This window comes from Panthera leo, chromosome F2 (assembly GCF_018350215.1).
Source record: "Panthera leo isolate Ple1 chromosome F2, P.leo_Ple1_pat1.1, whole genome shotgun sequence".
Taxonomy (NCBI): Eukaryota; Metazoa; Chordata; class Mammalia; order Carnivora; family Felidae; genus Panthera; species Panthera leo.
Genome location: NC_056695.1, coordinates 43,133,959 through 43,682,908, shown reverse-complemented (window position 1 = coordinate 43,682,908; position 548,950 = coordinate 43,133,959). Strand labels below are relative to the sequence as shown.

Sequence of the window (548,950 nt, the reverse complement as noted above, 5' to 3'; positions counted from 1 at the left end):
TTCTGAGGATGAGGGTTTAGGGTAGAGGGAGCAGAGACCACCCAGAAAGGGGAGGCTTTCCTGTCCCAAGGCAGGGGACTCAGGAGGCTGCATGGATATCTCGGACCTTCCAACGCCTGTTTCTTTCATCTGTGCTTGAACTTCACTCTGTACTTGAGCCAGCTGTATGAGGACAGGCGTGGGAAGACAGGGCGATGAAGTGATAGAGAGGATGTGGGGCCAGCGAGGGAAGCCCGGGCCTCAGGATTGGCCTTCAGCAGAGCAAGCTCTTCCTCCTTATGCTGGGGAGGTGGTTGCTAGGTGTGGATTGGAGAACAATTAACCCTATCACAGGAGGAGCCCTGGAGGTCCCTGTAGCCCTCTGGGGAGGGGTGGGGTGGGGGGGGGGGGGAGATGCTCAGCCTGCCTGAGGCTAGGGAAGGGTTTGTGTCCTGTTTTCCTGCCCTGCATGAGGGCCAATGTGAGGTCACCCCCCACCCTCCGCCTCTGCCCATACACACGGTTCTAAATCTTGAGGCGCGCCAGGTTCCAGCCCAGCCTAAAGGAACTATTTGTTCTCTTGAGCTGTATTCTGATCTCCATAGCACAGAAGAAAAAAAGTCCAAAATAAAATGTAAACCTATTTTCAACAATTAGGGGTTTTGTTTTGGTTATTTTTGGAAGGGTATGTACTGGGGGGGAAGGTGGGAAGGAGGAATTCTTTCTTCATCCCTGCAGAATCTAAATCAATGAAAATTAAAAACTGGCTCCCAAGATGACACTGAAAAGTCTTAGCCCAGGATAAACTCTGAAAGCTACATTTTCAGCCCGAAAAATGAGGACTTTCTAACGGAAATGTTGGCAGCTCCGAGCTCTGCAGCCTGGCCCTGGACAGTCTTGGGACGGTGTTTATTTGAAGAGAGGACGCAGCCAGAGCGGCCCCTCTTGGAGAGTGTGGTCCTGGCAGTTGCAGGGCCGTCCCTGTCTCCTGTGTGTGAGCCCCTGCGTCCCATGGAGCCCTCACTCTCAGCGCCACTGCTAGAGGGCTCTCACTGCAGATCGATCAGTCCTGGGCATCTGCCATGACCTCCCTTTGCCTTTGAAAGAAGGTGCTGCCGCTTTCCACCTGCCTCCTTTAGGGGGACTTTCTTTCTGCCTGCATCAGGAAGGCGCGCAGCTGTGGGCAGGAAGGGCCAGGGGCCCACTGGAGGTTGCAATGAAAGGTGAAGCCAGAGGACGCACCATGGGACCTGTCTGCTGGACCCCACGCCTCCTACGCCAGCCGTGGTCTTCTGCAGGCTGGCGTCTGGCTCAGCCCCTCAGTTGTGCGTGGATCTGGAGGGAAAGCCATGCTTGGCTGTGTGAGAGTGGCAGAGCGTGTGTGGGACGAGGCAGGGTGGTAGTGGGGAGTGGGGACGGGGACAGGGACAGTAGGGGTACTGCCTGGGAGCACTGGCTTTGCAACTAGACAGAAGTGGATTTGAACCTTGGTGCCAAGACTTACTGGCTGTGTGACAGCAGCCTGACTTCTCTGAGGTCCAGTTTCTTGATGTTTAATACAGCGATAATAATGTTTATGGTAGATAAAGTCTCAGGACCCCCCCCCCCCCAAAATCACACACAGTGATTTTGAAATGATGCCTTAGACCCAGACCATAGGCCATGGTTTGTGAAAATCTAAGTCCTCCTCCAGAAGCCGGCTTATTATGATCTGTGGACTCCTCTGCCCCAGCTTCGGGCCAGGACCACAGCCTCTTTGCCTCTGTATCAGCCCACACTTAAAACGCAGGGGCTTTCAGCACTTCCCACAAAAATCCACTCTTAGCAAGCACTCTGCAAGTCTGGTATACTTTATAGTTGATCTGGGGACACTGAACAGGCAGCTTCTGGTCTTCTTTCTAGTTCTTTCTCTTCACGTCTCCACTCTTGTCCTCCAAGATTGCCCAGAGTTCGAAATTCTTCTCCCTCTATTTTCAGACTTGTCTGTGCCCACTCCCTGCTCCCCATATTGCAAACCCAAACTTTAAGATTATTCAACAGATTTCGCCAGATCTCAATGTCTTTGAAAGCAGTGGAGTAGCAAATAACAAATCTACCCTGAGAGACTGCCTATTTCATAGCATTTTCATGAGTTCTAAATAAGGTGAGGTAAAACTACTACCACAGTGACTAGCACTTAGTTATCTTTATCTGTACCTTTTTGGGAGAAAGTTGGGGGTGAGCGTATCTGAGAATCCAAGAAAGGATCCTCACACATTGGTGAAAAAAGAGCAAATGTTGAGGTCCACATATCCTGCTTTGTTTTCACAGAGATTTCCCCTTCTTCATCTCCTTCTCCGTCTTCTCCTTCTCCTCCTTCTCCTTCTTCTTCTTTCTTCTTCTTCTTTTTAATGTTTATTTATTTATTTTGAGTGAGACGGGGACAGCACAAAGACAGAGGGAGAGAGAGAGAATCCCAAGCAGGCTCCACACTGCTAGTGCAGAGCCTGATGTGGGGGTTGAACCCAAGAGTCAGATGTGCAACTGACTGAGCCACCCAGGTGTCCCTGTTTTCACAGGTATTTCTATGTCTCATTGACACTCAAGGAACTCTGTGGGGAGGCAGGACAGCCTTTACCACACCCTTTACACAGAAAGACAGAGTGACTTCCCCAGATTCACTAACTGGGAAGTGACCCTTGTAGAACTGAAACCCCACAGGGGTTGGGACTGCTGGTGTTGCCCCAATATCTCTTTTCCTTGTTTGCCAAAATTGCCCCTTCAGTCGTTAGCTATAGAATGTGGTCCCAGAAGAAAAGCACCACTTCCCTACATCCCTTGCAGATAGATGTGATCGTGTGACGCAAGTTGTTCCTCGGGACCCAGAAACCTTCCTTAAAGTCAGTCAGTGCCTCCTCTTTACCCCCTTTGTCCTTACCCCTTCCTCCATCCTGCCATCTGTCACATGGATGTGGCCTGTGTCCCAGGGATGATGGAGCTGTGAGCTGGAAGGAGCCTGGGCTCCCCAAGAGCCTGTGGAGTCCCCATACTACCGGTCCTGGACTGGTTCCCTCAGCATTTTTATGTGTGAAAAGACGCTGTTTAAGCCACCAGTACTTTGGGTCCCTGTTTCTCACAGCTGAACCCTCTCCTGTCTGAGGCAGTAGATTTCCCGGCTCCAGGCACAGCACTGGGCCATGGGTTTCCTGGGAAGATGGTGGGAGGGGTGGGGGGCAGTGTGCACTGGTGAGAGGATGCTGAAGCAAGGACTCCAAGCATTCTGGGAAGCATTCTGACTGTGCTGTGCTCTGCCCTTTGCCTGGCTTCCAGAGTTTGTGAGGAAGTTTATGAGGAAGCAGACAGCCTGTCATCTCCAGGAAGCGCTGGCTCCTGGGCCAGAGTGTGAGGTTTGTCTTGAGTGCCCCCTGTCCGCCATCTCTTCTGGCCCTCTTTCCCCCGCCTCCGCACACTGTGGTGCTGGTCTGGCACCCCCCCCCCCCCCCCCCCCCACGCAGCTCCCTGTCTCCTTGCTTCTATCAAAACCTGCTCTCAGGAAAGGGTCTCCATGCCTGTCATTCCCACAGTGGTCAGAACCACAGCCTGTGAACCCTATGAAAGAGATGTCACGCTTCTGTGGGATACAGAGGTATTCCAGGACAACTTTCCTGCTGTGTCTACACCACTTACCACACAGAGAGTGAATCACACACCCTGCAGTGACATGGGCCTCCTGCCCAGAGGGGTAGAGATTACAAGGCAGTAGGACTCGGTGCAGGGAGCCTGGGCTTTGGCACCCGCTTTGGCGGTCCTGAGTTTTCAGGTTCTGGATGTTGGGGGCCGAGAAGCCTCAGGTTCTTTGCAGCAGGTGGAGTTTCTGGAAGCAGACATGGAGATGGAGTTTGGGCTCCAAAATGTTTATTGGGGATCAACACGTGTGACATGGAAGGGGAGGGAATAGAATTGGCCAGGGGAGAAGGTGATCTGCACCCCTTCCCTGGGGAGTTTGGAGGAAATGCAGTATACGCAGCCGGTCAGAGCTGTCCTATCATGGGTTGAAGGGCCTGGACCTTTGTGTCCCTGCCACTATCAGCTGCATGTGGGCTGCCCGGAAAGGAAAGAGCATGCCCTTGGGTGAAGCAACCCTCTACAGCAAGGCACACCCGGAAGGGGCTGGCAGCTGGAGGCAACAAGTCCATCCCAGAGCAGGGTCTGGGCAGTCATCTCCTGCTCCACCGCATTCTCCGAGATGGAGATGATGAGTACCAACCTCGCAGGGGTTAAGTTAGATAACGTGCGTGCAGATCCTTTGTAAACTGACAGAGGCTATCTCTATGGGCATGAGGGTAAGTCGTCAGGTTGACCTGGCCCTTTAGGATGGACTCCCTGGGCAGTTCAGGACTGGGAAATCCAGAGCCCTCCAAGTTGAACGCTGTGAAGCCCATCCTTTCATTGAGGGTCCGCTGCTCCTGCACTCAGCTGTTCCACATTAAGTGGCAGTTTGGGTTCAGAGATGAAGAAAGTGGAGTTTCATTCCACGTGGTGATCTCTGAATATATTTAAGGCTTGCTCCTCCCCCGTTCTAAAGCCATGCATAAAAAGGCCCAACTTTTCTGAGTCTGAGTCTGAGTCAGTCAGGGTCTAAGAGACATTTCAGGCCCGAGTCTACCAGAGTTGGGGTCCAAGATTAGAAGGAAGCCTGTGGAGGATGGTCTCGGTGTGACCCTCAAGGAACCATGCCTCCCGGTGCTGGCTTGCTCACATAGTCCCCTCCCACATTGGCTCTGGACCCAGCCCTGGGGCTTGTTTTGGCAAATGGGACATCAGCAGATGTAAAGCGGGCAAGAGGCTGGGTAACTGCTTGAGCCCCAGGAGTTGCTGAGGTTTGGACTGTACTCCTTGAGGAAGAAAGCCCGGTTGGAAGGAGAGGCCCCGCCCTCCCAGGCAGCCCTCCTGCTGAGCAGAGCCCAGGTGAAGCCAGCGGAGCCCCCCCAGCTGTCCCACAGAATCATGAGAAATCATAAATTGCTATTATTATACATTTTTCGAATTGACGTTAAAGGCACTGAACATAAAATTAACCATTTTAAAGCGAACAATTCCGTGGCATTTAGTGTATTCACAATGTTGTGCAACCGCCACCCCTTTCTAGTTCCGATTTTCATCACCCCCAAAAGCAAACCCTGTACCATTAAGCAGGTCGTCGCCCCCCACCCTCACCCCCGCTGTGCCTCTAGCTCCTGGCAACCACCAATCTGCTTTATGTCTCTATGGAGACAGACCTTTTGTGGCTGGCTTCTTTCATTACCATAATGCATTCATCTGTGGTGTGGCAGGTATCAGTTCTTCATTTCATTTTGTACTCAAACTGTTGTAAGTGAATGTTCACAGCAGCACTATTCGCAATAGACCAAAGGTGAAAACAGCCCAAATGTCTATCAGCAAATGAATGGATAAATAAAGTGCGGTGTATACATACAACAGAATAGAATTCAGCCAGAGTTACCGTTATTTTAAGCCTTTAGGTTTGGGGATAGTAATAGATAACTGATAGAATTTTTAAGGTGATTGGGGTAATGACAAGAGCCATCAGTTCTTACTAGGCTCTAGTGCCTTGCATTACGTGAAGCAATTTGCATGCATTATGCCCTGATTTTCACGGGGACCCTTGGCTCAGGTACTACTATCGACCCCATTTCACAAATGGGAAACCACCAATGGGAAACTAACCCCCTGGGAAAACTGAGAGTTGAAATGATTTGCCCAGTTTAACCCAGATGATTTGATTCCGGAGCTCATGTTTTATCCACTCATTGTACACAATCCAGCCCTAAACCATAGGCCTCCTCTGCTAGAGGGAGGGGCATGAGCCCCCAACAGACTGTGGCTTTGCTAGGAGAGTAGTACCACTCTCTGTTTTCTATACAGTTCCTAAGGAATATCACTGGGAGAAATGATCGACAGAAATTAAAGCAGATAGTGTTGCAGCGCCTGGGTGGCTCAGTCGGTTAAGCGTCCGACTTCGGCTCAGGTCATGATCTCGTGGTCTGTGAGTTCGAGCCCTGCGTCGGGCTCTGTGCTGACGGCTCAGAGCCTGGAGCCTGTTTCAGATTCTGTGTCTCCCTCTCTCTCTGACCTTCCCCCATTCATGCTCTGTCTCTCTCTGTCTCAAAAATGAATAAACGTTAAAAAAAATTAAAAAAAATAAAGCAGATAGTGTTTAAAATCTGTACAATGTAAAATTCTAATCTGTGGAGCCTGATTTAGGAACAATTGAACTTTGTAGAAAAATGTCTATACAGTCAATGTTCCGGGGCAGAAGTTACAATCTTCGTATTTGATATAAACAAAGCACACTGGTCAATAGTCAAAGTTGTATTGTACAATTTGCATGGGAAAGAATTAAACCCAGTGAAAATAACTTCCATGAAATACAATACCAATAAAAGTGGAAAGAATTGTAAAGGATTTAACTGGGCTGTTTAAAAAGATTGATCAAGAAATTAAAGGAATTAATGGAATTTGTTTAAAAAAGTACTTTCAGTACAAAAATGTATCCATAATGATATAACTGTGGCTTAAATGGTAGTGCTCTTAGGAGTCGAAATATCCTCTGGACAGAACAGTTTTCTGAGTCAAAACATCTTCTTATCATTCTATTTTTGAGTATAGTTGGCACACAATGTTAAAACATTTTTTACCTTTCTTAGTGGTTCTTTGAAGAGTGTAAAATGCTGTCAAGGTGTGAACATAGGTCACTCTGGAATGCCAAGACAGATTTCTAGGGCCCTTTGGAAAATAAGTGCATTGGGATTTATTCAGGCCCCCAGAAAGAAAAGAAAAAGCCGCAACTCTCTGTGGTGTGGTCATCTCAGGTAATCATGGAACCTAGCACCGCAGAAATATGGATCCAACAGCAATTCCCACCTAGTAGCCACAATCTAGGAGCAGGAGTTACTTGGGTTCACTAGAAAGAGATTTGGGGCTGGCTGGGGTAATGTGGGGATGTGGGGAAGACGTATAGGAGTTCCTATATCTAGGCCTACAAGCTTTTCAGGTTTTGTGAAAATTTTTATCAGCTGTAGATTACAAGTAATCTTGCAGCCATTCAGAGGGCATTGGTGGGAATTTGAGTAAAAAGTCTTCATCCTCCTGAAAGTTAAAATTATTAAATGAAGAAATGTATGCAAAATATAACATTAGGTCATCTAATAATGGGTTACGCATAGTATAGTTCTCATATAGTTATAATAAGTAGGATGTTTGGATCATAAACATAATTTATTCTTCACACATTCAAATTTATGAAAATTAAACACCCTTTCAAAAATGTATAGCAAAATGATATATTATAAATAACAATATTATATATGTAGACAATATATGTGACTCACTTTCTCCCCCTCTCTCTTTATCTATCTGTCCTTGAAAGCTGTGGGTATGTTTTAATATATTTCATGTGATGTAGGGGTAGCCTAGGGCTTACAAAGGTCTTCATACACATGAGAGGGGTGGGGCATGACTTGAAGGTGAGGTAAGGGTTGTTAGCCTGTTAACAAAGTTGAGTGCGGTTTGGAGCCAGTGACCTTGTAAATTAGGCCAAGAGCTCGATTTTTCTTGACGCTGCTGTGGCCTAGGAAACAAGAATTGTATACAGTATTATTAGAATCTGAGCAGAAAAAATACTGAGTACACAGGTAACAAATAGATCTAGGTTTTAAGACTAAAAATGCAGGTTGTGGGTCAGTGATTTACTAGGTGCCAAGTGGGGTTAAAAATAAAACCCCCAAAGCACTGCCTGGGGCCGTGATGTGAATGGAACCCTTTAGAGTTATACAATATGGCAGCCCTGACACATCCCTTGGATTCATAGAAACATGGAGAGCAGGTTTGAACCATAGAGATTGTTCATCCTGCATTCCATTCAATGGGATCCTAGTCAAGAGATAATGGATGAGTAGTCATCACAAGGAAAAAGAGAAAGATGTTCTTTGGAGCGAGGAAAGCCCCAGGCTGAGTCCTAAATAACCCACCACCTGTAATTCCTTCCTTGCAGGACTGGGGTCTAGAGCCTTGGGGATGACATAGCTCGCTCTCTCTCTCTCTCTCTCTCTCTCTTCCTAGAGAAGCTGAACAGGTCTGGGCAGCTGGCCATAGGCTAAGCAGACAGATTGAAGTGCAGGGATCACTAATTTGTTAGGAATCCCTGAAGTCCCTACTGTCACTGGCCATTACTTATGTCCTAGAATCTTTCTTTACAGGGGACCTCTCATTCACGAACACATCCATAACCTTAATGCCTTTGTTTTTTAAGGGGAGACAGCATAAGTCAAGGGCTATTGCAGTAGATCCTTGCTCTGTGAGCACCACACATCATCACCGTTCATCCTGCCAAATGCCGGCAGGGTGGCCTCCGTGGAGAAAACAATTAATGAGTGCAACCTTACTTTTGGAGAGAACTTGAAAGCTCTCCTGATTCCCAGCCTTAGTGCCGATTCCTTGACACAGGAATCTCTCCTTTTGATGCTTTAGAAATCAAATGGATAATGGAAACACTTTCTGGTGGATGTTGGGAAATGGATCCTTCACAAACACTGCCTATCCCAGGTTGAAGGGAAGCTTGGATGCAGTGCATTTGGCCAGTATGTTCTTACAAGTAATCTTGCAGCCATTCATAGAACATTGATGGGAATTTGAATAAAAGGTCTTCATCATCTTTATTTTTGGACGAGGTGACCATTCCTGCCCAATCTAACCTTTCCCACCCTTCTGCCTCTGTTCCTCCTGATTTAGAAACCTATAATATCAGGTCTGATAAGAACATAAAATTGACTTATCTTACCCCTTATTTATTTTTCCCCTGGGAGAATAAGGCCCAGAAGGATGAACAAAATCGCCAATAGTTGTTCAGCTTAGCATCAAGCTGTAGCAAAGCGGGGTCCCTTGAAGGCAGGGCCATTCCCAAAAGGGCTTAGGATTTGTGTCCCTTATTTTTCGCCTAATGGAACTGGACGAAGACCCTTTGATGACACACCCCAATGAACCCCAGACTCCTATGTGGAAATGCGGGAATGAGCTCTATACTATCCTCATGGATACAGACTGACTAGGACCAAGCTCCAGCAGACACATACGCCTTGCTTTGTGGACCAAACATGATGCTGAAATTTGTATATAACAATTTTGGGGTTAACAACTACATTTTATGAGCACAAAGACAGCTGGCAGGTTTAAGGAAATATAAAGGGATCCCTTTGTAAAGTAAGTTAGTGTCTCTTTCCTTTTTTTTTTTTTAAGTTAGTGTTTCTTAACTTGCCTTTATGATACATCTAGATTTTCACAGTGCATAAGAATCCCTGCATTAATATTGTCGGAGATCTGAATCAAGTAACCTCTCTGTGTCTTTGTTTTTCCACCAGTAACATAATACTGATGTTCCTCAGCACCCCTGACAGGACAACTTTTAACTTGCTAGGGTCTCAGGGAGATATTGGTCATATTGCCGAGTCCCAATATTGCCAGCAGTTTCCATTCTGCCCACAGCCTTGTGCTGAGGCTGACTGGAATGCTCCTATTGTGAAGCAGTAAGGCTGGATTAGAGTGTGTGAGAGGGCCTGGCTAGTAATTCTCATGTTAGAGAAACTACTCAAGTTAAAAGAAGCCCAAACAGAGGATGTGACAATCCAATTCAACTCAATTTGTGTAGCGAGCACCTACTGTATACCAGGGCTATACTGTGCTCAGGGAATGGAGAACTCAGTGGCCAGTCCTTGCCCTCACGTGGTGGGGATGGGGGAGCAAGGGCCCCTCAGGGAGGGCCCCTGTTAGAGCCCTGCCTGGAGCCCATAAAGAGGAACTCTCCACCTTCTGACTCAGTTTGGTCCATTGAGGGCAGAACCATTTTCCACCAATGTATTTTTGTTGCGTTGAGGCGGTCCCAGCAGAGTTAGTCAAACATACCTGGAAGAGTGGGGAGGAAAGAGACACAGAGAAGAGAGGGGTGGGGAGTCACAGTGACTTGAAGCTGGAATTTTGTCACACTGACATCAACATCCTTCCTTGAGGAGTTCTGATCAAACTTTCACTTTGCAGAGAAACTTCTCCCCAGCTTTCCTCCAGCACTTGAAGCTGCAAGTTCTGAAGGTGAGCTCGGGCCCTCACACCCCTCCCTCGGGCTCCCACAATGCCAGTAACCATGATGAATCGCACCTGGCCATGGCAACAGTCTAAGTTTTTAGAAAAGCCAATCTGGAACACTCACCATGCTTAATAAGGAGCACTGACAGATAAGCAGCCTTCAGGATGCCATTTCCAAAAATCCATCTCTAACGAGGCATAGCTAACAAAATGTGTATGGTGATTATTTATTCCAGCAGCCTGTCCCAAGGTGCTGGAATCAGTTGCATGTGAAATTTGCTTTGACAAACCATCCCTGATTTTGTAAGCCTTCCACTGGGCTCCAGACCGAGGAGCTTCCACTATTGACTGAAGCTTCTGGTAAACTCTTCCTGCAAATGGCAGAATATAGATTGAAGCCATTGTCAGGTCATCAGTCACACACCATTTCCTGGGACTGAGATCAGAGAAACAAAGCATTGAAAAGTGAGAAGTCTAGGGGCTGGGAGATACAGGGCCAATTACTGTTGCTTCCCTAGGAAGAAGCCAGTTGCTGCTTCTATGGGAGACCAAGAAAGGGTGATATGTGGGGAGGTGTAGAAATCCAGGAGGTAGTGGGTGTGATTCCAGGGTTTCAGAGAACCCTGTCAGATCAGGGCTTTATCTCCCAGCACGTGACCCGGTTTCCCCAGTTTCAAAATGTAGGAAATCATACCTGCCCTGGAAATTCTGAAATCTCAGGCTGCTTGCAATTTATCTGACTTTATCTGTTGTGTTTAGAAAACCACATGTTGGTTGGGACTTAATGGGTTCAGGTTCATAGCATGTCAAAAAATCTGACACAAAATGCATGGCACAAAAATGTGTCAACATTTTTCCAGGAAAGAGGGCCTGGGGCAAGTGGATAGTTCACATTAATTCAGGATAGTAAATTTTTTCTTAAAAGATCTCATAACTATCATATAATCTGTATCTGTTAGGATTAGGGCCAGCTGCTAGAAACAGACAACAGAAATGAAAGTGACTTCAGTAACATAGAAGTTTATTTTCTCTCATATAAAATAAGTCCGGATACCTAGAATAAGTTCAGAGCTCAACTATAGGCCTCCAGCTCCATGGCCCAAGATGGCTTCTGGAGCACCAGCCATCATGTCTGTGTTCTGAGTAGGAGAAGAAGGAAGGGGGAAGGGAAAAAAGAATGCTTCCTGATGGGATCCATTTTATTTAAAGGAGCCCCACACAATGACTTCATTTACTTCTATTGGCCATCCTTAGTTGCGAGGGGAATTGATCGATCTATTATGTTAGCTGGGCACATTGCTGCTTAGAATATATTGGACAGGCAACAGGTAGGCTCTGAAGCTTAGGTGAAAAGAATATTGCCTTATCACCTAGGCATAACCACATTTGAATGCTGGCTCCATTGCCTTTTAGCTGTGTGACAATGAGTAATTCATTTTGATTTTCTGGATCTGTTTCTTTAGCCGTACAAATGAAGATACTAATCCTACCAGATGGGTCTGTTATAAGAAGTGGATGAGACAGATCATGTAAAGTGCTCAGCACCGTGCCTGACATTTGAACAGTAGGAGTTCGATAAATGTTAGTGCCCTTTTTCTTTCTTGTACGTTGAATGTAACATTTACCTGCATAGAGGCTTTGACCACCAGCTCCTCGGCTTGGGCCCATAGAGCAGATTCCCTGGCAGAATGCCTAAGAGGGTGGCAATCGTATTTTTATTATGAGAACCATGGTGGCAACAGCAACAGTAAGAGTGGGCGTGCATCCCTAGCCTTCTCTGCTCCAGGCACTGGGCCAGATATTTTACAAAAATCATATCGTGTAACCCCCACTGTGTCAGACCCCCCTTTGTCCTCTGCTGAGATCTTTGGGTCTCTTACCAGAGCGATACTGCCCGCGGTTTGCACCTGGGACTCTCATCAGACGTTGTCTGAGGGCTCCTGGGGACACTTCGCTCACAGTGCAGAGTGCCCAAGTGCCTAGAATTTACCTTCCTTCGTGACCCTCAGCCCCTGGGCGACCAGTGCAGGTACGTGAAAGCCCAGCTTCCTTGTGAGCAGGACAAACTGATGTACAACATCCTCCCAAGTGCCTGGGAGGATCAGGCTGGGAAACCATCTCTGGCTTCGACTTTCCTCTGTCCCTGTCTGCTTCTACTCTCTTAAGTGGGAGCGTGTCCTAAATAAGTCACCTGTACATGAAGCCTCCTCTCAGTTTCCGCTTCTGGGGAGTCTGACTGAAGATCCACCCCAAACCCCATGAGGCAGACCTATTAGTGAACCCTTTCCCATTTTACAGAAGGGAAAATCGATGTTTAGACGGGTCAAGGAATTTGCCTGAGGTCACACAACCAGTAAGGTGGTAGAATTGTGATTTGAACCCAGGTCTTCCCAGCAGCACCCTGACATCTTACCTTCCAGCTGCATATCTTCTCCGCACGGTGACCCAGAACCTGCAGGGACAGAGTACCAAGGATTCGGGCACGTTGAATGCCTCAGCCAACTTGCTGGTAAGGTGGGGGGTTATTTCCAAAGGATTTTGATGACAACAGCTAAGTTAAATTCTCGGTGAAGGGTCATCGAGGGTGTCCTGAAACCCCGACTCTTCTGATTGAGGTTTGACCCTCTTCAGCTAGGGGAGGGAGCAGTGGAGCTCCTGGAGAGGACGCGGTTTGCATCCGCCTGGCCAGCCAGAGTAGCCGCATCCATCCTGGCCGTCTGCGGGGTGCAGAGGCCGTGGCATTCGTGCCTCTCAGCCAGTCCTTGTCACATCCTCTCTCAGGGAAAATAGCGTGGCATGCTAGCATCAACTCTGCCCAGAAAATTGGGCTCACTTCTCACTGTATTGTTTCCAAGCCATTTTGGCTTTATCGCTGAAAGAGCGACACCCTGAGCCTTCCCATTTCCAAAGGGCTTACAAAGTCATTCCTCTCTCTCCCTTTGGCTGAAAAAGCCTGACCACACCATTTCTACTGAGGGAGACTGGGAAATAATTAAATTAGCAATAATAACTCAATAATTATAAAAAGTCCTCCTTAGCCGAGAATGGTTGGTGAAAGGGGGCCAAACATACAAACAAAACCACACACACAACAAAATCCCGGTTTGTGATTTTGCCTAGAAAATTAAATTTGTTATAAAAGCTTTTATAAAAGTAAGTTAGACTCTAATAATACCAATTATCAGCTAACTCTTAAAGAATAAATAAAACAAACTCTTTCCATGGGAAAATTTCCCAACAAAATGAACCTGATGGCTAATACTAAATTCTTCACACCTAACTTTTGTAGCACGCTCCCCAGAAGAGAAATTTTTACAAAATACTTGAGTGTTTTATCATTTTCTCCAAGGGCCGCTGTAAAATCTTTCCCATTTAAGTTGTTTCCTTTGAAGCAACACTGACTTTGCTCTTCTCTCTTAATTTGGGAATTGGTCTTAACTTCTTGGTCAGTGCTTTGCTGACTGAACCGAGCATTCTCCAACATCACTTTCACTGACCTCATGAAATCCCTCACTTTCTGCAGGATTTGCAATTTTATTGTGCCATCCATTTGCATTGTGTTTGCAAATATGGTCAGATATTGTAGAGGTCAGGCCATCAGGAAGGGGCAGGCTTCCGTTTTTGGCAGGAAAGCATATTAATTAATTGTAAGGAGGTCTAGGGTGGAGCCCAATATCATACGTACTCTACTTGAGCAGTGGATATTTTGGTGCTATGAAACCTTTGCTTTCTGGTACCAGTCCATAGTTTGGGCAGTCATATATGAATATTCCAGTAACAGGGCCCTCCCTCTGTATCTGTACAGTGTCTCAAAATTTATGAAGCACTTTAACATTTAATTTGACCTTCATAGCTGCCAGGTGAGGAACCATCATTTTCTGGATGACCTTTCTGAGAGTCATAAAGGTTAAGTGACTTGCCCAAGGTCCCATGGGGACTTGAGAGGCAGAGTCAGGGCTGGACCCCAGGGCTGTATTTTTTGGTGCTTTTTTCTGGAAGTTCTTCATCTAAGCACCGAGCGGAACAACCGTAGACCCTGAATGGAGGCCTAGAATACACAGACCCCTGAATGGGCCCCCTAATTCTGTCTTGGTGCATTCTGCTTAGCCAGGAGGCCTGTGGGAGGCAGAATCTGATGCACGCTACTCCCAGACCTAGCTCCGTATCAAGGTTAAAAAGCCCCATTAGCGAAGCTCATTTCTAAGCTTCGCCAAAACCAAAGTGAGCTCCTCTGCTTGCAGAAGAGTCGCCCTGGGCATGAAACTCTCTCTCTGGTCCAGAACTGCCATTCGGCTCACCTTGGCAACATCATCTCAATTAGGGTCAACAACCCTCTTAATTATGCACGATTCCTTAAGCAACAAGGTAATGCTTCATTCATCAGAATTTTATCTCCTAGTTATACCACTAAGAGTCCCTTTGGTCTACTCCACTCAAATTATCAACAAGAATAAATCCGAGAGTTCAATATTACTGCAGGGCCATCCATTCATTAGGGCTCGTTTTATTAGTCTCCTGCCGTTTGGAGATGCCAGGACGTGGGCAGTCTGCTGGCAGCGAAGGCTGAAATGTTACAATTAGCCACGCAGGCACGGTGGCCAGGTGGGCTCTGAGGCATGCCAGGGAGGGGCAGGGTGGCCCTCGGGAGTGTCCCGTCTCTTTTTCTCTAATCGCTTCTAGCAGGCAAAACACACTCCCTCCCATTTCATTCCAAGGATGCGAACCGGAGAGGTCAAGGACTCCCAAGAATCATCCAGTTTATTTCTCTTCCTCTAAATATTTCTTTAAAAAAATTTTTTTTTAGCATTTATTTATTTTTGAGAGACAGAGAGAGACAGAGCACCAGCAGGGGAGGGGCAGAAAAAGAGGGAGACACAGAATCCGAAGCAGGCTCCAGCCCTGAGCTGTCAACAGAGAGCCTGGCACAGGGCTCGAACCCATGAACCGTGAGATCACGACCTGGGCTGAAGTTGGATGCTTCACCGACTGAGCCACCCAGGTGCCCCTGTTTCTCTTCCTCTAAAGCACTGGCTCCCACGTCCTGGCCTGGGACCCGGGAGGACAGAGGGGTTACTGCATCAGTTTGGACAGCCGTGAGTGTGTCCAGCACTGTATGCACCACAAGTTTTTTAAATATTTCCAGATGCCTCTAGGATGAATATAATAAACATTCATTTAAGAGCTATGGGATTTACAGTAGTTGCATCAACAGCCATTTGGGGGCATCTTCTCAGCCTCCAATGACTCTTTTTTTTTTTTCTGAGAACTATGTTCCTTCTCCCAGTAGAAACTGGCTCCTGGCCCGTGTTTATATCACCTGAGCCCTCTTCTTCCCCGTCACGGCTAACTGGACTTGATGCCAGTGCCTTGACTATGCTTACCGGACCAGAGTCCCCCTTTTAGAACTTGGAACTGGGATTCATAGATAGCCTTTGGGTGCAGGTGACTGGCTGGAGGTGATGTGTACCTGGTTGCTGTGGGACGACAGCGCCTTCCTGGGTTAGGTGTGGAAAGCGGGCATGGGTGCAGGGCGGGGCGGGGGTGGGGTGGGTGGGTGGTGCGAACAAACAGAGAGAAGCAGGAATCCAGGCAGCCACAGTAGGGTCCTGGCCACTCTCCAGCTCCAGCTGTTTTCCTCCCAGAGGTGTGGCTATCCTGGCAATCCTTCCAGGACATTAAAGCTGATTAAGGTGACTTCAACCAAAGAAACTATGACAAAATAGTGACTGCTAGATAATCTATGGATACTAAATATATAGATACTAAAGAAAACTTCCGATGTGGGAATTTTTACCTATTTTTATTTTTACCTATTATAAAGTTTCCTTAATTTCTTTTTCCTTAAATAATTTTTTAAGTTTATTTATTTATTTTGAGAGAGCCAGAGAAAGAGAGAGAGGGAGAGAAAGAATCCTAAGTGGGCTCTGCAGGGTCAGCAGGGAGCCCAACACGGGGCTCGAACTCACGAAACTATGAGATCAAGGGTCAGGCGCTTAGCTGACTGAGCCGCTCAGGCGCCCCTCCTTAACATCTTAATAAGAATGTTTTAGAAAGATGATGTCCTCTGCTTTGCCTGAAAATGTTCTACAGACGGAGATGCATATCTTACAGGAGAACACCCATGCAAAGCGCTCAGCTTGGCATTCTCTGCAGAGTTCGTGCTCAACAAAGGTTAGCGACCGTTTTCTTCACCACCCAGAGACTTCTGACCAATCCTCACAATGCCCAGGTCCGAAAGCAACTTTCTCAAGTCTATTCTGCATTAAGAATGCATAGAACTTGAGCATATCCCCCTCACCTTAAAGATCTTTGCAGCCCCCGTGTAGTCCCCTGCTTGTAGGGTCAGGAAGATGATGTGCTGGGATGGACTGTGGGTGTGAGGTGGTCTCACAAGCATGACGTGGAGAACAAACTGAGTTAAAAATTCCCCAGCTCCCTCCCAGACCCACAACTAGAAGCTCCGGGGAGGAATGTGAGTGGCTGCATCCTTAACAACGCCCCCAGGTGATTCCCATCATCAGGGAAGTGTGGAAAACACTGATCTGTCGGGGTTATAAATCCGTCTCTAAGTGGACGAACCACAGGTCTGAGGAGATGTTTTAGGTCCAGAAAATCATATCATATTAAAACATATGGGTTAAAACATCTTGGGGTTTTTTTGTTTTTGTTTTTATTTGTGTGTGTGTGTGTGTGTGTTTTCCCACAATTACCCAGCATCCAACTGCCCACCTTCTTTCTAACAGGGCCGAGATTTTCATAGCATTTTCTTCTTCCCCACAAAGCCCCAGTACTTCTGGGAAGCTGACCCCATGCCCAGGTCCAGGGACCAATCAGTACATTCCATTTCCTGGTTCAAGTGTGGGCACATGACCCAAGGTGGCCTCATCAAGGGGAATTTCAGGATTGTTGCTTGGAAGGGATGGCATACTCTAAGGATGCAAGGCCTGGAACCACAGTAGCTATTTTGCCACCACGAGGGAGATAGCTTTCAGATGGCTCTGATCCCCTGGAAAGCAGAGTAGAAAACAGAGAAGAACTCAAGTCCTTACTGGCATTATTAAGGTGCCAAAGCTCAACTTATCTCTGCCCTCTCTGTTTGTGGGGCCAAAGATCCATCTGCTTCACTCTCCCAGTGCTTTGATCATGCTTCTAACGTCCTGCTCTCCTACTTAGTTGTTTGTGGGACTCCGTTCCTAGACTCTGCATCCTCTGTCAGAGGATCTTTATTGTTTTCGTTACTTTGTTGGGCATTTGGAACTTGCAACAAAGAGTGCTACCAGATATACTTCACAAGAGCTTTGAAAAGCGGTTAAGTTCATTTCATGTGTTGACGCATATTGGTCAAGGCATGAAATGCTCAGGTGATCCCTAAGCAAGAGGGAGTGGATCTGAATTTCAGCAAGAGGGATTTACGTTACAGACAAGGAAAACTTTTCGTCTCATGAACGTTGTGAGGTATTTAAAGGGATCGTCCAGGGAGGTTTTAAGACTTTCCTATTTTGCAGATTAAGAACAAAAAAAGCGAATTTTGTAGGATAACTTCAGCGTTGTCCTGCAGAGCAGTGGAGGGACAGATCAATTATCCTCACTTAGGATCTCTTCTCCGTGATTTCATAAAGCCGTCCAAACTTTGTTCTGGACGAGTTTCCTGATTTCGGTTATGAAATCCATCATCCCGCCTCTCCCGGAGCCGCTCAAATGACACTTCGCAAACATTCCCAGGGGCAGACCCGCCCAGATGCCTCTTTTGGGCTGCTGAGGGATGAAAGGGTTCGTTCTCTCCCTGGTTGTGACCGACCAGATGTGTCACTTGGCCAGCCAGGAATATTTTTATTGCAAGTATGCCGTTTCCATTGACGGCAATCCCAAAACTGTTAAGACAAAAACAGAAGAGAAGATCATATTCTGGTTTGTTTGATTTTCTGATGTGGACTTGATGAGACAGGCATTATTTCAGGGCCTTAAATCTCTCCCACTAAACCGTCCTACAGCGTCCAAAGCCCGCTCACTTATACAATGAATACAGCAGTGGTGCAGTGGAGGTGACTTTGCAAGGAAAGAGATTTCTTTTCTTCTTTTTTCGTTTTTTTCTTTTTTCTTTTCTTTTCTTTCCGTTTTTCTTTTCTTTCCTCTTTTCTTTCCTCTTTTCTTTTTTTTCTGTACAGGCTGCAACAAGGACCAGAGTGCTGTTAGCATGTTGGTGAGGCAGCCCCCAGGGCCTGGCCCAAGAACGTTCACTCATCTGTTATTGGTCGCTGACCACACTCGGCACAGGGCAGTCAGAGTTGAACCAGACACTGTCCCTGCCACCAACAAACTCGCGGCCTCGGAATGGAGTCCTCGAAACAGCCCATGAGGCCGTGAGAATGTGAACAGAGCACCAGGGGTGTGGCGAGGCCAGCCGAGGGTCTGCCAGGGCCAGGCTCCTGAGGCCAGCCTGCTTGGCTCTTAGCGGACACCATCAGCCAGAGAAGATGGAAAACAACTCTTGTGTGGGAGTTAAAGCTATGGCCTCGTAGGCCCGACTCTGCTGTTTTTTACCTTAAGCCAGTCACTAAATTTTCCTGAGGTTGTTGCCTTAACAGTCAAGCAGAGCTTATCAAGCTTCCCCACAGAGTGCGTGAAAGCGCTTTATAAACCAGGACGTGTGTCCGCAGTTGAGCCACCCAGAGAGGCTGGCAGGCAACAGAATCAAGACGTGTCACCATGAAGAGAATGTGGGCTGAGGGGACGCACGGAGTGAGGCGCTGAACTCAGGGAGAGATCAAGCGCGTCTCTATGACCCTGAGGGCCACTCTTCAGGGATATAGACTGTCGCGGATGTCTCTTTTCAGCTTAAGTTGGCAGAAAAGCGCAGGCTCTCCCGGATGCTGGGGTCAACCATCTCTGGGGATGGGAGTCAACAGTCAAAATTCCAATCCCACATCCCGGTCTAAAAGAAAAGACTCAATTCGTCTGCTTGGTGGTGATTTTTTCCACTCTCCGAAAGCTCAGTAATATTTGACAAACCAGGCTGCATCACCATGGAGACGTGAACCGGCTGGCGCTTTCTCGGGCGGCACCACATAGGTGTGGAGGATGCCTGACTCCGTGGGCCAATTTCAGACACCGTGAAGGCCTTCATTTCTTACTTCTTCCCTTCCTTGCTTGCTTCACATTTTCGCGGGAGGGGCCCTGCTCATTAGCATACACAATTCCTTTAATGAGGATAATATCTTTCATTCCCTAATTTGCTCTAATGGCTAAGATTCCCCTGTCCCGGGGGGGCGGGGCGGGGGGGGGGGGAGAAAAGGGTCACTTTTGCAGAGATCTAAATGCATGTGACATCTTTCGAGAAGGATTTTGGTGGCTGGAAGGGTGTGAGAAGAGGGCCCCAAAGTTCTCAGTGCTTGGAAACCCAGGGCAGGGCCCCTCCACCTCAGCCCCCCCTCCACCCCCCCCCCCAGAACAAGAAGGGAGCAGAATGGCTGCTGTGAACACGTTGGTCTCTTCATAGCTTTCCCCAGGGCTGGTGCCGTTAATGGTGCCTGAAATTTGTGGCAGCCACGTGTCTTCGGTCAGAAGATTCCAGTGGTGGGGCTAGTATCTTGGTTTTCAAAATGGGGAAAAAATGTAAATTTTGGGGAATTCCTGGGTTTACTGATCATCATCACCTATATTCTAGAATAGATTATTTGGTAGAGATTTGTGAGCCCCTTTCAAAAGAAAGTCGTGCTCATGACTTACAAGCCAAGGCTCAGTTAGGAATTTATAGCCTGTAACTCATCTCCTTCTGGACAAGTGCTGTGTGCAAGGGAAGCAGTGAACACACATTTGTTAAGTAAATGAAGGCAGATGTGAGGGGGTCTATAGTAATAAAAATATATCCTAATGGATAATTGGACATAAGAAAGAAAAAAATATTGGGGGAATAGAAAAAAATGTAGATTAAGAAGGAAGAGAAAACAGATAAATATTTTAGTCTCTAGACGATTGAAAGACTGTAAATGAGCCTGAGGTGTAGCTCCAAGGGCCCTGAAAACTAAAAGCATTAGAGTAATTGTTAGACATCTTATTCTCTCAATGTTTGGAAAAAAGTAGAAAGAAAGAAAGAAGGAAAGAAAGAAGGAGAGAAAGGAAGAAAGAAAAGCAAAGCAAAACGAAACATAGACTCACACCCAAATAGATGTTTTTAACTTTTTTCCCTGGCATTAAATTCTACATGACATTTATTGCATGAAAATTGTATTTTACAAAGAACCACAAGCAATGCAATATGTTTCAAAAGATATAGAAACGTTCTTCAAATAGACCCTCTAATAATGATTCTCTATAAAAGCTGAAGGCTTCACATTGAATCAGAACTCAGTTAAGATATTTTTGCAGGGAACTATTAAAATATAGACCAAATAAATTTGTTTAGAGACACTAAAGAAAATCCATAAATAAAGTGTCCTTTCGTGCCATTCTCTCAAGTCTTCGATATAAAGATGGAGGTCTACATTATATAACACTAACAGATACCAGACATGTCCATATTCTGTGCCTGTGATGAGGGAGGGAGCTAAATCCTTTAGATACCAGACATGCGGAAGCAAATTGAATATCATGTTCAAAAATCTTAGGAATTTGATAAAAATTCTCACCCAGAGAGGCAATGTGGTATCGAAAATAAGAGCCCAGGATACAGTGCAGATAGATTGGGGTTTCAAAACTTGGCTCAAAACCACTATGTGACCACCTTGGCTGAGCTACTTAACTTTTCCTCAGCCTCAGGATTCTATTTGCCAAAATGTGGATAATATGCCTTACTTTGAAGATTGAGTGAAAATTAGATGACATAGTGCATTAGTTTCTATTAGTTTCAGCTGCAAGTAGCAAAAACCCACAAACAGCAATGGCTTAAATAAGATAGATATTTATTTCTTGCTTGTGTTCTAGACCAGGGACCGGGCTCCTTAGAGCTTGCTGCTCTACCACAAGTGCCTCCCGTTCCTCAGATAACCTCATAGTCCAAAATGGCTGCTGGAGCTCCAGCATCACTTTTGCATTCCAGCCAGCAGGCAGGAAGAAGAAAGAGAGTGGGGCACACCACTTCCTTTAAAAAAAACATTTTAATTTATATCTCTCTGGCCAGAATTTTATCACATGGCCTTACCTAAGGTCAAGGGAAACTGAGAAATACCATCTTTAGAATTTTTTTTTTAATGTCTATTTATTTTTTGAGACAGAGAGAGACAGAGCATGAATAGGGGAAGGGCAGAGAGAGAGGGAGACACAGAATCTGAAGCAGGTGCAGGCTCCGAGCTGTCAGCACAGAGCCCAACACGGGGCTCGAACTCACGGACCGTGGGATCATGACCTGAGCCGGAGTTGGACGCTTAACCGACTGAGCCACCCAGGTGCCCTGATAAATGCCATATTAACTTAGGGCAGGCTGGTGTCAGATTTAACCTCCAAAATATAGGACACCCAATTGAATTTGCATTTGGGATAAATAATGACTACTTTTTTTTAGCATGAGTGTGTCTTAGGCAATATCTGAGACATATGGTTTTAATAAGAAAATTTTCATTGTTTATCCAGAATTCAAATTTAACAGAGTTCTATATTTCATCTGGCACTCTAGCCCAGTTAAAAATCAAAGGTCTCATTACTGAGGTGGGGGTGAAGAATGACAGCTGGGAACAGCCAGCAGTCTCTGCCACAAGCATGTGTGAAAGTATGTTTCACAGATGGGTCTCCAGTAAATGTCTGTTCTCTCTCCTTTCCCTGTGAGGCAAGGCCAGAGGACAGTCTCAAGGGTGACTTCGAGTAGAGCCAAATTTGTTTCTGAGGCTGGTTTAAGCATGTGTACCTGGTTTCGACCTGAGAGATCTGTGCCCTATGCACGAGGGAGACAATTCTGGCCTGAAAATTAACAAAGCATCGTTCTTTTTAGTCACGAGAACTCTTGGTCTCATCTCTGCAGAAAGTCCATTTCTGAGCACATCTGTAAGTTGGTGGACCGACCGACTGAGGTGGCTGCGAGGAGGGAAGGAGAGGCCTGCGGGGGAGGGTGGGGCGGGGGAGGCATCGGTCCGTGGCTTACCTGCCTGCCTGCCCTTCACTGCACACGTTTTCACTTCAGCGTGGCTGATGTGAGATTGCTCTCTCTGACTGTAGTCACCCAAACATTTCAGCTTCTTCTCAAGGCCACCTTGAATCCCTGATCACAAAGCCGTGTCATCAGCGTAATGGAGGAAGTCTCCCAATGCTGTGGCAGAGAAAGCATGAGCTCATTTCAGTTAATAACGGAAGTAAATTATTTGGGTTTCAGGTAAAATCAAGTGGAGATAGGACATAGTTTTGCTTTGCAGCACTGAGAATTAGAATCTACTTTGTCTAAAGACCGTTCTTGCCAGAAGTATTGTGTTGTGGGCTTTGATGACGGGTTATGTGCCCGTGCCCTCACTTTGAGAATGGCGGATTTGCTCCAAACTCAGGTTTTTGGGTTGGCACTAGCCTCTCAACTGGTCCTCTTGTGCCACTCTCCTTGCCCTCTACCTGTGTATCCATTCTTCACAGAGTAGCGAGTGATCATTCTAGATCATACCTCAGTGCAAACCCTGCCTGAGATTTCCGGTGGCTTCTTGCTGCTAGACTAAGTTTCTGGCCAAGCGGAAAAGGCCTTATCCAGCCTGACTTTCTTTTGATTCTCTGGACACACTGTAGTGGGTTGAAAGGTGGCCCCTAAAATGTATGCTCACGTGCTCATCCCGGGAACCTGTGACTATTACTCTATATGGTAAAATATGTGATTAAGAATCTTGACAGGAGAAACATCTCCTGCACTACCCAGGTGGGCCCCAAATGCAATCACTTGTATTCTTACAGGACAGACACACAGAGAACGGGAGGAGGCAATGTGACCACAGAGGTAAAGACGGAAGTAGGTACACACAAGCCAAGGAGCACTGGAGCTACCAGAAGCTGGAAGAGGCAGTGGATGGATTTTCCCTTAGATAAAGTATGGCCCTACCACCTTGAGTTTGGACTTCTGGCTTCCAGAACTGTGAGAGAATACATTTCTGTTGCCTCAAGCCCCCACATTTAGGGTCATTTGGTACAGTAGCCACTGGAAACGAAGGCACCTGCCATGATGATTACAAATCTACTGGTTCTTCCTGTCATTCAAGGCTCAGCTTAAATGCCACCTCCTCAGATGTACCTCCCCTGATTGCCTATCTCAGGATGGCTCTGTTGACTCCTCATTTATTCTTTGGGTTTTCCCAGAAGGAGGGAGTGGGCAAGCAGTTGCATACTACTACAAGGAGAAGAAAGATAACTATTGAGAGCTGAGGATATGAGGGGAGCAGGGACTAAATCCAGGCCATTGGACTGCAGGGCTTGTGTCCTCTCTCACCAAGCTGTACTGCCCCTCGACAGTGTGAAACAATACTGCTAAATGGCTGTGTGACAACATAGGATATATTCTTTTGTCCCCCAATATACTTGCAGAATTGCAGAGACCCTTGCTGCATTTTACCCCCTTACCTTCCTCGACAGTCTCATCCCTCCTGTTGAGCTTGTACACAGGGGCAGAGGAAGCAGAAATGGGAAATGATTGCTCACTGTCACCCACATGACATAGGCGTTCTGAAGGATGAAGAGAGCGAGACAGGGCCGATGGCTATTAAACAATCAAAACCGATGGTCCACAAGGTGCACAATTGGACACGGACTTATACCTCGGTGTGCTATTTAGGAGTGGCGATTAAATGCGTGTTATCAACGTGTTTGATCTGTGTATTTTCCTCTTTGCTTCAGCAGCTCACCCCAATTATTCCTGGAGAAACAATGTTCCTGATCTGGGTTCCTCATAGATGACTGACAGAGCCATTGTTTCAATATTGGCATTGATATGTCAGAGTTAACAGATGTTTTGCAGATATCAAGCTCAGAAGAATGGCAAATTGGGTCCATCTATTTTGTTAAGATAAGGGGCAACAAGACAGCCTTGGGAGTCATCTCAGGGATAACTACTCAGTTAGAAGTTATGAGTTACAGGTATGCCGAGATGACCCATCATTTTCATAGACTGGTACTTGTAATGAGAGGACACAGATCTCAGTGATTAGAAACTTTGTGGCAAATTAAATATGGCCACAAATCCTTTGACTCTCTTTCCATTGAGAGATGAGATCCAATTTCTCTCTCTTTGAATCTGAGCTGGCCATAGTGTCTTGCTTAACTGATAAAATCCAATGAAAGTGATGTTCTGAGATTTTTTTTTTTTTTTTTTTGAGTAGGCTTAATGCCCAGTGTGCAGCCCAATGCAGGGCTTGAACTCACAACCCTGAGATCAAGACCTCGAGCTAAGATCAAGAGTCAGAGGCTTAACAGATCAAGCGACCCAGGTGCCCCGATGCTTTGAGATTTCTGAGGTTAGGTCATAATAAGTGTTGTAGTTTCTGCCTAGGGGTCTTGGAACGCTCCCTCTCAGGATGTTCCCTCTTGGAAGCAGGTTCCGTGCTGCCAGAAACCCAGACTATATATAGGTGCTCGAATCAAGCTTGCAGGCCACAGACAGATCAGCTGCCAGCTGTTGGGTGAGCCATCTTGAACATCCACACAGTCAAGTCATCAGAAAATTACATCCCAGCTGACATCTGGCTGAAATTGTATGAGAAACCCCGACTGAGAACCACCCAGCTGAGCTCAGTCAACCCATAAAGCCATGGGTATTAATAAATTGTGGTTTGAAGCCACTAAATTTTGGGTGACTTTCTATGCAGCCATAGATAATTAGAGCAGAATTTGGTCCCTGGAAGAGGTAATGCCATGCTAAAAACTGAAATCATGGGACACTGGCTTTGGGACCGAGCAGGAAGTTGTTACTGGAGGCTGGAAGAAGGCATCCCTTGTTTTGTTATGATGGATAATTTGGTACACTGTTGCTTGTGGTGATGTGAAAAACAGGAATACACCCATGAAATAGCAAATTTGGCTAGGGAGACATCCAAGAAGAATGTTCAAAATGCCTCCTGGTTTCTTTCAGGCTGGTATGATAAGGTATGGGTATAGAGAGATGAGCCCTAGTTGAAAGGCACAGAAGCAGACTTGCTGAGTTTAGGAGTCAAGCTGTTTCTCATCCCCAGCCTCTCTAGTTGAGAAAAGTAAGACGCGGTGTGAAGGTATTGATCATCTCAAAGGTATGGCCATAAGATACTTGTTTAACTTTAGAAAGTTTTAAGACTATGGCTCATAGGCCCACTCAACTGGACAGAAGAATTTTGAAGAAATTTGGGGGTACTGTTCCATACACCGGACTCTCAGCCCAAGGCAGAAAGCAGCCTGTCTCTGAGACAGAAAGATCTAAAGGAACCTCACACTGATGTTCAAAGCATCATCATATGGATGTGTTCAGCAGAGTTTTATTATTCATCTATTCATATTGGCATTCGCTCATTCAACAACTATTTATTGCATAATCCTGTGTCCTAGACTCTTTGCTATGCTCTGGAGACCCATGATGCTTAAGAGAGAGTCTCTTCCCTGGGGGCTCATAATCTAGTGGAGGAGACAGACCAGAAACAGGAAGTATAACCCGAGGATGCATCCCACAGTAGAGGTGATGTGGGAGTGCAGAGGAAGGGCCCCAATCCTGGCATCAAATCTGCTCCACCTCATGACAAAGTTCATGCGTGAGCTGTGTGAGCTGTGTTCTGGAAAAAAGGACAGGCTCAGGACTGACAAAATGTGAGCTGCAGGCAGAGGCCACAAACAGACCAGAGAACTGGAGGACAAGCCCCCCACTGACCTCCTGGAGGCCATCGACTGGCTCTAAGCTCAGCTCCTGGAATCTGGTGGGTCTATTCCAAGCCTCCCGTGGGACCTACAGAGAGGGAGCATCTCTCACGGGCATGGATGTAAAGTAAAACATCTCAACTATGCCTTGGTTTTGGCTCCAAAGATGACTTCTGTGTGGCCAAATCTTTTTCTTCATGCATTTTATTTTATTATATATATATATATATATATATATATATATAGTCCATGCTCTAAAACATTAAAAAATAAGAAGCTAAAATAAATTTCCAGAGTTCAAAATGGCAGACTGTGATCAGAGCCAATGTCCTTTTCCTTCCAATGTTGGCTTGTCTGCAAAGTGATTTCATACATACTTGGTGAAGCTATGCTGCCCCCACCCCCGTCTTTTCCTTCTTCCACCTCCCCCAGTTCCCACCCATTGAGGTTGTCATCAACTTCAGCTGTGGTCAAAGGCTAAGACCTGGGCTGAAGTCTACCCTGGACACCCTTTGGGGCTTGGCTGAGGGACTTAATTTCATCCCTATTTGGAAGGACTCAAGATGACATTTTTGTCAGTGATGGTATAGAACTCTCTCCTTCCTTACCCACCTGGTTGTCTAGCCTGAGTCAGGAACTGACTTTTCCCTGGAGTAATAACACAGTGTGGGCCATCAGCCACGGCCAAGTACAATCTGGGTGTCAGGTTCATCAGCACCTGTTGGTGAGAGCTCCTGGAGGGCAGGAACCAGACCCTCTTTCCCCATTTTCCAGCACCTAGCCAGCTCTCTGGCATCTGGAAGGGGCTCAGTAGTGTTTGGAGAATTCACCCTGGGTATTACCCAGGCAGACAACAGCCCTCAGGTTTACCTTGGGATGAGGGGGATTCTTCTACAGCTAAAGAATAAAGATGATAGTGGTAATAAAAGAGACTAATACCATTTATTGAGCCCTAATGCTTTGTCAGGACAAGCAGTTTACAGGCATTACCTCATTGGAACTCAGAACCTCTGGTGTAAATATCATCGCCCTCATTCTACAGACGAATAAATGGAATCTCAGCCTTGAGGAATCTTGCGACAGCTTGCTTGATGGGGCTTGGACCTAGGACGATCAATTTTGGACTTTGACTCTTATGCATGACATCTTTCTTGTTTTGCTACCTGAGCTAAGACTACTGGAAAGCAGTATCCCTCCTACTGCAGAGCATCCCAGCTTCCATGGGACAAACTGATGCAGGACTGGAGGATCCTGTCAGGAGTCCCTTTTATCTGGGCTATACCCCCAACTCTCTCCCCATCAAGGCATGGGAAGCACAAGCCAGGCTTTACTCAGTGGGAGTTTGGGTTTGGGTGACCAAGCAGCAAAGAGATAAATGCTATCCAAATTCCCACTTAAAATAAGCAAAACAGCCCCAGGGCTCACATGACCAAAGCCAGGGGCTGAGGGATTTGGTAGGTCTGTTTATTTCAGTCTGTATTTGACCTTGCACCACACTCACCAAGCAACTCCCAGTGAATGCAGAAATCTTTCCCCGCCGCGGGAACATCTCCATACAAAACAGAAACACTGCACAGATGAGAAAAATTAAGACGTACTCTCCGGCCTGCCTTGCTGTATTATTTAAAACAATTACTGTATGATTTTGCTTTCACATAGCCATGGAAACCCTGCTGAAAGGATTTAATACAATTTATTGTGTGAAGCTTAAGAAGAAATCTGTTTCTCCAGTGCTGGAAAACAAAGCCTGCCAATTCCTCCCCCACCTCCCTACAAGGTGTGATGGATGCAAATTGCCGGCCGGTGGGTGACCTCACACAGCAGGCGACTGAGCTTTCTGGGAAAGCGTTCTGGAGAGCCCCGGACCTGCTTCCTTTAGATGTATCAGAAAACAAAGCCAGTGCCAGAGGAATGCTAATCTCCTTTGATGTGCCCAGAGCTGATTTACCATTTCGGAAAGGGAAGCACAGTTCTGGGCGGCAGGACCACAAGGTTTTGCAGTACACACAACAGAGAAATTTCCCCTGCCAGGTGACCCCGGGAACCTCTCCATTCACGGGCTCTTCTTACAGGTATTTCAGGCCTCGGTGATGGGATCCGCGAGGGAGCGGAGCCGGACACGCGGGTCTGGGGACAGGGCGGGCTCGCTATGGCGCTTGATACCTACAACCTAGTTTTGCAGCCCTTGTGGACCCTGGTTGCATATGACAAACTTGGCTGTGTTTTAGGGGCTTGGAGACGGACTGAGGCTCTAAGTCCTGGGTCTTTTTGATTACATTAGAAACCTTGAAGCTGAAGGAGGCCCGGTATTTTTTATTTTATTTTTATTTTGAAATATTTTTTTAATTTTTAAAATATCTTTAATTATTTGTATTTATTTTTTGATTTCTTAAAATATAACTTATTGTCAAGTTAGCTAACGTGCAGTGTGCTCTGGGCTTCCGGAGGAGATTCCCATGATTCATCGCTTACATACAACACCCAGTGCTCATCCTGGTATTTTTTACAAGGGCACCAGGTGATTGGAATGCATGGCCAGGGTTTCCAACCACTGTCCCAGGGCTTGGGCTTCCTTAGGCCGAATTCTTTATGCTGGCTTTCTGGTTCCCTGTAAGAGGCATCGTGCCTGATGATCTGTAAGCCTGAAAGGCTTGCTTTATTATTTTTTTAATGTTTACTTATTTTTGAGAGAGAGAGAGAGTGAGCAGGGGAGGGGCAGAAAGAGGGAGAGAGAGAATCCCAAACCGGCTCCATGCTGTCAGCACAGAGCCTGACGTGGGGCTGGAACCCAGGAGCCTGAGCAGAAGTCGGGCGCTTAACCGACTGAGCCACCCAGGTGCCCCACTCAACTCTTGCCTCTGCAGTTCAGTTCTTTATCCCTAGTTTCAGTGAGTGGTGGGGAGAATGTCAAATTGCGACTCAATTTGGGGAAACTGGGTGAAGGGCTCTCCTGTACTATTTTTGCAACTTCCTGTGTATCCACAATAATTTCAAAACAAACAGTTGAACAAAGTTGCAGCTAACAGCTTGGGTTCAAATTCTGGATTTGTTTCTTAATATGAGGTTTGGGACTTAGGGAAATAGCGTACCCTCTTGGGCTTTTTCCTGTGGAAGATGAGGATAATTGTATCTATTTATTACACAATCAAAGGAGATCATAAAAGCGTAAAGCCTGGGTGTTAGCTGGAGTCTTAAGGGCTAGATGAGATTGTTCCAACCCTCAGCCTACAGATCTGGACTGACTACTTTCTCAAGCCAACTTACAGCCTTGTGGTCACCTCAGACTGTGACCTCTTGCTGCCACCAAATTAGTCAGCTTGGACACTGTCTCAACACAAATGTGTTCAACCCAAATGTGCAACTCAGTCATTTCTCTTGCCAAACAAACTTCTCATGGAGGCAGTTCTGAGTGCAGGGGACTTCACTGGAGGTTTGTGAAATGAAAGGAATTACATGGGCGCTTCAGAAATGACTCACGACACAGCGTCATACAATCCCGCTTCTGAAGGTTTTTGGCCACCGCCATATTGGTTGGTCCTCACCTCTTCTGCTCTCGTCGTCCCTCCTGTCTTTTTCCTTTGCCCCCAGTTTCTGTGCCTTTCTAATGTGGAACATTTAGCCATCTTGTTGATTTCTTTAGCTCTCATCTTTTCTCCAGAGATCTTATTAAAATATTTTCCTGACACGTCCAGCCTCTCCAAAGCTACACAGAGCATCGGGAGGTCAACAAAAAGTCAGCCCCCAACTCTAACCCGTTGTGATGGCAACAGCAGGACTGTGCTTTCAGCTCAAGCTCACAGTCCGCAGCCCCCTTCCTGCACCCTGTCTGACTCACAGTGGCCTGACGAGAAGGCCTCTCTGAGAATCATCTCTTTAGTCAGGCAGAGTTCACCAGCCTCCACGCCATGCTGCCAAGAAATGCTGTTTATGCTTTCATTAGAACAGACTTCCCCTCCGCTTGCATGCTGGGTCCTCCCGTCCCCCTATCCCTTGCACAAGCTGGTGAGGTCTTCAAAGACAGGAGACACGTCTTTCCCATCACATGGTATAGTCCTGGTGCACAGAAGGCATTTGGTAAATGTTTGCTCAAAGTAGCAATGAATGAATAATGGTTCACCAAACAACAGCGCTGAGTTTGCTAGGGTTATTTATTTTAATGTCATGCAAAACACAGAGTGGACATTATCTCCTGTTTCTGAGTCTTTTGTGATTGGTTAACCAACAAGTTAGGACTAAAGTAGCTGCAGCGTAAGAGCCAGTGAGAGGAAGCCATGGCGGTTGCATTCTCGGGGGGTTTATGCTCGACTGTAAAAATAATGCTACGTCATGTTGTTGGAGCCGTTCTGTAGAGCTTATAAAGTGCTTTGTTTAATTTAAAAGTATCCTAGCAAGGATGAAGAAGGATAGCACACTTTACAATCCCTTGTCGATAATTACCAGTCAACCTGTGATCAGACAGGATTAAAATTCGGATCTTTAGGACTTCTGACTCTGCTCTCACATACCTTGCCTGGGGATAATCCATTTCTGGAGAGAACAGCTAAATACTTCTAGTGGGCAGGGATGTGTCTGTCTCTTAGCAGCAGAAGGCAGAGCTCAGTTCCCAGCAGCTCCGTTGTCCTTCTTCCTCTGGCCTGTATCATATTTGGACTTCTTAGCTTCCAGGTCAACGCAGGTCGCGGGGATGGAGGTGAGCATTGGGTGGCTGCGGAGATACCTGTCAAACCTCAATGCCTAAGTTTATTCAGTGATGCTGGATTGAGACAGCATGACGTGTACTCATCTGTGCTTCATAGCAACTCAGTCCATGCACATTTACTGAGTGCCTTCTACGTGCAGGCACTTTTGTAGGTGCTGCAGATTCTCAGGTGAACAGGAGAGTCGCAGTCCCTATCCTGACCGTCTAGTGGAGAAGATGGACATTTAACAAATAAAGGATCATAAACGTGCACAGTGCTGTGAAGGAAGTACTGTGTGAGTCAAGGGAGTAATGGGAGTAGTGGTGAAAGCTGAGGACAGGGTCACAGCGCGATTGTGCAACTGTGGTCTTTGTGAATGGCGTCCCTTGAGGTGGGGTATTGTACAAACCGTCTGGTCAGTATGGCAGTGGGCCTGAGAGGGAGGCAGTAACATGTAAACTGAAAAGGATGAAAAGGACTTTCCAGGTGAAGAAAGGAGGACTGGCATGTGCAAAGGCCCTGAGACTGAAAGGAGCTATGCATGGCCAAAGGATTGAAGGAAAAGTAGTGTGACTAAAGCAGAGAGTGAGAGGGCAGTGTGGTGGGCCCTGAGCCTGGAGAGGAAAGAGGAGCCAGGTCAGGCGAGGCCTCAAAGGCCTCGGAGAGGAGTCTGAACATTATTCTGGCTGCAGTGGGGGAATGTTTTGAAGCTGGGAATGGTATGATCTATGTCAATTTCGTCTCCACTGGGGGATAAATCGCTGTGGGGACAGCAAGACCGGAGGTGCAGATAGCACTCAGGTGTAGACGGCCCTGCCAGATTCAGTTTGCACAATACACCTTGACCTCCTTTTCCTTCTCATGCTTACAATTGTGACAGACTTTGCAATTTTCAAAGCATTTTTAATTTGATCCTAGGAGGCGAGGTGGGTATGATCACCCCACTCCATACTTGAGGTAACTGAGGTTTAGAAGGGAAAAAGTGGCTTTCCCAAGGTCCAACAGCCAGTGACTCCTGGCACTGTTTCTCCAGTCAAATCAAGGAACCTGACTAATCCCCATTCTATCATATTATGCAATGCCCAAGCTAAATTATATAATTACTTACTTTTTTAAACCCTAGGACGTAATCTGAAATTTCCGAGTCATGATTACCAAGCAGAAAAAGAAAGAAAAATACCCAGGAAAGACTGACGTTTTCCCTAGGAACAGCCAAGGTCACCCAAATTTCGGACGAGTTGGGTTAAGAGCACTATATTTCATCGGCGTCACAGTGGGTCTCTCTTCTCATCTTTATTTACCCGAGTGTGGCCTACTGAAAAGGATCCAGTGTGCTCCAAGTCTCAGAAGATGTCTTTTTGCTCATTAATCACCAGAGGTTAAGATGAGCTACCTGAGCCATAGCCACAAAAATATGTGTTTTCTTTCCCTTTTAAGGAAATGCCACCTCATTGCCAAACCTTAAGCACAACATCCCAAGTGGAAGGAGAGGTTTCAAGTATAGCAGGGAGGAAACTCAGATTCAAAAACCCTACAGTTCTCTTCCACTGGGGACTCCATCTGAAACTGTCTGTGGATAGTGTTTAATGTTCTGCAAATCTCCTATTGAACAGGGATTCTTGTTACAATTACAGTATAGTATTTTCCCCAAGATCCCTCCTTGTCTAGGAGCCAACCGCTCAAACCTTGAACAGATCGTTCCCAGACTGAATTTCCAATGCCCTCATTAAGGAGCAGGCATGATCCTCAGAAAATTAAAAATAGACCTACCCTATGACCCAGCAATAGCACTGCTAGGAATTTATCCAAGGGATACAGGAGTACTGATGCATAGGGGCACCTGTACCCCAATGTTTATAGCGGCACTCTCAACAATAGCCAAATTATGGAAAGAGCCTAAATGTCCATCAACTGATGAATGGATAAAGAAATTGTGGTTTATATACACAATGGAATACTACGTGGCAATGAGAAAAAATGAAATATGGCCTTTTGTAGCAACATGGATGGAACTGGTGAGTGTGATGCTAAGTGAAATAAGTCATACAGAGAAAGACAGATACCATATGGTTTCACTCTTATGTGGATCCTGAGAAACATAACAGAAACCCATGGGGGAGGGGAAGGGAAAAAAAAAAAAAAAAAAAAGAGGTTAGAGTAGGAGAGAGCCAAAGCATAAGAGACTGTTGAAAACTGAGAACAAACTGAGGGTTGATGGGGGGTGGGAGGGAGGGCAGGGTGGGAGGGAGGGCAGGGTGGGTGATGGGTATTGAGGAGGGCACCTTTTGGGATGAGCACTGGGTGTTGTATGGAAACCAATTTGACAGTAAATTTCATATATTAAAAATAAAAAAAAAAAAAAAAAAAAAAAAGGAGCAGGCATGAGGAGGAAATCATGTTTATCCTGCCCTTGTCCTTGACCCTGGGGCACACCAGATAAGTCATGAGTTTGGGGATCGAGGATTATAGCATGCAGTTGGCCCTCTTCGCTTTTTTCTGGCTAGAGTTTTGTCAGAATTAATTCACTTGGATTTGTTATTTTGCTGGAATCTCTATGGAAATTACTAATCCAGAATATTACAAGCATAGTCCCATGAAGGCATAAAACTTAAAAGAAAAAAAAGCAGAAGGGGGCACGTCTGGGTGGCTCAGTCAGTTGAGTATCCGACTTTGGCTCAGGTCACGGTCTCGCAGCTTGTGAGTTCAAGCCCTGCATCGGGCTCTGTGCTGACAGCTCAGAGCCTGGAGCCTGCTTCGGATTCTGTGTCTCCCTCTCTCTCTGCCCCACCCCCACTTGTGCCGTCTCTCTCTCTGTCTCAAAAATAAATAAAAACATTGAAAAAACACTTAGATGTGGGCAAATAGGGCCCTGTGGGAAATGGAAAATGGAACACCTGAAAAGGGGAGTTTTTCAGCAAGTTGGGGTGGGGGTAGGGGTGGCAGGGACTAGAACCCAAAGCTGCCATGATCCCAAGGCATGTTCAGTGGAAAGTTTGGGTTTGTAAGGATGCCAAAACCTACCAAACACACCGTCCTTGGCGTGGCTTTTCTGTAAACACCACCCTACCCCTTTTTCTGAGGGCACCCATTCAGAGGTGGAAGGAAAAGGTGGCAGCAGCTTCTGTGTGGCTGCGTCTAATGAGGTTCATGTCATTGTTGTATCTCAGTTCTGGGGAGGAAGGTCAGGGGGAGAGCTGGCTGGGCTTGTCATATAGAAGCAGCATTGGAAACAATTGCAGGCTCCCCAGATCTCCACCCCTGCTGTCCCCACCTCCCCCAGTACACATTTCCCCCCTCCCAGTGGCATTTGGTCCTACCTTTAGCATGTACCAACCCGCTGCTGATAATCTGTGCACAACTCTGTGTCCTGTAGGGTTCTGTGACTGCAGGTGACAGAAAGTGACTCTGATTAGTTGGGGAGAGGAATTTTATCGGGAGGTCGATCAGGCACACGTAGAATCAACAACACTGTTTCAATAGTTTAGGAAACAGACAGGAGGCGAGACTCAGCAATGGGGGAAAGCATCTATTTATGAGCTTAGTCCTGCCTGGCCCCTGTGACACTGGACCACTGGGGGAGGTGCTGGGGGAAAGGAACTTCTAGTTTCTCTATTCTGGGGTGCAGGTGCATGGATTTACCATCTTGCTAAACCAAAGCCAGGAGTAAATCAGGGTGCTGAGCGAGGGGTGGAGGAAAACAGGGTTCACTGTACTTTTTCAATCTCTCCCAAGGGTCTGTGAACCATTCCAGGCAAAGGACAGGGTGATATATTTCTCCTCTTTGTATCCCCCAGGGTAGAGTCCCCTGTTTAATGCAAATATCCCCAAACAGGGCAGACCTGAGGGGCCTCAGACAGGAAGCTTGGGTTGGCCTATTGTTGCAGGTTCAATTCTGGGAAGGGAGAGGCTCTCTGAGGGGGCAGGGGGCGGCGAGAGGTGTCCACACGGTCCTCCTTCTGGGTGGCTGCTGACTGTGAACACTCCTTCCTGCAGGAGCTTAGAAAACTGGGGTCAGAGGCCTCCAGGGAACTGGGAAGAGTCTCTCCCTAGTCCCTGGCGGTTGCCAATCCCTGCTATTCAGACAAATCTCCAGGAGCAAGCGGAAGGCCTGAGAGAGTGTGGCCAAGAACCTGAAGAGAGACAGAACGCCTGCTTTGCCCCTCCCTATGGATCCCCTGTTATCCTCATGGCAAATGATGGCTTCCTGCGTGCCCTCTCCTCTCCCCTCCCTAGGCTAGGACTCCAGGGCTGCATAGATTCATTTCTGAAGCAATTAGAAAAAACACAGCACCTTATAACTATTGGAGGTTGAGTTACAATTTTAACCCCAGCTGAGACTTACATTTTAATGAGAAAAGCATGAGCTCTGTGATGTTGGGGAAGCCACGTCATCCCCCTGGGCTCCCGTTTCCTCTTTTCCAAGGCAGTGGGGGCAGAGGGGTGAGTTCTAAGCGTCTGAGTACTCAACAGCCCACCATGCTAAATGAGCAGCCCCACTGCTTAGCTAGGACACGTATGAGCCTCATTTATTTGGGGCTGTGCTCAGAATCTAGAGGCATGGTTGGTCTCCTAGGTGACTGCCTTGCAACCCCACGGTAATCTCTTTCCTGCGCCTGTTTTCTCCTGTAAAGGGCTCTGGTAAGAGATTCCAGGCGCTGCAGAGCAGGGAGAAGCCAGGATTTTAATATACATGCGGTGACATTTAGGGCCATGTCAGCATCTCCAGGCCGAGCTGGCACAGACTTACAGCTCACAAGATGATGCCTTTGGCTCATACCTTGCTTAAAAACAAAACAGAAATCCACTAGGAACACAAAATATTCTTTAGCAGAAAAGGAGGGATGCTTGGGACAAGTCAGGTGTCGGGTGGGCTGGAAGGCAGAGAGATTCCTGCTAACACTCGTCTTTCGGGGGTCACATGGTAGGACCCCTCAAGGTCCTGACGTAAAGGAAAAGGTTTAACTTTGTATAACATAGCCCTCCCCAAACTTTTTTGAACATGAAATATTTTCTTTTCGTGGACTACTCATCAATTGCTGGCAACTTTGCATGATCTGTCTGCACATACGCTTTTGTACAGGGAACTTCCCATGCGCACTGACCCCAGGGCCTCTCCAGCCTCTCCATATATTTGGGACATGCAGACAGCTTGTAAAGGAATGACACATTCAGTAAGGTTGATGAATACCCTTTGAGCACTAACCGTGGATCAGACATTGTGTTGAGTATGAGATAAATTTGTAAAAAATACATGGTTTCTTTCCTCAAGGAGCTGGTAGTCTGGTCGGAAGGGGACATGTGAAGAATGACATCACCTTGCCTTCAGTATTGCTATGCATGGAATTGTGTCCCCTGTTTGTGTCCTTCCCCCTCAAATTCATACGTTGAAACCCCACCTGCCAATGTGACGGTATTAGGAGGCGGGGCCTTTGGGAGGTGAGTAGAATTAGATGGGGTCGTGAGGATGGAGCCCTAGTGAATGAGATTAGTGCCCTTGTAAGAGTCCCTGGCTTCTTTCCACTCTCTGCAGGGTGGGGACACAACCCGGAAGAGGGCCCTCCCAGAAATCCCCCCCACCGATGACATCGTGGTCTTATACTCCCAGCCTCATGAGCCATGAGAAGACAAACGTCTGTTGTTTATAAGCTGCCCAGTCTGGGCACTTCGTTATAGCAGCCCCGACTGACAAAGACACCCCAAACTCATATGTTGAAGCCCTGACCCCAATGTGACTGCTTTTGGAGATTTGGAGATAGAACCTATAAGCAGGTAACTGAGACGAAATGAAGGCCGGGCCCTATTTTGATAAGAACCGTTGCCTCACAAAAGAAGGAAAAGAGGGATTGTTCTCTCTGCACAGGCCGAGGAAAGGCCAGATGAGGACACAGGGACAAGGCAGGCACCGGCAAATCAGGAAGAAAGATCCCACCAACAAACTGAGCTCTGTTGGAACCTTGATCTTGGCCTTTGCAGCCTCCAGAGTTTTGATAAAAGAAATTTCTGTTGTTTAAGCCACCTAGTCTATGGTATTTTTAAATAGCCCAAACTACATGCGTGGGCATGAGCAGAGGATCCAAAGTCAAAAGCAGGCAGCCACAGAAGTGTCAGGAGCCATCGCCTGGGGGAACCGTGGCTGTTCGTGCACTGTGCTATCCTTACCTGTGGAGCTTATCATGGGCTCTCTGCGGACTTTGGGAAGCCAAGTCACGAGTCTGCGTCCCAGCCTCCTCATCTGATAGGTACAGTTGGCTTTAATGTTCTGTAATTATTTAGCCCTTGTATTCATTTCCTAGGATTGCCATTAACAAATTACCACAAACTTGGTGACTTAAGACAACAGAAGTTTATTGTCTCATGGTTCCGGAAATCAAGGGGCCACAGGCCATGCTGCCTCTGAGCCTCTGGGTAGAATCCTTTCTCGCGTTTCCTGGCACCTGGTGGTTGCAGGCAGTCCTTGGAGTTCCTTGGCTTATAGCTGCATCACCCCAACCTCTTCAAGTGGCTTTGTTCTCTGTGTGTGTATCCATGGGTCTTCAAATCTCTCTGTCCTTAGAAGGACTGCACTCATTGAATTTATGGCCAACCCTAATCCTGATGACCTTACCTAGATTACATCTGCAAAGACCCTATTTCCAAAGACCAAAGGTCCCATTCACAGTTCTGCCAGTTAGAACTTCAACGTATCTCTTTAGGTGACGCGATTCAACCCAATACAGCCTTACCGTAGATCGAGACAATCAACCTGCCCAAGGCTTGTTGAATCACCTTGTAGACCGTGTCATAAGCCAAAAAAGATGGATCATAATTGGCTGTGTTCACAAACGACGTGAAAACTGGAAACATGACATTCAGCTCCTGACTGGTCTCCTGTTAACAGGTCTTACACTCTTCTACCTATTCTGTTCTGTGCTCTGAGAACAATGGCAATAAAATACAAATCTAATCATGCCGTGTCCTTGTCCAAAATTCTTTGTGGCTTCATCTTGCCTAAAGCATAAACACTCTACTCCATTGTGGAACATGCCAGCCCTTCATGATTCGGTCCCTGTCCAGTCCAGCTTGGGTTCCTGTCCAACTCATCAGAGCATTGGGATGTCAAAAGACACAGTCAGGTGGAGAGAAGACAATGGTCAACAGTTGGGCCTGCAGAGGATAAATGGGATGGGGGCCGCGGATCAATGGAGGCTGCCCCAGAATGGGACAAAGAAGGACGCAGCAAGAGTTCTGTCAGAAGAATCATGAAAGTGACTAGTTGGTACCTAAGGTGTTATGAGGGATGAAAGGCTCGGCAGTGGCGTTAGTGTGGCAGGCGTCCCATCATTGCCAAGTTTAGAACGTGGCTGGATTGGGGTGACAACTCTTGACATAGGACAACGACTTCACCACGGGCGTTCGGAGAAGGAGGTGACTTGCCCCTCCCTCCTCCCGATGCTGGAAGGTGAGTGTCAGAGGGAGGGAGGCGTGGAAGCTGTCCTGACACACCCCTGCCCTGGCCCCAAACCGCAGTACCTATAGATCCAGTCAGTCAGCACTGGGGGGCTGGCAGGAGAGGAACTGGCACCCGTAAAAGAGCATCAAGTCCAACCACAGGAAACAAATAATGTAATGGCTAAAAGTGACAGAGCGTGGTTGCTCACAGTCACTAAAGAAACAAAACTGTGTCATGTTTACGCCTGGCGAGTTAAGCCTCTTCAACAGTCTTTTTGATGGGGAAACTGAGGCAAAAAGATGTTAAGTAGATCTCGTCTTCAGTTCTGAGGAAAATTAAATTGTGCATGGTTCTGGACATATTACCGAGGGCTCTGCAGATCTTAGCTCTTATTATTTCAAACGGAGAGAAAGACGTGTACAAAAACCCTGGCATCAAAAGGAGGCTCTGCTCAACCTCGTGTTGCCTCCATTTTGGCAACTGTCAGCGTTGTGATCGTTGCTCTGCGTGTCTGCCTGCTTGACCCTGGGGACTGTGCCAGGCGCACCAGTGATGAATGACCGAACGAATCATGAACGAGTGAAGTTGATAAAGTGAACAGCCTTCCTATTTCAAACTGTAGGGGTTAAGCGGAGGCTTGGAGGGTAGGTGTAGCTAAAATCATTAAGATGCTGAATAAAGGTGGTGATAAACCCAGGCTTTGGAGCATTTTCTTTGAGATGTGGGTTGTAATACACTTGGGTTTGTGAGAGAAGGTGGCAAAAGTGGTCTGACACCTTTAATGCAAGTTTGACTGGGGGTGCAGGGTATGGACAGGGGTTGTCTCTGGTTCCCAGGGGGCCCTGGGCAGCCTGGATTCGATGGTGACCAGCGACAACAGAATGCACAGCTCTCTGTTTGCTGTGTTCCTATGACAAGCAGGTGGGCATTAGATTTGGTCTTTTCAAGAGATGAACGTTACACGGAAGAACGTGTTCCACGTGAGCCAGTTCTGCTGCGACAATAAAAAAGAACCAGCAGGAACCCAGCTTCGTCAGGCAAAATCCTAACTGAAAAGGCAGTGCTGGCCCTATTCACTGAAATTCAGCAAAGCTCTGTGCTTACGTAGAGTTTTAGAGGGATGTTCTCTCGATCCCAGAAGAAGCCATTATTCCCAAGCAGTTACTCTTGGAAGAGAAGCACTGCCGTTCTGCGAGAGCCTATTTCCCGGGCTTTGCCAAGTAAAGGGGGAAGGTGAGCTGTTGTGCACCTGGCACTTCCGAGTCTGACACACAGTTGCTCGATGATAATGGGGTACAATGGGATTGAATCTAGGGTCCCAAGGGAGAGAGTAGCTCGCTTGTCCAGGGTGCAGCTTGTGGGAGCTCACGGGGCCAGGTCCTTAAATGGCTAAACAAGCGGTGGTGGATTGAGACCACGACCGTGCCGAGCTGAGAGAGTGCAGCCCATGCCACAGGAGATGCAGTCCACGGGCCTCAAGCTCAGCTTGGTTTCAGAGGATGTTAACCATCAATTCTGTCTTAAGGTGAAGGCTTCCTCCAGCCATCTCCTCTCTGGCCCTTTGATTTTAAAAGAGCCGAGTGCATTTCTGTAACGCCTCTGCCGTGCCACGTTCGGTGATAGTTGTTAGACAGGACGTGGTTCCCATGCTTGCTGGGTGTGCTTGCTAGTGTGGGACACAGATACGTGAGCAAAAACAGGGTAATAGAGGATGCACAGAGAAGTGTGGCTGTTTTCATCGCCATCATCCAGGGTGGCGATCCTTGGCCACTCAGAATGCTGACAGCTTCACTGCAGCAATGCTCCCTCCGTCCCACCTTAACAGATGCTCTGTGGCCACGCTGCTGTGGAGGGCACCATAAAAACCACTGCACAGTAGCCGAAATCGTTTCACGTATCTCACTCGGACCACTGCTTTGTTTACTCTGGTAACCCCAACAACCCTTGACTCCATGAGGACTCAACTCACGGACCCGGCCAATTTTTCAGTGACACCAACATCTTGGTGTTCTCAGAAGCTTTCCTATCCAGCTTGGAGTCTGTGGGGACAGCCGGTTCCCCTTCCTCCTTCTCCCTCTGTGGTACTGCCTGGTGAAACCTTGGCCTTGGTCATTTCTCACTCTCCTCCTCCTCTGTGCCTGCACCAAATAGCTCAGCCTGCCAGGACAGGATTCAAGGCTAACCCGAGGCTTTTGGTCTGAGCGCTGGAAGAATGGAGTTGCCAGTTTTGGAGATGAGAGAAAGACTCTGGAAGGAATAGGTCTTTGGGGGAGAAAGTCTGAGTCCAGCTCTGGATCTGTGAGGTTTGACATGGCCACTGAAGAGCATGGATTTATGAATTTGCGGTTAAAGGAAGAGAGGTCCAGGCAGGAGATAGAAATTTGGAAGTCAGCAGCATATGGACAATATTTAAAACATGGAGATTGATTGAAATCATCCAGGGAGAGACTGTAGTTGAGAGAGGAGAAAAGGTCTGGTGACTGAAGCCTGGGACACAAACAGAATTCAGGGAGACGGTGAGGAAGCAGCAAACAAGGCAAAGAAGGAGTAGCTCGTGAGGGAAAGAAAGCCGGGGAGTGTGGTGTTCCGGAAGTCAGGTAAAGAAAGTGTGGAAGAGGGGGCATGATGATAGGGGGTAGGGGGGAGATACTATAGAGATACTATAGATACTATAGGGTCAGGCCAGGTGAGGGCTGAGTAGGGGCTGAGTTAGAGACTTACGTGTCATCTGGAGACAGTTTCTGTGGGATGGTGGGACAGCGGTTATGACTGAGTGCATTCAGGAATAAATGAGAAGGGGGGAGTTGAAGACCTCAGGAAGCTTTGAACTACCTTGCTGTAAAAGACAGAGTAGAGCAATGGGGCAGTAGACAAGGATGTGGGGTAAAGGGAGTTTTTTTATGGGAGAAATTCTATCTGTGTGCTAGTGGGAAAGTTCTAGGGAAGAGTTAAAAATGGATGATGCAGGAGAGAGGGATCAGCTGCTAGAAGGAGTGGCCTTGATGGACGAGAAGAGGCGCTCAGGAGGGGCAGTGTGGAGGGCAGCCACAGGAAGGCTCACTGGGCTGGGCGCAGGGAGGGGCAGGAGGTCTGCACCCCATGTGGTGGGGACATGCACGGAGGACAAGATGTGACCCTGCTTTCTGGATCGGGTCCCTGTTCTCAGAGGATGGGGAAGCCGTGAGTGAGGATAGAAAGAGGTGTTTGAGGAGGTGTGTGGAAGGTTCATCCGTGAGATGAACGGTATGAGTGTCCAGGGAAGTGACCCTGCCCTGGCCTCGGGAAGGTTCTGACAAAGTATCAAGGCCAGAGAAGGAGGGAGGAGGAGCCCTGGAGGAGGGCAAGTGGAGCCTGCATCCCTGCCCCCCACTCCAGGTCTGGTTGTACTCCTAGGGGTGCAGGAGGGACACATGGCCCGAATCGAGAGCCCTCCGAGGGTGTCGTGCCCTGGGGACACGACCTTCAGGGAGAGCAGGGGGAGGCGGTTTGCTGCCCACGCACGAATGTAGCGGCCACCTGCCCCTCCATCCATCACCCTCTTCCACACTCCACACTCTGTGCGGCTTCCTGAAACCACTGTCCATCAACTCGCCTGCCCTCCCACGGGAAGGGTCTTGTCCATCGCTCTGTTCCTGGCGCCCTGGGCACCGCCTGGTGCAGACTGACCCAATGGTTCTCAACCTGTTTATTCTCAGGACTCTTCCACATTCTTAAACATTGCTTTTTATGGGCTATGTCTTGTCAATACTTACCATCTTGAAAATTAAAGTACAACATTTTTAATACTGCCTTTAAAAAATGTATTAGTTCTTTAAAAAATATAATGAACCCGGGGTACCTGGGTGGCTCTGTCAGTTAAGCACCTGACTCTTGGTTTCGGCTCAGGTCGTGATCTGACTCTTGGTTTCGGCTCGGGTCGTGATCTCATGGCTTTGTGAGTTCGAGCCCCACATCGGACTCTGCATTGACAGTGGAGAGCCTGCTTGGGACTCTCTCTCCCTCTCTCTGGCCCTGCCCTGCTAACGCTGTCTCTGTCTCTCTCAAAAATGAATTTAAAAAAAATTAAAAAAAAAGAACCCATTGCATATTAACATAGAGAAGTTATTATTATGAAAACATGACTTGTATTTTCCCAAACCAAAAACTAAACTTTAGTGGGGAGGATGTCCTTGTTTTACCATTTTGCAAATCTCTTCCCATCTGACTTAATGAAAAGTGGAGGGGTTCCCATATCTGCTCAGGCCTTCAGTCTGCCATATGTAGACTCTGAAACCTCCACAGGTTATTCGCGGGAGAATGAATGTGAAGGAGATAAATGAGGTCTTGGTAGTATGCGGAAAATAGTTCTGACAACTTGCGTACCCCTGAAAGGGTCCTGGGGACCTTAGGTCCCACTCTGAACACTACTGCGAATATTTGCTGATTGACTGTCTGACCGACTGAATGAGTGAATGAACGAACAAATGAGTGAATGACTCTGTCAGTGCGACGTGCTGTCAGTTTTCTCCCTGGGCTTCCTGCCACCACCCAGGGCTCCCTTTCTAGGTCGCCTTCTGGATTGTTGCAGAGGCACCTTGCCATTGCACTGTCTGTCGCTTCAGGGTCAAGTGCAGTTCGATAGCATGGCACCTGTGGTCACCAGGGCCGGTCCCTGCCCACTTCTCGGGGCTCTTTTTATTCTCCCCACCCCAGCCTCCTGCCATACATGACCACTTCTCCCTTAATTCATGCTGTTCCCACCGCCCAGAACATCTTTTCCTGCGTCCTCCTCTCTCCCCCACCCCCCACACTGTCTGGCAAGCTAATCCTATTAAAGATCAGCTCTCTGAAGCCTTGCCTGACTACTTGCCACTGAAGCCACTGATAGACCAAGAGGCGCTTCACCCAGACCTCACCACACAGAGCACTGAGACCTTCATAGTCATGGCCGATGACCTAAGTGGGTGCACACCTTACCTGCCGTACGCCTTTCATCCTCACACAGGCTCTGGGAGTCAGCCACTGCAGCTGCCATGTGGCCACACTGGGATGGAAACCACACCCCTTTAGGTGGAGGCTCTGCAGTCAAGCAGCTCTGAACTGGATCCCGAGAAACCTAGTCTGAAATGCCCAGCTGTAACTTGCCTGGGCAAGTAACTGAATATTGCTAAGCCTTAGTACCTTCATCTGTGAAATGGGATGCTAACCGGACCTATCCCAAAGGGTTTGGTAAATCTTAAACACATTAGTATGTGACAATGGTTTAGTACAGACAGCCACTGGCACATAGTAAGTGCTCAATAAGTACCAGTTCTTATTATTTATTGTTACCTGTTCCTGCATTTTTCCACGCTCTAAGTGTAGGTAGATATTTATGCCACTGTCCTCTATTTGATGTTGAAGTCATGAAAGCAGGAACTATGTCCTGTAAATCTGTGTCTACCACACAAAACCCACCACCGTTCGTGGCACTTAGTAGATGCTGGATAAATATGCCATGAATGAAGGAATGAATGAGTGGCCACGCTACAGGCTAAATCAAGTCCCTGTTTACTGGACTCTGTCCTGGGTAACTTACATCTGTCATGTCTGCTGAGCTGCACACTCAAGTCTGTATCTTGGGACGGGCCAGAGGAATTTCCCTAGATGTCCTTGCTTCAGGGAACCTGCAAGGAGGCGTAACTGGAGGGAGAATGTTTGGTGAAGGCAGACGCTGAAACTGTCTTTGAGGCGTGCGCTTAGAGAGCATACACAGGTTCAAATGCCAAAGCAAAGCCACGGCACCCGCCGCGTGGCTTCCGGGGGCCGACCCTCTGGAAGTTGTGCTCCCAGCTGATGCAACCGTGCGTGTGCCCCTCTGTGGTGGACTCCCCTGACAGTGCTCTCCGACCGTGCTCTGTGGGAAGGAAGGCTGGGAGGTGGAGGCCCTGGCTGTCACATGGCTCTCACTTCTGAGCCTCTTCGAACTCCTCTTTGGGGAATTGCTGGGCTGGGTCTGACCTGGAGGACGGACAGCAGCATTCTAGGCCCTCGGCTTGCTCACTGCCTGGCTTTGCATGCACGTTGTTGTCATTGTTGGGGGCGATGTCACTGAGAGCCCATCTCTGCTCAGCAAGCAAACAGCCTCTAGTGTGGGGTCATGCTTCTCATGCCGGAAGGCTGTAAATCGTAACGGTCAAGGGCACGAGTCTTGGGGGGCAAACAACTAGATACAAGCCCCAGTTTACATCTTTCCCCTGCGTGAGATTTCATGTAATCCCCTCAACCTCAGCTTCCTCGTCTGTGAAACGTGGATAAAGACAGTTCCCTCCTAGTGCAGGTGTGAGATTTAAGGGAATTAGGGCAGATAAAGCTCTAGGATGTTCCTCAGTACTTAGTAAATGCTCCAGAAATTCTACCTGTTATTAGGAGATAAGGCCACAGGATGAACCAGGTATATATATATATATATATATATATATATATATATATATATATATATAATTTTTTTTTTTTTTTTTTCCTGGAAAATCAGTTTTTCTCAGAGAGTTAGGGAGAAGTTTTGAATTTTGATTATGTCAACAGAGCAAGCACATGATATAAATATTTTATGAATTTTTAGATAAAATAGAACCTTTGGAGAAAATAAAATTGTGCTTTCAATGTTTGTTTTGCCCTTTCTGACCCTGGCTCCAGAGCCCCAGGCCTGGGGCCGGAAGAGCACCCTCTCCTGGCATGGGGGTACATCGGGTCTACATAGAAGGCCCCCCTCCGCAGAGCTTTAACAAGCATAGTTCCGGACCTGACCTCACTCAGAGGGATTGCACCCAGGAAGGCTGTCCCCTTGGGCTAGGGCAAGGGGTGGGTTTGCCCTCTCTCTTGGGGACCCCTGAAGTGTCACAGATGAGTCAGCAACTGATCTGCCGCCTGAAGCCAGAGCAGAGCTGATCTAACAGAGAAGATAGAGAGAGTGGGGCGGGTTTATTCATTTCTCTACTCTGAAGTCCTGCAATACCATGAAATCTTTGTATCCCCAGAACCCTTGCTCTAATCATTTCCTCTGCGTTTGAACTCACTTCAGGGCTTTGCTCAGGATGTCTGGAAAGGTGGACGGGACCGTTAAGAATGTGGCAATTACCTCACCTGCCCCTTGGCTTTCAGCTTGCATTGGCGGTAAGGCCTGGATGTATGGTTTTCAGTGGCTCCTTCAGGGTAACTAGATACTGAAAGACAACTAAAACATACAGGTGCAGGCTGGGTAGCTGCTCCATTACATGTCTCTGCAGGGCTGTGCCACGGCTCGTGGCTTTAATACGTCGGGCACACGACTGCGTGAGGTCTCCACCTCCCTGGGTCATCGGAGGTCTATTTAAGGTCAATTACGACAAGTTCTGAACAAAGGATTAATAGAAATCTGACAAATCTGGTTGGGAAATGTACTTATTTTGTCAGATTTCTCGAGTTGTAGCGTTGCTCCGTTCAGGCTGAATGATGGCATTCAACGTGCCTCCTTACTCATCCTGACAGCTAACAAGATAAACCTGTCAGCATGTGATTTGCCAAACACGTTTCCGAGAAGTTCAGATAGAAGTTGCCAGTGGTGCACGCTTTGGAAAAGGGATGCGCGTCGCATTCAAGGCGGTGACTGTAAAACAAATCTGTTTCTGCCTGCTGTGCCCAGACGATTGCCTCCAATGGCCAGGCCAGCCGTGCCCGTGCTCAGGTGGTGAACTCAGCATAAAGCATCGTGGTATTGGAGGACCACTGGCAGAGAGCTGAGAGCCCGGTCAGGGGTGCCCTGCGGGTACAGGCCAAAGGCACAGCCGATTTGCATTATTTGGGCACTTGCTTCGTCTATGGCTCGTGCGCAGCCACAGGTGTGCCAGGAGCTGTGGCACGGCCAAACTGCCTGAAGGGGTAAAAGGTTCCCCGGGAGGACCTCGTGGTCTCAGAAGGAAATGGATGGATGTCTGGGGCTGGCCACACAGCAGACGGGGGGTTCCAATGTGGGATCCCTTGAGTTGCTCACCAGGGTTTGGCTGGTCAGGGACCACTGCATCAATCTCTCCGTTTCCCCCAGGGCCACACCGGCAAGACAGGGCAATTCTGGGTTAATGCGGCCTCTTGTCCTCACTTCCGTTCCTGTTGATGGGTGCCAATGGACAACAGGATGCTCCCAAGTTCCAGGCCCCGTGGATCTGAATTTGAAGACATGCTTTCACAAGAGGGTCATGCCAGTGCCACAGAAGCCTCATGCTCCCCAACCGTCTGGGTCAAGTTTACTTCTGGAACCAACATGATCTGACCTGGTCAAGATGGTTGAGCCTCAGCCCACCGGCCATGGCTCTGGACTTAGTCTTAGAGCTGAAGGCCTGGTGTTTAGGAGTGATGACCAGAGGTATGTCGTTACCAATGGGCTGGGCCTACTGGTCCACCTTTTCCCCTTTAGGGCTGAATCCTGTCCCCAAGATCGAAGATGGGGCCCGACTCACTAAACTGTTCCATCTCCTCTCTGAGGTGGGAGGTGGTGGCTACTAGGTCTTGTCCTGCACAGGAGAGGAGTGGACCGATGGTCCAGTACCATAGAGTGCCCCTTCTGAGTGTCACCCACCACCTGAATTCATGCCATTTTGTTTTCTTGAGTCAGGGCCAGGGGCAGGTCACCATACCTTTGAACAGCATAATAGCTCTGCATTGAGTCCAGACCAGGGGCTAGGCACACTCTGAGCTATAGACCTATCTCACAACAATCCTATGACAAAGGTTATATTATTCCCATTCATTCAACAAAACCATAAACTCATGTTGTGCTGGATTCTATCCACAGGTAGGGAAGCCTTCAAAGCTCAGAGAGGCTAAGGAATCTGCTGGCTGAAAGATCTAGTAAATGGCCAAGCAAGTAAGAACTCAAGCAGTTGGACTCGGGCACCTGGTGCTGAATGACCCACTGTGTCAGATCACCTTCTATGCTAGGCCATAGGCAGGGCTATGTGGGCAGCCCCAGAGCCCTTTCAATGCTTATAACTCCCAGGCCTGCTGTCCTACCCCCTGGATTTAGCCGGAGTTACTCAGAGTTCTGAGGGTGGGGAAGGGGCTGGGGCCCCACACACCCCTTTGGTCTCGGTTATTTTCAGCCTCCTTTCCTAGACCACACTGGCCATACTTGATAGCGACCACAATTAGTTATTTTCAGTTAATACATTTTTTCTTAAAGTAGAATTTAATAAATATTTCTTTTTATGGAGGTAATTTTTATGGCTAATGGTTCTATCTTTTTATTTAAAAAATTTTTTGACGCTTATTTATTTTTGAGACAGAGGGAGACAGAGCATGAACGGGTGAGGGTCAGAGAGAGAGGGAGACACAGAATCTGAAACAGGCTCCAGGCTCGGAGCTGTCAGCACAGAGCCCGACGCGGGGCTCGAACTCACAGACCGTGAGATCATGACCTGAGCCGAAGTCAGCCGCTTAACCGACTGAGCCACCCAGGCGCCCCATAATGGTTCTATCTTTACAGTATTGATATAAAATTTGCTTTGTAAGTAAATGGATTTAAGCTTTTATTATTTTTTTGCATATACACAATGGAATACTACTTGGCAATGAGAAAGAATGAAATATGGCCTTTTGTAGCAACGTGGATGGAACTGGAGAGTGTTATGCTAAGTGAAATAAGTCATACAGAGAAAGACAGATACCATATGTCTTCACTCTTATGTGGATCCTGAAGAAACTTATAATAGAAGACCATGGGGGAGGGGAAGGGAAAAAAAAGTTAGAGAGGGAGGGAACCAAACCATAAGAGACTCTTAAAAACTGAGAATAAACTGAGGGTTGATGGGGGGGTGGGAGGGAGGGGAAAGGGGGTGATGCGCACGGAGGAGGGCACCCATTGGGATGAGCACTGGGTGTTGTATGGAAACCAATTTGACAATAAATTTCATATTAAAAATAAGTAAATAAATAAATAGCATTTTGCCTTGGAAAAAAAATAAAATATTGTGGTAAAATACACATAACATAAAATGTGCCATCTTAACCCTTTTTAAGTGTTCAGTTCAGGAGTGTTAAGTACATTCACATGTTCTGCTACCAATCTCACAAACTCTGTAGAAATCTTGCAAAATTGAAACTCTGTACCCATTAGACAGCTCCCCATGCCTCCTTCCCTGAATTTCCTGGCAGCCACCGTTCTGACTTCTTTCTCTATGTATTTGCCTACTCTGGGTGCCTTCTCTAAGTGAAACCAGACAGTATTTGTCCTGTGACTGGATTATTTCACTTAGCATAATGTCCTTATGATTCAGTGATGTAGGATGTTTCAGAATTTCCTTCAAGGCTGAATAATATTCCATTGTATGGACATACCACATTTTGTTTATCCATTCATTCGTGGATGTTAATGGACACTTGGGTTGTTTCCATCTTTTGGTCACTGTGAATAAGGTTCCTATAAACATGGATGCACAATTATCTTTTTGAGACCCTGCTTCATTTTTTTTTTTACATAGATACCTAGAAGTGGAATTGTGGATCATATGATATTCTATTTTTAATTCTTTTCAGAAACACCATATTGTTTTTCACAGGGGCTGTGCCATTTTGCATTCTCGCTGGCAATGCACAAAGGTCTAATTTTTCCACATAGTCACCAACATTTGTTATTTTATGCTTTTTTGATGGTAGCTATCCTAATGAGTGTGAGGTGGTAACTCACTGTGGTTTTGATTTGCATTTCCCCAATGATTAGTGGTGCTGAGCAGGTTTTCGTATGCTCGTTGACGATTTGCATACCTTCTTTGGAAAAATGTCTATTCATCAAGGGGCCCATTTTTCAATAAGGTCATGAAGTTAATAAGTTTTTGAATCACAAATGCTTCTGGGAGAGGCAACAGACTTCATCAATTTCACTGGTTCAACTGACAGAATTCATTAGTGTTTGCCTCAGAAGGAGGCTGTGCTGAGGACACTGAGAGCATGTGGACTGGATGGTGTAGGTGGACAGGAAGATTATGGGGAGGTAGAGGTGGGTAAGATGGCAGGGGGCACTGGGCAGAGAAAGGTGCCCTGTGGGATCTAGGAGAGAAGCAACAAATGGGAAGCAGGAGGGAACCCAAAATAAATCTCACTGCCTTCTCAATTTTGTCAATGACTGATCAGGCTCTCGGGGATGCCCAGAGAGAAGTAGGGATGAGAGTCCTCTGGGTTATACATATATTCAGTCCCTTGTTAGATTTCAGGACAGACACAAAGAGGCCTCTAATGAATGAGAATTTTCCTGATTCGGCTCCCACCACCACCTGGAGGCCCCATCTATGGATGTGTGGGTCATGTGGCAGGAGGGGAGACTCAGAGCTGGGCTCCCAGATGAAGCATTCTGACTCTCTGGGTCTCTGTCAGGTAGTTTTCAAGAGGGCCATGTGGGAGTGTTGGCAATATGTGGAGTGGTTTGAGCTGGAGAATGCTACCTACTTGGGATGTGGGTCAGAATGCTAATGGGTGGGCAGTACGATTAAGAGCAAATTGTTGTGCCTGAGTCGCAACAACGTCCCCATTGAGAAATGCTGCTCCATTCCTTGAAGGGACAGCAGATAGGGCAGAAAGGGCACAGTCTGCCCTAGTGACTGACAACCTGCATCGAAATCCCCACTGTGATACTTACTTGCTAGGCTGCTTTGTGCTCATTCCTTAACCTCTCTGAGCTGTGTGCTACAATCTTCCCCAGGCGAACATGGGCTTGGCTGCTGCTTTGAACAAGGCTGATGGTTCCCCATCATTTGGTAGTGAAGAGGTGACCCTCCAGCTGTGTCTGAATGCTGCTATCTTCTGCTGGGAAGCGGGGCTGGCCTGCCAGGCCTTGGACATGCGTGTGTCGGTGAGTTGCTTCCCAGCCGCAGTGGTGGGAAGGGAGCTGGCAGCCAGAAGGGCCACGTCAACAAAAGCAGGCAGTGCCCACCCACTTGTGTAGCACTCTGGCATCAGTTCCCTTGGCAGTGGCTTCCCTTTGCCCTGGAACAACCCCGCCTGGGTTGGATCAGCTGGTAATCACAGCCCTTTACCACCGCCCCCCCCCGCCCCCCCCCCCCGACGAAGCTCTGTTTCCAGTGGGCCCAAGGCCCTGCGGATTCCACCTGTGCCTTTCCGGCTCAGAAGCTTTTGGTGCTTTTGTTTGATGAGCTGCTGGCAGCACCCCTGGTGGCACTCAATTATAGCCCAGCTCAGCCGAACGCTTTTGGTCTCGGGTTATGAAACGAATACCCGCTGAGCCCTGGACACCCGAGCTCCGAGGCTGTTCAGATTTCACAACATCACTCTTGAAAAAAGCTCCTGTCTTACGCGGATCCTGTCACTCCCCTGTGTCATTGCATTCTTGCCTCCAGTTATAATTTTTGAATATTTCCTCACACCTTCCCCCACCTCCCAGCCACCTGTATGTTCTCCCCACACAACAGCACATGCAGCTGCATACCTCGGGGGTAAGAACACAGGCAGGAGCTGCAGCTTGGGGCAATGTGTGTCACGGGGTGCTGGCTGTACCCAGGATTTTAGTGGCAGGACATTTGTGTCTTTCTTCCTATGTAAAGGCCCATTTATCTACATTTCAGGCACCTGTGAATAAAGTTCTGTGATCTTGTTCATCTTACGGAGGCTCAGTTGAGTCAGGTTCAACTCTCCAGGGTGTTGGGGTAACCCCCTCTCTCTTTGCAGACACAGAAGAGGAGGCTGTGCCCTCTGAGGATATTGTCACTTGGTGGCTGTGCTCTCTACTCATTGGAAATACGTTGCAAGTTCGCTACAAATAGAAATCCCAAATTTTGGGAAAGGTGCATCGTTTTGTGACACTGATAAAAACATTGTTGGAGAATTGCTGGAATCCCATACAAAGCTATCGACAAATGTTGTTTGGTAGGGTCAGGTCAGTTAACGATGAAAGAAGGGAAACTTAGCAAGAGGAGGTTATGGGAGGTGGTTTAAAACGTAGAATATTAAAGGATAAAAAAGGCCTTTGGGGAAAATGACGATGACCTCAAATGTCTATGCAATGCTTTGCAAAAGCTCCATTATGATTGTGCTATAATTCAGAGGAGAATGCTTTTGTGCTGTGCTGTCACGTTGGGCACCTCTGACCGCCAGACTCACGTGCTCCTGGCCTCACCTTGACCGCAGCCAGGGCTTCAGGATGGAGCTTCCACATTGATGGCTCCCATCCCTGCCTGCCTTCCTGGGCTTCTCTGATGCCGTAGACCCAGTGCTGATCTTCCAATGGACACAGTAGCCCAGAGTGCTGGGAGCAACCCAGGAACAACCCACAAGCCAAGTGGAACAAGGAGCTGACAGAGAAGTAGTCCTCACGGTCGGTGCCCGGAGCCACTCTGAGATGCCTTCTCTGCCATCGTCAGAAGGTTGCCGAGGTGGGTGAGATTATGTCCCAGTTGCCCTCGGGAGTGACTTTGACAATGCACCCTATGTTGCATCCCTACCTTGCCTTTCTCTTTGCGGTCGCTCAGCCATGTTTCCCTGAAACAGGGAGCAGCACAGGGGTCCTTGACTCTGTCTCTGCCTGGGGGGGGGGGGGGGGGGGGGACTCAAGTCTCCAGCGTGTAATTTGTCAGAAAGAATATATCCAACCCTCCTTTCAGTCTGGGTTCCAAGAATTCGCTCAAAATTTTAGTTATAACCTATATAGTGTTAAATACAAGAGAAAATAAAATTTTATACCTTTTGGCTTAACTTTTCAGATACAACTCTAATCGATTCTTTTCTTGCTATTCATTTCATAACACTTGTTTATGATCTAAATGGATTCACTTTAAGTGGCCTTTTCCCATCAGATAATGGGAACCTTATATATATATTTCTCCCCAGAAAACTGTAACTGATCTTTTCCCCACTTATGTTGTATGTCTTTTTCCCTTTATCAAATATTCTTCTAAAACATAACATTTGACCATATGGCAGTTACCACCATTTATATACTCAATCCACTAGCACTATATTTTGAAGTTATTTCCATTTTTTACAGTATCATAAACAAAGGTGAGGAGAATAATCTCAATGTATGAACCCTGGGCAGTTTTCAACTCCTGTGCTTCAGTTTCCTTATCTGTCATAGGGGGACAAGAACAGCACCTACCTCAGAGAGTTGTCCTGAGGATTAAATGTATTATGACTTGTAAAGTGCTCAGAACAGTGCCTTCCCCACACTCAGTGATCTATGAAGGTTAGTGATGGTGATAAAGGTGATGACTGTTGTTCTAGTGAAGGCCATGGTCTGCCCAGTTATTCAGTCCAATCAATTCCCGAGACTTGTGAATTCTGACTGTTACTTGGTTTAATTACACAACCCTGTTGCTACCACACCCAGGTCACTCTCCCCTCTGCCTGGTGTCCTGTCCTCAAGTGGTCTCCTTGCTTTGAGTTTGCTCCTTCCAATCCATTCTGACTCCCACGGTCAAAGTGCTCTTTCCTGAAGACAAAACTCTGAAGAGGTGAACCAATTTATATTCCTTCTAGCACTGTGTGAGAGTACCTATTTCCCAAACCTTCACTAACCTTGTCTATAATTATTGAAAAAACATTTTTTGAAAAATGGTATCATTTTATATTTCATTTCCTTGCCATGGTTGAACTTTAAAAAACACATGCCTGCCATTTTTATTACTCCCATTCTATAATGCCTGTTCATGTCATTTGTTCTAAAAGGCCTTTGATATTATGACACAGTAAATGCTATCTGTGTTCAGAGGCTCAATTTTGGAGCCTGGCAACATTTGCCCTGGCCAGCCTTGGCTCTGGGCCTGGGGCCATCCAGAAAAGCCCCTTTTATAGTTGCTTCTGATGGTATAGTGTCACGTGCCCATCTGTTTTAACTTGGCCCAGCCCATGAGTGCCGGAGAATAGGACCTCTTGAAGCACACGATAATCGTTTACTCAAAGTGGCCTGTTCCTCGGCCCTGGATCAACTTTTACATCAAGCTCCTTCTGGATGGCCATTTTTAGCTCAGATGACCACACCGTTTTGAAGCCTGCTGCTTTGGGGGGCTAAATATAATTTCTCTGGGAAAGGGGCCAACCGCGGCAGCTTATTTCCGTTTGGCCTGTGTCTTGAGGCAAGACTGAATATGAGAGGAAATGTGGAGCCAGCATGAAGAAACAGCGTGGCAGCAACCATCACTGCACACAGACCTTCCGGTGGCAAAGGCGGAGCCAGTGGACAGGTGAGTGCACCCACTTTTGAGCCCCCTGAGGGTACTGGCAGCTCAGTCATGACATTCTTTTGTTCTGGAATGACAGGGGTGTTTGGATGTGTGCCTACTCAAACCTTACTGGAAGGTTCTGCCTGAATTCCATTTCTCATTCTGGTAGTTCATACTACTTGGGATAGCACAGAAAGCCTTCCGTGACTTAATCCCTAACTTCTCACTCTTGACACTCTCCAAATCCCAATGACCACACTCACCTCTCCAGCCATATTTAAAAAAAATTTTTTTTCTTAATGTTTGTTTATTTGTGTGAGAGAGACAGAGAGAGAGATAGAGACAGAGAGACAGAGTGTGAGCAGGGGAGGGGCAGAGAGAGAGAGGGAGACACAGAATCCGAAGCAGGCTCCAGGCTCTGGGCTGTCAGCACAGAGCCCGACGCGGGGCTCGAACTCACAAACCGTGAGATCATGATCTGAGCCAACGTCAGACGCTCAACCGACTGAGCCATCCAGGCGTCCCGACCTCTCCAGCCATATTGAACAACTACAGTTCCCCAAGCGCATCATCCCATTTTACACCTCTATACTTTCGCACATATTATTTTCTCTGCTTGGGTTACGACTGGAAAACCTCTACTCATTTTTTCAGATTCAAACCCAATGCCCCTTGACCCACTCAAGTAGAAGTAATCAGTCACTCCTTTGGTTCAGTATGGTTCCCAGTTTGTACCTTCATTGTAGCACTACTTTTTCCATGCTTATGTCTCCTCTATTGGAGTGTGAAAACATTGAAAGCGGGACTTCATTCATTCGTTTATTAATTCATCCATCCATCCATCCATCCATCCAACAGACATTTGCTGAGCACCTGCAAACACAACGTGGCACTCTTCCTTATCTTTGCACAGCTTCTGCAGAGCATGGCTTTGGAACATACCTGCTCAGGAATGGGTGGTAAGTAGTATGAGTTATTGAGAATGGCTACATAACTCATTCCTGGCATTGGAGAATTGCCTTCAGGTGCAGCATATTTAATCATCCTGAGCTTTGTGATCTAATTGTGTGGGGGGAGATGCATCATTCCAGCACTCCACCCCACACTAGGACTCCTCATCACGTCCTGGCTGCCCAGTCTTCTCTGTCCAGAGCCGCCAGATACATTCAGGAGCATCATCTGGGCTTACAACTTCTTCTCCCACCACTGACTTGCTTTCCCAGTGGAAATTATGTGTCATGTTGCACCCAGAAGAGCCAAAGTGTACCCTCATCATGGCCCAACTATGGCTCAAATAGTTGGAGCTGTGCTAGGACAGCATGATACCAATGCATAGCAGATAGCAGGAAGTGGGTGTTGGCAATAATCGCCATGTTTTTTAAAAAATTACTTAATTAATTAGAGACAAATGGTTTGAGTGACTCAAGTCCATGTAGAATTTGAAAAGGCCTATAATGGAGTGATGTTGGGGGGAAGAGAGTGAGTGCGCATGTGGGACAAATAAATGAACGCCCGTAAACCATTTATAGGAGTGTGGGCCGTGCTTTGTTTTTTGGATGCACCTGCCATTTGTGGTGCTATTTTTCTTCTTGGTTTCCCAGGTTCTGGACTCCCTGGATCCTCCCTCCTTTGAGTCTCTCTGCCCTCTGTCAGCCTGGTCTCAGCTATAAAAAAGCCTCACTAAAGGAAACTGTTTATCCTCAACCTGGTCTGTGATAGAACCTCACACTGACCGTAAGGCATAGACCAGCAACCTCTAACTATTCACTATAGTTAATTATTTGTTCTGTAGGGTTTTTTGTGTGTTTGTTTTGGGGGTCTTTTTTGATATTTGTGTTTGAAATATATTTTATGCTAATTCTTTTTAAAATAGATTAAACCCTCCCCTAATATCTAGTTCTAGACTTCATTTTTTTAAATGTTTGATGAGTTTTATAACATTAAAATATGCTGTTCATATTTTTACACAGAGCTTTCAGATGTATATTTTGGAGTGTTTGTACTAAAAGATGACTTTCAGCGTTTCCAGACAGAATTCTTATCGGGATGTCCTAAGGACTCGGACTCTTGCTTTAAGTTGTTATCCAAAAACAACAATTTTCTTTTTAAAGCCCAGTATCTCATTTTGGATTCTTTGTAGGAATGTTGGAAAGATCCCTCTGTCCCCTCCTCTTGGCCCACCCATCCCCTATAATAGACAAGCTTCCTAAGTTCTCAGGCCAGCGGCGCAGGGGTCTGACCAAGCGGACAGCCAGGTCAGCACAGCTTGTTGGCAGGGTGATTGTCTGTAACAGGCCCTCTCACCCAACCCGAAGTTGCTACATGGCAGTCGGGGCTTGGTGATGCTTTTCGCTGTGTGGTGGTATCTCTAGGGCAAAAGTCACATCACAGTCCAATTTGGAGGGTCATTGAGCCACTCACTATTAGGTGTAAGTTTCCAAATCCCAAGTGTTGAGAAGTTAGTCCCTGGACATCCTGGGACATGTGGTGCACACTGGCAGATGTGAAATAGAGATCCAGTCAAGTAATTTACCGTCAGGTGTGATTACCCAACCGTACTAAAGACCCCACAACCACGGCATCGCATCCCTCTCCAAACATTTGGTTAAGTGAAAAACGGATGAGAGCTCAGACTTTACCTTAAAATATATACGCTTTTCTCTTCCATTTCTTAGAATGAAATTCATATGTGAGGTAGCAGAGTGCTACCTCAAGGGCTCTGGAAGCCAGAAAAAAACCTCTAACTTAAAGCCTTCCCTCTATACTTCTTAGCTGGTGACCCTGGGCATATTGTTTACCTCTCTCGGTCTCAGTTACTCACCCGTAAGATAGGGATAATGATACTGAAACTCACAGAGCTATTGAGAAGATCCAAAGAGACCAATGTATTTAAGTGGCAGCTGGGGGATAGCACTCGATAAACAATGCAGAGGTAAAGAAATGAAAATGGACCAGACTTTTGAAAGATCTGGAATATCAAAGACACATTTTCTAGTCTAATTTAGGTCTTGAGATCTCTTTTCTTACTTGGTGCCTCTTCACATTGCTGTCCTTAAGTCAATGGCGGGATTGGCCACAGCATGTGGAACTGGGGATTGGGCACCAGCGCAGGGTAGAAGGTTGAGTTATGCCAGCATCTTGCTTTATGATTGGCCCAGCTAATAGACTCTCATTAACGCTGAGATAACTTGAAGATGTTCTTGAAATAAAATGTTGATCTAGATCGGGGGTTAGAAAACTTTTTCTATAGAGGATCAAATAGAAAACATTTTAGACTTTGTGGCCCATATGGTCTCTGCTGAGGTGACCCTTTGCAGTGTGAAAGCAGTCAAACACAGACAAACATGTAAGTGAATGCGGATGGCTGAGTTCTAATAAAACTTTGCTTATGGACATTGAAATTTGAATTTCATGCAATTTTAATGTGTCAAAAATATTCTTTTTTCCATTTTTTAAGTAACACTTTTTTTTAATGTAAAAAACGGGCCATATAAAAATGGGTATCAGGCTACATTTGGCCCATAGACCCCTGCTTTAGAATATTTTGTTAGAGATGAAATTTGGATGTCTACTGGCATGCTTTAGCTTCCTTCCTATTAAGTGTGTGTGGTTATAAACTCTTGACTCCATGCCTATACTGTGTTAGGTTCTCTACGTGCGTTATCAGAACTTCAAGAAGGAATCATCAAATCCACCATGATAGTCAAAGTTTCAATACTCTTCTCCACAGACGACCCATAAATAAAATATGCATTACCTCTTTTAATCTTTACTCCACACTGCAAAGTAGATTTTATCATTTCTACTTTATACTTAAGGAAACCGAGGTTCAGAGTAGCTACTTGCGTAGGATCACAGGCTGCAGAAAAGATAGGACCAAGATATAAACCAGGATTGTGTGATTTTAAAGCCCAGGCACTGAGCACTGCCTTTCGTGGCTTCCCTCACCCACCAACCTTGTAATCATTTAGAAATTCGTGACAGAACAGAAGACCAGGGACTGTGTTAAACACTGACCTCACTTTTTAGAACCCAGGTCAAGGGTTTTTTTTCTGGGAATTTGGGTTCTATCGGGTAACACTGAGGAAGTTGGATTAAATGCCCAACAGCTGAAATACCTTTTTTATATTTGGTTTTGTTTTTTAATCACATGAGCAAGCATTACTATTAGCCAGGAGTCAATGGCCACACATGGGGAGAGACACCCAGCAGTGGAACAATAATTACTGAGGTCATAGATAACTTTGGGGTGAAGTTGACACAGGGGTCTTGTCACTGATGGAAGCAATGGCATGCAAGTCAATGAGGCCGAGCCACCCCGGATACAGTTCAAAAGGTTGTCTGCATTAAAATGATGTCAATGAAGTGGAAGGAATTCAGAGACCAAACAAGTAAATAATAACAGCTTTGGAAAGGGCTGATTCAGGAAGCCCAGTTTGATTTGACAGTGGTGTTGTGGTGGTGAGTGATGATAAATGGTTCTCTGGGAGAGCCATTTGGCTGTATTTGACTTGAGTGTAGAGCAAGGAGGTCAAGTGATCAACTTGAATTGTTCTAGGGGCCATTAACCAGTCTTAGAAGAAAAGGAGAAAGGGTTGGGGAGAGAATGGGGGAGGGAGGGAGAGAAACAGAAGGACAGAGGGGGCAGAGAGAGAAATGGGTAAAAAACGAGAAACAAGCAAAATTGTCCAGAGGCAATTAGCTAGTCTTTTCTAAGGAGAGACAGAGAGAGAGAGAGAGAGAGAGAGAGAGAGAGGTAAAAAAAAAAAAAAAAAAAAAAAAGAGAGAGAGAGAAACAACCAAAATAGCAAGAAAAACTTGAGGTTTACTATAAGCCAGCCCTGGACTAGCTTCTGAAAGGAAGCATGTATGTGTTTGTTGTGGGAGAAGCTAAACTAGGGTGCAAAAGTGAGATAATAAGCAAGCAGGAGGGAATGGCTGTGTCTGATGAGAACAGTAAGGACATGTGGGTGACATCCGTTTTCTCACCCAGTGACCAAAGAGACCAGATTTCAGGGTGTGAACCTGTAATAGTGGAGAGGAAAGTTACTCCTCCAAGGCATCACGCCTGCGGGCGTGTGGGGAACACAGGCGGCCCAAATAGATGACAGGAGGATATCCTGGATTGGGTTTCTCCCAGAAGCAGACTCTGAGACAAGTATTTGAGTGCAAATAGTATCTTTGGGAGGTGATTACAGGAAGCAATCAGGGCGTGGGGAAGTGAGACAGAGATGGGAAGGCAGCCAGATAAAGGTTCATTATCAAGTAAGTACCACTGTGGACAAACAGAGTGGAATCCCACCAGGATCGCTGGGGCCTAGTGTAGAACATGGACCTTGGAGTTACCCTGCCCGAGGAGAGAGGAGCTGAGGCCCCAGCAGCTGGTCAAGGGCCTTTCCCCCCACAGTGTGTGACCATTGACTCCTGGTGGGCTCCAGGGGGCTTTGGCAGTCAGAGACAGCCCTTGGGCCAAGTGTGCCAGGGCTCGCTGGCAGTTGGAGTTGGGCTGGCGTTTATGGCAATGGCGACTGCCAAGAGGCTATGGCCGGGATGCTGGCCGCATCTGCAGCGGGCACCCTCCAAAGAGCCATCTTGGAAGTGAGGCTCTGAGGGTTATGGTTTTTACATGTGTACACGCCTCCTGCTACACAAAAGGGGTGGGTGGGAGAAGAGAGAGAGAAGAGAGAGAGAGGAGAGAGAGAAAGAGAGAGAGAGAGAGAGAGAGAGACAGCAATAGAGAAGGAAGCAAGTCCACGAGGGACCAAAGGTGTCTGTGTGAGGACCAGAGCAAAGAGAGTGCAAGTCTGGAGTGTTCTTGCCTGCCGCCCATTCCCGCGAGAAAGGAAAACTGGATATCAGGCTCAATAATTCAAGGACTCCATGTTCTCATGCTGAGTATCATGCTGGCGGATGTGAAGATGGGTGGTCTTCTCCTTCTTGAGAGAGGGGCTGGACATGGGAGAACAAGTTTGCCGTGGCAGAAAACTTAAGCCGCTTTCATTGGCATGGAAAACTCCACAGATGAGGGAAAAAAGATCCTCTGAGTCTTCCTTTTAAGTGGTCTGGTAGTGAGACTGTTTTTCCCAGATGATTTCCTGGGCCAGTATAAACTTCTGCTGGGGCCGACTCTGACATTTCTCTCTCCACCCATTCCCCCTAAAGCATGAGCCCAGCCAAGGCTCTTTCCATACAAGCTCAGCTTTTGGAAGGTGTTCAAGCAGTCAGTCTTGTGCAGGGCTAGGGTGTCTCCATTACAGCAAACATGCCCATTCACCACCCACCCCACCCCGGTCTCGGAGTGGGCTCCCTCAGGTGTCCATGGGACAACCTCTCCCCTGATCAGTGGGGCTTTGGTTTTTGCTGTTACCCAGAGGATGATGGAACTCCTTTGAACTCAGGGCATCAGGGGAACTGAGCTGTGGGAAGCTGAAGAGTGCCCCCCCACAATACATCAGGGCCTGATTCCTAAAATGTGTGAATGTTACATGATTTGGAAAAAAAGAGCTTTTGCAGCTGCCAATTAAGGATCTGGAGATGAGGAGATTATCCTGGGTTATGCAGACTTTAAATGCCATCACAGGTGTCCTTAGAGGAGAAAGGCAGAGGAGGATTTCACATACACAGAGGAGAAGGGGATGCAAAGGTGGAGCAGAGATTGGAGTGGTGGGGTGTGGCCACTGGCCCAGGAACGCTGGGAGTCACCAGAACCTGGAGGCAGGAAATGGATTGTCCCCTAGATCCTCTGGAGGGAGCACCTGGAGTGCCCTGCTAACACTTGGATTCTGGACTTCTGACCTCCAGAACTGTGAGAACAAATTTGTGTGTGTGTGTGTGTGTGTGTGTTTCATTTTAAGGGCAGAGCGGGGGGCCTTTTTTCTTTCTTTCTTTCTTTCTTTCTTTCTTTCTTTCTTTCTTTCTTTCTTAATTTTATAAATTTGTGTTGTTTTAAACCAAGTTTGTGGTAATTTTCTGTAACAGCCACAGGAAACTCATTACACGAGTCCATAAAATTTCTGGTCACAAGCGGATCTGGTTACAGATGACCTGTGGATTGAGTTCGGTAATAACCTGAACAGCCCCTTCTTCTGGGTTTAGGTGAAGGCAGGGAGAGAAAAAGGGAGGCAGATGTTTGTTTCCAGCGGTAGCCTCCCGAGGGTTGTAAACTTGCTTCCGGAGACCTTGGGGAGACTGAGATCCTTGCTTTTTGTATTCCAAGTGGCCAGGATGCTATCCAAGGGTGGGGTGACTCAATGAAAGAACGTGAGTGGTGTGGATCTGGGTCTGGGGTCCAGTTCCAGCTTTGCCAGGTCCTCAGCATGCAATGAGGTGACTGGCTTGGGTAGCACTGGGATTTGTACCGAGGTCTCCTGAATGCACCACACATTGCACAAGGACAGGAACACTTTCATCTGCCACCGGGCTGTGAGGAGGCTGATGATGTCGGATCCTGTTCATTGGGGAAACCAAGGTTCTCTTAGGGGTGACACTGAACACTTCTAGTGTACCTGGTACTCTCCTGAGGACCTCACAATATCTTTGTAAAGTAGAAATCCTTATTCCCTGTCATACTTAGGGTTCCCCAGTGAAACAGAACCAAAAGGAGGTGTGTGGTGTGAGTGTGTGTGTGTGTATATAGAGAGAAGGTGAGTGGGAGAGAGGAAGAGAGAGAGAGAGAGGGAGGAAGCGAGAGAGACGAGGAGGGAGAGGGAGAAGAGAAGGATTTAATTCAAGAAATTGCCTCACATGATGGTGGAGCCTTGGTAAATCTAACATCTATCGGGTAGGCCTGCAGGCTGCAGACCCCAGGAATCGTTGATGTTGCAGCTCAAGTCTGGAAGCAGTTTGCTAACAGAATTCCTTCTTCCTTAGAGGAGGTCAGTCTTTTTATTCTTAAGGCCTTCAACTGATTGGATGAGGCCCACCTACATTATGAAGGATAATCTGCTTTACTCAAAGTCTACTAATACACAAAGTCTACCGATTTAAATATTAATCTCAAATAAACAAACCTTTACAGCAACATCCAGATGTGTTTGACCAAATATCTGGGTACCGTGGCCTAGCCAAATTGACACAAAAAATTAAACATCACTCCCTCTCCCAGCTCCAAGTCTTTTAACAGAAGAGGAAACTGAGGCTTAGGGAAGTAGAACAACCCACTCAAAGTCATGCACCTAGGGCATGGCTTGACTCAAAAGTCAAGGTTTCACTGCCAGGTTTAGATGTTTCAGCTGGCATTAGGCTGAAATCGGCCATGCAGCCACACCCAGTTCCTTGACTGGGTAGATCATGCCCAGTCTAGGCAACAAGCCAAGGTGACCTTAATCAGTTCAAGTTCTTTCTCTTCCTTACTACTCACCTTTGACCTTCTGACTCTCTCCTTCGGCCCTCATTCACTCTTCTCTGTTCCCTAGCTAAGTTTCCTTCAGCACATGCTTTTGCGATTTGTGTTTGATTTTTTTTAAGTTACTTCTAACATTTCATGCAGATTTCAGGTACCATATATCTACCATGAGAAAGCTCTCAGTCTCCAGCAACAAGTCAGCTTCCTGTTGGACACATGTAGTTGGGGCTAGTGAGGGGGTTTCTCTTCCTGGACCTCTCACTCACAGGGCAGCGAGGAGAGGAGACCTGAGTGTCCTTGCTCTTGAAGGGCAAGGGCTAGTCCTCAACTGACCTTGAAGATGGGGCCAACTCTTAGCCATCTTTGAACCCTGTGTCTGTCAGTGTCCAATCAGGAAAACTGAAATATACCGGAGATTTGAAGCGGAGAGAATTCCATTTGGGGAACTGATTGGAAAACCTGAATAGCAAAAAGGGAAGGATAAGGGAAACCAAGGATTCGTAGTGACAGGGAGCTGCTCCCATTCCTCAGACTGGCCGGGGGAGGGGGAGGCACAAGGGAAAATGGCTCTTCCAGAGAGTTCCCTGGGTGAACTCTTGCAGCTTCTAGAAGCTAGGACACATGGCTTATCCTGGATTTGGGGATTGCTTTTTTAGGCAGATGCCTGAAGTTGATGCGGAGGAGTGAAGCTAAGGGTGTAGCTATGGTTACAAAGCTCTGCGGATATGTGTAGATTGGTGGGAACGTGTGATCTTTCACTACTTGTTACCCAGGTTAGGTTGGGCCCCCATTTCATGCTGCCATAGCCCACTGTCTTCCCTCACAGCATTTGGTACATAACAACTATTCCATTTATCATTAAACATTTTTTTAATGTTTATTTATTTTTGAGAGAGACAGAGAGACAGAGTATAAGCAGGGGGTGGGGCAGAGAGAGAGGGAGACACAGAATCTGAAGCAGGCTCCAGGCTCTGAGCTGTCAGCACAGCTGATCAACCGTGAGATCGTGCCCTGAGCCGAAGTCGGACACCCAACCGACTGAGCCACCCAGGTGCCCCTCCATTTACAATTTTATCTATCTGAGCCAGCTTCCCAGCCAGGCTGCTAGTTCCATGAACTAAGGACCACGCCCTCCTTGTTTTCTCTCGTATCTCCTCTGTGTCTGGGGCTCAGTGGCCACCGGTGCTCGTGTGTTAACTGAACACCTACTGGGACCTCAAGAGATACCCTTTTTTATTCTCATCGAGAACATTCAGGGAGAATCAAAGGGCCTCATGGGAGTGCTGTAGAAGAAAGCTGTATTTGAGGCAGTTTTCATTCAGCCGTGGCCCTATCGTTCAACTTCTCACAGAGAAAAGGCGGCAAGAACAAGGAGGCAAAGGGCAGTCCAGGTAGAGTAGGGGCGGGTACGCCCTCCCTCCCGGAGAGGCGCCTCTGAGCGGAGATTTGGTGGTTACCGGAGCTGGCGGATCCGGAGGTCCATAAGCCCGCCCGGCTACTGTCTCCTCACCCCCTCCTCCCTCAGCCATCATTTACAGCTGGCTGCCGTGATCCCACACGCTCATCTCTACTCCCTAAGGAAAAAGAAGGGAGATAGATTGATAGGGTGCTTTCATCTGTAGGAGAATCTGTGTGTTTGCCCCTAAGCCCTGTGGGAGTCAGCATTCTGAGAGCAGCTATATTCTCCCCGCGAGGTGTCCCCATGGTCTGGGCGTGGACTCCCCCTGAGAAGTTGCTCTTTCTCTCCCCTGGCTGAAAGCCAGGATGCTGACTTCTATCCTTAGAGGTGTTCAAGCTCTAATACCGAGAGTTTATGAATGTGACAGTCAGACCTGACCGATGACCACAGCTTGGCTACCTCAGATGCATTTTAACCTTGTCCTAGGTAAATGCATTTAGCAGGCCTGGCACGAGTCCGAGAGGCTTCCGCCCGTCCACCATTTGACCACTACAGTACATCCTCGAGATGCCTGTAAGGTATACATATGTTTAAATATATACGGTGTATACATTTAAATGCCTTATACCTATAAATATATAAGGTATTTATATGTATAGGGGTGTGTGTGTGTGTGTGTGTGTACATTTTTTTTTTAAGACCCAAGAATTCTTCACGGGGAGGGATAAAAAATGCATTCTATCTTGCATGTCCACTCTGATCATTTATTGGTGGCCACCTGGGGCATGTGTTGAGAAGGATTCTGAAGTGCTGTGATCGCTAAGTTATGGGCACCAGACGACTTATGAGACCCTTCTATAAGAAATATGTTAAAACCCAAAGTCTCCATAATTGCATTTCTAAGCTTCCTTGGGAGGAATTCTGCGGCTTTTCTTGAGTGCTGAAATATCTAAGGCCATTCCTCTCTTTCTTCTTTTTGTTAATAGCAAAATTTCCCTTCCTGTCACACGTGCCTGTCACCACACATGATGTATTTTGTGGTATCATCGAATGTTAGAGCTGGATGATTCTTTAGAGAGCATTTAGTCTAAGTGTCTTGTTTTACCGAGGGTGAAAATGAGGCATAGGAGTCTGATTTTCAAAAGGTCAAACAGCTAGTTAACACAGGTCCTCTGCCTCCCATTTGTCTTCTTTGGACCCTCTGCTTCCAAGGCAAAAATATTTGTCATCACCTTGACTCTCTTCAAGTAAAAATGCAGGGTTGCTTAGGATTGTGCCAGCTGCATATCTTGAACCAGAGAGGTCATCTTTGAGCTGTATGGTCTGGCTCTCTCACTTGCTATTTGAATAAAAAGTAACTAGTAAATGGCTTAATCTTGCTAAGCCTCAGTTCCTTCATCAGTGAACTGGAGATGAGGAGTGCGTGGATAAAATGAAGTGATGAACACAAAGTGTGTAGCACTGGGTCTGGCTCAATAAATGTTGACTATTTTTATCATCTGTACAATGATCTGGTTGGACTCAATGATTCCTTGTTGTTCTGAAGGCCTGTGATTCAGAACATCAGCTGATAACCCACGAGATTGCCTCTGAACTACCTGTGGTGGACTTCATGTTTCTATCAGGACTGCTCTATTCAAGTAAGATGACACGTGGCAAGTGAGTTGTTTGCTAACTAGCAAGCATTATTCATTGTTTATTTCAGCTAACATACTTATCATCATCTTTATAACTACTAGTACTAACTACTTTCAAGTAATATTCTAGGAAAATGGCTCCAATTCCGATGGCAAGTTTTAAATCCACAAAGGATTCTGTTAAATTCTCACCCCCCCCCCCAAATATAACCTGGTTTTGCCAACCTTTATATTCTGACTTGTGTCTTTAAACTGACTATTCTCCACAAGGTGGTGTTTTAGGTTGATCTTTATATCCTGCTACAGTTTTAATTAGTATCATTTTATATTTGCTTTTTACTGATACCTTATTCCTGGGCTTGCATCCATAGTCATTTCCTAAAGGGCATGGTTTTTAAAAACCTAATAAATAAATTACAAGTGTGTGTGTGTGTGTGTGTGTGTGTGTGTGTGTGTGCACGCGCACATGTGTATGCATGTGTGTGTCTAGGCTGAAGTCAGCACCAGCGTCTGAAGAGTGACCATTAGGTGTTTGTGAAGGGGAATGTTGTCTTGATGCAGAATTCTCTCTTGTGTCTCCGGATGTTGTCTGGTCACAAGTCCCAAAATATGTCATTCCTCTGCTAAACTCCACAGTGACAGCATGGGCTCCATCCTGATCCTGTAGTCTGGATCCACACCATGTGTTCCAGGAATCATCTGGGAAGATGCTGTTGACATGAATTCAACTGATGGCCCGTCATCGGGCATCTTAAAGCTCCAGCAAGCACCCCAGGCTGGACCATCTTCCTGGAGATGGGCTCCACGTACAAAATCCACGAGTGGGGTGTGGCAACATTCTGACAAGGCCTAGGGAATCTGAAGTGTCCTTTATGGCTGGAGTTCAAGGCTCTATCAGGAAAAACTCACTGAACTGTGGGCCTATTATTTTTCCACAAAAAGAAGGCATGAAGACTGTGATCGGAGCGCCTGGGTTGGAATCCTGGTTGGGCCCTGCCGTGGTGTTGGCTGACTCCAGGGCTATATCTTAATCTTTTCAAGGGCCAGTTTCCCATCCATGAAGTGGAGGAGGATTTACTTCCACTGCTGATTTATGGGTTGTTGAGAGGATCATAGGAGATAATAGATACAGAAGGACTTGTAAATTCTGAAGTCACTTTCAAGAGAAAATTCTTACAATAATCATAAAAGTATAATGATGGAAGGAAAGCCCTGCCCTGCATTAAAGTCCCAAGAGCAGACAGTAGGATCTATCAGGAGAGGTAGAGAAAGAATAGAGGACATAATCCCTGCTCTTAAAAGCTGAAGCCCAGAAACACCAGTGAAGCCTGGAGGCAAGGGACTGCTCAGGCAGGTCTCCTCCAGCCATGAGGGGCAGAGATCCACATCGGCATGGCTTCAACACACAGGAATTTATTGTCTCTGGTCGTGGACAAGACCGCAAGACTCGGTTGCCCTCACTCCATCTCTTGGTTCCACTTTTCCTCTTTGTTAGTTTTATTTTCAAGCAAAATCACCCTACTCCCATCAAGAAAAGGAACTTCTCATTCCCAACGAAAGCCCCAGAACTTGAATCAGGTCTCACACTGAATGGCTAGTGTCATGTTGGTCATGTTTCCTAAACCAGGCACCCATCAGCAAGGGCGTGTGATATACTGATTCATTCATTTATTTGACACATATTTATTTAGCATCTAAATTCGTAGGACTTTCCTGGGGGCTGAAGATAGAGCAGTGAAGAAGAACAACAACAACAACAAACTAAGAAAATGCATACATAAAAAGATAATTTTAGACACAGATTCAAAGTCAGACATTCTGGGTGGGAAGCCAGGACTCAGTATGTAGCAAGGTCCCTAGTGAGTCTGATGTCAGTGGTCTGTGTTCCACATTTTATTGGATGGTTGAAACACAGAATAAAGAATATGCTCCAAAGGCAGGGGAGCAGTGTTTAGCTGTAAGTCCCCCTTCCTTAGGTCAGGGAAGTTCTTAGAAGTGAATAGAGTAGACAACGAGATATCAATGATAATAGCTTCAGGATGGGCAGGAAAGCAGTCTGCTTGCTTGTAGAGCAAGAATGGTGCTATAATTGTTCAAGGCATCATTTCTGACCCTTGAAGGCCCTCTCATTACTTTCCAAGCCAAGATTCAGATACTTCTCACAAATATAAAAATTAAGAGTTGTTTGCTTCCTTTCTTCCCAGCTTAAATATCTGTAAAGATTCAGTCTCTGTGGGAACTAATAATCTTGTGCTCGAGATGTAGGTCTATCTGTTTAGAGTCCAGTATTTTTATTTTGGTTGATTATCATTCCACTAGCTGTCCCTCCTTCCTCCCTCTCTGCTTTCCTTCAGAATAGCCTGTTCTATCTCGTTTCCTTCCCTTTCCCCAGAAAGTAAATTCTTGCCAAAAATGGTTCTATGTGTGGAGGTCTAGAGACTTGTTTCTTGGAGGCAAATAGGGAGAGATGCTTTGAAATCTGGTTTTATAAGCTGTTTTACCAGTTTTACCAGAGGTGAGAAACCAAAGCTGAGGCAGAGCAATGCCAGATAGCACTTCCAGAACTTTTTCATGGCAAGCCATCCTCAGGTTATTTCTGGGAGCATCTCCTACTCCTTTCCTTATTCCTCCTGTTTGCTTCCTGGGGAAAAAAATCCTTATGCCATGTGACTTCCTTTTCCTCTGAAATTATCTTGCATTCCAGCCTTTGGTCACTATCTTACTGCTTCCTGAAGGTCAGAAATCAGGTCCTTCCCTTTCTGTGTTTGTGGAAGTGCTCAGTGGAAGTTTATCAAGCAGATGAATGATTGTCACAGTAAGGTGTGGGAAGGGGAAGGCAATTATAATGAAACAAAAGGAAGGCAGGGAGTGGTACCCAACAGAAGGAATAGGCAAGTAGGCGAATCCTTGATGGATGCATTAAGTATCATATGTAGAAGAGGCATCTGTTAGAATACCACTTCTGGATAACAAGGTGGGAGAAGGTTAGAACCATTCCTTTAGAACCCTCCTTCTTGACTGTTCACAGATCATCACTTCAATAGAAACATGGATTACAACTGCAGGCTTAGAACTATAAGAAGGCAGAGTGGAAATGCCAGAACTTACCCTATCTGGGTTCATTGTATAGAAGAGGGAAGTGAGGCCAGCAAAGGTGGGTGACGTGACCATGGTCAGCCAGGATCTTTCAATAACAAAGCATTGCAAGTCATAGGCAGAAGCCAGGGAGGCCACTCACTGGGTGGCTGAGATTCACCCAGGAGCACAATTCTTAAAAAGTCTATCAAGTTATATAATGAAGAAAAAGCTGCTATCATTTAGTCATTTTTGGATAAAGGAATGATGAGTCAAATTTTGACTTTTCTCACAAATTCTTCTCTTCGTAGTGAGATGCTTGGTAAAGTGTGGACAGCTCCATTTGTAGAGAAGAATAGCTGGAAATCTAATGGCAGCTCCTGATTTTCCTCTGCAACTGAAAAGCCTCCTGACTGATGATATCTGGTTCTTCTGGGTCTGGCAATTTCCTCTCTTTTTAAAGAGCAGATTGAGTAGAATTTGAATCTTAATTTAAAAAATAATAATAATAAAATAAAAAGATGAGAACACATTCAAATCACATGTCACTTCCTGCCTCCAACCCTCCTATCCAAACTTCTTAGCAAAGATTTAGTCCTTTACCAGGCTTCTCTGCCCATCCTTTCACTTTGTCACAAGTCTGAGCTCCTGGCTTTATTATTTCTAAGACTAAGTTATGTGTCAAGTCTGGGAAAGTGAGCTATCTGTTTCGGTATGTGTGAAATTATCTCCTTTTAAAAAATTTATTTTAAACAGTCAGATGAATTGTCAGTATTAATGCCTGGACTTTGAGAATTGAATCTAAATGACATGGCGTGTGTTTGTGTGTCAGGGGGGGAAGAAATACAATCATGCATTCACTTTAAAAACGTTAGTTTAACCTTATATACTAAGATGAATGGGGGCAGAATTTCCTGAAGTCAAGTTCAGATGTGACATCCTTTCTAAAAGATGCCCAATTAAGATCACATATCAAGTCACCCCCCAGATTTGGACGTGAAAAGGCACAGGTATGGGGGCAGCAGTCTGTTTGCACTGCAAATTATAAGGAGATTTTTCTTCCTCTGTCATCAAGACATCATTTCAGCCATTTCTGTATAATTTTTGTGGGCTGGAAAATCCTTGTTGCCATTAATTATCTGTGTTCAAAACTGGAACGTGTGGAGAAAGGTTGGTAATAAAATAGGATGAAGCAGAAAATCATGCCAAATACCTCGTCAGCCGATACTGTTGGGACAAGCAGGTTCAGAACTATCTGTGAGAGAATTCAGCCCACCACAGGACAGGAGATAGAGGTTGTCTGTCAGATACACCTGTCCCTGTGTCCTCTCCTCTTCCTCCTACTTGGCAGGCTCATCAGAGTCAGCTTCATAGCACTGAGAGCCATGCCCCACCCCCCACTATCTACCTGTTTTCTTGGTTCACTTGGGCTCACAACACACTCAGGTTGGGCCATTGGTCTGGGTGGCCCAGATTCATTTTTGGGGGGGTTTGCTTTGTTTTTTATCTTTCCCCATTCTGATGGATGGCCATAGTGAAAACTTGTGGCAACTTAACTGCATTTGAGAAAGCATAAACACTTCAGGGAAGCTGTTGCTTTTTCTTCATTGTGTTTGGTTCAGCCTGGAGCCCTTAGACCTGAAAAGCATGCTGGATGGAGGAGGCCTGACTTCTGGGTTCATTACGTCCACTGGCCAAATGCCTCAACCTGGCTGGGCTCGGGTTCCTCTTAGATTAAATTAGGAGGGTGGGCTGAGTCTCCATTTCCTCCCAGTCTCCTGGAGGTGACACTGTGACTCCTGTGGCACTTCTGTTCCTTTGCCTCTGGGTATAGTTACAAAACTAGCCCTCTCATTTTGTGCCTCATTTAACCCAATTTGTAAAAGAGACTTCACTTTTCTCTCAGATTTCAGTTTTGATACACCTTTATGTTGGTGAATCATATTTTATAACCAAAACATTTTCTTACATTCTGCCCTAATTGGTTTGAGATGGCATCATAAGGCCTAGTGCAGGAGGAAAGGGTCAGGATGTTAGGTCCCACGTGTCAAGGAAACTGTCCCCTATTAGAGCTGAATGGATGAAGCATCATAACTGAGAAAACACATTGGACTTGAGCTCTCTAGCCTGGCAGCCCTCATGCCCTGGACACTTAGAAACTTCTGGGTTGAAAAAGAAACTTCAATCTCTTAGAGGCAAAAAACTTTCCACAAAATCCTGGTTTAAACACAAAAGACGTAAATGTCTACTTAACCTTAGAAGATTAGAGTTGTCACATAAGAGCAGCCATATGAGCTAGAGGGCCAAATTTTGGTGCAGGTGAATCAGAAATATGCAGATGACATTTTTTTCTGAAATGGAGCACATGGTGAAAAAGTAAGGGTTTTGGGCTGAAATATGCTGAGCACTCACTGAACCCCAGCTGTGCAAAAAAAGCAGTTCAAGGTGCTTATGTATGGGAGTGTGTACATGGTTCTCTTTTTTCTTTCCTGAACCCACTGCTGGAATCTATCGTCCTGTCCTCTTTCATAACCTTCTCTGCAGAGTAGACACACTCTCCCAACTGGGGCTCCATTTGCCCTGCCAAATCCCATTCTGAAAATCAACTCTTGAAATGGCAGCTTTAAGGGAACACAAATGGGGCTAACTAGGGAGCAGCCAAAAGGAATGGCTTGAAATCAGAAGTTAAAGAGGATCGAGAAGCCCTGTGGAGCGAACTTATATTTCCTAAGGATCCTGCTGTCTTGTGCCATTTGAGGTGACCAGTGTCTCCAGATGGGACGTGCAACTTTGTGCGCTGGGCTGTAACTGTCTGTGATGATTGCAGTCTTCTCACTGCACCAAGAAAAAGAGCTACACCAACAAAAGCGCCAACCAGAAACCCACACTGTTTGAGGCAGATGTCCTATTAAAACTGTAATTGTCTCCATTACAGAAATTCCTCCCCATGTTCTCATTCTTTGTTTCATGTACCTATTTTTCAGTAGTCTTCCTCCAACCGCTTCCCTCAAATCTCCCAGTGTCTCTTTTGTGAGAGAGAACGAAAAGAATTGCTAACTTTGACTTTCTTTCACTGTTAGGATGGATATATAAGAATGTATTTTTCTTGTAAGTTTCTCATAGCGCTTCCTGCCTTGGGCATTGATTTTTGTATCCATCCATCTATCCATCCATCCACCCACCCCATAGTCATGCATTTACTGAACCTTGTGAGAATGTTGTTTGTTTTGGCCTGCCCAGAACTGTTCTCTCTTCCTCTTGGCAACAACTCTATTTTCCTTTGGGAAAATGCCTTCATTCATTTTCCTTTTTTGGTTTTTAAAATTTTTTTAAGCTTATTTATTTTGAGGGACAAAGAGAGTGGAAGAGGGGCAGAGAGAGAGGGAGAGAGAGAATCCCAGGCAGGTTCTGTGCTGTCAGCATGTCACTCACCCGGGGCTCGAAGTCACGAACCATAAGATCATGACCTGAGCCAAAACCAAGAGTCAGATGCTTAACTGACTAAGCCACCCAGGTGCGCTGCCTTCATTCATTTTTAATCCACTTCATTTTTGGCCACTGCCCTGCCTCAGCGACTGGATTAATTGGGCAAGTCAGAGTCAGTCTGACTCCTTGGTCTGTGACTGGAACTCTTGGGAAAGACAATCTCTTGTTCAGCTAGATTGCCAAGCCATAGGAATGTCAATGTGGAGTTCCCAATAGCTATGAGGGAAGGAAGAGTGAGGCCAGCAGAGAAGAAACAGAAACAGAGATGGTGAGTGAATGAGCAGCCACGTCCTGATAGCCCAGTGAAGCCCCTCGATCCGACTGCTGCAGTTCTGTTCCCTGAAGTTTTCAGTCTTGTGCGTGAATAAGTATCCATTTTGCTTAGGTCATTTTGAGTTGGGTTTCTGTCACTTGCAAATGAAGAGTTCTATCTATTCTGTGCCAGGTCCTGAGACCAAGACAAACCCATTTCAGAACCCAAGCAGCCTAGTGGAGTGCTTAAGGGTGTGAACTCTGTCATCTGCGTATGAATTCTGGCTTCGCTACTGACAAAGTACGTGACTTCACACAAGTTCCTTTGTGCCTCTGTTTACTCATCTAGAAAATGGTGAAGGTAAACAGAGTACCTATCTCACAGGCTATTGTGAAGATAAGCTAATTCATCTAGAGTGTTTAGTATGGTGTCTGATCTGTAGTGAGCATTCGATAAGTACGAGCTAGAGGCAAATTGTGGCTAGAACCAATCAACAAGGTAACAGCCATACCAATATTCTCACGAATCTCCTTTGTTACCTTGTTCCTCCTCTCTATCCCACCTGTATAGATTGCATTATTGTTCCTAATTCATAACACCATGGTTGTTGTAAGCACTGGTGTTGTTTGCTCCTGTAGTATATCTGCAGCAGCTGGCTGACCCATCACCTGTCCACCCACCCCAACAAATGATGAAGCGAGGACATGCCATGTGGGAAATTGTCTCCAAGTAAAACAGTTGCCTCTAAATACACTATTGAACAAGTTGTTCCAGAAAGACTCACAGAACAAATTAAAATACTTAAATCACAAGGCTTATTAAATATATTTAAAACACACAACAGTAAGCAAGGGGGGGAAAGATGGGGTCAGTTCATGCACTTGGGATAGGGAGCAATTGGAGGACTCCACTACGTGAATCCTGGGGTACACAATGTCCATATGCCCCATTTCTCTCTGCCACTTCAGCTCTCCCTGCTCATAGTGTGGTTACTAGGACCAGAGTTGAGGTTTGTGCAAGAGGACTATATAGGAAAGAATTAGCTTAGCAGGCTTAGGGTGCTCAAACTCTGTACATTCCAAAGAAAGGATGGTCCTTGACTACCTCTTGGGAGATAATCCTTGAGCCCTTGAAATAGATGGTCTGATAAGAGTATCTTTGTTTACCAGGGGCCTTGGGCCCTGCCAGATAGTTTATGCTAACAATGTGATTTATGGTAAGAGACTTGGGCCACATGTTATCAGTTGGATCTCTAGGGAACTGGGTCTGAGTAGTTAAGGTCAGTCACATAGGCATTCCAATAAAAATTCTGGACACTAAGGCTTGTTTGAACTTCCTGCTTGGCAATGCTTTGCAAGTGGTGTCATGCATCATTGCTGGGAGAATTAAGTGTCATCCATATAATTCTACTGGGAGAGGACAACTAAGAGCCTGTACCTAGTCTCTCCTAAACTCTGTGATATGCACCTTTTTCTTTTGCTGATTTCTATCTGTATCCTTTCGCTGTAATAAATTGTAACCATGAATTTAACTGCTTTTCTGAGTTCTGTGATTCTTAGCAAATCATTGAAACTGAGGGTGATCTTGGGTATCCCTGACACAGGACCCCCAGATGGAAGGTGCCCTAGGCCAATGTCACATACATGTGCTACTACAGAGATGTAGGAACAAGTATGCTATAGCTTGCTGATTAGCTAGCTGAGCACCTATGAGTTCTATTTGAGTTTCTTGGGCACAGCACACGTGGGCCCTGAAGGATATAACCAACTGGTTGCCCAATTAGGAGATCACGAATATCAAATGCTCACATATATTTAATGCTTCTTGATATTTAGCCTTACATATATTTAGTACACTCTGAATATTTGGTGCTCAGATGCATCATAAATATCAGGTATTTCTTGGTCCTTTCATCCTTCTCTCCATGCGATTAACATGCACATGTTCCACTTGCCAACTACTTATCTTATATTTATACTTAGCACATCCCATAGGTTCTGCCTATGATAACCACACTTTTTGCTTACTAGCTACTCATTTAGACTTGCACACCTTCAGATAGTTTGCCTATGTTTGTAAACCACAAGCTTACTCACTTACTAGAATTGAGTATTCTCAAAACCATGCACATCACAGGACACAACCTGCTAAGTGAGTTAGGGGAGGAGAGTCACAAGCATATCACTGAATCTTTAGTCCTTCAAGTATTTCTTATGGAATAATGATAATAGTGATGACAGCGGAACTCACATATTCAGAGCTACTACTATGTTCCAGGCATTTTTCTAAGTACTTTATATAAAGTAATGCTTCATAGGAACCCTATGAGGTAGAGGACATTCTAATCTCATTTTCACAGAAGAGAACATAAGACACAGGCGAGTGAAGAGATTTGCTCAAAATCAATGGCAGAAGTGATGGTGGAGCCAGGAGTCACAGGAGAGCTGGCTCCAGAAACTATGCTCCCAGACACCGCATTCCGCTCACTTCCAGAACAATGCCCCGGCTGAGCTCAAGTTCAGGCCTTGTAAACATTGCCGAATGTAAAATATTTGAAAATGCTTAGGCTGAATGTTCATAAGAAATTAGAGTGAGTGAAGGTGGAGGCACATTAATTTATATTAACCTGTGACAAGACCGTCTTTCAGAAGGAGCTCTTAGAACTTCCTTCTTCGAAAGATGGCCGCGAAGAACAGAAGTTCAATGTGGTAAAATTTCACCCAGGGCTGGCACAGGGAAGTAGATATTCATAAGAGAGAATTCGACTTGGAAGTGTTATGGGCAAAGAAATTACTTACCTATATACATATTGAAAATGTATCATAAAAATGGAAAATCAACATCCACACCCACTTCAGATCTACCGGGTATTTGTCACAAAGTTCACCTGCCTACTTGCATACTCCAGAGTTGGGAAGGCTAACAAAAAAGGGGGTCCAGAAGCATACACAGGGTGGGTGAGATCAGAGGGTGTCACACTCAGGAGTAGACATTTTAACATTTCTTCCTTTAAGCTACATACTTTTGAGTGGTTATGACAAGGGTTACAAACAGTAACTGTTTGGGTTATTTTGTGGAGGCAGGGCTAAAGAGTGGAAAATGACAGCAGTCTGTCAAAGGATTTGAATACTGATGCTTGCTCTGCTCTCTTTGTGTGGCCCTTGGTGGACCTGTGAGCCTAATTCTTGGTGTGTGCATTTGCAGAACTAGTGACCACACACCTGTGCTGGGGAGTCACATATTCTGTGGTATAGTGAAACAAGGCAAGAAAAATGTACTGTTGGTGCCTGGCATACAGTAGGTACTCAGTTAACGACAGCAAGGTCTGAAGCATGTATACATTTTGTCAAAATATCCCTTTCAGAGATGAGCTCCGAAATTTTGCCCAGCCTGGATTTCTATTTGTCCTCAGAATGTTGGCAGGGGCCAGACTGGGAATTGGATTTCTCACTTGAAATAAAATTTTCATGACAAAACACAACATTTTATCTTTGAGTCCTTCTAAAAGGAAAAAAAAAATTCATGCGGTTTCTTGGAAACCAAGTGCTTCTTTACATGAGCATGTCTTAAGGCATAGTGGGAAGCCCAATCTTCTAGAATGGATGAGAGTAAGGAGTAGGATTACTAAACCTGACAAAGTCTTTTTGAAGTTTCACAAGATCCTAATTTTATAGAATGAGAAATTTTGCTAAGTCTCCCCACTCCTCTTGCTCCTTCCCCCTTCTCCTCCCATAGGCAGGAGATCCCATAGGCAATAACCCCCACAGCTAATGAACCCAACACAAACTGGCCCAAGCATTGCGCCTGGTATCAGCCTCCAGATTCAGCCTTTGTCCAGGAGAGGGCGTTGCCATCAAACGTGGCCTCCTGATCAGCCCCCTCCCTGCAAGTCACTATAACTCCCTCAGCTTCGGCCACACAGTTCTCCTCATAATTAACCTCTCTTTTTATAGCTAATGGTTCTTACAGCGAGGCCTCTAATGTAGAGCAGCCAGTAATTCACCCTGAGGGTTTATTTCCCTGTATGAAACCAAAGCATTTTAAAAAAGAGTCTTTCTATGCACAGCAGCCGTCTAAAAGTTGCTTAGAAAGCTAATAGGAAAGGCCTTCATCATTCTGAGGGTAGCCCCACCGGACCTGTGTTTGATTTCCTTGTTCTTCTTCCCCTTCACTTTTTTTTTTTTTCAACAAAGAAGATCAAATTCATTCCCATTTAGGCATGTTCTGTGATTATAAATGGTGCCCCCTGGTATTCCTGGGAATATCTGACTATGGGTTGCTGCTAGCTGGCACTTCAGAGAACTTCTAACCTGAGAATGATATTGTCCTTAGGAAGCCTTCAAAGATAGACAAGCTGTACTGCACACCTGTGAGTTCAAGGGCACATTTGTTGAGGTTAAAAAGACTAGAACCTTCTATCAGATAACCTGCTAACAAATAGTTCCCACCAGAATACCAAGTAAATAAATAAAGCCAAAAAACAAATATACAGATGAAGAAACAAAAACTCCAAGATCCTGAAACAGGAAAGAAAACGAGTGGCATCTTCCGACTCTATTTGTAAGTAAGAGTAATCAGTTGCGTGGTGGTCATTCTAAGGAAAGCTAACATTTATGACTGATTGAGGTCATTCCAGACACTGTTCTAAGCACTTGATAATTGTTCTCTCACGTAATCCTTGGGACAATCGTATAGGGTAGATGGTATTAGTCCTATTGTACAGACGAGGTCACTGAGGCGAACACACAGGAGGCCAGAAAGTGTTGGCACATGGCCATGAGCTGGCTCTTAGCCACGCTCTGGCCAAGTTCATAAAGCTGCCTATGTAAGGATGTCCTCTGGGAGCTGCTCTTGGGTGACCTGCTGGCCTTCCTGGCTGTATGTAGCAGCTGACACTATATTTTCTATTGCCCAGCATTATAGCTCCAGGAAAGTTCTCCCTTCTAAAGCCACATCTCCAGGCTACTCTATCTGAGCCTCTTCTCAACCCAGTTCATTTCTAGATACCAATACTGCAGCCATGTCAAACCACAGAGTGAGTAAGAGAGAGCAACATCCAATGAACCTGCATTGGGTTCTTGCAACGTGTGAGGTTCTGAGACACAGAGATGGAAAAGCCAAGGGTTTCATAATCTGGTGGTGGAATAGACAAGTAAATAGACCATTCTGATACATGCAACAAATATTACAGTAGTTATAATAGCACTTCATTTGTATCAGGCACTGTTCTTAGCACATTTCATAGATTTTTCTCATTTAATCTTCACAATAATCTCATGGGTAGCTGTGGCTAACATTTTGCATATGAGGAAGAGGAGGTACCTACAGGCTATATGACTTAGCTATAAATGGAAGAGATGGGATTCTGAGTCCAGGCAGTGTGGCCCCAATCCTGTACTTTAAACCAAGGTGCTCTATGGCCTCTGTCCTGATGGAAGCAAGCTCAGAGGAAAGTGCAAGCACAGAGGAGGAACACTCCCCCAGGCAGAGGGGGGTCTTCCCAGATGAGGGGATCCCAAGTTGAGTGGGGTGGTCTATACAACCCAGTAGTACATGACTGGTACAAGACATGGGTTGAGTGGTGCAGGCATACCCTAGAGTATATGCTGTGGTCAGAAGCAATGGGCTGGCAACATGGCAACGTGGATATATCTTATGAACGTAAGACTGAGTGGCAAAAGGGAGACAAGAATGGGGCTTGTAGCACCATGTCATATATGTTACTTAAAAATGCATACACACGAAACAACAGTATACGTATATAAGAACATATATAGGTAAAATGATTCCTATCAAACAAAGTAGAATGGTGGCCTTTTGGGATTGAGATGGAATTCTAGTGTGGAGAGGAATAAGATTAAATAAAGAGAAGCATCATGATTGTAGTGTACTATGAAAGGAGAAGAATATATCAGTTAACCCTGGGTCCCTGAGAGAAGAGGAGGGTGGGGAGGAAGAGGATCCTTATTAGTGTTGGTCAAACATTTCTTTGCCAGGATTTGCCCCCCCCCCTCCTTCCACAGGGTGTAGCATGAGGACCAAGTTGCTTTCTCTAGTGTGATCCCACCCCCTTCTCATCATCGATTGGTCCTCAGATGGGTACCTGACTCAAACCTGGTCAATCAGTTCACTTCCTTTTAAGAAAGCTTTAGTGTCTGATAGAGACAGTATAACTGAGGGTTAATGCCAAACTAGATTAAGGGCCAAAGTAGATTTAAACCCTGCCTGCACCATGAGCCATGTGACCTTGAGTATATAGCTTAGACTCTAAATACCTGGGTTTTCTTATATGTAAAAGAGGAAAATATAATACCTAACTTGTGTGAAGATTTAATGAGTGAATAAAATGCATGTGTAACGCTTAGAGCAGTGTCTGCCATACAACAGGGGCTCAAGAAATGTTGGCCATGATTGTTTCCTAAGAACTTGGGAAGTGGGAGACTAAAGAAAGGTCTTTATCTGGGTGGCTGATCAGTATGCCAAGGAGTAAGTCGCTTTTGATTTCACGAAGAAGCCTCATTATTTTATCCCCATGGGCCATGAAAATATCATCATTTTATGTAATATTTGTGAGGTGAAAGGGTTTGGGAAGGACTGGTAATCAGGAATCAGTCTCTGGTTTAATTTCTAAAGCCTGGAAATACCCAAGTGGAGTTCACAGGATACTTCAGTATTTTTCCATTCTATCTCTCTCTCATTTTTTCTGCAGTTAGTTTACATGTATTCTTGTGACTTCCCTTTAGAATCCTAATTGAGGTCATAATGATAGTGAAGACGCCACTGCTCAGCCCCTTAGCTCATCTCCATACATGGCAACTTCCATGCTGTCTTCCTCACAGGGAGAGTCACCCTCAGGTGCTGATTACTGAGTTGGAAATTGTTGAGAAACAAGTACAAAATCATGTATCTCTTCTACTGCCATGATCAAGCCCCAGTTCACACAAATGATAACGCAACAAACTGGAGCACACTGGATTTTATGTGGAATCTTCTGGTGTAATAACACATTTCTGATTTCATGAGGTTTAAATATGTTGGTAAAAGAATCAGTTCTGCACTTACTCATTTACCTCCATGCTGGTAAGTTCTATTTACCATTTCCTAATAGGATGTTTATGCAACTATTTCAAAAATAGCCATTTTTGGTCCTCAGAAAAGTTGGCCAAGTCTTTATTGGAAATTCAAAGTTGCATAAAAAACAAATAAATGATTAATTTTTTTTTAGAACCAAAGTACTTACAAGAGAATGTGAAAGTGAATCAGAAGGGACGAACACACACAGAAAACCTTCCCTGACCTTTGGAAGTCAGAGAATAGTCAACAAACTGATTTAAGCAATTTCACTGCTTTGAAGGTTTCAAAGAAGACTGATTTCTGTTTGTTCAGCCACGATTTGGAAGTGCAAAGATCAAGGACATCAAAAGTGTTATCTGAACTTTTGAATGTGTTTGTGAAATTGCTAATATGTCATGGAGGCATTTTTCAGAGATCTGCATTGTGGCACTCTTTATCTGTGTCAGTTTGGCAGGTGCCATCTGATCAAGTGAGTGGCCCTTCCGGCACACCAAATGCCTTCCAAACTCCTTCCAAAGGCATACCAGAGAGAAAAGAAAACCGGTCATTTCCTGTGATTGGGAGTTAGAGTCAACCAAAGGGCCTATGATGACTTCCTGAGGATGTTTAGTTGGTCACTACCGTGGCTGACAGCTGGTGCATGAAGCTTGTAGTCTACACTTCACAAGCAGCAGTATTAAGTCTTCAAAATCATAAAGAAGTGCAGTTACGCTTTGCAGGAAGAACTACTTCAATAAAGTTTATCTGAGGGAGTCAGTCCAGGGCGATATGGTACTCCCCATCATCAGGGACCCATACTCCTTCCTGTTTGCTTCTCTGCTGTGTGTGACTTGCATTCTCAAGTTCACTTCATGGTCCAAGTTGGCTGTTGATGCTTCAACCTTCCGAAAGGAAAGAGGATGGGAGGAGAAGAGCATGCCCATCTCCCTTGCTCCCTTTAAGGAGACTTACTGGAAGTTTCTTGGGCCACTTCCAGTTATAACCCATTAGCCAGAACTTAGTCTCATGGTTACACCTAATTATAAAGTAAGGTAGAGACTACAACCTAGCTAAAATTTAGGGGGTCTGTTACCATAAAAAAAGTAGAATGCATTCTTAGGGACAATTAGCTAGTTCTGCCCCATCATCCTTCAGGACTCAGCTCAAATGTCCCCTTTTTAGAGACCATCAGAGCCCATCCTGTCAATAGCAGGCCTTCCATACTTATTATTCACCACATAATCAGCTCAGTTCCATAGAAGTGATCTTTGTTTATTTGCTTACTTCTACATTTTATGTTCTTGCTCCTCCACTACGACAAAGTTCTTTAAATGTAGGGACCTTTTTTGTCTTGCTGCTCACCTCCATACCCCAGTACCTTACAGTGCCTGCCACATGGTAGAAACTTGATAAACATGTGGAATAAATGAACAAATCATGAATGAGGGCCCTTAACAGAGAAAATCAATGAGGTATTAGGACTAAATACATAAGCTCTGGGATTAGATAACCTTGATTGAAATCTTGACTCCACCTCTTATTAGTAATGTGACCAGGGGCAGTGACTTAAGCTGTCTAAATCTTGACTTCTTCATTTGTAAAAATGGAGAGGAGGGCTTTTGGGAGAATGACATGAGTGAATACATGTGAAATGCTTATCTCGTTGCCTACTGGATAGGTAAAAACAAATGTTAATCTTTATACATGACCATAAAAATAATTATAGTTTGTGTTATTATTGGGATCTCTCTAGTCCCAAGATTTAAAGGAGGCATGGCAGAGGAAGAGACCTTAGAGATGAGCCCAGGGGATAGGCAGGAGTTGAACAGACAAAGAAAAAGGGTAAGGGGAGAACATTCTAGGAAGAAACCACATGTGCACAGGTCTTGGGGGCAGGAAGTGATGTTAGAACTAGAAAAAAAGTCAATGTGGGCAGAGTGAAGACAGGAAGAGTGGCATGTAAACTGAGGCCAGAAAGGAAGACAAGGTTAGAACATTCAGGACTTTGTATTATGAACTTTATCCCAAGTGCAAAGAGAAGCTACTGAAGGGCTCCAAGCAGAAGTGCATAATCAGATTTGTAATGTAAATTATGGGATTATTGCTCTTTAAAAAGTGGAAGAGACATGAGCTCTCCAATGAACACACACTAACAAAAAATCATGTGCATGCACACAGTGAAGGTGATTGTATACAAGTCAGGAAGAGGGTCTTCACTAAGAACTTAATCTGTGAGCACCTTGATCTTGGACTTCCCAGCATCCAGAACTGTGAGAAATAAATGTCTGTTGTGTAAGATATCAGTCTATGGTATTTTGTTAGAGTAGCCTGAGCTAAAACAACATCCCTTACTTGTGGATTAGAAGACTTAATGCTGTTAGGATATCGATGTTACCCAAAGTGATCTATAGAGTCAGTGCAATTCCCATCAAAATTTCAATAGTGTTTTTTTTATGGAAATAAAAAACCCATCTTAAAATTCATATAGAATCACAAGGGGCCCCAAATAGTCAAAACAATTTTGAAAAAGAACAAAGTTTGAGGTCTTACACTTACTGTTTTCAAAATGTATAAAGTTACAGTAAATAAAACAGTGTGGTACTGGCATAAAGGCAAACACTTAGAACACTGGAATAGAATAAAGAATCCAGAAACAACCTTCTGTTAGAGATGGTTGAATGATTTTTGACCAGGGTGCCCAGACCATTCAATGAAGAAAAGATAGTCTATTCAACAATTGTTGTTGGGAAAACTGGATATTCATACTCAAAAGAATAAAGTTGGACCCTTACATTATGCTATATATAAAAGAATAAAGTTGAACCCTTATATTATACCATATATAAAATTGACCCAAAATGGATCAAAGACCTAAATGTGAAAGCTAACACTATAAAACTTTTTTTGAAAAAAACCATAGGCAAAAAGCTTTATGACAACACATGTGGCAATGGTTTCTTGGATAAGACATCAAAGGAACAGGCAACAAAAGAAAATAATAAACTGGACTATATCAAAATTTAAAAATTCTCTGCATCAACTGATAACAATCATCAGAGTGAAAAGGTAACCCCCAGAATGAGAGAAAATATTTGCAAATCATCTCTCTGATAAGGTTATACACAGAATATATAAAGAACTCTTACAACTCAATTACAACAACAACAACAACAACAACAACAACAACAAACCCAAACACTTTGATTAAAAATTGGGCAAAAGACTTAAACAGATATTTCTTCAAAGACATATGCAAATGATCAATAAGCACATAAAAAGATGCTCAGCATTACCAATCATTAAGGAACTGAACTCAAAGCTACAATAAGATACCATCTCACACCCATTAGAATGGCTACAAAACAAAAACAAACACAAAACAGAAAAACAAAAGCATGGGGAAAGAAAAGGGAAAATAACAAGTGTTGGTGAGGATGTGGAGAAATCAGAGCCCTTGTGCACTGTTGCTGGGAATGTAAGATGGTGCAGCCACTGTGGAAAACAGTATCGTGGTTCCTCAAAAAATTAGAAATGGAATTACAATGTGATCCAGCAATTCCACTGCTGGGGTTAAGCAGGATCTAGAAGAGATATTTATATACTAGTGTTCATGGCAGCATTACTCACAATGGTCCCAAAGTGTAAAAAACCCAAGTCAATATTGACGAATAAACACAATGTGCTTTAAGCATACAATGTAGTATTATTCAGTTTTAGAAAGGGAGGAAATTCTGATACATCCTACAACATCGATGAACCTTGAGGATGTTACATTAAGTGAAATGCCAGTCACTGGAAAACTATGGTATGATTTCACTTATATAAGGTACTTGGAGTAGTCAGATTCACAGAGACAGAAAGTAGACAGGTGGTTGCGAGAGGCTGGGGACCCTGGGGACAATGGGGTGTTCTTGTTTAATTGGGACAGGGTTTCAGTTTTGTAAGAGGAAAAGGATTCTGGAGATAGATGGTGCTGATGGTTGCACAAAAATGTGGGTGTACTTAATGCCACTGAACTGTATTCTTAAAAATGGTTAACATGGTAAATTTTAGCTTATGTGTGTTTTACAATTAGAAATAATAAACAACTATTGAATTAAAAAGAAACACAAATTGGGAGGAGCCAAGATGGCAGAACAGCATGGAAGTTTTTTGTGTGTCTCGCGTCCATGATATAGAGCCAGACCAACACTAAACCCTCCTACACACCTAGAAAACTGATTGGGGGATTAACACAACAATCTGCACAACCTGAATCACAGAATTCAGCAGGTACACGGCACAAAGAGCTGACATGGGGAGCGAGAAGCTGCAGCAGGCAGGGAGGTGCTTTTGCAGGTGGAGAGAGGATGGAGACGGGGGAAGGAGGGAGAATACGGGAAAAGCACCCCTCCCCAAAAGGAGCCGGAGAGAAAGTGGAAAATTGGAAACAGCTACAGGGACTAAACTAAAAAGGGAGAAAGGAGAAAGGAGAGGGTTTAAATTCCATTAAGACTGTAAACAAGGGGAGCGCTAAGTCTGCAACTCCACAGCTCCATACCTGGTGGTGCTCTGGTGGGAAGGGCGAATCCCCAGGAGCAGAGTGGGGTCCGGGAGGTTCTTGGGCCACACAGGGAAAAGTGGTTCCACTGCTGGAAGGACATTTGGTAGAGACCGTTGAAGCCACCTGGTCCCAGCAGACCCCAGAGAATGGCCACATTTGCTGGTGCTGGGGCAAGGTCATTAAGGGTGAAGCCTGGTGCCAGATGTGTGTTGTGATTTTTCATAATCCCTGAAAAGCTGCTACTACACTATTTCACGAAATTTTTCTGGGGTGGGCTGGCACCTGGCTGCAGTCTCGGGACACCGGCAGCAGCAGGGTCCAGCAGAAAGCATTCCTGGGTGCAGCCAACATTCGGCCGTTGCTCATTTGGCCATTGCTCATTTGGCCATTGCTCGGTGAGACCCTCCCGCAGAAGGGCGGAGTGGGTCAAAGCTGCAGTCCTTCGGAAGTAAGGAGACAGGGAAAACAGCTGTATTTGAGACAAAACTCGGGAGAGAGGTACTGCCTGGGGCCTGGTCACAGACAGTGAAAAAGCAGGGAGTGGATAAGAGCTGAAGACAGAGGATGGGTGCGTGATTGCTGATCAGGGAGAACAGAGTTCTGATACTAGAGACTGGGTAGCTGGGCGACGCCATTTTCACTGCTCCTGCGCATGCGCATGCGCATACACACCTAGAGTGCCACGATACTCCACCCCAGTAGGCTAGCAGCGCCATCTAGGGGAGAACGGAACCATTACACTGAGCCCCGTCCAACTGGACCAACCTTGCTCTTCAAGAACACAAGTCTCACTACCTGCTTAGTTGATGGACTATAAAGCACTTCATAGTATGACTTCTAAGAAAAAATGAAGTAATTTCAGTCCTATTTCAATCTGTTAGCAGGTCCATCTATTCAATTTTCTTTCTTTTCTTTCTCTTTTTCACTTCTTTTCTTTTTCTTGAATACAGAAAGAGAAAAAACTCATTTTTATTTTCAATTTTTATTAAAAATATTTTTCTTTATATTTCTTACTATATTTTTTACTTTTGTGTAATTTTTTTCAAATTCTATTTTACTTCCATCATTTTATTTTAGTCTACTTCAGTGTAATCACTTTTTCAAATTTTCAAATGATTTCTTTTTAAAAATATTTTTTTAACTTTTTCATTTCTTTTCTTTTTCTTGAATGCAAAAAGAGAAAAACTTCATTTTTACTTTAAATTTCTATTAAAATATTTTTAATTTTTTTACTATTTTTTTACATTTATGTAAATTTTTTCAAATTCTATTTTACTTCCATCATTTTATTCCAGTCTACTACAGTGTATTCACTTTCTCAAATTTTCAAAAAATTTCCTTTTTTTCTTCTCTTTTTTCTCTTTTTTGTTTCTTTTCTTATTCTTGAAAACAGAAAGAGAAAAAATTCATTTTTATTTTTAATTTTTATTAAAAATATTTTTCTTTAATTTTTTTCTACTATATTCTTTACTTTTGTGTAAATTTTTTCAAATTCTATGTTACTCCCATCATCTCATTTTAGTCTACTTCAGTGTATTCATTTTTTCAAATTCTTCCCCCTCCCTCTTTTTTTCTCTAATCTGGCAAACCACTTTCAACACTCAGACCAAAACACAACTAGGATCGAGCATCATTTATTCACTTTTTGTATGTGTGTGTATTTTTAATTTTTTAATTTTAATATTTTTTAATTTTAGTTTTTTAATTTTAATTTTTCTACCTCATTAATTCCTTTTCTCCCTTCAAAATGACAAAAGGAAGGAATTCACCCCAAAAGAATGAGCATGAAGAAATGACAGCCAGGGATTTAACCAACACATACAAGCAAGATGTCTGAACCAGAATTTAGAATCACAATAAGAAGAATACTAACTGGAGTCAAAAATAGACTAGAATCCTTTTCTGCAGAGATAAAAGAAGTAAAAAATAGCCAGAATGAAATTAAAAATGCCATAACTGAGCTGCAATCACGGATGGATGCAGTGGCGGCAAGGATGGATGAGGCAGAACAGAGAATCAGTGATATAGAGAACAAACTTATAGAGAATAATAAAGCAGAAAAAAAAGAGGGAGATTAAGGCAAAAGAGCACGATTTAAGAATGAGAGAAATCAGTTACTCATTAAAAAGAAACAATATCAGAATCATAGGGGTCCCAGAGGAGGAAGAGAGAGAAATAGGGGTAGAAGGGTTTTGTGAGCAAATCATAGCAGAAAACTTTCCTAACCTGGGGAAAGACACAGACATCAAAATCCAGGAAGCACAGAGGACCCCCATTAGATTCAACAAAAACTGACCATCAACAAGGCATATCATAGTCAAATTCACAACATACTTAGGCAAGGAGAGAATCACGAAAGCAGCAAGGGAAAAAAAGTCCCTAACCTACAAGGGAAGACAGATCAGGTTTGTAGCAGACCTATCCACAGAAACTTGGCAGGCCAGAAAGGAGTGGCGGGATATATTCAGTGTGCTGAATCAGAAAACTATGCAGCCAAGAATTCTTTATCCAGCAAGGCTGTCATTCAAAATAGAAGGAGAGATTAAAAGGTTCCCAGACAAATAAAAATTAAAGGAGTTTGTAAGCACTAAACCAGCCCTGCAAGAAATTTTAAGGGGGATTTTCTGAGGGAAGAAAAGATGAAAAAAAAAATATATATATAAATACCAAAAGCAACAAAGGATTAAAAAGGACCAGAGAACACCACCAGAAACTCCAACTCTACAAGAAACATAATGACAATAAATTCATATCTTTCAGTACTCACTCTAAACATCAATGGACTCAATGCTCCAATCAAAAGACATAGGGTAACAGAATGGATAAGAAAACAAGATCCTGTTCACAAGAGACCCACTTTAGACCTAAAGACACCTTCAGATTGACAGTAAGGGGATGGAGAACCATCTCTCATGCTAATGGTCAACAAAAGAAAGCCAGAGTAGCCCTACTTATATCAGACAATCTAGACTTTAAGGTAGACTGTATCAAGAGATGCAGAAGGGCATTATAGCATAATCAAGGGGTCTATCCACCAAGAAGACCTAAAAATTGTACACATTTATGCGCCAAAATGTGAGAGCACCAAAATATATAAATCAATTAATCACAAACATAAAGTAACTCATTGACAGTAATACTATAATAGTAGGAGACTTCAACATCCCACTCACAGCAATGGACAGATCATCTAATCAAAAATCAACAAGGAAACAATGGCTTTGAATGACACACTGGACCAGATGGACTTAACAGATATATTCAGAACATTTCATCCTAAAGCAGCAGGATACACATTCTTCTCCAGTGCACATGGAACGTTCTCCAGTATAGACCATATACTGGGACACAAATCAGCCTTAAGTAAATAGAAAAAGATTGAGATCATACTGTGCATATTTTCAGACCACAATGCTATGAAACTTGAAATCAACCACAAGAAAAAATTTGGAAAGGTAACAAATACTTGGAGACTGAAGAACATCCTACTAAAGAATGAATGGGCTAACCAAGAAGTTAAAGAGGAAATTAAAAAATTCATGGAAGCCAATGAAAATGATAACACCAAAACCCAAAACCTCTAGGACGCAGCAAAGGTGGTCATAACAGGAAAGTATATAGCAATCCAAGCCTTTCTAAAGAAGGAAGAAAGATCTCAGATACACAACCTAACCTTATGCCTTAAGGAGCTGGAAAAAGAACAGCAAATAAAACCCCAAACCAGCAGAAGACAGGAAATAATAAAGATTAGAGCAGAAATAATGCTATTGAAAAAAACAAACAAACAAAAAAAACCAGTAGAACAGATCAATGAAACCAGAAGCTGGTTCTTTGAAAGAATTAACAAAATTGATAAGCCACTAGCTAGTTTGATCAAAAAGAAAAAGGAAAAGACTCAAATAAAAAAAATCAAGAATGAAAGAGGAGAGATCACAACCAATACAGCAGAAATAAAAACACTAATAAGATAATATTAAGAACAATTATATGCCAATAAAATGGGCAATCTGGAAGAAATGGACAAATTCCTAGAAACATATACACTACCAAAACTGAAACAGGAGGAAATAGAAAATTTGAACAGACCCATAACCAGTAAGGAAATCAAATTAGTAATCAAAAATCTCCCAAAAAACAAGAGTCCAGGGCCAGATGGATTTCCAGGGGAATTCTACCAAGCATTTAAGGAAGAGTTAACACCTATTTATTCTCTTGAAGGTATTCCAAAAAATAGAAATGGAAGGAAGACTTCCAAACTCTTTCTAGGAAGCCAGCATTACCTTGATTCCAAAACCAGACAGAGACCACACTAAAAACAACTATAGACCAATTTCCCTGATGAACATGGATACAAAAATCCTCAACAAGATATTAGCCAACAGGATCCAACAATACATTAAAAAAATTATTCACCATGACCAAGCGGGATTTATACCTGGGATGCAGGGCTGGTTCAATATCCGCAAAACAATTAACATGATTCATCACATCAGTAAAAGAAAGGACAAGAACCATATGATCCTCTCAATAGATGCAGAGAAAGCACTTGACAAAAATACAGCATCCTTTCTTGATAAAGACCCTCAAGAAAGTAGGGATAGAAGGAGCATACCTTGAGATCATAAACGCCGTATATGAACAACACAATGCTAATATCATCCTCAATGGGGAAAAACTGACAGCTTTCCTCCTAAGGTCAGGAACAATACAGGGATGTCCACTCTTGCCACTGTTATTCAACATAATATTGGAAGTCTTAGCCTCAGCAATCAGACAACACCAAGAAATAAAAGGCATCTAAATTGGCCAGGAGGAGGTCAAACTTTCATTCTTCACAGATGACATGATACTCTATATGGAAAACCCAAAAAGATCTACCAAAAAACTGCTAGAATTGATTCATGAATTCAGTAAAGTTGCAGGATATAAAATCAACGCACAGAAATCAGTTGCATTCCTATACACCAACGATGAAGTGACAGAAAGAGAAATCAAGGAATTGATCCCATTTACAGTTTCACCAAAACCCATAAAATATCTAGGAATAAAACTAACTAAAGAGGTGAAAAATCTATACACTGAAAACTATAGAAAGCTTATGAAAGAAATTGAAGAAGACACACACACACACACACACACACACACACACACACACACACAAACGGAAAAAGATTCCATGCTCCTGGATAGGAAGAACAAATATTATTAAAATGTTGATACTACCCAAAGCCATCTACATAGTCAATGAATTCCCTATCAAAATAACACCAGCATTCTTCACAGAGCTAGAACAAATAATCCTAAAATTTGTATGGAACCACAAAAACCCCGAATAGCCAAAGCAATCTTGAAAAAGAAAACCAAAGCAGGAGGCATCACAATACCAGACTTCAAGCTATACTACAAAGTTGTAATCATCAAGACAGTATGGTACTGGCACAAGAACAGGCACTCAGATCAATGGAACAGAATAGAGAAATATAGCCAGAAATATAGCCAACTAATCTTTGACAAAGCAGGAAAGAATATCCAATGGAATAAAGACAGTCTCTTCAGCAAGTGGTGCTGGGAAAACTGAACAGCGACATGAAGAATGAGCCTGGACCACTTTCTTACACCATTCACAAAAGAAACTCAAAATGGATGAAAGACCTAAATGTAAGACAGGAAGCCACCAAAATCCTTGAGGAGAAAGCAGGCAAAAATCTCTTTGATCTTGCCTGCAGCAACTGCTTACTCAACACGTCTCTGGAGGCCAGGGAAACAAAAGCAAAAATGAACTACTGGGACCTCATCAAAATAAAAAGCTTCTGCACAGCGAAGGAAACAATCAACAAAACTAAAAGGCAAGTGACAGAATGGGAGAAGATATTTGCAAATGACATTATCAGATAAAGGGCTAGTATCCAAAATCTATAAAGAACTTATCAAACTCAACATCCAAAAAACAAATTATCCAGTGAAGAAATGGGCAAAAGACATGAATAGACACTTCTCCAAAGAAGACATCCAGATGGCCAACTGACACATGAAAAAATGCTCAACATTGCTTATCATCAGGGAAATACAAATCAAAACCACAATGAGATACCACCTTACATCTGTCAGAATGGCTTACATTAACAACTCAGGCAACAACAGATGTTGGCGAGGATGCGGAGAAAGAGGATCTCTTTTACATTGTTGGTGGCAATGCAAGATGGTGCAGCCACTCTGGAAAACAGTATGGAGGTTCCTCAAAAAACTAAAAATAGAACTACCATACGACCTAGCAACTACTAGGCATTTATCCACGGGATACAGGTATGTTGTTTCGAAGGGACACATGCACCACCATGTTTATAGCAGCACCAAAAATAATAGCCAAAGTATGGAAAGAGCCCAAATGTTCATCGATGGATGAATAGGTAAAGAAGATGTGGCATATATATACACAGTGGAGTTTTACTCGGCAATCAAAAAGAATGAAATCTTTCCATTTGCAACTGCATGGATGGAACTGGAGGGTATTATGCGAAGCGAAATTAGTCAGAGAAAGACAAAAATCATATGACCTCACTCATTTGAGGACTTCAAGAGACAAAACAGATGAACATAAGGGAAAGGAAACAAAAATAATATAAAAACATGGAGGGGGACAAAACAGAAGAGACTCAGAAATATGGAGAACAAACTGAAGGTTACTGGAGGGGTTGTGGGAGGGGGGATGGGCTAAATGGGTAAAGGGCATTAAGGAATCTACTCCTGATATTGTTGCACTATATGCTAACTAATTTGGATGTAAATTTAACAAAAATTAATAAAAGAAACACAAATTATAATTAATGAATAAATTTTAAATAAAAATATTTAAATAAAGTGAACTTAAAATTTAAATTTAAAAATGTTAAATATTTTTACAAAAATAAAACAATTTGCATTTAACATTGAGTGTCCATCTGCTCGCCAATTTAAATTATGGATATTAGATTTCAAAAGTGTTATGCCTAAATCAATAGTTACTCAAATTTATGAGGAATACATATTATTTAATATCGCAGATATAAAATAATGTAGCGTGTCACCATGTACAACTCTTGCAAATGCCATGCTTTATTCACAGGTATGTTCAGGGCCACAAACTGGGACACGATGAGAATCAAGAAAAAATGCTCAACACTTCTGGGGAATAATAGCTCATTAATGCAAGAATCTATTGCATTCTTGATCTCTGAGAGGAAAGATTTGACAAGTTAATGAATTTGTCTTTTTTTCTTGAGTACTTCTGTTCTTCAAGTCTTCATGCTCTTAGGTAGTGTCTATGTTCACAACATTCAGATACAGTCTTCTCTCAAAGGCAAGACCTGAGGAGCAGGGCGTCCTTGGAGCCTGGGAGTGGAGGCTTAGAGTCATTGGTCACGCTGTGCAAGCCCTGAGCACCAGATCCCTGGTGACAGAAGCAACCATATATCCCTCATGAAATTTGCTGTTGGTGTGTGTTTGTGATATGTGTAGCCCTCTAAAAGCACAAGGCCCCTCTTTCTCGGGCCAAAGCATGGCGCTGTTGAAGCCCCACCTGCTATTCGTTGAAATGAAAATGCGCCAGTTAGACTCAATCCATCCACACGGTGAAAGCTAGAAAGGTTTGCTGTTCAGAGAATTTGTTTGTCTGAGGTAATATTTGGCTTGAATTTTCTAGATTTCAGCTACATTTTATCAGCTCCATGATCTTGAAAAAGTTATTTATGAGTTGTATAACCAGGTTTTCTCATCTCTAAAATGGGGGTTAAAATAGGACTAGCATCGATGCATCGAGTGAAGATTAAATGAGAAGATGCATATAAAGTTCTTAGCGGTATAACTAGCCCAGGGTGGGTGTTAGTGATAATGGTGATGATGATCTGGATGGCAAGTCAGAGCTTGGTGGAAATTCACGTTCCATTACAATTTCTGGGATAGACTGGCTGGTACTTAGAGTTAAGAGAACTAAATAGACTAGGGTGTGACTTTTATATCATGAAGATGTAAGGCACAGCTAATGTTCTTTCAATCTGGAAAATAGAACAAGGCTCTCTGAGGTACCGTCCAACCCAGAGATACTGCTTGAGGAGACCCAGAATAACCACCAGTGGTATTAAGAATGTCAGGTTCTCTGAAGAGCTTGAGTGCTCTTAGGATATGCTGCAAATATATGAGTGGTTACCTGCCAAGTTTCAGGATCGCAGGGAGGCCTTAATATCCAGGGAAAAGTTCTTTGCCTGATTTGAGTAACTGATTGATTGGAAGACCTGCTTTGAGGAGAACTGAGTTGACTTATCTCATTTCGTGTACAAAACTCCATTAACATTTGCTTTCCACCATTCCTTTGCTGAACTATGGACCATTTAAGGGAGAGAGAAGAAAAAAACTTCAAAGGTAATTTCTTTCAGCTCCAAAAATGGTCTTGGGTTTTCTGGTTTAACACAGAATTGAGAAGTAAGCATGCATCATTTATTTCTATGCAAAAAACATTCTTCACTTCAAACGGCAATTAGTGATAACATTTCTATCTGGTGTCGTGATGAGATTTTTATGCTAATCATCACATAGCAGTAAATTAATCATTTGGGCACAGTTAGAGAGAATGTATATTTCATGAGACAGATATAGATATCAAGATCTGTTTGATATTTACTCAAGGTAAATGGGAAGCATCTCGAATTATTATGAAGGAAGCATACTGAGCAAATAGAACTGCGTGGCAATGAAATGGATGTGGTGTAGAAGCATGAGGATTTTCAAAACACTCTTGGTGTCATTAGTGTAATTATTGTGAGGAAGGTGGAACACTCTGGGGAACCTAAACTCCAAATCATTCGCAGACACATCAGAACCCTCAAAGCCACATCTTAACGAAGTCAGGGGCAAAATCAGCAATCGACCTCCTTTCCCTGAATCCCCTCCTTTTTCTGTTGCAGAATTCACCTTCTTCACATTATACAGTATTTAAATGGTTTCTCTTCTCAATTTGCACTTAAGTCTACTCAACCAAATGAATCAGAAAAGCAACTTGACCCTGAAGTCAAATTGGAAAGCTGCTGTATGCAGAGGAAATAGGCCACCACTCAAATGATACACCATTTCTTAGCAGATGAACAGTTCCTTTTACAACAATTTATGGAAAATAAGAGAATTCTACCTAAAAATGTCTATAGCTATAGTTATTCAATAGCATGTGCCAGGCTCCACAACTATCTAGTAGACCTAAGCAGTTAGGATGTGCATGTTCTTGTGAGTTTTTTTTCATATTCCTTCTTCCACCCTTCTATTTTTCCAACTCCCATGTACTTCTCCATATCTCCTATATTACTAGTGCTACTGATAACCACATTCACCAACACACTCCCCTGCCCGCAATATTCACAATGTCCCCCAACCTAGCTCCTCTAATACTTCTCCAGTAAAGCAGCAGTAGGGGGTCAGTTAGGAAATGGGCCAATTCCGCTATCGTTTGGTCCTGTATAATTCTTTCCCCCCGCCCCCAGGGAAATAAACAGCTCTCTGGGGAAAGGCAAAGAGACGAAATAAGATCTATTTCCTAAGAGCCATTTCCAGGATATAGGCAATGGGTTCTGATAATTCATAGATGCTGCTTATTTTTAATCTCAGTCTTTGGGCAGTTCATGAAATCCCTGAGATCCACATTCCCAAATTAGAATCAAGTAGTGAGAAAGGAATGAACCAAAATGTACAAAACATAAAATGAATATGGTTGTATACACTGGACAAAAATTAGTGATTTGACACTCACTTCTGGCCAAGCAGAAGTAAAAAGGACCAAACTTGTCTTTCAATATTAAACAAAAATCCAAATAAAATGTATGAAACAAGACAGTGGACATCAGGAAATGAAGGACATAGGTGCCCAAGAGACAGAAACAAATAGGGTGAGCTCTATGCTGGCCCTAGATTACTGCCTTGAGAGTTGCAGTTGCAGTTCAGAGAAGGAAAACCCAAACAGAGAGCAGCCAACCGAGTTTAAGGAGAGGGATCTGAGTGTTCACAGAGGAGGCCAAGGCAGCTAGAGTTCATAAGATACACTCTCAGAGAGGGGAGAGTTTCACAGAGTGAGAATGTTAGAGACCTGCAGAGGGTCTCCTCACCCCTCCCCTAAATCTGAGTTCTGAAAGTTTTGATACGGAGGTGGTTGTGTGTGTGTGTGTGTGTGTGCGCGCGTGTGTGCATGTGTGCGTGTGTGTTATTATTCAGTTGTGGAAGTGTTTTAATTTCAATTATGATTTCTTCTGTGGCACATGGGTCACTTCTTCATTTCATTAAGTCACTTATTTTCCAAACATATTTTTTTAGTTGATTAGTCCATTGCGGTAGTAAATTTGTTGAGTTTTTTCTTCTTATTCCATTTTTGGAGATGTTGTTCTGTTGTTTTACACTCTACCTCTATTTTTTTTGTGGTTACCCTAGAAAATTTAACATTTATATTTAACTTGGTAAAGCCTAAATTTAGACAGTACCTCTATTATCTTCTAGAGCAAGACAAGGACCTTAGGACACCAATTCCTGTAACTTCTCTTTTCATTTATATGCTATTCTAGCCAATTATCTTCTTTCTTTTCAAATTATAGATATTATTTTATTTAGTTCATGTTTGTTTAAAATATTTACCAACTTCTTTGCTCTTAATTTCTAGTGAGCTGCCAGACTGAGGTGATCAATTAGGACAAGGAACCAAAATGAAATTAACAATCATGCTTTTATTACTTATGCAGATAACAAATGCAAGATGTAAGAATAGGCACCAGTTCCCCAATGTTCCATTTTCCTCGCACCAGGCAAGGGTCAGGTGAATCAGCACAGATGGAGGGGAATCTTACTGCCAAAGAGTTCTGAACAAAAGACTCCTGCCATTTTATGGATTGGGATGGGGCTAGGGAGAAGGGAGGGGAAATGGCTAGAAGTGAAAAGAACCAAGTCAGAGTAGACAAAAGTGTCTTAGTCAAGATCCCCAATAGGGAGGCCTCTGAATGGAGTTGTTGGGCTTGAAATGCAGATTATGTATGAGTCTGGCTGGCCAGTAGGTCCTAAGTCCTTGACTGCAACTCTCTTCAGAAAAATATAACGTACCAGTTGTGTACTAAGTCTTGTGTGAGGATAGCTTTCCTCCATGAGCCCTGCTGGGCTGGTCTGCCCTGCCCCTTGTAATTGCCTGTAGATGAGTCTAAATGATCACACATAGATTTTTGGTGTGGAGCCAGACTTTTCACTTCTTGTCTATTAGTCTTCACTCTAGGGCCATTTAATTTTTCCAGGAGTAGACATTTTCATATTTCCTTTATCAAAGGTCTGTTGCTGGTAAACTCTCTCAATTTCTGTTTACCTGAAAACATCCTTATTTTGTTCTCGTTCTTGTATGCTATTTTTGCTGAGCATAGAATTTTTAGGTTGGTAATTGTCTCCTAGCATGTTGAAGGTATCTTTCCAGTGTCTTCTGGCTTGCATTGTTGCTGTTATTAAGAAGTTAGCTATTATTGATTTTTGCTCCTTTTAAAATAATCCCTTCTCTCTTGTTTCAAAGATCTTTTCTGTGGTCTGTAGTTTCTCTATAACATGTCCTAGTGTAGATTTCTTTGCATTTATTCTGTTTGGGATTCACTGGGCTTCTTGACTGTGTGAACTGATATATTTCATTATTTCTGGAAGTTTTTCATTTATTATTTCTTCTTATTCTTGTAGTTTTATTTCTTTTATTATTGTTTGTCTTATTTTCTCTTTTATGCAACCCTGATTAAATATGTATTAGATGATAACTCTATCCTTCATATTTCTTAACCTCTCATTCATATTTTCTGTGTTTTTTCTTTCTGTGCTAAATTCTCATTAATTTTTTCACTATTCTTTCAGTTCATGAATTCTCCTATCTGCAATTAAACTGGTCCCCTAAGTTTAAATTTTTACTTATAATTGTTTACATTTCTTTAAGTTCTATTTTTTTTTTTTTTTTTACAATATGCCTGGTCACTTGTACTCTCATATTGAATTTTCAATCTCTTCTTTTGCTTCTTTAAACACAATAGATATAGTTTAAAAAATTCTCAGTCTAATAATTCCAATATCAGAAGACATTGTGGTTTAATTATGTTTTGTATTCTTAGTTTGTTCTTGGTCAGAATGCTACGGTTCTGTATTTGCTTTTGTTTTTTAAATTTTTTTTGCATTTGACTGTGGGTTAATATTTATTGTAACTTTATCGATGGGAATTTCTTTGGGCCTTCTACTCAGCACTTATTCAATAATGGTAATTTTCCTTGCAGTATTGAAATTTATTTTTAGTTCACCATTGTATTGAGGTATAATCCTTTGAGATCTCAGTTTTATTGGGGGTTCTCTAGTATCCCTAATATGTCTTTGAGATTTGTCTACAGTTCCCTGAGCCCTGAAAAGCAGTGAAATGGAAGTGAAGTTTACCACCTTCTGCAAATTTTTTCATAGAGAAAGCTGATTTAATGTGCTATGTATCTCTTTTGGTTCATGCCTTCACTTAGTTTTTTGTTTAATATTTTTTTAACTTTTAACCACTATTTATATGTTTAAGAGAGTGTTTCTCAGATGGTATCCAGAATTTTTAGTGTAAGGGTCAAAGTATCACTTTGCTGCCTTGCCAGAAATGAAAGACCTACCCTATCCATCAATCTTTTTAATTATTACCATTAATAAAACTGTTACTTTGTCTTTTCCTTCTGGAAATTCAATTACATGTATGTTAGACCATTTGCTATCCAATTACATGTATATTAAATCACATATGTATTAGATTACAACTCTTGGAAGATCATTTTGGTGTTTGTTTGTTTTCCTTCACTATTTCTTTCCTTAGTGTTTCAGTTTGGGTACTTTTTATTGGCCTAATTTCAAGTTCATTCTTTCCTCAGCCTTGTTCAGTCTGCTGAGGTACCCAATAAGGAAATTCTTCATCTCTGATATTATATTTTTTATTTTAGCATTGGCATTTGACTCTGTTTTATAGTTTTCATCTCTCTGTTAAAATTCGCCTTCTGTTCATGTATGTAGTCCTAGATCTTTAATGTATCCACCAAAGTTATATCAGATCCCTCTCTGATAGTTCCAGCATCTAGGTTATCTTTTAGTCTGGCTCTCTCATTTGCTTTAACTCCTGACAATGCGTTTACTTTTTCTTGCAGTTTTTAAAATTATTAAAAAAATTTTTTAAATAATTTTTAAAGTTTATTTATTTTGTGTGTGAGAGAGAGAGTGACAGAGCGAGCAAGGGATGGGCAGAGAGAGAGAATCTCGAGCAGGCCCTGTACTGCTAGCACGGAGCCCAGTGTGGAGCTCACACCCATGAACCGTGAGATCACGACCTGAGCTGAAACCAAGAGTTGGTTGCTTAACCAACTGAGCATCCAGGAGCTCCATTAAATTATTTTTTTAAATTGAATACTGGACACTGTGTGTAGAAGAACAGTAGAGATTGTTCCCAGAGTGGATGAGGATCAATCTTTTTTCTCTGTTAGAGCCTATGAGTATTATTTGGCCTTGCTGAGTCTCAACCTTGTCAACAGCAAAATGGGAATATGCCCCAACTTCATAGAAATCTTTTGTGAAATATATAAAACATCAACAGTATATTTATATTATTGTTTACCTGGTGATAGACCTTATTTTGTATCTTGAGTAAGGCAACTAGATTATACATACTTGGTTTTTATCTCCAAATGGTGACATTTTTTTCTTTTAATTAAAAAATCACATTTCATTAAAAAATTCTAATGACATAAAAATGTAGAAATTAGAAAGCCAAATGTCTCCATACATTCAATGAAGACCATATTACAATTGTGTATTCCTCTACTCCTTCGATAAATAGCATACAAAACTGGGGTCATTGTATTTGACTTAATGTTCATCAATACACACATGAAAAGCAGAGATCTTCCAAATATTTATCCAGTATTTACTTTCAAAGTAGAAACAATATTTTTTACAGGTGGTATAATGAAATGTCCCAACTGTGATCTCTACTATATGCGGATTCTATGTTGGGTGGGGGTCATTTATTCCTCTAGAAACAGAATTTGCAAAGTATCAAGAGAGACGGTAATAGAAAGTATGAAAAAGTAGTGTGCTTTGAAAATGGACTAGGTCAGATGAAATTGTTAGTTGAAGAAGGACTTCCTGGAGCTGCAGACTCAGGATTCCTGGCCAGAAAGGACAAGCATGCTTTCTTTCTTGCTCTTGCTAAGACCTGGGCAGCATTTCCTCCATGTCTGCAATGACGTAAGAGACAACAGCCCAAACAGCGGCAGCAACATTCATCTGCTTTGGATCCATGATAGTCATGGTGTCTCCACGGGAGTGATGGAAGGAGAAATATTTATATAGGTCATCAAGTAGACTGGCTCCTGGGGAGAAAAGAGGAAGAATTCTTAGTGAAATATTTTGACAGAGATTTCTGATTAGCTGTTCAGAAACCATTGCTACTCACTCTTCCTGCTCCTACGATGCAGGCCACAGTGGCAAAATCATTACTTTCCCAGCTTCTCTTGCAGTAAGAAATGGCCATGTGGCACCATTCTTACTACTAGGATATGAGTGGCAGGCTATGAAGAGTTCTAGGAAAGCCTTTGCTGACAAGAGTCAGGAGAATGCCCTAGTGCTGCATTAAAGAAGATGAAAAGTTTGGAGCTGAATGGGGCAAAAAGCCCACACACTAAAAATGTCAGAGTTGAAAGAGAAAAGGAGCTAGGAGTTAGAAAATACTGGTAGCCCGTTGAACATTGCCTACTTCTGGACTATCTGCTACATCAAATAAATAAATAAATAAATAAATAAATTAAATAAATAAACAAACCTTCACTTGTTTAAGTAACTGATACAAATGTCCTATTTATTTATGAAAAGATAATATCTTCTTCTGTATCTTCAAGCGTGAAAATTATGTGCCTTCCTAGATGCAAAGAAAGCCCACACTTTTTTGCTCAAGTTTTTCTTCTCCAATGATTCACATACTTCCCATGAGATTTCCCAGCAACCTCCAAGGGCACCAGCAGGCGTCTCAACCCAGTTAAGAGCTTTCTTCTCTCTCTAGAGAGGCTTTTGTCTAGCTTCAGCCATGAACCACAGCTTTGGTGAGGCTTCACTGTCCCTTTGTCATCCTTCAGAAGATCTTGGACCCAGTTTGTAGATTCCAACTGCAGGTTTTTAGCCTCTGGTCTTATGTATGTATGTATGTATGTATGTATGTATGTTTGTATGTATGTACTTATTGTTAACTATACATACATAAGATTTCAAAGAACAGAAATGCATATCATGATGGATGACAATACAAAAAGTAGGAATATGTTCACAATCCAATGCAAGAAAGACATTATAAGTACCTTTGAAGCCCATTTTATGAGCTCCCTGCCCCTTGTAGATCCTTTTCTCCCTCCAGGGGTACCCACTTTCCTGTTCTGCTTGTATGTTAATCACTGTTTGCTTTTTTTAAAAAACAGTTTTATCATATACTTATATGGCATTACAAATGAATGAATGAATGAATGAATGAATGAATGAAGTATTTATTGTTTAACACTGTCTGCCTTTGAAACATATACACCAGATATGTTTCTGTGACTTGTTTTTTCTGCTCATTGTGTATAGCTGCAGTATTTTCATTTTTTATTGCTGTACATTGCATTTATTGCATTGCATTTATTTATCCATTTTCCTGATGATGGACATTTAGGTTGTTTCCAGTTTTTATTATTAAATGTTGCCATCAACATTCTCTAGTGTCTAAATAGAGGAATGAAATTGCTGGGCTATAGAGCAGATGTGTGTTTAATTGTATTGTGTAATTCCAAAATGTTGCCTTTTTCAATGTGCACTGCCACTGTCAGTATATGAGTCTTCCTCTTGTTTCATATCCTCTCTAGCATTTGGTAATATTAAACTAACATTGCTAATCTGGTGGGTATGAAATATTATCTCATTATGATTTTAACTTTATTTTTTAAAATTATTAATGAGACTAAGCAAGTTTTCATATATTTTTTTATTTATGTTTTCTCTTTTGTGAAATGCTTGTTCATGCCTTTTGCCCATTATAAATTGATTTGTGTTTTCCTATTGATTTGTAGGAATTCTTGAAATATTGTAGATACTAATATTTTCTTGGTAGAAGTTTATACAAATCATTTCCCAGCTTGTGACTCTTTTCACTCTGTTTATCATGTACTTTGCTGAATAGATTTTTGTATTTCTTCTTGAATTAACTTTGGAAATTACATTTTTATGTGTGAATTTTGCCCAAATATTGAAAATAATCTGTACAGCTATCAGTTATATCCTGTTTTTATCTCTGTTTATGTCTGCATGTATAGGAATGCACTTCTTTTCATTCTCCATATTAGTTATTTAATAACTTCTCTCTCTTTTGTTCATCAGTCTTGCCAGCAGTTTATCAGTTGTATTAGTCTTTTGGAAAAAAAAGAGACTTTTTTTTTAATATATGAAATTTATTGTCAAATTGGTTTCCATACAACACCCAGTGCTCATCCCAAAAGATGCCCTCTTCAATGCCCATCACCCACCCTCCCCTCCCTCCCACCCCCCATCAACCCTCAGTTTGTTCTCAGTTTTTAAGAGTCTCTTATGCTTTGGCTCTCTTCCAGTCTAACCTCTTTTTTTTTTTCCTTCCCCTCCCCCATGGGTTTCTGTTAAGTTTCTCAGGATCCACATAAGAGTGAAGCCATATGGTATCTGTCTTTCTCTGTATGGCATATTTCACTTAGCATAACACTCTCCAGTTCCATCCATGTTGCTACAAAGGGCCATATTTCATTCTTTCTCATTGCCACGTAGTACTCCATTGTGTATATAAACCACAATTTCTTTATCCATTCATCAGTTGATGGATGTTTAGGCTTTTTCCACAATTTGGCTATTGTTGAGAGTGCTGCTATAAACACTGGGGTACAAGTGCCCCTATGCATCAGCACTCCTGTATCCCTTGGGTAAACTCCTAGCAGTGCTACTGCTGGGTCATAGGGTAGGTCTATTTTTAATTTTCTGAGGAACCTCCACACTGTTTTCCAGAGCAGCTGTACCAATTTGCATTCCCACCAACAGTGCAAGAGGGTTCCCGTTTCTCCACATCCTCTCCAGCATCTATAGAAGAGACATTTCTTTTTAACACTCTCTACCATATAGTGGTTTTTCTTCCATTGATTTCTATTTCTATTTATTATTTTCCTCCTTCCTTCTTTGGCTTTATTCGCTTTTCTTTTTCTAACATCTTGAGTTGAGTGTTATGTTCATTGCTTCGCTGCTTTCTCTGTCTCCAGCACATACAGTAAGGTTACCATCCTTCCTATTGTTGCCTTGGCGATCTATATCCCACCAGTTCTGATGAGTATTTTCACCATCGCTCAGTTCTAAATATTTACCAATTTTTAGTTTGAGTTTTCTCTTTGACTCATGAGTTAGAATGTGTTTTGTAATTATTAAAAGTATGCGGATTTCCCTAGTTATTTTTTCATTATTGATTTCTAATCCAGCTTATAGAGAATGCAGGCTGTATGATACAGATTCTTGTAATTCTATTGAGATTTTCTCTGTAGTCTAATGTATGATCCATTTTTATAAATGTTCCATGTGTGGAAAAGAATGTGCTTCCAGTGTGTGCTATATATGCATGAGATCAAGCTTGTTAGCTGTGTTCTTTAAATCTTTTAACACCTAATTGATTTATTATCTATTCAGTCTATCAATTTTGAGAGGTTTATGTGGAAATGTCCCTCTGTGATTTTAGATGTTTTTTTTTCTTGTAGTTCTAGCAATTTCTTTGTTATATATTTCAAACTTATACTATTAGGGGCATGCAAATTTAGAATTACAGCTTGCTGATAAATTGAACATCTTTATTAATGTGTAGTCATCCTCTTTATTTTTAGTAATGCTTTTTGTCTTGAAGTTAGTTTTTCTTAATATTTAATATAGCCATATCTTCTTTATTTACCCTCATATGTCTTCTTTCATCATTTTACTTGCATTCTTCCTCGCTCCTTGTTTTTAGAGGTTTCTCCTATAAAGACTTTAAAGTTGAATTAAAATTTTTTTTTTAACGTTTATTTTTGAGACAGAGAGAGACAGAGCATGAATGGGGGAGGGTCAGAAAGAGAGGGAGACACAGAATCCGAAACAGGCTCCAGGCTCTGAGCGGTCATCACAGAGCCCGACGCGGGGCTCGAACTCAAGGACCGCAAGATCATGACCCGAGCTGAAGTCGGACACTTAACCGACTGAGCCACCCAGGCGTCCCTAAAGTTGAATTTTAAAAATGTAGTCTAACAATCTGAATTTTAACTGGACAGTATAACTCACTTGTGTAGATTGTGAATATTGTTAAATTGAATTCATTTATACCATCTTAGTTTTTTTAAATTTTTTTAATGTTTATTTATTTTTGAGAGAGAGAGAAAAAGAGAACAGGGGAGGGGCAGAGGGAGAGGGAGACATAAAATCTGAAGCAGGCTCCAGGCTCTGAGCTGTCAGCACAGAGCCTAACGCTGGGCTCGAATCTACAAACTGAAATCATGACCTGAGCCAAAGTTGGACACTTAACTGACTGAGCCACCCAGGTGCCCTTATATCATCTTAGTTTTTGCTTTCTATCTGTTAATTTTGTTTTCTACGTTTGTTCCCCCCCCTTCTTTCTTGCCTTCCTTTGTGTTGATTTTTTTCCCTTTTATCATTCCTTTTATCCCTTCCACTCTACTAGTTTGGAGATTACACACTTCATTTCAATTCTGTCGGTGGAGACCTTAGAAATCATAGCTCACATATTTAATTAAAGTCAATCAATATCTTATAAGAGGACACTAGGGCCTCTTTTGTCTCCTGTCCCAGATGTACCCACTGCTCATTAAAAATCATGATTCAAAAAAACAGACATTGCCAGATACCCTCAAACAAATGCCAGGCTCCAGAGTTTTTTTTCTATAGATTCTCGCTTATAATTTTTCTCCTCTGAGAAATTCCCTTACTTTGCCTTACTAAGCCATGCATTATAGAAAGACAATTATTGTTGTACCCAACAATTATTTTTGGGGGGAAGAAATCTGTCTACAAACTTCTTTTTTTTTTTTTTTTAAATTTTTTTTTCAACGTTTTTTATTTATTTTTGGGACAGAGAGAGACATAGCATGAACGGGGGAGGGGCAGAGAGAGAGGGAGACACAGAATTGGAAACAGGCTCCAAGCCATCAGCCCAGAGCCTGACGTGGGGCTCGAACTCACAGACCGCGAGATCGTGACCTGGCTGAAGTCGGACGCTTAACCGACTGCGCCACCCAGGCGCCCCTACAAACTTCTGATCTACATGTTGGCAGAGTTGTCTTCCCCCAGTCCTCTACTTCCTACCCTGTGAACTGGACCCTGTTCTTGTTCCTGAGAACTTTCTGGTCTCAGGTTGCTGTTTAGATTTTCTCTATCCCAACCCAAGTTTTAAAAGCTTTGTCCTGAGGAGCGCCTGGGTGGCTTAGTTGGTTCAGCCTCTGACTCTTGATTTTGACTCAGGTCATGATCTCAAGGCTCATTCAGAAGATTGAGCTCCATGTCAGGTTCTATGCCGACAGCTTAGGGTCTGCTTGGGATTCTCTCTCCCACTCTTTCTGCTCCTATCCTGCTTGTACACTCTCTCTCGCTCTCTCTCTGAAAATAAATAAACATTAAAACTTTGTGCCAAGGTTTTCCTCTACCTATCTCCCCTAACTCCTTGCTCTGAAGTAGGATTTGGATTTATCTCCATGCATATTTCACTTTGAGTTTAGCTATGATGCTATTAAACATAACACAAGCCAGTTAGGGAAAAAATAAGTATAAAAGAAAACTCAGCTCTCACCTTTGATGACTCACCAACTAATGACTCCAGTGCCTGCCAGGAAATATCCAAAACAGGGTGTATTAAGTTGACAATTCCTCTAAAACCCTTCACCTGAGTTGGGGAGGTGTTCTTCCAATACAGTGATTTTTCTTTCTAAAACTAGTAAATCATGTTTTATATTAGCCCAGTGGCTCTGAAAAAGTGGGAATCTCACCATCATCCAGCCTAATAATGTAAAACCTTCAGTGGGTGGGCTGGAGTGGGGGTCCATAAATATTCAGAAGGCTCAATCCAATTCAATTTGATGAATACTTGAGTTCCTACTATATTCTAGGCAGTGGTCTAAGGACTAAGACAGAAATAAAGGTGAAAAAGACACAGCCTCTCCTCTCAAAAGACAGCTTTTGAGGCAGAGTTCCACAAGGAAAGGACAAAGAAATAGTGGATGGCTCATATAGCTGAATGACCTTTTTTGACCCCTAGACTTGGTCCCCTGGTTGTGTGAACTCCATACTTCTATTATCATTATCTCCACTTTCTTTTGTCATAATTGCTTGTTTCACATCTAATTTCCCACTATTTTGTAAGCTCTCTGAAGGCAAGTCCTCTGTTTTGTTCTCTACTCTGTCACCAATACCTGTAACATAGCATCAAATAGAAGATGAATGTATATTTGTTGAGTGATTCAATGAAATTGGTCAATTTTATGACTGAACTGGGCCTTGAGGACGCTGTACCAGTCAGAGTCCCCATAGGAAACAGATGGGATGCTCTAAGAAGGTAGCTTGGAGAATTTGGTGAAAGGATTATTTACAAAGAGTGGTCAGGGTTAAATAAAACCCATAAGGGATGCTGACCTAGGACTGGCAACAAAGAGAGCCATTACCACTCCTAGGCCTAAAAGGCAAAGAAGAAAGCAGCTATAGCTGCCGGAAAGGGTCACTGGAAGAGCTGTGGCTATTTGTGGAAGCCAGGGAATCAGCTTCTTGCTGGTGCCTCTCATATCCTATTGGGCCTCCCTATGGCCAAACCCAATCATAGGCTAGATGGAAGGTGTGATTTGTTAATGTAGTCCATAACAGCCTTCAGGGCCACAGTATAGGGTAGAGAAAGGTGAAGATTTATGTGGACTGGTAAAAGAAAATTTTAATGTAAGTACTCAAGATGTCAACAGGCAGAGATGCAGTGCAGACATTCCAGGTGAAAGAGGATGTGAGCACTCCAGTTTGGGTGGCGTGTGTGTGTGTGTGTGTGTGTGTGTGTGTGTGTGTAACTTAAGTTAATTATTGGCAGATAAAGTTGGCAACCAACTGGGGAAGGTCCTAAATATAAGGACGAAAAGAGACTGAATGTAGTTCATAAATGGGGATGCCTTGGGAACCAATGGGCAGGAAAGCAGGGAGACTGGAGTTGCGCCTTAGGGAGATGCTCCAGAAAAATGTAGAGGTGGACTTGTATAAAAACCACTGTGGTGAAGAGAAGGTTGGGGAAGAGGTGTAGTCCCGGGGACAGGTGACAAAGATCATGGCCACATGATGATATCCCAGTCTCTGAAATTCTCTGGAAAGCATATGGTGGATGAAGACAAGCAAAATTCCCAGTGAAAAGGCCAGAGGTCCATTTTAAAACCAGAAGATTCTTTATGTCATGATCTCACAGCACACCCAGGGGAGACAAATCTGTGTGTTTACTTTGGTAGGAGCGAGAAGCATGTTAACAGAAACCATGACATTTTAGAACCAGCTGAAGCTGGTGAGGAGCACATGCTCTGAGAGCATCAGGTGGATGTCAAAGTCATGGATTAAGGACAAAATCAAGGAGTTGAAAGAATTAAAGTCACCAATCGTGGATGGAAGATGAATTAGAGTTGTGTACATTAAGAAACAGGAAAGGACGTTTAGTTCCAGCAGACAGAGTATGGCTCACTTGGGGCTGTTTTCCTCAAATCCAGGGCTTCTTAAAGACACTACATGATGCCTGACAGGAAAGATTCCAAATTCCACATTGCAAAAATAGAAGCAAGATATACTTATGGATGCCCTCTCCAGGCCTCCGAAATTCCCTCTCAGTCTCACACTGAAAGAACTTGCCTGCCAGATGGGTGGGAATTTGGCTGCCTCCTCGTAGAGCTAGAGCATTAGGGAAGGCATTTCCTCAGAGATCATCGAAGTTCCCACGAACATTTTACAAAACTAAAACAGCTCCAGAAAATCCGATATTACCAATAAGAATGCTGATAACCACAAGGAGATATGAGGTGGGCCTGTTGGCTGCCTTGCAGCTTTGTCTCTGCAATTCCAAGGAGACATTTTATCAGTGACAGCTACTAATCTAAAAGACCAGCACTGAGGGAGAGCCTGGATTTCAATTTCTGAGAGCACCTGACATACTCTCATGGGTGGAGGGAATGTTAACTATCCCCAGGGATAAATTGCAGTCTCTTTTGACAGGTATATGAGCTCTGAACAGGGAATCATCAAATGCTTTTTAGAAATAGAAAGCTGGTAGGAAGGAGCCTGCTCTGAAGGCCAACATTCACCCCCTGGAAATAAACTACAGCATTATTAGGCCAGTTCACTGTTAGGAAATTATTTCTAAGGGAGGTTTGGAATTTAAGGATGTGAAGACATATCCTGGAGTATGCCAGCCAAGCAATTGGACCTATGTAGGGAGATACAGTCGAGAACACAGGGATTAGAGTCAGATAGGCCTGGGTTCAAATTCAAACTCTTCTGCTTAACAAATGGGTGACTTTGAGTGAATCACATAAGGCTTTTCAGCCTTAGTTTTCTCACTCATGAAATGGGGCTACTGAGATATGACTTTCAAAATTCTGGTGAAAATTAGTAAGCATTCAATTAATACTTTATTATAGATGTTATATACCCATCATAAAGATGACCCAATATATACACAGCAGTTTGATCAATTAAATGCAACTTGGAGCGATTAAAATTCTAATTTAATAAATTAAAGTTCTGGCAATTGTTCTTAAAGATGAAATTGCTGGACTCTGATGTCTATTCTATATGACCCTACCTTAACTTGGTTTGGATTATTTTTCCTTCTCCTCCCTCCTATCCCCTTCTTTCTACTCCTCTCTGAATCTTTTCTATAAACATTCATCTCAGAAAATATTTTCCAGCTGTGTGACTGGGTGAAGATGGTCCAATGAATATTGTAAGAAATACCCAACCTGCCCCATACTGTTCCCAGCAGATTCCAATCTTCACAGAGAGATCTCAGTAATGACTGTGGTCTGTGCAGGATATTGGAACAAGATTGAATACCTGCTAATTCCTGAAAAGATGGGTGGGCAAATACACACAGATTCTCAAAGCCCCCTCTTATTTTAGGTTGACTCTCATTCATATGTAATCAGTGGATTTTCATGTACACAAATTAAGCAATTCATGTAATGGGAAGTTTTTAAAAGACATTTGAAAGCTTTGGAAGTTCAAGTCTGTTATTTCAGTGACTACGCTGGCTGCCGCAATGTTGCATGAAGGATGCACTAACAGGCAAGCAGCTGTGGAAAATCCATTCCTCCTTTATAAACAGATCTTGAACAGTCTGGGGTATGCAATTTAATTGCAATGGAATGTATTACAGACATTCCTCTGATCATAATTGTGGGGTTAGAAAAGAATGTTATGGTCTTAAACTTATTCCCTGCAAGAAAATGGTCTCCCTAGAATCTATAAAATCTAAAAATAGATTTAAAATTTAATTAAAATTATTTCTTTGAGCAACACTATCAATGAAAAAACATTATTGCCAAACAATTAAAAAATCAGTTCATGGAATTTGCAGACATTTAATTTTTGTTTTCAAAAGGGGCAGCTTTATCTCTACCGTATTAAATCTCATTGAAAATTAGGGTGAGAAGCAGCTAATTAATAGCTTCCTAACTCATAGCTCTCCAGAAGAGAAAGCAACTTATAAACAGGAAAGGAAAAAAAAAAACAGTAAAAGAAAGGAAAGGACTGAGCAAGGCAAGAAAGAGAAGGGAAAAACGTCTCCAATCAAAACCCCATCAAAAGTATTATAATTTTAGTTTCTACATTCTTAATTTATCCAAGAATCGCCAAGTCTGTGCTAAAAAATTACAGGTATAAGCCTGCACCTTCCATCTCTTTGTAAAACTTGGACTGGCTGCTGGAACAACTTTGACCACATAGCTTAAGTCAATACCAACAGACCTGGTGAACCTCCAGTTCACATATACCTAAACTCTGTGATAACGATTCATCTTTCCATCAAGTTGAAGAACTATATAGCAATGGCAAGACTAATTAATCACTGCTGCATTAAGCTGATACTACAGGCTTTCCCAAAGCGGGAATAATAAGGATACCATTTTGTTGAGTGCTTCCTGTGTGCCTTAGGCTTTATGGAGATTATTTCATTTAATTCTCCCAGTGACCCCAGGAGGGAATGATCATCATATGTCATTAGAGTCAGGATTCAAATCCGGGTGTCTCTGTTCTAAAACCCATGCTCCTAACCAGTTTTCTGTACCTTCTCTCACTGCCCTATCCCAGGTATCTCTAACTACTTTCTCCCCAGTGGGAAACTATTTGCACAATTTACTCCATTCACTGCTCTGGTCCCCCCAGTACTCATTTCTACCTCATGACATGGAGATAGAAATTCAAACTGGAGGTATCCTTGACCATGAAACAGAGTGAAGACTTGAATTATGTTAATACAGTGGCAGCGACTATCTACCAGAGCCCCATCTGTCACCAAGTCCCCTGCTGTATCTGGACGATACTCTCACAGCTGGCCAATCCTCCTGAGAGTTCCCCGACCATTCTGCCTAAAACTCACACCTTCCCTCTGATCACTCATTATCCTCCTTTCTATTATCTGAAAGTATATTATTCTTATAATGGTTTTATTATTTGCTGCCTGTCTTTTCCATTGGAATATAAGTTCCCCAAGAGCAGGACCTTTGTCTTTTTGTTCCAATTCCCAATGCCTGGCATATAGTAGATGCTCATTAAATATTTGTTGACTCACTAAATGGATAAATGAAAGAATTATTAAATATCAAATTGGACAAAAGCTGAGATGAATACTGGCTTCATCCTCCTTTTCTACAGCAACTTTTGGTAAGGCAATCCTACTTTCTGGGGATTCTACTATCAGCTCTTTCCAAGCAGGTTCTCATTGTCAAAGACATATGATATTTCATACACAGGCTGAGATCTAAATGTCCTATTATGGATTACACAATATGCTCCTATACCTTTCACCACTGTTACAGAAATTAACCACAACTTGAAAAAAGGCAAAAAGATGGGGAGCACATCTTTTCAATGTCATTCAGGGGCAAAGTCCACCTAAGAACTGTCTAGGAAAATGTTCTTAGTTTGACTCACTGTTTACTATTGACTAAAGGTCACAGACTTAGTGAATTTATATTTTAAATTGTAGATTTTTGTCTAGTAGAGATGAAAATGATTTCTGTCCCAAAGAATAGATAATCCCAAACATTACAATTTATTGGCCACTAGGATATTAACCAGTTTAAAAAATCTAACCTAGCAATCTTATCCTAATATTTCTTTATTAAATTGCACACATTTAGTTTCTCATATGTTCTGTAAATTGGTATTAATATCTTACTGATTTCCTCATTAACTAATTGAATCAAATCTTCGACATGTGTTTATTTTGTATTTGCATGAAAATTATAATTTTTACCTTTTAGAAAATTATAGCTTAATACCACCCATCTATAAATCTTAAAAGAACAATTGCATTCTCATGTCTCAAAGGATAAGTTTCTTACAAAGTCATCATCTGTAATTTTATCCATGAGTACTTTAATATGCAAGAGCATTGAGCAAAGTGGTTACCAACACAAGACCTGGCCTTCTGTCTTCTCCCCGTGTGGTAGCAGATGGTCTCCGGGTATGAGGAGATCATGGGGAGAATAAGTATAAATTTTACACACATAAACACACAAACATACATATAAATATAGGTGTATATATAGATGTATACATATATAAAATATAGAGAGAGTCTATATCTATATCTGTATCTATATCTGTATCTATATCTATATCTGTATCTGTATCTATATCTATCTATATCTACGTATCTATCTGCGTGTATAATATTGGGCTTGTCCTTAACACCTCCTGACCCCTTAATATCCTTATTTCTTGCTTGAACTGCCTTCCAACTTTCACATGACAGTCATGATTTTACCATTTAGAAAATTATAATTTAATACCATCTACCTAAAAACCTTCAAAGAACAATCACATTCACATGTGATAAGGTCCTTATCTTTGAGTTTATGATTTTAGGTGTGTGCATGTGTATTTATATCTTCACATATAGCTATAAAGAAAAACCCACACCACCGTCCTTCTATCTGGTTTTGGAACACAAAATGACATTGACACTTCTTTGGAGAGGGGTAATTTTGAATCTTACTCATTTTTACATATTGGTCCCAATTTATTATTCTCCCTTTGTCCATACAGAACTTATCGTCCACTCTTCTTTCATGGCCTGATGTTAGTAAAATTCCCACCTATTTGAGCTAATGTGACTCCGTGTAATTGCTTTTCTGCAGTTCTCTCCACACTTGGGGAATGATGCTCACTAAGAAAACATCAGTAAAAATTGTTTCTGACAGAGCACACTGTGAGAACATTCAATGTATATGGGTCTTTGACTTGAAAAGACTCTGAAGATTGTTTCCAGTGTGGTGTTTATAAAGAAGGTCTTAAAATCATCACAGGTTTTCTATGTGCTCAAATGAACAGATTATGATTTGTGGCTACAGATACAAAGAGGTTACAAATCCACTGTGCAGTAGAAGGCAGGTGTTGAGATATACACCTGTGTTTCTGCTCATCACCTCCCATTCTGTTGGCAAACAGAGGAAAAGGAATGAGACAAATTGGAAGTATTACATGGACATGTTGTTGTAGACCTACTTCCCTTACTGAATATTGATAATTCTGTAAGGCTGGTTGACAGGAGTACTGCAGGAATGCCTGGGTGACATGAGGGAGCTAGAACCACAATTCTGTCACCCACTATTCAATGATCATGATATGGAAAGCCAACTGGTTGATAAAAATATGTCCATTCATGAGAAAGATCATAAGGAAGACTCTATGAACCTCTGACCAATGATTCTCACTTCTGCATGGCCAGGATAACGCATTTATAAAATCCAAGGTTTATTATTAAGGACTTAAACACATAGTTAATAGGTTGAAAAAGAAATGATGACTTTTGTAAGAGGAAGCCTTGGCCTGTTTTTACAATCTTTACAATCTCTAAAAAGGTACCAAAAAAAAAGTTGTAAGCAAAGGAAAAGGAGGTATTTTACCTATTCAAAGAACCTTTGATTAAACTATGCTACAACCAAAAAGGTTGAGTTGCTGTAGAATTGAAGGCAATGTTTTGCTGTGCATAGAGAACTAACTGGCCATGAGACAAAGACCAGAAGCAACAGGTATTTCTATACAAGGAAGCCCACCTGAGAATTGGTATCATTATTTGGAATTGCAATCAGTCTTGAAAACCTGCAAAGACCCTTCCAGCTACACTGTGGATCTCCATTATCTACCCCCTCCTCCCAATAAGGAGGACAGGCTAAAATTGTCCCTTTTAGGTTACCTAATATAAATTCACAGCTGATTAAGCCATACTGATATACAGAAATCAGACTACTTGAGAGGGTATACCTATTAATTTTAGGTCATGTCAGGGTGGGCAGCCAAGGCCTCCACAAAATTCCTCTGGGGGCCTTTGTCAGAAGCAGAATTATGGGCTGGATGGACCAAGAGTCTACACTGAGATGGGCTCTTTCCATTTCCAGATAACCATAGTGTCAAAGTCACAAGAAGCTATGCAATGGAAAATAGGAAATAAATACATAAAAGAAAGTGTTACTACTAAAAGCAATCCCATCTGAAAACAGGCTATATTAAAAATATAATAAAATTTAGGTACTAATGAATAACATGCATCATGTCCAGAAACCAGGGGGCAGGTTTGGAGGTAGCTTAGGCCAATGAAGAAAATTGATCTGGGAATGAGAGTCTTTTGATTTCTTTCTATTCTTCATATTCATTTATACATCAGACAGCACAAATTTATCCAAAATAGGTGTGTCCATGATTTTGTGTAAGGCAGGTGGTTACAAAAAGATGACAAACTACTTGGCTAACGCTGCAAAATATCAGTGAAGCTTCTTCCACCTTAGCTTCTGAGGGAAGGACAAGGAGAACAGGCATATGGTGAATAATTCTGGCCTTAAGCCATAATCCTTGAAAACAGAGCAAAATTAGATGTTGGTAAAAATTTTGGTGAATATTGGCTCAGTTATTGAGCTTTTATTTTATTTATGCAAATAGGCTTTTTCATTCTTGGTCACCTGAGAGGTTCACATTTGGCAGCTAAATGCAGTCCCTTTAGTTGACTATCTGCTAAAAGGATGATTTTTTTTTTTACATAAAACCTTCTAAAATATAACCTTCTAAAAATTATTATTCAGTGAATAAGAAAAAATAGGCCAAACATGAAAAGCTTTCTGAATTCCAAAACAAAAGAAACAAATGTTTAAGAAGGAGTCTGGAAATGAATATGCTTTTAATGCAAACACATTTCACTTAAAGTAAAACATCAGTTCAAGGCACATCCATTAAATGCCAACACTCATGATAAGATTCTGGCCCATGGCAATCCACTAATAGGGAATCTACAAGGCTGAGGTACAAATTTTACATTTAAATGTAGCTAAATTCCAATGCTATTATGGTTGACCCTCATTAATGTAATTTTTAGGACAATCCTCATAATGAAGAAATAGTGATTATTCTCAGTAGCCACCCAAAATATAATTACAGCACATTTGATTAAATGCTTCTGTGGTGAGATAAACTGCAATTTACACATTTCTGTGTTCTTTAAAAAAAAAAAAAGGCTGATGATGATAAAGGAAGCTAATGCTACTTTGTGGGGTAACATGTTATTAGCTGTTCCATCATTCATACTCAAACTCCAGAATTATCGGGTAAGGTAAATGGTGCTTGAGATTTGCTGCTACAGACCCTGAAACAGTTCCCAGCACAAACTTTATAAATAACACCAGGAGTCCTGCTGTTTCATCTCCTGAGTCATTTTTCCGAAAGCAGCTAGAATTCTTGACAAAGGTGTAAGTATGCTGTCCTTTACTAACTAATTGAACTGGTAAGAAGACGGATTCTGAAGGCTATGGAACATGAAGCATGAATTTTTTCTTGCTTAATTTCATACAGAAGATGTAACGATCGTCCAGTTATTGTAACTAGTGGAGTGACTACTCGAGGTGATCACAACAACATTTACAGTGCACTCAGCGCTGCAGAGCAAGGCAGACACTAGGGATTCTGCCAAACATGACTTGGATATAAGGTTTTGAAAAGGAGATCATATTCACTCATCTGGTATCTACTGAGCTCCTACTGAGGTCCAAGTACCTTGCTAAGCCCCAGGCAAACGATGTCGGGCATAACTTAAATGTGTCTGCTCTCATGGAATTTCATGGAACCTTCAATCTAGGAGAGTACATCTGCAGAAATGAGATTAACGAACATAAGATTACATCCCAAACTGCTTGGGATTCCACAGATGAAGCTTAAAAAGGAAAAAGCCTCATTCTCCCCAAGTTACTGATTTTAATGTGGTAAAGACTATTTAGAAGCATGTTGGAGGGTGACAGAGGCCCTTTCACTACGGACATGGTGCAGACTGGGAAATGGTATTCTTCCTTACTGTCTCTGGGATATTGGTTCTTTACAATGACATATCATTTAATGATGAAAAAGGTAAAAAAAAAATCATAACCATAATTGTAGCCAGGATTTACTAAGTGCCATGGCCTTAACTAAACATTTGACATTCATTATCTTATCAAATCATCGTAATGCTTCTGTAATTATTATTATCCTCATTTTATAGATGAAAAAACTTGGGCTTAAAGGTTATGATGATGATTAGAAGTGTAAGAGTCTGGTGAAAGGATCTGTAGACTTTTGTACCTTGTGCTGAATTCATCCCTTCATCTTAAAGATGAAGACCACAGGTCGGGGAGTCTTGGCTGCATGGAGTGATGTGATAGGGCAAGTCTATGAATCTGCCTCCCTCAGAGTACCCATGCCCACACGACCACCCATCTTTTTTCCCCAGGGAACGTCTACTATGAACATGTGTTTTTTGAAATTCCTTCTATTAGATTCAATAATAGAATGTCTGACTCGTACATCTCTAAAATTATATCCTTCCCTTGCTTCTAATTCAACCTTGCATGTGTGGTAACAGACCTCTAATCCCATTTTACTTATTTAGGGTGCAACCCACTCTGTCTGTGGTCAGTGGATTGTCAGTGGAATAGCTACTGTTCATCCCTCTTAGCTTTTAAGATCACTTCTGTCTGTGGAGAAATACCTCATCTCATTGAAAGCTTTCTTTTCACATAAATCAGGGCTGGGATGGAACTTCTCTAGTCCAACAGTCAAATGAGCCACATACCCAACAAGTTTGCCCCATTTTGGCTGACTGGAATTAAAAATTTCCCCAGCCCTGTGGGCTCTGGGAATTGTTCAACCTCCAGCTCCCTGATAGCTGTTCTTTGCTGAGTGTTATAGAATTTTACCCTATACATGCTCAGCTCAGTATGTAATAAAAGACTCAAAGAGAACCTCATGAAGATTTCTGGATCTCTTTTTCTGTTTATCTCCCTCTTCTCTGGTACTCCATCCCGTAAACATAGCTGCCTCAGACTCCCCGAACTCTAGTCTCTGCCTTTGCAATTTAGCAAGACTACTGTGTTATGCTTGGGTTTCCTCTCCCTGCTCCATGGCCTGAAATGTGTCTCCAGTCAGAAAACTGGGGCAATCATAGGAGTCATCTTTTGTTTTCTTTACCTCAGCGATCATAGACCTCATTTTCCTTTGTCCAATGTTTGAAATTAGCTGTTTAATATATCGTGCACAGTTTTCTAGTTTGTTTGTTTTTTTTTTTAATAGCAGAGGACAAGTCTAATACCAGTTTCTCTCTAATGGACTGAGGCATATATTAGCTTCTTTTCAAAAATTAAACACAAGTCATTTATTTTCTGTTTTTTAAATTGAGATATAATTGGCATACTTACCAGCTTCTTGAAGGTAGAAAATATGTCAGGTACTGCTGTTGCTCCTACATTTCAGCACCCGATAGTTGCTTTACTTCTCAATATAGCAGACAAGTATTATATATGGCAGGCAAGTTAGTAGCACAAATTATAGAGCCAACTGCACTAAGTTTGAATCCTGATCTTGCATGTATCAGCTTGTAGTATATGCAAGGATATTTTACCTCTCTGTGCTTTGATATACCCATCTGTAATATAGGAATAATAATAATTGTAACTATCTTTTTGGCTTGTTTGAGCTTCAATGAGCTAATGAGGTAGAATGCTGCTTGGCATATGGTAACGCTCAGTACAGTTGCTATTATTAATATTATTATGAGTCATTGCCAAAAGGCCAGTTAGCATATTCCTGTACGACTGATCCTTCGTTGCTTTGAAATTTCATGCAGATAATCAGAGTGAGTTAGTCAACGAAATCACATGATATTGTTTCATTGTTATAATAAGGAATTATGCACCCCATTCCTCCCAGCCAATCGTAAGTAAGTAACATTAAGTTCCTAGGCTGAGAACAAAAGATGTTCACAAAAGCCACATCTTAGGATACAAGGGGATTATAAATGCACGTTGCTTTTCATCTTTCCATCCAGATTAGCAATGAAAAGGCATATGTGTTCTGCATTTCTAACAATTAGATTTTACTGGAGCTGCACTAGTAGCAATAGATCAGTAAAAGAACATGGCAATGAATTGGATTGTAAAGTGAAGTCTCCTTTTATAGAGCAAATGATGGCCCACTGATTTATCTATGCCATAAATCTGGAGTTTCGGATGTAGGGTCTGTAAAAGGGCTGTACCTTGGCCAGCGTTACTTTCAAACATCAGGCTTGGCCTCTTTAGACAGCTGCTTTCAGACACATTAAGAGCTATTCCTTTGGGGAGATTCTCCCTGGAGCTTTGATGGGGTTCTTAGGAAAGAGGAGGTCCCAGTATTTACACTTGCTAGGCAAAGATTTGAAAATCACTTGTGTGTATGCTTAACTAGCCTGGATATCAGTCATGCGTCCAAGAATCAAATACAAATTAAAGTTTTAACATAAACAAATATCCTTGGTATTTGCTCTGCAAACCAGTCCATGTGCTACCACCATGACTGTTCTTCTGCCTTGGGAATAGTCCTTCCTTATGTGCCTGAAGGCCCCCCCCCCCCCCCCCCCGTCTTGGTCCTGGATTAAAATGGCCAGTTGTCAGGTGACCTCAGCAGAGATGTTGGCATCATCTGAAGTTCATGTCTTATAAATATTTAATGGTAGTCTTCAGAGGATAAAGGGATAAAGAAGCAATTAAAACTCACACTCCTGACTGGATACTGTGATTAAATTCAATTCTGGTGCATTATTTTAGTTTGATGTAGTACCATGGTGCAGGGGTCTGTATGCTATCACTGATCTAAATAATCCCCCACTGATGTACATGAGAGATCTAATATCAGAGAATAACAACACATCAGTCATCATTTCTGAATTATCTAACAGCATCCACCTTATGAATAATACTTTGAATTTAAATAATCTTCCTTTCATAAAAGATCAAAGCCTTTGTTTTCTTATCTCTCTTAACAGCATTTCTGTGAGGAAAGAAGGGGATGGATTTGTATTCCCCTGTTTTTAGAATATGAGAAACAGAGAACCAGACAGAGTAAATCATGTGCTCGGGATCATATACTAATACAGAACTTAAGAGAAGCCTTAGATATTGGAGTACCAATCTGTAACCTTTCTGCGGGATCAGGGTTGGTAAAGTATTTTTGTAAGGGGCTAGAGACTAAACATTGTAGATTTGGCAGGTCATATAGTCTCTGTTGCAACTTAACTATTCAACTCTGCTGTTGTAGCATAAAAGCAATCATAGACAGTGTGTAAACGTAAATGAATGAGCATGACTGGTTATGATGACTTTGTGTGTATGTGTTATGTGTCTGTGTGTGTGTGTGTATTTTACAAAAGTAGGTGGTGGGCCAGATTTAGGTATAGGCCATAGTTTATTAACACCGATACTACATCATGGCCCATGTTAAATACTGCCTGAAGCTTAGGGGCCACTGTATACGACAGCAGAAAGTGACATTTGTACATGCTTCCTCCAGTATCTTCACAAGACGAATCTTGATCATCACAAGATGCATGCTCTACAGGCTGTAAACAACTCTCCATTTTATATACGAGGAAACTGAGAGGCTAACTCATTTATCCGAGGCTGCATGGTTGTAAATGAAGCATGAAGACTATAGCATGAGTCTCCTGACTTCTAATCTTTCTCTTCTGCTAGCTGTCCCATGGGAAATTCTTGCTTCTACCTGCATTTTGAGGTGAGGAAATTCTAGGATCTGGGGAGGTTGAATGACTTGTCTGGGGTCAATGATCTGTTAGTAACTGCCAAGACTAGACACACCATCTGTTGGCTTCCAGACCAGTCTTCATTTGTGAACATTTACATTATTTTGAACATTATTGTGAACATTTTCCAGGAAAAAAAGGTTTAACTAGAGAGAATGATGGTATGTCCATTGTATTTTATTTTTTTAAACTTCCTGAAATGAAACTATTTTATAAACAATTTCTTTGATGTACCAAATAGCATCCAGACACTGAATAATATTTTTTGATTCACTTTATGTTTTTGACTATTTTTTAATGCTTATTTATTTATCTTATTTTGAGAAATATATATATATATATATATATATATATATATATAGAGAGAGAGAGAGAGAGAGAGAGAGAGAGAGAGAGAGAGAGAGAGACAGCGCAGAGCCTGTTTGGGATTCTCTCTTTCCCTTGACAAAAATAAATCAGTCTGGATTATTATTTCTTTTTTAACGTTTATTTATTTTTGAGACAGAGAGAGACAGAGCATGAACAGGGGAGGGTCAGAGAGAGAGGGAGACACAGAATCTGAAACGGGCTCCGGGCTCTGAGCTGTCAGCACAGAGCCCGATGCGGGGCTCGAACTCACAGACCGTGAAATCATGACCTGAGCCGAAGTCGGCCGCTTAACTGACTGAGCCACCCAGGCGCCCCTGGATTATTATTTCTACTCATTAGTGACAATAGTGTAATCTATCAATTAACCTAAGACACATATGAGTAAAGAGGGCTTTTAGCTTCCAGTGTAACAGAAGGCATCTGCTCAACACAGAAAAGTATCCACAAGCTACCAGTGATCATCAGTTCCTAGACTCAACAGAGCATCCAGTTGCCAGCAGGGGATCCAAGCCTGGGAGGTACTGCCATGTTTCCAGACTCTGGATCTGGACCATAGGCCAAATGACACCTTCCCGAGATTTCTTAAGCCTCCTGCCATTTCTACCTTCCTCTGACAACTCTGGTTTTGCAAATTTGTGCTGACTGAGAAGACCTGCTCTGGATTTCCCAGCTTTGGGGGGAAGGAGTTTCTGGTGGTCCCATTAAGAATCCAAGTCCCTCAAAGGTTCTTTTGTTACCGATAGAATTAACATTCCTGCCAGGGGCTTCGCTTACATCACAGGTGTCAGCCACTCTCCCTGCCCTGCGGAATGTTAAAAAGTAAATACTAGAAGGATTCACATAGTCCAGCAATGGAACAGTTGCTAACACACTAGTCAGGGCTAAAAACCGCAAATGACTAAAAACTTTGGAAAAAGCAACATGAAGGGTTTTCAGACTTTTCCTACAGGAACACTCACGACTGAAAGCCTTATTCTAATTTTCAGTTACATCTGGTGACTGTTTATTTAAGACCTTGGTTAGAAAATTCAGTTTAAATATGCATCAGTGAATTCTGTTGCCATTACAGGCTGGCCAAACCCAGTAATGAGTCTGGCTGGCTTTTATTTTAAAGTCTGAATTAGCATATGCAGGGGACAGTTTCCCTAATTGTCAGATCATCCTAAGGAATTCAACACCCAACTTCCTTAGGGATAGATCTACCCCTGTCTACACTCCCCTAGGCCACCAATAATCTGCAATTCTGGAGACGTTGATGTCTCTCTTTTTCTCCATAATTCTTACTCTGGCCTTCACTTATTCTATTTCCTTGGTTGAGTCCATTACTCAAGTACATGTCATTGCTTTTCCTGTCTCCTTTCTTCCCTTCTGCTTCTTCCTTGACCCTTTCTCCCTTTCCAATTTATCTCCTGTCAACCTCACCCACTTTTCTTTGTTATTCTCCTTTTAATTGACCTTGTCTTAATTGCCTAATTTCTTTTCCTCTTTTGCAACTTGTTTCCTTTTTTCTACTTGGAACTTCTTTAAGCATTTTAAAAACCAATTATCACCATGTTGCTTCATTTTTAATAAACTTGATTTTTAAAGTGGAAACTCCATTTCCTTAGTGTGCTATGGCAGAGAGGTAGACATAAATTAATTAGAGCTGGCTGAGATGGGGAACAGAAAGCCAGTCTGAGTTCTGTGCCAGAATGAATATGAAGCAGGTGGCAAGGAGTATGAACACATACCTATATCCAGTTTAGCACACACTATACTCACCAAATATATACAGCCTGTCTGTGCCCAGAGAAAAATAAGTTTCTCTTCATTGAATGCCAAATGAAGGCTGTTAAGTCAGGTCCTGGTGAACCGTTTTTCTAAAATTTTTTTATTGAGGTCTAATTGACATATAACATTATACTGGTTTCATGTTTACAACATAATGCTTCAATATTTGTATACATTGCAAAATGATCACTGCAATAAGTCTAGTTACCATCTGTCACCATATGAAGTTAACTTTTAGGATTTACTCTCCTGGCAACTTTGAAGTCTGCTCTACAGTATTATTGATTATAGCTACAATGCTGTATACTACATGCCCATGACTTATTTATTTTATAACTGGAAGTCTGTACCTCTTGACCCCTTTACCCATTTCACCTACTCCCCAAACCTCCTTCCCTCTGGCAACCACCATTCTGTTCTCTCTATCTATGAGTTTTGTTTTGTCTTGTTTCTTTGCTTTGTTTTTTAGATTCCACATATAAGTGAAACCATATGGTACTTGTCTTTCCCTGTCTGACTTATTTTGCTTAGTATAAGTCCCTCAAGGTTCATCTATGTTGTCACAAATGGTAGTATTTCATTCTTTTTTATGGCTGAGTAGTATTCATTACATATAAATATATGTGTATATATATATATATATATATATATATATATATATATCTTACATATTTTGTATAAATATATATGTATCTCATATCTTCTGTATCCATTTGTCCTTAAGTGGACAATTAGGTTGTTTTCATATTGGCTGTTGAAAATAAAGCTACAATGAACATAAGGGTACATATATCTTTTAAAATTAGTGTTTTCATTTTCTTCAGATAAATATCAGAAGTGGAATTGCTAGATTACATGGTAGTTCTATTTTAAAATTTTTGAGGAACCTCGATACTGTCTTCCATAATGAATGCACCAATTTATACTCCCAGCAACAAGGCATGAGGGTCCTCTTTTTTCCACATCCTCACCAACACTTGTTATTTCTTGTCTTTTTGATAACAGCCATTCTAACAGGTAGTGAGGTGATATCTCACGGTTTTGATTTGCATTTCCCTGACGATTAGTGGTATAGAGCATCTTTTCACGTGCCTGTTGGCCATCTACCTGTATGTCTTCTTTGGAAAAGTGTCTATTCAGATCCTCTTCTCATTTTAAAAGTCAGATTGTTTTTTTTTTTAATGAGTTCTTTCTATAAAAACATAGAAACCCTTATTAACCCCTTATTGGATGTGTGATTTGCAAATATTTTCTCCCATTCAAGGGTGTCTTTTCATTTTGTTAATGGTTTCCTTTGCTGTGCGGTTTTTTCAGTTTGATGTAGTCCCACTTATTTATTTTTTGCTTTTGTTGCCTTTGCTTTTGGAGTCAGATCCAAAAATTTATCACCATGACCAATATTAAGTAGCTTGCTGCCCATGTTTTCTTCTAGAAATGTTATGGTTCAGGTCTTACATTCAAGTCTTTAATCTATTTATGAGTTAATTTTTGTGTATGGCATAAGATAGTGGTCTAATTTCATTCTTTTGCATGTGGCTATGTGGTTTTCTCAACACTGTTATCTCTTTTTTCATAAGTTAATTGACCATATATGCAAGGATTTATCTTTCGGTTCTCTATTCTGTGTTACTGACGTATGTCTATTTTTATGCCAAATCATACTGTTTTGATTACTACAGCTTTGCAATATAGTTTAAAATCAGGGGGCATCTGCTTCCAGCTTTGTTCTTTCTTAAGATCTGATAAACTATTTAAAGAGAACAAATTCAAAAATGGTACGGAGCTTTTTGCAATTGCTATGAAGTCCTGTTTCAGAATATGGGTAGTTAAGTCAGCTGAAGATAGTCCTACAGGGACAGTGATGTCTGTGCATTTGCCGAAGTACTCAGGTATATTCTCTAGATACCCAAACATTCTGCTAATATAAAATCTGAGTAACACAGACCCACTAGCTAAAACAAAATTTAGTTTCCCTAAATTTTGGGCCTTCAATAGCCTCCCTGAGTTTTCAGAAGGCTTGGAGTCACATCTGCTAATATAGCTTTTGATTACAAAACACAACAGTTGGGCAGTGCAGGTAACAATAATTATCTCAGTAATTATATTCTGTTATGCATCGTATACCCAGGGCCTTGGGCTTTTGTGGAAACACAAGAGGCACCCAGAGTATCTTTAGAGCACGTGCTCTCTTCCAATGAGCAGGTTGATAATAAGCTCTACCTGAAACAATGAGAAGGCAGATTGCTTCCCCTTTCATACCTTCTTCCTCCCCTTTCTGGCTCAGCAAATTTCAGTTGTGTTGCAGAGTGGAAAAGAAGGGAGAAAGCTGTACGTGAGGAGGGAGGATGGAAACTGTTCAGGAAGAAATCCAATTTCTGTCTTGTGCTCTGCGTATTTCAAAATGGAAATGATACACTTATTAAAGTGCCCATTAAGCCAACAATACAGGGAAGCATAATGGGGTTTAGGAGCCTGGGAAGGAGAAGAGGCAGGTCAGAGAGAGGAAACAAGATGAGGGCAGTATTTTTAAGGGAGACTGCAAAATGTTCAACCAGGGAAAACAAAATGCCTGCACACGCTTCACTGAAGAGTGAAGAAGTACATCATCTCATACTGGCAACTGGCAATAATATCTCTCTTGCAGCCACAGAAAGATCTATTGGTGTCTAATAAGACAGTGGAGAATCTAGGTAGTGGTGTGAATTCCACAAAATGAGTTTAATGCATCAGGGTAAGGTTTATTAAATACTTGATATATTGACTTGATGTGAAGAATTATATCAGATTTGTGAGAGCAAATATGGTTACCTACTAGTCAAAACAGGGACACAGAGAAGGGAGGAGAAAAAACACAGAATTCCAACTGTGTGCTAGATGTTTCCATATATGTTGTCTCATTTAATCCCCCAAAGATACTGGTACAGTGGGTATTATCAGGCTTCATCTACAGATGAGGAAAAAAGGCTCAAGAAGGTATGTAAATAACCTAGGTTCATACAGCTGGTCAACGGTAGAGCCAAAATTTGAGGGCAAATCCCATATGGCTTCCACCCTGTCATGCTGCCTTATGAGAACAAATCTTAGTACCTTCCAGAAAGGAAACAAACCTTAGGGATCACCAACCATGTGCTAGCTACTTTGGAATATACTTGCACATTCTTCATCTTCTATAATTTCAGCTCTACCGACATGCAGACGATTTGACAGACAAACAGTGTGCAGCCTCTTCAAAAGATCATTCAAGTCTCCACCACTGCAATTACATAAATCTGGTGCCTACGGTTGGGAATATTATGAAATCCCCAGCATTTGGCACCCCTCCTGAACAGGGAAATCTCATTTGAAAGCCAGAAGAAAGGCTTTGGAAAGAAACAGGGTAGGAACGCACAAGAGATTTCTCAACTGTGCATGCACTGCCTTGGTGATGGATGCTTCTGCTGTCCCTACTGGGGCCAAGCAACACAAACATTAAGTGTTTCTGCAGACAAAATGGGCCTGGCTCTGGAGGACAGGTCTGACTTTCAACAATTGAGAAAACAATGGCACAAGGACATGTTTTTTAGTCGTTAGCAGCCTGGGTGAGAAGCCACTGGATAAATTCTTTTTCCAGGAATTTGGGCATCAGCAGATGATTGTAGCTAGTATTTATTGAGTACTTGCCTAGGGTGTACCAGGCGCTGTTCTAAACACCGTTCTACTACTTTAGGTGGAGATATTAGAAAACTTTCCCAAGGCCACTCGCAGCTGGGAATGGACCACAGACAGGGATTTGCTCCAAGATCTGCCCACTTTACTACTTCTACCACACGGAACTGGTAGAATTTTGTCATTATCAAGAGAAGACACTGCTGATATTCTCCCATCTGTTATTTGCTTTATATTCTACAACTGCTTCTCACTACAGATTTCATTCATTCATCTTCCTATCTCCCTCTAAAAGTATATTAAAGTCCTGTTTATGTTTCTCCCACTGAAAAACAACAACAGCAATGTTCTTTTACCCCATACCCTCTCTAGCTACTGCTTTTTCTATCTCCTCCCTTTATAGCTAAACCTCTTGGGAGAGTTTCCTTTCTTGCCATCTGTATTCCCTCATCTCCCACTCCCTTCCCAATCTATTTCACCCTCACTATTCCCCTGAAGTTTCACTTGCCAACCCCACCCTTCTGGTTGTTAAATCCAATGGGTATAAAAGTGTTTTTCTAGGACATTGGACCTGATTGACCATCTGTTCTTCTTGAGACTCTTCCCTTGGCTTCTGTCAGGGGGACACCTTCTCTTGGTTTGCCCCATCCCTGGATGTCTCTTTTCAGTTTTCTCTATACATTTCTCTTCCTCTGCCCATTCTTTAGTGTTCTCAGCCCTCCTCTTTGCCCAGGCTGTCTACCCTACTCCCGTAGCAGCATGACCATTGAGTACTAATGACTTACTTCCCCACTGACCCAGCCCTTTCCCGAGACCCAGACACATATCAAACTATGTAAAGGACATCCTGCCCCCACCTTCTAACCTAAAGCTCTTTGCTCCCTGCTTCTGTAAATGCACCACCGTTCTCCAAGCCTAAAACCTGGCCTCATCCTTTACCTTTTCTTCTCGTTCACCTCTCATATCATATCACCAGGCCACAGCATTGCCAGTCCACCCACCTTCTCCATCCACTCTACCACTGCTCTTGCTGGGGACATCAGCACCCTTTGTCTGGTCTTCTTACCTGTCCCAACTTTGTCCCCATGATCCACGCTATCAAAACTATTGCCAGAGTGACCTTTCCAAATACAAAGCTCTCCTACTCTTTACTTGAGCTCCCCTTTGCTATGAGAGGTCCCTACTCCTTATCAGAACTTACATGAAAGGTGTGTTGTGATAATGCCCCTGCTTATCTTTTCATTTTCAGTTTTCACCACTCTCTTGCCTCCTAATTCTCAAACACACCAAACTTCTTTCAATTCCTTACTGTGCCAGGCTCCTGGTTTCTGGGTGTTCCCACATACATCCTTTATAGGAACCACCCACCCCCCACCATCATGTCTTTCAGCTGACTGCTGGGTAACTCCCACTAGCTCAAATGTCACTTCTTCTTTGAAGCCTTCCCAGACCTCCAGAGCCTGGACTTGGTGCTCCTTACATGTGTTCCTACAGTCCCCTGTACTTCTAATAAGATGGCAGTCAGGACACTGTTTGGTGGTTGTCTCTTTGTGTACCTATATCTTCTAGTAAACATAGGCTCCGGAAGTAAGCACTGACTCTATCTTGATTATAGTTGGACTTCTAATTCCTACCATAGTGTCTAGTGAATAAATTAAAAAAAATAATTTATAAAATACATATAAAAAGAAATATAAAAGGTGTTAAATATTTTTGAATTAATATCTTCTAGGGGCTAGGAAGTGAGGAGAAAGTGGAGTAGCATAACCAGGTGAAGGGATGACCAGAAGGCAAAATAAAGAAGCATGGGATGGTAACATTCCTAGGTACTCTAGCTCACGTTTTACAGTATTGTAGATGAAGGATTTTTCTGGAGTCCAATGAAGGCAATGAAAATTGAAAGAGAAGACTCTGCTTTCCAGGATGTCTTTCAGGAAGACACCCGGGATAATTGCCCAGAGTATATGATGAAACAGACAAGATGTTGGTTTGTTTTGATACAGAGCAAGAGAAAACAGAGTGAAGGAAACCTATAGGGTTGTTAGTCCCCCCCTTTTTGTCTTGTTCAAGATATTTGTCAAATTTAAGCTGACCGTTTCTTTGTCTCCCATGGAAAATGAGCAGGCTGTACTGATGGCATGAGGGAGAGCCATGTTTCTCAGTGCTTTCCCACACACCCAGAGGACTGAATACTTTAACATGGGCTCTTGAATGCAGCTCAAGCTCTCAACTGACTGGTGAGTGGTGAAACATGGTCTGAAGCAATTTATTGCTTCAAGATGATGGCAGGAGGTAGATCTGGTTAGAAGTAGCGTGGCTCATTTTGAACAAGGGATGTCAAAACAGAGGCTCTGCACAGCAGCTGGCCCTTTGGAACACGGCCACAGACATCTGAGGATACACTTGCCATTTAGGGGCTCTCTTCTGCCCTGGGATACCCCTATTAATCTAGAAGGCCTGGAAACTAGGATGGGGGCCATTACTCTATTCTAGGAAGGTTATAATAATTCATAGGAGAGAATAGGTACTGAAGGATGAAGCAGTTGGGAAAGCTTCATAGAGATATTGGCATTTGTGCCAGGCCTTGAAGTTCTAGCTTCTAGGAGGGAAAAAGGGGAGACATTCCAAGTAAGAATTTTCCACATACTGTAGGGGAAAGGCATAGAGGAGGATTTGAACAGGGTATGCCCAGGGAATAACGATTAGACAAGCTTGGCTGGAGGGGCAGGCTCTGGTCATAGAATATTGGAAGTTGAGACAGAACAAAAATACCCTGCAGTGTTCTACAGGTAAGATCAATGGGGCTCATTTACCCAACTTCAAAGGATGCAAATAACTATTTTTTATGTTGAAAAAGAAATCCAATAATTTGTATCACTTGCTGCTATGAATCTGATAAAAAGCTTTTCCTGATGACTGTAACAAATGGCCACAAGAGCCCTGTATTCAGCTGTAATATTATAATACACCCCAGGAGAGTCAGGTCATATTGACTTCATTGGGCCACTAGGCTGTCTGTACAGTATTCCCAGAGCTCAAGCTCCTTCACTGGGTTCCATTTTATTGTTCTATGTAGATTTAGAGAGAGCCAGCTCTAGGGAAGGCTAGACTATGGGTGTGCAGAGAAGATGGAAGCACAACTACAGTCTTTAAGAAGTTCATATGGAGGAGGAGATAAAATAAGATGCTCCAATAATGTAGGGCAACATGTCAAAGAAAAGCATGAATGAGGACACAAAAGTAAGAGATAGATACGGAGCAACTGGAACTCTCATACTCTGCTGGGTGGGAATGTAGACAGTGAAAAACAGTAAAACCACTTTGGAAAATAGTTTGGCAGTTCTTTAAAAGTTAAACATACCTCTACCCTATAACCCAGCAATTCTACTCCTAGATATTTTCCCAAGAGAAAAAAATCCACAAAAACTTGTATCAGAAAGTACACGGTAGCTTTAGACATAAATATGAAAAAAAAAAACCCAAAAATAAGCTAAATGAGTATTTAATAGGAAAATGACTAAACGAATCATGGTATATTCACATAATGGAAAATACTCAGCAATAAAAAAGAAGGAACTGATAAGGGAGACAACATTGATGAATCTCAAAGAGAGGATGTAGTACTAAAGAAATATGATATCCTGTGTTTTATTCCATTTACATAAAAGTTCAAGCACAGAGGCAAAACTAACCTCTGGTGATAGAAATCAGAATAGTGGATGTCTCCGGAGATGGGGGTGAGTTTGGGAGTTGACTGGAAAGAAGAATAAGGAAACTGGGATGATGGAAATATTATATCTTCATGTGGGTGGTGGTTACACAGGTGTAAATGATTACCAAAACTTACCAAACTGGATGGCAATTCATTGTACGTCAATTCTATCTCAGTAAAACCATGAAAAAAATATAGGAGTTTGGTAAAGAACAGCTTCAGGGAAATGCTGCCTTGAGCAGGCTTCATAGAGAGGCTAGGGGAAAGGTGATTCAGGTGGATAAAACAGATAAAAGGTCAGGAGGTGGGAAAGTGTATTGTGGGTCTCAGGAAGGGCTATGTTGGCCATGAAAGGTAGGCTGAGGTCGTTACAGTGAGTGGGGAGGTAGGAGCAGAAAACACTGGTTATATATTCTATAAGATTCACCAAGAAAGAGAAGGCAGGAAGAATAATAACTTGAAGGGATTAAAATGCCTAAGGAACTTTTTTTTTTTTTTTAATTTGTTCGTAGCTTGTTTGTAGGCCAAAGGGCAGAATCACTGAGGAGGAAACATTGAAAAGAGGAGATAATTTATAGAGCAAGGTTCTGGTAGACATGGATGGTTCACACTTAGAAAGATGGAGGAACCTGTGGACTCTCTGTCAGGAGGGAAGGTGAAGGACTGAGTAAAACTCTGAAGGGCTGGGGAGAAGCAAATCATGAGAGCTCACAATGTTGTCCTCTAATGTCTTAATATGGTGGGAGGAGAGATCTTCACTGGAAGTGACAGAGGTATGGCTGGAGCTTGGGGAGCTTAGGGTGCTATAGAGAATATTCCTGGGATGAATGGAAAATTCTGAGAATTATACAGCATGGATTGATAACGGAGATAACTGCCCAGGCTTGGGACTGGAAAGCATGGAGAATGAAAGCATATGGTGGCTACTGAGAACATGCTTGAAATGGGTCATGGCTAGAAGTGTAGATTAGATAGGGCAGGACCCATGGGGATTACAAAAAGGTCAAGGGTCTTGAAGTCAGGAGGAAGAGGAAAAGGTTCAGGAGGCATAAGAACTTTGGTAAGTTTAAGGTAGTGTTCATCAGTGAAGGTTGTTTCACTACTCAAGATGTTTGAAGGAGAGCAGTTCCCAACGATAATGAGTTCCAAGGTATGCTGATGGATGGGTTGAATGGTGATGACATTCAGCAATGGAAGTTGGATTTACTATAGATGATGGCAGAAGACGTGTAGAAAGGGACTGAGGAAAAGGCTGAAGTCCTTGAGAAAATGTGGCAGAGTGTCCCCACTGACAAATTTCTCTTTCTCCCTAGGTGAACAGGAAGTTGATCTGAACTTTTGTTACAAAGTACTATTTTAAATACTATATTATTTACTGTATTTAACTTCTTTTATTCTGTGAAGGTAAAAATGCTTGAGGGTGTATTTCAAAGTTGATCTTAATCAAATCTTTATGAGTAACACACAAGTGGTTTCATCTTCATTTTACAAAAAAGTAGCTTTACATCAGTGCCCTCCCACAGCCTTCCTTCCAATTGGGGTAGGATTTGGTGCACAAAAGTAATTGCTGAAATCACTTGACTATTCAGAAAATGATTGCATTAGACAGAGGGCACAACATGTTATAAGTTTCAATATCTGAAAAGAAGTTGCACGTTTTCACACTTAAAAAATGAAATTTAGAAGTGCCAGGGTGGCTCAGTCAGTTAAATGTCCAACTCTTGATTTTGGCTCAGGTCATGATCTCACAGTAGTGAGATCAAGCCCTGTGTGGGGCTCTGTTTGGCATGGGGTCTGCTTAAGATTCTCTCTTTCCCTCTCCCTCTGCCCACCCCCACTCCCCTAAAAAAAAAACAAAAAACAAAAAACAAAAAACAAAAAAAACCCCTCAATTTATGAGAAGAAAGGAAGTTTTTGTTCTTATTCATCTTTTTACTTCTTTCATTGATTTTTTTTATTGGAATAATTTCTTCAAGATTTTAAAAATCAAAATTCTTATTTTAGGACTCCCAGATTCCTATATCAAAAAATATATTCAAAAGTCCAGGGGAGCATTTTGGTGTATCATGAATCAGAAGGAAATGTCAGCAGAACTGTTTCTACCACTTATTGATTGTGTGTCTCTTGGCAAAATACTGCCTATCTGTGCCTCGATTTCCTCATGAAAAAGAAATTATGCAAGTGAAGAGCTATGCAATGTGGAATGTAAGTACTTAATGTACTAAAAAAATAGTGAATTGCTAGTGAGATTTTAAACAGAAATTAAATTAACAGAGGTGGCTGGGTGGCTCAATTGGTTAAGTGTCTGACTCTTGGCTTCAGCTCAGGTCATGATCTCACAGTTTGTGAGTTCAAGCCCTGAATTGGGCTCTGTGCTGCTGCTGCAGAGCCTGCTTAGGATTCTCTCTTTCCCTCTCTCTTTGTCCCTCTCCCCACTCGTGCTCTCTCTTTCAAAATAAATTAATTAATTAAACTTAAAAAAATTTAAATTAACAAAAGAAAGTCAACTTTGACCTGAAATAGCATGCTGGCAAGGTATTCCTAATCAGGCATCTTCTAGAAATGAGCACTGATCAATGAGATGAGAACTTCCACACCTTCCCACCACATCTAACTTCTTCATCAGCATCCACATACGCTGCCTTCCTAACTATGACCATAGAAGAACTTTTCAAGCTTATCCCAAAGCCTATTTCCATACTTGTGCATTAGATCCTTTCCCCTTTTGCCTACTGGGAGAATTGCTTTGGTCATTCTTTTCTCTTCCATATCATCAATTTTTCCCCTCTTCACTGGACTGTTCTCACAAGCAAATAAACACATTATTTCTCTATCTGAAAAATCTTTTTCTCTACTCCATTTCTCCACAAGATCAGAGAGCCAGTGAGAGGATCCTTGCCCTTGGCTCTGTGCCTTCAAAGGCCACATTCTAGTCATTCTCCAGCCATGAAGTTTCCTATGGGGTAAGGCGTCCATTGGGACAAGAAGTGCTTACCCAGAGCTGATGGTCCCTGCATTGTAGACCATTCTCTGGATACCTCATACCCCAGAGTTCTCTGTCCACCTGGCCCTTAGACCCTTACAGGGTGCTCACAGTCCTCTGAACTGGGTCTGTTTTCCCTAGAGTGGACCATGTTGCTAATTTACTCACTCCTAGGCTTGACTGATATTCAAGGGACGGCCACTTATGGGTGTGCGGCCAGAGCTTGGACATGAAGGCTGAGGTGTCTCCACCCAAGCAGACAAAGCCCCTCATAGTATGGGATGGAGCTGGGAAGGGAAGGGGTTTAGACCACAGTCCCTTTCCTTGTGCCACCAAGTTATGACATGAACTCCAAAGTCCACGAATTCTATATCTGAACTTGATTTTCCAGGTCCTTATGAAAGTATATTTGTCAGTGTAATGGAAGGAACACATTTTATTTAATAGTTTTTTTAGCTTAATTTATCCATTTTACATGCTGAAAATATTGAATTACATCTCCATTTATTCTTTTCCCCCATAAATATTAAGGGTGCACCCTAATAACCAAGAAAGGATTACTTAAAAAAATATTTCCCTTTGTGGCAAAATTCCACTAAAGAATGGTCTATAGTCAAGAGCTCAATTTCTCTCCTCCTGTTCTCTCTTAAACACATTTGTGTCATCACTATCTATTGCACCATGTATTTGCTTTCACCATCTAATAAAACTGCTCTTGTCAAGGTCACCAATACTTCACCTTGTTAAATCTACCAATTGGTTCTCAATCCTCTTACTTGGTGTTCCAGCAGCATGTGACATAGGGATCATTCCCTCCTCCTCCTCAACATACTTTCTTTCATTGTATTCAAAGATTCCACTCTCTCTGGTTAAATCTCAATGTCTTCTTTTTCACCTCTTTGCTGATCCCTCCTTTTATCTTATCACCAACCTCCTAATGCTAGAATTGCCAGGGCTCAGTCCTTATGATCCATCCAGTGCATGGCTATGTTGCTGATGATTTCCAAATGATTTCTCCAGCCTGTACCTCTTCTTTAGCTTCGTACTCTCTACCTGACATTTCCACTTGGATGTCTAGTAGGTATCTCAGATTTCACATGCCCCCAGAGGAATTCCTTCTTTTCCAAAGCTGCTCTAATCATAGGCTTCCACATCCCAGTTTATGTCAACTCCAACTCCCAACTGCTTAAACCAAAAAACTTGAAAGTTCATTGGAACGATCTTTTATTCTTGTAACCTATCAAGAAATCATATTGGCTCTACATTCAAAATACATCCTAAACATGACCGTTACTCACTACTTCCATTGCTAGTGCACCCTGGTCCAAGCTCCAATCACCTCTTCCTGGACTACTCCAATAGCCTTCTCATGGCTCTCACTTTTGGACTATTCTCAATACCGTGTGACACCATTCAAATATGACAGACCAGGGGCTCCTGGGTGGCTCAGTCGGTTAAGCGTCCGACTTCAGCTCAGGTCATGATCTCTCCGTCCGTGAGTTCGAGCCCCGTGTCGGGCTCTGGGCTGATGGCTCAGAGCCTGGAGCCTGCTTCCAATTGTGTGTCTCCCTCTCTCTCTGCCTCTCCCCCATTCATGCTCTGTCTCTGTCTCAAAAATAAATAAACGTTAAAAAAATTAAAAAAAATATGACAGACCATGTCATTCTGCTCAAGACTCTGCAGTGGTTTCCTTATTTCACTCAGAGTCAAAGCCAAAGTCATATCTAGCCCTATATTCTCTAGTCCTTGATCTTACTCACATTCTCTCCCACGCTCCCTCAGCTCCAGCCACACTGGTCTCCTTGTAGTACCTGGAATATGTCAAGTATGTTCCTGAGTTGGCACGTTGTGCTGACTGTTCAATCCACTAGAATGCTCCTCACCTAGTTATATGTTTAACTAATATCCCGACTTCTTTCAAATCTGTTTAAATCTCATCTTCTTAGAAATACTTATCCTGACCACCCTGTTTAATACCACAGCCTATCTCTAACTACCTCTGGCACTCCTAATTCCCCTTACTCTTCTCTACTTTTCTCTTTTCCATAGCACTTGCCACCTTCTAATATTTTATAGTTTGCTTATTTATTATTTGTCCTTCCCCTATCATCATCCAATAGAACTTTCCTCAATGATGGGAATGTTCTATATCTGCATTGTCTAATATAGTAGCACTTGAGCTGTTGAGCAAATTAAATGTGGCTAGTGCACACTTGTTGGGATGAGCACTGGGTGTTGTATGTAAGTGATGAATCATGGGAATCTACTCCCGAAGCCAAGAGCACCTTGTATACACTGCATGTTAGCTAATTTGACAATAAAGTATAAAAAAAAATGTGGCTAGTGAAACTAAAGAACTGAATTTTTAATTTTAGTTAATTTTAATTTATATTTTAATTTAAATAACCACAGGCAGCTAGTGGCTATCATATCAAGAACAGCTCTAGAATCTGAGTGCCATGAGAGCAGAGAACTTTGTTTCATTCACCAAGATCTCCTAAACACCAGGCAGAGTGCCTGATGTACAGGTGCTCAATATAAATATGTTAATGAATGCATGATCAAAAGTCCAAGGCCAACTTTTCCAAGGCCTTGCAGTTTATCACTGGAAGAGATAGGGGCAGAACTCAGGAACTCATCACTTAGGAAAACCACCTCTTTCCCAGCATACCAAGGAAAGATCCAGAAGTCTGGACAGGTGCCTTCTGGCAGGTGTACCCTGTAAAGAAGCACAATGCCTAATCCTTGGCATCCTTGATTTTATAAACACATATACACATGCATATAAATTGGGGAAATAAGCAATCTCTCCTGCATAAAATCTAAACCTCCAGTCCCTGCCGATACGTAACCAACTCAGTTCATTTGTGGCTATCATCAGAATTCAGGACAGACACTCTCCACCCTCATGGTCTCGCAGAAGAAGGCTAATATAAATCTATAAACTATTTCACTGTTCCAATGGTGAGGAAGATGAGGGAACATTTTCATTCACAGATGAAAAGGTTGAGGTCACAAAATATAAGGTTTTATGCAACTGCATCCTGGAAACCGAACAAAATTACCGAATAGCTGTGGAAATTCATGTGGTTTTGGCAGAATAAAAGTACAATATAGGAAATTAAATAACCATAGAGTGAATGATATTTTAAAAGCTATTTTGGAAATGAAATATAAAATCAGTCTTATGATACCAAATCAGGAGTTTCAAAGTGTTTTCTTCCGAAATCTTATTTTGAAGATTCATAAAACCAATGTTTTCTGTTGTACTAGGGTAGTGAAGAAGTTACAAGTGCTTTACTAAACTGCAATAAAACTAAGGATTAGCCAATACTCTGCTCATGTTATATGCTTAATTTCTTAGGTTCCTAACAAAAGTAGCAGATTGTTATGTCTGTACTTTCCTTTAAAATACTTCAGAATAGGTTTGTCCATCAATGTTCATAGCAGCATTATTCATAATAGCCAAAAGGTGGAACCAACTCAAATGTCCATTGAGGGATAAATAGATAAACAAAGTGTGGTATATACATACAATGGAGTATTATTCAGCCTTCAAAAGAAATGAAATTCTTACACATACTACAAGATACATGAAGCTTGAAGACATTGTGCCAAGTAAAATAAGGCAGACACAAAAAGAAAAACATTACATGACTCCACTTACATGAAGGACCTGGAGTAGTCAACTTCACAGAGAAAATAGAATGGGGAGTTATTGTTATTCTTTTATGGGTACCTAGTTTGGGAAGATGAAAACGTTGTGGAGATGGATGGTGGTGATGGATAACAACATAAATTCTAAAGAATAGCACACTTAAAAATGGTTAAAAGGGTAAGTTTTATATTATGTATATTTTACGACAATAAAAGAATAGGTCAATATGTGCAGTGTGATCCTATGTGTCTGTTACTTAGGTTAGGCTATAACCAGGTGCTGGGTTCATTCTAATCAAGAAAGCACAACATAGGGGTGGTCTTTCCAGTTAGCTACACAGGTTTGTCTTTTTATTTCAATCCATAAGCAATGCTTTGCTAATTAACATAACTGGAAGTCACTAATGGGTTTTTTCATTGATGAAATTAATAGTCTGTCATGTAGCTTGGTGAATGTTAGAAATGGGCTCTCATTAGTGAAATTGAAACTCTTCATTTTATTTATATGTGGATTGGCAGAAATATTTTAGGGACACTCCCCACACTTGCTCCACAAAGGCATAAGAATTCATTTATGCCTGTGGCCTTTAGCCTCAGGGATGATGGTCCTGGCTAAATCTCTCAATAGTCCTATGCCCAGCGACGAGCACCGGGAGATCCTGGATTTCTGATGATACTGGCCACAAGGGTGTCCAGATCCTGCCCCTGGAATCTTCATGATGGCCTCAGTGAATAATCTGTGCAAATTTGGGGTCAGAACACCAAAACTATAGAGTGCTAGAACAGACTCAAGTCTATAGAAATGGTCACATGAACTCTGTGTGTGGGTTTATTTGTTAATAAGTGTTTACTGAGTAGATGTTTTATATGTGTTTATATATTTGCCTGAGATTTCTGTTCGTTGTGACCTAGTAGTGAAGTTATCAGCTAAGTAGGAAACCCTTACCTCAAAACTTCTTCAGAGGCTACCAAGATTTACCAAGAAGAAACTGAGGGTCATCCATGACCAAATCAGTCCAGGTCAGTTGACAATCACAAACACAGAGGCCAGAGGGAAATTCTAGTGTCAAAGGACAAGGAAAACCAAACCAGAATCAGATTACTAATCCTGGGAATATGCAATGGATGGTAAACTATAACATTTACCTTCCTCTCTGATTTTAGAGATAAAAATCTGAGGCTCAGAAGTCATTGAGGGATCTTTCCAAGTGCAAATGAATTTTATAAGCAGAAACTAAAGGGAAACCTTTGTTATTATCATTATTTAAGAGTTACCAGTTGTTGAGCCATTATCATGTGTGACACACTACTAGGTACTTTAACGCAGGATTGCTAATTTTCACAGAATCCTTGCAGTCAGTAGCATTGTCCCCAGTTTTCAGAGGAGGGACTAAAGTTCAGAGAAGTCATGTCAGCAGATGTGGTCAGTGCCCCATTTGTGGCCCCATGACACTCAGCATGCTTCACTAGATGTCGGCATCCTACTACAAACAATCTCTCAGGGAGTGGAGCAGGCTAGAAGTCCTGGAGATGATAGCCCTTGGATCAGCCCTTGGCTAATGATGAAAGCTTCGTCCTCCAAACTGGCTACCTCTGAGGCATGTTCTACTGTCTCCCAGATCCCAGAGTTCACTCAGAGGCTTACAGGAGTAGCCTGCTCAATAACATACTGTTTATTAGCTTCCTTCCATTTTCTGACTCATTTCCTCAGTCCCCATCAGCGCTTCTTGGAATCACCTTTCAAATAAACTACCTGTCTCAAATCCTTGTCTCAGAGAATATTTTGGGGGAATGTACCCCAAGGTAACCCAGCCAGCTACCAGGTTGTGGAATTAGACAAATGAACCCAGGTATATCTGCATTTGAGGATCGTACTGTTCTCCTACTTTACATATTTGAATTGCATCTTCCTTTTTTCCTAAGTAGAAAGAAAAGGAGAGAGTGGATATTACAGAAAAAACTCTTAAGTTTTCTAAACAGTTTGTTTGGTTAATATCTCAAGCTCTCATGTCCTCAAGAGTTTATACTCACGACTCTGCACCATAGCAATATGAAACAAATTATCCCAATGATGTTTAGTAATCTGATTAGTCAATGTGGCAGGTTGCAAAACAGCCCTCAAAAGATGTCTACATTCTAGTCTCCAGAACCTATGAATGTTACTCTATATGGCAAAAGGGAACTTTGCAGATGTGATGAAGTTAAGAATCTTGAGATTGGGAGATCATACTGGATTATCTGGGTGGATCTAATGTAAGCACAAAGGTCCTTATAAGAAGGATACAGGAGTCAGGGAAGAAGGTGATATAATGGGAGGGCGGAGATTATACTGATGCGATTTGCAGATGGAGGAAGGGTCACGAGGTAATAGGAGCCACAAAAGGTAAGGAAATGGGTTTTCTCCTCAGATCCCCCCACAGAAGGAAACATCCCTGCTAATGCCTTAATTTTATCCCAGTGAAAACTGATTTCTGATATGTAATGTACACAACTGTAAGAGAAGAAATCTGTGTTGTTTTAAGCCACTAAATTTGTGGTAATATGTTACAGAGGGCACAGGAAACAGTCAGCTAAGCAGTACTGGTGATAATAATAGTATGTAAATTAGGTAATATTCATTCAGCCCTTACAATGCCTAAGCATGGTGCTGGGAATTCTATCGGATCTTCTAGCCTAATCCTCCCCAGAAGTCCTTTTGAGGGACTATTTTTAAATTATTTTTTAAATGTTCATTTTTGAGAGAGAGAGAGAGAGAGAGGGAGTGAGTAGGGGAGGGACAGAGAGAGAGGGAGATACAAAATCCAAAGCAGGCTCCAGGCTCTGAGCTGTCAGCACAGAGCCCAACGGGGGGTCAAACCCATGAGCTCTGAGATCATGACTCAAGCTGAAATTGGATACTTCACTGACTGAGCCACCCAGGTGCCCCTTAAGGGACTATTTTTAATCTACTCATTTTCTGGACAAGGAAGCTGAGATTTAGAGAGGTTTAGAACTTCAAATCATAGCTAATACCTGAACTCGGGTCCTTCTGGGCCTGAAATCAGGTTCCGACTAAAAACACCAGAGTCTTAATCCTTGGGATGGTGAGTGGAAGGAGGTAAGTGAAAGGACATGTGTCACCAGTGTCGCAGAGCAGCTGTCCCTCAATTATATGTTGAACAGAGGGGAACAGCCACACGCAGGATACTGAGGTTGAACCTTGGCCTCACCCACTTTTCCTATCACAGAACCTCTTCCCTCTTCCCCTCTGTGCTTCTGGAAAAGGGCAACTTAACTCAAACAGGACTGCTGGTTGGACGAGGATAATTTAGGAATTAGGTGTTTCACTTTTAAGGTCTTCTTAGCTTCTAACTTCTATCAGAATTGAGACAACAAGAAATTCCTCCAGCAGCTTTCTTGAAATTGGGAGTGGCTTTGAAAACCCAGAAAGAAACACATCCTTCTTAGTTTTTTTTCAGTTTGAGTGCAGTTTAATTTTCAAAACAAACAAAAAGCTCAAATGGTCACACTGATTCTAAAACAGAACAGGATTTAAGGGGCGCCTGCGTGGCTCAGTCGCTTAAGCGACCGACTTCAGCTCAGGTCATGATCTCGCAGTTCATGAGTTTGAGCCCTGCGTTGGGCTCTGTGCTGACAGCTCGTAGCCTGGAGCCTGTTTCTGATTCTGTGTCTCCCTGTCTCTCTGCCCCTCTCCCGATTGTGCGTGTTCTCTCTCTCTCTCCCTCCCTCTCTCTCTCTCTCAAAAATAAATAAAAACACTAAAGAAAGTAAAAAAAATAAATAAATAAAAGGGAACAGGATTTGACTGATTCACACAGCTAGATGAGAAAAGCAGGAAGTAGGTTTATATACCTTTCCCCCTGTTTAACATCCAATATCTGAGAGAGAGAGAGAGAGAGAGAGAGAGAGAGAGAGAGAATCACCAGTCAAATGAATAAATAGGGCCACATAAATGAAGAAAGCAATATGTGGGAAGGAAGGCTAAGACAGTACTTTCATCTAAGGCTTGCATCTGTGTATTTTAATCACGTGCACTAATACCCACTTACATACTTGCAGGCCATTAGCAGTGAGACGGGGGCTTCTTTGTTTGAAACTTTGTAAAGCCAACATTTACTCCAGGATAGTAAGTTTTCATTTTGCCTGTGCCAACTCTGACCTCCTGGAACTGACTTCTAGAACCCTAGATGGCAGAGAATTAATGGCCAAATCAAGACTCAGCTGGAAAGAATGTGTGATTGATTAAGTGATGTCAGCTTTGGACTCAGAATAGGGGAGTTGTGGGAATGCTGTGCATTTGCTGAAAACTTCAAAACAATTAACTGTGGGAAGAGCACACTGCCCAGATTGAAGACCATGCCATCATCTCTGAAACTATATGCTATGAATATGCAGTTTTCACTTCTGCTTCTTCCATAGTTTTCCTAACTGACAACCAGCAAATCTTACTTTTTGCTTCTAAGCATACTGAAAAACAATGACTTTAATTTAAGAATGTATTTGACAAGAAGTTCAAATCAAATGTCCATCAAGTTCTCTGAAGATAAGGAATATTATATGCACCAAGAATCATTAAAGACAATAAAGCTCTAACATTCCTTAACACAAGTGTTGTTGGGTATTACTCTAATAAAGTTCTTTATCAGCTCAGTGAGTGAATGGACCTTTACTTCCCACATAATAATTCTGTGAAATGAATGCATACAATTCATAATAATTTAAATCAATTACAAATTTAACTTTAAAATCACCTCTAAAACTTACTTAGGAATGTTAAAAGAATTTTCTCACTTGTTTTGAAAGTATCCAATAGGCAATCACTAGGTTTTATCTTTTTACCTATTCTTCCCAGGCACATATGGTGGTGTCATTCTATCAACCAAATTTCCCATTATAAGAAAACCAGCAGAATCAAAAGGCTACCCAGAATATTGTTTTCATCAATAATAATAATAATAATACCATCTTTTACATAGCTCAAGTTTGCAACTGTTTAATCTATCATATCTACTTGATTTCTTAAAATGTTTATTTACTTTGAGAGAGAGAAAAAGCGTGAATGAGCAGGGGATGGGCAGAGAGAGAGAGACAGAAGGAGAGAGAACCCCAAGTAGACTCCATGCTGTCAGTACAGAGCCCGACAGGGGGCTTGAGCTTATGAATCATGAGATCATAACCTGGGCCAAAATCAAGAGTCAGACGCTTAATGGACTGGGCCACCCAGGCACCCCTACTTGACTTAAAATAATTTTTTAAATTCTCTTATTTGAGAGAGAGAGAGAGAGAGAGAGAGAGCGCACAATTGGGGGAGGGGAAGAGAGGGAGGGATAAAGAGAGAATCCTAAGCAGGGTCCATGCCCAGGGCACAGCCCTACATGGAGCTCAGTCTCACAACAGCAAGATCGTGACCTGAGCCAAAGTCAAGAATAGGACGCTTAACCGACTAAGCCACCCAAGTGCCCCTTGATTTTTATTTAATATATGTTCTACAGCATTATTCCCAAATTATAGATATTAAGTGAGGTTACTGAATAAATGGCAGAGCTAGGACACAAACCCCAAACACTGTGACTAAGTCCATATTCCCATGCCTGATCTGCCTGGTTTCTATTACATCACCATGTGATTCTCTGGCCTGAGATAAACCCATTTCCCTACTGCCCCATGAGAATTCCCCCCCTCTGCTACTTCTCTCTTCTTTTTTCCTAGCTCAGACTGCCTCCCCTTCACCTCCACCTATTTGAGGTCTACAACTCCTCATGGCTCTCCTCATCTCTGCCATCTTTATACATTTTTGCTATTCTTGCTGAACTCCTTCCATGCTTACGTTTTCAATACTTATTGATATATTCCTCCATGCTGTTTGATGTCCATTCATTAAACAACTAATTCTTGAAGGTCTACAATATGCCAAGTACTACCTAGGCACTAGAGATTCCTCAGTGAATAAGGCTTCTTCTTGTGGAGTTTATGTTACAGCTGGGGTTCCTGCATTTAGTATTTACATCTAGATTTTTAAGATCCTTTGCAATGGTAACTCCACTTGTGATTTCTCTGTCTATGGAGGAGCAATGTAATTTCAATGTTGTGTAGCTTATCACTAAATTAATAAACGGTGCCCTGGTGGTGTAAGTATATAGGTAGCTAATATCAGGTGACTAGACAGGTAAACTTACCTGAGATACCAACTCACTCCATTCTCCTCTAATTTTTTTAACACTGGGAAATCTACATTACCATTGAGTAAGGTACTTTTGGAATTCTCTAAGTGAGAACTTGTAAAGGAATTGTAAGGGGGAAATGCCTGGGGATTGGTTTCCTGTATATGCTAAAATCAAGATCCAAAATATCCATTTCTCAGAGATATGCCCGGAAAGACCCACTACACATGGGAACAACATTTTAAGAGGTTTTGAATTATTGTGCTCATTAATATGTTTTTTCCTTCCTTTGATCTTTTCCTTGAGGACAACTGGAGCTGTACTTACAACATTTCAAGGGTGGTGAGAATTTAGAACTAGGAAAAATCACTTGCTCAGAAAAACATATTTTAAGACTTTTTATTATAACCAAAATGAACAAGGGTGGAGTTGAACTCACCAAAACAAAACACCTTTCCCTTCCAAGTCGGATAGGAAGTGATCAGAGAACGAGCTTTAGGACTTCTTCCAGAGAATTCATCATGGGAAATTTAGTGTCTCGGGTGTTTTAAAAACTTGGTTTAAAAAATACTTGGTTTCTGTGTTAAATTAAACTTATATATTTAATGTGCCTAAGGCAGTTTCCTCCATAAAGTTTCTCCTTGAATTTTGCAAACACACACACACACACACACACACACACACACACACACACACCTCATGTTATTATAGAGTTAGTTTGCATGTCTCCCTTGAAGAATCATGAGATACTAATGGCTGTTTTAGGACCTGATTTGCATAAATATCCCTTTTCCCTATTTGAGGACAGGTGAAGGGACTCTTGCCAACTCTTCTAGCTACTTAAGATCAAACTTCCTCCAGAGGACAGCCAGATGCACTCAGATAGTATAGGAGCTCACCTTGTGCCAAGGAACACAGTGAATTTGTGTTATGCCTTAGGACACAATCTAAAGAGAATCTTAGTACTAAGCAGGGGTATAACACTGGGTAATGCTATCTAGACTTATCTCTCAAAATTAATTCTAGAGATGTTTCTCAAAGATCTTAAAAAACATAATGACCCTGGAGGAACAAGAAAAATTTTCTATAGAGAGCTAATGTCTAGAGCTGGTGTGGAGAGGAAAATACGCCTTCTCTCTCAAGAACCCAGAAGCAGTCTGGGAGGGAAAAAGGCATTGGAGAAGGCCTCTTGAAATTGATGTTATGACTGGCCCCACTACACTAAGCTTCTTGAGAGCACAGACTGTCTTGTCCATGACTGACTCCCTAGGACCTAGGACAGTGATTGCCTCATTAATGTTTTATAGCCGAATTGAATGGAAAGCAGCTGCAGAAAATGATAAAATAAAAAAGTGGGCAGTGCAAAGTTGGGAAGACTATATTATTTGTGTATTCCAAGTTCTCTCCACCAATCTATTATGAGGCCCCAGTGATATCTGAGAGAGAAGAGTAGAGAAACTTTAAAAATACAATAACTGGAATAATGAAGAGGATAAAGGCTGTGATAGAGTCAATGCTATGTGTTCACCAAACCATTTTTCTCCTGGAGACCCAAGAAGGCTCCATTTCCTAGCTTCCTTACACCTAGACAGGGCTATGCAACTAGTCCTGGACAATGGCTTTTGGGCAGGGGTCACATGTGCTACTCCAAAGCCTGGCTGTAAAAACCTCTCTTGTAATCTTCCAAGTTCTCTCCTTCTCTCCCTCCTTCCCTCCCTCCCTCCCTCCTTCTCTCTCTCTCTCCCCCTTCATTGTTTGACCAAATACAGAGGTACAGAGGTGTCATTTGAAGACTTTAAGTGTCTAAGGTCTTAGGGCACATCAAGGCCAGTAGATGGAAAAAGTCTGATTACCTGAATAACTGTGTAGTATACAACATCCCCTCCCAAACACTGATCCCCACTGGCCTGTGTCATGAGCAAGAACTAATGTTTATTTGTTAAGTCATCATGATGGGGCTGTTTGTTATAGCTGCCAACATTACATATGCTAACTAATATAGAAACCATTGGATTCTGTGTTAGTTATAGGGACATTGAACCCTCTGATTCCTGAAGGAGAGCAGGACTGGAAAATGGGGATTGCTAGAAAATGTGGGTGCACATTTGTATATGTATATACTAAATCAAATGAAATTTATGAAGCATTTCCACATGCAAGATATAAAATAAATAGCAAGTTATTTTCGATTTCCATAGCACTTGTCAGTTTTATCGTTTATCATATTTTGTCTACTTATTTTTTTAATATGAAATTTATTATCAAATTTGTTTCCATACAACACCCAGTGCTCATCCCAAAAGGTGCCCTCCTCAATACCCATCACCCACCTTGTCTACTTATTAAGGTATGTTCATACCTTATTTCCCTTTCTAGGTGGTAAACTTAAAGGAAGGGCTATATTTTATTCAAAGGCCTAATTCAATCACAAAGTCCAGTTCACTCTTGAACAATGAGGGGTGGGGGTTTGGGGTTCCAAACCCCCCTGCAGCTGAAAATCTGCATATAACTTTTGCTGCCTCAAAAATTTTACCACTAATAACCTACTATTGACTGGAAGCCTTGCCAATAATGTAAATGGTCAACTAACACATAATTTGTATGTTATTCAGATTATGTACAGTATTCTTACAATAAAGTAAGATAGAAAAAAGAAAATGATATTAAGAAAATCATAAGGAAAATATATTTATGGTGTTTTATAATCTACTGTATTTATGGGAAGAAACTCATGTATAAATGGATCCACACAGCTCAAACATGTGTTGTTCAAGGATCAATTGGAGATATATAATAAGTATTTTGAATTGATTTCCCAGGCTTTCTCTCTCAAAGAGTAATAAATGGAATAAGGTTGATGAAGTACGTGGAAAGTATTTACCCTGCCTTTTTTGTACTCTAGGCTAGTACTCCATGTGTTCAAATCCTGACTCCAATACTTATACGTTATATGACTTGGCTAAGGTAATTACCTCTCTCATTATCAGTTTCCTCATCCATTAAATGAGATTAAAGTAAGATAATATATGTGAAACATTTAGAAAGTGCCTACCATATAGTAAGTATTCAATAAATATAATCATCATCACTACAACCCCCACCATAATTTCACTAGAAAATTGTTGATAATATTTGTTATTTTAAACAGGTATAGTAAACCCAAATGCCTTTAGGGTCCAGGTTGGTAATGTAAGTGAGATAAAGTAAAAGCAAAATGGCTGGAGTTCAGAACTAGGTGGTAAGAAAACTAAGAGGCCTATTACTATATATTACTATATATATATAGGAATATATATACACACAGTAATATATAGTAATATATATGGTGTATATATAATATATATAGTATATATATATGGTGTATATAGCAATATATAGGAATATGTATGGTGTATATATATTCCTAAATATATAGTAATATGTTATATTACTATATATATAGTAATATATAGTAAATATATAGTAGTATATTTATGAATATATATGGTATATATATCATATATACAGATAGATAGTATGATTAACACTATGTTAAAGGTTTGCTAGGAGAATATAAAGAATGGGTGCCAATCAGCCATAATGATTACTAACATTTCCTGAATGAGCACGTTAAGATGTTAGTATATGAACTAAGCTTTAAAAGATAAGAAGAAGTCAGTCACAAGGATTAGAAAGAAGTAATGTTAGAAGCAGAGGGAACAGCATATGAAAGGAAGAATTGTGAGATAATTTGGTGTTTTGAAGGAACTTCTGGTAGGGTGTTATGCTGGAGTAAACGTCCACATGGAAATCTGGCCGGAGAGCAGGCTGCAGAGTTTGGCAGGTGGCAGGTTATGAAGGACATTATATGCCATGCTCAGAAGTTTGCCTAGAAAGCAATGGGAAGCCACATTTTAAGAAGATAACTAGAAGCAATGTACTAATGAGAAAGTTTTAGTGCCTTAACTAAAGTAATAGCACAACGAATAGAGAAAAGGCTACATTCTGAAAGTAGAATTAGCATATCTTGGGAATCAATTGAGTGGAAAGGGCTGAATGAGGAAGAAAGGTCTAAGTCAATGCAAAGCTTTTAGGTTTGTGTGACTAGGATGATAATTTTCTATTCCTAGAGGTGGACTGGAACAAGAACGGGATCAAAGTTCAGCTCTGGTCATGTTGAGTTTAAGTACCTACTGACCATCCACATGGTAATGTTGACTACATGGATTTTAACACGCAGAGATATAGATTTGGGAACTTCCAGAGCTATCTTTTAGGGACACTGAGCTAAATAAGAAGAGAAGAGTCCAAGCATGACACCCTATCACATACTAACATTTAAGAGACCAGCACACGGAGAGGAACCTGAAAAGGAACGGGAAGAGGGCGGTGCAAAATCAGGGAACAGAAGTGCATCAAAGCTAAAGAAGTAAAGAGTTTTAAAATGTGCATGGGGCTCACCTGTGTCAATCCTTCAGGAAAATCAAGTAAGGAAAGGACCCATTTGATTTGGCCAAAAACCAAATGAGTCCTTGGATGGGTAGTCTTGGTGGACTGCTTCAGGTGGAATTCAGACTGCAGTTGAGAAAAGGAGTCAGTGGTTGGTGACATGCTTGGCTGCAAAGAAAAAGATCTGGAGGGCCATGGAGTTATGTGAAGGTGCTCACATTTTTTTTAAATGGAAAAGACTTGAGAATATTCTATATTCTAAAGGGAAAATATTAGTGAAGAGAATTGAAACTATAGAAAAGAAATAATTGCCAGTTTGAGGGGCTTGAGAGTGTAGAAGTTAGAGGACCCAGAACATAATCCTGGAGAAGAAAAGGAATATAGATCCTATTGTACCCAAAAGGGAGAGTGGGAATGGAGGGATAATGGACTGCCTTTTGCTGAGCAAGGAAGGAAATGGAGGGTGGCAGAGGAGTTCAGTGGCGGTAGTTTGGGAGAGGAACTGACTGAGGACATACAGAAGGGGGCCTTACTGAGGTCCCAGCTAAGGTTGGAGGCCATGAATTTGCACCAAGTTAGTGGTGTATGTGACTTTTTCAAGAAGCCTTGTTTTCGAGTATAGATGAAGCAAAGAAGGCAGATGAATGATTTGATCCAAGATGTCCGGACATCAGAGGAAAAAGCTTATGCTCAGGAGCTGTTTAGTGATTTCCTCAGCCTGAGATTTCATTATGAGTCTGAACAATTTGCAAAACTGCAAATCATCTGAGATTTTCCCAAAGCCATGTTGAATACTAATTCATCTAGATAGACAGTGTAACCTGCAAGGGAATTGGAGCCTTTAAACTCAATTCTCTCTTGACACTTGAGAAATGAATGGAGAATTATGTGTCCAATTCTTAATCCTTGGAGGGCCAAGCACAAAAGTGTTTTATAAGAGTTATCAGAGAAGAGTTTTGTTCTCAGAATGCTCATTCTGAAAAAACGTAGAAATTTAAAAAAAAAAAAAAAAGGAGCAAGGAGGCTTTCACATACTCTAAGAGGAAAAGGAGGGGGCATTCCCTACCTTTATGAAGCCTCATACCTTATGGAACTCTAGGTACTGGCTATGACAAGCCTTTACATTTAAAGTAGAAGGCAAAGAAAAAGCAGACAAATGGCTTCCCTTAAAGATTTCATATTCTATTTTTTTAAGTTATTTTCCTTTTCTTGTTCCACTGAAGGATTATGTACAAATCTATACCCAGTAGAAGCAAAGTGGGTTTTTTTAAATGTTTTATTTTATTTTTGAGAGAGAGAGTGAGAGAATGAGCAGGGGAGGGGCAGAGAGAGAGGGGGGAGACAGAGGATCTGAAGTGGGCTCTGTGCTGACAGCAGACAGCCCGATGCAGGGCTCGAACACATGAATAGCGAGATCATGATCTGAGCTGAAGCTGGATGTTTAACCAACTGAGCCACCCAGGTGCCTCTAAAGATTTCGTATTCTAACTGGTGGCTTAACCTCTCAGGAAGCTTAGTCCTTACAAAGAATACAGATAAGAGGAGGGACTCCTGTCCTCTCTGCCCAGGGTAATAAGCATTGAGTGTAAGTTCAATCTCCATAGTTGTCTATGCCACTCATGGGGCACAACTGGATTCCTTCCCACACCTCTTGAGGAAGGATCCCTCTCTACTATTTCTGCAGAAGCACCTGTTGGACAGGAATTCCCCCCACCATACCCTGACACCATTTCATGTTTATGTGAAAATGAACATTTCATAGGCTTTAAAAACCTTATGATTCTGAGGATAGCCACAGCTGACAAGAGATTTCTGACAGATTTAAAAGGTAATGGGTTTTCTACTAGTTTCAGCCTGCCTATATTCCCTTTTGTTATGAATGAATAAAACTTTCTGGACCATTAACTGCCTTTCTTCATAATTTTAGCAGCCCATAATTTCAGTATTATGTGTCAATATAGGTGTAATACATACATAAACAAATCCAAAAATGGTAGGAATCATGTGTTTTGTTGATTTTGGTTCCAGAGGTATTCAGGATAACTGCAGATTATCTGGGATGGTAGTAAATTCAGATGGGCCTGATATTTTATATCCATCCATCTATCCATCCATCCATGCATTCCACCCATTTCTCACTTGAGTAGACTTAGGAAAACCATTTCATTCCCCTTGCTCTTCCTTATAATTCCCCTACTGACCCACTGCTTCATGGAGAGGAGTCTCTACTCACCCTTCTCACTGTTCCTAAATCCCTACTTCCCAAGTTCATAAATGATAGGGGCATGCAACTCGAGATCAGAGGAACTAATCATAAACAAACAATGGCAAAGCAGAAAATTAATCTTAAAAAAAAAAAACAAAAAACGCAGCACCTACAAAGAGAACCTGAAATGTTCATGGCAAAAAAACATACTCTTCCTGGTTTGCCCTTCCTGCAGATAAGATTAAGATATCCAGCCACAGAATTGTACCTCTTCCTGAGAACACCCAATCTAGAGCAAATCCCTGCTTCCTTGGACCCCACCTCAAACTCTGTCCTAATGCAAACCCAAATGTCTCAAGTCCTTTTTAACATCTTTGACTGAGAAGCCCCATGATTTCTCATGGTGTATGTCCTCTCCCACTGCAATGAGTAATAAACCTGCCTTGTTCAACTGCATACGCCTTCTGGTCTTTGACAAAGCAGAAGTTATAGGGACTCTTGGGGCACTCTGGTCTGATGTGAAGTGTACACAGTGTTTGATAAGAATGAGGTGGGTAAAGAAATGAAGAGGTGACTCTAGTGAGGGTGGACAAGGATGTTTCCTTTCAAAAATCCTAATTCCAAAGAATCTCTTGAGAACTTTCCCGCACTCAGCTCCTTTCTCTTGCATGAAGTCTAATATGGAGGCACCCACACACTGACTCATGATTGGGAAGGCTTTTGTGGTTAAACCTTTTTATCCCATACATTATTCTAGGCCAGCTCAGCAGCTGTTTGTTATTTTCAGTGAGTCAAATATGGTTGACCTTCTAGGTTCTGAGTGTGGGAAATGTAAGATCTCCAAGGGTACCAGTTAGAGGGTGGTTTAGAAATGTGACATGTAATATGGCATCTCAATATCTTTATAGAAATGAGTTGAGACGGGATGAAGGTAAAGTAGAAAGTTAAGGAGAAAGTCTCTGAGGAGATGGTTTTACAAACCATCATTTAAAACCAAGGGAAATTATTATAAAACATAAGGAAAATACTGGGTTTTCTATGGGTGTTTGGTTTCTGGAAATCTGTTACTTATATAACTACAGGACCATGTAGAAATTAGTTTATTTTTACAAGTTGTGCCTCTGTATTTGTCAGAGTCTTGGTATTATGGGGGTAGAAGGCAAAGATGATTATCTCTACTCATACACTAGAAAACTGAGTCATGGTAATAAGTCTCTCAACACTGCAAAAGCTTCATCAACAGGGCTCTGGAACTCACCCAGGTCTTCCCACTCTAGAGTGCTCTCAGCATCACCAAACTGCTATTCATCCCAAGTAGCCCAGTTGTTATTCCTTTGGTTCTAAATCTGATAACATTATTAAATCTGGGAAAACACTGACTAGATCATGCAATTCTTAGGTAGTTACAGTAAGTCGATGCTGTTTGAACACATGAGCAAGGACCCAGAACCCCTGCCTTTCCTCAAAGGATGGTTCCTGGACACCCTACATCTTAGTCATAAGGGGACTTATGGGGAACTTAAGAAAAATGAAGATTCTGGGTCCCAACCCAGATTTACTACATTAGTGTTTCTTAGTATGGGACTCAGGAATCTGTACTTTTAACAGGCTTTACAAGAGATTCTTAATTATATTATTTGAATACCATTGGTCCAGGGTAAGTAAGTGTTTGCAAAAGGCCAAAGTTAAAGAAAGGATCAACACCCCCAAACCCTATTGATGTTGAGTTCAATACACATAAGGGTTAGGGTAGTGTTGAGAAGGAAAAAAGTGGCAAATGTTTCATTCAGGAATCATCATGCAAAAATTTGAGAAGGAGCCCTCTTAGTTTTAATGACTACAAAATAAATACATCTACAGCAGTAAGGGATTCAATGTGGTTTTTTTTCCAGATCTTGTAACAAAACTGCTATTCTTATGCTCATGGGGGATGAGGGGATACCCCTGTACTAACAGCAAATGAAAAGGATCTAGTAGACCATTCTGATGTTAGAATCAATGGCTTTAGGTCTGGTCTTGTTTAAGGGGAAAACTAAGGATTATATCATGGATCATTAAAATTGCTTCTAGGACTGTGGTTTTAGGAAAGAAGCAGACATACAGCAAGGGTAGACAGAATCAATGTGATTTTCTTAATAGCAATGGCTGTCTATGTATCTTGGGGGTGGTAATATTATAAATTATTATCTTTAAAATTTTTTAATGTTTATTTATTTTTGAGAGAGAGAGAGACAGACAGACAGAGAGAGAGGGGGGCAGAAGATCCGAAGCCAGCTCTGTCAGCACAGAGCCCAATGTGGGGCTCAAACTCATGAACCTTGAGATCATGACCCAAGCTGAAGTCAGACATTCAACCCACTGAGCTGCCTAGGCACCTCATACTATCTTTTTCCATAGAAGGGTTACCTTTAAAAGTTATTTCACGCATAGCTTGGACTTTATATTTTATGGCTAAGCTACATGCAATATATTCCTTTTCTAATAGTTTTAATCAAGCTGTTCTTTTAAGCGATCTATGGCTAAAATTAATCAAGTTGGATGAAAATAATGCTAAAAAACAGTCTGTTACTCAAAGTAGTATTGTTTTAAAGATTTTTTTTTTTTTTTTTTTTTTTTTTTTTTTTTTTTTAGCAATCTCTACACCCAATGTGGGGCTAGAACTGAAGATCAAGAGTCACTTGCTTTACTGACTAAGCCAGCCAGGCACCTCCGCAACCCCAAGTAGCATTTTTAAAACTAGGTCTTATGTTCTGAACGCAAAAATCTCTTGCAAACTAATAAATGCAACACAAGGGAGTGAAGGGCTCCTGTGGTAACAGAGTTAAGAGAACCATCAGCCTCTAGCGCTTGATCTCAATTATTCTAATTTTCACTGTTGGAACCGATGTTTAAGTTCTTCAACAGTTGCATAACATTTGAAAAGTCAGTAAAATCACATGTTGGCTTGTAAAAAGCCATCCTAGGTTATTCACTCTATAATAAGTAAGCAAACTGCATACAATTTCTCTTTACAAAATCTCATTTGGGACTTGAATGCAGTACAGACAACCAGACAACAGGTATTAAGTGAAGCCAGCGAACCTTTTGCTTCCTTTTCCCAAATGGTCGTCTTAGACACAGATGTTTAAAATGTGCTACAGATGTGGAAATCAAGGTAGATGGCTATTTATAAAATTAAAATGCCACTGACCAAAAATGAAATATGTACCATTTTTACCCCACTACCAGCTTGGCAACTAGTTTGGTGAAAATTAACTAGACTTGCGTGAAATTTATTACCACTGTGTTCATTAGTACCATTTCTTTTTTACCACTAGTATTTTTACCACAAATACACAGTAATGAGATATTGTCAAAGGAGTAAATACTTTCTTTTCTGAAATCATATTTTGAAAAGAATGGATGGGGGGTGGAGCTCATTTTCTCTTTTTCTTTGTTTTTAACTTCTGTTTGGATGTAAAATGTTTAATAAATGGAAATCAAATATCCTTTGATGACAAAGAAATTTCCAATATGATCTTATAAACTGTGCTTACATATCACCAGGACAAAATAATAACTATAGGTATTTCAATTTAAAATTTGATCAAGTGCTCTAAATGTATCACTTCTTTTTAAACCAGGTACTGCAAAGGGGCACTTTTTAAAACCAGGTACAGACTATGAATATAAAATATCCCACGTTAGCAATAAACTTTTGTATTTTTTAGTGAGATCTTTTCAAATTAATCTTTCAACACTCATATTGAGAAATCCCAGTTCTTGTCAGTTCTCAAATTTAATGACAGCCTTTTGCATTTGTGATGTTGAGGATTAGAATAAGGTAATGAATTCACACACTCAGCTAATTCAGTTTACCTTCAGTCCACAAAATTAATGCAACTGGATTCCTAGTGGGAAAGCCTTTTAAATTTAAAATTCTGTTTTGGATTTCTTAATTTACTACTCAAGGTGTAATGCTAATTACCATTACAACAAAAGATTAAAACAAAGAGAAAAGACTGCTCGACTCTTCCGGGTGGTGAGGACTGTGGTTAAGCAGGGGTGAACACCCTAGCCCTCAGCTGTAAGGCAGGGTTGAAAGGCAGCAACCTCAGTGAACAGCGCCTGGGAAAGGTGTTCTCAGCCAGGCAGCTGACGACTGCAGCTAGGAGCCACAGGCTGTCTTGATTTCCCTTCGTTTTTTCACAGTGCAAGACCATTCCTTCTGTCCCATGTAATTTGCAGCCATTATCATAGATATTAGATGTGGAAAGACTTGGCAGGTCACCTAATTCCCCAGCCCTTCGCACAGAATGCCCCTGTTGAATATTTATGAGGCAGTTGTTAGCTGGTGGAAACCAGCCTATTAGCAATCATGGTCATTTACCACTACCTGGGGGCAAACAATATCAAAAGAGCCTTTAAACAAAACCATAAGTGGAAAAAAATAATGAAGGAATGTCATATTCTAGGCATTTGACTAATGGTCAGATAATGAGATTTATTAAAAACTTCCAGAGAAGCTAGATTCCTCTTACGTTTGGGGATCAGTTGAAAAGGCTCTCAACAATACCTGATGGTGGCTCTTTTGTGTAGGAAAATCTCAAAATAGGCTCTTCCCATGCCAGAGACAGAGCATGCTTCAAAAGCCAACCTGAAGGATTCTTGATTTAGGTACCATAAATTTAATTAATACGAGACAGCACAGTGTATACTTGATTAACATAAGACAACATTCTTAGTATTGCTCTGAACAGTGGGAGTTTTGAGACATTTTAAGCTGGCTACCAGGCAGAAATTGGAGAGAGTATCTAGCATTATTTGATATATGGGATAATTTAGACACAAATCCAGATAAATCAGGCCCCAAGTGGATTTGTGTGTATGAAGCTGGGTGTGTGTCTTCGATGAATCAGGCTGCACTGATTGCAAAGCCTACGTGAACTAAGAAGCTGCCACTCCTCACTGTTTTCAGCATCACCCCAGGGATGTAAAGACAGCTGAGAAGGAAAACAGGCTTGCAGTCAAACAGAGCTGGGGCGGGTCTGCACTGCACTTCATACAAGTTAGGTAGGGGCTCCTAGTGGGTCTTAGCCTCAGTTTCCTCCTCTGTAAAATAGAAATAGCAGCATCTACTCATATGGATATTAAGAAGAGAGGATAAAATAGTGAATGTAATGCATTTAGTACCATGCAGGTCATCAATAAATACTGGCCTCCCTTTCCCTTCTGAGCATTCTATAGTTGCATTTATATGTTCATTTCTAGAAGACAGATTATTTAGGCATACACCAGAAATTTATTACAGGTAAATTTGCATGGCTGTAAATGCAATCAAATTTTCAAAATATTTCTAACCCACTGAACAGTAGAACAGGTTTTTAAAGTGCCAAGCAATTAAAATTGCTTCCTTCACATACCCTTGAGTTTAATAGCAAACCAACTCAAAATTTAATGTTGGAGAAGAGGCAAAATTTAATGTTGGAGAAGAGGCATTCTCATGCATCCTGTTTTCTTCATTTGAAGGAAATGGGAGCCTAGGATCTAACAACTTCCTCTCTCCTGTAGAATTCTCCAAGCTCCTCAAGCTGCTCCTTCCTCTTCCAGAAACACTAAAGAACTTGTAGGTCACTTCCTCTTTTCTTCAATATGGTGGTGATTCATTTAGATATTAAGGATAATTAAGCATTACAACACACTTGATATTTAAATATTAAGAAACACCATTAACCACCATGGATGAAACTACCATTGACTTTAACCTCATTCTCAACTTCTTTCTCTCCTAGTTCTTCTTTTAGCCATTAAGTAACTCCCTTAAGGTAGCTCTTCTAGAATTCATTTGATTATTCATAATATTAATAAAATATGCTCACAATGTCCAAAAGCAGTACCCCTCTCTTATTTTATTTTTTAAAATGTTTATTTATTAATTTTGAGAGAAAGAGAGAGAGGCAGAGAGAGAAGGAGAGAGAGAGAGAAAAATTCCAAGCAGGCTCCACACTGTCAGCACGGAGCCCGAGGAGGGGCTCAATCCTACAAACCACGAGATCACAATCTGAGCCAAAATCAAGAGTCAGATGCTCAACCAACTGAGCCACCCAGGCATTCCAGTACCTCTCTTTTAAATGAAAAACAAAAAACAAAACCCAACCAAACAAACAAAAAACACCCTCAAACTATGTTACTATGATCATGCATACCCAATATTAAATACTTAAGTAAAAACAGGAGAAAATGTCAACATTTTGGATATTGCCAACTATTCCAGGAGATAAAATACCTGGGTAGATGACTTATAGATTCAGCTTTTTGAGGTTCTAAATACTTCCTTAGAAATATGGATTATAGAATGAAACATGCTTTTAGGTCAGGAAGAGACCCAAAAGAAAGAGGGCATAACTTCAGAGAGGGTCCCAGTGACTTGTAATTGCAGACATATATTGAAAAAATCTGATCCAAATCTTGACCAAGAACATGAGGAAATAAAACCAGAATTAAGTAGTATTAAAAAAAAACATACAAAATCCAAGAGAAGCCAAGAAATATGGTACTAACAAAAGAATGAATAAAAATCCAAAGCAGCAATTTACAAGGAAGGTTGGTGGGTATGTAAAACAGTCTTTGTGCTTATTACCTGGCATGGTTTTTCTTTGGTGCGTGTGCACACGTACGCGCGCGGGCGCGCGCGTACACACACACACACACACACACACACACACACACACCCCGCGTAGTAAGGAAAAGCAAAAAAGAATGACTAGTTCCTTTACAAGGTGCATAAACACATTCTCAGGCAAAATTAAACTCTTTAGTTCCAGGACAGTGAAAAAGCACACACTTTGTAAATGTCCCTGAGGGCCTGTGACCCAAGGCACAGGGAAGCACATACCACGATATGAATGGCGTCGTACGCACCTCTGTAATTGTCAACAGATGTGGCATGCCAACAGACTAGAAACAGTTGCCACTTAACACATGCTTTTTGGTGACTGATAGGATGGAAGTCTTAGAAAAATGAAGGTTTGATGAATGAGGCATCCTGCTTAATTGTGCTAAGCTGTTTAGTTCAAATTTTCATAAATAGATTCAACAGAGAAGAAACAGAAAACCTTTTCCTGATTCTCTCAAGAAATAAATAGGGGAGGGCTAGGAAGGAAATGAAAGAGAGAAACACAAGATCACGTTGCTATGGGATACTTAAACTGTATAAATCAGGCATTTGTGTGGTTATATTAACAAAAATTGAAATAAAATTAGTATGAAGACCAGATGTTTAAAAAAATTAAGAAAATATATTCTTTCTCTTCCAAGATATTCTCATCAATTTGCTCCCTACATTTTAGTGATGTTGAATTACCAATCTTTTGAACAATTTAAAATTCATAGCTGACCTTTATTCATGTTGGTTTGATATAGGCAATTCTGTGCTTACCTAAAAGGTAAAGGTTCATGAGTAGACTGCTCCTTTGTTCAAAACACCACTGTTTTACACTGAAAGCAATTTTAACTTATGGAAATATATGGGATTTTGATTATGGAGTATTGACACTATAAAAGGCTTAGACAGGTAATTCCTCCATTTTCAGGTCAGAAAAGGTGCATACTAAATATATATTTTTGATGCATACTATTTTAATATCACTGTCTGGGATGAGGTTCCTTGCCAATAGAGAATACATAGCTGGTCCATAGCATATAATCTGGAACTTGATTTTGCCCATAAGAGTCAGAGTGCCATCTGTGTCCTTGGCCATGAGCCAGTTGGCTTTTACACCTTCATTCCTATAATCCTCTCACCAACTCTCATCAACCCATAATCAATTTACTTTGGCTGAATAGGAACTATAAAGAAGCCTCAAAATCCCCAGAAGCATCATTTGACATCGAAGAGCTAGTACTGCTATTAATAGTTGACTTTTTTCTTCTTTACTTCCTTATCTAAAGTGTTATTCTATGTTGCAGTGAAGTGAGTGGGTGCTTTTCTAAATAATGCCCTTGAACCAGTAAAGTAGCAAGGTGACTTACAGTGGATGCCAGCAGCTCCATCACTCATTTATGTAACCACAAAGTAAGTGTGCTAAGACCCAAAGGTCAGTGAATATCAATAATACTTGTGCATCTTTTGCAGTGTTTCCTAGGATATTCAAGTATATGCCCAGCCATTCTCTCTACTGGGTCTAAATACATGAGAGCATGTTCATAGCAAGGCCTCTTCAGTTAATTTTGTAAATATAAAGCTATTCCCCAAACCCTGAAACCACTTATTGGAGATCCAATATCTAGAGTGTAATTGACTGTCAAAGACCTTATTGCTTAGCAAATATATTCAACTCTTATAACAGTCCTGTGAAATATTATTGCCCTTATTTTACAAATTAGGAAACTGAAGCTCTGAGAAGTTAAATAACCTGTCCAAAGCACACTTGCTATAAAGCGATGAATCTTGTTCCTCTGTCATGACACTTGCTCCTTCACCACCACAAGGGGTAGATAAGTGGCTAGAACGAGTTAAATGTTAAAGGGGGTCTTTGAGTCTTTGTGATTGTTCTTGCACAGTGTCTTATTCTTGGGTAACATGCACAGTAAAGTAGCTGTAGAGTGTGTTCCTAATGACTGCTAAATTTCCCCACTCCCATAGGTAAGGAGAGACTGTCGGGTGGGGATGGGAGGGGAGAGCACTCAGGTATTAGACAATGCAGATGTGACTAGGTGTTTTATTTTTATTTTTTAAATGTTTGCTCATTTTTGAGAGAGAGACAGACAGACAGACAGAGCACGAGTGGGGGAGGAGCAGAGAGAGACCGGGACACAGAATCCGAAGCAGGCTTTAGGCTCTGGCTGTCAGCACAGTGCCCGATGTGGGGCTCGAACCCACAAACCATTAGATCATGAACCTGAGCTGAAGTTGGATGCTTAACTGACTGGGCCACACAGGCGGCCAGAGACTAGGTGTTTTAAACTGGGGTACTTTGTGACTGCTTCTGGGACCTTACTGCTGCTCTTCCTTAGATCCTACGATGGCAGAGGTTTTGTGCATTTTATATTATTTGAATTCAATTATTTGAATAGTGAAAATGAAGGTGGTTACTGTGTTCATTTGCACATTATCCTTCTCTCCATTTTAAGGACTATACATCTTGACCATGGGGGTGGATATAAGAGCCAGCCCGGGTCACTGTGATCTTCTCAACTGAGTTGAATATAATTAGTTACTCTTCTGTGCATAAGAAGCTATAGAGATATAAAAGGCTTGAGTTGCCTATGGTCACAGGCTAGCCTCTCCAGGGACAGCTGGCTTCAGAGAATGAAGGCACCATGAAAGAAATTGGAATAAGCACAAGAGAGAATATGTGTCCTAACAGCATTCAAATGCTGGAATCCAACAGACCAAATCCAACCCTACCCTTCTTGTGGCTTGCTTGAATTTCCCATATTTTGCTTCAGGTTGTCCACATTTGATTTCTGTCAGTACTGAAGAAGTCTAGAATAATACAGAAATTTTACTTTAATAACTGAAATAAAAATAGTGGATTCTTGAGAATGAACTTTGTGCCAAGCATTTCACTTAGACTGTATTTTTTTTTCAGTATAATCACATGAGGCAGGTATTATTTTTTTTTAATCTTTTTAACGTTTATTTATTTTTGAGAGAGAGAGACAGAGACAGAGACAGAGCATGAGTGGGGGAGGGGCAGAGAGAGAGGGAGACACAGAATCCGAAGCAGGCTCCAGGCTCTGAGCTGTCAGCACAGAGCCCGACGTGGGGCTCGCACCCACAAACTGTGTGATCATGGGCTGAGCTGAAGCCCAACGCTCAACTGACTGAGCCACCCAGAAGCCCTGAGGCAGGTATTATTCTTCTCATTTTGTTTATGAAGAAATTGATGCTCCACTAGGTTAAATGACTTTCCTAAGGTTCCACAGCTAAAGAATGGTAGAGCAAGATTTGAATCCATTTCTACTTGGCTCCTAAATACATGCTGTTATTGTCTCGTGCTATTTTATACCTTTCCATGGTTCTCAGTTCTGGCTGCCTTGTGGAATCACCTGGGGAGCTTCTAAAAACAGGTGTGCTCATGCCCCCTCTTTAGGCTTCCAAGTTTGTACAAGGACAGCAGGTACCATTCACACAGAACACAGTGGACTTGTGCTCTGGGAAGTTCGGGGGCCCTGGGGATGAATATGTTCTCAATAAATGATGCTTCCTGGACTTGTGCAACTGATGTGGTACTGCAGCCAGACCAATTAAATCTGAATCTTTGGGAGTGGGGTCCCAGGTTGATATGATTTTAAAAGCCCTCCAGGTGATTTTAAAGTGCAGTCAAGGGTGTGAACCACAACCGTAACCTAAACACAGATCTTGGATTTATATGGGCTATGACTACACTAGCACAAAATGAAAACTTAAAGCTTATGGTGGGGCAATTAAAACTAATATGCCATGTGACTACAATTATCGGGATATCTCAGATAAAATCTTCTGCCAGGAATAGTGAGTGTGAAATCACTGGACAACAGATCTATTTATGTATTGAACTCTGCAGTACAGTGCTGACTAAAAATATTAAAACGGTATCTATAAATATCTTCATTCTTAAATATGACATCAACAAAAATTAATAGACTACATCTTCAAAAATGTAGATTTTGTAAAAATGGGTCCAGCAAACATTTTCATGTGGGTTTATATTTTCCATAACCGGATAGTTTTGGGTATTGATGAAGGCCATGCCCTTTCTCTACATAAGATTCTTTTCTCTCACCTGCCAGGAGACTATCTCAATTATTATGACAAGAAGGAAAGAAAGAAAGAAAGAAAGAAAGAAAGAAAGAAAGAAAGAAAGAAAGAAAGAAAGAGGGAGGGAGAGAGAGAGAGAGAGAAAGAAAAAGAAAGAGAAAGACAGAAAGAAAGAATGAAAGAAAAGAAGGAAGGGGGAATACTAAGGACATTTTTCATAACTTGTCCTAAATAGGCAATAGCTCACTCAGATCTCAAAAGATCCATAACTAATAGATTTTACAGAGCTCAACTATATTTGATTTATGCATTATGAACTGGAAGGACAATTAAGATAGCAAATGTCATATGGCAAAAGAAAGTTTAGTTACCATGAATTATGCAATCTCACACTTTGTTATAAAAACAGGATGATGGGGAGACTTAATACACTGTTAGAAATCCCCATGAGGGGAATGTATGAGAATATTAGGTTAAGTGGTTGTTGTGTTTTGTTTTTTTTTAACTTTAATACTGAGAAAAGGAAGGATCTTAAGCCAAAGTTACCTGAACTAAAGAGTCTATTATATATATCATTGAAATATAACTCATTTCTAGAGTAAAAAGTCTTTATCCAAATCCGAACTCAATTTTATCCAAATCTCTCTCTCTTTCTTTTTTAATTTTAGAGAGGGAGAGAGAGAGAGAGTGAGAGAGCATGTGCACGAGAGTGAGGGAGGGGCAGAGGGAGAGAGAATCCTAAGCAGGCTCCGTGCTCATTGTGAAGTTGGACACAGAGCTCAATCCCATGACCCTGGAGTCAAGAGTTGAAATCAAGAGTTGGAGGCTCAACTGACAGCCACCAAGGTGTCCCATTACCCAAATCTCTTGCATTATGATATTTTTTCTGTTGCTTCCATAATCCCATACTTATTAAAGTAATCAAATTGATAAATATACTTTAGCAGATTTTTTATAAGAAATTGATGAGCTATCACAGTACTCTAAGGCTTATTTGACTCCAAATATATCCAATTACAGTCAGACTTCATTGTTGACACTGAGAATTCCAGTGCAACCAGTGTCGACCACTGTGTAATGTTTCGTGGGACTACTCTATGTCTAACTAGAAGGTTTAATTTGGCAAAACTTCAAGCAGCAAAACATAAAAAATAATTTCAGCTTTAGCAAGAAACTGCTAGAAGACAGGCAGACCAATCTGTTAGGTGTGTGATCTATGAAGCTAGGTTTTGCCTTGAGTCTCCGAAAGGAGGAAGATGTGGGTTAGATGGAACCTACCCAATGGCTGGGATTGAGCTCTATCATGCCTCACTTCTGGCTGTCCTAAATCCTCAGACTGGCATTCAGGTCCCAGCTGGGGTCCTAGGCACCTTTTCAGCTTTAGTTTATTTCCCTATATTAAAATAAACTCCAGCCAAACCAGACTATTCATCCTTTCAAGAATCCATTGCGTGTTTTAACCTATGCAATTTTGTTATTTCCATCATTTCATGTGGAATGCACTCCTTCTCTATCCAACAAAACTCTATTTTTTCTTGAGATTCAGGCAAATTGTCACCTCTTCTGTGGTGCCCCTCACAATTTAATTCTTCTTTTGCCTGAACTTCTATTGTACTTTGTTCTTCCTGTGTCTAAACCCTCCAGTAACTCCTTGAGGATAGGGAGTGTACCTTATATATGACATTGGAATAAAATGGACCGATATATTAATTCTGGTTTTTCCACTTAACAGCTCTGTTACTTTGGACAAAGGAAGCCCCTTGAGCCCCAACTGTCTCATCTGAAAATTGGTTACAGAATAATAATGTATACTTCAAAAGATTCTTATAAAATTTTGAGATAATGTATGTAAAACAGCTAGAATAACACTTGAGACATAGCAGACACTCAATACATGTTAAATTCCCTCTTTATTCCTCTTGCCTGAATGTCATATAATATTTATTAGGTATCTCTTGAATGAATGAATGAACGAATGAATGAATAAAATTGTGAAACTGTCTGAGTCAGGTCTAAGAAGAAAGAGTACGCAGTAGTATATCCTGAGAATTCAATGATGACACTCAAGGTAATTATTTTAATAAGTCTCATAATCATTCCTATCTGTAACCTCTTTTTTGATTTATAAAGAAAAATTATAAATAGGCATTTAAACATTTTGAAAATTAGTAGTTTTGGGTTTTAAGACAAAAATATGAAAAACGGCAATGATATCACATTAAGGGTAATTTGTATTGTAGGTTAACAGAAATTTGTATATCTCTAGAGGAATATACATACTAAAGACAAATAATCCTATAATAAACAAACTGCTTTCAATAATCATGCTGTTACTGGTTGTGTGGTATTGTTATTCTGAAACTACTATGTGTGTGTTGTGGGATAAGGCAAATGAGTGGCTATGTTGTTGCATTAAGAACCAGGAATTTTGGCAAGGGAAAAGGAAATGCAGATATAACATCAGTGAGGTAAGGTACAACTTTGTAATCCTGAGATTTAATTGGAAATACACTTCATAATATACTTTTTCTTAGAGAAAAAATATACATATTTCCTAGTTCTTTCCACTGAAATGACCTAGAAACATTGACCAAGTCACTAGCAATAAGCACACTTAATGTTCAGACTGTGGCCTCTAAATACCATGACATACTAGAAGAAACTGGGCTCTTTGGAGAAATAGCTAATTCCAGATCTGGGGAAGGAAATATACAAGATGGTCTGGAACATTTTGTCACATCACAAAGCTAGAACACTATCAATAACTACAAGAGTCAAGTCAAAAGGACTCAGGGACCAGCTTTAAAAGGCTCTCACTGGCCAGAGATAGGATAATTTGAGCATAAAATAAACATACTGCAACAGAATGAAGCACATCTATATTTTTAAATCTAATAGTAAACAGCAATAGCAAAAAATAATCCAATTAGTTATTTTTGGAGGATACTAAGGAACCAACTAGTACATTTTAAAATAGGTAAGTAAAGGGAAAGAATGAAATATTTATCTTACCTTTATTAAATGAAAGTACCTAAGGGTGATCAGACAGTCAATAAGGGGAAAGCTCTTTTTTATAGAATTGTTTCAACTAATAATCAAAATTACCATTTGCAACCCCAATGAAATAACCTTCAATGACTGTTAACATCAAAAAAAGAGAGGCAAGTATATACTACTCCTGATGGAAGTAAAAAGCAGCACCTAAGAAGTATTCTTGCCAAAAAAAAAAAAAAAAAAAAAAAAGTAAAGAAAAATCAAACTTGCATCAGATGAAGCCTCTAGCTTCAACCACCAATTCACAGGAAATATATGGGAGAGTGAAAACATGTTAAATGGTTCCATGGGAATGGAATTAGCTAAATCCAGACTATAAAGAAATCCCAAGGGACAAATTACTTGGTTTCTGTAACAAACAAGCAGCAAGAAAGAAGAAAGATGAAGGTAAAACCTAAGGATTAAAAAAGACTTAAGAGATACCAACCACATCAACTGATTACATTGTTTAAACCTTATTCGAATCCTGGTTTAACAAAGAAAACTGTGGAGGGGGGAAACAGTTTGCACACAATTGAAAACATTTGAAATCTGGCCCTATATTTGGTATGATATTAAGAAACGATTGTAAAATATTTTTAGGAGGAATAATAGATTGTAGTTACACACACACACACACACACACACACACACACACACACGAGTCCTTACCTTTTAGAGATACAAATTAAAATATTTACAAATGAAATAATATAAAGGTGGGCATTTGCTTCAAAATAATCTCTGTGTAGGAGAGTGACTAAGGTATGGATGAAATATAATTGACCACGAATGAAGAATTCCTGAAGTGATGAATACATGGGGATTCATTAATTATTCTACTTTTGTATCCACTTGAAATTTTCTGTAATAAATTTTTAAATTCATAATTTAAAATAATCTTGTATGCCAGGCCATTCTGAATTTTACAATCTAACACTTAAAGTAGGGATATACAAAGTTTATGTAGCTGGCAAGGAGGATACATATTTTGAGGTCCTACTTCCTTCGACTCTACTGGCCTTCATATAATTTTAAGGGTTTTTTCCTCAGAAACTTTCAATGTAGCTTTATTTAGTTTTCCATGATGAAGTCTTCCTCCTTATTTTTGTGATTATTAAGTAAACTAACTCACAGTCAGTCTTTGCTGGTGAACTCCTAGAGAAAAGGGGTCTCCTCTTATTTTTGTATCCTCCATAATTTATTTATAATATAGCTACCTGTTGAATGAAGTGTTACATAAGAAGTTAATTTGAGTATCTGTAAAGTATTAGGCGAAACTGACAGAAATTCAAATGCATAGGATGGGGAATCCAGAAGAACTAACCTTGAGACCCTGATAGGGGCAATTAGAGAAATGAAATTTTTCTAGGCTACATCGTTGGAAGGCATGGAAAACAGCTGAGAGAGAAATTTAAGTCATAGTGTTTTGAGAGTCATTATAATGCAGAAAGTGGAGGAATAATTTCATGTTTTCCTCTGATTTTCTACAGCAATTGTCTTTGCAATTCCTCAATCTGCCTTCTCACTCCCAGTCCTCTCAGTGAGTCTCCTGCCTGACTGTGACGGGGTATCCACTGGTATGAACTTTATGGACTCCCTTCTAAAACACTGTTCTCGTCAACTCCCTCTTTTGCTGAAGATTTCTGGTGACTTTGCATCAGCTACAAGAGTTTTCTACCCGAAATTTATGCCTCTTCTTCATCTGGCCCAGAGATACTCAACTGTTCTTACCACCCACTGCTCTCCAAGATGAATCCTCTGCTCAGTGACGTTATTCCCCTAACCATTCCCAGTGGGGACACCTGCTTTTGTTCATACTATTTCTGTCACCAGAACTGCCCTTCTCTACCCTTTCTGTCCATTCTGATACTAGATAGTCTTCAATAGCCAACGTAAGCTCTCCTTTTCCAGGTCTTTCCTGTCTCCCATCTTATGAGCTCCTACAGTTATTCTGCATGTAGTATTTATCTTGGTGCTATACCAAAAGCTTCCTTTTACTGTGATGTAGCTTTTCTTGTGTTCCTCTCCAAATCGATACATCTAATCAGCAACCATTTGCTGTATATCTATCATGTGCCAGGTAATAGTGAGTATTGTGGGTATATAAGTATGAATGAAATACTCTCTTCGTCCTTGATTCAGTTAAGAAGATAAAATACAAAGTATATTAACTTTAAAGTGAAAATATGTGCTTTAAAAACAGTTCCAGGTAACAACAGAAGAGACTTCATAAAGCAGTGTGTGACTAACTGCCCAATAGTGTAAAAAATGCCTTGTTCTGCCCCTATGCTGTAGTCAGTCATACCAGAGGCATGAGCCAGGTCTGCTTTGGTCAAAATACTCAATGGCTTCTGTGGAGTTGAAGCAGGTCGACTGCAAGGGGGAAAACTATTATTAGTTATTTTGATGAGCAATTTCCAATAGTGTACTATTGATGTGGATGGTATACATATCTATCTAGCATATAGCAGTCATGGAATATTAAAGCAAGAGCTCTGACTCACTTGAGCTGGAGATAAGAGGCAGCCACCTGCTATAATTGCCTGTGTTACCCTTCTCTCTTTCTAATATTTCTTCTCATTCTTGATTTCTTTGTTGTAGTCTGCCTCTTCTCCTTCCTCTTTCCCTCCCCCACCTCCTACAATGTAAACTCTACAAGAGCAGAGACGTACTAAATCTTTTTCATGTCTGTCCTACGTGTCTAGAGCACCTGGTTTACACTTGAGACATGCTTGAGGATGGAATGAAACTGCCCACCTGTTTAAATGAAGGCTAGAGTCACAAACCAGAGATTGCTCTTTTCATGTACCCAGTGGGGCGAGGTCTGCTCACCAACCAGGAATGATCTCTCTAAACATTATTGGCAGAGAGCGTTTCCACCACAAAGGAGGAATCTCTTAATCAGGAACAGAAAGGGGCATAGAGATGCAGTGTTGGACTACTCCATCTGGGGACTAGGAGACGTACGAGTCCTGGGTTCAGAGGTTGGACCTTCAATTTATTTTACATTACCATTCCTGCTTGTGTCCTGACCTTCTCCTTTCTTGGAACATATTAGAAGAGAGGCCTTTGGAAATGTAGAAATGGAAAGTTTTGTTTAGTTCTGTTTAATGTCATATGAGGTATTAGAAACAAACAAGATGGAAAATATGTGAAATTCTGAGTATTCTGCATATTTGGTACTTCAATATGGAGTCTGAACTTTTTAATCATAAAATGATGAAAGAAATTGTGATTTTAAAAACAATACAATATGTGAAGAAAGAGGACAGCTCAATGAAGCAAAGCTGTCCCTAAAGTAATCACAGCTTATAGTTATGGCATTAGAGTTTATAAACCTCTTTCACATTATCCTACTCTTTCTACAAACCTAAACCCTACCTACTCAGCATTTGATTCATGGACACTTTGTCGAGGGCCAGGCACTTCTCAGGTACTTGGAACTCTGAGGAACTCACAATCAATCACCTTACGGTGAAAAGAGTAAACACCGCAAGGAGAGGGCATTATGGGGGCATACCCAAGGTACACTTGTCCAGATCAGTAGGAGTAAAGAAGCCTTGTGAGAGGAGAACAAGTTGCTGAACCATAGATGAATAGGAGTTAGCTGCTGAAGAAAACAAAACCAACTGGGTCCAATGGCAAGGAAATGGGAGAGCACAGGTATACCAGGAACTTCGGGGAATGAGATTTGTACAGGAGATTAACAGAAACGGGTGGGGAGCCATGACACCAGACATGGCTGGTGTGGTGGCCGCACACCAGAGAGTGGAACAAGAAACACCTTGAATTCCATGCTAGGTAAAGATTATACTCTGAAGACAACGGGGAGATGTTGAAAGATTTTAAGCAAGAAGCAGAGACAAACAGATATTGTAGCTTTTCTTAGTTGCTTACCAGAGGAAATCCTCATCTTCTTTCTAAGGAATCCCAATTTTTCTTGTATATCAGGAGGCTACATTTTCAGTGGTGACTGGGCCCCACTCTAGGCCCAGAAAGTAAAATTTGATCAAAATAAACCAGTGTTGGTAATTCCACTCCATCGCCTCTGCCTAATTTAGCCACAGGCATGTTTTACAATTTTGGCCAATGAGACTACGGAAAAAATCTGCTTTGCGGCTTCTGGGTGAGATTGGCTCACGATTAAAAAGAGATATCCATTATGGACATTCTCTCTTCCACTGTTGCACAGTGTGTGAGAATTTGTTGCTTAGAGCAACTGCAGCTATCTTGGGAACATGGGGTGGGGGGGGACTAGTCTGAAGACAAAAGTCAACATGCTAAGGAAGGCAAAATTGAAAGATGTAAAGAACCAAGGTCCTTGATGTGGTAGTGGACTAAATCAAGTGTTGTATAACCACTCATTCCCGAGCTCTTTTTAAGTGAATTTAAAATTCTCTTTTCTTCTGTTTTATTTTTCAAGGAAAAGCAACCCAACTAATAGATTGATTTTCAATTTAGAATGTTCATTTTGGAAGCAGTGAGCCAATTAGATGGAAGGGGTCTAAGAACGCAGGCTGGGGTGTTAGTAGGAAGCTGCCATAGGAAACTCAGTGAATACTGATGAGACAGGTCTGTGTGGTGGAGAGAAGTGAACAGGTTTAAGAAACAAATGAAATTCAGAGTAAGTGGGACTTGGAGACCATTCTGTTGTATGTAATGGATGATGACTCTGTGGTTTCTGGATGGTGGTGCCAGTCAGTGAGATAGGGGACAGAGGAGGAGGAGTACATATTGTGGCTTGGTGGTTACCATACTTGTTTTGCATATAAGATAACCAAGTCTCACTCAATAGAATGTATAGTTTGTGAGAGCACAGATCTTATCTATCTTCTTTACTACTGATTCCCTAGTGCCATACAGTAGATAACTAGTAAGAATGCTTAATAATAAATGAGTACAGACATACAGATGGCCAACGGATACAAAAAGATGCTCAGCATCACTAATCATCAGGGAAAAGCACATCAAAACCACAATGAGACATCACCTTACACCTTTCAGAATGGCTAGTATTAAAAGGACAAGAAATGACAAGTGTTGAGGAGGATATGGGGGAAAAAGTGTGGATGAGGATGTGCACTTTTGGTGAGAATGTAGATTGGTGCAACCACTGTGGAAAACAGTACGGAGTTTTCTCAAAAAAGTAAAAATAGAAATACCACATGATCCAGTAACTCTGTTTCTGGGTGTTTACCCAAAGAAAACTAAAACATGAATTCAAAAAGATATATGTACCCTTATGTTTATTGCAGCATTATATATAATAGTCAAGATATGGATGCAACCTAAGTGCCCATCAATAGATGAATGGAATAGGAAGATGTGATATATGTACGTGTGTACGTGTATATATGTATATGTGTATGTGTATATGTGTATATATATGTGTGTATATATGTATGTGTGTGTATATATATGTATATATATATATGTATATACATGAATGTAATATTATCCAGCCACAAAAAAGAATGAGATATTGCCATTCATAACAACATGTATGAACCTAGAGGGTATTATGCTAAATGAAATAAATCAGATAAAGAAAGACAAATATCATATGGTTTCATTTATATGTGAAATCTAGAAAACAAAGCAAATGAAGAAACAAAGCAGAAACAGACCTATAAATACAGAGAACAAATGTAGTTGCCAGAGGGAAGGGCGCTGGAGGGATGAGCAAAATGAGTGAAGGGGAGTGGGAGGAACAGGCTTCCAGTTATGGAATGAGTAAATCATGGAGATGAAAGGCAAAGCATAGGAAATATAGTCAATGGTATTATAATAGGATTGTATGGTGACAGATTGTGGTGGTAGCTACATTGTGGTGAGTACAGCATACCATATAGACTTGTTAAATCACTATGTTGTGCACCTAAAACCAATGCAACATGTGTCAGCTATACTTCAATTTAAAAAATATAAAGAAAAAAATGAGCGTGGCTGAGAAAAATGACATCATTTGCCTAAGACAGCCCATGCAGTTAGACACTATAAAGCCAGAAAACACACTCTAATTCTTTCCAGCGCACTGTCTACCACATGCCAACAATATTAGAAAAAGGTTGACTCAGAGTTTGAAGCAGAGGAAACTCTTATTGGTAGGTATGGAATAGGGTAGGCTCACTCCTTCAGGTCACATTAAGAGAGTATCTAATTTTTTCATTAATGTATATTTCATAGAAGAGTTTCTAAAGAAAGAAGATGTCTGAGAAGGATGCATGCAAGGACATTTGGAAAATGTGGATTATATCTCATTACTGACATATTCCGAATGAAATAGACTCCTCTTGTTCTAACCTGGAGCTTGTAATTAGAGAATCAGGTAAAAAAAAATTAAGATGGAAAGTCTCTCTGCTCTCTAGAGTTTTTGAATAGAGACTAACCAAAATCTCTCTTAGACCACTCTAAGCCATGCTCTTGTGTTGTGTTTGAAAGAGTCAGAGAACTATTTACCATTAATGTATGAGAATCATTAAAGACTAGAAGATATTATTCAGCATTTCCTTTCAGTCTTTATTCCTTTAAGGGAAATAATCCTAACTGTTGTAGCCTCCCTAATTTATGCCAATCTTCTACTATTTTTTCTACCTTTATATCTCTTTTCTCAGCATCCTTCATTTTCTCCACAGTCTTAAGATGAGGGACCCGAAGCGTGTTGAGAAAATAATTGTTTCTGTGGTTTTGTTTTCTCCTCTCATGTCAGATTTACAAGAGTTTAAATGTTTCCCAAAATTAAGCTAAGAACTACAGAAGAAGAAAAGTAGAAACCATTGACTTTAACTTCAAAGAATTCATCACTGGGTACTCCTAGTAATCCAAGAACAATATTAGTGTGTAATTCAAATGCCAGATTGTGGGACACAAAAGTATTTTGGAAATTTAGAAAAGCAATAGAGTGCCATGGGCTGTTGCGGAAGGATTCATGGATACTGATGAAAACAGAGTGAACCTTAAAGAGCATCTAGGATTTGGAAGGGAAGAATAGGAAGGAGTACAGAAGGAAGTAGCAATGGGAGTAGGTTGGAGTGTAAAAATATCTAGAATAGCCAGTTTATGTGGAAAACACATCTAAGATACTTTAAAAAAACAAACTTCCTCCCTCCAAAGCCTTATCTTTATGTTGATAGTTATTATGTCCATTATGGATATCATATAGATGGATGAAGGACAGCATCTCTCTTCTCCAAAGATGAACCTTTCTTTCATCAATCAATCTACTTGGCTTCTATAATTAATGAAAATCATGTTGAATTTTAATTCTATCTGTGTTCTTAATTAGTATTTCACTATTGAGTACACAAGGAACATGAAAAAAAATGGGGCCCGCCATCAGACTACAGAAATTTGATAGGCATAGGACATGGTAGGGGCTCAATAAATACTTATTGAGTCAGTGGAGCAAAGAAAAGAAAAAGAGAAAGAAGAAAGATGGTGTTTGGGACATTATTTCTCATTAATTTTTCAAAAGTTAGGTGAGCAGTTATTTAAATCATAATTAATATTTCAAATACCATCTTTAGGTTTAAGTTACTGTAACTTGCCAGGTTTTCATGAATAGAGGGTATACATACAGCTGGCATATTTTTATTTCTTTTTCTGATTAACTATGGTTCTTCATCTTTTTCTAAAATTCCAGAATTTTCAGTAGGTAAAAAGAGACACAATATAAGCAGTTCCATCATTTCTTCCAGAAATAGACCAAATTTGAAATATCAAAAGATAGCTTAATGGTAATAGGGGAAGACAGAAATAATTTGGTTCCATCTTACAGTATTCTGAAGGAAATTAAAAAGAATTCCAGGAAACATTAGCTGCAGTCTAAATGAACCACTGACGTTTTATAAGCCTTCCTGATCCACCGAGGTAGAGAGGGGAGTGGAACAAAGAATGTTAGAAGAAATAAGTAGTTATTTACAATAACAAACTCCTTTCCCCAGGGGTAAAATTTTCTAGAGCAGGAATGAACTGAAATCCTTTGCATAAGTAAGAGCTGAGTAAGACAAACATTTCAGACACTGCCATAGATTTGGAAGGCCATCTCAGCATTCCAGACTCCCCTGTGTTGCTGCACATTGTGGGAAAAGGGCCACCAGCCTTGAAAACAAAGTGGCCTGGTCTCAGGATAACTTTTGCCCTTAAGAGCAGGATAGCCTTGGCTAAGTTATTTAGTCCCTCTGAATCTGATTCTTTAATTGCAAAATAGGGATGACTGTACCTTCCCCTTAGCATGGTTGTATGGATAAAAAAGAGTGTCTACAAAAGCCTCATGGAGTGCCTGATCAGTAACAAGAGCTCAAGAAATTGTAACTTGCATTAATTCTCAAGAAACCATAATGGAGCTCAAATTCCCCACTCCACTCCATTAGTTGGTGATCAAATCTGACCTCACGTTGGCAAGAGGAAAAGGCCTCCTTACCTTTGTGAAGACAATCAAACCAACCTGTTAATTGCAAACAGAACCATTCTTATGAACATCTACACGGAGGGAATAAAGCTAGAGCAAATTCTCAATTACCCAGTGCAACGAAAGCAAGCGACCCTGGGAGCAGAGATTTTACAAGTTTCTTTGTTCTACTTCTGGTTTTGGTTTCAGCTCCTCCCCGGCCCTCCACACACCCCCGGTCTCCACTTCAATTCACCCACAGTCTGTCAGTCTTTTCCTCACATTTACCACCCCACAAACTTACTCAGGCTTTCTCAATTTTTGAGAACATCCCTATGAAAAAAGTTAAGCCTTGGGAAAAATCTAAAATTCAAACAAATTATTCCATATAGCTTAAAAGGGCAAATTGCCTTCCCTTAGACCTTGATCATAATTAGAACTGACAGAAATGTGAGGAGTCTCAGATCTGTCCAGATGATGCACAGCCCCATCAATGCAAATGATATTTCAAAATATGGTTAAAATGTACACATGCCATGAAACAGAATCTAGGTCCTCGTATTAGAATAAAGGAAAGCTCCTTCTATTTTTAGTTATGAAAGATTATTATAAACCTTCAAACTTAAAATATGCTTTAAAAATATACAATATCTTAAGGATAAGCTTTTTAAAAATCTTAAATCCATGCAGCATGCTATTGGTGAAATCTATTTTGCACCTATGAATGCTCTGTAGCAACAGAAATAGTTCTGGAAACAGTAACGTTAAAACTACTGAATGGCATAATACAAACAGATCCTTTAACAATGTTTTTTTTTTTAAACAATTTTTTTTTAACGTTTATTATTTTGGAGACAGGGAGAGACAGCATGAACAGGGGAGGGTCAGAGAGAGGGAGACACAGAATCTGAAACAGGCTCCGGGCTCTGAGCTGTCAGCACAGAGCCCGATGCGGGGCTTGAACTCACAGACTGCGAGATCATGACCTGAGCTGAAGTCGGCCACTTAACCGACTGAGCCACCCAGGCGCCCCTTTAACAATGTTTTTGATTATGGATATAAGGAGGGAACAACTTCAGTTCATCTCATCAATAACCTTTTCCCATGGCCAGTCTAGGGCAAATTTGAGAAGTAGTATACGAAGACTGTTTCACGTTCTAGTTCTGTGACCTCTTGAGGCCAACTCCTATTCTGTAAGTTTATCCTTCCCCAGGACTTGTCTTAAAAATATCAACCTGATAAATCACTGATCATGTGAGATTAGTTTATGTCCAAGAGTTTTCATTAAGAAAAAAAGATGAGTAGGAAGTACCCTACCCTCAAAAAATAAAGCTCTACTGGTAAAATTTCAGATTCCATGGTATTTGGGTAGGGAATTATTTGGGTCAGCAAAGATTTCATATCACAGAGCTAGAACTAGAAGCATATTAGTAGTAATAATTGCTTTGTACTCGATTTCTCAAATTTTGGTCATGAGATCACCATTTAGATACCTGTTTTAAAAAATAACCAAAAAAAAAAAAAAAAACATATTTGTAGGTGCAATCCAGGAATCAGTAAAGCAGAATTTCTGGGAGTGAGGAACTTATAATTTAGAAAAAAAATACAAATGAGTATTATTATTCCAAGTCTGGAAGTCATCAGATTATGGACAAAGCTTAGAGTTTCCGTGTATTAACTGGCCTATTAGTATCCTCTGTGGCATGTTTGAATAGCAATTTTATTTTAAATCAGTAGCAGAACCTAAGGAACACCAACTTCATCGTTTGGTCTTACCAGGCACTCCAGCTTGGATCCAGAAGTTAATGTCTGTCCCTTCTCCAGCCCTAAAGACCTGTGTGATGTTGACAGGCTGCAGCAGGCTCATGACCTCCTCCACGATGGTCCTGGCCTTTTCGCTCCCAGTGAATTGCAGCCCAGAGGGTAAGAAGGTTCCCAGATCAGACTCCATCACCAGGCTGTAGTTGGAAATATTTGCCTAAACAGAAGAGAAAAGTGTTTGATTCGTTATCTGTTGCCTCTGTGCTTTCTCCTTGGGAACTATCAAACAATAATAATCAAATGCTTTATCTCCTCGGCAGTTCTTACCAAAACACACGCTTCTCTGCCTGACCTCGGGTCTGGTCTGCATGTTAGTTAAGTGCTCTGAGATGTACAATTACTCATCTTGGGATTTGCCAAACACAAGTTGACTTGGAAGGATTAAAAAATATAATGAAAGGAAATATAAGGCTTAATATTGAAGGTACTCAATTGTTTCTGCTAGCAATAATAGTCTTTCCACCAATTTTCTTAAATGCCTAGTGTGTACCAGGATACGATTCCTCCTACATGGTAGGTACCTCCAGATAGTGTGAGTCATGCTCAGACGAAAGAAGGTATGCCCTGCGGACCTATTTCTCCGTTTTTCTTTCCTCTAAATGAGTATTTGATCTTATTTTAATTGTGAGTTCTGCTGAAGCTTAAAGGCATCAAACCGACAGGTCTGTCTTGGATTTCTGATGTTGTTGTTCCATTTGTTGAATCCCCAGAGAGGGAGCTAATAGGACAACACATGAAGCACTGCTCTCTCTGGTGTACAACCAGAGCACTTGAAACCCTGGCAACTGTGTCAGGCCACTAGTTTGTAAGCTCTTTCCAAATAAAGTCTGCTAAGAAAGCCCACAGTGGTTTCGTGTAGGCTGTATTGTCACTGCAAGGGCTTAGAATATAAGACGCTGTTGCCAGGTTGCACAACTAAATTGCCACACAGCCCTAAGACTCACAAGTTTAAGGACCTAAAAACTAGCCTGACCTTCTGTTTCTCAGGAGCCATTCACTTCTCCAAGACTGGTCTACTACCAACAACTACCTGGTTGAGTTATTCCCACGCTATCCTTGGATGGCACCGCTAACCATTCCTTAATACTCACCCAGTAAAAGTCAATTAATAACATTTGCACAGGGCTTCCAGAGAGGTTTCACATTTGCAATCTCCTTTTATCTGCTTCTATAACCCATAAAGTAGACAAAGCAGCTTTATAAGGTTGATGCTGTTTTACAGAAAAGGAAATGAGGATTATAGAGGTCAAGTGATTTGCTCAACGTCACACAGTTGCAAATGGTAGAGCTGAGTCTGGAATCCTACACTTCCCAGGACTCCACACTGCCATCACTAGCATAGGATGGAGTGATAAGTAAGGCTTGTTCTGAATTAGAATGATTTCTCACTTACATAACAGTCTGAGGGCTGCATGTTTTTTTTTCTAGAACAGATTCCTTTTTACGATGATCTCCTAACTTGCCATGGAAGCGTACTATTGTTACAAGGGCAAGAACAGGAATGGTGGATTCTAAAGGAGGGTCTTGCAGGCAATTATAGGACTGAATGGGGTGGCCCGTGGGATTAGCAACATGCTTTGTTGCTAATGATTGATAAAGTTAACAAAGCAGAAGTCTTCTCACATTTCCACTCTCGTTTCTAGGAGGTTTCTGTCTTCATGGTGATTTTCAGAGAAGGACCTGAGGCACTTATAATCAAATGTGTCATCTCAGCTTTCAGCTGTGGCTACTGCACAACAGCAGCATCATTAGAGTTAATAATATGCACAATATTTGCATTAATGTCTCACATTCAGGGCTTGTTTAGCTAGCACACTGATGCTAGGTCAGCAAGTTGACATGTTATTTGGCAGTCCTAACCTTCTCCCCTCATATGTCCTGCTACTTCTTACCCCAAACTCTACCCTCTGTAAAAAAGAGAATAGAAACATCACAATAATCTGTAAATGAAAACATAATCGGATAATCTTATATGTGAGGGTTCCCACACTACAGGAAGATCCCATCCTTCCAACAAGAAAATTAGACAGAGTGCTCCTAGTGTCGCACTATTTAGGTTAAAGTGGGGCTAGGCAGCAGTTTGGCTGTGAGACCCAACACTATGGAGCAGCCTGGTGAGGCGACACAGCCCTGGACCCACGCTATTCTATTCCATGCTGGACTACCAAGGGGGTCACTGGCTTTCTCTCTCTGTCCCCAAGTCTTGTCATCTTGGCTTCTGGCTTCTCCATCGGTAGGGTGGGAGAAATGCTCTTTTTCAAAGCTTGAATAATGAGCCAGTGCACGTGGAGCTTTGAGCACCTTCAAAGGTAAGACCTTCGTGGACCACAGTGAGAGTGGCTGCGTGAGTTGAACTTGCCAGAGCTCTTCACAAAATGTGCATTAAGAACTTCTTGGCCCTCTGATTCGGCTGCAAATGAACAGACGTCCTAGGGACAGGGACTCCACAGTTTGTGAATGCCCCTGTACAATGTCACAGGATGTTGCTAGGAACATAAAGAAATAATGTATATAATGAAGTTTTTAACGGTATGTGAGGCAGCCAGCTTAGCAGAGAGATAAAAGAGTATGGGCTTTGGAATTACTCAGACTGGGTTCAATTCTCAGATGAATCAGTCATTGGCTGTGTGACTTCATGCCGTCTATGTAACCTCTCAGTTTCTTCCTCTGTGAAATGGGCATGACAATGGCAGCCAGTTCATGGAGTTGTAAGAAAGAGTTCATGGTGAAGCCTGGTGCAGAATTTGCACTTAATAAGGTTGTCCTCACTGGTCTTACTACTGAGCATCTATACTTCTCAAACTTTCAAGGATGGTCTCCCCATAAACCATTCAGTTAGCTGTTACAAAGATGACAGGTGGCATTTTTCAGGGCTGCCTATTACCAGATATTGTAGGAAATGCTTTCCAGCTTATGCCAGGTAATTCTCACAACCATTCTGTGAGACAAGCGGTACTGTAGTTCTCATTTCACAGAGGAAGCAATGGAGGTTTAGTAACATTACCTAACTTTTCCAAGGTTACCCTGTCAGTCAGTGGAGCAGCCAGAATTCAGATGCAGAGGTCTGCTTTCCAAAGCTCTCCACCCTCCACCACCCTGTCTGCTGAAGCTTTCTCCCAAGTGTCAGGCCACAAGTCCTCGGTTTTAATTTAAAAATACAGGGACTGTAGTTAAACAAATGGGTAGAGTTTAAAGTTATTTTTCATGATCATAATAAAAGGTCTGCTTGGGCAGAATTTATCATCCCTGCTAATAAAGTAATTTGATTAAGCAAAGGAAAGAGCAAACAAAACAAAAACTAAACTAAACAAAACAAAAATCCCCAAAAAGCAAACAAGTCTTGCCCCACAATTTCCTCCCAACTAGGAATAAAAAGCCTAAAATAATAAAACATCTTTTCAAGCTGAATTACACAGGATATTCAGATGTCAGTAAACCAGAATTCTGGCATAGGTAGAGACATGTTTAATTTCTATTCATGTAGAATTTTATTAGCTGCTGCTAACATGATGGCAGCATTCTATTGTTTTCTATTTATATATAAACATCTCCATATGTTTTCAATAAAGAACTAAGAAAACACATCACCCACCATCCATGGCATTCATTTATGGAGTCACTGTCTAATTGTTAGCACATGGCGAAGGACTCGGGAAAATAAAAGGTCTCTGCACAAAGAAACTGGAATGAGTAAGCTAGGTCACTGGGCCGTTAGAACTGCTGCTTCTCGGGAATGCGTCATTACAAACATCCGTGTTCCTCACTACGCCACGAGTTGCTGGGAATGCACTCCATGTGGATTTGAAAAGCTGATCACAGTTAGTGACAGGCCAGGAGTCATGCTCGTTCCACTCAACCATCTTAGCGCACATAACAAGATCTTTGTCCTTCTGTTTTCAGGCTGTAGGAAGAAATCCGTTTCTAGAGACTGAAAACTTTATTCCTGAGATAACCAGCACCAGTTGAGAGAAGCTGTGGTACGTAGATGAGGAGGCTGAGCAGCTCAAAGATAAGCTCAGATATTATCTGTAAGCCCCCACTTTGCTCTCGTAATAAAGAGAAAAGTCTCATTATTAGGAGCCATGGAAACTGTTGTTCATTGCTGTGTAATGTACATAACGCAATGAGGGAAGATGCTCCCGGGTAACTTAGTTTGGCATCATTGGATTAGGTAATATCTGCTCAGGGTTGAGGACCCATAATTTTGTCTTGTGCTACAATCACATCCTATCACACTTCCTTTCTTTTTTCTTTTCTGAGAGGACCAGGTTACTCTGCCAAAGAACAATTTGGTAACTATTAGCATTCTTTAGATGCAATGAAAGATTAAAAAGAAAAAAATGTTTAAAATACATACTGCACGCTTTAAAATGCTTACTCCCTAATATAAACACAAAGATGATGTTTGTGTTCTTTGCTTTTATAAAATTCCAGGCGATTCTTCTTCAGAAATATAGATTCAAGTTCAACAACATCTCCTCTCCCCTCAAATTTGGCTTTCTTCTTTCTTTGTTTTTTAATTTTATTTTTTTAATATAATTTATTGTCCAGTTAGCTAACACACAGTGTATACAGTGTGCTCTTGGGAGTAGATTCCCATGATTCATTGCTTACATACAACACCCAATGCTCACCCCAACAAGTGAGGTCCTCAATACCCATCACCCATTTTCCCTTCTCCCTGGCACCCCCCACCAACCCTGTTTGTTCTCTGTATTTAAAAGTCTCTTATGGTTTGTCTCCCTCTCTGTTTGAAACTATTTTTTCCCCTTCCCTTTCCCCATGGTCTTCTGTTAAGTTTCTCAAATTCCACATATGAGTGAAAACATATGATTTCTGTTTTTGACTGACTTATTTCACTTAGCATAATACCCTCCAGTTCCATCCACATTGTTGCAAATGGCAAGATTTCATTCTTTCTCATTGCCAAGTAGTATTCCATTGTATATATAAACCACATCTTCTTTATCCATTCATCAGTTGATAGACATTTGGGCTCTTACCATAATTTGGCTATTGTTGAAACGCTGCTGTAAACATTGGGGTACATGTGCCCCTATGAATCAGCACTTTTATATCCGTTGGATAAATTCCTAGTAGTGCTATTGCTGGGTTGTAGGGTAATTCTATTTTTAATTTTTTGAGGAACCTCCACACTGTTTTCCAGAGTGGCTGCACCAGTTTGCATTCCCACCAACAGTGCCAGAGGGTTCCCGTTTCTCCACATCCTTGCCAATGGAAAAACATTCCATGCTCATGGATTGGAAGAACAAATATTGTTAAAATGTCAATACTAACCAAAGCAATCTATACTTAAATTACATTCCAATTAAAATTACTCCAGCATTCTTCTCAGAGCTAGAACAAATAATCCTAAAATTTGTATGGAACCACAAAAGACCCTGAATAGCAAAAGTAATGTTGAAAAAGAAAACCAAAGCAGGAGGCATCACAATATTTGACTTTAGCTTCTACTACAAAGCTGTAACCATCAAGACAGTATGGTATTGGCACAAAAACAGAGACATAGACCAATGGAATAGAATAGAGAACCCAGAATTGGACCCACAAATGTATGGCCAACTAATCTTTGACAAAGCAGGAAAGAATATCTAATGGAAAAAAGACAGTCTCTTTAGCAAATGGTACTGGGAGAACTGGACAGCAACATGTAGAAGAATGAAACGGACCATTTTCTTACACCATACACAAAAATAAACTCAAAATGGATGAAAGACCTAAATGTGAGACAAGAAACCATCAAAACCCTAGAGGAGAAAACAGGCAACAATCTCTTCGACGTCAGCCACAGCAACTTCTTACTCGACATGTCTCCGAAGGCAAGGGAAATAAAAGCAAAAATGAACTATTGGGACCTTATGAAGGTAAAAAGCTTCTGCACAGCAAAAGAAACAATCAACAAAACTAAAAGGCAACTGACAGAATGGGAGAAGATATTTGCAAATGACATATCAGATAAAGGGTTAGTATCCAAAATCTATAAAGAACTTACCAAACTCCACACCCAAAAAGCAAATAATCCAGTGAAGAAATGGGCAGAAGACATGAATAGACACTTTTCCAAAGAAGACATCCAGATGGCCAACAGACACATGAAAGGATGCTCAACATCACTCATCATTAGGAAAATACAAATCAAAACCACACTGAGGTACCACCTCACACCAGTCAGAGTGGCTTCTTCTTTGTTTAAAAGCTTTTATTTTCTCATGATGTAGGTGACGTATCTTTGGTTTTTACCTAAAGTGGCACTGCAATCCCAAGATCAAATGAAGAAGTAAAGAGACTCCTCTAATTATTCAAATTAATCATGTAGCCTCCCCAATTCAATCTTCAAAGAAGTAAACTTCACCCTGGCACAGACCAGTATGTCTCAGTATCACTTTCCTGCACCATAAATGTTAGTATTTTATAAATGATGGTGGTGATGCTGTTTGGTCAGTGGAAGGCTCAAAACAAGTTCTCAGAAGCACATCGTCTTATGATACCGTGGGCTGAGTTGCTGCAATCATCCTTTCCAGCCATGCCAGTGACCTTGGAATTCCCAGTTCACGGAGTGGAGCAGTGGTTTCTTCACAGAGCTCCAGCTCAAACAGCTGTCATGACTGAATAATAGGTAAAGCAATTTCTCCCTGCTGTGCAAAGCCAAGAATAGGTTTTACTTTCTGGTCAGGTCTACCCTGAAGTTCAGCCTTTTATGTCTGTGGTCACCAGTATTCAGTTTTGAACATCCTTGAGTACCCAAGGGAGAGCCAGGAAAGGGATGATGACAAAGTGGAAGGCCATAGGTTATTTCTATTTGACAGATAAACTGGCTGGGGGAACGGGCAGTCTAGGGTAAGTTACGTTACTACTAAAAGTGCAGACACCTATTGTGGTTCAGCTGCCATTCCGCCTGGAGACGGTACAGAATAAATGGCTTCTGAGGATCCCTTTCCAGCCCTATCATTCTCTATGTATGCACAGAAGGCTTCTGTTGTGAGACAAACCCGTGTTTTCAGGCAATCCAATTTTTACAATGTCATCCAAAGCACTCTAGATCTCAGTGAATTCTCCTCTTGAGGTGGTTAAAGTCCATAGATAGCCTTTAAACTTACTGAAAACACATGATCCCTCCATAAATGTCACTATGGTAACAATAGTGAGCAGAGGAGGCTGAAAATATGGCATAAACATAGGCTAAAAGAAATAGGAATTTTATTTATATCATAAGAGGAAATGTAACTGACTATATTCACATTTCCTTTAGGAATAAAAAGAATGCGTTATCTAGAGTATTTGGTAGATAGACTTAAAAAAAAAAGCTTACATGGCAAGCTAATGTCAATCTCAGTTTTAAATTTTATTCCTGCATGTCAAAGCAACATAATCAATACTCAGAATCGGTGGGACTCGAGATCTCCACCATTTTGATTCTTTTAAAACAATACATCGGTCAGGTGTTTCGTGCTACCAGTTGCATATACACTTCAATATGCAGGTGCAGAAGAGAAGTCTCCAATACAGCCAGGTCTGTGAAAGCAGCCTTCTCCACCTTCTCTCTATCCTTCTCAACCCCTGCTTCTCATGGCATCTCCCCATCAGCGTTTCCTCTTGTACCCATCACACTCCCCCTCTTCCCCAGGCCCAAACAGAATAACTGAACTGCCTAAATGAGGTAGCCATCCTTCAGTTGACCTTCCTTACTCAACACTGTTACCTGCTAAATAAACACAAAGACATGTTTCTTGTTTTTGATGATGGTGTTTTACCAGCCAAAACGGTGCTTTCCTGTTGACTTCTAATCCCTTTCTCCTGACTGGGAAGACTACAGCGGCTTCTTTAAGCCTTCCTCTAAGACCAACAGCCGACTTCACCTTCTATAAGTGGACAGGTTATTTGTTTTAAAAAATACAGTACTTATTTTCTTGTCCTGCAAACACAGACTACTCTATATTCTAGAACTCAAATATTCATTCAATGCTGGGGGATATCATATTAAAACACAATAGTTAAGTCTACTTTCTCTACAGCCTGTAGACAAGCACAGTATTTTTGGATTATGACAATACTCTCATATGCTTTCTTTGATCAAGCAGTCTTTACTAATGTTAGTAAAGATGTTAAATACAGTTTTAGAAGTAATTTTGTTTTTGTAAGCATGCCGTTTTTTTTCCTCAAAAGCACAATATTGGGTCTGAAACCTCACCACCGCCCCCCCCCCCCCCCCCACACACACACACAAACCCACAATAATATGCAAATATGAGCTTTAGGGCTCTTGGTCTACTCAAGTGACTTCATGCTCTACCTCTCCTCTTGCCTTCCCTGCCTAAAACGCCACACTCCCATCTAATATGCTGGGTTACTGATCTTGATTTGATTTGTATTTTTATACCTACCTTCTCCAGAAAGGATTCAAGACTTCTTATAAGAAAAGGGCCTAATGCCATATTTTTAAAAAGTATCAAAACTCTCAAGAACCAAGAAAATGCCATGAAAGCAAATACCAAATCTGTGTGGATCTCTGTTATATTTCCAACTTACATAACAGAGCTCAGCACATAGTGGGTGCTCAATAAATGTCAGAGGAAAAAGAAAGTCACAACCAGGAAACCTGACATGATACCCTAACCGCAATTTGAGGATACAATTTAGCCCTAGCTTAAGCTGCCAGGGTAAGAGGGAAGATTGATGTATTACAGAGCTCTCATTATCTAGGAAAAGAAAGCATACCACCAGCTCCTTGAAAAAAGCAACAATTTTTCCACCGTTCAATTCTAAGAGTTATTATTATGTGTCTCTTTATATGAGGAACATTGAAGAAAATAACAGAGTCTCCAATAACAGTTTTACAAAAGAGGCAGAAACACTTTTCCGAACATCATTTCCTATATATTGATCCTCAATTAAAGCAAAAAGGAAAATATTAAGTCATATTTCAGTAAAGGTGTTTGCTCAGGAGCAAACTGTATTTATTCAACAGTTACTGAGATAGTAACAGAGCATAGGGTGACCATACATCCATGTTTGCCCTTGGCAGTCACAGATTATATCCTTTGTCTTGGCATGATTATTAACAGTGCCCCCTTTATCTCACAAATGTTTCCCAGATTTAGTAATAGACCATATTGCCAATCTATTTATTTGTATATACAAATACAATTTATTTGTATATAAAGATGACAAAATAGGCTTGCTTCCTTGTAAGAGGGCAGAGTTTCCCAGCAGAGGCAATAACTGGCTGTGATATTAAAAATGTGTTGAGTTTTAGGAAAGAGACATGCACAAATAAGGGAGGGTAACTACTGGAAAACATTGGGGAGAGCCTGGGAGAGGAGGTGATGTTTGGCCTGAGCAAAGCCCCTCAGCTGAAGTGCTCCTGTTAGAACAGGGATCTTGTTAGTTCATTACTGCACCTCCAGGGCCTGCCAAGTGGCATTTGATGATACTCGTCAAATGAGTAAATGAAGAAATGATAGTGTTGTAAGTATCCAAATAATGTTGTCCAGACATGTAGCTTTCTTTGTTTTTAATTTTATTTATTTTATTTATTTTTTTTATTTTTTATTTTTTAAAATTTACATCCAAATTATTTAGCATATAGTGCAACAATGATTTCAGGAGTAGATTCCTTAGTGCCCCTTCCCCATTTAGCCCATTCCCCCCTCCCACCACCCCTCCAGCAACCCTCTGTTTGTTCTCTAAGAGTCTCTTATGTCTTGTCCCCCTCCCTATTTTTATATTATTTTTGTTTCCCTTCCCTTATGTTCATCTGTTTTGTTTCTTAAAGTCCTCAAATGAGTGAAGTCATATGATTTTTTGTCTTTTTTGTATGGAAAGAGCCCCAATGTCCATCGATGGATGAATGGATAAAGAAGATGTGGTGTATATATACATTGGAGTATTACTTGGAAATCAAAAAGAATGAAATCTTGCCATTTGCAACTACGTGGATGGAACTGGCGGGTATTATGCTAAGTGAAACTAGTCATTCAGACATGTAGCTTTCTAAGAGAGAAGTGGAGAGAAGACAGAAGTAGAACTTAGGCAATCTCTAAAAGAATAAATATAAACATATCCACATAGCTCAGTTCGTTGTCTTCTTCAGATCTTTACTCAAACGTGACCATCTTGATGAAGACTTCCTGGCTCTCCCGCAACACAAACTCAGACCACTTCCTCCCCACATACCCTGTCTCTGTTCCTTATCTTAGTTTACTCCTCAGCTGTCCCCTTCATCTAACATACCACTTTACCTCTTTATCCAGTTTGTTATCACTCCTGATGCCTGGAATGGAGGCAAGATGAGGGCAGAGTTTAAAGTGGTACCCGGAACTTAGAAGGTTCTCAGTCAACATGTGCTGAGTTAATGACTAAATATATGTATTTATGTGTTTAAAAACGCACACGTGTGTATATATATGTACCTGCAAACTCTGCAAACCCATAACTAGATGCTATTATGGGTGACAGTGGTGGTGGTGAAGATGATGATGATGATGTGGCTGCTAGTGTTGGTGATAAGGCAACAGCAGTTTTTCAGATTCTGTTCTTTTCTTTTTTTAACCTTCACAAGCAAGCACAGGTTCAACAACTAAAGTTGTAAGCTGAATCTGTAGTGACTATTTTATAAAGCTCTTAAAAATATACAAATTTTTTACAAGATTCATTATAAATGCCACAAATAAATACATCTAGGAAGGCTATCTAGAGCGACAGCAATATAAAATGGCATTAAATACGAGTGAAACTTCTCAGGCTCCTTCAATAATGGAATAATAAGCTACTCTTACCCTGGAAGCCATGCAGCAAAAGCTGTTTCCTTCTCAAGTGAAAAAGGGCTGAATACATCTCTAGCAGACCCTACGTCATCATCATTTGACCACCAAAGATGAGAACCCTCAACACTCAAGACTCACTAGAATAAAATGGCCATCATTCATAGCAGGAGCAGAGGATGAGGAAAAACAACTGAATCACCAAGTGGGTATTTAAATAGCATTCTTCAAATGCGAAATAATTTTTATTGACTTTTAAATGTTTATTTATTTATTTTGAGAGAGAGAGAAAGAGGAAGAGAGAGAGTGCAACAGGGGAGGGACAGAGAGAGGGGGAGAGAGAGAATCCCAAGCAGGCTCCACACTGTCAGCACAGAGCCTGATGCAGGGTTTGATTTCATGAACTGCGAGATCATGGCCTGAGCCAAAATCAAGGGTCGGATGTTTAACCAACTGAGCCACCCACGTGCCCCTCAAATATTAAATATTTTTTAAAGGAATCCTTAAGGTTTGGTATGCTTTAGTACAACATAAGGATAATAACAGACGGTGTAATCAGTAAGACTCAATTATAGAAACTAATAAATGCATCCTGGGACTACTTAGAGCTTTAACAATTGCTTTGCATACTTTGTAAGTTTTTAAGTATTCAGACAAAATGAAGGAAAATCATAAACAGATGAGGCAATTTAGCTTTGAGAAGAGTTAAGAAAATTTAATAGGTATAGTTTAGATAAAAGGAGGCTAAGGAATTATAGTGATTACAGAAAAGTATCCAAATAGGTACCTGTATTGAGCTAAGGGAGGTATAGAAAAACAATTTTCCTCATGTGAGAATAGTAATAAGCAGCCCCAGTAATCACCTAAAGGTAGAAGAGGAAAATAGCTACGGTAGAAATAGCACCAAATATGTTGGAAATAATTATCATTCTGGGAAGCCACCTGAGGACCACGTTGGGAAGCCTGAGCATGAGAAAAGGCAAGTTGAATGAAAGCAGTCAGGTGCACAGCCCTCACCTCAAATTTCTCTTTGGATATCTGCAATCTTGATCAGGGTATCACTGGTTTTTGAAGGAGATACATGTGATCAGGATAACAGTCCTGCGGGTGTTGTCAGTCTCAAAGTGGGATGGATACTATAATCCCCACTTCAATGGTGGTTGCCACTGGGGAACTGGAGGAGGTGAATACAGACACTAAAATGTCACTTGACACATTTCCTGGTTGTTAGGTGAGAGATCTTAGGCAAACCATTTAATTACTCTCGGCTTCAGAGTAGTCATTTGTAAAACAGGGGTGATAACAGCTATTTTGCAGGTTTATTCTAAGGTAGGAGTTCATAATCTGGCAAATTTGGCGGGTTCATAAATTTGGAGGTGGTCTATGAACTTAAATGGGAAAAAATTGCATCTTTAGTTTCATTAACCTCCAACTTAAATTTAGAATTTCCTGCAATTATGAATGAAAGTAACAAACCACACTAGTTAGCAGAAACTGTCACCTTGTTGCCAATAGAAATCACAGGTACTTTCATATCACATTAGACTTGTAGAAATCTCAAAATAATCTTTATGTTCATCACTACTTTGGGATTACAGTAATAATTAGATAATACTGTAAGATCTTATTTTATACATTTTTAAAAAACATGGCCATATCATATTTAGTTTTAACTTTTTGATAACTGTGCTGATAAAATTCATATCCTTATAATATTATACATTTCATTTATGCACTAAAAAATATTTGAGAAGATGTCCATAGGCTTCACCAGACTGCCAAAGTGCTCCATGGAACAAACAGTTGTCACCAACCTCTGTTGGATAAATGGTAGCTTTATTATTAAGATGATGATGATGATGATGATGATGATGATGACGATTCCTATTGCTATTATTATGATTATTAAGCTCACTAGAATTTATTTGCCCTGGACATCTGCACTGCAGTCCTCGTACTCTCACATACTAGCTGTATGTTCTTGGCAGGCCATTTAATCTCAGTGAGTTTCATATCCTCTTCAACAAAGGAAAGACCTCTCTAATAGGGCTTTTCTGAACATTACATGAATTTATTACATGCATTCTAAGATATACTATATATCAAACTTTCAATTCTCTTGAGACTTATTACTGTTATTGTCACCAACAACAGTGTCCTATAAGTAGAATAGCCGTATAAATTATCACTCAAGCCAGGATGCCTTTGCGATGAAAGATCAATAATGATGGCAGGACAATGGGTGGAAACTGGACTATCTCAGGTAGATCAGAAGCCAGTAAGCTATTTCAATACTACTTTTCTGATGTTTTTGTGTCTCCAATTCGGCACTATAAAATCCAATAGATAAACGCTGATTTCCCCCATTGTAATAATCACATTTTTCTCCTATTTTAACATTTTTTGGAAATGAGAAGGCATCTTGCTATTGACACATTCCATAAGATACTTCCCAAATACCAAGCAAACAACAAATCGTGCCATATATTAATTAGTTATCATTGCTTGTCCACATGCAAACTTCATCATACATCACCAGAAAGGGGCTCTGGTAATTCATTTTACACCGTAGCCAAGTTATTTGCATTGCTATCAACACGGATCACTAAATTTTAAATATGCATCCCTAATTATGGCTTAAAATTCTTCATAAAGTTTTGATGTATGCAAAAGATTGATTTTTCACATGAGGCAAAACAAAGGCAGTAGAAATCACCAAATTTTCAGATTAGATCCTAGAATGTTCAAGGTTAGCAAAGACTGGTGTAACCAAACATGCATCTGGAGGCCTCCAAGCAGGTCCTGAACAATTTGTGAAAAGCTTCCTTAGACTTTCAGGAAAAGCTGTATGCTTTTAAAAATATTAAGTTGGAAGTAAAATGGAAAACAAAGTAGCCAGATTGGAAATACAGAGAAAAGTCTGTATTCAATATACTTCTTAATCAGGTGGTCAACTCTAAAGGCACATCTTTAGCAGATCCTTGTCAAAATGATGAGCAAAACTTTCACAAAGTGGCCTCTCACCCTGACTTGGAGACCTCACTGCTGATGACCAAAAGGTATTTAATCCAATGCCATCTTTAGACTTGGATAGACTTTGACTATAACTACAAAAGTGTAAGTTATTGTATGCTACCATCAGTGTAAAAATGCACACTTAATGTAGTTTTATTTTTCCTTTAAAGTTTTATAAATCCTAACTGCACCCCCTATGACTGATAAGCCTTAAATCAAAGAAGTAGAGATTGCATTTCTTGCAACCAATCTCAGAGTCACTCTTGAGTTCCTTCTCCCCTCCCTCAGGCTCCACCATGATTTTCTAGTTTAAATTTGAAAATATAATATTTGGAATTCTGTTGTTCTAGTTGAAGAGGTGTAAGTGATTGTGTTTTTTAAAAATGAAAGGAAGTTTCCTTCATTATGATTCACGCATGTACTGCTTGAGCCATGTTTAAGAAAAGAGGCATAGTTTTTCGGGTGGGGAGTTTAGTGAGTTCTTTATAGATTTTGGATACTAGCCCTTTATTCGATATGTCATTTGCAAATATCTTTTCCCATTCCATCAGTTGCCTTTTAGTCTTGTTGATTGTTTCCTTTGCAGTGCAGAAGCTTTTTATCTTGATGAGGTCCCAATAGTTCGTTTTTGCTTTTAATTCCCTTGCCTTTGGAGATGTGTCGAGTAAGAAATTGCTGCAGCTGAGGTCAGAGAGGTTTTTTCCTGCTTTCTCCTCTAGGGTTTTGATGGTTTCCTGTCTCACATTCAGGTCATTCATCCATTTTGAGTTTATTTTTGTGAATGGTGTAAGAAAGTGGTCTAGTTTCATCCTTCTGCATGTTGCTGTCCAGTTCTCCCAGCACCATTTGTTAAAGACACTGTCTTTTTTTCTATTGGATATTCTTTCCTGCTTTGTCAAAGATTAGATGGCCATACATTTGTGGGTCCAATTCTGGAGCCTGTAGATGCTGAAGGGGATGTAGAGAAACGGGAACCCTCTTGCACTGTTGGTGGGAATGCAAACTGGTGCAACCGCTTTGGAAAACAGTGTGGAGGTTCCTCAAAAAATTAAAAACAGATCTACTCTATGACTCAGCAATAGCACCGCTAGGAATTTACCCAAGAGATACCCAAGGAGTGCTGATGCATAGGGGCACTTGTACGCCAATGTTTATAGCAGCACTTTCAACAATAGCCGAATTATGGAAAGAGCCTAAATGTCCATCAACTGACTAATGGATAAAGAAGATGTGGTTTATATATACAATGGAGTACTACTTGGCAATGAGAAAGAATGAAATCTGGCCATTTGTAGCAACGTGGATGGAACTGGAGAATATTATGCTAAGTGATATAAGTCAGGCAGAGAAAGACAGATACCATATGTTTTCACTCTTATGTGGATCCTGAGAAACTTAACAGAAGACCATGGGGAAGGGGAAGGGGGGGAAAAAGTTAGAGAGGGAAGGAGGCAAACCATAAGAGACTCTTAAGTACTGAGAAGAAACTGAGGGTTGATGGGGGGTAGGGGAGAGGGGAAAGTGGGTGATGGGCATTGAGGACGTCATTTGTTGGGATGAGCACCGGGTGTCATATGGAAACCAATTTGACAATAAATTAGATTTAATATAAAAAAAAATTTTAAATTAAAAAAATAAAGAAAAGAGGCATAGTTTAGACTGTTGTAGCTGCTGGTAGCCATCCCCTTGACATCCCTTGGGTTTCTCTGTCAGTAATAATTTACTCACATGCATCTCACTACCCTATATCAGTGGTAAAGATCTGCTAAAAGAAGGTGGTATTTTACTCATAAATATAGAAAGCATTTTTCATTTAATCAGAATAGTCATGAGAGAAGTGTACTTCATCCCACTTGAAAATTTAAATATGAAAGTCCACAATTACTGGCTCTTATGAAGACAATGTTAATTTATTACTCCACACATGTCACTTCCATATAATGCAATAATTAGCTGGGAAATTATATCTGCATTCTCAATATTTTTGTACAGTAGGAGTGTCAGTATAATTAGGCATTAACTACAGTGTCAGAGAACTGAAGAAAGAAGCTTTGTGTACAAGTGAATATTTTTTCCATCTTTATTTGCTCCATTCTTGACTTGGTGATTCAGAAAAAGTCATTTAAATAGAGACTATCAATGGAAGCCATCACCATAGTATGCCCTATTAAGGAAATTGCCTAAAAGACGAAAAGATAATAATCACATGGGTGGTCAAAGCCTTTCTGGCAGACTCTTGTGGAAGCCAACAGGCTTAGTGCCTTAGGATCCAACTCTTTGTTACATTCTTGAATCTGTCTTTCATTTCTATTCTCCCTTCCATTTCTGTTGTACTAGACTCTGGCAGGCTGAACTTGCCACAAGGGGCAGCTCTTGATCATAGCCACCTTACACTGAAGAAGAGCAAACACCAATCCATTTTGGCAGGTACAGTTTTCCAACCCACTCAGTAAACAGTTGGCCGATTAAAGTACCAACAAACTGGGCTCTCAGTTATGAAGAAAACAACATGCTAAAAGGTTATTTTATCTCCTAATCAAGGAAAGAATAAGTTAGAGTCTACTTTCTTAAAAACAAAACAAACAAACAAACAAAAACCTGGAACAAATGTTGAATCATTTGTTCTTTGAGTTTAGTTTGCAGATAATATTTAAATGTCTCTTTTGCAATTCACAATTCATCCCTTGCCCCCAACTCACCTATCTCTCCTCAGTGCACTCACACTGAAACCTCTAAGGCAGATAGGATTAAGGGACACCACCTTTTGGAGACCTCACAGCTACTTTCTTTTATAATTGCTCCTGCAGTATCCTCAGTACCCTAAGCTGCATCCTTAAATTAAGACACTGCTAAGTGGATGTGGCCTGGAATATCCTTATCGTCTAATAATGTTAAAAAATACTGACATTAGTGAAAGCCTGTCCTTGGAAATCTTTAAAACTAGCACTAGCAGGGACCCACCCTAGTGTCTTTGGTGTATCAGGCACAGTACCTGGAAGTAGAAAGCTGAAATTGATATGTGGAGGGTCCTGATATATTTTTCTAGGTGTCTAAGCTATACACATGTAGAGAATATATAAACAGATAAATATATCCGCTATTTCCATCTCTCAAGGATTAGAATTTTTCTCTCATTTTTCTTTTCTTTTAAGATTAGAGGCACTGGGAAATGTCCTGAGGTGGTATCCTGGGGTGCCTCTGATCTGAAGACACTCTTTCAAATAGTGGAATGATCTTAACATTATTAGCTTGAGAAGGTGTTTCATATCACTGAAAGTTCTCTTTGGATGGTTTTTGATTTTATCTATTGTCCAGCTAAAACTTTACTTAGAAAATGCCCCAAGCTAAGAGAATATTACAGCAAAGATTAAAAAGTTTTTTAATCATTGTAGCAAGATGTAGAGAGTTAACTTCAGGAACAAATAAATATATTTATTTTTATACTCTCCAGAGCAAGTACCAATATAAAACATTGAGAATTACTGGTGTAGCTGATGTCTGCATGATTATATAGTGTTATTTAGCCTTATCCCCTAAAATGTTGTAGAATATGATTCTGTGCTATATGTATTTTAAACTAAGCATTTTGAAGTGCCTTCTCCATTCATCCATTCATATGTTACTTAACCACCATGCCTGATTTTATTAGTGTGTATGTACTTCAGCCTATGAGAAGTGTGTGTATATATATATATATATATATATATATATATATATATATATCTCCTACATATATATGTATCTCCTATATTTAAGATGGGTGGCAGAGAAGTACATGGTCATAGAAGTTATTATGGCTGAAATCTTGAGATAGAAAAGCTAGGTTCAAGTTCATATTCTATACCTCATGGTTGTGCTGTGCAACTTGGGGAGCAACATTCCTTACTTCTCCGGGCTTCTTCATTTTCATGTATGAAATAAGGAAAACAGTACATTGAATGGCAACTACCAGAGTTATTACTTTTATCAAAGTCTATGAAAGAGTACTCTTATTTATAAATGATCACACTGGTGCAAGAGATTATTACAATCTCTTATAAATAGTAACAACTTGCTACATATTTATTTGGGAAATGGGATCTTTTAAAATTCTTGATGGTTTCTTTTCTCTCTGTGTCTATCCAAAAAAAGTCTCTACTACTGGATTTTCAGATCTATTAAAAGGAACAAATTACTTTCCCTTACATGGAAAAAAATGGACAATTTTCACAAAGAACTTTCCCCTCCATCTACTATTACATTCTCCTCCCTTTGACCTTTCCTAATTCAAATGACAAAACAGCTTGATTGCTTCCCATTTGGCTCTGCAGGGTATAATAAAGTATTTTCCAGAGCTTTGGAGGGGGAAAAACCATCCAGTTATGCCAGTGAGGGGGAAAGGATGCATGCCATACATTCTCCCAGCCCTCAGCTAATGCCAGGAGACTTTTCTGAAACATATTTACAAGTATTTACTATAGCATTGCCTGTGATTTCATGGGGTGGTGCATCTCACTGGATGAGTTTTATTAAATGAAACTATAGAAATCAATAAAAGCAAATTATACTCCTGTTTTAACTAGTAATGGAAATTCTGTCTAATCTCAAAGTAACTCATGCTATGAAACCATTTTAAACCTTTGTTGAAAGACCTTGTTAAGCTGTTAAAATCTGAACTGTTGTATATATATGTTTTGCTGTGTGGCGTATAAAAGGCCTTTAGAAATTGATCCTGAGAACTCTCCTTTAAGAGAACTCTGCAACCAAACCAAAACTCTGAAACTGCTGGTTGCTAGGGTAACCTCAGGTTATAGAATGAATAATTGCCAATGCAGGACAAGCACTTGATAAGAGTATGCAAGAATAAGGTTTTCTGAAAGAAAAAAAAAAAAAGGAATAAAAGCCCTAATCTTTTGGTTAGGAAAAAAAAAATTATTCCAAGATCAACTCTATCAGGGGACAAGTGGCACATTTAAGATACTACCGGACTTGGGTTACTACTTATAGGATGGCCCATTAGAATGAGTTTTGTAGAGAAGGATAAAGGACTATAGAAAGTACTCAGGTTGTAGTCACAATGGTATCCCATGATTCTGCTTCTCAATTCCCTGTTTGATCTTCAGTCCTGAAAGTAACATAGTTTTAGTCCTACTGATTGTGGCTTCTGGACACTATTTCTCAGAGAACAAAGTGAACTCACCACCCAGTAGCTGCTTTCTAGCATTGACCTTGATGCCAGTTTTATTCTGCCCATTCATTCCTCAAGCCATCTTTGACAGACCATTCTTTAATGGCTATACATTTATTACTCTAGCAGAAGTACACAAAAACCATAGCAGCCAGAAGTAGGGCACAAACTTCCAGAGGGGCTACTGATTATCAAAGGATATGATGTTCTGGGCATCTCCTGGGAAGAACCTCTCTCCTAGACAATAAATCATGTTTAAAAATGAAATACTGTAGGCAAATCTGTGGATAAAACTAGGATGTGGTTATAAAACATGAATGACAACTGTTAGGGATTAGGAAGAAAGTTGCTAGGTGTATTGGGGTGTTCATTTCTTGAAAAGACCCTTCTATATGTATAGACTTTTTAAAAAATATGCCCCTTAAAATGTATTTTTGAACACTATTGTATTTAGTTATTGTCTTAATAAAGGGTTCTGTTCTTGTAGTGGGAAAGTATGCTTACCCCTTCCTCTAGCCAGGTTCCCTTGCCTGTTGTGTGGTTCCTTGGCTGGCTATCACTAAGACAATAGACTGACCTGGTGATGATGTGTTTTGTTAGCAAAATACGTAAGGGGAAACAATTGTCACCTCTTGAGAGCTGAGCTTACAAACAGTCCTACTAAAGCCCACCAAGACACAACTAAATGTTAGATACAAGATACCCTAAATGCTAGAATTTCACTATGTACTACAAGCCTCTTCCACCAAAAGGTAAGACTGTGAGACTGGAAAAGCCTTCAGAAGAAAGTTTCCTAAACTTGTTCCGAATAAGGGTATGAAACAGGAGTCAACAAAAGTAACCAGCACGCCAAATCTGACCTGCTGCTTATTGGTGGTGTTTTTTAAATAAGGTTTTATTGAAAGGCAGCCATGCTCATTGTCTAGTATTGTCTGTGACTGCTTTTGCACTACAATATCAGAGTTAAGTAGAGAGACGGTAGGGCTTGAAAGCCTAAAATATTTACTACTTGGACCTTTAAGAACAAGTTGGCCAGTCTTTGTTTAGAAGACGAAGAGAAGAAGACAGCCCCAGGCAAATTAACATAGTGCCGGTGATTCAAAAGTGGTTTGCTGATTCTGTACCTTAGTACATCTGCAGCACATGTAAGGGGATAATTTAGTTCAAAGGCTCTGACCCATAGGTCACTTGGGAGCCTAAGGCATGATACTTCAGTTCAGATTTGTGTGTCCTGATGTGCCAACCTGATTTCCTTAGAAAGTTCACGCACCAAATATGCTATGGGTCCTTCCGGGTCAGATCATGACCCAGCTGGCAATAGGGAGGCACTGAGGCAGAAACTATTTGTACCTCGTTGGCAACCTCTAGTAAGCTGGTAAAATAGTCTGGATGCAAACTGAAGTCCTTCACAGTTTCAGGAATGCAGAATAAATGAGATAAGATGCCAGCCATGAGAAGTCACAATAGACCTCAGTGTTTTGGCATAATGTTCTCCGAACAACCTTAAAAGTGTAGTTGCCTTATTTGGGTTACCAATGGTAGTGAATAAGTCAGAATACTGTTCTTTACATGTATAGAGCTACAACCAATACTCAAGCCAAACTTCACTGTGATCCGAAACCATAAGGTGTTATATGGTAAATATTGCCCCACAACTGTAGGCAAAGTCCTGCCGCCCAAAGAATATGGGGAGAGTCAGTCCTAGTTGGCACAGCCAGTCTTTCTACTTTAAACTATTCCTTTTCTTTCCTTTCCTTTAATAAAAACCAGCTAAGAAGGATCCTTTCTAAAGAAATAAAGGAAAGAGGTGAGTCAAAGCCTACTCATGTTCATTCACAAGGTGACATAATGAGATTCCCTAATATCAAAGGGAATATTTTGATATTTCTGCCTAGGCTGACATACATCTATATATAAATACTACACATAGTATTCAGAGGATTCTGAAACCCCATAGTCATAATGGAATCTACACAGGAGAGAGCAAACAAATATAAAAGACAGCCCTTTCACCTTACTAAAAAAAATTGATTCATAAATTCTAGTAAGACCCCAAAGAGCTCCCAGGTGTGCTGTAGAAATTATGTGAATGTTGGAACTATGAGGGGCTCCAGACCAACAACACACTGAGATAAATGAAATTTAAACCAATTTTGTGGTGTGCTTGACTGACTAATGCAAACACATAGGCACTGGAAGAAAAACACAGGATGCATAAAAGCCCAGCAGTAACGATTGAGACAATAACCTGTGATTAGTACGTCTATACTGCATGGAACATTAACGATGTAAGGAAGGCCGCGCTGGAGACACGGTCCAGACACAATTATGCTGAGTGGGTATATAAAGTCTATTATTTTTATAACCAGAGCTGCAGATGAGCACAAAACTGTTCCTACTCTGGCAGTGTCACCCAAGCTATATTCACATTATATAGAGGTGATAGGGTTGGTGAAATAAAATTGCCTAAGTAAACCCATTTGCACAGCTACCATAAAGAAGTCTCACAAGCGTTTCTACCATATCCCTTTACTTTAGAATGAAACATGAATCTAATTAGGGTTGAGAAGTTGGCAAGAACTCCATGACTACAAGAAGCTAGGATTTTTGTATTTTTACATAGGAGGAAATTTTGTTCCTTGGCATTGGCAACACAAGAAATTCTGACAAAATACCATACACATTCATTCCAAATTTTTCTGCTTTAGAGTTGGCAAGAGTCAGGGTAAAATGCTGTATTTAGAATGATCATACATCCCCTCCCTCATTTAATAAAGCCTACTTAAAATATAGCCCTAATTAATGACTACCAGAACACAGCGGTGTTCATAATCCCTATAATTCAATTGCCAGTAGTTTGTGCAATAAATCAGGAAAAGGTTAAAATATTTTTTATGCCAGAATAGAACATATCAATCTATTTTATTTGATTACCTTGTGTAATGAGGCTTTTTCAAGGCTAGATTACCTTACTCATTATAATTATGACAGATATTTTTGCTTAAAATGGAAAAGATTAAAAAATGCCAGAAATCTAGTTGAAACTATTCTAGGATGTTTTTTTTTCCTCTTTTGTACGTTTCAGGACATGAGAAATGACATTATGCTCTCCTTCCAAGAGTAGAGAAGAAAGTAACATGGTTCCCATGAAAGGCAGATTAGGCAAATGGCATCGGGACAACACTCATTTTATTCACTGATTTGAAGGTTAAATAAAATCATCTATAATATTTTCTAATTCCAAAGTTGATCAGAAAGGGAAGCTTCCTAAGGTAATGGGAATGCTCTATATCCATCTGGGTGATGGTTACACAGGGGTATACATTTGCTAAATATATTGTGTTATGTACTTAAGGTCTGTGCATTTTATTACTGAATGCTAATTTTACCTCAGTAAAACACTGTTAGCATGAAAAACATGTTAGTTTCAAAAATCAATTACATAAAGCACAAGCAATATGCATATAAATAATTCTCATGTTCCTTTACTAATGTGAAGAAAGAAAGTGGAAGAAACTTTAGATCTGGAAGAGAACATTTTACAACTTATCAAAATATGTGAAGTAGCATTTTTTTAATAAGAGAAAAATATGTAGATGTCCTTTATAGGACTTTCTGCTATGAATTGTTATGGGCATGCTGGATGAACCCTCAGGATTATTTCTATTCTAGATGACTCCAAAATATAGTAAAAAATTCGTTTCCTGGTTGAAGTACTTTATTTAGTTACCTCCTCCAAAATGCTTATAGACCTTTTTGAGCCAAAGTTTTTCTTGAAAAGAGTGTTTTAGACATTGTAATAGAGTTGCACGTGAATTTCCAAATCTATACACGAACCACAAATAGCCTCACATACTTCACAACAATTTAGTAAGGTTAGCAATTATTACAATTTAGCTAATATTTCATAAGAAAGTAAACTATGAAGTAAAGGTAACTATTAATCTGATTAAAATTTTGAAAATTAGTTTGGCAATAAGTTTCACCATATAATTTTAAATCACTTTAATTTTATATTTTCTATGAGTATATGATAAAAGTACATTGTAAACCAAGATGTATTTCCTAAGAAAAGGATAGTTAATATTAATTTTACTTTCATTGTACAAAAGTTTAGCTACATGTGTCCATTAAAATAGCTTTTATAGGGGCGCCTGGGTGGCTCAGTCAGTTAAGTGTCTGACTTCGTCTTAGGTCATGATCTCATGGTTCATGGGTTTGAGCCCCATGTAGGGCTCAGTGCTGACAGCTCAGAGCCTGGAGCCTGCCTTGGATTCTGTCTCCCTTTCTCTCTCTCTTCCCCTCCCCTGCTTGTGCTCTGTCTCTCTGTCTCTCTCTCTCTCTCTCTCAAAAATAAATAAACATTTAAAAAAATAGCCTTTATAGAACTTTCACTGTTAAAAAGATTATATGAAGAGGAAGGAGGAATTCTTCTGAGTAACAAAAAGAAGGAAAAATAATTTTCTGCATTCTATTTTTATCCATAAGTGATGCTACATAGCCAACTTTACTATCAAATAAATACCTAAAAAGAGTGCATAGAACAAAGGACAGAACCTGTAAATTTATAGTATTATAATAATGTCTTCTTGAAGAATACTTAATTGTTTCCAAGCAAAATTAATAAAATTATCTTTTAGGTCATAAAAAGCCATACATAAATTGTTGTATGGAAATAATAATATAAAATCTTTTATATTTTTTATCATATAGATTAAGGGTCAGCAAACTTTTTCTGTAAAGGGTTAGAAATTTAATATTTTAGGTTTTACAGGCCATGTATAGTCTCTGTCACATAGTCGGCTAATGGGGTAAAAAACCGTCTGAGGTCTGTACATAGCCTGAGGTCTGTACATAAACAGGTGGCAGGCTGGATTTGGCCTGCAGCCACAGATTTTTGGTCCCTTACTGATAATGATCACTAATAACCATAACTACACCATAAAAGGAAAATTATTTTAAAAGTTCAAATCTTTTATTTTGCAATTACCAAAATAGGTCCTCCCCAAATAAACGTTCCATTCCTCTTTGATATCACCTACACTGGAGCCAAAGACATACCTTGGGTCTTAGTCGTCACCAATATAAAGGAGAGTAGGGTTCCAATTTTCCTCTTCCTGATTAGTCACTCAAACCCACATATTCCTCAAGGAGCCTTCTTCATGACCAACAAGTCATAGCCATTTCTCCCTTTTCTTAACTCCTTTCCATCCATCCAAGTGCTAAGCCTTTATAGCACTCAGCACCCTGTCAGGGATAGAATTCTTTGTAAAAGCAAGATACTTTTAGTACATAAATTAGAACCTCATTATATATTGTTTGTTATACTAAATTTTTTATGTGTGAGTTTAAAATTAATATTTAAGTAGAATGCAAGGTCCTTATGGCCGAAGACTCTGACTTCTTTTGTTTTTTACCTCCCTTTCTTGCATTTTTCTCTCCCTCCCTCCCTCCCTGCTTCTTTCCTTCCTTCCTTCCTTCCTTCCTTCCTTCCTTCCTCCCTTCCTTCCTTCTTTCCTGTAGATTAGAAATTATTCCACATTCTCAGAAATGTCTAGGTCAGGTGTTATATTTATTTCAAGGATAGAAAGATTATATTCAATCAGGGGTTGAAGAGTGAGTCAGAAAATGCTCTTTTTTTAATTAATTTTTTTTTTTTTACCATTTGTTTATTTTTGAAAGAGAGAGAGAGACAGAGTGCAAGTGGGATAGGGGCAGAGACAGAGGGAGACACAGAATCTGAAGTTGGCTTAGGCTCTCAGCTGTCAGCACAGAGCCCAGTGCAGGGCTAGAACCCACAAACTGTGAGATCATGACCTGAGTCGAAGTTGGACGCTCAACTGACTGAGCCACGCAGGCGCTCCATTTAATTTTTTAAATTTATTTTTATTTTTTGAGAGCGAGAGAGCGTGCACACATGTGTGAGCACAAGTGGGGGAGGGGCAGAGAGAGAGGGAGGGAGATAATGCCAAGCAGGCTCCATGTGGGGCAGGGCTCGATCTCAGGGTCATGAGATCATGCCCTGAGCAAAATCAAGAGTCAAAGCTTAACTGACTGAGCCACCCAGGCGCCCCTAGTCAGAGAATGTGCTGTGGGAAAGAGGGCTTTTGAGTTCATCCTTGTAAAACATGTAAGAGATGGAAAGAAGAGAATTAAAGGCAGAAAAACTGTATGATTACTGATATGAAGAAAGGCCAGTGTGGGATGTGTAAGGAATCACTCCTTTTTGTCAGACTAGAGGACACTGGAGAAGACTGATGGGAAACCATGGCATGGAGAACCACAAAGACCAAAAAGCTAAACAATTTAGGCTAGATTCTTTTTTTTAAAATTTTTTAATGTTTATTTATTTTTGAGAGAGAAATAGACAGACTCAACCAGGGGAGGAGCAGAGAGAGGGAGACACAGAATCTGAAGCAGGCTTCAGGCTGTGAACTGTCAGCACAGAGCCCAATGCGGGGCTCAAACCCACGAACTATGAGATCACGACCTGAGCCGAAGTCGGACGCTTAACCAACTAAGACTCAGGAGCCCCAGTTTGGGCTAGATTCTATTAGTGCTGGGGAACAACTGAAGGTTTGGAGACAGAGGGTTTGTCTCAATTGAGCCGGGCTTCTGGAAGATTATCTTGGTTTGGTGGGTATCATGGAAAGCCTGAACTAGAGAAAAGGCAGGGGGCATAGAAATGAGGGATTCATCAAAAGTGACAAAATGTAGGATGAATGGGGCTTTACTGTTTATTAGATATGGACCACAAGGAAGAGGAAGGAAGGAAAGGTGTCAGTGACATTTTGATACTTGGCAGTGGGGAGGATGACACTGTCATTAATAGAAACAATAATGAAGGAGGAACAAGTGTGACAGGGATGATGGTTAAACTTCCTTCAGGCTAGAGTGTCTGTTGTAGGGTAAATTTTCAATAATAGAAGTTTACTGATCTCCAACTGTGCTGCTGAAGGTAACACTGCCTTTGTTTTCTCACAGACAATAACACTAGATCTTATAAGGGCATGCCTAATTGTACATTTTAATTGTAAATAATACTTTGTTCTCAATAGAGCAAAGCATAATTATGATACGAGAGTCTCTCTACATTGTGAGGGTTGAGAAGGGAAGATAAACTTCAACAAGTTGAGTTGAGGAAACTGAGTCTCCGAGAGGCTAAAGGACTCATTATTCAGGTCTCATGTTCAGTTAGTGGCAGAACAAAGACTAGAAGCAGTTCTCCTGAAGGCCAGTAGTGGATTGAGTTTCTTATTGGAGGGGAGAAGGCAAGAACAAGGCCTTGGAAAGTTGAGCTGTGGTGACCATTCTATGCTCATACTTCCAGTGTTTTGGTGGGTTTAATGTGGGAGGAAGAAGGCTATGTTCCCTTGTCTGCCAGTTGTGGTTTATAGGATATAGCATTCTCTTTAATATAAAACAGAAACTTTTGTCAAGTAATTGTTTACTGATATCCCTGTTCTTTTACTTGTTTTCTTTCATTATTTTTACTTCACAAGAATTAAAGCAACACAGTTATATAACTTACTATATCCACCTAGTCCTAGCTTTCTCTTAGACAGAACCATGTTAAGTGGAGGATAAAGATCTTTTCAGACTTCAGTTAAGCAAACATAAACTCTCTGCTTTTCCACATCCATTTTCAGAACTGTCCTATAAAACCTCTCCACTCTCCGTCTGACTGCCAGCTGGATATATATTGATGCTCAAGGCAATATTGAGAGCCATGTTGTTGAAGAGTCTCTGAGCCTGGATCCTTGAATGACTATGTGAAGAGGAACCCTCCTGTAGATTGGATGTTAAATGAGCAAGAAATAAATCTTCATTATGTTAAGGCACTGAAATTATAGGGCTTATTTATTTCAGCAGCTATCATAACCTTAGTTAGAACAGAGGATCTCTCTGTTACAGCTGGAGTGAATCGGACATTGTTTGACTATTTTCTGGTATTAAAAAATGCCATAGAAAAGTTTAAAGACAATGTCATTTGTCCTCTCTGATTTGTGACTTCCTTATTATATTTATTTAAAGTTAAACTCAGCCACCCCAGAAATGATAATGCTGTTGGCAATGCCTCATTCAATATGTTAATCATGAGAATACAGAATAAGTCCTTTGAAATTGGCTGTATCATATAAACATGCAGAATGTTTTTTAAAGGTGAGATAAAGAGATATCTATAAATAAAACACCTATGTCTCCCTTTCTGGAATTTCTTTTCATCCCTGAAAATGCAAAGCAGACCAGCCACCAATATATAGACTTTTGTAGAGAGGCAACATGGATACTGTCAAGATAAACCAGTTCTGTTAATGTGATTTCATACCCTCTGGAAAAAAATGTGTGTGTGTATATATATATATATACATATTGCCAACCTCCTAAAAGCTTAGAATCAAGTCATTTCTGATTTTATCCATGTATTTTAGTAGGCTACAGTGAAACTCAAAACCTTACAGAGAAATAAACCTTATTTCAGATTGAAGGAATTTCAGCGGTTGAGGAAAGTTCAAGCCAGATCCACTGCAGTTTAAATCCAATTTTTTTTCCTTTGAGTAGAATATATTATCGAGAATAAATGTGCTTCAAACCAGTTCTTAGGTATTATGTTGCTTATAGAGTCCAAGGCGTATAGAAGGTGTATAGAAGCTAAAAGCTCCTCCTTAAAAATAATTCAGTTACTCTTGTCGCCTCAAGGTAATCATTGTTGCACTATATGCTAACTAATTTGGATGTAAATTAAAAAAATAAAATTGAAAAACAAAGATAAAGTGCGAACTTGTAAACATGATGTATACGTCCTTCTTGTTCAGGCCCCTGTTTCCCTCTCTACTGTGTGCTCTGACCACTGCAGCTTCCATTCCGTGCACCAGCCACTCTTGAGTCCCTTCCCCTTCCTCAGTGTGCATGTGGTGCTGTCTTTGCCTCCAGCCTTCGCACATACGGTTCCCACTGCCAAGTACCCACCTCCCCCCTACCAACTCCTTTTCCTTAGCTTACTTCTATTCAGTCCTGAAGTCTCTGGTTAGATGTCATTTCTGCCCTGTAGCCTATCCTGAATGCTCTCCGTGGGCAGGTTAGGTGAGCTTCCCGTCTCTGCCATCAGTACTTTATCAGAACACTCCACACATGATTGTATGACTGAAGTTCAGTGGTTGGTGTCCTTTATACTGCAGTCTCGGTAAGTTCCGGGTGGCTTGTTTAATGACATGAAACCTAGTGCCTAATCTAATGCATGAAGCATAGTAGGCGGGACGCTATATTAAATGAATGTTGCTGAATCTAGAATAGCTCTCATCTGGAGTTCTAGTCAACCACAACACATAGAAGATGATGCTACTGGCCCACCAACCAAAGGACACTTATCTGGAATAACCTGATTCTCCAGGATCACTCGAGGCCAAAATAACTGAAGTGGTAAAAGCGTTAAGCATAAAGCATGGTTTTCCTTTGTACAGTAAATAACTATCTTCAGTGGCCAAATTCATGCCCCTTAGCTCATTATTCTTAAGCTCTAACTGAAGTAGGGTTATAGAGACTGACTCTGTAAATGATCCCAAAGGGTATAAACAAAATTCAAAAAACAAACCTTTCTCTGATTTTGATCGTTTAAGCTTGCAAATCTGTTCCTTGTAATCTGGAAATGCAGGAAAAACAACCCAGCAGCAGCAGACCAGACCCTGCTCCTCTGCCCATCACTGTTCAGCAGCTCACCCACTGATTTGGAAATTCCTCTTTGAACTAACATTTGATTTGCTCCAGAGTATCTCTGAGCTCGTACACTTTGCCCTCTCTCAACGGTTGTTCTTGACATTAATCTCCCTGCCCCCCATCTTCATCATGGTCTTGTATTTCTAATCATCATCTTCCACTATCACCTTCTTGCCTCAAGCTTCACTTTTGCCTTATTAAAGTCAGTGTCAAACCAAGCTGTCTTCCACATAGCCTGGTCTGAGGTGCTGCCAGTCCCACTGCCATTATCGATGCTCCTGGCTGGCTCTAGGCCCCCGCGTTTGGTTCTAAATCCAGGAGGATTTAGAGCATACAAGTATGGGAGAGGGCTCAGTGGGGAGAGGAAATGTTTACCTATTACTGTTTCTCTGGCACACAAGAAATAGCTGAACCAGAGAGGCTTTAAGAAAATGGCAGCGTGGCAGGTGGGATTCCTCTAAGGTCACAGACTGATGCAGAAACAGAGAAGCCCTCAGGTCTACAACATAGCACCCTCGGTTCACCAGTGCATTCTCTGCCGTAGGAATGGATGAAGGCTTTTGCAAGGGGTGTTTGCTGGGGTCAGCCTACCACAAAGAATTGTTGAGAGTCTTCCGGACAATAGAGGGAATTTTTCAACCAAAAGCGCAGATGCTTCCGGTTTATTTACACTAATGTTAAACACGCAAATGCCCAGCAACCCGTGGCTACTTCCTTACCTTGTGTAACTGATAATACTGGAAGGCACCGATTCCACCTTGCTCCTCTGCAGTCCAGAGCACCAAACGCAGAGTCCTCTTGGGTCGCAACCCTGGGAAAAATAATAAAATAAAACAAGTGATCCTTCAGGTGATTTAAAATTTTTTAAAAATGGCAAGGCCCCTCATCTGCATTCTGGAGACAGGAGGAACTCAGAGGCACGCGTAGTCATCTCTTGCTGATGTGGCTGCCTGATTCAGAGTGTGGCTGACACAGCAAAGAAGCGCCCTCAGGGCTGATCTCCAGGGCAGGCTAATGGAGAAAGGGGTTGTACAAATGCTGCCTGCAGGCCAGAAGTGAGAGCCTCTAATCATATCCTGAATGGACAACCTGCCCAGCAGGACCCAGTGGAAGGCCAGGGTCAGTGGAATGTTAGATTGCATAGAGAAGATGCAGTCAGCAGGACTCTAGGCAGATCAGGGAGTCTTCCAATGACTAACTGAAACCCAATCATTTGGCTCTGCTGCAAGATCAGGTGTGAAGGGGGTTGCTCCTTAGTCTAAATCCACAAGCTGTCTGTGCTATCCTCAGTGACATGATGGCTGCAGAGCAGATACCGCGTTAATGGTTACCCACGGTCATTTTCCTTTACTATTTGGAAATACAAGGTCATTCGCTTCAGGTCAATGAAAATGAATTGCATGCAGATGACATTTTATTTACCTTATTGCTTCACAAACAGCTCAGTGACAATTTCATCGACTTGGGAAATACAAATTTCTGTCTTGGAGTTATTAAAGATCTGGCACATCTAGGACCATTTTTCAGTGACAGTGTCTGCTCAGTAAAAGTTAACTACAAGGATATCTGTTTTCCAAACTTGAAAAAATGGGAACGCAATATGCTAAAAGTCTCATTTTGTGACCAAGAATTAAAACCTGTTCCGATTTGGACCTTCTAATATCATTTGAGAGAAATAACCGTGACAGAACAAGAAGCTGGGCTTGACTCTTATTAAGAGGATCTATGCGCCTGCCTCACCACAGGGGAGCCACAGGGAAGGACTTTGAGGGGCACTGAGACGGGCACGCTACAAATCTCCAGTGTAACCACACAAGTGCTGCCACCCAGGCATGCGGCCTTCGAGGGAACAGCCTGGCCAGCTGCAGCCAGGATGATAAATGCTCCTGGGGAAGGGAGACGGCACCTGCCTCCTCCTGGCCCCAACAAGTATTCTCCTTTCATAAGCCTAGTGCTAAGGAGCTGACTGGGCACTACATTTTCCACTAAATTGAATATTGTTGTGAAGCCACTTTACACTCGAGCATTTTAACATAATAAAAAGAATACAGGCTTAGCATGTAGGCTGACCTGAGTTCCCATTAAAGCCTGGGCGAGCAGTGTCTATATTCAATTGCTCAGAAAATGCCACTGCTGTGTTCTTCTAAGTCCATCGAGAGCCCAGCTTCTCACCTCTGCTAGCGTGGTGGTCAGAGCCCCACCTCCTTCTGCCCAAGCTACTCCTCCTGCAGCCAGACGGCCCCTGTAAAACTGAAACTGGGTCATGTCATTTCTCTGCTCAAAACCTCCAACAGCCAGAATGTAAGCTTCTGGAAGACAAGGTTAAGCTTGTTGATTCACTGTGATGCCCTCAGTGCCCAACCTGCTTGGCACACCTTGGGTACCCAATAAATCGGTAAGGAACGGATAAATGAATCCAAACCTTGGGGTGTCACTTAGAATAAAATTCAAAGCCTTCCACCGCTTTCTCAGCCTCATCTCCTAAAACTCTCCAGCTAGCTCACTCTCAGGCAAGCTGTTACAGTTGAAAACGGCAGGCAGAGCTGGTGAACCCTGCTATCATTAGGCACTAGCTGTGCAACCACTGGGAAATCGATCTACCTGAACTTCAGCCACCTTATCTGAAAAGTGGAGAGAATACTATATGCCTATCCCATAACTCTTTCATGGGATGGTTGTGAGGATGAAATGAAATGTGATAATGTATGGAAGACAATTCTGTGCTTGGCATGTGGCAGACATTTAATAAATGAACTATGAAACTTCATAATGGGTATCTAGGCACAGAATGCACACTTGTACCCTTAGAGAGAAGGGGCATCTAAATACTCAGACAGCAAGTTCTTTCAAAGGCATTCAGGTGCCTGCTGACAAGGAATCCTGAAGTGCCCACTGCCTGCTCCAGAGTCAAACTAGCCTCTCACATTCAAAGCACAAACGTCAACCATTGCGGGAAGAAGTCTAACTGGTATATCTAAAGATCACAACCTTTGGTTTTGCTAAAAGAAATGTGCTTAATGTCACTTTAAATCAAATGACACTTTGCTTGCAACATAGAAAAAATAGGAGAGGATAAAGTACTACAAGTAAAAATTCTGAACATTTGTTAATCCATAAAAAGGAAAAAAAAAATTTTCTTTTCACATTATCTCTGCACCTACCAGCAAAACAGTACCAAATTACTAAAATGATGGAATTCTCTAAATAAGGATAAAAGGACAGTTAGCACAGGTTAGAAAAAATCATTTTTTTAAAAGCAAATGCCTTGAATATCCCTATAGATTTGGCGTTCCACCTGAAAATCATTATTGTACGGTATTAGTCTCCTTCCCATTTCAAATCGGCCAGATGGCCAATGATATTATATTAAGATAATAAAGAAGTAATCAGTCGAAATGAGGAATGGTAGGGCCTCCAAACAACAGGAGCATAGCTGTTGATGTAAAGCTGGCTCTAAAAAGACACACGGAGCCTCATTCAAGCCCCTGAGAAAGCAGCTCAGTTCCCGTCAGCACGGAACACCAGGGCCTGCCCCAAGTTCAAAGTGAAGGGCCAGACAGAAGAGGTTAGGAAAGCAGTGGTAAGCACATGGCCTGACTGAGCTCCAAAGTCTCTACTCTGATATTCTGGCTGTCTCTAAACCTAAGACAAATGCGTGACTTCATTCAATGACTGGACTCTGCTCCTAGTGTGGGGTTTGGACCCCCAAGCCACCCGAGTCCGCAGACAGGGAATGCGGGGCCTGGAAAGAGGCTGGCCATGAATCTGAGTAAGTATTGTTTGAGTCCCTGCCCTGCTACTTCCGTCTCCGTGACTTCAGACTAGTTACCTGATCTCTCTGGGCCTCAGTTTCTTCATCTGTACAGTAAGGAAAATGGTCATTGCCTCATAGGATTGTTAAGAAAATTAAAATGAGACGAGGAAAATATGTATCAAGCATGGTCCCTGGCACATAGTAGGTTTTTAAGAATTGTTAGTTAGCTTCTTTCTGTATGATTGCCCACAACTTCTTAGTCTGGGCCAGTAATCTCCAGGGAGATCTTGTGGGAAAGCCAGGAAAGAGGCACAGTCCTCATTCCTCATCCTTAGGAACCGGAGAATATCTCTGTTTATTCAGAGTGTGTACTCAGCCAGTGGAAAAACTTCATCTAACTTGTAGAAAAATGCATACCCTCTTTCAGTGTGGAATGCTTCCTCAACACAACATAGAGCATATCCAAATCTAAGTAAAGACAGGAATGGGTTCCTCACTTCTTAAAAGTAAGGGTTAACCGGAATTGTTAGTTTCTGAATAAAGTCAAAGAACTGGAAAAATATGAAAACTGAATAAAGCTGATATAAGAATATCTGTTTATCATTTTTCTTTTTCTTTTTTTTAAATTAATTTTTATTTTTTTTTAATTTAAATTTAAGTTAATTAACATACAGTGTAGTCTTGGCTTCAGGAGTAGAACCCAGTGTTTCATCTCTTACATAAGACACTCAGTGCTCATCCAACAGGTGCCCTCCTTAATGCCCGTCACCCATTTAACCCATCCCCCTCACCCACCTCCCTACCAGCAGCCCTCAGCTTGTTCTCTGAATTTAAGAGTCTCTTATGGTGTGCCTCCCTCTCTGTTTTTTATCTTACTTTTCCTTCCTTGTGCATCTCAAATCCAAACTAGATTTAAAAGCTAAGAAAGAATTCTAAGTATATAAAATAACCACCACAACAATAAAGCAAGATCACCCATAGCAAGACAACATAGTGATATGAACTAGTATGTAGGGGTATGATTTTGTAGACATGGGGTAAACAAATAGCTCAATATCATCCTGACTCACAACCCTGGCCCTGGCACAGCACTGGCCCCAGGTAAGCACAGGAAAGAAAGTCTTACAAATGGAGGTGAGTGGTAGGACTCTGGTCTCAGCGGTCTAGGAGTCAGGTGTCATTGAGGTTTTGTCAGAAGACAGGCAACTCATTCCCCTTTGGATGTACAGAAACTTCTCAGAGATTTCTCACCCTCCTGGAATTTCTGTTAAGAACTCCAGATAGCATAGCACACATTTTACAGCATATGGTTTCCCTCTTAAAAAAACATAAAGTGCTGATATTGTGTCAGAATGTTGTCTTGTTTATGAAATACGATATACATGCATTTTCACTTTCATTTTTACTGAGGAAAATAATAATGCAAATGGGAAAATAGTACCTAGGAGAAAAGGTAAAAACCATCTGGTGGAGTTTGTTTTTCATTCTTATCAAACCTGGAGATGAGAAGGCTGAGAGGTGACTTTCATTAAACTGATCAGTTGAAAGGTCAGTTGACTGTCCTACACTTGCACCAAGTGGGGCAAAGCAAAATCAACTCACATTAATCCAACCTTGTAGATAGCTTTCCCGTATCAGGAGTTCTAAAGAATGCTACTTGTTAACAATATGTGTCGACTCAAATGTTCACTTACTGCTCAGTTTCAATCCCTCCGAAACTATGGGTGAGTACTGTTCTCCCTTCTTTGACCTAACTTTGCAGAGAAAACACAACTTTCTTTTAGAGTAAATGCTGTATACCTATCTTCCATATAAATGCACTAGTTCATAAATAGACTTGTTGCCCAGCTCTCTTTTATCAATAGTTCAGGAGAGTGCTTACATTTAGAGATTTCTACCCCTGCAATAAACTTAATTAACATAATATCTGAGTTATAAGATAAATGGCACATTAGCATCTAAATTGAATGAGAAGAGGCTGTAAGCATAGTGGTTAAACAGATGGATTTGGTGGTCAAGACCTATTTCCACCTTATGCAAGTTACATAATTTGTCATATGGTATATAAGCACATTATCATTTTTTTTTTTGTTTTTTTTTTTAATAGGGTCATTGTTGAACACAGATTATTTTAGTGAAATAAACTATAGCTACTTCTCTTTATAGGCAGGAACAGAAAATCACTTTGAAGATCTTTTGTTCTTGGAAAAATCATTTGGTGTCTTAGTTATGTAAATATGAAGCAATTAGGCACTTTTGGGGGGTCTTGGGGCAGGGCAATAACCTGGTTTTTTTTTTAAGTTTTTTTTTTGTTTTAATGTTTATTTTTGAGAGAGAGAGAGAGTGCTAGTAGGCTGAAGCAGAGTCCAGGCTCCAAGCTGTCAGCACAGAGCCCAGTGTGGGGCTAGAACCCACAAACCGTGAGATCATGACCTGAGCTAAAGTCAGAGGCTTAACCAACTGAGCCACTCAGGCACCCCCTAACCTGATTTTTATATTCCATCTTGTATATTCCATCTACCTCTGAGTCATCTAGAGGAAATGGACACTGGGCAGGAGGCAAATCGGTGTGTAAAAGGAGCCTAGGGCCTTCTGGGAGGAAAGCCCCAGTGTCCTCACCCACCTCCTTGGATTGGGGGTTGGGGACGAGAGACCTGTTGGGTCAGGGTGACAATGACTAAGGTCCTGGGACACAGAAAGTCCTGGAAACAACTGAAATGAAGTGACCTGATGAAGGGAGAAGTCTGGGCTGGTGACTCAACACAGGTGACTGAGCTGGTGACTCAACCCAGGGCTCTAGGGAAAGGGCTGATTCCAGCCTAGCATGTGGCCAACTCCGGATCCTCCAGATCCAGCCACCCTGGCACAGAGGTTATGGTTTAGGGAGTAATAGCTGAAGATGAGAATGTAAACAAAGAGTTGCAATCCTGTTGCCCAAAATGAGCACCGCTGTGACTCAGGGGTACAAACAATGCCACGCACAGCAGTCACAGGTGGCTCCAGCTGCAGGTTTTGGGGGGGAGACTGGCCTATTCGGCCCACGTAAAGTCCTGGGATTAATGGACAATCTGGAGGTGGCGGGAGGGACCTCAAAAGGAGATAATAGACTTCCTGCTAATAAGGACTGTGGAGGCTTGAATGATTAACTGTAAAGGCGATTAAAGAGATGTGATCATATTTATAACCTGTGTTTGTGGAACGGGTCATAACAGTTATAATTTCCATAATTCAAAAGGAACAGTCCTACCTCATTATAATGATTAGGATTCTATTAGCCAGGAAAATCACAATTAATCATTGCTGAAGCAAAAGCACAGTGACTACCAGTGCGTGAAGGCCATTTCTGGCCCTAACCCAGTTTCTCACCCTCATCTCCTGCTTCTGCCTCTCCTCCTAAGCTCCAGCTACATCACATTTCCTATCCGTCCCTGAACATGCCATGCTGGCTCAGATATTTGGTTCTTTGTATATCTTCTTCCTATCTAGAATGCCACTGCACTTTTTCCATCTGGCAAACTCCTATTCACTCAACAAAGCCCATCTCTAATTTTACTTTCTTTGGGAAAGCTCCCCTAACTCTAGGGCAAAGTTGGCTACTCCTTTCTCAATGTTCCTCTAGAACTTCATCCGTACCTCTCTTTTCACTTTCAACCACATTTAAAGGACATTAATTTTCTGAGACTGACACATTTCTGTTTTTCATAATCCTGGTCCAGATTTAACAAGTGCTGAATAAATGCTTATTGGCTGACTGACTGAATGAATGAATGCCTACTTACATTTATATAAATATAAATAAAAGCTACTGCCTTTTCATTTAATCTAAAGCATATTAGTGCCTCCTGGCTTCACAGAAAGTTGGTAAGATATGCTCTTTTTTTGAAACCAAAGCCCAAATAACACGGGTAAAACCACCGCAGTTGTCCAGATAATCAGATGTGCTTCAACTTCAACAGGAGCCTCAGTTGCGATTGCATTTACTTATTTTTGCAGCACAGGTGGGTCTAGTCAAAATTTAGTACAACAACTTTTGTCGAAGAAGTCATTAAATCAATGCATTATGGTCAACAGAAATCTTTCCAGCAGCTAACTGTATTAAATTATAGGTATTTGCATTTTGAACTCCGACAGTTCTCTTTAATTTTTTACCAGATATTTGTTCTGATTATAAAGACAATATATATCCTTTTAAAAACTGAACTAAGAAAAACAATGAACAAGTGGAAACAAATAACCTCTAAGCATATTGCTATATTTCCTTATAAATTTTGTATGCAAGTATGTGTACATGCAAACTGTGATATTTTATATATAGTTTTATACTACTTTTTCCACTCAAAATCATGGCATACATGGCCTTTATCTTCTATAATTAATAATCAAAGAAATTATTCTTAATTGTTTTAGCTATTCCCTTATTATTGGATGCTTAAGATATTTATCCTTAGGACAAGTTATTAAAAGTAGAAATACCAAATCTAAATAATATAAACATTTTTAAGGAGCTTGAGACATGTCACTAGTGTCCTAAAGAAATGTTACCAATTTATATTCCCACCAGCAGTGTGTAGGAATATTCGCTTCTACTTAGTGTGGAATTTTAATCCTATCTCCTTTGTTTTGATACATTCTATTCATTTTCAGCCCTAATAATCACACAAACACACACTGAAACTGTAGTGTTTTTTTTTTAACTTTATCGAGACAAATGTTAAGTTTATTTCTGATGCTTGACTAGAGTTAAAATATGTGAATTGATTTTTCTTATTTAAATCGCCTGATAGTAGGGCTTTTTCATCAGTATATTTCCAGGATTATGTTAGCATCATGTAGGGATCACAAGTCTGATCTAGTTGGCATCTTTAAACATACTATTTCTTTTTCCCTATCATTATTTCGAGTGTTCTTATCTGCAAGGAGAAATTGAGAAGCCTGGTTAATGATAGATTTGAACTCTGAATCACATTTCTGTTAAGAGCTCTACCTTGCAAAAACATCCAAATGCGGAAGAGTTAAACACAAAGTACGATGTCTGAAAAAATGATGGTAAATCAAGTACAAGTACTGAGACTTCTCTTACAAATTCACAGTCAGCAATATAGTTCTTTAAATTTTATTTCTTGTGAAGATGGCGCTGTGTGAGAAGAACGAAACTGTTTATGCTTGAATCAGGGGTTATCAGAAAGTAATACATCTGCAACAAGCAACGGAGAGGAGGAAATTTCCAGGCTCCCCCTTCAAGACGAAGCAGCAGACATGAAGCGCAAGTTGTTTATATGCAAGGGCGTCATGAAGCTGCTTCTGGGAACTCTTGCAAGTGCTCCTCTCTAGGGTTATGGTCAGGGGGTTTTCTCGTCAGTTCTTTGTGTATAAAATTAGTTATGAGGTCGCCCAAATTTGTTTTTGACCAATAATTAACCACACTTTTTGTTCTTGGTTTCATCTAAGTTTGGGTTTTCAGGCCGGAACACATTCGGTAGGGTCAACACATTGTTTGAAATCAGTTTTGAGCAACAACAAAACCCCCATCCTTCTCGAGCACTGCTCCGTTCTTGGCTCCCAAAGTGATCACTCAGTGTTCTTGCTGAGGACAAACCTCATCATTGGAAGCACAGGATCATCAAAATGTCCCCTCCTTTCCATTCCCACTGCAGATACCATACTTTAAGCCCTCTGAATCACTGCAATCACAAACTGTTGCCTCCAATCCACTCTGTAAAGCTGCCGCAGATTCATCTTTTTAAAATAGTGCTTTGAACATGTCACTGGCTGCATGAAAATATGTAATCAGTCCTTACTATCTGCAGCAGTAGTCTGCCTCCAAACTTTTTTGAATATGCATCTCTGTAAGCGATGCAATTTTGAGCACGCATTAACACATGTGTATGTTTACGCGTAAATGACACATATGCAATATTGTCAAACACTTAATATATTAATGAAAGTATTTCTTTTTTTAGATAAGGAATAAATATTTTCCCATACCCAAATGATGATCCTACATAGTTCCTGGCTTCAGAGACCACTGGTCTATAACGTAGAGCCCATAGGCATTAGAATGGCATTTGAGGCTTTATACAGACTAGTTCCAATCTGCCTCTAGACTTACCTCCAACTACTCTAGTTTCCAAAGCCTCAATTCCAGAGAAATCAGTCTCTTCATTTTCTTCCCATCTCTGTGCTTTTCCTCATAACCCTTATCCTACCCCATCTGCCCCTCCTTTTTTTCTTGACTTAACCAATGTCCCAAACATCTTATAAGACCCAGCTCCAATTCCTCCTGCTCCACTCTCTCCTTCCTCTGAACTGCAAAACTGTTATTTTCTGCTCTACGCATTTGGCAAGTGGTCACAATTAGTGTACTTTCTGCTTTGGGTTTCCACATGCAGCTCCTGGTAAATCAAAGAGCTCTATATGTTGAATGGATTAACACACTTAATAGAAATGGTTGTAAGTTACAATGAGATGGATAGAGATTAGATCTATAAAAAGAACTTTTGGACAGAGTATTTTTAAACATTAAATCAATTATCAGTTCCATTTGCCTAAGGGAAAGTAAAACTTGGAAATAAGGCGGGGAACATGGAAGGAGGCTGGAATCTCTGAACCTCTGTTAGAGCTAGAATATTATAGTTGATGCCTCTGCAGATACTGAACCCATCCACAGGGACATGGGACTGGCATTTTCTCAAGAGAAGTGCTTGGCCTTCCAAGAGATGTGCTGTTTATCTCAAACATTTTCATTCCTCAGTTAGGGAAAGCGTGAGACACATTTGTATTCTCCAGATAAAAGAAACCTCAGAGCAAACTCAGGGGTGTTTACATGAAATTTCAATGCTTCAAAATTTATGAACCTTACACTGCCAAGGAAATAGACTATCTGACCCTTATGGAGCTTTTGCTTTTCCAGGTCATTGTGCCACATCTTATGTATAACCACTATTAGGGTAAGAAAGAAATTTTATATAGTCTGTTCAAAGTATTTATAGGAGCTTGGAAAAATTTACTTTAGCTCTCAGGGGAATGCCATCTTAGAAAGATTCCCCAGGTTTATCTGCTGTTCCTCCTAGGGCTGAGCTTACAGGGGTATGCTTGGTGTCTGTGAACACTCCACTTCTGAAATGAAACCAAACCCATGCAGTTATGTGCTTAGTGTGGGAAGGAATGCGATGCCTCCATTCTTAGAACTTTTCCCAGGACCCCTGTCCTCAAACCTTAAAATCAAACTACTAGATTTTTTTCCCACTGTGTAGACACTAATATTTCAAGAACATTATTTCCTGTCATTTCCACATTTTACACTTGTTAAAACATGTCATTGCTGTCCATCTTTCGATGCATGAGCATACATTTAAGAATTCTAGTCCATAAAGGAAGAAACCAAAATTCTGTCACAGGAGAAGTGGACATACAAATCAATAAATACTTGGACTAACTGTGCAGAAATCAAAAAGCTTAAATGGTATAATCAAAGCTACTCAAAATATCAGACTCACTCATTCAACAACTATTCCTGGCCCAGGAACTGAGGGATTTAGGGCTGGAGAGGACATTCATGCTCTCTGGAGTCATGGAATCTAAACTTACAATCTAGAAGACAAAGAGAGTAAGAAACTCCTACATTATTCTTATCACTACTGCCATCACTATCATTGTTGTAGGCACTTGTAATTCATCTAAAAAAATTAACTTATCATTGCTCTGCATGGAGAATGAGGTTACTCCAGAGAGAGAGACTTGCACTGGCTTCACAAATTGGAACTGGGACATAGGGCAGAAAGGTAATGAAGGAAAGAATTAGATGAGAGCAACCATATAGTGGTACAGCATTTACAGCATCCCTCATATGATTTTAGAGATGGTCAGCACTCAGTGCAAGCTGGGAGAGACAGGACCAAGGTTTACTGGGCACTCAGTACTGTCCCAGACACTATGCTGTTTCCAGATAATATCTCATATAATTTTAGAAACATTGCCCCATTTAATTCTGCAAAGCAAGTAATACTGCCTTCCCCTTTTACAAATAATGAAAGTGACAGGTATAGAAATTAAGTCACTTGCCAAGACTATATAGCTAATAAATGGCAGAGCTGGGATTCTAACTGGGACTGCCAGATGCCCAACCTATGCTTTTTTTTTTTTAAGGTTTTATTTATTTTTGAGACAGAGAGAGACAGAGCATGAATGGGGGAGGGGCAGAGAGAGAGGGAGACACAGAATCGGAAGCAGGCTCCAGGCTCTGAGCCATCAGCCCAGAGCCCGACGCAGGGCTCGAACTTACGGACCGCGAGATCGTGACCTGAGCTGAAGTCGGACGCTCAACCGACTGAGCCATCCAGGCGCCCCCAACCTATGCTTTTAACTACATCAGATCTCTGCCTTCCCAAGCAATAAGTTGCATGGGAAGATCTGACCAGTCATGTACCTTCTTCTGTCTTTTTTTTTTTTAGGTAAAACTCTAGCTTCTTCTGTCTGTTTTTAGGTGAAACTCTCACATTAGAGAGTATAATCTCATGAAGCTACTGTTTCCCTTCCCATTACTCAAAGGTCTGTATTAGCACCTTCAAATTCCATATAAAACTGCCCAATTTCAAAGAGACAAAGTGGCAAGAATATAGCCTGTAGACCATAGACTGGTCAGTAGGGTTGAGAGCTGGGACCAGTGCAAAGAAAGAAATGTTCTAGGCAGATGGAGATAAGCAAGCAGACCCTATGACCTTCAAAAGTTGAACCACACTGGAATTTCATATTTATTAACAGGAATGACAAAAGTCTTGAACTGCTGGGTCTGAAAATCATCACTAACTTGAAATAAGTAGGAAACAGAGAAGGAAAATAACATTTTCTATATAGGTTGCTGAAGACTCATTGGTATTTTGGGAACCTGAGCTCCAGAAATAATAAAATTGAATCTAAAAAAATTATAAGCCTAGCATCCATTTAGACAAATCAACAAAGTGCATTTTCTGCACACAAAAAAATCACAGGTCTGAAAAATCAGGAAAATATTACTGTCAAGATTATTGTAGAAAAGAAGCTCCAAATGCAAATATATTAATTTTTATGTCAACAATAAATCCATTAGAAAAACATAACTCATAAGGACATAGCAGGGGTTTTAAGTTCTCCTATGGAAAAATGATTTTTTAAACATCAGGTTTTCACTGCTCTCTGCAGAGGGAGATTATACCAGAGGGACAGTCATAATTGAGTTTAGGAATAGATCTGGAGGAGGGCAGAAAGGTGATCAAAGCACAGATTGGTGGAGAGCAATTACATAACAGTGAAAGTATTTACAGTTCCACTGATGCTGTATTAGAGACAGCTGGCCAACTGGTGGGGAGGTGAGGCTGGGGAGAGAAGGGAGCAGGATTTATTGGGTACTTACCACTATGCCAGACACTGTGGTAAGTTCTTTCCAGACGTTATCTCACTTAACTTTCACAACAATCCTTTAATACCTGGAGTATTACAATAACTGGGGGTATTATCCCCAAGTTACAGATAAGGAAACAAAGACTAAAAGAATGTTAAGTGATTTGCACAACTTCACAGAGCTAGTAGGTGCTATAGGCTGAGTATGAATCCAGATTTTCTTCTACCCTAGTGTCTATGCCTTTTCAATCAGAGACCACCCTGATTCAGGTCCCTATACATCGAGAACATTCTTGGACATACAAAAGACAAAAATAAGGCAAATACTAAAGACATTACCACAGAGGCTGAACTTCAATAACAATGTGAAAGTAACTGAGCTGCTTTCTAATGAACGTCTCACCACGCTGACCACGTCCTGAATCATCAATGTTAAGTCGCAAGGTGTCACTACCGAGGACAGCACTTGTTTTCAAGTCTTCCTATTCATTTCCACCAGGACCCCACCTTCTAACCTCTCCTCAAGTTTTTAGTGCAATCTTAGCCAGGAAAATAAGGATTGAGATAAACACCATGTTAGGGAAGGAAAAGAAGCAGAATGAAGATAGACACAAAGCACGACACAGAAAATCAACTACCGCTAGCCTGTGACTTGTAGAAATCACAGAAATCACACAAATCCCACTGTGAGCTGCTGGCCTTGAGGCACCGCCATCGTCGTTCTCCCACACAGCACTCTGCTCAAAGTCATCCCCTTCTATGAGAACTTAGCAGGGCTTACTCTCTCACTGGCTTGACCAGGGCATGAGTGAAAGAAGGAAAGAAAGGAAGGAAGGAAAATGAATGAGAAATTAAGAAGATCCAGAGAGAAAAATGACTAGGACATTGAAGACATAGCTATGATGTAAGTGATGAAACCTGTTTCTGTTTAAAGAATAAACAGAATAAGGAACATTTTCCCTCCAATAGATAAGTAACTCCTTAAACAGAAACTGGTGACCATAAACAGCACTGACACAAACTCAAGAAAAGATGTGGACACCTTACTCTGTCTCTTCCTATACCTCTTGCCAACAGCCCCTTGGTTGGGGAAGTGGTCAGCAAACCATACTTGCTCCTTAGGCCCCGCATCTACCCTCTACAATAAGGAAAAACCAGAGGTGGCATGGGGGAGATGAAGTGGAGAGTATCTGAGACCAAGTAGAAAGAATGCTGGAACATATCCAACACAGAATCCAAAAATCCAAGGAGGAAGGTGCCCATCTGGCCTGGCTCTCTGAGGCATCAGAAGGAGCACTGTGGTTTCTAGACACTAGCACAGTGCACGTGTAGATGGAGGGCAAGAGCTCAGGGACTGATCTGCTGGGGCCAAGTGACTGGCCGTGTAGAGGCTGCCAAGGCACAGTGACTGAGCGGGTTCTACCTTGTGTGGTAAAGAGGCATTGTGCATAGGACCAGATGGTCTCCAAGGCCAAGGGACATGGGAAGGACAGTGCATGGCCCAGACTTCAGACCCAACAAAGTCATCATGTGAAGAAGCAGTCATGAGAGAAATACAAACCAGAAAGACTTCCATGGTGTCATGCCGATCCTGACATGGATAGGAGAACACTAACTACATAATAGAGATGTTTGCTAATGAGGTTCAGTAAAAGGAAAGCTAGCATTTTTATTGAGTGCCTATTATATGCATTAGTTCCTTTGATTCTTCTCAATAGATTTTCACCATAACACAATGATGTCAGTATTATTATTTTTCCATTTCAACAGATTAGAAACGGAGGCTGAAGGAGGTGAAGCAACTCACTCCTGGTCACTTACAGTCATCACCCCTTGTCCACAGGGGATACGGTCCAAGACCCCTGGTGGATGCCTGAAACCACAGATAGCACTGAATCCTATATGTACTGTTTTTTTCCTATATGTACATACCTATGATAAAGTTTAATTCATAAATTAGGTGCAGTAAGAGATTTAGCAACAATAACTGATAGTAAGATAGAAAAATAAAGCAATACACAGTAACGAAAGTTATGTGAATGTGGTCTCTCAAAATATCTCGTTGTACTGTGTTCATCCTTCTTGTGATGATGTGTGATGACAAGATGCCTACGTGATGAGATGAAGTGAGGTGAATGAGGTAGGCCCTGTGACTGCAGAATTGGGCTAATACTAGCCTTCTGACAATACTCTGCTTCTGGACTGTGGTTGATGGTGGGTAACTGAAACCATGGAAAGTGAGATGTCAGACAAGGCGGGGGATGACTTGTGTATAATAATGGTAGAAGCAGAACTTGAACCCTTTTGATCCTGAATGCCACAGTTTAAGCCTATACTCCTGTACATGGGTCCCCACGGTAAGCCCTGCGGGCGGGGGCTGACTCACTTGACGATTGAAGATGATAACAGATGATATCATCATATACCCACTCACAAGGCACTAATAAGAAAAGTACTCTCTCGGCCAGTCACAGAACTGAAAAGTTGAGGAGGTCCTATTCTCTCAGCACTGGATTCACCCTGGCCACAAAGTTTGTGGCATATTTGAATAAACAGCTTAAAATGTCCAAGCATAAATCTACACATTATTACAGAGTCTACTGGGCTATAGATCCCAGTTTCCTGGCTCTCCTTGGTTTGACTCACCAACACGTTGCTTAAATCTATTTCTGTATACTTAGGGGATCAATAGCATAAAGCATCAAATTGCTCCGAGCAAATAATTTTGTCTTCAGATTCTTCAAATGACAATAGGCATTAAAGAGGTTTTTTTTTTTTTTTTAAAAAAAAAAAAAAGATGTCAGGTCATTTCCTCAAGGCTTGGGCTTTCCAAGGACCTAAAGAGGAAGGAGGGTTCACTACCCAACCACATTAGCCATATACATGTTCAAGTCCTCTGTAAGGCAACAGTGTTGACTTACTCATTTTTGAGCCTTGAACTTGGAGTACTTTGAGTCAACTGCCTCATCTAATCCTAGCCAGACTATTTTACTGTTCCAGCATTAAATAACAGCACCAGCGTGAGTCTCCTCGCGCCTAACAGACCATGGGCATTAAGTGTTAAATAAACAGGACTTATCCCAGTGTTTCACAGCCTGCTTCTTTACAGTATTAAAACTGTTGCTTCATCCCCTTGAGGTTCCCAAGTAAGAAAAACAGCCTGTTTTTTATTATAAGCAATAACAATTTCCCGTCCCATCTAGAAAATGCATGCCATTGCCCAGAATAAAGTTTATTTCAAGAATTAGATCACCTTAGACTGTAAAGCATAACTGTGTTCTGGTTGCCTGTGGGTTTTTTTTTTTTGGTGGGGGGGGGAGGGAGAAATCACAATCCACTTTGAAAATTTACACACATTTGTCATTTTAGAAATAGTTCTTTGCTTTGGCTTTTGCGTGAGTAAAGGATTTTTCTAAGGACAGTGTCAAATAGCCCCATGATTACTCCCATTTTGCTATGCTAATCATTATCTTCCATTACTAGGCTACAGGCTGTGTCAGTTTTGAAAACAGCCTCTTTATGGAAAATAAAATATGAGTCAGGAGGCAAGCAAGTTCTCGGTGGCATTTGCGTGTGTCATTTTATTCTAGGCAGTACCTGTGGCATTTCTGCAGGGTGGGCCTGCTTTCATCAGCTGTAAAGGCATCGTGAGAAGACACCAGCACTCAAAGATCTGGCTGGAAAAACGCCACACGGCTTCTGTTAAAACAGTTGGATGCCAAAAATTAAGGCACATAGAAATCTGTAAAACTCCAAATGAAATGGAAGGTTGTTTCTCTCTTCCTAGATGCCCCTCTCATTCCAGAGGTAGCTGATAAAGACATCGGTTTGGAGTTTGACAGAAAAAAACAAAACAAAACAAAACTCTTCAAACAAACAAAACTTTTAGAGGACAGGGATGGGAGGGGGCAGGATTGAGAGCAGAACTGTGCTATTTAATGACTGAGGCTGAATATGCTTTCTACTGGTTTTCTTTCATGTTTCTTCATAAAGCATTTTTCATGCTTTCCTGCTATTTTGTAGCAGCTTTTTTTTTCTAATATACTTAGGTTGCCAAACTAAAAAAGAATCCCTGCCCCCATGTACTCTATTTAGTTGAAAGACGAGTTTCAACTGTTCCATGCAGGAGAGTGAGCAGGCAACCTGTCACAGAAGTCAGGCAACAAAGGGCTCCCTTCAGAGCCTGTCCGTTTCCAGGTCCTGCCACTCTGTGCCCAGAGAAGTCAGTCCCCTGTGCACCTGTGTCCTCCCGGGCTGCCAGCAGGGTTGTTGGCACCACACATCAGGGATCCAGCCACTGTATTTACATTTTAATAAGAATTTTTGCTTTTATTCCTTTTTCTTGTTTGCTCCCAGGGGTTCTAATAAAGGGAGAAACAAAGTAATAACCAATTCACATAAGGAAGAATCAGCTGCATTTGGCTGAACGGACAATTTGGACTAAGAAATCAGAACTGGAATTTTTCAAATAGGACAGATATTTAGAAAGCAACAAATGTGCTTTGGGTAAGTTTTATTTCCCTTGCACTTCTTTGTACAGAGAGCAATGCCCCGCCATCCTATTTACTGACTATAACAGGTGTAGTTGGAGTCACAGACCCCTGTGACAGTGTCTGCTGGATTCAAGCTTCTGACACCTTTTTCAGGTCAGGTGTGGGCAAATCTAAGGAACAGCAGGACAAGTACATGGGAAGAGAGTCAAAAAAAGCAACTCAATTCTTAGATGCTTTCACTCCCATTCAATCTCACTTCTATCCCTTATGCAAATTGTAAGTCTTCTCGGTGCCAAAACTGCCACCTTGCTTTTATAGAACTTCTATGAGCCTTCTTTTGACAACTGCAATAAACTCTCAAAATACCATAAGTACAAGGATTTCAGACCAGTTGACTGACTCAGCTGCCAAGGCCCCTCTGTTAGGCATGGCCAGGCTTATTTAGACTTTGCGTCCCTCGCCATACATTCTTGGGGAAAGTATCCTGGATTCTAAACTGCAGAGGGCACCTGGGATTGATGTTATTGTCAGCACATTTCATGGAGCATACGAAATAGGCAATAACATTTTTAAGTTCCCCATTGCTCAGTGCAGCAATGTGTGCACAAAAGGGGAATATATACCTCTGGAGGTGGGGAGAGGAGCCCAGAAGGACTACAAATTGAGATTTAATGTCCAGAACAACAACAAAACAAAACAAAACAAAACAAAACAAAACAAAACAAAAATCCCCCCAAAACAAAGCACAACTCTGTATACACACATTCACACATTTAGATTTCACTTCATTAAACTTATAACCTCTTCAATGAAGAGACAATGTTCATTTATAATTAATAACATTTATATGCAGTTAACATGTCAAAGCCCATCAACAAGTTCCTTAGCATAGTTCAGGATTTAAGCTATGATAAAACTTTTCTTGCCATCTTCTTCACACTTAAGTGTTAGCTTAGGAGAAGTTGTCTTTGCTGGCTATTCAAAACAGATTTTATATCAATCCATATGAAATGATCATAAATACTCGGTTGCTAAACAAAAAAAAAATCATAAACCTTTCATTCAAGCCACATTTGTGAAGACCCTTTCCCCAATCTCATAGGAAATTACTTTGATTGTATTTTTCTTTTTTTTAATGTTTATTTTTTTGGGGTAGGAGGGGAGAGAGAGAGAGAGGGAGACACAGAATCTGAAGCAGGCTCGAGGCTCCAAGCTGTCAGCACAGAGCCCAACGTGGGGCTCGAACTCAGGAATTGCGAGATCATGACCTGAGCCGAAGTTGGATGCTTAACCGACCTAGCCACTCAGGCACCCCTTGATTGCATTTTTCAAAAAATAAATTTTCTTTTTCTCTTAGGAGATATCATGTTAATCATGGAAATTTTGGAAAATACAGGGAAAAGAAGGCATAACCCTATTAACGATAAATAATCTTTGCTAACATTTTGGTATTTTCCTTCAATTCTTTTTTGACATGCTTTTAAATATCTCTAAGTTGATCCATTATACGTACACGTGTGCGTGCATGTGTGTGTGTGTGTGTGGGGGGGGTGTATCTATATACATATACACATATAGGATCCATTACACATATATTTTTTCATTTTGCATTACAAACTACTAATTTATCTGTTATTTCACAGCCTTCCTATAATTCTATTTATATTTGGCTGAAAAATATTCCATTAGAAGGATAAAGCATGATTTAACTGTTCTTCAGTTGATATACTTTCCCTTTACTTCTAAGTTTAATAATACAAACAACATTGCAATCACTGGGTTCAAACATAAAGCTTTTTCAGATATTTGAATACTTTTGAGGATAGATTATGAGAAATAGAATTAGTCAAAGGATAATTTTAAGGCTCTTGATATATAATGCCAAATTGCTTTCCAAATAGTTGGTATCAAATTATATTCCCATAAATAGTATATGAAAATGCCTTTTTTGCTGTGCTCTTACCAGTATTTGTTTTATTTATTTTTTATTAAAATGGAACAGAGGTAACTCCACAGTGGGAATCTAGTCATAGGGTATCAAAGTGCAGCAAAGCTGGTTACAGGTGAGGTGGCCAAGGCTCTCAGGTTTCAAGAGAAATACCTAAGTGTGTATACATGTATAGTGTGTAGAGTCCTAGGAAGGAGCCAAAGAATTGCAGACCAACTGTATTCATCTAAAACAAAAACTTCAGTTTAATAATGACTAAACTGTACAAAAGGTTTTAACATTAATTTTCTCAAACTTCCCAAGAAACCAGTGTTTATGATTACATTAGTTTTATCAATGCAGTAGCTAAGATAAGAGAATTTCATTGAGGTGCCCACAATCCTAGAGCTTTTAACTTGTAGGGCAGGGGATCAAGATCAGACCTATAGACTACAAGACTAGTCGATTTTGTGACCTCATCAATAATTCTTAGGCTTGCTATACTCCTTGCTCTCTGGCTGAATAATTGGCTTTCAGTTTCTCAAGAAATTCTGCCGTATCTAAAACCTTGATTCATATAGAGTTAATAGAAGACTACCTTTTCCCATAAGTTCTCAGTGGAAATTTTGGAACAAATTGCTTCTTTGGTGGATATGTTTCCTTATTCTATCCTTCAGTATGACCTCAGCCATTTCTCCTGATGTACAAAAACTTCCAGGGAGAACTGGAATTGGGCAGCTACAATCGAGAAAGCTCATCCATTATCTGAAGGGCTTGCCTGAAGACCAAGGAAGCCTGGCCCTCTGTGGATGCGTCTTCTGCAACCTCACTGGAAAGCTCAACCTGTCCTCTCATCCCAACATTTTAAAGTTCAAATGTAGAACCAGAATCTGCTTTCAAGGGGAAGACATGAGAGTAGAGAGGAAATGCTGCCCTGCAGCTTGGGAAGGCCTTCAATTTCTGGCAACAGAAAATTCTTAGGGCTTTATAAATGGTGAGCAAGTTCTATGCCTCAGGAGCGTAAAGGGTTTTTGGTTTCCCAGAAACACATCATAGGGGTAACTACACTGGCTGAGAAAGTACTTATAACGCAGCCTGGATGATGTTGGCCATATGTGGATCTGAAAAAGTAAAAAAACATCTAGAAAACAACCAATCGCTGTGTAAGGATCAGAATTCCATCAAGGTCAATGTTCTAGAATACAACCTCACAGGAGAAAGGATGCTGAGAAAGACCTCTGGAAATCTCAGTAGCTTTCTTAAAGGCTTCTCTTTCTCATAAAACAAGGTATCATAGAATAGTCATTAAGAATCTGGGCTCCGAATTTGACTGACTTAAAATTTAGGATGCACCACTGACCATACTAGGTAAAGCTGCATGACCTTGGGGTGATTTCAGCTTCTCCACCTAAGCCTCAGGGTCTTTATCTGGAAAATGGGGATGATACAGTAGTATTAGCCTCATGGGGAGATTGTGAAGATTAAATGAAAAAAACCTTATAAGTTAGTAGATACAAAACATCCTATAAAAATATAAGCTATTATTATTATATTATTATTATGTGCTGCTTTAAAGCCAATCCCTTGTCCTATAGACAATTCTTATTTGTTATTTATAAAAGTTTCTTAAAAAATAGTTTTGGGGGGTGCCTGGGTGGCTCAGTCAGTTAAGTGTCCAACTTTAGCTCAGGTCATGATCTCATAGTTCACGAGTTTGAGCCTTGCATTGGGCTCTGTACTGATAGCTCAGAGCCTGGACCCTGCTTCAGATTCTGTGTCTCCCTTTCTCTCTGCCCTACCCTGCTCACGCTCTCTCAAAAATAAATGAAATATTTATTTTTCATTTCAAAAATATATATTAATTTGAATATTCATTCAATATGAATATGAATGAATTTTGAATATTCATTATATATATATATATATAGTTTTGGGGTTGTTCAGTAAATAGCAAAAAAACAGCAGCAAACTAAACTGGGCTGGAGGGCAGAACAATGATTGCATGAGAAGTGATAGCAGGCATATAACTAAATGAAGAAGAAATCTTTCTTACAATAGACTGCAAGACTAAACCTCTGGTAATTAAGGGAAGCAAAAGTATTATTTCATATCTTCCCATTCAAAAAAGCAAACATTTTGTTCTTGATATTCTTTAGCTTCATCTAAATATAAACATAAGATAAAGTTTTTAAAATGTAATCTTGTTTGGCATTCTTTGAGCTTTTCTGAATATGAATACTCATGTCTTGGCTTAATTCTAGAAAATATTCAGCAACTTTCTCTCTCTTCTCTCCTACTGGAAATATTTACTGATGTATAATAAAACTTCTTGTGTTTCAAAATCATCAATATCTTCAATTCTTTTTTCCTCTTTTACACAGTTTTCTAATTTACATATTCCAAATCATAAAGTCTGTTTTTGATAGCATTCTCTCTTTGACTATCTATTCCTTCTGCTGAAACTTTTTAAAAAATCCAAACGACTATGCATTTGGATTTCTAATAATTTTAATTGGTTTTCTTTTGTATCTGTACATTCTAATGTCATTATCACTTAGTTGTTATTTCAGAAACTCCTTTTTTTAAAGGTATGCTACTCATTCTTTTAGTTTTTAAAGATTCTAAACATACTTGTTTCTTATTTCCAAGTCTTTGCCACCATCCTCATGCCACCCTGTGATGACATGGGTAGCATGGCATGCTATATAATAGATATAAACTCTGTTGCTGCTAAGTATAAGAGACTGTTAAGGGGCGCCTGGGTGGCTCAGTCGGTTAAGCATCCGACTTCGGCTCAGGTCACGATTTCGCGGTCCGCGGGTTCGAGCCCCGCGTCGGGCTCTGGGCTGATGGCTCAGAGCCTGGAGCCTGCTTTCGATTCTGTGTTTCCCTCTCTCTCTGCCCCTCCCCCGTTCATGCTGTGTCTCTCTCTGTCTGAAAAATAAATAAACGTTAAAAAAAAAATTTAAGAAAGAGACTGTTAAGATCGAAGGGAGAGTACAAGCAGAAGAATGGAGGTTGTGGAGATTATATGAGAAAGCCACCATATAACTTCCATTTTACTCAAGTTAGATTTTAAAATATTGAGAGAAAAATATTGAGTTCTTTGAAGAAATGCTAGATTAAGATATATGATAAATGGCTTGCTTTACGAATTCAAAATGCTAACTATTCCCAGGTAGTTTCCATTGCCCATTGCTTAGCAAGAGTTTAAGACTTAATACTGTTCTCATTATCTGAGTTGAATGGATGAATGAAGAATAAATGGAGGAATATTAAGTAATGATGAATTCCACAAATGGAAAAGCTCATTCAAGTGAAATGATCGTTAATATCATATTTCCTCAATTCTAAGAGTATATTTGTTTTACAGCCGGTGTTTCTAAAATTAGAACAGCCTTATGATCAATATATACATTCATTGAAAAGGTTCTTTTTCCTTTTAAAAATCTTATCTTATATGAAAGATGTATCTTTCAAATAATGTTATTTGGAATTAAAGAACTAGAATATTTTAACATCATAATTATGAAAAGACTTCACACACATGCCCAAAAACAAAGTGATAGCAACAATTTGGAAATTTCTAATTAAACGGGAACAACAGAAACCAAACTCTAACTGAAATGGATAGGCTATGTTATACTATAAAGTCAGCAAAAAATCTGAGCTTGGTCAAAACCAGAGGAAAATTAAATTATAGGTTTTGAACTCTTTGGAGGAAAATAACCTTTTCCTAGCTCCCTAGGGTCTGCCCATATAAGCAACTTTGACTCTTCTAGCTAAAGTGAGTTTTCTAATAAACCAGTGGAAACATGTTTATGAGTTTATTCTGCCCAGCTAAGAGGACCATAATTGGTAACGAAAAAACTAGAAGGCGATTTGTGAATGCTTTTGATCAAAACTGAGGTGTCTCTGAGAGAAACTTTTCCCTTGAGGCCAAGAAAACATTTGAAGAGACTTTCCAAACAGATCTCAGATAAAAGGCTGTAGTCCAGAATTATATGCAGTCATCAATCCTGATTCTCCTATGCGCTAGAAAGACTGGAGGTGAGTGATGGGAGACCTGGGACCTTTAGAAAACAAGGCCATTGGCTCCTCCTGGTAGAACATTTCCAGATGCTTAGCCTATGTTATTTCATTAGTAGCAAACCAACTGCTTTGCTCTAGTCAATAAACCAACCAAGGCTCTGGGGGGAAATGTTAGTCTTTAAAAAAATTGCCATTCAGTAAACCTCATCCAATGTTATGACCTAATAATTTAATAATCATTCTTTGGGAAAAGCTGGAAACACAGGCATGAAAAAAAAAAAAACAGTCATAAAGACAAACTGTATATAAGCATAAGTATAACTGGCTGAAAAGAGGAATCAATTAAAGAATTGTAAAAGAACGGAATGAATTCAATACTAAGAAAGTAAGAACTCTATTTATAAATGCACTATGTATGGATATATGTTTTGAACTCTAAGATATATTTCCCTAAAGACTCATAAGATCAAATTAAATTCTAACTTAAATTTGTTGGGATAAGGTAGATTTTATGCCTTATCTGCAGGTATCATCCTGTGAAAATAAAAGCTGAACCTGGGAACTTATCAAGTAGAGGATCATGGAATAATAAATACTTTGAGATGGAAAGGGCTTTGAAGATCATGTAATCTAAAACCTTGCCTGGTCTGCAAATCCCTTGTGCTACTCTGGGACCAGATGATCCTATAGGCTTTGCTTTTGCAGAGCCTCCAGTCACCAGCTGACCCTTTCCTTTCCTTCATAGTCAAGTGCCTTGAAGAAAAGATTCATGTTTCATTACCTCCACACCCTCTTCTCTTTCTCACCTCAACTCTCTGTGACCAGCTTTCACTCTCCCTGCTCTACTGAATCTCTTCTCATTGAAATCACCCATAGTCGCCCCCCGCCCCCCACCGTGCTGAATCTATGAAATCATTTCTGTTCTTATCTTGATTTGTGTTTGGCACTTTCCACTGTTATCCATCCTGTTCCTCCTTCACATCCTTTGCTGGTTCTTTACTACTTCTCCGGCTATTCCTTCTTGCCTTTTTTAAGGGCTTCTTTTCTTCTGCTCTTTAAGTACCACCCTACCTTAGGTACATGGTAATGGAACTTTATTATCTCACTCTGATAATCTAATTGATCTCCTACATTTTCCTTGGTTCCAACCACCATCTAGATCCTAAGGACTCAAAATCTAAATTTCAGCTCTGAACTCTATTTGAGCCCCAGACTTAGACATTCAGATGTCTATTAGAAAATGTCATTTGGGGGGCGCCTGGGTGGCTCAGTCGGTTAAGCGGCCGACTTCAGCTCGGGTCGCGATCTCGCGGTCCGTGAGTTCGAGCCCCGCGTTGGGCTCTGGGTTGATGGCTCAGAGCCTGGAGCCTGCTTCCAGTTCTGTGTCTCCCTCTCTCTCTGCCCCTCCCCCGTTCATGCTCTGTCTCTCTCTGTCTCAAAAATAAAAAAAAAAAAAACGTTAAAAAAAAAAAAAAAAAAAGAAAATATCATTTGGATACCTTACAGGTGCCTGAAACTCAACATAATTAAACAGAATGCATTATTTCCCTCCACTTAAATTGGCTTCTCCTGTATTTACTCTTTTAGTCATACATTCAAACTGTATGCATATTTCTGTCACATAAATTGTCTTCCCTTGCATTTATTATTTTACATAATCATCCCTCAAGACAGCCAAATCAGAAATCTGAGAGTTTTCTTAAATACTTCTTTCATATTCAGCCATTACAAAAAAATCCTCCTCTCCTCTCCTCTCCTCTGTTTCCCCTCTTTTTTTCTTCCCTTTCTCTTTCTTTTTCCCATCCTCATCCTCCTTACTTTTTATTATTGTGATCATAACAAATATTTATTAAGTGCTTGTTATGTTACTCTTACAAGCTTTATAATTTTTTACCTCATTCAATTTTTACAATTGTGAAAATTGTGAATTGAATAATTTTTTATTATCTCTATTTTACAGGTAAAGCAATTGAGGCAGAGATAAGTTGGTAACTTTCCAAGTTAAGCGAGCTAACAAGTGGGAGAGTTGGTACTCAAACCCACTTGGTATGGCTCAAGAGCCTAAGGGTCATAGCCATTATGCTAATTAATTACCAATACCTGTACAGTTTAATTCTTCAACCTCTTTCAAATATGTCTTCTCTGCTCCATCCTTATATAGCTATTGTCATGTTTAGGTCCTTATCATTCACTAACCAGACACTGAAGTTCCATGAAGGCCACAGAACCATGTGTGTCTTTGTTTATCAATGTCTCTAGTGCTTAGCAGGATGATTAGCACTTACTATATCCTTAGCAAGTGTCTGCTGAGGAAACAAAGTATTTTTATCGTGTTAATAATTGGTAGATGATGATACACGTTAGTATCCAAACAACTTTTGAGATTGCAACAGGGCACTGTCAATAATTACTCTGGGTCAACAGGAATTGGGAGTGCTCCAGACAAACTGAGACATATCATCACCCTAATAATTAGAGTACCTATGTATGCCAGATGGGTTTTTGGCAACTCAACACCATTTTCTCCTTCCATACTCTCCCTGGTAGTATAGGAATTGGAAGCCTGGGAACTACATTTCCTGGAATCTACGCCAGTAGGATTATGGTGTTAGATGAAAACAATTAGCCTCATTCATATGAGATTTCAAAGACAAAAGATAAATAGAAACCATCCTTACTCCTTTGAGTGGGTAGTCACATGGGTCTTAGTAGACAGCATATGTGAGCTTTTGCCAATAGCTTCCAAGTATCTTCCTAAAAATCACTCAGTTTAGTGCTGGGGGCAGCTGAAATCATTGGTGACAGTTTCCTGTAGTTCCTATACTTTGAAATTTTCTGAATACTAGTAACTGCATCACTGATCTTCTCTATCCCATGCCTTCCAAAATTTTATAGGTCTCTTTATTTATAAGGTAATTAATCCTAGTGGTCTCAACAGATAAAAGTGTCAGTCTTTGTGTCTCAGTCCATTAAAAGTTAATTTTTTCTTATGAGAAGCCCAATGCAGGCTGGTAAGAGCTCTCTTTCATCTGGTGACTAAGACAACCAGGATTCTTCCATCTTTTTATTTCCATCTTTTTATATAGCTTCCAGAGCAAGTGAAGATTAGAAGAGGCATACAAACTCAACCATTTTGACCCTGGGAAATTATTTTTTTCACTCCCCTTCACAGTCTTTTGGCCAAGACCATCATAAGGTCCCAACCTAATAGCAGGAGAGGGTGACAGAACAATACAATTTTTGGTAAATATTAACTGTTTTTGCCATAGGCTCTAATCCACTAAATTAAATCCCTTCCTATTTGAAAAATCTAGAGTGGTTTCTGTTTCTACTGATACACTATGAAATAACACATAATTGGAGAACCTAAATATATTAACTTTATAAAGAGGCACTAATCATTTGTTTCCATACCTACAGGTGTAAATACTGATTATACTGTGTATCCCTAAAGCATATTATCTTATGCAAAGTTTTACATATATGCTTATTGTTTAGCTCATCTAGCTACTGATTAGATATTATTTAAATTAATAGACTCAATAGTAAAGATTAAGTTAGGATTAATGTCTTAAATGAAGAGAACAAGGGCACCTGGGTGGCTTAGCTGGTTAGGCTTCCGACCCTTGATTTCAGCTCAGGTCATGATTTCATGGTTTGTAAGATCAAGCCCCATGTTGGACTCTGCACTGACAACATCGAGCCTGCTTGGAATTCTCTCTCTCTCCCTCTCTCTCTGCCCCTCCCCTCCTCATTCTCGCTCTCTCTCTCTCTCTCAAAGTAAATACAAAAACATTTAAAAAATAAATAAATGAAGAGAACAAAACAAAAATTTGTTGGTATTAACCTATTAATACATACCTATCATTCCTTTGAAATAAAATGATCTATATTTTTTAGTGAGTGATAATGCTTTTGAAATTTATAAAGATATATGACTGCTATCCATTGGACCTATAAAGACCAGGGTGAACATCATCATTTTCTTATACCAACATGCCTGATGATGCATAGGGTTGTACTAAAGTAAGTAAGAGTGGATGTGAAACAGGACATTGATTCTTGAATTTGGTAATCATCACATTTGCATATAAAACTATTAGCTTCAATTCAGCTCTTATTCCAAAAAAAAGATAATACATACACAAACCTACTCATGCAACACATTATCTTAAAACATTTATATTCATGTGATTATAGATGTAGATGCAACATATGTACTAGATCACCATCCTTTCCATTTGAAGGTAATGTTCAGTGAACAGGCACTTGTTTCCATCTCAGTGGTTACAGTGAAGGTGGGTTAATTTCCAGGGATGACGGATAGTCAATGCGGGTGGCAGAGCTAGCCCACTCCACAGACAACATTCAACTCCTGCCTGAACTGAGACATTCATCACTGTGTTCTGCCTATTCATGGCTCTGTCAACAAATGAAGGTCATGTGACTCTCTCCAATTTGTGCTAACAGGAAATGTGGGTACAACAAAAAATCTGAAGGGGACTATGAATTGAGAGGAAGTATTTCCTGTGAGCCTTTATAGGACTGAAGTCTAATTCAGCCATTTTTCATTCAGGTTAATTTATGGAAAAGAGACTGAAGAGAAAGAAAGTGAGTGGAAATTCACCTTTATTTAATACTTACACTGGGCCAGATTCTGTGCTCAATAATTTCACATATTTCCTTACTTTTCCTTATGTTTATCATAACATCCCTTGAAAAAAGGCATTATTGTTATCCTTATCATATAATAAGGAGGCCTGACTGTGTCACTTATTGTCTCAAAAACTTTGAGCAAAGCTTCTTGCCTTTCTCAGCCTCAGTCTTTTTCACCTGCTAAATAAGAATAATAATCCCTGCCCTACATATAGGCATTCTTCACATATATAATGATTTCTTTAACATTTTCCTTCCTGGCTAGACTACCAGCTACACTAAGCTTTTAAAAGCAGAATTGCCAAAGGCCCTCTTTTCTCCAGGTCTCAGAGCCTGCCTGTAGAAGGGGCTTTACAATAGAGCTCACTTGGACAATCTAGATCCTCCTCAGACACATGCTCATCCCCAGGCAGAAGCCACATTTAGTATAGTACCATTAGAAGCTTACATGTGTCACTAAAAATATTCATACATCAAAGACCAAAGAAGAGAACTGCAGAAGAAAAGCAGCCAGTGATGATAAGCAGAGAAGGTCACCTTGCTGTTGATGATTGCTGGCACACACACATCAAGAGACATAGAACAAGCCTGAGTAAAGGTCAAACCCATCCACTTTGTGTGCCAGATACTAAGGCTAGGGAAGAATTTACAAAGAAATGCCATGAACTTTCGAAGTTACTCACTTAACGCCCAAGGGTCAGTGGTTGGTCTCTGTTGATTCACTGTGGGTCTTTTGCCTCAGCTCCTTCTCAGTCACGGCAGTGGAAAATGCAAACACAAACTAAAAACTGGGAGCCTTCTAGGGAGCCAAAACAACATCCAAAGATAGCAAGAATCATAATAACAGCTTATAACTCCTTTAAACTTCCCCCTGTTATTTGGCCAATCAAGCAATGAATATAGTACATACCCTACTATGGGCCAAGTTCTGGAGATTTAGTGACAAGACACAAAGAGACCCTGCCTTTGTGTAGCTGACAATCTAGAAGTGAAGGAAATGTTACAGAAATCATTATATGTGTGAAGGTTGTCTAGATGTAGGGCAGGAATTATTATCCACATTTAAGAGATGAGAATCCTGAGGCTGAGATTGGTAAGAGGCTTTGCACAGAGTTATTGAAACAGTAAGGGGCATAGTTAGGCCTCAAACCTGGGTCTTTATACTTCTAGTCCAGGGCTCTTTCTATATTGCTACACTGCTTGGCTGCCTGCCTGTCTCTAAGGACCCCTTTCTACCAAGGCATTCTTTTTAAGTCTACTGAGATTTGAACATGGTTAATACAAACAAGGATGGGAAATGCTTAAATAGATTACACTTGTTTCTGGAGATGACCTTGAAGTCCTTCACTTTTTTTGGCTTTAAACAATGGGGCTGTTATTTTAGGAGGGATTTTAAAAGGAGAAAATATGTCTATGGACTGCACTATGATTCACGCAAGCTCTTTGCTTAGGATAACTATGGTCTTTATTAGTTTTCATTAAAAAATCTTTCTACCATCAGTATACATGTGAGTTTCCTAGGGCTCATCTGTCACCTATGTCTATGTTGAGTATCAATCATAATACCCATCCTGTGCATTCCATTCTTCCAAAAAGGGGAGCTTTAGATGAAACTGTGAATCTCAAAACTATAAAATTGATAAGACCTTTGGGACACTTCTATCTCAACAGTGATAGGAACTACTTCTTGCTTGAATAGTCTCTGGAGGTAGGGATAAATGAAAATGACTGTTGAGGCAGGTGCTGGAGATATTTGACTTCCAAGGAAGTCTTGAACATCTATGCATTGAGTTCTGTACGCCTGGGCCTCTCTCTTACTTCTTCTAGCTGCCCAACAGAAGACTTTTCAACATGCCTGTCAACAAGCTGGGAGTCACTATGGTCCTAGCCTGGCAGTAGGTGCCAGGAGGACCATAGTGCAGAAGACAAAAACTTGGACATCAGAGACAATAATCTGTTTGGGAAATTGAGACCCAACATGAAACAGAATAAAAATAAACCTGAAGAAGTCCAGAGAGAGAAGAGGTTAATTTGGGCTAGAAGAACTACAGAGCCTTCACACTGGAAATGGGCTGGGCTGGGCATTGTGCGATGTGATAGGTTTGAGTAGAAGCACTGGAAGAGAAAAGCACGCTGAGCGGGCACATGGCATCAGCAAGGGCACAGAAGTGGGAGGGAGGAGGGTCTATGGAGGACACAGGGAGAAGACCCATCTGGTGAAGTAGAAGACGTGTCTTGGAGAGAAATGAGATTCAGCTGGTGTGGTACACTACAGAGTGTCCTGGGCCACAAGTCAGAATACCTGGGTTCTGATACACACTGTGGTCTATGTCCTTGCACAAGCCACATTCTCTCTGGGTCTCACTTTGTTCATGTGAACAATCAGATTGTTCCACTAGACAATCCTTGTGATCTCCCTGCAGCTGTAGCAACTAAGATCCCTTGATCCTCAAAACTGTTGCGGAAAAAAAACATACATATCCACTTGTGGCTAAAAGTCCGGGAGGAAACAGGGAACCAATGCCACAATGAACAAAGGGAAAAATGTCCTATTGTTTTTAGCACAGTTGAGACCCTCTGGAATTCCTCCTTCCTGAAGGAGGAAGTCTGGGTGGTATAATGTTAGGTGCTGAGGCTCGCTATTATTTTCTCCCTAGGACTCACTATCTAAGGTTGGTGGAGTTTGAAAAAAAATCCAGCTCAATGTTCATTTCTTTTCTCTCCTGCTGCACACACTTTTGATAAGAAGACAAGCTTCAACAGTCATATCCTTATATAACAGGGCATGTACATTTCTTTCTTCAGAATCATTTCCCCTTGAAGATGCTTTCCCATAGTCGAGGTTCTCAGTAGTGGTCATTGCAGGGGGCCTGCCTTCTATAGGCAGTGCTCAGAATGATGGGAATCACCCCTGCTTCCCGGCCGATGAGTGGAATTGTTGTGCAGAAGGCATGTGAGAGCCTCCCTTTTGCAGACACAATTCACACAGCAGAAAATCTTGTCTAAGTCTCAATGCGGCCATGGCAAACATGACATCTTAAACAGACTTTTATACAGAGCAAGTATTTTGCAAAAAAAAAAAAAAATCTACTTTTATCTAGATGTAGCTCCTTAAAGAGAATAAATACATAGGAAAATTCAGTTTTGAAGACCAAATAAAAATTAGCACATATACGCACACTCATCATGGAAAGCTTCTAGGATTTTGATTTTATTACTACTATGCAGCACCCTCAGCTCATCTTTAACTGAAGGGGAGGCACTTCTGTTTGATCATTTTTATCTCCTCCCCCTTCGGCAAGTGTCTGCCTTTTAAATTGTCAGCTGTTCTTAACAAGAAGCAGAATGACCAAAGTTTCCTCTTCCTGATGTTGTCTCATAAGGGTTTAACTGCTGATATTACTACTTCTACCATTGAATCATACCAGATTAATCTTCCTAAGTGTGTGAAGTCAACAACCAAGGTTTTGTCAAAGCTGGAAAACAGCATCTGCGCTTGGATGTTTCTCACGGTTTCAAGCAATAAATCACCGGGAGAGAGGAATAAAAAAGGCATTTATTGAAATTAAATCATCTGCTTACAAACAGTACATTTTTTCCCAGTCTGGAAGATTTGAAAAGAAAACAAAACTCTGGATGTGTACGTGGTAGACAGGGGAAAATGCTGATCAGTCTTAAGTAATTAATACATGTATCAAAATTTTAAGAAATAAGACTTGTGTAGAGCAGTAGGGATATGATTTATTTAAAAATTTAATGAAATGAGAAAAAATAAGACTATTTTTCTTCTCTAGCCATCTTTCAGTAGGTAAAGGAGGGGGAAAGGGTATGTAAAACTGCATCTGAATATAAAATTTCAGGACAGCTAACATAATAAAACTACCCCCAAACTGAACTAGCGAACAACAGTCAGATCCAAAAGAAACAACAACAAAAATGTTTGAATCTCTTGGATGTAGATCAACTCATCTCGTACATGTTTGAATCCAAAACAAACCCTACATAGTTGCTGACAGACAGTGTGGAACGAAGTGTCACTTCAAAGATGATCATAGCGATTCACAATGACAGGACAGCTCCCATCATGGGAATTCACTGCATGCCATGAAGTTACTTTTTATAGCAATTGGAGAATTATGAAAAATCTGCCACTGTGACCACAACTAATCTCTCCACTTGAAAAAATTATTAAAGAAAATCTGTCTTCTTCCAAAAGAGGAAATAACTGTTGCTTTAAGGATGAGTATATCAAAAAGAACTAGAAGTAGCTTACCTGGGAGACTGCCTAGGTTAAAGGAAGTTCTCTGAGTTAAATAGTGATGTGATGTCTAAGATGGAGCAAAGAAGGAGAAAAGAAAAATGATTAAATGATGCAATTAAGGCTGAATGATTGACAAAAGGATAAAAGCCAGAGACAGTGCAATGACAGTGACCAGATCAAATAGATGGAGATGTGTGGACCATCTGACTTTATGACATGCATCCCAGATGTCACTTCTCCAGCTGACTGTTCTTCCCTGAGACAGGGTCCACTTCTACCTGGCTGTGCCTTTTTACCTTCTTTCTCTTTCTTCTTTCCTTTCCCTTTAGTCCTTACCTTCCTATGTTTCTATAAGAAATCAAAGTCCTCCATGAACGGATTCCTCTACTCCCCAGAGTGAAGCTTCCCTCTGGCCCTCTCACTTTCCTGGCCCAGAGGATTTGTGCAGGGTCAGTTCTGCTAAATGTGACAGACACTATTGGTATTACCTTGTATTGGGTGCTGACAGTGAAAACAATGAGTACACATAATATACGGAGACATGGTGAATGAGGAGAGGTGAAATAGCAGGGCATATGTAGGGATTTGCAAGTAGGCATAATACAAAATACCCCTGAGATATACAGAGTAGGTGCTGCCCCTGCGGAAGGATCTGGATGATGTGCATGTGCCCATTTCCCATATGACCCCTACATGTGCTCCCTCAGGGACCTACCTCCACTCCTTCTGGGCCCCTGACTAATGCTGACCAACATCATTTTCCTATTCCAATCTTGTTATCTATATTCCCCAGACTTAAATGCAGTAACCTTAAATGTACTCACTCCCTCACTTAATGACCTTTATTCATTACAATAAAAGAATGTACATGGGGGTAAGTCTGGAAAGTTATAAGGCTACAAGCATAATTCACAAGCCTAGACTATAGGCTTGCATGTTTAGCCTTCTAGCAAAGCCCATTCTAAAAATATGCTCTCTTCAACTACATAAAGCAACAGAGATGGCTACTCCTCCTGATGGCTTCCTATTCACCTTCCCGCTGTCACCCCAGGCTCTCTCGGTGACCAGTGCTTTGCCTGCTTTCCTTCAATGACAGGCTGGCTTCAGAGTAAGCCCAGGTGTGAGTGTCATGAGGGACTGAGATTTGGTATTAAGGATTTGTTTCTTTTTCAGTGCTGGGTGTTGGGGTTGAGAAATGGGGAATGGAGAAAATCTGCTTAACAACTGCCAAGAAGAATCAGTATACATTTTTCCAAGGCACTATTCTGAAAGAATAAACAAAAACCCCATCTTTAAGTGAGAGCTGATTACATAAGTTGCATTTAGCAAAGCTGGGCAGAATCACTGATAAGAACACATTTGCTTTGATGGCCCAGGGTTTTCTAATCTGATATGAAAATTGGGACCATTTGTCAAGAGTGGCAACAAGATGATTCTATGTGATAATCTCCCTGGCTAGTCCAAATAACATCTTCTGTAAGCTAATAAATACCTGCACCAAGACCACTCGGGAACTGCGTTGCCAACCTCTGCAGAACGTGTGACTTATGTCGAGAAGGGGGTTAGCAGTGGCTGAAGATGCAGTTTCTGGACAAGCTAGCAAGAGCTAAACCTGGACAGAGAGAGGAGGTAGGCAAGAATGACTTCTTTCTAGGGCGCTAATCACTACCTTTATGTCAGAGTTTCCAAACCTAAGATCATGAAACGGACTCTCTAGGCCAATTTCAAATATTGTGAAAAACATAGAAAAAAATATACCTTTATAAGTGAAATGGTTCCTTGAGTAAACCTGAATTGGTAAATTTAATTTCTTTGCTCTTGGTTGGAAGAAGATCAAGTTGGTACAGTAACATGGATCATCTCATAAAAACTTATGTTCTAAAATTGTGTGATTAACAAAATCTGAAAATAAATCATCATATTTGTTAACAAATTATTTTTTTCAAAATCTTGCAAAGCACACAGGTGAAGATAAAAATACTAGGGAAACTCGATGGCATAATGATTGGGGCCACTGCCCTTGGCCATTCATGCTTTTCACAGTTCTTCTCTGTCTCCCTCCCTGTTATTCCATGACAATGGGTGTCACAGACAGAATCCTACTCTCATTTCCCAGTTCTTGTCTTCTCCAGATGTCAAGCATCAAGCTGAATGGAAGGTGTTTTGCTTCCTTAGAAAAGAAGTAGGACTTCTGGTTGCTCAAGCTGATGTGGAAGGGACCTTTTTTCTCATAAAATTTACGGAAATGCTTAGAAAGTATGCATTTCCCCCATCATGTAAATTTTATTAACTGTATGATATTTTTTCTAGCTCTATTGAGAAATAGTTGACATACATCACTGTATAAGTTTAAGGTGAGCAACGTGATAGTTTTATTCACATATATTGTGACATGACAAAGACAGGCTCAGCTAACATCCAGCCTCTCATGTAGATACAATACAAGGAAAAGAAAGAAGAATACAGGAGAAAAAAAATTCTCCCTGTGATGGATTTATTCCTTTAACAACTTTCCTATATATCATACAGTGAATTCTACAAACTATCATTTAATACATAGCATAACTCAAGAAAGAGAAAGGAAGGGAAGAAGAGAGAGAGAGGGAGAGGAAGGAAGGAAGAGACAAGAAAAAGGAATAAAGAGAAAGGGACAGAAATCCCCAGATTTCAGAAACAAAAAGGGAATTTAAGATAGAGCAGAAAGTAAAAGCTGCTGCTACAGTAACCCAGGGGATTTTGAAAACCCCAGGCTGAGAAAGTAACTGAAAGGCTGGTCTAAGATCTCAGAAACCCAGAGAGATCAAGCCAAAGCAAGTGTAGATTTGCTGTGCAGGCGCTTGCATGCTTCACTCTCTCAGGAAAAAGAAAAAGGACTCAATGAAGATAAGACTATGGTAAAAAGAAAAACCACACACCCAAACTTTACATAATGATATATGGCCTAAACCATATGCAGTTTACGTTAACAGCCAATGCAAGAGACGGAAAGTAGAATTGTGGCTGCGAGGAATTGAGGGGAGAGGGGAATGGGGAGACAGTGTTTAATGGGTAGCAAGTTTCAGTTTTGCAAGATGAAAAGTTCTGGAGCCGAATGGTGGTGACGGTAGCACAACAATGTGAATGTACTTAATGTTGCTGAACTGTAGGCCTGAACTTTCTGTTATGTATATTTTACCACAATACGAAAACATTACAAAAACATGTGGCTAAGTAGAAGTAAAGAATGCCTGTATAAAATAATAAAATTAACTTATTGTGGTGTTTAATATGTAAAAATATGTAAATGGACAGTGTCACTTTCCTGACTTCCTTCTAAAGAGTACTGAATGGAAGTGAGAGGAAGAGTTGCAGTAGAGAAACCTGATAAACACACTCAGCCAAGTGATCAAGGTCAACACCATCAGTGATAAGTCATGTTGAGGGCACATACCCTTGATAAGATGCGATAAGAACAGCACTTTACCTCCGTGATCTTTCTTCACAAAACCTGTAACCTCAGTCTAACCCTAGAAAAACATCCAGCAAATTGCCATCAATGGGCATCTACAAAATAACTGAGTTCCTCAAAACTGTCAAGATCAACAAAAACAAGGAAAGTCTGGGAAACAGTCACAGCTAGGAGGAACCTAAAAAGACATGACAGCTAAAATTCACTGAGCAGTTGTTTCGTGCCAGAAACAGAACTAGCTCATTTAATTACCATAATAAACCTATAGGTAGATATGATTATAATCTCCATTATATATATGAGGAAACTGAGGCATGGCACCTTTACACAACTTGAAAGGTAGCACACCTAGTAAGTGGCAAAGCCAAAATATAATAACCAAATAATAATAAACCTGGAGAAGGTTTAGAAGTAAGGCATAACTAAAACGCTAGTCAACAATAATATACATGATCAAAGGGGATATATTGGAGCAATTTATCATTGCTGTATTATTTAATTCAGACATACATACATGTAACATTTTAATAATAACCACCAAAAGAATAGAAAACATGCAAGTTGCCAAATAGTGGAAGGAAAGACAGGGAGAGAGTGAAAGAAAAAACAATGAATCTAATAAAAAGCAAAAAAACAAAAAACAAAAAACAAAAAACAAAAGTAACAACCTTAATAGAAAAAAGGGGGGAAATTGGTAAAATATAAGTAATCATGATAAACGCAACAAACATCCTTGTTAAATGATATTGCAAGATTCAATATTTAAAAATCTAACTATAGGGGCGCCTGGGTGGCTCAGTCCGTTAAGTGTCCGACTTCAGCTCATGATCTCACAGTTCCTGAGTTCAAGCCCCGTGTTGGGCTCTGTGCTGAGAGCCTAGAGCCTGCTTCAGAGCCTAGAGCCTGCTTTGGATTCTATGTCTCCCTTTCTCTCTGCCTCTCTCTCTCTCTCTCTCCTTCAAAAATAAATAAATATTAAAAAAATTTTTTTTAAAGGGAAAAAAATCTAACTTTAAACTGTTTACAGCAGAATCAACTAAAACACATGACTTAGATAAAGAAAGGAATAGAAAGAGTAACCAAAAGAAAGTTGGTTCAATGATATTAATATAAGATAAAATAGACTTGCATGGAAAAATCATTATTAAAGATAAAGGTCTTAGGGCTCAACTATATAAAGCAACAAAACCTGAAATTATATAAGCCAAGCTGATAGAAATTCAAGGAGAAATCCTAGTGCAAACTTTTAAAATACTTTTCTCAAAAACATCAAACAGATAAAAAACTAGTAATGATACATTAGTTTTGAAGAGCATGATTAATAAGATTGCTCTAATGATCATATGTGCAACCTTATTCCTGGGGAAAGGAGTCTGTATATTCTTTTCAAGTCAACACAATACATTTTTTTAAAGGGGGAGGATAAGGGGGAAAAAAAGTTACAGAGAGGGAGGGAGACAAACCATAAGAGACTCTTAAGGACTGAGAACAAACTAAGGGTAGATGCGGGTGGAGGAAAGGGGAAAGTGGGTGATGGGCATTGAGGAGGGCACTTGTCGGGATGAGCACTGGGTGTTGTATGGAAACCAATTTGACAATAAATTATATTAAGAAAGACTGACCATGTAATAAACCAACATTCTGTTTCAATGAATTTCAAATAACTGGTATTCTGTAAACCATGTTTAACAATCACTATGTAACAAAATTGGAACTGAATAACTCCATAATAACTTCATACTTTGGGAAACTTAAAGAAAGCTGTAATGATTTAAAGGCTCAAAGAAGAATTCATAATGAAAATTCCAATGTATTTAACTGGATGGCCATGAAGGCATTATTTCAAAACTGTGGAAAGTAGTTACATAAGTGCTTAGAGAGAAATGCATGTTAGAAAATTATATTGGCAGTTAATGACTGACAGTTAATAAACACTCACTTCAAGAAGAAAGAAGAAATAAATAAAATTGAGTAAACCCAAATACAGAAGAAAAAAACATCATTTAGGTAAATTCAAAATCACAAAAACTGTATGATATTGTTTTTGGATATACACACTTACAGGATAATGTTAATAATCAGAACACTTGTTAAAACCATAAAGAGAGAAGGGGGTGGACCATGGAGAGGTACAAAACAGGTTTCAACTGTATTGATGATTTTTTATTTCTTTTAAATTAAGGATCTGAAAGAAATATTTGAAATTATTAACATTTATGAAATCTGAGCGGAGGATATGTCAGTGTTTATTTTCTATGTTGTTTTCCAAATATTTGAAGTCTTTTTCAGTTAAAAAAAAAAAAAGTGGGCAAAGAAAAAATTTAAAGAGAAACATTAAGAAAAAGAAATGAGGGGCACCTGGGTGGCTCAGTCGGTTAAGCGTCTAACTTCAGCTCAGGTCATGATCTCACAGTCCATGAGTTAGAGCCCCGCGTCCGGCTCTGTGCTGACAGCTCAGAGCCTGGAGCCTGTTTCAGATTCTGTGTCTCCCTCTCTCTCTGATCCTCCCCCGTTCATGCTCTGTCTCTCTCTGTCTCAAAAATAAATAAACATTAAAAAAAATTACAAAAGAAAAAGAAATGAGATTTTCTACTTTTGTGAGTTGTAAGTAACATCAGCCTTAGGCCCTTCATCTGTAGAAGGGATAATAGTAATTCCTGCCTTCTAGACTCAGTGAGAACTATATATACAGCACTGAGCTCAGAGCTTGGTATAGCAGGCTCTGTACCTACTTTACATCCTAAAGCAAGGGTACTCCTTGTTACTGTCAATTCTTAAAAAAACAAAAAATACCCCCCACCCCCTGAAATGTTATATATATTTGTAATTAGCAAACAGATATTACTGATATGGAACATAGGATACTACTGAAGTATTTTCTTACGGCAGCCACTTTAAGGTTACCTTGTCTGCCTATATCCAAAATTACTTCTTCCCCAAAGTGCTCTATTTGAATTCCAAGATGACGAATTTCATGAGATGGTCATCATCAGTAGCAACATTGCCACTAACATTTTCTTCAACATTACATGCCATGGATTTTTCATTGTTGCAATTTTGATAGATAGGTGTTTGTTTATATTATGTTTGATTCATACAACAGCCCTGCAAGCATATTGTCATTTATTTTCCTAATAAGGAACTAAGGCCCAAATAGGCCCAGTGATCTGCCAGAGATGATAAAGACATACCTTGGAGGGCTGTTTTCAGGATTTAAAAAGGTCATATAATGTAACAGACACATTGGAGATATTCCATAAATACTGGTTCTCTCCTTTCTCTCAAATATTCAAGTAGTGTTTGTTGCTATATTGTTCAATTAATGTGTTTATTATATGAAAATATAGAGCACAGCGTTCTTTTGGCATATATTTTGCATTTTTATCAAAAATCCCTGCTTCATAAATTGAGCCACTGTTTTTTGCAATAAATATAATAAAGTTCCAAAAAGTCAATCAATTTAAAAATTCCTCTAACTCTTTATTTGTGGCCAAAATGGCCTTCAAATTATTTTATCTAAAATTATTCAACTATAAAAGATGAATTCACACTTTCCTCTTTCAGAAAAGGAGTAATTCTAGAATGAAGCACTTCATAAAATATTTCTTTGTTCTAACATGCTGCCTGAAACAAGTGAATTTGGGATAGCTAATGGATATATGGTCTATGGTGATGAGAAGAGAAATATAGCCTTTGAAACACTTCTTAATTATATTTTCCCACACATTAACCAAAGCAATAAGTCAGAATAGTTTTAAATACATTTTAAATATATTCCTTTTAAAAGATGCCACTCAGAAAGAATGATCATACAGGCATCAGTGGTCATCATCCACAGTTTTCTAATGCATGAGGATCTTCTGAGAATGCGTGGAGATTTTAGGGTTTTGATTATATTAAAAATAGAAAGATTTCTTGAGAACTCAGCCACCAGGGTAAATTGTAAACAGTAAACACTAGATTTGATTCTTTGTTTTTTCCGCCTTGATTTTTTCCCTACATTTCAAACCACTTACTTTGTAGCAAATTATGTTGCCCTCAACAGCCATTTCCTGTTTTTACCATTTTTTTCTTTAGGTTTATTATAAAACTTTGTATATACAGTGTTCCTAGGTTAGAGACATTAGCAGTGAGAACAAAGGGGACAGGAAAAGGTAAAGATCTTTCCATTCCCATGTCCTGTGAGTGTTATTTTAATTCTGCATCACATTTATGAAGAATCTATTAAGTGACCTTCTCTGTAACAGTGAGAAGAGAATCAGTCCTGTATACACGTGGATGGTGGCTATACTGGGATGATGGTTTCAGTTTGGCTCATCGGAATCTGCTATTCTTTTATTATGAGGGCTTCTCTGCTCTGGGGACGTCTCTGACCCCAGCTGGACTATGAAACAAGATATAGACAGACAGAGTCAATCCTGAGATTATATCCTTTGCTGAAATATCCACCCTTGTTGTTTTGGCAATTAGTATCCAATGAAATAGTTATTATTATTGATGACCTAGTAGGGGCCAGACACTGTCTAAATTATTTCAAATTATCCTCTCAACTACTCAGGATTACACTTCTCCTATTGTAAGGAAGGGAAAAGTGAGATCTAAAAGGTTAAATAATTTGTCCAACATAATACAGCTACTAAGTAGCATAGAAAGACTGGAATCTAAGATACTCTTAACACACTTATTTTGCTATATAGGCTGCCTCTCATTTATCTGCAGATTTTGAGTTATTTAAGGAGTAAGGAAGGAGATTTAAAGACTTGAAAAGTCCATGAGACCTGGGTCACGTGGTATAGCCTGGGGATGCTGGCGTCTTGCAAGGACATGGGCTGAATATCAGCTCATCAATAATGATGATCCAATATGAGGAGGGCATTAGCAGTATTACAAATAATCTAATAATAGCCAACATGTTTTTAAAGTTTATTTATTTTTGAAAGACAGAGTAAGAGAGAGAGAGAGAGAGAGAGCACAGGGGAGCGGCAGAGAGAGAGACAGAATCCCAAGCAAGCTCCACGCTGTCAGCACAGAGCTCAACACAGGGTTCGAACTCAAAACCACAAGATCATGACCCGAGGCAAAATCAAAAGTCAGATGCTTAACCAACTGAGCTACCCAGGCGCCTTAACAGTCAACTTCTTTCAATACTTTATTTAGCCTGTCGTTGCTATCACACACTTGGTAGAAATTTTCCATTCCTAGAGCTTGATTTTGAGAATGTCCACAGAATTGGAAGAGCCTAAGTTTGAATTAAATTAACCTTTGTCTGCCAGGAACATTGAAAAAATCCATTTAACCATAAAGGTCCAATCAGACGTTTATAGCATATTTTCTTGTTTGTTTGCAGATTTCTTTTTCTGGGCAAGTTTACTGGAACAGAATTCATTCTAAGCTGGGAAAACCACAGTTTTTTGCAAAATGCAGCATTAGCATGATGCAGAGAAGTGTGTAGGCGAAGAACACAACATCTCTGGAAACCCCATCACTTCCTCTTTGGTATATTTAGCATAGAGAGGTAGAAACTGGCTTGTTAGCCCCATAGCAAACAAAATTGTAATTCCAAAGTTGTGGTTTTCCAGACTCTGTATAGCTGGGATCTCCCCAGTCCATCTTCCTGTGTCTCCATTCTGTTCACTGTACTTCTTTATAAGTTGAAGGATAACATCTACCTGATATCTTTATTTTAGAAAGAAGTCCTATCATGTCAATCCCATGCTTAAAATGCTCAATGGCTCCCTTGGCCTTAGCAAACTTTAGCTTTGCATCTAGTGTCCCTGACAAACTGACCCTTACCTTTCATTTGACTCATTTCCAGTCGCTCTTCACTCATCTATTGCTCTAGACTTATAGAAACAGCCTCCACTCCTCAAACTATGTACTTCTGTGAGCTCTAATTTTGTCCTTTATTCTCCTACCTCCCACCCTTTCAAGGCTCAGCTCAAATGTCTCAAATAGCATGTGATGCTATTGCTGCCTGACGAGGAGTTCCTTCATGGAAGGACTTGTGGTCTATCCATTTTATTTGGCTGGCATGAAATAGATGTTCAATATTTATTACTGAAATAGGAGATCTCCTTGTGAGCCAATTTGTGCAATACTGTGATGATACTGTTTTAATGAAGTAGCCTACATTTCCCAGACAGTCCCACCCTGGACTTCTACAGATCCCATTCTTGGGTGGGAGGAAATCCACTGGGGCACTAAGCATACCATCATTAAGTCTTCCCATAGTCCTTCTTCTCCAGGATAAATAATACCAAAGCTTCCGATTCCTCTAACAACACTACATTTCTTAACTTTCTAAGGCATGTGGGCCAAATCAAAGCAGATGTGGGGGAGGAAGCTGAGCACGCTGTGGAGAAAGGGGTCCCATGAGACCTTCGTCTCACAGTGTTCATCGGCTATCCTTCCAGACTCTGTCAGACAGGAAGGACTGCTCACAATTTGTAAGCCACTGGGCCTGGGTTTTGTCTACTTTTACATAGAAATGGTATATTCTAACTAACGGATAAAATAGTAACAGCAGTATTCATGCAGCCTAAGGTTCTAAAATGACTACTGAATCTCCCATATCACATCCAAACTAACAGGCAGAAGAAATTCTAAGTGATTCATTTCACTTTATCTCATGGAAACATTTTGAAGATCAATCTACATACAGTTTGTCATTTTACACATGTCAGTGGAAATGTCTGTGTTAGCTAATGAGATGTAAAGATGCTAAGTATTTTAGTGAAACTTACAAACGTGATTAAAACTCAGGAAAAGTTCTCAGCAATTCTAAGCTGAAAAAAAATACGTATCTGCTACAGGTCTTACGGTAAAGCCAGACACTATATAACTTGTCACTAGAGGAAATAACATACCTAAATAAAAAAAATGAGAAGATCATCCTCAAAAAAACCATGAGAAGAGGCTATGAATGCCCATGACAGTAAAGCTACTTTTAGAAGTAAAATTTTTTTTTTAATTTTTTTTTAACATTTATTTTATTTTTGAGACAGAAAGAGACAGCATGAATGGGGGAGGGTCAGAGAGAGGGAGACACAGAATCCGAAACAGGCTCCAGGCTCTGGGCTGTCAGCACAGAGCCCGACGCGGGGCTTGAACTCACGGACCGCGAGATCATGACCTGAGCCGAAGTCGGCCGCCCAACCGACTGAGCCACCCAGGCGCCCCTAGAAGTAAAATTTTAAAAAAGGAAAAAGAGCAAGCAAATTCTTAGAGTCTAATTCTTCTACTGTTCTAGGTATTTGTCTTGTTAAATACAGTTATAAAAAGTCAAGACCAAAATTTGTTCAGAAGAAGGCAAACCACCATCTAGACATTAAAATTTAAATTAATAAAAATTAAATTTAATGTTGGGAGGGAAAGTTTTTTTTTCTAAGACTTAAGCTAATTTTTTAGACAGTTCCGCAGCAGATGTATCATTCCCCAAAGGTTTTGAGGATCAGTGATTTTAAGAGGATACTTATCCCAGAGGATACCTACCAGTCACCCTTCTTGTGTTCACAAAAATAATTACAGAGGAAGAGCATCCGAAGTGAGAGGACAGAGAGTTTGTGGCATGTTTGAAGACAAAAATTCCTTCTAGGAAAAAAAAATGCTACCAAATTCTGATTCCTCTGGAGCCACAGAAAAACCTGGAAGGGAGAGCCCTTAGCACATGTCAAACATTTCTGATAATACCATATTCATTTAAATAAAATAGGCTCAGAGAGCATGGAGAAGAAGTTAGTTGTTGCATAGAGTTTGCACATGGGTACAAATGCTCTTCAAGAAGAAATACAAGAACAGTCTCTACTATGCCAATTAGGGAAGCATTGAATAGTTCTATCTTGTCAATATTCAGGCAACCACAGATCCCAAATACAGCCTAGAAAATCTGGAATGAAAATCAATCCAAGGCTTTTTGTACTCAGTTCCATAAAGCGTACCTGAGCCTGCATTCTTGGATTCTTGGTCAGTTCTGTCAACACCAATAATGCCCCAGAGCAGTGTTTCCCAAAGCATACTCTATCCATGAATTTGAATACTCTCCCAACAAATGTTTTCAGATGAATGAAGAAATTACCCAGGGTGTTTCCTAAATTTATTTGACTATCAGACACTTTTTTTTTTAACATAATGTCTCAATATCCTGAGGATGAGTGTTCCTAGAAATAGACTAGCCATGCTGTTCCAGTAAAACAGTATTACAAAGTACATACGAGTAAGGAGTCAGGCTGCCTGGATTGAAATTTTTTATGTGATAGCTCTGTGACCTTGAACAGGATACTTTTCTTTGCTTCAGTTTCCTCTTCTGTAAAATGGATATAACAAGTGTATCCACACCTTGGAGTTGTCCAGAAGAAAAGAGAGCGTGTGCATAGTGGAGTACTTAACACGATGTCCACAACACAGTAATATTCCGTAGATGTTAGCTTTTAGAACAGTTATTATACTCAGAGGTATGGCTAAGCCCAGGGCAGGGAGGAGGTCCTTTCCAAGTGGGATTGCCTTTTTAGTCTGGGCAGGTGTCAAGTTGGCTTCAGGGCTCTAGCTGTCTCTAGCTCTAACTTTTAGGTTTCCATCTCATTGGAAGCTGTTCATTTCCCTTGCTTGGTTATTCTGGATTGGACCGCCTGGGAATTTTTCAAGGGAGGTTTGACAGGAGAGAAAGAAATCCTCTCACTGGATGTATGCATCCCTCTAAGAGAGAACCCACTGCACTCGAAATGGGTACTTAAAGCTCTGACTACTCCAAAGCCTTGGCATGCATGTGGCTGTGTGCCCTTGTGTACTTCTGGGCCGGGAGGGCTTGACGGCTCCTGCATAACTCTTCCTACTTCCTACTTCTGCTCTGTTGTTCCTGTTAAAACAATGTTTATGATAATGGCAATGCCAAGAATCTTTCTTTTGGCTTTTGAGGGGTTTTTTTTCCCCTGATTACTAAAATCACAACTTCTTACTATACAAAAATGTAATGTTATTAAAAATACTAAATAAAAAGTGAACATTTCCTGCAATTTTGCAAATCCTCTCTTCCCTTACTATCCCAACACTGCTACTGTCAACAATTTCTTCCTCATTTTTAATGATGTGCAGGCCTGGAGGCTCTGTGCTCTCCTGGGAATTCTTCATTGTGCCCCTTTTGCTTCAGGAATTTCTATTTATCTTTATAAAAGAAAGCTTAACTATCACCTTTGTGAAGGTGCTCTGACCCAGCTAAGCCATACCAATCCCTCCCGCTCCTAGGTGCCCAAAGCAGTTTGTACATCCTTCAATTAAAGAACTTAAAACAGTTTCATGGCAATTTTTGAATTCAATGTCTCTCTCACTTCAAGGCCTTCAAGGACCACGTCTCATTCCTCTTTGGTACAAGGCATCTGGCACTCACTGACGTGCAGGCCAGAGCACCGTGAGTATTTGTTGAGTGAACCAGTGAAGGAATTTACAAATAAAATATTTTTCTAACACATAGACTCTCAAGCTCTGTAATAATCACAATCAGGATGCTCACGTTGAAATTTCTCTAGAAAGATGTTTCACACATATTCCTCATTTCAACAACCCAGTAGTGCTATTACTTCTGATCTTTTCCCTTTGTTTAGGCCTAAACACTCAAAATTCTAACTTCACAGAAAATGGTAAATTTGGAAGAATTTGGGGATGGATGGTGGTTTATTTTTCAAGTGCCAAATGAACATTCTGAAGCATAGGATCCTTTGCCATAGGCTTTGTTCACTGACACCAGAACATTCCAGGAAATGACATTTCAAATAAACAGTTTCAAGTCCAGTAAACCACAAACACAAAGAAGTATTCAATAGCATTTCATAGCAAATAGCCTTCTGTTGACAGTTACACAGGAATGACTGATTATATTTGGAAAGCACAAATATCTCTTCTGTTAGATTAATTGAATATAGTTTTAGCTGAGGGCCTGGGCAAAAGAGTGAACCTATAATAATAGTAAAAGAAGAGAACAAAGGAAAAGAGATAAGGAGGGAAGGATGGACCTTAGAACTATATTCCTAAATATCAGAAATCCCTGCTTGACCAACATTCAAATTCACAAGCCCCACTGTAGGACTTTGACATACACGCGTGCTGCATGACATATCGTCCAAGGAACAGCAGCCAAAAGAAGTTACTTTCCTTGAAAAAGAGACTGCCAGAGAGTTTTCATACTTCACCACTTAAATAGTTTGGGCTTAATATAGTTAAGTAATATAATTATGAACCCATTTCCCAAAGTCCTATTTCTTGTTCATGTGTACCAGTTATTTTCAACTAGAACTCATATGTCACATGTTGGACCCAGCTCTTTGTATTAAAGCACATAGGCAATCTACAAATAGAAATTCACAATCTAATTTTAACTTTAAAGAGTAAGACTCAGTGGGCACAATCACAGGAAGTGAGGCACAGAGATGGCACTGGGCATTTGACCTAAGCAGGAAGTGACAAGGAGAAATTCAGATGCCTGAAAATGTAGTATGAAAGTAGAAAAAAGTGAAGGAGTCACTGGGTTTCCATCATATAAGAGATAGCAGCTTAAATAGTAAAGAGAAAGCATATTTAGGTATACCATAGCAGCTGGACCTAGAGTTACATGAGTTTAACTAACATATTAAGTGAAGAAGCAATATATTTACTAATGGGGCTAAGGGTAAGAAAAATTATCATTCTCCTTTACATAAAAAAATATAGTACTGTCAGAGTTACGCTTATTAAATAATAAAAGTTAACATTTATTGAGTACTCGGTTGGATCAGACACTATTCTAAGTACATTACGTGAGTAGACTATTTAGTTTTCAAAGCAACTGTATGAGTTAGGAACATTATTATCCCAATTTCACAGATGAGAAAACTGAGGCACAGAAAGGCAAAAGCCACACACTTTGTAAATGCAGAGCCAGGATATGAACTCAGGCAGTCTGGCTCCATAGTCCTATGCTTTTTAACAGTATGTCATGCTACCTCTTAACACCTATTCAAAAGAAATATTACTCTTTATTTTAGAGTTTGTTTTCATATGTTTACATGAATAAACATAGGTTTCTTCATAGGTTTTCAGAAACCTATAGGAGAGTTAAGTCTTGAATTGAAGGAGGCTATTTACTAGCTATCAAAAGCAACTGAAGTCAGTGTTGAAAAAAAATACTTAATCCACCTTTGCATGATGTTACATTCATCCATGCAACTGAATCCAACTCAATTAATGGTGATTTAGGATTCCATGCTGAATACTAAAAATGTTAGATTCAAAGCCTAGAGAAGACATCATTTTTATTCCCATCTAAAGCAGATAAAATATTCTGGAAGCTTACAGTTAAAAGAGATAAAGAAAATTAAGACCAGAGAGTTCAAATGACCTGCCTGAGGCCAAAAAAGCAGTTTGAGGCACAGAGTGACGTAAACTCTGATTCAGATGGGTCTGGTTCTCTCTTTGCTATACCACTTTGTTTCTAATCAAGCTGGCTGAACACATCAAAAGAAAATCAACTTCCCAAACGCATATCTGGGCCCTATAAAGAGGGAAATGTTTGATATCTGCCTGCCTCACGTCTAGAACCCACTTCATTCCGGAGTGAAGGTAAGGACAGAGAGAACAGACCACCAAGGGAATATTTTTAAGGGAAGGAGGAGAGGATTCACACATAGAGTACCCCAGATCTTCTCTGAAGGAATGTATGTTTTTGGGTTTTGTTTGCTGGACAATTCATCTCTCTCAAACCTAACACAATTCTAAAAGCAGGCCTTGAAATTATGTCTATACTGGCACCTATATGTGTAGGTGCTTGTGTATGTTCCAATTCTATTCTAAGCGTTCTTAAGAACAGAGGACATGTTTTAAACCTTTCTGTATGTCCAGATTTTACCGAGTGCTTTCATACAGTAGGTGTTCAGTATGGAAGTGTTCAAAGTGTAAGTGCATAGAATGTAAGGTTTCCAATGAGTTCATTTTCTCTCTCTAAAAAAAAAAAAATGTCCTGTATTCAGGTCTCTTAGTGATTTTTTTTTATTAGTTTATTTTAGTGGAGAAATTTTATGCATTCCTCCACCACCACCCCTGAACTGCCAAGGGATATTTGGCAATGTCTGGAGACCTTTTTGGTTGTTAAAACTTGAGGGTGATGGTGCTTATTGGTATCTCGTAGATAGAGTCCAGGGATGCTGCTAAACATCCTACATGCATGAGACAGACCCACAATAAAGAATCATGTAGCCCCAAACGTCAGTAGTATCAAGGCTAAGGGACACAGGACTGTTTAGAAGTACAAAACGCACAACCACCTCTCCATTTCCCCATTTTTAAAACACAAGTAAGACATAAACCAAAATGGCACACCAAAGATATGCCTAAGCAAGACCATTTCAGCAATCTATTGTTAATATGGCCAATTATTTAATAGGCTTATTTATAGGATTATAAGGGTTATTAAACACTGGAAGAAATGTATGAATTTAAGCATATATATATATATATATATATATATATATATATATATATATAGAAAGCCTTCACCAAAAAGGATGCTCTGATCTTTACTGTATATGAAGCTGAGGCTACTTCACAGTTATGACAAAACATTCTGCTGATGAGGCATGTTAAAGCCACCCCTGCCCTAACTCAGATGTGGGACTCTTCAAATTGTTTCATTATTTCTATTTTTCTAAGTTTATTTATTTATTTAGAGAGGGAAAGAGTGTGGGGGGGGGAGGGGTACAGAGAGAGAGAGAGAGAGAGAGAGAGAGAGAGAGAATCTCAAGCAGGCACTGCACTCAGTGCAGAGTTCCACCTGGGGCTCAATCTCATAACTGCAAGATCATGACTTGAGCCCAAACCAAGAGTTGGACACATAACCAACTGAGCCACCCAGGCGCCCCCAGACTGTTTCATTATTTCTAACCTCACTCAAAATCCACCTTTTTGACCAGCAAACAAAGAGGAAATATATGTTTTTTGTGTGTGCAAATAGGGTCATCAAAAACTGCTTTACTATTAGCTTATCCTTTGTATGCCGGTCCATCTTCTTCATTTCTAGGTTCACCTGGAAGTTCCTGTTTTCCAGCCTAGATTCCTTATTGTGGGTCCTTATTGAAGGATCATTCCTTCAGTTCTGCATTGCTCTCTTTGATTTCTGCCATGGAAAGATAGCTGCAGTAAAGCTATCCTAACAGCCTAATAATGTCTTTAAGATGAACAAGGAAAAGGAGGCAGGGGGAGCTGCTGACTTTTCTTTGACTTGGTCATGGTTTCCTTACATAGTCTCCAGCTGATGTGGTTATATTCGCTACAGTTTTATTTGCTTGTTCTTTTTCCCTAGTGCCTCATATTTGATACTTTGGATATCTGGCATACACTTGAATAAAAATTTCTTTCTTTAAGGGGACAAATTCATTCTTTTCTGAGAATAAACTAACGAACACATAGATCTCAGGAGGATCTCTGAACATACTAGAGTCACTAATCTGTTCAGTATTTTGTGTGTTGAGTTAAACATGTCACTACTGAGATCCTCATACAGTGGTTAATGACTTTCTAAATATTTACCAAGATCTTTAATAAGCGAGAGTGCTTCCCATGATATAAAGGCTCCACCGCCATCATCCATGGCACCCTGCCCCACGTCCCAGCTGTCCAGATGTCCACTGACCAGTACGACCTAGAAAAAATAATAAAAAGAGAAAAAAAAATAAAACTAAGCAGAAATGACATCAAAGAGGAAGCATTCATAGTCATTCCAAATATAGAAATGAAACTTTTATATTTTCTTTTCTATTTTTACATCTTAAAAGATCTATGTCATTACTAGTGGAAAACCTGGTATAACGCTCTATATAAAGGGTGTAAGGTCATCCTAACAGTAATAAAAATTCTCACCTTGTACTTCTCTTCACTAATATAAGTTTGAATACTAAAGTGAAATGGTTTATTACTGACCGATGTTTTATAACTTTATTATATGGCTTAAAAGCTAAATGACATAAATGGAGCTCAAAACTTCAACTATATTCTCAACTGTCCCAAATTCTAGCAGACATATAATAAACATGTGTTGAACTGAATTCAAATGAAAAAGTGAGAACGATAATTTTTTATTTTTTATTATTTTTATTATTTTTTTAGCATTTTTTATTTTTTATTATGAAATTTATTGTCAAATTGGTTTCCATACAACACCCAGTGCTCATCCCAACAGGTGCCCTCAATACCCATCACCCACCCACCCCACCCTCCCCCCCCCATAAACCCTCAGTTTATGATCTGTGTACTATAAATCACTCTGGGGTTAATAAATAAATATACTGGGGTTACAAACTACAGTCTAGTTAGACAAAGAACTTTTAAAAAAAATTAAATTTACACTAGTGTTAAATAAGTCTACAGATTATATTACAAATTTTAAATCACCAAAGTTTTAAATTATTTTCAAGAATCATTAGTAGTTATCTCCAGGAAAATAGAAACCATATTTTAATAAAACTAAATTTCATTAAAACATTTTAAACAAAGCAAGTTAAGTGATGCTTATCCATACGGAAAAATTGTACCTTGACCTCTATTTCACACAATATATGAATGTCAAATCAGATAGATTACAAATCTAAATAAAGATGTTAGAGGAAAGCATAGAACAGTTTTGTCAACTTGGAGTAGGCAAAGAGCACACACCATAAAAGAAAAAGTAACAAACTGAACTTTTAAAAAATAAGGAGTATCTGTTCATCAAAAGACCCCATTACAAGAGTGAAAAGGCAACCCACAGAGGAAGAGAAGATATTTACAATACATATACACAGCAAAGGAACCATATCCAGACTATATAAAAAATTCCTACCAAACAGAAATAAAGAGGGAGTCAACTTATAAAAACATGGGCAAAAGACTTGAATTCACAACTCATAAAAATAGGCATACAAATACTAATAAGCAAGCAAAACGGTGCTTGGGTTCACTGTCATCAAGGAAATACAAATTAAACCACATTCAATACATTTCCACCAAAATGACTAAAATAAAAAAGATAGAAAATGTCAAATATTGGTGAGGAGATAGAGTGATTGGAACTCTTACACACTGTTGGTGTGAGCGTAAGTGCTTATAACCACTCTGGAAAACTGATTTATCTACTGAGTCTGAACATACACACACCCTGTGTGTGCCCCAACACTTCCACTTCTATATATATCCAACAGGAATGTATGTGTGTATGTATACCTTCACCAAAAGAGATGTACTAGAATGCTCAGAATGTTCATAATGGCCCCTGTCCCCCCTCCACCAAAGGAAACTACTTTAATGCCTGTTAACAGAGGAATGAATAAACTGTGTTGTACTGATCAATGGAACACTACATAGCAGTAATAATGAACGAACACAATACATGATCAATGGAGATAAATCTCATAAACATTATGAAATGAAAGAAGCCAGACACAAAATAATATATATCATGTATAATTCCATGTATATAAAATATAAAAACAATCAAAAGAAAGGAGAATGTTTACCCAAGGTGAGAAGGGTTAGTGACATGAAGGAGAGCTTCTGGGGTGCTGGGCACATTCTGTTTCCTGATCTGGGTACAGTTACACAGGTGTGCTCAGTTTGTAAAAGCTTATCTTGTTACACACTTAGGATCTGTACAGTTTCTCTGAGAACATTACATACCAATAAAAAGTTTTCAAAAGTTCAACAGATTGATATCTATATACAGCATGTAGTAAGCAAACCAAAGTTGAACGAATCTTCTCGATGAATGAAACAAAAATGCCCCATGACTTTGGGAAAGCAGGATTTGGGTTCTGAAATATCAGGGTGACCCCTTGCACTGCCTGATTCCCCAGGCAGCTGTAGGATCCTCCATTGACTCTGCATACACACACAGCCAGACCCAGCCGGCATGACTTCATTGTAGTCACAAACAAGTACAATGCCTTGTAACTAACGAGACTAACAAATGGCCATGTAATGAACCCGAATGGATTGTTTCTAAGGAAAGAGGAAAAAAATGAAGAAGAAAACATGCTGCAATAGCAGGAAATTCTGACTCAGACGTTGGTGTAATCCCATGTGGGATGGACAAGCCAATTAGTCAACATTCTCACCATCCTCGGACCCATTTTCTCAATGAAATTGGAGTTCCCGTGGATTAAAAGCGTCAAAATGTGTTTTAATGAACTTTTTCCCAGTTAACACATAAGAGTAACTAAACCAAGGCAGCTGTTATTTCATCTTTCAGAATAATTGAGGTTATTTTACAATCATACTTCTTTATGTTTTCTAAAATGCCCCCATTATCCAACCCAGAATTATTACTTAAATAAATAATTAAAAGATGGGAGAAATGGTTTTGAATGATAGGAAACTAAATGTTATCCCATAAAATAAGGTCTTTGGCACAGTGCTAAAGAAGATTGACTACAAACCATGTAGATTTTAAGAGCTTATTTTAATATGTTTTTTAAAATCAGAAAATATATTGGGGGCCACTGTGAGACAGCAACTGTAATTTTGATATAAAAAGTAGGTAATGACAATTCAGTAGCATTTTTAACGAACTTGAGTTTTCCTAATCATAAGAGCTCTACTGCCTTTAGAAAACTGATGCACAAGGTCTCATTCAACACGGTATCTGCATTATCATGCTTTAATGCAGTCCCACAAAGGATAAACCAGTACAACATACAAACTCACCATGCCTTGTGTCAGGGTCAGGCAGAAACAAACATTACTTATAATACATTTGGATCCGATTTAGGCAAACATACTAAAAACAGATTACCAAGAGACACAGTAAGCTCTAGTTTCTTGAAAAAGAGTCACCTGATAAAAGACAGGAAAATACACAGTCCCTTCACTGCCTCTGTTGCCAGATGTGGAGCCCTTAGTGCAATAGGATGGCCTAGAACTAACAGAAAAGTGGGACACCCACCTATTTACTCCTCTTGTGTGCTGCTCCCCGAGGCAGGTAGAGCACTGACCAATTCCCCACCCACCACTTTCCTTTTTACCACCATCTCTTCCAAGCACAGAGTAAAAGTTTACTTAGCAAAGAGTAAAAGTTATTAAAACAACAACAGCAGCAATAGCAGGCACACCAAAACAATTAGGAAGGCAGAAGCAGAACTGTGATGATCTGAAATGCAGCTTCTTATTTGTGAGGAACACATTAGCCTTGACCACCAAAGACTCAGGCCTTGAGGTCGGGTGGGGCGGTGGGAGAGAGAACCTACCACAGAAGGGCAGAAACACACCGGATGGGAACCTGCTAAGATGAACAAAGACCAGCCGTGCAGAAACACACCGGATGGGAACCTGCTAAGATGAACAAAGACCAGCCGTGGCACACAACCCCTTACAGGCCAGCTGTGGGCCTGAGAGCAGAGATAAACTAAATCAAGGGTAGACAGACAGCAGCCTCAAGGACAAGCCCCTTACGTCTTCATTACTGGTACATCCGGAGACACTAGTGCAAACAGATTTGCCTGATTAAATGATGAGTAAGAACATAATCAAAATGGGACATATGAAAAATATGGCAGAACAAGGAGAGAAAACAGCCTCAGTGGAAGTACATTCTTATGAAAGCAAGTTAATTCAAGGTATTGGAGAAAATGCCATGATCTTTGGCATTCACTGCATGCATTTATTCAACAATTTGTATTGAGTTCCTATTATGGGCCAGAAATGCAGAAATGAAAAAATAAATAAATATTCTATCTTAATGGGATTATCATTCTGGTAAGGGAAACAGACAATAAACAAATATGATATGATGGTAGTTTTAAGTGCTATAAAGAAATACTGGGCAAAGAAAGAAAATAGAGTGGTGGTAGCATGGAGAGGAAAGATCAGTGTGCTTCCTCCTAAAAGGTGGATAGCCACAGGAGTGTTCTGTGCCTGCCCTAACAATGAGAGAAATCTGGATGATCTATAAAAGCATAACTTTTTAAGGCCCATCAGAGATTTCAGATTGTGATTCAGTCAGAGGCGCTGAATTCCAGAGGACAACAAGCTCAAGGAGAGATGGGACACATGAGTTGCTTGGCCTTTTGCAGAGACAGGAGGGACAGGTGCCAGCAACAGACAGAGGTGGCAGACAAAAGCAGGAATGAGGAAGACAACTAAAAGGTTAACAAATTCTGAAAAGGCGAATGTGGGTTGATATGAGAGTTTAGAATACCTGGAAACCTCTCATGTAAGGCACTAGGTACCCAAATTTCCAGATCTTTTCCATAGGCCTCCATCAGGTACTCCCAAGAAATACTGGGAGCAGGGCAGAAGCCCTGAGAGAGCTTGCCTCAGTGATGCAGGAGTGCAGATGATGACCAGATACTATTGGGAGGTAGGCGCCAAACATAACCTGCTTCTGGGCCCTTCTCTCATAGGAAGAAGTCACCTGCCCCTCCGGGAGAGGGAGAGTGCTGTCTTGCAGGGCAGTCCTGGGCAAAGGTCAGTGGCTACAAGGAAAGGGGTAGAAAATTGCACTCCCACCCTGTACTGACACTAGGAAAAGCATGGATGCCTCTTGGGGAGGGCAGGAAACCTGCTCATACCTAGAATCCTGCATTGACTTAAAGCAGAGTCCTGCTGCCTTGGGGTGAGGGCTCGGAGTGGAGTGGGATACTCATTCCCATGACTACAGCAAAGTTTGGCTTCCACAGGGGCTTGCGAAGAGTAGAAATGTTGGGAAAGCCCCACTCTTGTCCTCAGGCACACAGAGCCTGGCTGAGACCTAGGGGCAGGAGAACCAAGAAACTACCCTGTCCCCACCAGGAGTCCCCAGTGAGTAACAAGCACAGCATTAACAGCTTATAGCCGAGGGAAGGGCAGGAGCACAGAGAGAAACACCCGCTGTGGTGCCAACATACAGAGCCTGCTGAAAGCTGAGGATAAAGCACAATAATGAGAAAAGTCCTCCAAGCAACCCAATCCCTACACTAAAAACAGAGTAGCAGCAACCCACTGCTAGAGAAATTTGAAACATGTGAGCACCAAAGGTAAGAATAGAGACGATAAAATCCAAACCTAGCTCAGCAATGAAAGATGGACTCATCCACTCTCAGACTAATGGCTGGACAGAAGAGGAGTAAGCACCTTTGCACTCACATACTGTTCACCTCAGGCTCCACTGTTCTGGCACATACGACATCTAGCATGCAATCAAAATTATGACGTATAAAATAGGCAAGAAATAAAACAATCCATTCTCAGGAAATACAGTATTCAACACAATACTGTCGACCCAATGTAGCCCATATATTCAAAATATCAGACAAGGAGTTTAAAATAATTATGATTAATATGTTAAAAATCTAGTGGAAAAGATGGGAAATTTCATCAGAGAGATGGAAACTATGGTTACAAAGTCAAATGGAAATGAAAAATATAGTTATTTAAGGGACTAAATACTTAAGTGAAGTCAAAACTTAAAACTTTTGTAAGAAAAAGAAAAATATTTTCATGTCTTTAGGGGAGGAGGAAGTGTTCTTCAACAAGATACAACAAATGCAAAGCATCAAGAAAAGATGCACAAATTCAACTATAAGAAAATGAAGACTTCCTCTTAATCAAGAGAATAACAGAATGAGAGGAGTTGCTACAAGTTGGGAGAAGATATTTATAATAAATATAACCAAAAAGTGGTTTATATTAAAAATACAGTAAAACCTTGGATTGTGATTAATTTGTTCAGTGAGTGTTCCACAGGACAAGCAAATATTTCTAATGAATTTTAACTTGATAAACGAGTGATGTCTTGCAATACAAGTAGTATGTGACACCAAACATCACATGATCACAACTGAGCCAATGGTTCTTCTCTCTCTGTGGGATTGTGGGTGATGAATGCAATGTCACATTTCTGTGAAATCCTCAAAAGGGGGCAAAAGCAAGTATCATTGGATAGGTTCCTTGTTAAAGTTGCTCGAAAAGGAAAAGATTCCACTGAGCCAATAGATAGCAGTGATTCCATTAGTGATAGTGAAAGTCGTCCTACACAATAACCCTCCTGTCTCTTGTCTCCCTCACACGAAGGTTTTCAAAGGTACGTTCAGGTTAATTTGTTTATTTTTCTTTATAGCTTGTATTTTCTTTATTATTTTGTATTATATTACAGTATTGTAATCATTTTTATGTGAATATTTTTGGGCTGTGGAATGAATCATCTGAGTTTCCATTATTTCTTATGGGGAAATTGGCTTTGGTATGCAAGTGCTTTGGACTACAAGCATGTTTCCAGAACGGATTATGCTCATAAACCAAGGTTTTAATGTATATAAGGAATTCCTACTATTCAACTAGAAAAGATGAGCAATCCAACAGGAAAATAGAAAAAAGACATAAATAGGCATTTCACATATAAGAAATTATGAATGGATACAAAGCATTTGAAAAGATGACCAACCTCATCATTGATCAGGGAAATGCAAATTAAATCCTCAAAAAAATTCTATTCTGTACCTAACTGGAAAAAAAAATTTAAATCTAACAATATGAAGTCTTGGCAAGGATGCTGAGAGCAAAAGGAATTCTCATCCACTGCAGGAAGGAGCAGAAAATTATTAAAGCCATTTAGGAAAACCATTAGGCACATCCTATTAAATTGAGCATATGTGCATCTCACAATCCAACAATTGCACTTTAGGTACATATATATGAGGAATTCTGGCACTTGAGTTCTGGGACACGTGTACCAAAACGGTCATATAGAGGCAATCATAAAGCCTCAGACTAAAACCAACCCAAATGTCCATCAACAGAATGGATAAATAAATTGCGGCATAGTCATACAGTGGAATATTATAAAATAGTGATAATGACCTACAGCTGCATCTATCAACATAACTGAATCTCAAAACAAAAATATAGGAGCAAAGCAAGAACAAAAAAGGAAGTCACAAAAGAAATAGAAGAGTATGATTCCATTATTTAATTTCAAAATCTGGTTGAACTAGAGAATATAATCTTTAGCAATGCATACAAAGATAGTAAAATTACGAAGAAAAGCAAAGTAATGGTAAACCAAAATCAGGATAGTTCTTATATCAGGTGGGGGTTGGGGCAGAGAGGAGGAGCTGATCAGAGAGAGTCATATGCAGATGATTTGAGTGGGTTTCTAAGGCACTGATAGTGTTCTTTCTCTGAAACTGAGTGGTGAGAACGTGTGTGATCTTTTCATTATTGTTTTTTAGGCTATACACATATGTTAAATAAAGTCTTACAAATGTGTATGTTGAACAATAGCAAGAGTTATTAAAGACCTATCTTCAAAGTCATGGGGCTCAGAGAGATATATCTGATGTTACAGGTCAGATATATCTCATCCTAATCCAACTGTTACAAAGCAAAGAAACAAATATGGAAAATGTCTACATTTACTTACAATCATAAGATTGATACTAAAATCTGAAAAAGAAAGAATGCCCTGTAAAACCAGCTACAGATCAAAGATAAATGTAAAAATCAAAATTACTTCTATCCAGCAGCATATTGAAAGCCATCGTGATAATGGCGCAATGGTCTCCAAATGCCCATAGAAAATGGAAGTTATATAGATACTAGATATGCTAAGAAAGGGCCACTAAGAAGTTAAGTCATACTTAATCTTCTTGGCATGCCTAGTTTTTAACATTCTGCATTTTAAATTATAAATTATATAGGTGTTTATCTAAACCTAACCAAGTTCGTATTGATTGATCCTCAATAAACAAAATGCCCACTTAACTTTGAAGCATGCTTCATTTTACAAATGTCTTGTTCAATAAAAAAGAAAAAATACCCAGAAAGACAACTACTCAGTGTTTTTATTTGTTGCTTTTGTGACGTTTTTCTTTGCTTGCAGCTGCTTCATTCTCTCGGTCTCATTTTATTTGGTGTATTTTAAGAGGTAGCAAGAGGAGTATCAGGGTTGCAAAGTTCAAGGCCTAGTGCAATTCCAGACACAGGAAATCCCCAATCCAATTTTCAACAACAAAAATCATTAGATAGTTGAAAAATATGACCTACAAAAAAAGGAGGAAAAAAGTTTTCTCATTATTTGGCCTTAGAGAAGAAGCCAAGAAGTGATCTAATAATGGGCTTCAGCCCTGACAGGCCCATCTGTGGAGGGTCTGAGCACCAAAAGAAAAGGCAAGGGAACCAGGTTTGGGCCATACCAGTGACTGTGAGGGTCATATAAATGATCAAGAATTTTCTGATGGAAGGCTTTTGTAGAAGTTAAAAAAAGTGGCTAACTGGGGAAAGATTATGGAAAATTTCACTCCTGGGAGGGTTTCTAAAATAGGATGCATTCTTAGGTCTTACATGGAAAGCTAACAAAGGAGGGATAAATAAAATCTTTCAAGATTCCATCTAATCCAATATTCCATGACAGTTCTTAAGAATTCTTCTTCTATTCTAACCACTTTAAAGGAGGAAATTGTCCTTTGAAAAGTCTCCATAACCTCAATAGACTTTTCCCTGAGCATCTCCTAGATACTCTGGCTGCCAAGATCTTCCCACAATTTAGGATCTAAATGCAGGTGGGCAGGCACTTCTCAAGAAATCCGTGTTTTCATAATCCCTGTCAGAGACAAAGCCTTGGTTTTCAGAGGACAGTTGCTGCATGTATTGTGCTATTGCCCAACACAGACAAAGGGGACTATGTTTGAACAAATATTGCCCTTCCCAATGAACAGAGTAGGTGGTCTACAGAATAAAGCTAGACTCCTAATACACAGGGTGTGTTCAAAGACAACAAACATCTGAGCTCCTTTTGAATTAATTTATATTCAAGCTTTGTTTAGTGAAACTGCTGGGTGTTGACTGCTTGCAGGATACAGACTTCTTTCCCAAGATAATGAACCACGTGTCCAAATGCTCACACATCACCACAGCTACTCCTGAAGGAAGCTGTTTCCCCTTCTTGAGTGTCCCCTCTTACATGTTCAGGGCACTCAAATTGGCTTCATGAAAGAAAGATCATTCCTGTTCCTGGTTGAATACTCTAAGCACATTGCTGGTATCTGAAGGTACAATAAGAAGGGCCTAATTTATCTGTGACTCAAGAAAAAATAAGCCTTAGGTAGACTGATGAATGTGAATTGCAGTGTACTTGGAAGAAATGGCTGAAATTGATTAAAGATTGACTTGCAGATGGGACATGGCAGAGAGTGTCTATGGAAGGAAATCATTCTGATTAAATGAAGGTGGCGGGTTTCATCCAGAAGTCATGACTGGTTGCAACTGGCAATGATAATCTTTTAAGTAAAAGAACTGTGTTCCTGAATCCCTTCTCCATTGGCCTAAGCAACCACAGGATAAGTTGTCTCACTTGAGAGGATGGAAAGAGTAGAAGAGTTGAATGACAACACTATATTTGAACTTCCTCAAAGGAGGAAAGGGAGATAGACTTTAAGCAATTTTGATCTCAATAGTGATCATCTTTCCCATGGTCAAATCCAACTATGGTACAGGGCACAGCTATAACTTCTCTATTCTCACAGCCATTCACTCATCACTATGTTCTAAGCATTTGTTAGCCATGGCACATAAGATTAAAAAACAAAAAATAGAAGCACTTGGTATTTTGGTATTCTACAGATTTTCATTATTCAATTTAGACAGGCTAACAGAGGTATCATCAATCTTTCATTATAGAAAACGGGGGCCAAGATGCTGCCTTCCAAAAAAAAAAAAAAAAAGAAAAGAAAAGAAAACCAAAGAAAAAGAAAAAGACATTTTTTAACTTATTTTTTTGCCATTTAGTTTTATAAACTAAAGGATTATTTTTGGCCCCTAATGTTTTATAAAATCCCAGAAGCCTATGCAGCTTAGGGTACTGTTTTTTGTTTGTCTATTGACTGTGGAAACTTTCTTAATTATTTAACCTTCTGTGATCTTCTGAATGTTCCTACAGAAGTCATTCTGCAAGATCAGCTGAAGGCTTCTGTCCACACAAAATTCTGCAGCCTCCAGTTCTGTACCAATTTGATAAGCCATGAAAAGAAGCTAACAACAGACCAGGGTTTTCTATCCAAATGAATGCTGTCACTTTGAAAAGCACAGTAACTGGAAGGCTGTATAATAATTCCTCCCCTACCATCAGTTCCCATAGAGAGAAAGATGAATTGCTATGGATTAGTATACAGATCTACTTCTGTGGATTTTTTCCCTAGTAGAAAGAAATTTGGTTTGAGGATAGGGTATTTTTAGTTACTCTGTGAATGATTAGGAAAGGAAGGAAGGAAGGAAGGAAGGAAGGAAGGAAGGAAGGGAGGAAGGGAGGGAGGAACAGAGGAAGGAAGGAGAGATTGAAGCAAAATGCTGACTAGCACAAAAAGAGAAGATGAAGTAGAAGACAGATTAGAGGGCAAGAGGACTGCAAAGAAGCTTTGGCAAAGGCAGAGGAAGAAAAGAGAAAGTAAACCCAGGTCAAGATGTGAACCCAGACAGTGTCAGGTTGCTGAGGCTCACATGACAAAACTAAGAGAAACTGTCTCACCATATGCTTATGTGCACTAGTTTGATGTCACTATGGGTGTGGCTAAGACTAGGTAAGCTGAAAAGTGGGAAGGAGGCTTTAACTAACACTAACCTGTCAAGATAGCCAGTGTATTTTAAGTTACAGTTACCCAAATTACTTCTACCTCAAACATCCACATTATTCTGTTGGCTCCTGCCTGCCAAGTCCATGGACCACAACAGTAATGGGGAGTCAGAAGTCAACCATCCCAAGTCACAAGACTTGGGCCGTGAACTTTGGGGTAGCTTCATGGCTTCCTATGATGTCAACACTTGATGACAACTTTAATTTTGATGCATAAATTATAGCTTAAATAAAAGATAGTCAAATAACATTATAAATACCCCTAAGAGGACTTTTCAGTGATCTAATTTTTGTCTTCAGAACAGGGTGTCAAGAAGCCACACTTACTTTGAAAGATTCTATGTCTCCATAGGAAGCAAGCTAATGGTTTGAACACAGTAGTTCTTGGTCTTTACTCCTCTCACCATATTTGAGCTCACATACTCTCAGCCAGGTCATTTTAGTTAATAATCTTTGCATTCAGACTCTAGGAATAAGCCAAATTTCCACTAGCATACTTTGTTTTAGGAAGGGGATGTTGCAAATATTAAACTTTTTATTTTCTTGTATCTTTGTGTAAAAGAATACTATTCTACCCATTAACCCTGATTCAGTCTTATTTTTTTATGGGAATTTTCTTCTCCTAGAAAGAAAAAGAATAGTTTTCTTAACCAATATTGTACCTAATATAAATGTTATATAAGCATCAGAGAAAAGTGTGTATTGTGTTTATATACCCAAAATGAAAAATTCTTCCTTTCTATTTAGAATATAATAAATTGAAACTTAACTTCAATATTCACTGTCAAATAACACATCTACATTAAGAAGAGAAGTGATCATTTTAGACTCACAAGAATCAAGTCTCTAAAGGCTAAAAAGCTGATTAACTTCATAATGTTTGTGTATCACAAATCAAAACAGATAGTCTGAAAGCGATTTCCTCTAAGTCCAAACTAACTTGAAGCATGGTCACACTTTGCACAGCACAGAAAACCTATTTTCTTCCCTCTTAGAAGTGTACTTCAAGGATAAGGAGTAGAAGCAGCTTGAATGTCATAATATTTGGTAATGGCAGACCCACTATATAGAAAGGGGTAAAAATTGATTCTAGGGCCTCAGAATGCATGAGGAATGACTATTTAAAAAAATACCTAATGATACAAGGTAATTTTAAGAACATTACAGAGACCACAAAGGATAATGAATAGTATAGTGTTCTTCTCTCCAAAATGCAATTAACTGAAATAAAAGATCATGATAAAAGAACGATTAACAGATATGGTGACATTATCACTGCAGACTCAGATTTTTTTAATGTTAACACTTATAAGGTTATCCATGTTCCCCTAAATATTTTGACTTGTCATGAGATTATAGTCTCATCAGTTACATGTTGATTGTGGCCATGTATTTTGAATAATTAACTGTATACCCTGGGAAAAGAAAGAAAGAAAGGAAGAAAGAAAGAACTAATGAACAAACTTTTCCATCAATTGTGCATTTTCTAAAGAAACAAAAATACTAATAAAAACAAATGTTTATTAATTTAACTTGTATTTTATCAGTGCAGTGTATTTTAAGAGATGAAAAGAAATACAAAGTACAGTTCTCATGAAATCATATTTGTTATAAGTGTTAGCACGTGTTTAACTGAAGTCACCCCTGGTACAATGTCAGACAGTGTTTCTGTCAATACCACAGAGACACTTATAAACTTCAAGATGATAAACACACAAGATGAATCATTAATATGTTTAACCAAATAATCAAGGTTCTATAATATCACCCTGAAGCAGAAATGATAGCTTATAGCTAACAAGATAATTCAGCAGGGATAAATATCAAGGTGTACATTGCACTCTGAGATGCTGGGTTGATAGCAGTTCATCTGGGGACAATCAGAAAATTTAGGTGGACCTAAACATATTGAGCAGTGTGTCCCAGCTATGGAAAATATTAATTAAATGTTAGGGTTTATTGATAGAAATAGAGGATACTGATTATGTAAAGTAATACTCCCATTTCAATTAATCAAACACTTTTACCTCTCTCTCTCTCTCTCTCTCTCTCTCTCTCTCTCTCTTTTTTTTTGCCCAGATACCTATAGAGACCTTCCAGAAAATAGACTGTGGCTGGAGAAGAGATGTCAGGATCTTACAGTGCCTGGAAATAATACTGTTTGAAGAGCAACTGTATATGTTACCCTGGAAAAGAGTATGCTTCAAAGGGCTAGATGCCTCATCTACAAGAGAATGAACTTGATCAGATGGTATAACCAGGCCAGCGAGCAGAGGGTGCATGCATAGATTGCAGCTCGCTAGAAGAATGAATCTGAGCAGTTCAGAAAGGGAACAGAGGAGTCCTCAGAGGAGTAAGCTGCAAAATCCTGGCAGTGTTCAAGCAGAAGTGGAAGGAACATCTGTCAGGTAAAGAATGGATACATGACCTGAGGTCCGAGTGGCAGGTGGGCACTGAGCCAGATAATGTCCAAAGGCACTGTCAGCTCTAAGATTCCATGATTCTAAAAGGAAGAATGGGCTTATCTTGGCCATTATTCAGTGAGAATTGTTAAAGATTTCCTGTGAATCCTGTATTTTTTTCCTACTACAAATTTCTATTATCACATTTTTTCTTCAGTTGGACCCAGAATAAAAATTTTAAATTATGTTACTAGTAATATTTATTATTAAGAAAATAAGACATACTAAAAAGAACTTTTTATGACTTAAAATTTGCCTTCTTGAATTGGTGCCATGCTGCATCAACTTCCATTGGAACCTAGGGGCATACTGTGGGAGGCATAATAGTTATAACCACTGTCAATATCAACCCCTAGCTCCTTTGGTAATTTTCTGAGACATTTTCTGAGACATTTTTTTCCTTTGCAGGATGAAGGGTGCTACACTCATTATAACAGTCTCATTATACCATCTTGATGGTTCCTTTTGAACTTTCTCCAATTCCATTGGATTTTGAAACTGTAGCAATCAAACCCATAATGCATAGATAATGTAACTTTTTTGTGTGCTATATAGAAACTATAACACCTCTCCTGATATTTCCCGGAATTTGCTTATTTTCTTTAATGGCATAGAATTACATAAATTAAGAAACCTACAATAACTCTGAATTCCTTCTCGGGATCCTACATTCACACTATTAAAGCTAGAATGACCTTAGGAGATTATGGTCAATGCTCTGCTTTTACACAGAGAAGTGCTTTGCCCAAGTGGCAGGGCCTGAAAATAGAACCCGTTGCTTCTGACACAGAGCTAAGGGCTATTTCCATTCTATCTTTCTGTCTGCTTCATAAAAAACAATGCAGTGACTACTTTTGATTGCTCTTCTCTAATGCATTACCTTTTACTTGACTGTGCTGAAAATTAATCTGCTACTTTTTGCCTATACACATAGTCTAATGAGTTCTTCCTACAATTTATCCCTATCAGCTGGACATGGGCAAGTTATTTAACCTCTCTAAGCCTTGTTTCTACATCTGTAAGGTGGGAATAATAACACCAACCCAACTTTAAAGTGTGTGGTGAGAATGAAATGAGATGACATAATACCTTCATCATTGTCTCAGTCACTGGGCACAAAGTATGGACTCTTACATGGTTGCCGTTATAGTGCTGATTACACCATAATTAGTGTACGGTCACCCCAAACACTGCAAAGAATTCTTTCTAGGAAAAATGCACTTGGGGAGTTGGAAAGTAGAGTGGATTTCACACACACTGCTTCAGCAGGCACAGGTTTAGGGTACTATGTGCTGCTTGCTTGAATTAGAGGGAGCATCAATCACAAGCGTATGTTATTTAAAATATGACAAATATTCTAAAAATGTTGTTTGGCAAGTCTAATTTAAAACAGCATGAACTTATCCCATTTGAAAACATTCATACACCATGAAATAGCTAAGTTACATTTTCATTTCAGTAATAGGTTGCAAAGGGGAAAAAGATGTTACAGCTCAAGCAATCACAAACACACAGCCCTCCCTAACTAACTCTGCAGTTACTAGGTAACCAGGTAGTGCTGTGTGAAAATGAATTCAGGTGTTTGAACTAGAGATTCCCATGCACCTGAGGTGAGTTTTGTCGTGGCAATGGCTAGTCTAATAAATGATTCCACTGTCAATTGCATTTCTAGAGTTAGCAAGACTGGTCCCACAAAGGCTCTCTGTAGGAGGGCCCAGAATATAGGGAGAGAGTCTCCAGAATAGAGTCTTAGAGAACACAACAAAGTCTGGCATATTTCATGTAAAAATGAGAAGCTTAAGCTTTAAAAAAAAAAAAAAACAACAACAAAAAGCATATCTTGACATCCCATTTGAGCATAATCTCTGCAGAGAAGGCGCAAAGATCGCTAAGAATAGGGAGTAGATGATAAATGGCAGATATCAGTTTTATGCTATTGTAGACAAATTTAAGTGTAGCGTTGTTTAAAGATCAAAGAAAAAGCTAAATGGCCCATCACAGAGCTCTGTTTCATCTCTTTCAACTCTATACTCTTAACAATTGATGAATTTTCATCTCCATATGTTCCTTCAGTAAATTTCAGTAAGGTTGGACATGTTTCAACCTTTTGAACAGGGGAGAAGGGAGGAACATGCCTTCTATCCTCACCCCTCAGCTGAGAAATACCAAACTCTCTTCTAATGGCAGAGACCTTTTTATTTCCTTCACACATATTACTCATAAGACTTGAAATACAGTAGAAAATCAACAAACCAACTTTGATTTCTTTCTTTTTAATAACAAAATGTTATTCAGAATCAAGCTAGTTCAGTTCCTTAAAAAAAAATTAGGGGTGCCTGGGTGGCTCAGTTGGTTAGGCGTCCGACTTCAGCTCAGGTCAGGATCTTGCCGCTTGTGGGTTCAAGCCCCACATCAGGCTCTGTGCTGACAGCTCAGAGCCTGGAGCCTGCTTCAGATTCTGTGTTTCCATCTCTCTCTGCCCTTTCCCACTAACTGTCTTTCTCTCTCTCAAAAATAAGCAAACATTAAAAAATAAAAAAAAAAATATTAGTGTTTGTGATCAATGAACAATTAAAACAAATTTATAATTAATGACTTTGACTTTTACAATTCTAATCACCTAAACCCATTAAAGAAGTTTACTGCAAGAACTCACGGATCTTGCAGTCCGTGAGTTCGAGCCCCGTGTTGGGCTCTGTGCTGACAGCTCAGAGCCTGGAGCCTACTTCAGATTCTGTGTCTCCGTCTCTCTCTGCTCCTCCCCCACTCACACTCTATCTCTCAAAAATAAACATTAAAAAAAAAAGATTAAGTTTAATGTGTGCTTCAAAGGTCAAGAACTATACAGAACTATAGACAAAAAATTCGGACCAAAAATAAAATAAAGCTTAAAAGTTAATTATGAGACTTCTGGTCAACAGGGTACAGCAAGTTCACACTCTCATGAGCCTCCTCTGTTCCAAACACGTGGCAATTAGAGATGAGTTATAACAAGTGAAAACCAAAAGGCTATAGTTTGGCTCTAAAAACCAGATAAACATCTCTGTGGACTAGAAATGGATTAGAATCACAAGGCAGTGAGTAGGTCTGAAGCCAGGGGATCTGCAGGGCTTCAGATCTAGAAGCCAGCACTGTCTTCTGGGCATCCTGTTCCTATAGGTACAGAGAATCTAAAGTAGCTTTGCTGGAGATAGGGGGACCTATGCCAGGTTAACTGCATAGAAGCAAGCAAGGTAGATGGGCTCATGAGAGGAAGCTGAAAACAAGAAAACATGCCAAGTGGTACAGCTTTATAAAGAGTTTTAGCCTCTAGAGGAGATATGGACAAAGATATGAATCAGAACCAGGCACTGAATCAAGCTACCTGCTGGCTTTGTAACAGAATATGTGATCCTCGTTATCACCATTGGCAAGGGTGGCTGATACAACATAATAAAACCCAGTTCTGGACAGGCAGTGTTGCAGGCCAGGTGAAAGTAATCACAAAACCTCCAGAGAGAGAATGGGGAGCCCAAAGGGAAAGAACACAATACAAACAACAATACAAATTGAATCTTAAATCATCCTACTCAAAATGAGTCAGCAAACCCAAATTCCAAAACACATGAAGAAGTACAGTGTTAAAAATGTCAACAAAATCAACAACTGGAATAAAAATTCCATTCCAGATTAAATTAATTTTATGGAAAATCTACATAACATTTTTTAAAATTATGCTTAGGGTGATCAAAGGACTACTTTTCTAGAAAAAGAAAATTTACTAAAATTGACTCAAGGAGAAATAAGAAAACCTGAAAATATCAATAAACATTAAGAAATTCAATCAAGAATCGGAAAGTACGCTCTCTCTTCACACACACACACACACACACACACACACACACACACACACAAACTAAAGCCACCTGACTCAAGAGGTAAATTTTATGAAGGAATACAAAATCTTCAAACTAAGCCAATTCATTTATCAAGATATTACCTTGAGACCAAAACAAGACAAGGGCACTACAATATAGACCAATCTTATTTATGAATGCAATGCTAAATGATTATTAATGCGGTATAAAACTTCCTCCACTTTTAACAGATAAAATTAGAAAATAGACAATAAAGGTAAAAAAAATGAGCTTATGATTTCAGTCAATCTATATAATATATTATCATAAGGTGAATTTGTCATTCTTGAAAAAGCAAACATAAAAACACACAATATCCTATGTTTGGTCCAAATTGCAAAATATGTTAGTGATTCTTTATGAAAAAAATAAAACCCACAGCAACCCTATTTAATACACATGGAGGGTTCTGTGGATTTGTCCATGCAGATAGGGCATTTGGAATGATCAAATCCTGCTTGTTGCTTAAAGATTAAAGAATAATTTTGAGCAGAAAATAAGCCCATGGATTCATTACTCCTGCTTCACTACCCATGTCTATAAAGCTTAATGACACTGTCCCTAGCACCAAAGTTTACTATTTTTATTTTATATATGCACTATTGCACCATCAGTGAAATATTCAACAATCTAAAAAATCAAAACAGAGGCAATAAAACAGAAATATAGCTGTCTTCCATTTCCCCTTCTGTATCAGACAGGAGCCCTGAAGCAGTAAGTGCCTGCCCTGCCCACAGGCTTCTCCTTAGGAAAGTAGCCTCAGGAATTCTTTCTGCGCAAAGCTGTTAGGGCTCATGCCATGTATGTCAAGAGAAATGAGCTCTGCTTCCATGGTTACAAAGAGTTATACTAAAATCAGCTCCTAAGTCAAACTAGCATAGATAATCGGATATGAGAGAAATTTACCTTTGACCTGGCTTGGCTCCAAAACCCAACTCAAAAGGGGTGAGTTGCATTGGATGGCAAGAAGCCAATGACACATACAGAAGGGGACGGGGGGTGTTGAGGAGGAAAAATTTACTCTACCCTTCAAGATTCTTCTGGCTGGTCTAAGGATTATATTGCATGAAACAGATTAAGATGGGGGAAAAATCAAATTTAATTTCATATGTTTGGGGAAACCACATAAACTTGAAAGATTCCAAAGATAGTTAGACAAAATGAGGTATAAATGTTATCCTGAACTAAGGAGAAAGGGGTAGGGGTCTGGGACTTAAAAGGGAAGGAAAGCAATTCACAGGAAGATGAAAAAGTAGTTGTTTGGTAAACAAATGTGTGCTGGACACACATTGGGACATAGGAATTTTAATAAACAGACTGCTAAATTCCTCCCTGTCTATTACCCCGAGTTCATATTATAATATAGTTATTTATGGTGATAGCTCCTTTCCTGGAGCAGGCCCTGTAAATTCTTTTAGGCAGTTAGGAGTGTCTCCTTGAAACTTTTGGACCTTGATTGTTTTCAACTCAAAATAATCTGTATGCCAAGGTGGAACATCTTGAGGTGATTCGTTCTGAACCCCTACAGGGGTGAGGAGTCTCCTATACCCTCTGGAATTTACCTTGGTTCTTCTTTAATCCTAGTCTACAATAGTCTTAAAAGTATAGGGAACAGTACTATACAGCTAAAAAGCACATTATGTACCTGCCATCCACATGTCCTTGTACATAGTACATAGTAAATCACTATGCACTATCCATTCTATGTTCCCTCAAATATCTATCTATCTATCTATCTATCTATCTATCTATCCATCCATCCTTAGACAAATATATTTGGAAAATGCTAAACCGGTATATACTATTCTAGAGAAACCTGTTTAGCCTTATTTTACCCAGCATTTCCAAAATGTTGTATCCATGCCTTCAGCAAGCATTTATCAAACCACTATGTGCCAGATGCCATAATATATAATTTCTGGGGATAGAGCAAGAAACTTGACAAAGCTTCTGTTCTTGTGAACTTACATTCTAGCTGGAGGATAAGTGAAGACCAAGTAAACAAAGGTAACTCCAGACAGTGACATATGCTGTGAAAATATAAAATCAAATAATGTGTCAGAAAGTGGTAAGGGGATCAATGGCCAGTAAAAAGCCTCTCAAAGAAAATAATGTTTGTGTTGAAACCTGAATGTTAAGAGCTGGCCAGGTGAAGATGTGGGAAAGAGAACTCCAGCCAAAAAGAATAGCTGAGGCAAAGACCTCGTGGCAGAATGAGTTTGAGAGCTTAAGTCTTTCTTTATAACAACCTGTTAGCATTAAGCAGAACAGCAAATCAAGAAGCTGCACTTAGGAAATACCTGAGGTACCAGAAATACTAGTTTCATTTGAATTTACGAATTATGAAGGCATGCTGATTTAGGAAACCAAAAATATTGCTGAATGCTCATACATAGACCCATCTGGAAATGATCATTCCCTTTCAAGTACAGAAATGCAACATATTAAATCAAGAAGTCCCAGGAAAGATTTAATGTAGCAAACTAAAATGTGGCTTTCTAGAATTACTTTTCTAATTGTAGACAGTCATTGAGAATTTTTGTTTTAGATTTTTTTTTAACGTTTATTTATTTATTTAAAAAAAATTTTTTTTAATGTTTATTTTTTTTTGAGACAGAGAGAGACAGAACATGAATGGGGGAGGGTCAGAGAGAGAGGGAGACACAGAATCCGAAGCAGGCTCCAGGCTCTGAGCTGTCAGCCCAGAGCCCGATGTGGGGCTCGAACTCACAGACCGTGAGATCATGACCCGAGCCGAAGTCGGATGCCCAACCGACTGAGCCACCCAGGCGCCCCTTAACGTTTATTTATTTTTGAGACAGAGAGAGACAGAGCATGAACGGGGGAGGGGCAGAGAGAGAGAGAGAGAGAGAGAGAGAGACACAGAATTGAAAGCAGGCTCCAGGCTCTGAGCCATCAGCCCAAAGCCCGACGCGGGGCTCGAACTCACGGACCGCGAGACGTGACCTGAGCTGAAGTCGGATGCTTAACCGACTGAGCCACCCAGGCGCCCTGAGAATTTTTTTTTTAGAAATGAAAGTAATACAAATATATAATTGCCATAGAAGTCCTGTGGAAGAAAACCAAAAGGTAAGGATCATTTTTTTTTTTTTTAATCTACCAGGGGAAATTGGGGAAGGGATGAACACTGACGACAGGATCAAACAGAAGAGGAGTTGGATAGCCAGGGGATATAAGCAGAGATAAATCTTTTCACAGTCAATTGGAAAACTAACATCATGGAAAGAAGCCCTGAGGGGAGCAGTGTGGGGCACTGGTAGCAATAACTGGTCAGCATGCCCCCAGGGACTCTGCAGTGAGTGAAATGAGCAGCCACTGCCCAACGCAAGCCACCTGGAAGTTACCTGGGCTGACCATAATTCACACTGTCACAAGTGATGAGCTGAAAGCAAATGAACAGTGTGGAGACACCCCTCGAGAAGAGGACAGTTTAGGAGCACGTGGAAACCAGTTAAGGAAGAATTCACACAGGGCAATAGGACAAAATAGGGACAAGTAAACAAACAAGTTAATAAGGAGGGTTGTATTTTGTGTTTCAGTAAGAAATGGAATACTGTACCATTACAACAGATTATCTCACAGAAATGTATTGTAAGTTCCTCCAATTCCAAATCTTGAAAGATGTGCTAAATTGTATATAAGTGCAAAAAAACAAAAACAAAAACAAAGACAAAAACAAAAACAAACCATGCTGCTGGGTACTCTTGCATCTCGAGGGAAAAAAAAAAACACGTTCAATCAAATCATTTATGGAATAGAGTGTTCTGATTAAATCGATTTCCTGACTAGATAGATTATATTTTTTAAGCATAGTTGTCAATCTTTCTTAAGGACATCAGCCAAGATCAGTGGAACAGAACAGACAGTCCTAAAGCAGATCTATGTATGTGTGTATAAAATAATTAAGTGTATTATAAAAAAAATGTTTCACAACACCAACAGACTATGGGCTCTATGAAACATCCACAGCAACAGAAATTTAAAATGAGATAAGTCTAAGTTTTATATTTCTTCTCAACATCCTTGTGGATCTCCCCCTACCTACTTTGAAGACTTCTGTGCTCTCTACCCACACTGACCCCTGAATGCAACCATGACCTCCAGGAGTGAAGGGCTCCTCACCTAACCCCTGCTACTTAAGAGTACCCTGCAAGTGTTCGTTCTCCCTTGAGCCCTTTCATTCCTCAGAGGGATGAGACAGTAGCTTCTCTACTGCTTTCAGTAATCGAATCTACAACCTCTCAGGGGCACTGAAGAGAACTTCTCTGCCCAGGGACAGAATAACAAGCACTGGTGTGTAAAGTGAGTCCCTTTGCTAAGGCTACCACTGGAAGTGAAGGAGAAGTTTTTATACCCTCTAGGAAATGCAAGCCTTTAAAAAGAGGAATTTGAGGTATTTCCCCACTACCCATGCCACTGGAAGAATTTTTAAAGTTAAAGAGTAAATATGTGAACACTGTAACCTTTTAGAAGTACAACTGTTTAAAAAGAATATACTGGCAAGAGGCTCAAATATTCTAAAACAATGAACAGCTTGACATTTTTCAAACAAATATTTTAAAACTCAGGTCCACATGTGCACTGGAAATTAATGCCATTTGTTCGACAGTAATAGACTTGATTCATATCCACTCTCACATGTTGGATTATATTTGCTGATTTTATTAAACCTTCAAAAGGTTACAGCTGGTTGACATATGAAAAACTCCACACCTCTAGAAGAAGGAATTTATACCAGTCCTTTTTTTTAACAAAACCATGCCTCAGAAAAAAATGATAAGACATAGCATTCTGTTCCTTACTATCACTGATTATATACTTAAATGTTTATCATCTATGGATTACTAGGAAGGAAACAGAAACGGATGGTTGAGAACAAACTTGGACAAATACCCCTGGGAATTCCAAGAACTGCCTGGAGAGGATGTTGTTGGAAGGCCTGGAGACCTGGGCTCTTCAAGTATAGGGTCATAGGATGCAAAACTGGGCATAAACGGTTCATGACACCACATTTACACTCTTTGCTGGTTGGGCCAAGGGACATTTGGATTACAGACAGGACTCTAGAATGCAGTACTTAGCAATGCCAATTGTATTCCTAGCTTTTCTTTCTGAAATGCTAAACAAAGTCTTTGAAAGGGCCATGTAACTCCAGAGGGACTGAAGCCATCCTTTAAATATGCTTTATAAAGCAACTTATATTAGAGAAAATTTCATGGCCATGCCAGAAACATGATCAATGTGGGTTAAATCGGGGCTTCCATAATCATGACAGTAATTTTGGCAATGAGATCTTTAACAGTGACTAATGTACAGAACCTTCCAGCCTAAAAGGTTTAGTGACACAAATAACTATTACATTGTCAAGTCCTGAGCAACAATTAAAGTCCTGGAATTAACCCCAATAGGTATTAAAGGCTGCAGCTACTGTGCCTTGATACATTTCTGAAAAACTAAAAAAAAAAAGTTACTCTTCTCATAAATGGTTGTGTTGTGCCCTTATAATGCCCTTCATGTATTTATTTCCTTTCTCTTTTGAAAAAGAAGCTTTCTGTAGATTCCTCATTTCCTCAATTGTTTCATTTTAACTTATACAAACCAAGGGGGCAAGACTGCTATTTTCTAACTGTGCAAGTTACTTAATTTTCCTGTGCTTTGGTTTCTTATCTACAAAAGGAAGATAATAATAATAAAGTCTTGGTCGTTATGAGGATTAGCTGCATCTATGTACATCACGTAGGGCAAGGCCTGGGCCATGGTAGTCAATTACAAATTATTTGTATTACTTTTACTATTTCAGTGATTTAAATAGATTTATGAAAATAGGCTCAATCATGATATAGAGGAAACTTTCAAGTTCCTCATAATTTACTTCCAGGTCATTTACCTCTCCTATCTAAAATCCCAGCCTAGGAATATCTCCTATTTTGCAATGGAAAACTAAAAGGATCTCTGAAGGAAGAGAATTTGGTTAGGTCTGGAAGGCTAGCGGCCAACTCCAACTTTCAGTCATTCAAAACAACGGACCTTACATGAGCCTGATGGGAGCCTTCTAAAAAGCCAGATATGCCGTAAGTAAAGTGCCTAAAGTTCTCTCAGATAAAGTTCAACCAGTTTAGATTAAAGTACAACATAGGAATTCCTGCTTCCAAGTGATGACGTTACAAGAGTCAAATTCAAAATCACTTCCTGAAGCAGAGGTAAAGTGCCGAAGGGAAGAGATGACAAGAGGCACTAGGGATGGTGTTTCTCTGAGTGTGGTCCTCAGACCACCAGCATCAGAATCATCTGTGGGCATCTTTACAAATACAGAATCCTGGGTCTCCCTCTAGATCTACTGAATCTGAATTAAGCATGGGTCCCAGCAATCTACATTTTAAAAAATTTTCTTTTAATATATGAAATTTATTGTCAAATTGGTTTCCATACAACACCCAGTGCTCATCCCAAAAGATGCCCTCTTCATTTTTATTAAGCACCTAGATGAATCCTCTGCATGCTGAATTTCAAGAACCACTCCAGGAAATTTGACTCAGGTTATGGGACTGAGCCACAAATCTGTGCTGTTGGTGATGGATCCTTTGTGTCAGTTAGAGGAATTGTGGGTTGGATGATCTCTGGCTTACCTGTCTTCTCCACCAAGGGTCCCTGTCATCTGCTTCATTCCTGCCCCCTACCCCAGCCTTAATGAAAGAATTCAACTCTACAAATCATACAGGGACCAAAGGAGGAAACTGGGCAGAGCTGGCCACTGTGAGAACTTGGCTCCAAGAATATTGCCTCTGTAGGATTTCTTCCTTAATATGGCTCCTGGCAAGACTATCTAATTTCCATTTAAAAAACAGCCATAGAGGTTTATGCTAGACAGTAACGTTTGTAAAAGCAACCCAGCCCCTGCCTCATAGGGATGAAAGAAGAGAATGGACTATAGAAAATGTACCAACTCGTTGCTTTTTGTGGTTTCCTTGTGAAATGAAGTTAGGCAGTCCTTGGGAAGACAATGCTATTTCAAATTCTGTTAACAAGAAATTGTTTCTCCAAATTATAAATCAGTATATACTCTCTCTCAGTTATTTAGATATTGCAAAATAATGTATCTTCTCTAGAGAAAAGAAAGAAGAGAAAGGATAAGGATAATAAAGCATTCTAGCACATGTATCATCATTAAAGAAATTCAATATTTCAATAGTATCTTGAATGTCTAAACATCTTCTTCTTTCAATGTTACCTGTCTTATTCTCTCCAGCAGTTCAGTTTTCTTGCATTTCTATATTTAAAAAAATAGAAATGATTACATTTGATCCATAGGCATGAGCACAGGACATACTGATGCACAATTTATGTACAAAGATGTGAAACTGTGCTTACCTCACCACTGTGAGGGGCACAGAAGAGTATTACAAACTTTCACCCCAGTAGTTTTAGAATCAGGGTTCTCAGTTAGGCTCATGACATCCCTAGCAGGAAGAGAAACACATCACCTCTGGCAGGAGTGAAACAGGGGCCTTGGAGTGACTTGGCAAATTGTCCCGAGTCCCACAGCACGCTGGCTGGGGAAACCCTCAGCCCTGAGCCACCTCAATTGCACCATCTACTCAACTACATACGGATGCTCAGTAACAACTCATTACTACTAATAGCAGCCATATTGTCCACTGTTCAGATACACCGTCATGCTCTGGATAGGAGCCTACGACGGAAGAACTCTTTACAGAGTATGAACTGGAGCAATATATGGGCAGCTGAAGTCTGAAGCTGCTTTACATGCAAGCCGACCAGGACAAAAGATTAAAGAAACTAGGGACCCAGGCAAATTCAGCTGAGCTGTGGAATGCAAATAAAGTTTATAAATGAGAAAGACATCAAGGTTCTAATAGTAAGAGTGCAAGGCCAGCGCAAGTTCAGCCAATCCCAGCAGCTTGTTAAAAGCAGGTCTCCCCTATCCCACTGAATGTGCTTCCGGATCTCCAAGTTACATAACCCTATCTGCAGCAGCCGCTCCGCACTCCATCCATTACCCACATTCCACCCGGCTAATTACCAAGCACCAGACATGCTTCTATGGGAGAGGGCTGAGAGCAATTTTGTAAGTCCCTGTGTTTTCATTAATGTGAACTTCTCAGCTTTTCTAGGTCAGAGAAACACTGGGTGATTACAAGCTCTTACTTGTATGGAAGGGAAAGAAAGCATGCTGGCACATTAAAAGGAGCTAATAATGCCAGTTACCAAGATTAGGGGGAAGAAGATGGAGTGCTTTTTAAAAGAATGCAAAAAGGCATTTTTTTAAAGTAAAATAAAGTGATAGAAGGCTTTACATCTCCTGAAGGAATCAATCAAGAGATCTTATAAGGTACTCTGAGTATTAAATTATCAAAGAAGACTAACTCTAGAAATAAGAGGAGGACTAGCTGATGGGAATTCAACTCCATGTAGCTCTTCCTAAAATACAACGAGTAAAGGACTGAAAACTCGTTTCTTTCATTCATTCATTCAAATACCTGGTAAAGCCTATCCCACCCCAACGTCTCAGTTTGTTTCTTCCTCTGCATTCCAGAGCCATCTGTCCATTCCTCACTGTCCCATTTGCAAACTACATGGTAATATTCCTTTGTCCCCACAATTCCTTTCAAAAAGCATATAATCCAGTTTGTTGTGAAAATCACAGAGGTCAGAAGTTTGGTAGAAAGGGGCCATGGAGAACTGTTCATTTTCTCTTTCTTCTTTGCAAGCTAACTCCTCCAAATGGGAGCAGCCCTAACCATCAGCTGATGAACCACCGTTTTCATGTGCAGCCTTATCAGAATCACATTCGTTTTAGAGTTCGAAAGAATTTAAAGATCCAACTGGCATATTTGTTTTCAATGTATTAACTACCTTTAAATATATTTAGACTGTGTCACAATCAGGGAACAATGGGACAAATCAAACAGGGCGGAAAAGGGAAAACCATTTTTGCAGAGAAAGTAACATTCATTTTTTAAAATTTTTTTTTTAACGTTTATTTATTTTTGAGACAGAGAGAGACAGAGCATGAACGGGGGAGGGTCAGAGACAGAGGGAGACACAGACTCTGAAACAGGCTCCAGGCTCTGAGCTGTCAGCACAGAGCCCGACGCGGGGTTTGAACTCAATGGACGGCGAAATCATGACCTGAGCCGAAGTTGGACACTTAACCGACTGAGCCACCAAGGCGCCCCGTAACATTCATTTTTAAGATAGCCAGGTTGGACACATTTTTTTTTTAATAAGAGAGACTTTCATTAAACGTTTGCATGGCATCCCTGAAAAGAATATTACTGGTAAATATTAAGCACTTGAAAATACAAGCACTGGGGAGGACAGGGAACAACCAGAACTCTTACGTACTTCTGGTGGGAATGTACATTGGCACAATCCCACTGCAAACAATTTGGCATTACCTAGCAAAGTCGGATATGTGTAAACCTCATGACCTAGAAATTCCATTCCTAGGTATATGCCCTAGAGCTACTCTTACATGTATGTGCCAGGAAACATGGACAAAAAATGTTCACAAGCAGCACTTCTTGAAACAGCAAAAATTGGAATCAACCCCAAAGTCCATCAACAATTGAATGGGGAGGTAAGCTATAGAATATTCACACGATGGAGTCTTGTAAAATGTGAAAATAAATGAAGCACAGCGGCACAGAGCAAAAGGGACACTGCATTAAAAAAAAAAAGCTAATTATAAAAGGCTATGTACAATTAAAATAGTTTCATAAAGCTTTTTAAAGAGCAAAACTATATAATATATTGTTTAGAGATACATATATGGGAAAACTATTTTTAAAAACATAAAGGGGTTAACACGAAAAACTCAGACTGGTATTTTCAGGGTGAGGGGACACAGAGAGATTGCCCAGGAATGGAGCCCAAGGTGGGGTCCATGGGATTAAGTGATCTTAGGTTGAGAGGTGAATTTACAGATGATAGTTTCATTATTAGGTTTCATAATTTACATAGGTGGTACATATTCTCTTTACATATATAAGTTTTTTAACAATCTGATATATGATGAAATATTGCATAGCCATTGAAATTCATTAGGTCCATATGTACTGATAGGGAAAGATCTCAAGACAAATTGTTTAGGTTAATAAAAAAAGAAAGAATACCAGAATACAGAAAAATACCATAGTACAATTCCATTTCTGTAACAAGTTAGCAAGAAACTAAAAGCTCATAAAACTAGATGATAAGTATTTGTTTGTACTGGATACCTCCTGTTTGCCCCTCTAATCCCGCCTCCACCCTGCTCTCCGGCCAAGGAGGCTGACCTAGATGGATTGTATCAATAAACTCTCATGCCCCCAGCTTCCTGATGGGTTCAGCCAATGGGGAGCTTCAGCAGGAGTGTGGAAAGAGGGAAAAGAGAAAGGTCAGTGTGCTTATTCCCAGCTATGTTCCTGTGGTCCCGGAGGACTGGCTGCTCCTTCCACCAAAGGTCTCACCACCATCAGAGGGTCCTTTCTACACCTCTGTGTCTACATTTCCATGGCCACTCTCCCTCTGTGCCCTCTCAGGTCTGGGGGTAATAAACATGATCCCTCATGGTTTCCTTCCATTCTCCCCACACCTCATAAATAGTGCCTTTATTAAATTCAAATTATCTTAATTTAAAAGCACCATCTATTTATTGCTGGGACCCCAACTGATAAAATTATATGTGGATATAAAAGCACAGAAAGGACTAGAAATATACACAAGAAAGGTTATCAATGATTAACACAAGTGAAAGAAGCTAGAATGAGGGGAAAGAAAGAAACACTAATTTTTTGGCCTTTATATTTCTGTATTTTATAACTTATTTTTAAGAGGCAAGTATTTATGTATTATTTAGGCAAAACAAATATTAAGGGTACTCAAAATATTATTTTTTAAAATGCAAAGCAGAGAGGGGCGCCTGTGTGGCTCAGTTGGTCGAGCATCCAACTCATGATTTCGGTTCAGGTGATGATCAGAGGGTCATGGGATCGAGCCCCCACATCATGCTGGGCATGGGGCCTGCTTGCAATTCTCTCTCTCTTTCCCCCTCTGCCCCTCTCCACACGTGCATGTGCACTCTCTCATGCTTTCTCTCTCTGTCTCTCAAAAACAAAAAGAATAAAATAAAATAAAAAGTAAAATGCAAAGCTAACAAGTTGAAAGGAACAAAGCAGATCCTTTCATGTCTCTATCCCCAGTGCCCAGCACAGTGCCAGGCACACAGTAGATGCTAAAATGGAATGCTGGCACTGTAGTCCAGTGAACCATAGGTTGAAAGGATTTCTCAGAAACAAGGTTAGCATCTATAAAGTTAAGTAATAAGAGAGGGAAAAAATAAGTACACACCTCCTAGAGTCAACAGAGGCTTCCCAGAGATACAGGTAGTGGTATACACTGTATACTACTGTTATGGGTGTGGGCAACAGCTGAGCTCAGCCTGGTTGCTGGCCTGTATGGTGTACCCATGGTGGAGGCCCCAGGCCCTCTGCAGGTGAGTTGTGCCATGGTCTCTGAGCATAAGAACTGTACCTGACCGTGTTTATACAGGTGTCTCTCCTAAGATCTGACAGACTTCCAATATTGCTATCTCCTTTTTTGGTACCCAGGGTCTAGATGTGTCTCTGGACTATAAACTCCATGGTCAAACATGGCTACTAGGCTATGACTACTGAACTGACTCTATCTGGGCACCTGAAGCTGGGGATGGCCAGCAACCCCTGCCTCACCCCGGTAAGTGGATTAAATCTAATCGTAGGCTCCCCCAATCTGGCCTACTCAGCCATGAAAAACCAGATCGGGCTAACTCATATTGTCCTTTAAAACTCAGAGTAGATCTCACTTCCTCTGAGAAGACTTTCCTGATTCCTTGAGTTTGGGTTAAGTTCTCAAGTTCTCTCTTTCTTAAATGTTAATACTATATTGAAATTGCCCATTTACTTGTATGTATCTCTCACTAAACTATAAGCTCTTTGAGGGCAGGAGCTAAGTTTTAGTCACTTCTGTATCATAAGGGACACTGACACAGCATAGGGGTTCATTAAATACTGGAAGGAAAACAGGAAGGAAGAAGGAAGAAGGGGATGAAGGATGCAGGGAAAGAAGAAGAAAGGAAAGGAGAGAGGGAGAGAAAAAAGAAACCACATGCTGCTGGACCCATGCATATGACAATACAAGATAGATCACCCTGTTTTGCCTGCTGTAATGACTCTTAAAGTCATAGATAACTCAAGAACCCATGTGAAGATGGAGACATAGATTCATCACATACTTGCTGAGAAACTCCTCTCCTCCAATCGCTGTGCTAGGTAGGGGCCAGTGATCTAATAGTGAGAGAAAAAAATCCCTTCCCCATCCTCATGTTTATATGTGGGTATGTTTTGCTTTTCGAATTTCTAAATGTTTTGAAATGTTTTCCAAAGGTTTCTCTGATATCTTTGGAGTGTTTAGATCGTTCTTTATATTTCTAGTAATTGTTGTCAGGCAAGAGATTTTGTGAGTGAGTTAATTAGCATTAGGCACAGCTACCAGAGACTTGCACTGGTTCCTCTGTGCTGAATTATCTCAAGAATTCTTTGCCAAAGTAATGGAAATGAATGTTTAATGTTGGCCCCCTCTGTCTCTCTGATTGCTTTACAGAATTCTGTGGTATTTGAAAAGTATCAGGGAAAGTAAATAAGGAAGGTTTGGTATTCCTTTTTTAAACATAAATGAAACTATTAAGCAAATGAGTCAGAAATCATATAAGAAAACATTAGAAATTAAAACAGACTTGAAAATGATTTCTAAAAGACCTTAGGTAAAAATTCCACTCAATTCAGTCCAGAAAAATTGTATTAGTCCCACCACATTGAATGAGGCTACCTTCTGACCACCCCTTACCACTCTTGCCTCCTTCAAATATGTAGCCACTGTACTGCGTCGCCTCACTGCTTCAGGGTAAGAAACTGTAGCACTTCACAAACCCAGGGTTTTCTCCAAGCACATGAGAACTACACAAAAAGCCCATGAAAAGAAAAGAAAGAACACAGCCACTTTGCAAAATCACCACTTCCTATCTGATGTTCACTACTTAACTGGGGGTCATAGACATTGGTTATGCTCATGAGTGAAGTAAGCAAGTACTTGAAAAGAAAAGAGGTAGAACAAATTGGGATGCACAGCTGGGAGGACAGTTAAATAGCATCAACTTTCAATTATCCACAAGTAACGGTTAACCAGTGGAGACCTTTTCATCTCAGGTTGATTTCCTGGATCACCATCAAATTAAGATTTATAAGTGGACAGAGTTGACAATTACTTTGTGCTATGATCTGGGAGAGCCTGAAAATTCCTCAAATCCAAAATCTCTACCTTCTCCACCCCCCCTCACTGGCCTTTCCATGGTACACAAAATTCCCATGTAATACACATTAAAACAATGAGAGTCCTTCACTAGAGGAAAATGCTATCAGGGATGTAATACTTTGGAACTGTTATCGGCTTGAGGTTGGTTGTGTGTGGGTGATGTGTGGTGGACATACACATACCAGCCCAATATCCCTTTCCCTCTCCTTTGAAAACAGAAACCTGCTTTACTCTTGTGAACCACCTCTTTCCCACTCTCAGTCCATGGTTTAGGTGAGACTGACCATGACTCATGGTTCTCGTAGTGGGCACCCTACCTGGTGCTGGACAATCACAGATCTACAACCCCACAACCACAATGAAAGTAGACAAATGACTCAAGTCAAACTAATCAAAGTCCTATCTAGAACTTTTGCCAGAAAAAATTTCTCTACTTCTCTTGGGATGCTAAAATGGCAGGACATAAGCCTGGTGTGCTCTCCAGGCCTTTTGGATACTGTTTGTAGGCTGTTTGCCTGGGAATGAATCATACAGAGAAAAGTTGAGCTTTGTGAAGGAGAGGCAAACACTTGACATCTTCTGAAAACCTGAATTCAGTCCTATCAAAATTCTTCAGTTACATGAGAGAAGACATTTCTCTCTTATTAAACCAGTTTCACTAAGTTTCTGAAACTTAAAACTCCAAAGGTCCTCATTAATATGTAGGTATCGATGCCCTAATCTGAATGCACAGTAAAGGAAAATGCAGCCTGTGTAGCGGAAGGAAAAGAACACAACTGGGGATCACAAAGAACTGACTTTGTCCCTAAATGCTTAACCTTGGGCATGTCCCTTCTTAAAAAATAGGGGGGGGGGGAGTTCTAATAATGAACTCTAAAGCTCTCTTTAAAGTTGGACATACTATGATTATATATATTTAAGCTATATAAAGATTTGGAGAGTGTGGAGAAGAATCAGAAAAAGGCTGCCAAAAGAGGCATATTTTGCAGGTTGGCAGGGTGAGGTGCGAGTGGGGGCTTGTTTAGCTGACTGACAGGAGGACACAGGCAAAGGAAGGTGGGTTGCTGACAGGAAAATGAATGATCATGCAGATGAACGTCAATGACTTGACAATTTTGCCAGAACCAGGCCTGACTATCAAAGAAACAAACTTCCGAGCCAAAGTCAAGACCTTTGTATTACCCATTCTCCTCCAGGAGGAAGGCTGCCCCAGAGGTGAGGAAATGAAGGAAGCCTCTGACATAACTGATGTGTGACTTGGCCCTTTTTGCTCCATTGTGCCCCTGTCTGGAATGCCCTCTTCACTTAGCTCGTCTGGTCTAAAGCCTACCTGACCTACAGCACCTGGTCAAGGCACTTCTCCACAAAGACTTCCCATGTCATTGCATCACACAGCAATTTCTCTGTTGTCCTTAATCCTAGGTCACTTGTCATGATTCCTCTCACTTAAAAATTACCTGATTCATGGACAGGCCTCTCTGCAATGATGGGGGAGGCCCAGAGGATACCAGAGAGCCCATGCCCAAGGGCACTGAGCTCCCCATGCATAGAAGTTGGCTGAGAACTTAGGTCTCTGGTCTCCTCATTCAGAGTTCTTCCTACCCTTCCCTCCCTACCCACTAACGACACCTACGCTATCTTCTCTTCATGTTCCTGTTGCTTTTTTACTGAATTTTCATTTGAACAGTTCCCTCCTCCCTACCCCCCAACCAACTTCTTACTGAATCCTCCCATGTGCTAGGCACTGTGTGGGCTCCTTACCAACATATTCTGTAACCATCACAACCACCTTGGAGGTACACATCACTAGTCTCATTTTATAGATGAGGCTCAGTAAGGCTGTGTGACTTGCTCAAGATCACAGAGCTAAGAACAGTAAGAGCTAGGATTTGAAAATAGGGTATGTAGCTGTGAAGTCATTTTTGTCCTTCTCTGTCATCATCATTACCACCAACACCACATTACTGTCACTGCTACTGCTTAACAAGGAGTGGTCAATGAAAAGACATCACCCCAAATTCTCCCAACCTTATAATGTCAGTATTAATCTCATTTTCAGATGAGGTTACTTCCCCCAGGAAGCCTTATGTTGACCACCGCACCTCAGAGCAGGTTGGTGCCCCCCCCCCCCAAGTGCTATTATACAACCCTGTGCTTTCTCTGCCTGTTTTCACATTTAGCTAATGGTTTGAGAACCCCAGCTTTCTGTGTCCTCCATTAAATTAGAAGCAACTTGAAGGCAGGGACAATGTCTTGTCAACTGCTTATTTGGTAAATAACTGTTGAAAAATAAGGTTGACAAAAGTTCACAAGAAGCTTTTGTTGATCTTATAGAACCACTTTCCATTCACCCTGGCCCCTTCAACCCTAATTTCCAGGAGAGTGCATCCACCTGCAAGCAGACCAAGAACAAAGTGGCCCAAGGCTGCCAATAGCAGCAAAGGAGGAAATTGTCTCCCTTCGACTGGGGCTCACACTGGCATTTCTCACCAAATCTGGTATTTGTGACTTACTGAGGCCAAGTCAAAGCTAAATCAAAGCTACATTCAAGAGACAGATGGCAAGAAAGTGTAGCATCTACCAGACCTTTCAAGTTACCAATTCTCTGCGGCAAAAGGTTTTGGTGGCTCTTTGCAAACATCTAGTGGGCCTCACTGAGCCATGAAGGAGTCTACAATCTGAGAGCTGACAGAAATAATCTCTTTAACCTACTGTGGCAATTTCTGAGGAAAAAAACCAGTTGGCAAGAAACCAGTAGTTGCTGGAGAGTGGTGTAAATATTTTCAGAAAGATCTCAATACCCTCTTATATGCCTTCAGAATCACAGCATTTAGCCCTTATTCCATAAACATCTACTTACTTGTGAGTAGGCATTTGTCCAATGAGTATTATTGCTTATCTATTAAGAATCAGGTACTCTCCTAGATGCTGGGAAGATAATGGTTAACAAACCTCCATCTCAAATGACCTTACCTGGAAGAGGCTGCTTATGAGGCCATTTATACTCAGAGTGTCAAAGCACAGACAATTACTTTATCAGATAAGCTAATGGCTCTTTTGAAAAGCAGGACCACCAGGTAATTCATGAAAGGCAGACTGGAGCCAAGTTGTGAAGAATAGGCAAAGAACATAATTAGCTTTGCATGATTAAGTGACTTTTAGAGCAACAATGACATTTAGTAAACTAATTAGTTTGCAAGTTAAAATCGATGAATGAAAGCTAGATATCTCAACATGAGTAAGTCTTTAAAAGTGTAATAATAATGTTGAATAAGGATATTCAAGTTGCAAAAGGATATACTTTTATGATATCACTTGTTTAAAAATTTAATACTAAAAATCGAGAACCTAATGTGGTATGAGAACGTGCATATGTAATAAAAAACAATCAAAATATGCACGGGAATGATATAGATAGACCATTAAGTAAATTCTACATGGAAGATACAAGGAAGATATGGGCAGAACTTTAACTATATATTATTTTGTTTGCCTCCCTTCCTTCCTTTCTTCCTTCCTTCCTTCCTTCCTTCCTTCCTTCCTTCCTTCCTTTATTAAGGAGGAATCTGAAGCTAACTGTTAACATCTGTTCAATCTGGGGAGTGAATATATACAGTAAAACCTTGGTTGTGGACATAATTCATTCTGGAAACATGCTTGTAATCCAAAGCACTTGTATATCAAAGTGAATTTCCCCATAAGAAATAATGGGAAACTCAAGATGATTCATTCCACGACCCCAAAATATTCATATAAAAGTGATTAGGATATTGTAACAGAATACAAAATAATAAAGAAAATACAAAATATAAAGAAAATGAACAAATTAACTTGCACTTATCTCTGAAAACCTTCATGGCTGCTGTGAGGGAGACAAGAGAGAGGAGGGTTATTGTGTAGGGTGACTTTCACTATCACTAACGGAATCATTTTTGTCTATTTGGCTCAATGGAATCTTTTTCTATTCACACAACTTTAAGAAGGAGCCTATCCAATGACACTTGATTTTGCCTCCTTTTGAGGATTTTGTGGAAATGTGACACTGCATTGTCATTAAACAGATTTGTTGTTCACATTGCTACAGCCTTATTCAGATGGTGCTTTTCTACAAAATTTTGCACTGTTCCCCACATTTTACACATCTTTCTAATCTCATTTGAAGTGAGGGATTCCTCCACTTTTTTTCCCTCATCTGTAGATGAGATGCAGACGTAGACTTCATATAAGATCTTGCAATTTCGGCCACTTGCATACCTCATTCATACTTCTTGATGATTTCCTTCTTCACTTCCACTGTAATCATCTCCTTCTTGCCACCATTCTTCAACCTTTTTCTGCATGGGGCCATTGTATATGCTCAGATGGATGTTGACTACAGTACAGTATTAATAAACTTTTGTCAGCATAAGAGACTCTTAAAAATTGAGAACAAACTGAGGGTTGATGGGGGGTGGGAGGGAAGGGAGGGTGATGGGTATTGAGGAGGGCACCTTTTGGGATGAGTACTGGGTATTGTATGGAAACCAATTTGACAATAAATTTCATATTAAAAAAACAAATTGTTGTCACATACTGTATTTAATGTAGCTGGCAATAAAGCAGCAGAGGAAAGGGTCTATATCCGCAGGCAGCCTGACCTAGAATGAAGCAAAGCATTCCTAAGCTTACTTTTGTACGGAAAAGCAAAGGACTGTCCATAGGTGCTCTGCAGTGACAAAAAATACACTAGTGCCAGTTGTGGCACCTTCCAACATTCTGAAAAATCACTGATTTCTGCCAAACACCGTAGCCTGAGACCAAGCATCAAAACATGGGAGACGATCACCCACAATCCCACCACGTGCAAGAGAGAGAAAAACCATTGGCTCAGTTGTGATCATGTGATATTTGGCATCACGTACTACTCTTATTGCAAGACATCACTCATTTATCAAGTTAAAATTTATTAGAACAAGTTACTCATAACCCAAGGTTTTAATATACATGCTTGCGTTTTCCTGATTTTTTTGTGGTTTTCTAGTATATTTGAGATATTTTAAAATTAAAAATAATTAAAAAAAAAAGAAACACTGAGACAAGTTAGGAATTGCTATATAGGAAATCCAGAATGAAAGATTTTGAGTTTCCCCCTGGGGAAGTTGGTGATTGGCTAGAGGGAAAGAGTCCACAGAGCTCCATAAATACCATTCAGGGCAAGAGAACTAAACTCATACCAGGAAGATCTTGGTTTACTAGACCAAGTCCTATGCAAATCTTTTACAATACCAAGAGGCAATTTGGTACATCTTCTCCTTTCAACCCTGCCGAATGAGGCACCTTCTATTTAGAGGAATTTTTCTCGCACAACTCTTTTTGGAGCCAGGAGAAATAGGGTAAGTGGGGAAAATAGTAGTCCTAAAAGTTTAAGATACTCAGACCACTGCCTTGTTAGTTCCAGAGCTCAACGATACCAGACTAGGGGATAGCTGTAGGTGCTTAAGGTATGGACTCCAGGCAAAGAAGGGCAGAACATACCAGAGCAAGCTAAGCCTATGGCAGCCTCATGTGTATTCCTCCTACTATGCTTATTCCTACTCTGAAGACCAAGTTAAACCTAGCTTAGGTGATCACAGGAGCTGTACAGGGCCCGGGAGATTTGGCTTTCCAAGTTGGTAAATAGAACAGGAGCAAAGGAAAGAGTAGGACTATAGTAAAAATGAACAAACAAGCAGAGGGGTTGTATAAACAGTCTGGCAATTTCTCCAGGGCTACCATAAAACTATGAGTGAGACTTCAGTGTTGCCAAAACTTCCTTAGATAAGAAGGAAACATACTTGTCCTTTGTGGTGCAATAGAAAAGTTAAAGAGAAAAAAAAAAAGAAAGGAAGCTAGAAATGAAACATTTTTACCTATTTCATGTTAGAACCGAGCATGGCTATAAGGCAAAAATCCCAGACCAGCATTGCTGAACTTTAGTGAATAGCCTTGGTCCCTGGAATACTCTAAACGCAAGCCAGTTGCCTCTGGTCCAATAACATGATCTTTGCTTCAAAAAATCTTTTGTGGGGAAGAGGCCAGAAGCCTGCATGCATGTCTGATGAAAGGTCAACGTGGCCTTTGGTGTGCACATAGCCACTGATAGAAGAAGGGTAGAACATTCTTGAGTTTCCTCTCATCCCTTTGCCTTGGACATTCAACACCTGCAAGGGGGCCACCTGCCAAGAGAGCTGATGCAAAGGAAGGTCATAAGACTCACCACACTGATATCCCTCTCTGCCCCATGAATATCTCTCTGTGGTACAAACATCTCCCTCCTCCCAGCAGTGTTGACAGACCCAAGTCCAAGGAGATATAAATCTGCCCGACATTCCAATAGCTCATCAGAATTCTTTCCTTATCTTGGAATCCAGCCAGCTATAACTATCTCCATTCCTACCTTTTGCCAGACAGTGAAATGACACATCTGTTGGTGCTCCTGTGAAGGGAGCTGGCATCGTCCTCTGGATTCTGCAGACCCGAAAAGTCATCATTGGGAGAACCAGGAGGGCAATGAAGGCTTTCCATCTAAACACTGGGAAATGGGGGTGTGCAAATTATGCCTTCAGTTAAAACAGACAGTTAAAACTAAAAATCTCCAGAGAATATCATCCTTGTTATCAGAGACAGAACTTTCTGGTAATACTGTTTGTGAGAATTTGATTTATTTAGAAATGGGGAGCCAAAGAATCAAATTTCTGAAACAGCAATTCTATGGACTTCATTCTATAGAGGAACTGGCAACTGAGATCAATTTTTTTACTCCAAACAAACTCTGCACAGATGAACAGGATTAACATTTCAGTATCTCCAAAAAAATCACTCTAGAACAAAAAGAAATGTAACAGTTCTCTTAATTCCTCATCCATTGAAGATGTAAGGAGTTCTAGTTGCTAGCTGTTTGCTAGGCTAAAAGAAACAACAGGTCCTTCTTTGCTCTGTGACTTTCTATATTTGATTCCTTGATCTTGGGCTCATGTGAAGCTCAGGGATTTTAAGAAGAGAAGATGACACTATATTTTCCCTGTTTGTTCCTACTGTCATAAAAACACCTATAGTTTCTGAATACGACTCATGAAACCTGCATCTCCTTCTTGATCTCCTAACAGCAAAGTTCAGAAAGGATAAACTTCTCCCCTCTTGGTTTCTGACTGTTCCAGCTGGGGGTGTTTCTTGATATACCACCTGACCTGAACACAGCCCCCCTCTCCCCTCTACCCTTGCCACACACTGAGTTCTCAGCACACAGAAAAGGCTGTTTTCATAGCATAGCAATTTATAAAGAAACTCACTTCTGGGACACAGTTCTACTGAATTCTTTACCTGTTTTTTTCAGTTCGAAGCAAGCACATGTAACTGTATTTGAATATAGTTCATGTCTTATATACACATTCCCGAAAGTCAGAGAATATAGTGAAAGTACATTTTCAACCCAAGCTCTACTGTGTAAGAACACTTAGAGGAAATATTAAGCATGTTTCAGAGACACAGAATTGGCAAGAGGCCATGCTCTGAACTAAACTGAAGGAAACTATAGGAGTATCCAACTGGATTTCTGAGATGAAGCCAGAGGAGTAACAAGAGAGCGGACCGCACTCTCACTCTTTGGAATTGAAACTGAGAAACTTGGTTTACTTGGGGAAGCATACGAGGAAACTTAGAAAGATGAGCATCTTTCTAACATTAACAAAGATGTTTAAGCTCCTAAAGCAGATCAAAAGAGTCACGAGGATAACTTCTTTACAGTATAACATGACTAAACACCTTATCTCCCGACATTCCTCCTAACCAATATAATGGGTCTCATCTGCTCATCAAGACTGTAGTCTCAGGCCAAGAAAATGAATGTTACACATTTTATTTCTTTTCCCTTGAAACAATCTCTCCAGGAAGTTTTGGTCCCCTGTACCTCTCCAATAAATAGAAAGAAAGAAAGCACCTGGGATTTTAAACTATCACTCATTTACATCAGAACCATCTTCCATCATTCAAAAGCCTGCATAAGATCTTAATGTAAATGCTTGTTAATAGTTCATTAGGAAGTCAGGTGCAAAAACGAGTTTGGAAAGGGAGAACATCTTCTTATTGAGAGTAAATTACAATAAAAATACAGGTTTTAAATAATGTATAATTCCTTAAAAGCAACCTGGTTGGGGAGCTCAGGTTTTGTTTGTTTCAGACTCAGCAGAAAGCCTTCTGGCCCTGGTCTCCTCAAATTAAAATCAGACCCAAATCCAAACACATTGTTTCTTCTGATTAGCCACCCTCAGACTTGGAATATAATTTCCCTGCGTCAGGGTCTGAACTTTGGAAGCCCATCTTGCAAGCAGCTTTCGGTCCATGAACAAAGCTGAAGAGACCTCTGCTTTTCACTGGGAGAGTCAGTGATGTGAAGAATCTGGCGGCTCTTCAGAGCACAGCCAGGGTGGGTACAGTCTAAACACAAGGCTGTTTGCTTTCTTTTCTGGAGCCATTGAGCATGGAGGTAAACTGCTTACCCATGTTTGCCTGTTCAAAATACCATGGGCAGGAGAACTTGATTCAAAAGGCTGTACTCGGAAGAGGACAAACATCTGATAGACATGCATCACCCACAAATCCCAGGGCTGCCTCTGCTACTAAACACAAGGAGGGCAACTCTCTCTTGCGATCCTCCACGATACCAAGGCCCAAGTTTGGGCTTATTCTTAAATTTTTTCTTTTTTTACATTTATTCATTTTTGAGAGACAGAGAGAGACCCAGCACAGGTGGAGGAGGGGCAGAGAGAGAGGGAGACACAGAATCCGAAGCAGGCTCCAGGCTCCCAGCTAACAGCACAGAGCCTGACGCAGGGCTCAAACTCACAAACTGCGAGATCATGACCTGAGCCGAAGTCAGGTGCACAACCAACCGAGCCACCAGGCGCCCCAGGGCTTATTCTTATTTTAAAGTAGACAGATATAGGACAGCTCACAAGAAAGAAACGTTAACCCCTTAATATTGAATTTCCTGACGATTTATGCCACCATGCCAACGTTAACTCCATTTAATTTAATTGCTTTGGTTTACGTTCTCTTGAAAAGCACAAAGAAGTAAGGTTATTAGTGCATAAATGCCCTAGGGTCTGGAACTGAAGGAGCACTTTTCCCATACCCCTGTCTTATGATATTAGAAAACGCTTCCTGAGAGTAAGAGATGGGCACGGTCAATCCATAAAATGAACTGAGTAACTGGTTGGTTGTAAGACACCATGATGAACCTGACCTGTATAGGACTTGCTGGTTGGGCTGTGCATATTTGCAGTGAATGTGTCTGTTTTAAGGTTGATGCAACTGGGGGAGGGCACAACTACCTCCGGGCATAAGGTATACCATGGGATAAAGCATGGCAGGATAGAGAAAGAAACCAGAATTAATCACCTGAGTGTAAATGTCACTGTGCTGATAAACAGAGATTAGAAGGAATTCAGATCATCTCAGGGCTGGGTTTACTTGAAGGAAAGGAGGACCTGGGGTCTGAACAGATAAGAAAGGATGGTGGAAACGTCTCAGCTAGCTTGGTTTCTGGACTTTAAATACCTCTCTGATGTGCTTCCAGGTTGAGGTAAATGGAACCATGTTCCAGGTCCCAGGAAAGAGTCCTTAGACCACCCCCCGCCCCGCACCGGCTTTCCCTCTGGTGGGAGAGCAGTGAGTTTTCCACACTTGCCCAGCACCAGTTCTTTTTTTTTTAATATATGAAATTTATTGTCAAATTGGTTTCCATAAAACACCCAGTGCTCATCCCAAAAGGTGCCCTCCTCAAAACCCATCACCCACCCTCCACTCCCTCCCACCCCCCATCAACCCTCAGTTTGTTCTCAGTTTTTAAGTCTCTTATCCAGCACCAGTTCTTAAGGGGCTCCTCCCCACTGTGCCCTGGGGCCAAGGCCACTTCCTCACACTACTTCAGGGGGCGCCGTTCTCATAAGTCAGGAAGTGTAGGAATGCAACCCCTCAGCACACAGCAATGGGAACGGAGCCCCTGGAGCTCTGTGGCTTCCTGCTCCTTAAAGAAGCTTTGGAAACCTATGTAAGGCCAGCGTGAGCCAGAACTGTCCTTGTGTGCTTTGTTTCCCAGCAAAACCTTTAGTTTTAGGGAACTCCCATGACCAAGCACTGCTGGACCAAGATTCTCCTGGGAGACCCCAGCTAGCTGTTGCATTGTGGGGAACAACAGGAGGAGAAGGAACCTTGTTTATCTTCCCTTCCCCAAAAGTTATCAGGTATCTGATTCAGGTATCTGAATCAATCATTCACTCTCCCTTCCCCAGGGCTGCCTCATTTAGAGAGGTAGAATGACTCACAAGGAACTCTGAGAAGTAACCTAAGACACTGCCCTCTGCCCTCAAGGAAGTATGTAAATGAAGTCACATGAAAATATGCCTTAGCTAAAGCCTGAAGGAAAGCTTGCACAACCTTATTCAGACAACTGGTCCCAAAGTTTTCTAGTCATAACTCTGCTATATAAATTTATCTTGCTGTAGCTTAAGCCCATTCGGTCTTTTACTATTACAGCCTAGATAATCTTTTATGAAAGAAATGTGGCAGGTTTAAAAAAAAAGAATTTATTTATGGAAATGAAGATTGACTTTCACATCCTCTTAGGAACCTGTACTTTTATTTCCAATAAGGTAGCCCAGGGCTCAATACATGGTAGGCATTCTTTAAATGTTTACTGAATGAATGATTTATTCAAACACTTAAAAACTTTGGGAGAAGGTTTTTTTCACCTTATAGTGGCAGAAACAGGAAAAATAGGTAGAAACTAGAAAGAGACAGACTTAGACATCAACTGTTTGAACTGCCCAAAGATGGACACTGGGGAATGGACTCCACGTCACTGGGGGTATTCAAGTGGACAACCAGAATGTTGTCAGAGGTATCTAGGAATTGGAAGGGTGGGTGGGCTGGCTGATTGGCAGAGCAACTTGAGCCAGAATACAAGGTCAGCTACAACAGTCTTGAAGAGGCATAATCAAGATTTTCTGGGTCTTCAGAGAAGGGAGCAATCACATCCAGGTAGGGTGGTAGTTCTCTGCCTTGGCTGCATATTGTAACCACCTGAGCTTTTAAAAATGAAGAGGCTTGAATCTCACCCCTAGAAACACTGATTTAAATGATCTGGGTGTAGGCTGGGCAAAAAGGTTTTTAACAGTTTCCCAACAGCATCTAGGTATAAGACGCACTGAACTGGAAGTAATAGGAGACACCTTATTAAAGAAGGAGAAATTATACCTAAACCTTAAAGGTTGGGCAAGATTTGAATAAATGGAGAGAAAGATAGAGGCATTTCTGTCATAACTTGGTTTATGCTTGATAAACACATATCATAGAGCATCCATAAAGGAATACAAAAAAGATTAATGTACTAATTTTTTGGTACAGTTAATGGGCTCTTGTTCTTACATATAAATTCCAAGTGGATTTCTTTCATGCATTCAATGAATATTTATTAATCACCCACAATTATTTTTGTCCTCAGCCCAGTATTATAGGATGTATAGTACAGAATTACCCAAAAGGGTGGGTGGCTATGTTAAACAAAAACAAAAATTAAAACGAAACAAGGTCAATTCAATTATAAAGGGCAAAAATCTTTTCAATGGAGCCCAAGTAGATGACATTCAAACTCTGACACCTGAAAGTACTAGTAGCCATAGAGTTTCCTTATTTTTTAATTGGCTCAATAGTACCCAGTAAATTAAGCCCACAAACCAAGCACTCAATAATCAATCATTGTATCTAGTCTGGTTTTATATCCCTCTCTTCTCTGAAATCGAATATTTCTCTCCCAACTTTCCATGAAGAGTGTCTGCTTACTAACATACATAATTAGGGAGTGAATGGGTGATAAAACAAACCGCATTCACCATTAGAAGAGTTATGCTACATGGATGTAATCATTCTTCATAAAATAAAAAAAAAAAATCATTGCACAAGAGCTGCAAAGTATTCTTTTTAAATGATAGATAATAAATCAGATGAGCATGATTAATGTCAGTATAGGGAAATTTGCAGTGGTGCCTTTGGTTGCAATATTTTTCTTGTCTGTATAAATCTGCTGAAAAGAGGTTGTAGAGAAAAGGGAAGCTATATATATTCAGGAAATGAGTAAGTCCAATTCTAAACATAGTGCTGTGCTTCTGCACATGAAATAGAGTAAATTTTACTGGAGAATGGAAAACTCTCATGCATTTCCATTTAATGCCACAGAGGTTGAAGCAGATGCTATGGATACTCCATCCCACAGCCTGTGGGCCCACCTTTGGGTTCACCTGCCCTCTGCTTTCCTGCCCAAGAGCATTCTCCAGCTAAATGCTTACAAGCAGGCAATCTGGAAAATGGGAGGGATTTAATGCTCCCAGGGTAACTTTCAACCAAGGGACACAGCAGTCAGTACCCTGTCAGTCAGGATAAACATCTCAGCTTTGTCTTTAGGAGGACAATTTTGAAACATGTTCTACAGGGTTTCTCAAAAAAAAAAAAAAAAAAAATCCCCCACAGACTGAACCCAGTTGCCTATAGCATTTACCCTATGTCTTAATGCATCCTTTATTGGATTTTTCCCCCCTTTGTTTCCCTCTTTATCTCACTTTAGCTTCTGGAACTACCTATCAAATAGACTATCTGCAAAAAATTCTTTATTATAAGGTCTGCTTTTGAAGAATCAAAATAAGAACAGGGCATCTAATCTTTCATTGTCTTCCTACTTTGGCCAGAGAAATAATGATCCTTTGAGAATATGCCTTGCATGCATGCAGTAGCTGCTCAACAGATGATGAATGGATGAATGGAAAGATGGGTACGTGGATGGATGGACAAACAAGAGTATGCTACTAGGGACAATGGATAAAATAATAAGATTAACACTGGCCATGGTGGGGGGGATAACGTTTGAAGAAAGAGAGAGAAATAGGAGTTAAAGGAGATGAATTCTTCCCATTGGCTGGGTTCTAGGGTCTAGTTGAGTGAGTCTTATGAAAGAGCTACGTCATTACAGAGATGAAAAGGAGGTGTTCCATGGGGGACATGCACATTAAAAATGTACTCTCTTTGAATACCCAGACTTTGTGTTTAACTGCAATACCACTGATGATTCAAATTTGTATCTTACACTGCTTCCTGATACTTCTTTGCATCATAATCTTATCAATTTCAGTTTAATGCATTATGTTTAACCTCCAGGTAGAACTTTGATTTCCAGAGATGATATTTACAAAAAATCAAGCAAGGATAATACAGAAGCCAAGGGAAGAAAGAGTAGTAGAAAGTCAAACTGGTTAACTGTGCCCCATGTCACTAACAGGTATGATATGATCTTGACTGGGAGGTCCTTATCACTGCAGCTGAGTCCTGGCTAAGATGGCTTCCATATCTGGTGGCAGTGGCTCCTGGAGACAGGGCTAAACTGCTCCTGGTAAATAGCCTACTATTTTCTACTTATTTCTGGCTCCAGGAAAGATGGAGCTGCCCTGGTTGAGGCAGCTCTTCCAACTCCCCTATCCCTACACAGAATTCATTCTCACTGAGACATGTAGAAACGGACTTAGGGGAGGGATCAATGTTAAGGAGTGGTCTCAAATGCATAGTCCTGCCACTACCTCAATTTTGAATGTCAGCTAATTACGGATACACTACCCAGTCAAGTACCAGAGGACTATTCTGACCTGGACACCCTGAGCCTTCTGTAAACCACGGTGGTCTAATCAAAACCAACCATGTATGCACTCATCTAAAGAAATCGGCTCTTCCAGCACATTATGAACCATTAAATATTCACTTAAGAGGAGTTTCTACATTGGCAATAGAGATAACTGTAAGGAATTTGTTTAAAATTGTTACCAGATAAATAACATCATTCTATTCAATCAGAAAAGGATGAAATATCTAAAAGCCTTTCAGGTTTGGAGAGACATTGTTTAAGGTTGTAATATAATTTTACTTCTTTTTAAATAAAACAAAACCTTATTACATAGGGTCATGAAGAACAGGAAAACAATGAATTATCTCTGCCTCATGTTTCAGCCACTAGTCAGTCAAATAGTTTCCAATCCCATTTGGCAGCTCAGGCTGAGTACATGGAATTCACAGCAGTCTATCCCCTTCCAAAGGAAAAAGAGAAACAAATTAGGGGGTTAATCCTTGCTGTCTGATCAACTCCCACTGTCCGAATCACATGCTGCTGAACAAACAGCTTTAAAGTCTCTGTTTGCAAAAAGCATTTTGATTATCATCCAAAGGTTTTTTCCCCCCCGAACCCTCTACTTATGTCATCTTGTAAAACAGACAGTTGGGAAAGTATTAGGGGTTGAGCCTGGTTGGGAAGAATGGGTTGTCATAGTTACTGTTTTATAAATATGGGCTCTGGATCAATTCCAGTGCTGATCATACTTAGGAAACATCTTTCTAATTAGATGGCCAGAGAATTAAAGTTACATATTCTGTGTTGTCACACAAGAATAGCAAAGGTCTCTGAAATTGAAAAATTTAATTTAAGAAGATGAACTTTTACATTATTATTCCTCTTAGGGGAAAAAAATAGAAGCATTCTTCCTTTCTTGAAGTAAAATTTTTGGCGAGAAAAATATAATATACATAAATGTCTTTAAATTGCAGGCTAAAAATAACAGAGAAGAAATCCCAAATCAAAGCTGTTACTTCAATGTCCCCTCCCTGTCTATTCATACTTCCACATATGAGCAAACAGTTTTCACTTTAAATAAATGAATGACTGTGACAATAAAGTAAGATTATATAAGACCAGTAATACTGAATTGCTTACTATATTACTTTGAGGCCAGCTTTTGCAAATTGCTATAGACATTTTTCTGAGGATGAAGGGAGAACCTTGAAAGTTTAATTTGGGGATGGGGGAAGGTATATTTTCAATGTAACAAGAAATTACAGTGTAATCTCATGGAAAGGAAATGTTTTCCTGGATCAAGAGCCAACAATGATTTGTTCAGCCACATCTCTCTATGCTGAACACAAAAACTGATATCCAAACCTGGGGCTCATAACAGGTCCTCAATATATATTTGCAGAATGAATGAACAGCTAAAACATTGATTAACCACATGGAATAGCTTGAAAGCAAAAACAAACAAAACAACCACACACAATAACAACAACAACAAAAACAGTAGATATATCAATATTCCATTCTTCAATTTCAAGTGGAACAATGAGAGAAACTGGAAAGGCATTAGATTCTGGAAGCTGAGTAATAAAGAAATATATTCTCTTTTCAAATTTGACAAGTTTGCTGTTTTCTTCATCCCAGCATTAGGTAGAAAGCCACAGTCACCTGTTACCTGTCACACGTTACCTGTCAGTGGTAACGTGTCAACACTATCTTATAGCAAGTCAAGTATATAAACTACACTAAGAAGAAAAGGTGCATACTCTACACTCATAGTAATAGTGAGAGACACTTTGGTAAAGTGCAAAGAGAAGGATATTTAAATCAAATAGTCTGGCTTCAAATCCCGCCTGTCCCCTGAGCATCTATGTGTTTGTGTAGACTCTCTGAGCCCCCAACTGCATCATCTGTAAAATGAAGTTAATAATACCACTTACTTTATAGGAGTGGGTAAGATTCAAATGAAGTGTGTGAAAAGTGCTCTATAAACTACAAGGAATCAAATAAAATCAGAAGTTCCAGAGTAAATTTTACTTCTCAGTGTCAACTGTATTAGTTTGTTAGGACTGCCATAACAAAATGCCACAGACTAGGCGGCTTAAATAACAGAAATTTATTTTCTCCCATTCTGGAGGCTGCAAGTTTAAGATCAAGATGCCAGCAGATTTGGTTTCTCCTAAAGCCAATCTTTCTTGGCCCGCAGGTAGCTTCCTTCTATGTCCTTGCCTGGTGGTTCCTCTGTGTATATGCACCTCTGATGTCTCTCTGTGTACCCAAATTTCTTCTTCTTCAAATGACATCAGTCATAGTAGGTCAGGGCTCACTCTAAGGGCCTCACTTTAACTTACTCACATGTTTAAAGACGCGATTTCCAAACACAGTCACCTTCTGAGGTACTGGGCTTCACCGTATGAATTTGAGGGGAACAGAATTCAGCCCATAACACCAACTAAATATTGGGGTTTTGTTTGTTTATTTGTTTATTTGTTTTGCTTTTGTTTTATGTTTGTTTTTGAGAGAGAGTGCATGTAAGTGGGGGGGAGAGGGGCAGAGGGGGAGAGAGACAGAATCTTCAGCAGACTCCCACGCTCAGCATGGAGCCCAAAGCAGGGGCTCAAACTCACCACCCTTGGCTCGTGACCTGAGCCAAATCAAGAGTTGGAAGCTCAACAGACTGAGCCACCCAGGCACTGCCTAAATATAAGTTTTAATATAAAAATGTGGTGAGGGGATGAGATATTGAAACATCACTGAAGGCTGATCTGCTGACTAATTAGCAGAATGGCAGAGTTAAAGTACAGCCTTTGGAGAGAACAATATATCATAATTGTTAAGAAAACAAGTCCATTACCAAATAACACATTTATTTACACCGATGGCTTCACAACATTAACAGCTAAATGGAGTAGCTAATGGACTTTAGATCATAAGAAATGATTCGTATAGCTGCTCTTTACCTTGGCTGCTAGAGCACAATCTTTCAATGTAATAGGTCTTAGTGAAGAAAGTACCACTGCTTCCCTAGGTTGCTAAGTTTTCTATGCCCAATCCCAATCCCCACCCCTCAATTTTTTTCACTAAACTTTTTCAATTTATTTTAGACAACCATCAAATACTTGCGTGGCATTATTTTAACTGTCAGATATAGGTAATATTTGTTGAAAGCTTACCACATACCAGGCACTATGCTAAGTATTTTACACACATTATCTTGTTTTATTCTCAGACCGCACAATACGGTGTGTATTGTTATTATCCCAATTGTAGTGCATAAAAACTGAGGCTCTAGAAATTAATGACCTACCCATTTGGTCAGTGAAAGAGCTAAGATCCAAATTCAGCTCTAACTCCAGAGCCCAGATTCTTTTTTTTTAATTTATTTTTTATTTTTTTTTTAACATTTATTTATTTTTGAGACAGAGACAGACAGAGCATGAACGGGGGAGGGTCAGAGAGAGAGGGAGACACAGAATCTGAAACAGGCTCCAGGCTCTGAGCAGTCAGCACAGAGCCCAACGCGGGGCTCGAACTCACGGACCGTGAGATCGTGACCTGAGCCGAAGTCGGACGCTTAACCGACTGAGCCACCCAGGCGCCCCCAGAGCCCAGATTCTTAATTGTTACCTCATGTGGCTTTCTTAACCCTAACTAAACTTCCAAGTTAATTCCATCACTAAAGTAATTATTTCCAAAGTTTAGATTATCCCCCAAATCACAGAAAATCTGCACAGAAAAGATATTAAAGTATGAAAGTCGCCTCTAATTAGAAATACCCAGTTCTTTTGGAAATTTCCCAAATTATAGTGTTCTCAATTTCCTTCAATTCTTTCCTAGGTCATCCAAAAACACTTCCAAGAGGCAGTACAGTTCCAGGGCATAAAACTGGGTGAAAACTTGAAAATGTGAGGTTCCAGTGCAGCCCAACATTGTCACTTTACTTCTAAGATGGTACCTGAGCAACGACAATGTATTTCAGAGGTTTTAGTGTCTGTTCCGAGTGACTGTGGCAAACACGGCACTGTGCACTTATTCTTAGATTCTGTAAGCCTGTGTGAAGGATGTCTAGCACAATCAGTCCAGTGCAATGCTCACGGTGCACACACATCAGGTAGATGCGGTCCCTGCCCTAGACAGGCTCATAATCTAGTGGGGAAAATGGACAGATGGATTACAATACAGTATGGCATGCACCCCGACAGAGGTACAGTCAGGATTCTGTGGAAGCCAAGAACAAAGTAACTTACTTTGTTTCGAGGATTCAGCAGTTCCTTTTCCAAAGAGGTAACATGAGCCAAGACCAGCACAGGTCATAGAAAATGCAGCCCAGGCACAAGACTTCTTGTTTAAGTCGGGACTCCCTTCTCTCTTCAAAATCACCCCCATCAAAGCAACCAACAGCCTAAGAAACATGAATACAAACTCCATCTTTGATGAAATAAATTTAAAGATATCTGTAACACTGAACCCCATTAAGTGAAGGTACAAAGCAAATACAGGAACTTTTGCTGACTTGGCAGAGTAATTCAGAAGCTATGAGCCTGCAGATGGTGTACCTAAGAGAAACAAGCCGCATTACTGCAGAGAACCTAAGGAAGGTACAGGAATGAGAGTACCAGGTGCCTGTGAAGCAGGGGTAAGACACAGGGTTGAAAGCAGGAAGTTTGCTGGAATGTATTTATGAAAAGTATGTACACCCCCAGGTTCCCTACTCCCTTCATGATCACACAAACACTGGCAGCCCATATTCTCCCAAGGCCAGCAAATAGGCATGTGCATCTCACAGAAGGGGATGCAGAAAGGCTTGGGACTCAGTGACTGGGCACAGTGGAAGAAAAGGTAACCCACCAGTTTGAGAACAGGAAGGTTAAGTGAAAGTCTGCCTATAAAACAACAAGACCCCTGGTCTCCTTTTCCACCCAATTCCCATGTATAAGCAGCCTTATTCCTGGCTCTGCATGATTATTCTCAACGAACTAGCCCAGGAAACAGTGGGTCTTGGGGGGTGAGGATGAGGAGTACGAAGAACTGAAAATTATCTTACAAGTTTGATCACATGAGAAAAAACGTGGGCTGGGTAAGAGCGATAAGTACATAGAATGAAGTAATTATTAATTCCAGGATTTAAAAAAATTAACAAAAAAGTAAATGAACACGGAGTATTGACTTAATTAAAAACCTGTGAAATAGCTGACTTAACTAAAAAACTGTGAAGAAATGGGGTAAGGGTAAGGAGGTGAAATAAAGCTAATCCTTACCTAAAATAATAGGAAATCAATGGATAATGTTTAAAATTGAGAGCTTGAGAAATAGCTGTAAAGCACATTACTCAGATGCATGGCCATAAACAGCTAAGAGTTGGAAGTGTTGCTCTTGGGAAGCAGGTCAGGATGGAGTGGGAGTAGAAGGAGGGGACTGCGATTTTTATTATAAGCCCTTCAGCATGATTTCACATCTTCAGCTATGTATTTGTCCTTTGGATAAATAAAAAACATGCTTTAAAATATATAATGGTGTAAAACAACCCCACTGCAGAAGCAGGGGAATAAGGTGCTCATCTAGGTAACTTTAGAAATGAGTGATGTCCATAAAGCTAAAGGTAAAATGAACTGCACTATAAGCACTGGCCTCTAGGTGATAAAGTTGTTTCACATGGGGGTGCAAGTTAACACTGCTGAAACAACACTACATGTATACTGGAACTGAGAAATTTAACGAATGTAGGGAGGATGGTGAGAGCCAGTTTTCTCACTGCTGGGGATGGAGGTTACAGAAAAACAAGAGGACAAGTTACAATGTGGTGAGGCATCAGAGTTGGAGGTAGTCGTATGAATTCACATTTAACTTAATACATAGAGGGTTACAATAGTGTTATTCATAGATACATGTACACAAGTGGGTTATTGTACAAACCCATACTTCCTTGCTCTGTCAGCTGAGAAGATCTACAAACAATGACACCCCAGTAATAATAAGCATACTTAGTGCCAGATCTTGGGTTTGAATGCCATTCTCCAATTAAAAAAACTAGGGCTCCTTAGAGAAATGGCTGATTCTAGAATGAGGGCGGGAAATATGCAAGATAAGCCTAGAGTACCTTCTAGTTCCAGAAAGCAAGAAAATGCTTAAACGAAAACAAAAAACAAAAAATACCACAATGATGGGAGTATGTGAAAGGGACACAGGAGCCAATTTAAAGAGCTCCCAATGGCCAAAGTAGAACAATCTGAGCAACAAAGTAAAGTAGTATTGGATTATAACCCAAAATATAGAATAAATATCCATGCATCCATACTAATTTAAATAAATGACTGAATAAGTAATTAGGTAGGTAGGTAGATAGATAGATAGGGGAAAATAGTCAAATCTTCTGTGCAGAATAATGATAAATACTTTGAGATACTCTACCCTTAAGGAGATGGAGCATTGCTCACCAACTCTTTTTAAGTGTGGTTTTCACAGAGTGTATTCCAAAGAATACAGTACATAAAGAGTGAGGGGGAATTACAGTAAAGAAAACTGACAAACATGACCTCAGCCAGATTTTCAAGGTCAATATCAACAGTGTTAAGTCACACTGAAAGCATGTACCCTTGACGTGATGTGATAAGAAGGGCAATTTACCTCTCTGGTCTTCCTCCCAAAAATACATCATCCAGTCTAATCATTAGAAAAATATCAGACAAATTCCATTCTATACAATTGGTAATCCTCAAAACTATAAAGGCCATCGCAAACAAGGGAAGTTTGAGAAATCATCATACCACGACCAGTCCAAGAGATGAGACTTCTAAATGTTGTGCAGATTCCTAGACAGGGTCCTGGATAGGAATGGGACATTAGGGAAAAACTGAAGAAATGTGAATAAAGTTTGGGTCAACATCAATATTGGTTCATCAATTATTACAAATGTACCACAGTCATTGTAAGATGTTAATAATAACTGGCTATGGGCTGTGGTAACTCTGCACTATTTTCACAATAATTCTGTAAATTCAAAACTGTTCTGAAATAAGTTTACTTAAAAAATATTGTAAATTTACACAATTTCTACTCTTACTCTCCATTTTAAACTCACAAATTTCTAAAACTCTTAGCAGAAATGAAGTGGTACATGGGAGAATATTATTTAATTTCATTCATATGCATGATCCCACGGAATTCTAGAACTTTTGAAACTGTAGGCAACAACCTTCACAATGCTTTCAAGGTGTTATACCCCATCATGACATATACATGGGCACTAGAAGATGGAGTCTGTATCAGGATAGTTTGTCAGCAAACAACAGTCAATTTTGGCAAATAGGGACAAAATGAAGGGATTTCTTGGCAAGATTTGAGGCAGCTCACAGAATGCAAGGTAACGCTACCCAAACAGTCTTCATAAAGAATGGGAAGCAGGCAGTAGGGGTCTCCTGTCTTCTCTTCAGAGAACTCCAGTGAAAGGAATCAGCTCTAGTACTTTTCCATTCCGGAGAATTCTGCTCAAAGCCCAAATTCTCAGAACGGCAGGTAAAGCAGATAACCCAAGAAAACCAGCCTCCTGTACCACAAAACTCTGTGTGGACTCATTTGAATCTTGTGACTACCTCCAGGTAGAAGAAAGAGAAATATCTTAATTGGGATGCTACTTAGCCTGCATGCAAAGTGGAAAAGAGTAAGTTCTCCTAAGTAGTGTGTTCTTTCCAGAAGAAGAGGAAGCAGGTGGTGGGGAGGCCAAAATATCAGCTGTCCCCTGCAGTTGTCCCTTCAGCGAACTTACAATCCAAAGGAAAGGTTGAGGTGAGCAGGATATTTCAACCCAAGCACAGGGGACAGAGGCAGCAAGTTATACAACAGAGAGATGGGATCCTCAAGAGACGAATTCTGAAGATCTGTCCTCAGTCCTGAGAGCACAATGATGGAGGACACAGAGTCAAACCACTGTGAGGTCTTCTGGGAAAGAAGCTTAAATGAGACAAGTATGGAGAAACTCAAATGACTTAGAATTCATCAATGAAGAGAGTAGCCCATTTGGTCTATGTGGGTGGGTGATGTGTTTTCTCTTATTTCCTCTTTTGCAAATCTTATTTTTAGAGTGATTTTTTTTAGAATATATACAAATCCACGAATGAAAAAGAAAAAAATACATCAGTCATAAGCGTGCTTACAATAATCAGCTATAGTTATTTTGGTGTTCAGCATTTCAACTGAAGACTTCAATAGATATAATGTGCATGATCCTACAGCAGGAAGTTAGACTCAGCGAGCTTGTCCATACCTCTCCCATGATGCAAAGACCCTTAGACACAAGAGACAGACTGAAAAAGAACCTTCCTAGGGCCCCAACTTTTGTTTTATTTTGTTTTTAATTCCAGTGTAGCTAACACCCAGTGTCATATTAGTTTCAGGTGTATAATACAGTGATTCAACAATTCATATATCACCAGTGCTCATCAGGACAAGTGTACTCTTAAGGCCCCAAAGCTTTTTTTGCGGGGGGGGGGGGGGGTGTTTATTTATTTTGAGAGAGAGAAAGAGACAAAGTAAGCAGGGAAGTGTCAGAGAGAGAGAGAGAGAGAGAGAGAGAGAGAGAGAGAGAGAATCCCAAGCAGACTCCATGCTCCCAGTGCAGAGCCTGATGTGGGGCTTGAACCCATGAACTGTGAGATCAGGACCTGAACCAAAACCAAGAGTTCGACGCTTAACCGACTGAGTCACCCAGGCACCCCTTAAAGCCCCAACTCTCAAAAAATCATAGGCCCTTGCAGTGGCAGAAGGAAAGGGCATTTGCAGGCATCAGTTATCACTGGGCAAGTCAGTGCTAAGGATTGCTCAACAGTTCCCGGGCTCTGTAGTTCCTTTCCTCTTTTATGTCATGTGAGACAGGTAAAGCAGATAACCCGCAAAACCAGCATCCTGTTTCACAATCCATCTTTTCTGATAACTTAAAAGATTTCCTCTGATTATTCCATCAGTGATTTCAGTGCCAAAGAACCAGCTGCAGTAAGTAATTTTTCCCATTTTTGACTGCACAATGGACCATAATTGGCAGAAATGCATCCCACAAGTCAGTCTCTAACCTACGATTTAGGCTTACATCAACAAATTCCTCCAAACTGCCAAGTGTTATTCCATCTGAGCAATTGCCTTATTCCTGGCATCTAAGCATGCCACTTCCTGCTCTATATGCTGGAGGTGGGGACCATTTATGGCTAGTTGGAGTCAGCAAACTCGGTTTGAAATTAGCCTGGTGGAATTCTGACCAAAAATCCCTTACTGTAATTTTAAAATAAATCATCCCAAAATGACAAAGCAGGACCAGGGCTGTAGTACCCTCACTAAAAACCAAGAAGTTTAATGGAAAGGAAAATGCCAAAGCTGCGGGGAAAATTACTATCACAAAAATTGTATTTCAGATTTCTGAGCACAAGTCAATTATATTTCCTAAACCTGTTCACAGGATAGATAAAATGCCAGCCCCCCTCATGGTACTTATATCTATTAATTTCCTACTACCCATACTTGCTGTAAGCACCACACACAGAAGCCTGAAGCAATGTCCAGGGACCTGTTCTGGTTTTTCCACAAGCTTGCTGCCATCGCTATCAATGGCTCTGTGATGGAGGCATTCCAGGAATGGATCAAGGCTACTTTTTTTCACATCTAGGCTACAGTGACTAACTACCACTGCCTTCTCCTAGCTATCAAGTCCTTGGGATGCTGCCTCCTTTTGCAAAATGAATCAAAACAAAAACAAATCAAAGACTCAAACCCAAAGAGAGACAAAGTTTCCTTATGACACGTTGAAGGTACTCAAATGTTTGTTAAATCAATTTACAAGTGAAAGTATAAGCAGCAGTAATATAATCTGTCTATTGAAAAACAGCTAGATTATTTTGGCCATGTGCCCCAACGTACCCCACCACAGTCTCCTAACACACATGTGGCACAATTATGTAGAGAAGCTTGAACGCAATTATTTTCTTTAAAAGCCATTTAGAATCATTTTGTAAACTTAGCATGTGTTTAGGCAGCATTATTTTGCAATTTCTTTTCAGTGGTGTTCAAGGTAATCATGTGGGTTGGTAAACAGCAAAGTAATGACTGAGAAATAAATGAACATAAAATATCATTTGTGTGGGGGCACCTGGGTGGCTCAGTCGGTTGAGCGTCCGACTTCAGCTCAGGCCATGATCTCGCAGTTCGTGAGTTCAAGCCCCACATTGGGCTCACTGCTGTCAGCCTGTCGGCACAGAGCCCACTTTGGATCCTCTGCCCCTTCTCTGCCCCTCCCTTGCTTGCACTCTCCCCCAAAAATAAATAATTATTTGTAAAAAAAAAAAGTATATATATCATTTGTGTGTGTGTTGGTGTGTGTGTGTGTGTGTGTGTGTGTGTGTGTGTGTGTGTGTGTGTGAAGTTTTTGGCAACCAGCAAGACTACAGACTGAGTAATAATTTATAACTAGCTAGACAACCAAAACAATTTCCCTTAAGTTGCCCTTTTGAAATTTTAGCTGATAAGAGATGGGAAGTAGGGCATTTACAAACAACAAACAATTTACTCTCCATCCTGAATCACAACGTGGAGCCTTGGCTAGAAAGGGGATTGGAAAGTATCATCCCCTACAGCTGGAAAGCTTATAATGAGTGAGGGCCCAAGACACTAATTGAGACAGTCCAATCCATTTAATTTCCTCTGGTGACACCTCATGCTTGCCCCTCCTCCTTGCAAGAAGACAGCTGTGGCAGAGCTCCTTGCCCCTCACTGTCCTTTGGATTAGCTTATCCACGGCCCTGTGCTAGGGAAGCACATGGAGTTCACAACTTGAGAGCAGACAGAGATTTGCTCTTCTGGAAACAGCGTAAGGATGATGTGGTTGGATCAGCAAGACTTCAGAAGCCAGAGCAAAAAACAAGAGACCATATGTGTTATGACCATTTTTAAAAATACTGTCAGCCCCACCAGCAGTGCGGACAATGGCCCATATGTAAGATACATCTGGAGCTACATGTGGTTGCCGGATTGCCCTGCTCTGTGCTTCTGCGTATTCAGTAGAATCAAAGGGTTGCATACAGAGTTTTCTTCATAGCAGAGAGCGATGGTACCTTTTCCTAAAGAACACCATTTCTTAAGCTTCTCATTTCGAAGAGAAGAAGGGTGTACGCATATCGGTACGTGTGGTGGGGCGGGGGGCGGGGGGGGTGGAGAGGAGCAAGGAGAAAGCAGGGGAGAGAACAGTCAGTCCTGGCCTTGCCAGGATTGAGGATGTCACGATCTGATGAGGCGTCTGTGTGTGGTGTCTTGCACATTCTCCTCATCAGAGAAGCTTCTGTTCCACCGCTTCTCCTCACACTGGGCTCAAAACAGCCCCATTTACAGACACAAAGAGGAAGTTTCAGAGGAGAGCATATGGAATCATTCTATGCAGCTAAGGCAGAGTTGACCTTCCAGACTATTTAAAGATTCTAAGCCTGAAGCAACATAACTGGGTTGTTGCTCTTACTACTCCTTTGAGGTAGGTCAGATTCTACTGTTTCCTTCAAAGAACTGGCAAAGGAATTCACATTCCTTTATTTTAGCATTAATTCTATAAAGCTTTAAAAAAAAAACCTATATAAAGTCACGAATTTGGCTGGCACATGCCTGATTTAATACAATTACAAAAATATAATAGCCTGTTTATATATGCCCCCGAGTCCTCAAAAATAGCCTTATCTCTTAATGTACTTTTTAATAAGCATTTCTAGTCATTATTAATATACTGGAACTTTGAGATTTGTTGACATAAAAAAGGCTGGATTAAAACAAACAATATACTCACAGAGATGTACTTGGCACATGGAGGGTATTTTCACATTCGTAGGCAAGATAACAGAAAGAATGCCTTTCTTGCTGGCTTGCTCATAGTGAGAGGATAAGAAATGAAAGTAACCCGAGGTGAAAACTTACTGATGTTATAAGACTTGACTTCTAAAGCAAGGTACAAAGTGTTAAAAATAATATTTTTTATTTCTTTCAATAAAATGGATGTGCCTCACATGTTAAAAGAATCCTGAATGACCTCTGTCTACATAAAGCCTCCTAATGAGGAAAAAACATCACAAATGAAGTGCTCATCTGGTTCTGGGGAGTGAGATCAGGCGAAATGCTGTCTTTGAATTACAGAACATCCCACGCGGTCGCTCATTTGATCCTCACAGCACCGGCGGTGGGTGGGTGCCATCACCGTCACTTAACAAATAGGGAAAGCGAGGCTCGGAGATCTTATGTGAGCTGATGTGCTTAAGCTGCAGAGCCAGGACTCCTCCCCAGGTCTGGCTGACTCTACAGCCCGTGATAGTACCTTCTGAATAATGCTGCTTTATAAACCTGGAGTCAGTAAAATGTCCCCAGAAATAGCAGCAATAATGGGAAAGGCAGACTAAATCGGGTTACGTAGGAGAACCTCAGAATGTCAATATTTACATTTTTTAAATTTGCATGGCTTTCTACACATGGTCAATAGAAGGTTTCTGAGATTAAAAGATTTAGTTTTACTGCCAGAAAGGACTGCTTTTCAGTAAGCCTGCTTATTATATAGTGGCCCCGGTGGCTCACTGACAGCATGACCAGAGGAGCATGGCATTACTCAAGGGAGACCGGATGTAAGTGAAATTCACTGTGCTGTCCTTATCTCCAAGTATCACTGACCGCAGAGAGACAGACAGACAAAACACATGGCCTAGAGGCTGGGAAAGTGTAAAGGGGACTCCCGGTATGGAGAGGGCACTGGGACAAAAGGGCCAGCACAAGGCCCAGAGGCTCTTCTCTTGCTCAGCCCTCAGATGCCCATTTGAGAGCAGGCACCAGCTTGACCCTTACTGGCCTGAACCAAGACTTGGAAGGAACAAATGACTCAGATGGTCTCCTCATTTATGAGCTGCATTTTTGAAGCAGCAAACTACTCATTTGCATGTTGGAGCAAGGGCCTTTCCTGGTTGTTGCACGTATGCTTTATTTTGGTTTGGTTTTGCAACTCCTCTCAGGGGAAACCTGCTGTCTCTTGCTCTACTTCTTTCCTTACCCATTGAGATCCTTCTGGTGGCTAGAAAGCATGTGGGTCACTAAAATACTAATATAATTCAAGAAAACTGTTTTGCTTTTCTGGTAGCATCCTTCTCCTAAAACATCCCAACTGCAGCTACTGAACTATAGATTATAATGTTGACCGCTTTATGCTTCATCTCTCTGTCCTCTCTTACATGTGCTGGCATAACACTAAGACTCCACTTAGGACAGAGTGAAACCCACGCACTAGAGCCTCAAGACCTGGTGCTCACTCAGTCTTCAGCGCAACCTCAAAGAGATACTCGACCTTTCAGAGTATCGGTTTCCCCAACTGTAAAACAGGAATAATGATACAATTTTAATATGATTTCACCAACTGCACATTAAATGGGGATATACCTTTTAAAAAAGTATTTTACACTTAAGTAGTAGTATACAAATGATAATTACTAGGGTTATTATTGTGCAAAAGCTCAATGAGTACCAAGGAGAGAGAAAGGCAACAGGTCTAGATATGACCCAGTGAGGAAAAATCTTGGAATACGCTGGTCTTGGAAGACATTACTTCCAGTTCCAGGTCTACCATTAACTGGATGTGCAACACTGGCCAAGGCATTTAACCTCTTTGACCAACACTTCATCTGTCATAAATGTGAGAGGAGGGAAGGGAAGGAAACCATGGGCCACAAGTAGGCTAGGATTTACATGTTTTCTCTCATTTAAGCCAAATGGTAGGCTTCACAAGAAGTGTTATGATGTCCACTGTCATCCAGGAAAAGAACCGAGACACTGGGAACTCAGGGAAAAGCATGCAAAGCACACACAGGTGGCTCACAATTCAAACCCTGTTCTGCTGACTCCCCAGCTCCTACTCAACCTGGTCAAGTACCAGACAAAGGAAGAAGTGTGACCATGGCTTTGATCTAGACAAGTCCTAGGGGTTTCTTTTAATTCTAAAATGCTAGGAGTCTAAAATCATGTAACTTTTTCCACTTAATGAAAAACAAAAGCCTAAACAAGGCAGAATGAAATATTCCTTCAGTTTCTACATGACCTCCCTCCACAAACGTTCCCTTGTTATTCAGGGATAGGCACACTGGTTACTAGTGGGCTGATCACAATCACTTAGATGTCCACTCCCAGCTCTTCTCTGGGGGATGGACATGACTCATGTCATCGGGCTATTACCATTCATCTCTCTTCTCACAAAAACACATGCCAATAACAGCAGGACATTCACACCACTGGCTTCTAATACTGTGAGAAAGAGCTGCCCACACATCCTCAGCTCCATGGACAGAAAAACACAACTCGGTCTCTCACTAAAATTCTCTCACTAAAATAAAAGCTGAATTTATAGCATGATACTCTCATGGTAAGCACATCGAGCAGAGGAGAGAGAAAACCGCTGAGGAATTGTCCTCTCTGACCAGCCAATGCCTTTAACAGAAGAAAAGCATTAGAGGAAGCCTGCTTGGTGTCAAGTACAAGGCCTCTAATTCCATTTTATTTCCACCATTTCTGATGTCATTGAGAATTCCTGCTGCATTTATAATTAAGAAAGAAACAGATGGTAATGCTTAGGATTAAGCAATAAGGAGTGGCCATTAAAACAATCTAGAATGCCAGCAGTTGTATATGATATCAGAGGTTTAGTTTACCATAACAAAGTTTTATATCCATGGGAAAAGAGGAAGAGAAATTAAAGCCCTTTTTTACCTCACAAATCCATTCACATCACAGCTGTCCTCTCTCTGAAGGCACATCACACATCACAGGCAGAATCCTGGACACATGCGTTGCTGGACACAAAACAGGTCACATCTTGCTTTTATTATATTGCTATCACAACTGGCAAAACGTAAAATCCAAGATGGAACAGTCACCAAGCTATGTTGGTAAGTCTCTAGAGAATCGCCAAAATCACTTGGGTGATGGGACAGGCTGAGGGTAGAGGGAAGAATTCCAGAATAATTTCAGAATACTGTGGGAACATGGCCAGCAGCCTAGATTTCCTGGAGAATATAAGAGGCTATTATATTAAATTGTGTTACAAAAATAAAACCAAACACCCCTCTGACAAAATATACGTGCATATGTGGTGTGTGCACGTGTAAAACTCAAAAGAGAAATGCCTGCATAATTCTTCTGGTAAGACACACTTTAATGACAATGTCAACTAGTTGTTAGAAAAAAGTAATCTATCTCCCATTCCCCACTTATACACATGAGTGTTTCTACCTTTAGTAATCTGAACTTCCTGAACAATCTCAGCCCTCAACCTGCCTTCAGATTCTCTGAAGTAATTTCATCTCACTGGAGTCACATCACAGTCTCTCACAGGGACACAATTCCCACGGCAGAGAGGTCATTCTAAAACCAACCATCCAGGCAGGAGCTCTTGTATCAATCTGTTTGCATCCCCTTTAAAAGTGTCTGTCATCTGTCAGCTTCCAGCCTAAGTCACTAATCTCACAAGATGCATGGCAGCAGAGTGGCTTCACCTTTAGAACATCCCAAGGCAGCTAATTATAAGATCTTCTTGTTTGAATAGTGCTACGTATCACAAAATAACAAACTTGTAAAGTTCAGAAATGCATTGTCATGGTAGAACTTTCTCTCCCTGACTTTCCCCCATCCCTGAGAGAGAGGGAAAGAGAGAAGGAAAAGGAGAGAGAGAAGAAGAGGGAGAGGGAGAGGGAGAGGGAGAGGGAGAGGCAGAGGCAGAGGCAGAGGCAGAGGCAGAGGCAGAGGCAGAGGCAGAGGGAGAGGCAGAGGGAGAGGCAGAGGGAGAGGGAGAGGCAGAGGCAGAGGCAGAGGCAGAGGCAGAGGGAGAGGGAGAGGGAGAGGGAGTGGGAGAGGGAGAGGGAGAGGGAGAGGGAGAGGGAGAGGGAGAGGGAGAGGGAGAGGGAGAGGGAGATCAAACAAAGAGTACAGAATAAAGACAGTGCAGGACCAGGTGGAGCCTTGAGAATTATCAGCAAAAATGCTGAAAATCTGTGAACTCATTTTCTGCCTGGATGATTCTTAAGAAAACATTCTTAATATTCAGGACCTCTGATTATGTGACAATAGTCACACTTGAGATTCATTATATCACAACTGTCAGAACAGCAAATGGAAGACAATTCATACTGATACTTTGCCTATATATTTCAACCAATGGCACATTTATTAACTGTAGGCCAGGACTCAATAAGTCTTTTCTCATGGCCTGCATAGGATACAGGAGGAGAACCCTACAATTAAGAAAAGGGAATACCAACATTCACGTTGCCCAGAATAACTCACAGGCTTAGGTGGATACTAGGAATGACATTTTAGACAGGCTGGGAACAGCACATCAAAGGAAATATAATACTCCACAGCATAGCAGCAGCTCTGGCTAATTAGTGAAGCTATGAAAGGTGATTGGCTCCACTTTCAAAGTTCCCTATACCTTTCCTGTGGCAGAGACTGCTAGTTAGTTACCAATTCTGTTCTCCTCTTCCTCTACAGCATTAATAATAGAGGTGTAGCTGGGTTTATTGCTATTCAGCTAGGCTACATTTCCCAGCCTGCCCTTCACTTAGGCATGGTGGTGTTTTTTAAGCTCACCAATACCTTGTGAATGAAAGTGATATGTGCCACTTTCAGGTCTGAGCCTTAAGATGTTTCACATTCTCCTTCCCTTTCCCAGGTGACAATCCAGCTTCTGCAATGCAGTGATGACAATGCCCTAGGTGATAACAGAGCAACAAGATAGAAGGAAACTGGACCCTAAATGACCATGGCAGGGCTGAGCTACTCAAGAGATATATACCACTCATGTCTGCTACATGAGGAATAAATAAGTTCCTCTGTTATTTGAGCCATTATATTGTTGGATTCTTTGTTATAGCAGCTGGACTTTAATACATTCCTCAAATGGAAATAAAATATATGATAAACATAAAATATATTATGAATATAATTTATTGGTCAGTATTTGTTTTTCTATCTACTGAGTTCCTTCTATCAATCTGTCTTGGCAAATTCTCCTTCTACATTATTCTGGCAGCTCCTATTTTCTAATAGGCACAGAGACATAACTAATAACAGTGCTCTTATTTTGATATTCTAGATATCTTTCAAAGGCTCCTAAGCAAATGCAATACTATATACTATACACTATATTATACTATACTACATATGCATAGAACCGTCTATAGTCATATTCCTATACTAAGCATGGTAGGGAAGGGGTGGAAAGTAGGTTTATAGAAGCCCAGGACACGGACTTTAATTCATGTAGATTTCTATGGTAAGTAATTAACACCATCTCTTTTATTCACACAGTTTATTTTGAAAACTTTTTCTGAGGCGTGCAATTTTGGTAGGGGAAAGTAACACTATTCATATTACATGAAGGGAATCTAACACTCAGAGGAGTTGATAAAATTCCCAAGGCATACAAAGCTCTAGTCTGGGACAGAGTTCACCATCCTTCCTCTCAGCACATAGGACAGCATTCTCAAAGTGTGGTTCCTAAATGCTCATGTGAAATGAGGAGCCCAGGTGTCCCCTCCATACCTATGGAATCAAAAATAGCTAGGGGCTTGGCAGGAGTCTTCATTTGTGACACATGACTCCTGATTTTCATGCAAAATAAACAAAATATTGTTCTAGACAATGAACATACTTCATTCAGGCCTGCTCAGTAGCCTCTTATTAGCTTATGAAAAAAAATTCACTTAGAACATTTGATCTAATCATGACTCCCTCCTAACAATCTTCCCCCAGAATTTAAACTTTTTTTTTTTTTTTTTTTTTTTTTTTAAATTTTTTTTTCAACGTTTTTAATTTATTTTTGGGACAGAGAGAGACAGAGCATGAACGGGGGAGGGGCAGAGAGAGAGGGAGACACAGAATCGGAAACAGGCTCCAGGCTCCGAGCCATCAGCCCAGAGCCTGACGCGGGGCTCGAACTCACGGACCGCGAGATCGTGACCTGGCTGAAGTCGGACGCTTAACCGACTGCGCCACCCAGGCGCCCCCTTTTTTTTTTTTTTTTTGAGAGAGAGAGAGAATACATGTGTGGGGGACAGGAGCAGAAAGAGAGAGAGAGAGAGAGAGAGAGAGAGAATCCTAAGCAGTCTCCATTCCCAACTTGGGGGCTCAATCCCAAACCCGGGGGTCAAAATCAAGAGTCAGATGCTCAACCAACTGAGCCACTCAGGTGCCCCAGAATTTTAACCTTTTATCTGTCCCGAAGCCCTGGATTTTTATTTTAGTCTTTTATCAACACAACCTAGCTTCTGGTAGCTACTGTATAGTTCTATTCAGGCTTAGGTATAAACAATTTTTTTCTTTTCTTTGATTTGGATTATTTTTTCAAAAGGAACTTCACAGCATATAAAGGGAAAACAAAGCCAAATAAACCCCCAAGGAGAGAAACCAGTTGGCAACTATAATATTGTCCTAGCTGGGGGAAAGCCTTGTTTCTCTTCTTCAGTTCAACCCTGTCTGGGGAACTCTGATCTAAGGGCCCACCTTTTGGACCAAGCCACTTGTGATCCCCTACTTCCTCACAGACCTATTCTCAGATAGGTACCAGTAATGGGGAGACAATTTGATAGCCAGCTCAGCGTTGATTAGCTGTTCTTAAGCTGCTTCCACATTCCTATCCTTTAACTTTCCTATGCTTTAAACAAGCATCTGAGATGATTCTGATGATCAGCATGATTTGGGAATAAATGATCTCACCCAACTCTCCCATTTTGCAGTTGAATGAACTGAATCCCCAAAGGACTAGATGAAAGATCAAGGTCACACTCAGCTGTAAGCTACAGCTGCAGTCAGGTCCCAGAACTCATGACTTTCAACAAGGGCCTTTGTCTCCATCATTTAAGCAGCAAATAACAAAATCAAAGGAAAACTAAATAAAGACAACCACGAAAACATTACTGGTAGGGTAAAAAGTGGTATGAGACAGCTCAAAGTGAAATAAGAAAGGCAATTTGTATTCTCCTTTCATGGATCTCCTATACCATGGCTTCCTTCCATGGCAAATGTGGTCCTAATTATGCATGAACACAAAACTCTGGGAACGCAGCAAGGAGAGAAAGTTGGGAGATAAGAGCTTTAGATTCAAAGGAATAATTTTAAAGAAAAATTGGCTCCCCAAGGACACCTACCAAGGAAGGCATTGAGGAAGAAGTCTGCTGGCTGCTATGGGCTGGGTGATCTCTGTAAGATCATCATGTTCAGGGTTTGGCTCTGCCAGGTTGACTTAGGGGACTTATTCATGCCAATCCAATACATAAAAGCATGATGAAGGAGCCAGAGGGCCCTTTTACTGCTTTACAATGGAAGGCATTCTTGGCTTATAAGTATCAACAGTCTGCTACCCAGAAGTGGGCAAGGATGTAAGGACACTCCAAACACCAGCAGCTGGCTCCACCAGAAGTTGCTTTTGGAGTAAATTAGAACAAAGGGAATAAGATGCTCTCACGCCATATTTTCTCTCCATGTGGCACCTCCTTGCTCCAAATAACTTCCTTTGATAAAGAACTTGGTAGAAGATAGCAGAAGGCATCAGCTATGAGTGTAGTCCTCAGAGTTTCGCAGATCTGGGTTTGAACTCTGGATCTAGCACTCATTAGCTGTTTGATGGTCACTTCATCAAGCCTGTTTTCTACCTCAGGGGACTAAATGAGAAAGTACACACCATTTAGTGTGGTGTCCAGCATATACATAAGTGTTTAGGAAATGGTGGCTATTTTTGCTACTTGTAACAGGGAGAGGAGAAGGGGAAGGCATGATAGTCAGTAAAGCAAATGTGATCTCCAATCAGCTAATCAGGGAGAGAATACTCTGGCAATGTTCCTCACCCCTAAAATTACTTCCTCCTTTGTAAGTGTTCACATTGTGGTAAAATTAACTTCTTTTCAAGTATTGAAACTTACCCATTAGTCATAGTATCAACTTCCACTTTATTCTAAATGTGTTTTTCAAAGAATCAATGTCCTTTTGTCATTCAACAAAAGAAGTATCACTGAGACATTGCCTGCTACTCTATTTGTTTCTACTTTTTAGCCCAGGCCCACTTTCTTAGCTTAGCTTTAATGATTTTTCGGTGAGGGAGGTGGAGTAAACCCAGAGCAGCACAGGTTAGAAACAAGGAAAAGGAGATTACGAAGGATGTCAAGCAATGCGAAGTGAAGTGTGACCACAAGAAGGAAAGCCTGTGCCTCAAAGTCATTCACGAGACAGGGAAAAGATGAAAGGATTTATGTGGCCATTTCCAGCCTGTCCCCTGCTTTCCTCTGTCAAATTTCATCCCACAGTAAAAGAGAGTTAACTCTCCTGCACTTCTGGAATGTATTATCCAGCTTCTTCCAATGCTCATGGTGCCTCGTCCCAGATGCCACGATTGGGTATGTCATCCAAGACCTGAAATGACAGGAAGGGCCAGAAACTCCAAGCAGGGGGCTGGCTGGCCAAGCAGCACAGTGACAGGCAAGGGATCTCCCCAGGCAGGTCCTCTGGGATGTTCTCTGGGCTGCAAATGCAAGATGCAGGTGGCCCAGATGGATCTGAGGTAGCATATATGATAAACTCATCTCCCTCCCTCCCCAACATATTCTGAACGGATCTTGGCCTTCTGTCTAGGAGATATATAATGTATAAGAAGCTTCTTCCTCAGAAGCGGGTATGTAAGCAATATGCAATATTCAGAAGAGCATGAACTTTGGTAGAAGACTGCCTGGTTTGAAGCCAGGCTCAACCACGTACAAGCTTTGTGACATTGGACAAGACATCCAACCCCTAGTGCCTCAGTTGCCTCAAGTGTTAAAGAGGTTTGATGATAATAATAGCATCTACCTCATAAGCTTAATGTGAGAATTAAATTGCTTACACACACACAATGATTAGAACAGCATCTGACATGTAACTGGTGACACATAATAAATATTTGCTATTCCCAGGCATCTGTTCCACAGTCTGACTTCCTAGGCGCTCTGCTTGGGGCCCACCTCCTTCTTCCCACTTCAACTCCTTACCAGCCTCCTGATTCTCAGATGAATTTTAGGAACTTAGCCCCTTTTATCCCTCTTTGCCTTAACTGACCTTCCTCCTCCCATAGCTTGGACATCTGGTCTCATTGATGTGCACCTCTCACCAGGCCCCTCCTTTGTCACCAGCCTCTCAGTCCTGGTCTGCTCATTTCAGTTTCTGCCATTCCTGGGATGACAAGTATGAAATTTATGACATGTTTTTTTAGACAGTGCAAATACTACCAGGACCGTCTTAGGCAGGTGTCAGGACTCAAGCTCTCCCAAAGTAAATAAAAATGGTAATTGGCTATCTGACTACATCTCTCAAATCTCTTGAAGAAACCCCATAGCTCTGCCACTCGGCACCCCAAAGACAGGCTCATTAGGAAGCTGCCAATGAAAAACTGACCATAAAAGGATGGAGATTACTGGGACTTACCATTTCAGGGCAGAATCACTAGTGGCTAATCCACACCTACGAGACAGTAGTACCTATATAGGATATGACACTAAAACAGTGTTTTGGTCCATGCAATGAAAGATGATCTTTCATTTGGATTCCAAGCTACTTTCCAATTCCTTTACTCCTCACCCCATTTAACAATAAACTGCTGCATGGCTTAACACCACAAGAGTCAAATCTCTGTGACATTCAAAATGCAGTGGGCACAGAGCAACTAATTCAAAGACGGCAAAGGAACTCTTAGGCAAACCATTGTCAAAATACTTGGCAATAAATGTCCGCTATTGGCAGAAAGGCACAAGGAATGTGTGGACCTTTTATAGAGGTTTCTGCAATTTCTCTCTGTGATATTTTACTGTTGATAAGTCTAGCTAGCCAAGATGAGTATTTTTTTTATTTTATTTTTTTAATGAAATTTATTGTCAGATTGGTTTCCATACAACACCCAGTGCTCATCCCAACAGGTGCCCTCCTCAATGCCCATCACCCACTTTCCCCTCCCTCCCACCCCCCATCAATGCTCAGTTTATTCTCAGTTTTTAAGAGTCTCTTATGATTTGGCTCCCTCCCTCTCTTTTTTTTTCCTTCCCCTCCCCCATGGTCTTCTGTTAAGTTTCTCAGGATCCACGTAAGAGCGAAAACATATGGTATCTGTCTTTCTCTGTATGACTTATTTCACTTAGCATGACACTCTCCAGTTCCATCCACGTTGCTACAAAAGGCCATATTTCATTCTTTCTCATTGCCAAGTAGTATTCCATTGTGTATATAAACCACAATTTCTTTATCCATTCATCAGTTGATGGACATTTAGGGTCTTTCCATAATTTGGCTATTGTTGAAAGTGTTGCTATAAACATTGGGGTACAAGTGCCCCTATGCATCAGCACTCCTGTATCCCTTGGGTAAATTCCTAGCAGTGCTATTGCTGGGTCATAGGGTAGATGTATTTTTAATTTTTTGAGGAACCTCCACACTGTTTTCCAGAGTGGCTGCCCCAGTTTGCATTCCCACCAATAGTGCAAGAGGGTTCACGTTTCTCCACATCCTCTCCAGCATCTATAGTCTCCTGATTTCTTCATTTTGGCCACTCTGACTGGTGTGAGGTGGTATCTGAATGTGGTTTTGATTTGTATTTCCCTGATGAGAAGCGATGTTGAGCATCTTTTCATGTGCCTGTTGGCCATCTGGATGTCTTCTTTAGAGAAGTGTCTATTCATGTTTTCTGCCCATTTCTTCACTGGATTATTTGTTTTTCGTGTGTGGAGTTTGGTGAGTTCTTTATAGATTTTGGATACTAGCCCTTTGTCTGATATGTCATTTGCAAATATCTTTTCCCATTCTGTTGGTTGCCTTTTAGTTATGTTGATTGTTTCCTTTGCAGTGCAGAAGCTTTTTATCTGGATGAGGTCCCAATAGTTCATTTTTGCTTTTAATTCCCTTGCCTTTGGAGATATGTCAAGTAAGAAATTGCTGTGGCTGAGGTCAGAGAGGTTTTTTCCTGCTTTCTCCTCTAGGGTTTTGAGGTTTTCTGCCTCACATTCAGGTCCTTTAACCATTTTGAGTTTATTTTTGTGAATGGTGTAAGAAAGTGGTCTACTTTCATTCTTCTGCATGTTGCTGTCCAGTTCTCCCAGCACCATTTGTTAAAGAGACTGTCTTTTTTTCCATTGGATATTCTTTCCTGCTTTGTTAAAGATTAGTTGGCCATACTTTTGTGGGTCCAATTCTGCAGTCTCTATTCTATTCCATTGGTCTATGTGTCTGTTTTTGTGCCAATACCATGCTGTCTTGATGATTACAGCTTTGTAGTAGAGGCTAAAGTCTGGGATTGTGATGCCTCTCACTTTGGTCTTCTTCTTCAATATTACTTTGGCTATTCGGGGTCTTTTGTGGTTCCATACAAATTTTAGGATTGCTCGTTCTAGCTTTGAGAAGAATGCTGGAGCAATTTTGATTGGGATTGCACTGAATGTATAGATAACTTTGGGTAGTATTGACATTTTAACAATATTTGTTCTTCCAATCCATGAGCACAGAATGTTTTTCCATTTCTTTATATCTTCTTCAATTTTCTTCATCAGCTGTCTATAGTTTTCAGCATACAGATCTTTTAGATAAGTATTTTATTGATAAGTGAGCATACCACTTCACTACTTCCAATGCATTGGGAAGTTTCTCTACCTCTATGATCAAAGAAGAGAAGGCTGGCAGTAGTTCTATGGACTTGTTAGGAGAAAATGCAGTCCAATGCACTCTGTCCTTTATAAAAGCCATATACAAAGAAGGCCCCAGAAACACAATGTTGTTGCTTACAGCTATTGCCCTATATTGGTTCTTTCTTGTCCTGTCTTACACCTTCCCAGCCCAAGTTTTTAGGTCCACAATTGCCGCAGCAACCAGCTGTGAACAGGTGTAACCCAACAGCATTTTGCCTCAGATACATCTGGCATTTCTCACTTTCTGCCCAGGGCTTTCAGTGCCTGCTTCCTGGGAAAGTGACAGGTACTCATTCAGCTGTTTTGAGCCACGCACAAACCTAGAGAGGCAAGGGACTTACCACCTCATAATGCAAAACTTGACCAATAGGAATCAGGAACTAATGGGTAAATTCTCTCCTTTTTTATTATCTGGTAGACAGATCTACCTGGCTTCTCAGAGAGTCACACTGGGAGTGAATCCCAGTTGCTTACAGTGGTGAGTAGCTCAATAACAAACTCTTGGATTAGCTTTCCCTTGTTTGCTGTTTCCAGTCTTCCACATCTGTTCCTTGGAATATTTTCTCAAAAATAAACTACTCACATGTAATTTTTGTCTCAGGCTCTGCTTTTGAAGGGGAACCTAAACTAAGACACAACCACTGAAAAATTCTCTACTGTGTCAGGTTACACATTGGATTCCTAACAATGAAAATTAATTTAAAATATTCTTCAAGGCCAAATATATCATGATCATATAGAAGATTACCCCTTCTCATGAATGGCTCATGAGAAGACTTGCAGCCATGCATTACATATTGGGTTCCCAGAAATCAGACTGCACCAGAGTTTGGCATGCACAGTTGTATGCCTTTGGGGTGAACCCTAAGAAAGGGAGGGCAAGTATGCAAGAAGGAATAGAAAGAGAAGTCAAGTTGTAATGCAGTCCAACAATGGCCTCAGCTAACCCCACTGGCAGCTCTGAACTAAAATGGCTTATCAGAGTTGTCACATATTGGACTGCAATAACTGGGCTGTTATACCCCCCTATGAATCAGTCATTGGACGTGGACCACACCAGGACAGGGTGTGACCTTGTATGAGTGGCTCTCTGCCAGTGAAACAATCCCTCAAGGAGAGGACAATGGAGGCCATCTGCTGAGTGCATTTCCAGAACCTGGGCCAATGAGTCCTTCCCCAGAAGGAACCACTGCAGAGATGGGAGGAGAAACTCAGCTCAGTAAAGAGAAAATCAGGAGATACACAGAGGCTATTTCCAAATGTGCAATGAGCTCTCACCTGGAAGAATTAATGAGATTTGTCTTCCATGGCTGAATCTAGGAACAACTGGGGAATATCTACATATAGGTAGGAATATTTTTGCCTCAAAAGTAATATCTTTCATATAGGGAATGCTATCTGAAGGACGGGTGTGTCAGTAAAGACTTCACGCAGGTGTAAAGCACAGTCTGAATATACAGCAAATCCAAGAGAGAATATTAAGTTCCCTTCCAACCTTGAGATTCGATGATTCCAAGAGTCACAGTAATGCTCATAACACAAAATTGTCACTTATGCATCATTCATAGGCAGAACTATCAGCCCTTAGGCACAAAAAAATAAATATGAAAGTTCTGTTTGCCATAGCTTCATGAGGAAATAAAAGTTGCTAAAGCAATAGGAATACTGACTAGTGACTACAGACATTTCCCAACTTCCAAACACCCAACTCACCAATAAACTTTATCTATCTATCTATCTATCTATCTATCTATCTATCTATCTTCTTACATACCTATCTAGGTATCTGTCTATGTAGCCACCTATATCTCCTCCACTATCCTGCAGCAAAATGAAACACTCCAGCTGTACCCATACCCACCTTTGGGCAACAAACCAGAATTTCTCCTGTGACCAGACATCAGGACACAGCTACCCCAAGGTAGCTCAAAATCAACATATCTAAAACTAAACTCAGCTTTCCTTTGTCTATATCCCACTTCAACCCATATTCCTTGTATATTCCTTTACTTTGTTAATGGTGGCACCATTAACTCAGACATCCCAAGAAAAAAATGCCGGAGTTCATGAGTTTTAGAGCCAAACATATTTGATTATGAAACTGACTTTTCCTGTTTAGTTATTATATGGACATGAGCAAGTTACATAAACCTCTCTGAGCCTCATCTTTTTCAATTATATCATTGGGATAATAACTATATCATCAGGTTTTTTTGAAACAAGAGGTTCTGTTAGCAAGGAAAAGTACAAGGAACTTTAAAAGGAAAAAAGATAGGGTCACCAAAGACAACATTATCTTTTTTTTTTTTTTTTTTTTGCTAAGAATTGGCCCAAAGTCCCTAGTCTCTTCATCCATCACACTGTGTCCCTCACACTGACTTTCTCTTATCATCATACATTATTCTAGTATACCTAACACTGCAAGATAAACTCTCATTTTCAATCTCATGTCCATGTAGAAATGCATTCCAAATTCCAACCTACTTTTTGTACAACTGCTGTAAATTTGTGATTGTTCAAACTTGAAAAAAACATAACAAAAAGTCACATTTTAACTCATCATGTAGCTGTACCTACAGCTGCTAATACTCTCTCCAGACCCCATACAGAAGATCAAAGATACATGCTTGATCAAAACTCCCCCATAACTTCACATCAGTGTTCTACCAGCCAGCAGGATCCTTTCTTTTTCCACTACAGCACCCTAATTTCGCCCACAACCTTTAATCGACTAGAATATACAAAGTCTTGATCCTAAGTTTCCTTAACACAGATGCCTCCTGGTCATCTCATTTATAATTCTCTATATTCTTATTATCAAATCCAATATGCACTGTTTCACTTTTGAAGTTCTCACCACCCATAGTGGAGCATTTATTAATATGCTGGAGCACTGCCATAACTCTATTCATTAAAGGAAGGATTTGGCCACTGGATGACTGGATGGCTACTCTTTTATAGACTATCATCCTTCTTACTCCCTCCACATCCCCCTTCAAATCCCTCACTCCCAAGAGGCTTGAGTTTCTTTCATACCATTGATTTTTTAAAGAACAAAGTATTGTGAGTTTTAATAGCAGTGTTATGATTAAGTAGCAGTGCATCATCCCACAGTTCACAATCACCCTGATCATCTTTTGCTAATTCATCATTCGAATGGCTGGGTATTCTTCTCAAGTACCATTAATAATTCTGCATGTTATGCCTCCATAGTAGAAAGAGTCTACTTTTGCCTTTTCTTCTTTAGGGGACAAATAATTGTCCTCAGAATCTTTAAGTGTGGTAGCTATCTTCCACTGAATAACAATTCCGTGCCAAAGCTTTCATGAACAACATCTCACTGAATCCTCAAACAACTCAGTGAGGCAAAATACAAACCTCATTTTTCAGAAGGTAAATCCGAAGCTCAGAGATCCTGAACTGGGCAGGGCAACAAGACGATGACTCAGCCTCAACCTGCTCAGTCTGTGTGTTTCTGCTCAGGACTCCAGTTCTTAATAGTGGGAGTTGGCAGTTTACCAAAGCACAAGTGCTAGAGAGGGGCTGTTCCCAAAGGAAGGGATCCTGGGCAGACAAAAACACCTTTCTCAAGTTCTGGTTCCTTCACTAGAGGCTCCTTACCTTTTCCTTGCTTCTCTGCCCTAAATATAAAAATAACGGAATTCAAAGTAACTCCAGATTTTAAAAGAATGATCAATCATCTCCAGAAGGAGAGTCACACCTATTCTGCTACAGAACAGTGCACAGATTAAAAGGGAACTTCTAATCACTCAAAATGGGACAATTTTTTTTAAGATTCTCCCTTTCTGTGGTTTCAATAGTTTCCTAAAAACAAAACAAAACAAATGAAAAAAAAAAAAGCCAGTCTAGCTCCCTAGAGCTAGTACAAGAACAACTATGTAAATGGAAATCATTCAAGGTAACTGAGAGGTTATGCAACGGACAGTGTCACTGTCACAGCCCACACATTTCCAACCTCATGGGTAGATAAAGAAGAGCACAGAGCTTGAACTCACAGGTTTACTCTACCCACCACCCACTTTTGTTATCCAGTGGGCACGAACAATTTGCCCGACTCTCTAAACTTCTAGTTCCCTAGCGTACGATGAGGAAAACAAAAGAACCTCATTCATAGAGTTGTTTGGGGGGATTAAATGACAAACTGGACAGCAAAATCCCTGACACGTGGTAAACACGGGCCAATAGATATGATTATTGTTTTGACAGCTCATTTCTATTGGGAACTAATCAAAGTTCCTAGTTCTTATTGTTCAAAATAAATGGTTTTTCAAAAATTACTTAATCTGCTGCTTTTCTCACTACTCAGGTTAATATACTTGTCTTTTTGAACACTAAAGTAGGTTATTGGCACTCTGAAAGTAGAATCTCTCTATTCCATATAGTCCTTAAAGTCTTATAACAAAAAGCAATGACAAAGTGTAATACGGCTATTAATATCTAGATAGTGTAGAATGTGGTAGAATGCTGGTAAAAAAAAAAACCATCTGTAAATCAGAAGATGGGGATTCTATACATTCCCTTCTCTGTTAGAAATCATATCAAGGGTGTTTCATAGACTCAAAACCCAGAAAAATGTTAACTTTCTAGACCAGTTTAATCATTTTATTTTAATCATTAGCTTCCATTGGTAGAGAAGGCAAAACTTTTCTTTTGATCATTAATTTATTCACGTATTCATTCATTTTTTTCTTGAAATTGGAGAGCATTTTGGAGGTGCCTGGGGGGCTCAGTTAGTTAAGTGTCCAACTTTTGATTTCAGCCCAGGTCATAACCTCATGGTTCTTATGGTTTGTAGGATTGAGCCTGGCGTTGGGCTCTTCACCGACAGCATGGAGCATGGACCCTGCTTGGTATTCTCTCTCTCTCCCTCTCTTTATGCCCCTCCCTTGCTCTCTCTTGCTTTCTCTCTCAAAATAAATAAACATTTTAAAGAATAGAAAAGCATTTTTGAGTGGCTACTATATACATGGCAATGAGGTATAGATTAGCAACAAAAGAGAAGTATAAAAAAAGACCAGTGGAAGTTCCTAAAGAGAGAAACCATGCATATGGCTGAGGTGATCAGGAAAGGCTTCTTAGGGAAGATGGCATTTGAGCTTGCCCTTGAACAATGTTGGCATGCAACTAGAGCTCAGTAAATATTTATTAGATGAATTAATGTTATTGAATCATTCAATTAAACAGTGAACAGATGAATAAAGAGTAGGCCAAATTTCAACAGGTAGATAAGAAAAGGGCATCAGTATGGAGAAGGCAAAGAAATAGTGAAGTGACACAAAACATATAGAACAGAGAATCTTCTGTGCTTATAGCACATAGATTACCTGTGGGAAAAGGCATGACCCTTAAAATATCTTGTAGACATAAGGCTTTAAGTGCCAGGTTTAAAGAGTGTTGGCTATTGTGTTAGCATAAGTGGAGAGACACTGCCTGTTTTAAGTAGAAGGTTGAGAGACGCATACTTCTGCTTTGAGGCATACTTAAGGAATATTGGTTGGGTGGTGGAATTCCAGACATATGGAGAGGAGAAAGACCGGAAAAGAATATTAAGATGGTATCTCTGTCATCTACAATGTCCCCTGAAGGCTGAAGAAGGAACAAGGTCCGGGTCTCTGATTGGCACTGAGTCTTGTGCGCTCATCTCCAGGACTACTTCTTAGAGGCTTATTATAAAAATACACAAGTGGTAGTTTATAGTATAAACTCAAAGGGCTTCTGATATAAACACTGAGGAAAAATGGGAGAAAGGCCTACTTAAATGTGGTCAGAATAAATTTGGAATGAAATATTGTAATTTTGCAAAGAGATGAGGCATGACTAAGGAAGAATATGCATTAACTGGCCATAATTGCTGCTAAAAATTCACATGACATTAAATTAAGTTAGTTTAACCTTAAATTAAGAGTCAAGAATGTGCACAGAATAATAACGTTCTCCATCCAATCATTCATGTTTAATTTAACTAACAGCATAACTATGACGGCACATTCGGCACATGGCCGCACAGTGTTCTTAGAATGTTCCAAAGGCAGTTCTTTTGGCAGGGAGAGAAACCATGTTAACCTCTTCCTAAGCTTCATGGGGATCATTATTTAAAAATACTCCATTTTAGCAAAGCCCATAAACAGTTCAAAGGACAACTTCAAAATCCCCTGGCCACATATTTATTTAGATGTAACATCATTTTTACTGAAAGATTCATGTACAATCAAAAAATCTAATAACAGGTTAAGCAAATTACCGAATATCTGTCAGAATAACTTACAGATACTAAAATTTCTATTCCAAGGGATAGTTTGCCTGATGTGAAACAAAAATCAGATCTGACACTATCTATAAAATATAACTATATAAAAATATTACAGGGAAGGAAAATACAGGGAAGGAAACGCAGCAAGATGTCAACAGCAATTGTCTGAGTTAATGTGTTTCTGAGTAAGAATTCTTTTTATTTTTCTCTTTTTCAAATAAGTAGGTATTAATTTTATATTAAAATCCAACGTAAACAATAAACCAGGAGCTGCTACTAACTCTAGAAAACAGTGGAGTTGGAACTGAGAAATTTCTGCAACACAAATATAAAGGTTTGGTTTATGGGCCTGTCACAGTGGGTAACTCATGGGTAGCACTCAATAAATAGTCAATGAATGAGATATGGCATAGAATAACAAGTCAATTTGGGCAATTCTCTTTTTTAAAAATTCAGTTGGTTAACAGGATGCCAAACAAAACACATAATTGGTTATAAAATGTTAATTTCTACCTGATTGTTGCAGAACTGTAGAGTGAAAAATCCTGGGGAAAATCCAGGTGTTCTTCATTAGCTATTTCTTGGCCCTACTTTTAAGCTTAAAGTTTTCAAAACACAGACCCAGACAGTTCAGTGAAGTAACAACACAGGGAGGTGGCTATTTTGGATAACCTGGACTCCCCTTTCACTACGGATTTATACAGTACATTTTTTGTTTTAATTTTGAAGTAAATATTTCAATGTTTTGATTGCTTTCCTATCTTCTTAAATCACCCAATTGGAACTTAATTTCTCACAGATTCATCACTCTTAGGAACATTAGTTGCTACATTATCAGATAATAGAGTAAGTTCTTAGTGAGACCCTCACACCCCAAATGCTATGATTTTTGAGTTGTGAGTCTTTGTCTTATCTTTTATTTGCAATTCCTAAATGTACCTTGCTGTGGCACACTTTTATACTTTTTTAGATGCGTTTTTTTTTTCTTTGCCCAGACACGTCCCAATAAATTCCTTGACCATCTGTTAAACTCCTGCTTATCTGTCTTGTGTTCTTTGATTACTGTATTAGTTCACTCCAAAACCTAGTGGCTTAAAATAATAAATATTTATCACCTCACAGAGTTTTGTGGGTGTTCAGAATTTGAAGGAGAGAAGCTGGGTGGCTCATGTTTAAGGTTGTGTTTTACAGCATCCTTAAAGCATTTTTTTCTATGCTATTTTAAACTGCAGGGCTCGAGGCAGTGACTACAGCAAGTTATAGAGGAATCAAACTTTGAATCTTAACTCCCGCTTATTAGATGTGTGTCTCAGCATGAATAATTGACTTTGAATCTCAGCTTCTTCATCTTTAAAGTGGAAACTGTGGGGGAGCCTGGGTGGTTCAGTCGGTTAAGTGTCCAACTCTTGATTTGGGCTCAGGTCATGATCTCACAGTTTCATGAGTTTGAGCCCCACATTGGGCTCTGTGCTGGCAGCGTGGAGCCTGCTTGAATTCTCTCTCTCCCTCTCTCTCTGCCCCTCCCCAACTTGTGCTATTCCTCTCTCTCTCTCTCCATCTAAATAAATAAACAAATAAACATTAAAAAGAAATTTCAAGTGGAAACTGTAACATCAGCCCTGTTGTCAGAATTAAATGAGATAATATAGGTGAGAGCACACAGCCAACTGTAAAATACTGTACAGTACGTTTGTACCGAGCCAGCCAGGACGCAACGCTGCAGGCCCTGAGTCAATCCTGTAGATTCTGATTTCCAGAATTCACTGCCTACTTTACTTAGCCACCACGCAAGCGTCCCTTTATTGTCTCTCCTCTTTGCTCAGAATATTTCCCAAATTTGTAACACAAGTTCTACACAGAATACGTATTCAACAAGCATTTGTTGCTGTTGATTATAATGTGGACAGTTATGCTGGTTTTCTTTCCATTTAGGGTAAAACACAAAACTCTTTAGATAGCAGTACCTCACAACCTAGAATAGAAAAAGACGAAGAAGTCCAGGATGATGAGTCGTCAAAGAGTACAGGTTCCAGGATAGAATAAACTTGTGTTTACTCCTAGCTCTGCCACACAGGATAACAGCATTGCTTACTTGACAAGGTCATGGTGAAGACTAAAGGATAAAATGCATGAGAAGCATCACATGGTAAGCACTCCATAAATGTGGATTACTATTCACCTTGTGATTATTATTAAATGGCTCCATCACTAATAAAAGAAAGGTGCTCAAACCCATGAAAGATGGCATCCTCCTACTTGCAAGTACCATTTTGGCCACTAGGATGACTTATTGAGTCCAGGAAAGAACACTCTCCAAGGTTTGCCTTGTCTACCTGGGTGGCTATCTATCTAAAACAGCCCGTCTGGCTTGAGCTATTTCCATTTGCTGTCTTTATGAGCCCAGAGGCATGCACAGCTCTGAGCACATTTCAGAAATTTGAAAAATAAACAATGAAATGCCTCATGCTTGCCACACATGTATTTTTCCTTCCATGATTTAGGTTGGCTGGTTCTACGCCATAAAAAGTTTATAATAAGTAAGAAAAAAAATAAAAAGAATGAAATTTGCCAGCTTCAAACTCTTTAACCCCACCCCCTAAAACTTTCCAACTCAAGGTTAAGATGTGAACAAATGTTCCACCCAATATGTTCATGAAAGATTTAATAATTACTTTGCTTATGAAAGTTTAAACAGCTGCTTAAGTTAGTAAAAAGGCTCCCACCCAGGCAAAATAACTTGCTGTACCCATTAAGAAGGTTTTACAAATCATCAGACTACGTATTCGGATGAAAGGCAAAATTGCATTTGCTACACAGCATCTAACTAGTCAATTCTGTAGGGCATGATTTTGTTCACCAGGTCAGTCAGGTTTTGTTTATTCCTTCAACAAGGGTCTTGACAGCATCAATGTTAAAGCTGTTTCCAAAGGGACTGCTGAGCTTTTCGATAATTTATGTTAAAAAACATATACATGAAATAGGCCATGTGTTTTCCTTTAGGTTCTTTTACAGCATAACCCCATGAACACAGGGTTCATTATCAGATGGATTTGGAAATTAAAGGGAGTCACATCACATTCCTTAAAAAAAAAAAAAAAAAGAAGATGGGGCGCCTGGGTGGCGCAGTCGGTTAAGCGTCCGACTTCAGCCAGGTCACGATCTCGCGGTCCGTGAGTTCGAGCCCCGCGTCAGGCTCTGGGTTGATGGCTCCGAGCCTGGAGCCTGTTTCCGATTCTGTGTCTCCCTCTCTCTCTGCCCCTCCCCCGTTCATGCTCTGTCTCTCTCTGTCCCAAAAATAAATAAAAAACGTTGAAAAAAAAAATTAAAAAAAAAAAAAAAAAAAAAAAAAAGAAAAGAAAAACGCTACTCTTTGGGCTTATATTCATACTACTCCTCTTCTGGAGCATTCCCCATCCCAGCACCCCAGCACCTTTAGCTTGGTTAACTCCTCGTGGTAAACTACTTGTGTTGTAGGAATAAGTTGGACCTCTCCAGAAAGGCTTCCTTGACCAGGATGTTCACCACTGCAATGAGCCTTCACTGTACCATGTAGCTGCCATATTATAGCACTTATCTCCTTCTATAGTGGTTACCTGTTCACCGGCTTGTCTCTTCTGCCCCAAGTGCTGTAAGGGCAATGTGATACAGCCAGCACACAGCAGGAGCTCGATAAATTCTTGTAGAATTAATGAATGAATTCCCCTTAGTCACCCAAACTGCACATTTCCTTCTTTGTCTCTTCTATATCCAAACTTTAACAATCTCTGCCAATTTTATTTCCTAAGTATTCCCTGAATCCTTCTCCTCTTTCTCAACACTATGTCAACTGGCTCAGTTCCAGTCCTATTATCTTCTGCCTGAATTTCAGTATTTGCCCCTGCTAACGTATACAGTGGCCAGAGGGTACTAAAAGGCAAAGCTACTGCTAAAACCCTTCAGTGACTTCCTACTGCCAACAGGACAAAGCCATAGCCTTGCACATGACATGCCAGGGCTGTGCTCTGTCCCTCCAATTTGCCCTTCCTATTTCTCAATCCCTTGCTTTTGCATAAGCTTTCCCCTCTCCAGGGAAGGCCAGGATTTATTGAGGGTCAGAGAGGCAAAACAACCGGTCAAGAAAATAGAAGAGGTAGGATTTGAATTCTACTGGCCATGTTTCTAACTACAGTGCTATACTGCCCACCCCACGCTCCTGCTACAACCCTCATGTCTGACGCATACCAGATACTCAATAAATTTGTGTTGTATTAATGAACAAATAGTTTTTTAAAGTGAATATTAAAAAACACCAAAACATAAGCTCCCCAAGAGATCTTATGCCCCTATCCTACTGTTTCTCAAAAAGTTTAGGGAATATTACAAAACTACCTCTTAAAAATTCCCAGAGTACACTAGCATAGTAAAGGTTTAAGAAGTGCCACACAAAAAAAGTTTATTTAACTTTTTTTTTAATAGAAGAGTTGCTAACTGTATTTGAAAACAGAATATTAAACAAACAAAACACCTACCAACACTGTCAAATAATAAAAGGGCCCCATACACTGTGTACTATTAGTCTGATGATAATCTCCAAGTATTTTCTTTTTTAATAATGGAATTTTAGGGCTGGAAATGACCTTTGAGTTTTTCCAGATGAAGTTCCTCATTCTATAGCTGAAGGACTGAGTGGGCCGAGGTCACTCAGCTTATTTGTGGCAGAAATAAAACCAGAACAAAGGCCTGGCAACACTCACGTAGTGTTCCTTCCATTACTCCACACCAATGATTCTCAATCTGGGGTGACTTCTGTCCTAGACATTTGGTAATGTCTGAAGACATTTTGACAGTCATGGTTATAGGGTGTGGGGGAGAGGCCAGGGATGCTGCTAAATATTCTACAACGCACAGGGCAGACCCCCACAACAAAGAATTATTTGGCCCAAAATGTCAATAGTGTAGATGTTGAGAAATCCTACTCCCCTACACATACACACAAAGAAAAAGTGAGCTCTCCAGCTAACAAACTAGAGCTTTCATCTCAATGTTTCCCACTAGCCTCCATAGTGCTGCATTATATTGAAATAATACTTTATAGGAAAACTGAAATTGTTCTTTGAATCCATGAAAATAACTACTGTAGGAAAAAGGTATGTATAAAAAAAACAATTTCACTCATCAAGGCTTTATCAAAATGGGTTTAGATATCATCAGCCAAAAAAAAAAAAATCTGAAACATTTTTCTTTTCCACATAATTCCCTCAGAAGACTTCTGGAATATATTAACATTTTTAAAATATTGCATTTACTAGGAAAAACCTCAAAATAAGGTCTAGGAAATCACTGAGGAGCAAAAGAAGTAGGCCAGCCTCCAGAGTCAACACAGGGCAATCTGTTATCACGGGAGTCTCTCCTACAGGTGCACTAAATCCCTCATTTCCAGTAACATGCCCTCTTATCAGGTCAGTTTGAGAACAACTCTCCTCCTGTGTTTGCTTGTTTGTTTGGGTGAGATACCCTGGAAGCATCACAAAGTAAGGGTGGGAAAGGACTATTTGGGCTGATATCAGAGGAGGGTCCCCCCTACACTGGGCACTACACAGAGGATGCCCACAGGGAAGCCCCTGCTTTACAAGAAAGCAACTTGCTCTCAAGAGTACAGTTTCCTCACTGGGTAAATGTACTATGGTTATGTAAAATGTTGTTATTGGGGAAGGTGGTCAAAGGGTACACCTGGGCTCTCAGCACTATTTTTGCAACTGCTTGTGAGTCTAAAATTACTACAAAATAAAAAGTTGTTGGGGCCACCCGGGTGGCTCAGTTGGCTGAGTGTCCAAGTCTGGATTTCGGCTCAGGTCATGATCTCACAATTCGTGAGTTCAAGAAGCCCCATGTTGGGGCTTAAGATCCTCTCTCTCCCTCTCTCTTTGCCCCTCCTTCATTCATTCTCTCTCTCTCTCTCTCTCTCTCTCTCTCTCTCTCTCAAAATAAATAAATAAACTTAAAGAATGTTTTTTAAAAAGTTGTTAATTTTTTAAATGACGTGCCTGGTAGTAGACCTATGTTGGCTTTGTCTGTGGTCCTCTGTTAAAACAGAAACACCTTATTACCTGATTGGGGGGAGTAAAGGGATATGAACAGGGGCACAGGGGAACAGAGTGTCATAAAGAGTCATTAAGATGACAGAAGTGATTTCATCCATCAGATCCTGTTCCAAAGTGACAAGGAGCTAAAGAGGGATGAGACTCAAGCAAGACTTGCCTGAGAGATGATGCACAGAAGAACAGACATATCACTTGGTGGTTTTCCCAGGTGACAACCTTCATGAGAGTTCTCAGAAAACTCTGAGACAACTAGGGATGAGATTTATGAGAGCTCTTTGTATATAGGAAAGAGATGTCAGGAGAAAAGGCATGAAAGGAAGACAAAATCTCTCCTGTGTAATGACTCAGTAGGGACGGCACTGCCTGTGCAGATTCTATCCAGTTGAGGTAGGGCCAGGCACAATGGGATATCCTTAGGGCCGAAAGAAATGGGAGTCAGGAAATCTGGAGTCACATTCCAGGTGTGCTCCTGTCACACATTTGTTGTGTCCACTGGGACAAGTCACTCTGGGATTTGATCTTCTCGTCTGAAAATCAGGGATTGGTATTAGATGCTAAGACCCCTACCTCTCCGTCTCTGTTTCTGTCCAAGACTACTTTAAGCGTTAGGATAACCTCTATTGATTTAATACAAAAATAAAACTTATTCATGGATGGCAACAAGTTTTCTATGAATTTTCCAATGCAAATTAGTTCCTTAATGAATGGGAAATAGACATAATATTGCTAATTTAGCACCTGGAAGTATCAGCTCAGAAGTCAAAATGCTCTTGTTCTCACTCTCGCATCCTCCTTCTCAACTATGGGTGGGCCTCAAAGGTACCATGGTTTCCTAGGAATAAAGCTGTCTGAGAGAAAGGAGTTCAGAGACCTAAGGTCAGAGCTTCTAGAAGGCTGTTTTCTGCCCATGAAATGCACCTCCTCCGTGTGTTCAAGGTCTGCTGAATTCTCCACAATATGCCCTAACCACAGAAGAGCAGTTTCTGAGGAGGTCGAAGTGCAGAGAGAATTCTAGGCTTGGAGGAGCCAAAACATGCCACTGTGGGTTGTTGAGGAAGACGGTAGAAGTAATGTGTATAATAGCCCTAGTCTGCCATTTTCATATATCGAAACCCAATAAACTATCTGTATTACTGGCGTTTTTAAAAGCCTGTGGTTGGTTAATTCAGTACAGGCTTATGGCCCTACTATGCAATAGGGTTTTGTAAAGTATTAATGCTTCATCAATCACATATGTGCTTTTCTAGAGCGGAAAGTCACCACACCTTGTCCATGGTTCTTGGGCCAGATCAGAAGGATTCTTTATGTGTTAATTGTTTTTCTTTCATTAAGGTGCTGTGAACAAAAAATGAGACTTAAAGGGCTGTGCTGGGTGTTCTCACTGAAGAGGCACTTCTTCAAGCCATCCAGGATGTCTGACCTCAAAGCAGAATAATGGCTGCAATAAACCCTCTCCTTTTTAGAGATAATTCCATGGCAACTAATTTGCTCAGCATGTGTCAGAGACACGTTAGTCAACCTAAACCAGCACCATCAACATTTATATCACTGTCACCATTACAGCAGTCCCCCCTCATCCATCGGGAACACATTCCAAGATTCCCAGTGGATGCCTGAAGCCACAGACAGCATCGAATCCTATATATACTATATTTTTTCCTATACATACATACCTATGACAAAGTTTAACTTATAAATTAGGCACAGTAGGGTATTAACAACAGTAATAAATAGAGCAATTATAATAATATATTGTAATAAATGTTATGTGAATGTCTCTGTGTCCCTCTCAAAATATCTTATTGTACTATATTCACTCTTCTTGTGATGATGTACAATAATAAAATGCCTACGTGATGGGATGAAGTAAGGAGAATGACGCAGGCATGTGATGTAGCCCTAGGCTACTCGTGACCTTCTGATCATCTGCTTCTGACCTTGGCTGACCAAAGGTACCTGAAACTGTGGCCAGTGAAACTGCAGATAAGGTGGGGCTACTGTACTGATAATTAAATCACTGGCACTGAGTGATTTTAGGAAAGTTTGCCAGAGTTTAGGAGAGCTAGACTCCTTCACCAGTCAATGAAAAAAAATAGGTCTTAGTTGGCATTTGAGTCTCCATTATAAATTTCCTTCCCCTCCTTCATTCTCATTTTCTGCTCATTTATGAACAGGACTACATAATTTCCTCTTACCTATAACTGCCTTCCTTTTAACCTGCCCAAATTCTTCCCTCTTTGTCTCTTTTCCTTTGTCTTCTGCTCACCTCTGATTACTCATAACTGAGTATTTATCTTTATCATAACCTTTATCTTATAGGAACAGGAGAGGGGGCCTGACAGCAGGGAAACACCATGTGGAGATCAGTGTTGTAAGATAGCTCTGAGCTACACTGCAAAAATACAGAAATAGAGGAGATATTAGAAGAAAAAAATCAGGGGGGGAAGAGCAAGGGCCTAAATTAGGACGATCATTACAGTAAAGGCAAGACGGACAGATTTTTTTTTAATATGCAGAAAGTAGACTTAAAAGGATGTGGTACCAGGCTATAGATAAAGAGGAGACAATGAAAAATACTGTGACGTTCTCTAAACGGGCTGACAGGTAAATATGGTTCCTTTCACAGAGATGAGAAACTAAGGCAAGTGATCAGGCATGAGGGAGTTGAGTTGTTCAGGTTTGGACATACAGAGCTGCATTTAGGAGTGATGTCCAATATGCCAATGGATAATCGGTGTTCTGAATGTGGCAGGAGAACTTCTAGATATTAAAGGATTAAGAAAATTCTCCAACCATTTTCTCCTTCATTTCCTCTTTTCATTTTACTGAAACAAAATATGTTTTCGAGAAGCTACTACATGCCAAGTCCTGAGATAGGCATTAGTGAAAAGCAAGGAAAAAAAAAAAAAAAAAGTAAACATTGTGTCTGCTCAGGGCATTTGCAAGCTCTGGCGGGAAGATGACACCGTAACAATGATATCATAACAGCACACAGTGCCGGGATGAGGTGAAGGTTACCAAAGGAAGCTTCTTGGAAGAGATAGCATTTATCAGGGATAGACTGTGCTTACTCAGGTTCCTTAACTCACTGATGCCTGGGGGGGAATGATACATGCTTGCTGCTTCCCTTCACAGCCTGGGCATCCCCTGCGGTTTTGGGCAGAGTATAAGGCAGATTCCCACCCCCACCCCCCCAAAACAGTCACATGGACTTCACTACACTCATCCACATTCCTTCCGTGGAAGTAATAGCGTAACTTCTTTATGGAAGAGCTTCTGTTAATCTTCTACCTTGTATATCTTGGTAACAGTGTACTTATAACCCACTTCTCTGGAATCTACCCACCTAAAGAGTCTATCGCACAGAATTAAGAGATGGAGGCAACTTGATGGCGACCAGATTGCTTCATATTCAGGCTGGCCCAGCAATTCCACTCCTAGGCATTTACCCAAGGAGAAATGAAGACACGCGTACACGGAAAGACTATATAAGAATAGTCACATAAGTTTTACTCATAATAGTCAAAAACTAGAAACCACCCAAATGTGCAACAACTGCTGAATGGATAAACAAATTGTGGTATATCCATGCAATTAAATATCACTCAGGAGCAATAGAAATGCATGGACAATTGGTAAAACAATGTGGATAATCTCAAAAGCAGTATGCTGACTGAAAGAAGCCACAGAGGAAAGACTACAGATTCTGTGATTCCACTCCTTGGAAATTCCAGAGAAGAAAAAACTATAGTTCTCAAAAGCAGATCGGTGGTTACCATGGGGCAGGAGGAGATGGACAGCAAAGGGGCACAAGGCAGTGTTTGGAGCGATGAAAATATTCTATATTATGATTATTGCAGTGGTTACATTACTGCATACATTTTTCAAAGCTCACTGAATTGTAACTTAAATTTGGTAAATTTATGTAATTTTACTTCCATAAAGCTGATTTAAAAAAAAAATCATGCCAGACTGAGGAGTAGCCAGACTGAGCATTCCCAGCTCGAAGATGCCCAGAAACTCTTCTACTTTAATGATTTAACTCAGACCTTGATACCTCCTGGCTGTTTCAGACTAAGGGTCCCCATAACTCACTCAACTTGCCACCCAGGCTAGGGGCCAGAGTAGCCTGCTCGCCCAGACAACTGATCACAGATAATCCTAAACCCCTCCTGCCCTGTACTGACAGCCTTAAAAATGGCAACACTTTTTCCAGTAGATCCTGGAACTACTGACTGAGGAAAACACCTGGTAAGGTTACACATTAAGGGGTCTGACTACTTAGTAGCTGGAATATAGACTCTGGATTCTTCTGTTGTTACCAGTTCCCTAAAGGGCAAGGGACTTGTTTGTTTGCTTTTTCAATGTTTGAAACTAGAGTTTCTCTACAGCTATTTGACTCCCTGTGGTACCACCGAGATCTTGCTTTTCAATCATCCCTGTGGCTACAACCCCAAAGCTGATGCATGCCCGTGTCCTGGAAGTGATTTGGGAAGGAAGAAAAGGGTCCCAAACATAAAACCAACCTTTACTGCAGCAAAACCCTTAAGTCTGGGAGAGGTCCTGAGTTAAGACATGTATGGAAGATTTGTTTCTCTATCACTATTCACTTTTTCCTTCATCCCATTGATCTCCTTAAGCAAAAATAAGTCTGAAATTCTGGAATCACTTCCTTTAAGTGCTACTTTAGAATTTCAGTAGCTATTAATAGAGGAAATTTATACCAGACACCTTATCAAAACTGGTTTTGTTTTGTTTTGTTTTTTCTTTTTGTACATTTGATGCCATATGAGGTAAACTTACATTCAATGAGTGCCATGTTGTGCCAAGCACTGTGCTGGCTATTTGACGTGCTAGGCTAATCGAGTTCTCATGATAATCCTGGTAAGTTACCTATACCATTCTGTCTTTGAGGGGAAGTTCTCTAAGACTCACAGAATAAGTAACTTGCCAAACTTATTTAACCTTCAGCTAGCATAGAGTATGGATCTGCCTCTAGTACTATTTGATTTTCAAATGTTGCAAGGAAAAATAAATACTTTTGGAAATTACTGCGGTCTAAGACTTGGTTTAGAGGTGCCTGGGTGGCTCAGTCAGTTAAACGTCTGACTCTTGATTTTGGCTCACAGTTCCTGAGTTCAAGCCCCACATCGGGCTCTGCACTGACAGTATGGAGCCTACTTGGGATTCTCTCTCTCTCTCTCTCTCTCTACTCCTCCCCCACTCACGCTCTCTTTCTCTCTCAAAATAAACAAATAGACTTAAATTTTTTTTTAAATAAAATAAAATAAAACCTGGTTTAACATTTATAAGGTCCTAGGTTTCAGTCCTTTCCCAGCCACTTACTAGCTGTGTGGACATTAGGCACCTGAGCTACCTTCTACATTAGTTTCCTCACCTATAAAATGATGAAAATAAATCCAACTTTACTAAATTTTGAAAGAATCAAATAACATAATCCATACATACAATAGGCACAGTAACTATTAGCTATCGGTATGATCTCAAATACTAACCTGGCTCTAGTTGGAATAAACACAACACATATATACAAGTAGTGCCCTCAGCTATTCAGAGGCTGAGTTTCCACACCATGGATCCTATTCCACCCTTCAATATGTTGTAGAACTTTTGGTTGGAAAAAATATATACAAAGATCCTGCCATTAATGAGTTTATAAGGACCATCTCTGCAGATTCAGGTTCTCTCTTTCCCCAACCATCTCTAAAAACTGACACTTGACCATGAAACCCTACTCCAAGACAGCCCACCCATTTCCTTGACTCACCTGCTCTGGGTACTTGCTGCCAATGATCTCTGCTACAGTGTTGAAGGAATCAGCATCTGGATAGTTCTTTGCCCCCATCTTCAGCTGAATAACAATTCTGTTCCCACGAGAAGCCATTCTTGACATCATTTCTGCATCTTCCACTGTAATACAGGCTGTTGGGATTTTTGGCACACCATCTTGGTATTCCTGAATACCTGTGTGAGGACTTGAGAAAAAGAAGGCACCAGGTCATCTTAAAAGTAAAAACAGACCAAAAGTATTTTTTTAAGTGTCTGTATTTGACATTTGATTCTCACTGATTTCCATTTGCATATGAGAAATATGATGGGTGGGCAATACTGGATTATTTGCTTTTGAATATAATTTTTCCTTTTGGTAAAAAATAACTTAGAAACCTCAACTTTACAATCATCTCATTGAAAACATTACATGACATTTATTTTGATAATGTGATGATCCTTTAAAGTCGCAAGTTTCCTCAAATTCAAAAGAACATTAACAGTGCCTTCATGACCAAGAGGTGAGTGAATGCAAGTGTTCAAGGAGACCAAGAAAGCTCTCAAGTCCCTCAAGGCTGCAGACCAGAGGACCCACACATCTGGAGGAAAACTGCCCACACACATCCAGCTTTCTGGTCACTGACGGCTCTGGGCACGTTTTCTTCTCACTCATACACACAGAGACAGTAGGGCACCTTGCAAGAAAACTAGGACAATGGGACATGCTTGTGTGTCCATGAAGAAAAGTGCCGAATAAACCCTGCTCCCTGATGTTACTGCCACAAGAAAGAGACAACTATTACAATTTTGGCACTAAGAAAGAAATATTGCCCCTATGGTCAAGTTTTTCCTAATTTCCAGGTGCTTCTTAGATTACTAAAAACACTTGTAATTGATGTTTCTATTCATCTATTGTTGGTTCAACCTCTATACATGCTAATTGAGTTTATCAAACTCACTTTCTAAAATTGTTCTTTCAAACTGACCCTTTCCACTCGTGAGGCACAACTCTAAACCCTCCCAAACCACAGCTCCCTCAGGACCAAGCAGGCACAGCTCCAAAGTGTGCACCACACCCTATCAGTGCATTCCCATCGTCTGGTAAAGCACAAGCTAACGGCCTCCCTTTTAAAAGTAATTTTTCTTTCCTTATTTCCATGTTTGTCTCAGGTTGTCTCAGATTTGCAGAAAAAGCCTTTCTCCTCCTCTCAGCCACAACACATTTCTCTCCTACAGAAGTGATTCCAACCTCCACATGCATAAGCACAATGTTCCAGTCTTATCACTGCTTTCTTGGTGTGACTGCATTGTTGTGACAATGTCAGATGACCATTTACTTCCTTAGAGAAAATGCATAGCAAAATGATTAAGAACAGAGATTTTGGAGCAAGACCATCCAGGTTCAAACCTGGGCTATGGCACTTATTGCTAATTGACCTTGAGCAAGTTATATATATTTGTTTCAGTGGCTTCATCTATAAATAAAAGTGATAATAATAATACATCCTTAATTCATAGAGTTATTTTGCAGATTCAGTGAATTTATACAAGTGAGTCAACTTGCCATGCATGAAACACAGCACTCAATAAATGCTAAATATTTATTTTGTTAACTTGTCTATTACATCATCCCTGTAGAGAGAGACTGTTTAATTTCAAATCCTTAGAACCATCTTAGCACTTCCTTTATGAACATTTCTTAAATGTTGACTGAAAATGTTAGTCTTCATCAAGAGAGGGACAAAGGACTTATAAACTCAAAAATTGTAATACAGAAATCCTGAATTGAATCCCTGCTCTGGAATATGCCTAATCTACCCTAACTCCTGGTTCAAGGTGGCCTTTGGGGTCACATAACCTAGGTAAAATCCTGGCTCTACCATTTTCTACCCACACGACATGAAGCAACTTAGATGACCTCTCTGTTTCTGAGTTTTCACATCTGTAAAGTGGAGAATAATATTAGTATTGACTCCATAAGATTGCTATGAAGACAAAAGATATAGTATATGTAAAGAACTTAAAACAGTGTTTGGCACATCGTAATTATTTAGTAAACATTAGCTATTATTATTTCTTCAGTGTTAATTTTTCCCATTGAGTTGACAGTGACTAATGACCAAAGGTACTTGGAAACACATAGGAAGACAATCTAAATATTTATTGTTTGGATTACCTTACATGATGTCTGGGATTCAACAAACTTTCCTGTTCTCAGACTTTCTTATTTAAGAAGTATAATACTTCACAACAGTCTTTTTTTTAAAGTTTTTATTTAAATTCCAGTTAGTTAACATACAGTGTAATATTGGTTTTAGGTATATAATACAGTGATTCAACACTTCCATACAACACCCAGTGCTCATCACAACAAGTACTTTCCTTAATCCCCATCACCTATTTAATCCCTTCCTCCACCTACCTCTTCCAGTAACCATCAAACCAAAGTTTGTTCTCTAGAGTTAAGAGTCTATTTCTTAGTCACCCCCCACCCCCCGCTTCTCTCTCTCTCTCTCTCTCTCTCTCTCTCTCTCTCTCTCTCATCCTTGCTCATTTTTGTTTAAATTATATTTCTAAACAAATTTGTACCAGTAAGCTACAGGTAGGAGTTCTTAAAGTGGGGACAGTAAGTTAGGCACGTACCTAACATGACTCCACTGAAGAAAATAGCACTGAAAGGCATCTTCCAACTATGGTTCTGAATTCAAAATATAAAAGCTTTATAATTTGTTTCTGCAATTAAGAACGTCCCCCAGTGGTGCAGTATCCAGCACTGTAGTATAGCAGAAGTAGGCAGAATAAAGACTCAACACTTTTATTTGGAGTACTGTACCTTTGCCATCAACTGTTCTATAGGGAAATGATCAGCATTAAACAATACCTTTCTGTCTCCATTTATAACCCTGCTTGCAATTTAACAATAGCAAAGGGTATACTATAAAGGAAGCCATAAAAACTCAAAACAATTACATTTAAAAATTAATACCAATTCTTTATAAACTATTCCAAAAACTATAAGATAAGGGAACATTTTTCAACTTGTTCTACAAGGTCACTATTACTGATATCAAAACCAGATAAAGGTATCAGAAGAAAAGAAAACTACAGACCAACATCTTTTATAAATATAAATGCAAAAAAAAAAAAAAAACACCCAAAACTATCCAACAAAATGCAAACAAACTGACACCAGCAACAAATGAAAAGGATTATACATCATGGCCAAGAGAGATTTATCACAGAAATGCAAGGTTGGATTAACATCCAAAAATCAACGAATGTAATTTATCACATAATATAAAAGGACAACAACCACATGATCACCCCAACAGATGCTGAAAAAGCATTTGACAAAATCTAACACTCCTTCATGATTAAAAAAAAAAAAAAAAAAACAACTATAGTAGCAAGAGAGTGTGGTACTGGTATAAGGATAGGTAGATCAATAGAATAGAATTTAAAGTCCAAAAATAAACCTTTAAAAGAATGATCAATTCATTTTCAACAAAGGTGCCAAGACAATTCAGTGGATATAGAAAAATATTTTCAGAGAAACAGTACTGGGGCCAACCAAATAACCACATGTAAGAGAATAAAGTTGTATTCACGTATCACAACATATACAAAAATTAATTAAAAAATTAATCACAGACCTAAATGTAGGAGCTAAAACTATAAAACTTCATGACCTTGGGTAAGTAATTGTTTCTTAGATACAATACCCAAATCACAAGCAACAAAAGAAAAAAATAGATAAATTGAATTATCAGAATTGTAAACTTCTGGATTTCAAAAGACACCAGCAAAAAGAGAAAAGACAACATAAAGAATGGGAGAAAAACTTCGCAAATCATATACCTGATAAGGCACTTGTATCTAAAATATCTAAAGACCTCTTAAGATCTCAAAAATAAAATGGCTATCCAATTAAAAAATGGGTAGAATATGAATAGACATTCTTCAAGTAAAGTATACAAACAGATTATAAGCATGTAACAAGATGCTTAATATCATTAGACAGCAGGAAAATGCAAATTAGAACCACTATGAAAAAAACCACTATGAAATGTCACTTCATACCCACTAGGATGGCTATGATCAAAAAGATAAAAACAAGTATTGGCAAGGATGTAGAAAAATTTGAATGCTTGTACATTGCTGATGGGAATGTAAAATGGTATAGCCACTTTGAAAAACAATTTGGCAGTCCCTTAAAAAGTGAAACATGTACTACTAGGTCTATATTCAAGAGAATTTATAATATATGTTCACACAAAGACTTGCACACAAACGTTCATAGCAGCATTATTAATAATAGTCAAAGGTAAAAAACAACTTTATGTCCATTAGCTCATGAACGGACAAATTGTATGTCCACACAATGGAATCTTATTCAGTAATAAAAAATTATGTTTTATACATGATACAACATGGATGAAACTTGAAAACATTATCTTAAGTGAAAGAAGTAAAAAAAGACCACATACTGTAAAATTCTACTTATATGAAGTGTCTAGAATAGGTAAATTGGTAGAGGTAAAAAGTAAAATTTAGGTTGCCTAGAGCTGGTCAGGAGAGAGGAAAATGGGCAGTGAATGCTAGTAGGTATGGGGTTTCCTTTTGGGATGATGACAATATTCTAAAATTGGATAGTGATAGATGATTGTATAACTTTGTGAATATAGCTTAACTGATTTAGCCAGCTTGCTGGCTATGGATCTTGTGACTTCACAGCCTCCATAATCATGTAAGCCAATTCCTCATAATAAAACTATATGTGTGTGTGTGTGTGTGTGTGTGTGTGTGTGTGTGTATCCTATTGGTTCTCTTTTTCTTAAAGAAGACTGACTAAAACAGCCACAATGAGTCAAATTTCTTTTTATTTGTGTCCAAATATATTCCCAACATTTGCAAGACCAAAATAAATGGTGCACTGCATATTTAAAAATTATAAATATTAATATTAAACCTTTCTTTTCAAAAATATACAGCTTCAAATCAAATAAATAAATCCAAAATTAAAGTTACTGGAAAAAGCCATTATAAAGGATTCTGGGAAGATAGTGAAGTAAACCTGCCCTGTAAGAAATGCTCAAGGGAGTCCTAGAGGATGAAAGGACACTGGACAGTAACTTGAAGCCATATAAAGAAATAAAGATCTCAATAAAGAGAAATAAATGGGCAATTATAAAAGCTATTTTTAATTGTAACAACGGTTTGTAGCTTCATTTTTGTGTTTCCTAAATGATTTAAGAGACCAATACATTTAAAATAATCATTAGTTTATGTTTTGGGACACATAACATATTAAGATGTAATTTTGTGATATCAATGACCAAAAAGCATGGGGGTAGAGCTGAAAAGGAGCAGAGTTTTTAGATGTTATTGAAGTTAAGCTGGCATAAATTCAAATTAGAGTACTATAACTTTAGGATATTCAATGTAATCCCCATGGTAACCACAAAGAAATAGCTCTAGAATATAAACAAAAGCAAATGAAAAAGAAATGTAAATATTCCACTATAAAAAATCAGCTAAACACAAAAAAAAGACAGTAATGCAGCAAATGAGGGACAAAAAAAGAGCTGAAAGGCATAAAGGGAGCAAATAGCTAAATGAAAGAAATAAGACCCTGCTTAGCAATAATTACTTTAAATGTAAATAGATTAAAATCTCTAATCAAAAGACAGAGATTGGCAAATGGATTTTTTAATGATCCAACTATATGCAATCTAAAAGAGACTCACTTTACAGCTAAAGGCAGAAATATTTTGAAAATGAAAGGATGAAAAAAGATATTCCATGCAAATATTAACTAAAAAACAATAGGGGTGGCTATACTGATACCAGACAAAATGGACTTTAAATCAAAAAGTTTATAAGAGACAAAGAAGAACATTATATATATTAATAAAAGTGTCAATACAGCAAGAAGATATTCACAATTATAAACATTTATGTACCTAATGATAGACCATCAATATATATGAACCAAAACTGACAGAATTGAATGTAGAAATAGATTGTTCTAGAACAACAATTTGACACTTCAATATTCAATTCTCAATAGTGGATAGAGAAACCTGTGGCACATACCTGTTCTTAAACATTCTTCTCTTGGATAGTCCCTCAGCATGTACTCTCAGACTCTAGGGCTATAAAAGCAGGTCCTAAGGGAGATGGAGTTACAGAGATCCGGTCGCCTTGTACCCACCTAAAACACACTTCTGTCCACGAGTCCCCTTAATAAACCATTTCTAATCAAGCTGGACTTCTTTATTTTTTTCTTCACTTTTATGTCTCCTTCAGCCTTTAGAAGTCATTTCGTATATACCTCCTTTTCACAGAACAGCCAGACAGAAGATAAGTAAGGAAACAGAGGACTTAACACAATAAACCCACTAGATCTCACAGACCACTCTATCCAACAACAGCATACACAGTCTTCTCAAGGACATGGAATAGTTTCCAGGATAGACCACCTTAGGCCACAAACTGTGTCTCTACAGATTTAAAAAGATATGTATTGGGGCACCTGGGTGGCGCAGTTAAGTGTCTGACTCTTGGTTTCAGCTGAGTTCCAGCCCCGCATCAGGCGCTCTGCTGTCAGCACAGACCCCGCTTTGGATCCTGTGTCCAGCCCCCCTCTCTGCCCCTCCTCTGCTTGTGCTCTCTCTGTCTGTCTCAAAATAAATAAATAAACTTTAAAATAATAATAAAATAGATCAATAAAAAGATATGTTTCATGCAAAGTATCTTCCCTGGTCACAACAGAATGAAGTTAGATAAAGAAGGTAAATGAAAAGTCACAAATTTGTGGAAATTAAACTGCACACTCCTAACCAGCCAATGGATCAAAGAAGAAATCATGAGGGAAATTATAAAATATTTAGAAACGAATGAAAACAAAACCACAACATACCAAAACATACAGAATGCAGCAAAGCACTGCTAAGAGAAGTTTATAGCAATAAATGCTTACATTAAAAAACAGGAAAGATCTCAAATCAATCAAACTTTACAACTTAAGTAACTAGAAATAGAAAAAGAAGAACAAACTAAACTCAAAGCTAGTGAAAGAAAGGAAACAAAGATTAGAGCAGAGATAAATGAAACAGAGAATAGAAAAGCAGCAGAGAAAATCAATGAAGCCAAAAGTGGTCCTTGGAAAAGATCAACAAAATTGAAAAACCTTTAGCTAGATGGACTAAAAAATAGAGAGAGAACAGTCACATTACTCAAGTCAGCAATAAAACTGGGGACATTTCTTACTGATTCCACAGAAATAAAGGATATAAGAGAGTATATGAAAAATTATATGCTAACAAACTGGAAAACCTAAATGAAATGGCCAAATTTCTAGGAACATGAAACCTATCAACTCTAAATCATAAAAAAATAGAAAATCTGAATACATCTTTAACTAGTAAGGAAACTGAATCAGTAATTAAAAATCTCCTAACAAGGAAAAGCCCTGGACATGATGGACTTTATACTCAATGGTGAAAAACTGAAAGATTTTCCTCTAAAATCAGGAACAAGGCAAGGATGCTAACTTTTGCAAATTCTATTCAACACAGTACTGAAAGTTCTTGTCAGAGAAATCATGCAAGAAAAAGAAGGCATCTAAATTAGAAAAGGAAAAATAAAATTACATGTGTTCACAGATGATGTGATCTATATGTAGAAAACAGTAAAGATTCCACACAAAAACCTGTTAGGACTAATAAGTGATTTCACCAAAGTAACAAGATACAAAGCCAACACATAAAAATCAGATGCATTTCTATACATGAACAACAAACAGTCTGAAAAGGAAATTACAAAAACAATTCCATTTACAATAATATCAAAAGACTAAAATACTTAGGAATTAACTTAACCAAGAAGGTGAATGACTTATACAATGAAAACTACAAAACACTGCTGAAAGCAATTAAAGAAAATACAAATAAACAAAAACAAATACATCTTCATGGATTAGAAGACTTATATTGTTACTACACTTGATCTTAGCCAAAAGGCCGAGAAGCGATAGAAGACTTATACTGTTAAGATGTCAATACTCCCCAAAGCAGTCAACAGCTTCAATGCAATCCTTATCAAAATACCAAATATGTGCTTTGCAGAAATAGAAAAACCCATCCTGAAATCTATATGGCACCTCAATAGATCCTTAATAGCCAAAGTAATCTTGAAAGAGAAGAACAAATCTGGAAGACTCACACTTCCTAATTCCAAAACTTATTACAAAGCTACCACAAGCAAAATAGTGTTATACTTGCATAAACACAGACATATAGACCAATGGTATAGAATAGAGAGCCCAGAAACAAACCCTCAAATATATGGGGTTTTGACAGGTGCAAAGACCTTTCAATGGGGCAGACTTTTCAACAAATGGTGCTGGGAAAACTGGATATCCACATGCAAAAGAATGAAGTAGGACTCTTATTTAACATCATACAGAAAAATTAACTCAAAATGGATCAAAGATTTAAATAAAAGATCTAGAACTATAAAACTCCTAGAAGAAAAATATAGGGCAAAAGCTTCATGACATTAGATTTGGCGTTGATTTCTTGGAAATGACATCAAAGGTAAAGGCAACAAAATAGACAAATTAGATTTCATGAATATTAGAAAATTTTGTGCATCAAAAGGCAATATCAACAGGTAAAAAGGCAATATACACAATGGGAGAAAATGCTTGCAAATCATAGCCCTGATAAGGAATTAACATTCAGAATAAATACAGAACTCCCAAAACTGAATGACAGAAACCAGACAACCCAATTCAACAGTGGAAAAGACTTCAATAGATATTTCAACAAAGAAAATATACAAGTGGTCAATAAGCCCATGAGAAGATGCTCAACATCACTAATCATTAGGGAAATGCAAATCAAAACTAATGAGATACCACCTCACACCTATTAGGAAAACAGAAAATAACAAGTGTTGGTGAGAAGGTAGAAAAATTAGAGCCCTAGTGTGCTATAATGGAGAATGTAAAATGGACACACTTAGGAAAATAGTATGGTGGTTCCTTAAAAAATAAAGAATAACCATATGATCTGGCAATTCCACTTCTGGACTTATACCCAAAATAATTAAAAGCATGGTCTCAAGGATGTATTTGTACACCCATGTTCATAACAGCATTATTCACAATAGCTGAAATGTGGAAGTTACCCCAGTGTTCATCAATAGACAAATGGATAAAAAAATGTGGTATATACATGCAATGGAATATTATTCAGCCTTAAAAAAGGAAGGAAATTCTTGGGGCGCCTGGGTGGCTTGGTTGGTTAAGCGTCCGACTTCGGCTCAGGTCATGATCTCACGGTCCGTGAGTTCGAGCCCCACATCGGGCTCTGTGCTGACAGCTCAGAGCCTGGAGCCTGTTTCAGATTCTGTGTCTCCCTCTCTCTCTGCCCCTCCCGTTCATGCTCTGTCTCTGTCTCAAAGGTAAATAAACGTTAGAAAAAAATTTAAAAAAAAAAGGAAGGAAATTCTGACATATGCTACAACATGAAACATTGAGGGCATTATGCTAAGTGAAATAAGGCAGTCACAAAAGATACATACCATATTCCATGCTGATGGTACTGTTAGTTTAATATTTCTAGAATGTGATCTCCCAATATGTAGCAAGAACTATAAAAATTCTTACTTTGTTTCTTCTGCTTTGGAGAACAAACTCATTGGCAGTATTATAAAATAAGAAAAAAATTTTATATTAAGATGTTCCCTGCATCTCTGTGTATAAATGTGAAAATCTAGAAACAATCCATTAGAGGTAGCAAGAATATGAAAGACTGGTATGGAAAGTAAATGGCCAAAATCAGTATCTGGAAACATGTAGATGAAATAATGTTAAGTTAAAATAAAAGAACTGAAGACAGAATGCACATGATAAAAAAATTGAACATGAATCTGAGTGATATAAATTAAGTTAATATCCACTTGACTGAGAAACTACACTCATCCTGTTAGATTGTAATCGTGAACTGCAACATTACCAATAAACAGAATTAAATTCTTAAAAATGTATGCCACAGTCTGTAAAATAACCTGGAAGCAAAGCCTGAAGCTATCACAGTAGCATTTTGAATCCTTGACATACTAGGTCACAGGCATTTGAGCACCTGTGGCAAATTAACAGCAAAATATCTGTTGAAATTTTCTTTTCTTCCACCATCAATTACATGAAATGCTTGCAGCTGAATCCTTCTGCAGTGCTGGTCCATCAATGTGCCATCCAGGCAGAATTACAAAGCTAATATTTTCTTGATGTCAATCGTGTTTGTGTTCAAGGACTCTTCCTGTGCACCTGGTAGTGTTTTAACTGTTTATTCACATTTGCGTACATCTTCTCAGCCTCTGAGGCAATAGGTACCTTTTAGTCTTCTAATCTTCAGAAAAGTTGTATAAGCTCTCTTTCCCACAATGATATAGAGGGGCACAGAATTAATTCAGAAAACACTGCTGGCACAGATAGGAAATCAGCACTCAGTTACTTCAAAGGAAGAAAATCGTGTCTACAAACAGCATCTGTGCATCATTATCAGTAAATTTGCTTAAATAATACATTTCCATAAAGTAAAAATGGATGTCCTGCCCTTTGATTTAAAATTTTCTTCCCCTTGGCCTTTTTTAAGCTTTATTTTGGTATTATTCCCCCCCCCCCTTATTTTTAGGCACCACAAAAAGGCTTTTACTTAAGTAGTGGAACCTTAATGCCTACAGAATTAAGGAATAGTGATATTTTTATTCCAAGGGCCCCTAAAACATAAACCTTTCCATCAAAATCACAACATACCATAGAGAGAAGTTAAACTCTCTGACAGAGAAGTCCGTGGCACATTCCCCACCTCCCCCCCCCCCCCCCCCCCCCCCCGCTCCAAATTAATGATAATACCAGCCAGCACTTACTGAGCATACACTACAGGGCTGGTCATGTTCCGGGTGTTTGACATGCATTAATTCATTTACCAGTCACTACAACCCTATGAAGTAAGCACTCAAGGCCCCCACCTTAGAGTTAAGGAAATTGAAGTACAGAGAGGATAAGCCATGGTCTCATGGCTAGAGGCTGACAAAGCCAGAATTGAACTCTGGCAGTCTGTCTTCTTAACTCATAGAGAATCTATATTATGTTGTCACTTACCACTCTAATAAAAATAGTAACGATTTTGATGATATTGGTAGTGGTAATGTTGATGATTACTGTCAACAGAAATAAAGACATTACTATCTATTGAATATTTAGGACATACTGAGCTAAGCAACTTCATACATTACCTTATTTAATCTGCAAATCAATTCTGAGATAGGTGCCCATATACCCATTCCTGAAGGGAACTGACAAACGCAGGGTTCATGAATGGCTCAAGTGCTCTGGGCAAGGAAGAGTGAATGTTGAGACTAAGATTTTCTTTCCAGATTCAAGGGAACCTATTCAAGCCACATAGAACCTCTTAATCTTTATATTCCTTCTAATGGCCAGACTGAAAAAATGATATATTGTGATGGAAAGCACTGCACTGTGCCTGACAGATAACTTGTGGCTTATAAATGGTACTTATGATCATCACCACCCATATTTACATATGCTTCTATACTAAAGTATTACAGAGCATTGTATCTGTTTATATATTTTAATCTATTACTCATCCTTTACCTATCCTAGACCACCAACTCTATGAAAACAAAGACATTATCTTTTTCTTTTGCTTTTACGTACCCAGTGTTATAGCACAATTTTTAGTCCAGAATATGTACTCCGAACACATTGAGTTTTATAACCTATGGCCTCTGACATCAACTTTCTCCCATCATACTATTATCTCCAGGAACTTTATTTCTAGTTTTTTCCAAACTTTACTATTTCTTGATCATGTATTATGTATCAGAATCACATGGAGGTTTTGATAAAGCACAGATCATTGTATCTAACATCCAGAATTTCTGATTCAGGAGTTGCAGAGTGGGGCCAAGTAATATGCATTTCTAACAAATTCCCAGGTGATGCAGATGTTGTTGGTCCCAGTGTTAGAGAGTTCAAGCCTTCACCAGAAGAGTTTATTCAAAAGTAGGTGCTTGCCAATGGAAAAAGTGTATTCTAGACAGATTATTCATTGCTAAAGACCTATGACAAATATATAACAGGTATGTACTATCTGTAAGGCATGAATACAGGTTCTGTGAAAGAATCACCCCTGCTCTCAAGGAAGCGAGATTATTTGGGATGATAGTTTTCTCATGAAGAGTTGACTACAGAGTTATGGACTTAATGAATATAGTAACAGACCTACCCAAATCCACATAACAAAAGGAGTGTTAGCTCTCCAAAGCTATCACTGCAGGAGGCTGCACAGTTATTGCAGTAATTGCCCATTGCTCTAAATATTTTTGGAACTTTTCCCTCTAAAATTGCCTTCAGAACATTTTGGCAGCCTTCCAAATGGTCAAAATGGAGGTAAAATTAGGTACTTTAAAATTAGAATTGATTTTTGGAGACAGCCAAAATATGAACAAAAGAACAAATGATGTAGAATCCAAAACCAAGATATAAAAGACTAAAATAACTTTTTAAAAATTTATTTATTTAAATTCAAGTTAAATAAATATGTAAGTAAACATACAGTGTAGTATTGGTTTCAGGGGTAGAACCCAGTGATTCATCACTTACATACAACAGCCAGTGCTCATCCCAACAAGTGCCCTCCTTACGCCCATCACCCATTTAGCCCATCCCTTGACCCACCTCCCTACCTCCCTTCCAGCAACCCTCAGTTTATTGTCTGTACTTAAGAGTCTCTTATGGTTTGCCTCCCTCTGTTTTTATCTTGGTTTTCCTTCCTTTCTCCTATGTCTGGCTGCTTTGTTTCTTAGATTCCACATAGGAGTGAAATCGTATGATATTTGTCTCTCTGACTTACTTATTTCACTTAGCATAATACACCCTAATTCCATACATATTGTTGCAAATGGCAAGATTTCATTCATTTTGATCACCGAGTAATATTCCATTGTATATAAATACCACATCTTCTTTATCAATTCACATTTGGGCTCTTTCCATAATTTGGCTATTGTTGATAGCGCTACTATGAACACTGGGGTGCATGTGGCCTTTTGAAACATCACACTAGTATCCTTTGAGTAAATACCTAGTTGTGCAATTGCTGGGTCATAGGGTAATTCTATTTATAATTTTTTGAGGAACCTCTATATTGTTCTCCAGAGCGGTTGCACCAGTTTCCATTCCCACCAACAGGGCAAAAGGGTTCCCATTTCTTTGCATCCTCACCAACATCTGTTGTTTCCTGAGTTGTTAATTTTAGCCATTCTGACAGGTGTGAGGTGGTATCTCATTTTGGTTTTGATTTGTATTTCTCTGATGATGAGTAATGTTACCATCTTTTCATGTGTCTGTTAGCCATCTGGGTGTCTTCTTTAGTAAAGTATCTATTCATGTCTTCTGCACATTTCTTCACTGGATTATTATTATTTGGGGGGTGGTGAGTTTGATAACCTCTTTATAGACTTTGGATAATAACCCGTTATTAGATATGTTATTTGCAAATATCTTCTCTCATTCCGTTGGTTGCTTTTTAGTTTTGTTGATTGTTTCCTTCACTGTATAGAAGCTTTTTTTCTTGACGAGGTCCCAAGAGTTCATTTTTGCTTTTATTTCCCTTGCCTTGGGAGACATGTCTAGTAAGAAATTGCTGTGGCCAAGGTCAAAGAGGTTACTGCCTGTTTTCTCCTCTAGGATTTTGATGGTTTCCTGTTTCATATTTAGGTCTTTCATCCATTTTGAATTTATTTTTGTGTATGGTGTAAGAAAGTGGTCTAGTTTCATTCTTCTTCATGTCACTGCCCAGTTTTCCCAGCACCGTTTGCTGAAGAGACTGTCTTTTTTCCACTGGATACTCTTTCCTGCTTTGTTGAAAACTAGTTGGCTGGGAAATGACTGTTAAATGTGTAGCTTTATCAATTGGCTTTAAAGACAATCTCAAAAAAGAAGTATCAGAGATGTTTACATCAATGACACCTGTGTTAGAAAATGTGTTTAGACTTAGAAGGTACTTACACAGTAATGTTGATTAGATGTATGTGGTCTAGCATATTTGTTTAAAATGATTTATTCTAATAGTAATTCTTTTTAAAAATAGGAGCAGCCTAAAAGCTCAATAAGGAAATTGTGGAATAAATTATGTTCTTCAATTTCAGTGGAGTATTTGTAGCCATTAAAATGTTAATTATGAAATCTATAAAACAATATGAAATTTTTGACAATATAGAGAAAATGACAAATTCTTTGTAAACTATGACAAGCAATATAAAGTTATATGCACAAAGAAAAGAAAGAAATACAGGATCACAGAAATAAGTTTAGATGGCAGGAGAAATGACAGTATTTTTTCTCTTTTGAATTTTCTTCTCTTTATACAACTATAAAGTTTGGACTTTAAAAAGCCTTTATCTTAAAGATGCTATTGATATTTGTCAGAGCAACAGAAAAATATGGGCAAGGCTAATCAATCATAAATATTGTGAGAATGAAGTATGAATGCTTATATTTGTATGTGATATGAGTTATCAAATATGCCTGAAGTCAGCTAAAGACACACTTTGAAAATAGATGGGTAGGGGGAAATATTCCCAATTGTTTGAGAATCTGAGGGTGCATATCATGATCTGGCACATAATTCATGAAAATGAAGGTGAGTGTGGGTCCACTTGATGACTACAAGGTCTAAGCCAGATTCCCCAGATTCATTTAAATATGATCAGTGCATCAGCCAAGATAGGTGAAATTATACTATGATAACAAACAGCCCCTATGATTCCATTCCTTAAATAACACGTTTTTTTATTTCAGCTTCTTTGAGATATAATTGACAAATGTGAAAGTATTCTCTTCATCTAGTTAATTAACACATCCATTCCCTCACATACTCATCATTTTTTTGTTTTGGTTTTGGTTGGTTTGGTGAGAACATTTAAATTCTTCTCTCTTCACAAATTCTAATTATACATTATTCCCTTATTGCCTGCAAAGATTCTGCTGAAAAGTCTGCTGATAGTCTTATTGGTGTTGCCTTATACATAACAAGCTGTTTTTTTCTTGACTTTAACTTTTGATATATTAATTATAATGTATCCCATTGTGGGTCTCTTTGGATTCTTATTCTACAGAGCAACTCTCTGGGCTTCCTGGATCCAAATGTCCATTTCCTTCCTCTGGTTAGGGAATTTTCAGCCATTATTTCTTTGAATAAGCTTTATGCACCTTTCTCTCTTTCTTCTGCATCTGGGACCTCTATAATGAGAATACTGGTCCTCTTGATAGTATCCCATAAGTCCTTTAAGCCATCTTAAGTCTTTTTCATTCATTTTTTTTTTTTTTGCATCTCTGACTGAATGAATTCCACTACCATGTCTTCAAGTTCCCTGACCCTTTTTTCTGCTTGACCTATCTGATATTAAACTTCTCTTTAAAATTTTCAGTGCAGTTATTCTACCTTCTGTATCTGTGACTTCTGTTTGGTATTTTCTTATATTCTCTATCTTTGTGTTGAAATTCTCACTTTGTTCATGCATTGTTCTCCAGACCTCACATAAGCATCTTAATGACCATTGTTTTCAATTCAGTATCAGGTAAATCATACATCAACATTTCATTAAGATCTGTTTTATCTTGTTCTTTTGTTTGAAATATATTCTGTTTCTTCATTTTTCTTACCACTCTTCATAGGTTTCTGCACTTTAGATCAAAGAGCTACCTCTCCCAGTTTTGAGGGAGTGGTCTCATGTAGGAGGTGAATCTTATCATTTAGCCTGGGCTGAACTTTTGGTTGTCTCTCAAAACTTTGTGAATGTCCACGCTGCTATCTTTATTAAGAGTAGCTCACAGTAGTTGAGGATGTGCTAAGACTTGTCAATATTCCAAAAGGAGGATCTCAGTTATCATCTATATGCAGGTTGATCGGAATTTAGGCTCTCAGACAGTAGCTTTTCAAATACTCAAATAGACTTACTCCTGGGAAAGACCAGTAGATAACTTTTTGTATCTGCTATCTATGTATTTAGCCCTGAGGAGATCACTGGGTAAGAACTGTTTCTTTGTTTGCCAAAGTTCTGTGGCAAAAGCAGGTCCTGCAAAAATAGAAGTTAAAAACAAACAAACAACAGAACAGATCCAGAAACCAGGAGCTTTTCTTTGAAAAGATCAACAAAGTAGATAGACATTTAGCTACACTCATCAGGAAAAAAAATAGAAAGAAAGACAGAGGACTCAAATAAACAAAATCCTAAATGAAATAGGAGGGCACCTGGGTGGCTCAGTCAGTTGAATGTCCAACTCTTGATCTGGGCTCAGGTAATGATCTCAGTCATAGGATCAAGCTCCATGGCAGACAGTGTGGAGCCTGCTTGAGATTCTCTTTTGACCTCTGTCTCTGCCTCTCGCCCCTCTCTTTCAAAATAAATAAATAAACTTAAAATATATCTATATTTTATATAGATATAAATATATATAGTTTTTTCTTTATTATATATATATAAAGAAGATAAATAACAACCAACACCACAGAAATATAAAGGATTATGAGAAAATATGAAAATTATATGTCAACAAATGGGACAATCTAGAAAAAATGAATAAATTCCTAGAAACATATAGCCTCCAAAAATTGAATCAAGAGGAACTAGAGGGGCACCTGGGTGTCTCAGTCAGTTGAGCGTCCAACTCTTGATCTGGGCTGAGGTCATAATCCCACAATTTGTGGGATTAAGCCCTGTGGCAGGCTCTGTGCTGACAGCAGGGAGCCTGCTTGGGATTCTCTCTCTCTCCCTCTCTGTCTCTCTCAGAATAAAGAAAAAAGAAGAAATAGAAAATTTGAACAGACGAATTACCAGCAATGAAATTGACTCAGAAATCAAAAACTCACAGCAAACGAAAGTCCAGGACCAGAAGACTTCACAGGTGAATTCAACCAAAAATTTAAAGAACAGTTAATATGTATTCTTCTCAAATTATTCCAAAAAATAGAAGAGGAAGGAAAGCTTCCAAATTCATTCTATGAGGCCAGCATTACCCTGATACCAAAACCAAATAAAGACACTACCAGAAAAAGAACTACATGCCAATATCTCTGATAAATATAGATGTGAAAATCCTCAATAAAATATTTGAAAATTGAAACCAACAATACATTAAAAAAATCATTTGCCATGATCAAGTGGGATTTATTCCTGGGATACAAAGGTGCATGTGGTCAATATTTGCAAATCAATCAATGCGATACATCACAACACCAAAAGAAAGGGTTAAAACCATATAATTATTTCAACACATGCAGAAAAGCATTTGACAAAGTCAACATCATACTCAATGGTGAAAACTGAGAGCTTTTCCCGAGGTCAGGAACAAGACAAGGATGTCCACTCTCACTATGTTCTTATTAAACATAGTACCGGAAGTTTTAGCTACAGCAATTAGACAATAAAAAGAAATAAAAGGTAACCAAACTAGTAAAAAAGGAATAAAATTTGCACTATTTGCACATGACATGATCCTAGATATAGAAAACTCTAAAGACCCCACCAAAAAACTACCAGAGCTGATCAATGCATTCAGTAAGGTTGCAGGATATAAAATTGATATACAGAAATTCATTGCATTTCTATACACTAATAATAAAGCAGAAGAAAGAAAAAGTAAGAAAATAATTCTATTTATAAACAGCACCAAAAATAATAAAATATCTAGGAATAAACTTAACCAAGGAGGTGAAAGGCCTATACTCTGAGAACTATAAAACACCAATGAAAGGGGCGCCTGGGTGGCGCAGTCGGTTGGGCGTCCGACTTCAGCCAGGTCACGATCTCGCAGTCCGTGAGTTCGAGCCCCGCGTCAGGCTCTGGGCTGATGGCTCAGAGCCTGGAGCCTGTTTCCGATTCTGTGTCTCCCTCTCTCTCTGCCCCTCCCCCGTTCATGCTCTGTCTCTCTCTGTCCCAAAAATAAATAAATGTTGAAAAAAAAAAATAAAAAAAAAAAATAAAAAAAAAATAAAACACCAATGAAAGAAATTAAAGATGATACAAACAAATGGAAAAATATTACATGCAGGGCACCTGGGTGGCTCAGTGGGTTAAGTGTCCAAATTCCGCTCAGGTCATGATCTCACCGTTAGTGAGTTTGACTCCCACATCAGGCTCTGTGCTGACAGCTCAAAACCTAAAGTCTGCTTTGCATTCTGTGTCTCCCTCTCTCTTTTCCCCTTCCCTGCTCTCACACACACACACACACACACACACACACACACACACACACAGTCTCTCTCAAAAATAAATAAACATTTAAAAAATTTTAAAAATAATTTCATGCTCATGGATTGAAAGAACAAATATTGTTGGGGCACCTGAGTGACTCAATCAGATGAGCATGTGACTTTGATTTAGGCTCAGGTCGTGATCCCAAGGTCATGGGATCAAGCCCACATTGGACTCTGTGGGATTCTCTGTCTCTCTGTCTCTGACCCTCCCTGGCTCATGCATGCTGGCTCTCTCTCTCTCTCTCTCTCTCTCTCTCAAAATAAATAATGAACATTACAAAAATAAAGAACAAATATTGTTAAAATGTAAAAGCAGTTTCCAAATTTAATGCAATCCCTATCAATCACAGCCTATCACACCAACAGCATTTTTCACAGAACTAGAAGAAATAATCCTAAAGTCTGTATGGAACCACAAAAGACCCCAAATAGCCAAAGCAATCTTAAAAAGAAGAACAAAGCTGGAAGTATCACAATTCCAGATTTCAAGTTATATTGCAAAGGTGTAGTAATCAAAACAGTATGGTATTGGCACAAAAATAGATACATAGATCAATGGAACAGAATAGAATCCAGAAATAGATGTAAAATTAAATGGTCAATTAATCTTTGACAAACAATGCTAGAATATGCAATGGGAAAATGAATCTCTTCAACAAATGATATTGGGAAGACTGGACAGCTACATTCAAAAGAGTGAAATTGGACTATTTTCTTACACCATGCACAAAAATAAATTCAAAATGGATTGAGGACCTAAATGTGAGACCTGAAATTATAAAAATCCTAGCAGACAGCATAGGCAGTAATATCTCTGACACTGGCCATAGCAACATTTTTCTAGATATGTCTCTTAAGATAAGGGAAATAAAAGCAAAAAAAAAAAAAAAATGATTGGGATTACATCAAAATAAAAAGCTTCTCCACAGCAAAGGAAACAACAAAACCAAAAGACAACCTACTGAATGGGAGCAGGTATTTGCAAATGACATATCCAATAAAGGGTAATATCCAAAACATATAAAGATTTTACACAACTCAACACCAAAAATACCCCAAATAATCCAAATAAAAAATGGGAGAGGACGTGAGAAGACACTTCTCCAAAGAAGACATACAGATGGCCAACAGACAAATGAAAAGATGCTCAACATCACTAATCATCAGGGAAATGCAAATCAAAACCACAATGAGATATCACTTCACACCTATCAGAATGGCCAAAATCAAAAACACAAAAAACAAGTCTTGGTAAGGATATAGAGAAAAAGGAACCCTTCTGCACTATTGGTGGGGATGCAAACTGGTGCAGCCACTGTGTAAAACAGTACGGAGTTTCCTCAAAAAATTAAGAAGAGAATTACCCTATGATCCAGTGTTCCAACTACTGGATTTTTAACCAAAGAATAAAAAGAAGAAAAAAACACTAATTCGGAAAAATATATGTACCCTTGTGTTTACTGCAAAATTATTTACAATAGCCAAATTGTGGAAGCAGCCCAAGTGTTCATCAATAGATGAATGGATAAAGATGTGGTATATCTATACAACGGAATATTACTCAGCATAAAAAAGAATAAAATCTTGCCATCTGCAAACATACAGATAGAGCTAGAGAGTACAATGGTAAGTGAAATAAGTCAGTTAGAAAAAGACACCATATGATTTCACTCATGTGAAATTTAAGAAGGAAAACAAATGGACCAAGAAAAAAAGGGACAAACCAAAAAACAGACTCTTAATTATAGAGACTTAACAGATGGTTACCAGAGGGGAGGTAGGAAGGGTGTTAAGTGAAATAGGTGAAAGGGATTAAGAATGCTCTTATCATGATGAGCACTGGGTAATGTGTAAACTTGTTGAATCACAATATTGTACACCTGAAGTTAATACATCATTGTATGTTAGCTGTACTGGGATTCTTTTTTTTCTAATTAAAAAAAAATCAGGTCCTACTGGCCACTAGAGCCAGGCAATCCCAGGGTGTTATCCTCTGGGTGGCAGTGACAAAAGCTGAGGTGCCAGATGTGTGCACATGCAGCTTCCAGGGAGACAACAGCGATGTGGAGTAGGCCAGAGGAAGAACACAAAGACGGTGTCTCCTGCTTCATCAGTCTCTGGGGAGGATTGCAGTCAACCCCTAGACATATACTTTAGAAGCCCGGATCAGGCAGGAGCTTTTAAAATATGCAAATAGGATTCTCAGGGAAATACTGAGATGTAAGTATTTCTACCTACTCCCGCTGTGCTGAGGCTGAGGTGGATAGCCACAGTGAGTCCTCACAAGCCCTTTCAGAACTTTGTCTTTGCTTTTCTTTGTCTCCTGTACAGAAGTCATGTTGGCTTTCAGTGGCAGATGTTATGAGGGCCTGTCCCTCAGGTGGAAGTCTTAAAAGCTGGGTACAAAAGGTGTTGGGTACAAACACTTTGCTCCTCAGGAAAAAGCTGGGTGTTGTGAAATACCTTCCAACCACGTATCACTCTACTAGAGTTGAGGTCTATAGGCAGAGTGTGTCTTAGTCTTTCCTACCCATTTCAGTGAGGGTGTTTTCTTGTTTGTCTGATCTGTAGGAGTCACTAAACTACTTTTTGAATTTCTTTCAGAGGGAACTGCTCCATGAGTAGCTGCTGATTCGGTGTGTATGTGGAAGAAGATGAGTTTAGGAGCCTCCTTTTTGCCATCTTTGACTGGAACTCCCAAGATAAAGTTTTATTTTATGCTCACACTACCTATCCATCCCAGTTCTTCGGGTGCTCACCTCGGCCTCTCCCTCACTCTGGGATTCAGGCTCATGGAGTAGCCAGCTCTCCAGACGCTGCTGCTTACTGTGGCAGGGGGCAAAGCACTCTGGAAGATCTCTCGTCAATAATTAATGCTCTGCTTGCATCTCCTTGGCTAGAAAAAGTCACACGTCTCACCAAAACCCAATGGTGCCAGAAAGCGCAGTGCTCTTTTATGTGTAGAAAATGAAGAGCCAGAATTGTTTGGTGACCAGCACTAATTAATAATAGTGAGCCGAGAGGGGCTCAGTGAAGACCGAGGGTGGATGTGAATCACCGTGGGACTGAGATTAGGCACCACAGAAAAATAGGAAAGATCAAATAAAGGATGGTAAAGTCATCACGAATACCTCTGCAGCCATTAAGCACCATATTTTGAAGAATATGTAATGACACAGAAAATGGCTAAAACATGTCTCAAAATTGTGTATATACGCCAAGCCCAATAGTATATATGTAAATTTATGCGGCAAAACTACTCAAAAAATATATGAAAAAGTAAAAGAAGGTTTTTTCTTTTTTACCTTCCCAACCTGAATATAAAATGTCAGCTTTAATATTGTTTCATTCTCCTCTTTTTTTTCTATTTCTTTCTCCCAATATACCTTTCTAAGTCATCTTAAACTGATTAATAGTGATAAGTAAAGCAGACAGATTTTTCAAAGGATTAGATTCTGCTGCTGGGTTTTGAGGAATTAGTGGGTGTTCCTGCATTCATATTGAATAGTTTCAATTAATAATCTGGCTTTAAAAATTGAGAAATGAAACTTTTATTTCCAAGAGACAATACATTTGGGGGAAAGTAGAAAAGCTAGTAAAGGAATAAGAAACATTACCAAGGACTTAGTATTCACACAAAATTCCACAAAACAGGCTGAATTCCTGTCATATGTCATGGAGAAAATAGGTGATGATAGGGAATAAGTCCCTTTAAGGCAGAGGGAGTGAGGGTGAAGGGCTGTTGAACAGCTCGAGTATAATATTTAGTTGATGTAAAATAGTTTCATCTGGTACTTTGAAGTAGGCAAATGTATTTCTTTACCACAAAGTCAAAGTATAAACAGGACATTAGTAGAATGGCTTTTTATAAACATCTGGATAATGTATTCATAAGGCCTAGGCCTAAAGATTCAAGAATCACCTGGCAATAATTCCAAATCCATCACTGATTAGAACACTTTTCAAACATAAAACCTCTGGTACTTGGTGTGGTTTTAGATTGCACTGGAACATTCCCTAAGCTTTAACCCACTTCATAAACACTCTATTGAGGTATAGCCTTAAATTTAGAGTTTGAATTTTAAAAGGAAGGGGTAACTAAAATCATCAAAAAATAGGTAAGTCAAAACTCTAAAATATTTAGTAATCAAATGGAAACTATTATTTCCACTTTTAGAACTACGGTTTAACTTTTGGGAGAAATCAAAATCTACTACTCCTTTGAATTACAAAAAAAATCATCAAATATCTAATCAATTCCCCACAATTTTTTTCCCTTTTCAGGTAATTTCCGCTTTTAAATAGCAAAATAGACATAATTTTAAATATTATTTTCTTAGTTGCCTTGCAAGAATATTATAGAATCTAATAGGTATCATTTGCTGGGAATTTTTCCTAAGCAACCTGGTGTAATGCCTTAAAACTGCCAACAGATTTGCTGAGCTTGTCATGAACGTTCTGCTTTTATTAAAAATAAATCACTCATCAAACCTGTGACTAAGCACAATCATTAATTACCAAAATTTAAACATTTGGCTACCAGGTTGACTTTGGCAACCAAAATTTCCAGCTCACTAAAAGGGGCAACTTTTAGTTGCCCAGCTCACTAAAAGGGGCAACTTGAGGGTTGAATGAACTCATTCTGGCCACTTGATCATGTAGGTGGAAACATCAATAATACGTTATAATAACATAATATTTGAAATATTAAGTCAACTCACAAAACGTCTTGGGTTCTTAAGCCATTTTCTGTGCTAGATTCTGTGAAGATATGCTATATCTGTGAGCAAAACAAATGCAATTCCTGTCCTCTAAGGAAAAAAAAATTTCACACATTTGCAAAAGCTTGCTGAGCACGTATTTCCCCGACAAACCCGAATACCACCCTCAGGCTCTCCATGCTACTCTAGAACAAGCATTGTTCATATATTTATTTATCTCTATATGCCTAGCACTTTGTATGCACACTAATACATGGTAGGCTTTTAATAAATGTTTGACGGATGGATGAATAAGATATAAGTTATTATTTCAATAATGATGTCCATTACTAGTAGATGATGAGTTTAACACAGACAACTTAAGTTTAGGAAAAATTTAACCTCTCTTTCTCGTCTGTGCAGTAACTGTTCTCAAACTCCATGGATATATTTAAAATTGATATCATCTGAATTTCTAACTAAGTCTGACAAAGAATCAGTCACACAGCAACTCCAGAGAAAGCCCAGATTAAGAGGCAAGGGCATGTTGCAGCTCCTCCAAAGTCAAATGAACTGAAGTTGAGTGGAATAGGAATTCAATAAATGGCCACCCTCCACAGGTAGCATATCGACCACAAACACCAGAAAGGGTCCCACTGGGCTCCTTTTGCATGCACTTGTCAAGGAAAGAGACACCTGGGTATCTCAGCACATCATCTATGTGCTGCTCAAAACTAAGTCAAAGCTAAGCAAAGCCTCCTCCTCTGTTCTCCCCCAAGACAGAGCCAGTTTATCACGGTGCCTTACTCTCCATACCTGCCTCTCTAGTCCAGGCTGACTCACAGGGTCTGAGTAGGAGGGCTGGCCTTTTGAAGTATTCAGCGTGACTCAGCTGTCATTCAAGGAAGTGTTGATTCTCTGTTGAATTCTGAAGAGGTATAGTCACCATATGAACTAGAGAAACCAGGGGTCAAAGCCATTTTTGACAATAACAGTATGATCTATAGAGTAGCTTTCATAACCAGGCTCAGCCTCAGATTTCTCATTTGTAAATGGAGATAGTATCTAGCTCAGAGTGTTGGTGAGTCTGTAAAACAGCTTATACAGGATGCCTGGCACACTGTAATTTAAAATAGCAGCCATCATTATTATTCTACTGTTTGGAGCCACCCCTCTTCCTATACATCCAGAGGCCCAAAGCCCATATATTCCACATAAGCATTCCACTCGCGCCTTCCTCCACAGACCCCACTCCCTGGCACTGCTACAATTGTTATTACTATTGCTATTAGTATCAATAATAACGTCCAACATTTGCATTGTCACTTAGAATTTACTAAGAAGATTCTCATAAAACTTCTTTACTTTTACAAAATCATAAAAGGTAGGCATTGTTACTCATATTTTAAAAATTAAGACACTTTTGGCTCAAATTTAAGTAATTTGCCCTATGTCACACAATTAGCAATCAAAGGAACCAAAATCTGGGGCCCCTGGGTGGTTCAGTCCAGTTAAGCATCGAACTTTGGCTCAGGTCATGATCTCATGGTAACCATATTGGATCCCCTGCTGTTAGCACAGAGCCCGCTTCTAATCCTCTCCCTCTTTCTGCCCCTTCCCTGCTCGCATGCATTCTCTCTCTCTCTCTCTCTCTCTCTCAAAAATAGGCATTAAAAAAAAGTATTAAAGGAACTGAAATGTGAACCAAGATTTTGCCAGTACCTACAATGAATATTTTATGGAGAATACATGCTATCTCTCACTCCTCTCCCCATGCTATGCCTCATCCCCCATCCCATTCCTCCAATTTGCTACTAGTGTTCCTTTCCTTATGTTTGAAAATACAGAGCATAGGTTACATTTAAGATGAAGTTTTAAATATTACAGAAATAAGAATATTTACCCAAAATTCATCCAGCAAATATTTTAAGCACTCCTCTCGGTTTGGAAGACATGACAGTAAATGTTATTTTGTTATCATGGTTTGTGACTCTTTGGGGTTTCTTATGGTCCTACACTCTGCATTGTTTCATCTTTGAAAACATGGAAGACGTAACTGTTTTTGTATACTGCTGCTCAGGTCAACACCCTGTCCAAGATACCTGTATCCTTTATAAACAGAGACCTGCCCCTTTAAACTCCTGATGAGTGCGGATAACTATAATCACTGAAGGTCTGCAGCCTCCTCCTCTCCTGTTGGTGGGGAGCAGAAAAGTTTTGGGTTGGCCCATGCATAAAGTCTTGAAGACATCTCAGGAAATCAGGGAACCACAGATAGCGATATCTTTCATCTTTTCTAAATGAGAGAATACTGCTGGCAGATTTGCTGGCCCTGGAGGGTGAGGACTGGTGCTGGTTGACATCCTAGGTGCTCAACTGAGGGCAAGTCACTTTAGGCCTCCAGCTCTAGAATAAGCTAGTTAGGAAGCGGGAGAGGAAGGAACAGTGTCCTCCTCCTCCCCATCCTTCCTCTTAGCGCAAACCTTCCTTTCCCTCATATTTCTCATTATTCCCTCTTACAGCTATCCCCATAAATTTCTGGCATATGTTCAGGCAAAAGTAATACTGAGTATTACCACTTATGGCCCATTACTAGATGACCTGTTATCACCAAGTCCAAAGATAATTATGCATGCTATTATAACGTGTCAAATATAATTTCTTATTAATTTTATTTGATGCTAATACCAAAACCATTCATGAGTTCTCAATCTTCATGGTCTGTTGTTTAAGCAGCATGATCATCTACTCACAGCTTTAAAACCATTAAGTAACTTTCTAACCAAGACCATCCATCCTCCGTGGAATTCTTCAGTAATTCTCTCATTGAGATACTTTGGTATGCACCTGCTCACCAAGAAGAGCCTAACAAAAGCTCTTAACAGCAGAAAATAACTCTATGGTCTGGAATCAAAGTCCTTCCTGAAAAATTCAATAAAATAACATTTTATCCATTAATGAACACGTATAATCCATACATTCTTAATTATGGGAAACCTGGAAATTCCTTTTCTTCTTGCACATTTCCTGCCAGGTGCAAAAGAAATAAGCTTCTCCAATTCAGTCTCAGCCCTTCTTTCTTTGACCCTCACAATCGCCATGCATCTCCTACCTCACCTCACTCTCTCTCTTGCTTCTTCCTCCTCCATGGGTAGAGACCTCACCGAGGGTCAGGCTTCGGTTTTTTGCACTTATTTTTTCACACTCTTTCTACACTCTACTCCCTTGGAAATTTCATCCCCTCCAATAAGGTCAGTTATCAGAGCTATTTAGAGGGCTGTTTCCCACTCCAAGTCTATAATCCCCCACTCCGACCTCTCTTCCAGGCCCCTAACACTGGTTGCTAATCATCTAACATCTCTGCCTGGATTGGACCCCAAGCCAAAAGGATCATCTTCCTGCTTGCTTCCTTTATTGATATTGGCTTGAAATCCTAGAAACTAAGCTCCCGTTCATATTCCCATTCCTATCTCTGAGTTGGCTAGGATTAGATTCTACTGCAAGTAACAGTATCTCAAAGTCTCAGTGGCTTCAAGATAGTTTAATCCTCTCTCATGGAGAAGTTGGTGAAACTCAGTCTAGGGCTGTAATGACAATCCATGGATCCAAATGAGCAGCCAGAACTAGACCAAGACCAAGATAGCAGATTGTCTAAGTGACATAAGAAAAGTGATGGAAGGAAAGGTTGTGTTCCAGCCAACTTCTAGGCATGTTGCATGATACTTCTGGCCAGAACACAGTCTCATAGCTACACCTAGCCACAAGGAAAGTTGGGAAATACAGTTTTTACTCTAGATGGCCAAGTTTACAACTAAAAATCAGGGACTTTATTACTGTGAAGGAAGAAAGAACACATACTCGGGTGTGATTAGCAGTGTCTGACAGCATTCTCCATTATCTAATTGTTCTTTGATATTTTATTCTACAATGAATCTAGCATCAGCATTGCTATCAGTACAAAATTTTAAATTGTAAACTTAAATCACATCATTCCCTGGTCAAAAATTTTCCATGGCTCCCCTATCCCTATATATAAATTAAAGTCTGTATTTTTTTTTTAAATTTTTTTAACGTTTATTTATTTTTGAGACAGAGAGAGACAGAGCATGAACGGGGGAGGGTCAGAGAGAGGGAGACACAGAATCTGAAACAGGCTCCAGGCTCTGAGCTGTCAGCACAGAGCCCGACGCGGGGCTCGAACTCACGGACCGTGAGATCATGACCTGAGCCGAAGTCGGACGCTTAACCGACTGAGCCACCCAGGCGCCCCAAAGTCTGTATTTTTAAACTAGCTCCTTAAGGCCATCTAAAAGTTGATTATAGACTACTTTTCTTGTCTTATCTAATACCATTACCCCAAACTGAAACAACCTATTTGCCATAATATTTGCTATTTATTAAGAGCCAGAAAGTTTACATAGATTACAACCAATCATCACCAAAAAAAAAATATCAAACCACACAAAAAAAGCAAAATCAATATTATTATAATAATATTATCCTCATTTTAAAGATGGGGAGTCTGAGACTCAGAAAGGTCAGGTAGCATGGGTCTAGTCCATATTTATAAGAAGGGATATGAAGCTATACTGTGTGACCCCAGAGTACATTGCTCCTCTGCATCCTCCACCCCTACCCCTACCCCATTAAACACGGGTAGTCATCAGACAAGTTCTCCTTCTTTATGGCTTCGTTCCTGCTGTTTCCTCACCAGTAATGTCCACATCCTCCATCTCTGTTGATATTCATCAGTTGTTGACATTCAAATCTTCTCCCGTGATCAGTTAAAATACTCTTCCCTTCATGAAAACTTCTCTAATTTATTTGCCTCCCTCTACTCAATTCCCCAACAACCAGAAGTACTGTCCTATCTGAACATCCACAATATTTTGTTTGTATTTCTTTAAAGTCTTAATCATATACTATTTTACAACATGGTTGGGTATATCCCAGCTTGCCCATCCTCAAGGCTTCTCACGCCCAGAGTGCTGGACCAATGTGTTTGTCATGTGCATCCCCAGTGTAGGGACTACTGGGTACCAGGCATTCGGGATAATCATCTAATTTGTGTTAAGTAAATAAATTGGAATTTGAACATATCAAGTTTGCTTAAGAATAGGCACACCTGTTTAAGATGTATCTCCATACCGTGTTGAGCATATTCTCTGCAACAACTCTGATGCCAAAATTAGCAAAGGGAAGTGAGAATGGAAAGAATTTATCACACCCCAGTGATATCCTCATCATGTCTTTACATCCTCAGGGTCACAATGTACTGATTAGGAAATAGAAGATCTTGTAATCCTAGTGACCTAAACAACCTTCCTCAACCCTTGTTGCTTTTCCTCCTTCAGTTCAAATTTTGTCCTCTCAGCTCTGTCCCCATTCCATTAACTTCTTGCCCCTTTACTGTTCTTCCCAATTTTCTGCTTAGTCTTAGTCATAAGATTCTAAAATACTGGTAAAAAGAAGAGTACTTTCTCACACAACTGGTTATACAATTTTGCTCCTAACTGGAGTATTTTTGTTTGGTTTCTATTTTCTAAATTCTAAAAGGCTCATGCTGACTTAGAATTCAATCTAGACAATTTTTATGTCAGAGTACCAACAAAAATATCACAGCCTTATTCATTTCCTATCACCATTCCAAAGCCCGAGATCTCATGCTTGGTAGGGATTTCATAACTGTTTAATGAAGAGTGAATAAATGAATGAGTCCTGAGGAGCCTGCTTTCCTTCTGACCCCTCCCTCACTATACTTCAAAGAATTAAACTGACATCATTATATCCAATATTATACTGGATATTTATTTATATCTAATAAAATATCAAATATTTTAATTCAAAGTAAACACGTATTTATTACCAGAAAATGCACATTGATGATCCATTTATTAGAATGGAAAATAAGCATCACAGTTTTTTTTGTCTCAGTGCAAAAGAGAGTGTATGGATGTTGCCTAAAACTAAGCAACTGCAAAGGGGAAAAAGAGTAAGAAATTTTCTTTTAGAATTTCAGGTTTAGTGTCCAGAGGCCTGAGATTTATCCTACCTCCTACCTATTCAGCCAAGAGGTTAAATCTATCCTGGAGTGAAAGGAGACCCAAGATAACTCTCAGCAGATTTGCCCTATGAATAGGAGGAGCTCCTATGGGCTGAACACATTTGCGCACCCCAAGTTCACAGCACCAATCATTCCCACTGCTTGACACTAATAAGTGCCTAGAAAAGACTACCTTCCTACTACTACTCTCCATGCCCTACCAGGAAAAGAAATGGCTACTGGGCCAAAGAGCTTGAGAGGATCTCAAAAGGTATTCAAACATACTGAGCAAACAATCCAAAGGACTGATGTTATAGCATGCACATGGGAAAATCAGTCATACGAACAAAGAGCAGGTCCCACAGCTATGAAGCAGTGGCCAGTATTCTCTCAGAGCAATCATAGCTAAGCTTTTCAACTGGGAAATTGAGAGGAAGAGAGAGAGAGAGGGAGAGCGAGAGGGAGAGCGAGATCTCTTGTATTGAAAATATGCTATTCTTAGTGATTTGTTTTTTTCTACTGAATGTCTCCTCAGTGCTTACATCACTCCCTTGGTGTCTTAGAGAATTTTTTGAACTCTTATCCAGCACATGATCATCTAACACATTGTAAAAGTACCGAATGTATCCTCAGGAGAGCACTGGGGTCACAGTGGCAAGGGCAACATAGCAGGTAAACCCTCAGTGTGCTCAGCATCTCTAAAAGAGTTAATAGGCCTCTGCATGTTCCTAGGAAAACTATTTGGTACTAGGTTCAAACTATTAGATCAGATACTGACCTAAAAAGCATTGGTCCAGTAGAGAGAGAGCCTCCACCCTGAGATTCAAATGTAACTCATTTTTGTAGAACAATTCAGCAATCTCTATTAAAACTAAAAATCCATATTTTTCAATCCAGAAATTCCAGATATTAGTAATTGCCATAAGTAAATAAGTGCACAAACATGCATGTACTTGAATTTTAATTGCAAGATTGTAAAAGTGAAAAATTAAAATACTCAGCATGTCCATAAACAGGGGAATGGCTAAATAAACTACAGAAGATAATACATCATGCAATGAAATAATCTGCAGAAGCTAAAAACAGTAAGAGAAAGTTCTACTTCTGGATATAGAGTTGTTCATGGCAGGCCAACATTCCCACTAAAACAATAAGAAAAGTCAAATAAACTACAAAAATAGTTACATTAAAAACATTAGAGTTACTAAAGCAAAGAGGACTATGAAAAAGTAAAATTCCAGAATGAAAAGATTTCAGAGGTGGCCGAAGTATATGCAGCTACCTATAGGGACCATTTGTCACTCCTGAGTTGGCTCACTCTAGATGATCAGGGAGACAGAATCAGAATAGGCCTGGGCAGAGGGCAGCTGCTGGGACTGAGAAACTAGCAGATCCTCTGGCAACCATTTGAACTTCAGTGACAAAATTGGAAATGTGAGGGGCCCTGACCACAGAGTTGGTCTCCCCGGCAAGTTTTTTTGTCAAGTTCTGAAGCTGCCTGCAGAAAACTATAAGAACTAAGCTGAAATTTCTCAAAAGCAGACCAGAAATTCTGCGGTCTCTCAGTGCTAAGGATTCAAAGATCTACCAGGCTTTTGACCGAAAGCCCTGAAGGGCCATACTACAAAAATAGGGCAAAGTGAAAGTAGACTGAGTCTTAATGAAATTTTAACCTATTCTGAAGCAACATAATATATGCTTGGATTAAGGTACTCAGTCCCTCAACTTAATCTGTGTAGCAGAGGAAAGGTAAACCTATGAACCTTCCACAGCTTTTGAAAACAATGTCTGGCATTCAAGCAAAAATTATAAGGCATAGAAAGAGTTAGAAAAACACATATCATATCAAGAGGGAAAAAATGAAAAATAAAAGCAATGAATTAGCGCTACATGTACTGATGTAAAAAGATTTCTACACTGAGTTGATAGAAAAAACATAAAACTACACATTTACATAACATTTGTACACATACATGTCCATGCATGGAAAAGAAATCTGTAATTTCTTAAAAACTCACATCAGTGATTACATCTAAGAATACTGACTTGGATACAGTGGTTGGCAGTGGGGGAGGGGGAGTCAAGCAAAATATTTATGTGGATTGCTCAAAACTGCTTATTTTAAAAAGTAACTAATTCTCAAAACCAGTTAAATGTTTCAGTCACCTTGGAAGTAGAGAGAGACACACAGCTTTCTGCATCGCAGGAAAGGAGGCACTTGATTATAACAGCTGGGAAATTAGTGCACTAGCAACCTATTTGCCTTGATGGGAGAGAAGGAAAGAAGCTGGTAAGAGTAGAGGGAGTGGGAGGTTTCTTCTTTTGAACTACCCAGTAGTGGTGACTTTAGTCATATCCATTTTGCTCATACAATTTTGCATCAGTGATCTTCATTTGGGTAGGAAACAAAGGAGTAACTTTCCGAATATTTGACCCTGTTGTGCAAAGAACTCTGAAGTTAAGCAAGGAATTGGAAACAAAGGGTAAACTCAAAGTAGGTAGAAGATCATCTGATAAAAGCAAACACAGACACACATACCAGGCTTGATGAGGCCTGCCACAAGCTAGAGAAAACTAATAATCCAAGAGGAACGCTCAAAATTAGGAGCTGGGATAAAGTGTGTGGAAGGATCCCCAGCCAGGCCTGGATTCCTCCAAGAAGTATCTCCCTCCCCTGTGTTCCCACAAGACTTCGTATCTCTCTTACGAATCTTAGCATAGCCTTCCTTGACATGAAGTCTTCATGTACACATCTCTGCACTCAACACTGAGGCCCCCGAAGACTGGATGGATCTCAGTATCCTACCTCACTCCTAGCAGAGTGTCCTCCCGTGGTCAACGCTCTACACTTGTTTTGACCTAAGTCAAAATAAAGAGACTTCTGACTATGGTGCTTATCAACAAGGAAACAGACCTTCAAATTGCAGGGCATCATTTACTGAAACAATCCACTTTGAATTATGAATTCTCTACTGTCTCCTTAGCCTTATGCTAAGCTGTTTTTCACGGCATAAACATTTTCATGGCTCCTCTCTTCTTAGTCTGCTTTCTGATCAGCCTCACTTTCCTTTCCTCCTGAAGGTGCTAAATGGGTCAGCGATCTTGAGTTATGGGGAACATGCGGGCAAGAAAAGTAACACAAAGGCAAACCTTGAGGAACAGTTCCCAGTGGAGAACCACTATTCAGGAAGCATGTAATAAATATTTATTGACTATCTGACAACCAAAAAGTCTGTTCTGGCTAAAACGCATCACAGTAGTGTGTAAAAGGACAACTGCACAATACTGTGCTACTGGAGCATTCCATGCTTACTCTAGTTCAGAAAGATTTTTCATTTTTCACTTTTCATTTTGATAGAGGACCAACCACCCAGGTAAAAATGGTCCCCTAATTGTGCCTAAGGGTAATTCCTTATCCCAGGAAAAGACTGCTTGAGGGCAGATAAAGCTCTTTTGAAAATTTTCTGTTCAAAGCAGATACTGTGGAAGAAATGACTTCATAAGAAAAGGTCTAAATATGTTTCTTAAGTAGAGGAGGAAGGGGTGGGACTTTTTTGTTTTGTTTTTTGATAAACATGCAGATGCTCCTCCTGATCCCTTTGGCCACTGCTTTCTGGCACTCCCTCTTTATTGGCCTAAGTTTATTCCCCTACAGATTTAATTCTTCCCTAGTGGCCTTGAGGCGCTATCTGCTGACAAACTTGCGGCAAGGCCATGTGTGGCTTGGCAAATCCATAGGTGGGCTTCCCATGCTTATTAACAACCCAAAGCCAGGGGATCAGTTAAATTATAGGTCTGTCCAGACACAGGCCCATGGGTCTAGGTGTTGTTGACCTACAAGAAAAAGGAGGGAGTTAGCCAACTTCTCTAGCTGGTCACATCGCACAAACAACAAAAAAGGGAACTAAGGCCCACCAGGAACCAAGGACGGCTTCTGGGCATGACTATCCCAGGGCTTGTGGGTACATACTATCTGCTTAGCACTATACAAAGAATATAGGACCTAGTCCTTGCTTTCACAGAAGTTACAATCTAATGAACATATGCAGAACATATGCAGAGAAACTAGAGATCTTTCCTGCACCACGCTATTGATCCTTTTTTCAATACAGCACTTACCAAAATCTGAAACAACTTAATTTACATCTTTATTGTCTGTCTCCTCCACCAGAATGCAGGCTACATGTCTGCAAAGGTTCTCTCTGTCTTGTTCTCCTCTGTAACTCAGTCTTAGGACAGGCCTATTCCATACAAACTGCTCAATCAGTATTTATATATGTATTCATTTAAGGCAATGGGTCCTGTTCTAGATACTAAGGATTAGGCAGTATCTGATAAGATAAGCAAGGTTGCTTCTCTCACTTGGAGGGGACAGAAAGCAAAGAAGTACACAATGAAATAAGATAATTTCCAACAAAAATAAGTGCCATTAAGAAAATACAATCTAGCGATCACCTCTGAATCCCTAATTTCCCTGTTCCCACATCCAGTCAATCAGCCAGTCTCGAATTCTTTGCCTACAAAACAGCCAAATCTGACCAGTGACCACCGTCTCCACTGCTACTACCACAGTCCAACTAGTCCAACTCTCATAATCTCTCAGCAAGTCACTGGCAACAGCCTTATAAATGTCTGGTCTTCTTACTTCTATTCCTGCTCCCCACAATCTACGTCCCACCCAGAGGTCAGGGATTTCCTAAAGTATGAATCAGTCTGTATCACTCCTCTGCTTAAAACCCATTTCCATTAGGGTAAAATGCAATCTCCAAACCAAGGCCTAGATGACCTTCCATGAAGATGTGGTCCTGCCGACCATTTTGCCAGCCACTTCCTACCTCTCTAACCCTTGTTCCCTCTGTTCCAGTCACATCAGCTTCTGTCAATGCCTGGAACAGGCCAAGTGGTTCTCCCTGTTGAGTTGTTATCTCTGGCCCAAGGGGCTCTACACCCAGGTCTCTGAATGAATATGTCCTTCTCATCATTCAAATCTAAGCTGAATGTGATCTAGAAAGGTCTTTCTTTTCTGACCAGTGTAGCTAGTACAATCACTACTATGCCCAAGTCAACACTCTACCGCATTACTCTATTTTATTTCTTATAGTATTTATCACTATCAGAAATTACATCCTTTTTTGTTGTTTTTTTTTTTTAGCTTATATCTGCCCCCACTAGTGTGTAATATGTATGAAAGCAGGAATCATGTTTGTTATTCACAGTCATTGTTCAGTTTCCAGTGACTTTCAAGGGGTAGGCCCTCAATAATTTTTTTTAAATAAATGAGAGCAGCTTGAAGGACTACTTTAGACAGTGTCTAGGGACAGTCCCCCTGAGGAAGTAGTATGTGAGTTGAGACTAGAATGAAGCAAATGAATGGATGAATTCTTTACATAATTTAGAAGCTAATCTACCTATTTCCCAGAACCAGGCATTCTTCTATCAGGGCTTGATTTATTGTTTTTGCCCTGGATTCTTGGGCCTATGACAATACCACCAGCCTCCTTTTCCTGGCCCTTCTCAACAGCCACCTGCTGTCCAGAGATAGCAAGATATCTTAATATGACTGACTGGAAGGATGGCTGAAATGGTTAACTTTATGTGTCAACTTGACTGGGCCATGGGATGCCCAGATATTTGGTCAAACATCATTCTGGGTATTTCTATGAGGGTGTTTCTGGAGGAGATCAATGTGAGTGGGTCTCATCCAATCAGTTGAAGGTCTATATAAACAAAAAGATTTCTCTCTCAGAGTAAAAATCTCTCCTACCCAGCCTTCAGACGGGGTCATAGTTTTCCCTGCCTTCAAACTGAAACATTGGCTCCTCGCAGGTCTCGAACATACCAGATTTTTTTTTTCATATGAACTCTTCATACTTTCTAGTTGTTAGACTTCTGTTTTTATGGGAAAGCATTTTCTCCATTCTTCTGAATTTTTAAACCTCAGCTTTATTGGTATTCCCACCATCAGAGCTAAAACTATCTAAGTAATGAACCTGTCCATCTCTTTTTCATTTCTATTCCATCAACAGTCAAAAAGTGACTCCCACTAGTACTAGTCTGTCCACATATGTGGGAGTGTATTTATTTTTAAGTATTTAACTTTCAATCCACCTGGAATTTTTCTGGAGAATACACCAGCTTTTGGATTGGGACCATATTATTGGCCTTACTGGCTCTCAGGCCTTCAGGCTCCTGGATCTCCAACTTACAGATCTTGGAACTTATCGCCCTGCATAATTTTATGAGCCAGTTCCTTATAATAAGTAAATTATACATACAACACTTTTACTGGGTCTTTAGCTCCCCACCTTGTTTCTTAAAAAGGAGATACAACACAACTTTTCTGGGGGACTCAATGTTACACTTATGAATTTCCACCATTGTAGAGTATGGCAATCCAGTTTGTGGCTACGCTTTAGTTTTCCTGTCTCTTCCTTCAGTGTCAAAATGTCCACTATCATTCCTATGTCTGCTGATATGTCCTTAAAAATCAGAAATCGAAACTTGTTAAAAACAATGTGCTAAGAATAACCAACACAATATTGAAGAAGAACAAAGCTGAAGGGCTGGCACTACCCAACTTTAAGACCTACCCTAAAACTACAGTAATCAAAACAGGATGGAGTGTTGGTGAAAGAATAGATAAACAGATCAATGGAATAGGATAGAGATTCCAAAAATAGATTCACATAAATACAGTCATCTGATCTTTGACAAAGAAGCAAAGGCAATACAATGGAGCATAGATAACCTGTTCAACAGAAGATGCTGCATATCCACATGCAAAAAAAATGAATCCAGACACAGACCTTACACCCTTCACAAAAAACTAACTCAAAATGGATCATGGATCTACATGTTTATATTCATAGATATAAGATTCCTAGAAGATAACATAAGGGAAAACCTAGATGACCTTGGTACAGTGATGCCTTCTTAGATACAATGTCAAAAACACAGCTCATGAAAGAACTGGTAAGCTTGACTTCGTTAAAATCAAACACTGCTCTGCCAAAGATAATATCAAGAAAACTGGAAGACAAGACAAAGACTTGGAGAAAAAGGCACATGTGATAAAGGATGTTTATCCTAAATATACAAAGAACTCTTAGAACTCAACAAGAAGAACAGCTTGATTTGAACATGAGCCAAATCAACAACTTGATTTAAAAATGGGCCAAAGCCCTTAACAGACACCTCACCAAAGAATACATACAGATAGCAAACAGATATATGAAAAGATGCTACGCATCATATGTAAACTGGGAACAAGTACGAAACTCCATTAGAATGGCCAAAATCTAAAACACTGACAACACAAAATACTGGCCAGGATGTAAAGCAACAGAAACTCTATTTCATTGCTGGTGGTAATGCAAACTGGTACAGCCACTTTGAAAGGCAGTTTGGCAGTTTCTTACACACCTAAATATGCACCATCCAGTAATGGTGCTCCTTGGTATTTACCCAAAGGAGTTGAAAACTTATGTCCACGTAAAAACCTGCACATGGATGTTTATAGCAGCTTTATTCATAATTTCCAAATGAATTCCAATTGATCACTTGGAAATGATCAAGATGTGCTTCATCAGGTAAATGGACAAACTGTGGTATGTCCAGACAATGGAATAGTACTCAGTGATAAAAAGAAATGAGCTACCAAGCTGTGAAAAGATACGGAAGAGCCTTAAATGTATATTACTAAGTAAAAGGAGCCAATCTGAAAAGGCTATCCATTGTATGATTCCAGGTTTATGACATTCTAGAAGAGACAAAATATGGAAATAATAAAAAAGATTGGTGGTTGCCAGGACTAGGGGCAGAGAAAGATGAGTAAGCAGAGCACAGAGGATTTTCAGGGCAGAGAAAATAGTCTGAATGATACTGTAATGATGGATATATGTCATTATATACCTGTCCAAACCCATAGAATGTTACAACACATAGAATGAACCCTAAAGTAAACTCTGGTGAAAATTTTTACCATTCTCTGGCACCTGGGTGGCTCACTAGGTTAGGTGTCCACTTCTTGATTTCACCTCAAGTCATGATTTCTAGGTTCCTGCAATCCAGCCCCAAATTTGGGCTCTGTGCTGACAGTGAGTAGCCTGCTTGGGATCCTCTCTCTCTCTGTCTCTGTCCCTTCACCACTTGCGCACATGCTCATGTGCCCTCTCTCTCTCTCACTCTCAAAATAAATAAACTTAAAAAAACATTTTCCATTCTGGTGAGTGATACTGATAATGGGGGAGGCTATGCACATATGGAGGCAGTGGGTACATGGAAAATCTCTGTACCTCCCTTTCAAGTTTGTTGTAAATATACAAGTGCTCTAAAAACTAAGTCTTAAATAATAACAATAATATACGCTAAAGTCCCAAAAGTTCTTGGTGAGAAGAGCAGAGGTACAATGTACTATCTCACTACATGGGGGTTGTGATAGCTATATGGAGGTGCTCAGAGGCTTCTTCTCTGATTTCTACCTGAACTTTTAATAAAATTTCCACCTTCATACAGGTATGGCATTGTTATCAACTGGTTTTGCCTCAACTAGGAGATTCCTAATACTAAGCACATGTATCATTTAGCACACAATTAAACAATAAAGAAAAGTATGTGTTGTTTACACTATTTGGTAGTTTATTTTTTCCCTCACAATAAGCCTTTTCTGTGAATAAGTTTCATCACTGAATTATCAACAACATCGAACTTCCCAAAACATGTAAATTCAGAACCAAAGTCTAGAGGCTGGGAAACAATAAAGGTTCTCATGTGAAGCAAATATAGACCAAAAGACCCCTTATACCCAACACTAAAAACATTTGCTTTATTTGTGTACCTAAAACATCAACTTGAATTTGCTATATCAGAAGGTCTGTCAAGTGACCAGTAACAGTATAGAGCAAAGTTGAGGGAAAGAATTTCACTGTAAACATAAGTGAACAGCAAATGTCACATGATTTTACCAGTGTTCAGAGGCGAAATTCCGCCTGTGTCTATGAAGGTTGATCTCTCTCTTCCTGTTCTCAGAGTATGTTAAGAATATAATGATTCATAGATTAGAGCTCGCCACAGTGCCCTAGCCTTGAATTTTAGAATGTTTTACACGGACCAAAAAAAGTTTACCTTCCACTAAATACCTTCCCATGACATTTATGACCGTATGTTCCCTTTCAGGCAAGTAAGAACCCAAGATATCAGGCTGTGTGGCAAAAGGGGAAGAAGTTTGAGGACACTTCTGCTCATATCTTGGCAAGAACTGCCAAACTATAGCCATAGTGGGAGAGTGTCCAAAATGTCAAAATGTCTGCAGCTTAGGTAACAGGCTTGTTTATTGAATAACTAACTAGCAGGGCTCAAAATTGATGCTCCTCCCCAAACAGGTCTGGGAATAATAAACATAAGTGATAGCAAGTAAGCAGTGGCTGTTCTTTTGGGGGGATGTGGACATCTCATGCTGAGTCACTACCATCTCTTTTGCTTGGGAACTTAGAAGAACTTCATTCGTATTTCAAGGTTTCTGTTTGGGTCAACCATGAACATGTAAGAATAGGAATGAGGCGGGGGTGGTGAAAGAGAGAGAGACAGAGAGGCCACCTGGAACGTGAGCTGGGAGCCTGATCAGAGTTTCTCCAGTCATGCCATCTGGTGCGTCCTGGCACTTGTCATCCAAATTGCTGTTCTCCCGAACAAATTTCGTTTCTCCCAGACAGTTCAGCTTAAATGAGCTCATACTGTCTATCTGACACCTGTCAAAAGAAGAGTGAAAGATTTCTCTAAGCCCTGAACTCAAGGAGAGAGTGAGGTAGACAAAGAGAGAGAGAGGCGAGCAGGAGCAAGGAAGAGGGCAAGGAGGTGGGAGCTCTTCTTGGAGGGCTAGTGTATTTTTATCTTCACCCATCAATCTAATGCCAGAAGGTGGGAAAAGAAGGAAAAAGGGCCATTTCCAGTCATATTTGCTAAGAGAAATGTGATTGAATATATGAAATACGAAAACAGTACAAACTACCTTCGCTCTCACCTTGTGTCTTTTTTTTTTTTTTTTTTTTTTTTTGGTCTGTTCCTTTTGTGTCATGCTTTGTTTTGTTTTTAGTTAAGAAAGGAAGAAATAGCAGTGGAGAAATCTGATCTGCTTTTGACAGCATGACCAATGCTCTTTTTCCATCCCATCTGGAGCAGGATTCAGTAACAGGCAAGGGCAAGTGGAGGAGTGATTTCATTAACTAAGTCTTGATTTTGAGGTTTGCATATCTGCAGATCTGTTTTTCCCTCGCTAGGTCTTGGGGAACTGCCAAAATGGGCAAAAGAAGTGATGATAATGGATTGAAGCTGCCACAGGGCAAATCTCTGGAAGGGAAAGATATCATAAATAGTTGCCAGGAGGATACTGTCTGTGCCTTTGCCTTTCAAGTTGTAAGGTAACAGGGAATCTAATTTAGAAACTGTTATTTGCACAAGAAGGTACTGAATAAAGAGAAGGAGGAAGGAGACAAGAGGGAAGCATAGGAAACAAATGTGCCTCACAGAAATACAACCAAGATGTCTTTCAAAATCCCACTTCCAAAGCAGACGGTCCAAGCCTATGGAGGCCTTGCTGACGCCATTACTGCCAGTGTTCGGATATTGGTTGGTAGTTCTCTGCCTTTTATTCTCTCAGCCTGGTCTCAAGTGGAACACACTGTTCTCTTTTGCAACCTTTAGTAACATGATCTTATGAAATCCTTAGCTACGTATTTTTTCTTTATTTTTAGTTCAATTATATCAGGACTGTTAGTTCTTAAATTGGAAAACAGAAAATCAAAAAACAAAAAACAAAAAACAAAAAACCTTTCTCAAAATGTCCTATGGTACAGTCCTAATCAAGTTACTCAAATGTAAAATGTGTCTAAATCTCCTGCCTCCCAAGGCTCTTGTTAAGTTTCAATTAAGATGATAAATAGCGCACATACGTAAAAGCTGTTGGATATACATTAGCTCTTTTCTCTTCCTCTCTCCTAATAAGAGATCCCTAGAATTTATAGCAGAAAATCCAGATCAGTAATGAGCAATATATAGGCATATGTCCATAAACTTAAGCTTCCTCAGGGAAATTATTCCAATTAAGATAAAAATCAGTATAATATCACAATGCCTCATTGGGGTATTTCTGAGCATCAGAATCCCTTTAAGAAAATATTCCAATGGAGAAGTATTTTAAATACACCATGGTGTTATGGATACAGCTGGTGCTAGGCAACGTGAAGCATGTAAGCAGTGAAGATCTATTTCACAGCTTCTTTCCTTAGCAGGAGAAGGGATGACATTTTGTCGGCCTCGCCTCCCTGGAGATTAAAAACCAAGCACCAGAGGAAGGCCAGGCAGCTGACAAATAGGCTCTTCCCCTGCTGAGGAAAGGAAAACACAAGGCCTATGGAAAGCTTTCCTCTTCACAAGGTGAGTTTTCATTTCCTGTGAGAGTGTTCATGATACGGTTCCCTTTGCTAAAAGTCCTATCAAAATGGGCAAAGCAACACTATTATGTAGCATTTTAGAAGCACATTGGGTATCCTGACTCTTAAAAATATCAATTGGGGTGGGTGGGAGGAGGAACCCCACAAAGATTAAAAATCAATGCATGCCTAAATCAATGTACTGGTAATCCCTGGAGGCTGGGGGTACTCTGACAGAGATCTGCCTAGGAGACTTGAAAGAAAGGAAACATGGTATCAGAAGCTAAAGACATGTGTCCTGGAGTTTCTGGGTGGTTCAGTAGGTTAAGCATCCAATTCAATTTCAGCTCAGGTCATGATCTCACAGTTTGTGGGTTCGAGCCCTGTGTTGGGCTCCATGCTGACAATGTGGAGCCTGCTTGAGATTCTTTCTTTCCCTTACTCTCTGTCCTTCCTCTGCTCCTGTTCTCTCTCTCTCTCTCGCAAAAATAAATAAAAAACAATTTTTTTAGGGGTGCCTGGGTGGCGCAGTCAGTTAAGGATCTGACTTCAGCTCAGGTCATGATCTCACACTCTGTGAGTTCAAGCCCCACATCAGGCTCTGTGCTGACAGCTCAGAGCCTGGAGCCTGCTTCCGATTCTGTGTGTGTCTCTCTCTCTGCCCCTCCCCTACTCACACACTCTGCCTCTCAAAAATGAATAAACGTTAAAAAAAATTTTTTTTAATTTTTCTAATGTTTTATTTATTTTTCAGAGAGAGACAGAGACAGAGTGAGAGCGGGGGAGGGCAGAGAGAGAGAGAGGAAGACACAGAATCCAAAGCAGGCTCCTGGGTCTGAGCTGTCAGCACAGAGCCCGACATAGGGCTCCAACTCACAAGCCATGGGCTCATGACCCGAGCCAAAGTCAGATGCTGAGCCCCCCAGGCAAAAATAAATAAACTTTAAAAAAATAATAATAAAAGACAAGTGTCCTTATTTTGCCATTAACTAGCTAAGTGACCTCAGCCCCAAATTCCTCACCTGTAAAATGAAGGAGGGGAGCAGATGTTCTCTAAGGGCTCATCCAGCTCTAACATTTTTGAAATCTGGATTCTAAAAGGAAAAGGAAGTAGAAATAGGAAGAAGCTGCTTATAAGAATTCCAAAACCACTAAAAACTGAAAAGTCCACTAAAATATGTATAGCAGCGAGGAGGAGGAAGAAGAGGAGGAGGCGGGGGAGGGAGAGGATGGTGTTAGCTTCATATGCGGACACCTGACTAGGAGCTCAGCACTGGTCTATGCACTTGACAGGTGTCAACCCTTGTAATCCACTCTGACTTCCTTTATGTCGCACCTCCCATCACATGGACAACACTGGATGGAACCTCAGGCATTCTGAGGATCCAGCCAAGAGGAAGTTGATTTGGGGTTGTATTAGTTTGAGTTTATGGGGATGTATTTACCCAATTCACAGTTTCATTTCCATCCTGAAATGGCTCCTGGGACTACTGGTGTCATAATACAAAGGGGCAGGGCCAGAGGCCATCTTGTGCTAAGAATGTATCCTGCAACACCTGGCAATGAAAGTAGGGAGAGAGTGGTAGAGATCCAGATGCTAGTTGCTAGAAAAATTCTTCCAGTTTATCAAATTGTAAAACTGCAAATGAATGAGTCAATTCTCGTCTATGCTTACTTAAAACGGAAGTACTCTCCTGTCAAGAAGAGAGTCAGTAATTCAGAGCATATTATGAACACAACTTCTTTTTTTTTTTTTTATGTTTTATTTGTTTTTGAGAGAGTGAGCGTGAGCAGGGTAGGGGCAGAGAGGGAGATAGTGACGGAGGACCCAAAGCAGGCTCTGTGCTGACAGTAGCAAGCCCAATAGGAACACAACTTCTAATTTTATATTTTATTTTTTCCTTTTTAAGGAAGTCAGGTAAAATGGAATTTAGCAGAATTTCTGTTTGTAGGGGGCAAACCTGTAGTTATACTACAAACAGTGAGTGCAGTTATGTATGAGGTCACATGATATATGTGTGCCAACCTACTGGATCTCATGTTAGGATATATAACATATTTGTCCTAACCAAGTCTGTCAATACCAGACATAAAACATACAAAAACCATGATTTATTGAGAGAAAGAGATGTACTTCGAGCATTCGTGACAAATAGCCTCTTAGATTATTTAGGAATACAAATAGTGAAGAGTAAATCACCTTCAAAAAAGACTGAAATTTCTTATTGATTTGACACAAAATACTGACAAATGTAAAGATAACAAAAAGTTATGTCACTAAAGAGGAAATAGACAACAAACTCGTTCAAATGTTGTCAACTCATTGTCACTATACAAGAAAAGGGAAAATGTCCTGAAATCTTAATGCTCGTACATGGAAGAAACTTAATAGCAGCTTTCCAAAATTTGACAACAATCCTAAAAATGTATATATTACCAATAAAAAGCTGTAAACCTGAAATAAATTTTACCAAACTATCAATAATAAAAACTACATTTTTATCAACCATGCTGGAGGAAAGACTGAATTCTCTTTTTATTCTCTCTTTGCAAAACATAACACAAAAGCATTGTCACATAAAAGCAATCAAAGAGTAGGCAAGCAAAAAACATAGGAAAAATATGGAAGATTGACAGGTATTTAATAAAAACATTATATTTTACCGAATTTTGTAATGTTTGTAGTATTTGGCAGCTTTCTTAAATTTGTAATTTGTTATAATTTCTTTGTTATTCTAAGTAAATGTTGATTTATATCTAAATTTTTATTTGCAACTTTGTATTCTTATTCTTAAAGAGGCCCCAAAATTACATGAGAGCCTAGTCCTACAAAACTTAGGTCCTCCCCTGGCCTGGTATACAAAAGATGCTTAATAAATGCGTATTGTGGGGTGCGTGGGTGGCTCAGTCATTTAAGTGTCCAACTTTGGTTCAGGTCTTGATCTCAAGGTTGGTGAGCTGGAACCTGCCTGAGAGCCTGCTTCCCATCCTCTGTCCCCTTCTCTCTCTGCCCCTCCCTGGCTGGCGGGCTTGTGTGCATGAGTGCTCTCTCTCTCAAAAATAAACAAACATTAAAAAAACGCTTATTGAATGAATGAAATTGGAAATGTTAAAAATTAAATTCTCCTAAATGTTAAATATGTAATTTATGGAGCAGTCAACCAGTGCAGCAACAGACATTCATTCAGCTTTTAAACTATTACCGTTGACCTGCTGGCCAAGGCTGGCTACCCTTTCCCAACCACTGATGACGTGGGGGGGTTGGAGTGGGTGCATAATTTACAGCTTTCTGTTCTTCACCACAGAAATTAGGTAAACTCCCCTCAAAGAAGCATCCTTGTAGGCTTCTGCAAACCCACACTGGGACACTTATTTCTCCTGGAAAGGGTTCTTTGAAAACACACTCCTCAACATCAGCTCTGCATGGCAAAAAAAGGGGAAAAAAAATCTAGAGAAAATCAGGAGCAGTCGCTGGATTTAAGATTTTTGCTCATTTATTTTAACAATTAACAGCAATTATGTATGGGGTGAAGGATCTTCATTTGCATATGGTATATACTGGTAATGGTAAACTCTAAAAATAACTTCAGGAGTTCTTACTCCACAGCTCATGCTGTTAATGAGAAAGTTCAGAGGAAATGGTATTGATTACACCCCGCTAATCAGTTGACTTATCTGAGATAGTTTGGGTTCCTTTGGATATAAAAAAGTGAATTCCTTCCAATGCTTCAAATATTCAAGCTTATCGTAAAATATTAACTTTGACATTTATTAAGCACTTTGAAATTGTTGATGCTTTGTCAAAAAGAATAATGACTGTAATGAATTTTAATGCATACACTTTTAAAAATCCATGGAGTGATTCTCAGAAACAATGAGAAGGGGAAAAAGGTGGAGGCTCCTCTTTACAAAAGCAGGCCAGTTAATAAATGTGAGAGGAATAACTGAATTAGGAAAACATTTGCAACCAGCAGTGTAATGACTGATTCAGGCAAGAATCATTAACATATGCCAGGGACGCCTGGGTGTCTCCTTCCGTTAAGTGTCTGACTCTTGGTTTCAGCTCAGGTCAGGATCTCGCAGTTTGTGAATTCAAGCCCTGCATTGGACTCTGTGCTGACAGTGTACAACCTGCTTGGGATCCTCTCTCTCTCCCTCTCTCTCTGCCCCTCCCCTGCTCACTCTATCTCTCTCAAAATAAATAAATAAACTTTAAAAAATTTTAACAAAAACATACGCTAAATTTTCATTGGGTGAAATTTTATCAGGGAACTTAAGATTCACAAAGTCTCAAATCAACTCACCATGATTACAAGGTATTCCCTCTACAGATGTGAAAAGTACCTTTCCAGTGAAGAAATCCAGAGATACTGCCTTAGACAAGTGATCAACTTAGCCTCACTAATAAAGAAAACTGACATTATTTGCTTCCTTATGCAATGCAATACAAGGGATGCAACATTATCCATAGAGAATTGTTGCCAAAAATATTTAATCTGAATCTAATAATGAGGAAATAACAATCCCAAACTAGGGACATTGTGCAAAACAGCTGCCTGTACTCTTCAAAAATGCCAGTGTAATAAAGTATTATGAAGGCTAGGCAAGAGTTCCAGATTAAAGGAGACTAAAGATACATGACAACTAAATGTAAAGGATGTCCTTGATCGGATTCTGAGGTGGGGAGGGGGTGGGGGGAAGCAGGGACATTATTGAGAGTGAGGAACAATGGGCCAACATGCATTGTGTAACAATGGAGATTTCACAGGTATGATAATGTTGCTGCTGCATTATAAGAGAAGGTTCTTGTTCGTATGAAATACATGCTAATGTATTTCTGGGTAAGGTGTCTTCATGGCTGTACACACGTCACTTTCAAGTGATTCAGAAAAGGAGAAAGAGAGCAAATGTGGCAAAATATTAAATAATGAATGTTGAAGAAGGGTATGTGAGTGAACACAGAATGCAAATAAAAATGGATACATTAGAATTCATTAATTTCAAAACTTTCCTCATCAAAAGACACTGTTAAGCCAAAGAACAAAGCAAAACAAAACCAACAACAATAAAAACAAAGAATAGGCAAGACATCAACTGGGAGAAAATATTTGCAAAACATATATCTGGCAATACACCTGTATCTAGAATAAGTGAAAAAGTCCTACTAGTCAACAATTTAAAAACAATCCAGTTATAAAAAGGGTAAAAGACTTGAACAAACTCTTCACAAAGGAGGATTCTGAAATGACCAATCAGCACGTGAAAGAGTGCTCAACATCATTAGTCATAAGGGAAATGAAAATCAACATTTCAATGAGCTACCAATACACGCCCACCAGAATGGCTAAAATTAAACAGACTGACAACACCAAATTTTGGTGAGAATGTGGAGCAGGCTGAAATTTTACACAGGGCTAGTGGGAATGTAAAATGGTACCACCTCTCTGGAAAAAGTTAGGCAATTTCTTATAAAGAGCTTATGAGTCATTTAATATTCTTTCAATTTTTACCATAAACTGATATTTTTCCAAAAAAAGAAAAAGTTGGGAAAAAAAGTATGTGATACTTTAGAATGTGGCTTCAGAAAACAGACATGATTCAGTGTGTATCTGATTCTGGTTGGTTCTCTATTTTTTGATCTTAGATGATTTTTTTAAATAGCTACTCACTCTACGAATATCTTGTGAGTACCTGCCATGTGCCAGGCAATCTCCTGTGTACTGAGAATACAATGGTGCAGAAGAAGGATATAGTCTATTTCTCAAGAAGACCATGGGGGAGGGGAAGGGGGGAAAAAAGAGTTACAGAGAGGCAGGGAGGCAGGCAAATGATAAGAGACTCTTAAATACTGAGAACAAACTGAGGGTTGATGGGGGGTGGTGGAGACGGGAAAGTGGGTGATGGGCACTGAGGAGAGCACTTGTTGGGATGAGCACTGGGTGTTTTATGGAAACCAATTTATAATAATAAATATATATTATAATAAATTATATATAATAAATTACATTATATTATATATAAAATATAATAAATTATATCAAAAAAGAGAAGAAGGATATAGTCTAGTCCTCATGGAGTTTATATTCTCATGGAGAGATACACAAGTAATAGGTAGTTATATGAAAATCACCAAATGTTATCAAGATTCTGAGCATACAGAAGAGGTACTAGGTAAGAGAATTTGAGGGAAAATGCTACTCTACTTGGGACAGTCAGGAAAGCCCTTTCAGGAAACAAAACAAAACAAAACAAAACTCTCAGTTGAGGTCTGAAGGTTGAAAGAGAGTCAACTATATAAAAAGCTGGGGAAACAGAATTCCCTAGACAAAGGGGTCAATGAGTGCAAAGACCCTGAGGTGGAAAATAGCCTGGAAAGCATTTAAAATAGAAACTTACTACATCTCCATTAGCTGGTCACTGATCACTGGTCTGAGTTACCACATCTTTAACACTTACACACAAAGAACTGTATCGAGTATTCAGTGTGAGGCCAGAGAAGAGAGAAAAGACAAACAGCAGAGTTTTAAGCCAAAGACTGAAGGAGACTACAAGAGTAGTTCCTGAAATCAGAAGATAATCAGAACCAAGGTCTCTGGAGCCCACAATGTGGAGAGTTCTGGAACCGTTGCCTTTTAAGATAAGTCAGTTCGGATCAAGCTACCTGCTCAGTCCTGTCATGACCTAATGATGTTAATGACGACAGTGACCATGATCAAAATAATATGTCAGTTATAATTCACTGATTGCTTCCCATGTGTCAGGTTCCATGTCTAGTGCTCAATCTCATTTCATTCTGTCAACAACGCTAGAGGTAAACAGTATTCTCCCCATGTTACAGAGGAGGAAACAGGCTCAGCGTGGTTAAGTATTAAACATAAGGCTGGGGGGTGACACCATCTCTAAGTGGCAGAATCTGCATTTGAATCCAGGTCTGTCAGACTCCAAATCCCAGTCTATATATTGTTGTATTTGTTAGCCTTCAAAATTTCCCTAGTAGACCCTTCTGGTTGGCACTTTCTCCAGAAAGCTAAAGAAGCCAATGGAAGCAAGAGGATTTTAAGAGTTGACTTTAGCTTTCATGAGAGAAGAAGAGAACAAAGGCACCTGCAATAGTAAAAGACTGACTTGAGGCTACTCGGGATTCTTTTGGTTCATATGCTACACTAGACATTTTTCAAAGGGCACTGCATAAGCAAACAACATTGTCATAATCCTGAAACCTGAATTCCAAATGCATTAATTTCTTTTTACCACTAGAGATTCAGAAAAACATGCCACGGTGGTATGATTCTTAAGCTTGTGCTTTCAATAATCAGAAAGCTGGAAGATAGAAGGTGAACGTTTATATACATTTTAAAATTATGAATGCAAAATAGCAGCCGAGAACAAATTTTTATATCAAGGTTATGAGCAGACGAAAGATGACAGTCAGTACCAGGAATGCAAACAGACCATTAATTATAGCAGCCTCACAAAGCACCATAGTAATATGCAGTTTGCAATACTTTACCAAAATTTACATAACTATATAGTCTCCTCTCAGACGCCAGAGATTCTATTTTTGATAAGTGGCAATTCAAAAGGTTAGTCACCTCACCTATAGTATTATTCAACTTCTATCAATGTGAAATGGTGACACCTTGAATTTACGTGTTAGCGAACCAGATAGGCTAGGCTGCCTCTAACTCTTCATTCATTCATTCCAGCACTACTGTGTGCCAGGCATTGAGCCTGGCTCCGGGGACGCTGACATGAATAAGGCACACAGTACGTCCCCAGGAGAACTTCCAATTCAGAGAGAGAAGCAGACTAGCAAACACATAAGACAGAGTTTGGACAAACTAAACAGGTGGAGAGCCAAGTGACAATCTGGTGTTAGGGTTGCAGAGTGCTGCAGTGACAACAGTGATATGGGATCAACTACATTCTTTTTTTCTCCGCCCTCCTTTCTTTCTTCCTTCTTCTCTTTTCTTCCTCCTTCCCTCCGTCGCTCCACACTTCCCTCCTTTCCTTCCTCCTTTAGTCAATGAGTACATCCAGTCATCATTTAACAAGACTCTATAACAATAGCACTTTACATGTATGTAAAACTATGTGTCAGGCAATACTAATATCTCATTTAAAAGCTCACAAAACACCAGGAAGAAGGTATAATTAATTCCCCCACTTGACGGATGAAACTGAGGCACAGAGTGTATACACAGTTTGCCAAAGTCACACATGTGGCAAGTGGCTGAACAAAGACCCAGGCACCACTACTCCAGAAGTGGGGCTCCAGAGTCACTGCCTGATTCTATCCATTATGAGGTAGTACGCCTGTCACACTACCTGAAGCAATAATAAGATTTCGGTGATTAAAGAACATTTTGGAATTTCTAACAAAGGCCTTCTGAAAAGAATCGGCCTTTCAAAAGCAGAGAGAGGGAAAAGAAAGGGATGATGAGAAGGAAAAAAAATGTTGTGTTCAGTGTGGGTCTTCTCTGGTTTCCCCCCTCGGGAGCACAGTGGCCCTCCACCTGCATAAATGATGAGAATTGGCATTCTGCTTGATTACTGTGCATCTGTTATGAGCCTCAGAGTGAATTAAGCAAAAACAATGTAAGGCAGGAAAAGAACCTACTAATGGAGGCTGGCCCAGTTGCACAGATTTGAGTCACGGTGGTATCCTCCTTATTTTGTAATCACCAGCAGGCACATATGCCCCCCGAAATTGCAATGATATCACAACAATTTAAATCAAGCTTGATAGCTAATTATGCTAAGGTCACGCCAAAGAACCAAACCACCAGGACATCAAAAATCCAAGATGGTCTAAGTGTGAAGTAGCAGCATTAATTTTCTCCCATTAAAAAAGCAATGGGTGGTGGGGGTGGGGGACAAGCTTTTTTACTCCCTGGGAGTAACTGGCTTTCAAAAATCATCCAAAACAGACCTCTTAAGATATTTCACCTCTGCTCTGAATGTTTTAAGCTGGCCCTCTGATTACAAAAATGTTCATGTTAAATCTCATCAAGATGCTTTAAGATGAAGAATGTTTTATAAATTGTAATGGCTTTAATCAGAGCCCTCTCTGCAGCTATTTAACTCTACGATGTAGCCCAACTGGAGCTTCAAATTATGTCATTTATCGACTCTGTATTAATTAAGTATCATTATAAGGAGTGATTTATAGACTTTTTCGCAGCTCTCTCACCAGATGGTATAACATTCTCCCTCTCTGATGCTCCAAACACATCACCTGGATTCACTCATCTCTCTCTCCAGCTGAATATTCAATCAGATCTCAGTCATCTTCACACTGGATTGCTGCTATTCCTCCTCCTCTTCACTTTTCTTATCAATATGGCACGCGAAGGCCAAGTGATATAAAACATAAACCAAGAGAATTCACAAAGCAAGTTCGATCAACAAGCCATTGCCGCCTCCATGAATTCTCACCCAGTGTAGTGATGCCATTTTCACAGGAGAGTGGAGGGAAAGCCTTTTGCTTCCTTAGCCGATTAAAACTTATAGTCTGTGTTCAATTATCTGGGGCAATGGAGAAAATAACGAGGAAAAAAAATGTGTATTTGGCAATGGGAGTACAACAGACAGTTTGGCCTCAGTAGAGTTACTTTCTGAATTGTATTTTACTCGGGCTAATATGAAACTCATTTTGCATTCTTGAGCTCGCATGTAGAGAAGGCAGGAGGCGGGAGTCCCCAGGTGTACTGCATTGCAAGGAAGCCAGCCTAGAATTTTAAATTGCCTTGGGTGATCCAAAAAGGAGATAATTGAGAAATGGAAATGCTTACCTGTTTTTTTTTTTTCACAAAATATGAAAACCAGGTTAACGCAACTTCTCACAGTTGCCTCAAACTCATAATGTCTAAAACCCAAGCTGCTCATGTTGCCTCCAATCAGTTCCCTCTCCTCTCCTCCCTCTCCCTCTCCTCCAGTCGCCAGGCTGGGTGTAGGGAAACTGGGGAGCTATGAAAGACTGAAGAGGGTACATCCCATTAACTAAAAGGACTTGGTGGCTTATCCACTCAGCTGGTCTGCCTTATGGGAGATACTAGATGTTGCCAGATTCGGTTTTTCCCTAAAAACCACAAACTCCTATTTTTTATGTAAATCTCATGACTTTCAAATACTGTGCTGAACTGAACACAGATTCATCCCATGACTTTTGGTCCTTGCCTTACCGTAAACTTTGACCCTTCCTCCTGCCCCCTCCCCTTCAAATACAACCAAGTACTGATCATTTTTTCATGCTATCCCTCCTTGCTGCCTCTTGCTGTCCATTCCCACTGCCATCATCTCTGCCCTCATTATTTCACATCTGCATTATTAGAGCACTAACCTCTATTTCCTTTTCATAGTAGGCCATGTAGTCACCATTCTGAAACAGCAGCTCCCAAATTTTAACATGCATCAGCATCACCTGGAGAGCTAGTTAAACCATAAGCCCCACCCCTAAGCATTTTTAATTTAAGGGGTCTCAGGTGGGGCCTGATAATTTCGTATCAACAAGCTCCCAGGTGAGACTGAGGTGTTCCAGAGACTATCTTTAGAGAAATATTGCTCTAAAACATCGCCCCCCAACTCGATCACATTCAATGAATCTCCATTTCCTCTACATAAAACTTAAAACTCCCCAATCTGGTATTCTGGATTCTTCATAACCAAATCTCTTCCACTCACCCCCTAATCACATTTCTCTAACCTCCAATGAAACCTCTGGCTCCAGCCACACTGGTCTACTTGTGTATTACCCAAGTTCATCAAGCATTCCCACCTCCTTGCCTTGATCATGTATAGAATGTCTTTCCACTTCCCTTTCTTATTTAAGTTCAACTTTGTCGTTGAGTATACCCCAAATACACATCCTCAATGAAGCAGCCCTAATCAGACTTCTGCTACCTCTTTTAGACTCCAAAGCATTAGCTCTTCGAGTTGCTTGGTATAATTCAAAATGCATGGAATTCAGAGCCAGAGACTCTAAGTATGAATCCTTGTTCTTTCATTACCTGTGTAACTTGATTATTTAACCATTCTAAACCTGTTTCTCTTTCAATAAAAGAGACATACCAATTATCTGCCTCCATTGGGTTGCATAAAGAATTCATTGCAACAAACTATTTAAGTCTTCAGAGATGCACAAAGATATACAAAGTAGGTGCCAAATAAATGTTCATTTCTTTCTTTCATTCCTTTCCCCCAATCATTCATTTAGCACTAAATATAAAATAGATTACATTAGTCATTTATATTTTAAGCTTACCTTCTTCTCTTTTAGCCAGGTAGAATATTTCTGAGAGGCAACAAAAAACATGCCTAATTCATTTTAATAACCCTACTGCTTGGCAATTTCAGAGCAACTGTTAAGCTCTCGATAAATATTTACTAAGAAAATAATTAATTTGAAAAATAACGTAAGACAAATGGTTCCTCTGCAGAACTTAAATTAACAATTACACTTAGCCTTAAAATATCCTCCTATGACAAAGGCAAAAGGTATTTTACATACAAAAAAACTAATCAAGATCTAATGAGAGTCCCAGTTGATACTTAATGTGAACAAGAGTCATTATAAAGCATCAATTAAAAAAAATTCTTCTCCTTAAAGTAAATTTGAGCACAAGGATATTGACAATGGCAATGCAGAGAAATAACAACAATGAACCTGGAGATATTGAAGGCAACAAATAATGGACTTTTTACAGATGTCTCTTAAGGACATGTCATGTAACCATGTGACTGTTGTACTTCCAAAATGGTTAACAAATATTGTTAACTGCACTGACAAATGTCAAATCAAACTGGTAAAACACATGTTCTGCATTTTAGGGGATTCTCTAATTTTGAAGTCAGGCAGAAACTAATTACAATTTCTATTCTGTTCTCTAGTATTGCTGACCTCTACACCACTCCTAGACAGAATCCAGTATCACCACCCCCATAAAACTTAAGGGTGAAATATCTGTCAGAGAGAAGGGAGCTGTTTTATTCAACTAGCAACTCAAAACACCATTGTTCATGAAAGTTGTGGCAGAAAAAAAGATACAATCTGGCATGCTGGGCACCTGTATATTTTCCTTAAATGCAGAGCAAAGTGCCCTAAAAATTCAAGTTGTTTTGTATTTACTATCCAAAGGTTATACAGTTTGGTCAGAGAGCATTTGCAATCTGGTCACCTGGCTTGTTATGAAAGCCCTGCCATGACTGACTATACAATCTCAAACAAGTTCATTCCCTCAACAGAACAGTTCCTGAGTGACTATTATGTAACAAAAATACTAGATGATGGGGATTTGGAAATGTAAATACATATATACATATATACATATATATGTGTGTGTATATATATATTTACATGGAGAGAGAGAGAGAAAGATATCCCATGTCTTTCTGGAACGTACAGTGGAGTCAGGTGATCAGGATGGACTGGACAGTTTACGTGTCACTGAGGGCATAAAGACACACCACATCTCCCAGCCTCATGACTTTATTATGACCGGTGAAATGTGAACAGAAGTGAAGTAGGCCGTGTCCAGACCTGGCCCTGGAAAACCTCCTGTTTGATTATCGACTTTCTCTATCTTCTTATTTGCCAGCTGGATGTAAAAGATCCTGTAGAAGGCTCTGAGATCTTAGAGTTGATGGAAAGGAGCAGAAGGCCACCTGCTAAACACTCTCTTAGAACTATTATGTGAGTATGAAATCAACTCCTATTGTGTTAAGTGACTGAGATTTGAAGTTGATACAACAGTTAGTGTACCCTACCAAAGCATGAATCACATCTACCTCCAAGACATTATGATATAGAGTATGCACAGAACGATGTGGAAATACTGGAAAGAGGTGGCTCACCCTGGCTGGAGCTAGATATCAGAGAGGGCTCCCCAGAAAAAGAAACATTTAAGATGAATCTTAAAGGACAGTTTGAGACAATGAGGAAAGGGATAGAAGGTTACAGGGGAGAAGGCATACGCAAAGTCATGAAATACTGAGGAAACCTGGTGCATTGGGAAGGTGTCAGTGACTCCTGACTACTGGAATGTGGAGTCATGTTGGGAAATGGGGCTACTCAATATGTATTTGTTGAAATGACTAATAAAGAGCAGAGCCTAGAAGGCATAGCAACTGTCAGCAATGATGGATAAGGGAAGAGGAAAAAAGTTCTCAAGAACCATCTAAGTTAGAAGGCGGAATAGATGACATGCTCTTCCCTGAGGTAGAAAATGCAGGATAAAGAGGTAAAAAGGTGAGTTCAGTTTTGAAGAAAACTGAAGAGATAACTAAGGAACATCCAAAAGAAGGATCAGGAGGTCGTCGGATGTATGGGCCCCGTGCTCAGACAACAGTATGGGAAGGAAAGGTGGGTTTGGAAAGTGTCACAGGCGGAGATGGTGGCTGAAGCCACAAACACGATGGGACTGCTCAGGTAGAATGTTCAGAGTGAGAAGTCAGGGAAACCGAAAAGGAAGAGGGTAAGTGGGAAAGAGAGAAAGAGTAAGAGCAAGAAAGAGAAAGAGAATGTAAGAACGAAGTCACAGAAGCCAAACAGAAGAGGTATTTAGAAAGCAGTCAACAGTGACAAATGTTTCAGAGTGGTTAAGTAAGATGATGGCCTGAAAATGTCCATTATATTTGACAACTAGGCCGCTATTTGTGACCTTAACAAGTTCCATTTCAGTATTGGCAAAAGCCAGATTAAAATGGTCTGCAGAGTGAATGACAGGTGAAGAATTAGAGACAGGAATACAAAATACTCTTTAAGGAAAATTAGCTCTAAGAAACAATTAGCTATTAGTGGAAAAAGAGTTCGTTTCATTTTGTTTTTATTTTTCAGGATGTAATACTTAAACATGTTAATATGCCGAATTCTCTGAACTTTTATTTCCCTATCTGTAAAATGGGTATAATAATGCCCCTTCTGCTTGGTCCACTGAGTTGTCATAATGAGTAACATGACATATGTGAAAGATTCTAAAGTACTAGGTAAAGGGCAATGTTATTATGTATTTTTAAATATCAAAAAGATGGAGTTACAAAAGTCAAGAGTCCATTGAAATACGGTTGGCTATAAAATCAATGAAAAGATTATAATCAATCTAGAACTAGAAATATTAAGAAAAACATCTTTTTAATATACACTATAAGTTGTTCATCCCAAATATTAAAGGCTAACAATACATTTCTATGTCCTATGCCGGGCAAAATTTTTCTGGGGCTCCTAGGGTATAGCCTGGGTTTCCAGATGTCATTACACCAGAAAAAAAATGTCAATTAACCCTAGTATACTGCAGTACACTAAGTCATCTTGGAGTTTATTAGTCTTATAAATAGTAGTTCTTAAATAAATATTTTTGGCAATCACCCAATAGCTCCATAATTTAGATCTCATGACCAGTGAAATCATAATGAATGGCCACAGCTTGCCGAGGCCCTTGTTATTCTAAGGGGTGACTGAGGTATTCTGGGAAGTAAGCTAGCCATTTTAGGACTTCCCTCCTGGGAAGATTAACCATCCAAAAGAATAGGATCCAATGATTATTTCACTAGTCCCTAAACCTTTGCACCCTACAAAGAACATTATTTTTAGCACTATAACATGAGTGGAACTAGTTTTTCTCTCATAAAACATTTCACAAGTAGTTTTAACATGCCCCATCTTCCTCCCTGGGAAGATATCTTATCCCATTAAAGAAAAATGTCCCTTTTCTCTTTTCTCTGCACTTCTGGACAACTCTCTTTTGACTTGGTTTCCTATTTGCTGATGTCTCATCAGTTATATTATTTTCAAGGGTGTAGGGTGCTAATTAAGATCAAGCAACTGTGTCTCCAGCTCCAAACAAAAATTGTGCAGAATAAATAAGCTTTCCCTTACAATAGATACTGATCTGATCTTGAAACCCAAATAAGCCCGATTTGCAATTGTTTCCGTAAGCTTTGTTTTGTTTTGTTTTGTTTTTTATCTTTGGGAGACCAGGCTACAACACTAAAATGGTGCTTCTTTTATCCATGTTTATCCCATCAAATATTTCACCCTTAATGTGTGGCATGACCATATGTAACTATTAAACTAGGCCAAATGTCTGCAGGTCAAGTTTCAGAACTTTCATCCACTGAAAGGCTGAATTTTACCCTAAGACTGACGGTCTTGCAATTACCTCGATCAGAAATACAAAGAAAAAGGAAAACTTACGTTGTCCTTAAATACCATCAAACACTTACATAGACCTTTACAGATAATCAAGTATCTTTCATAAGTTTATCTCATTTATTCTAAAAGTAATATTGTAAATTTATTATTCTTCATCATCACTGATTAACAGAGGAGAATGCAAAGACCCACAGAGTTTAAGAATATTCCTAAGGCCACATACTTGTTTGGGGGCAGAGCGAGGTCTGTATCCAAGATCCTCTACTCCCTAGTCTCCTTCCACTACACCACAGACAGCTCTCATCACATTACCCACTTTATTTTTATTTCACTTCTCTAGCAACAATGGGAAAAGTCCTAGCTTCCTCTGAAGTCACTAGGAATCTTTGATGAAACACAGACGTGAATTCAGTTCTCCCTCCAATGAAAATACATAACATATTGGTTATATAAGGAATGTTATGGGGTCATCACGGATGTGGAAAGGTTTTTAAAGGAATGTACAAACAATGCTTGGAATCCTGAAAAGGCCAAAGAAGACATTACAAACAAGTGACCAAATATGGAATGAGGGAAAATTCCGTAAACAAATCAGTATTTTCATTTGAATGGTTTGTTTTTATTTCATACGGGTTTCTCTTTCATGGGTTTTTCTCAATCTTCCGGGTTTTTTTAAAGGGTTTCAAATGAACATCGTAACCAACCTGTAGATGGAGAAGGAAGCCACTGATCGAATCAGGGATGCCACAGCCCCCACTTTGGCAGCTTCCACTGACCCCTGGACTCGGTACTGCACTGTCTTCGAGTAGTTGACATAAGGTTGATTATACACAACAATCTTCCCTCTTGCTTCTGGGGCCCTTCTCTGCAGTTCCTCGAACGAGGTCACCACGAGAACTTCTGCTGTAATGCCTAGAAAAAACATCATACAGGATTAACTTATGGTTTCCAATCAGCCCTGTTGAATTGGCACACAAAAGGTCATACAGGCTCTACCTGCTACATCTGGCAAACTGGTTTGAGAAGATCAGTTTTAGAGCCATTTGCCATGGAAGAAAGACTGCAGAGGTTAGCTAGTTTCCCAAGAGAGAGAAAAGGCATTCAAAATAATAAGGCATACGACTCAGAAGGCTTTTCAACTCACTTGACCAGCTGGTACTAAATCACAAACTGCTTGAAAAGATAGATTTTTCCCCCTTCCCACCCTAAGAAGTCACGAGTTTCACAGAATGACACTAATTATTTATAAAGAAAATGCATTTCAGAAGCTCCCCCTGGGATTAATGAAACACATATTTATCTTTTTATAAAGCTATTTTGTTATGTTGTTAAACAACCTTCATTGACATCATACAAAGAATGGCAGTTCATGAAGAATGTTCTTAGAAGCCAAGAATCTTCAAAAATCCAACTTTTGACAAATAGTTAATGTAACCTCTACCAAGAACTATAAAAAGTCAGCTTGTTTTCTTTCCTCCTTTATACAAAACACTCTCAAAGAATATGGAAATTTCCCATGCTTCTCAATTTACAGTACTGGTTCATCATCAAAACACATCACCGGTCTTCAGAGAAAAATTTTGAAGATGTTGTGCAATTGTCCTATTATCCTGTTGTGTCACTTAGAAGAGACGTGCCATCTTTCCTCATAATAGAAGACTTGCCCAGATCTTCCTGATTAGGGAACAGGGTTTCACAGCTTCCAAGAAGTCATTCAAAAACTGCCAGACCACTGAAGATCCAATTTGATGGAGCAGTTTGAGTGACAAGGAAAAAGTATTTAGCAACAAAGGACAGATGCAGCGACTAAATAAAACTGTGAAAAGAAAGTAGCAGGCGCCTACTGTTCTGTGGCTTTAGCCATGCAGTCATGAAATATGTCAGTAAAAACTGAAGTATCAACATGCATTTGGCGTGCTTCCTTAATCTTGCAAACTAGAGAACTAGGTTTTCCTGGAAGGTTAACAGATGCCATTAAAATATTAACTGTTACTTGGAAAATCCTTTTAAAATGCACTGCAGGTATGAGAGAATTCTTGCTTTCAACGTAGGCCCCATTATAATGGACCCTTTGGGCTGGCTCCACTCCTGCTTCTGGTTCTCCTATCTGGACTCAATTTGTGATTTTACTTTAAAGTGACTGACTACAGATCTCTAAGCATGTCTCCACCAACATTCAGAACTCTGAATTTAATTTATAATCTAAAAAAAAAAGCAATGTACAATTATAAAAAGGAAGCCACTAGCTCCTTCACATGATAAATAAATATGTGAAACATACAAGTAAGAGTTCAGCTAGACAGATTTTGAGATTCATAACTTTCTGAAACCTGGAAACTACCTTAATATTTGACTGGGGTTATTGTTGGCATAGTACAAGAATTTTGTTGATGGTTTTCAGTTGTTCCTAATGAATAACAGATTCAATGGTCCACCCAAGGACTGTCCCAGCAATAGGGTAATTTTGGCATCTGGACTGGATCCACTAGAAATGAAGCTGAATTTCTATAAATTTTCATAGGTCATTGCAGAATTAAAGTCATAGGAGGGTAGTACTTCACTACAGTCTAGGCTTCAAGTTCTTTTAACAAATGAAAGAGTGGTAAGAGTCCTGAAGAACCAAAACCCAACCCAGACACCACAGTTGCCAATGCAAATCACTAGTAGAAGCTATAGGTCAAAACCTATCACCATAAACATGGAAGAAGAGTTCAAATTAATTGTTTTCCTGAAAGCCTAGAGTCATCTCTGACTCCTCTCTCCTTCAGCCCTCATGTCTAATCTATCCTCGAATCCAGATATTATGGCTTCAATAGTGATTGAACCCAGGTCCTCTCCTCCACTCCATTACACTCTCACATCAGGCCCTCATTAGCGACCTTTTGGACTGCTACAACTCACTCCTCTTCCACCCACCTGCCACCACGGGTGTCCCAGCTTCCAGCCCACCTCCCTCAAACTTCACCTCCACAGAGCTGCTCTAGTGAACTAACTGAACTGCAGAGAAGTCAGATCAGCCTACATCACCACTCCCTCCAGCTCTGTTGAAAACCATCTTTTCAACATACCACCCAAAGCTTGTCCCTCTCTACAGACACAAGCTCCCTCTTCTTTGAAATTCCATCATTAATAAACTTAAAAGTCCCCACTCTCACCATGACAGTTCACTCCTCAGTGTCTTTCTTTGTTCATACTATCACATGTCATACAACATCATGTGTTGTTGACCTCATTCTCCCAGCTCTGTCATGTGACAAACACCTATTCATCCTCCAGGATGCCACTTAAGAATTTCTTCTTTAGGGAGCATTCCCTGGCCTCCGACCTCCTGTCTCATCTCCCTTCCCACCACCTGGGGGAAGGCTGGCTTATGAACCACCCTCCTCTGGACTTTCAGAGTGTCCTGGGCATACCTGGGCACTGGACAATTGGAAACCCTGCCTATTTCTGACTCTCTCCACCACATCAACTGTGATCTCATGGAATGGGGCCATGTTCATTTTTGCTTGCATCTCCTGGACATAACACAGTGTTTAGCATATGTGTAGGCAGTCGGTCAATAAACACTCCTTGAAAAGCACTGCTCCAAATAAGGGACCAGTGACAGGGTCTAAAGCATTTCCATAAAAGTGCAATTTTACCTTTAAAGTTTGATAGCATTTCTCCCATAATAACTCAGCAGTATGATTCTCTTACCACCCAGAGCACAGCTGCATAACAATAACCAAGCAAAAAAGGCCTTGGGGCAGTCAGAATAGAAATATACATTCTAAGTATGAAAACTCAAGGACCTGAACATAAGAATGCTCTTCTGTTCTCTGTTAGAGCCTCGTTGCCCTTACTTCACACAAAATTCTAAATCTAGTATTTAAACCTATAAACCATGAGAAACAACAAGTCAAAATGAAGAGACAGAGTTGGAAGCTGCTAGTACCACAAAAAACAATGTCAGAGACAGGAACATGTAAAATAACAAATGCTAGCAATTTTCTGCAATGCTGGAAATGAGCACTTAAAATATGACTAATGTGACTAAGAAACTGAATTTTTAATATCATTTATTTAAATTAATTTATATTTAAATTTGAATAGGCATATCTGTGTAGTAGCTGCTATGTAGAACTGACAACCACTGCTGACTCAGTCATGATGTAGGCAAATAGCTGAAAGCATCTCTGTTGACCCTGAGGACCTTCCTTCATGACAGTTCAGTAACAGGCGTGAGGGTCATGGTGATGACCCCTGGCAGCAGTCACAGATCAGGTGGACTGTATTCAGTACCCATTTTTTGGAAAGGCAGAGTATGTAAAAAAAGCATTTCAGGAAGATTTTTGCTCAAATTGAATAAAAGAAAACTAGCCCACCTGGAAGACTTTGCTTTTCTATATTAGTTTGTGTTTTGACACATGTTACACAAAGGAAATTCTCACGTTCTCCTATGAATCAGCAGACTCCTTTTCTATGCTCTCATCTTCCTTCTCCATTCTCAAAGATAGTACATGAAATTCTCTAAGAACAAAAAAGCAGTGTCGTATTCACAGTAAGGCCTTCCCTCACCTCCCTATTTATAACTGCAACCCACTCCCAACTCCCTAGCCTCTTATCTTGTTTAATGTTTCCATAGAATTTATCAGCTTCCAGCCACACCTACTACAATCATGTAAGCCCCATGAGCAGGCAGAAATTTTTGTCTGTTTTATTCATTAATGTTATCAAAGTGTTTGAAATGGTACCCGATACACATTATGTGAAATTCACACACACACACATACACACACACACACACGCACGCACAAATGCATACATGCATGCATATACTGAATGAATAAAAAGAAACAAAAAAATTAAAGTATAATAATACCTCATCCCTGATCACTCTCCAAAAATGTATACTTCCAAGGAATATGTGTATTTCTGCAGGTCAGAAAAATTGACGATAATAATAATAGTTATATTTGAATATCTATTGCTCATACTAATGCTCAGAGAAACGGCAGAGTAGTTATTGGGAGGATACTGATAAGCAGGTAAATAAATCTGCACAACTACTAGGTGTTGACGCTGACATTTGAATCCAAGGGTCATGCTCCTCCTATATACTGCACTGTTATCTTCTTTCGCAAATGTAAAATAGATCAAAAGAAAAGCTCAGTATTTTCATTTTAAAAGGAATAAAGAGGAAAAATAAAGTATATAAAAAGTCTGCCTAAGTTATCAGTTATTTTTCTTAGTCTACCCAGGATCTAATAAATTAGAGTAATATGATCACATTAGGTCCCAATCTATTAACAGAAGAGTTGGGGGGGGGGGAGGTTTCCCTCTAGGACAAGAGTCATCAGACTCTGTTAGAGTAATGAAAAGGATTATGATGGTTAATTCTGAAGAAAGTGTGTGACTGAAGCTAAGAATATTCACATTATAAAGCAACTCTCTTGGCTACAGCTGATTATATCACAAAAACAGTGTAAAAATCCTCAGGTTCCCTTTTATTCTCCACACCTAATTTTTTAAATTGACCAATTTATTTTTTAAGCAACCTACCCTGTGCATAATTACCACTGTGGTCTCCTTGCAGAGACGACAGATGCTGACTGCTGTGGTGTTGGCTCAGATCATTTTTTCTATGAAGAATGCGATGAAGAGATTCCAAGCTTGGTATCTTCTGACTTGATTCCTCCCAAGAACAGTTAAGAATAGGAAGACAGTGAAGTGAGAATGTTTATAATGTCTTCTATTATTAAAAGGAAAGGAAAAGACTACAAACAGAAAAACATATCTCTGGGACTCAATTCAACGTGGTATGTTTTAGAAAATTGATTCTGATTTCAGAAGACTTGGCCTCCAAAAAGGAAATACTGGAGCCCCACCCAAAAGGAAGCCTAGCTTCTTACTCGTATCACACAATCTTATATTGAGTACACGACACAAGATAAGTAGGTCCAGTGGAATGGCTGGTTTTTCCTGAACTCACTTATGGAGAAGAGAAAACAGCTGTTCTTGGAAACTCAAGTGTTTTGAACTGAAGTGGTAAGGAAATGGCAAATTCATGGCAAAACAGATAAAAGAACATCAGAGCACTTCTTTTTGAGTGTCCATTTGATTATGGAGAATATTATAATTGGGCAATGTCCTTCTCATGAAAGAACAAGTCTTTAAGATTTAAATTCATTCAACAAATTTACAGCCCTCCTACTGAGTGGAACTTCGTACTGGGCGTTGGGGACAGCATGAATTTAACTAAGTTCCAGTCCTATCCTTAAAAATTAGAAAATATGGGAGGGAAAAGTAGGTAAAGAAGAACTTTAAAAACAGCACAGGCAGTCACAAGGTGAAATGAAAGTACAAAGGAAGATTTCACCAAATAATAAGTTAATTCTGACTGGGGGAAATCTAGAAGTTTCCTATAAGATGAAACTTTAAGTGAGCCTTAGAAGATTTCCAATAGGCTGAAAATGAAGAAAAGGGCATTCCCTGGAAAAGAGCAAAGAAGGGAAGACAAAAATAGATGAAACATTTATTCACTTACAGTGAATAGGAAGCTTCCTGCCAGGGCCCCAAACAGACAAGGAGATACTCAAAAATCTTCTAATTTTTAACCAAGACATTTATGGACCCCTATTTTCATTCTATGAGTTCCAAGAAGGCAAGGAAAACAGTCTCCTTGAAACAATCTTCAGGAAAAAAATATTAAACTCAGCTATTAGTAGAGTGAGGGAAGAGCAAGAGGCAAATTGCACCCCGACCGATAGCTGCAGGTATGTGACTTACCCTCTCCACACTGTCTCCTGAGATGTGGCTCAAGTTAAATCTGGTCTGTCACCTTGAGAACAAGCCCAGACATGACTGCATCAAAATCCATGGGCACGGTAGATTATCATCATCTCTGGAGAGGCAGCTGTCTGCCCAATGGAGCAGTGTGCCACAAGCCGTCTTGCCATACTGACAGCTGAGGACGAGCCACAAGCAAAGCGACCTGTCTACCCTGACCTCTAAGATACTGAACGTACACATCTTGTTGTGTAATGGAGAGATGCCCACCAGGGGCCCACCATGTTTAACAACCTGTAATGGAGCACACTCAAGGGGTACGAGGACCCAACTCCGCGACATGTGGCGGCAACAAGCGTGGGGCACAGATCAACCCTTAGCAATCTGATCCCTTAGGTGCCAAACTGCCACCATTGGTAAGGCCACTGCATGAAAGGCAGTCAGAGTTTGGGGTGCTTTGATTAATTTTAGCAGTTATCACAGGAGCATTTATAGTCTAAAACATGAGGTGGACTGTGTTTGAAACACAGTTGCATTATCTTCAACATGGTTGCTCTGAAACATGCTTGAACTTGGTTGCTTTCTCCTCAACCCCTGAGTATCTTCTTGTAATGGTGACTGGTGTGGGTGGGTGGGGACTTCCATAAAAAACATTATCATCTTATACATCTGTGAAAATGAAGGCTGAAATATCCTATGTATCTCAGTCAGCTTCTAGTGATATTTAAGCAGGAAAATCCACAGGACTTAGTGATGGCAGGGGTAGAGAAGTGAGTTTCTGGCTGCATTTCCACTGACACAGGACTAGCTATTGTGGTCTGGGGCTCATGGCTGGCTCTGCTGAGAAGGTGGGACCTGAGAAGTGAGTGCTAACAGACTAGGGAGGAGAAGAGAGAACTGAGATTAAAGACACAGAGAGGGGGAGTGAATGGCACAAGAGAAGGCTGGCAGTTTGTGGGCTGATATCACATGGGAGCCATGTAGCTGTATCAAAGAATCTGGGTGGGGAGAGAGAAGTCAGGCAAATTCAGATTTACACTTTGAAAATACCTCTAGTCTTGGTGTGAGGAAGGCCTGGAAGATGCAAGAAAAGGTATGGAGGGGTATTTAGAGGATGGCTGCCACATTCTGGTTGAGAGGCAATAGTGGTTGGATGAGGGCAAGGCAGTAGAGAGAAAGAAGAGAGTGGACCCCTTTGAGCAGCAGTATGGAGGGGACACCATTTACTGCGATGGGCAAAGTGGCTTCATAGAGTGTTGTACTCCACAACCATACTGCCCAATCTATTTAATGATTGCTTTCCTGGGGAAAGTTGTATATACACTGAAATTTATTAATCAGATCACTCAAAATGAAGCTTTTATTTTTTTTTAAATCTTAAGATGAATCCTATCCATGAAATAATCATCCTACTCTAAAACTTCTTTACAAAGTATTTACTATACTACATTATGCATTCTTCCAGATATGCTTAAAACAGGGTATTTCTTTCTCAGTAACAAAAAGCGCCCATTGGTATGTAACCTGGCTTGAATACTGGCTAGAAAGCTCATTAGCCTTTGATCTTGAATAGGCTGCTTAACTTTTCCCAGCCTGGAAGTGGGAATCACAATAATATTGACCCCACCAGGATTCTTGTGAGCATGAGGATGAGTTGACTGAGGTAAAAATTGCTCTGTGTGCTATAAAGCATTATAAGACAAAAAGAGGAGTAAGGTATGTAAGGGCTTTGGACATATGTCAAATAGATATAAGCAGTAATTATCTGATTTATTTAGAATTTCACTTCAGGGGCGCCTGGGTGGCTCAGTCGGTTAAGCGTCCGACTTCGGCTCAGGTCATGATCTCGTGGTCCGTGGGTTCGAGCCCCACGTTGGGCTCTGTGCTGACAGCTCAGAGCCTGGAGCCTGTTTCAGATTCTGTGTCTCCCTCTTTCTCTGATCCTCCCCTGTTCATGCTCTCTCTCTGTCTCAAAAATAAATAAATGTTAAAAAATTAAAAAATAAATAAAAAATAAAAATAAATAAAATTTTACTTCAAAGTAATTACCAGGAATAAAACGAAAATAATGGATATATCTTCAGCAAATATGGAGCCTACCTGGATCAGAGCAGAGCTATTCTTTTTTTTTTTTTTTTAAGTTTATCTACTTATTTTGAGGTAAAGAAAGAGCACAAGCAGGGGAAGGGCAGAGATAGAATCCCAAGCAGACTCCACGCTGCCAGCATGAAGCCCAATGCGGGGCTGGATCCCACAAACCATAAGATCATGACCTAAGAAAAATCAAGAGTCAGATGCTTATCCAACTGAGCGACCTAGGTGTCCCAGAGCAAAGCTATTCTTTATCACATCAGACAATCCAGAGGCTGTGCCAGTGTTGACTAAAGCAATCATTTAAGCACTATGTTATAAAGATGCATTATCAGGTTGGGCAGAGAAGCTGGGGAGGTTTTATGGGTCTACCTGGCAACAGAGGGTATAGGAATGATGGAGGAATGGGTGAGAGGAGCAGGGAAGGGACTTTTCAGGGAAGTATCAGAGGAACAGGGCATGACAGAAAAAGATGCTAGCAGCCCTATCTAAATTATATCAATGCTATATTCTATTATTTTCTCTCCCCTTTCCTGTAAGAGAATGACACCTGCCAATCAATTGCCTTGTAAACTGCAGTGTCCTCCTGGAAGACACTGAGGCTGGGCTTGGCCATGAGATTTGCTGTGGCCAGTGGAATGCACATAGGGACGGAATATGGTCACAGCTGAGCAGGAACTTTATGAGCCACTGCGAGCTCTGATTGTCTCTTTCACCCACAAGAATGATGTGTCCCAGATGAAGACTTCTCCTTCCGCCTGGATCCTACAGTGAAAAAGATACTTGAGGCAGAAGCAAAGGCACTACCAACTTTATAAACTTATATTCAAAATGAACAAGAAATAAATCTTAGGGGGGTCCAAGCCACAGAAATTTGGGGGTTGTTTGTTACTGTAATACTGAGTGAGAGCTGACTGAAGTAGGAGCCCTGAATTTAAAGCTTCTATCAGAGCATTTCACAATCTATATCTGATGACAGATAAGATATAGAATGAATATATTTAATACCTTAGGGAAGACTGTTCAGTGAAAATTAGATAACTACTTTCTTCCTCTTGTCATATATCAAAGTGATCAAATGATCAGCACCAAACAGTAGAAAACCAACAAATCTGAAGAAGAATTTAGCAAGTGTCAGTGATTTAGCACATGCAGACTAAATGACAAAGAATTTTAAATAAGAGATAAACCCTAGAGATCATTAAAATACAGTCTTGGCAGCTTCAGTTAGCTAACCCACCTGATGTCACTTCTAAAAGAAACACGCAGTCCTGTTGTACTATTAAATAATTCTATACACTCTCAATAGATTTCAATATTTCATATCTAAATGCATTTTGCCTCTAAATTCCATCTCCAAAAACCAAGGGCAAAAATGATAAAAACTGGTGTGCTTATGTTTATATCAAGTACAAAATAATGTTATTATAGTGTTATATCAGAGAGATAAAATAACTCTATGACAGCCTGGCATTCCAAAATGGGCTTTTTTATTTAGCTATGTTTTGAAATGTTAACTTCCTATGCTTTTCTTAGAGAAGTAAAACTTGGAGAAAAAAATACCATAACAAAACAGAATTTTTGCCCTCAATAAGAAGAAACCTGACTCACTTTCATAATTCATTTGACATAGCAATTTGCCACTGGAAGATTCTAGACACATGATGGAAGAAACAGAACCACAGAACTTACATGAAAATTTCCTGGATGCTATTTATCAAAGTCCATGGGCTGGAAGGACACAGATCCAACTATCAATGTCAGTCCTGTTACAATTACAACTCAAAGCCATCACCATACAGTTTAAGCAGAAGAGATTTAAGCATAACAACATTAACCACATTTAATAGGTGAGAAGATAAGAAGTTTCAATTAGGTACAATAAGGTTCAAATGTCTTACCAAACTATCAAGTGGCAACACTTGGGTCTGAATCCAGGTCAGACTGACTCCAAATCCATGCTCCTGTCACTCATCCCATATAGCTTCCAGCCTAATTAACTTAAATCAGCATGTATTTGCATGTTGTCTAGGACCTTCTCCTCAGGCAGCCGAAAACCTTCAGAGGAGCCCCACACCTTGTTTTCCACAAATTCCTGGATTTAGGAAGTGGAAAGGAAGGGCAAAGGGGTTCTAAAGGCTCACAGATGAATAAGTATCATTTACTTAAACTTTCACATATTCACAGGCTTTGTGTGGCTCTCAGAATATCCAAAATTGGCTATTCCCAGCCAAATATTGATCTGATTCAGTAAACAGTTGAATCGAACTAGACTCAACTAAAATAACTGACATTAAAACGGGGGGAGTGTATTTCCATCTTAAAAAAGATAATCACCTACATTTATTTATTTACTTTTTATTCATTCATTCATTCATTCATTCAAGAAATGTATTTGAGCCCTTCTAATGTGCAAGGCCATTCCAAAGTGCTAACATCTGGTTAATGATATAGTGATTTTGCTAATGAAGATTACATTCTAGTGGAAAGGACTGGCACCCATCAAAAACAGCAAACGTATTAATAGTTATACAATTTAATAAGTGAAATACAGGATGGTCTAAAATGGAAAGCCTTGAGACTTGTTCTGGTCTGACAAGGATCTTGGAAATCTTCTAAGAGAAAGACACATTGAGTTAAAAAACTGAAAGATGAGTAAACGTTAACTAAGTGGAGAAGAGTAGAAGGGAAGAAACAAAATATTCCAGGCTGATTCGATAACATATGCAAAGCTCTGAAGTGAGATGAAGGGCAAGGAATTGAAAGAAGACCAGGATAGAGTGTAGAGTGATCTAAGATAAAGGTAAGAGAGGAAGGGAGGGAGGGACAAGGTTAGGCAGGATCTCCTAGGCCCCTTTAAGGAACTTGGGCATTTATCCAATAGGCAGCTGGAAATAACTGAACCATTTTAAGTGGGAGTAGTAATAATAATCTATCTTCTGGTTTTCAAGGTCATACCAGACTTCACCCAAGGTGGCAGTGGCATTGCAAGTTTATATTTTAAGTATTAGATCAGAACACAACAACAAAGAAGCTTGCTCACTATCACAACTTCTATTCAATAATATGCTGGAATTCCTACCAATGAAGTAAGGTAAGAAAAAGAAATCAAACACTTAAGCATTGAGAAAAAGAGATCAGATACATAGGGGCTGGAAAGAAAGACACAAATTGTCCTTATTTGAGAATGACATCTGTAGATAATCTGAGAAAATCTATAAAGAAATTTATAGAGAAACAAGTTTTGCTTTCATGCAATTAGTATAGAAAAATCCAAATATCCTATGTATCAGAGAGACTCTGATTAGGAAATAAAATTATGTTATCATTAATGGCAACAGAAACTACAAGTTAACTTTAAAAAAAACTAAAAATATAGTAGAGGAAAAAAACAAATTATTGTATTCATATTGAGAACAAAGACAAAAAATAGCCAGGAATATATCATCATTAACAACAACAGAACACAGGGAGTTTATTACCAGATAGTAAGACTTATTATAGAGCTTTAATAATGAAATAACTACTGTGATATTACTACCTGGAAATAAAAATAAATAAATAGAAAAGAATAGATTCCAGAAATAGATCCACCCACATGTGAAAATTTGGTATATGATATGATAGCATTCCAAATTGGTGGGAAAATGATAAATTGTTCAATGATGATCCTAGAAAAATATAAAACTAACCTTTACCTTCTACATATTGAAAAATAAATATAGAAATATCAAAGACATGAGAAAAAAATCTTTAATAGCTTTGGAAATTCACAATCCCTATCAAAATTCAGAATCCCAAGGTATCTGGGTGGCTCAGTCAGTTAAGTGTCTGACTCTTGGTTTCGGCTCAGGTCATGATCTGAACATTCGTGGATTCTAGTCTCGCATCCAGCTCCGTGCTGACAGTGTGAAGCCTGACTTGGAGTCTCCCCCTCTCCTTCTCTCTCTGTCCCCCTCTCAAAAATAAATAAACTTAAAAAAAACTTCAGAATTCCTATCAAAATCCCAACATTATTTTTTGCAGAAAATAGAAAAATTCTTCCTAAAATTCATTTGAAACCTCTAGGGACCCCAGATGAAAGAAAGAAAGAAAGAAAGAAAGAAAGAAAGAAAGAAAGAAAGAAAAGAAAGAAAGAAAGAAAGAAAGAAAGAAAGAAAGAAAGAAAGAAAGAAAGAAAGAGACAGGAGAATTAACACTTCCTGATCTCAAAACATATTACAAAGCCACTGTAATCAAAATAGCATGGTACTGGCATAAAGCAGACAAATAGACTAATGGAATAGAACACAGCGCCCCCCCCCCAAAAAAATTCTTGCTTGTACGGTTAAATGATCTTTGACAAAGGTGCTAAGACCACTTCAACAAATGGTATTGGGAAAACTAGATATCCATATGCACAAGAGAAACTGGACCTTTATCTTACCCCATATATAATCGTTAGATGCATTAAAGTCCTAAGTGCAAGCCCTGAAATGATAAAACTCCTAGGACACATAGGAGGAAAGTTCCATGACACTGGACTTGCTGATGATTTCTAGTATATGACACTAAAAGCACCAGTAACAGAAGCAAAAATAGACAAATGAGACTACGTCAAACTTAAAAACTTCTATGCATCCAAGGGTACAATAAATAGAGTGAAAAGGCAACCTACAGAATGGGAGAAAATTGTGCAAATCACCTATCTGATAAAGGGTTAATATCCAGAATATATAAAGGACTCCTACAACTCAACAACAACAAAAGCTAAATAATCTGATTTAAAAATAAGTAAGAGATTTGAATACACACACAAAAAACATAATACATATTACCTTACACCCATTATTTTTTTTTTTAAAGTTTATTTATTTTTGACAGAGACAGTGCAAGCGTGAGCTGGGGAGGGGCAGAGAGAGTGGGAGACACAGAATCTGAAGCAGGTTCCAGGCTCCGAGCTGTCAGCACGGAGCCCGACGCGGGGCTCGAACCCACGAACTGTGAGATCACGACCTGGGCCAAAGTCGGACGCCCAACTGACTGAGCCACCCAGGCGCCCCTACCTTACACCCATTATAATGGCTAGTCCCAAAAAGGAGAAGATAACAAACACTGGCGAGGATGTGGAAAAATAGGAACCCTTGTGCACTGTTGGTGGGAATGTAAAATGATGCAATGTAAAATGGAAAAAAAGTATGGTGATTCCTCAAAAAACTAAAACAGAACTATCATGGGGCACCTGAGTGGCTCAGTCAGTTAAGCATCTGACTTCAGCTCAGGTCATGATCTCATGGTTCGTGAGTTCAAGCCCCGTGTCAGGATCTGTGCTGACAGTTTGGAGCCTGGAGCCTGCTTCGGATTCTGTGTCTCCCTCTATCTCTGGCCCTCCCCTGCTCACACTCCGTTTCTCTCTATCTTTCAAAAACAAGTAAATGTTAGCGGCACCTGGGTGGCTCAGTCGGTTAAGCATCTGACTTCAGCTCAGGTCATGATCTCACACTCTGTGAGTTCGAGCCCCGTGTGGGACTCTGTGCTGACAGCTCAGATCCTGGGACCTGCTTTGGATTCTGTGCCTCCCCCTCTTTCTGGCCCTTCCTCATTCATGCTCTGTCTCTCTCTGTCTCAAAAATAAATAAACATTTTAAAAAAAATTTTTAATGAATAAATCTGTTAAAAAAATAATAATAATAGAACTACCATCTGATCCAGAAATCCCATGTCTGGGTGGATATTCAAAAGAATTGAAAGCAGGGTCTCAAAGAGATACTTGTACACTTGTATTCATAACAACACTATTCACAATAGGTAAGAGGTGAAAGCAACCCAAATATCCATCAGCAGATGAACAGTAAACAAAATGTGATATATACATACAATGGAATAGTAGTCAGCCTTAAAAAGGAAGGAAATCCTGTCACATGTTACATGGATGAACCTTGAGGACATTATGCTAAGTGAAATAAAGCCATCGCAAAAAGAAAAACACTGTATGATTCTAATTATATGAGGTATTTAAAGCAGTCAAATTCACAGAAACAGAAATTAAAATGGTGGTTATCAGGGGCTGGGGGAAGGAGAAGAGGGAGAATTATTGTTTAGTAGGTATAGTTTTTCAGATTTGCAAGATAAAAAGTTCTAGAGCTCTGCTTCCACAATAACGTATATACACTTACTACCACTGAACTGTACACTTAAAAATAGTGCAGGTAGCAAATTTCATGTCACATGTTTCTCACCACAATAAAAAAAATTTTTTGAAGAAACTATAGGAATAGATATTTATGACATCAGACTAGGGAAGGAAATTCTTTTAAAAAACATACAAAATTCATATCACAATGAAAAGTTTCTTAAACTTGACTATAGTGAAAATTAATAATATAAAAACTTCTTCTTGAAAAACACCTAATAAACAAAGTTAAGTGACACAGACTGAGAGAAGAGATTTACTCTTCATATAATTAATAAAGGCTTAGTTTCCAAATTATACAAGGAACTCTTGGAGATCTAGAAAAGACAAACAGATCAATAGGAAAATGGTCAACAAATATATGTAGGCTATGTATGGAAGTAGAAACCCAAAAGAAAATAAGCAAAAAGTGTTTAATATCTACTAATTCCACAGTGAGATAATATTTCACATCCATCAAATTAGGGAAAAATTTATAAATCTGACAATACCAAGGGTTGGCAAGGATTTGGGGACCACAAAATCCTCATACACTGATAATGGTAGTATAAACTGGTACAAACTCACTACAGAGAAATTTAGCAATTTCAGGTAAAGTTCAAGATGTCTTAATGCCCAACTGAAATGTGAACTTTAGAGATATTAGGGAAACCCTCACATGTGTGCCCTGTGGAAATGTACAAAGATATTTTAGCACTACTTTTAATTGAATACAAGTAAAAACAGCTTAATAAAAGTATAAACAATGAACGAACGTGTCCATCAATAGAAAAAGGACATGTAAATTCTTATACAGTCATTGAAAAGAATACAGTTGTTGAATGAAGTAGATCCACATGTATCAACAGATAAATCACAAAAAGAAGAGTTTTTTAAAAGAAGCATTGTTCAAAACAATTTGTTCCATTAATGGGGCATTTTAAAATACAGAATACAATCCTATATATACTTTGTGACACATATATCCAAAGTAGTAGCATAGGGGCACCTGGGTGGCTTAGTCGGTTGAGCTACCAACTTCAGCTCAGGTCACAATGTCTAGGTTCGTGAGTTAAAGGCCCCTTCAGGCTCTCGGCTGTCAATACAGAGCCTGCTTTGGATCCTTTGTCTCCCTCTCTCTCTGCCCTTCTCTTGCTCTCTCTCTCTCTCTCAAAAATACATAAACATTAAAAAAAACTAAAAAGTAAAAGTATAAATACATGCAAAGGAAAAATAAATACCAATTTCAGAATAGTAACTACCCTGGGAAAGAAAGGAAAGAAAAACAGTTGGTGAGAAGTACAAAGGCAGCTTCAACTGCATTACAAACAAACAAACAAACAATTTCTTCACCTAAAAATTTTTATCAATGTGCTGACAGCTCAGAGCCTGGAGCCTGCTTCGGATTCTGTGTCTCCCTCTGTCTCTGCCCCTCCCCTGCTCATGCTCTGTCTCTCTCTGTCTCTCAAAAAATAAATAAACATTCAAAGAAAAAAATAAAATAAATAAATAGTATATTTGAATGTGTATGTGTCTTTTTATATGAAGCAAATATGTCCATAATTTAGCATTTGTTAGATCTGAGTGGAGGATACTTTCCTGCAAATTTGAAATCTTTAAAAATGTACTCTATTTGAGGGAATTGGGGAGTGGGGATGGCACACTTCCCATGTGTCCTATATCTTGTCCTTCTGTGATGAGGCACAAACCAATGCTACCACAAACCCAAACAACTTCTTTTGTAACTTAAAATATATAGGTTGTTCAACCAATATATCAACCCAATTTTTTAAAAAAGGCAAAAGATCTAAAAAGACACTTCATCGATGGCAAGTAAGCATATGAAAAAATGTTCATATCATATGTCATTAGGGAATTGCAAATGAAAATAATGAGATACCATCACGCATGTATTAGAATGACAAAAATCCAAAACACCAACACCAAATGTTGGCAAGGACAAGGAACATAAGAAATTCTCATTCATTGCTGGTGGGGATGCAAAATGGTATAGTCACTTTTGAAGGCAGTTGGGAAGTTTCTCACAAAATTAAACATACTCTTACCATACAATCCAGCAATGGCACCTGTTGGTTATTTACCCATAAGATTTGAAAACTTATGTCCAAAAACTGCACACGGATATTTATAGCAGCTCTATTCAAAGCTGCCAAAACTTGGAAGCCACCAAGATTTCCTTTGCTAGGTAAACAGATAAACTGTGATACTTATAGGCAATGGAGTATTATTCAGTGTTTAAAAGAAATTAGCTATCAAGCTATGAAAAGACATGAAGGAAACTTAAATGCATATTACTCAGTGAAAGAAACCAATCTAAAAAGATTACATGATTCCAACTATATGACATTCTGGCAAAGACAAAACTATGGTGTAAAAAGATTAGTGGCTGCTAGGAATTAGGGAGAGAGAGAAATGAATGGTCAGAGCACAGTGGATTTTTAGGGCAATGAAACTATTCTGTACAAGGCTACAATGGCAGACACATATCATTATACATTTGCCAAAACCCATACAATAGACACACCAAGAGTGAACTCCAATGTAAACTATGGGTTTGAGTGATAATGTGTCAACACAGGTTCATTAATTATAACAAATGTACTACTGCAGTGTAGGATGTTGATAGTGGAAGAGATTATCTATGTGCAGGGGGAGTGAGTATATGGGAATTCTGGATACTTTCCCCTCAATTTTGCTGTGAACCTAAGCTGCCCTAAAAAATAAATTTTATTAATTAAAAATATATATATATAAGTATATTCAAAAGACAGCTTATGGCCAGTAAAGCCTATAATCAGGAAGGCCCCAAAGGAGAAGGTCTCCTCTATGTGGGAAACACAGAACCTAGCATAGCACTGAGATCACATATTCAATCCACATATATTGAGAGTTTAATTATGTGCTAAGAATGGTCCTAGAAGACCCAATATTAAATAAGACAGATATGATCCCTTCTCTCAAGGTATTTCAATATACTTGCCATCGGTTAATTTTGTTTCCATAATAATTTTAGCCCCTATAACAAGTTTGCTTACATATATGAATCCGTATTCTAGAATAATTGTAATACTTGGGTTGCAGCTATCATGCATCTTTTTTCTAACTGCTGAGATCAAAGAACATACTTGCAAATGATAGGAAACCCCATTTGGCTTAAGGAAATTTCCACCTGGCTTAAGGAAATGTATTGGCTCATGTGACCCATAGAAACGCTGGCCTCAAATAGTTCCTGGCTCCTGGTACTGCCCCTTTCATCTTAAGCATCTGTGTGGTGCTTTGCCCTTCACAGCTCTAGGTTCTCCCAGACCTGATATTCTTATACTGCCCGAGGAAAGAGGGAGTGTCTTTTCCAGAAGTTCCCACGGGAAAAAAGCAAGCTTCAGTTTTCCAGAGCCCCAGGAAACAAGTCTGTTTAAAACCATGTGTTATATGCCCACTCTGAACTCAAAACTATGGTCTTGGGATGGGATGTGCTGACTACCTTAAGCCAAGGAAGGCCCACCTCTAGATTTGGGTAAGGAACCAATCCCACCCAAACCATATGGCTGGGAGTGGGTGAAGGCCACATAGTCCCAGACAAAGGGAAAATGGATGCTGGGTAGCAAACAACAGATGGCCACCACAGGGGATATCTCTTGATATTGTCACAATATGTAGCATAATGCTTTTCCCATATTCTGAATTCAATATATATTTTCTGTGTTGAATTAAATTGACCATATTTTTCATGATCCACTTTGGCAGAGCAAAGAGGCTCTCAGGCCATTCATCTCCAACCATTTGAATTCAACAAAATGAATGGGAAGTTTTTGATGAGCTTCTAAGAGCTACCAATTAATGAAAAACAGGCATCCATTTAACACCATTGATAGTTTATTAATCCATACCAGAAACTTAAGCAGAAATGCTATGGTAATAGAAATATTAATGCAACACAAGTCCATAGCTTGCATGGTTCCCCAAAGCCCATGTGGACCATTTATTACCCTTGAACCATATCTGAGAAGTCACTATTTCATACAACTTCTTAATGGGAAAGTAAAAATGTAAGCCTTTGCAGACTTCCCGCCAGATTGTAGGACAGGATTTTCAAATATTTAAAGAAAAAAAATCAAGTTTGTTTATACTCAATATAAATCCGAGAAGTGAAAAGTAATAATTCCTCAGTTCAAAAGATTTGTATGAAACTGATGATAACAGGAATAACTGTCATATGCATACTCTGGCCAGACACCATGGAAAGCTATTTACATGAATTATTTCATGTAATCTCTATGTCTTTATGTGGTAGGTATAATCCCTGTTTACTAAGATGAAAATTGAGATTTGACCTAGTTCACAGAGTTTGGTTAGCTGCAGACCTAAGATTCAAACCCAGATATAACTGATGGGAACTTCCTATCCCTAACATGGAGAAAGGGAGAGAGAGAGCAACAGTCCTTCTGGTAATTGAACCCAGTTAGTCATTCATATGTTTGTGTCTACAAGATGCCTAACTGCCAAACATATAAACTGTCTTAAGACCATCTCTACTAAGATTTTTGGCATATTATCTTAGCACAACACAATGTATTTGTCAGCTGCTACACAGATTATAATCTGCAGACACAAAATAATCATTGATGAATGGCGCTTAAATATATAACTTTATCCATTCCCTCTGCATTTAACGTACTTTGAGAGTATTCTATCTCGTCAAGCAGGCTTACTTGATGATCACTTCAAAAAGATTTAATTATAAGAACACTGAGCAAACATTTATGTAGTTTTTATAGTATGTCGGACACTGTTCTAAATGTTTTACTTGTATTAAGTCTTGATTCTCTCGACAGCTCTATGATATAGATGCTTTCATAACCCTCATTAAACACAGGGTATTTTATTTATTTATTCACAATTGCATTTTACTTATTTGTTTTCAACTTTATTGCCAAAAGAATTTGAGGAGATGTACAAAAATACATTGAAAAAATAAAAGTAAATGAAGAAAGTAGAGAATTCCAGTGTGGTAACATAAAATAATGCCATGGTTAATATAGAAGAAAATACATGTCATAAGGTTTGTGCAGTTACTAGAGAGGATTGTAAGTTTAGTTGTAAACCACCTGGCAAACAAAGCAAAGAGTAAAACATAATCAGGCACAAATTAGAAATACAAATCACTTGTGCAGGAAAAGCACAAATTTTCTAAGAAGAAAGTTATTCTGTGAGTCATCATAAGGAAAATGCCATGTGATATAATAAGGGACAAGACTCCATTTCTACCACAAATATAACATATGGAGGCATTGTTCCTTTCCCCCATATCTACTTTCTCTCTTTCCTTCAGTAATAGAACCTTTCAATATTGATGGAAACATGACTACCTGACAAACAAACAACAACAACAACAACAACAACAACAACCCTCATTTTTCATCTTCTCTGTAGCTAGGTATGACCATGTTACTAATTGGGGGTGGGGGGGCATGTCTTTATCTTCCCCTTGACTCCTTCCTGGTCATTCAAATGCAGATGGAAGATGATGTCTTGCCATAAGGTAGAGCTGAAAAGGAACATTTGGATAGGAGTCCGGGTTCCTAACCCATGGAGCACAATTACCTAGAATTTTAAATGACAGAAAGAAACTTCTATCCTGCTTAAGCTACTACTATTATTTTGACTTTCCTATCATTCCTATCTAACTGAAGAATGAATGGGTTTTTTTACATGTATATTACAAGAGAGCTCTTTGTGATGATAATTTTTCTAGGCAGGAGGACCTGCATAGAGGCAGATGATAGAATGCTCATATGAAGAATGTAGGTCTTGCAGGTATAGAGGAAAGAAGGCAGACACTTGAAGGGGTGACACCCATTGAAAGGAAAGACCTGGACAAAGATGATGGTGGTCTGGCCTAATTTCATAGAAGGAAAAAAGAAGTGAATAAATTTGCAATATATGTTAGAAATAGAATCAATAGGTTTTGCTGCATGATTTGATGTGCAGATACAAAGAGGGTATAATGGGAAAAAAAAAACAAAAAGAAAAATTTGAGGAGAATTAAAAAACAAAGAGTTAAAGGATAGATTCCCTATCAAGAACCTGGAGTGAATGTGTATTCCACATTGTCAATTCAAAGCGGGACAATCCATATTGACAAGACAATCAATATCCCCTTAGAAAATTGTGACTAACAACAATACATGTCCGCATCCAAGACCACCATACGTCCACTGGTTGGTGGTCATTGAGCTCTGATTTTCTTCAGGATACAGTATTCAAGGCCTCACATGTACTGGAAAGGATCAGAAAGATATAGAAATTTCCTTGTCCTCAAGGAATTCAAAATATAAATACTTAGCTAGTCTACAAAAAAAATACATTAATATATTAATACATTAGTCTACAAAAGCATAAAAGTAAACAGTGCTAAAAATGTGATTTGGACTATAAGAGTTTCTGGAATCTGAGAATTCTAAGTATCTCTATCTTTGTCTTGTCTTTGTTCCTACTCTCTAATCTCAGTAGGCATGCTCTGCTTTCCTAAAAAATGAGTTTAATTAATTACCCATTCTGCTTATTAAGCTGTACATTCTTTGGCAAGTCACTTAAGCTCTCCAACCTTCAGTCTCTTCATCTATATAATAAATTCACAACAATGGTGTGAAGATGAAATGAGAACCTCTACTTGATACTATCGTGTAAATTAGATAATCAATATAAAAATAAAACATATCCCGTTATCACCCTCCCATAAAATATGCCCTCATAGGAATATTTTATGGAAGACCTATCTACTCATTCCCTTACTCACTCATTCTCTCTCTCTCTCCCTCCCTTTCTCTTTAATAACATCTTTATTGAGATTAAATCCACTTAACATACAATTCACCCACTTAAAGTGTACCATTTGGTAGTTTTTAGTATATTCGCAAAGGTATGCAACCTTCAGCACAATAAATTTTAGAATATTTCATCATCCCAAGCCAGACCCCACACCATTAGCAGACACACCCCATCAACCCTCCCCCCCCCCCCCACTAATCTACTAATCTACTTTCTATTTCTATGGATTTGCCTATTCTGGACATTTTATATAAATGGAATCATACAAAATGCAGTGATTAGCTTTTTCCACTTATCCTAATGTTTTTGAGGCTCATACATATTTTAGCATGCATCAATATTTCATTCCTTTTTATTGCCAAATAATATTCTATTGTATGAATATACTTTATTTTATCCAGGCAACAGTTGCTTTAGGACTCATCTTTGTATTCCCTGTAGTGAGTCATATGATGCCTGTGGAGGGTTATAAGCCACTGATATCAGCAACTGTGTATTACTCATTTCTATACCACCAGTATATGCATCCAGCTGGCATAAAGCAGGTGCTCAACAAAAGTCTATTCAAGAAAGGAAAGAATGATAAGGATTTAAAAATCATTTATTGAAATAATTTATATGTTGAAAGCAAGATCAATATAAATGCACACATGTAGATTCAGATTAGTATGTTTCATTCATTAACCCTTACATAGCCCTAACAACTAATTTTACAAAGCAAATTGACTGCTTCCTTCAAAGTAGCCTGAATTTCATAACTCAGAATAAAAACTCCCCAGGAGCATACATCCATCCAGAGTCCCATCACAAACCTTTGGCTTTCCATCTTTTAGTCTTTCTAATGAAAAATGTGTTGTTTCCAAAATAACCAGAATAATAAGGTGCTATTTGCCTTCACAGCACTTACAATCCAGTCTAAGCGATACAGAGTCCCTGTAGTTTTGTATTCCACTAACAGGGGAAGAAATAAAGCTTAAGGAAACCAATAGATTGATTGTATGGCCATTAAAAATAAACTTAAAGCTAACTCAAATGAACTTGGGTTTATTGTTTGGTCTCATCCTTGATTTAGGTAGTAGATAGAATAATGACCAAAAATGTAGTATTCATTCAAGAAGTGCTTGATACCTGGGTAAGACTTAAAGAAAATGAAAAATACATGTAAGACATTTCTTAGGTTGAAGCAACATAGTGATGAAATAACTGATTGCATACAATGTATGGCTACCCAAATACCATAAGAGACGTTATAATGCCCGTAGGACCCAGAGCAGGTGGGTGTCAATCCCTGAAAGAAACTGCACTGTCCAGCTGTCAAAAGCCATTCATCTATAGGCTCTGCCCTACCTGGGGCCCTCGCAGTATGTCAGAGAAATGTCTGGAATGGTATGATGCATTTATCTGCTGTCTGAATGCCATGGGTGATAAAAGTCCTAGGGGCTTTTGGGTGGCTCAGTCGGTTAAGCATCCAACTTCAGCTCAGGTCATGATCTCACAGTTTGTGGGTTCGAGTACCACGTCAGGCTCTGTGCTGACAGCTCAGAGCCTGCAGCTTGCTTCGAATTCTGCGTCTCCCTCTCTCTCTGCCCCTCCCCTGCTTGTGCTCTGTCTCTCTCTCTCAAAAATAAGTAAATATTTTTTTAAAATTAAAAAAAAAATCCTAGGTGCCAATGTGAGTGGCCATCTTCTGAACCACTCCCAGCTTATCCCTCACCTACTGAGCCCAAACATTCCCCAGGCCCTGGTTTTCATGGTAATTTCCTGTAGGACTTAAGCCCAGCCCTGAATACCAGACTGACAGTCTGGTGTCCTGAGTTTCTCACCTAACTCCCACTTATCTTTTGGGATTGACTCCTTTTTCCAAAATCTAATACATCAGCTCACAGAGTATGTCCTAATTTGTAAGTAAAATGATAGATTGGAGTCAAGAAATGACACATTATCTGAACACAACCACCTAGACAAGCATTGTTCCTCACTTTAGAAAGGCACTTTGGAAATATTATCAGTGCGAACAGCACTACAGTTCTCCATGTCCCCCTGAACTTAGTGATCTGGATACTAATCTCTGTTACAAGCCCCAGGCCTCACCCCCTTCCAGCTTTAGTTTTTTCTCTCCTACCCACCAGAAATGCCTAGAATATCTCTTGACCAAATAGAATAATGGTTGAGCCACACTGAGGTTCAAGTTGGAGAATGGTAAATGTTATGCTTAGTTTGGAATCAAATTTTAGAGGGCCTCCACCTGCCACCTACATTAAAGTGTTTGGACTTTCTCCTATTGTCACTGTGGGAAAGGTGGGAGGGGCACTGGAGGTTTGAGTAGGAGAGAAACCAAATGAAATCACAGTTTATGTTAGAACCATGTCCTTCTGTCCTAACCCCATAGGACCAAAATCACAGGAAGAAGTCTCTCACTCTATTTGAATCAGAGCCCAAAGAACTGTCTAGTTTAATGACAAATATTTTAGCTTTCTTTAAAATGAATATGTTGTTTATTTTTTATGAAGAGAAGAAGTAACAGACACCAGCCTGGCTTGGGAGGAAAACCTTGTGGTGTACCTGGGTGGCGCAGTTGGTTGAGCATCTGACTCTTGATTTTGGCTCAGGCCATAATCCCAGGGTCATGAGATTGAGCCCCATGTCAGGCTGCACACCGAGCATAGAGCCTGCTTAAGATTCTCTCTTTCTCTCTCCTTCTCATCCTCTGCCCCTCTCTCCCACTCACACATGTGCCCGAGTGTGCACCTTCTCTCTCTTTAAAGAAAAAAAAGAAAAGAAAAGAAAAAAAAAGAAAAGAAAAGAAAAGAAAAAAGAAAACCTTGAGAGGGACTCAGCATTTTCTAAGACCAACCTCAGATTTGTTTTTCTTTTGACTGTTCTGGTAACAACACTGTCCTTTCCTCCCATGTGAATGGTGCTGCACCAGGCACTTAAGGACTTTACAGAAGATTGAGAAGACCCCATTCCTGGTCTCATGGACTTCATTATCTAAGGATCCCTTCTAACCACTCTGTCCTTCCCTGACCTCACTACCCTTACCCAGTTTCATGTTTGCACTTGAGACCTTCAAAATAGTCTGCCCAAGAGCAAAGATACTACCTCCCAATCACACCAGCATTTCAATCCCTCAAGCAGTATTTTATGGCAATTACTTTCAAAAAGAGAAGTTTTTTATTATGCATGAGGCAAGAGACATAGACTAACCACATTTATTTCAATAAACAGTTATAAATTAATACATGCTGTTTAGTGAATAGACACAGTACTTTTTAAAGTGCTTTTAATCCTTTTAAATTTTAATGTAAGTTTAAATGTAATTAAAGATGAATGGCTGGGAAACATTTTTGCTATAGCATATAACCCAGTAAGATACCAAACCATTTTGAAAGCATATGAAGCTCTGAGAGGTTATGATGATTTTTTTGGGGGGTGGGGAGGGAGGGGGGTACAGGATGTGAACAGAAAAATACCTGTGTTAAAAAAAGCTATACTGAAATAAAGTAGTACTCCTAAATGCAAATGCTGCATATTTCATACTGAATATTGAAAAGAACCCATTTGGTAAAAATGTAGTATCTCTCTTTGGGTATTCTAAAGAGAATTGCCTCATAAGAATGTATAATGGTATATGAAAATAAAAATCAACAAAGAAAAGGAATCACTGGGTTAATATCCCAACTATCAGAGTCACTGATGTGGATTTCTAAATAAAGCCCATAAACAAACATTTGGTTTCTATTCAAGTTCGTCTTTCTTTCCACTTATTCCCATTTACACCGTCACTCATGGGAAAATGCGATTTATGTAAAGTAAATAAGCACAAGTACTGGATTTATTCCCCAAATATTTCCACGTCCTAACCAAAAACACATTTGGATAAATATCTATAAATGCTGCAAGAAGTTAGTGGCCCTTGACATATTTGAAAGGTTAAATCAACAAGGCAGCAAATGATTTTAAATTGCTCACCAAGATTAGAACATAGGTTTAAATCACCTTCAAGTAGAAATGCAGTTATTAATACTGATCATAATAAAGACTTTTTGCTTTCTATTACAATTCTATCTCATAAACTTAAATATTTTCATAATATACCAGTAAAGTATTTCAGTATCTCTCACATTTTCTTGTCAATTTCATTTATTTTAATCCTGTGTCTGAAAAAAGTCATATTATCCCTAATATTATTTTTGATGAATTCTTAACGTACCTTAAAATTTATATACCTAATTAGGTTTATCCCATTTTTGTTGTAAGTAATAGCAATAAGGTTAGTTAAAATTAAAAATAATGTCGGCTAGCTAATTAGAGTGAATCAAGGGTGTAGTACCTATTCTGTCACCTAAAAATATGACATAGTCCCTTTTGTTCTATAATCAAGGTAAGATATTATTTTTTAAATGAAAATGTCTATGAGATGCTATAAAGATTACCACTTTTAAGACTTGTGGAAAATGGATCCTAATACAGTGAAATTCTTTAGTCTTACAAAGTTCCAAAGACATCAGTAGACCTCCTAAGATCCAGAACATTTTATTAGCTTAAACTTGGAAAGTTTCTGTGGTAAATTATTTGAGCAGACTCTAAAAATGAGATGCAATTACAATTTTATTTTGAAATGTAGCCTTCTTAAAAAAAAACTGGATAACATTTCTCTATCCTTCTGTGTTAAGCTCTCCTTGGTTTATTATTTTAACATTTTTGGGTGCTATACTTTCTATTAAGAACTTAGAGGACCCAAAGATAAATAAGACAGGAACCATGTCTTCAAAATTTTATAGACTGGTTGGGAATTGCTTCTGTGCAAAATAACACAAGAGTAACTGGACTTGACAAGTCTATAGATGTCTCTCACAAACAGAGGAAGCTCTAACTAGATGCCACAAGGGGCCATGTAAACGTATCAATGTTATGCTGAGGCTCCATGTAAACAATTGAAGGTGAATAGACTTTACCTCTTTGGTTTGGTTTGAATCACTATATCCTCAAGCTGAGAAACTGCTCTATTCCAATGATATAATAATCATTTATGTGTGCAAACTGTGTTATTCTGTGCTTCACCATACATCCTTTTATTCATGTCCCACAGCAATCCTATCCAGTGGACAGGACTATTCCCCTCACTTTTCATCAGAGTTTAAAATGAAGGCTAACACATGAAACAACTTGTCCAAAGTCACTCTAACCACTGAGAGACTGGGATTCAACTAGATTTCCTTCTTTTCCATTATTTTCAATATCTTACTCTGCCTCACCACAATTCCATGAGACACGCCCATTAATTCATTCTCAAACACTCACTGGCCATCAGCAATTTGGGATAAAAAGTATGTAAGATATGGTGCCTTATCTCTAAAATATTACCATCTTTTTTTGAAGACAAATTCATAAAGAACTCATTATAGTGTAATCTGGTAAAAGCAATGATAAAGCTAACAGACGGGGATAGCTTTGTGCAAAGCGCAAAGATGTCCCAATGTGCAGAGGTGCGGAGATATCGAGGAAAGGCTCATAGAGAAGGTGCATTCCGAACTGAATCTCTCAGGTAGGCAGGAGTCAGCCAGTGAGGGAGAAAGGAGGTGAGAGTCCCACTGAAGGCAGGGGAGGAAGCTATCCAGGGAAGTGTTCAGCATAAATGAACAATAGCAAAGACAGAAACAACACAATGGATATGGAGGACTTCTTAGCAAATTCGGTCTTACCAGAGACTAAGGCTCAGTGCAGGAGACGAGGCTGAAAAATTTATTACTCAAAAGCTTAAATGGAAATATATATAAACTATACAGGGATTTAATTTGTAATAGAATATTCCTCCTTTCTCTTTCAACACTACATTTTCTACTTTTTCCTGAGCAAACTATTTTTCCCTACTTCAATTTTTTCATCAGGTTTTTATTGAAGTATAATTAACTTGCAAGAAAATTAATCAGCTTTCTATATACAATTCTATGACAAATAGACATGACTATATTCTTTGGCAAATATAGTCATGTAACCAACCACCACCACAAACAAGCTACAGAATATTTCCATCATTTCAAAAAGTTCCCTCATGCCTCCCTCATGCAGTCAATCCTTTCTCCCATCCCTGGTCCCTGGCCACAAGTGATCTTTCCGTCACTAAACTTCTGCCTTTTGTAGAATTTCATATAAGTGGAATCATACGGTATACAATGTTTTCTATTTTCTTTCACTCAGCACAATTCTTTGGAGATTCAGCCAGGTCATGCTCTCTGTCGGTTCTCCATTCCTTTGTATCGCTAAACAGTATTCCACTGTATGGACGCACTACATTGTGCGTATCTGTTCACCAAGTGATAAACATGTGAATCGCTGCTAGTTTTTAGCTATTATAAATGAATTTCGCATTCATAACAGTTTTCAGAGTTTTCATGATCCTATTTTATCCTCCCTGCAACTCTGAAAAGATTGTCATGGTTGATATTCAGCTGGTCAGGGACAACCTGACCAGATGCATATGTTATCTGTTTGACTGGCCAATAGCCAAGCCAGACTGGCTGTCAGATATTTCAACTAGTACTTTTGAAGTAGGTAACATTGGCCCCATTTGAAGATGAGAAAACCGAAGCTCAAAAAAATTAAGGATCTTGGCCAACATGAGATCCTGGAAAGGCGTAATGACAAAGGACTCCCACCTAGACTTTCTAAATTCCTGTCCTTTCCATGTCTTGTAAGCACCACAAAGGAGTAAACAGGTGGATGTTTGAAGTATAATTAGATTGATAAAGAAAGTACCTTTCTTCCCACAGGACTTGCATGGGGAGTTCATCCTATGATGTTCCCAAATTCAACTCTAGAAAATATTAGCAAAAAATACATTGGATTTCTCTCCCCAAGGAGCAACAGGAATAGAAAATATTATCAGAAATGCCAGAAGCCTCCATCTTTGAGGGGCGAGGGCTACAAGCCAAACTCTGTGATGACAAGGATCAGGGACTTTCCATGCCCTGTGTATCCAGGCTCATTGTGATCCCACCACAAACTCTGTCAGAGCCGGGACAGATACCTGGCGGCTACAGCTCAACTGTCAAGCCTCACTTCACTACTTTATAAATTTTATTTTCCTTTCTTTAGCTCAAAAAAAGATTCAGGTAATTTAAAAGGAGGTTTTTCTCCATTTTCATAAATAATAGCTATATTGCCACAATCTTACCAACCTTCCTGAAAATCACTAACAAACATTTAGTTTGATAAAACTGAATAGAATATAAATGAGGACAAAATTAACATTATCTGGATTCAACAGCAACCCGCAGAATAACCTGTAAGAGTAGAAACAGCACTGAACCCCCACTTTGCTAAAGGGCATGAAAAGTGCATTTTTTAGGGGTGTGAATCCCTCACATATGTTCACCCAGACATTGTCTCTGGTCTCAGGCTTAATATATTCAACTGTTTGACAACCTGAAATGGAAAAAGAGCTTTACAAATCTGAATATAAACATTATTTTGTTTTCAAGATTGATCTGGGTCTGAACACAATCTGTCTTTACGATTTTGTATCTAAAATTGATCCTATGTGTCCTAGATCAGTCATTCCAAAATTGTGCATTAAGGAAACTACAGCTGTACTTACCTTCATGAAGCAAAAGTTTCTTGAGACAAAATTGCCAGAAGTTCTTGGAGGAATGATCTCCAAGATACGTACAGTTTGGTGAAAAGAGCAAAGAGCATTAACAGTGCAAGTAGAAAAGGAATGGGTAAACAATATGCTTCTCTAGCACAGACCATCATGGGAAGGATTCAAGGGCAACTGTTCAGAGTGGTTTTCTCTGGCAAAGAGAATAGGAGCCAGGGATCAGTGGTACAGTAAGTACTTACTTTCCCTTGCATTGCTAGAATATCTTTATTGTGGTCACATATTAACCCTCTCTGCCCCCCTTTCCCTATTTTAATGAATCATGAATATGTTAATTACATTAATAATAGAGATAACATAAACATATTTCAACCTCCTTACATCTCAATATTTTGTCAACTTTGCTTCAGTTCTTATTTTCTTTAAATAAATACCCATATATTACAACTTGCGTGATGCTTTGTCTCCCCCATCTCATTCTCTTCTTCCACCAGAGATAACACTTACTAACTGTGGTGTTCAAACTATGCATGTGTTTATACCTTCAATACATAGAAATGTACAAACATAGCATTACTTGTGTGTTCTTTGATTTCATATAAATTGTATCATATGTACCTATGCTTCCTCAACTCACTTTTTTAAATTCAGCATTGTTTGTTAAAGTAATTCAGGCTGATATATATAATATATGTCATTTTAGTTCATCCATTTTAACTGCTTGGTAGTATTCCACTGTTACAAATCTCCTCCAACTTATTATTTAAAAAAATTCTTTAATGTTTATTTATTTTTGAGAGAGAGAGAGAGAGAGAGAGCGCGCGCACGCATGAATGGGGGAGGGGCAGAGAGAGGGGACACAGAATTTCATGCGAATTTCATTTTATTTTCCTACTTGTGCTTTTAGTTTTCAAATTTCTACATTTGAAAATAAATGTTCCTTTCATGACCAGGAAAATATTATTTTAAGAGACTGTATGGAATTTATACTTCCTGCTTGCACATCATTAGCGATTTAGTTTTTGTTCAGACCAGGTATATTACTCATAGCTCCCACAGATAAGTGCTTAACAAATGCTCTTCAAGATGAAAATAATGCATAAATGCAGTCTGAGGGCAAATGTCTTGTTCCATGAACTGAGAGAGAGAAAACCAAGAGCCTTCTCAGAAAACAAAACACTGAATGTTTTGTGGTAATGTCCCCCAGATTAAGTAGCGAAAATGCGCTTGAAAGGTAAGGTTCCGGAACAGCACAATACAGCAGTCTGAGTTTCCAAAAAACAGAAACACATTTTGCAAATTAGTTCTGTCACTAAAAGCTGCATTAGCTTTAAAGTCATTTGGATCATAGTAAGACTGACAGGGACAGTTTACAAAATGGCAGCATTTTGTAAATGCTGGAGAGTAATATTAGTAGGAAATGAGGTTAACAGTTGCCTGTGAAGTTAAGATAGGCAATTATTTCATTGATCCCATGTGATCGAGAGAGTATGAACTGTTGTTTGGTTTATTTGGTTTTTAAAAACCAAAAATCTTACTCAAAAAATCTCATAAATCCCCCTATCAAATACAAGTGTCAATAACAATATTTATAAGTACCATAGAAACTGACCCCAGGTAGTTGAGAGAATTTTTATAACTTTGACGTGCTCGACAGTAGTTAGTAGCAAAGATTAAAACTCAAAACTCTTTACTCCTAGTTCCCTATGCTTCTACTAAGAGGTACAAAATGAGGTTACCATCTAATCCCCTACCCTTCTATCCTCACCCTAGAAATAATTTTTGTCCTAAGAAATGTAGGAATACACAAGACAGCCTAAGCAAGTTTTTTACAGTCTACCTTTTGTACCTTTCCAGGCCCATCACCATCCTCTACCATCTTTTCACCAAGAATCTGCTCCTCCAGTCACTGGGCAAGTACATCTTATGCTTTCACACCTTCATCCCTTTGCTTGTCTTCTTTCCTGTCCCCTTTCTCCTTTCTTAACACCAATGAATCCTTCATTCTTCAATGTCATGTCCTTCTGAAGGGTTTGTTCAGCCCCCAGAGGGAACTAACCCTGCCCTTCTCATTCCCACCTTACTTACAACAGCCCTTGTTTGATTCACCTGTGTATCATTGCCACCTCACCTTGTGCTGGGTGTACGATGGATGCCAATACAGTAAACAATTGTCGAGCATCAGTAAAGTGGCCAGTGCTGCCTGAGGAGTTGGGGAGACAGAGATTATAGGCATCCTGTGTCTGAATCAGGCCCACCATCCAGTGATTTGACAGAGAAATAAACAGGAATCATTGTTGTGGCAGCATCAACAGAGAATACAATAGTTTGTAGAACTTAACCGCAGAAAATAAGAAATGCTACATGGGTGGGCTCAGTGATCACTCTGCTCCACTATTACCACTTTGTGGCACTCAGGGATGTGGTATAAGAGAACATGACTGTTTTCTATGGAATCAACATCAAAAGGTCAGTGTATTCAAAACTAACCCTTTAGTCCACTGTCTTCAGTCAAGTTCCCTCCTCAGTCTTTCTCTCTGTGATACCACTATGGTTTTTCTAAGACCAGACTTGAAAGCTTTGTAGTCTTTTTTTTTAATATTTATTTCTTTGAGAGAGAGAGAGAGAGAGAGAGAGAAAGAGAGTGCGTGCGAGTGTGTGTATGTATGTGTGTGTGTGTGAGTGGGGTAGGGCAGAGACAGAGGAGAGAGAGAGAGAGAGAGAGAGAGAAAGAGAGTGCGTGCGAGTGTGTGTGTGTATGTATGTGTGTGTGTGTGTGAGTGGGGTAGGGCAGAGACAGAGGAGAGAGAGAGAGAGAGAGAGAGAGAGAGAGAGAGAGAATCTCAAGCAAGCTTGTGCTGACAACTTAGAGCCTAATGCAGGGTTCAATCCCCTGAACCATGAGATCATGACCTGAGCCAAAATCAAGAGTCAATCGCCCAACTGAATGAGCCACCCAGGAGCCCTGAAAACTTTGTAATCTTTGATTCTTCCCATTCCTCATCTTTCATATCTAAAATGTATTAATTGATCTTTATTTAATAATATTTGGTTCTCCATTTCTGAAGCCCTTACTCCAAATTACTAGTCCCTCAAATCTGAATTCTCTCTGGTCTTTCTCCTTTCTTGTCCATTTGTCACAGAGCCGAAAGAATGTGTTCTAAAAACTGTTTACTCCAAAATCCCCCTATTTATAAGTGTGCAATGGTTCCCACTGGCTATAAATCCATTCTGGCCCTATCCTAGGTTTCTACCACTATTCAGACATCATCTTCCTCCCAACAAGTCATCTATATGCATCTTTCAGAAATGCCCTACACATTACCTTGTCATGTATATCGTATGAAGTAAATAAGTAATGATCACCTACAAAATGTACTTCTCAAAATCTTCTTGAAAGAATTCCTACAGAATGTGGTCCCATGGAAAATCTGACAATTCTTAAGCCCAATAGCCACTAACAAAGATTAAATATAATTTAACCAAGTTTTGACAAGTTCCTTCAAAATCACTAGGTGGATGTCATCTGGTCCCAGTGGTTTAATGATCACCCACTTTGTCAATCAGGCCTTGAGTATCTAACACATTTACTGGTAGTTGATGCAAAATCTCTAAAACTATCTACTTCTAAAGAAGACAAAGTTTCTTAACGTTTTCTTCAGAAAAATGGTTTCAATTTAATGACATAAAGCTCTGAAACTTCCTGGAAATTTCCCATGCAATTTTTTAACACAAAGAAAATCAAGACTGTAAGGAGTACCATAAGGCCTTGTCCTATTGAGCTCCCCTGGAGAAATCAAAGTGCCTTCAGTTAATTGATATTATTGATGCATTTACCCAATGGCCATCAAAATGGCACTGATTCTTAGGAAACCACTTTCAATGAAATCCATCACAAAATTTTTGAGTACAAAATATGCACTCACCAGCTTGCTTCAGGGACTGTAATTCTAAGAATACAATTAGGCTGTCAAAGAGGACTTTCATGGCCTAAGAAAAAGACAGAAGTTCCAATTAAATCTAGAGCAATAATCTGACATAACTGCAAATACATCAGCTCTGGACTACCCTGGTGATGAGTCTATGAACCAGAAACTAGAAGGCAGAGGACAAAAAGAGACAAAAACCAAGAGTCCAAACCAAAGAAAGAAACAGGAAGAAACGAGAGATGAAAAGAGGAACAGAAAGAAAGGCAGAGATGGTTAGTAGAGAGAAGTACAGATAAAGAGACAGACAAGCAGAGTAAATAACAAAGACACAAAGAAAAAGAGAAAAAGGAGAGACATAGAGAATCCCAGCTATCGAGAAGAAATTTCCTAGTTCTACATGATTAAGTTCAATATTAAGTATAACCTTCTGATTACTGAACACATTTCTTAAATTCACTCACATCAGTTACCAAAAACTTATAGTTATTAACCAGTGATATTTTTTGTTAGGAAAAAGGAATTAGATTTGCTAAAGAGAAGGAAAGATGAAATACGAGCTGGATAAGGGTGTTTATTAAAAAGGATACCTGGGTACTATCAACCTACGTTATTTCATCAGTAAGTCTACAGAGCACATCATCCATACTTTTACAATCTCAAAAGAAAATCTTTTCCTGGAAGATTTTTCATAAAATTAAACATTGGGAATATAACTAATGCAATCTAAATGTCCAGCTACACTAAAGGCTCTACAAAGCAAATGGAAAGAAACTCCATCCCTGCCTCCAGAGAAGCTTTGAAACTAAGACAACAATAACAAAGATAAATATTGTATGACAACTAAAAACATGTAAGTAAAAAGTCAAGATTTCACATTATATAAGCATAAATCTAAGTGAATGTCATAAGATTACAGGAGAAGAGGGAACCAGATAATGTTTAAAAAGTAAAAGAGAAGCAGCTTTGTTTCCTCTTGGAGAAAATGACAAACTACCCAAATACCTTCCTTAACTTCATGCTTCAAGCAGTAAGTGGATTTTTGCTTTTAATATCAAATGAAGAGTTTTAGGTTAATTATACTCTTTAATTCATAGTATACCATCATCACTGGCCTATTCAAGGCAAATCTCTTTGTTTTATTTGCTTGTTTTTAAAACTTATTTATTGTCTTTTAACCCCACTCCCACTCCTCATTCCCGCCTCCACCCCATGTCTTAAGTAGACAACCATTCTAAGATCTTTTTTGTTTTATGTCTTCTTAGAAAATATGAAACATAATTCTATGTGCATGCAAAATTGTATTTATATGTATGCAATTGTATTATGTATTTCTTTCTACTTTTTATTACTTTTATTCAGCTTTATGCATGTAAGATCCATCCATGTTGCTATACATATATTAGTCTGTTGTTTCTAACTTCTGTAAATCATTCCCTGGGAGGCATCCACCACATCTTACATGTCTACTCTCTCAGCGAGGGACCTCCAGATGGACCCTACCCCCCCGCAAAAAAGGCTATAATAATTATCTTTGTATATATACCCATAGGTAACTGAATGGCAATTTCTTCGGGAAATATACCACGGAAGTGAAATACTAGGTCATTGAATATAAAAATATATTTAGGTTGGTTAAATACTACCAGTATGTTCTCCAAAATGGTGGCAGAATGCTTCATGCTCACCCATCTGTGCATGAGGGTTCCTATGTCCTCACAGCCCCACCAACACATTTTACATCTTTGCTGTAAAATGATCTCATTTTTTTCAAAATTTGCATTGTTCTCATTACTAATGAGTTGAGATCTCTATACACATGTTAGCTTTTATGGTTCCTCTTCTTTAAATTGTTTATTCAGAACCTTTGTCCAGTTTGCTACTAGGGCTACTGCCTTTTTATTATTGATTTCCAGTAATTCATAGCCTACATATTAATCCCATAACAATTTTAGACAGTGTTAAGATCTTTTCCCATTTTGTCATCTAACAGCTTTTGTCATGGTGTCCTTCATGTTAGAAATTCTTAATTCTGATGCAATAAAATTCAGTAATGCTTTTGTTGTATGGTTTGTGCTTTTTAAGCTGTGTTTTTATGAGAGTGTACCACATAGGAGATAGATGTGGAAGTCCCATTCTTAAGGAAACAGCCAAAAGGAAAATATTAATACATGAGAAATGTGGGCAGAAATGTCCACGAGGCAAGGTGAAGAAGGAAGCCTCTTAAGAAGGCATGAGTTGGGATAAGGCTCTGCCACATATTGGCTGCGTGACCTTGGACAAAGTGCTGAAATTCCCAGAGCCTGTTGCCTGTAAGATGTGAACAATACCTAGCCCAAAGGATACTGTAAGTAAAAGAATCGTGTGATGACTAGCGTATAAATGTCACTCAATAAATGTGAGTTCCTTTGTCCCCCCACCCCCTTCCTCCTCATCCCTACTCCTGCCTTGATGCAGAGAGAGAATTTGTAACCTCTGACACTTTGGAATTGGATCCTTCAGCTGATCCCATAACTGCAAATTCCAAGAATCACCTGTGGATACAGGCTCTTTAGAACACTTGTTCACACTGTGATGAGATATTAGACAAAGATAAATCCCTGTGTGTGTGGGGGGGGGGGGCGGGGGAACACTGAAAATGCTGTTTCCCTGATGAGACCAAAGGAGGAGAAAAGGACAAGTTCAAATAACTAATTCTCTGATGACGGGGCCTTGTGCACAAAGTAGTTAGCACTTCGCTAAGAAATGGATCAAAATTATAAGTAGTAGAATGTCTTTCTTTGGTAGATGTGCTAAGAGTATGCAGGAAGGCTATTTTAAGTTCCTCTGATGAACACAATAAGAGTTTGGAATATGCTTAAACTGCACCTTTCTAGACGTTCTGATCCATGCCGCTTAAATCTTCAGAAAGAATAGACTGTGGCAAACAACCCAATCATGATTTCATTGATGTTTATTTTCCCTTCTTTTTGTTATGTGTCTTTACTTTCGATGCACACCAAAACTCAATGCTATTTGGATATGACAGGGACATAAAAGACCTATGGAAATCACGTAGGGCTAAAGGAAGCTTGTTTGAGTAGGAATAAATTTTTAAATATCCCTTTTAAATGTATGATATTTCTCACAATCTAATCATCAGATCAATGGATATTTAATATGCATCTATTACCTACCAGGCACTGAGCCTATCGCTAAAGGAGATACGAAGATAAGATGTGGCTTTTACCCTGGAGGAGGTCACAGTTTCTCAGAAGAGAGAACCCTGTGAATAATCAACTTCAATAAATTGTGATCATTGCATAATATAGGCAAAGTGCTAAGAGAATAGAGATGAACGAACAATTAAGTTTACTAGGTTTGGATTCAAGAAAGACTTTAAAGAAAAGATCCGTTTTAAATGAGTCTTTAAAAATGAGTAGGAATTCTCCAAGCAGGGAAGAGTTGGGTTAGGCTGAGTTAGGATTAGGTTTAGGGTTAGGGTGAAGGTTAAGTTAGCCAGAGGCCCAAGAAATAGCTTTCAAGGTAAAGAAGTGTGAACATGTCAAGGCAAGAGCAGTTAGGCCCATGGAGCTTCAGCCTAAGGTGTGTGGCTAGAGAGGAACTAGACATAAACCTAGAAACAGAGCCTGGGGTCACCTTTTTAAAGGTTGTAAGAATTTAACTATACCCTGAACAATGAAAAATTTTAAGGGAATGGCATAATGAGATCCATATTTTACTAAGACAACTGAAGCAGCAGTATTGAAATTGATCAAACTGAGACTGGGGTCAGGAAGATCAATTAGGAGATGATTATAACACTAGTCAGGAGATGTTAGGTCCTGAACTCTGATGCTACAGTGAGATAGAAAAAAGGAATCACACATGACATTTAAGACTTGGTGACCAACTGAATGTTGGAGCAATATAAATGCAAAGACTTAATTCATTCGACTAATATTTCTTGAGGTTTTTTTGTGCATGAGATACCATGCTAAGGACTAGGGCAAATTTTCTCAACTTCGACACTACTGGCACTTTGGAATGGATAATTATTTGTTGAGGAGGAAAAAGAACCTGTTCTGTACGTTATGGGATGCTTATTAGTATTCCTGGCCTCTACCCACTAAACTCAAGCAGTACTGCCTCTCAGTCACAACTATCAAATTGTGTCCAGATATTGCTAAATTTCCCTTGGGGAGCACAACGGCCTGAAGGTGAGAACCACTGAAACTTGAATCTCTGACTCTAAGAGCCTTACTATCTAGTAGAGAAAGCATGTATAGGGTACAGAAAGGAGATGAGCAAACACAGAAAAGGTCTCCATAGAGGAGACATTTGAGCTGAATCCTTAAATATGGGCATTCCAGGCAGAGAATAAAAGCATGACAGCAAGACACCATCTCAGATATTAGATACTCTAAGCATGGGTGCCTGGGTGTATGACAACATCATTAACAAATATGAGAAACAGAGGGGAGAAAGATGCTGAATTTGTGGGACTACTAGAACATCCAGTAGTTCTTGGAACTACAGACAGAAGAGTCAGGCATGCATATACATACATATATATATATATATATATATATATATATATATATATATATGTATATATATATACACACACACAGTTAAAAGTTGTAAGTATATAGGTAGTACTTAAAGCCATGGAATTGGATCATATTACTTAAGGCAAATGTTTACAGGCAGAAACCTCTGAAAACACCAACATTTAAGATGAAGCCTAGGAAAGAGAAGCATCCAAAATAGATAAGGGGGAAACAGCAGAGAAGATGAAGGAGAAAACCTACTTTAATTTATGTGGCAAATTTCACAATCAGCCTAGAACATTTCTCTTCAATCCATCAGAACGTCCAGGGAGATATGCCCCCACTTCATTCCATGATTACTCTCCTCATATTCTTTTTAGTCTTTTTAGAGCCACTATAATTCATTTGTTACAGAGGGCCAAGTTGCTATTGGTGGTGTTATGTGTACTATATAACCAGTGGCTATCTTTTTTTACTTGTTTATTTATACAAAACAAAAACTTCATACCATATTGTTATCAAAGAGGCATAATGAAATGAGCATTGTGTTGGATGTGGACAATTGGCATTCAACATCCATTCTAAGCATTCTTCACAAAACTAGAACAAACAATCCTTAAATTTGTATGGAACCACAAAAGACCCCAAGTAGCAAAAGTAATGTTGAAAAAGGAAACCAAAGCTGGAGGCATCACAATCCTGGACTTTAGCTTGTATTACAAAGCTGTAATCATCAAGACAGCATGACATTGGCACAAAAACAGATACATAAACTGATGTAATAGAATAGAGAACCCAGAATTGGACCCATAAATGTATGGCCAACTAATCTTCAACAAAGTAGGAAAGAGTATCGAATGGAAAAAAGACAGTCTCTTTAGCACATGGTGCTGGGAGAACTGGACAGCAACACGAAGAAGAATAAAACTGGACACTTTCTTACATCACACACAAAAATAAATTCAAAAATGGATGAAAGACCTAAATGTGAGACAGGAAACCATCAAAATCCTACAGGAGAAAACAAGCATCAACCTCTTCGACCTCAGCTGCAGCAACTTCTTACTTGACATGTATCTGAAGGCAAGGGAAATAAAAACAAAAATAAACTATTGGGACCTCGTCAAGATTAAAAGCTTCTGCACAGCAAAGGAAACAATCAACAAAACTAAAAGGCAATTGATGGAATGGGAGAAGATATTTGCAAATGAAATATCAGATAAAGGGTTAGCATCAAAAAATCTATAGAGAACTCACCAAATTCAACACCCCCCAAAACAAATAATCCAGTGAAGAAATGGGTAGAAGACATGAATACACAGACACTTCTTCAAATAAGACATCCAGATGGCAAACAGACACATGAAAAGATGCTCAACATCACTCATCATCAGGGAAATACAAATCAAAACCACACTGAGATATCACCTCACACTGATCACAGTGGCTGAAAGTGACAACTCAGGAAACAACAGGTGTTGGCGAAGATGTGAAGAAAGGGGAATCCTTTTGTACTGTTGGTGGGGATGTAGCCATTCTGGAAAACAGTGTGGAGGTTCCTCAAAAAATTAAATATAGAATTACCCTACAACCCACCAATACCACTACTGGGAATTTATCCAAATGATACAGGACTGCTGATTCATAGGGGCACATGTACTCCAATGTTTACAGCACCACTATCAACAATAGTCAAATTATGGAAAGAGCCCAAATGTCCATCAACTGATGAATGGATAAAGAAGATGTGGTATATATATACAATGGAGTATTACTCGGCAATCAAAAAGAATGAAATCTTGCCATTTGCAACTACGTGGATGGAATGGGAGGGTATTATGCTAAGTGAAATTAGTCAGTCAGAGAAAGACAGATATCATATGATTTCACTCATACGTGGAATTTGAGAAACTTAACAGAAGACCATAGTGGAAGGGAAGGAAAAATAAGTTACAAACAGAGGGAGGCAAACCATAAGAGACTCTTAAACACAGAGCACAAACTGAGGGTTGATAGGGGTGGGGGGTGGAAGGGGTGGAGGAGGTAGGTGATGGGTATTGAGGAGGGCACTTGTGATGAGCACTGGGTGTTATACGTAAGTGATGAATCACAGGAATCTACTCCTGAAGCCAAGACTACACTGTATGTTAGCTAACTTGACAATAAATTTTAAAAAATAAAAATAAATAAATGTGTCTGTATTGTATATAAAGACTAAAAACCTACAAACTAAATTTCTTCCTACAGCTAGGGTTCTAGAAGTAATTGAAGTGTCACCAACTCTATGCACCTGAACAAGATCTGGAAAGCAGAACTGGGTGAAGACTTCTTTCTACTGCTTCTACTATTTCCAAGGCAAGCACAATTGTGGCACCGTCTGGATTTTCTACAGCAACTTTCTGATAAAAGCCATTGCTCAATCTAAGAAAAGCAATAGCAGTCTTGGTAGTTTGTTTCTACAGAATGGTTCTCAAATTCATTCCTGAAAAGTTCAAGTTAAAGCCTGCATTATGAGATTTCCCAATAATTAGGGGGGAAAAAAACCTTAAAATCCTAAAATATACCCATGTGTACTTTAAATTTAAACCAGGTAGAGTGGTTCCACAACTAAACATTAACTGTCAGTCAATTCTACACATTAAGCCCAGTTTAGTGCTATTTCTACCTCTCTTCCTCCCACTCCTAAATCATTTCTATGAAGAAAAGTCATGAGGTACACATAGTTTGACATGACCCAGCAGAAGTACCAATCAGGGCACTCAGCTCAAAATCTAAGGCCAGACAGACTGGATTCTTAAGTTTGTAAGTGCCATTTCTAGATCAAGTTCCCACCAATCTGCAAACCATGATGTTAATGTTCCAAAGGCTGTGTAAACTGAGCGAAAGAACTGTATCTTAGAGCACTATGATAGGACAGAGGGAGCATAAATTAGTCAACTTTGTTGCTTTACAATCTTTTAATGCACTCCAGGGCCAGCCAGCCCTCTTCATATATGAGAAATAAGTAAACTCTTAAGAAAACATGAAAAAGGAGATAATGAATCAATACAAACCATATCAATAGCTTAAAAAAATCAATTTGAATCAGGTGACAAAGAATTTAAATATTTACTATGTAAAGAGTTCCTATACATCAATTAGAAAATCACTGAAGTACCAATAGAAAGTGGGCAGGGGATATTCACAGATAATCTGAAGAAGAAAAATACAAGTAACAATAAGTATATTAAAATATTAGTCTCACCAATAAGCAAAGAAATGCAAAATAAAATAACAGTGAAATATCTTTGTAAGCCCATCACAATGGCAAAGATTAGAAAAAAAAAATATCCAATGCATATGAATGCACAGGGATTAGAATATTAAGATACACTGCTGACAAGACAGTAGGTGTGCATAATCCTTCTGGAAAACAATGTAACAAACATATCAAGAGCTTAAAATATCAATATTTATATTAAAATTTTGAATAATTAAATAGACTATATTTATACACTGTATTATAAATAATTTATATTATATATAATGTTATATAAATTCTATTATATTAACATTTCACATAATTTAAAATATTTGGACAAAAAAATGGTTTCTAAGAATTTTATTTGCATTTTTTGTATCTATAGGAGCAGTTTCAAAGCTATTTTTTGCCACCCTTTTAAGACTCCCTAGAATATCCCAATCATTCCTCTCTTTCTGATATTCATAAAAAATATAAAAATTTCTCCTTTAAAAATCTATCTGTATTAAAGGATTTATATAGCTATGTTATCTGAAACAGTAGAAAAAAAGGAAAAAGGAAATAATAGAGATTCCAATAATGGTTTTATTCATGTTAATTATTGTATATTTGTGTTTTATAACCATTAACATTTATTTCAAAGGATATTTATTAAATGTGGTAAATGTCTATGATATATGACATAAAAGGACACAAATATATATAGTTTCATCTCAAATTTATAAAACAAAAATATATATGCATATGGAAAAATTAGAGAGAAAAATAAAAACACTAGAAATACTTTGAGAGAAAAGATCACAGATTATTTTTATTATTTTTATATTTATGTACATGTTTTCTGTAATGAGCAAGATTGATTTTATAATCAGAAAACAATTACGAAGCAAATTACGATGGGTCAACAACATCAGTGAGTAGAAGGAAGCACTATTTTTTATTATTAAAAGTCACTAATAGTCTAAGGAAAGATCTACCTAAAATAATTCACTGTTCCTCAAACACTGAAAGAATAACGAATAAGCGCTGAGTATGATGCTAGGTGTCGAGGATAGAGAGATGGATAAAATTCAGTCTGGTTTTTCAGGAGCTCCCAACACAATTTGCAACATGTAGTATTCTGGGAAAGCCCAGTACCTCTACAGAGATGTCAGTCTCCATAGAGAACTAATAAGTACTAAATAATCTGCTATTTGGGGTTCAGAGACTATATAATGAGACCCACAGAATTATGTGTACTGAGGAGGGGCAACAACATTCTGCCCAAGTTCCGCTTTCTTGCCCATATATCAGCCTCTCTTGGATTTGGCTGCTGGTTCTCATTCTTTCACTCAGTCCATTTAAATCTGATGTCTGCTATGTTCTCTCAGGATTGATTGGAAATTATACTTTCTCCTGTCTCACTTCTAAGTTTCGCTCAGCATCTTGTCTTACTTGGCCTCCTTGCATATCTGTCTCCTTCCAACTCTCCACAGATAATTCACAGAGCCTTAGCCTGACACACAAATACATTAACACACACTGTCATACTCAACTCTAAGATTGGACAGTTAAAGAAAATCATCTCTGGTTATGTAAGAAATCTGTTCCAGAGCATATGCCTGGGAGAACCCCTGCTCTCGTGAACTCCAGCTTCACTCATCCCTTGTGGATTCTCATAAAAATCACAATCTTTTCAATCTGGAAGAAACCTTACAGATTCAAATGTCAGACATCTCTCATTTTACAGATGATAAAATTAAGATCCAAAACGATCAAAAGACTGGACCAAAGTCACACAACTAGTAGGTGGCTGAACCAAGGACATAACATGGGTTTCCTAAGAGATGAGCTCTGTACCACACTACCTGCATACAGAGGTCCCTTTATGCTGACTTCACTCTATCTCCTGTGGGAATTTCTCCTTACCTGGTTCAGCCTAACTCTCCAGTGTCCTCAGAGCTGAAAATAGCCCAGTTGCCAGACAACTGTTTACCTACTTTGAGCCCCATGGAATAAGGAGTGGGGTGAAAGTGAGTCTTGGAACACCACAATAGATTCTAGTGAGTAAAACTCACTTCCCCTGGGTTTTGAAAGCCCCAGGAGCAATCAGTAACTTGGCTTAGTTTTCAATACCAGGCAGATAGCCAGGGAAGATCAGGCCCAGCTATAGAATGAGAAATGAGGATAAGAAAGAAACAGGAATGAGAAACATGTCCAAAAAGAAGGTGCAGACACCAATATATTCTGTCACAGTATGGGTATCAGCAACTTTTGAGACAGATCTGCTTCAGTCAGACGACTAAAAACGGAAAACTTATAAATGAAGATAACATACAAGTATTTGTATATGAGGCGATATAGTCTAGTAACTAAAAGCACAGACTTTGGAGTTTGACAGTTGGCCTCTCACTAGTTGTGTAACCTTGGGCTAACTACCTCACCTCTGGTTTTCTCATCTGTAAAAAAGAAAAAAATAGCTAGGTCTTTTAACATAGTTTGGAAAAGTTAAAAAGGAAAAAAAGTTATACAGACTTTTTATATAGTTAGATAGATAGATAGATAGATAGATAGAAATAGATCTACATGCGTGTTGTGTTTGTGTGCATATATACATACATATATGTACATATATGCATGTGCATATACATATGTATATATATGTGTAAAGTCTGGTGCCTAATACAGATTAGTGTATAACAGAGGCAACTGAACAAAACACCTGGCTGACACTACAGAACCCAAGTTTAAGGGTTCCCTAATATCTCAGAAATCACCTATTCATGCAGTCTCAGAGAAATCAAAACAGACTATCCCAATGGTACTTCCAGAAAGGTGGAATGAGAAACTTGGCAGATCTGTCCTCTACAAAACTTAAATAGGAAAAATTATTTTTTTAAAAATCACTTAAAGTCTCTCAAAACTGTCTTAAGGGCATAAAGCAAATGGAGAAACATTCATTCAAGAAAAACTACTAAATCTGAGTTAGAATCATGAGAGTCTATAGAGTTTGGGCCATGACCTGCTTCCTTCTCCCACCCCCAGCTCTATTATGTTACAAAAACTTTATTATGAGCACTCCACTCCAAAAGGGCTGAGGCCCTATTCCTCTACCCAGCCCCAACTCACATGTTAGAAATCCTACCTTAAGCATAGCCACCAAGAATACTTGGACCCTGATCATCACTGTCTGTCTCAGCTTATTCATAGGCTGAGGTCCCACACTGGGAGAGGCAAACTGAGAAGACCAGGAGCTACCACCCTCCCCTTTTAGCACCTGCTAAGGATATCAGTCTGGAAGAAGTAGGCCATTATTACTGTGCCTAACTCCTGTGCTACTTTAGCACAGAGGTTCTCTCAGAAAAGAGGCAAGCAAAGAAAAGGAAGAGCTTTGCAGTTCTTACCCAGGGTAGTGATTGTATTTGAAGCAGAACATAGAGAATTCCATGCCTAAGGGTGTTGTTCAAAACAATGGAGAGTTTGGTAGAAAACAATTAAAGGAGTGCTAGAAGCTTTATGATACTGCTGGTACCAAGCAAAATGGCAGAGCAATCAGAAGTTTAACAGAACCAGGAAAAGAAACAACCAAGAAAAGCCCTCCTGGGATCACACAGTAAACCCTGGTGACTGGAAAAGCTATGCACATGTTCCTACTCAGGAACAATGAAAACAGGACATGGGTCAGATTGTAAACATTCCCCAAGCTGCACACAGATCCATCAACAAAGGGCAGAAGCTTCACTGGCACAAGAGGCTTAAGCACACCCTCGGACCAAACACATGCTGAAAAACAAGCTATTCTGATACAGAGGAAAATATTATTAAGCAAGACTTAATAAAATTACATGCATCCTAGCAGACTGGAAGAGTATGTGCATGCCCAAGGCTGCCCTCTCAAGATTGATGGTAGAGGGAACTTCCAAGCTACTAGGCTGTGGCTGAACTTAGGGCAAAAACATAAACTCCTTAAGTTTTAACAACAGCCCCCAAGCCATGTGTACACCCAACAATAAAGGGTAAAAATATAACTAACTAATGAGATCTACACACAACATTTCACTAGTAAGTAGTTTATGTGGATCAAGGGCTGACTCCTAATGAGCCAGACTAAAAGTGAAAAAGGGGAAAATAAAAGCATTCTTCACAAGGGCATCAGAATTTGTACACTGTGGGAGAAATAGACTTCACATAGTACGATCAAATCATTAAACAAATAAATGGCAAAGAAAACAAGAAAAATAACATCAACCTCCAGTGGGCAGGAGAGGAGAAAGGAGAAGAATCAGTATTGAGAGTTACTAGAATACATTACTTCAAATGTTCAGTTTTTAACAACAACAACAACAACAACAACAAAATGATGAGACATTAAAAGAAATAGGAAAGTGTGGCCAATACACTGGATAAAAAGAAGGCAATAGATACTGCTTTTGAGGGGGCCCAGTTGTAGAACATACCAGAAAAAGACGTCAAAGCAGCTGAGTTTATAAATATATTCAAGGACCTCAAGGAAACCATACTTAAAAGAATTAAAGGAAGTTATGATGACATTGTCTCAGCAAATAAGAATATCAATAAAGAGATAAAAATCACAGGAAAAAATTCTAGAGTTGAAAATTATGATAACTGAAAAGAAAAATTCAGTAAAGGGGCTCAACAATATATTTAAACTAGCAGAAGAAAGAATAAGTGAACTTGATGATAGATTGTTATAGGTTATACAACCTAAAAAGAGAGGGGAAAAAAGGGGAAGAAAAATGAGCAGAACCCCAGGAAATGTGGGACACCATTAAGTGTCCCACCACTTACTGACAGTGGAAGGACCAGAAGACCAAAAAAGGGGTAGAAAAATATTCATAGAAATAATAGCTGAAAACTTCTCAAATTGAAGAAAATCACTAACTGACACATTCATGAAGCTCAACAACCTCCAAGCAAGATAAAAGCAAAGAGATCCATACCTAGATACATCAGAATCAAAATGATGAAAACCACAAATGAAAACAAAACCAGTAAGAGCAAAATGGTTAATCACATATAAGGGAATCCCAATAACATTAACAACTGACTTCTCATCGGAAACAGCAGAGACCAAAGGACAATGGATGACAAATTCAAAGTACTGAAAGTAAAAAACTGTTAACCAAAAATCGTATATCCAGAAGAACTATGTTTCAAAAATTAAGATTCAATAAACAAATAAGAATAGATGAAGGGTTAGAGAATTTTCTGCTAGCAGACTTGCTTTGGGGGAAAAAAATTAAAAAACTAAAGGGAGTTATTCAGGCTGAAAACAAGTGACACCAAATAACAATTTAGATCCTTATCCTCACAAAATTAAAAATATTTATGCTAATACTTAAGGAAATACTACAAATAACTGCATGCCAACAAATTACATCGTTTAGATAAAATAAACAAATTCCTAGAAACACACAAACTACTAAAACTGACTCAAGAATAGAAAATATGAATAGATCTATAACAAGGAATGATATTAAGTTAATAATTAATAATATTCCCACAAAGAAAATCCCAGGACCAGATGGCTTGTGAATTCTACCAAAAAACTTAAAGAATTAACGTCAATCTTTCACAAACTCTTCCAAATAACAAAAGACCAGGTGGTATTTTCTAATTAATTATTTGAGTCTAGAATTACCCTGATACCAGACCAGGTTAAGATATCACAAAAAACAATAATAACAATAAAACTGCAGACCAATATCCCTTGTGAGTATAGATGTAAAACTACCAGACATAATACTAGCAAACTGAATTCAGTAACATATGAAAAAGATTATATGCCATAACCAAGTGGGATTTATCCCAGGAATGGAAAGCTGGTTTAATATCTGAATATCAATTAATGTAATACACACAATTCAATAAGGAAAGAATAGAAAGAATAGTCTTTTCAATAGATGATGCTGAGACAACTGAATGACCACATGCAAAAGAATAAAGTTGCACTCCTACCTGACACCATAGATAAAAATTTTCTATCACAGACCTAAATGTAATAGCTAAAACTATATAATTCTTAGAAGAAAATTTAGGAGTAAATCTTTGTGATCTTGGTTGGGGCAAAGCTTTCTTAGATATAACACCAAAAGCACAAGCAACAACAAAAAATTTAGATAGGTTGTGCTAAATCAAAATTAAATACTTTTCTGCAGTAATACTACCATCAAAAAAGTGAAAAGAGGGGCACCTGGGTGGCTCAGTTGGTTGAGCGTCTCCAACTTCAGCGCAGGTCATGATCTCACAGCTCATGGGTTCAAGCCCCACATCGGGCTCTGTGCTGACAGCTTGGAGCCTGGAGCCTGCTTCTGATTCTGTCTCCCTCTCTCTCTGCCCCTAACTCACTTGCATTCTGTCTCTGTCTATCTCAAAAATAAACATTAAAAAAAAAAAGCAAAAAGAGAATCTATAAAATGGGAGAGGATTTTAGTAAATCAAACATCTGATAAGGGACTTGCATCCAGAATATATGAAGACCTTTTACAACTCAATAATAAAAATTCAAATAGCATAATTAAAAATTGGGCAAAGGATTTGAATACACATTTCTCCAAAGATACACAACTAGCCAATAAGAACATGGAAAGATGCTCAACATCATTAATCATTAGAGAAATGGAAATCATAACCCCAATGAGATATCTCTTTATACCCACTAGGATAGTCATAACCAAAAAGACAGATAATAACAAGTGTTGAGAAGTATGTGTGAAAACTAGAATACATTAATGGAAACGTAAAATGGTACAGTCACTTGGGAAAAGAGTATGGCAGTTCCTCAAAACGTTAAGCACAGAGTTACTATATGACCCAGCAATTCCACTCTTTGGCATATATACAAGAGAAATGAAACTTATGTCCATACAAAAACTTATACACGAAGGTTTTTAGCAGAATTATTCATAATTGCCAAAAGATAAGAAAAACAAATATCCACCAACTGATGAATTAATAGATAAAATGTGGTATATTCAAAAATGGAATATTATTCAACAATAAAAAATGAATTAAATACTGATTCATGCTAAATGGATGAACTTGGAACACATGCTACATGAAAAAAAAAGCACAAAAGACTACATGGTGAATTATTATGTTCATGTGAAATATTCAGAATAGGCAAATCCATAAAGATAGAAAATTAGTGATTGCCTTGGGCTTAGGAGGGAGGTAAGGGAGGAAGGCAAAGAAACTGCTAATGAGTATGGAGTTTCTTTTCAGGGTGATGAAAATGTTCCACAATTAGACCACGCAGTAGTTGCACAATTCTGTGAATATACTAAAAACCACTGAATTGTAGATTTTAAATGGGTGAATATTTTGTATGTGAATTATACCTCAGAAAAGATGTTTGTTTGTTTGTTTGTTTGTTTGTTTGTTTGTTTTTTAACCTGACCATCTACTTCTATACAGGATCTTTCTTTTGGCATTAGAGAAAGTCAAAACTTTCTATAAACTTTTTAGAGAATGTTAACTAGTTTCTATAAAATAGTTCCTCTGCCATAGTTAAATAGTCCAAGAATACATGAATAGTCCATGAGCAGTCCACAGGAAAACAGTCCACGATTGGTCCAAGACTGACTGACAGCTCACTGGTGACTGGTTATATATCCCTGATCTAGTCACTTATACTGTCTGTTGGAGCTGAGCTAGGGCGCTGATAAGTAAAGGCAGAACTTCCCCTGGATAATTCCTTCCATTAGAGTCCTCAGGTTCTGTAAAAATAATTAACTTAAATCAATTCCATATGTAAAAATCTGTTCCCTATCTCATTAATTCTTTTTTTTTATTTTTTAATTTTTAAACTTTTTTTTAAATGTTTTATCTTTGAGAAACAGAACATGAGCAGGGGAGGGCCAGAGAGAGACACACACACAGAATCTGAAGCAGGGTCCAGGCTCTGAGCTGGCAGGACAGAGCCCGACACAGGGCCCCACCCCACAAACTATGAGATCATGACCTGAGCCAAAGTCAGATGCTCAACAGACTGAGCCACCCAGGCACACCACTTTTTTAATTTTTAAAAACATTTTTAACTTTATTTATCTTAAGAGAGAGAGAACGTAAGTGGGGAAGGGGCACAGAGAGAGGGTGAGAGAGAGAATCCCAAGGAGGTTCCACATCACCAGGGCAGAGCCCAATGTGGGGCTTGAACTCACAAACTGTGAGATCATGACCTGAGCTGAAGTCAGATGCTTAACTGCTTGAGCCACCCAGAAGCCCCCCTAATTCGTTAATTCTAAAAATTTCTGCACATTGAGGTTGCTTGGAGGAAATTATAGTTTTTCTATCCTATGCACACTTATCTCCATGCTCTGGAGAATGAAACTAATATTGTACTAGCTATAAGTTTTTAAGCGATAGGGCTGATAGATATCGTGGACCAATAGTTGTAGATCTTAATTTAAAAGGCAACCCTACACAGTCAGCTTTCTTTCAGAAAGAAATAGAAGAAAGGGAAGAAAGGAAGAAGGAAGAACAACAAGTAAAGAGCAGAGAATTCATTAAGCCAGTGGAATGAGAAATGATTTTTATCTTCCTTCTTATCATCTAAATTGTAATACGAATCATGCATACTATAATCAACTAAATCACATGACGTTAGTTTTATAAAGTACACAGCAGATTGACTTGAAAAGACAAAGAATACCTTCTGGGGGAGTCCCAATGCTGCTTCCAAGACCCAAAATAGCCATCTTGTGAATCCTTGGCTCCAGCATCACAGCAGATTCTTCCCCCCTCTCCCAGTGGGGTATTTTGACCGGCTCCAAGTGGACATTCTCCAGCCCATCTTCCTGCAGGTTCTGGTACATGATTTGGATGGCTTTTTCTAAGCTCTTGGAGCCACTTGGTCTGGGTCCAACAGTATCCACCAGAAGTGCCAGTCGCTCATAGGATCTGTTCTGGGCTTTACCATAAACAGCAAGGTTGATGATTGCTTTAGCAACATCTCCATAGCTGGCTATTTCTTCTTTTATTTCTTGAAAAGTCCTCTGAGAGATGTCATTCTTATATATCGTTTTCCCAGAGCTTAGGGATAAAAGGTGAACAACACCAACAAATGTGAGGAGAAGGAACTTCATTGATTTTTCCAGATGGTTTTCTTCTTAAAATAATCTACGTAAGTAAAAAAAAAAAAAAAAAAAAAAAAAAAAATGTTTTAGGGGGAAAGAATCTCACAGCTCTCTGCTCATAACCCAGGAATTGCTTTTCTTTTCTTTATAATAGATTTTTTTAAGCTTTATTTATTTATTTTGAGAGAGAGAGGGAGAGAGAGAGGGAGAGAGCATGAGCTGGGAAGGGGCAGAGAGAGAAGGAGAGAGAGAATCCCAAGCAGGCTCTGCACTGTCAGCACAGAGCCCGAAGTGGGGCTCGAACTCACTAACCGAACCATAAAATTATGACTTAAACCAAAATCAAGAGTGGGAAGCTTAACCAGGTGTCCCCCAGGGACTACTTTTCAAACAGGAGTCCCCTTCTCTTCTCAACCACTGCCCAACTTCCATCATCAAATGTAGGCACCATAAGTCTCAGGAATGAAAAAGTACAGAGACAATGATTGGCTTAATATGCAGTATTTATTAAAACAACAGAATCACATGTTACCTAGTAATCCAGTTTAAAATATGCTAAAAGGTTGGGGTGCCTGGGTGGCTCAGTTGATTCAGTGTCTAACTCTTGATTTTGTCTCAGGTCATGATCTCAGGGTTCGTGAGTTCAATCTCTACAAGGGGCTCTGGGCTCTGTGCTGACACGGTGAAATCTGCTTGGGATCCTCACTCTCCTCTCTCTGTGCTCCTCCCCTCCCCGCACCCCTCCCCAACCTGCTCATGTGATCTCTCAAAATAAATAAATAAACATTTTTTAAAATATGCTAAGAGGTTAAAATAAAACAACTAGGAAAGAGAGGAAGAAACAGTGTTACCAGTGTGTAGCAGTCATAGGGCTCAGAAACTACTGTCTGCTGCTCCTCCCTCTTAAGAGAGTATGATCCAAATGGGTTTTAGAGTTCCCTGTACCTGATATGCTCTCTCCTATCTGCCTATTGAACTCGTCCATCAAAGCCGCTGCAGATATTACCTTTTCCTGGTGCTTTCTCTAACCCCATCACAACAACTCTATGAGATTGTTTCTTTTTTTAAATATTTATTTACTTAAATAATCTCTACAACATGGGGCTTGAATTCACGACCCCAGGATCAAGAGTCACGCGCTCTTCTGACAGAACAAGCCAGGTGCCCCTCTATGAGATAATTTCTTAAAATTACTTTCATTTTATAAAAGAGGATCCTGGGGTAGTAAGAGATTAAGTGACTTGCCATAGACACACAAAGGCTTTCTCACTCTAGAGTCCATGCTCTAAATGCCTGAAAGTATGGTTTGAGGGCCAATGCCAGTCCACAGCTGTTTTTCACTAATCTACAATAAATACAGAGGTTAAGAGCAAACACATCCCGTGCTGTGCAGCAAAGTAACCAATAGCCTCATGTGATTATTTCAATTTAAACTGATTTAAATGAAATAAAATATTTAGCTTTTCAGTCATACTAGCTGCATTTCATATGCTCAATAGCCACATGTGGCTAGCAGCTACCATATTGGGCAACACTGATAAAATATTTCCATCATCATAAAAGGTTCTATTGGATAGCACTGATTTAGACATCTTTATATACAATTGACTGAGTAATTGTACCTTTGTCTAACCTATGATTAAAAAGTGGTGCTTCTCTTTGTGTGTCTCTTCTATTTCATTTTTCAAATTCACTGCTATTGTATTTTGCAAAAGTCTAATAAATTTGACATTTTAAAAACTGGTCTTTCACCAGAGATAATTTGAGAATCGCAGTCATGAACTACTATATTATAGGGGTAAATTTCAAATTCAGCCAGCATACAAGGCCTTTCAAAATAAGGCTCCAACAACCACTTCAAACTCATCTACTTCCCCCTCTGGAGCACAAAAATGTCTTCCTTCTTTTTCTCATTCTCTCTTCCTCTCTTTCCTTCTTCCTTTTTTCCTCTTTCTTTCTCTCTCTATCAAACACACGCACACACACACACACATCTTAGGGAAGCTTCTAGATATACTGAGCATTTGAAATGGGGGACTAGTCCAAACTGAGATGTTTTTTAAGGTAAAATATATACCTGATTTAATCTTTAAAACCAAATACTTCATATTTAAGTATGAAAAACAACATAATTATTAGGTTAAATAAAATATTATTCACCTGTTTCTTTGAGCATTTGAAATGGGGGACTAGTCCAAATTGAAATGTTTTTTAAGGTAAAATATATACCTGATTTAATCTTTAAAACCAAATACTTCATATTTAAGTATGAAAAAAACATAATTATTAGGTTAAATAAAATATTATTCACCTGTTTCTTTTATGTTTTAATATGAAATTAGAAATGCTTAACTTACATACTTATATTTATATGGGACAGTAATGCTCTAGCTGCATTGAACTTGACACTGTTCTTGCAACACCCAGGCCCCTTCATTACTCTAGATCTCTGCATATTTTCCTTCTCTTTGACCCCAAGGCCCTTCTCCTCACCCTACTCCTCTGCTCCTGGTAAAGGTCTCCAGAGACTCATTCTTTAATGAAAATGTTTTAAAAATCACCTCTTGTGCGGAGTCTCACCAAACACCACTGCAGAGTTAATTGCGCCATTTTTCATGCTTCTTCCCTAATTAACAATATTACCAACTAATATATTTGTTTATAAATTTGCCTCTCCTACTCTCAAAGTCAAGTAGGGTAAATTATTCATCACTGTACCTTCAATCATTGTACCCCTATGCAAGCATAGGGTACAGTACATTTTCATTTAGGGAATGAAGGAACCCTTAATCTCTCCAGGTCTTAGAGTCTTGTCTTTCCTCCTATACAAAGAAGCTGAGGGAATAAAAACTTGTGATCATATTTAAAATGTTTTGAAAAATTATGAAAACTATACATTGCTGTTGCTTTCCTTTTTATTAGAACTATTTATATGCATAGGTTCTTGGTTTCTATAGTCACTATTACTGATGCTTGTTTTTAAAAGCTAAATTTTATTAAACCATGAAAATATTTCACCAGATTGCAACTTATTCTTGAAGTACATTCTTTCAATGTGTTGTTGGTGCAAAAAAAAAGGAAAGGCTAATAACATATTTATCAATTAACACTAACCATAAGTATCTACTTCTCATTAAAAATTCTCTAAGCATCCCATAGACATTAACTATTTCAGAATGCATACATTCTAGTAATGGATTAGAATCATATAATGGCAACTTTGTGGAGATACAGGAGAGCTTAGGAATCCCTAGTCCATACGCTTGTTTTGTAGAAACGGCCTGTGCTGTGATTCCCAGATAGCAGATAAACCAACAAGTACAATCAACCAGGTAACTGGACCAACTAGTACAGACTTGCCAGAGGATTAAAAATTGTCTTCTTACAGGAAGCTGTATGCATTTACATATAATAGAAATTCAATGGACACTCAAGTGCAGTCTGAGAAGCAAATAACTCTAATATAACATATGTACTCAAATAGTCTCAACACCATAGCACTAGAACATAGAGAAGAACAAAACAAGAGAAATCATGAAAAGCCATGGAGAAGACATGACAACTCAAGAGAGACTCAAGGAAAGGCTCCACAGGAAGAGAAGGGAACCCTCCTGGAGGGACCACTGGGACATCATCCCTCAGTCACATTCTGTTCAGAAGATATGTTCATAAAATAAGTGCCTGAATCTTTTATTTTTACATTTTTTGCATATACGTCAATTGAATTAATAGAAAACATGCCATTTTGATAATAAGACTTAACTGCTCTCTAATATGATTATTTAAATTAATTTTGACATGAAAACATGATGTAATTACTTTAAAACAGAAACTAGTATCTTTGAGTATTGTTCGTAATATCTTAACTATACTTTGTCTTTAAATCCTACAAATGTAATAAATGCTTATTTTTAAAAGTAATTTAATTTAAAAGACGATTATTTGTTACTTTCAATGGATCAGTTTGTTCCTTGACTGTAATATTAGTACTTTAGAAAATTTACAAGATTGAAGGCACAAAACAACAAACTACATGAGAAATCACCTAAGATCACTTGACATAAGTAAACACTAAATAGATATTAGTTGATCCTAAACCTGATTTTCCTTGGAACATAATCTGAAAATTACTGATGTAATTCTTGGCTAAAGAACATAATTGTATACCTCTCCAACAGAGCACTGCAAGAATCTTTTATTATTGTTGTTTTTAGGAAGGCACATTAGCCCAACTGAGATATGTTTTTGTTAATAAATAGTAGAAAATAATAATTATTACTAACAGTATATAGTTGGAGAGGTAACAAAAATAGAAAAAGATATCACTATATCACATTCCATGCAAGAAAAACACTGTAAATAATATGTAATTTAAAAACAAATCATGCAGGGGTGCGTAGGTGGCTCAGTCAGTTAAGCATCTGACTTTTGATTTCAGATTAGGTCATGAGCTCATGGCTCACAGGATTGACCCCCACGTTGGAGCTTCCAGTGACTGTACATTCATGATTTTATCAAATTTTCTGTTTTGTTGGGGGAACCTAAGCTGTCAGCATAAAGCCTGCTCAGGAATCTCTCTCTGCCCCACCCCTGCTTGCACACCTCTTGCACACTCTGCCCCACCCCTGCTTGCACACTCTCTCTCAAATTAATAAATAAAACTTTAAAAACAAATAATGGAATCCAATACATAATTTGTACATTCCTAGCAAGAAATACAGATTCAAAATACAAATTAAAATAGTGAAACACAGAGGCTATATAAAGGCCAATGATCAAGAACACCTTGAGGAAATTCTCTCCTAATTCACACATTAATTGATATGTGATCACCACACATCAAAAAATTTATTCCGGACCTAGAGTCAGTTCAAATGAAAATGATCAATGTAGGAGCGCCTGGGTGGCTCAGTTGGTTAAGATTCCAACTTCGGCTCAGGTCACACACGATCTCATGGTTCGTGAGTTCGAGCCCCACATCGGGCTCTGTGCTGACAGCTTGGAGCTTGGAGACTACTTCGGATTCTGTGTCTCCCTCTGTCTCTGCTCCTCCCCCACCTGTGGGCGCTCTCTCTCTCTCTCTCTCTCTCTCTCTCTCTCTCATCAGCCCTCCTCAGTCTGAAAAGACATAGGCCAAAAGTAGAAATATTTTGGTGTATGAAATCAAGAAGGACTTTGATAACACAAATATATAGACCTACTCACCAAATCTTATATTAGTACCAGAGGATGGTCCGAGTAGCTCACAGGCAATTTGAGGAAAATCAAAATATACAATTTTTCACAATGAGTGATAAACTTATGAATAGTTTCTTCCAACAAAAGAGAATTTGATAAAATCGTGAATACCATCACTGGACGTCATTTTAATCTACCACAAAGCATTGGTTCGTCACTGACCCAAGTGAACCCTGTGGTATCACTAGGAGTATCTTGTTGATCTGAAAGGCTATTAGTCTGCCCTAGTTCAGAACTACAAATATCCCTACACAGTCATTTCAGTGAAATAAAATTAAGCAAGCTACCGTAGTATTCTTTTATAGTCTGCAAAGGGAGAAAATAATTCTATGGTGATCAACAAATACAAGTAGTACTACTCATCTCAAACATTGCCTCTTTATTAATTGCAAACCATATTCTGTTTGGGGTCATAACTTCATCTCTCCATTCATTTAACAAAACTTTATTGATCACCTACTAAGCATGGAGATGCAAATGTGTGAGAATATCCACATCCTCAAAGAGCTTCCAAGTATAAAGAGGAAGACAAAATGTACAAACTACTGTAACTGGGGTAGTGACAAGGTGCTGTGAGAACAGAGGGGAGGAGGGGATTAAGAGGACAATGCTTGACCTGAGGCTTAAAGGGTACTGATGCGCAGTGAAGAAGTTGGGAGTGGCACTGAAGAACAACCCAAGAAAAGACATAGAAAGGGCTTTGGACAAAAGGGGGGAAACGGTGGAAGATACAGCAGTGATAGGAAGGAATTATTCCTTAGGGTCTGACTGAGAAGGTCTACTGGTGAAGCTCCAACACACATGGAGCAAAATGCCCCAGGGTACTGTAACAGGGGACATGAAGAACTTTTCCCATTCCTCATGCAGTCAGGAAAAGGAAAGAAGCAAGGAAAGGAGGGAGGAAGGGAGGGAAGGAGGAAGGAGAAAAAAAGGAAGGGAAGTTTCTTTCTTATCTTCACAACCTCCTGTCTCCTCAGCACAGAGAATTCACCCAGATTCCACATCAGGGCAAGGAGAGCATTTGAGGTTCCTCAAAATCCTCAAATAAGCCACTACCTATTATCTTCTGGTTATTCCTTAGAATTTTCACTGAGGGAAAACTAACTCATGCTTACAAGAGATGCATTAGTCAAGCAATTTGTTTACAAAAGCACTCAAGATTTTCTTCCGTTTAAAATTCCAGGGGCACCTGGGTGGCTCAGTGGGTTAAGTATCCAACTTTGGCTAGGGTCATGATCTCATGGTTCATGGTTTTGAGCCCCATGTGGGGCTCAGTGCTGATAGCTCAGAGCCGGGAACCTGCTTCAGATTCTGTGTCTCCCTCTCTCTCTGCCCTTCCTCCTCTCGCACTCTGTCTCTCTCTGTCTCTCGAAACTAAATAAATGCTAAAAAAAAATTGTTTTAGAAAAAAATAAAATTCCTAAATACCAGTAATCTGACAAAAAAGATCTCCTGCACTCTTGAACAATTACAGGACATTTGAAATGTCTAAACTTGAACTGCATGTTTTCTAACAATACTGTTTATTTTTATATACAAAAGGCTGACGTTATTGTTCCTTTACTTGAATTCAAACTGTAAAAATATTAAATATTATACCCTTCAAAATCTTAAACAACTATTTTTAAACCCATGCTGTATCATGACTTTGAATTCAGAAAGTTATATATTCAAAGGAAATTGGGAGCACTATTTGAAAATGACTTGCTTTTCATATATTGTCTTCATGATCCATAGTTACAGATTATCTTTTTCATAAAAAGAGATAAAATTCTTTATAATGTCATTTTCACTCTTTTCTACTTAAATCTGGAAGCAAACTAAAGCAAAACCAACTTTACTCCTACTGTGAATTATTTTCTCTCTAATAATAGGTTTATATTTTGGGGAAACAAAACAAAATCCTTTGCTTCGATTTCTAAATATTTTTCCTAGAATATTATTGTTTAAAAATGTCTCAGGCTATGATAGAAATGGCAGAATGAATAGATTAAGTGAAGCGGAAAGGAACACAATGAAAAGAAAGTGCAATGAAAGAAGAGTAAGATTTAGGGACTGAAACTCTCACTGATTTTTAACTGTATCACTTTTTCTTCTAAAGACTGAATATACTACTTACATGAAAACTTAAATATTTCCCCTAAATTTTCCATTGAAGAACAGGGTTCACTGATACAAATTTAACTCTTAGTCTTCATTCTAAAGCATGTAGCAGACATAAAGACCAGAAATTTTAAATCCTGGCACAGACATTTGCACGTCAAAGCTCACTTCCTCCTACTAACACGCCTAGATTTATGATGATTAGCCCTTTAGCCATCTTAAGGAAGATCATCCTTTCCTTTATTTAATTCACAATTCAAATAATGCTGGACCTCCATTTTTCCATAGCTTATATTCCAATTGTTCATTCAACCATTCAAGAAAGCTTACTGAGAACCTACAACATGTCAGCAATTGTGCAAAAATTTGGAGAAGACACAAAAATTAAGTTCCTACTATTAGCAGGCACTATTAATTACCTATTCAATAGCCATTCCCCTTTTTTCTTGCCAACCTAACGTCAATTTTGTTCAGAATGCAAAGAGTCCAGCCCCATTAATCTAAGCAGTTGTTTTCAATATGGATGATACTACCCCTAGGAGTCATTTTAAATACGTGTAGGAGGAGGAGCATGTCTGGCTGTCATGAGAGTATAGGGATCCTACTAGTAATTACTTGGCAGGGGCCAGGGATAGTAGACATACTGTGATGTGGGGTACAGTCATGTATACTAAGAACTCTCCAACATTCTACACAGATTTTTTAACATGAAAAACCTATTATCTGAACCTTAAACCTAACTTTATTGTATATATAAAAATAGTTTTTGTACAGCTTTAATGCAAGTGAACTTTTTCAAGAAGTAATTATCAGGGGCAACTGGGTGGCTCCTTTGGTTATGCATCCAACTCTTGATTTCAGCTCAAGTCATGATCTCACAGTTTGTGAGTTCAAGAGCCACGTCAAGCTCTGCACTATGTCAGCATGGAGCTTGGAATTCTCTCTCCCTCTCTCTCTGCTTCTACCTCACTCATGCTCTCTCTCTCTCTCTCTCTCTCTCTCTGTCTCAAAATAAAGAAATAAACTTAAAAAGTTAAAAAAAAAAAGAAGCAATTACCATGTATATCAAGGGAGGACTATGCTGTCTTTGGTTCAGAACTTTACTGTGGGCTGTTCACTTCAGCAAAACACCAATGACTACACTGCTTCTGGTATTGGAATCACCACCACCACACCCCTGGGCCATCTACATCTGCTGCTGTCACATTCACTATGTAAGCACTGGACTACTTCATTATGTCATTTAGTGGGGTCATGCCTGCGTATGTATTTTGAAGTACTTTATTATAAATTACTTTCCTTTAATTTCTCCTTTACATTACAGTTAGGATAGCATACTGATTTAATTGAAAATATGCATAAGCAGATTATCTATGATGTTTCTTCAGAATAATAAAGCATGTACCCTAAAGCATTATTTTTGAAAAGGGGGCATTGCATCTAATAGGATGATGAACTTGTAATTTAAGTGAACTTGACAATTCTATTCCTCACTCTTCCAGCCTACCTTCCAGCCAGAGGAGGCCCCGTGACCCAGTTCTACTCAAAGAGACCCAAACAGAAGCAGCTGACAAGAAAGTGGCCACAATTCTAGGGCTGCATTTCCTACTTTGTAACCATGAGGGCAAATCCAAGAGAACTGGTCCTGACATCACTGAGCAGCTGAGCCAACACCAGCACCACCAACTTGTTTGTTAGGTGAGAAAAAGAAACTCCATTTGTTTTAGCCGCTGTGAGTTGGATTCTCTGTTCATTGCAGTTGTGAAGACATCTCCAACTGCTATACTACTTTAGGGGCTTCTGGGGGATCCATAATTGAATATATTATTTATATTAATACCAGAAGCAAGGTCCAAGATCTGGCATATGGTCTGCCTAGACTTCTCGTATGCATCTAGGTTCTCAATAGCCAACATCACACTCAGAATCTTCCCTTCCAAACCTCATCTTCCTTTGTTCCCTGCCCTAGTCAGTAAGTTAGAAACTGCAGTGTGCTATTGGATTCTTGCCTCTCTCTCAGGGAGAACAGGTGAACAGTTGGCAAGTCCTGCCTGCAATTCCACCTTCAAATTCTTTCTTGACTAATTTCCCTCCTCTCCAACTTATCATCACCTAGCTCAGAACCTCATTATCCTTCATTTGAAACACTTCCTCACTCATATCCCTGCCTTAAAGTCAGGTCCCTTCCCAACCTATGTTCCTTGCTGCCACTAGAGTTATTTTAAACCCAAATCGAATGACTCCTTGGCTTGTAACATCTGTTTCCCCACTGTTCATTGTTCAGTGTTATGGGTATGGGAGTCTTCATGATCACTCCCTGCTGTTCCCTCACCCCGATATCAAAGCCCCAACAGGCTGTGTACCAGTCTTGGAAATCACAGAACAGTCTTTATACCTCTCTGACTTTGCTCATGCTGTTTCCTCTGCTAAAATGCCCTTTCACGCTTTCTCCACTTGGAGAAGTTGCAGTCATAATGCAAGGTCTGGCTCCTCGGTCTCCAGCTCCCAGGCAGGATTATTTGCTGCCTTTTCAACAATGCACTGTATGCAGTGTGCTTTTGTGTCTGTCACCCCGCTGGACTATACATCACCTAATAGCGATAATATTTTACTTTTATAAAATTCACCAAGCATGTTCTCTGCAAGGAATGTGTTTTATTTATTTCATATACTAAGCAAATAGCAAAATACCTGTCAATAAATATTTATAGAACAAATGAATAGATTCATCAAACAAGTAGTTATATTTCACAACAGAAGTATACGCCTCTGATTCATCACTTTCATGATTACCTTTCTTGCATCAGACATTAATTTGCTCCTTTAAACTGTAGCATATCCGTAAGTTCCTTTCATAAAGTGAGTCAAGAGACCTGGAACTTGGTCCTGGCTATCCCTCTCTAGATGCATGACTTTGGACAATTTATTGTAAGTCTCTATGTGTAAAATAAGGGGTTGCATTTTAGCTCTAACATTCTATTGTGGATTTTCTTAAATTTTTAATATGAGTCACGCTTTTCTTTACAGTCCATGTTAGCACTTTACTAAATCACCTTATACCAAACACTTACTTGGTTCATATACAAAAACCACTACTGAATCTACCACTCTGTCTCCTTCTACTAGTCAACTGAAATTGAACTCTCAAAGGTCATTATGGATGCCCTTGCTCCTAAATCCAATGAAGACATTTCATTTCCTATCATATGTAACATCTGAAACATTTAACACCATGAGCAGCCTCTCCTTTTCCAAACACCCTTCTTCCAGTATTTCTGCTCTCCTTCTCAACCTTTTTTTTTTTTGTAGGGCCTCTTTTCTCCATCTCCCCTGTAAAGCTTATTTCCTAGGGCTCTGTCCTTGACCTTTTTCTCCTACTACACATTCTAACTGGGAAGGTCATTCACTTCAAGGCTTCATTACTATGCATGGCAAGAACTCACCTATAAGTTAATAAGTTCTCTTAGTTTGGATGCCCATAGGTACCTCTAACTCAACATATCTACACCCTTCTCATGACTTTTCCCCCAAGTCAGTTCCTCTCCCTGAAGGCCCACTCTTGATGCCTGGCATTTATATCACCCATCGTCTGCACCATTTGGGCCATCTCACCCTCTTTTAAACCCTTCAGCCACTTGATCATTAAGTGCTAACAAATTTAACTACTAAAAATCCCCCAAACCCATCTTTCCCCTTAAGTCTTCCTCAGCAGCTTAGCTTCTGGCCATATTACCTTAACCTGAACCACCATAGCAGTCTCCTAACTTATCTCCCTGTCTCCAGCCTCCTGTCCTCCGATGCATTCTTTTTGCTGCACTGATTATCATTCAAAATATTTATATTCAAAATGTGTATCTCTCCCACTAAACTGTGGACTCAATGTGGGCAGGGCCTGCATAGAAGACATCTTTGAGCCTCTAAGATCTAGCATTGATCTAGCATTTAGTAAGTACTCCATAAACATAGGTAGGAAATATAGGAGGTGATACCTGAATTAGTTTTGGAAAAGTCTAAGACCTAGTAGGTGTATGGGTTGGGGAGGAGTGAGTGTCCAGGCTGAAGAATAGCTCTCCTCTCTTTATAATTCAAAGAAAAGTGCCGAATACATTTCATGTGCTTAGTCATATGTACTGTCTTGAGCTGAACCTTTCTGTATAAGCAGATAACTCCCAGATATAAGACCATTTTTTCCTTATAAGCATTTGTATCCTCCTTGGAACCTAACGTATTGCTTTTTAGAGTAAGCATTCAGACTGTATTTGTTGATGCAAGTTTTCTAGTATCTACTTTTCACATGATGGGAGACAGGAGGGCAAGATAGAAAGAAAGGAAGATACCAGAGAAGAACCTTTGCTCCCACTGCACCTTCAATTTTACTCACTAGAAAAACAATTCCATAGAGTTTGAAATCTTTTGAAAGTCCCTAATAAAAACTGGTGAAATGCGAATGAAGTTTATAGATTCTACCAGTGGCAATTTCCTGGTTTTGATATACTATAGTCATAGATGTTACCATTGTAGAAAGCTGGGTAAAGGACACAACAGGGTCTCTCTGTACTATTTTTGTGACATCCTGTAAGTCTATAATTATTTCAAAATAAGAAGCTTAAAAAAAAAGCTACCTACCTGATGCCTTTTTAAACATTTTTTTTTTTTTTAAATCATAATACTTATCTGTACTTCTGGGAAAAACCATACAGGAGTGAACCAGAACCGGTCCAACTCTAAGACAGGGAGCAGAGCGTCCCAGGCCCACCTCTCCTACCAACTTAGACTAGGATTCACCCTGTATCCAATAGCTTCATCACTATTTTTCTAGGAGACATGGTTAAAGAGGCTTCATTTCCAATGTCTCTGTCATTGAACATGTCATCCTGAATAAGGCATGGGCATTCTAGAGACAAGGGAGGAGGACTGAAGAAAGAGGCAAATCCTGACAGCCAGGCAAAGAAGTCAGTACATGAAATTTCCTTTCTTCCCATTGGTTCTGGAAGTTAATACAGAGACAGCTGGTTAGTGAGGTGATGAGAGCAGGGTAAGTGGCACACTGACTGGCAGTCCCCTTCTGGGAAGGAATCCGAGATGCTGTGGGGGTGACACCCTGCTGGGAAAGGTCTACCAATAGACCCTTCTCCTCCCACTGGCCACACCGGATCACTCATGCCCTGACTCTACAGATATCAAGCGACCTTCTCTCTCTTACCCCTCCTAATCCCATCAGCAGTGAGCCAGCAGGCTGACTCATTTTGTGTCCCTGACATTTTACTGTTTATCAGTGAGCAGTTTTTGAGTTTACCTTCTAAAAAGATTAATTGGGCTCACTCTACTAACCGTTTTTCTGGATTTCCTTATTCCTTCCAAGTTTCTTGAGTGTATAAAACAACGTAGCCTAAATTCCTACTGTTCTTTGTAGGCATCTTTGTTCATATAGCCAAATGTAACTGACTTTTGACCTACATCATGATGGGAGTAAGAGAAATAAATGTAAAGCTCCCTTACATGCTGCTTAAGTAAAACAATATGATTAACATTCCAATAAATGAAATCAACCATGAACCCTCAGACAAACTTTGTATCCTTGGCTTGCAAAATCTGTACTGAAATTCAAAGAGGCTATAAGACTGCTCTTGGTCCCTTTGTTAGCTAAAGATGCCAGGCTGACCGTGAGGGTAGATGCTTTTGAGAACAGGGGTCTCAGATCTGTGACTCAGCCACAAATGCGCATGCCCAGTCAGCAGCCATAACAAGCACATGTAATCAATAAAAACACAGATAAATCATGACGAATGCAGTTTAAACCCCTTTGGAGCCAAATACAAAGTGGGTAACCCTAGACATTAGTAATTCTGAGGCCCTACGATCCAGAAGAACTGAAAAAAGGGATGAAAGGAAATAGGATTGTAGCCTCGTAAAGTTCTAGTTTTCTAGGACTTGGACCCCCAACATAAGAGTAATAGGAAGTGTTTTATTTCTGCCAATAAAACCAGCGAAGCATTTGTCTTCGATCTGGTGATATTAAAAAGCTATTACAAGGCACAGCAGCCTCTTCCAGAGGCAGGGGAGAGAATATGGCCTTCCTTGAATCAGACAAAGTGCAGAAATCTTCCAGAAAGTCAGCTGCAGAAAACTATAAAGCCAGAGATATATAGATTTAATTACCATTCACCAATATAGGGTTACAGTAAGCTGACTGTACTAATGTGTTTTTATTGCTAAACAGCGTGCTTCCCCCATGTATCTTTCCCTGAACTGGTTAATAACAAGTTCCAAGGAACACTCTGGTAGAGATATTAGGAATTTCCTTTGGAACATACCTTTCAGTTTCCCTTGCTTTAGCCAGACTCCCCCATCCCATAAACACGAAAGCAGAAAGACCCTCAATGAATCTTGCTGCAAACGCAGTTCTTGTTACAGCCCAAGCCAGGGAGGCCTGTTCAGAAAGCCACTTACCGCAAAATTTGCTATTAAACCTGTCAAACGGACATATATGAAAATACTACTTCGCTAAACAGCTGTTAAGTTTCACGAGCTTAAAAAGAAAATACCATGCAGCTATCCACTGTTAACAGAGATTCACCAGTCCGTTTTAAAATCTGATACGTCGGTCTGCCTTTCCCCAAATCCTAACATTTGCTCTCTGCTATGAGATGGCTGCCACATAGTACCATCAGCAAACACTGGCTGAGAGCACACACATTCTCACTTTACAACAGCACAAGCTCCCTCCTCCTGCATGGCAGCGCACATCTGCTGCTTTGGGCTCTTGCACAGGAAAAAGAGCATTTCTCAACGGTGTCGAGGGGAAATTAATGCACTGATTCCTCTCTGTCCCAATGGGCAGACATTAATCAAAGGTAGCAAAAGAAAAGAGTTAAGCCAAATAGATTCACAGTAATGGAGCTGAAACAATTATTCAAAGTGCTTAATCAGTCAATGCAAAATAAAACCATTGTAGCACTGCATCAGTACACAGCAAGCAACATTATCCTGGGGAAAAGAGCACTCATAAAACAAGTTTTCTAGAAAGTGGGGAAAGCAAGGTGATACAGCAGATGTTTGACAGCAGGAAATTAAAAAGGTAACCTAAAGAAAAAAAAATAAGGAATTAGGGAGACACTTAGCGAGAGATGAGCTTGGAGTGTGGAACAAAGGCCGTGGGGGAAAATACATCCCAGTCCAGAGGTGAGGAGCGAGTTGAAAAGAGCTATACAGAAGCACAGGAACCAGCTGAGAGTGATTTTTCTTAATGGGCAATTTCTAAAATCCAAGAAGCAATTTTTAAAAAGAGAATCACATTCATCAGGAGATAAAATGTATGATTTAAAGGATTATGAAGACAGACTTAAAGAAAAAGATTCTTGGATCCCAGACGGAGACAGCAAAAGAAGTAGGGGGAAGAGAACCGGTTCCCTCTGGGGAGAGGCAGAAGATGCTTAGGAGGAGGACAGAGAGAAATCAAAGGAACCACAGCTTATCTCAATTTTTGTGACTTACTTCCCAATCTCCCACTCGAAAGATGAAAAGCCCATAGTCAGGTCACCTAAGTCATTGTTATAGGAAATGAGGTGAGGAAACACTCAGTTTGGAATAATCACCCCATAATTGCCTAGAGGTCTACTAAATCTGTGAAGGATCGGCCTATTTCCTAAATGTAGTGCGTTTGATTTCCCTCCAGAGAATGCAGGAAATTGTACCCTTTGAAACAGATGAGAAGTTTTGGATAACATCAGATTCTATTGGAAAGCCCCCGGGTAATGAGTCGGCAACTCACAGCCTGCACCACAGTGTCTGATACATTTAGTAGCAGATGAGGGGAAGTTTGTTGTGACAGCTGTGCAGAAAAAAAAAGGCTGAAGGTTAGGTGGATTTGCAACATGAGAAGGTGATTTGGGCTTGGAAAAAGCAAAGTCATCTTCAGAAGGAAAGAGCGCACAGAAAAAAGAACAAAAGGAAGCACGGGGCAGGTGGGGGGAAACACAATAAGCCGAGATTGTTGGGAAGTTCTTTGCACTGTCTCCATGCGTTGGGAGTTCCTGCTGACCAGTCAGAGTGTCCCCCAAAAGCCGTTGCCCGATTTGCTTTTATAGTAGCTAGACGTGGCCAAGAGTAGGAACACTGTACCACTTGCAAGACACATAGATACAGAGCAACCTTGATTTCTTACTAAAAGATGATTTTCCTCTCCTCTCTGCACGAAAGGACTAGGACGATCTCTCAGATGGTGGCTGCTGCCTGCCCCTCCCTTACTCAAAGACCACACTGTTCTTCTGTCCCATACAGCCCCACGGTGCTGCGTTTCTTCCCCATCTTCTCTCTCCTCCAGCACTTGCTCAGAGGCTTGCCACTTCTCCTCATGAAGTGTCACAGGCAGGACATGCAACACCTTGTATTGTGCATGAGCACAGCCCAGACCGGCATGAGAGGGAAAAGATTCTAATGATTTGGAAGCAGGAAGATAAATACCAAGTGACAGAAAACCCTCCAGAAGTTGCCTCTGCATAGCCTGCTCTGGAAGTCACGTTCCTCACTTGACAGAGGCAGGAGGGAAGGAGAAAGGAAGAAAACCAACATCTCCCTTTGCCCTAGCAAGAGACTGTGCTATGTGCTTCCATATATACATGTATATCTCATCTGATAGATAGATAGATAGATAGATAGATATCATCTGATTTAATCCTCATAAGCAGCCATTGAGGGATATTATTACTACCAAAGCAGAGGCTCAGAGAACATGATTTGCTCATGGTCAATTGGGTAGTAAGAGGTAGAACCCTGTTTTTCACTTGACTCACCTTTTGAAAAGCCCTGTCTGACCCTCAAAGTTTGGGTTGGGGGACCCTTCATACTGCTGTATTCTCCACGGTACATAACATTCTCCACGGTACTTTCTCCACGGTACATAACATTCTGCATTGTAATTCCTGTTAATTTCTGGGTCTCTGTCTCTAGACTGAGGGCTCACTGAAGGCAGAGGCTATGCCTTCAGTATGCCTCAGTGCTACATACAATGCCTGGTCTATGTGTGCTCGAGGAACGCTGGGCCAGAGATGAGAACCCACCATCCCATGCCGTCTCTGAATAATACTGCTGGAATTTTAATTTCACCAAGCGCTTAGTGAAATGAAAAAGAGTAGTTATGAAAACTATACATGTCATCCTCTCAAACTCTTCCTCCATGGTCTCCGTGGTACTAATGCTGCCTTGTGGAACATAGTTATGGACTTGTAAAATAGGGTGTTTAAATGCAAGTGACTATACAGCTCTGTAGTACTCGCTATTCCCTGGTTGAAAATGAATGTTGGGTTTTTTCCAGGTCCTTTTCTGTAAAGTAATGAGAAACACTGGTAAGCCCTGCTTTCACTCTCAGGGTCCCACAGACACCAATTATTCACACTCAATGTCACAACTTCAAAATGTTTAAGATGCTCTGAACTTTGGTGGGTTCTTTCTTTTAGAGATGAGAACAAAAAGAGAGCCAAATTACCTTAGCCCATGTTGTTGGAAGTCATTATGGTTTCTGCACCATAGAACCCATGCAATTGTTCCAGCAATCCTGTTCCAATGCCTGTTTCCAAAGTAGAAAATACATGACTTGACCACCAGGAATGTCTGTACTAAGTCCAAGTCCAGAGCAGGGTGGCTCTGCCTCAGCTGTGACCCCTGAAGCCCCATCAGTGAGCAAAGTCTAATCAACCCAGAAAACCAGCAAAAAGAAGCCAGCCTAACAACTGAGTCCAGACTGCAGTAAATCTGCTTCCAGTTATTGTTCACCCTTGTTCCAAACACATCTAGGTACAGACTTTAATAAAGGCATGCACAAAAGCTAGTTTTACTGAATTCCATACCCAATGGGGATAGCAAATTGTGGACTTGGAAAAAAAAGTAGCCTCTAGCAACTAGAACCACGCTGAACATGCATGTAATTCAAAGGTACTTAATTCTATAGAAAAAGCTCAACCTTTCTCAATTTGTCTTGGCATTTGTATGGTTCCATGCTGTATTTTAGGGCTACCAACACTGTGAGAGATCTCTTCTCAGTCTTCCGACTGACTGCCTGGATTGGGTATTTCCTAAAGAATACAAGAAAAACAATCCCACCAATGCTGTTGAGATAGCGGACATTCAAATAGGCCTGAAAGCTGATGGCTAACCCTCCTGTATTTTTTCACCTTATTCTCTGATTCTTCACACCGTTAGTCCAACTGCTTTCAATAAAATTTTTAGCATCTTTACTGAGGTATAATTAACGTACAATAAACTACACATATATCAAATACACAATCTGATAAATTGATATAATACTGAAAGGATGATCCATAAAGGAAAAGTGGATAACTTGGACTTCAATCACCTTTTAAGCATTTTTTCCTTTAAAAACACTTATGCACAGCACCTACGTAGAGAACAGATCAAAGCAGAGCTCCTTTTGAAGGGGACAAGGATCCTGGGTCCTGTTTCCTTAGTCCCTCATCACCTTTCTTTGTGGTTTCTAAGATGTTTCTATAAAAAAACACAGGGTCCTAAAGAATAAAAAGTAGAAGCCACTGGATTTTATTTACAGGATGTTTGTATCTGCCCAAAATAACCACTAACTTTTGTTTAGAGGCTATATATGCATTGCATAATGAGATAGGTATTTTGCAATATTTTTTTTTCTCTTTTAATCCCATTAGATAGGTATTATTTGCATTCACACATGAGGAAATTAAGGCTCTCAGAGCTGGTACATACCAGAGCTGACATTTGAACCCAGCTCTGACCCACCTAAGACCATGCTTTTTTGGGTTCCAATGTTCAGGGCCCCCCGCCCCCCACACACTGCCTTGGGACCAAACATAAAAGATAAGAACTTGGAATTTCTGTGGACATAAACTACTTGTACAGAATAATTGTCAATTCTAAAACATGAAATTCTTATTTCCCTAGAAAAATAAACTCCAGCTAAAAATAACATATAATAAACATCCAGGATATACTTCCTATAATGCCACACCAGCACGTGATAGTGTGATAACCCAGCTATTGAGCAAATAGTTTGGACAAGGCCCTTCTCCCAGGCATGCCCAGACCTTCCCTGCTATCAAGAACAAGTAGCACATGAGGGTCTGCAGCTAGCTGATAAATTCCATTTGTTTCAAGGCCTAAGTAAGCCAGTTAACTCTGCCGCATTCAGGAGAGGGCTGGAATAGCACGTTGGTTATGAATATATTGTCACACAAACAGTAAAGAGCCTGAGCCCTGACTAGCCCCAAGATTTGGTGCTATTAATGGAGGTTAACAGTTATAATAATATCTAATCTTTATCAATTCCTAAGGACTTAATATCGTATTATCTCATTTAATCCTTACAACAACTCTGATAGATGGAAAAGAGGCTTAGAGAAGATAAATGATGAGGTCAAGGTCATATAGTAAATGAGGGACAGAATCATGATTTGCACCCAGATCAGGGACCACAGAGCCAGTTCTCTGTACTACTGCTGTGGTCTAGGCCACCTTTCTCAGAGCGAGGAAGGACAAAGAAAAGAAGAAACTCCAATCTCATCCTTCTAACCCTCCACTCAAGTACCCTGGGGCAAGGCATTCACTCCCCTGCTCACCCCATAGAGCCTACAGAAGGGGCTCCCCACTGGAGAAGTCAGTCCAGGGCTGTAGGGGAGGAAACTGAGGGATGCTGCGTACAAGGTGCAGAAAGCCCAGCTCCTGGAGGTGGCGAGTCACACGTGTGAGGCTCTGTATCTTCATGGCAGCTTATGGGCTTCTGATCAGCATCACAGACTTCAGGTGGGCTTGTGGGTATCAGAGGCAGACACGCAGCTGTCTTCCCCTGAGCTGAAAACCCAGTCAAGCCAGTCTTCCTAGCTCAAAACCACCTCAGACCAGGAAGGCCTTAGAAAAAGCAGGAAAACACCTGTCACCCACAGCTTCTGCACTTTGGCAACAGGGAACTGAAGATTTGGAAGGGAGGGTTTTACTCAAAAGTCACTAGCAGCTGCTTATTCCCTATGAAGTTTCAGGCAGAATGCTCAGCCACAACAGTTTAATTGACACATATCCTAACTGAGACTTTTATAGCTTTAGTTTTTCTTGTTAGAAGATTTTGCCTCTCTCTGACATAATTACAAGTTCCATATTTTTGCCTGAAGCCTAAAATGTAAACCATTTCCTGGTATACCACAACTTCCTAGCATTGACTATATAAGGCAAGGCTGCACAGCATTTAAAATTAAAAACATCATTTTCCTAAATGTGTGTGTCATTATGATGTTTACCAGTGTGTTTTGCTGGTTAAATCACGGTTCCTATGTACTTCAGTCAAAGGCCTGCTGGCATTGTGATATAAGCCTAGCAATGCAGCCTAAAACACAGTTTTTCTTCTCTTTGGATTCTCTTATGAGTTCCTTCACAGAGTACTTTATGGAGCTCCAGAATATCAACTATAATGCCTTTTATGACCAGCAGGGGCTAAATTCATCTCTGTTGGTTAAAGTTCTCTTTAGGCCTCTGAGAAATATCTCTCATTCACTCTTAGAATATCATCACTGGTAGACTTGGGCAAAAGTCTTGACTCTTCTACTTACAAGTTTGCACAAATTCTCTGAATCTGTGTTTCCTCCTCCATTAAATGGGAATGATGATACCAGACTTATAGAGTTCTTATGAAACAGATTTCTAACAGCCACTGGGCATATGATAGTTGCTTAGCAGGTGTTTGTTCCCTTCACTTGCTCTACCCTTCTTCTCCATGCAGCTCCCATTCCTGCCCTTGACAGTAAGCCCCAGACCTGTAGGAGTCACAGGGAGGAGAATAGGGTTTGTAATCACAACTCAGGAAATCCTAAGAAACGAAACAGGCTTTTAAAAGCGATGCTGGCTTGACCAACAAAGTGAAGAGGAAGTCAAGTAGCTAGGAGGTTGGATTATGAAATCAAGGAAACTTGATTTCAAACTCTAGCTCCACCAGGACGAGTTGTGTGACCTTGACCGGGCTACCTAACCTCTTTAAATTGCAGTTTCCTTGTGTGTAATGGGGGGCTAATAGTAGTGGCCTGCTTTTCAGGGTTACCAAAGAGTATTAAATGACAAAATATATACAAAGTGCCTAACACAGCAGCTGGTGTATTGTAAATACTCAATGTTAGCAATCATTTCCTGTCACTAACAGGGATAAACAGCATGCTCTCATCTTACTGGCTGAAGATATGGCCTCTCATCAGCATGCTGCCCTTAGATACCACATGACTTTGTACAAATGTTCTCCTCATTCACAAAATGGAATGAGAATAAACTCTCACCATCCTTCACAGCATTGTTGGAAGTATCAAATAAAATAACGGACAGAAAAGCACTCTGTGAAAGACACAGTGCAGAAATGGACGCTAATCATAATGTTCTTAAGTTCACCCAAAAAGCAAGTTGGTCTGAACAGGGCTTAACTGAGTGCAAAAAAAAAAAAAAAAAAAAAAAAAAAAAAAAAAAAAAATCAACCCAGAAGCATCCATTAGTCAGGAAATCACACTTCAAAGAAGGGTTTTAATGCTTCATACATATTTATGTGGTCTATTTCTGACTTTGGAATTCAACAGCCCATTTTCCTAATACTAAAATCTCTTTTTCTCTCACTGGAGGTTTGGGCAAAAGGGAGGAAAGGAAATAAGAGAATAAGTTGAGGCCCCTGAAGGTGGCTTAAAGGTAGGACAGAGATGGAGCAAGGTGAAGGAGCCCATCCAGCGGGGCTCTGGAACAGCACACTCGCTGGCTTGGTCCCAGGAGACACGACTAGGTAGCACATTATTTCCCCCTGCAAAAGACTAGGAAGCAAGGGGATGAGGTCACCACAGGAGCTGTCTGGGTTCCAAATTCTCCTTAGGAAATACTGTTCAAACTCTGTCCTTTTCCAGGGTGTAGCTTGGGTGGAAGAATGGAGGAGTAGGAGCTCATTCTTATCCCCTGACGAAGCTGACCAGCTGATCAGTACATACGTATTCAACATCTACCATATGGGGAATACAATGAGGTAAACTGAGACCCCACCTTCAAGGAAGTGGCTCACAGTCTAATTGGTGATACAGTACCTGAAGTCATTATCAGTACAAGTGGGCAAATGGTAAGCTAGGACATAGAAGCAGTAAGAAGACTCATAATGGACTTCTGGAGTAAAAAGGTTGGGAGAGGACAAAAAAATGAGTTAAGTGAGAGAGGATTCAGCCCCTGAGGATGAATTAAAAAACAAAAATAAACACAAAATATGAAAAACAAAATAATAATAATAATCACAACAACAACAATAACAACAACTACATAGAAAACCAAAAACCACCTGAGATGCCTCGCTCATCAAATTCAGTAACTGGGCTAATGGTTTAACATCTTAACATGGTAGCAGGCTAGATGTGCATGATAGGGCTTTTCCTTACTTCTCATGATAAAAATGACACATGCAACACACACACACACACACACACACACACACACACAACTGGCAAAATACAGAATGCCAAAGATCAGAAGGAAGAGCCATTTACTATGAGCATAAAATTTCCATTTAGTACAGCATCAGTGGGAGCGGGTTAAGAAGTACATTCTTAGACCATACGTCATGTGTTTCATCCTACAACCAGATAGTAAGAATGGTCCCAAAGAATGTAGGAAAAGATTTTTATCACCCCCAGAGTCTACACCAAATTTCAGAACAAATTTCAGAACCTAGGGGGCTGCAGTGGTCAGAAAGATGGGGAGCAGCATCCACTTTTACAGGGACTCTCATGCAGTCGTGCAGCCCCACCCCAACCAACTGTCTTGTCCCGTCAGCTCTGCCTACTCTCCTTTGGCCAAGAGACCTCAGCTCTCCCAGTTTAGCAAGATAATGAATAAAGGTGGAAGCTGAGTTTTTTTAGTAAAAGCTCTGTAAATATGAGCAAAAACAGTGAGAATTCACATTCTAGAGGACATGTGAAGGAATATTTAGTGTTGTGTGCTATTTAAGTAACTGGAAATTGTATGTAACCTTATAGTTTTAAAAAACGCAAGAGTTTATTAGGAGGATATTAACTATAATCCTAATTCCACTCCAATCCATGATAGATAAATGCCCGTTAGACATAAAAATAAAAAAGGAAACATCAAATTAAATTTTTAGGTTAAATCTGAGTAGAACAAGCAAGTAGAGTGAAAAATAATTCACCTATTCTCTTGGTTAATAAACACAAAACCTGACTAGATATCACAAGATCTCTCTCAAGAGTGAAAGTGTAGAAAAAGGGCCAACAATGGGTTTATGGGGAAAGAAAAGGAAAAAACGCCAGCCAAAGAGAAAATAGATAATAGTCTGAAGTCTCAAAGAAAGAGAAACTTCTAAAAACGGTTTTCTAAAACAGGTTGAAAATAAAACCATATCTTCTTGTCTTCATAGAGATATGAAAGCTCACTACCTCTATGAAACAAGATCAGAGTACAATAATTAGAGAACAAACTCGCAAAAGAACTGGCTAAAATATGAAAATATAAGGAAACCCAAAATATAATCAGGATTGATTTTAAAAACAGATTAACAACAATGAAGAACAGAGTGACATCGTAGAAAACAGAATTTGTGATAGAGCAGGGCTGCCCAAACTTCAAGCGGACATGGATCACATAAGAATCTTGTTAAAATAGAAATTCTGATTCAGCAGTTCTGGAATGGAGCCAAATTCTGCATTTCTAACAAGTTCCTGGCGATGCTGAAACTGCTGGTCCTACAGACTATATGGACAGCAGAGATACAGAGAACAAGGTTGAAAGTTCTCATAGAACACAGAGAAACAGAAGCTATGGAAAGGAGATGGTGAGTAGGATGAATAGAGAATACATATCCAACCTACTATAGATATGCTGGAGTGAAAAAATAGGATTAAAAACAAAAATCAAATAAAACTTCTCAACGTAAGGAGAAGAGATAAAATGAAGAGACAGTGTTCGGTTTGAGTGAAAATTATTGAAAGAATCATATCTAGATAAATTTCTGAATTTCAATGTGAAAACAATCACTCACAAACACATGGATCCGGGCCACAGAACGACTGCTACGAAGGGAAATACAGAGGGAAAGAGAGGAACTGAGCAAAAGGCTGGTCTCAGACTTCCCCCATACTAAACATCAGGAACCAATGGGTATCAATTTTTTTAAGTTTTGCTGTTTGTTTTGTTTTGGTTTTGAGAGAGACAGAGAGAGAGAGAGAGAGAGAGAGAGAGAGCGAGCACACAGGCAGAGGAAGGGCAGAGAGAAGGAGAGACAGAATCCTAAGCAGTTTCAGCACCATCAGCACAGAGCTGGACACGGGGCTTGAACTCACAAACCGTGAGATCATGACCTGAGTTGAGATCAAGAGTTGGACGCTTAACTGTTTGCGCCACCCAGGTGCCCCAACAGGCATCAATTTATAAAGAGATTTTAGAGGCAAAAAAAATCTGTGCCCAAAGAATTTGACACCCAGTTAAGTTATAGTGCATGTCCCAAGGCATGAGAACAATATTTTCAGGTGTGAATGTGCTCAGCAAATATTATGACATATCTACACTTCCTAAGAATATTACTTAAAGACATTCTGACTGCAGGTCTAATCAAAATTATAAACTAATGAAGAGGAAAGTCACAGTATTAAGGGACTGGTAGTGAGCATTAAATCCAACTCAATGCTGTTTGCAAATGACAAACCTAAAAGAAAATGAGGTATAAACTAATACATTGAATCAAGCTATCCCAGGAAAAAGTATAAAAAAGGTAAAATGGCATTGTAAATACAAAACATAATTAAACAAAAATTAGATGCAAAAATTACATAAGATACAAAAATTATTAAATGGAAAAATATCATTTAATATTGAAAAAATTTATAATGCAGACATCCAGTTCAGGAAGCAGCCTGATTGCTTATATATCCTAAAAACCTAAAACCCAACTGAAATAACCCATCCTAAAACCCACTGAAATAATAGTAGAAAAAAGAAACAAATAAAAATAGAAAATAACTGAGGAAATAACAGAATAAAAATTTTCAAACCTGAAGAGGTATCAGTACTTAGGTTGAAAGTACCTAGAAATGGTCATCAGGATGAATATAAAAAAGCAATTCTTAGACACATTTGGGAAAATATGGAATACTGAAGTTAAAAAGAAAATCTTAGACTCTTCCAGAAGGAATAATTCAGTTTACCTAGAAAGTAAAGAGAATAAGCTTGGCATCAGACTTTTTACCAGAAAAAGTACATTTTAAAAGACAAAGGAGCAATGCCTTCAAATTGCTAAGAGGGAAACATTTTAAATCTAGAATTCTACACCTAGCAAAATATTAGTCAAGCATGAGGTCAAAATTATAACACTTTCAGAAAAGCATGGACCCAGAAAGTTTACTGTCAACGTGCATCTTCTGGGGGAAAAATCACTTCAATATGTACCACAGGGGTTAAGGAGATGAATAAAAAAAGAGAATATACAGGATGTGAGAAAGAATGGAACTAATCCAGAAGTGGCACGAAGAAAAATCCCAGGATGATAGCTCTAGACATACCAAGAAATAAATAGGTCAATACATACTAAAGCATTCAACAAATACTATGACTAACAGTTGCAAGATATTAGTAATTATGATGGAAAGGCATGTATTTCTTTTGTCAAGAAGAAAGGCAATTAGAAACTCCAGGAAAAAAATTTTTTTCTAAAAACAGTCCAAATATGAAACAAGTTAAATCATGGTGATAAGCCTGAGTAATAGATGGGATATTAAAAGAGAGAGAATCCATTTATCCTTGACCTTTGGATCATTCCCCCTTGAAGGGGCATAGGTGTGGAATTGCATTACCTTCTCAATATTCCAATATTTCTACCAAATATGTAGTGAATATTTACATCGCTATTATATAAAAATGCTGTCTATCAGCTTTTAACTTTCAGAGTCAACCTACTGACAAAGTATGGAAGATTTTTCATAACTAAAGAAGAGAATTCCCTAAACCTTGATCATATAAAAGTGGTAACAGAGCTAACAGAAGTTGGATGGTAGAGAAAGAGACATGCAAATGATGTTGACTGGGAAATTCATTTCCCGATGTTGAGTATCAAAGAGCCAAAAAGTGTTCTAAGTTGATGAAACAAGAAGTTGGAGTTTAAGTATTTTTTTAAATTGTAAAGGTTATGAAAAAAATAATGGGATGGATCTGAGAAGGAGAGGTAAGGGTATAAGTAACTGAAACCGAGTTTTCATATTGAAAAGCATAGATAATATCCATAGTTAATAAATTAAGAATGAAAGATATAAATATATTAGAGTTATGAAAGTAAGTACCAGAAGAAATAAAAATAGTAAAATATATTCAAAAGTAACTACCGCTAAAGTGTGGAATACAGGTGGAGAGTCTGAAGAAAATTTTACTTTGCATTTGATGTCCTTCCATCCTCTTTGAATTCTTACTTCCTGGTATAGGTGTTACTTTCAGGATTTAAAAAAAATTTTTTTAAATGTTTATTTATTTTGAGAGAGATGGAGGGGAGGGAGGGGCAGAGAGAGAGAGGGAGAGAGAGAATCCCAAACAGGCTCTGCACTGTCAGCACAGAGTCAGATGTGGGGTTCGATCTCACCAACCGTGAGATCGTGACCCAAGACAAACTCAAGAGTCAGTTGCTTAACCAACTGAGCCACCCAGGTGCCCCAGGATTTTTTTTTAAAGAACGAAAGTTACTATCCAGAATACATATGAGAATCATCAAACTTACACTACAAATATTAGGGAATAAAATATAAAACACAAAAATTATCAGGAATGTAAATAAACATCGCAAAAGCTCAACTTGAGAGTGGGGAAGTAAATTATCACATTCTATAATAATAGATCAAGTAAGCCACAATAAATAAAACTTATTTTAAAATAATAATTATATCCTTTGTGCCTTTAGAGATGATACATTTTTAAATATCTAAATATTTCTAAACATTGACCATGTAATTGCTCACATGGTAAATCTCAGGACTTTCAAACACTATAAATTCCAAACCGCATAAAATTAGAGACTACATTCTCTAATCACAATGCAATAAAAGTAGAAATGAATAACAAAATAATTTAATATCCTGTGAAAAAGAGTTTCAAAGCCACTCTCTTATTACTGTATCAAATGGGAAATTTAAATTAAAAGTAGAGCCTATTTAAACCTAATGAAAATAATAACCAAGTAAAAACGGAAGCATTCCTGACAAAGCAATACTCAAAAGCCAAATCCACTTAGAGTAACTCTGGAAGGATGACCGGGGCTCTGGGAACAGGGGCTGCCTCTGATGAGACCCTAGAACACTGGGGCAGGAGACGGAAGGAGACCTGCTTTTCTCTGTGAGCCCTTCTGTATTCTCTGAATGTTGCAGCACACGCATGAAGGACCACAAAATACAGAGGTATTTTTAAATCAAATTTATAGCTTAAATATTTTCATTACTAGCCAAGAATTTTGTTTTAAATGAACCCATCAACTCACAAAGCTAGAAGAGAAAGCAAAACAACAGCAAGCCAAGCAGGAAGAATAAAATGATAATCTAAGCAGAAAACTAATAAATCATGAAACGATAAATAGATGAGTAGATAAGGAGATAAGGAAACAAGTGGAACAGGTGGTAATTTGGGAAAAGAGTTTTTAAATGGACAAAGTTATGACAAATCTAAATGCAAAAGAAAGAAACAAAGTTAAAAAAGGGGGGATTGGAAATAAGAGTTCACCCTTCACTAAGTGCCAGGCACTGTGTGTCAAACATTAGGCATAGATCGTCTCATTTCATTTTTTTTTATCAACAGGTAAGTCAACATGCCTTAATAATTTAAGAGAATTGTACCCACAATTATATTTTAACAAACTGGGAATCTCAATAAAGTGAACAATTTGTAGAAATATTAAATAATAAGATTGATTCAGTGGGATAGGAAAGCTGAATATCCATGGAAGACAGTGCAAATGTTACCAAGGGACAATTTGCTACACTGATTCTTGGCCCAGACAATGCTATGGGCAAGGCCTTTCAAGTTTTCAAGAAACTGATTAATATCCACATTCTATAATCTACTCCAGAGCTTATAAAATTATGAAAAGCTACCCCAATTTACTCTGTGAACTTAACATAATTCTGATGCCAAAATATGACAATGACTAGTATATTTCAAAGAGGTTTCTGTGGAAATTAGCTTCACTTTCTGAGGGAGGGTGGTCTATTGTGGGTTAGTTTGGAAAACACTTTCAGAGATTCACAGCATGTATTAGCATATTAAAGTCTATGAGAAGCCAGAAGCAAAGAAATTTGCTTAAATGTTTTAATTTGCCTTTCTCAAATGCATCTGACCATGGAACTACATTTTTCCTCATAATATTCTTTCTTACAAAACACTTCAAAAAATGGTACTCCAGAAAATATTCACTTATAGATACAATATGAAAACCCTAAATAAGGAGCCAGTGAAATTAAGTCAAAGTATATTAAAATAATAAGCCAGCACAATCAAGTAGGGATTACCTTGGGAATGCAAGGATTACTTAATATTAGAAAATATATTAATATAACACATCACATCACTAGGTCAAACAAGAAAGAGCACATAATTGTCAAAAAAGGACAAAAGATCGCCTAATAAAATCCAACTTTTTTTTCTGAGTTTTAAGCCTCTCATAGTAAACTAGGAAGCAAAGTATATTTCCACATCTGTCTTAGACTAATTGCCAGTACCTCTTAGCAACAAATTACTAAAGCTGCTCTCATTAAAATCAGGAGGAAGGTAAGGATGTCCAAGATCCCAACTAACGTTCAAGAAAAGAAGCAAGATATATAAATATTTGAAAAGAGAATAGAAATTATTGATTATTTGCACAAGATGATATAAGAGAACCAAAAAACTATTACAACTAAAATAACATGTTAACAGATTGCCTAATTATAAAACATATATCCAAGATTACGTTTTCTATATACTAGAAATAATTAGAAAATGTAATGAGGAGAAGGTCCAATTCACAATAGCTATAACTTAAACTTAATAATAATAAAAAAACTATAAATTACTTAAGCAAAACACTGAAAGAAGAAAACCTAAGCAAATGGAAAGATAGAACATGCCCTCAGAAGGGTAGAAAAAAATAATAGAAAATGTCATTCCGAAGAAAATCTACATTTTTAACATAATGCTAAGCATTGTATGTGTCAATCCTTGTGTGTGAAGATAGGTATTTTTTTAAGTAAAACCAGTGGAAATATACCCAAATTAGATGTCAAACTTGGGGCAACTGGGTGGCTCGGTTGGTTAAGCATCTGACTTTGGCTCGGGGCATGATCTCGTGGTTCACGAGTTTGAGCCCCACATCAGGCTCTGTGCTGACAGCTTAGAGCCTGGAGCCTGCTTCATATTCTGTGTCTCCCTCTCTCTCTGCCTCTCCCCCACTCATGCTCTGTCTCTCTCTTAAAAATGAATAAAAGCATTGAAAAAATATATGTTAAACTGTATTTTAATACTTTAATAGTCAAAACAGTATAATGCTGGTGTTAAGAACCAATATTTCAATGCAACAAAACAAACAGGACTATGTATCTATTTAACTTAATATATGACAAAGTACATATCACAAGCCAATATGGAAAAAAATGGATTACTCCATCAATGGTTTGTGTAAAACTGGCTAAGTATTTTGGGAGAAAAAAGTATGATCTCACCTCAATCACACAAAATAGATTTCAAATAAAATTTAGAATTAAATGAAAATATGTCTTTGAAACACAATAGGTAAGTATTTGCCAGATTTTATAGAGGAAGAATTTTCTAAACCTAATAGCACTGGAAGGACTACAGGATAAAATGATGGAATAATATGGGGTCATGAAAACTGACTCTCAAAACCTTTAATGAAATGAACAAATAGAATTAACGACCAGCCAGAAATATACCAGCAGCACTCAAAGAAAGGAGCACAGTCTCAACCAAGGAAGGGAGGTAACCTCATGCTGGTATCTGAAAACCCGGGAAGAAGGAAAGATCTCAGGAATCAAAGTAGGTATCCCATGGTAGCAGTTCTAGTGGAAAATGAATGAATAAAATTCAGTAGTATCTCCCTAAGAAGAACTACTACTACCAAGATGGGAGTAAAGTTGTTTGCCCACTCACTCAGTATTTAATATGCTAAAATGTATGTTACAATTACTCTTTTCCAACCACTATGCATTCAGTCTGGAAAATGCCAGTCTGAAGGAATTATCCTTTTTATATGTAATAATTTTGAAAAAAAAAATATTATCCCTTTATAACTCAAGTATTATATGCTCTCTGTAGAAAATTTGAAACATCAAGATAAATAAAAAGAAAAAACTTCTCTGTATAACTCTCAGTAGTTGTTTGGTACCAATATATATATTATACATTATAAAAATTAATCATAATGGACCTGTGGTCTCATAGACAGCTTTTTTAAAAAGTCAGTCAGAGAAGGACAGATATCATATGTTTTCACTCATATGTGGATCTTAAGAAACTTAACAGAAGACCATGGGAGAAGGGAAGGGGAAAAATAAGTTACAAACAGAGAGGGAGAAGGCAAACCACAAGAGACTCCTAAATACAGAGAAAAAATTGAGGGTGGAGGGGGGGGCGGGGGTGGGGTGGGGAGGGAAAATGGGTGATGGGCATTGAGGACGGCACCTGTTGGGATGAGCACTGAGTGTTGTATGTAAGCCAATCTGACAATAAATTATATTTTAAAAAATTGACAATACATTATGTACCTCTTTCCTTCTCCATAAATATATCTCTACATTATTTCAATCCTATATAAAATTCCCTTGTATAGATGAATCGATTTGTTTCATCATTCTCTATTTGGGGTCCTTTTAGACTGGATCCAAATAAATATCCATGTACAAACATCGTGGTACACTTGTCTAATTATTTCATTAAGAAAAATTCTTAGAAGTAGAATTAGTAATACAAGACAGTATAACCTTTAAGCTTTTTAATACGCGTTGCAAAGCTGCATTCTAGAAAGGCTGTACCAATTTACACTTCTATCCTCACTAACAGTGAAAAGTGCCTGTTTCCTCAAACCCAGGCCAATCCCAGTACTAAAGTACTATCTTGACTACTGTGTCCTTGTACTTCCTTTCTTCTCAAGTTCTTCACCAGACCTAACTAAGCCTCTTACAGTCCAGGTTCCACACTGGCAGAAGAGTACCCCTTCCAAGCCGCAAGCCTCTTCCTCCCTCTTACATTCAATCCTAGGTCTTCATTGTTTATTGACAATTCATCCAAGCACTTTTCAGATCAGAATGAAGAATTACGTATTCCTGACTTCCAAACCTAGCTGATTGACATATCGGAGCACTGGCCCCAATCTAGATTTGCGAACAGACACAAGTCTATTTAAAAAAGGTAGTTTTCCAAGCTTTTCAAATAGCCATCATCACATCACTAGCAGTATATGAATTTTTCTTGACTGTTCTTTGACAGAGTTGAACTACTTCCCAGAGCAAGGGGAGAAGCCACATCACTTGGCCACTCTGTTATTGCCAAATGGGTACATATAAGAACCTGTGTTCTAGATACTACAAAATAAGGTAAGAAGGATAAGTTTCTTGAGGAACAAATACCTAAATCAAAATAAGGCTTTCATATAACATCAATTTTTGAACATCAACTTTTTATCAGACCCCATACAGGCATTTAGGTATAAAGCTGAATGAGATATAACCTAGCACAGAAACAACAAAAACATCATCATCATCATCATCACCATCATCAGTTCAACATCAATTACAAAGAAGTACAGACAAATATCCCAAGTAACATGGAAAATACAGAGGACAGAGCAGGTGATTTTATCTGTAGGGGTCAGAGGAGGCTTCACAGAGAAGGTGACAAATTCACTGCATCTTGAACAATGAGTAAAAGTTTTTCAAGAGAAGAAGCTTCAGACAGGCATTCCAGAAAGACAGAACCTCAAGGACATAGTCCCTGCTACTCAGCACTGTTCACAGAGAACACCGAATCAAGGTATTTCACTGTTTAAATCATAGCACGGAAAGCTGTTACAATCTTGCTGCAACAAATGTTTTTTCTAAAGTAATTATATAGACTAGACTTAATTTTGAGTTATTCCTGCACAAATATTTCTTTTATTTGTTTTCAGTTTTTCTAAAAGCAATAAATGGCAAACAGTAAAAATACACAAAAATATTAAATAAAAAACTCAAGGAGCCAAATTAAATCCGTGCTTGTTTTCTTTATTAAGAAATCCTTATAGGGGGGTGCCTGGGTGGCTCAGTCCGTTAAGCGTCCAACTTCAGCTCAGGTCATGATCTCATGGTCCGTGAGTTCGAGCCCCGCATCAGGCTCTGTGCTGACAGCTCAGAGCCTGGAGCCTGCTTTGGATTCTGTGTCTCCCTCTCTCTCTCTGACCCTCTCCCGTTCATGCTCTCTCTTTGTCTCAAAAATAAATAAACGTAAAAAAAATTTTTTTTAAAGAAATCCTTATGGTTTAATGTTTTAGCATAGTTTCTGTGTATACGTTTGTCCCTGTATCCAACAACAGATTAAAATATAAAGCTATTTCATATTTAAAAACAAAACAAAACAAGATGACTCTAGGCAATCAGTTACCTACACTAGTTTGAGAATCAAAGGATTCCTGGATGAATGAGGGTGAAAATTGGGGAGCTAAAACTCCAATGGTAAGTTATGATGCAATACCTAAAAAGGTCTAGTAAGACATGCTAAGAAATTAAATGTTATTATAATACAAAGAAATTACATATCAATTCTGTGAGGGATTTCTTAGTGTTTGTTATTCATTAGATTTAAAAAAACTGATGGCAGCATAAAAGATGGACTTGAATGAGAAGAGACTGAAGGTTGCTCCAGCTATGCAGGAAAGAAACAGGATCAAAACAGATGAGCTGGGAGAAGCAGACATAAATAATGAAAATAGTATATTGTCATCACATGCTAATGAGTTGATTTCTGACAAATTTAAAACAACTAGAGTCTTTGACATTAAGAAGGGTAATCAATTATGACCATTAGGTACATGAAAAAGTGCTCAACACCACTAATCTGGGAAATGCAAATCAAAACCAAAATCAGGTATCATCTCTTACCTGTTAGAATGGCTATTATCAAAAAGGCAAAGATAACAAATGTTGGTAAGGATGTGTACTATTTGAGGGAATGTAAATTGGTGAAGCCATTATAGAAATTAGTATGAAGGTTAGTCAAAAAATTAAAATAGAATTACCATATGATCCAGCAATCCCACTCCTGGGTATATATCCAAAGGAATTGAAATCAGAATCTCGAAGAGATATCTGCATTCCCAGGTCAGTGCAGCATTATTCATAATAGCCAACACATGGAAGCAACCTAAATGTCCATAGAAAGATGAATGGATAAGGAAAATGTGGCAAATGTTATTTGCCACAACATGGATGAACCTGGAGAACATTATACTAAGTAAAATAAGCTAGACACGGAAGAAGGAATACAACATGATCCCACTTGTATAAGGAATCTAAAACAGTAAAACTCATAGAAGCAGAGAGAAGAAAGGTGGTTACTGGGGCGGGGGGGAACGGGAGGAGGAAGGGGGAATGAGGCAGTGTTGGTCAAAGTGTCAAAATTTCAGTTATGCATGATGAATAAGTCCTAGAGATCTACTGTATTACATGATGCCTGTAGCTAACAATACTGTATTATATACTTAACAATTTGCTAATGCTAAGTGTTCTTATCACAAAATAAAAGGAAGGAACAGGTGGGGGGGGGGGAGAAAAGGAAAAAGAAGAAAAGAAGTGGGGAAGGAGGGCAGAAAGAAAAAGAGCAAGCAAGCAAGAGGAATCTTTTGGAGGTGATGGATATGTTTATAGCACTGATTATGGTGATGGTCTCACAAGCATATACTTAGCTCCAAACTCATCAAATTGTATATATTAAAAACATACAGCTTTTAGTATGTCAAAAAAATATTTACACACGCACACACACACACACACACACACACAAGAAAAGTAAAGAAATTTCTGCCCAAATTAAATACATAATTGCTCTTTCTTTGTCTTTCTCACTCAGAGAATCATAGGATGTCAGGAGTAGAAGAAACCTGAGATTACCTTATCCAGCGGTGCTCCAACTTCAGGGCACATACATAGTTTGTTGAAAATTAAATAACTAAGTCCCACTCCCACAGGTTCCACTTCTGTAGGGCTGGGTGGAGTCCAGGAATTCAGACTTTTAACAAGCAGCCCTGATGATTCTGATACATGTGATCCTCCAAAGACCATATTCCAAGAATCACCAGCCTGGTGCAAGCCCCTCAACTGTCAGGCAAGAAAGCTGAGGCCAGGAAATAAAAGGGATGAATCTTATCTCCAGAAGTTCCAGGATTAGAACCCTGGGCACCCAATTCCAAGTAATCTTTATGCTACAAATGTCTGACGCCCAAAACAATCCACAGTCAATGTGGGCCAACTAGAGGAAATGAAAACAACCAATCTATAGCAACAAAGAGTCAAATTCTGAAAGCAAGAATTTTCTTGGGTGTTTTTTTTGGTCTCATGCTGTGGTGACAGCACATTCACTTCAATAGTAGGCCCTTTTCAAAGTGTGTTCACATTTAGTAGGCTTTGAGTAGCACTTTGTTGGCCTATTTAAATAATGAGCTCAGCCAACTGCAAGTACACTAAACCCCGGGTATCAGCCATGCCACGTAAGTTAAACTCCAAGAATCAGAAACTCATGGGAAATATTTTGGAACATAACATTTGGCTGCTAGAGCTGTAAAGCTGAAAGATGCTTCAGCTCTGTCACTAACTACTTAGCAATTCACAGCTTCTGTATGCCTCAGTTTCCTCATGTGTCAGAAAGCTATAATGAGATCTTTCCTACCCACCCAGAGAGATGATACAGAAAGCAGTTGTGAAATTGCTTTTGCAAGGTTTAATAGGACTACTCAAAAGTCAAGAATGAATATATGAGAAAGAAAATCCTTTTCCATATATTTCAGCTTCCACTTGGATAGTTGGAGAGGTACAGGTACAGGGAGAGGGGCACAGGTCATTAGAAGCATCTGGAAAAAATATGGTGTGGGCTGGACTTTAAAAGAAGGGGAAGTGGTTACTGATGGAATGGCAGTGAGGATGAAGAAAATAAGGTGGAGAGAAGCGGGGGGGGGGGGGGAGGGGGGAAGGGAGGGGGAACTTGATGAGATTACTGACAGAAATTAATTTTTTTATTCTCATAGGTTCTTGGTCTTCATAAGGCAGAATGTACCAAAAAAGCAAGAGACAAAGGAAATACTTTTTTCCCCCAATGTAAGCTAGCTAATTACTAAAAGCTATCTCTCAAATATTTCATTTTTTTAAATGTTCACATTTGAATTTAGGTATGGCTTTATTGTTAAGATTTTTACTTATTTTATTTTTTTTAACGTTTTATTTATTTTTGAGACAGGGAGAGACAGAGCATGAACAGGGGAGGGGCACAGAGAGGGAGACACAGAATCTGAAACAGGCTCCAGGCTCTGAGCTGTCAGCACAGAGCCCGACGCGGGGCTCGAACTCACAGACCGTGAGATCATGACCTGAGCCGAAGTTGGACGCTTAACCGACTGAGCCACCCAGACGCCCCTGTTAAGATTTTTAGCATGAGGATGTGTGTTGATAGTAAAGTCTCTTAGCTTTTGCATTTCTTGGCTCCAGCATTTCAAATCAACGAACCTTATGCTGCACCTATACATTCACTCTGTAAAATGCACATGACTTATTTTTCTCCTATCTAAACAGGCCAAGTCAACTTTCATCAAGTCACCATCAAAGAGCATTTTATGAAGCCTCCACCTGTACACGTCATATAACACTGTAGTGAGTTGAGGAAGTTTAGTGAAGAAAGGACAAGTTCACATTGCAGCCACTTTCTAAAAGTAGGGGGAGTTTTGACAGGCATATACTTGTTAAGCTTTGGCACAGTTTCAACAAGGTGATGGAAACTGAAACAGACCTTAATGGTCATATAATCCAAGCAACTGTTCCAAAGTACAACTTCCCACTCAAAGTAAAATTCCCACTACAGTAGTCTTAATACATGCCCACCTCGCCTCTGAGTAGAAATGTCCAAAGATGTGATGCTCATTTCCCCTAATGATAATTCATTATATATTTATCAATTTTGATTAAAATAGAATTCTTCCTTTATTTGGTGTTTAACAGTTAACCGCCCTGTGATATAATTCAGTGAACAAAGCAAGAGTTATAGAATCATACAGAATGGTGTGCAATTCCCAATCCTACCACTTACTAGTTTTTTGACCGTGAAGATCTTCTTTAAGGTCTCGGAGCCTTGGTTTCCTCACATATAAAACGAAGATAATAACCCTCCTATCTCAGTGGTTTGTGAACAGCACTTAGCAATTAACCTGGTACATAACAGTTGTTCAATGAATAAAAGTATTATTCCATTCACTTGTTCTAGCTCTGTGGCTTGCTGCTAATGTTTTAATCCCCCTTTTATATGTATACAATAGTCCTTTAAATATATGCTGATAGTGAACTTTTTCTTCCTGACACTTTTCTTCACCCTGCTAACCATCTCCAGTTCCTGCATCATTTTATGGTACCATTTAAGCCCAAGTCACTGTGCTGTTGGGGCCAAAGGGACAGTCCATCATAATGGGCTGTGGATAGGTGATTGGGTGGTTCAGTGATTGGGACATCCTTCACCAAGGGATATGATAAATCCAGATCAACACTTCATAGTTACAAACCATTACAAGATGGAAGAAATGCATCCAAATATAACATTAATTACAATCAATATAAATGGATTTGATTATCTGGCTAAAAGACAGATGTTGTTAGACTGAATTAAAAAACAAAATATGACTCCAAGCTATTTGCAAAGGACATATATAAAGCTTAACACACAAAAATGTAATGTAAAGTTTAAGAAAAAGATATATCAAGAAAACACTAATCAAAAAACTGGTAGGGGTGTCTGGGTGGTTCAGTCAGTTGAGCGTCTGACTTCAGTTCAGGTCATGATCTCATGGTTCATGGGTTCGAGCCCCATGTCAGGCTCTTTGCTGACAGCTCAGAGCCTGGAGCCTGCTTCACGTTCTGTCTCCCTCTCTCTCTGCCCCTCCCCCACTCATACTCTGTCTCTCTCTGTCTCAAAAACAAACATTAAAAATTTTTTTAAAAAACTGGCAAAGTTATGTTAATATCAGACAGAATAGATTTAAAGGCAAAACAATTACTGGATATAGAAAGAATCATTACATGAAAGACTCAATTCACTAGAAACACACAAGAATTCTACATGTACTTGATTACATGGATTCAAAAGTATCTATAGCAAAAATATGTTTGAACTACAGAGAACAGAAAACCCACTGAATAGAAGGTTTTAATGCATCACAGTAACTGATATATCAAGCAACAACAAAAAAGTCAGCAATGTTATAAAAATCTGAGTACAAAAGACTTGATTTAATATGTGTATTTATGAAACAATGCATCCAACAACTTGAGAATACGTTCTATTCAAGCACACATGTTTTATCAAAATTAACTGCATTCAAGGCCATAAAATAGATCTCAACAAATTTTAGGTTATCTGTACTTCATGTACTACATTATCTAACAACAAATAGCTAAATTAAAAATCAGTAGCAAAAACAACTATAAAAGGACAGTTTATGTTTGAAATTCAAAACCACGCCTCTAAATTACCCGTAGGTTATAGAAGAATGAAAATTTAAAAATACTGAAAGATAACAAAAATACTACTACCAAACTTTGTGAAATGAAGCTAGACACAGATTCATAACATTGAAATAGTGAAGAATGTACTTAAATAAGATTTTAAAAGGAAAATCTCTAGAAGAAAAGATTTTACTATATTAAAACTGATAATCTTGATTCATAAAAAGCCTGAATCGACTGAAAAAAAAAAACACTCCACAAATTGGGAGAATATATTAGCAATACAAATACTATCAAAGGAGATTAGAACCCACAATATACAAAAATCTCAAAGAACCAATGATGAAAAGACAATCTATTGGAAAAATGGCAAAGTCACTTAACAGAGGGGAAACAGGAAGGGTGGATAAAAAAATTGAGAGGTTCACTTTCATTAGTAATCAGGAAATTACAATTTAAATTGTGAGATACCATACACACCATAATACTGGCAAAAACAAAGTCTGATAATAAGTATGGGAGAGAACAGGACACAAAAGAATGTCCACACTATTGGCAATAGTGTGAAGTGGCATAACCACTTTGGAAAACAAGTTCAGAATTACATGGCAAAGTTGAGTGTGCACATACCTGTGACCTAGCAGTGCTACAACCACATGAGCTGTATGAGGGGCAGGAGAAGTTAGTGGAAAGAATATGCTTATTTTACAAAGCTAAGCTGACAATACTGTGATCATCAACTCAGCGCGAGTGGAACTTCCCCAGGTTGATCAGCAGTCTGCCAAGGAAACGGCCTCTTAAAAGATACACTCTAAAATCTTCATGATGAAACAGAAGCTGGAACACTCGGTCATACCAATAAGAAGTTCTGCAACATTGAGACGCCTCTTAGAGCTACCAAGCTATTAAAAAACAGGCTGAGCACGTGCATTTACAGATTCAGCTGGAATTTACTGAAGGATCACTATATGCCAGGCCCTGGGTGAGTACTGCAGATACAAAGGTAATGAACAAAGGAGATACGATTCTCTTTTCTCATGAAGCTTACATTGGTGGAGACAGATAATATATTAAAACTACACAAATAATCGGGCACCTGGGTGGCTCAGTTGGTTGAGTGTCTGACTCTTGGTTTCGGCTCAGGTCATGATCCCATGGTTGGAGAGTTTGGCCCCGCATTGGGCTCTGCACTGACAGTGTGGAGCCTGCTTGGGATTCTCTGTCTCCCTCTCTCTCTCTGCCCCCTTCCCTGCTCAGCTCACTCTCTCAAAAATAAATAAATGTTAAAAACAAAAAACTATGCAAATAATCATGTAGATAAAATCGTGGTAAGTGCTATGAAGGAAACATAGTGATATTATGAGAACACAGAATGGGCACCCAAGAGTCAAGGAAGTTAGAGAAGGTGTTCCTGAGGAAGTCATATTTAACCAAAATGACAAAAAGAGGTTAGCTAGGCAAAGACAGAGGGCAAACAAGTATTAAAAATAAAAATAAGAGATGTATGAGAATCCTGATACAGGAAGAGAGAGAAGCATAGCAAAAGGGAAGAAGTAGTAAACATATAGGAGCCAGATCACAAAGGGCCTCGGAGGCCCCCATAGGATTCTGGACTGTTGGAACAGTATGGGAGGTTGTTAGAGGATTTTAAGTGGGAGAGTGGCTTGCTCAGACTTGCCTTTTATAACACAGGTTGCAGTGGGGTGAATGGAGTGGAGACCGTGCAGAGTGGATGTGGAGAGCCAGCTGGAGGCTACTGCAGTAATCCAGGTAGTAGCACCCTCTCTAAGGAGACGGCAGTGGAGACTGAAAGATGTGGTCTGCTTCTGGATGTACTTTGGAGGCAGAACCAACAGAACTTAGTGAAAGAATTGGAGAAGATGTAGGCTGAAGGAGATGAAGTGTCATGAATGACTCCCTTTCTGGTGTGAACAACTAGGTACTGACATAGCACTTCTGCGTACAGCCCTATCTATGCATTGTAATTTGTACTTCGTAGAGTTGAGCAGTGGTCCCACCTGTACCATACACGGCAGGCCTGTCGGTGACAATTACTGACCTGAAGAACACTAAAGGACAAGATTTGGGAAGAAAAGTCATTTAGATTTAAACATTTTTCACAAAGAAGACAGCCCAATTAAAACTAAGCATACTCTCGCAATTCTATTCTCTTCTTACTCAAAAGTTTTCTAAGCCTATGAATATGGTAGTCACTAGCCACATTTAGCTACTAAACGTTTGAGACGTGGCCACTCCAAACTGCTATGTGCTGTGATTGTAAAATACAGCCTAGATTTCAAAGACTAAGTATAGAATAAAACAAGAAATATGAGATATCTCCTTATTTATATTGATTACATGTTGAAATGATATTTTAACACTGAATGAAATAAAACATATTATTAAAAATTTATTTCACCCATTTCTTTCCATTTTTTTTAATGTGGCTACTAGAAAATTTAAAATTAGGTATGGAATTCACATTATATTTCCACTGGGCAGGGCTGTTCTAAGACATAACTCAACCATGTATTCATTATTATCCATGTCTTCATTAAGTAGTGATGGATTGAAAAAGTTCATTGTTAAAACCGGTGAAAGGGAAATAAAGACAGGCCACAATAAATAAAGTCACTTGTTAAGTGAATGCAAAGTGAGAAACTGAAATCCCTACACTCCATAAATTTCACCTCTTCACCAATACTGAGAACAGTCACAAGCAGGCAGGAGCTAAGATGTCACTAATGTCTTCTGGTCTTTGGTAGGAACGAAAGGGACTTTTAAATGCCCTGGCAATGGGGAGGTATAACAGAAAGGGAGTTTAGTGATGTTAAGGTAAAACTTCATTAGGTCCTGTCTTCAAAACTGGTTTGAGAGAAAAAGCCTGCATTGAGATCTGAAGAGGGTCTGTATGGAAGACTGCACACCACTCTTCCCCAGCCATCAAATCTGTTCCTGAAATCCTGAAAACTGTCTCTGTTTACATATGCATTAATTGGGGTTTACAAGTGACTCCTTTTTTTTTAATGTGAAATTTATTGTCAAACTGGTTTCCATACAACACCCAGTGCTCATCCCAACAGGTGCCCTCCTCAATGCCCATCACCCACTTTCCCCTCCCTCCCACCCCCGATCAAACCTCAGTTTATTCTCAGTTTTTTTTTTAATTTTTTTTTTAATTTTTTTTTAACGTTTATTTATTTGTGAGACAGAGAGAGACAGAGCATGAACAGGGGAGGGTCAGAGAGAGAGGGAGACAGAATCGGAAATAGGCTCCAGGGTCTGAGCCGTCAGCCCAGAGCCTGACGTGGGGCTCGAACTCACAGACCGTGAGATCATGACCTGAGCCGAAGTCAGACGCTTAACCGACTGAGCCACCCAGGTGCCCCTATTCTCAGTTTTTAAGTCTCTTATGGTTTGCCTCCTTCCCTCTCTGTAACTTTTTCCCCCTCCCCCTCCCCCATGGTCTTCTGTTAAGTTTCTCAGGATCCACATAAGAGTGAAAACATATGGTATCTGTCTTTCTCTGTATGGCTTATTTCACTTAGCATAACACTCTCCAGTTCCATCCACGTTGCTACAAATGGCCAAATTTTATTCTTTCTCATTGCCAAGTAGTATTCCATTGTATATATAAACCACAACTTCTTTATCCATTCAGCAGTTGACGGACATTTAGGCTCTTTCCATAATTTGGCTATTGTTGAGAGTCCTGCTATAAACATTGGGGTACAAGTGCCCCTATGCATCAGCACTCCTGTATCCCTTGGGTAAATTCCTAGCAATGCTATTGCTGAGTCATAGAGTAGATCTGTTTTTAATTTTTTGAGGAACCTCCACACTGTTTTCCAGAGCGGCTGCACCAGTTTGCATTCCCACCAACAGTGCAAGAGGGTTCCTGTTTCTCCACATCCTCTCCAGCATCTATAGTCTCCTCATTTGTTCATTTTAGCCACTCTGACTGGTGTGAGGTGACACCTCAGTGTGGTTTTGATTCGTATTTCCCTGACGAGGAGTGATGTTGAGCATCTTTTCATGTGCCTTTGGCCACCTGGATGTCTTCTTTAGAGAAATGTCTATTCATGTTTCCTGTCCATTTCTTCACTGGATTATTTGTTTTTTGGGTGTGGAGTTTGGTGAGCTCTTTATAGATTTTGGATACTAGCCCGTTGTCTGATATGTCATTTGCAAATATCTTTTCCCATTCTGTCCGTTGCCTTTTAGTTTTGTTGATTGTTTCCTTTGCAGTGCAGAAGGTTTTTATCTTGATGAGGTCCCAATTGTTCATTTTTTCTTTTAATTCCCTTGCCTTTGGAGATGTGTCAAGTAAGAAATTGCTGCGGTTGAGGTCAGAGAAGTTTTTTCTTGCTTTCTCCTCTAGGGTTTTGATGGTTTCCTGTCTCACATTCAGGTCCTTCATCCATTTTGAGTTTATTTTTGTGAATGGTGTAAGAAAGTGGTCTAGTTTCATTCTTCTGCATGTTGCTGTCCAGTTCTCCCAGCACCATTTGTTAAAGAGACTGTCTTTTTTCCATTGGATATTCTTTTCTGCTTTGTCAAAGATTAGTTGGTCATATATTTGTGGGTCCAATTCTGTTGTTTCTATTTTATTCCACTGGTCTATGTGTCTGTTTTTGTGCCAATACCATGCTGTCTTGATTACAGCTTTGTAGTAGAGGCTAAAGTCTGGGATTGTGATGCCTCCCACTTTGGTCTTCTTCTTCAATATTACTTTGGCTATTCAGGGTCTTTGTGGTTCCATACAAATTTTAGGATTGCTTGTTCTGGCCTCAAGAAGAAGGCTGGTGCAATTTTGATTGGGATTGCATTGAATGTGTAGATTGCTTTGGGTAGTATTGACATTTTAACAATATTTATTCTTCCAATCCATGAGCATGGAATGTTTTTCCATTTCTTTGTATCTTCTTCAACTTCCTTCATAAGCTTTCTATAGTTTTCAGCATACAGATCTTAAACAAACCTAGGTTTATTCCTAGGTATTTTATGATTCTTGGTGCAATTGTGAATGGGATCAGTTTCTTTATTCGTCTTTCTGTTGCTTCATTATTAGTGTATAAGAATGCAACTGATTTCTGTACATTAATTTTGTATCCTGCAACTTTGCTGAATTCATGTATCAGTTCTAGCAGACTTTTGGTGGAATCTATCGGATTTTCCATGTATAATATCATGTCATCTGCAAAAAGTGAAAGCTTGACTTCATCTTTGCCAATTTTGATGCCTTTGATTTCCTTTTGTTGTCTGATTGCTGATGCTAGAACTGCCAACACTATGCTAAATAACAGTGGTGAGAGTGGACATCCCTGTCATGTTCCCGATCTCAGGCGGAAAGCTCTGTTTTTCCCCACTAAGGATGAGATTAGCTATGGGCTTTTCAAAATGGCTTTTATGATGTTTAAGTATGTTCCTTCTATCCCGACTTTCTTAAGGGTCTTTATTAAGAAAGGATGCTGAATTTTGTCAAATGCTTTTACTGCACCGATTGACAGGATCATACGGTTCTTATCTTTTCTTTTATTAATGTGATGTATCGCATTGGTTGATTTTCGAATATTGAACCAGCCCTGCAGCCCAGGAGTGAATCCCACTTGATCATGGTAAATAATTCTTTTTATATGCTGTTGAATTCGATTTGCTAGTATCTTGTTGAAAATTTTTGCATCCATATTCATCAGGGACATTGGCCTGTAGTTCTCTTTTTTTGCTGGGTCTCTGTCTGGTTTGGGAATCAAAGTAATGCTGGTTTCATAGAATGAGTCTGGAAATTTTCCTTCCCTTCCTATTTTTTGGAACAGCTTGAGAAGGATAGGTATTATCTCTGCTTTAAAAGTCTGGTAGAATTCCCCAGGGAAGCCATCTGGTCCTTGACTCTTATTTGTTGGGAGATTTTTGAAACCCAATTCAATTTCTTCACTGGTTATGGATCTGTTCAAATTTTCGATTTCTTCCTGTTTGAGTTTTGGAAGTTGTGGGTGCTTAGGAATTTGTCCATTTCTTCCCGGTTGTCCAGTTTGTTGGCATATAATTTTTCATAGTATTCCCTGATAATTGCTTGTATTTCTGAGGGATTGGTTGTAATAATTCCATTTTCATTCATGATTTTATCTATTTGGGTCCTCTCCCTCTTCTTTTTGAGAAGCCTAGATAGAGGTTTATCAATTTTGTTTATGTTTTTCAAAAAACCAACTCTTGCTTTCATTGATCTGCTCTACTGTGTTTTTCTTTTTTTTTAGATTCTATACTGTTTATTTCTGCTCTGGTCTTTATTACTTCTCTTCTTCTGCTGGGCTTGGGGTGTCTTTGCTGTTTTGCTTCTATTTCCTTTACGTGTGCTGTTAGATTTTGTATTTGGGATTTTTCTTGTTTCTTGAGATAGGCCTGGATTGCAATGTATTTTCCTCTCAGGACTGCCTTCGCTGCATCCCAAAGCATTTGGATTGTTGTATTTTCATTTTCATTTGTTTCCATATATTTTTAAATTTCTTCTCTAATTGCCTGGTTGACCCATTCATTCTTTAGTAGAGTGTTCTTTAACCTCCATGCTTTTGGAGGTTTTCCAGACTTTTTCCTGTGGTTGATTTCAAGTTTCATAGCATTGTGGTCTGAAAGTATGCATGGTATGATCTCAATTCTTTTATACTTATGAAGGTTATTTTATGACCCAGTATGTGACCTATCTTGGAGAATGTTCCATGTGAACTCGAGAAGAAAGTATATTCTGTTGCTTTGGGATACAGAGTTCTAAATATATCTGTCAAGTCCATCTGATCCAATATATCATTCAGGGCCCTTGTTTATTTATTCTCTGTCTAGATGTTCTATCTGTTGCTGTAAGTGGAGAATTAAAGTCCCCTGCAATTACCACATTCTTATCAATAAGGTTGCTTATGTTTGTAATTAATTGTTTTATATATTTGAGGGCTCCTGTATTCGGTGCACAGACATTTATAATTGTTAGCTCTTCCTGATGGATAGACCCTGTAATTATTATATAAGGCCCTTCTTCATCTCTTGTTACAGCCTTTAATTTAAAGTCTAGTTTGTCTGACGTAAGTATGGCTACTCCAGCTTTCTTTTGACTTCCAGTAGCATGATAGACAGTTCTCCATCCCCTTACAAGCGACTGCTTTTGAAATGCATATACTCAAATCAGGATAAAACACTGAATCTTATCAGCGATTAATTCTCATATACCTTGATCTGAGCTATTCTAATCACATTCTTAACACAACTCACTACCATTGAGGCATTTTTTTAAAAAATAGAAATTTTCTTCAGAAGGGGAAATGCTAAAGGATGTAGACTTTCAGGGGCATTCTCAATGGGACACTGTGGACAAATGCATTCTCACAGGGGAGCCACACAGGGGTCCTGCGGAGCTGCTGGATGTGAGTAGAGGTGCCAGATAGCAGGAAGATACTATGAGAAAGAGGCTGCCATCGCGACAGATCATAGTTTTGCCAGAATTTGCCTTGGTCTCAATTTTAAGTTACAAAAAGAGATTTCATTGTCCCAAATAACCAGTTTTCACTTTTTACTTCATGAAAGTTTTTTTAATTTTCATCTGTTTAGATGGAAGTTAAAAATGGAACAGCAATTAAAAATAAACCCACATGTTTTAGATAATATGTGGATAAGATAATGTAAAAAAAATTTCAACAGACTAAATATAATCCATACTTGAGTCTACCAAACATCCTACTGGTCCAAACACATACACTCAGGTGGCACTCCTCTATTTATTAAGATACCAGAAAGAAAAGAAAGCTTATCTGGAAGGTTCTTCATTGTTTAAATACTCAGGAAACCAAAAAGCATTTTTCATTTTTGTGGAGGTCAGGGATGTGCAGATAACACGATGTGGAAATTGATGCCAGCTTTGTAAAAGATAAACAAGAAATACCACCTATTGCCACTTGACTCACTAGTTCAATGTCACTGAGACAACGCCAAACGCAAATGAATCTTTCCTTTACCAGATTTTAGACATCTCTGAGTTGTGCAGTCTACTCAACATTATTCAATTACAGATCATCTAACTTTGTAATTCCCCAAGCCTCTGACTTCTCTGGTCACTCCTCTGAGCACCTCTAGCCACTTCACTGCTTACTAATGTCTGGCAGAGTGGAGGGAGTAGAAGGAGGAGGAAGTTAAATTCTTCTCAGTCAATTTCACTTCTTAGCAACACTGTAAGATATTCATAAGGGGGAAGTGAGGCTTTTATATTATCTAGAAGGTTTTTTGACCATATGAGAATATATCATAATGGGAAAGAATATGTTTATGTTTTTTCATGCTTGCTTAAAATTCCATTGTTCTTTAAAAAAAAATCAAAAATCAAAAAATCCTTAGTCACGAACCTGTATCTCTGGTCCACAGAAAACTCCTTCCCACCTCAACCCCCTAGCCCAAACACTACCACCATTACTATGGACATTCATACCACTTTTTTTATAGTCATCCACATGAAAATGGACTTGTGATTATTGCCTCTCCATCAATTATCATTGTCCATCTGAGTTACAGAGTATTTCCTGAGGCCTTTCATGAACTCAGCAGTGAACAACTCCTCCCCAACCCCATCTGTTCTTATGATGCTACATCAATCAAGAGTTGTAAATCCATCATGGGTAGAGGGAATCTGAGTTCATCCTATAATACAGGTGCAATATAAAAGTAACTAAAGATTACAGATTAAACCAAACCATCAATCTCTTCCCAAAACAAATCTGAAAGCTTATCATGGCCTCACAGAAAGCCTGAACTATCCAAGGAGCTAACCTCTATTGAGAATACACTACCTTACATCCAACTTTGCTCATTACAACTTGTGAGACAGGCACTATCTCTCATTAAGAGATAAAGGAACCAAGGATCAGGGAGTTTAGGTATATTTGTCCAAAGTCACATAGTTAGGGGGCACCTGGGTGACTCCGTTGGTTGAGTTTCCAACTTCAGCTCAGGTCATGATCTTGAAGTTCGTGAGTTTGAACCCCGCATCGGGCTCTGTGCTGACAGCTCAGGGCCTGGTGCCTGCTTCAGATTGTGTGTCTCCCTCTCTCTGCCCCTTCCCCGCTCATGCTCTGTCCCTCTCTGTCTCTCAAAAATGAATAAACGTTAAAAAAATTTTTTTCAAAGTCACATAGTTAGCTAACTGACAGAGCCAGTGTTCAAATCCAGGTCTAGATTGTTAAAATCTAGTATACTTAGCTACATGAAGATGCTGTTATAGGGAGGAAATGAGAGTTTTAAAGAAATGGGTAATGGGGATGCCAGATGGTACCCAGTGAGCAAGGTTTCAGCACTACCTTAACCAAAGAACCTCCACTTTTATCTCTTTTATGCATTGGGATTCCATAAGGTTTGATAGAGGAGGGGGGAGTTGAGTACATATTTCTTTTTTTTTTAAAGGTCAATGCATATGCAGTTTATTGCTCTAGGTAAGTTGGTCTCAAATGTAGATGCACACTGAATCACCTGGGGAATCTAGAAATCCTGTTGCCATGGGCACATCTGAGACAAATTACATCAGAATTTCTGAGGGTAGGACACAGACATCAGTAGTTTTTAAAGCTTCTCAGGTAATACCAATGTGCATTCAAGTCTCAGAACCCCTGTTCCAAGTTAAGAATGCTAAGAATTAAGTTAATATTCCAAATACACCTTTAAGATTGGAAAAGATTTTATGGGCCCACCGACAACCACCAGTCTTTTGAAGGAAAGGGGAAAAGAAATGAGCTGAACCCTCTCACCATGTGCCCCTCTGTACTAAGATTCCCTCTTTGGCTGTCTCCTTCCCAAGTCTAATCTCCTAATGTCTGTCATCAGCTTCTCCCATGACACTTGGTCCTCTGCAGTTGTCTCTTTCAAATTTAGGTTCTCTCCACCCCTAAGAGAGATGAGCAGACTTCAAGAAAGGAGAACAAATTCAAGCTGTCAGGCTACTGGGAATTATCTGTGACCTTCTCATAGCTTTAGTTTCCTTTTGTTTTCCTGTCTCTTGGTTTTAACTTGTTTTATTCAGGATACACTATTCAAAATACACACCCAATAGGATCATTATATCCTCCAGCTCTGTGCTATAGCCTAGCAAGAGAAAAAAAATGCCTGATTGTTTCTAAAAATGTTGTGAGTCTGTATCTGTCAGCTCTGGCAGGGAGCAAGACATGGGAATATGGAACACTCCTTCTGCCTTTGTGTTTACCTCCCTCATTATCAAAGGCCCTCTGTGTATGGGGTCTCCCAACTGTTACCAATTTCCAGACCCAAGGCCATTTTCAACATCAAATGCAAAACATCAAAACTTATCCTTGCAAATCAAACAAATCCTGAAGATGAGACATAGTACAGGCCAACTGGTTTATCTCTTCAACAAGTCAACATCACATGTTCACAAACACATTAAAACACACACACACACACACACACACATACACACACACACAGAAGCAGGGGTGAGGAAGGATTGTTCTAAGCTAAAAAGAAACTTAAGAGACATAACCATATGAAATGCACTGACTTTGATTAGATACTAAACTGACCAAAAGACAAAAGACACTTTGAAGACAACTGGGAAATGTGAATATGGACCAAGTAGTAGATGATATTAAAGAATTACAGCCAATTTTAATAGGAGTGATAATAGTAGGTGGCAATGCAAGAAAACAGTCATACTTTAAGAGAAATATATAGGAATGACTAACATTAGCCAAAAAAAAATTAGAAAGTGAGTATGGCAAAATGTTGACAATTATTAAATCCAGATGATGTGCATATGGATATTCATTATTATATTCTCACTACCTTGAGATTTTCCATAATATAAATAATTTTAAGGGGCACCTGGGTGGCGCAGTCGGTTAAGCGTCCGACTTCGGCCAGGTCACGATCTCACAGTCCGTGGGTTCGAGCCCCGCGTCAGGCTCTGGGCTGATGGCTCGGAGCCTGGAGCCTGTTTCCGATTCTGTGTCTCCCTCTCTCTCTGCCCCTCCCCCGTTCATGCTCTGTCTCTCTCTGTCCCAAAAATAAAAATTAAAAAAAAAAAAAAAAAAAAAAAGTTCTTACCCTTGGAAAATAGGTACAGCTCAAACTGTCCTTCCTATAATGAAGATTTCCATAGGAAAACACTCAAGAAATGTGAAAACAGGGTGTGCAAATACACAGAATGTATAAGACAGCCATAGGACAAGTGTGTGCAATCCTAGGCTCACATACAAGTCTCCCTGCCCTTTTACTCATCCTGCATGAGAAGAGAAAGTGGTCTTAGTGTGTATGTGCATGCTTCGCACCTAAAAAGGAATCTCCTAAGAGCTCTTTAGCATAGTCACAGAGTTCCAACTTGACCACAGAGGTTCATCCCAGCTTCTTTAGCTATAAGATTCCCCTTCACTTTCCAGATATCTGAGAAGCCATTAGTTTCTGCTGGTTATTTAAAACCTGTATGCACAGAATGTTGGAATATTTTATGTGATGCACAAGTTCTCCCTACATGTAGGTAATATAGGTGCTGAATCCACTCACAGATGATAGCACTTATCACATCCAGCAGGACATGTGCTTTGGGTTCTTTTTCCCCTGGTGGTGAGGGATTTGCTCACTCTCTAATCTAATCCTCCTTGGTCTGCAATCATATAGTTATTTTCCAGACTGGCTGAACCAGAAATCCCTCTTTGGGCTAAGCCAATAGACCTGTATGGGGATCAAACACATGACCTTGTGCTCATTAGCACCTCGCTCTAATGAAAACCACTAGCTCAGTCTCAGAGACTGCACCCATAATCACACCTGGCAGACCAGCAGGGTTGGCTCTGAAAATATCTGTGTCTGATATTGATTCAAGAACAGAGAAAATAATGATTTATGAAATGCTTTTCTTGGTTTCCCAACTTGATACTGACCACATCCACCTTCAGAATGTGCCAAATAATCCCAAAGAAAGCAAAGGCTTTCCATTTCAAGAAGGCTATGCTCAAAATGCTCCTGCCTAAAATCCATGAATCAAAAGGTAGTGAAAACTTCTAAGATGGTAGAAGGTTAAAGGTTTCCTTTTCTTATTTAAAAAAAAAAACAAACAAACTTCTCTTTAGCCCACCAGTCTATTAGAATAAGGGAGGAGGAGAAATCCAGCTTCGAATTAAATTCTGATTAATATTAGATCAAGATCAAACATAGAAATCCTAAAGTACAAAAACAAAACAAAACAAAACAGGTTTGAGAGTCAGGGAATCACAAAATGCTGGCTTCTTGTCATACTTACTTCTTCAACAGTTAAAAAAAAAATCCTTCCATATAACATTTCTCTTCTATTAAAATTATCAAAACAAATCCGGCCTCTCAAGCACCAGCATTTGGCAGAAGCACTTAAGGCAAGCAGTGATGCAAAGTCTAAGTAATCAGACATTGTCCTCCCTGCTCTCAATATCAGATCACTTCCAACTCAAGGTTAACCCGAAGGTTAGTCCCTTCAATGAAGTGTCACCCCAGGGAGTGGGTGACACCTTGGCAGGAACAGCCAGAGGGGGCTGAGAGCAGGTAATAGCCAAAGCAAAAGGCAGGTCAGCCAAAGTTTGAGGCAAAGGTCACAGAAGAGTGATCTGTGTGCTGCAACCAGGTCAGATATAGTTTGGCCTGCACAGTGTTTTCCCAAATATAAAATCAACTGGTGACATTAAAAGGTCATGAGATTTCATATAGAAATTTGGATATCTATCTTTTTTTTCTGGAAAACTCAGAAGATCTGGGAGCAGCCTCATTAGAAGAGGCTACCCCATGATCAGATCACCATAATCCCACTTCTCCAAATATGGGAAAAGATCAGAAGTCTGGAAGTCAATGAGTTCCAAGAGTTACCTTTCCACAACATTCAGCTGCAAGCTAGGCTTCTTGAGCCAGCAAGCTAGCTGAGAGGTAAGAGAACTGTCAGGACTCAAGCAGTTGGGAAAATAAAGATGGCAGCACCACCGAACACAGCAGTGAGACTAAACCTAAAGTGACAGTGAGAAAGCATTTATACCTTATGTCAGGGCCAGGAGCTGCTAACCAGACTAATTCAAAGTTCTTTCCTGTAGATGCCTTACACAGTGGTTTTCACTCCTTGAGGACACTACGAAGGTGCCCCTATAGACATGGGGTAATGAAAGAGGGACTGAGAAAAGGGAATCCAAAGCTTCAACCACAGCAGCAACCTTTATATGTTTTACAAATTGGTCTTCTTTCTAAGATTTCATTTGCTGAAAGGATTCCATTCCTTAAAACAAATAACATAAAGGGAAGGGAGCTTAAAAATCACCACTCTAAATAAGAAAACTCCATTAATAGGATTCAGTTTTCAATCTACGTGTAAGGTTCATAAAAGGATGCCCTGTCTCAGGCAGATCGTTCAGGCCATTTAAAACATTGCTGTATTTCATTTAGTTTGCATGATTGAGATATTCTTGAAAAACAGTGTCAACTGAATATTGAAAATGAAACCAATTTTTAAAAACCAGTAGACCCTAATTTTAAAATAAAGTGGCTCTGAATTTTTTTTTAAGAAAAAGCCATAGACAATATGTAAAAAAATGGGCATGGCTATGTATCAATAATCTTTATTTATAAAAAACAGCAAGCTGGATCTAGCTGTACTTTGTCAAACCCTACTACAGACATTTAAACCTTTCCTTTATGATCTCTGGAAATGTAGCCCAGAGAAGTAAAGACTAAGGAACAACAATTGCTATCCTGTATATTTGAAGAGCAGTCATATTAAAAAAGGAATAAACACAATCTCCATTCATTCATTCATTCATTCAATAAATATTAATTGGATACCTATATATGCACCAGGCTTTATGAGCACTGTGGATATAGCACTAAACAAGGCAGATAAAATCCCTGCCTTTACTGAGCTTATTTCCTATGGGAGAAAGGAAAAGAAACATGAGAATTGTTAAGTAATGACACTGTGGGGTGTATGGAGCATAAAGTAAGGGGTTTCATCTGTTATAGGCCTTCAAAAAAAAAAAGTTAAGTCTCTGGTGCAACCTAAAGGAAGAGCAAGTGTTCACCAAGTAAGATGGGAGTCAGAGAGTGGGGACTCCAGCCATAGGAAAGTAAATGTGCAAAGGCAGGGAGGCAAGTAACACCACTGTACATTTGACAAAGTGTAAAAGATCAGTATGACGTGCACAACTGTTCAAGACAGAATGCAACAAGCCACAGCTAAAGAGGGAGATAGGACGCAAATCATAAAGGGAGACATGTGAATCACTTTAAAGAGCTCTAACTTTATCCTGAGGGTAAAAGAATGCCTACAAAGGGTTTCAAACAGTGAAATGGCAAAAAGAAATGGGTGATTTAACAAGTTCACTCTGGACGTTGTGTGGAGGTTGAAAGTAAGGAGACCCATTAAAAGGCTGATGATGTAATCCTAATGGGCTGATTATCACCTATACTAGCTATGGACAGGGACTGCAAAAAGTAGAAGGAGGACTTCTGCTTCCAAGAGAGTTCAGAAAGAATGCAGTTAGTGGTACAGGACTAACCCTCGCACCATAAATGGCCATAGAACTATAAACCTGGACAAAAATAGACAACTATTTTCAGGCATTGGGAAAGAGACAGTATAAGACAGCAATCTCTGAGAGAAGAAAAATTCACAAGGTAACACCAAATGCCCAGCTCTTTGCTCAGGGACAAATTCCCAACTACAGTGAAGTGACCTAGAATTCATGCAGGGTACAACAGGCTCACTGAACTGAGAAGTCAGAGACCTGAGGTTGAGGAGTTGGAATCTGTGAGGCAGGGCACCAGAGAGGAGGAAGCTGTACAATGAGGAATTGCAAAAGTCCATGTGGGTGCCCTGCAAATCCTTGGCTAAGGGCTGTGCTGTACACACACAGACTGAAACTACTTTAAGATTCCCAGAGAGTGGCTGCTAAGGGGTTGAAAGAAGAGCAGGAATACTAGGGTTTGAACAGTGGTGGAGGATATCTGCATTCTGGCACAGCCAGAAAGAGGGAAGAAGTCTCATTAACAACTCCTATTTAATCCCCTGGGCATCCAGCAAAACATCAGAAAGGCTTCACCTTAGGAATAGGACCACCTCTAGAACAGCCTTTCTCAATAGAAGTGACATCATCAAAAAAAACTCTTATAAATTATACAGTACACAAACAGATATATAGTTACATCTGTGGTATTGAAACTTCACAGAAGAATTAAGGTTGGGGGAATTAATGATTGGAGGGTGGGATGCCTAAAAAGTCTCCTGGGAGAATAATCATGGAAAAAAAGATTGAGAAATACTGGCCTAGAGTACAAAAAACTCTGGACCTGATGCAGAAACACCTAAACCTAAACCTTGACAAGAACTTTAGAGGAAGCAGAACTTGCAACTTAAGTCTCACTAAGGTAGAAGGGCTTTGGTAACACCTAGAGGTTCCACAGAACCATTTCAGCAAAGGATAACCCAAGTTTATCCAAGTTCAGGTGATCAACTGCCTTCTTAAAAAAAATAAGTCTTCAGAGGAAAATACTTTCAGAGGAAGATAATATCACAGTGTCTAAAATGTATCATCTACAATGTCTAATATACAATCAAAAATTGCTAGATCTGCAAAGAAAAAGGAAAATGTAATACATAGTTAAGAAAAAGTAATCAAGAGAAACTGATCCCAAGATAGCCCAGGTTTGGGTTTTCCAAAGACTTTAAAATAGTTATTATATTTTCAAGGAATTAAGAGAAGATATGTTCAGAGAATTAAAGGAAAATATTGTCTAAATACACAAATGAGAATCTCAAAAGAGAGACAGAAACTATAAAAAAGAACCAAATTTAAATTCTATAAATGAAAAGTACAATAACTAAAATGAAACAAGTGGACAGATCTAAGAGACATTTGGGGAGTTACACATTTAACATATTCAATAGTGGTGAATGAATACGGGGAATAAAGTAAACAGGACTCACAAAATTTTTGCTCAGACAATGGTGTGGGGGTAGTGGTGCCATTTCCTGAGAAAGGTAACAGCAAAAGAAGAGCAGGTTTACATGGCTCCAGAAATCAAAAACAGAGGGTGACTGTGTGCAAATGATAATCTGGATGATAGAATGACAGAGCAGAACGACTAGAGCTATACAACAATGCAACGGATTTTGTTGCTAAGTAGGGAGTGCCCTTCATAGGAAACTCCTGGCAGAAATCAAATGAATTATAGATTCCACAGAAGAAAATACTACTGTGTGGGATAGAATATTGGACTATGTATCATATAAGTTGCCTTTCAGAGTTAAATTTCTATTGTGCTTGAATCATTGTGAGACCTCTGCACTGCAAATACAGACGCAGGCTCAGCAAATAATGTGAAAAAGATGCATAGGGCTTAGTCCACCCTTTCACTAAATGGTTCCATATTTAGAAGATGATGTGGTAGGCAGAATAATGCCTCCCTTAAAGATGTCCAACTCTTAATTCTTGAATCTATGAAAATGCCAGGTTACATGACAAAGGAGGATTAAGATTACTATCCAACTGACTCTAAATTAGGGAGACTATCCTGAATTATTCAGCTGGGCCCAGTAGAATCAAAAGGGTCCTTGAAAAAGGAAGAAAGAGGCCGAAGAGGACAGTCAGAGGAAGATGGGACTATGGAAGAAGGGGACAAAGAGGTGTAACATTGTATGAAAATGGAGAAAAGGGGCCATGAACCAAGGAATGTGAGCAGCTGCTAAAAGTTAAAAAAGGTCAAGGAAATAGATTCTCCCCTAGAGCCTCCAGAAAAGAAAGTAGCCCTGCTGGCACCTTAATTTTAGCTCAAAGACACTTGTGCCAGACTTCTAACCTACAGAACTATAAGATAATAAAACTATGTTGTCTAAGCCCCTAACTTTATGGGTTTTTTTATAGCCACAATAGAAAGCTAATACAACTACCTAGAACTATGCTGTCTACTATAGTAGTCACTATCCACATGTGATTATTTAATTAAAATGAAATAAAAAATGAAATTCAGTTCCTCAGTCACAATAGCCACATTTCCAGCACCTAATGGCCTCTTGTGTCTAGTGGTCACTGTCCTGGACAGGGCAGACAAACACTTGCCTTGCTGCAGAAATTTCTAATGGACAGCACTGTTCTCTTCAATGTCTCTCTTCAATTATGCCTTAAGGACTGTAACTTTGTGAAAAGCTATTTCTAAATCTATCAGCTTCCTTTCGTTTCCTAGATTAAAAGTAAAAACTATATGTTTCCAGGAGGAAATAAAGAAAATGCCATAGATCATAACTAAATCAAATAAGTTCTGAGCCTACTATAGGAAAAGAAATGCCATTCTGGCCTTACTGAGTCAAGCCATGGGCTTTGTAGAAAGTATTTTTTTTTAATGTTTATTTATTTTTTGTGTGTGACAGAGAGCCAGAGTGTGATCAGGGGAGGGGCAGAGAGGGAGGGAGACACAGAATCTGAAGCAGGTTCCAAGCTCTGATCTGTCAACACAGAGCCTGACACTGGACTCGAACCCACGAACCGTGAGATCGTGACCTGAGCCAGTCGGACACTTAATCGACTGAGCTACCCAGGCACCCCTGTAGAAAGTATTTTCATTGACTTCAAAGGCTTTTTACTTAGTTTTTTCCTACATTTGTGGCTATTCCAGAAGGTTATGGTTGTAAGAAATTGGAAACTTGAATAGCAAGATTATTATTGCAATTTAAAATCTGCAAAACTGTAAAAGGATATAAGTAATGACTATTGAATAAAAAAAAAGTCAAAATCATTTCCTCCTCTATAACTTTTCTGGGTTTTATTCACAGTACTAATATGATAAGACCCGAAGATGTAAAGCAGTTAGTGTCAATGAATAAGGTCATGTTATTCAAAATTATACTACTGCTTATGAATCATAACTTCCCATTTTAACGTTAAGCTGTCATTTTGAATGTATGCCTTCAAATGTTTTAAAAATTGGTCTTCACTCATGTAGACAGAACTTCGTATTCACCTTGATTTGAAATCAGTGAAATTTATTTTGTTGAAAGTCTGTCTCTCTGTCTCCCGCTTAGCCCCCACCTTACGTAGGCTTTCCACCCCAATACCCTCCATGCACTCACCCCAACCCTCAAGAGCTAGGTCTCACTCTTCTCCAGCCACATGCTTTCCCTAAAACTAACAAAATGTCCAGTCATCCAAGTCACTTGGAGATGAGAAATATAACAGGCAACACAAAAGATAACAGACACAGTCTGAAAAACACATACCTGGCTTAAAAGAACAGAGTCATTGGTTCAAAACCAAAGACTTAAGAAAAATTCCACAGGTCAAGTAGGCATAAAGTTCCACAGGTCAAGAACAAACAATAAGTCTTGAGGAAAGAAAATTCTGGCAGCAAGATCATGAACTAAAGGAGAGTCCAGGCAACAAGGACTGGATCAATATTATAGCTGTTTGCTTCAGCCCAGGAAGAAGAACCGATTCTCAAACACAGAGATGGAAGGCTAAGCAAGCACAGGCACCAGGCAGGAATGAGGCATGGTGGGAGGAGAGGAAAACCCATTGGTCTTCACACACTGGTCACATTACTATTAGACCTGTTATCAAAGAGAATACAGAAACCTCATTACCAGAGGTAAAAATAATATGAGATGGAATAATGTATTTCAGAATGGAAAATGGAGAGGAGAGTTGTTAATAACACACACACAAAATTTTAAGTTTATTTATTTATTTTGAGAGGGAAGGGGTAGGGGCAGAGAGAGGAGAGAGAGAATCCCAAGCGGGCTCAGGGCAGAGGCTGAGGCAGGGCTCGATCTCACGAACTGCAAGATCAGTGAAACCAATGAGGTGAAACCAATGGGCAGACTTTTAACCAACTGAGCCACCCAGGCACCCTAATACAAAAATATTATTAATTTCTGAGTAAAATCATGCCTGAAATTACAGAACATACCCCTGGGGTTCTCTGGGCAAAGGAAAAAGAGGGATTGCGCTAAAGTCAGGGAAGTGGTGGTAGGCAGTCAAGGAGGAGAGAGAAAAGAGGGAAACGATTTACTGGTAGACATGAGCAAGCCAAACTCCAAATTGGTGAGGTGGACAGCAAATTCTCTGCTGCAGTAGCTTCTGGGAATAATTTCTAGCAGCCCCAGGTCTCGAGAATGGGAGCAAATCCACGCAAAGGCACTAAATGAAGAATTTAGATTCCTGTGCCTCTCTGAAAGTTTCCCATCTGCTTGCTGATACCCGAAGTCACCATTTCACAGGTATTGACAAAATGCTTAAAAGAAAGAGCCTACGGTCTCACACACAGATAAGCTATGTGAGAGAAAGCTGCTTTCTGTTCTTGCTCATCTTCCCTAAACAGGATCTTTATTCCCACTCAAACAGACATATTCATGCCAACAAAGCAGTCAGTCAGTATGCTAGGTGCTAGGGTTTCAAGCATGATTTTCAAAGACAAAGCCTCTGACCCCAAACATAATAAAAGAAATAGACAAGAAAATTTGTGATTAAAACATACGAAATTGAGTTCTAATAGAGAGATATACTCAAGGTGTATAAAATTATCTTTGGGCAACTGATGACAAAACTGTTTAGAGACACCACAGAAATAAGCATACATAATTTAGCCTACTCTGCTTTTAATTAAGATTCTCTCCTATTCATCATCAAGTCTCTAAACGCTGAAGTTCCTCAAAGCTCAGATTGAATAAAATCCCCTTTTTTTTCTTAACTTTACACTCTCTCCTTAGACAATTTCATCAATGCCCTGGATTTCAAATACTGTCTACTGTGCTGTCACTCAAATGCGTATATTCATCTCCGACCCCAAAAATGAATATAAGCAATTGTCTACCTGACATCTTCAAGCGGACCCTTTAACTTTGAATTCAACTTTTCCAAAACTAAATACCTGATCTTCAAGACCATGAATGGTGACACCGTTCACACACTCAGTTGTCCCCCTCCCCTGAGTAGAGCAGCAAGATTGACTTCCTTAGTTGCTTCTCACTGCTCTTAGGATGAAATTCCAAATCCACATACAGCCTCCTTATCCCTGAGTGTCCTATCCTCTTCTACTCCTGTAGGTTCACCTCATGCACTCTCCTTCTCCTTGATTCCAGATACACTGACTTTCTCTCACACATGCCAACATGCCGTGTTTTATCCTGATCTCTCTTCCTGGAATATATCCTCTTTACCAGCTTTAGTTAATTCTTACTTCTTTACAGTTCGACTCAATCAGTATTTCCTCAAAGATGCATTCCATTCCTGATTCTCCACAGTAAGTCAAAATCTCTGAGGATTTTCATAGCATAGCATCATGATAGTTATAATTAAATAAGAACAAACATTTACTAAGCATATACTATTGGACCGAACATTACAGGTGATGGAGATCCCGCAAGAGGAAAGACAGACAAGGTTTCTACTCTCTTGGAGCTACATACTTGTTATGAGGAGAGACAGACAATAAGTAAATAGACAAAAAAGCAAGATAATTTCAGATAGTAGGGAATATGAGGATAATAAAACAGGTGATGTGAGAGCCAGTGCTCAGCAGACAGCAGATAATCAAACAGAAGACAACTTGGGAAAACTTGCTTGCTATAAAAGTTTTATGGCTTACTTAAAAAGAAACAAAATATTGATTTCCAGGCCCATTCATGTATTTCTTAAGATTCAGAATATTAGACTATTCAAACCTTGTAGGTTTGAAGCATTCATTTACTCATTCATTTATTCACTCATTCTTTCAGTGAGCATTCACTCAGTGCCAACGACTTGCCAGGCACCTTGTAAGATACTCTGTGTTGGATTTTATGAACTGAGGAAAGAAAATCTGTGTGGCGACAGTGCTTAGCAAAATGACCACACTGCTTGGAAAGATAACTGTACATCTAGCCAAACTTAGGTGTCAGGGATACTTGTTAGCATCTTTGGTAGAAAAAGATAGACAACTGAGTCTCACTATTCATGGCAGCTATATTCTATAAAGTCACCAGGAACAATGAATTAGAGAAAACTGAACCATGGCTTTTAGGGAAATATAGGGTTAGGTTCCTGCGAGCCTCTTATCATAACCTTTTTGTCAACATATCAATATATAACCTTGCTTTATGGGTGTTTCTTTTAAAGACACCATATTTAATTCTTCTGATTCATTAACATCGAACTCACAGCCAGTGAGTTCTTTCATTCTGGCCTGAACCAAGTCTGTCTAACACAGGTACTCTCCATTTAAGGCACATCACAGCCTTCTTGCATTTAGGAATACCAGATAGTGCTTCAGCGTGTTAAACAGTAATCACCTCAAAAGGCACAAAAATGTGTCAGTAAGTAAACCGTGAAAAGGATACTTGTCTACAGTATGAGAGAAGAGAGAAGGAAGAAAAGAGAAAAAATATATAATTCTTGGGACTGAAACCTGGTTCTACCATGTACTAGCTGTGTGATCTAAGGAAAATTACTTTATGGATCCATGCCTCAGCTTCCCCTTCCCTGAAATGAAGATAATATTACCTACCCCGGGGGTCTGTAGTGAAGATTTAAAAAGTTAATACAAATAAGGTATTTGGTGCAGTGCCTGGCACATAGTGAGCATTACCTAAGTGTCGGCTATCAAAATAAATAAGCCTAAAACACTAGGAGATTGTCTTAACCTTTCAGCAAAAGTACATGAGGACTATAGAACGGGTATTCAATACCTGCAGCTATCATTCATCTTTCTCCTTTTTCCTCTCCCTCTCCCTCCCCAAATCTCTTCTTCTTCCTCACTGAATCCTTCTTGCCTGCCTCAGACTCCCTGGAGGCCCACATAGGATATTGGAAAATCCTCCTCCCTCAAAGAGTTTGCTGACCTACAGGCAAACAGCTCTCATTCCGGAATTAGGATGACACTTCCTTCAGGTGCAGATTCATCAGCTTCTGGAATGAACACCTCTCCCTGTGTTCAAACGAATGCCCCTTTCCATGCCAGCAAGGGACTACACAGTCACCATCTTGCCAGCACGACTCTGGTTTTCAGTGGGTCACCAAACAAGTGAGCCTCCAGATGAAGTAAACAGAGATGAGGAGCCAGATGAGAAACTGGCAATGCCAAAGTGGGAGCTTCTCAAAGCAAACTTCCCATGTGCCTATCCCAGCTGGAGACTGTGGAGAGGAAGTCTGGGCCGGAGCCAACGAGTAGAAGGGAAGAGATACAATGGCCACTGCACAAACAAAAGTTCCTTGGGTCGGAGATGGAGAAGGGGCCAGGAGCAGAAACACCCAAGCTAGCCCCGAGTGCCAGGGCTTTAGCTGGCAACATGAAAGTCCCTCCTGCCAAGGTTGCCAAGGAACGCTCTCAGAAGGCCAAGAGTATGTTTTTCAGGGCATCTTCTCAGTGAAATGCGTGTGGCACATTTTGAAGCTGGCAGAATCTCTGCCTCAGATCTCCTCTTTGGAGCTTCCTCATCTTTCTGATCAAGACAAGAGGCCCTTTTTCATGGTTTTCAAAGTATTAGCTTCCAGTTAGATACTTTTAAACTTCCAAATTAAGCAGAATAATGTTTCGAAAATATATTGCCTTCATCAAGAAAGATAGTTTGGGATTTAGAAAATGTCAAATACTTATCAGATTCAACACCTCTATCTACTGCAAACTACACTTGATAGCTGCATTGGCCATTAGTCCTTAGTTTATCAGAGCTGTCTCCAGTTTATAATGATAATCACTCCCCCTTTCAAGGACCTACACTGCAAGCATCACACTAGACACTTCCTAAAATTTATGTCATTTACTCCTCCCCCAAATCCCTGAGAGGTTGATGTTACAACCCACCCTCATCTCACAGTTAAGGAAACTATGTGAAAAGTAATTTGCCAAAAATCATGTAGAAAGTAAGTGGCTGAGCAAGACCCAAACCCAAGTCTGTCTGACTTTAATATCTATACTCATACTTTTTCTACTATATTGTATATAACCAGGTAATTGTACACTCTGCACTCAATAGAATACAAACTTGAAATGGTTGTATTTTCCCCAGTCCCTGCTGCCACAATGAATCATACTTTACTGTCTCTTTAATAACATCTGGGCAGATTCAACAACTTTCCAATCATTTTCAGTTATTAGAAGAGTGCCATTTCAGTATTTAAGACTCAGACCTATTTATTTTTTAAATTCCAGTTCTGCACCCAGTTTAAAGCTCTTTTCCTTCCATCGCCCAGCTTTGGGTCAGAGCACTTCTCCTCTTGCCACCCTTTGAGTAGAGAGGAGATATGCTTAGTGTCTCCCCCGTCCATCTTCCAGGCTAAAGTCCACCACTGTGTGGAGGCTGAAAGCTGAGAGGGAGCAGGGGTTGACATATCATACTGGTTGCCTGCGAGATGTGGACAGCTATTGGAGTTTCCTCTCTAGCTGGATCTGGTTCTCTCTGCTGCTGGTGGTCCTCACTAACCCAGAAGGCAGATGTGGTTTTCCTGGGGGGATGTTGTGCTTCACTCCATCTCTGTCCATGACTGAGAATGCCCTCAGACAGGGGGCAACTATGTTTCCATGTTGTTTCTGCCAGGATCCATGCCCTCAACCATCTTGCCACATGGGACATCCCCTAACTAGATGTCACCTGATCAGCCCCAAAACCCATGCATTCTTTACTTCTCCTGTGGAGCCACATTCTGCATTCTCTGCTTCTCCTGTGGCGGCACAGGAACCATGAAAATCCTCCTCTAGGCCTTCCATGTCGGGTGGGGAGTATTTCCTCTGTCTTCTCAGATACCTTACCCTTGCAGTCCCTTCTCTATCAGCTTTGGCAAACCACCACAGCCAGGCAAAAAGCAGGCACCTGTTTCACATTCACATGTGCCCTGACAGCAAACCATGTCAACCTCTCTCCTTCCTTCACCACATTTAGCTCCACACCATGCCAATGAGAACACCAAGAAGGGCCTCTGCTGCTTCATCTCGCCCAACATCTAGCCAAGAGAAAGAAGCCATCTCCAGTGATGTCTCCAGGTTCTTGTCCAGGAGTCCACCTCTCATGGGACTTTGAGGTAGGCAGGAAGCCCCCGTGGGGAAGAAAGGGGAACACTGTAACATTTGGCCATTTGGCCAGCATCTCACAACTATAACAATGTCTTCTTTCTCCTCTCTACCTCATGTCTTCTTTCATCGGTTGGGAAGGGAGAGGGAAGGCATGGAGTGACTGTAGATAGAATTGTTTGGCCAGCTCTTACTGTGCCCTGGGGAAGCGTCTGACCCCAGTTCTTTGCAGCTCAATTAAATAAGAGAAACAGTTTTGCACTGTTGGTGGGAATGCAAATTGGTACAGCCACTCTGAAGAACAGTGTGGAGGTTCCTCCAAAAATTAAAAATAGAACTATTTTTTATGACCCAGCAATGACACTACTAGGTATTTATCCAAAGGATACAAAGATACTGATTAGAAGGGGCACATGCACCCCAATGTTTATAGCAGCACTATCGACAATAGCCAAATTATGGAAAGAGCCCAAATGTCCATCAACTGGTGAATGGATAAAGAAGATGTGGTATGTTTGTGTGTGCGTGTATGTATATATATATATACATATATATATCACCTTTTGGTGATCGAAAAAGGAATGAAATCTTGCCATTTGCAGCAATGTGGATGGAACTACAGGATATTATGCTATGTGAAATAAGTCAGTCAGAGAAAAACAAATATCATGATTTCACTCATATGTGGAAATTAAGAAACAGAACAGATGAACATAGGGGAAGAGAAGGAAAAAATAAGATAAAAGCAGGGAGGGAGGCAAACCATAAGAGACTCTTAAATACAGAGAACAAACAGGGTGCTAGAGGGGAGAGGGTGGGGAGATGGGCTAAATGGGTGGTGGGCATTAAGGAGGGCACTTGTTGGGTGTTATATGTAAGTGATGAATCACTGGGTTTTACTCCTGAAACCAATACTACTGTATGCTAACTAACTTGAATTTAAATAAATTAATTAAAATAAATAAAATAAAACAAGGGGTGATTGATACCTTTTTGTCAATGCCTGCCCAGGCTGAAGGGGGAAGCCACTACTCAGCTGCTGCAGCTGTCAACACATGGGGATGTGGCCAGTGTTGCCCATCATACATTTTCCAAGTGAAGTGGGAAATCTGTTCATCACTGGCCCCTTAGATATTTGTTTGTTATTGCCATCATGGCACTTCTCCTTTGCTTGCTCCCTCTGCAAATGCTGGTTTTTTGTTTTGTTTTGTTTTTTACTCAATGATTCTTGCATCAAAACTTTAATAATCAAATAAATCCAACCCGTATTTTCCCTTAATATCTTCCTCGGTCTCTATTCTCTGCCAGAATTCATACCTCCCCAAAGATTCAGCCTCTCCTATACATCAGAGCACAGAAGACCCTGACTCCACAATTTCCTGGTTTTCAGAAGTCAAGGCTCTGCTCTCCCCTTCTCTGGCATTCTCCCTCAGAAGATCCAGAGAGAAAATCTCTGCCAAGTAAACTCAGTCCAACTGGTACCCTTGGCCCTGGCCCTATCCCCTTCTCCAGTGTCTCAGCCTTCTTCCCCTTTGCATCCCTGTCCCAAAACTGCTTCCTCCCACTGTGTCAGCCAGTGGGTACAAAACTTTCCCCTGCCTGCCTGCCTACCAGCAGAGTTACCTGCCTGGATCACCTGTGGGCTTACTATTCATTAGCTTCCTTCCATTCACTACTACACTTTTCAATAGGCTCCACGTCCTCACCACACTCCTCCTCCTTAATTCTCTGCACTGTGACTTTTAATGCTCTCCAACCAATCACACATCCACGGTGCTAAGATTGTTAACAAAAATTAGCAACTCCAAGTTCACCTCTCTGAGCTATGTGGTTCCACAGCTGAAGCCACGCTTCTCAAAATTTTCTCCTATTTTAGCCCTAAGTGACACCAATCTATCATAGGTCTCCCACCTCCCAAGAAGCCATAGGTGGCTTCTTCTCTGTGTTCTTAACTAGCTTTTCTCTATCTCTTTTATTCCCTCAGTCTGCTTTTTTTTTTTTTCTTTTTTAACACTGTTAAGGCCAAATTTCACTACAAAATGAATGGTGGCCCTAGCTGTGGAGTATGGTAAAACTCATAGGCTAGGGGGCTCCTGGATGGCTCAGTCGGTTAAGTGTCTGACTCTTGATTTCGGCTCAGGTCATGATCTCAGGGTTCATGAAATCAAGTCCCACATCAGGCTCTGTGCTGACAGCATGGAGCCTGCTTGGGATTCTCTCCCTCCCTTTCCCTCTGCCCCCCCCCCCCGCTCATTCATTTTCTCTCTCTCCTCTCTCTTTCTCTCTCTGAAAATAATAAACATTAAAAAAAAAAAAAAAACCTCACAGGCTAAGGTATGGAAGGCTCACTCCTTACTTAGAACTGCAGCTTTATTCAGGAAAGTCTTATTTTTCACTCACAAACAAATTTGCAATCCTGAACTTCTACTGAAAGCCTGAAGCAGTCCAGCCAGACCAGATCATTCACCTGGTGTTTCGAGCTTGTCTAGGTACATTCCTGCCTTTACCAATGCCATTTCCACTGCTGAAATTCCTTCTTTCTCAATCACATTGCACCTAGCCTGTGAGATTCAGTTCAAGATCCATTTTCTAGAGACAACTCCACCCACAGAAACCTTGCCCTTCTCCAAAACTGTAAGATTCATTAATAGCATCACTGTCTTGCATTTAATCATACATAATTGTGTGTTTTAATAAAACCCAATCGAAAACAGTGTGGAGGTTCCTCAAAAAATTAAAAATAGACCTACCCTATGACCCAGCAAGAGCACTGCTAGGAATTTACCCAAGGGATACAGGAGTGCTGATGCATAGGGGCACTTGTACCCCAATGTTTATAGCAGCACTCTCAACAATAGCCAAATTATGGAAAGAGCCTAAATGTCCATCAACTGATGAATGGATAAAAAAATTGTGGTTTATATACACAATGGAGTACTACGTGGCAGTGAGAAAGAATGAAATATGGCCCTTTGTAGCAACATGGATGGAACTGGAGAGTGTGATGCTAAGTGAAATAAGCCATACAGAGAAAGACAGATACCATATGGTTTCACTCTTATGTGGATCCTGAGAAACTTAACAGAAACCCATGGGGGAGGGGAAGGAAAAAAAAAGGAGGTTAGAGTGGAAGAGAGCCAAAGCATAAGTGACTCTTAAAAACTAAGAACAAACTGAGGGTTGATGGGGGGTGGGAGGGAGGGGAGGGTGGGTGATGGGTATTGAGGAGGGCACCTTTTGGGATGAGCACTGGGTGTTGTATGGAAACCAATTTGACAATAAACTTCATATATTGAAAAAAAAACCCAATCCTTTCGCTGGTTCCAAAGGAAATCCATTCAACAAATTTTCATTGTGACTTCTATGGCTTTACTGATATTTGTAGAGTAATGAGGAAGGGTTACATTGCATGGCACACAGCATTTCACATCATAAGTCCCCATTTGACTTGCCTCTCTCTAAAAGCCAACTCTCATGCCACCATCAATGACCTTCTTGACCCTCCTGTCCTTAAGATCCATCCTTCTTTCAGAAACCTGAGGACCAAGCCAGGCCTTGAAGATTAACTCCTACCCAAGCTTATCAAAGCATCATCTCAAGAAAGACATTGTTCCCAGCAAAAGAATTCTCATACCAGTTACCAGGATAACTCTACTTTGTTTTTTGGTTTAATATATACTACTGTTCAAATATAGTTCCTGAGCCCTCAATTAAATTTTAAGTATTTTGAGAAATACTAGTAATACTAACAATACTAATAATAGTAGTCAATACTCTGACACCTCTAGAACAGTGTTATTCACAAATGCAGTGCTTGCGTACATCTGTTGAATAAATGAAGACAGATGACGCAAAAAGAAATACCGGTAAAGTGAGTTTGAATAGTGGTCCCTAAAAAATTATGTATGTATCCAAACCCCCAGAACCTATGCATAGGACCTAACTTGGAGAAAGAGTCTTTGCAGATATAATTAAGGATCTTGAGATGAGATCATTTAGATTAGCTGGTGGGCACTAAATTTAATGACAAGTGTCCTTAGAAGAGACAGAATAGGAGAAGACACAGAACACACAGGACAAGGCCATGTGAAGACAGACATAGAGACTAAGAGTTATTCAACCACAAGCCAAGAAACACCTGGAATGACCAAAAGTTGCAAGAGGCAGGATGACTCCTCCCTAGAGCCTCCAAATGGAGCAAAGCCCTACCAACACCTTACTTTCAACGTCTGCCCTCCAGAACTATGAAGGAATAAATTTCTGTTATTGTAAGTCACCAACTTTGTGGTAATTTATTACAGAAGCTCTAGGAACCTAATATAAGCCACTTCTGTATATTTATTCTTCCATTAGGAAAATATTCCCCCAGAGGCTGTAATATACAAAATAGACACTGTGCTAGGCATTGTAGATAAAGACACCATTTATACGGATCTTGCTTTGGAGAAATATATATTCCTAAAGCAAATCTGGTTACTTCCTGGATTTAGGGTGCCAGTTGCTAGGAGGACATTTTATATTGTTTCATAAAAGACCACAGATGCAGTCATACCTTTATGTCATGAGAACAGAAAGTCATAACATGGCTGTAGAAACAGGTGGAGAGAGGACTCTTGGCCAGCCTTTCCTAATTCCTGCTATTTTCAGGAGAAACTGTAAGAGTCTGAACAAGTCAACAACTACAGCATCCGAAAGAACAAGGTATATATCATTTCCCCTGCAATTGACATGTAAACTTTGTGTCACAGCTCAAACAGGGTTGCAGGAAGATATCAAAAGAGAACACCTGTGGCTATGGATCTGAGACAAAACCAGCAGAGGACCATTCACCAAAGTGTGACACCCTCATAGTAAATACTATCTATCTCTTTTTTTGGAATAATGCTTCTAGGTGCATGAGCTGACAGCAGGAGAGATGTTTTGGACAAACCTTGGCACAAAAGAAAGCAGGTAACTGGGAATGAATAACAAATCACAAGTGAATGCCATGTTGTCAGAAAGCTGAAGACAAAGGAGTGAGAAGGAAAGTAAAAACTAAAAAACACTCACACATAAACCTCATGTCATAAAGACAATTGTTATTTAGTCTGGAATGGAGCATTGATCCTTGTCCCCTATACATCTTATACAAATAGCTGATCCAGAAAAAGCATGCCTCATTTAAGGTAACTCTTAAAAAGGGGGAAAAATTATATACAAGCCATAAAAAGAGGGAAAAAAAGAACAGGAAAAAAGGGGAGGCATACAAAAAATATTGCCACAGAACAGATGAAAATTGTAGCCAAATAAAATGCCATGAAATAAAAAATAAACAAATGCCTCTATGAAACAAAAATTTAATGTAAATATACAAGCGCTCAAATAAAATTAAGTGAGGCAATAGAAAGAGATGACTTATGCATCAGCAAGGTTGTTAAACGGATGAGAAAAATAAAACCATCAGAAGAATGAAGATCAACACGAAAGACAGCTCAAAGAGACTAAATATTGCTGAAAACAAAGTAAGGATCACAAATGACACAAATAAGAAAAAAAAAAGTCAGAATAAAATGTAAACAACTGAGTTAAAAGAGATCATAGCAAAAATAAATTTTTTCAAATAATTATAGCAAAATGATGTGCATGAACATTATAAAATGTAAATCAAACATATACATAACTGGTATCTCCAAACAGCATAATCAAGACAATGGAATAGGATTAAATCCATAAATTTTTCCCTGTGTAGGGAAAAATTCTCAAAGAAATACTTTACGACCAAGTATTTTATATCTAATAAAAGAGGTGTTTGAGTATAATGACAGCTGACAAACATCTTTGAGCATTCAAGAACCCAAAGAATTTGATTCCCTGCCTCCCCTTTAACCTGGAAGAAACCAGTACATTAGCTTCAGCCAATCAAGAAATGAATGAAAAAACTCTAGCTAAAATAACTAATAGTAGTACTAAATTCACAGTACAGTGAATTCTAAGACCAAAACAAATATAGATAGTATGGTTACAGGAGGATGGAATGGATATGTTATATATACCACATCTTTTTTATCCATTCATCTGTAGATAGACACTTGGGTTGCTTCCATAATTTGGCTATTGCAAATAATGGTGCAATAAACATAGGACTGCATAAAATCCTTTCAAATTAGCATTTTAATATTTTTGGGTAAATACCAAGTAGTGTGATTACTGGATCGTGTGATAGTTCTATCTTTAATTTACTGAGGAAACTCCCTACTGTTTCTGACAGTGGCTGCACCAGTTTGCATTTCCATCAACAGCACAAGAGGGCTCCTTTTTCTCCACATCCCCACCAACATTTGTTACTTCTTGTGTTTTTTATTTTAGCCATGCTGACAGGTATGAGATAATATCTCATTGTAGTTTTGATTTCTGTTTCCCTGACAATAAGTAATGCTGAGCATCTTTTCATGTGTCTATTGTGGTATATAATATACAATGGAATATTATTCAGCCATAGAAAAATTGAAATCTTGCCATTTGCAACAGCATAGATAGATCGAGAGAGCATAATGCTAAGCAAAATAAGTCAGTCAGAGAAAGACAAACACCGTATGATTCACTCAGGTAGAATTTAAGAAACAAAACAAATGAATAAACAAACAAAAAAGGGAAACAAACCAAAAAACAGACTCTTAACTACAGAGAAAAAAACTGGTTTTTACCAAAAGGGAGGTGGATGGGGGATGGGTGAAACAGATGAAGGGGATTAAGAGTACACTTATCTTGATGAGCACTGAGTAATATATAGAATTGTTGAATCACCATATTGTACATCTTAAACTAATGTAACAATGTATGCTAACTATACCGAAATAAAAATAATAAATACATAAATAAATACCTCTTGAAAAAAAGAATTGGATATGTTATAAGCCCTAACACTTAGCAATGTATAATTAACAAAAGTTGAGAGAGCAAGGGGACAAGAAAGTTGGTAGCAGTATACTTCTGCTGATTTCCTCATCTCATAGAGGCAGGGGCAACAGATACCAATGGTGACCTACGTAACTCTTTCCCTGATTTTTTTGTTGGTAGAGCTAGGAGGCTTTCCCCAACTCTAGGGAATGATCCTTGATCAGTCTAAGCCAGTCTTGGTAAATCGATTTCCCACAAAGTAAATGGTTTTAGCATGAACATGTGATTCAACTCTGGCCAGTGAGACATGAGAGGATATTTGTTTCCTTCCTCTTACGAAGAAACCTAAGAATGTGTTCTGGGTGCCTAGCTGTGCAAGTCACATCTTACTGTCTGGATTCTTTCTCACTGTCTGAGACTTGATCATCCTCCCAGGAGTTTTAGTTGCAAAATATGAGTGCACAAGTAAGATCAAGATCTAGAAGAAGGGGAGATGAAAAAGAATCTTCTAAGCTGGATGAACTCCTGTTGCTCAGCAACAAGGTGAAAAAAAACATCACAACAAGAGGAACCAACACTGAGAATTCAGATTCTGAGCCTGGACAAGAGAGAGAAGAAGGAGCACCAAGAACCTGAACTGGAAAGTGAAAGTCAGAAAATGGGTCTGGGAAAGACCGGATGAGCATGGAGATGGCCCTGATGTGAAAGGGAAGACTCCACCCTAACCCAGCACTTGCTAAAATTCCAGAAGCAGGTGATGGACAGTCGTAAATTAAAAAGAAGACAAAGCTGAAGCCACATATGTTTTATTATATGGACAATTTGGCTTAAATCCTCTCAATAAAGCTACACAGTTTGCTGAGAAAAAAATATATGTATAAGAAAACAAAACAGCACTTATGTAGCTCTTGCCACAACAATATAGCAAATTTATCCCTATAAATGCAACCAAGAAGAGATAAGTATGAAGATAAAAGCCTACCTTCTGAGGATTGCAAAGTGAAAGGGACATAAAAAGCTGGGTCCTGATGACACTGTTGAGACACTAGGACTATCCTACTTCTTGAGTTCTTATTACTGAGATATCATATGTCTTCATTGGTTAAGCAGCCACCAGATGAGTTTGTAGTGACTTCCTGATGAACATATTCTATTCCTGATATATTTGAGGTCAAAGGTACCACTTAAATCAAGTGTTAGAGTTATATGTATATTCAAATGTAAAGAGATATTAATGAAGAATACAATATCATCAAGTTTGGGGTGGGAGTAGTAGGAAGAAGTGGAAGTTTCCAAGTTCCCCAGTGCTACACTGTTCTATGTAAAGATACAGCTATAAGGATAACTGCTAAAACAAAAATACAAATCTCCCAAATTACCAAAAAATACACATACCACACAAAGCAGAAATACAGTTCATGTTGTGAATTTAACAACAACAAAGGTATGATGACAAAACTAAAACCAACCACTCATTCCATAAATACACATGGTCTAAACATACCTATTAAAAGGCTCGTAGACTGAATCTCAAAAGCAAAACCCAACTATCTGCTGTAATCCAACATCTTAGATTCAGTAACTCAGGGAGGCTGAAAATAAAAAGAAGGGCAAAGGCGAAAATAGGAAACACAAACAACAAAAGGGTCATGATATTAATATCAGATGAGTTTGAATGCAGAGTAAAATGCATTAAATGAAAAAGGACCGGAGCACCTGAGTGGCTCCTCTGACTCTGGCTCAGGTCAAGATCTCACAGTTCATAAGTTTGAACCCTGCAGCACGCTCTTGGCTGTCAGCACAGAGCCCACTTCAGATGCTTTGTCCCCCTCTCTCTCTGCCCCTCTCCCACTCCTTCTCATTCTCTAATAAATAAAACTTAAAAAAAAAAAGACTGCTTATGATATTAAAGGGTACAAGCCAAAATGGTGATTAGTTGTTATGAATATCTAAGTACCCAAAAACATACTATCACTATCCATTAAAAAAACCTACAGAAAATACAAGTTTTAATCTTGAAAATAAAATCTCAGCAATGTGAAACTTTAATTCGTTTTTTCCAGTATATAGCCAAAACAATCACACATAACAAACATACAAAATATACAAAGTATAAATATACAGAATATACAAAATATAAATAAAACAAGGTATTCCTAAGTAATACACTCTGAAAATAGAGAATATACCTTCTTTCCAAGATTCACTGGTAAATTCACTGACTATTTGGGAACAAAGAATACTTCAGCAAGTTCCAAAACTGGAGAAGGAATATATACATCTGTGATCATAACACAATAAAACTTAAAAATAACAAAACTAGGAAACAAAAAATCTCTACCATCAGGATATTTTTAAGGTTCTGTTAACTTTTGCATCAAAGAAGAAAGAAATCAAAACTGAAAATGCAGGATATCTAAAAGATAATGATAAAGAAAAGCAATATATAGATTTAACTATATAGAAAGACAAGATGACTATTATGTAGGGGATATGGCTAAAAATACCAACAAACAAGGAAGAATGAAAGATATGATTTAAGCACTCGATTCAAGTTTAAAAAAAAAGAAATGGATGACAAAAGGAAGAAATTAATAATGGTGCTGGGAAAACTGGGACAGCCCACATGCAAAAAATTAAACTGGACTACTTTCTTACACCATACACAAAAATAAACTCAAAATGGATTAAAGACCTAGATAAGAGACCTGAAACTATAACATTCCTAGAAAAAAACATAGGCAGTAAATTTTTCGACACTGGCTATAGAAACATTTTTCTAGATATGTCTCCTCTGACAAGGGAAACAGAAGCAAAATTGAACTATTGGCCCACAGGGGCACCTGGGTGGTGCAGTCGGGTAAGCATCCAACTCTTGACCTCAGCTCAGGTCATGGTCTCACAGTTTGAGTTCAAGCCCTGCATCGGGCTCTTTACTGATGTTGCAGAGCCTGCTTGGGATTCTCTCTCTACTTCTCTTTGACCCTCCCCTACTTGTGTTCTCTCTCTCTTTCTCAAAATAAATAAACTTAAAAAAATAATAAAAAATAAAAAAATAATAAATAAAAAAACTGTCGGCCCACAGCAAAATAAAAAGCTTTTGCACAGTGAAGGAAACCATGTGCAAAACAAACTCAACATAAAAAACAAATAATCCAATTAAAAATGGGCAGAAGACCTGAATAGACATTTTTGCAAAGAAGACACACAGGTGGCCCACAGACACATGACAAAATGCTCAACATCGTTCATCATGAGGGAAATGCAAATTAAAACCACAACAAGAGATCACTTTGTACCTGTCACAATGGCTAAAATCAAAAACACAAGAAATACCAAGTCCTGGTGAGGATGTGGGAAAAAAGGAACTCTTGTGCACTACTGGTGGAAATGCAAATTGGCATAGCCACTGTGGAAAACAGTACAGAGTTTCCTCAAAAAATTAAAAATAAAATTACCGTATGATCCACTAATTCCACTACTGGCTATTCACCCAAAGGGAACAAAAACACTAAGTTGAAAAGATATATGCACCCCTATGTTTATTGCAGCATTATTTACAATAGCCAAGATATGGAAGCAATCCAAGTGTCCACAAATCAATGAATGGTAAGGAAGATGTAGTATATATTTGCAATGAAATATTACTCAGCCATAGAAAAGAATGAAATGTTGCCATTTGCAACAACATGGACATACCTAGAAGGTATAATGCTAATTGAAGTCAGAGAAAGACAAACTAAATACCAAGACAAAGACATATATCATAAAATACCAACACCATATGATTCACTCATATATGGAATTCAAAAAAAAACAAAACAAAAAAAGAGACAAAAAATCAAACTCTTAAATACAAAAAACAAACTGATCACTGCCAGTGGTAGGGGGTGGAGGGGTTAAATAGATAAAGGGGGTTAAGAGCACACTTATTTTGATCAACACCAAGAAATGTATGGCATTTTTTTTAATGTTTATTTTTAAAAGACAGAGAGAAACAGTGGGTGAACAGGGGAAGGGCAGAGAAAGAGGGAAACACAGAATCTGAAGCAGTCTCCAGGCTCCGAGCTGTCAGCACAGAGCCTGATGTAGGGCTCGAACCCACAAACCGTGAGTGAGACCATGACCCAAGCAGAAGCTGGATGCTTAACTGACTTAATCAGGTGCCCCAAATGTTGCTGAACACTATATTATACACTTGAAAATAATATAACAGAGTGATAATTACACTTGAATAAAAATATTAAATTAAAAAATAAAATAGAAATTAATAGATTTGAAATTAATGAGTTAGAAAAACAGAACATACAAGAACTAAGAAGTAAATCAAAGGGCTATTTCTTAGATGGAAAGAGAAGAGAAATAGAAAAGAAAACCTTAAGCTTGCCTAATTTCTTTTTTTTTTTAAACATTTATTCATTTTTGAGACAGAGAGAGACAGAGCATGAACGGGGGAGGGGCAGAGAGAGAGGGAGACACAGAATCGGAAGTAGGCTCAAGACTCTGAGCCATCAGCCCAGAGCCCGACGCGGGGCTCGAACTCACGGACCCCGAGATGGTGACCTGAGCTGAAGTCGGACGCTCAACCGACTGAGCCATCCAGGCGCCCCTTGCTTAATTTCTTTAGAAGGAAAGAAATAAAGGGGGAGAAAATCACAGAAAAAGAAGAAATTAGAAGAATCCTAAAACACCCTTTTGCACATTCATTGTTAGTAAATTTGAGAACTATGATGAAATGGATTATTTTCTAAGAAATCTCACCCCCGATGAAATCGAAAATTTAACAGATCAATGTCCACAGAAAAAGTAGGACAAATTGTCAAACATTTATTCCCACCAAGATAGTTCAGCACTCAGTTGGTTTCACAAGGGAAATCTTGCCAAATCCTTCAAAAACAGATAACCCCACTGCCAGTGTTTTAGAGCATAGCAAAAAAGAAAGCCTCAAAATAACCTTTATGAAGATATAAACCCCAATATAGATAGACAGCACACAGAAACATGCAACCAAGAAAATTAAATGACCATCTCCACAGATTATGAAATAAAACTTTTGATAACATTCGACATCTTTTTGACAAAATTTTTTTACCATATACTATACTAAGAATAAATGCATTCTCTCTTAGCATAAAACATCCTTCTTGTATCTCAAAAACCATCATATTTTACTTAATAAAAACACTATTAGTATTCCTATTAAAGTCAAGTTGAAGGATGTCCACTATGACCACCATGAATTCTCTGGTAATATTAGACAATAAAAACAGGGGTAAAATTTAAAAGGATATGATAAAATTATCATTATTTTCAGACAATATGATTATTTACCTGGACAACACAAGAGAATCCGCTGAGAAACTATAATCGATAAGAGAATACATTAAAGTAGATGAATATAAACACAGTGACATTGCTACTGTATATGAATACAAACAACACTCCTAGTGGATATAAAGGATTAGTAGATTACATTTAAAATGGCACACAAGGGGCACCTGGATGGCTCAGTCAGTTGAACATCTGACTTCGGTTCAGTAATGATCTCATGGTTTGTGAGTTCGATACCCACGTCAAGCTCTCTTCTGTCAGCATGGGGCTCTGCTTTGGATTCTCTGTTCCCCCCCACCCCCGCCACTCTCTCTGCCCCTCCCATGCTCAGGTGCATGCCCTCTCTTTTTCTCTCTCTCTCAAAAATAAATAAACATTAAAAAAATAGCAACCAAAGGTTATAAAATAGCTAAAAAATGTATAACAAGAAATATGTATAGTTATATATGAAGAAAACTCTTAAGTGTTACTGAAGGACACACAAGAATTTAACAAATGAGAAGATGAAACATGTTCAAAAATAAGAAAATTATGCATATTAAATATGTCAGTTCTCCCTAAATTTTTATCTATAAACTTAACATAATCACACACACACACACACACACACACACACACACACACACACACACACACACACTTGCACTGTCTCAAACTGGACAAATTGATTCTGAAGTTCACAAGAAAAATAAGCAAGAATAATCAGGAATATTCTGAAAAAGAATACAAATGACCAAGGATTAGCATTGCAAAATATTAAAACATGTTGCAAAGCTGTAATATTTAATATGATGAGTTACTGATTTGTGAACAGACAAAAAGATCAATGATAAACAGAGTAGAGGGTCCATAAACAGATTCAAATACAGTTAGAAATTTTAAATGTGATAAGTGAATTTGAATCCCATGGGGATAAAATGAACTATTCAACAAGTGGTATGAAAACAATAAACTTCATAGCTAAGTGGGGAAAAAAATAAGTTGGATCTCTATATCATACCTTACACCAAAATAAATCCCAGATAGATCAAATATTTAAATGTGAAAACTCTTAAAATATTATAATAAAATTAGAAGATTTTTAAAAATATTTTCATAGTGGTGACAGATTTTCTGGTTATATCACAGAACTCAATCCATAGAAGACTGATAAATTTGACTCATATAAATAGAAATAAAAAATTCTTCATAGCAAAAAAACAAAAAAATGTCAAAAGACAAATTACTAAGAAACTAAGAAAAATATTTACAAATAATAAAATATTGGGCTAACTTCATAAATGCATTAAGAACTCTCACAAATCAGTAAGAAAGGACCAATAATGCTTTAAAAAGAGAGATAAAAGATATCAACAGACATTTCATAGAAAATACAAATGACTCTTAAACTTAGGAAAAGATGCTCTCAACATCACTCATGATAGAAATGCAAATTAAAGCAGGGTACCATTTCCGTCCATCAGACTGCTAAAGATCATAAGGTTTGGTACACACTGTGGTGACAAAGGAAAGGGGAAGTAGATATCGCTGCTGGGAGTCTACAGTTTCTATGGAGAGCAGTCTATAGAATGCATGTTCTTTTTAATACAAAAATTCATCTTCTAGAAATTTTCCTACATGTATAATCAGACAAATTGATCTACATACAAAGATTTTCACTATTACATTGTTCGTAACAGCAAACGTGTGAAAAAGCCTAAATGCCCTCTGTAGCCTATCATAGACTAAGTAATTTATGGTACAGCCGTGAGGTAGAACACGAAGCTATTAAAAATGAAGTGCTCTCAATGAACAACTATTGAACAGCCTCCAAGATGAAATGCCAGAAGAACAAAATAAGTTGCAGAACAAAATGTATAGTAACCTACCTTTTTTTTTATTATTTTGATTATTTATTTTTTTTAATATGAAATTTATTGTCAAATTGGTTTCCATACAACACCCAGTGCTCATCCCAACAGGTGCCCTCCTCAATGCCCATTACCCATCTTCCCCTCCCTCCAACCCCTCATCAACCCTGTTTATTCTCAGTTTAAGAGTCTCTTATGGTTTGGCTCTCTCCCTCTCTTTTTGTTTTTCCTTCCCCTCCCCCATGGTCTTCTGTTAAGTTTCTCAGGATCTACATAAGAGTGAAAACATATGGTATCTGTCTTTCTCTGTATGACTTATTTCACTCAGCATAACACTCTCCAGCTCCATCCACGTTGCTACAAAAGGCCATATTTCATTCTTTCTCATTGCCATGTAGTACTCCATTGTGTATATAAACCACAATTTCTTTATCCGTTCATCAGTTGATGGACATTTAGGCTCTTTCCATAGTTTGGCTATTGTTGAAAGTGCTGCTATAAACATTGGGGTACAAGGGCCCCTATGCATCAGCACTCCTGTATCCCTTGGGTAAATTCCTACTACACACACAAAAAGAATATGCTCTCTCTTGAAGAATACATAAGACACTGACAACAGGAGATGCCTCTGAGAACAGGAGGTGCCTCGGTGGAGAGAGAAATCCAGTGACTTAGTTCAAGGAGGAAGAGGGAAAATTACATTTTACTATATACCCTTTTTGAGTGATATCTCACTTGCACATATGACCTCAAAATTATAAAGATTGTAAAAGCTTTTTGATACACTTTCTTTTATCTGACTCATGTATCTTCTCAAATTCTCAACAAATATGCATGCCCTTAGTGTTTATTCTTCCAAAGAGGGTGTCGCCTTTGTGGGTATTCTTGTTTTGTTCCAGGGGACAGGCTGGATAAATTGCACCTTTAAAGGCATCAGTGTTTCAATTTTCAGTGTGATTATGATCTCCAAAAGAAAAAAAAAAAAAAATAGACAACACTGGCTCTTTTTTAAAAGTCCTTTAAATCATTTCTGTTCTTAAGCAAATCTGTTGCCAAACATCAAAAGGGTTTTTTTCCTACCTTTACATCCAAAGATAAACTGTTTTTCAAAAGCACTTATTGTGTTTCTAAAAACAAACCAAAAATCAAGATTCCCAAAGTTTGTGGGATACAGCTGTATCAGGATACGAAGGGAATGTCTCCTTCAAACAAAAGAAAAGAAAGATTTTATTCACATTTTACTTGAATCTCTTTCTTCTTGAGAACTGCTATGCCAAGTTTCAACCTGAAAATATGTGCCTGTAATGAATGTGCTGACAGACCCTTTACCTAGAGAAATGTGAATCTAATGCAATAATTCTTAGCCAGGTGTGTTATTTTATTCATTATTTTAAAGTCTACACAAGCATTTCTTAAGGAAATTTATACCCTTAGTAATACCAATTCAGAGTGATATAAAAGTGTACTCAGGTCATGAGGTCTTAGACATTACAGGCTACAAAACTACGCTATTCAGCTAGGTAGATCTGACTTTATTAAGATGTAAAGAAGTGTATTTATTAAAGTCTCAATAAACCCACAGAAGTATTTAAAGCACATCATCAAGGAAAGGACAAAAAGTTCAGAAAAGTTCACGTATTTCAGTCCTGTCTACTTCTCAGACTCCCTTCCTCTTAGGAACATTTTCTGTTTCCAGCTGTTTTTTCCAGTGGGAGGAACCCAAGCTGCAATCCCAGCTTTGGCTATTTTGTGATGCTCAAAATTTTAAGATACCATGCTAACGGTAGATATAGTGCATCACCTACTAAAATAGACGTCCTGTGATGGGTTTCATTGTTTTTGTCCAACAATTATTTTAGAAATAAGACTTTTGTATTACAAGACTAGATCTTCTGTGCCACTACCTCCACTTTCTTAAAAATAATAGAAAGGTCTTGTCAAGGTGGGGTGCCTGGGTGGCTCAATCAGTTCAGTGCCCAACCTTGGCTCAGGTCTTGATCTCAGGGTCATGAGTTCAAGACCCACGTTCATCTGGGTATGGAGCCTACTTTAGAAAACAAAGAAAGAAAGAAAAGAAAGAAATGCCTTGTCAAGGTGTTGTGGGTTTTTCACTCTAACCACCCTTTCCCCCAACCGCAACCCTAACTTAGCATTTTATCGGAATTGCTTCAATATGGTATTTGAGCTGCTTCCTAACTAGCAAGGCACTGTAGGGCTCATACCAAAGCTATCTGCTCAGATTATGTTGTTCCCTGCTTAGAGCCCTCAAAGTGTTTCCCATCGTGCTCAGAGTAAGAGCTTCCATCCACAGGGTGGCCCACAAGGCCCCTGCTGCATACAGACCTCATCGCCACTATTCCCTCCCTCTGCTCCAGTCACTCTGGCCTCCATGCTGACAACCAATGTTCCCACCTCAAAACCTCTGTACTAACTATTCCCTCTGCCTGTACACTCTCACCCGGAGGGAACAGAGTGCATCCAAGGCTTTGCTCAAAATTCACTTCTCCATGAATCTTTCTTTGACAACTCTATTCAAACTTGCAATGACCTCCCCCCTAATTCTAGCTGTCCTTTTCCTCCTTCCTTGCTTTATTTTTCTGCATAGAACATGTCACTTCCAAACATAATATAAAATTCACTTATCCATTTAGCTTATTGTGCATATTTCTGCCTTGAATGAAAACTCCATGAGGGTGGGAGTTGCCATGCGTTTTGTTCACTGCTGCTTCCTGTGTCCCTAGAGCACTGACAACACGTAGTGGCCACGGCTGCTGCGTCCAACCAGGCTGCGTACCACATGACCCCTGAAGCCACTAGTCTGATAGTCTTGGCGGGGTGCAGTGGTGCCTTGCCTGTGGAGGCACTTGGCATTTGCTAACTACCTGCTCTGTGATCTGTAATACAGCAGCTTCACAAATGGTCTCAGACTTCCACGAAGCTTTACTTTTGCCTTGTTGCTTTCATGGTTTCATTTTTATTACACAGCAAGCTGGTGTTGGATACTGCATAGAAAGACAACTACCTGACTCCATAAAGACAGAAATCTTCATCTATTTCACCTAAATCTGTAAGAATTCCTTTAAACCATGAGATCTGATAGGATCTATTTTTCTGCCAGACCCCTGAAAAACATATTCATGAATTGTTATTCTAGTTAAAATTTAGTTGTGAAAATAGTTCTTCAAAGAGATTCTACAGGCAAATGAAATGATAATTAGGAAAGAATTTTAAATGCTAAACATTCATATATTACATAAATACGGACCAAGGAAAAGTTGGCAAGAATTTTATTTTTTTTCCCAATTTTTGGAGATGAGTTGCAGATTGTTCACATGATTCTTCATTCATCCCAAGCACTAGAATTACTTGGAAGAATGTTCTTTTAAATATAATCCATTACAACAAACCTCAAATTGATAGGTTCCTTATTGCAGCTGCCAAACCTTAGCTAGGCCATTTGTTTTTCTTTTGTTTTGCATAATTCAGATGGATTTGACAATACAATGGTTAGTACTGTAGTGAACCTACATATCCTCAGAAAGGATTTCTTCTTGGTGAGTTAAGAGCTGAATAGGATTACAAGTACCACTTTATTCTATAGCTCTTACAATTTACAATGGAACATAAGAAATATTTAAAGAAGAGAGTTATGTCTACCCCTTAGATATATTTGCACATGCTTTTCACACACACACACACACACACACACTTTAGTTTGTATGTACTGTAAATCATATACTTCTATACTCCTAATAATATAATATCCTGTACTCCTAATAGTTCCAGCCACCAAAATGCTGAATGTAATGCAGAAATTCAGAATAAGTATTTGTTGACCAGTGTATCATCGGTTGACAAAAAGATTTAAGATTATCAACAACAGGTAAGGGAACTACACTAAAGTATATTAAGTTTTTAAAATTATACTTTTTATTTTGAGATAACTGTAGATTCACTTGCAGTTGCAAGAAAGATACAGAGAGATCCCATGTACCCTTTACCCATTTCCTCCCAATGTAACATCTTACAAAACTATGGTACGATGTCAGAACCAGAATACTGCCACTGATACAGTTAAGATACAGAACATTTCTATCAACACAAGCAACCCTCTTGTTGCTCTTTTACAGCTATATCCACAGCCTCACCACTACCACCTCTTCCTTTAATCCTAACAACTACTACTATCGTCCCCATTTCTATTGTCATTTTAAGAATGCTATATAAATAAAATAGCACATATGTAACTTTAGGGATGCTTTTTTTCATCTAGGTCATTGCCTGTATTAATGGTCTGTTCCTTTTTATTGTTGAGTAGTATTCCACTGAATGGATATACCACAATTTGTTCCACCATTCACCCCTTAGAAGATAGCTCGGTTGGTTCCAGTTTGGGGCTATTACATGTACAAGTGCTATGAACATTAGTGTGCAGGCTTTTGTATGAACATAAATCTTCATTTCTCTGGGATATATACCCAGGAATGCAATGCTAGATTGCCTGGTAGTTGCATGTTTAGTTTTTTAAAGAAATTATCAAACTCTTTTCCAGAATGGCTGTAGCATTTTACATTCTCACCAACAATGTATGGGTGATCCAGTTTCTCTACATCCTTGCCAGCAGTTACTGTGGTAATTATTTATTGTAGCCATTATGATAGGGGTAAAGTGCTGTCCTATTGTGGTTTTGGTTTGCATTTCCCTAATGGACAATGATGCATGTCTTTCCAGGTGCTTATTTTCTATCTGTATATCCTATCCAGTAAAATGTTTCTTCTTGCCTTTTATCCAAGTTCAAACTGTACTGCTTCCTTTCTAACTGTTAAGTTTTGAGAGTTTATATATTCTAGAGACTAGTCCTTTGTCAACTAGGTGATTTGCAAACATTTTCTCTCAATCTATATTTTGTCTTTTCATCCCCTTAACAGGGTCTTGCACGGAGCAAAAATTTTAAAGTTTGATTTAGTCCAATTTGTCACTTTTCCTTCTTAAGGATCATGCTCTTAGTGTCAAGTCTAAGAACTCTTTGCCTAGACCTAGATGCTGAAGACTTTCCTTGTCTTTTTCTAAAAGTTTTATAGTTTGACACTTTACATTTAAGCCCATGATCCATTCTGAGTTAATTTTCACATAATGTGTGAGACTTAAGTCAAGATTCGTATGTTACTGATGGTGTCCAAATACTCTAGCACCATTTGTTGGAAAGGCTATCTTTCCTTCATTGGATCACTTTGGCACCTTTGTGGAAAATTAGTTGGACACATTTACATGGATCTATTTCTAAGACCTGCTCTGCTTGACTGATCTATGTATCTATCCCTCCATCAATACCACAGAGTCTTTTTTTTTTTTCCTCAATTTATTTATTTATTTATTTTATTTATTTTTTTTTATTTTTTAATATATGAAATTTACTGTCAAATTGGTTTCCATACAACACCCAGTGCTCATCCCAAAAGGTGCCCTCCTCAATACCCATCACCCACCCTGCCCTCCCTCCCACCCCCCATCAACCCTCAGTTTGTTCTCAGTTTTTAACAGTCTCTTATGCTTTGGCTCTCTCCCACTCTAACCTCTTTTTTTTTTTTTTTTCCTTCCCCTCCCCCATGGGTTTCTGTTATGTTTCTCAGGATCCACATAAGAGTGAAACCATATGGTATCTGTCTTTCTCTGTATGGCTTATTTCACTTAGCATCACACTCTCCAGTTCCATCCATGTTGCTACAAAAGGCCATATTTCATTTTTTCTCATTGCCACGTAGTATTCCATTGTGTATATAAACCACAATTTCTTTATCCATTCATCAGTTGATGGACATTTAGGCTCTTTCCATAATTTGGCTATTGTTGAGAGTGCCGCTATAAACATTGGGGTACAGGTGCCCCTATGCATCAGTACTCCTGTATCCCTTGGATAAATTCCTAGCAGTGCTATTGCTAATACCACAGAGTCTTGATTACAATAAAGCATGAAATCAAATAGACAAATTCTTCACCTTTATTCTGATCCTTGGGAAAAAATATTCAGTTTTTCACCATTAAATAAAATGTAAGGTGTAGGTTTCTTGTGGATGTTCTTTATCAAACTGAGTAAGCCCCCTTCTATTCCTATCATCCTGAGAGTTTTAATCATGAATGAGTACTGAATTTTCTCAAATGCTTTTTTTACTGCATCAATTGATAGAATCATGTGATTTTTCTTAGTCTGTTAATACAGTGGATTGCATTGATTTTCAAATATTGAATCAGACTTGCAGCCCTGGAATAAACACCCCTGGGTCATTAAGTATAGTTCATTTTCTACATTGCTAAATTCTATTTCCTCATATTTTGTTAAGAATTTTTATGTCTATATTCATGAGGGACATTGGTCTGTAGTTCTCATTTTTGTTCTGTTTTTGCCATTTGGCATCACAGTAATCCTAGCTTCATAAAGTGAACTGGGAATGTTCCCCTCCTTTCTGTTTTCTGGTTTAGATTATATAGAATTGGTGCTAATTCTTTAAATGTTTTGTAGAATTCTCTAGTGAAACCATCTGGAGCTAGAGATTTCTTTCTTGGCAGTTTTTAAATTATAAAGTCAATATCTTTAATCATTATAAGGCTATTCAAATCATTTATTTCACGTTGAGTAAGTTGTGGTAGTTGTGTTTCTTAAGGAATTGGTCTGTTTCCTCTACAATGTCAAATTTATGTATGTAGAGTTGCTTGCAGTAATCCCTTATTAGGCTCTTGGTGTGTGAAGTTGGTGATTTCCTGCTTCATTCTTGATATTGGTATTTGAGTCCTTTTTTTCTCTGTCAGACTTGCTAGAGTATTGTCAATTTTATTAGTTTTTTTCAAAGAATCAACTCTTTGTTTCCTTAAGTTTCTCTATTGTCTTACTGCTTTCAATTTCATTGATTTCTGCTCTTTATTATTTCCTTCCTTCTGCTTGCTTTGGGTTTATTTTTTTTTCCTAGGTTTTTGATATTGGAATGTATATTGCTATTAAACTTTTCCTCTTTCCTAATATGCTCATTTAGTACTATAAATCTTCCTCTTAGCACTGCTTTAGGTGTGTACCATGAATTTTGATCTATTTTCATTTTTATTCTCTTCGATGTCTTTTTAAATTTCTTTTGAGACTTCTTCTTTGACCTATGCATTATTTAGAAGTGTGTTGTTCAGTTTCCAAATGTTTGTAGGTTTTCCTGTTATTTTTCTGCTATTCATTTCCACTTTTATGTCATTATGGTCAAAAGACACATTCTGTAGAAGTTCAGTTATTTTAAACTTGTTACGGTTTGTTTTATGGCCAAGATATGGCCTATCTTAATATAATGCTCCATGGGCACTTAAAAAGAACAGTTTTCTGCTGTTGTTGGGTGATGTGTTCTATAAATATTTATTAGATCTTTTTGGCTGGTGGTATTGCTGAATTTTGCTATAATCTTCTGATTTTATGCCTAGCTGTTCTATCATGTGTTGAGAAAGGGTTATTGAAGTCTCCAACTACAACTTCGAATTTGTCTATTTCTCCTTTAACTTATACCAATTTTTGCTATGCAGGTTTTATAGCTGGTGTGTGTGTATGTGTGTGTGTGTGTGTATGTGTGTGTGTACCTACACATTTAGAATTGCTATGTATTCTTAAAGGATTAACTCTTTTATCCTATAATGTTCTCTCTGTATCTGATAATTTTCTTTGCCCTGAAGTTTACTTTACCTGATATTAATATAGCTATTTCTGCTTTTTTTTTGGTTAATCTTTATAATGATCTAGTCAGTTCTCATTATTTATGTATTCGATATTTGCTAATTTACGCACTCAGTAAAATTTATTTGTAACCCAAAAATCATACTTTCAGTATTTTTGCAGTCACTCATGGACATGCACAGAGCAGCAAAAAAGTGAGTTGCCTGACACATATATTCCCAGCTAAAGTCCAACAAGTCAATACTCTGCCTTCTTATTTCAACTCTCGAGCTATAAACAAATATGCACTTCACAATCTACTTAGTACCACATTTTTCCCATTTTTGTGCTTTTTGTTAGTGATCTCCTACTTAAAATGGCCTCAAGAATAGTGCTAAAGTACTGTTTTCAATTCCTAAGATCAAGAAGGTTATGTCTTATAGAGAAAATGTGTGCTAGAATCAGGACTCACAGTGCTGTTGGCAGTGAGTTCAAAGTTAATGGATCAACAATATAAATGCAGTAGGGTGTCTTTACACATAAAACAAGAACATGTATTGACCAGTCGACAAAAATGTGAACAGAGGCTCACAGGAACCTAACTCTGTATTTCCCCTAAGAGCAGCAATTTGGTATTCCCCAATTCAGTGTTCACGGTGACTTAACTAGCTACCACAAATACAGAGAACCAACTGTTTGTGTTTCCCATCCTTTCATTTTTAACTTGCATATACTATTATATTTGAAATGAGTTTCTTATAAATGGCATATAGTTGGGTATGTTCTTAATCCACTCTGCCAATCTGTTTTTCAATTGGGTATTTATAGCATTTACTTAATGTAGTTATTGATATGTTAGAGCTTAAGTCTTCTATTTTATTTTTTGTTTTCTAGTTTTCCTCTGTTATTTGTTTCTCTGGGGGGTTTTTCCTGCTTGCCTGTGGGTTACTTGAACATTTTTTAGAATTCCATTTTGATTTGTTTTTGAGTATATCTCTTTACATAGCTTTTTTAGTGGCTTCTCTATGGATCACATTACATATATAAAACATCTTAGTGTACTGGTGTCATCCTTTTACCAGTTTGAGTAACATATTGTAAACTTACCTACTATTACATCCCTTTACCTTTCCGTGTTTATAGTATAAGTTGCTTAAATATTTTATCCACCTACATTCAGAATCACATTTAGAGAGTATTACAATTTTCACCTCAATCATCAAACATATTCAGAAAACTCAGGAAAAAAAAAAGAAAGCAAACTTCATTTACCAATGTATATTTGCTTACCATGTTCTTTCCTTCCTAAAGTTCCAAAGCTCCTTCTTTTATCATTTCTTTTTTGCTGAAACAAATTCTTTTAGTCATTTTTAGGGTCTGTCTGCTTAAGATAGTTTTCTTTTACCTGAGAATGTCTTGATTTCCCCTTTGTTCCTGAAGTGCATGTTCGCTGGGGATAAGATTCCAGGCTCACAGTTATTTTCTTTTGATACCTGAAAAACACTGTGCCACAATCTTTCAGCCTTCATGGATTCTGAGGAGAAAGCCACTGTCATTCTAATTGTTTTTCCCTTATAGTTAAGATGTCATTTTTCTCTGGCTGCTTTCAATATTTTTTGTCTTTAGTTTTCAGAAGTTTGATTATGCTGTGTGTTGGCAGAGATCTCTTTGGGCTTCTCCTATTGGGATTTTGCTCAGCTTCCTGAATATCAAGGTTTATGTCTTTATCAAAGTTAGGAAGTTTTCAGCCATTATTTCTTTGGGGGTTATTTTTCAATCCTGATTTCTTCCTCCTTTCCTTCTGAGACTCTGATGATATGGATGCTATATCTTTACTTATAGTACCATAGCTCCCTGTGGGTCTGTTTATTTTTTTGCCACCTATTTCTTCTGCTGGTCAGATTGCTCTATCATCCAGTTTACTGGTTTTTTTCTTTCGCCCCTCCATTTTACTATTGAGCACACTCACTGAGATCCTTATTTTGCTTACAGTATTTTTCAGATATAGAATTTCCATTTGATTCTTCTTTATGTTTACTGTGCTTTGCTGAGATTTTCTATTTCTTTTCTGAGGCTTTTTATTTCTTCACTTGTTTCAAGCTGTTTATAATTTCTCATTAAAGCATTTTTATTTGGCTATTTTAAAGTCATTGTCAGATAATTCTAAAATTTCTGTCATCTTGCTGTTGGTATCTATTGATTTTCTTTTTTCATTCAGTTTGAGATCTCCCTGGCTCTTTTTGTTATAAGTGATTTTCAACTGAAACACAGGAATTTTCATATTATAAGATCATGGGTGTAATTTAAACCTTCTATTTTAGCTAGTTTTCTCTGACACCATTGCAGTAGGAGAAAGGGTGGGGGTGCTGCTGCCTTAACACTGCCATTACAGGTGGGTCTGAGTTCCCCACTTGGCTTCCACTGACATTCAAAGAGGGAATCTTCTTATAAATTCTGAGTGAGGATGGGAGTTCCAGATACCCCACAGGGTCTCCACTGACAATGCAGTGGGATGGTCTCATTGCTGCTGCCAACGGTGACAGTCCTGGCTTTCCACTGGGTCTCTCTAAGACTGTGCCATCAGGGAAGAGGAGGGGTGCATTACAAGCCCAAGCTCCCCACATGGTCTCTACTTACTCCACTGGTGGGGCTTGGGGTGGGGAGGCTCATTAATGGGTGGTAGGTATGAAACTCCTGGCTCCCTGCTGGGTCTTCCCTCACACCACCCTGGCAGGAGTGTTGGAATACCCTGTAACAGCCTTGTGAGGACAGAAACCTACGCTACCCACTCTGTTTTTGTTGGTATGGGTCACACCAGAGCTATGGTTTTTCTGTAGTGTCTCACTGGAGTAGAATGGTTACTTTCTAAGTTTTTTGTCTTGAGAGACTATCCCTTTCCTGGTCCTTTGGCTACAGAGAACAGGCTTTTGTTAGGGCTTTTCCTTTCCCTTTTTTTTTTTTTTTTTTTTGTCTGTACTCACTGGCATTTCCAAGTTGCTAGCTTTTTCAGCTCCAAGTCTGAGGTATATGATGCAAAAAGAAAACCCAAGGAAACTCAGGTCCCAAGGTCCCTAGCTAGTCTGCCTTCTTTCCACCTTTCAGTCTTCTTATGTTTTATATATACATTTTTCCCCGAGAGTTCTTAGTTGTTTTTATCCCACTTAGCAGGATAAATAGGAAAAAGTACATCTACTCCATCTTTTCAGAAATGGAAACTTTCCGGCATGTTAATTTTTAATGACACGTTGTGTAAAGTACAAAATTTTCACAAAGCAAACATGAGTGTCAGTGCTACCTCCCCGCATGCTTCATTTTTTCCCTGAACATTATCTCCTCTGTGAATCCTTTCTAGTACTATCCAAGTCAGAATTAATTACTTCTTTCTTTGTGTGTCCACAGCATGTCATTTACTTTTCTGCAAAGCCTTATAATCATCCAATGGTGCCATCTTTGGTCATGTAAGTAAAGCAAACTCAAAATGAAGACCATGTCATATTCATGTTTATATTCTCAATGTCTGAATGTCTAAGAGTATACATGTATTCCAGTAATTCACACAGTGTGGGAAAAATGGTGGAGACCCAATAAATATCGGTTGACTGGATAAGTGAACAAATGAACGTTTATTCAGCACTTGCCCATATGTTCCAGAACTCAAGAAGCGTTTGTTAAATTGGACTAAATTGTTTCAGCATCTGCCAGTCTAATCAATCCACAATTATTTCTTCCCACGGGGAAAAGAGAAGTTCACAAAGTATATCCAAAGTGGAATTATTGCAGATTAGTACTTTTTCCCAATTAACAATTAATTAATTAGCAACTATTTATTTAAAAACTACACGAGAAGAACTATGCATGGTACAAAAGAAGTGAAAGTCAGGATTCCTGCCCTCAGAAGTATAAAATATACTATGGAAGGGCACCTGGGTGGCTCAGTCAGTTGAGCTTCTGACTTCAGCTCAGGTTGTGATCTCACAGTTCTTGGGTTCAAGCCCACATTGGGCTCCCTGCTGTTAGCACAGAGCCTGCTTTGGATACTTTGTCCCCCTCCCTTGGCCTCTTCCCCACTCATACTCTATCTCTAAAAAATAAACTTAAAAAACATTTAAAAAATAAAAAATAAAGTATACTGTGAAGACAAAAAGATAAATAAGAATTAAAGAGTAAATAAATCAGTGAAAATGAACTGTAAGAAAAAAAAAGAACATGGGTGACCTGAATAATTTTTAAAAAGTTCATAAAAGAAGCAGACCTTCTATCAGGCTTTAAAAGATAATTAAGATTTAGTTGACTGAAAGGAAAGCAAAGAGAAGGGCATCTCAGGTCTGGGAACAGTAGAAAGATACAAAGATAGAAACAAACTCAGTCCAAGTGTGGAACAGAGAGGAATTCACTTAAAGGAGATAAGGCTGAAAATCGGAGTTTAAAAATGACTCAGAATTCACACAGTATAGAAAAAGAAACAAAGAAATCACCATCACCTGAGCTGCATTACAGTTTATAAAGATTTTTCAAACATGCATTTTCTCATTTAAGCCACCAAATACCTTTGATGAAATGCCAAATGAAACATGGAGTGACTTGAATTTAGATCTTCAGACATTGCCATGTGCCCACCATTGTGTGTAATGTTCAAATAACTGGAGGATTTTGGAGGTGCTGTTTCCCCAGTAAAATAAATCTGCTGATATTTTAAAAGATTTAAGAGAAGAGACTAGAAAGGTGATGAAGATCCTAACTAGAAAGGCAGTAGCAAACATGGGTAAGAAAGGACTAAATTGAGTAGAGATTTCAGAAGATAGAGGATTTTACAGAAGGGGAAAGAAGAGAGTAAAAAAAAAAAAAAAAACCAAGGTAAGGGTTCTGTTGCAGGCACTGAGGAAAATACTGGTACCTAGTCAAGGGGATCAGAAAACATAAATGATGAGTTTACGTTTAGACGCTAAATTTCAGGAACTCTATAGGTTTGTAGAAAAGCAGGAAAAAAGGAAGACATCAAGCCAGGGAGCAGTGCATGTTGTGCAGTAAGAGCTGTTAAACAAAACTAATCTGTCTGGAATCTAGAAGCCCAGAGTTACATTTGAACTGGTCATCTCAACCAAGATGGCTAGAGGCACATCATAGTAGACTCTGGTAGCTATAGGTTTTGGCTTCTCATCATACTTCCCCATTTTCTGTTTTCTTTTTCTTTAAGGTCATCCTCCCTGATTCCCACACTCTGGTCCAGGGTGGCTGTCGATCACAGTACCATTTCTCATCCCAAACCCAAACTACAGAGACAAAATGGCCCAAGTAAGGTCAATCAGAATTTTCACCAACATTGAAATATAGCATATTAACTACATTTTTTTTTAATTTTCTGTATGGTTGATGCTCTGGCATCTTGGGCCTCACTGATTGCCCCTCCAAGAGTTAGCTGATTCTTAGACTCCCCTGTGAACACTCCTTTCATACATAAACCAACCAATCTAAAACCAATACCCTCCAAAGATTTCCTCTAACTCTCACAGGCTTAGCCAATATTCCTCTGTCCTAACCAACCCCAGGCCAGGGACCAGACAACCTGAGATAGTCCCTATAACTGAGAACCCACTAAAATTATTCCAAATGGCCAATCGTAAGCCTGTTTATTTTGTGTCACCCATTCTTTCTCACCAAAACTGCAATAAAGTCTTCCGTACATGCTTTCCCTTCACTCCTTCTGCCTCCTACCTGGCCCTACCTGGTGCTTCCCTGTGTGGCCCTGCATGGCATGCCATGCCCCTCCTCTCAGAAACTGTGAGTGACAAAATATCTTTTCCATGGCAGTCATTTCCTGATCTGTCAGCTCTTCACACCTGAGTAATAATAAAATATATTTTTAAACATATGGATGTTGCAAATAAAAGTTGTTTCAACACAGTACTGGAAGTCCTGGCCAGAGCAATTAGGCAAGAAAAAGAAATAAAAGTCATCCAAACTGGAAAGGAGGAAGTAAATCTGTCCCTATTTGCAGATGACATGATATTATATATAGAAAACTCTAAAGACTCCATCAAAAACTGTCAGAATAAATGATTTCACTAAAGTTGCAGGATACAAAATCAGTACACAAAACTCTGTTGTATTTGTATACAGAAATAACAAAATATCATAAAGGGAAATTAAGAAAACAGCCCCTTTTATGATTGCATCAGAAAAACAAAATAACTAGGAATAAATTTAACCAAGGAGGTGAAAGATCTATATATGGAAACTTCAAGGCATTAAGGAAAGAAATAGAAAAAGACACAAATAAGTGGAAATATATTTCATGCCAATGGATTGGAAGAATATTGTTAAAATGTTCATACTACTTAAAGCAATATACAGATTCAATGCAATTCTTATCAAATTCCAGTGGCATTTTTCATAGAAATAGAACAAACAATCTTAAAATTTATATGGAATCACAAAAGACTCCAAATAGACAAAGCAATCTTGAAAAAGAAGGAAAAACTGGAAGCATCATATTCCCTGATTGCAAACTGCATTACAAAGCTAATTAAAATAGTATGTCACTGACATGAAAATAGACACACAAATCAATGGAACAGAAGACAGAGACCAGAAATAAACTCACACCTATATGGTCAACTAATTTACCACGAAGAAGCTAAAAATATACAATGGGGAAAGGATAGTCTCTTCAACACATGCTGTTTGGAAAACTGGATAGCCACATGCAAAAGAATGAAACTGCACCCCTATTTTACACTACACACAAAAAATACCTCAAAATGTATTAAAAACTTGAGCATAAGACCTGAAATCCTAAGACTCCTAGAAGAAAACAGGCAGTAAGCTCCTTGACATAAGTCTTGACAATGAGTTTTTTGAATCTAACGTGAAAAGCAAAAGCAACAAAAACAAAAATAAACAAGTGCGACTACATCAAATTAAAAAGTGCACAGCAAAGAAAACCATCAACAAAATTAAAAGGCAACCTACTGAATAGGAGAAAATATTTGCAAATCATGTATCTAATAAGGGGCTAATATCCAAAATATATATAAACTCACATAATTCAATACCAAAAAAACAAACAATTAAAAATTAATTAATTAAAAATGAGCAGAAGATCTGAGTAGACACTTTTCCAAAGAAGACATACAGATGAAAAGATGCACTACATCATTAATCATCAAGGAAATACAACTCAAAACCACAATGAGATATCACCTAACACCTGTTAGAAGGGCTACTATCAAAAAGACAAGAAATAACAAGTGTTGTTGAGGATGTGGGGATAAGGGAACTCTTGTACACTGGTGGTGAGAATGCAAACTGGTGCAAACACTATGGAAAACAGTACAGAGGTTTCTCAAAAAATTAAAAATAAAACTACCATATGATCCAGCAATTCCTCTTCTGAGTAGCTATCCAAACAAAACTAACTCAAAAAGATATATGCACCCTCATGTTCACTGCAGCATTATTTATAATAGCTAAGATGCGTAAACAACCTAAGTGCCTACTGATGGACGAATGGATGAAGAAATTAAGGTATGTACACACACACACACACACACACACACACACACACACACACACACATATAATGTAATATTATCCAGCCATTTAAAAAAAAGAATGAAATCTTCCATTTGCAACAGCATGGATAGACATCAAGGGTATTGTGCCAAGTGAAATAAGTCAGACAGACAAAAACAAATACTATATGATCTCTCTTATATGTAGAATTAATCAATCAATAAAGTCAAGCTCATAGACACAGAGAACAAATTAGTGGTTGCCAGAGGCAGGAGTAGAAGAGTAGGGAAAGAAATGTGTGAACTCTTTAGGTTTTGTTTGTTTAAATAAATGCAAATAAATGAATAAATTTAATTACATTTTTAAAACAGAATCTCTCCTTGCTAAAGGATGTGAGCTCAGATGTGCTTCTAGCATGGGATTTATTTTCTAAATGTTCCTTTTAAGCTTACATAAGATGCCTCTAAGATCTACCTGAGTGGATTTTGTTGTTGTTGTTGTTGTTGTTATTCTACTATCCAATTGCTTTTCTTGCCCAACTTAATCATATTCCATGTCTCTTGGCACCTAGTCCTAAACCCTGTTTTTGTCTCCTAGAACCAGACCTACATTTTCAAATGCCTGCTAGGTACCTCTATCTGTGGATCCTTTCAAAGCCTAACTAAATTCATAATCTTCTCTCCCCAAAGTCTTTCCTTCAAGATTCCCTATTTCTGCCAGAACTTACTATCCTTCCATATACAAATGCTCAAAACTTGGTGGGCAGCCTTGATTCTCCTTCTTCCTCCTCCCCCCAAATCCTGCTCTCTGACCTGCCACTGCACTGTTTCTGCCCTGAGGGACACCCTTGAGGCCTCCCTTCAAGAAAGCAGGAACATTTTCTTCCTGAAGACCGCTGCAGTTTTTCTGAATTTTATGTTTGCATTTTTGTCTCTGACAGATCATGACTGCTTTGAAAGGAGCTTTAAATATCTGTGTATTCTGATTTCCTCCATATCTCAGCATTTGTAACAAAAAATGATGCTGAATAAATGCTGGTTGAATTATTTGTATTAGTTGTACTAATTACAGTAAATGCAATGGCAAATGAAGACAATGCAAATGCAATTTTAAAAAGGATTTTCTTAAATCTTCTAATCAGTAAAAAGTAACAGAAAAATCCAATGAGTGGGGTGGTGATTAAAATGGTATAAATATATGACGGAATAAAAATTTGAAAAACTCAGTAGAAAGATGTTTAAAAGAATAGCGATAGCTTTCCAAATTCATGAAAATAAAATAAATTTGGAAAATATACATACTCTTAACTTCAAATTATTAGAAGACAATTATAGTATTTCTGTCCCTCAACCAGACTACATTGAAGATTGCACATTTGCAATAACTTATGGTTTTATTTATTTATTTTTTGAGAGAGAGAGAGAGAGCATGAGTAGAGAAGGGGCACAGGAGAGAGAGAGAGACAGAGAGAGACAGAGAGAGAGTGAAACTTAAGCAGGCTCCACACTGGGCATGGAGCCTTACATAGGGCTGGGTCTCACAACCCCGAGATCATGATGTGAGCTGAAATCAAGACTTAATCAGTCACCTCACCGACTGGGCCCCCCAGGCGCCCCTGTAATAACTTATGTTTTCAAAATTATATTTAAGACAGGTAAAATAAATTGTTCATGTAGGGGTTGGGGGGGAAGAAGTTGTTTCCACTGAGATTGCTAGGACCTCTAGGCACCCATTTTGCCTACTGTATACTGAAAGCCTATCTGCAGTAGGTCAAGTTAAACTGAACTACAGAGAGTAGGGATAGACATGGGCCTATATTACATCATTTGTGTCCTGGATCTAGCCATGCCTAACGCCAGCTATATCTCTGAACTTTCCAGTTATGAAAGCTACAGATGCCCTCTTCAGGTTTAATTCTCATTTTTGTTGGATTGCTTTCACTTACAACCAAATGTTCTGATTCAACATCACCAAACTTATCAACTTCCCCCAAATCTTCTCTAACTTAGAAAGAGGATTTCCCTCTTTCTGCTAATGAAATCATAATTGTCCTATCATTCAGGTTCAAAAGTACAAAATCAGGGTACCTGAGTGGCTCAGTCGGTTAAACATGTGACTCTGGCTCGATCTGACTTTGGCTGACTGAGGTCACGATCTCATGGTTTGTGGATTCAAGCCCCATGTCAGGCTCTGTGCTGACAGCTCAGAGCTTGGAGCCCACTTTGGATTCTGTGTCTCCCTCTCACACTGCCCTTTCCCACTTGTTCTCTCTCTCAACCTCTCTGTCTCAAAAATAAATAAATAAATAAATAAATAAATAAATAAATACACATTTAAAAAATATGAGGTACAAAATCATCTATTCATTCCCCCACATACTCAGTCAGCCACTAAATCTCATCACTCCATCCTCTTACATCTCTTCCTTCTGTCCCTACTGATAAAATGTTCACCGCTTTAATTCGGGTCTTCTTTTTTTCTGTCACTTAGCAATAGTGTTATACATAACTCATCTCAATTACCACCTTCTCTTTGAAACCTTTTCTTATCTGCCCTGGCCACATCAATCCCCTTGCTCTGCTCTGTCCTCTCCCTTTCTGTCATTCTTCACCCCCACTATCCTATCTTGAGCCAGCTGAGACACACTTTTCCAGGATGCTTCCTGACTCGGCTCCTCTTCTCACAGGTTGCGTGATATCTCAGCACCCTCTTCTTAACTCCTTCAAAGTTTACCACACTTTAAATTGAAATTATCCAAATTATGTCACTAGCCTTAAAGATTTTCAAGGGAAAGATTGATGTCAAATAGATTATCTACCCAATATATACTAGAAGCTCAATAAATGTTTTGAGCTTTTAAAGTGAATTGTGTTTCCTTCAACCTTATAGCTCCATCACTCAGCACATATGCAGCACAGAGTAGCAGCTAGATTGTTGTTGGCTGTCTAAGTGAAGAGTCTTCTTGAAATTCATATGTTGAAATCCTAACCCTAATGTGATGGTGCTGGGAGGTGGGGCATTTGCAAAGTAATTAGGGCATGAGAGTAGAGCCCTCATTAATGGGATTACTGCCTTTATAAAAGTGAGACTGGAAAGCCCCTGAACCCTCTTTTTTGCTATATTGAGGATACAATGAGAAATTGGCAGTCTACAACCCAGAAGAGAGCCCTCAGCAGAACCCATCATGCTTGTACCCTGATCTCAGACTTCTGGCCTCCAGAACTGTGACAAACAAATTTCTATTATTTATAAGCCACCCAATCTATGGAACTTTGTTACAGCAGCCTGAACTAAGACACCTCTTCATCTCCAGTCTGACTATATATCTATCCACCCAACTCACCATTAAAGATTAATCTTGGTTCACAACCAAGTTCACAATTGGTGGTTAACAATTCCAAAATGCTTTCATTAGCACCCTAAAACGCCTCTGCCTTTCCTCCTCACCTACTTGCCTATTCTTTAAAACTAATTTCGAATTTTCTCTGTGCTTGCTTGCTCCATGATACCACCATCAACATTTACCTAATCACACCAAATGTCTCCACTATAAACTATGGCTGTCTGATCTCAGCCGGGTCCTCTGCATTGCTCGGCCCCTCATATTTATCTTCAACTGACCCCTATCAGATTCCCCGTAGCAGCTGCTACGAAGTTTTTCCACTCGCCTTAAGCCCCAAATTCCATCCTACTCCCCTCATGCTCAGCAAAAGCTCTCCTCTTCTACATAACTCAGGATACGATATTATAACCATGAGATGCCTTGGCTTTTTCCATCCTCAAGTCAAAACTTTTCTATCCCTTTATACAGTCTTTCCCAGCTCATGCTCCAGTGAGGGATGTGCCCACCCTCTTTTCTAAAGCCAAATTCTCTATTCATACGGTACCAATTGTTTAATTTTTCTCCCTCTCCTGGCTCCTTCCCTTCACCACACAGGAATGCTTAAACCTCCTCTGTCCAAAAGGTTAGTATTTCATTATTAGCTAACATTTGTTGAGCATTTACAATGTAGAAAGTGCCACTATAAGCAGTTGACATCAATCATTATATTTAATCTTGATGACCTTTGACGTTTTTGATAATATATCCCCTATTTTAGAGATTAATAAACTGAGGCCAGTATTGGGAAATTTGCTTAGGCCACACAGCTTTCTACTTCCTTGTACACTCAAACTTTTCTAACAAATGATCTAAATTTGATTCTCCTTTATTTCCTTCCTCTCTTCCCCTATGTTTCTATATCATATGTCCAAAGTCTTCGTTGCTATACCACAGTGACTTCTGGCTGAATATTTCTGTGTCTGTCAACAAGGATAGGGACATACCTACACCGCACGCACATACACACACAACACCGCTGTTAACACTTGTTCAAAATATATGTGTTGAAAGGTTGAGCAAATGAATCCAGCCCTTAGGAGAATTATATTTAAGTAAAAAAAGAACACACCACATATCAGCACTGCCCTTTTCACTTTTTCTCAGCTGCTACCACTTTTATAAATTTTCAAGCGCAAAATGTTTAGAACCATGCAAAAGAAACTAAAGCACCGAGGAGGTTTTCCTGCGTTTCAGAAGCACTCACCACCTCAATATTTTTCTTTAGTCACCTAACCTAATCCCATGGTCCACAGCTTGGCACAGTCTCCATGGCTTTCAGGAAGAATTCTGTCTGAACAAGAGGGACAAGATCAGGTCCAGAAAGGAAGGGCATACAACAGTATCAGCTGAAATCCTTCTCCATCAGAAAGGCCAGGCTGACACCACGTCGGCTGAAGAAACAAACATTTCTCCCATTGACAAGTATTTAATTGGACATTTTGAAAATCTAATGTCATGTATGCAGATGCAAATGTCTGAAGAGTTGTTTACAGTGTGGTTGGTGCCAGACAGGCTCCAATGCCAAGCCAGCACACAGCCTCCCATTATTCTGCAGAGCTCGGCCTCTAAAGATATTTCAGGGCTCTCTGAGCCTTGTAAATTTCCACATCCAAAGGCTTATCTGTGTTTTCAAAGCAAAGTCCTTCTTCCCCCATGAGTAGACATCAGTCCTTCCCCTGCCAATCTCTGCAACTGCCTGCCCTGGTTCAGAAAAGGCTTTGGAGAAATGATTTCAGAGGTGATTACTCCATCTCTAGAAAGTATAGTGTTGAAGTTTTAGTAGTTTTTGAAAACTAACAAAAAGAAAATGCCAGACTCTAGATCCCTGCCCAGAAACCAGGTCTTCGCTGACACAATTATTTCAAGAATTATTTCTATTATTCATTGACCCAGGAAAACACAGCGTATTAGCTCAGCTAACAAACAAGTTTACCTTAACATGCCAGCTACAAGGAAGCAGTTCTCAGTTGGAAGGATAAACAAGGATATTCTACATATGGACACTGGGGAATCCTTTCATGTTTAAGAACTGAACCATCCACAGTCTGCTTGGGAAAATGCAATGCAAAAAAAGCTGCCATTATCAAAAATTGTTATGATGCTTTCACTGCATCCTCCCGATTCAAATACCTTCTTCAAGAAAACATTGTTCATGTATCATGTAAGAATATTTAATTCAAAAATAAAAATCCTCGTCGGGCTCTGTGCTGACAGCTCAGAGCCTGGAGCCTGCTTCAGATTCTGTGTCTCCCTCTCTCTCTGCCCCTCCCATGCTCATGCTCTGTCTCTGTCTCAAAACAAAAAACAAAACGAAACAAAACAAAAAAAAAACACATCAAAAATAAAAATCCTGCTACTCATTTCATATTCAATAAGCTTATTTCCTTACCCAGTGGTCTCCACTGTATAAAAAGCCATAAGACTTTTGATCATTTATTAATGAGTTCATTCACTTATTCATACTACAAATATTGACTGATTACCTACTATGTTCAGAGCAACGGTAAATATTTCAGATATACAGAAATAAGGAATATGCCATCCTTGGCCTGGAAGCTAGTGAAAGAGGAAGCAGATGACTATCATATAAAAGGAAATAAATTCTCATGTACTCACAATACAGTAATGATTAAAGTGCTACAGGATTGTCACAGGAGAAAAATAAGGAAGAAATAACAGAGAAGATGGTATTTCAGTTCGACCTTGCAGGATAATTTTCATAGCTGTATAGTGAGCAGGGTATTTTTAAATTTTTTTTTTAACGTTTATTTATTTTTGAGACAGAAAGAGACAGAGCATGAACGGGGGAGGGGCAGAGAGAGAGGGAGACAGAATCGGAAGCAGGCTCCAGGCTCTAAGCCATCAGCCCAGAGCCCGACACGGGGCTCGAACTCATGGACCACGAGATCGTGACCCGGGCTGAAGTCGGACGCTCAACCGACTGAGCCACCCAGGCGCCCCGAGCAGGGTATTTTTAGTTAAAGAACAACCATGAGCAAAAGTCTGAACATTTGTAATACGTTCTCTAGAAAGGATAAAGAGCCTGGGGAAGCTGGGGTGTTACAAATCAATAGGGAAAAACTTAAATACACTCATATGCACACAACAAATGTATTCCCAGGCCCCTTTCACACTTACTGATTCAGGACCTACAGTTAGGTTGGCCTAGGAATCACTATTTTTAAAATCCTCCCAGGTCATGACATGCACTCATGATGTGACTTGATACACACATAGAATGCAAGGAGGAATATGGAAGGTGTTATGGGCTGAACCGTGCCCCACCCCCCCCAAAACACACACACCAAAATAGATATGCTAAAGTCCTATCCTAATTCAGTAGCTCAGAAAATGCCTATATTTGGAGATAAGTCCTCTAAAGAGGTCATTAAGTTAAAACGAGGGCATTAGGGTGGGCCCTGGTACAATCTGAACAGGGTCTTTATAACAAGTGGAAATTTGGACACAGAGAGAGACCAGGGATATGTGTGAACAGAAAGAAGACTGTGTGAGGAAACAGTGAGAAGATGACCATCTGCAAGCCAAGGAGAGGGGGCTGGGAAGAAACCAAACCTGCTGGCACCATAATCTCAGACTTCCAACCTCCTGAACTGTGAAAAAATAATCTTCTACTGTTTAAGTCCCCCAGTTTGGTAGTTTGTGGTGGTGGTGCTGGTGAACTAATACAGTAAGTGAAAAAAACATGAAAGCACCCAGAAATACATTTTTTTTAAAGTTTATTTACTTTGAGAGACAGAGAGAGCACATGCACACGAGCCAGGAGGGGCAGAGAAAGGGAGAGGGGGAGAGAGGGAGAGAGAGGGGGAGAGGGGGAGAGGGGGAGAGGGAGAGAGAGGGGGAGAGGGGGAGAGGGAGAGAGAGAGAGAGAGAGAGAGAGAGAGAGAGAGAGAGAGAAAGAGAGAATCCTAAGCAGGCTCCGCACTGTCAGTGCAGAGCCAGATGGCAGGGCTCAAACTCACGAACCACGAGATCATGAGCTGAGTTGAAACCAAGAGTCAGACCTTAACTGACCGAGCCACCCAGACGTGCTACCCAGAAATATATTTTAATGCCAGATTTCTAAGAACCTTACATGCCATATTAGGCATTCAGACTTTATTCCACAGACAGTTTCTCAAAATGTAGGCCTTTTGAGTAGGGAAATAGTATGAGCCAGCCTGCGATCCAACTCTTAAGTCAGTGTGGAGGGCAAAGTGGTTTCAAAGATTCTGCCCAGCCAAGGTAAGAGACGGTAAGGGGTATGACTAGTGCAACAACAGAAAAGGATGGTAGGAGGGGGAGACGGAAAAATTCAGGAGCTATAACAGGTAGACATAAACAGCATTTGCTGACTTCTTAATTTTGGAGGACAAGGAAAAGGGGAGAGTTAAGGATAACCTCCCCCATTTTGAGGCTGTTTTGTACCCTGTATTTCAGACACATCACATTACCTACAGTCCTGTAGAATGAGGTGCCATTGACCACAACAGGAAACACAGAAACAGCATATCTGGGAATGGAACTAATGAGTTAAAAACCAGAGAAGAGAAATCAGAGAGAATTCAGGTGTAGAGATGAAGATCTCTTGAGTACAGAGGAGCTTCTTCAAGCGACGGGGTAATGAGAACATGGCCCTTGCTTCTAGTTTCGGCCCCAACACGGAAGAGCTGGGAAGTCATCACTCGGGTCCTTACAACAACAAATAACACAGAACAAACTGAAAACCAGCCACCTTCCTTCGACCTAGCAGGGTACTAAGGACGCAGCGCAAACCACCACCCTAAAATCTGAAGCGACAGGTAAAGTCCCAATCTGCTTAGCTGGAACAGAAGCCACTGGAGCCATAAACTGGTAAAAATACCTATGTGGTAATTCTGACAGACTGCAGGACACTGAGTATGGACTGCCATGAGAGTGAGAAACACCTCAGGCCAGTGTTGGTCAGGTTGAGGGCACAGGGGATTCCAACAATTTTAGATAATCATAAGACAACTATGACAATGGAGCAAAGACAAGGGAAACTAAACTACCAATGAATAATAATAATGGTGGCTGATAATGACAGCACTTACCATGTGGCAGGCCTGTCCTAGATGTTTATTTACATTTCGTAATCCTACAACAAATTTACAGGATAATGCATTATTTTTCGATTGCTGCTCTAACAGATTACCACAAACCTGGAGGCTTAAACAACATAAATTTATTAACCTACAGTTCTGTAGGTCAGAAGTCCAACACAAGACTCACCAAGTAAAAATCAAAGTGCTGGCACGGCTGCATTCCTTTTGGTGGCTCTAGAAGAGAATATCTGTCTTTTTCCAGCTCTGTGTGGCCACCCACATTCCTGGTCTCAAGGCCCCCTTCCCCCATCTTCAAAGCAGACAGCATTGCATCTCTTTGGCCCCTTCTCCACAGTCAAATCTCCCTAACTCTCTGACTCCTCTTCTGCCCTTTCCACTGTTAATTGGGCCACCGAGACAATCCAAGATGGTCTTCCTAGTTTAAACTTAGATGATTAGCAATCTTAATTCCATCTGCACATCTCCTTTGCCACATAACCTATAATAGTCACAGGTTCCAGGGAATAGGGCTGGGACACAGTTTAATTATTACCTTTGTGTTACAAATGAAGAAGATGAGTCAGAGAGAGTATATGTAATTGGTCCAAGGTCACACAGGTGTTGGTGGCAGAGCTGAGATTTGAACACAGGAAAATTGGCCCATATTCTTAAACATTCTATGTTCTAGAGAACATGGGTGCCAGTGAGTGATTTGTTTAAATGGCAAACCCTAAAATTTGGACTGAGTAGGTAGTGAAATGTCAGAATAGTGCACAGTTCCATGTTTTGCCTTCAAAGGACCTAACTGGTATTGGTGATCCTCCATACGTTCTCTACTCTTCCTATGGCCACTAGTTTTCTAAAAACGTCAGTTCAGAACAACTAATGAAGAGAAAAACCCTATAAAAGTAGAGCCAGATATCTGAGATGGACAATTTTGCAATATAATACACATGGAATTAATGATTGAGAACACTTAATCAAATGTAACAAACGCATTTAGTTTGGATAGCATAGATCCCATGTCTTTTGATAATGGTAACAGAATATCAACATGATGTTCTGGGCACAAAAAGAACAATGTGTATGAAGGTGGAAGATGAATACATGAGTGCCTTAACAGCATCATGAAAGAAAGATGTTTACTTTTTGTCATTTCGACCTATTACAAAACTAACTAAGAACATGGACTAAACCAGAGGACTGAGGCACTAGGCCAATAAGCCTTTAGAATTCACTGAAATCTTCATTTGGCTTTTTTTTTTTTTTTTTTACAATCTTTCACAAATGTTCCAAGGAAGAAATGAATTTTCTGCAAATGAGATACATATAGAGAGAGACATTCTATGTTCTAGATAATATGGGTGTTGGTGAGTAATTTAAGTGGTAAACCCTGAAATTTGGACTAAGTAGGGAGTGAAATGTCAGAATAGTGCAGACTTCCATGTTCTGCCCTCAAAGAACATATATATATATATATATATATATCTCACATATATACACACACATATACAATAAAAATAAGATTTATGTATGTGTACCTATATATATCACACCCATATATATCCATACATAATATAAATAATTGTATTATTTTATTAATATTAGATACGTCATATTATTGGAACTTCCTGCATTCCTGTTCATCTTTATGAATTATATTCTTCAACTTCATTAGTTACATTATTCAATCCTACCATTTGTCTTTTGTCTACTTGATTTGTCATGTAAAAAAAGATCTTAAGGTACTCCTTAAGTTTTGGCCATATTCTTGCACTCCTGACCATTTCCTTTATATGTTTTGAGAATAAATATTTTTAAATGCTTGGCCCACAAAAAAGTCACAACTATTCTGTCACCCTTACAGATTTTATCTTTCATCAACATAAAACTCTGGGTCTAGTATAATAATCTTTCTTTTAAATTATACTTGATTTCATTTTAATGATGTGGAATTCAAGGCCCATAGAGTTTTTGGTTTCCCTACTCTGGCCCAGTCTGTTTACGTTTACATTCATGACTGTCTCTTGTGGTTCCCACCATCAGACCAGAGCACTGCCAGTCCTGGGCTTCACCCCAACCAATGTCCTACTTGTCCGTGCTTTGTAAGCAGTGAAGGTAGCTAGATGGATTTAACTGCAAATCATTACGCGCAATATGTTTTCACTGGTCTCTAATCATTAAGGGATCCAGGTCCAGATCCCCATTTCCATATTTGATATCCAAGTTAGAAAAGTCTTCAACATATCATATAATCAAAATAGATGTAGCTTTTTGCAGATGTGTCTTGCTTTAAGCAAACCCCATATTTGACAGTCGGGATTTATCTAGACAAGACAGTAAGGAGTGATTAATTGTTCACTTTATAAAGGGGTTATTTGCCTCATGGAAGATTTAATCAGAAGATATATTGGAGACTCTCCTATTGTATTGAAAGTATCATTAGATTTGCACAGATACTCTCTATACACAACCATCCATGACCATCCCTATAGTATACAGCAGAATTGTGCTAAGGATACTTTCTATCACTGCCTCTCTCCTGAGAAATCTTGCCTTTGCTGGCCTCCAAATAGCATCTGCTTTACTGTTACATGATGTGACATGGTAGAGGAGAGGGGACACACTGTAAAAGGCCAGGGTTCCAAGGCAAAGCAAGGCTCTAATACAATGGACAGAGCAGTGGACTGGACATCAAAGGCTTGGAGCTCTTGCCAGCGGTGGGATCTGAGGCAAACTACAGCCTGCTTAATTCCCAGATTTTTACTTTATAAAAGAAATATAATAGTGCCTGGCTGCACCTAGTTTTAAGGGTTCATATAACAATCAAATGTAAAAATTCTACTTAAATATAAAATGCCATGCTAATATATCCTTTTTTCTAAGCAGGTCTAATGCCACAACACTAAGAGAATGCTATATCAATCTACCTTTTCCTTTGTTGGCGACTATTTGTCATAGAATTAGTTAAATGTTCTGAAAATACCTCCTAATCATTATCCTTTTCATTTTATCTTATTCTACCTCTTTTATTCTTCCCTTAGTTCAAAGTCTCCCAACACTTTCTCTGCAAAGATCAAACCCTCTGCCCAGCAATTCTGAACAATCTCCTACTTGTCTCTTCCTGACAAGCCGAGTAAGAGGAGAAAACAAAGCCTGTGGTATTCTTACCATTAAAGAAGTATAGTTATTTGGAAGAGCCAGCTCAAATCTCTGTATTCCAAACCTGCCTACACCTGTGTCTACAGACATCCGTCCTCTCTGCTACACTCCGGCCATTTGCTTACCTTTGTTCCTTTGAACCACTTCCATCTATATTGCTCTATTTTAGTTTCTCTTGGTGGCTTATGGTAACCCCTCATTGTCTGAGTGTCCAACTTTTTTTCCTTCACTGGAACTTACGTACGATTTGGAGTTCCAACAAATTCACAGGAAATATGATGCAGTGTTCCTTAGCCAAGTCCAGTGCGGCTTTTTCCTTCTTTTCAAGTGATTTATTGAATTGATTTTTCTTTTCAGACTAAGCACCTGTTGAAATGTTTGGCAGGTCTCGACGGTATGATGTTGCAGTACAGCTACAGTCAAAGCTGTATAGTGGAGCCTCCCCTAGATGTTCCACAGTTGCCTCCACTGTCTTTCCCCTAAAACATCTTCCTCGTCTTGTATTTATTAGCCTCTTTAGTAGCATCTCCATTCACCCAGCCAAGCAAACCGCGAACCTTATTTCCCATTTCCAGCTGGTCATTAAATCCTGCCCTCTCTATTTTCCGAATATCTTTGAAACCTGTGTCAACTTAGACCCTTATCCTCTTTCATTTGTGCTACAGAAGCAGCATCCTCCTTTTCTTCTGGCTTTCTTCTAGCTTTTCCATCTCCAGTGCCTTCAGAGCATTAATGCTGGAGCTATTTTTCTAAAGAAAATACAATCATAGAACTCTAACTAAAAATTCAGCTTAAAAAAAATACACTCTAAAAAAGATAATCCATGCTGTGAAAAAAGTTTAAATAACACGGCCCCACCCTCACAAGACCTCTCTACTGTAGCCACACTGAACCCCTGTCTCTCCCCCGGAGTGGGAGTGCTCATACCCTCATACTCCTTGTCCTTGCCAATGTAGTTCTTCCTGCTTAGAATGCCGTCTTCCCTCCTCTTGGCCTTCAAGCTTCAAACTCCAGTTCAGAATTCACCTGCTCTCTGAAGTCTTTCCCAGCTCTAACCATAGATCTTTGCTAGTGGAATGAATGGCCCCACTTTCACATCACCCTATGATTCAATTATTTGTGGAATGGTCACTTTCCTACTTAAACTCAGTATCTCACACATCTTAATCTGGCTCATAGGATACACTCAATAAATGGTCACTGAAATTAACATGCAGAAACAAAATAATAGCTAAAGAAAAATTCCAGAGACCTAGAAGCATACCAGTCCAACTTCTTCGCTGCATTAAAGAAACAGGACCCAGGAATAAAGAGAAAGGGCTAATAATCTGACTGAGGCAAACGCATGAATGGGTTGTTTGTTTTTAAAAGCTAAGTGGTTCAGGGAGGGTAGGGGGAGAAGAAAGTACATTTTAAAGCTCTAGCTCCAGGGCAAGTAATAAAAATTGTTGCTTTAATGCTTTTTTCATAACATTGTGAGCAATGGGAAGGCCTATTCTATCATACCAGCCTTCAGGGCGGAAAGTTTCGGCCTGCCGAGCTAAATCAAACTGGCATCTGCTCTCAGTTTTTCAAGTGGCCACTGATAGGTCTCAGAAGCTAAACGTGACTGACAAAGAAGAAAAAAAATAATTTTCCATTTATTTTATGGGCCTCTCTCTTCCTCTTTTGCTCTTGTCAATTAATTATAAAGGTACTGGAAACCCATCCTGCATTCTTGTCCCTGGATTACAGGGATATAGTCTCAGTTGTACTTTTTCTGCAATAGGAATTGTCATTCTTATAAAGGAGGTTGGGAGGCAATGCCTTAACAAGGACCCAAAGCTAGCCTAAGAAATAATAATGCTCTGTACTCAAAGTTCAAAGCTCTTAAGCTTATGATAGCTCTTGATGTCACCCATTTTACACTCCCTAAATTAGGTTAAAGTCTGAATATGTTTAAAATTAGGATGTATGTGCATTTAGGGAAAGTATCAGAGTCTACCAGAGTCCCAATGGAATTCAATAATTTTCAAAATGAAATAACCAATTCTCTACAATCCAGTCTTAATCATTCCACCCCTAAGCCCCCACCCTAAATTCATCTACTCACAATGCCCCAGAGTTCATATATACATATCCTATACATATCCTAGAGACCCCATCCTCTAACATCACACAGACTCTCCTAGCAGGGATTGCCTACATTTCCGGGAAAAACCCTGCCTCCGCCTATATTGTGAGTACTTGACTTTCCCATTTCCAAGCGGTTTCTATTTCGGAAGGTTGAATGGGGATTTCAACAGTACCTAGCTCTTAGGTTTATAGTAGGATTAAATGGGGCAATATAAGTAAAAAGATTAAATATAACAGCACTTGCTACACGGTCAGTGCCCCATAAATATCAACTTTTGTTACATGCCATGCCTGAACAACTCATGACCCCATAACTGGCTCTTTGGGAAAAGAGTTCCAGAAAGTTGGTCTTTTTCACCAACTACCACTTTTGGCTCCACGTCTCCCAACAGACTTGAAAGAACCGAAGTAGGTAACATTAATTTTCTTTTACTTAACACATCTGGGACTTTGAGTTTGTTAAATGTAGCATACAAAAAATATTTTAATATGTTTGTAAAATGACTTTTTAAGTGCCATTAAAAAATCTCCAAGGCCCTTCCAGCTCCAAAATGTTGTGATCTATAATAACTAATTTCAAATGCATGCAAATTAATACTGATACAATTCCCCAGATGCACTGGAGATATATGACATTGTCAGGCTGGGTTGCACTGGAAACAAGTTAGACCCAGGCCCAGGAGCCTCTGGCAATGCAGAGTAAAATTTTGCCTCTCTTTCTCGCCTCCACCCCGGAGTCTATTATTCTCATCTTGAGCTCCCAGGCCCTTTGGTAACAGATGTGGAGGAGAATAAGGAATGAGCTGCAATTTGCAGAGAAGAAAGTAGGGCCAAGATGCTACAGAATCCCAAACAGATTGGCTGAAGTGAGCAGAATTCCATGAAGTCACCTACAATCTCACCTTTAACACCTAACGAAAGAGAATCCTAGAAGTCTAACTCAGAAAGGGGTCCCACCAACCGCCCTTCATCCTGGAGGTTAAAAAACTGAGACCTAAAAAAGATCAAATGACAAGTCCAAAGTCATCTGGCTTTTCTGGAACTCAAGTCTGGAAACCTATAGAGCTGATGCAGTCACCAATTGCATTAAAGCAGTCAACCACTTGTAGCTTGCAAAGCATCTGCACAGATGTCTCTCATTTTTCCTCTCTGGGCTACATTCAGTCTCCTTTAGTCACTCACAAATCCGCTAGTACTTGTCTCAGGAAAACTAACAAGATTCTTCACAAACATGAATTCAAGAGAAATGTCTGATTTGACAAACAAGTTACTAAAAGCAGAGTCATGTGTTTCTACGTTTAGATTCACCCTGATCTTTCAGAAACACAGTGAATAATATTATAGTGACAATGATTCTTCAAAAGTCCACACCAGATAGCAAAACGCAAGCAAGAAAAAGCCTGAGCAACATTCACACAACTTTTTGGAAAACGATCCGCTAGAAGATGCGCGGTGAGTCTGTCTCCACTGCCTCCACTTAGCATTTACATCCACTCGTGCATTCCTTCACTGAGCTCTACTTCACAGGCAGGCACGCAAGCACTTACTCAGGTGCTAACGCACCAGTTCTAGTTCAAAGGCCCTGGCTCATTCCTTCAATTACTTAAGGAGTACCACCGAGCCCGCCCGCCGGTAACAAGCCACACAGGCCCTGCCCTCCTGGAACCTGGAGTCTGAGTGGAGCCTAGACGTGCACACCAAAAGCGAAAGCACAAGGTAAAAGGCGAAAAACTCCTCAAAGGAGCTGGGCTAAAGCGCCATGGAGGCCCAGGGGAACCGGGAGTGCAGTCCAGACGGGGGGGCGGGGAGGGCAGCCCCGCGGCCTGGGTCGGCCGGAGGGGCTGGAGGGGCCGCGCTCGCCACAGCTCCGCAGCATCCTCCTCCTCCCTGACGCCGGCGCTCGGCTTCCCGTTTCTGGGCCCGGACTTCCCTCGTCACGGAAGCCGCACGGCCTGCCCGTCTCCCGTGGCCTCCCAGCCCCGTCCGTCAGTCGCTCCCACGAATGAGCGACTTAGAAAGCCATCCCCGGGGCCCTCACCCCCTCAGCCCGCCCGCGGGAGGCGCCGGGGCCTCGTCCCGGGCCCCCGCGGGCACAGCGGGCCTGCGGCGAACGCACCTGGCGGGCCGCTCGGGGGCGGCGGCGGCGGCGGCGCTGGCGGCGGCGCTGGCGGTGGCGGTGCCGGGGGCCAGGCTCGCGGCCCAGCTTTCAGGTGGCGGCGGCCACACCCCTGACACGCCCGTGGGCCCTTAGTGCCTTGCCGTCGGGTGACTGCGGCCCTGCCCCTCCGCGCCGCGGGCGGAAAGGCGAAGAGGGGAGGACGGGGGGGGGGGGGGGGCAAGGAAGGGAGGGGACACGGGGGTGGGTAGTGCAAGGGGCGGAAGGCGTGGAGCGGGGGCCCGGAATGCCACCTCCAGAACGCTTTGGAGCCTCACCTAAGTTCTGGCTCCCGTTGGAAAATCGAGAGCCACACGCTGGGTTTTAGGCCCCTAGCCCTTGCTTCTTTATACATGGCCAATGGGGGCTCAGGAGTCGCCCTCAGACCCAGATGGGTCCCGGAGGCCTGGTTTCTGGGCCACAGTGTGTTTGCCAAGGTGCAGCCTCAGGTAGGACATAAGACGTGGCAGACGTGGCGTGTGCCGGGCAGGTAGGTTAGGATGGACGGGGCTGTGAAGCCAAACAGAAAACATGACCGGTTTCTGTCTGTCTCTGAGCCTGGCTAAAGGAGTCTGGAAACCCCATGCTTAGTGAGCTGTCAGATGCTGATTATTAAACCGTGATTCTCCGGGTCCAGCCGGGGAAGGACTGCTGGACAAGTGGTGAGGATGATAGCAGGGGAGGTGACCCAAGCAGGGAGATCTGGAAGAATCGATAATCTTCAGTTTATGCCTTATTTGTATGAGGGCGCCCAAGAAGAAAGGAGACTCATCTGATCACCTGGTGTAGCTTATCTCAACAAGTCACAGGCATTCCTGGTCACAAAGTGTGTGCTCACGTGTTTTCAAGGTTTTCTGTTTTGATAAATTTGAAATTCTTTAACTGCACTCTTATCAAATACAAACTGTCACCTATGTGAAACACGGAGCAGTTCCGGTCTCTCCTCTTAACAATTCAGTCTCTCCTCTTAACCAGAAAATAAAAATAATCTTTTAATTAAAAAGAAAAAAGAGGGAGGGGCGCCTGGGTGGCTCAGTTGGTTGGGCGGTGGACTTCGGGTCAGGTCATGATCTCGCAGTTTGTGAGTTGGAGCCCCGCGTCTGGCTCTGTGCTGACAGCTCAGAGCCTGGAGCCTGCTTTGGATTCTGTGTCTCCCTTTCTCTCTATCCCTCCCCTGCACAGACTCTGTGTCTCTCTGTCTCTCAATAATAAACTTAATTTTTTTTTTTTTTTTTAAAGAGAGGGAGAAAACCACATGCTCACTGGGGGGGGGGGGGTACAAAACATGTAATACCTATATATGTGTAACCCTCAATTAACAATCTCTTTAAACTTTTAATAACCCTGTTGCCCACGTATAACATATGAACTCTGAGACATTCAAGGTTCCTTGAAGTTCTTCACAATGTGATCTTGGCCCTACTCTTCCAGGTTCATCTCTTTGGTGCTCTATCCAGCTTCACTGAGTTACTTTTTTCTCAAACTATCTGGGGCAAAGGACAAGATTTTATTGTAACAGTCATGGACTGTAATTTTTGTAAGATACAATTAAAAACTTGCTAGAAAAAGTAAAAACAAGACATAAAAACTACAAGCCCCAGTTTTCATTATGAGTATACAAGTATAAAGTTACTCTTTCCATTTGTCTTTGTTTTCTTCTAACTTCTAAATGTTTACTCTTGATTTCCGTATTTATCTCATCATGGACCAGTAAAAACAGTTCACAGATTGGCAGTGATGACCATACTTGAAGTGGCACTGTCTTGCTGTTCTTTAAATGTGCCAGATGATTTTAAACTTCTGGGCCTTTTCTCATGTTCTTCCTTTAGTGCTGATCAAAGTTCTTGTCACTCAAGGTTCAACTCATAATGTAATAGTAATAATATCTTAATATTTATCGAGTGCTCTATGCTAAGACTTTTATGCATTCACTATGAATTCTTATGAGCTAGGTAGTATTATTATTTCTACTTTACAGAGGAGAACACTAAGGATCAGAGAAGTCAAATCACACAACCAGTGAGGCACAAAGTTAGCATTCTAAATTGGGCAGGCCTGATTCCAGAGCCCATGCAGTCAACCATGATGCTTGGCCCTCCTCCATAAAACCTCCCATTTACTTTGGAATTAAAGTTAATCACTCCTTACTTACACTTCTACCATATATTTTTCCCCATTGGTTTTCATTCACATCTGTTTCCTACACTAGGCTTTCAGCTTCTGAGTACAGTGACGTTTGCGTATCTCCATGGCTGTTAGTGTTGCTTTCTCCAACTGGAACGTCCTTTATGCCCTCAATTCTGCTCATCATAGCCACTGGAAAGCAAGCCCTTCCTCATCTTTGTATTACCATATATTTTGTGCTTAGTTCATGCTGTAATTATTTGTTTATGTCTGCATCCCCTATTAGACCACAGGCTACCCAGGACATTCAGTTATCTTATCAAAGATGGTTTTATTTATTTAATTGAACAAGAACTTCCATAGCACTTATGACGTGCCAAGTACTATTCTCAGAGCTTTACAATCACCTAAACAGCCCTGTAGGGTATGTATTATTTTATCACCACTTAACCCGTGAGGAAACTGAGGCACAGAAAAATTAGTAGGATACTAGTAGGTGGCAGAGTCGGCATTCCAAGCCAGGCAACCTGGCTCCAGAGTTGATTTCTCAACCATCATGTTGTACTGGTTTTCCACCAGACCATGTGGTCTTCCTGCTGAAAACACTTCAGTGGCTTTCTACTCCTCTTAGGATAAAAGTGAAACTCCTTGGTAGGGCCTTCAAAACTCTGTGTGGTCTTAGCTCTGCACTTGCCTCTCCCACCAAGCTTCCTGGCTGCCTTCTAGCCACACTTGTCTTCTTTCCCTTACTCCTGAGGTTCGTGCTCTCTCTGACCTCAGCACACGTTGTTCCTTGGGCCTAGAATGCTGTTCCTTCACCTTGTTCCTTCCTCAGCCCAAAATTATCCTTCAGATTTTAGCTCAGGAAAATCTTCTTAGACTAGGTCAAATATCCTAGTATACATTTTTAAAGCATTTTTTGTTTTTAACAGAGTTATCATTTTATATTTTATATGTGAATATTTGACTAAGGTCCGTCTTCC

At 39.7% G+C, this 548,950-nt stretch overlaps 1 protein-coding gene and 2 pseudogenes across 3 annotated transcripts; 1 reads left to right on the top strand and 2 right to left on the bottom strand.

The window, feature by feature from the left end:
• Positions 1-96,843: 96,843 nt before the first annotated feature.
• CPQ (carboxypeptidase Q) lies at positions 96,844-439,658 on the bottom strand. 3 transcript variants are annotated; one of them, XM_042923471.1, is made up of 8 exons: positions 439,196-439,658; positions 390,086-390,293; positions 333,710-333,917; positions 247,394-247,505; positions 198,622-198,713; positions 169,181-169,382; positions 154,645-154,722; positions 97,279-97,309 (listed from the first exon to the last, which is right to left on the bottom strand). In XM_042923471.1, exons 1-7 carry the CDS (start codon positions 439,626-439,628, stop codon positions 154,682-154,684), a joined length of 1,296 nt encoding a protein of 431 aa, XP_042779405.1. In that variant the 5' UTR covers positions 439,629-439,658; the 3' UTR covers positions 97,279-97,309; positions 154,645-154,681. The 3 variants fall into 3 exon arrangements, with proteins under 3 accessions (XP_042779404.1, XP_042779405.1, XP_042779406.1); XM_042923472.1 differs by lacking the exon at positions 154,645-154,722 and adding an exon at positions 102,796-102,828 and having other exon boundaries at positions 97,292-97,309; XM_042923470.1 differs by lacking the exon at positions 154,645-154,722 and having other exon boundaries at positions 96,844-97,309.
• On the bottom strand, positions 341,601-341,747 carry LOC122211327 (annotated as a pseudogene).
• A 68,390-nt stretch (positions 439,659-508,048) lies between the features above and the next one.
• On the top strand, positions 508,049-508,366 carry LOC122210592 (annotated as a pseudogene).
• The last annotated feature ends 40,584 nt before the right edge of the window (positions 508,367-548,950 follow it).

Bases quoted from the DNA above. Each gene is read 5' to 3' on its own strand.
- CPQ (XM_042923470.1), bottom strand. From the start codon at position 439,628: ATGAAGTTCCTTCTCCTCACATTTGTTGGTGTTGTTCACCTTTTATCC. The intron at 169,383-198,621 runs GTAAGGAAGTAG...TCTTCTGTTTAG, and splicing joins AGTATTATCAGTTACACAAG to GCAAATATTTCCAACTACAG. The intron at 97,310-169,180 runs GTAAGACCAAAC...TTTTCTCCCCAG, and splicing joins GATCCAAGCTGGAGTGCCTG to GAGCCAGTCTACTTGATGAC.